General features: G+C 41.1%; 4 protein-coding genes across 23 annotated transcripts; 2 read left to right on the forward strand and 2 right to left on the reverse strand.

Annotated features, from left to right (window-relative positions):
- The first annotated feature begins 30,633 nt into the window (after window positions 1–30,633).
- On the forward strand, window positions 30,634–73,726 carry GALNT11 (polypeptide N-acetylgalactosaminyltransferase 11). Of its 6 annotated transcripts, XM_082753728.1 has the most exons (14): window positions 36,119–36,479; window positions 37,813–37,941; window positions 39,820–39,941; window positions 45,623–45,955; window positions 49,916–50,039; window positions 52,031–52,197; window positions 55,932–56,057; window positions 58,297–58,546; window positions 61,077–61,194; window positions 62,292–62,444; window positions 64,250–64,468; window positions 67,024–67,128; window positions 72,585–72,722; window positions 72,982–73,726. In XM_082753728.1, exons 4-14 carry the CDS (start codon window positions 45,661–45,663, stop codon window positions 73,111–73,113), a joined length of 1,827 nt encoding a protein of 608 aa, XP_082609854.1. In that variant the 5' UTR covers window positions 36,119–36,479; window positions 37,813–37,941; window positions 39,820–39,941; window positions 45,623–45,660; the 3' UTR covers window positions 73,114–73,726. The 6 variants fall into 6 exon arrangements, with proteins under 6 accessions (XP_082609851.1, XP_082609854.1, XP_082609852.1 ...); XM_082753726.1 differs by lacking the exon at window positions 39,820–39,941; XM_082753725.1 differs by lacking the exons at window positions 36,119–36,479; window positions 37,813–37,941; window positions 39,820–39,941 and adding an exon at window positions 30,634–30,713.
- A 2,240-nt stretch (window positions 73,727–75,966) lies between these two features.
- KMT2C (lysine methyltransferase 2C) lies at window positions 75,967–271,614 on the reverse strand. Of its 13 annotated transcripts, none has more exons than XM_082753717.1 (61): window positions 271,001–271,614; window positions 270,713–270,889; window positions 225,264–225,352; window positions 213,205–213,343; window positions 200,793–200,999; window positions 197,485–197,624; window positions 195,728–195,837; window positions 171,603–171,765; window positions 167,085–167,256; window positions 165,776–165,890; window positions 164,887–165,059; window positions 163,942–164,099; window positions 161,305–161,418; window positions 158,769–159,508; window positions 151,515–151,634; window positions 148,971–149,087; window positions 145,243–145,344; window positions 144,959–145,063; window positions 143,654–143,835; window positions 142,743–142,907; window positions 142,032–142,141; window positions 135,327–135,392; window positions 133,612–133,824; window positions 129,605–129,733; window positions 127,694–127,813; window positions 126,091–126,221; window positions 124,321–124,507; window positions 118,819–118,923; window positions 118,409–118,456; window positions 117,096–117,233; window positions 116,879–116,911; window positions 116,676–116,795; window positions 114,402–114,540; window positions 113,947–114,161; window positions 113,758–113,831; window positions 111,114–111,296; window positions 108,585–110,465; window positions 107,210–107,535; window positions 104,558–106,380; window positions 103,387–103,498; window positions 102,057–102,135; window positions 101,883–101,946; window positions 99,013–99,245; window positions 94,270–95,988; window positions 92,435–92,647; window positions 91,807–91,968; window positions 90,408–90,549; window positions 89,494–89,641; window positions 88,492–88,670; window positions 88,225–88,379; window positions 87,788–88,040; window positions 87,124–87,263; window positions 85,467–85,571; window positions 82,471–83,590; window positions 81,349–81,485; window positions 81,036–81,178; window positions 80,601–80,769; window positions 79,513–79,629; window positions 78,752–78,825; window positions 78,226–78,334; window positions 75,967–77,972 (listed from the first exon to the last, which is right to left on the reverse strand). In XM_082753717.1, exons 2-61 carry the CDS (start codon window positions 270,886–270,888, stop codon window positions 77,880–77,882), a joined length of 14,994 nt encoding a protein of 4,997 aa, XP_082609843.1. In that variant the 5' UTR covers window position 270,889; window positions 271,001–271,614; the 3' UTR covers window positions 75,967–77,879. The 13 variants fall into 13 exon arrangements, with proteins under 13 accessions (XP_082609843.1, XP_082609841.1, XP_082609842.1 ...); XM_082753715.1 differs by having other exon boundaries at window positions 81,048–81,178; window positions 90,408–90,546; window positions 91,807–91,971; XM_082753716.1 differs by having other exon boundaries at window positions 90,408–90,546; window positions 91,807–91,971.
- Window positions 271,615–310,265: 38,651 nt separating this feature from the next.
- Window positions 310,266–322,082, reverse strand: XRCC2 (X-ray repair cross complementing 2). The gene is made up of 3 exons (XM_082755276.1): window positions 322,000–322,082; window positions 317,915–317,996; window positions 310,266–312,452 (listed from the first exon to the last, which is right to left on the reverse strand). The coding sequence occupies exons 1-3, from the start codon at window positions 322,036–322,038 to the stop codon at window positions 311,737–311,739; spliced, it is 837 nt and encodes a 278-aa protein (XP_082611402.1). The 5' UTR covers window positions 322,039–322,082; the 3' UTR covers window positions 310,266–311,736.
- An 18,170-nt stretch (window positions 322,083–340,252) lies between these two features.
- Window positions 340,253–371,024, forward strand: ACTR3B (actin related protein 3B). 3 transcript variants are annotated; one of them, XM_082754120.1, is made up of 12 exons: window positions 340,253–340,363; window positions 352,320–352,375; window positions 354,196–354,320; window positions 355,304–355,414; window positions 356,777–356,872; window positions 357,031–357,138; window positions 358,525–358,668; window positions 359,261–359,434; window positions 362,168–362,260; window positions 369,011–369,136; window positions 369,397–369,480; window positions 370,072–371,024. In XM_082754120.1, the coding sequence occupies exons 3-12, from the start codon at window positions 354,249–354,251 to the stop codon at window positions 370,165–370,167; spliced, it is 1,104 nt and encodes a 367-aa protein (XP_082610246.1). In that variant the 5' UTR covers window positions 340,253–340,363; window positions 352,320–352,375; window positions 354,196–354,248; the 3' UTR covers window positions 370,168–371,024. The 3 variants fall into 3 exon arrangements, with proteins under 3 accessions (XP_082610246.1, XP_082610245.1, XP_082610247.1); XM_082754119.1 differs by lacking the exon at window positions 340,253–340,363 and adding an exon at window positions 344,634–344,829; XM_082754121.1 differs by lacking the exon at window positions 340,253–340,363 and adding an exon at window positions 344,634–344,829 and having other exon boundaries at window positions 370,076–371,024.
- The last annotated feature ends 205,692 nt before the right edge of the window (window positions 371,025–576,716 follow it).

Below are 576,716 nucleotides of genomic sequence, written 5' to 3' on the forward strand. Positions count from 1 at the left end.
TCCCTTCTCGCAGCCCGGCCGAGCTCTCCCTGAAAGCGATCAACCCCCGAGCTCCCTCCCCTGAAGGAGAATGAGGAGAAATAAAACCCAAACGCCACGAACGCCCCGGCCCACACTGCTCCCCCGCGGCCACAGGCCGGGGCTGCCACCAGCCAGCCGTGGTTTTTCCTCTCCTTCCCTCCCCAAAAAGCTTTCAAACGCCCAAATCAGCCGAGGGAAGGAGGCAGGTGGCAGCCCGTGGGCAAGCAGTGCCCACCTTGCAGTGTCAGGGAATGGGGAACTTCTCCTGGTGGCTCTTTGGTGGCCGTGCCACCTCCGCTCCCAGGTCTGAGGGGCTGAGGGTTTCCGACAGCAAATTCTGCAAGAGCGAGGGGTCTTTGCCTTAAAAGCAAACAAGAGGCTTTCATACGTGCAGAAACAGGCATGCATTCTGGATCAAGATGGGAGTTTTCCTGTTAGAAGTGACACTCTTCCCCTCAAACACCCTGATGCTGGGATGCTGTGATTCTGTTTTACAGGTGCCCCTTGTGGAAAGCCCTGCCAAGCCTGCCCTGGCACAGCCACACACCCCCGATCACAGCATTTAAACCCAGATTTTCACTGGGCTCCCAGCTGTGCATGTGTGTATTCCCACAGTCTACGCTGCAACTACCGCTAGCAAATCTTACTGGATCTATAAAATAATGATTTATAAGCACTGAGGGGAGAAGGGGAAGCATTTTGCATGGAAGTCCTCTTCTGAAATAAAACCACCAGCACCAGGAATGTGATGGCTATCTTGAAGATATACACGAGTTCATATTTATTTCCCTCCTTAGGGAAGTCTCAGAAATTGACAGATACAAAGTGAATTTGGGTATAAAATCTGGAGCCACTTGTCTAAAACCATACAGAATCAGATACAAAAATACGAAGCCTCTACTTTAAAGTTATATATAAGAGTCCCATAGATTCCTATCGCATGTCCTAGAAGGAAGAAAATCCAGAAATGACACTGCAGGGGTTAACAATATTGTCACTGGATCATAAAGGGATATTAATGGCAGATGGATGGGGGCAGCAGAATTCCCCCGAGGAGTAAACTGTGTCTGGGGCAGGCTGCGAGACCCCCAGAGAGGCAGGGGGGTCTGTAACTCACTTTCCCACAACACTTATATAAACTCAGGAGAGCTTCTGCAGACGGATATAGGAACAACTAAATCATCCCTTGAATGAACAACTGAGAAAGTTACTAATAAACATGCCTCTAGCAAAAAAACTGTTATGACCTTTTCCATTGCTACTATGCTCTTGAAAGTAAAAAAATGGGGAAAAATGGTAGAATTTCTTTAAAAGGGTTTTAGCACTGGGTATCATAAGTGAGCAGACTTCTTGGCTGTTCTTTCTTAAATCAACAGGCATCTGAGGTGGAATAAAATCTGCCACATATATAATCTATTCCTTTATTTATACAGAATTGTTTCCTACAATATTATCTCTGATTTTACACAATTAGCATTTTAAATATAAACTCATTCTTTTTCTTGCAGATTACTTGAATTAATAATGGTGGAAAATGTAAAAAAAAGGTTTAGGAAGTAGCAAAAAGGCAATATTACAAAACTCCCAAACCTAAAAAACATCATGAATCACCTTCCCCCCTCCATTATAATATTACCCTGTGACTGCATTTATAATTTTAATAATATTGCAATGTGGGGTTATTCTTATTTTTCTCCTTTTATCCTCTAAGATCACAAATACAGCTTTTGAAGCTCCTTTAAACTTTTCATTGCAGCTCTGAGGATTAGAGACACACTTTAAAAAAAAAACAAAGCCAAAATTCTGCTACAGCTGCTAGACTTCAGTAGCTTGACTCTCCATAAAACCAAGTGTTAATAACACCCTGCTATAAAATAAAGGAATTACCAATTATTTCAGAGTGAGGCATCATGGTTTCACTTTGTTTGCTTTTTTTTTTTTTTAACCTTAGTGGACAAACAGAATAATTTATTCATCATTTGAACAAGCAATATTGTGAATACTTCTAATGAGAGTTCAAGTGATTTTTCCCATGTTCAATCCTGTCAGTTTGACTGCTGACAACCATGTTTTCAGAGATGGGTAAGCATCCCAATTACTAATTTCACAGACTAATGGACACCTAAATAACTTCAAGGATATGACCCTAAGTATTTAAAGGTTTCATGCATCCTCAAGGCGGGCAGCAGAAGAGGATCACAAACACCCCAGCCATTTTGTCTCTCCCTAGTGAGTCCACGTTGGCAAGCCTCACCTGCAATTCAGCACAAACTGCCCATGGGTTTTGGTCTACCACCATCAGAAAACTTGCCCTAGTTATTCCTTAAATGCAGGTTGAATAAATTTTGCCATTATAAATTGCCACAGTACATTCCTAAGTATATAAAATAACCATAAAACTTTACTTTAAATCTTGGTTGTATCGACTGTAGTTGCTATAATTAAAATACTGTCTAACTAGCTAACTTTTGTGCTGAAATTTAATATGCAATATAGAGAGATTTTTTGAAGACTTTAAGTGAAAAAGTGTGTCTGAAAAAAGTGGTGCATGGGGAAAATTGAGTTGCTGGTGTTTTTAAACCTTTGTTCAAGCTTTCTGTTAGCAATATTACCAAGCACTCATACATTTTTATACAGAATAAAACTCTCTATTTTCTTCCATTTTTCTCTGTTCTCCAGCTTTCCGCTCAATTTCCTGAGCATGCATGAAGTCGATTGTTCAGTTTCTATTCAACACATTTATTAGATTTAATTTGACCCTGCTGCATAGGGCTCTTTAATTTAATCAACAGTACAATGTAATTAACGTGATGCAGAATGGAGTACTATAGGCATAAGTCTTTTCTGTAGAGGCCAGAGAGGAGAGGACAAACACTCCTACATCTCTCTGCCCTTACGCACTCACCTGCTACTTGCAGACACTCATCACACTGCAGGGAAGAGTTTTCAGAAATATAGTCAATGTGAGGAAATACCTGCAGATAAATTGCATTGTTTGCAGCAAAACTGTAATTAAAACAGTCTTCTGTGGGGAAATTTGCAGGGAAAACTGCAAGCCTGCCAGGAAAGCTTAGCCAGTTGGAGCAAGGTGAGACAATGAGGTCAATGAGAGAGAAATTTCTGGCCCCCAGTGGGATAATATAACTGCAACAAAGACTGCCAAATCTTTGTGCTGAAGGAGAGAAACTGCGCAGTCAGGTGCCTGTGCTGGCACTCTGGGCTGTCAGATGTCCTCTGGTACACGACTGGTTACTGAAATAAATTCTGTCCCAGCACCTGAGACCCCATAGTGCTGTTTTAAAGCTGTATGCTTGGGTTGAGCCGTGCTGCTTTCTCCCTCTTGCTCACATCATTTCTGCTGATGTGTCTGTTGGGCTGGAGCTGCTGCACTGATCCACCTGCTGATTCAGCAAAAAAGTCTTCTTACCCAGACCATAACGTGGAGGAAAGGAAGTAGGAGGGAAGCTGCTGCATAGGAACTTTCTGTGATGTTTATCTAATGTTATCTGATTTACAGTTTCTCCCCAAACAGCCAAAGACAGGGGCTGGGTTCTGTTTTTCGTTGTTGTTGTTGTTGTCCCCTTCAAAGTGTACCAGTTGCAGATCTAAAGTACTTGTGCAGCTTGAAAAATTGATCCTGGGTATCAAGAAGGTCCAAGAGTTTTCGTTTGAGATGAGCAGGCCCATGCAATGGGTACACAGAGCGTGATAGCATGGCTGGCAGTGGCACTGGTGCAAGGATTGCCAGGAGGATCCCTGTTTTGCCAGCTGCAGCGCTTGCCCCACTATCTCCCATCTTCACTGCTCCACAGCCTTAGTCCTTCCGAAGTTGCCCACAAAGTCCGTGGTACTGACACCACAAGGACAGACAGAACTGCAATAAATCATACAAGTACGTGCTGATATGCTCTGAACCACATTGCATGGTTCACATTAGTGCCTGCACTGTGCTGTAGACGATAGTGCCAGGTGAGTAAACCTGCTCAGGTTCTCATTTGCATCGCAATAGTGTAAGAGTAAAATGAAACAGTGCTCTCAATGTCATCTCTGCATAGAAAGTAAGTCTCTGGGAGATCTGTTTAGGCAGAAATATAAAAAATGCATTTTCTTTTTTGAAGCACAACAGCTTGATAAAGGACCTTGAAGCTGATTTTTCAAGGTGCACGTAACCTCTGTTGGCTCTGAGAGCCAGGAGACCCTTCCAGTGATCAGGGTACCTCCTGAAATAAATATCTTTTTTTATTTATTTTTATTCCTTTCTATACACACACATACAAATCCGTTAACAGGAATGACACTGTTCTGACCCAGAACTTTTCATAGTACTGAAGAATCACAGAAGAAATGGACAAACCTTTATAAAGCATATAATTTTCTCCTTACTGATTGTGATTTGGGATTTCTGGTTATTAGCCAGACACAATAGTTAGTGATTTTGAGTTGCATATGTGGGTCTACAAGTTAGACAAATAAAGTCAAGAAATTTTTAAAATAGCAGATTACATGCAAAAGCAGTGGAAAGATACACTCATTTCAAGTATTGTGCAATTTTTGTCAGTCCTGCAAATGAACACATAGAAAAACAAGCAGGCTTCATGAAGAGTCTGCTTTTAACTTTCTTTTCCAACAGTATCTATAATACAGTACGTCAGCTAAAAGAGCATTTACAGGAGGCAGAGGCATAGTTCTTACCAGATATGTGTGGGCACAAGAACAAAAAGTATCTTCAGCAGTAAAAACTTGAAAATACTTCCCTGTTCTTTCCAGAAAGCTGGGAAGAATTCAGAGAGCTGAAGAATCACAAACTCACTTTCTGTGAGCTTTCTCTGTGTAATAATTTTGGAATTTATTCCTTGGCATAGAGTGCATTGGGCCTCATGCAATACAGTAGGCACTAATGACCCTTTCCTCCTGGAGCAGAGTCGGTGAGACTGCTCCAAAACATGAGCCTTTTACTGTGCAGTGGTGCAGATGTAGAAATAAGTGAGGTTTCAAAAAGCAATCATAAGCATTCAGTTCCAGAATGGCTTGTAAGGTCTGAAAGAAAAAAAAAAAATATTGCAAGTTTAGCTTCAAATTTATTATACTGAAAAGTCTTGGTGGCAAAGTGTTGCTATTCCAGAACATACCTGTAACAGTGTTCCTCCACTTGACCTCCACCCAAGGCCAGTGGCTAGACTCTGTTCAGGGAAAGCAAAATTGCACTTACCAAATATATTTTCTGCATAAAACAATGCAAACATGTTTTCTCACATGGTGTTAACTAATAACAGCAGAACACCAGAAAACACAGTAAATGTGGAGACCCAATGTGAAGGCGATCATTTGTGGATGAATAAATATGGAGCTAATAAAAACAAACAAACAAACAAAAAATAATTCCAGAATGATGTGAAATCTCATCTGCACAATGGTTTCCAGAAACTTAGATCACACACTGAGACCTCGCTGGCCTACAGAGCTTGGAGGGACCTATGAATATCAGAACATGCACAGCAAATTGCAAACATCACAAAAGCATGAGATCCGAGTGGTAACTTCTTGTTTTCTTGAAAAATAATAATATGTATTTCTCCTATACTGAGAGCACGGTCTGTTCAAATTAGTTTTGCTGGCAACAATACCTATGCATTATTTAATCCCCAGCTAGCTATTCTGTCTAAAGTTGAGGTGCTGCAGAAATTGTTTTTATGTTTCTCTATGCATGATGAGCACAGGCAAGAAGAGCAGGTACAAAGTGTGCACTGATGCATATCCAAGATCTCATCTCACCACAACTAAAGGTGACATGCTGGGAAGGATGCTCAGAAACAGTACATTCATCTACACTAGCAAGCCAGCCACTGTCAAGGCATGGTCCTGAGCACTGTCCTGTGGCTGCCTATATTGTTAAATTGCTCATGCAGTCTCTGCAAAGTTCTGGCTCAGGCCACCTACAACTTTCTAAGACACTGCCAAGGCATGGTTCAAGAATTGATACTGGTCAGGGGTCTTTCCCACTAGGAAATCTGGACATGGCTGCTCTGCCTCAAAGAAGAGAATTTCACTAGAAGCCTTGCTGTACCAGTTGGCCTCATGGCATGAAAGCCATCTGTGATCTGCATCCTGGACCAGCCCCAAGAGGCTATAAATGTCATATCCTGGCTTCCCTGCATGTTTAGGCTCTATGCAATCAAGTTGCTCCTCAGTCTTTTTGAGGCTTGTCAGTAGACCACTTCCATAGGAAGAGGCAAACACGACGCCCTTCTATACTACTCCTGTTTCAGCAGCGAGATACAAAGAGGAATGCTCTTCACGTTGCACTGTGGTGTATAATGCTGGAGGTACCAAGGGTCGTAATTATTAGCAAATCATTCTGCCACCCGAATGGCAATGGATATATGCATTTAAAGACTGCAAATTGCACATTGCCATAGCAACAATGTAATTCCAAAAGAAGTATGTATTTGTAATGTAGCAAGCATAGATTTAACACGTTTCATTTTTCAACTCCATTTGAGATTCTGAAGACAGGAGAATGGCTTCAAACCTCTCAAACACTGGTAGAAAATGGCAAAAAATGACGGTAAAGAAAGATTTATGGTTACGTAATTTCATGTCAGGAAGAACTTTTGTTTTGAAATATCTCCAAATAACTGTATCATTTATTATATCATATGTTCTTAAGATGATGATCTAAAATCTCATCAGAAAGGTTTAAAGAGCAACAAATGTCTAAAGATGGTCCCAGAAGATTAAGGTGATCTCCATCCAGGATACGACCAACTCCAAACATGTTTAGTTATTGTAATTCAGCATAGCTTCATTGAGATTATTATTTTTTTCTTCACTGAAATTTGATTATGTCTTATTATGCAGAGTGGCTGGACTTTGGAATCTTAAATTAAAAATGAAGAGCTAACACTGTAGAGGTATGCATAAACCCAGTAGATAACATGGGTGTAAAAGAAAGTGATTGTCTCAAGGAGAAAGTCTAGGCCTTGAAGATAGAAGACAAAACCAACAAGAATCAAGAATTGATTGAGTCCTGTCAATGACAGAGAGTCTGTAAGCACCCAGTTTCTAGAAATGGCATAAATTTCTACATAAAAGGCACAAAGCACAGTTAACAGGGATCTTCACAGGTATGCTGGCACTGCTTTCAGAGTACGTTCTAGCAAATGCCCTCCCCCTAAAATGAAAAAAAATTACAGGAAAAAATCAGTTCCTACCTCTAACTGAGAACAGCTTAGGTCCCCATTTTCAGCCAACTTAAGTATTTTCAGCAGAAAGAAGTCAGTCTTCCTCTGAGTACTCAGTGCTGGAGGGAGAGCACAGAGAACAGTCTTGAAATTGTGGTATTTGAAGTCAAATTGACCTCCCTATTTGTGGTGTTTGTTTACTCCTTATTCAGCAACTGGTTTACAGTCAAACAAACAAGCAACCAGCAGGAAAATGGCATTTTAGTGAATGAGCACATGGTCAGAAGCTCGCGCAAAGTGCTAGGGAAGTGTGAGAGACAATAGGAAGTATTGATAGAGCAGGATCATGGAGGGAGCAAGGATCATGGAGGGATGGCATGTGAAAGATCTGCTTAGGAAAAACAGTTGTCAAGATCATCCACTTCTAAAGACCATGGAAGTCACACTTCCAAGGGTGAGAGACAGGGTCAGCTGCTGGGGAGAAAACTGGCCAAGAATCCATGAAGAAGGATCTCTCATCTGAAATATGTCAAAGGCAGCTGCCAACCAGACTGAAAGAAAGGCAGCTTCTTGGCAAAAATCTTGCCAAATTGCATGAAAAGAGTAATAAAAAGTCCTAAAAAGTCTTGCTGCCGGCCCTGAGAGGTTCCCATTTACAGACTAACAGCAGACCTGAGGGAAGGCTGGGCTTGAGCCAGAATTTGGAAATAAAAATCACCAGTATATATTTAGCAAGATAACTGGTGGAAAGTGGCTGAAAGGTCTGTAGCATCCCTTTAGCACCACTAACAGCACACTTGGGCTGGGTGACACAAAGCCCTGGCCCATGTTTCCTCCTCTTGCTGCCCCCTTCCCTATTCACAAAGCAGATAGATCTAGCAAGGCTTAATGCCATAACTGCTAAAATTCTGTTACAGAGCACAGCTCCTGACGTGAAAAAGTACTGCTGTAGGACAGAAAACATCAGGAAATGCGTGGAGGAGAGGAACAGAACCTACATACTGGAGGAGAATAAGCAGCCAGAAGAAGACTGAAACAAGAAAATAAAAAAAAATTTAAAAGTCCCATAGCAGGTGAGTTGCAACCAACTTACGTATCTGTTCCTGCAAACATCTCTGCAAGTGTCCCAGATGACAGTAAATGTATAATCTGGAACTGACAGTCTTCTTTTTAAATACAAATCTTAATTTTCATGTCCCAACCACTTTTAACTTCTCTAGCACAGAACAAAACAAGGGTGGAAAACGTGGGAGACTCTCTAAGCTGACTAAATTATGTTAAACTGTTACTCAGTACCTAGAAGATTTTAATGTGCTTTGATTATAATGTGCAGGTGCTTTGAGCCTGAGAACTCTTGATCAGATCCTGAACACATCTGTTTTTTGAGTGGCATATACTGTGAGAGTGATTAAATAATGTATAACCGATTAAGAATATAGGAGAATCATCTATATATAATGATCACCATAAAGAGGTCTAATTTTGTAGTAAAGGCAATGCCAAAGTAAAGGTACAGAATTGCTAACATACAGACATACATATATGTGCATATGTGGTGTATGTATCCCAAAATTGGTCCCAAGGTAACTAGGGAGTAGGCAGTGTGGACAGTTTTTGCTTGAGGCAGGCCTTAATTACTAAAGTTAATAATAAAGGGACTTAAATACTAAAGGGACTAGTCCTGCAATCTTATTATAACAGAAGTTTTGCTTTTATTGGGATTTGGGATCCATGTTAATCAAATATCTCACAGCCAGAATAAAATGAAAAATATTTGCTACAATGTGTTTGATTTTTTGGAATATTCATATTTGTTTTTCAGATGCCACTCTTAGGCAATTGCTACTTAGAATTTCCTTTTTGGTACTTGGCCTAACAACTACATTATTCTTCAAATCCTTAAGGTTTGCTACCATTCAACTCAGCAGCAAGACCTGATGTCTGGCAGCAAAAACTTGAACATTGCATTTTGAACCAGGCATGAAGGGACAACTTGTCTTATTCATCTCTTCAGATCTGACAGTAATCCCTCAGCAAAAGGCTTAGGCCTACCACAACACAGATGTGCCACTAAATTAGGACAATTTTAGGAAAGATATTTTTCAGTATGTTCTGCTTGTTAGCACTAAATGAAAAACTGAGGAAACCCCAATAGCCAAAAAAGTACATGTCAAAGATCAAACCACTGTTCAGCAAGAAATCACACAAAAGTTACAGCTTCAAGGGTATTGCTGAATGAAGGATGCTGGTTTCTTATCTTTACCTGGGCAGCCTGCTCTAGGGAACTTGCTTTGGCAGTGGGGTTTGACCTGATCATCTCTGCAGGTCCCTTCCAACCCCTACAATTCTGTGATTTTGTGAAAAAAAAAAATAAATAAATAAGCCTCTCATGAATTCTATTCATAGTAAAGCTTTTTCATTATTTGTCTTCTGTTAAACCAATACTAACAAAATTCATCCCTGCAAGTGTATACTATTTTCCTCTTTAATGTCTAATGCAAGAGACCAGATATTTCAAGTCACAAAAGCAAAATTAAAACAACCCCCTAAAACTGAAGAGTTGCTTTAAGCAAATTAAAAGAACACGTTGGTATCAAAGCATTTCTGTTGCCGGGCAGGAGGAAACATGTACTTTCTCCTTGAAAACTGGAGAGCACTGGAATTAAAGATTTATAGGCTCTTTCAAAAAGCGTCAGCCTCTCAAAGTGTTCTCAGCTCCCACTCAAATCAATTAAGCTGAAATCTAAAGTTGATACAAGAACAAATGTAAATAAATTGACTCGTATACGTTTAGTTGAGGAATTAGAAGTTTCTTAGCTATAAGAACAAGCAAGTCCTGAACAGATTTTCAGTGAGAAACTGGGGGAAGAAACAAAACAAAACACAAAAACCTGTGCAACATACTTATGAAAGGGATTATACAATATGACAAGGGTAATAACAAGTGATTGGAATATGTTCCCATGCAGGATGTAAAATTAATCTCAGAATTAAATACAACAAAGTGTGACTATCACCAGATTTGTTTAGGATTCACGGCTGGATACTAAAACTGAAATTTCCGTGACATTATATTGTCCACGTATTGCCTCCACCTTACCTCTTACTCAGAGAAAAAAATGTAAGCCTAAAATCTTGGTCCTCTCCAACTAGAAAGCCTATGTTGAAAACACCACATCTATCAAATTTATCTAGGGTCATAAACTAAAAGTAAAGGGTTGACTCATTTGGGTGAAATACCTTTATTTCCTTAGAATACTGTGGATAGGAGATAAACTATTAAAATTCTCCAAGTCCTCTGAAGTTCTCCCAGAATATATGTGCTTGATCAGAAGGAAAGGTGAGTTCTCCCAAAATTCATTGGGAAAGGATAAGAACTCATTTTACCATAGTCCTACAGATCAGACTGTGAGATAACTCTGAACATTATGAGACACACATCATGAACATTGTGAGACATAAGTCAAAGATGGTGCAGCACCACTGTTAGAGTAAAAAAGCACAAATGACTTCACCATCTGGCTTTATACACCAACAGCACACCAAATATCAATTACCCTAGTAAAAGCTTTATGCAGAACATTTTAGGAAAGAAATGGTCCTGTGGTATGAAATCTGGGGAAGTGGAATACTCCCAGGCACAAGGCAATTCTAGCTGGAGGAAACGGAGCAAAATCAGTGAATAAAGCAAAAGCATCAACACACACATTATGGAAGGCAAACAAGGGGGGAGACCAAATGAGTTCTCAGCGGTTCCTGGGTGTGGGAGTCTTAGACTACAAGCCCTCTGCTGCTAGTGTTAACATAGGAATGGATTGTCCACTTTGTCCCTTTTGTCCCCCCTCAAATGCTGCAAGTCACTGTGAGTTTCACCTCCAAGTCAAATGTCATGGTTAAGCTTCAGCGTTAGTGGTTTGCTGTCACAGTTGTGTAAATGGTGAGTACCTTGTGAAGCCCCCAGAAACTTCCTGAAATCAAATGCTGAACTTGTCTCTTGTGAGTAACAGAAAACCACAAACCAGCCTTTTCGTGTTCCCTTATCACATTAGATCTTACAGCTCTTTCTCTATTCTTATAATGAGCCAAAGTAAACCTATTTTTCATGCACTGCCATTTACCTGTAAAATTTGCATTTTCTCCTTTGTTAGACAGAAGAGTTTTGGAGCCCTTGGTGATAACCATTGATAATCATTGCTCAACATTTTAAAATGTGCCTATTTAAACTTGGTAGGAGTATTTTGCAGGGTGGTTTTTTTTTTTAGTGTTTCTCCAGAGTGTTTCGCGTGCTTTCTGCAAAGAAAATAAATAGATCAAATATTATGGCAGCACAAGTTGGTCAATTATTAGCTTTTGCATACCCAGATCATGGCCTTTCTTTACAAGGACACATGTTAATGTATAATAGGAGTGTGCTTCAGTTCTTTTTAAATTGATTTTTCAGATGCATATTGCAATCTTATAAGGTCAGCTGGAAAATAAGGTGACTAAAGGGAGGCCTTTGAGAAAAAGAAGCCACTAGACACACAACTGGAGCTAAACATAGGAAAATTTTTTAAATTTTGTACCAGTCCCAGGCTGACAATTGATATACACCTCATCAGCTGCACTTAAAACTGGATGAACTGTGCACAGCAGAGTTTCAAACTGTGATTCTACACTTCTCGGATCACTGTTGGCCAATTTTATAAGCCATTTTTTCAGGCTACTCATGCCTACTGCAGCTGTGCCTATCCCTGTGGAGATGTAGTTGCTATTTAGCATACAATATCATTTTCAGGATGTTGAACTAGTAACAGTGGAGAATCTCCAAAGAAGTTTAATCTGGTTTTGTATACAGCAGGTGAGGTGGCAGGGAATCCAAAATGTCCAGGCAAAATACACACTGCAATCAAAGTTTGCATGGCAGGGGCAGAACTAGGAAAATAAGAGAGAAAAATATTTTGTTCCAAGGCAGATTAAGGCAAATCAGACTTTCCAGAAAACAAAAGGTTCCTATCATATAGTCACAGATAAAAATGCCCAGAGAGGAACTGGACAGAAATTAAGGACCAGTAGCCAGAGAATAGCAAACTGGCTCGTGCATCCAGAAGAAAAAGACTGAGGGAAAAAAAATAATTTAAAAAATCAAATAGTCTGGACTCACCTGGCTCACTGGGGAGACTTTTGATAAGATAAAGAAAATCATATCAGAACAGTCCAGTTCAGGCTTCAACAAACTGCCTGAACTTTGTACTGTTGTGTCAGATATGGGGCAGTTTTAATGCAAGAAGAACTACATTACAGGTCATCATAGCATGCTGAGACCACGTTTATTTTGTACCGAGTTCAAAATCTTACAGAAGTAAAAACACCTAAACAAGGTTACACCAGAGTTGTAAAGGTAAGAGAATCGAACCCTCCCATACACAACCCTACACACATAAACAAAGAACTCTTGAGTGGCATATTCAACATATCTAGTGGCTAAAATCTCCCATCTCTGCTAAACAGAGGTGTGAGGGGCTTAGAAGGAAAAAGGTCCTCACAAGTAACTGGAGAGTTCCCCAAACCCTCTTTCTAGAAACTCCACTTCCCAGTTTTGATATCCCTTTACCTTTAAGTATCAAATCTAAATTGTTCAAAATGAGCTAATTTCAGCTGCATTTTCAAATGAGATTATAATAATAATACATTATTTATGAATTGGATATTATATATTTATAATATATTTGAAAAATTTAGCACCCTGTCTGAAGGGGCTTGTAGAGGCAAAAAGAAAATAATTCAAAACCAAAGCCAGGAATTCTAATCAAAGTGTACAACAGAAAAAATAATTAAGCACTTTATAGAGAACTCTGTACAGAAGTGACGTGATCTCCTCCATTAGCATGAGTCTGTGTATCCTATCAGAAGAAATAAAAAAGAAAAGTGTTACCAGAAGCAGGTGACAAGACAGTCTGCTTTAGGCTAGGATAGCTGTTGCACAAGACTCTGAGAACTCTCTTTATCAACAGGAACATGAAAGATGCAGCTCTAAAATTTTCTAGGTGTACCAAATCTGATATAAACTGCAGAAACTAGTCAGTCATCCTCACGCTGGATGAGATATTGGAGCAGCTACGAAAGGTCTTTATTGCCAAGCATAATCTTAGTGACACATCTTGTTATATCATTTTGTAATTTTCTCCATTATTGAAAATCTTGTGTTCTTAAGTACTGCTTTATCTTTAATCTTCTCCCATGATAAAGCAGATTCTACACATCTGCCAGTTGTGAAATGCAGCACTCCTTTCAGCATCATGAATCAATTACTTGGTGGGTGAATGGCAAATCCTGGAGCATTTACCACACGCCACCTGTGGGACTCCCACGAGTCACCAGCGGGATTTACCATCGAGCTGCAAGGTCTGAGCCATGGGCAGACAACACAAATTCCTCCGATGAAAAGAGACACACAGCAAGTTTGAGTTTGAGTGTCCTTGGCAAAGCAAGTAATGGAGGAGCTGGAGATTTACAGTCACCATTACAATGCTATTTCTTAAGCTGACAATCTAAATCACATCTCAGTTTATATTGAGGAGATTCTCTCATGTTACATGTCTCATGTGCCAGATAAGTGAAAGGCAGGTGAATCTAATTAGATCCAGAAACTTGACAGGAAATAAAGAGAAAAAGGTTTTGGAACTGTCTGGGTAAATCTAGGACAAACTTGAACACTGCAAATGTTTTCCTGTTTTATTCTCTTGGGGCTTAAAGTGTTCCTCTGTAGTTTGGGATTGTGTCCAACTGGTTTATGAGTTTGTTTTTCATTTTGTTGCATCAGAAAAAAATCTATATAGATACCTGGAAACCTTAGATAGCCAGGTTTCTCTTGGCAGTAGAGACTTTAACCTGGTCATCCAACACACATGTATGTTTTTGAAGAGTAAGGTTTCTAGCTCTTAACCGCTGTGGTGAGGAAAACCTCGAGAATTGCATCAGTACAGACAGACAGGCCAGCAAGGAACCTGGAATATGATTTCTGAGACTCATACATCAGCTCAAATGCCTCCTAATGGCAATTTGAAGGACAACATTGTTAAGTAAGCTAATCATTAACTTATTAATGTGTTTATCAATTATATTTTTGTTCATTATTGTTTACATAAGAAAACAAAGGCGGGTCAAAACTTACAGACTAAATGCCTTCCTTCATTCCCCAAACTGGGTGATATATCTGCTACTGTACCACATTCCCTATCTTCCAGTCAGGGAGAAACCAATCTGGCAAAATAACAGATGTCTGCTGGCAGTTTTCTTGCAGGCAGTTTCAGGATGTTTACTGCCAGATCCCTTGAGACCTGCCTTTCAAGGGTACCGTGTGCTCATGTCAAGGGTACTGTGTGCTCACGCTTCTGGTTGAAGTGGGAGCTGCAGCAGGTCCCCCTTGCCCCTGCCCCTCGCACAGACCTGATCCCACGTGGTTCATTCACCACCACTGCCATCAGAGGTCTGAGAAAAGAAAGAAGGCAACACTCATCCACTGTGGGAATTTTTTTTAAGAGAATTCTTCCAGGGGTTTTTCTGTGCTACCGTATCCTCATCGCTAACTCAAGACTTGCAAGGCCTCCCCATTTCACAGGGCTGTGGAATGATAAATGGTTTAATACAGACACACCGAAGTAATAACATAACGTGCTACATATCCTTGAAACATTCTCCGTGAGCCAAAGAGAATCAGACAAAAAAATGTTTTAAAAAGCCATAGGTGGAAAAATAAAGCTGTCTTTTCTTCTGTTCTGAGTCAGCTCTGGTAGGAAGGGATATACTGCAAAAACTGCACAATAATTCTTCTGCTTTCAGATGTGGAAAAGAGTTAGAACTGAGTTACAAGAATACTGCATTAAAAAAGGATAATCTGTGAAAGTACATATCCTGGGGATTATATAAATGTCACTGACCTTACAGTTCCTCTCGTTTTTGTTCAGGCTCTGTCTGGACAGCACATAAGATACCGATGATCTCGTATCTGGAAACAGATAAACATTTAATTCCAGGTGAACACTTCTGCTTATGGAGAAACCCATCGCTGTCAGTAGCGCTTGCTGTTTACACAGAAGTGTGGTAATTGTAGTCTAACTACAACATTAGAGTTTTGGGTCCTGACTTTCAGAACTGTTCAGCACATTACAGTGCTCCAAGAGCAACCTCTAGCAGCTAGAGTGAGGCAGCTGAATAATTTTCAGACCAGGTCCATAGCACCACATTGGACCTTTCTGTCTTAAACTTTGCATGACAGGGCAATGTGCAATTACTTTAAGGGAATTTATTGTTTTTGCCAACAATTTTGGCTACCAAAGGCTGCTGTGGAAAGAAAAAATATATATTCTCCAGTTTACCCTCTTGCTTCCAACCCCTGGTCCCTAGTACACACATTTTTTAAGCATCTTTCTGCTCAATGCACAAAATAAAGCAGCTGGCTGCCCAGAAGGCCTCACCCAAGACAAAACAGTAACAGTCCTTCAGTTAATCTGGCTCCCTGGCTCCACCAGACGCCAAGGAATCCAGAGCCTCCCAGGCTTCTGGGAAGGGAGCTGATGTCCTAAAATGCCGTAGGTCAAATCATTTAATGCTTTTTTTGCTCTCCTCGATCTATAGCTGCTGGGGACCTGCTAGTCCTCAGCCTGATGGGGATTGCTGATGCTCGGGTAGCAGCGCTGGCTGGCAGGATGCTGTCACCACTAGGATTGCGCTGCTCCTCTTTGCACAGCCAAATGAAATCACCTCCCAGGCTGCATTCCAGAAAAGGCTAGGAACTGAAATTGCCCCTTTGTACAAAAAGGGTGGGGGCACAAAAAAAAAAAAGGCAAACAGGAATGTGCGTTTATGTCGTTGTGGTTCTTTGCTTGCTTTCGTTTAGCTCAACACTTTTCGGTGTGCTGGAAGCAAAGAAATAGCCTTGAGCTAATGCCTGCAGATTAAAATGTAAGGCTGATCACTATCAAAAATGTGTGACCTTTGTGACCTACAGCAAAGCTCTGAGTAATCATTGCAAGTGGCAATATGCAAATGGAAGAGTTAAACATCTTTAAGCCATCAGGATGACGTTGCCAGGTAGAGCACCCAAACCTTAAGTTCCTCTACAGCTCTGACAGCTCAAAGTTTTTACTTTGCATAGTCTACACTGGCTTTTTTCTCAGGGCTGGATTTCACTGTTACTTGACATGAGATGATGATGACAGTGTACCACTAACACTCTCCACATTCCTTTGCTGTTAGCAGCAACTACTCTTGCCACTTCAATCCTGTGTCTGAGATATTCATATGGATCTCTATTACCAGAAAATGAGAAAATCTTACAACCTATGTACACTGACTTCCCACTACTCCTCATCTCCCTTTCCTGTAGGTTAGGGACATCTTATTATTGCCACTGAGGAACTGAGGAAGGCAGGCCCAGTGAGCAGTGATTGGTACAAGATGGTTGGTGGTCTAAGAAGAAACTGAGCATTCATCTACCAGAGATGCTGGTTGGAAGCCAAACCCGATGACCATGTTTGAACCAAATAGAACTAAATTCAATAAAGGCCCTCTGCAGCACTCAACACGATGTTATTTATGCCTTGAAATAGCATATCTGTTCCCCAGATCTTCCTATCCAATTATTTAAAGGCTTGGTCCAACGGAGATAACATACAGAATCCGACTGTCAAAGATCTGCTGCCAGCTGCAGTCACCTGCAGGGACTGGGAAGAAAGACACGTCTGATGATAGCATCAAGACCTTGGCTGAGACAGTCAAGCTTCATAAAGCTGTCATTGTTTCAAAAGGGATGCCTGTTCCTTCTGCATCAAGATGGAACCAGCGATGATCCATCCCCTGGATTTTACCCAAGGAGAGGCCAAAGAGAGACATGAAAAACAAAGGAAATGAGCAGACCGCTGCTGCCTGCCTCTGCCCCCAACCACAACCCACACATACTCAGTTTGTTGTTTTGGCAAGGAGAGCAGGCACCGAATAAGCGAGAAGAGCTGAAACTGGCAGAGCAGTCAGAAAAGTATTTAGAGGTTGTTTATGTATGAATGATTGCAGGGTGGGAAGGGCAGACATCTTCTATTTGGATACATCAGGTAAAGCCCTGGGGGCAGCGCTGAAAACAGAGCCCTTTGCAATCAGATGAGTAACATGATCCTGGCCTGCTTTCTCTTCTCCCTCTGTGCCGATTCCAAGTTCTAGTCAAGCTTTGCCTTGGAGTCCTATTGAACATTAAATTCGCAGGCATTTGTTAAATCCTGCTATAGCCCAGAGGATGCCTACTACTTTAATCCCCTTTGTTAACAACTCTCAATTTTTCTGTGTTGTAGCCAAGATTCGCTTGCTGACTCCCTCTTGAGAGGCCCTGGAATATTTATATGGTCTACTTACCTCCTTCTGAAGTACTGCTATTCAACCTCCTATAAAGGAGGAACAAGACCTTCACTAGGAATATAGACATGACACCGCCAGCTATGCCAATCATATTCAAATCCTGAGTAGTAAACAAGAAAACAGCCCAAACACAATGCCCATTTTCCACTAATTAACTACTAATCTGACTGAGAACTCACCGTTATTTGACATGTCAGATGTCGCACTGTTCCCTTTATTGTGAGGCCTGAAGGACTGAACCCTTTGTAGGCACAGCCACTGTGGGGCAGTCACACATAAGCATTCGCCAATGCACACGTGTGCTTTGCATTTCCCTGGATGCTGCTGAGGCTGGTTAAGTCTTGTTACCCTCTGCCTACAGACGAGGGGCAAATGCAAGGGTTACGTGGTGACATCCTCTGCTGTAAGCAGATTTCACCAACCGGGGTGACTTAGTGACTTGGGAACAATTACAATTTTTGAAGGTAAGGTTGAAATAACACAGCACCAAAACTGCTTTTCATAGTTTATGTGTCTATTCTGAGAGATGTTGTCAACAACTCATAGCTTGAGGATGTTTGAACTTAGTTGCACACGGTGCCAAATTATATGTTCTCAGGAGGATCACGCCTACATGCAAACAGGCAAGTTGCTATTTGCTTTTGCCATTTTCCCAGAGGAAACGATGGTGCCAGACAAGTGTGAGCAGACCAACCTCATACAGTATGTGAGGCTTTGTGGCTTCAAACTCTGGAAGTAGAAATGACAAGTACTCCCACTACACCTCGTGTAATTTCCCAGGGAAGCAGAACAGTGACTCTAATTGAGGAGAGCAGGAGATCCCCCTCCCAGATCAAGTCTCTGGGCTCAGGTACACAAGAACTTTCTAAACGTAAACCAAGGTTTTGTGAGAATTTCTCACTGTTCCACGTTGCCCTGGATTCCTCGAGCATTTGTACTCAGCCTAAAGGTAGATTTGGCCCAGAGCTGAAGAATGGAGATTGCAACTGATAGTAGGCTGATGATGAAGAGATAACTACTGGAGCTCATAACCATCACCTAGAGACACAAGTAAACTGAAAGTATACAGTAGCTATTTTTTTCCAAGTTGGGATTCTTGCCATCAAAATGAAGCCAAGGAGATGATTAAACCTGGCTTTGGTAAAACACAGAAAATTCTACCTACTTACTTGCTAAAACCAGGAAATCAGATGCTACTGCCACTGCTGAGGATCAATTTTAAGCCAGATCTCTGACATTAAGCACTACTGTGCCACTGTGTACTGCGGCAGTCTTTGTCTTGTCTGACATTCATTATTTGATGGACCAAGGTTTCCTGAGTTTAAATATATTCAATAATGAATATCAGCTTTATTTAATACAACTTAGTCACAGAGCGAGAAAAGAACCTATTTTAGTTTTCAGTTTATCTTTGTCATACATAATGCAAGAATTTTCTGAACCCTTTCTTTGCCCTCTAAACATAGATCCCATGAAACAAAACCTTTAGTTCAGTCAAAATTTGCATTTCTTGCTAGACTTCCAGATGAATTGGCTTACCATGTCAAATAAGCAGATGAAATAGATTCACCTAATGAGCCTGGATAAGAGAGGGAATGAAGGAAGAGGAAAAAGTAAAACTAGCCTCACAATAATTACCTAGGCTGTTTCACTCTTCTTTCTGTAGGTGCCAAGGTATGAGAAGTAGACATTGAAAGGTAACTGATAAGCCACCCAGGGGTTACTCAGTCTGAAGATAACACTACAGACTATACTATAGAGTGAGAGCTTTATGTATACAAGCCTGAATGTCAGAAGCAGCCTGGACCTGACAATACAGAGCTTTCTGAAGGCTAATTGATGCTCATTCAGAGCAGGGTGAAGACAACCCGAGACAGTACATGTAGCGTGCCTCCTCATTCAGAGCACCAGGACTTTTAAAGACCATACAGCCCTAACTATAAGAATTAGCAGGCTGAATAGCTGCCCTGTTCCTGACTTGCAGTTTTCTCCCAGGTTAATGTGACAGATGGGTGCTGCAACAGGCAGGAATCACATTCAGAATCTGGCTGGGGGAGCATAACAAATGCTCACAACATACACGCGTCGACCTCTTATGCTACCCACCTTTGGGTTACACTGGCTTTCTAACAGGACATTAAGAAATATTGTTAGTCTCTCACTTTTTTTTTTTTCCCCTTTATCTTCTTCATGGGGCTTTATGGGATAGAAAGAACTAAACTTTTCTGTTTGGACTTTGTTTTGGTCAGGTTTAGGGAGTAAATATGTATATATATTTGATATTAGTACCCACTCATATAAAGCAATTGTACTTGGAAAGAAAATTTCTGAAGATTTTAGCTAAAAAATCTTGTGTAGACAGTAAATACCTAACACACATGGAAAAGGATACTGATTTTTGTTGTTTTGGCTAGTGTGGAAAATCACAAAGCATTTAAGACATGCTGGCTAACTTCTGATTTTGGAAGGAAGGAATATATTTGATGTTGCTAACCAACCAGCTTTGCATCACCCTTTGAAAGGTAAAATGATTGCAAAGTTTGATATGGCTATACACAACTGGCTACAAGAAGAGCACATTTGTTTTAAACCCCAGTTGAAACAGATACATTAGGAGGGAATAATCTTAGGAAGATCCCTAAATCCAGTCCCTTCATGACAACTTTGCAGCACTCAATCCGTTTTTGAAATCACTAAATTGCACATCAGAACATGTGGGGCAGTGAACTTCTGCCCAAAAAGTGGTAATAAAACCAACTGGGAGATACATTTCCCAAAAGGAATTCAGGCTATTCAACACATTGCTCACCCTGTGTACTGTTGTGGGGACCCACCTAGTGAAAGCATGAAGAATTGCACCAAATCAGAAGAGAAAGAGAATATTGAGCCAAGGAGACAAATAATTGAACAATATAATTTAGAAGCTTGCAAGTGGTGAAACATGTGGCTAGACAAGAGAAACCGCAAATTCCAGCCAAACTACATCTAACCACCATCTGGTATTGCTTTGCAACTCCCAGATAACATGGCTCTATAATATGGTAGAGCAGAAACTTGCATTTAAAAGAAGGGATAATGTATTTCAGCTTAGCTCAAATTGGTACGGTGCCACTGGGCATCTTTGGGACGTATGCTCAGTATTACCCATCTAAGAACTGACACAAACAGGAGTTGGTCTCTGTAAATTCAGAATGGCTTTACTAAAAATCACTAGAAGAGATTTCTCTCCCTCTCTCTTTCTCTTTAAACTTTAATCTTGTAATATAAGACAACATTTTACACATATGTCAAATTTTCAAGGTCTTATTCCTCTGTCCACAAGGACTGGAGGTTTTCATTACAATGAAAGCTGAATTTCTGACCTTATTTCCTTTGGCAGTGAAGGCTATAAGAACAACATGAGTATTGTTTGGTTTACAACATATTTTTACATAATGAAATGCTGCGAATTTTATTACAACCAATACTGATCTGTTCAAAGGGATTTTGCCCTCATTTCCTAAGTGCCCTGTCCTCACTCAGCTAATTCACAAGAGAACCAAAACTTTCACAATTGATCAATCTCCAAACCATGTCAACATAAAAATCAGCCACCTAGCTAAACCCTGGTATTTTCTCTTAATGATACGAGATGACATGATCTTTTTTCCATCATAAGGACATACAAAATGGGCAGAGATTTTATATTCATAAAATATTGAAAATAGCTTGTGAATGAAAACATCTGCTTTTTTTTTTTTTTTTTTTTTTTTTTGTCTTTTTTTTTGCCATCTCAAGATCCTACAAATGAAAGTTGCAAATATTGAATACCCAGTTACAAATGGCTATGTTATAATGTAGGAATTCCCCCTGAACCTTAGTATCACTTACTTTAGATTCTGGTCCTGTGTATACATTTTTAGTTCCGCACAGTTTATGTGACTTTATTTCCAGAAGAGTCCTGGAAAACCAGCCCCACAGAGCCACTTGCTAGCATCAAGTACGGCCACTTAAGGTTGGTGAAGAGCCATGCCAGTTTAGAGGCAAGAACGAGATTTTAGTTTATCTCATCCTTATTACAATGTTCTTCTCTCTTCCTTGACAAGACTATTACAAGGAAATCCCCCTCATGCCATCCAGCTTGATCTTAGACCTTGAAAATATTTAAATTCCACTTCTTTCCTGTCCCTTTCTTGTGTTCAGGATACTATTAGGTACTTATTAGCATTTTCATAACAAGGAATACTTTTACCATTTGTTGCTTAAATGTCTGCAAATGCATTTGAATACAAAAAGCTCTACCTGAAAACCAGGGCTCTTGCATGAGAGTGTCCTAGGAGTCAGAACACTGCTATTTGGGGAAACAGGGACTCTATTCATGGTTCTGGACTAAGAAACATCAAGTCACGCAGGCCATACCTGCCATCTGCCCACACAGCCACTGCTGCCTCCAAAAGAAAGGGAAATAGGCACCAGAACTGGAATGGCAGTCCTTAGGAGCAGTGATATTTGACCCCAGAAATAGGAACAGAAAGCCTCGTTCCCTAAGGCCTTCCTCTTTGGCTTGGCACTTTCTAGTCCTCCTTTCCCCTTGGTGGAAATAGTGCCTCTTCTCCTGTCCCCTCCCTGCTTCTCCTTCCTTTCTCAGCAGCCCCAAGCAAGTAGAAATTGCTGTAGCAAGAAGAAGACAGGAGGTACTGCTGCTTGTGGAAACTGTAGGTGAGACATGACTGGAAAGGACAGGTCAGGGGGTCCTATAACCCTCAAGGTGGTATGGCAGAAACATCAGGGTGACGAGGGAGACACCTTTCTGCAGCTCTCCAAAGCCTCTCCAAGCCTTCCTTCCACCTACTGCATCCACAAAATACTGCTGACCTCTTCCAAACTGGGATTTCCATGAGTGATCCCCATCGCCACCCCCTTTGTGGCTTCTCTTTGCCTGTCACCCAGCATCCCCTAACTCCTGCTACTGAAAATGTTACCCAAAACTGAGATTCTTTTTATTGCAAATGGCAGCTAGACCCTAAATGGCACTGCTACCAATCCCCCTTCTCCAGCTTTGCAGCTTTCTGTAGCTTCCATTTACCATTTACGCTTTCTTTTCCTCTATCAACACCTCGGATGTTTTTATCCTGCTCTGACCGGCTACTGTGTCTGAACAGAACGAAAAGCAGAGCTTTGTAACACCAGGGGGCATCTTGCAGCCTGCGCAGAATGTTACATTATCCCCTTGTCCAGTGCAATATCTGTCCAGAATAGATTTTAGCAGTACTTATCTTCTATTTTCACCATTTTCCTTAGGCTGTATACTTCTTTCAGAGTTTGACATTTTCAGACAGCGCAATAATGGCTTCCTCCGGTCATTCATTTAATTGCCTACTAATAATCCTTCACTAAAATCATTAACACAAAGGTCATGTTATTTGCATTAGGGTTTTTTAATAGTCCCCCAAATTATCCTGAGCTTTTAAATATTTTTAAATGATAAAATAATGAGTAAATGTAAAAGTAACTGCGCAGCACTTTGATTCTGCATAGACCAATTAGGACATTCATTTTCTACTTTGTTTTCATCATTTATTGAATTCAGGTTTAAGGCATTACAAAACTTACATTTTAGAGAGACTGCTTTTTGTGGCCACCTCTAGCACATTCCTCTGGTAAGCCACAAGTCAGTAATGCAATGAAGAGTATGTTGCTGATGGCGATTTTGTTTTGTTTTGTTTTTGTACTGGCACTGTGCCTACAGAGTGTAAGAGAGGTCAGGTGTCCTTGTTTGTAGTGACACATAATTGCCCAGTAAGAAACCGTGTTTGCCCACAAGTGCTTCTCATCTAAATAGATAACATAGATACAGGATGCGGGGGAACAAATTTTATCACCATACTGCACATAATAAATGAAGTCATCAAGCAGTAAACCCAGACTAATAGAGGGAGCCTTGAGGGACAGTCATGTCTCCAATTCTTGTCTTCTCAGCTGTAAGGATTGTGATCTCAGTTTCTCACATATACATAATAAGATAGGAAACCCAACTATCATTAAATTTCACATATCGTCCTTAGAAAAACAATACAAAGATGAAGTATATTGCTAATATATCTCAGGCTTCTGAAAAAAATAAAAATAATAAAATAAAATAAAATAAATAAAATAAAATAAAATAAAATAAAATAAAATAAAATAAAATAAAATAAAATAAAATAAAATAATGATCTAATGTGTCAGTTTTCAAATGGTTGTATGGTTTTTCATGAAGATTGTAACATCTTGAAAAGTTTTTAGGAGGAGCATCACACAAAGAGCAGACTAGAATGACAGACTGTGGAGGGAGGCGTGGAAGAAGAAGGGGTACAAGACCGGTTCACCATATCCATCTGTGATTCTGTGATTACAACAGATAGTGAAGTTGCTACAAAGAAGCAGGAACTGCCTCCAGTTGGTTATGAATCAGCATAGTTCTGTAAAACCAAAGGAAAAAACAGAGCTAAAATGAAACTATGAATATTACCAGATGATAACCCTTTGCCTGTTACACATACTTCTTTTTATGCTTTTCTCAGTGCTAGGAAAGTGAAAGCTCCATCTTTGAGAATGCAGAAAATTAAATTTCAGTATGAAAAAAAAAAAAAAAAAAAAAGGCTCATCATCCTGCTGTACGACAGGTATTGGGCTCAAGGTTAAGATATTCCTTGGTGAAAGATATTAGGATCATTAGAGCAGCTATGAGAAAGACTTAAAAGATGGCAGCACAGATTTACTACAACTCAGGCCTTAGCATTCTTGTCTCAGTATGAACTCTGTCTAGCCCCTGTTTATGTGACATACATAAAGGCTTCAGGAAACCTGAATCTTTCTCATTTACTTACCTATGACAATTAAATTTTAGACATTTTCATCAAAATAGGAAGACAGAGTGATGCAACAGAGTGAGCACTGAAGGACTCCATTCTATTTTTCTCTCTCTGGCTGCTCTGCTGGATGACCTCAAATAAACAGCTTCATCTTTCTGTGCTTTAACTTCCACATCTGTAAAAAGAAGAAAGTGAGACTGATCTTCCCTACAAAGAAATTATTTTCCTCTTCTTACCTGGGTGTAAAAGCACAGGTGGAAAGAAACTCTGGGTATGGTTCATTGGGAAAATGCCAATTCAGTTATGAGATTTCTGGGTTTTACTGATTGTTTTCATCCTCATAACTTTGCAAAACAGACCAAAGTGGAACAGAAATCAGCCCAGGCTGGCCCAGACCCTAAGCTTGTGAAGTGATCTGAGCACAGTTGAGCAATGCTGGACAGAATCTTTAGCCAATTACCTCCCTTTACAGATTCCAAGGAATGTTTTATTTCAGGAAAATGACAGAAAATGTAACATCTTGCTCCCAGCTCTTAGCAGTGAGGACTTCTGAATACCAAAAACAGACAGAATTTTGTAAGCAACACTTCAAAGCTAAAACACAACTTTTCCACAGTTCTGGTAAGACTCTACAAAAAATATCCAAAAAAAGTCAAAGCATGCTGACTTATTTATTAAATAAGCCCAGCCCAACAGGACAGCATTAGTGCTAAAAATTTTGTTATCCCAACTGGAAAATGAGTTATTTTAAGTGCTAGAGACTGTGATAGTCTGCTTCCTTCCCCACGTCCCCAGCCTGACCTATGATAATCCTGCTCAAGCAATAACCACCGGTGGGAGATGTGATGGATGTGTCTGGTTGTGATGGCTGCATCCATCTCAAAGTGGATTTGGTGGAGACAGACAACACCACACTAGCCAAAGGCTAATTTGAGCAATGCACCCACCTAACCACAGTTGATGAATGTCCAACACAAGCCAAATTTGGCAGAAACGAATACCTGCAGCTGTTTTGCAAATATGGCTATTAGTCCATCATCTTATCCCATAAGTAGTGAGCAGCCCAAGAGCCCTTTGAGCTCTCCTGCAGAGCAGAGTGCAGTTTTCTTCTTGAGCAGAGCTGCCTCTCGAGGTTACACCTGCCGCAGAGATCACTCAACACTGGGAGATTCCTTTCTGCAAAAGACCCTCGGTAACTAATACCACACTAAACTTTGTAAGCTGCACTAAGATCGTATCTTCGATTAACTGTGCATGTGTAATCCTTTAAACATACACCACTGACCAAGTCTGCGACTAGGACAGGATCCAGTTGCACCTAGGCTCTTCTAAGCAAGAACTTAGAAAGCAAGAGGGTCCTCTCTGAATTTTGTGATAAACAGGAGGGGCTCCCCAGCACATCTGACTTACCACATCCTCTATCCTGGAAATAACCCAGTGTGCCTTGCCATCAACGGTGCTTTGTTAAGTTGCATAAACTTTGTTAAATTACTACTACATAAACTTTGTTAAATCACTACTTCATACCAAATACACCATATTGCTGCTCCTGGCTTCCAAGTGAAGTGTATATCACTTCCACCTGTGATACAGAGTGAGAAGAAAATTTCTTCTGCTTTCCAAGTCATCTACTTATCATTTGGCTTTTCTACTTATTTTTTACTTAATTTCTTTAGCCTGAATCTTAGCCTAAATTCTCCATAGGCAAGTTCTGATATTCTAACAAAATCAAACTGGTCTGATTCACAAAAGAGTGTGAAGTCTGGCATCAACCAAACTGATTTTGATTTACCTTTGTGAAATAAATAAATAAATATATATGTGTGTGTGTGTGTTTTCAGATACAGGATCCAATGGCACTATGAATCTAAAGTTTCACATAATCATTATTATCAGTAACATCTGAGTGCCTTAAGAAGGTTTTTCATATGTTATCTCCTGTCTTCTTCCCTTAAATCAATACCAGCCAAATCATCTCAGTGGTCTGACTAGCTAAAGAAACTTGAGGAAATAGCATAATAGAAGTCAAGCAAGTTTACCTTCTGGTACAACCTGGCAAAACCTCTAAGTTCTGATACCTAGACTGCGGTATCTCCACATAGACACCTTCATGTGAGTCTAAGTTCCTCCTACAGCCAATAAAGAACTACCCAACACAGCTAATGAAGTAGAGAGTTACACAGATGCCAAAAAATACACCAATGCATTTACTTTAAGGTGATCTGAGTAGCTTGCTGCATCAACTACGAGCAGGGTTCAGCTTGCTAACCAGCAGCTTAGTTGCAGCTGTGACAGTCTGAGAAACCAAAGATGCCCACATGAGACTGACAGATATGACATTTGTTGTTGTTGTTGTTTTTTTTTTTAAGGAGACCTGCATCTTCTTGGAACAGGAGCTGGAGGCCAGGTAGGAACCTCTGCAACGCCTAAAATGGAATTAGATGCACGCATTTATGTAACTAAATCCCACATGAGTTCTCTACTGAGTACAAAGGGATCTTAGACATCTGGCTCACATGGAGACACCTACACACTGAAACCCAAATTTAGGTGTTTTAGTTAATCTGCCAGCTGAACCCACCCCTTTACTTGGAGATTTCCTGAGCTGGCAGCTGCATTAGCATTATGCTTAACGTGCCTCAAAGGACATTTTTTCAATTTCCATTTCTAATCCGCTCAGGAGAGTTTTTATACTTTTGACCTCCATGATATACTTGCAGCAATTTACAACTGCAACTCAAGAGCAAACATTCTTTGCTTCTTTTCAATTTATTACCTGAAAATTTCACTCAAGATACCTAAATCTCGTGCCGCAGGAAACACAGTTCACTTTTTCAACAACAGAAGACTTTAAACCATTACCATACTCCTTCATAGTCCTTTTCCAGGTTAAATTGTTCTAGTTTATTTCAACTATTTTTAGAGAAGCAGTTCCACAGGTCTGATCAGCTTCATGCTTTTCTAAGGAGGCAATTCCATATCTTTAATCAACTTGTCATTTTTCTCTGTACCTTTCTTTGTGCTTTAGGGAGAATTCCTTACAATGTTCAACATGTCCAAGCACTTCAGGTTTTACAACAGTATCCCGTCTTATTCTTTGCTCCTGTCCTAACATACCTAACATCCTCTTAGCCTTTTCACCTAATACAGAGCACAGAACTGATATTTTCAATAGACTAGCCACAACAGCTCCACAGATTCTTTCCTGTGCGCTACTAATGAATGTAAGGGTATGTGGGATGAACTTGTTCTACAGGCTTTTCCTCAGTAGTAGATAATAGTTTCTCTCTTCTATCTAGACATCTATTTTTGCAAAGCTGTTCAGAATATGATCTCTTCAAGATCTCCCCTAACTTTCAAATTTGTTGAAAATGGCCCAGGAGTTTGAGAGCATTTGAGAAGAAGGAACAGATCAGACAAACCCATATACATACATACTCTGAATTTTCATTTGACCTTCTCTCTTTTGGAAAGTGGGCAAAAAAAATAATGATATTTAACAAAAATAACTGGAAGGGAAATCTGGGGAGCAACCAGATATGTGCCCTGTTTGCTTAAGTACACACACACACACACACACAAAAAAAAAAAAAAAAAAAAAAAAAAAAAAAAAAAAAGGCCAGTGCTTTCAAGGGCTTGTTTATTCATTCGAAAGTGTAATCATGTATAAACTCTACTAGGCAACGCGCAGACTCTGCCTTTAGTCATGAACAGCCCCTACACAAACTATTATACAGGAAATCACTGAAACAAATGCAATTTATCCCAGTTATTAAAAGAACAGTTGGTGTTTCCTCCAGTCTCCTCTATCACAGCTGGTCAACTTTGTTCTGAATAATTTGGATTTAGAAGAATAATATACATTAATTCTATCTGGGGATATTCCTCTTCTTGAAAAAGAAAGAGGAATATGAAAATAAAGTAGAAGAGACAATTTAAGAAATTAGACAGGGCGTACAGAATATCTTTTGTAGCTCAGTGTCTCTTCCTCATATCATTTCTGTGTCCAAGATGTGCCAACAGAAGGAACATTTAATAAATGAAATTTCAGTGCTTGAGTACTTATGGATCCCAAATTCTGACTGTAAGCCATACTGACATAGTATTACTTCAGGTTGCTATTTCTAGCCAGCATTTTTACATGAATTCTTGTCCCTTGCTGTGAACATATAGGAAGTGGAGCGATTAGTTAAACTAATGACTTATTGTAGAGCATATTAAACAATTGGGCTAGAAAGATTGTCATTATCAGGGATTGAGAAATGACGTATGTCTCAAGGTCCTTACAGTGAATGACACTAAGAAGTAGCAGTTTATTAATTGTTAATAAAATGATAATCCAGGCACCAAGGAACATCTTTTCAGCAAGAACTAAAATAGCTATTTGGGTAGATTAAATACCTGGAATTACAGGGTAGGGAAGAACTGTCCAAACTAGAAGGACTAAAAGGATAATCATTCTGCAGAAAGCAGATAGCATATGCACTGAGACTGCTTTTACTTAAAACAGCTTAACACACACCTACAATCCTCAGGCTAAATTATTACGAATGAGAGATCAAAGCTGTATATTAGCCATTATGAAATAGGAATTATGAGAAGCTGGCTGATGGGGATGCTATCTCATTTAATTGCACATATTACTTTCATCTTGATCACTGCTGCCTCTTTGCCATCTGCCAGCTAACCCCTCCATGGACTGTCACTCCTTTTTTTCTCTTACTGGAGCTTCTGATTACATGCTGCCCTTTTGGTCCCTGTACTTCAATGTTATAGCTACAGTTTTTTTGACAAGTTCTGTTATTCTGTTCTGTTTGTGTTATTATGAAGCACCTTGTTGTAATGTCTGAATACCAGGGCCAATATGCTCCAAATAATGGACTCAGGTGTGTCAACGTTGTTTAATTTGCACTTCACTAAAATAAAACCTGCCATCCTCAAAATGTCATTCAGCAGCAAGCAAAAGGTGCAGGCAGCTCAAGTTTTTGCATGTGGGTATGCTCAGAAAAGCTTCCAGTCCTGACTATGCTGTCAGGAAGTCAACACTTAGTTCATTCCTAAACCTTGCCAGGGTTTACAAACTCAAAATGCCTTCCAGTATCACTCCTCAAAGGACACCCACCAAGTCAGGTTCTGCACAAATACAGGTGAGTGGTGAAGCTGCCCCACCACTCTTTTGTCTGAAAATCAGTGGTTAGATCACTTTTCTCTGGATCTGAAAAATCTGAGAGCTCAACACTCCGTTCCACCTGGCAGGATGTCAACTCTTGTCCCAGTAGGTGTGCTTTAACTGCAACGCTCAGGTTATTTCAGCATTGTTGTGGTTGATTTCTCTCAGCTTCTTCGTCAGCTTTCTTCGTCTTCCTGCCGAACTGCTCCATTCTGCAGGTGATAATCACTGGGTCAGAAGTATAAGAGTAATAATAACTTTATAAATGAACAGCTGGGGCCCGATTTCAGACTTTTGTTTTCTAGGCAACTAACCCATCAACCTCTAGACCTATTCTTTCTCACAGTTTAATACTAATTATACACAGAAAGAAGAACAAATTTCAGAGGTGCTACTGAATATTCTCTGCTAGGGCAGCTGCTAGTGTCAGGCAGGTATTTGTAATTTCTTCAGGGCATGAAATTAGTCCCACACACGCCAGATAACTCCACGGCAAGGAAACCCACGCTATTTAACCCAGACATCCCCTGCCAGCCTGACCTCCAGCTGCCTCTTTTCTCCCCTTCAGAGCCCTACAAGCACTTCCAGACACCCTTTAAGACCATAAAGCTTAAAGCTGAGGGACTGGAGAGGGTTTTTGCCCTCAGAAAAAACTGCGAGCGAGCTTCTGGCTATCACCCTCAGGGCTGTGCAAAAAGGTACAGCAGCTGAGGGTAGCAAAACCGAACAAACCCAACCCTAACCCCGGGGTGGGGAGACTGAATCCACCCAACCTGACCCCCTGAGGTGCTTCGGAGCCGCGCACAGCTCATGGAGGAGAAAAAAGGGGCGAAAAACCCTGCCACGAGCCCTCCGCCCGCAGCGCTCGCCATCTTCTCGAGCCGCCTCAGCCCCCCCCCCCCCGTCATGGCGGCCGCGCCCCGGCCGCGTCACGTGGGGGAGGAAGAGGAGGAGGAGGAAGAAAAAAAGGGGGAGGAAGGGAAAAAAAAAAAAAAAAAAAAAGGAGGAGGAGAATAAGGAGGAGGAGGAGGCAGCGGTTACGTGGTGCTGCTGTGGGGCGAGCCGCTGCCGCCGCCACCACCGAGGGCAGGGGGCGGGCGGAGGGACCATGCCGCCGCCGCGGTGAGTGCGGGGCGAGGGGCAGCCCCAGGGCGAAGGGTAGCCCCTGGGAAGGGGGAATGAGGGACCCGATCGGTCCCCGGTTGCCTTGGGGTCGCTGAATTTTCATCTCGTTTGTCGTTCCCGTGGCTTCCAGCGCGGGCTCGGCGACATCGCGGCTCCCTTTCCGCCCCCCTCAGGCTGTTTCGCCTGGCTCCAGCCCTCGGCGCTGCCGTGGGGGATTTTCCTCTTCGGTCTACGGCTCCTGGAGGGGGCTGTGGGGTGGGATATTGGCAGCCGACAGCAGCAGCCCCCCCTCAGGTTACTCGGGGGGCTCACGGTGCCTGTGCCGCCACCTGCCCCGTGTCGCCGTGCCCCCGGTGTCGCCGTGCCCCCCCCGGGGACAGTGGCCTCAAAGGCTCGGCAGCGCAGCCCCTGCTCTTCCCAAGGGAAAATCCCCCCAAATCGGGGCCTGGTTTTGCTGCTGCTCTGTGAATAATCTGTGTTTTATCCCTTTTATCATGTTGGGAGTGCAGGTTTCTGCTTCTGACAGCGGTGAAACCTCCTCACTTCAGGGTGCTAACTACACAGGTGGGCAGCAGCTCTCTGCTGATCCACCTGATTTCTCTTAAAAATGCTTTTCAACTAAGACCCCTTCCTATCTGTCCTCGCTTACAGCAGCCTGTAAGCGACACGAAATATTTCGAATACTTTCTGAGATAGCATCTGCCTCTTATTTATTTATTTTATGGATCCCGTCTTAATGGGGAACTGTTCGCAGGCATCCCCGGTTAACTTAAGAGGACCCGAGGGCTCGGGGGGGATGGCACCCAGCTCTCCTGGCTGTGTTTCTGCCTTGCTGCCTTCTGGAGAATGTCTCTGCACGTATAAAACCACCTGGCTGGAGTTTCTAGGCCCCGTTGTATCATCCTAACGGCCCAGGTGGTTCCAGATAAGAGGCTTTTGATTAGCAAGTGATTGGCCTCCCCCAGTAAAACCGGCTCTGAAGAACCGCGTGCCTTCTGCATAAGCTCTTCCTCGTCTCAGGGTAAGATAAGCTCCTGTGGAGTTTCAGGAGCTCTTCTGCAGCAGGGAAGGGAAGAAATAGCACTGCAGCTCTAATGAGCCTTCGTCTCGCAGCCTTGGAGGAGGAAACCAGCAGGCTACGTGACACGTTTTGGGTTAAGATGTTCTCACTGCAGGTTTCAGGGCCTGGTGTGTGCCTTCTGCTGTATGATTACTTTGCTTTGGAGCAGGCGTGTCGATACCCCAGTTATACCTAGGTGTAAAACTGGAAGGAATTCCTGGTAAGCTACTATGTTGATGGGAATGAGTGAGCTTGGATCGTCCTTCTCATAGCTTTGTAAAATAACAGTACGTGTGACTCAGGCTTTTTAGAGGAAAAAAGCCCCCAAAACAGCCTACCCAGGGAAATAATGGTGAATTATTAATGTAGCAAACTGTTCTATACAAAGTATCTTCTTGATAGTAAATGCTACAGAAACAAAAGTTTCTGTTGCAGGTAAAGTGCCTGTGTGGGGAGCAGGGCAAGGTCATACAGATGAGAAGAACAGAAGTATCTGAGTAGGTGGTAAATCTGGGCAACTTGTGTCTTCAAGCAAGAGAGAAGAGCATACATACTGCAGGGGTGGAAAGAACAGAGGGAGGATCGTTCTTAATTAAGTTGCCCTGCTTTGGAGCATACTGTAAAATGGTGTGGTCTGAGCTGATTAAGGAGGTATTGGGGAGGTATTGGGGAGGCAAGGACAATCCCCAGACATGGACTGTATATCTCGAAACAAGACACTGGAACTCATGATAAGGAAGCGGCAGACGGACAGAGAAACAAACGTAAGGACTATAAATCTCAAAACTGGACATTGGAATTCATTATAAAGATACAACAAACGGAAGAATTAGCAACAACCAGCTCTTGCAATTAAGAAACCTGCCAATTCAGCAGATTCCTGACCAAAGGTGAAAAGTACACTGTGAGGAAGACTCGGGGTCTTCCTCCCAAAGACCCCTGCCCACGTCCCAAAGACCCCTGCCCACAATTCTTGGAAGGCTCTACGCAGGCGCAAGGTGCCAAAAGGCTAATTAGCATGAGAAGCGAGGGAAGGCGGGGATAGGTAATGAATATGTATAGGTGCTTGTAGAATATTGATAGATTGATTGTATAAATTCAAGACTGCTTTCCGCTTTGGGTATGCACGATAGGTGGAGAGATCCCCCGTGCATCCAGCGCTGCAATAAAGAATATACCACTTAAAGGAATTTCGGCTTCGATCTTTGAATCAGAGCAGCCGTGTGTTGGTTACAGGGACAGGAAAGTAAAGGGAGGCTTCCAGCTGAAAGGACAAGGTCAAATTTAGGGGGCTTGGGGTTTCCAGAGAACCATCCTAACCTCAATTGTTCTGTAATTCTGTGAAACTGAGGGAAAGTTGTTCCTTTCAGTGACAGTTCCTAAACTGTTCTGTCTGTCTGACTAGGCAGTACCGTAGCTATGGGTATCTCCTAAACTCAAGTAACTTACATTTTGGAGAGATGCTGCAATACAACTCTGTTTCTTGCTGTCAAAGAGCAAGAATAGGTCCGTGTATTTCAAGTGCAGAAACTCATGTGTTTTGTTTTGTTTTGTTTTTCCCCTCAAAAAAGTATTACAGGGGTGAAGTCTTTCAATCCCTGTTAGGTTGTGGGAGATGGAAACTATCTTGATCCTTATCTGAGGTTTCATTTCAAAACATATGGTGGCTTACGGAGATGAATGCATCTGCTGTTGCAGCTACTGTGTTAATGTATCAAGTACTGTTAGTACAGAGCCTTTGGCTGTTAAAGCAGTGTTTAGCAGCATGAGAAAATGGATTTGTTTGGCTCGTTTTGCATAAAAGTTAATGGTATCTACCACATCTTTCAGCTGTGCTCCAGCACGTTTCTGGTGTGAGTCAGCATTGTGTAATTAGTGTAAATCCTTTATTGTAAAAACCAGTAATACGGTGCAAGAAAAAAGGGCAGAATTAGGAAGCTGTTGATACTGCTTCAATCAAAAGCTGACTTCAAACCTACAAAGCTTCAGATATTGCTGTATGACCTTCTGAACTCCTACACCGTGCTGTGAAAATACAAACCTGTGGGTTAAACAGCTGATGGTGTTACCAAAATAGAAAGTATGGATTGAAATGCCTGTAAGAGTGATGTGCTGTATCTCTGCGTTTTCTTGTGTGGTCTAGGTTTTCTTGCAGCTCTTCACGTTTTTGAAACTGGACTATAGCCCTCAGGGGTAAATCAACTTTTCCACTCTCTTTCCAAACCCCTAATATGGGGAACCTCAGGATTTCCTACTTGTACTTTGTTTTATCATGTGAGCAAGAAATAGATGTGCAGGCTAGGGAGGAGTCTATACCCCACTAACCTGTAATGCTCGCAGGTGGGCAATTAGATGTCTTTGCTGGCAAATAACTGAGCTCAGGGCAGGTGAGCTGTTGTGGTTTTCTTTCTTGTGGAGGTAGTAGCTGTGCAAGGTTCTGCATTTTGGAGGCTGAGCGTTTGCACTGACTGACAAGTTGATACCTTATTGGCTCTGCTGGCATGCACGGTCTCTCTAATCCCTCTTGGCGTGGAGCAAACTACCTGAACAGAAATCACTTCTCTTGCCATGCAAGAGGGAAGGGGTATGTGCACAAAGAAGCGTAGGAGAGACATTTACACGAGGTAGCTGCTTATCTGCAGTAACTTCATTGTGTAATTCCTGAGATTCAAGCCGTAAGGTGCAGCACTGTTTAAGAAGTCAGATTTTAAATGGACAGGTTCAGCTAACAGACCTGCAGAGGCATGCAAAAAGCAGGGTTCCTCAGGAAATGATGGCTATATGACACGCTGATTTAAACAAGTGCTTAATGAATGCTAAGAGCATCTAGAGGTCTTGGTTTTAGTTTATATAAAGCCGTCCAAGCATTGCTTGGCTAAGTGGCATGGATTTTCTTGTGCAGACAAGGGTTAAATTAGATGCTTTAAACCTCAAAGGTGAGCTGAATTAAGAGAGATCCTCTTCCAGGAAGCACAGAACTCTATCCTGTTCTGATGCACATCTCCTTATAAATCAATCTTTATAGGTATTTTGACTATTTTGCTAATTTCTGAAGTGTAGCATCAAGAACAGATGATTTTATGGGTCCTGTTGACACCTCTTATGCATTTGTTGGGGAGTTTGCTTTTTAGAAGTGCTTTCTTTAGTCATCTGTTCCTTGGAATACCTTAATTTTGGCAGTTAGCATGTCTTATCTCTTGCTTCAGCAGATGCTGAGACTCATGGCTTGTGAAACAAGAGCAAACTAAGTCTTGGATTCCATGCTAACCCTCTGCACTATCAGTGAGTTGGAAACTGTGACTTCTACTGAAATGGGAAAACGAAAGAACAGCAGATCAACAGTGCTATTGCAACATCCTCGATTTCAACATCGAAATCGTGAGAATGTTTTTGTATTAAAAGCGTTGGCAATAGATAAGCAGAAGAGAAGTGACCAGCAGGGGATGGAGAAGGACTTTCCTTGGAAGAGGAGGGAAGCTTGTCCTTACAAACATGTAGAAGGAAATGAAAAAGAAAATTAAATATTGGCATAACTTGCACAAGTTTGCTTTCCATACAGACAGTGTGAAATCTGCATGCTGGTGATTTATCACTCTAATCCAGGAGTTAAAATCCACATTTTTTTTTCCCCAGAAACATGCCCATAGAAGGTCTGTTTGCTGATGCGTTTGGAAAACTCCCTACCCTACTGTCAAATACAATATTTAGCAATATAAGTTTTTATTAAACTTAATAGCTTAGTTCATATGCATGACTGAAAGTGTCTTCATTGACTCCATCTATAGATAGGGTTGTAGCAGTAATGGTAGGTACCTCTTTTGTTTGTATTACTGGATTTTATTAAGAAAGTGAAAAGAGTGTCTCCTCTGCAAGAGTTTACAGGTGGGCTCTTTCGGGGAGAAGCAAGAATGAGTTCTTGCTCTTCTAACCCAGAGTTTCACTTGATATTTGTGTTATTTCTGCTTATTGTGCCCACAGGACCTTTGATGTGTTTGCCTTAATGCATCGTTTGGGTTTAATAGGAGGAACTGAGGCAGTGAGTTTCCAAGGATCTCATCAAAATCCATAGCAGAGCAAATAGTTCAACCAGAACAGCCTGTGGCTCCATCTGATGCCTTAACCGTGTGAGTGTCCTGGTTCAGTCCGGGAGCTGGAGGGAGAAGATGGAGTTGGTTTGTACCATCAAGCTTCCTCTCTAGTATTAATGGCTTGAGACAGTGAGAAAATGGGAGAACTAGAGAGAAACTAGCGTGCGGAAGTGACTTTTAACTTCTGTTGTGAAAATAGATCCACAAGCAAGAAGATAGGAGGGTTTCTGAAAAAGCTCCTTACTGGAGAGGAAAAAAAAAGTCTCTTGTTGTGTTGTTCCAAATGGTGTGGACTCTGTGCTAAAGCTTGAAGCGAAAAACTCCAAGTGACCTTTGTTTCTGGACATGAGAAATGCAAATGGACATCGGGTTCAATTAAACACACTGCTTTTAGCATTTCTTGCAGTTCTGTGTGTTTTAGCAATGGCCAACCATGCCAGAGAAGTCAGGCTGTAAGACGTGGGGGATCTCACTAAGATTCTGCTGTCTCTTCGTAGTACAGAGAACCTCACTAGGAGTTAACATTTTAGAAGCTGAGAGAATGAGTTAAATGAGTTAAAAGCTGAGAGGATGAAAGTAAGCAGCTGAGAATGAGTGAGACATCTTCGATCACAGGTATGCCAGCTTTTGTGGATTTAAGCCCTAACTTGTTTTCACCTCCTTCACAGCTGTGGTGCTAGGTTTTACCTTTTTTGCTTTAAACAAATACATCTTTGTGCACTAATATCAGTTGCTCAAGCTCCACGGAGATGTTTGGTGCAGGGCTGACCAAAGCGAGCTGCACGAGCAGACTGCAGAGCCTCAGCGAGCAGCTCGCCGCCTCCTGTTGCCTGCCTGTGGCAATTTCTGGCAGCTGACTGTAAGCGAATGCAACGCGCCTGGGCTGCAAACGTAGCACTGCTGTCATATTTGTTTACGTAAGTTTCTGCATTTTGAAAACAAAAATCCTCCAGAAAAAAAGAGAAAGGAATCAGCCTTGTAGGATTTGTGGGAAACAGGCTCGGAACTCTGATAACCTAATGCTGTAGGGTAAGGTGCAACTTAACCATCCTCATTAAGTCAGCATTACAGAGTTCTTAGTTCTGTAGGAAATAAAGTAATTGCAGCAGCTTTTCAGTTTATATAAGCTCAGGTAAAGGTTTTTTTAATGAAGTTTCTAGTCTGAGTTTGCAAATGCATATTTTGTATGCAGCTGTTGATTTCAGTACTGAGCTCTGCACAAGGGGATATCTGCTTGGAGGTAACTGCAGAATCAGGATTTGCAAAAAAAATATCTATGGTCAGTAGTCACAGGCTTAAAGCTGAGCCCAGTCAACTCCAATTTTCACTGCCTCACTGCAAAGTACTTCAGTGAGGTCTGTTTTATTGCCAAATCTCCTGCCAGCTTTTCTGGCAGGAGGGCTGCCAAATTAAGTTTCTAATTTTTTCTGATTTTTTTTTAAAAACTGGATAATGTTTTCACTCTGCTTGTAGAAAGCTGGAAAAAAAAGCTCAGAGCACTTTGAAGAATTTTCTAAAAAGATGCATTTGAGCAGAAAGCATACCTAGAAAACTGCGGTCAAAATGTGGAAGTCTTCAAATTGCTAGTGATTCGGAAAATTGGGAGTAAAGGAGTTTGTGGAATTTGTATACAAACTCAATGATGGCTTTCTCTAGTTTTACTGAGGTCTAATCCACTGATGCTGTGATGAAAGATTCCTTAGAAATACGCTTGCTGATTATGCTTCTCTGGTAAGTGGCAGTAAAATGACCTCACTTCTTTTTTTAAGTAAAAAAAGAAGTACTAACAGTGCTTTTGGGGCGGTCTGTGCAGTGAAATGAGGAATAACCTTGTTGAGTTCATGTCCTGAACCCCCTCCAGATCAGCCTGTTGTCATAGGGAAGCTTGTGTTTGTTACCCTGTTTCCAGTAAGGACTTGGAAGCCGTGCTTAGCAGCAAAGTGTTAAGTTTCAGGCTCAGCGTTTTATTGTTCACTGAGAATGAAGACACCAACTGGATTTGACTGCTACTGCAGTGAATGTGTTTTCACGATGTAACCTTGCACTGCTTCTTTAGTGCCGACTCTTCTGGAAGAAGGTGAGCGTTTTTCTGTTCAGCTGTTCGTGTAGAAGGATTTCTTATCTACTTATTTTGCATGCACATCTGTATTTTTACTCTTATTTTGGTGAGCTTTGCAGACGTGATATGCAAGGAAGAGCTAGGTAGGTTTTAAACATTTGGAAAAGGTATTAAGCAGCTTACTTGTGTGTAGTTGACCTTGTAAGCTCGCTTACCTTTTGCATTTATATATAGTGCTGGAGGTTTTTTTTAAACTAACATTTAGATACGTGGATCTTTTAATCTGAGAGATGCATTGAAATAGGAATTGTCGGCATGGTTTTATTTTTAATCCTGACATTTTCTAAGCTATACGTGAGAAGGAAGAGCTGCACTGCAAAGTGCATGCACCTTTCTTGGGAGACAATACAAAAGCAAAATTCTGGCTTCCCTGAAGACAAATTCTGGCTTCCCTGAAAGCTGGCTTTGTCAATGAGAAGAAAATCTCATTGTTTCAATTGGCAGAAAACAAATATCAGCAACTAAAAGGAAGAAGGTATTTTTAGGAGTCCATGAACTGCACGACATGTATTTCTATGCCAGATGGCTGAAAGCAACATCCAGCAGAGCAGCCCTACGGTGCAGCATGTTTGTTGGAGATCCCCCTAATGCCATGTGTGCACTTTTCCTTTGGGAAACAAGTAGCTTTTGGAGGGGAGAAGGGGAAAGAGGACACTGCAGCAGCATGAAGCTGTCCACAGTATAGCCCTTATTTATTCAGTGTTGAGCAGTGGGATTTTGATTAACTTAACTGTCTAATCCAAGTGTACTTGCTGTCTGTAATCACAAACTGGACTGCTATGCGAATTTCCAATTTAGGGTTGTTTTTAACCCAAACTGGTGTTCTGTTAGGTTGATCATTAATGAGAGATCCTGACTCTTATGAAACTTCTTCATTCCAAACTTCTAGCTGTTTTTTGCATGAAAATTGTATCCATAAATGAGAACCTTTTTGAAATACTCTCCTTGGACAGGAGAAATATGTAGGGAGAGTGTTGTTTGTTATCGACAAAAAGAAAATCCAGCATGCTTTGAAGTGAAAGATGCTGAAGAAATCTTAAAATACCTTCTTCAGTAAGGAAATATTTGAAATGGAAACTTTGAAAAAAGAAAAATGTTCCCATTCACTTCAGTGTGGCAGCCTTTTAAGCAAAGCTTTCCTATGGGCGTTTAGAAATTCCGAAAAGCTTGATAAGAGAAGTTATGTTCCTGGAGGAGGCATTCATTATATCGTTTGCATACCACTATTTTTAAATCTTCATGATTTATCCATCTGTGGTTAAAGTCCAAAAACTGAACTCCCCATCAGTATATGCTACAAGGGAGTCATTTGACAGTGATAAAAGTAGGAGTGGGAACCTAAAACCATAATTTAAATAAAATATTATAAAACACTACGTTTTTCAGACATGTATACTCATAATTTCTTAGGTCTTCAGCAATTCATGCAACAAAGCTCTCTGTCTTTCTGTCTATAAAGTATAAAGAACATCATTGGTATTTTAAGATGATTTTTCTGCAACGTGTTGATTTCAGCAGGATTTATTTTAGCTGGTGTGACACGGATTTCTGTAGCTGTGCTGAAATGACTAAACTGTTGGCTCCCAAACCTTTTACATTTGCATTTCGAAGTGACTTGCAGTGGCTCATTAAAAATAGATTTGGGTATGTCATCTCATTAAAATGAAAGGGAGAAACGATCTTATACAACAGGACAGCCCGTGGTCTGCAGCGTATTTCTCCGTGTGAGGGTTGCTGTGACTGAAGGTCTGTCAGCCTTGTTTTTAGCTCTTTCCTTCTTCCAACTTGCACCTCGGTGGACAGCTTGTCTCTGCTTTCCTGCTCACATCCATGCAGGTACCAGCAGGCTGCTGTTAGCACCTCCAGAGCCATCGCAAAGCAAATGCTCCAGCTTGTGACCATCTTGGTGGCCTCTGGTGAGCTCGCTCCAGTTTATTGACGTGCTGGAAAATCCCCAGGTGGGTACCATGGTCCTACAGGGGTGGTGTGCCCACATCCCCAGCTGTGCTCTGGTTGTTGCAGCCCATACGCTGCATCTCCTGGGTTCTCCAAGCTGTGTCATCAGATGGGGAGTTTCTGTCCCAGCTTTTGGCCGTGCTGAGCCTACTTGAGGCCTGTTTCTCCAAACAGCCTTTATGTGAGCAGTTACATGCCTGGGTTGTGTCAGGAAGAGCCACATGATTCAGAAAGTCTGATGACCCGTCCCTTCTGTGAGGTCAAAAATTAATGGCTGGTTTTGACTGAAAGCAAGCAGGCAGGTAGATCAAATCTTGTGCTGAAATAGTCCAGTAAGAGGTTTTTTGTAAGCTGTTAAATTAGGTTTTTGTTAGGTTTTGCTTTTAAATTAGAAATGTCTCTAACTTGTGTCCTGAATGTGCATTCCTTCTAGCAATGTGTGCTGGAGCCCATAAAACCCTGCAGGAAAAGCAGCCTGAGGTGTCCCTTTGTCATCTCGCTCGTCTAGTAACCATCTCTCCCTGGTGACTATTAGCAATGTAAGGGATGCCTGGAACATAGAAGAACAACAAATAGTTTCACGAAACCACAGCAGCTGTGGGAAATGCCATCTGTTTGTGTGATGGGTGCATTACCGGAGTGCTGCGGCTTCCTAATCCGGCCTCTGTTCGATGTGCTGCTAATGCTGGTTGCCAGTAAGCCAACATGAAAATGGGAAAGCCTGGTCACACCGAGGCTTCTTGGGAAGAGCAGCAATGGTAGCTGTCACGTCTTGGAGGCTGAGAAATGTGTAAAGAGTTAAGGCCATTGCAAGAGCAAAATCTGCATTTGTAAATAGTGTTACCTTATCTTCTTGTTCTGCTTCTCCCCCCCACCCCCAATAAATAACAAATTAAAAATTAAATGCAGCTGTAGAAGGTCGTGTGGCAGTTTATCCTGATGCTTTGTAGTGAGATAAAAATTAGTTTAATGATATTTCACTAGAATGCTCTTTAAAAAAAAAAGGATTATGCATATCTGTTCCCTGCCTTAATAGAGGTCCAAAACACGCAGGCGGTCTTGCAGGAAGTCTGGGCAGTATGAGTTGTATCTCTGTCATCCCCGTACTTTATTTTTTTTAAAGAAAAGCTGTTCTTGGACAAACTACAAGCAGAGTTTCAGGTTTTCTCAAATAATTCTGACTGCTGCTTCAAAAAATCTTGAGGTTAATCTGATCCTCTGCTTGACCTCTGACAAACATAAGTTCTGGCACAGTCCTGAACCATCCAGTCATACGGTGTGTTTACTAAACTGCTGAGGTTAATCCAAGCAGATGTTGGTGTTTAAGCAGTGGCTGGACGGAGAGGAAAAGTAGCTGCAGGCTCTTTAAGCCAAAATACTGTGAAATGTGGCTGGCATTTTTTTCCTGACAAACACTGAAGGCTCGTACATTGGGGCAGTGTGAGAGCTGCGCAGGTTCCTAACGGCGCTCTTCCAGGCTGTCTGCGAGAACAGGGTGTAATTGTTGGGCCAGTTATTAAATGTAAATGTTAGCAGGCTTGATGTGTGGGTTGGATTTCCTGCTGGCTCTATAAGAACCCTACAAGAAGTTGGTGAGATGTGGAGAACCCTATTGCACAGTAATCCCTGAAGCTTGACTCAGGCAGGTAGGCTCCTGCATTTTTTTTATCATCTCCGCTATTGATTGACTTTTGGAGAGTTTTGCTAAGTTACTTATGCTTAATTATCCTTTTGTTTTTTAAGGAGAGGTATAAATGATTTACTGCTTGTGCAAGGAACTGGGATTTCTGCACTGGAATTTGTGGGGATTAGAGAGGAATATTTTATTTCTGGCATTCCGTTGTGCAAACTTAAATCCAAGGCTCTGTCAAAGTGGGATAACCGTCAGACAATATGTATGACAGTCAAAATGGAGCAAGATGGGAGAGACTGTAAATCAGGGTATTTGTTAGAAATGCCCCAAATACTGAGCATTACAAACGCCATCTCTTCTGAGCTGATACCAGGGGCAGCTCTTAAGAGCATGGACTTCTTTTCCTTTCCGGTCACAGCAGTTGCCTCCAAAACAGACTGTCATTTCCTGATGCAGGAGATGCTGCCACCTCGGATGATTTATGCCTGTCTGGATTATGGATTATGTCCGTCCGTTCTGACAGGGTTCCTAAGTAGCCCAGTGCAAACAGCCCTAAATCCCTTGCATTGCCGCTTTGTTGTGAATGTTGATGAAGGCTTGTGAGATACTTCAAGGTGTGATTTATTTATTAGTTGCTGTGACAGCTCCGATGTTGCTGATGGGGAGGAAATGTCTTCTGTTCAGTCTGGATGTTCATTCCCTGCATGCGTTTCTGGGAAAGAATTGCTTGAGGTAGTTCGGAAACTTTCTCTTGGCAGCTGCTGCTTTCCAGAAATTGAGAGGTAAAACACTTTAGATCCTTCAGATCTAATCTGAATTACATGTAAAATCGGTGAGGAACTGTATTATTAAATTATTCTTGATATGTTTAAACCATAGAGGGGTTGGTTCTTTAGATGGCAATTACTATTTTTGCTTGCATTTGATTAAATAGATAAAAATAGGTTTTAACTGTCCTGTCCAAATAGCAATTTTGTGGTGACCGCATTGGGTATTACTGTACTTACTACACTGGTGAAAAATATTCTTATGAGCACATGGACATTGTCTGGATAACAAAAATCTGCTTTTTCAGTTAGTTTCTATCTAACTATGTAAACCTGCTATGTAAACCTGCTTGTGTTACCGGGGGTTTAGGGCTGCTAAATTCAAAAATACACAAGCAGCATGAGACAAAGATCATATCTGGGTTGAGAAGGATACCAACGCTTTGGGAGAAGGAAAAAAAAAAAGTTTGGCTTTGAAGTTTTCAAATCCTGCTTGGAGAAACCAGCTGGGAGAGGATGGATGTTTTTAGACAGCCACCGGCGGGCTGTGACAGCGCATAGGCAGCTGGAGACAGGTGTTGGTAAAGCAGCAAAGTGTTTGCTGGAGAACTTCACAGCACAGGAAGGAAAGGAGCTGGGCAGGGTAAGTTCATTTGCTGGGTCCAAATGGCTTGCAGAAGAGAGTCCTGGATAGAGAGGACGGTGAGGTGGAAGTGGAGGCGTCCATGACTGTTTCCTCTGGGTCCTTGTGACCAGTGTAAGTGTTCAGTCCTCCCTCTGGAGAGCCACATACAGAAGGGTAGGGCTGAATGCTCTCCTGGTTCCTTGGGACAGGTCCCAAGCAGGACTGGTGCTGTTTAGGACTTGAAAACACGCTGCTGCCTCATCACTAACACAGACCTGAGAGAGACATCGTGGTTGATTTAAGACTGGAGCATACAGCACTGATTCAGACCGTGACTTCTGCTGCTGTTGAAGTGGTAGAAATGGTTGAAATCATCAGAGAACAGTCATGTAAATGCTCACGTGTTGGTAAATCAGGTAAGCTAATAAGCCCTGCTGGGCAGCATTCACTTTTTTTTCCACCCTGCCTCCAAAACGAAGCCTCTGACAAAACATGTGGATCTTAAAGCAAATAAATAATGAGTCTGCGTTCTCCTGCCAAATGCATTACCCAATGTCTTGGTTGAATAGCAAGCTACTGAAAGGGCCTGGTTTTCTGCATCGTGGAGGTTCTGGCATTTATTTTAAATGCGGCATTTCAACCTTTGTACCCTTTCACCAAGCTGCAGAACAGCGAAGGAGGGGAAAGGAAGGTGAAGCAGTCCTGCCCTAGGAAAGAACATGTGGAAATGCTATTGGGCTTAGGTTTATATTTGTTGCTGCTGTAGCAGTGATCTGGTAGGTGTCCAAGAGTGTGCTGTCAGCCCTCTCCAAGGGCTTGCTGGAGATGGAAGGGATGTACAGCAAACTTTTCGCTCTGGTGATCACTCATTTCATCCCTTCCTTTTTCATCTGAGTACGTCTGATCTCGGACACAGCAAATGTGCTTTGGTGTGGCTGGAAGTGCCTCAGCAGCACCAAAACAGATCTGTGAAACACATCCGAGAGGCTGGGGAGATGCTGTTCCGTTCTGGGCTCTGCTTATCCCTTAGCTGGGACAGCAAGGGTGAGATTTGGCTCTCCTGTGCAAGCTGCTGTGTAGGTGTGTGCCTCCATAGCTCCCAAATGAAAAGGTCGGAGATGAAAATGAAAAGCTGTGGGGTTAGAACAGCTCAGTCTGCTGTGTAAGAGTGTGCCACGATGCGGGGCTGTGCATCTGTGTTACCATAGCGAAGGGGAAAACAATTCTAGAGGCTTTGAGGAGCGGAATATTCGCCTTGGACAAGTTGGACAGCAGCTGACCTTCTCATGGCCCTGTGAGAAAAAGCTGGCAAGCCCCCAGATCATCTTCTAGGATAAGTATTAATTGTCTGCAGGCTGTCTGGCAGGAAGAATTACTATGATGGGAGGACGTAGCTGTTTATCTAATCTTGGTCCTTTGCAGCCTCCTGTGCTTTTTCTGAGCCTGGATTCGCCTTGGTTATGGTGACTGACCACAGTTTGCACAGGCAGTGAGGTACTGGGGATCGGTGATCTGCATCTCTCCAGCTGGTAAACCCCTTCTGCTAGCTAGAATGAGAGTTTTTTTTAATCATTTTAGCCCCAGGGCATTTGTTGCCTGACCAATTTCACGGCCCTGCAGTTAAGCAGCAAGATTTGTGTGTGACAGTGTTAGAGAGCCTGTTCCACAGGGCATGCGATTCATCTGTGCGCGGGGTCAGCGTGAGATTTAAACCCTGTTTAAGACCTTTTTAAGCTCCTTGGGCTTAACTGCTGCATAGATTGTTCCCTTGCAGAAGTGAGGAAGTTGGACGTGGTGACAATAACAGGTAAATTATTTTCGAGGAGTTGTTTTTCTCCTTTATTTTACTTTGTGGAAATCTTCCTTTCTGGAAGGGAAAGAATGACTCGGTGCGGTCTGTGAAAGTGGACTTTGAATTTTTGGATGCAGGTCACTTAGGACTCGGAATTGGGCTGCCAAAATAAGTGGGATCTTTATAGATTTCTCTGGGATCGTGAGCACCTTCTACTTCTGTTTAGTAGTTTTCCATATTGAGAAGGGAATAAGCTGTGCTCGTAAATGTTGTTGTGGTCTGTTCTTTGCCAGGCTGACCTGAAGACTTCTGGTTGTTTCCAATTTCTTGAGAAGTCTGAGAAATGCATTAGTGTAAAGCCCTGACCCCCACCCCCAATACTTTTTCTTAATACAAGCATTTCACTAATTAAAAGGTGATTAAATATTTTCCTGACTACTGTGCAAAAAATTCATTCTGTTTAGATAATGATGAGAGAAATCTAATACTTTGAGTTATTTTTTTCACCGTTTTGGGAAATGAGCCTTGTTTAGACATGAGAAACTCCAAAAAGTTTACCTGAATCTCTGGGGCTGTAAATACAACTTTATGACCAGTTTCATGTGCTTCATTCCAGGGATTTGCTAGCTTTAGGAACTTGTAAAATACTTTGCAAAAGTGCTGTAAGTGGAGGGATGCCTACAGCACAACTCAGGGCTGGTTTGCTTCCTTCCAGCTCTAGGCGGGCATCTCCTCCAGAGTCTGCAGGAAGCCAATGAATTATCTTGGAGCTTGTTGCTCTTTCCTTCTTCTGTGTATGAACTTCCTAGGGGAAAACCTCAGGAGTTAACAGGCAGTGCTCTGAATGTGTTTTTATTCTCTTTCAGGTAATTGAGAATGGGTCCTCAACGATGCTAAGTCTACAATGGGAAGTGTCACGCTTCGCTATTTCTGCTATGGGTGCCTTTTCACATCAGTGACCTGGACACTTCTGCTCTTTGTTTATTTCAACTTCAGTGAAGAAAATCAGTCCTTCAAGAATGTGCCCGTCAAGGGGCTGGAACCTCAGAGGCCATTTCCAAAAAAATTCTATCCCCGTTTTACCCGGGGGCCAGTTCATTTACCTGAATTGCAACAGAAAGAGAATAAGATTGGAAATCCTCTTGGAAATCATGTCCAGGACCCAGTGAAGGGGGAGGTAGACTTCTCTCCTGAAATGGGTAAGTGCTTTTCAGTGTTGGTGACAAAACTGAAAACAGTAGCAGCAATGGAATTTGAAGGTTTCAAATTTAAAGGGTTCATGGTGCAAATTGTGTAATGAAGTAGTTTTGGTGTTAAAATGTAGATAGTGCTAGTGGCTCCCTTAATTAGAAATTATTTGAAATTTATTCTACTGTGTGTGATACAAAATATACTGTTCCTAACACTTACAGCTGTGCTGTGTGTTATTGAGGACTGGATTGCAGCAGGGTGTCTGCCCTTGATGTAGTTCTTGAATATATTGAAACTTCCAGAATCTTCTTTCATATCTTGCTCCTATATTGATTGGGTTGAAATACGTGAACTTTTACTCCCCACAGAGGAGCTCTGATCGTATGCAACAATTAAAAATAGCTCGATAACAATACACAATGAAGAGGACCCATTGATGAGAAGAACATCCTTGGAGTATGAAATCAATGAGAAAAAATGTGTGGGGAACAAAATTACAATGAAAGATTGATTGAGATGACAGTGGTGAGGGCCAAGTCTTGCTTATTTTGTACCAACAAAGGTCTGCGTGTTTTGTTGGAACATATTTCGTCAATGAGACGATTTGAGTTCGTCTTCCAAGCTAAAATGCTTTGTTTATTTAACTGCTTACAGCTTAGTGTTGTTCTCTGCTGTGTTTTGAATTTGTGTTGCGTTAGCCTGCAAACTTTCTTGAAGTCTGGAGGTACATGTTGAGCACCACAGTATCAGTATCTGCTGCTTTTTTGGGAATTATGGCATAGTATCCTCCATACCAGGAGTTTAATACTTACATCTGACTGAGGTCTTTTGTCATTACTTTTGAATGCTGCATCACCAGCTTCAAAAATTCGTAGGCCTTTGCCAAACTTCAGCTCATGAGTTGCACATAGAGTTGCGTGCATATGTGGAAAAACGCCCTCCAGAACAGAAATGCCAACTTGCATTGCCTCGTGGCATTTCAAATGTTTATCAGCTCACTGCAAAACCCACGAGAGCCAAGTGACGTGAAAGCCAGTCCAGAGGTGGCTGTTTCTTTCCAGCTATTCAGTGCTGGCCAGGAAAGAAATTAGAGCTTTTTGACTGAGAAGTCCCTTGATCTTCAAACAGAGTGACTGGTTTGGCTGGTGGAAGCCAAGGGGATTTATGGTGCCAGGATAAGTTGTATGTGAATCATCGGGAGACAGCTGGCTCTCTGTGTGAATTAGATCAGGTGCTGCAGGAAAAGGCTTCCTGTCCCTGTTGGGTGTTGCAGTGATAAACACGCAAAGCAAAAAAAAAAAAAAAAAAAAGCATTGGCATATGATAGCCAAAACCACCGATCTGATGGGATGAAGTCTTCTTTATAAACTTGTGAAACCCAAATAATTCTGAAGTAAAGCCTGAAATGTTTCCGTTGCAAACCTTATTTTCCAAGGGCCTGTATCTGCTGTTTGGACTGAAATCTTTCAGGCCTTTTGCATGTGTTTTGGATGTTGTTCTTCATAAGGATGTTTTAAAAGCATTAGCATTCCTTCTAGTCTATATTCAGAAGATCAGAAGGAAGTAATCAGTGGTCGGGTATGGAAGGATTGTCGAATGAAGCATTTGGTATGTGTTTAAGCTTGTACTTTGTGTCAAGGAGATGTTTTAAGTTGACCCAGTGTCATGGTGTTCCTGTGACACTGAGCATGTAGGAATGATTGAGCTGGGTGTCTGAATTGATAAGCTGGAAACCTCACGCTGGAAATGCATGTAGTTCAAAGGAGGGCTGCTTTATCCCCCTAAACCTGATGCTGGAAGAAAGATACTGCTGTTGTGACAAGATTTAGAATCACAAAGTATCCCAGGTGGGAAGGGACCCACCAGGATCATTGAGTCCAACTCCTGGCTCCACACAGAACCACCCAAAACCAGACCCTGTGTCTGAGGGCAGTGTCCTAAACACTTGATCTCTGTCAGCCTCAGTGCTGTGGCCACTGCCCTGGGCACTGTGCCTGACCCTCCCCTGTCCCAGCTCCATGCCGTCCCCTCAGGTCCTGTCGCTGTCCCCAGAGAGCAGAGCTCAGCGCCTGCCCCTCCGCTCCCCTCGTGAGGGAGCTGCAGGCCGCCATGAGGCCTCCCCTCAGCCTGCTCTGCTCTGGGCTGAACAAACCAAGAGGCCTCAGCTGCTCCGCACACATCAGGCCCTCATTTTTGCTCCATGTGGTACAGCCTGGCCATGTTATTTTTTGTACTTGAGACTAAAAGCACCAGGGTGGGGAATGGTAAATGGTGATCTTGAAGGTGATTTTGTAGCTACAGGTAGATCTTGTTTCTGAAACACATCTACTGGTGACACAGCTGTGCTCTGAGGGCCAGCCAGGATTTGTCCTTAGTTCTGATGCTTTCTTCATTTACATTTTTTGTATGGTCTTCCTTCCGTTTTCTTTAATGCTTTCTCTGGCTTTTGCATAGATGTTGAAAACGGGAGAATGTGAGGTGTGAGGACAAGCTGAGATTGCCTTCTCTCTAAAGCAGAATAAAAACAAAGAGGTGAAATTTTATTGCTGTCAAAACCATCTTAATGGGAGGCTATAAAGAAGGTGCAGCCAGGCTCCTGCTGGTGTTGCAAGGGGTTATGATAAGAAATTAAGATAAGGTGATTTGGTTAGACAAGAGGGGGGGAAAATAAAATCAGTGCAGTGGTGGTCAGGTGCTTGAACAGGGACAGAGTTGTTGATTCTGTTTTTGGAGGTACTGGAGGCTTTCAAAGCTTAAGCGGGCAAGCTCTCAGCAACCTGACGTAGGTGGACCTGCTTTGAGCAGTTAACCCAGATGTCCCTTCCAACCTCAATTAGTCCATGGCTCTGTGAAATCTGTTCTTCAGGCTGTATGTAAGTGAGGACTACCTTGTTAATTTTTTTTTCTTTTTGCAGATTTTGGGTCTGAAGTAGATGATGAGCAGAGTGGAAGGAGATAAGTTATGTGATACCTGCTCACTTCCTGTACTGAATTTGCAGTGAAATAGTCACTCTGGCTTGATAATAAAACTGTCTGTTTGTCTTGAAAGGACATCAGATTCTATACAGCCAGCTGAACAGGGACAACAAAATGTCACTGCTACCTGAATTGTTACAGAAGTGGCTAGCTGATGCAAGGGACTGAAAGGACAGCAAAGCTCTGTGCACTCTTACCACTTCCCACACTTTTTTTCTGTAGAGGAATTAATTTGAAGCACCATGTTTTGTTTTTCTTCACCCTGGTGACCATATGGCTCAGTGAGAGAGAAGCCCATGGCACTGAGACAAGGCAGGCAGGATGGCATTCAGGATTTCACCTTGGCATCTAGCAGTGTGCTTATTTATATCTGCAACTGCTGCCTCTGCCGTGCTCAGCAACAGTGGATGCTTCTGCTAAAATAATCAACAGAGAAACAGCTAGCTCTATTGCTGTTTTATTTGCTGTCAAAGTCCCAGGTGAGAGAAATAAGAAGTTTACAGTTCTATCATAGCCATTTCTGTGTTACTGCAGGCTCAGGAAAGCTGTGTGGAATTGGAGGTTGCACTGTGAGGGTTTTTCCACCACTGTCAATGTTTTTTCTCTTCAAAATCCTACTTCTAGACCCTTTTGTCTGTATGACTGGGTGCTGATGCATTGTGTGGCTGAAGCTTCTCCTGTTGTGCTGCTTTGATGTCGTTTTTTTTGGTTGGTGTTAAGAATAAGAGGCCATTTCAGAGAAAGGAATGTGTCTGGTAAGGCAATAAATACAATGGAGATGTCAGTTTGGAGAATGATTTCATTTTATTACAGCTGTGCAGGCTACTCAGAAACACTACTTACCGAATGCACTCTGCAAAACCAGAGGGTAAAATGATTTCTGAAGAACGTGGTTGGTTTTAGAGGAAGTTAAAGCATACATTTCACTCCTTGATTGTTTCCAAGGGATGCTTTTAAGCTTGTTAACTGATCTTGGCATGTCCCTTCTGCAGGAATGATTTTTAATGAAGAAGATCAGGAAGTGAGAGACTTGGGCTACCAGAAGCATGCGTTCAATATGCTCATTAGTAACCGGCTGGGATACCACAGGGAGGTACCAGATACAAGAGATGCAAAGTATGTACAAATTTTTGGAGAAAATATGATACAATTATATGTGTTCAGGGACTTAGCATTGCATTGGATACTACCTGATTTAGTATGTAACATTTTTGGTATGGCATTTCCATCTGATTCTCTTTCAACCTCTTCTGTCACTGAAGGCAGGTTTTCAGCCATCCAAGCTGGAGTGCTTGGGGTTAGGAATTGTATTCTTTGGTTTCTTCTATTTTTTTTCCCTGCATATTGCATGTGAAGATCTAATTTTATACCAACTGGAAAGGTATGTGGTAGATACGTGGAAGGTATGGGAAGACTGTGGTACGTAAATCAACCCAGAAGATAATAAATGGGGGAGGAAGAGAGCTATTCCCTAAAGACAAAGTGTTCATGATTCTTAACTCACTTTAAGAATGCTTAAGGACAAAATGGATTGGATATATGCTTATTCAAATGTTTAGCATATTAATTTTTGTAAGCAGTTGGTTCACGGGCAGCTCTTTTGATAGAAACAAGAACCAAAAATAGTACTTGGGGGGGGAAAAAAAAAAAGTTCATGGAATCAAACTTGCTCTCCAGCCATACTACAATTACACATCTTATGTCTGTTTCATTTTGCTAGCTGTTTTCTCTTTCACTTAGTATGGTACAATATCTTTTTTTGAACCTTTATTTTTGAGATTGAGTACAGTAATTACCAGAAGAGGTGCTGTAGTTCTGTTTTTGGAACATTTATAAATTGGATGTTAAATGTACCAGCACCCACGTTAATGAGTGTTTAATGGAGAAGACTTTTGCTTTATATACTGCTCCACATTTGTTGCAAGCCCACAGAGGATAAGATAGAAGAACGACCGAGGACAAAAGCTTGATTTCTCATTTGAAATCTTTGATATCTAGACTGCACTGTTGAATACTTCTTTTTATTAAAAAGCGGATTTTTTTTCTGTAATCCATCTGATGCATATGGAAAAGAAAAAATACCACTAAACTGAAAAATAAATAAGCCTACATCTATTTTTCTAGTGGTTGCTTTGGTGTGGGTCAAGGTAATGAATCGTACTTGCTGAAATCTCTCCCAAGAGCTGAATTCATTCCAAGTCAATGAAGACTTTTCTTGTATCCTGCTGGGTTTCCATTTACAGTTTTTCATATTTTTATTGGATTCCCTCATTCATGGCATCTTGAAATGGCATTAATCTGTTTATATAGTACCCTTAAACTGTGATACTGTACCCTACTGTCCATTAAAAGTATGGATAAAATTTGGAAATAAGCAGAAAGAATGACCTTTTTCTGCTTTGAGTGAGATTCAGCAAGCAGCTTGAGATGCCTAAATTCAGTTAGCTGCACTTTAGTCACTTGTCTCTACTTCTATTATAGGTAGCAGAGATCCAGCCAGTGCAGTTAATGGAGCACACAGAGCTCTGCAGCTGACAAAATGCAATCCCCTGCCTTAGGGTGAGCTGGGCGCTGTCTAAACTGCACTGACAGTATTGACTAGATTTACACATCTTAATCTGCAGGCTGAATCTCAATTTTTGGTTGTCAAAGCAGGTATTTAGTATCATCGGAGATATTCTGGGATATCCAACCTGGTCTCTACCAGCTGGACAACTAAGATGTGGGGTTTTCTAGGCCTCATGTCATATTTGCCATTCCTGTATGTATCTGAGCCACCTGAGAGTATTAGACAGTGTTTTGACAGCTGAAACAATCCTTTAGTGTTTAATCTTGTGTTTTACGGATCTGTCAGTCTCTCTCCCACCCCAATCCATCATATCCCATGTTTTCTAACAAGTATTAATGCTAATTATAATTCTGTGTTAGGAAGAGAGTAACTTAAAATGCTGTGCCCTACTATAGATTTTTATACTCCTCCTAGACTCTTTATGTTCAAGCTAGGGGTTCGTCCTACATATTTAATGTCATTTATGAAGTTTCAGTAGTGACATATACCTACGGAAGTCCGTCTGAAGCAGTGATAAATACTATGTTTCTGTTTGCAGATGTAGAGAGAAGTCCTACCCTTCTGATCTGCCATCTGCCAGTGTTATCATCTGTTTCTACAATGAAGCACTTTCTGCCCTGCTTCGCACAGTACACAGCGTCCTCGATCGCACTCCTGCACACCTTCTTCATGAAATTATTTTGGTGGATGACAACAGTGAATTGGGTGAGAACCTTTTGGTAACGTTTTGGTCAGTGCTTGCCCTTCTCAACTTTCCTGTCTCTTTCTGTGCTTTACTGACCAATCAGGCTAAAAAAATGTATAATTTATTAAGCAAAACCAGTTTGTTCTACTGCCTAAAAAGTGCCAGGCAGTGAAGATGCAAGACCTTCCAAGAAGCCCATGATAACATCCACTTTGATACTGGTGCCATTTTTGCTTGTGAGCTTTGTATCATACAGACCTGAACATTCAAAAGCAGATTTTTGAGCTAATATTGAGGGGGTGTCTGTGTAGAAGTGATTAAGCAGCAGTTTATAGCACAGCTGTTCTTAACAGTACTTTTCTGGGCTACTTTGGTGCTCAGAGCAGATCACACTTTCCATATATTTTGTGGGCCAGTCCTTTCCGTGAATGCTTCTGAAACAAAGTCAGTGCACATAATCTCAGCCATGGTCTTGTAAATAAGTAGATGTGGCACTATGGAAACACTGAGTGGGTTTTTTGAACTCGTGCTGCGTTTCAGGGTGGTGGCTTGCTGGGATCAGAGCTCAACCTTTGCTGGACGGGCTCTGCGTGGCTCTTGCACAGCCTCTTGTGGCCACCCTCGGAGTAGCTCTTGTTGGAGCAGCCCCTGCTCCATCAGTCTGCGAGGGGACCCAGAGGGAACTGTGGAATTGCCTGACTCTTGAAAGATTGGTGCTCTGGCTTTTTTTTTCTCTTGAATAATGCACAAGGCAAAGACAGACATGTAATTCAGGTGTTCTGACACTTCAGAAGCTAAATGCCTGGTGAGGAATGCATTAGTCTAGCTGTACTTGCAAACAGGACTGTACAGGTTCCCTGCTTGCCTCTATACAAGCCCACAACTTTTTGCATTTTTTAAAAATGATTTTTAGATACTTCTTCAGTACATATGATTAGCTCCTTTAGTCTCATTGCTAGGTTTCTGCTTTAAGGTCTCGCTTGCTCTACGAGACCGGTATGTGTAATGTAGAACTAAATTCTCTTGTTCTGTACCTAGTTTATTTCTATGAGGTCAGATCAAACATTAAGATATGGGAGCGAAGAGAGATCAGGCACTGTCCTGTTGATAAGTATGGGTAATATTTAAAACTTGCTTTGTCCTTTCATGCTTTAGAAGCAATGTACACCCATGTTACACAGACCCTTGCACAATTAGTTGCTTTCAAGTTTCATAACCTTCATATTCAGTACTTAAGCTTTAAAAATGCACTCTTTTGAATGTGGTAATGAATTTGATTAATGCCTGTGTTTAGGCAGTAATACCATCACTCTTCTGGCTTGTTACCCAATTCAAAGGCTGACATAGGTTCAAAGCATTCAAGTAGCTACTCTTGCCTTTCCGGCTATAAATGAACATGCTTCAAAGCTGAAGATGGCAGGAGATACTGTTTATACAGAGAACTACTGGTCTCACTGATGAAACAACTTGTATTTGCACTGCTGCTTAATCTTAGCCACTGGAATCTTACAGCTGAAGAAAGCAAGGCTGGTTGGAAATGAATCAAGACACTGTGGCTTTGCTTTGGATGTCTCACATAAGCTTGGGCAACTTGCTTAATCTCAGTGCCTCTTAGATTTTATTTTAATTCTTTTTTCCTGCAGTACATATTTCCTGAAGCGTTATCTTAGATGAAATTCTGCATATTGCTTCAGCATTAAACATAGGAACTCTGCACAACAGCAATGACGCAGAGCAGATCTTTGTTCTTTGCACCTAATTTTGCCTCAAAAAGCTTCTTACACTCAATCATTAGTAGTCTTACCAGCTAAGCAGGCATTTCCATAGCTCAGCTGAGCCCACTGTTATATTTTTCTTTCCCTTTGCAGCAGGGCAGGACTTCTTTTTCTAGTACAGTCTCTTTCTCTCTGATGTGCATCTTACCTAATACAGGACAGCCTACAAAATACGTTCAAAGCTGTTGCCCAAAGGGTGTGTGAGACCAAATTGCTTATTGAGAACGGGCTGTGGTATGTTCTGTTCCAGGCAGGCTGGGCCCAATTCCCAGCAGAGTGCTGGGTTTGTCCAGGTCAAAACTGTTCTCTGAGGGCATGTTAGCAGTTAGATACTTCTGGTTCTTGCATTCTGCTGTTTGAGCCTATGTCATGGCAGTTTTAGCTACCAGCATAGGCATGACCTCTTTTTTTTCTCCTTCTACTGCTTCCAGAAGTTTGCATGTCATTACATACAGAACTACCATTTCTTCTTGTCTTTTGTGTCCTCTTATGCAGCCTTATCTGCCCCAAGTGCTGTGCTTGATAACTGCCCTTTACTGCTTTGTGCCAGCCCTTTGTTTTCTGCAGCTGTACGCCATCCTTCCCTTGCCATAATACGTTGGGTGAAGACTGATTTAAGTACCAGTTTATTTTGTATATTCTATATATGTCTCCAAAAACAAAACAAACAAACAAAAAAACACTTTCCTGTTATGTGACAATATTGTGTCACATTGAAGACAAGGTGAGAGAATCCCTGTGACCCAGTTAAATCCAGTGTTCATCTCTCCAGAGACTCTTCTTTGTCCTACAATATTCTCTAGCACTATATTTGCCATGTGAAACCTTCTCGTTCATGATCCATGATACCACCTTGCAGTGCAGAGGCTGAGATCTTATCATTTGGAGTTGCTTCTGGGAATCTGTTTTCCTGCTTGAAAGTTCTTGTTTCTGAAGGCTACAGCTTTGGCTTCCACATGTATTGTTTAGGTATTTTGTTTTGGTAACAGCAACATTAATGTGTGAACTGACAGTCATCAAAATAATAACTTCATTCCACTGTGTCTTCTATTAAAAATCTATTTGTGCACCTATACCAAGGTTCTCTATAAAGTCTCAACTGCCTTTTTTTTCCTTCCTCATTTTATACTCATCTTCATTTCTCCTTAAACTTATTAGCTTTTATTTTTCTAGCCTTTGTATCAGTCTTCTCTTTAATGGTAAAACCTTGCTGCCCATTTTAATGTTAGAAACCATGATCCTCAGGAAAAAAAAAAGTATTGTAGCTCTTAAAGTTGTCATTGATGTTGGTTACACTACAATAGTGTTTACTGGTTTCACTGAACTTTTCAAAACCTTCAAAAACATGTACTTGTCAGCAGTGTCTCTGATCATTTCAAATTTCAGAACAGCAGCTACCTGTGAGGAAGTTGTAGTTCTCTTTATCTGCTGTTGTATCAGCTATGAAGGTACAGATAATGAAAGGTGTCTGTGCTTTTTAAAAGAGTCAGTGTTTGTTTTAGTGTGTGGAACACAGTAATTTACATCACTTGCCTGTGTGAAAGGGCTTTTGTTACTTGCTATAAATGACAGTCATCATGAGAAGACTTTAGAAAGAGGAATTGTGTTTCTTTGTGCAGTGTCTTTAAATTTATTTTTCTATTTTTAGAAGCTGTAATACCTTTTAGCATTGAGTCTATTAGTTCTGGTTAACTTGAGTGATATTGGACTAAAGGCTTTGTAAACAGAGCAACAAGATAGTCTTAGCAATCCAGTCTGTATTCAAGAAACTAAGTATGAAGCCTGAGGCAGTGGCAGCACACAAAAGGTTAGTTGGGAAAACATGGAAACACGTGTCAGCAGGATAGGTGCTGGGGATACCCTAGCCATACAGTTTGTCTAGATTAGTTTGGTTAGATTGAGTTGAACACCTTGGGATTTAAAACTCTGCCATTTTGTTCATCCATCCTGTTGTTGCTCCTGTGTTTTCCTCCTTCTAGCTGACTTGAAGAAAGACTTGGTTGACTATGTTAAAACTCAGCTTCCAAAAACAACAAAACTGGTCAGAAATGAGAAGCGGGAAGGCTTGATTCGAGGAAGGATGGTTGGAGCCTCTCATGCCACAGGTATATCTTCTTGTTTCTGTACATGCTTTGACTGTATGTTAGTTGGGTGACTCCTCTTTCTGTAGTGCATCTCTTTCAGATGTTGAATGTTTGACGTGTGATTGCTTTATCCTGCTGCAGGGGACTTTGCATGTCATGCCAATTTCAAAGCTACACAAGTAAAACCCAGGGAAGAAAGATTTGGGATAGTGCTATCTTAGGTGAAAGCTGTTTTAGCAATTTGCTTCAGTGTCAGTGACTTTGAAATGAGTTAATTGCATCACGCTTTGGCTGTTAAACTGTTGTAACAGCTACATAAAGTAAATTTGTTGATACCTGTCTGATGATTAGAGATGTTAGCTAATATTATCTGTATATTTAAATGTTTACATCATGCTGCTGACTCTGATTTACACAGTCTGCTGTATTTCCTCATAGCTTTGCTGAATTATTCTGCACCTGAGGTTGTTCTGTTACTCTCTTAATGAGAAATAAGGAAGAACCAAGTCTTCCTTGCTTATATGTGAATGTAGAATTCTTATATTTTGTAATTAACTTGAGGAAATTTCCCCTGTGTAGGAGGGGGACATGTTTTTCTGAGTCACCCAAGTAATGACTTGGCAAATTTAGAGCCAGATTTGAGTATCTCTTAACCCATTCTGAGCTATTGATTTGTTTGTTTTTTTGCTTCCTGTGTAAGTTTCATTTTGATAAAAATGAGTTAATTATTTAGAGTGGGTCAAGGAAATACTAAAACAAACAAGAAAAAAAAATACGGTATTTTGATGAAATTTAGTAAGGCAGTGCAGAACTTTATTTATTTCTGCCCTGAAAGAATGGTTTCTCAGGAATGCTTCCCTCTACCCTCCTCTGCCCTGGGTGTTGTGTTTACAGAGTATTTTCTGTGTGTTTTTGTGTGAGAACTATTGCTGTAAAATAACAATCTGCTCCCTTATTAGGGTAAACTCTAAGCTGGCTTCTAATTCACAGTATACTCGTAATGTTTCTCACGCAAGCTTTTCTGTTACTGCAGTGAGTGTTAATTGGGATAGACATATCTGGCCCTTTCTGTACACTGTGCCTTTTACCATAATATGCTTCTGGGTTAAATTTTGTGGTGTCTGAGAAAGTATGTGCTACTTTCTCAAATAATTTGGAGTGGTGGATAAAGTTTCTTAATTGGTGTTTACTCATTAGCATTGTAATGGGATAATCCAGAGAGAAAATCATGCTTACGCTTCCCGAGCTGTTCTTGGACCCACTTGAGTTAGTGCAATTGTAAGTCACTTTATTGCTCCTCTGAACTTCTGCAGTCTGTTTTCCCCTCAGTCAAATGCTGTCTGTTGTTAATAGAGACACAAATGTAACAAGTCGTCTAAGAAGAGGTGGAAAAGAGCTTTAGAATAAAGTTATGCAGATTTTATGTTGTGCAGTTAAAGTTCAGATGACTTCTCAGACCTGCTGAGATCAGGGTCTTTCACGGATCAAATTGTTTTCTCTGACCTTGGCTGATAAACCTGTGGAAGCCAATAGGCCTGAAGTGCTGGCTGGTCTGATACTGGTGGGTTTGGCTGCCATACAGGGCATTCACTCTCCTTTTAAGCTGGTGTGAATCCACAATAACTCTAAAGCTCATGAAATGGGACTGTGTCCCTTTATATTCAGGAATTGAAATGCTGTGGCCTGTGTTATGGATGAATGCAGAGTAATCCATCAGAATGGCTCATCTGAAAATCTACGGATTTTAGCTGTGATGGTAACTGGATGAGTGCTGAAGTCTGATAAGAAGGAAGCCCAAGGCGATTACAGCCAATGGACAAAGCTTTGTTGTGGGGATAGTTCATCCAACTCAACCCAATCCAATCCTTGTCTCTCTCTGTAGTCTCACTCAAAGAGAGATGCTGTGTGTCAGGACAAACGCACCTCCTGACTCCGAGTGAGTGGTCTGATGTTTCATTTAAGTTACAACAGCTCTGCTGAATCTGGGTGGAATATTTGACTATAAAACCTTCCCAAAGAAATGCTCCCACTTGAGTGTTCCTGGCTAAATGTGAATAGCCAGGATCTACCTTCTGTAACTGAACTAATCCCTGTGGATTCTCCAGTTTGTAAACTCTTTTGGGTGCAGATGGTATCTCCTTCTGTGACACAGGGTTGTAAGGATACTGCCGATACTCTGCTGCTGATAAAATGATGCATGTGCTCCTGTGTATTTCATGTTACCACGAAATCTTTGTCACGTGTGCTTGGGTCCCTGCAGGAAAGGTGCTGGTATTCCTGGACAGCCACTGTGAGGTGAACGAGATGTGGCTGCAGCCGCTGCTGACTCCGATCAGCGAAGACCGCAGGACTGTGGTGTGCCCCGTGATTGACATAATCAGCGCCGACACGCTCACCTACAGCTCCTCCCCGGTTGTGCGTGGGGGGTTTAACTGGGGCCTGCACTTCAAGTGGGATCTCGTTCCTGCATCAGAACTGGAAGGACCCGAGGGAGCTACTGCTCCGATCAAGTAAGGCTCCCCCTGCATGGCGTGCAGCAGCCTGTAGCAGAGCTTATGCTATTCTGTATCATATCTAATTATTTCAGCTTTAAACTATGTTGATGTTTGTTTCCAGTCCTGTGTTTGGCTTAATAATCGTGATTTTGATGACCGTCTTGTCCTTAGTAATAGCCCACAGATCCCACCAGGATAGGCTCTGGACTTTCTGTAATGATATGCTGAAGAATTGCTAGACTGGGAAAACATTTTTGTGGTAATATGAAGGTGATTTTGTAGCTGATGGGAGAAAACACAACATTTGGTAGTCTTCTATGTCAACACTTTCTGTATAGCTTTCACTTGTGTTTTTTTCTCAAGCATTTGTCATAAATCTTTGTAAATCAACAAACATGGATGTGAAGACCATCTTTAAAACACTATTTGTCTCTTTGCACAATGTGGCAAGTGAAATCGTCTATTGGAAAAATTGTTTATTGGAAGCCTTTCCTTGTTTTTGCAGTCTGAATTGCTTGAGAGTCGTTCTGAAACAAAAGTCCTTCTGAGTCTTAACACTAGGACTTGAAAGCATCTTCCTTTTAACCATTGGCAACTGTCTGACCCGTGCAGAACTGGCAAGATCTGGTTTCTACTGGATGTGTAGCTGTTACAAAGTGATTTTAGTAGACACCTTTCTTTAATAGCAGAGATAGGGCCCAGATAGGAGAACAGAAGCTTTCCCAGTGTGAATCCCTTCATGAAAACAGCTACCGCTGGTAGAGCAGTGAGAAGAAGCTGATTGTGCTGTTTCTAGTTGCAGGTATCAGTTTTGGTACAGAATTCAGGTTTATAAAGGGGATTAATCTTTTTTTCAAGACAAACTTACTGCTTGCAAAGGGAAACGGAACTTGGGTGCTATCATGTCTTTCTCATTGTTTGTTCTTGGACTGTAAATGAAGAGCATTTCAGGCTGATGCAAGCAGCTCCAGCACGAGGTTCTCTGCTATGGTCTGACAGCTTTGCAGTATTTCCATGTCTACCCCTCACAAGGCTGTTTGAGAAGCCAGGAAACTCCTTAAGTTGCTTAACAGTTTGATTTGTATGTAACGTGTTGCTGTAGCAGTTATGAAGTTCAAAGGAAAGGACAGGCTGAGGAAATCTGAATGGGGATCCAACATAGAAAGTCTTAAAATCTTTATTCTGTTATTAACCTTTGTCACAGTTAATCTGGAGTATGCCTAGAGATGACTTGTTGCTGGTTTCAATATTATTGCCTGCCTTCAACCCACTTTTAGGAAAAATTCTCTGCCTTCTCCATAGGAACTTTATACTTGAAGGGAGCCTCATCATTGAAGGAGGTCACACTTTCTGAGTATGAAAGTGACTTTTCCTACTTCAAGGTCTCTGCCTGCTTTGAAAGAGAAGCTAAACTGCTATTTAACCTTTGAGAATGGCTTTCTATCAAATGGAAAGTCTTACATTTTATGATCTAGGGACGTTTGTAATGAAAAATTCTGGTGTTGGGGCTGGAAAAACTGAGAGGAACCTTTCAACCCAGGCTTTAACAGAAACTGTAGTAGAACATTGTGTGGGAACAAGCACGAAAGTCCAGATTTAGGATTAGTTTAATCATGGGGCTATATTAACAAAGATGAGAAAAAGCCTGTTCTCAGACAATTGTGTTCCCACTGTCATATGACGTATTTACCTGGTGTCTTTATTCCATTTTATACTCTTCTAGGGCATGCTCATACCATAACTGAGATGAGCAATTTAATTGAGACTGTAGAATGGGCATCATATACAGATTTCTACAAAAAAGACTGATTCTAGTAACACACAGGCAAGGTAGAAAACTGGGAAACTCTGAAGAGAACATGTATGCAAATATTAAAAAAAAAAAAAATAACTTCTCTAGGACTTAGCTGACTGTGACATTGATGATGAAACAATGCTGATCCTGGTGCTTGAATTTTGAGATAGTGCTGTTTCTTTTAGCAGACTTCTTGGCTTGTATAACTTCAAGTTTAGGCCTTCATTCACATAACTGTTATTTCTTGACCTAATGTAATATGGGGAAGTAAAATGCTCTCTGGGTTCTACTCTTTCTTGCTCAGTCAAGCCCAGTCTGCGTGACTTGCTCCTGTAAGAGGGAGAAGAACTTATTTTAAGTGTACATGTTTGTGCCTGTAGGGGAAATTAGATCTGTTTTTACCAGAAGCTAATTAATGGTGGCTCCTAATTTTCAATTTAGAAAACTTAATGGACTCCAAACTTGCCCAGGTGTTTACTTTTTTCCTCTTTCCCTGTTCCATCCTTCTTCCTCGAGGTTGTTTACTGTATGTAGGAATATGATGTACCAGTAAAGCAATAGTAAAAGACCACAAACACCACTTAGACCTGCTTTTGAAAATGTATGCTGAGATCATAGAACTGAAGTGCCTTAGAAATTATAAATAATCAAGTTGAAATTGTTTTCAGTGGGTCTAAATGTAAGCTTTTTATAACTGATCCAGCTAAAATCACAGGTTTTGTCTAAAAGAGTGAACTACTTCCATTTTAGGTCACCTACTATGGCAGGAGGCCTGTTTGCCATGGATCGTGAGTACTTTAATGAACTTGGACAGTATGATAGTGGCATGGACATCTGGGGAGGAGAAAATCTGGAAATATCTTTTCGGGTAATCTTGCTTTTATGTGTATTTAAGTACGAACCTTTGTCTTGCTTCTTCTCTTCCCTCTTTATGCTTTCTTTAGCACTGGAATAGCTACTTGTGCACCAAAACCAATGTTTTTATTTCTAGGAAGAATGACTTTAGCACACTAACTAGCTTTTACAATAATTTTCGAGTTAAATTTTAATGGGAAAATTGAAGAGAATTCAGCTTGGCTGGAAAAAAAAATGAGAAAATCATTATCAGGAGACTTCAAAGCGATGTTTCATTGGGCTGTCTGTTTTCTTTGTTGTCACTCTCCTGATGGAAAACAACTGTATGTGCTCAATGCCAATCTATAGCTCTTCACTTTTGTGAAACGGATTCATCAGCAGATTTGATGAGTTTGTCCAAAAGTGAGATGCTACCATAAGAAATATGAAATGGGGATTAAAAACTGAAGTTAACAAACAACAACAAAAAAACTCTGAAAAGAAAAGGCAAACAAAAGCAAACTATATATGCCAAAACTTTAGAGGAATCTGTTAAATAGAGAAATCAAGCTTGGAGTTCAAAAATAAAAACAGGCACTTCATAAATTGTATGTTCAGGGAGCCTGATGAGGTCTGGAAGCCCTGTCTCCCTAGGGAAGAGTTGTGAAGAAAGCAAAAAGTGACTGATCTTATCCAGTCACTTAAAAGTGAATTGATTATAAACTGTTCCCTTGATGATATCGAGTGATCTATGTTATCTGGTGTGGAAGTGTGGACGTGTGATTCATGCGTAGGCAAAGAGATTCAAATATCTTAATCTGAAAGTTAAATCCCAGCCCATACATTCCAGTGATTTCAAATAGGTCATTGAAGCATAATGTTTTGGAATAGCAAAATATTTGTTTTGGGAAAGCCGTGGTGTTTTAAGTGGAAGGTGTGATGATATGACCCAATTTTTTGTCCAACCCAAAGATCTAGTAATGTAACTTGTCTGAAAGCATGGCATTAATGTTATTGACACTTAATTCCATCGTTACACGTAAACCTACCTGAGTATCTCTTGAAGGGGAGGAGGTAGCGAGCCTTGTCAGTGTGCAGACAATGAGCTACGTTCTGCTTTTGTTTGGACAGATCTGGATGTGTGGAGGCAGACTCCTGATCATCCCCTGCTCCAGGGTGGGACACATTTTCCGCAAAAGACGTCCCTACGGCTCACCACGGGGCCAGGACACCATGGCTCACAACTCCTTGAGGCTGGCACATGTGTGGATGGATGAATACAAGGTAAGAAATGTTTCTAGGACGTGAAATAGTTATTAAGTGGTGTGTTTGTCTAAGGACTGTATCACAGTGAGGTCTGTTGGCATTTCTAACAGGGTCTTGCTTCTGTATTCTGACTTCCTAATGTTAATTTTGGTACAGACTCCTAAATTCTGTAGGCTTGTGGTTTTGGTTCTGAGTGTTCAGATTTATTCCCTGTTACTTACACTGCCTGCAGGAGATTCATTTTTATGTCTTTTTAAATGAAATAAAAGATGATGAATGAGTTTCTTGTAAGATCCTCATTATTTTGTGTCCAAATCAATATCATGTAGCAGCCGTATGCCTTCAGGTAGTTTCTGTGCTGGTGAGAGAGTGGTTTTTGGTTTTTGTTTTTCGTTTTAATTAGCAGTCTGAGTCTTGGTCTGTCTAGCCCTGCGTGTTCAGTCAGGACCGACTTCTGGATTCAAGGGCAAGAGTGTTTCTTCTTTGTTTTCAGGCCTTCATACTCATGCTTTTAAAAGTGAAGCCCAGTTCTCTGATACTTAGGGGCATTTTGCATTGTGAGACCATAGGAGCTGGCCAGAAAGGAAATCCTGTGGTCCTGACTATTTCTATACAAGCCATACTTTCTTAAATTTATATTCCTTAAAGGTCTATGTTTCAAAACCCATCCTTTATCTGGATGCCCTTTCACTTTGAGGAACCTATTAAGAGTCATTAATTTTTATCTCCATTCTCCATAACACGTCGGTAGATTTGATCTATCGCTTTCCCTTTTATTGGTGTCTGGGCACTGTTGTTTTGTGATTAATGACGGCTTTCTCTGCAGCTTGGAATTGACTCTTTGTTGTTCCCAGCTAATACTGCTTTGTCCAAAGAGGACTTAAACTGCTGATTGTAGCAGTCCCTTATCACAGAATTGTGTTCTGACCTTTTCCAGCTGTTTCTAATCTAATTCTGCAATAGTTGCCAGAGACTGTCATTATGACAGATTTATGGTTGGAAGGCAAGCTTGGAGATATTTTTGTTTAAGTGATTGTGTGATGAACAGAACAAAGATAAGACAGAGGACCTGTTTTGCAGCAAAGAGCAAATATCAGCATTTAATAAATACAATTGCATGATGGAAGGCAAAGAGCAAAATTTACACTCTGCTTTTGACAGATATGAAATAGATCTCAGTTCACACATAGAATGGAAATTAAAAAAAAAAAAATCCGTAAAAGGTAGGATACTAAAATTTGAACTTAAACCAGAAAAGAGGCAACTGGAATAGCAGGGCTACTCTTTTGAAGCAGACCACTACTGACCAGTCTGTTTCCAAACTTTCTCAGAGTTGTCCAACATTGCATTGTATTTGGTGTTTCCTCCTTCTTGGGTTTTAAAAAAGTGATGCATCAAGACCATCTGAATGCTCGAAGGTCTTGATAAGGACAGATGTGTGATGTGTCTTGAGATGATCCAGTCTGTTATCTCTAGTCCAGAGAAGGCACCAGGTAATTGGAAAGTGTCAGAACAACACTACTGTCAGTAAATTCCAGGTGTCTAGCAGAGGTGAATCCAACAAAACACCACAACTCGGTGCCCTGAAAACCGATTTTTAAATAATCTGATAAATGAATTGATGTAAAAATACCATGCCTTTTCTATGAACTCTGTAAATTCATCTGGAATTGGACTCTGAGGGCATTTTTCTTCTAGTTCTGGTAGTAATATTGATGAATGAAATTCACTGAAATAAAACTCTTGAGTTCTGCAAGTTGGAAACCAGTAATTTGAAATTACTCTCCTCCCCTTCTCCCTCAACCTCTTTCTCTTAAATACAGGAGCAGTATTTTGCTTTGAGACCTGAGCTAAGGACGAGGAACTATGGAAACATTACCGACCGTGTAGAATTGAGAAAAAGATTGAACTGCAAATCATTTAAGTGGTATTTAGATAACATCTATCCTGAGATGCAAATATCTGGGCCCAATGCCAAAGCTCCGCAGCCAGTTTTTATTAATAGAGCACAGAAACGACCAAAAATAATCCAGCGTGGAAGGGTAAGATAACCTTTCTTAAATACAGAAGTCTGTCTTTAGAGATTCTTTTTCAGAAAGACTTGCTGAAATATAAGGAGAGTCTGTTTCTGTAAAGCACAGAGTTTTAGTTTTTGTAACAAATCGACTTGAAAGTAACTGAACATGTGTCTTTAGAAAAAGGTGCTTTTTAAAAAAAGGTAAAAAGATCTGTATTAGGTCATTTTCAGAATAGATACTATTCAGTGAAGTTTCTTACCTTAAAGCTCTGAGTTATGAAGTTTTGGTGCCTTTAGAGTGTGCTTTCGTGGCTGTCGGATAAAGAGAGATTTGGCCTGAAATACTCATGCTCTGTTGGTTTATGATAAGAGTGCAATATAATTGCTTTCTGAACTCACTGCTTTTATCAGATAGTTTCCTGCAAAGATGACCATTTGCACCTGATGGTGGCCTTTTTAGTCTCAGCTCCTAGATAATAAGCAAAAATGTCTTGCTCCCTTTTTTTTTTTTTTTTTAAGTAGAAGGGGAGAAATATATTTTGATGTGTATTCATGAAGGAAATCCTGTTAAAGATTCATGCCTTAGCTCTGACACCTGCCTTCATAGAGCTGTACAAAGGCAAAGCCAGCATGTATTTGCATCTGTTCTCTCCGGTGCCAGATCTGGCTAACGAGTGCTTTTTGTGCTTCCCAAAATAATGGAGAGCTTCCAACCTGATGCAACTTTGTCAAGGCCCTCTCAGAGAGGACCTCTTGAACTAATGGATGTGGGCAGGGCTGTGCTAACCATCATCTGCCTCGGCAGCTGGCACCATTAAGTAGTGGTGTAGCACTCTCCACAAGGTAATGCAGTCTGCCTACTGACATTTGCTGGTCCTATAAGCATGTTCAGGCTGGAGGACCAGAGCCCACAGGCAACCTATTGACATCATCAGATTTTTATTTTTGCTTGGAAGCAGCTGCCTGGGAAGCCACGACTCGTGTAGTATTCTTATAATTGTTTCCCAGCCAAGTTGTAAAGTTATTTATTAGGGCAAGCATGCTAACTTCCCGGAATACAACCAATACAATGAGCTGATGTTGTTATTCTGTTATTCCCCTAGTCAGATTCTTTTTTTTTTAATTTCTCTCCATTAAATTTAATGGCTTTCTGCTTTTATTCAGACAAGTTTAAGGAAAGGCTGATCTGGGGGGAGGCTACTGAGGCACCAAGAACAGTAAGGGGAAATCTTCCACACTGATTTTTTTATGGTTGAAGTTGGAGGACAAACTCGGTGTATCCTTTAAGAAGAGGGAGACGAGACAGAAAAATGCAGTTCCTGAGCTTGATTCTCTGGGGTTCGAGGATTATGCCCAGCATTGTGTGAGAGCGTGAGCCTTGGCTCCGATGGCTGCATAAACTAGTTCCAGATGCCTACAAGGAACAGAGCGATCAGCCAATGTCACCGCCGCCTGCCAGACTCTTCAGGGTTCGGGATGAATCACTCCAAATCCCAGCTTATTCCCAACAACTAATTGGGCCAGAGATAAGTGCTGGTTTGACAGCTGGGAAGAACTGTAATGATCACAAATCGTGACAGTTCTTAACAGTGTTATCAAACGCTGATCATTATGGCCAATAAAAACGAGGGGGGAAAAAAAATCATATAGAAGTCGCATAGCTGTGTGGTTTGAAAGCCTACTGTTGAGTGAGGAATGATGAAAATGAGATCTCTCCTCGAAGTCCCTGGGGTGTGAGGAAATGTTACTTAGAAGGTTTTGTGTAATTTGTTTCAGATGTGCAGAGGGAACAGGCGAAACATGGTGCGCTTGCGGAGGCCGTTGTTGATGTGTCTTGGGACAGCTATTTCCAGAAACTGTGTTTAGAGGAGAGCATTATTTGCTGTTTGTGCTCTCTAATTTTTGCTGTCGTGTGACGGAGCAGCTCGTTCTTTTTATTACTGGAAATGTCTCTTGGTTTATAAAAAATCTGCAGAATCGATACAAATGGCAAGGCAGCGATGTCTTGGTAATAAAAAGGCAACTGGCTAATTAGTCAGCCTGGCCCCAAGCTCAGGACAGCACAGATACATCTCACTCTCCATCCAGCTGCAGATTGGGGGTAATTATTTTAATATGCAAGCCAGATCTGCCACCCTGCCATCTCCCACACTTGCAAGGGTTATCAAATGAGCTCCCCAACACTTGAACTGGAATGGGCACTTGGGAGGTCCTTAAATTTGTCCCTTCTGCCCTGATTTGTCACTACCTGGGACCTCTCTTTTGTGGAGGGTGAAGAAGGGAAAGAAACTTGATGGAGTACGGTCTGCATGTGCTGAGCCATACTGCGTGTATTGCACTTGTAGCATAAAGGGAAAACTTGAATGTAATTAGAAAGCAAAATGGAACTATTTAATGCTGGTTTCTTGTTCAAATCATCTGAAAAACAAAAGGGTGTTTTTAAAAGGGAAGAAGAGTTCTTACTACATTTTGTGTGTGCGTCTGTGAGCACACTTTGTGTTGCAAAGTATTACCATATGCTCTGTTTGGTACGGGATGTTTGTTGTTTACTCTGCCCATCAAACTCTTTTCCTTTTCTAGCTGTATCACCTTCAAACCAACAAATGCCTGGTTGCCCAGGGCCACCCGAGTCAGAAAGGAGGCCTGGTAGTGGTTCGGGAATGCGACTACAACGATCAAAACCAGGTATGACGTTCCTGATTATCTGAAGAGCTATCTTACAGATTTCTAATGCGCCTTCCTGCTGGCAAGATGCCGCGGTGTAACATCTCATCAGCCAGCAGGCTGATCCCAGAGCATTGTTCAAACCACAGCGCTGGCAGAGGAGGCTGTGGAACTTAACACTCAGCCTGCTGAGTGCTGGGTATCATAATCCTCTGTCTTTATGGGCTGAATCTCTGTGTGTGGCTGAAGACGGTCCTCAAGAGAGGTTTGTAATCTGCTGATTGACACTGCAGAGTTTGTAGAAGCTTTCAGCCAGTTCCTCGTGCTGGATTCAAGGCAGCCTTCTCCTGGCCTGCTGTTCTTTGTGTGTTGTGCGGTAGTTTAGGGTGAATGAACATTTTATTGCTATTACTATATAGAAGGAATTCTAAGGAATTTAGAAAACACTTTCACATCCCACAGATGGGATGTGAAAATCTAACAAGAATTTGTTGTATCACTGCATGAAGTCTCTCTTATTCCACTTCTGTTCTTTCAGGCAACAGAAATTCAGGCCTCCAGTAAAAAGAAATCTCCAGGGTAGAGAAATTCTCACTGAATACCTTAAAGACTCTTATCTAGCTAAGAGCTGCCTTGAGAGCATTATGGCATCCAAGTCTTAAAATCTAGATCTCTTCTAAAGAGAAAAGCAGTCAAAGACACAAGGTAAATGGAGCAGGAGATGCGATGCAGCGTAGCTTTATCAAAGGAGGGTTGTGCTAGACTAACCATGAAGTAGGCAGTAGCATTCAGCATATGGAAGCTGCAAGAGCAGAAGCAGGACGATGTGTAGTAATGCAGCAAAGTTGTGCGGTCTGTCAACTACTGGGACCTTCTGCTCCTGCCTGTGGTCTCACCAGCTGAACATGGCAGAGGAGGATGGTGTCAGGGTGAGTGTAGTCGGCTGTAGACACGTGTTTGAATCCTGTTTGACTCCTGGATGAACTGAAGGTGGAATGGGAATCAAGATTTGGGTCATGGTATGGCCTCTGACTGTGTAACTGTAACCAGCTGGCACCAGTGGTTGTACGTTCATGGTGCCAGAGGTGCTAAGCTGCCTTCGGAGCCTTGCAGCCTGTGAAGGAGAAAGCAGAAATGACTTCCCTGTTGATGATGTCCCAAGTAAGAACCAATGGGTCCTCACAGTCAGTTTCCCTTCTCTTCCATGTGCTGTTTCTAATAGTGAACTGCCACATGGTTGGAGGAGGAAACCTGTTGTTTTTCCCCTTTTATCAAAGCCTTTTTTCTGATTTTTTTTCTCCTGGAGACAGAAAACTGCAGTTAGCCTTTCGGTTTTGAGGAAGACAAATTAATGCTCAGATTGTTCTTCTCTGTTTTTTCTCATGAATTGGGTTTACTAGCAGTAAACCAAGCAATTAATTCTCACAAAAAAACAACTGGCTGTGCTATCTTTAACAAATATTTTGATCTTCACCCAAGTATGTTAACCAACACTATGGTATTCTGCCATTATACTTGTTTTGCTCTCCTAATAAATCCCAAGAGTACGTCAGCCTGCTGCCTTTCACATCTTCTTGACCATTCTTGCTCTAGGTACATAAGAAAAAGAACGCTTAACAACTCCAGCTTATAAAATACAGCAAGAAACTTACTGAGTATTGCACGCCTTTAGTTGCTATTTTTAGTAACACTAGCTGAAAAGGCCAACAGCTCTAATTTTTGCTCTAGAACCATCTGTTCTGTGCCTTCAGCCTTAATACAAAAGCCTGTGTTGGGTCTGGTGAAAGGCAGGTACCCAGCTATCCTGTCCTTAGGGTGCTCACGTACAGAAACACAGCAATAACTCTACAATAGCCTTTGATTTTTTTTTTTTTTTTTCCATGAGCATTTAATTGTATTTTGACCTCCTGTAAGCTCTTGGCATCCTGTGGCAGTGAGTACTACAGCTTGGCTCTGCTTTCTGTGGAAATAATGTGATGCCACTTGGTGATGGTTTCCTCTGAAGCCAGTTATTTTTTCCCCAAGGAATAAGTTGCTGCTGTTCATCTCTTTCCAGGCTACTTTTGTTCTGTGAATACTTGAAAAAATACACGGTACTGCTCAGTAAGAGGAAGGAGCAAGGTGAACTCTAACTGGGAGAGTGTGCAAAGAGATGGGAAACAAAACTGGGCCTTCTTGAGACTCATTGTCACAGCTCTTTTGACTGGAAGGTGGTTGTCTGTGTAATTTTGTAGTTAGAAATAGCACAAGTAGGAGAGGTGAGAGGATTCAGTAGTGCAAAAAGCCTGAGGTAACAGAAGCTGAGATTCACAAATACTGAATGTGAATTTTGCAAGCTAATTCCACTAACGTGGAATGGAAATTTGTAGTTGAGGTGTGGTCGAGTGGAGGGAGTGCCAAGCTTGCCAAAGTAAACTCCTACTTGATGTCAGCTGCATGTCTGACCTCCTCCTGAACGCCATAAAAACTCGGGTGTCAAAGGAGTCTAGAAAATACTTAAGGACTTGAAAAGATCAGACGTGATCTCTCATGATTTCATCTTGCATGAAAAGAAGCCTTAAAAAATTAACCGTGGAATGGATTCTACTCAAAACCATCATGTCTAAGGTTAATCAGATGGTGAGGAGATGTCAAGGGTGCTGGAGTACTTTGTACTAGAGCCTGCCCCAAAGGAAACGAAGTAAGTTACTGACAAACTTGGAAGAGGAGCATCGAAGAATGAAGGTTTTGGAAGCAAGCATAATGGCCAACACAGGACTAACCAGTGGGAGTGTTTGTGATCTGGCATTGGGCTGATCTGGCATGGGTTTGTCATCTGTCTGATGCCTGCTTGCCTTTTCCCAACCCAACTGCTTAAAGCCAAGTTTCTTTTCCAAAAAATCTCCTCACAGGCTGCTGAGTTATGTGTATTTTTCTACTCCTGCTTAGAAAGAGGTTATTTTCCTCTGTGCATTTGCTTCATTTGGATAACTCCAGGTTTCTATAACTTAGCAACGTACTAAGCTTTAAAAATACGACTGTCGCCAGTCAGGCTGGGAAGTGGCCAGGTCTGCGAGCGTGTGCCTCTGTGCTCTGTTCAGCAGGACTCTGAAAGAGAACAGATTTGGGCAGAAAAAATTCAGAAAAGCTCTGTTAACACTGCTGTAGAACTTCATAAATGTCAGCGTGCACACTTCAGTCTCTGGACCACGTGTCTGGAGTGTGAAGCTATGCCAGTTGGCCGGCCCTGCCTTTTCCTACACCCCATGGCACTCTGAAAGCCGAAGGGCAGGCTGGTGCCTCCATACAGCCTTGAAATATTTGTTCCTTAGGGGCAGGGAGCTTCCCTCTGCTGCCTACTGCAGCTTCCTTGGTTTGTTTATTTGCCCTAGCTTGGGGTCGTGGGTTTTAATGCAGTTGCCTGTATTGACATTGGACCTTAAGTCTCACATAGATGACTCGATTTCACCAAAGGAGATGGTAATGTGGGTTATCCTCCTAGGCTGAGGCACCATCTGAGCCCTCCCCTCACTTGACTTTCCTCTAAGAATTCAGCTGGCTATTAGATGTTTATGTTAATCACTGTGTAAATCTTATACTGAAGGAAAAAACAATACTGTGGCTCTGTGTCTCTTTATTGTGATTTATATATTTAATGGAGCAAAGCAAATGCTGGAAAGGAGCCCATCCTGCACCATTCACCATCGTATTTAACCTCAACTTAGATCACTGGTGGCATGGAGAGAGGTTTCTCCTTAACATCTGCCTCTTTGCTTGTGTTTGAAACTAGAAGCAGGCTGTCACAGTCTGCTTGCATCCCAGTTTTTCCCTTTGCCTCCAGTGAAAAGGGCGAGAGGTGTGTGCAGCAGTCAGGGTGGCCCTGGGGGCAGCAAGTCACAGCGCTGCTCTCAGCAGCAGGATCCATGTCTACAACCGGAACTGTGCATGTGATGCACTCCCAGGTAGTAGGAAGTGGATGCCCAATGAAAATACCCTGTAACTTGTCTTTTTTTTTATTAAGAATAAAAAAATACCCAATTTATAGTAGGAGACACATAGGAAGGACAAGGCAAGCCATCACCCAGACCTGAGCTCTAAATCCCAGGCTGGTTCCTTACTGGTCACAGGCCAACCTTCTGCTGCTAGGCTTGAGCCTGAAGCCAAGCAAATCACGGACAAAAAAGCAAAGGAGAGCAGATCCTTTTCCTTGTAGAAAGATTTTTCCAACCTATTTCATGGACTTCTGTGTGCTCAGTGCTGTTCCTGCCAGCCTGTAACACCGTGAGCTAAACATCGTCCTGCCCCTGTCAGCAGCAACCTACTCAATAAATTTTGGAGTGTGCAAAGGCTTCAGTTACACAATAAAACCCCACGGCCTGGCTTTGCTTTCCCTGTGTTCAAATCTGTTACCAGTCTGCAAGGTCACGGTGGTACCTCAGTCTGAACTTGAAGCCATAATGTGTCCCAAACCTGGGCATGTTTTTCTCCTTCATTTGTTTCCTACCCTAAATGCCAAATTAATCCAAATCGCACAGGATTTCAGTGCTGTTGCGAGTTCTTTGCTGTTCCTCAGCCTCTGATTAAGCTGGTGCCACTGCAGCCTTGTCTCCGTTCTCACCACCTCCACCTGCTGCTGGGGTTTGGCTCCGTCCTTGTTCTTCTTTCAGCAGGAATAATGTTCTGGCAAGCACAGAGCTCCTGAGGCTGGGACAAATGCTACTGTGACACCTGCATTTCTCCAAGGGAGCCGTTCACATTCAATAGGCAGCAGGTTAATGAAGGAGCTGCGTGCTTCTCCATCCTGCTGCCCACCTGAGGCATTGTCCTGATCCACAGCTCCACCCAGCAGCTTGTGTGTGATCCCATCAAACCACCCAGCAAGCAGGGATCAGGATTGTTTCTATTTGCTTAATTTTTGCTGCCTGGAGTTCGATGTTTTATACACAGCGTGAAACTTGTGCAGACTTCGTGGAGACACAAGGGGCAAGGAGGGCAGCTCCTGCAGTGCGACCAGATGGGCCCTGCCTCCTCCAGCCCTAAGTCATGTCCAGCAAGCCAGTGAGAGCCAGCAGAGGTTGGGCACCAACTGCAGCAACCAAAGGTGCCTGGTGGTTTACCCCAGCACCACAAATACTTCCTTGTGCCACATTAACACGTGGGAGAGGGCACGCAGATGGCTGCGGAGTGTCCCTGCTGGCTGTTAGAGGTGCGGTGGTTTTCAGCGTGACAACAGAGAAGCCTCCTGAAGGAGTTGTGTGAATTCAGGAACCTCAACATGATCTTGGAAACATGAATCTGTGAATTCTTGCTTTATCCAGCTCGGCCTTGGAGAGGTGTCTGGGCGTGGGGCGTTGCTGTGGGAGGCTGGGAAGGCGACTGAGCACTGCAGCTGCGTTTTGGTTGCTGGAAAAAAGGCAGAAAGCAGTGCAGGGTGCATCTCTGACACCTGAAAACTGTGATAAACGCTGTGATAAAAGTCTTTCTCCTTCTCCTCTCAGGTCTGGGTTTACAACGAAGACCACGAGCTGATTTTGAATAATCTCCTTTGCCTGGATGTGTCGGAAACGCGCTCGTCCGATCCGCCTCGTCTCATGAAATGCCACGGCTCTGGAGGCTCCCAGCAGTGGACATTTGGGGTAAGTGGTGTGGCTGGCGTAGTTACAGCATGGTGCTTGGCATTAATGCCTTGGCAAGCGACAGTACCACTAACAGGACAGCGGGGTTGGGTTTAATTACTACACCTGAGATTAATTACCAAGCCAGTTGTGCTGCACTAGGCCTCGCCCACAGTTGAGGCAGCGTCAGCCCCCGTAAGCATCAGTCTCAGCTTCAGTTTGACAGCAGAGTAGGACACAATTGTAGTAAAGGAATCCCATCTGTGTGCCTCTCTTCTAGAAGAACAACCGCCTCTACCAGGTCTCCGTGGGGCAGTGCATGAAGGTGGTGGACCCGCTTAGCCACAAAGGGTACGTGACCATGGCCATCTGCGACGGGTCCCTGCCTCAGCAGTGGCATTTTGAGAGCTGAGCCAGCCTGCCCGGTGCGCCGAGCCAAGACCAGGAGCCCCTTCAACCCCTCAAGGTCCCTCTGGAGGGCTCTGCGAGGAGCCCTTTGCTGCTACCCCCACCACGGCCATCGCAAGGACCCCGCAGAGACGTCCCGCTGCGAGGCGCTGCGCTGCGGGCGCTCCCTGGCCCCAAGTCGGGCGCAGCAGGAACAGCAGCAGCCCTGCTACAGACCCACCGCGGTCCCTCGGACTGTCCTGGATAACTGAACTGTTTTTAAGTAAGAGAAATTATTAGAGCGGTGTAATTTAAATCGTGAGATTTTAGCCTTGTGGATCTTTTGAATGACAGAGTCATTTTTGAGTATTTCATGCGCAGTATCTCATTAATTCACATGTGTTTTTTTTTTTAGTATGGTTTTACTGGCCAAATTATTTTACTTCATCTGGAAAATATTTTTATTCCCTTTTATCTTCTGAAAATTGTCATTTGCGGTATTTAAATTTAGTTCTTTTAATTTACAATTTTAGGACATTTCGTGTAGTTTAAATTTTTAGCTGTCATTTGTCACCTCATATTTAAAAAAAAAACAGAAGTAACTATTACAAAGTCTATTTTGATGACCCATGCCAGTAGCTGCATTTAAAATAAAGGATCATTTTTTTATTAACCAGCATGGCTGTACTCTTTGTAGCCATCGGACCAGAAGGCACCAGGTAGGAGGCTGATGCAAACCAACATTCACACAACTTCCCTCCTTTTCACTCCCTTTTCCTCCCAGATTTTCTTCCTTTCTCACCTCTGAAGGGTTTGACGGGTAATTTCTGTTTTTCTTCCTCTCCACTTCTCTGTTTCTTTCCCCAAGTTCTTTTCTTTCACTGGTTACCTTTCCTTGATGTCCTGCTTCAGCCCCAGATACTTCCTCAGTGTGTGTGGAAGCTGCTGCAGAAAAGCTCTTCTTACACACCACATTTTTTTCTTAGCGTGTGGCCTTCTCCATCATGCCGGAGCCGGGGAGGCGCACGGTTGAAATATCAGCAGCACTGGGGCGGCCTCACCCTTTAACTTGGGCAGCAGAAACGTTTTCCAGGCACACCAATGCTCTGGCATCCCGTTACTGACATTTGGGCAGCGGGAGGCAAGGAATGATGCTGTTGGAGTCATTACAGACCGAGCCTTCCTGCGGAGAGGACGGAGACACCTGGAACAAGTTGCATTGGGGCCTTCAGCGGGCAGCCAGGAGGGGAGAAAAAGTGCAAGAGAAAGACAGCGAGCAGGTAAGAGCAGCCCCGTGCTGCTGGCAGATGTTTGCCTCGTTCAGCAGGAGCAGAAGCCGAGTCCCAGCGCAGCGAGGAGCCAGGTACCCAGCCTGGAGTTATAAACCTCAACAGTCAGCTCAGGTGGATTTTCCTCCAGATAAAGCGCTGTAAAGTAAGTCAGACGCCAGCCAGATCCTTCCTACCCAGAAACGCCCCTGAAAACAACCCCAGCCCCACAGGGATGCATTTCAGGCATCTCAGCAGCTCGCTGGGGCCCTCGCAGTAGAGCCTGGAGTCTCGAGGCGGCTCCTGGTGCAGGTGGCCTCCAGCTGATCCCTGGTGGTGAGGGCAGCACCCAAGCACCGACAGCTCCAGGTGGGTTTGGCAGGACAGAGCGAGGCCTCTCGTTGCACAGCTGCCTGTTTCCACAGGGACCTGGGTGATGGCTGTGTTGCTACAGCTGCTCCCAGCTGCAGGGCAGCTTTTCCTGCAGCCTGTGATTTTTTTTTTTTCTGTCAGGTTGGCTGTGCACTAGCCCAGCTCTGTCCTTTTGCTGTGCTGCCAAAAAAACAAACAAAAACAAAAAGAACCAAAGGCTCAGTCAGGCAAAGCAGATGTTCTATTTATCTACGGTCGCGGTCTAGTGCCACAGTGAATTTTTGACCTTTTGCTGCTCTGTGGGGCAATGTGGGGGCTGCTCTCAGAACCAGCTCAGTGCATGTGGCCGTCAGGCCTGCTGTAACAGACACGTCCATACGCTGATGGACTGCAGCTGGCTTGCAGCTTAATATACATCATCTACCTCCCTTTTGCTATAAATACGACTTATTTTTATCCCCATGCATATTAGCGACATAAAATGTTTTTAGTCTTTCCCTTTGAAGGCCGGGTACCCCTCCTTCCATGTGGCTCGTGGCTGCTCTACCACGTGCAAAGCCAGGTGCTGCCTGCAGGTGACACACCCGATCCCGCTTGCTGTGCTGGGCCTGGAGCCATGGCCAGAGCTGGGGGGGGGGGCAGGAAGGGGCTGAGGCTGCCCACGAAGGGCTCCCCTTGCCCACTGCACTGCTCTAAGGCCTGAGGCACAGGGGTGGTTTCAGGAATGAGGTGGCACAGCGGCGTTTCGGAGCACAGCGTTTCTGCAGTGAAAGGCTGCTGCTGGCCAAAGCCAGCTCCCGGTCAGTCACCCTCCTCCCTTGGTCAGATTTTGGTGATGAGCGTTTCTACCAACACCCGTCCTGAGTCAGTTACGTGGTCTCTGCATGCGTTGCCTGACTGGGTGGCATTTGTTTTTTTTTCCTGTATCTGAGTCACCACCTACAGCTGCTGACAGGGATTTGGCTGGGCGGGAGGAGGAGGACACCAACTCAGGCTGCTTGCAACCAGCTCCAGCTCAAAGGACAAAGGAGGAAAAGCCGAGCACAAGGGAATGGCATCGCTTCACTGCCTCCAGGGACGTGACATCGTGGAGTAAAACTGAAGGTGCAGGGAGCGTGGCAGAGCAGGGGAACGCCACTCACCCCCTGCATTCTCCACTGCTTCGTGCTGCTGGAAGACACCGAGATCCAGAGATGACTAGAAGGCAGACACCCCGAATGAAAACAGGAGGGTAATAATTTATAGATGTAAAATATTTTTATTTGTAAATGCTGATCTTCTAAATCTGTTTCCACAAATTCCAAAACCCATAACACTCTGTATACTTCAAAAAATTCTTTTTTTTTTGTGTTGTTTTTGTTTTTTTGCCAACATTAGATACTATTATACAGAACAGAAAAAACTGTAGGACAAATACTGGTAGGATGTTGGAATATTGTACAAGAGAAGAAAAATATTCAAGAAACAATTTCATACAGCTATTTATCAAGAGAAAAATATATACAATTGATTTATTCTGTAAGATAAAAATACATCATGCCATATACATTACAAGTTCAGAACTGTATTACTGAATATACCAACAGTTTACAGTCCACTTTAATTGTGCACACAAAAAAAAACTTCATTTTTTTTTTTATATTTAGTCTGTGAAGTGTCAGTACCAGAATTTTAAGTACAAAATAAAAAGCTAACCTGGTTCAAAATGCTGATTAAATTTCTACAAGCAAACACAAAACAGTGTTTATTTTTTTTAAAGAAATGTAAACAAAAACAATCCATACAAACACATCTTTAAATTACATTTTCCAAAACCCTATTGCCAGCGTCCTGCAGCTGCAAGCACATTACATCTAATTTTTTTCCATGTTTTCCTTTTAAGAAGGCTATCATATCAGACTTAAGCTCCAACTACATGATTCTATGCTGTTTACATGATTTAATGTAGGCTGAACAGTCACCTAATCTTGACTACTTTTGCTGAAGAAAAAACGATGTTCAGCCTCTATTTTGGGTGGTTTTAGCAGTTATTCACAGTTATCACAAATTTTAAGCACAAAAAACCTGACTTAAGAAATAGGGATGCAACAATATAATACAAATAAAATTAATCTAAATTACCCAAACATCTACAAAAGTCTTATTGGTAATATACACGCCCTGTACCAGGCTTAAGGTTTACTTAAAAAAATTCTAATAGACCACAGTTGAGACTGCTTGAAACATAAAAAACCCTCTCTCTTTAAATTGAGATTTTGGTTATTCCGTAATTGTAATCACATGTCTGTTAATACATGAGATCATATTGTAACATCCCTATTGACATTTTATAATAAGCACCCGAACTGCTGCAGAGTCTGGTAGCATTTGGTCAATAACTATTTTTATACTGTATTTTTTTTTTCTCAAAATATTTACACTTTTGTACAAAGTAACAGAGTTTGTTAGTTCTGCAGGTAACAGCAGCAGCTTGGCTTTCTTCTAACTTTCTTTTTAAAAATAGCTTCATTCACTTATTCAATAATAAATACAAAAAGGTTCTCTTATTTTACAGAAATCAAAAACTACAATAAACTGACTCATGGAATCAAGTATTTAAATGTATTTTAGTGCAAGTTATTTTTCCCTTAGCTCTATCCCTAAGGAAGTCGTTTCAGTACATTCCTTGTTCAGTGGTGTCTACTTTTATTTAAAATTTTTCTTTAATTAGAGGGCCTGCCCCTTTATCAAATAAGGCTGTGGCCAGCACTTTGGACTTCTCCCTTTCGCTGGTGATTTCAGTCTTACATTCATATATGCCCACCTGCACTTCCGCAGGTCAGCCATCAGTTCTTTGCCCAAGTTCAACAGTTTCTCCTTAGTGAGCTCAAAAACAAAAGTGCTGGACCATTCTGTTAAATCAGTTTAACCTCCACGTGTCTGGAAAGTTAGCTTCAGATTTTGCCGGCTTGCTTCTGGTGCTTGTTTTTCCTTTTTTTTTTCTTTTTTTTTTTTTTTTTTCTTTTTTAAATACTTGAGTAGAAATGTGTACTTCCAGAAGTGATTTTTTTCTTCCCTTCAAAAAGGCAACAATTTTATGTCGACAAAATCAAAATGTGAATCACTTCTTCCTAGGGACAAGCAACCCTCAAAAGACAGCAAGGAATGCATTCTAGTTCATCCATTTTCGGCAGTTTACAGCTCCACAGTGACATGGAATCTTGTGCTGGTCATCTTCAAAATCAAACTTATAGTCATAGCAAAGCTGGAAAAAGATGCAGGAGAGTGGTTACCAAAAATTGATTTTACTACATCTTCCCTTGTACCTACAGCTTAAATTCATCAAACATTGCACCCGTAGGAGCTGGCAAGATTTAACATGGAAAAGGGGAGGGGAAACGTCAGTCCTCCCCATCACAGCACAAACAATTGGTGCTGGTGGCTGTAGGAATTGGGTAAATATCTAGAAATGAACATAAGTGGCAACAGCGATGTAGAAATAAAGGAGGCAGCCCTACCTCCTCCCCTTTCTGGATTCTCCTGCTGGAGCTAATGATGATTTTGTGTCCTCTCTCAAAAGTCACCACCTCAGCCACGCAGTTAGGTGCACACGAATGGTTGATATACCTACGAAAAGAGAGTTTGAAAAAGGTAACCTTTTAAGAAAATGCATCATTTGAGACAAATCGAAACCAAACCTTAGAATGACCTTAGCTTCAGGGGTGCATTGACTTTCCAGATAAAATTATATTACTCTGTACTTGTTTCTTTACCTAGAAAATGCCAAAAAAAAAATGAAATGTTAAAAAAAAATCCACTTTCTTCATAGCTGCCATGAAATACAATCAAAGATGAGTAAAGCTAATGAAAAAGATGACATTATTTCAGTGGGACGGTATAAAGACTGAACGTGCCAGCCTGCAGAGTAGAGGCCATTGGGAAAAGCACAGACTTGAATCCCTGAACAAGCAGCCCCCAGGGAAGGGGACGGGGACGGGGACAGCTCTCCAGAACGAGGCCAGGGATCTCTCCAGAGCCACCCACCTTGCAGGACCTCCCGTCAAGGTAGCATCGATGACGTGGTCATTGTCAATGCGGAACATGTACACCCCGCGATTCTGGAAAGAATTGGGGAAAAAAGGAGATTTTAATTAATTGTCGATGATTAAAACCAAGCAGCAACGTGGGTTATCTCCAAGTGTTCCACGAACATCATCAGACACCCACTGGCTCGCTGGGGACAGTGATGCACACACTTCGTCTGCCAGTGGCAAGCTGCCATTAACCTCACTGCTTTTTGAGGGATTGGATGGGTCAGCAACACAGAGCTGTCAAATTAGTATTTCCCTCCAACAGTGTACTAATAGCTTGGGTTTCTTCAAGTGCTTCGCAAATGTGTATTAACTGTTACAATACTGCGATGTTACACAAAGGGAATTGCTTTAAATGTAAAGTTCTCATTAAAAATTGAGGTCCTGACATCTCTCTAAAAGCTCTTTCTTTTTCCTCCAAGAATGAGAATATGCATTACCTGCCTGGCTGGGATGCTGTGAGGTTTATTAAAGTACTCTGAGGTCCTTTAATAAGAAACTGTAGCCTCCTGTGGCTGTACTTTTAGCCTACTGCATTTAGAGCACGGCAGCACACAGAACCGAGGGGACCTGACTCCTATTGCGTGCTGCAGCCATGGCTCACATCTCTTCATGATCCACAAATTCATCCGACAAACAGCGAGCATTTGCCTTGTGATACAAATGATGGAATGGGGAAGGGGAAAGAAACGGTGAACAAACACCAGCCCGTACCTGAGATTCGTAAAGCTTCTCTTTCCTGTTCGCCACCTCATTGCGGATAATAGTTCCGATATATTCAATGACCATAGTGTGCTTTTCAATGTCTCTAGCAGCATACAAGCCCAAGCCCTACAAAAAACAGGTGGGGATTTAGAATTTCTTCATAGATTTACGTTTACAACTGCACTCCTCACCATGCCCCAAAACCATTCCTGCAGAAAATCACATGAAAAGAAATGTAAACTACCCAGAAAGGATAAAGTAGCACAGAAAAGCAACTCGTGTTGTAACAATCCAGATGAAAAACTCAGGTTTACAGAAAAATGTTAAGATGCAATAAAACATACTTGGCTTCTGTCTAGGTGAGAAAGCAGGCTTCTCTTATACCTCTTATACCTTATGACTGACTGTGTGCAGATTACAAATTCACTGCAAAATAAAGTAGGCGCCTCACAAGAATGGAGAAACGTAAGAGGAACACAATAGCACAGTTAAGTCCAACCTAAAACAAACAACAACCATGTTCACACACAAAAAGATACAAAGTTTGTGCACAATGGTCTGTGGAGCGAAACCACAAATAATTACACAGAAATCATAAGAAACCCGCTAAGGAATGCAGTCAAGTGTTGAACTCTGTACTGGTTTCACACCACTTTACTCAGCGTGGTCTGGCTATGTCATACTTCCACTGCATATTCATGTATTTATTTTTAGTAACTTTCTGAGAAATATGGACAGAACCACCTTGAAAGAAAGTAACGCGTTTTTCTAGATGACAGTAACAAATTAATTTTTAAGGTATTTACAATAATTATTAAGAAATATTGCTTCAGAGTCTTATGAAGTGATTTGCCACATACAAATTGCCAAATTTTGGTACAGACTTGAAGGCATATTGCAATTGTTTTGTTATATTTTAAAAATATAAAACAAATATAAACATTATAAAAATAATAAAATAATTATTTATATAAATAAAGCCAATTAGATTAAAATATGAATGATGTATATTAAAATAAATGAAAAATATGTATGCAATATATGAAAATAAATCTAAATACAAATTAGTATAAGAATTTCCTCTGATGAGAACTGACCTGAATGCGAGAGCGAGCTAGATACACGTTGGACTTCCATTCGGTTTTCATTTTTCGGTACTGAGAGGACTTGGAATGGACGAACTGCTTACTGTAAGGCGCATTCAGTTCTCCTGTAACTGTGCTCTGAAATGACTTCGATGTGCTGGTGCTATTCAAGGTGTGAGGCCTGTAGGAGTTGGGCATATAACAGGAAAAAATACAAAACAAACTGAAGATTTCTCCGAAAACAGCCACAAAGCCGATTAAAAAAATTCTTTTAGACGCACACACACTTAAAGCCAGCTAGCATAGACGACACAGCGATCCCATTGATCTGGGCATGCACATACACAGCCAAAGACGACAGGGTTTGTAAGCAGCAGACGAAAGCACAAATAACCCTAAGCAGCCTATAAACCCTGGGCTGTACTATGTGAAATTAAAACAAAATACCTTAACACAAACCTCTTGACATGGGTACTCATTTTAGGCTCGGCACGGGCACAGCCCGTGGGGTTGATGGCAAGAGGAAGTTCCATTAAGGGGTTTCGGCCATAGCGGAAAGTGTAATTCTCACAGGCCTCAACCCCTGGAAGCTGCAAAAGAACAGACACAAACAAAAAAGAAAAGCCAAGTAATTAATGGGTCACGGCACGTAATGAGATGTTTCATTATCCACACTTCCTCCTGCTCCCTTTCTCATGTGTGTATGAGATAGCCAACAATTCTGGGTGATCCAGCAAGAGCTGTGATGGTGAAGACTCACCGATTCGGCAATCCTTGCCACCGCAGAGACTGTCAAACCAAAGAGGTCTTCACCCTTCAAGTAGCCAGGAAACAGCTGGAGCATTTCAGACTCTTTTCTAACAGAAGCAACAGGCTCCAAGATTTTATCCCACACACCTACACAACCATACGGGAAAGAATTACATGGATCAAAAATTTAAAAGGCCATTGTACTGGTTTTAAAACTCACGCCTGAAGATAGGAGGAACCAGAAACTCATACTGGAAAGGTGTTTTGTTGCTGCCAAGGCCAGCGTTTCATAAGCAAAGTGGAGAATGATCTGATGAGATATTATTTTGTCTTGAACGAACTCCAAAGCAGCTTAATATTCCTGCTGTACCCTTCCTTGCTTCTCAGGGACAGAGCGTTTAGTATTCATAGCACAGAAACCTTCCGTTCTCTGACAATAACATTTCTCTCCAGGGAATCAGGGGGCTTTCTGAAGTTACACCAGAGATTCTCCTAGAAAATCTGCACAAGTTTGCTAAAAAGTTACCTCTATGTGCTTTTTCCATAATCAGATTACAGTTAGCACTCAGTTGTGCGTGGAAAATTCAGCTGAGGTTTACCTGGGCAGAGCAGAGCCAGGCGTATTGGCATCCACAGCACAAAGTGGTCACAACCCAAAGCGTTGCAGGTTCCCAAGACCTGCCATACGTTTATCCTCTAACGTGCTGTTCCTCACCCAGCAGAGTCAGTGCTCACAGCCCTGAGAACAACTTGGGAACCTCACTCTCCTTTTACTGCACATAAACCTCATCAGGACTGATTTGAAGACACCTTTGTAGCAATATTATATTTAAACAAAGTCACTTTTCAGGGAAGAAAACTTGTACCAACATTCTTACTCTTGAATTTTAACCTCAGCTGGACACGGAACAAATCGCCTTTTATTTGCAGCCTATGTGGCTTCTTCAAAGGTGTCCTCAGTCTTTCCAGCATTCAATTAAAAACAGACCCTGGCAGCTCCCTCTAACATTGCAATGTCTGAATTAGAGCAGTGTCTGCAGAATTGGTTTGAAACATTTATCACAGGTGATAAGTACCATTAGTAACAAACAGCAGACCCACGAAAGCCACCACCTCAGTCGACAAAATTTACCTTTTGGCGTTGTGTCCGTGAGGACCAGATCTTCGTGGCCTTGCTCCACAACCTTGATGACAAACAGTGGAAGCCCGTCCTTCTCCTCGATCGAACAGAGATAGCGACAGCGCCTGTTTGCGTATCTCATGCTCCAGTACAGCCTGCTGGCCTCGTAGCCCACGGGGAAGAGCGCTTTCGAGGAGTGAAACGCCTGCATCTGCTGCGGCAGCAGCTGACCAACGGCGTGGAAGATCAGGCTCCCCACACGGAAGGTGTGGTCGCGTTCTCCTCGCTGCACGATGCTAGCGATCTGCCGCACCTCGTCGCGCTGCACGTAGACCCTCCTGAAGACTGCAAAGTAACTGAGTTCTTGCTCGTGAGTTCCCTTTGGTTTGTGCATGGGGCAAAGCATGGTCTTGTCTTTAAAAAACATGCATTGTGCTTTAATGGCACAGGTAAAGTGATAAATATTGGTGCACCTTAACCTGTGACAACCGCTGGTGGCACCCATTTTGTGACAGAACATGCACTTCATCTGCAAGCCTCTCCGCAGTGCCAGTTCCACGTTTATTAAGGCACCAGCTTGTGTCTCGTAGACTTCTGTAGACCAAAGAGCGCAGTTCAAATGGACCCAAAGGTCTAAATCCAGGTTCAGAAGCCTTGCTGGTCCATCAGTTAATCCATCACCTTCCTCATGACAGAAGCAACATTTTCTGTAGTCTTTAAGCACGGGATCTGGTTTAAGGGTTGTGCCCAATTTTTTGAGAAATTCATCTATTTCTTCTTCACAAGGAGGTTTGAATGATCCTTTAGGAATCACAATCTGAATGCTCCACTTCTTCCACTTCATTCCTTTCCATTTCTTACTAGGAGGCCGACAGTCATCAAGACTGCTGTGTATTGCTTTTAACCTAGGTTTTAGTTTCACCGTTACCTTAAGCTCGTCCGGTTTCGCCTCTACCTTGGCTGCTTCGAATGCAGGGGGGAACATGATCGGGGGCGAGGATGGTGGAGACGCTTTTTCCTGCAACTGAGGCAGACAATGGACATCCAAGGTGGAGATGTTGTTGCTGTACTGATGGAATGCTTTGGGTGGCCTCTCCTTCATCGGTGACTGCGGCAAAGATGGAACCGACTCCTGATAAACCAAGAGAAAACTCTTTAAGAAAAAAATTCCAAAGCATTACACGTCTCTTCGAAACTTTCAGGTCAGAACTGAACTGGAGAGGCTACTCTGAAGGCCTAAAATCGTGATGCAGCGACAGAGAAAGGTGGAAATTACCTTCACCTGGTTTGTCACAACCTGTGCTGGGATACAGAGCACTGAAGTTCTCCCAGTCAACCCAGAATGTGGTGCCCTTTACAACTTCACAGGAAGAGCAAAGGATCCTGTGTACAGCTTTTGAATGAAAAGCTAATCAAATGCTCTAGGGGTAATTGAGGGATTTACATTTTAGGTATTTTTAGAAAGTTCTGTTATGACACAAAATAACCAAAAATATGGGTCACAGAATTAATTCAAAGAACGAGAAACTTGTTATTTGCTAGAAGGGGAAGACTGGGAATTAATGCCACGTATTTTTCCTGGAAACAAGTGACAAGGAAATTCCTGTACAGCTCTGCATTAGTCATGTACCTTGGGGTCTTAGCTGTTCGGTTACAGTAAACAAGAATTAAACCTGCAGAGATTTATTAAAAAAAAGAAAGGAGAACAAGAAGAACAAGGGAAGTTTAGATTAAAAGTGCCTAATGTGGTTTCTGTGATTAATCTTGAAAGAATAAATGAAAGGATTAAGAGGCTGAATGTGACATGTAATTAACTTAATTATGTATGCAGCAATACACTTGTGCAAGCATGTGGATGTAAACATTTTTATCTTCTCATCCAGAATTCTGTTGTTTCTTCTGAAGAAATAAGTAAGATGCATCTGAAGGAAGGCTGCATATTCTACAGCAAGCATGTGGCTATGTGAGAAGTCATTAATTAGGTAACGCTCAAAGCATGTTGCCCATTCTGTCCACTGGTTTAGGAAAAAATGTGGGTTTGAACTACCCAAAAGTAGAAACCAAGCTAGTTAAAAGTACTTGAACGTTTTTATCTATGAGAAAATAAACAGCACGATTATTTAGTCCTGAGTGAAGACTATGTCATTTAAATGATTAAATGGATAAATGTAAGTGTTCTTGTAAGATTTCAGTAAGTTATTATTAAGTGCAATTTGAGAATGTACTCGAAGGCCTACTAACCTTACAGTGGCACCACCCTGAACCTTACAGATGTAACCCATTGTATTTATTCGAAGCTGGAAGCACCCAGGCATAGCAAGAAACAAGGCCCTGTGCAGACGTGCTGAGTTTCTCCAAGCTGCTGTATATCCCTAATAGCATTGGTAGGTAGAGAACTAAAGCGTCCTATTCTGGACATTCATCCTATCCCCCACCTGGGAAAAATCCATGGGCTAGGTTCAATTTCAGCTGAACAAGCTTTTAAGAAACTATTTTTCCAGTAACTACAAGCTAATTTTCCTTGTCACTGTCGGTCAGCAGCCTCTTTATTATTGTTTTGGTAATTAATACTTTAGAATGGCAACTTCACCCAAGTAAAGTAACTGAATAAAATTATTGCTTTCTGATGCATAAAGAAAATACAAATGTTTTGGTAAACTTGCCATACAGATGTTTGCATACATGTAAGACTTTGGCTGTATATAAGCCAAATCAAAATGCAGAAAGTAACTCTTAAAGAGGTGTCTGTGGTTTCTAACAATGCCCAGACAACTTTAACCCATAGACTACTTTTCTGAGATTGCATCTTCAAAGCCTGTGAGGACAGCACAAGATGGTTAGTGTTCTGACCTGTACCTCTGTTAGACAGAGGGCTCTGCAAATATCAATGTGATTTCACCCTGATGGTTCAGAATTTCTGTGTCTGATCCCTCCGCCCCATTTCAGGTTTTCAAAACATAGCTGCAGTAATCTCTGCTCGCTAGGATTCACCAGCATTTGATACTTACTTTGTTCTCGGAGTTTTTTGCCTGCACAGCTGCTGAATAGAGAACAAAGCAGTTGTTGCTACAGAATACAACGTCCTTCATTTTATCAGGCCCTTCTTGGGAATCCTGGAGATCAAACATGGAAGATTATCAGAGGTGCATTTTAATACCATTCTTCACATACGAGGTGTAATGGAACAAGTCTTCCAATCTGGCTAGAAACTGTCTACCTCTTTATTTGTAGAACATTTGGGAAGTAACAAGTGCTACAGTGATATAAAAATACTTGATTATTTGACAGATAACACCACCTACAACCCTGTTCTTCAGCGTTTCTTCACAGAAATTTACTTTTCTGCCTTTAACAGAAGTTTAATGATCAAAATAAAGCTTTCTTATACCATGCACCCATCTGCTCCACAGGCACACGTGCAAAGTAAAAATCCATTTTCTTTTATCTTTAGATGACAAAAGAACATCTCATTTTAGGGTAGTCAAAGGCAGTTCATACTGTTTTATCTACTGATCCATCTGCAAAACATTCCTGGGAATTCAGTGTTTTTCTGACTACATGAACCCATTAATTTTATATATAAATTCTGACTTTATACCTTTGCTGCATAATCATCTCAATCTTATTCAAACAATCAGCAACGGTACATTTTTACTGAATGACACTTCCCTGTGCAAACACTCTCTATTTGCCTATGACCGTAACGAGCAGCTTGGGATTCTGTTTACACGAGAAACAATATAAAATACAAGACACTGAGATTGAGAACTGCTTATTGCTCAGGAAGAGTAGAAGTACTCTCACTGTTACAGAACCTTAAGTACGAATACAGGTTGGGCGGAGAATGGATTGAGATGAGGAGAAGGACCTGGGGGTGGTGGTGGATGAAAAGCTCAACATGAGCAAGCAGTATTCATGCACAGCCCAGAAAGCCAACCGTGTCCTGAGCTGCACCAATAGCAGCGTGGGCAGCAGGGCAGGGAGGGGATTGTCCTCCTCTGCTCTGCTCTTGTGAGACCCCACCTGGAGCCTGCGCTCAGCTCTGGGGCCCAGCACCAGAAGGACAGGGAGCTGTTGGGGTGAGTCCAGAGGAGGCCATGAGGATGCTCAGAGGCTGGAGCACCTCTGCTGTGGAGCCAGGCTGAACAACCCCAACTCTCTCAGCCTGCAGAAGAGAAGGCTCCATGGTGACCTTACAGCAACTTTTCAGTACCTACAGGGGCTACCAGCAGCCTGGGCTGGTGGGAGGGGTCCCTGCCCACGCTTAGATGATGAATTAGATGATCTTTAAGGTCCCTACCAACCCAAACCACTCTGTGATTCCATGAAATGACAGTGTGAAGCAGCCTTACAAACAGGCTCTTTTTGAATTCTTAAGGTCCCTGAAGTGGTCATGGAAGGAGAGTGGCAGCACAATTTAGGAGGCCTCTATTTATGGGACCTCTTTCATGAAATTTACTGAAATATTTTATGTAACAACTTTGACATTTGTTATTTGCACTACAGATGTGCTTGAATGTCCCATCCTGAATTAGGACTGTCAGAAAAGGGAGAATACAAAGAAACTATGAAGCAGTATGAGTTGGAACATTAAGCAGCAGTCTTAGTTCCCTGCATTTGCTTACTGACCATTACATGCAAGAAACTTTACTTCCACTGCAGTACCTGTTTATGGAAAGGCAGGTCTTTGAAGGACTTCCGCACACCACTACCAAGAACCACCACTTTGCAATGAGAGCACCAGCGAGGTCTCAGTGCTGAGCTTTCTGCAATGTTTTGACTGTGATCCTTATAGCCAGCTATACCTAGAAAACAGAGAAGTCTGTTAGAAGCCATAGCTGACTAAACCAAACTTAGGACAAGACACAGCATTCTTTGGTGGCTTAGAGGAGTAGCATCCTTCTGGATAGGAGATGGAAAGCAAGCTTTAAACTAGGTCCTGATGGGGAAATTGTTTAAACCTGGCCGAAAGCACCTGTGTGAACAAGGCAAAAATGCATTATTGTATGTGAAATGAATAACTAAAACAATAGAGCAATACATACTTAAAGACTTGCATAAAGTTTTCCAGAAGAATAGCAACCTTCTAGAACAATGTATTTAAAAGCAGGCCAGCCATAAAATTACTAATGTTGGGTACTACTGGAAGAAGTATCTCACTGACAGTGAAGTGAGAAACAGAATGGAAGTCAGCTGGATCAGACCTGTTACGTTACTGTTAGCATCAGGAGCAGGTCTGCATGGCCTTATCACACAAGAAAAGTATTATTATTTAGAATGAGAATCAACTAATGATAGAGCAGATTGAGAAGAACTGATGCCCACTTACCATTGTTGCTTGCAGGAAATGGCACGTTGGGTTGCTTCAGTCCGTAAGACCCTGAGATCCTGGCAGGTCCCAAGGACCCTGCCTGAGGACCCTGAAGCAGTAAGTGCTGCCTGTACTCCAGAGATGGGTTCACCCTGTGACTGTTGGCCGCTGCCATGGAGGATGGGACGTCTGGAGCATTACTAACCTCGTAACTGTTGGGAATTCGGACGTGCAGCAGGTTGGAGAAGGCTGCCACAACGTTGCTAATATTCTAAAAACAATAACGAGAACACAGCTTTGTTTTCACCAGACAAGCAGTAAGGCAGAAATAATGCAAATCATTAGAAGATTACAACAGCTGTTTAATTTTAGTATTCTATAGCCCCCTTCACATCCACTATTTGAAGAATATGTATATGAAATACAACAGAAGTTAACAGACTTCTTTCTTTTACCTCAGCAGCTGTGGGATGTAATGTAATTGCTACAGATATAAGGCCAGATTTAGGACCATTCTGGGATGGACCAAGCTGAGAGGCAAAGAAGCCAGAACCAGGTAATGCTCCAGAACCAGGTTCTGACTTTATGTAATTCCTTTTGGCTTCTGAACCTGAAAATAAAATAAAATACCCTAGGTTAATCCTACATGCATATGAATGAAAAAAAAAAATAAAAGAGAATAGAAGAAAGACCAGTTCTAGTTCATTCTCTTGCAGTCTCACCTTTTCCAGTACTGCTAGGTAGGATGGGAATGATGGGAGATGGTACAGGCTCTGGGTTCTCCTCCTTGACGACTGACAAGTCGGGATACCTACTTATTTCCATTCCCACCACACTTTCAGGAGAGGAAGAAGGAACGAAGCTGTCAGGAGTGTCCCTGTCCTCACAGTGATCTTGAACCCTGGAACAAAGCCAAAAAAAAGCTGTTTTGGAAACGGTCAAAAAACCTTTGGTGAGCCTATGTTATAAATTGTGACAGGGAATTATCATGAACTTGCTTCTTTCTGTTAGTTATGAAATGCAATGATGTGGTAGGCCATTAATTCTGGCTAATACTCCATCCCACAAGGTGGGTTGTTGGGAAAGACAAAATCAGAGGCACCAGCAATGCCCTGGCTCCTTTACAGAATCATCTGCCCCCCATGGCTCCATCCACTGAAGTAAAAGTCAGTATTTAATCCTTAATTCAACAAATCAGTATTTAATCCTTAATTCACCAAATCAGTATTTAATCCTTAATTCACCAGTCCATCCTCTCTCTTACACCAGTATTTGGTTAGGCAGGTGAAAGGATAAGAAAAGGCAAGATCTTTGTAGGGAGACTCACGTTCTAGCAAGCACGTCTCACACAGTACCCGAAACTGAATAGAGCAGGGGAATTTTCAGGCTGTCTGCCACTTGCACCATACTGCTGTCATCACCATGTTGCTCCATGAAAAACACCAGTTTGTAAAGTTTTCTTTCAATTTTAATAGAGCAAGATAATGAATTCTTAGTAACTTAACAGAACACTGAGTGCAGCAAAGGTAAAAGTCACCTTTTTTACTGCACTGATGGCTCACATGTGGAATGCTAGGAGCTAACTGGTACAAACAATCCTACTGTGCACTGTCTGCCATGCACAATGGATTTTGTTTCTTCACACCTCCACAGTCTCATCTCCTACTGAGAGTTTGCAGAATCTGTTCCAAACACATTATTTACATGTGTCAGGGAAAACCCACCTTAACTCCTCCTGATTGTTGTGAGGTGGTGTTGGAAGCGAAGCGGGAACATCCACAGTTTTAGGGCCCTGAGCCATTGCTCTTACTAGTAAATCGTCTTGTGGTCTGAAAGGTAACTGGAACTGCTTTGGTCCCAGAGCTTTGGTAACTAAAATCAGAGAAACAGAGCACAATGAGATATCTGTACAGCCCTTCCTACTGATTTGCATTCTGAAGTACTGGCAGCTCCCAGATACAACCAAGGCATTAAGAGCAGATGGTAATGCAGCTCTCATCCATTTGTAGTTGAAAAAATTTTTGTCTGTTCATGATTAATCTCCACGCTTTAAAAAAATATAATTAAATAAAAAAGCAAGTTTTGAGCTAAAAGGCTTGGCACTTTTGAATGTGCCTTCTGCCAATATAAGAGTATTTTTATTTTACTTAAACTCAACAACTTTTTAACAACAGAAGAAAAGAGGCTGGAAAGAATTTTATTACTGAACAGTCCTAGGGAAAAGGCAGTATTAAGTTTTACTTAACAGAAAGCAATTTTAATTGACCAAATTACAAGCATTAGAAACACACATAGACTACATATAAAATCTGCTGAGGACACTTTTCAAGGAGACTGCTCACTCAGCTAATTAGTTAGTAATTTGTAGTGGCCATAAAAATTTGATTTTGAAGTTTTCTTTTTAATTTCTTTATAGAGTACTTCTAGATCTCAACTTGTTTTCAAAAGGGAAAAAAACACCTTATCATTTGACATTATACTGGTGTAAAATATAACTAGGTAATAGCAATTACAGTCTTAAAAGGGGCTAACTGTGTTGTTTTTATAGAAGAAGACCAAAAAGCACCCCAGTTATCTGTTTTGTAATTTGCTACAAACTTGACTCATTTATTATGGAAACAATACGTATTAATCTTACCATCATGACCTCCTAACATACCAGCCTTGCCAGCCAGTTCTTCAGTGGTTGCAAAGCCATTTACCAACTTCTGGCATGCCACAGGAGGTGGTGTGGGCGGAAGAGAGGCTGGGGGTGTTGGAGGATTACTCAGATTGTTCTGCTGCAGTAGAGTAAAAAACTGTAAATTAGCTGTGAAGCACAGGGTGAAAACTTGCCTTGTTCTAGCAGGAGATAACGTAACCCACTCAGTTATTTTCATACCCAGACGTAGCATTCATAAACACCAACAGTTAATTCTCGAATGTATGACCAAATATAAAGTATCCATTATTAAAAAATATGTTTTCTTCTTCTTCTATCAATGGTACTATCACAGAAATATAGTTTGCATGAGAAATATACATTACAGAAAGAAAGTAGAGCTGAAGTATTTACACAGAAGCACAGAGAGCATTTTTATGAACTGCTTGGGAGCCCCAACAAGTTCCTCTAGTTTAAGCAAAGGTCTGATCTTAAGATTGAGAGAACTATACCACAGTGACCCTCCATCACAACCAGTGAGTTACCTTTTCTCACAAAAAGGGAAGTTACCTCGCATTTAGCACAGGATGAGCTTTCACTGAAGCAGTTACCATGGAGAAGCATACTCTGCAAGTTCGAGTTCACATTCCGAACTACTTCTCAGTAGCTTACTTAACTGCCCATATTTTAAACAAAAATTAAATGAGAACTTCAACATCTATCCTTGTGGCAGTCATGCATACAAAGCAAATACATATTATCACTTTCGACCACAGCAACCAGATCTGCGAGGTCTCATTCTCAGCTCAGAACATGTCTTTTAAGGCTGGAGTAAACATCACTTTTTTCATCATTTACTGAAGTTTTATATTAGGGTAGCCAAGCATCAGATTTGATTCTCTCTGTTCACTGTCTTGCTGTATCCCAATATTGCAATTCTGATCTCAGAGACTGAGTTTTAAAAGTCTGTGGGTTATTAGCTTACCAACAAATGGTCTATTTTGTTCAGAGTTCTTAGTTAGGGCTTAGTGGACAAATGAGAAGAAGTCTATTTCCAATTTAATTCACATTAAGAAATGCTTTAGTGCTTTCAACGACTTTGCAAAGTACTGGGAATTCAGCCTTTTCTGCTCCATAAAACTGTAATTACAATTTTCACTACTTAGCATCCATTTGTAAATGGAATACTTCCTAATTTGTTTACGACAGTTTCTAGAACTGATTTCCACTATCAGAGGGTAAAACAATCTCTGTTCCAACACTGAACAGCCCATTTAGTATAACAAGAGTGTTTTCTTCTGGTTTCATAAAGGGCACAAAATACAACCAAGCTGCAGCAATAATTAGAACATTTCTCACAGAGAGCCCAGAGTGGATATCTAGATTAAAGCTGTACCTTGTAAATGAGCTGGGAGTAGTAATCCGAAGCTCCATCAAGAGTAGCGCTACCAAAACTTCCTACAAGTCGATTTCCACCATTTAGCTGGCCACTGCCGTAAGGAAGAAAATGTGCAAAGCTCACTCCAATTATTGGTTCCATCAAAGGCAGGAGAGAAAGCTGCTGTATTAAAAGTAAAGAAAACGTTAGAAATGAGTCTAACTACAAAATAAAAGCATCACAGATATCTTATCGTTAGTAGAGTAGATTTTATTCTTTTTTTTTTTTTCTTTTTTAAAGGGAATTCACCCACTCTCAAGACAATTGCCTCAAACACAGACCCCTCTGCTTTTCCAGGAAGATGGTCCCCAGGCCACCGGAGGCACAACGCCCAGTTCCCTGGCAGCTCAGCCAGAGCTGCTGCCAGAGCAGGCAGGAATTCCACTTTGAGACTAATGAATGCTGCCAAGCCAATAGATATTCCAAACTGAAATAAAACCAAACCTTTGATTTTCCTTTATTGTGAAGTTTTATTTTCTAAACCCTGGACTCAAAATTCAACTTCATTAACCACTTCATTTTCATCATGAGAAAGCCACTCTTTAAAGTGTCCCCTTGCTGAGTTACCCAGTCTCCGTATACCTACTTGCTTGAGCTGGATGAATGTATCAGCGTTAGGGTAGATCGCTTGTTTTTCTTCTTCCTCTTTTTTTCTTTTCTTGGACCGAGGAGCTGCCTTCTCCCCCGTCCTCTGAGTTCGCTTATTTCTCTGCTTCTTGGTTTCATGTCCCACATCTGTTCTCTGAAGCTGGCTGTTACTACACCCAAATGCACCTTGCATCTGGTTTCCTGGAGTTTGCTGGTAGAAAAAAAGAAAGAGAAGCAGAATTTTTGACATTTTAATATACAGTTCATTCAAATTTATCGCACAATAGTCTAAAGAACACGCACAGCAATATATCTCGCTGATAACACCCTGAATTTATGGTTTGTTTACTTTACTGTCTTGCTGGCAACTGTAACTGCTGTACTGTCCCTGTGTGCAGAATTATGGCTTACCATTAACACCACTGACGTCTGAAAACATCATTAAAACTCACGGAGCAGAAACATATTCTTCTGAATACCCACTAAAATAAAGTCACATGCGCATGCAGCCTTAGAGATTTTCATGAGGGGATAATAAAAGGGAAACTTGGTTACAGAAGAAAGGCGTGTAAGTTAATGTAATACAAATGTCTTTGGAGTTTAGAACAGAAACGGTATTGTGAAATGGTTCTGCTCTGTACCATTTGATTAAATACTTTTAGTCCTAATTTGCAAAGCCATTCTTCATATAAAAGGATAGCAGTGGAAAAAAATATCAGAATGGGACTTGGTAATGCAACAGATGGTGTCATGCCAAGAGAAAGTCTAATTTCTTTTTAGCAATTATTATTCTAAACAGCTCTGTACAATCCCTAACATAAGGGCTCTCCAACTATTCCTGTCATACATGTTTTAACTGGGGATCTTTAACACTTACCTAAGTTACTTGCTGCTCACAATTACATTTATCAGTTTGTATTCATTTTGAATGTGTTTACGTTTTATTTCAAGGATGTACTTAGAGTTTAGGGAGTCATAAAACAAAGCTGTTGAGACTGAAGATCACAATAAAATAGCCAACAAAGTATACTAAGTGTCAAGTGTACCCTACCTGTACAGAAAGCCATTTTCTAGTTTTTAAGAGCCTTATAAATTATTAAATCATACAATGCCACTAATACAAAGAATTAACAATTCCATTAAAATAGAAGTAATTGGAGAAATATTACGTAAAATGGAAATCCAGCAATTTCAGGAGATTTAACAATTTCATGCTTTTGATAAAAAATCCTAGAAAATGTTAATCTGTTAAGATGTTTACTACATCTTAAAATGTTAAAATGTTTAATCTGTTAAGATTAAAGAGAGTACAGGATCTTCACTGGCAAAAAATGAATATAGGCTTGGTTCATTCACACAACACTGCAGGTTGGCAGCTGAAGGTGTATGAAGCCCAGCCCCACACCTCTGCAAAGGTACACAGCTCATCCTGTACCTGACAAAAGGGGACTCACAAAACAAAGCCACATACAGACATACAGCATGATGTACAGGAACATACTAGGATGTAATTAAGTCATTCTGTAAAATTGTGCCTTCATCTTAGTACACATTAGGACGTGGCATGTTTTAAGACGATTATTCACAGAAAAAAAGTGTTTCTTGCATTTTAATAATTTCTGAATATACTCATCTATGAAGTCATTTGATTTTGCTTTTTGTAACATAGGGAGAAAAGATAGGAAGGCAGGTTAAAAATCCTTAAATCAGTTTATTCCACCCTTGTGCAGGGAGGTTACCTCCCTGCATATCCTCAAAAATGCTTGCAGCAAAGACACAAACTGGCCTTTGGCTGTTGGTTATCATTGCACAACAAAGCAGTAATAGGCTCACCGCTCCTTCTGCTGGATTCTGCTTCTCTGTTAACTTCTTATCCCCAGCAGTCTCGTCTTCTGTTCGACAGCTGTTCTCTGATTTCTGATTTAGAAGAGATGAGGATTTTTTGTTTTTAAGCAGGTGTTTCAGCAATTCATTCCCTGACTCCCCTTTTGCTGCTGGAACGCTAGCTGGCTGGGCTGGACTCTGAGCTGAAGAGGCAGGCTGTGACGTGACCTTATCTTCTTCCACCTTAACACTGCTTTGATTTTCTGTTTTAGGCTCAGCTTGACCTGAGCATTGATCAGTTTCTGCCTTTTCTAGTTTAACTTCTTGAATGCTGGTAGATGTCTCTGCTTTATCCTTTTCAGTCTCCATACTTACGCTTGGCTGTTTCTGTGGCAAGCTGCTGCTGGGGAGCTTACTTTCCAGCTCTGGAGAGGTCTGGCTCTCTGCTGCATTTGATGTTGATGGACCTGTTAACTCCACTGACTCTTGCTCATCCTGATGACGTGTAAGTTCGCTGGGGGTATTAACTGTGGGGGTGGAGGTAGAATCAGAAATGGTTGGAGTTGACGGTGCAGTAATGTCTGAATGGGGAGTTGAGGGGGCTTTTATCGACTCAGCGTCATCGTCCTTTTTCTTTTTTCGTGTCCTTTTCTTTTTCCCTTTCTCTTCTGGAATTATGTCAGAATACAGCTGTATGAGAGACTGGCTTGATCCAGGGAAGTTTGTTGCCTGGGGCACACTAGTGTCCGAACCACACGGGGCACCGCTGCTGAGTGCTGTAGATGAAGGTACTGTAGATGAAGGTACAGAAGGAGCAAATGGGGGCCTGACTTGGTTCTGCGTGAAGGTGGCCCCAGGAAGATTCCCGTGAGTTTGTTTTACATTATGGAAATTGGGGGCTCCACCCGGAACAGCAGATCCATCGGGTCCAAAAGCTGTAGGTCCCACTGGCCTTCGCTCACCGCTTTGCATGAAATTTGTGGCGGGAGGCGAGTTCACAGGACCTTGCTGCAGCATTTGTCCCATTTGTTGCTGCTGGTGCTGTGGAGACTGCTGAAGAGGGCGCGGCGTTTGGATGAAATCACAAGGCAGATCAGAATTAAAGAAAGGTATCTGCGATAAGGATGCTCTGTTATTTAGTTCAGACCCTATCATACCGTGCTGTTCCAGTTCCATCCTCTGCTGCAAAGCCCTCTGTCGATCTACCTCCTGCATAAGCTGGATGCGTTGCCGTTCCTGCTGCTCTCGTAAACGCTCCTTCCTCTCCCGCTCTTGAAAACTTTCACTAAAAGGGTTGTTGTCATCGAACTCCACCCTCGGTGGTGGCCCTGACTGTGCAGTTGCATTTGGACCAGGCACGGGAGCTGGTGTACCAGGAGTAATTGGCAACGGCGTCATTGGAGGCTGCATCCTTGCTGGATTCATGGCAAGATGACTCGCAGGGGCATTTGCAGCTTGCCAGCCCGATAAATTTGGCATTCTGGTTGGGTTGGGCTGCCCCGGGATCACCACTGCATGCTGCTGGTGCTGGAGCTGTTGTGCCACCATGGGGAAGTTTTGCTGATTCATTGCTGGTGACGTTCCTCCGGGAACCATCGGTGGTTGAGGCTGGACTCCTGGCATGATGGCGTGGGGTGCCATGCCACACTGCTGCTGCTGCTGCTGCTGCTGCTGCTTGATTCGATATTCCTCAATTAGTTCTGCATGCTCCTTCTGCTGCTTTCGGATCTGTAAATTTAAGAAGTCATTACTCATCTCTGACATGTACTGACTACATAAAGAATCAAATAACATGCAACTTTCCAGTAGAAAATTAAGCTTATGTGAAAATAGCACTTCTGCGTCGTCTTACTTTCTCTCCCTTTCTAAGGTTAAATACCCATTATTTAATTAGCAATACCATCCACCCCAAAATTTTAGAAAAAATAACAGCGCCTAACAGTTATAATTACATACCAAGATGGCACTGTGCTACAGAACACAAACCTAAAATCAAAGCAATCCTTGTACAAATCTTAGCATCCACGTATGGAATAACTATAGCTGGGAACAGACAGGAAGAAAGAAATGGCGAGATGGATGATACACACACATCAAATTTTTTTTTAAAGATGCAGCTAAAAAGAAAATGTTTGCAGATAAACAGTGATTCCTGAACATCACACAGCAGAGGAAAAAGACAACTGCTGCTTGAGAATTTTAAATTTAAAGATGAGAATACACTGGACATGGACACTAAAAGTTAAGTAGTTTATTTTTTTAAGGGAAATGGGAGAAGCCAAAAAAAAGATCTGACAGCATCACCAGGATGAGAGAGTATTTCAGAAATACAAATAGATACCTAACTACACTGCTCTCCAAGAAAATCAAAGGACTTGTAAACCATTGCTTTATAAAATATGGATGATGGAATCTCTTCTGTTTGTTAAGATTGCAACTTCTGCAACTTCCATTTGCTGTTGTACTGATATGAAAAGTCCATAACGTAATCAAAAATGTTTGAAAACACTCCCTGAGTGCTTTAATCTGAGGCAAAAGATACTCTAGAAAGCTGAGGACAACAGAGATATTACAGGACATGCTCCACAAGGCAGGACAGATGCACCCAAAGGGCTATTTACAGATCCATCTCAGGTCCAAGATAACTTATGAGATCTGGCTTGGCATTGGTACTGCCAGACAAACAGCGACACTGCATAAAGCCACCAACTGGATCCGTCTGCACTGCACAGCCCAGTGCCCCAGGACTTCTCAGCTGTTACACAGCCCTGTGTTGGCTCAGTACGATTAAACAAGGAGGCATCCAAACCACGCTGCCCTCCCAGAATGTGCAGTGGCAGCGAGCCCCGTGACTGTACTTGGAAGTGGATGAGACCTCACAGGACCAGCACCTGCGCAGAGCAAGCCAGTGACTCTACCAGAGCCGTGGAGAACGACACAGAGCTTATTAGCACAGGCACGGCGCCACACCAAAGCAGTCAGACTGCCCTGGCCGTGGAAGCAATATGGTTGTGGCCGCATGGCTCCGTGCCTGAGCTAATATAGTAACTGTCAGACATAAGCTCACATTGCTCCGAGACAGCTCCAGTTTCTCTGCCTGTGACCAGCACAAGCATATGAGAGCTTTTTTTCTCTGTGCATATGTAGTTTTCCCTTTTCCAAAAGTGATAGAAGCTTGATTGTAGAAAAAAGGACTTGATCTCTTTTGGAAGAATGAGAAATTGCTTCAAATAGGTCCTTGGAAATGCACTTTTGTAAAAATTTAGTTAAAGTCCATCCAGGTATATAAGAAACTGCTGTTTAGGATCTGGATGACTGGTCTAAACCAGTGCTTGAATGGGAGTAGAGGACGTTTTCCAGCCACATATGCAGCTCAAGTTTAAAAATGAGGAATAAAAGAACGTTAATTACATGGCACTAAACGAATCTGCCAGCAATATCATCATTAGCTGTTACTTTGACGTAACTCCACTGCAAGACAAGAGTGAAGTATGTATGAGAGAGATTGGTTGAAGTGAGTATTTTTGTGTTTAACCTACTTGTCATTTGTTGTGGAAGGGAAAGAAAGAAAATGAAGAAATGACAGACATAATTATCTGCATCATCCCTCTTCCACACAGCGAAAAGACAAGCCAAAGAATAGTCCATCCAATGCATACTTTCTCTTGAGGCAACACAGGAGCAAGAACCTGGGAGTCAGATAAATCTCAGGACTTCATTCCAAGCAGCCTGCTGCCAATTTTTTACCTCATATTAATAAAAGATAATTCTAAAGCATTTAAATATTTGGCAGGTCTATCTGTTCCTGACAACAAAAAGATTCCCCACCCATCCAGTAAGGAAACATCATGCCAGATAATTTCTACATGACGTCTTGAGGAACATAGGATTCTATACTGTTGGCCAAACCATAAATTTATCAAAGCAATCACGGGCTTAACTTTAATCTTGCTTACTATAATTACAGTTACAAGATGCAGCAAGTGAAATTCCAACTGAATATAAATAAAGAAAAAAACACACAGTGAAAGTGGCTACACATTGGAACGGGGGCCCAGACAGGCTGGGAAATCTTTGCTTTTGGAGACTTATCAAAACTTGAGTGACATGGCCTCGAGTAACCCAATCTACCCACAGAGCTAGTCCTCCACTGATCAGGAGACTCAACTAGATGACCTCCAGATACCCCTTTGACCTTTATTATTCTACAATACAGTAACAGACAACGCACTGATGATTAGTGTCTAAGGACCAGACAGATGATAAAACTAGGCTAGCATTAAAGACATAATGAGGAGAGATTTCCAAACAGTAACATTTAACTGGCATATAACCAAGTTACTGATTACATAAGGATGTCTGAAAAAGCTCAGAGTTGTAAAATTCATTCAATGCTGAAACAAGACCCTACATGCTCAGACCTTTGCAATTTCCATCTTTCATTTGTGCTTTTCATGGCTCTAGGAATTCACTGTAAATCATCCTGCTAAAAATATCTCTTCTTCCCAAAGTACTAAAATAGCTTTTTGTTGTAATTTTTGCTGTAGCATGTCCTCCTACAACTCCAGTGTCAATGGTGATCCAGAGTAACACCGTTACACGCACAACTTATAATAGGGAATGGCTCCTTTCAAATAAGCTCCACTATATTTAAGCATTTCAATTCATGTTTTAGCAGATTTAAAGAAGAGTCACACCAGTGTAACAACTTAGCATTAAGGTGAACAGTTTTGTTTCCCAATGATTGATTACCTGTTCTAGCTGTTTTTGGACCATACTTTGCTGCTCTGTAACATGTTTAAGCTGTTCTGCATCTTCTTCTGGGAACTCACGGCCAGCTTTCTTGGCTGTACGCTGTTTTGCTGAGAGTGCTTTTTTTGATTTTCTGTGTGCTCCGATTTGCTCCTCAAGGTACTTCTGTTGCATTTGGAGAAGCTGTTGTGTTTCTTGCAGCCATTCCTCATATTGCTTTCTTTGTGAATCATCTAAGAGACAAGGGAAATAAAGTATGACATGATCTCATCGTACTTTATAGAGATGGAGTTTAACCATCAGGTTCCCCCCCTTATCTTATGAAACTGTTGGTCAAGTTCAGCCAAATTTGACAGATGAGTTGAGATCTCAAGAGACATTAAGCTCTTGGAGTAATCTGAGTAAAGAAGATGAGATCCAAATTGCTGTCTTTATTGAGAAAGCAGTTTTAACTTAAGCCCTTAATTTCCAGGGACACCAGACCACTATCCAGTCAGTATATGTGTGTATGTGCTTGCCAGCGAGCAAAAGCAGCTTTGCAAAAACTGCAGAACCTGCAGGTGGTTCCCTGTTCTGTCACAAAAGAAGGGATATGGAAGGCCTCTTGAAGGCATTGGGTACAGGCAAATATAGATTAGGGAATAAAGACACAGACTTGCATGAAATATGGTCTAATTATTTCTGGTATTTGCACAAGTTTTGTAAACTTAAATCTATTTTTGTTATGACTTCTAGGAAAAAAAAGTTAAAATCATAAACATGAAAAATTCATGAAATGAAAGAAAGGTAGAGCCTCGTCAGGTTTCCAGTTCCATACACTGTCTCGTATTTCAAAATCAACAATCATTGTACTCAACTTCAGGATGATAAAGAAGGCAAGGTAATTTGAACACTAGTAAATTGGGATAGCTAATTAGTAAGGGAGAAGTAGAAGCTATTTAACCTGAGCTGAAACACAAAAGCGAGTGGAGAGACATTCTCCACTGGTAGAGAAAGACACTTCACTGGAGATGTAAAAAAGGAATTGGATAAAACACTACTTTCTTTCAACTGAAACCAAAACCCAGCCACTACAGATCATAGAAACTGGGGTAGGATTCCAAAGTAAAGAAATACCAATTTATATATTAAAGTGTAACATATCTCTCGTTTCTAATCACAGATGGCATAAGCTTTACTTCATTTGACAGAGATCCTGAAATATCATCAGGAGTGAAGAAAGTACCGGCAGGTTAATTTGTTTTTAGAAATGTCTGATAATTTAGACTATATGACATATTTCTGACTTATCATTTATTATAAATTATAATAGAATAAATTAAAATACAAACTACTCTACAATTCAAAGTTACTGCATGAAAATTACCGCACCAAAACCCAAGCTTTTTACAATTTGTCTTCTCTGTAAAAATATCTTTCTCTTGGCTCTCAGCACAGTGCCTTCAGTACCAATGCCTTTTCCTCCCCACAAATAACTGTACTGTCATTTAGACTCTAACTGTGACATTACTCTTTTTGCAAATGAGAAATGCTGATCTGCCAGGAGCAATCCATGGCTCTCAGATATTTTTCCGGAGGCAAAACAATCATGTCCAATAACACTTTACTGGCACTGAGCCCAGAAAGTGAGACACAGGGTTTGGTGACAGTATCATTTGTCTCACGATCACATTGCAGCAATGAACTGGATAATCAGGAATGAGGCAAGGAATTTCCATGTGAAGAATGTTTATCTTGTATAAAGAATAAGGATATCTATAGGACAGTATGATTTTAGTACAACCGCATCCTCCTTGTGCTCCAGTTTCTACCACATTCCTCTTTAACAGTCACTGTGGTAGAAACAGTCATTGAACCTAACAGCTCAACTAAATCGATTCACAGAGCTATCTACAGCCTCAAGGGGCACTAATTCTTTCAGTGATATATTCTGTGAAACTAATCATGTAACCTGAAGGGACAACCAAGTGGAAATGATGGAGAGGAACTGCAGATGGAAAGTACTGAAATATTAACAAGTTCCAGGTAAGAATAACTACTACTGAAATGAAGAACAGATTTTCTCAAATGCTCAGAACCACCCCCCAAACAGAGCTAAGCCACTGCTGAGTTCCATTTAGGATCTCATCAGAAATTAATACAGAAAATATTACTAAAACTTCGCATTATGTATTTAGCACGGCTACTGCAGTTGCTGGAAAAGATGAAGGTGTTTGCTTTGTTTCTTTTATTAATAAATATCAAGTGAAGTTTTAGCAGTAGCGCTTTTCGTATGTCATCTTTCTCTCCCTACATATGCTGTTTTAATTTCTGCTAACAAATCTCTTCCTTGTCTCAGAGACTACCATTTGCAATTGATCAGGGCAAGCAGAAGTAAGGGAGCTATATATTTCTACTTTCAGTAACTGTGTTTCCCAGCCAGTCTTGCTTAATGCTTGGAAAGCTTTTGTTGGTATTTTTTAAAATGACAATGATGCTGCACCAATCTTTTTGCTTCTTGAATAAAAATAACCCATCAGTATAGATTCTTGTTCTCACTCAGCTCAGAATACTACAACACAGCAGAAGACCTGATCTTTGAGATAGCAGCCTGTCAGATAAATACAATTACTGTTCTTAAACACATACAAATAATGCTAATTATTTGTGTGTTCCACTTCCCTCTTTCCTAATGATGTTTTTTTGAGGATAGTTTAGAAGTAAAAAGTTAATAAAATTTACTATTCACCCTTTCCTGAATTGGTGTTGTAATGATGAAGTGTCTCAATTTAAAAAGGATCAATTTATGGACATTTTATTTAGAAAAAAAAAAGTAACAGAACTGTCAAATTAAAAGTTGACATACAACAAATTCTTCGATCTGTACTTACTGACAAAACCAGGACCAAAATTGGGAGGATTGGGTCTAGAAATCTGAGGTGTCAAACTTCCATCCTAGAAATTTCAGAAAAACATATAAATGGGAAAATTAAATCATGATCCAATTTAAGAAAGTTATCATTACTAAACATTTGTGTTGTAAACTCCGTATCAAGTTGTACTACCTGTGTAATGGCCTGCTGCATGTGATTCTGGCCTTCGCTGGTCTGAGCCCCCGGCACCGGCTGACCCATAAAGGGAAACCTATTGATACATAAACACAAAGTAAAATTGGATCTTTTAGAACTGCTGGGTGTTTTGGGGAGAAGGCAACATTCTGTATTACAATGAACTTCAACAAAGCATGCATATATTTTCTAGACATTTGCTCTAACTTCCTTACCAAATGTTTTAAAAAACAGTAGATTATTATTTCTCGTTTGCTCCTACAACACTTTGCTCATGGCTTATACTACTGCATTTTTACACTTTTATGACAGGTGAACCAAACATGGCATACTGTGCTAAAAATACTGAAGGTGCACTGAAAAAAAAAATGTATTAGAATTTTAAATATTCTAATACAAAGAAAAAATGAAGAGAACAACACATTTAGATATTACAGAATCATAGAATATTTAAGGTTGGAAAATACCTCCAAGATCATCTGGTCCAACGATCACCTTACTGCCAATATTACCCACCAAACCATGTCCCTAATTAACTACTCTTTCTGAGAAGAAATGTCTCCTAATTTCCAACCTGAACCTCCCCTGGCACAACTTGAGGCCATTCTCTCTGGTCCCATCACCTGTGAGAAGAGGCCGACCCCCAGCTCCCCACAGCTTACTTCCAGGTAGCTGTAGAGAGCAATGAGGTCTCCCCTGAGCCTCCTCTTCTCCAGACTAAACAACCCCAGGTCCCTCAGCCGCTCCTCAATGGACCTGTGCTCCTTGCCCTTCACCAGCTTTGTAGCTCTTCTTTGTGCCTCAATATCCTTCTTGTAGTGAGGGGTCCAAAACCAAACACAGCACTCGAGGTGTGGCCTCACCAGAGCAGAGTAGTCCTGCTGGCTACACTATTCTTGATACAAGCCTTCTTGGCCAAGTGCTTGCTCATGTTCAGGCGAGCACTGACCAACACCCCCAGACCCTTTTCCTCTGCACAGCTTTCCAGCCACTCTGCCCCAAGCCTGTAGCACTGCATGGGTTTGTTGTGGCCAAAGTGCAGGACCCGACACTTGGCCATGGTGAACCTCATCCCACTGGCTCTGCCCATCGACCCGTCCTGTCCAGGTCCCTTTACAGGGCCTCCCTACCCTCCAGTAGATCAACACTTGCCCCAACTTGGTGTCATCTGCAAACTTACTGAGGGTGCACTCAATTCTCTCATCCAAGTCATCAATAAAGATGTTAAAGAGGATGGGCCCCAACACTGACCCCTGGGGAACACCACTTGTGACCAGTCGCCAGCTGGATTTAGCAGCCCTAGAGAAAGGTGTTGAGCATTGCTTACCTGTTCATAACCATTGGTGGCATCCCCATGTTACTCTGTGCCATGACTTTATTGATCCCCTTCAGAGCTACCATTTTTGCTTTCATTATAGGATCTGTAATTGCATCAAAGTCTATGAAAGAAAGACAGCAAAATTGAATTACAAAGCTGAACGTTACAAGTTATTAATTGGAACTGACTTGTTCAGATCTGGTTCATACATAAATCATCAGCACAACAACATAACTGCATTACTATTTCAAATTACTTGTCTTCTCCACTTTGAAATTCATGGTAAATATGTTGCTTCATATATTCCCTGAGGAAAGTTAATCCAGCCACAACTGCTCTTGTTTTCAGCCATGACACACAAAGTAAGGCAGATCAGGCTGAGAAGGGCTCTAGACTAAATTTGAGACAGCAGATTAATAAATTCTATTTGTAGTTCTAAGAATCAATAAGCTGGGCTGTTTCTGAGTTTAGCTGGCAAAACTGACCCATCACCACAAACGTACTACGAAGAACTGTTTGGTCGCTCTGTAATTACTGGTAGTACTGCAGGCAGAAAGGCACACGCCACATACAGTATCTACGAAGACCATAAGCATGGTGAACTATGCCTCTTTCCTGCCATCTCTCCTGTTTGTTGCTCCACAGAGCAGGACAACCAGGAATGACTGATGGTCCTCATGAGTGAGTACAGAACGTCTGAGGCTGGAAGAGACCTCTGGAGGTCATCTTAGCCATCTAGGGTGGCCGGGCTACATTCAACGATTCCTTTCCTTGAGCCACCGTGAACATTGCCAAAAAATGCAGAACAACCATAAACAGAAAAGAGGTATTTTGAATATCAAAAGGTCAGTTATTGCCCTTGATCATGTCATTTTGTTTACAAAGAGTGCATTTACTCCACATTACATATGAAGTGACAGAGCTCACGCTTGACAAATTAACAGTAGTATAGTGTTAATCCTGATCTTGGTAAAGTCAATCCGAGCCTTGCCAGTGTTCAGCATTTCACTTACACACTCAATTACCAGACTTCCATTATACCTCCTGCTCAGGTTGATTTTTTGTTATGCTACCCTCACATTCCAAACATCTACCTGCTTCTTTCAGTGCTACAGATTATTTATCTATTTATTTTTAAATGACTAACCAAAACACACATACAAATGGATCACCCACATACCAATATTGGGGAAAAATGGCTCCGAGCGTTGGCGAATCATGGCTTGCATCTGCCGCTGCTGCTGCTGCTCCTGCCTTTCCTGATCCAAAAGATCCTGCAGAAGAAGTGGCTGCTCCTCCAGCAGCAGTGGTCTCTCTCGGTTTTGTTGTTGAGCTAATGGTTGAGGGAGCATTATCTGCTGAGGACCAGATATGCCACTAGGACCAGGACGGTTTGTTACAGCCACAGTTTGACCAGACGTCTGTCCTGTCCCAAAGTTATGATTTGCTGACTGACCCTGAATAAACCCAGGGTTTGGTGAGCCTTGAGAAAAGTTATGGTTTATTCGTGGCACCATGGCCAAATTGGAATTTAAAGTGTTTTCCAGGATCTGTCCACCAGGTGTCATTAGTGTTTGTGGAATACCTGATGCTTGGTTCAGTTGTGTTGCTGGCAAAGATTGAGAGGGAGACCCTAGTGTCCTTGCTTCAGCATTATCTGAGCTTTCATTAGCTAGCAAACTCGAGAGGACTGGTGTGGACCCAGAAATACTGCAGGAACTTACTGCTCCTTGAACAGGCAATGGAGCAGATCCCTGAGCATCTGGACTAGGCACAGTTGTTTCTTGACTGGGAACAGCAGTAGTTTTGTCAGGGAAGTCTGGGTTAGCAGGCTGCGCAGGAGCCTTTTCTCCATCTTTCAACTCCGTTTCGGCAGCCTGTTGAGTACTTGTTGATTCAGCATTTCCATCGCTTTTTTCATTTTCATTCTTCTTTTCCTCATGAGTCTTTGGGGAAAGCACTTCTGTTTTAATTTCATTTTCTGTAGTAGATTTCTTCTGTGGTGACAAGGTCTCAGGATGGGCTTCAGTTTTATCCCCTTGCTCCTTCTGTTTTGGTTCTTCTGCCTTGCCCTGGATATCTAGTTTGTCATCAATGGGGACACTAAGATCTAGTTCTTCATTAAACATTCCTTTCTTATCCCCCACGTCAAGGTCGGGATCTGTGTATGCAATTATATCAAATTCCCCAGATCTTAGAAGGTCATCAAGGTGAGGATCATTGGTTTCCAAGTTATCTAAAGTGTCCAGTTCATCCCCTTTTCCATCCTCTGTGTCTAGATTCAAATTTTCCAGATCCTCATCATCCAAATCTTTGACTTCAACCCCATCAAGGTCTTTCACATCCAAATCTTTTACAGCAGGATCATCAGGATCAAGCTTTTCTTCTAGACCATCACTCGGCTGGGTAGGAATCTGTAAATTTGCCGATTCATCGCTTGGTGCAGGTGTAGGCAAAGATGGTCCTGGGAAAGCATCGGCCACTGGTGGATGGCTTAGAGAACGTATTACAAGTGCAGGTGGGTTTTCAGGATTGATTTGATCCTGCTGGGGCTGTGACATATGCTCCAAACCTGTAGACATCTGCAACTGGTTAGGTATACCTTGAGAATTGTGTCTCAGTGGTTCTGCCGGTCTTGGGCCCGGAAATTCCTGCCTGGGTATAAACCCTGCATGTCGCTGATGTTGCGCTGATGGATCCATAACATTTGTTGCAGAAGGAGTAAAAGGCAGCCTTGGCCTCCCATCAGGAGCTCTGTGACGTAGTTCAATAAATGCTTGACCCAATATATTGTGCTGCTGAACTTGAATTCCCTGCGGAGGAAAATGCTGCGAGATCCCAGACGTATTATTTATTTGCGGATTGTTCACTGGCCGAGACATATCGATAGACAGAGATCTTCTCAGCTGTGGTGGGACTCCAGGGCGTTGCATCGGCTGCTGAGGGCTGAGGAAACGTTCTTGACCTGATGGTGGACCATGGCCACCTCCTGGAAACCCAAATCTAAAATAAAGTATGAAAGACTAAATAATCTTTTTTCTCAGGACTGCCTAGCCTGTCATACTTGACTAAATAACTATTCACCAAACTGCTTTACATGATACATTCATTAAGATATTTAAATAAATATTGTGACTGATTATGCTTATATTCAAATGAGTTTTATAACTACAATAAAATAATTGCTTTAATTATGTTTAATAAACAACCTGTTTTCAATTCCAATAATAATGAATAGAAAGCTCTGTGACAGCAAGATCTAAGCAAACAAACTACATTTTAATTCAACTTAGTACACTGAAAAAGTAATGCACAGATTTACTGAAATAAATTCAAAATATTGAAAATATTAATTCCTGAGACTACAATATATGTCAATACTGGTATTCATTGTAAAATGGCAGAGACAGAAGTCAACATTAGATTACATATTCATTATAAAGGAAAACAAAAATATTACACTGATCCATTTCTAAAGCAGCAAAAGCTAAAGTTATACCTTTTTTTTTTTTTTTTTTAAATAAATGCCTCAAAACAATGGGCAACAGTATCTTGCAGTTTACCAAAATTTCCAGTTTCTCCTTTTTATTTCTGATAAATTCCCAATAAAATACAGTTTAGAAGAGTGTTAATCAGTGATAAGTACATTCTAATGTTACAGATACTTACAAGAAAAGGTACTGTACATACAACTTCAGGTAAGATTACCAGCTACTGTAGATAATGTATGATTTTTTCACCCTCCAAAAGACCCAAACATTGTATCTAACAATTTCTGCAGATTTAGAACTACTGCTGTAATATCTGGGTTTTAAGAGACCAAACTGCTTACCTAAGACCATGTGGTCTCATCCCCATGGCATTCATATCTCCTGGAAACTGGGGTCTATTGAATTGCCCGTCACCAGGAAATGGTCCGCGTTGATCTTTTGGGTATACTGGGAACCTTGGCCCGCCTGGAGGGACAACAGAGGACCTAATATTCCCAGGATACGGAGGAGGAGGACGGTTAAAAATTGGATTTAAGTTGTCTTGCTGCCAATGCTGAAGAGGAGTTGCATGGGGAGTAGCTGCTTGCTCCTGTAAGGCTTTTTCCTGACGAACTGCATTCTTCTTCTGCTGCTGTTGTTGTAGAATAATTTCACGTAATTTCTGGCGCTGTTTAAAAAAAATAATTCATTGCGCTTGACATTGCAATTGACATATTTTGAAGTGTTATACTTCGCTAGGTTAAGCCTTTCGGAGGAAAGAAGTTCTTCAATCACTACAGAAAAACATTACATTACCATAATCACCTCAGAAGTTAGAAGAGGGATCAGATTGTACAAGAACGCTGGTAAAACACAATTTTTATCTCCAGACCTCTTGTTAGAGCATATAGTGCAAACCCATTTCACCAGCTAACACAGAAGCAATGCTCTTTTCCTTTTTCTATTCCAGCAATGCAGACCCCTTCACGTGAAAATGTGCATCCCAAGGGAGAAAGGTGACTGGAGGGAGGTCCACTGAAGAAAATTCAGCAAGATATTTACACCAAAGTTGCAGAATTTACTCTCACTCTGCGTGAGCAATGCTACCAATTTTTCTGCTAAATCCACTTCCCATTGCTCCTTCCAAACAAAACACCAGGCAGCTTTCCACAAGTTGAAGGCAATTTTACGTATGGCTCAACAAGAGCAGTTTGTGAAACATTCACTGACCAAAGCCTGGAGTGAATGTGCCTGCAGAGGAGCAGTGACCAGTGGCAGAATTCACCTCACCACGTTAGCTGCCTGAGAAGTTGGATGTCTAGGCTAAGACTCTTGCCTATGCTCCCTTTTTCAGTCGGTGAACAAGTCACTGACAATCAATTTTACATCTCATCTATTGCAGGATACAATTAGTTGTCCTTTTGAGGTTTTTCTCCCTCACCTCGTATATGACAGAACTATTGTAGACCGGTCATCTACCTCTTCAACAGCTTCAACGATAACCTTTACTTCATTTTTGGATCTTGCCCCAAATTCCTTAAAAATTACTGATGTTTTTATATTCTATACATTCTGGCCCTATCTAGGAGAGCCAAATCAATACAGCAAGTGAACAGATGTAATTCTACATTACACAGCTGTGTTTAATGCCAAGAAACTTCAAATATTTACCAAAAACGGGGGAAATTCTCCTACTTATGAAATTTCAATACCATCAGTATTAAACATTATTCTCACCTGTCTTAATTTTTCAGTATCTGCTTGAGGAGACATATTCATGGTATTCTGTGTATCCGTTACTCCTGTAGTGGGTGCTGGGCCAGGAACTTGTGAAACTTTGGGGAACTGCTGCCCTTGAGAACTCATTGGAGAATTTGCAGATGCATTGAAGTTGCCCTCAGATCCAGGCCGTGACTGTTCGGCAGTATCGTGGGCTAGCTGACCAGTTCCAAAAGATTCTGGCTGAGGTCTTGGAGTCATGGGTGGTTGATCATAGGGGTCACGTGCTGGAGCAGCAGGACCATGGCTAAATGAATCTGTTATTGCAGGTCCTGCTGGTCTGGGAGTTTGAGAACATGGGTCTGGCGGCCTGACAAAAGTGCCCTGCAACCTGTTCTGTGATGTCTGCAGGAAAGGATCTCTGTTTGGTATTAATCCTGGTCTTGTCATTGCAGGTCTGTTAAAACTCTCTGGTATTCCTGGCCTTGGAGTTCCTGGTTGCTGAGAGTAAGGATCATTCAGAACTGGCCTTGGCGTTCCAGGAGGTTGAGCGTACGGATCAGAATGTCTCTGACTTGCTGGGGACTGAGCAAATAAATCTGCTGGCTGTGCAGGTCTTGGTGTTGGTGGCTGCTGCATATATGGATCGACTGTGGTGGGCCGAGGAGTTCCTGGAGGTTGGGCATAAGGATCGGCAACTGGCCGGGGAGTACCTGGAGGTTGGGAGTAAGGGTCCTGAGAAGCTGGCCTTGAAATGGGTCCGGATTGAGGGAAAGAATCACTTTGTTGTCGCACTATCCGGGGCGGATGGGCGAAAGACTCTTTTATTGCAGGATGGGGAGTAAGGGGGGGCTGGCTGTACGGATCGTTAGGCTGATTATGGGAGAAGTTATCCACTGGCCTCGGTGTCAAAGCGGGCCGCTCATACGGATCAACAGGAACGCGCCTCGGTGTGGTTGGCATCGAGGCGTAAGGATCTTGTGGAGACTGAGGTGGGCGCATGGGAGTTTTAAAGGGTCCAGGGCTACCATCAACAGGAGTAGGAGTAGGAGTCAACGGGGGCCGTGCATACGCATCAGCAGAAGTTACTCTCTGTCTCTGAAAGGTATCGGTTCTGGGAGCTGGCTTAGTGAAGGGATCACCGCTTCCAGCTGTCAAAGGAACCTTCCCTGACTGCTCCATAACTATGGGTGACCGCGGGACCCCCAGGGGTTTGGAGAACTGATCTGGTGGCATGACAGGCCTGGGCGTGTCTGGTGGCTTTGCATAGGGATCGTTGCTGCTTGGAGATGAAGAACATGAATCCCTGACTGGCGAAGGCCTGCTTCCTGATGGTTCCGTGACCTGGATGGGCCTGGACATGGCTGACTGTGGTGCACAGGTGTCTAACGGTGTGATGCTACCCCTTCTAACAATGTTTTGATTAATAGGCGCCGGTCTAGGTGTTCCCACCATCTTAGCGTATGGATCCATTGGAGAAGGAGGCCTTGTGCTTGCGGAACCTGGAGAAAACATCTGCTGGGAGGATGTCTGGGGAGTCTGAGACTGAGACAGGGAATCGTGTTGGATTCGGGTTGGAGTAGGGGGTGGGGCCTGTGGTTTTAGGAACACGTCATCGGAGGATGCTGAAGTAGGTGTAGCAGGTAGCTGCTGCTTTGCAAATAGATCCTTGTGGAATGTTTGCTGCGCAGGAGACATACTGCCATTGCCAGTCTGCGGTGTCAAGGGGCTCTGGATCCCACTGCTAGGCGTGTCTGAGCCAGACTGGCTCAGATGCTGTTGTGAACCAAACTGCTGCTGCTGCTGTTGCTGCTGCTGTTGCTGCTGTTCATTTTTCACTTGTTCAAGCTTCTGCGTGGCTTCTATTTTGGCTTGCTGCTTACTTTTTTGACGCATTTGCTGTTTTGAAGTTATAAGGGAAGAGGTTACACTTTTACATACATGATAAAATCTTTGATGGCTGAAAATGAATCAATAATTAAAACTTTCAAGCACACTAAGTATCAGCTATGAATAGTTGTAAATTGTAAATGCAATGGGAGCATAAAGCATAGCTATCTGTAAAGTTCAATTACCTTGACATGCACCCTTGATTACCTGGGAAGAAATTTTCCCAGTTTGCCTGAAGAGCAGCAGAGCTTTCCAACCCCGTACTTTGAAGACCAGTACTGACAGATGCAGCACTGATGGAGGCAAACAGGTTCTGAGAGACAACCGGTCTAATCTGAAGCAGTAAGCTGCTGCATACTGCAAGGATAAGGTTACTGCAATATGGGGCGTGTAAAAACGATCTATTACACCAGCTAACCATACAGCGAAAGAATAACCTACTTCCACAATAGATAGAATTTAAGGGTAAAAGTTTTAAAACAAAATTTTCTAACATTTACTAGCAGCTTTTCTTCTGATAGCATCTATTTCCTTTCTGAATGCCCGAATTTATACTCTTCTACAAAAAAAAGATTAAAATTGATTTATTATAACAGAGGATTCCAACAATGCAATAAAAAACAGGAACAAAAATAAAACAGCCTAAATGCAACACACCTGTCTGAATTTCCATTCTTGTTCATGCTCCGATTCCCTCTGTTTTAATGGATCTTTAAAGAGGTCAGAGTCAATACGTGAGCTAGGATCAATGCTATCCTGTTGCTGTTGCCTTTTCATGGAGTCATTTGACATCTGTACTTTATTGATGCGCAAAGCAGCTCTATTATCTCTGGCTTTTTGCTGGGAAAAGATTAAAACAAAAAAACATATGTAGTTAGCCTCGCTTTCTTTTGCTAAGAGTGAACACTGCATCTGTTATTCCCATAAAATTTAGAACCAAATTATTGGTATGACTTATTTTTATCAAAAACATGCTTGTAAAAACTACATTACAAACGTTACTAAGAACTTGAAACTGAAAATGCTTCACCCCTGTAGAAATCCTGTGTTTAAACTAACACAAACAGAGAGAACTAAGGAGTTAATAGCAGCAAGGGTTTTGTATATATGAGTCCCCGTTCAGGTACTGCGCTGAGCCAGGAAACCATGAATCCGACCATGTTACCTTTCAAATTGTGTATTGTTGTGGTCTAAAACCTGAAGACATGAGCACAGCAGATAATGCTTGGATCAATAAAGGTCAATACTGCGAAGAACTTCAATGACAAGAAATATACAGTCTACTCCATTAAATAGCCTCTATAGATCGCAGTCCGTGTTAAGTTAGCAGTATAAACATAGGATATGGGTTTATATATCAGGAAAAATTGGATGGAGGAACAGCGATTCCTCTTCAATGAGGCATTTTACAGCTATACTGACACTTTAAAACATCTAATGAAAGTTTCAGAGTCTGTTTTACTACCAGTCTAGGATGCGATTCTTTTTCTGAATCAAATCCTCCTCACATCTTCGTTTTAACAATTTTATTTGCAGTTTTCAAGTGGGGGCTGCTTGGCAGAAAAGGCTTAAATCCTCCCCTCTGACAAAGAAACAGTAACACAGATAGGAGCACCAGTGTCACAGCAGCAGAAATTAGTATCATTTCCTCTCTAAGTGACAGGATTGTGCATAGTAGTAAGAAAAGTAAAATGCCTACAGCAAAAATGTAATAACAATCTTCTGAATTTGATTTCTAAGGTAGCCTTTATTCATCCCCCCTGAGTGAAAGATCCTCAGGACAGGCAACACAGCAGCTCCTTGTGTGCACAATGCTGAGTACACTAGAAACGGTTGTAGTTTAAGTACGTGGACTGTAACATCTGTGAGGAAGTAACTGCTTCTTACTATGCAAATACATGTACATGCATGTGCAATTACAAGTGCTCTTCCTACCAAACACGAAGGAAATATGCATCTATGTCTTGGATATCCGTCAGGAGAATAGGACTACATTTACTAACAGCAACGAAAAAGGAAAATTCAGTAATAGAATTAATTGTAAAGTGATAAATGCCTGGATAAAAATCCACCCTTTTAGATGAATAGTTTCTTGTAAATGCTATATGGAGGGAATCACCAAGATTTAATACAGCATGGATGAGATGACAGAGGTTCAAAGGTGCTAAAGTTACAGGCCTGAATGAAAAGCAGAATAATAATATCTCAGTGATACAAAGCAGACAATAGAGAAGGACTGTTTCAAGTGGACAGGATTTTTAGAAAGACCAAGATCTTAATAGCTTGGGTGCCTACTTCCCACACTCAATCTAGAATAATAGGTGGGGAGAATGAAGGAGACTAAAAGCATAACCTTGTAAAATCCTCAGAAATCTACATAGTGAGAATGAGAACAATCATCCAATTACTGTTGTGATGAATGAAAGAAAAGGTAAGAACTAGAAGAGAATGGAGACATAAAGAGCATTGCAAAAAAGTACGTTTGCCAACGATAGCTGGGCAGGCTGAGAAGAATGAAATAAAGGTTCTGAGGTTTGGATACCACAAGGCTTTAACAAGAGGTTACAGCAGAGCATAAGGGTTGCCAGTTGAATGGCATCAGGAATCAGAGACCACATATTCCAGACAGTTACTACAAACATGTCTGTTTGCTTGACTCAGATGTGAAGAAGGTGAAGGCTTTTGGAGAGAAGAATGGAGTCCCTCATGCTCCCTACAGCATGGAGGATATTAAGAGTCTGCGCTGCAGAAAGAGAAGAGAATGTAGTAATAGGGAACAGTAAGGCAAACAACAGAAGAATAAAAGAAAATGAGGAAAGCAGAGATGTGAAACACCGATGCCTCTGGAATGGTTAGTTCAGCAGGTGAAAGACTTTGGCAACTCTAATGGGGCTTAAAAGAAAACACTAGTGAGAGGGGAAGATGAAAGAGAAGAAGGTCACATCATGATCTGTTATCATCCTTATGAAGAAACCGGTGAGATTCTGTGCAGAAAGAGACAAGAGCAAGTAAGACTTGAGGCATGAATCAAATGTAGCAAGGAGGTAGTGAGAACCGCAAATGTTCTCATCTCAGTTGATGTTTTTAGATTGCACAATACTAATATAGTTTATTTCAAGGATGAAAAGCAGAAAAAACAGGTAAAAGTATTCAGAGAGAGAAACTGAATTACAAAGACATTCTTAGCGTAAGTGATCTTTCATTAACCCTACATATTTAAGAAAATAAAAATGGAAGTATTGTAGATGAAATACTACATTTTTGCTAAAAGTATGCAAATGCAGGTGGTAGTTGTTCTTACCACATATGGAGCCCTCTCTTGCGAGCTTGCCTTCCTCCACAGTTTAGCAATTTGCTTCACTCTTGTAGCCCAGTCTGCACCAAAAAATGTGTTAATACACAAGGCATTAGTAAGTCTGTTTTAGATCATTTCAAATAAAGATGCATACATTTCTACACAATATTTGACCTTATTTGGTAAACTGCTCACCTGGGAATTCTTCCTTTAGGTTAGGGAAGTTGATATTTGTATAGAGAACAGGTGCTACTGTTGCCATTTCACCCAACGCTTCCTCTTTTTCCCACTTAAGAGTGCTTCTTTGAGCATTGGACATCGTATCACCTTCACCTTCCAAAGGTGGAGCAGATGGTGCCCACGAGCTGTTTGGATCGTTTACCATTGGATTGAATGCCGGATTCTTATCCCTGGCAAGGCAGAAAAAGGGTTTGTTTTGTAAACAGATTCATCTCAATATACAGAAACAATTAGCAAAGTAGTTATTCTGTTTGCTATTTCAGTCATCAGCAAGCTGCAAGAACACAGACCTTTTGTAGTGGCTGCCTAGAACTAAGTAGTTCTATGCTAACTGTATCACAGTAATTAATACCATCTCCACCATCCAAGTGATAAGCAATGGATATTTTTGACTTCCCGTCTTCACTTACCTAGTATCAGTATATGGTTGCTGTGTTATGGGAGAGAAGGTGCTCAATCCACCTCCGGGAGTCAAAGCTGTATGAGGGAGATGAGGGTTAGGGCCAATCAGACCATTCATAAGTGGTACTCTTGGAAACGCACTCTCTCCTAGAAAAAGAAGTTACATTACTGTTTTAAAGGGTGACTACTTAAGGTAGAGGTGGAAATTTCTGGTGAAGACATGCCTCACCTAATGAAGTACTAATTGCTTTAAAATTTTATACTACTGACCTTACCTTTTTGGAAAGGTTTTGAATTAAATTTACTTTGCTTTCCTACAAGCTTACGGGGTTCCTTGCTACTGCATCACATCCCTGCACAGATTTTGTCTAATTATTTTTTTTTAATGGTTTTCCAAAGCTTTTTCATTAGTCCATGTTGTGGTACCACACTTAATATTGAAGTATATTCCTAAAGGTTAATGGTCTGTAATATGTTATACTGAGTTCCAGTGGGAAAAAAAAAAGTTCCACGAAAAAAAAGAAAATCCACACTGCTGCCAAGCACCAATCATGAAGAAAGTTGCTTTTAGTCCTTGGGGAATTATGATTAACCACCTGAATTAAACATCTCTTCTTCTGAGACAGCAGTGTATCAAAGGAAGCCCTGTTATCTACTAACTCCCTAATGTGTAACCGATGAACTAGACAAAACCTAGTCAAATGAGCATCAGCATTGTAACTGAATGTCCAGCCTAGCACTATTGAGGAGGAAAATTTTATTTATTTGATTAAAATATTAGGCAAATCTGGCAGAGGCAGATTCATTCCAGCAGATGGTCTTTGCAGATGTTTCTACATGGAATTAACACTGACCTTTGAATCCCTGTCACTGAAGTGCAATTATCAATATGTTCTGGATATTTTCCTAATAGCACAAAAGTAACTCAGGAATAGACATATCTGTAGGATAATTCACTGTATCACTCTCTCACACTTGACATGACTGTTTTTTGATTTACACATTACATAAACTACCCAGGGAAGTTTAGTTTGGACAACAGTAACTTGATTAGAATTTAGGAAAACGTGCCTTATCATAGCTGCTGAACAGCTAGTATATGGTAACTCAAGTCCTGGCAAACAAACACAAGAGAGAGTCGAGGCTCTCATTCACACAGTAGGCTTACGTGTCTGTATGAGAAGAGACTGTTAATTTTATTTGAAATTGCTGAAACTTGATACAAGCTTCCCCATTACTGAAGTATTTATCTCACAGAAACATGTGGATCATTACACCATAACTGAACCAAATTACAAACCTAAAACTTCGTAATTGTGGCAATTCCCACAGGGAGAAAGTTAAACAATCTTACAGAGCTCTAATGCTGAAGTTATCAAATATCCAAATAACTGGGAATCTGGCACTGATATCTATATTATCTTTTGCTTTAAATCACCTCATTATTTGCTTTAAACTCTCTCCTTTCCAAGACTTTTTGAAGTATTTCCTTTTTATGGAAATTCAATCAACTAGGAAACCAATCTTTTTTTTTTCTCTTATGATTAATTCATGGGTGAAATCAATTTGCATGCTACTTTTTGTAGTACCAGCATAATAAGATTGGGCACTCTTTATATGAGCTCAAGGAAAATCCACTAATGGTGATGTGTGATGAGAAGAGTGTATTTAATTATGCTCATACATACTGCTAAAATCTTGCTCTACTACAAACAACAACAAGAAGTATCAGTTTGCCCCTTGCTTTCAATATAAAAGCAGTAAGGCACTGTATTAATTCATAACAATTTTAATAGTAAGAAAGAAAATAAATGATACATTCCAAAATTTCTTAGCCTCCTCTTTATTATTTGGATAGGAATTCTTAACGTTACACTGAATTCTTAAAAGAAATGTAAGACTCACTAAATCACTGTCACACAGACTTTTTCATTAGTCTCGAGGAGGTACTCAGAAGTAATGAAAGAGCAAAATCAGAAGAGAACACATGCTTTATCACAGACAATTTCAAGAATATGAAAGTGTCAGCTAAAATAAAAGCTCCAATATGTCACAAAAATCTGAAATAGTTGTCCCTTTCAGTTAGCAACATTTACCTGCATATTAATTACAGACTCCCTTCAAAACTTTTTTAGAAAAGTATTTCATGAGTTAACAACAGCAGGTTCCAGGAATTAACAACAGCAGAAATTAAGGCATGTCCTACTTTCATGTTGGCATTTAACAGACGTACAACTCTCCCTGATTAAGCTTCTGTTGTTAGAAGTAACAAAGGGACTTACCTTGGCTGTGCAAAGACATAAGTTGTGGTGGAGGTGGAGGCTGTGGCAAAGGTGCTGGCTGTGTGGTTGCTGGACTTAATACAGCCGTGAACAGATCTTCAACATCCTTTCCTCCTAGTTCTGCAAAAACACTGCGCGTAAGTTGGCTGGCATTGTTTACAAACTGTATCTTGTAGAAGACAACACAGATTAAGAACACGTACCTGGGATTTTGTACAATTTGCCAAGAATAGCACCTGGGCAAATTAAAAACAACACATAATGAGTAATCACCAAAAAATGCAATAAAAATAATTCTGCAACCAAATGCAAACAGTCAATGTTACCTTACGTAGGTAGCAGTTTGAGTTTAAAAACAAACAAACAAAAAAAACCACCAAGTTTTCCATAAGACCAGATCAAGAATGAAAAAAAAATTACCATCTGTGACCATTTTGTCTAGTTCTGGACTGAGGATTCCATCCAATTGTTCTTCACTCAATGGCCGTGAACTCGGGTTGACATTTGGCTGAGGCAGAGAAGAAGGATCATCAGAGATGGGGCCAATATCCAATCCAGCTGAAGGAGGAAAGAATATTAAATTAGACATAAGCAGTAAAACCTACTAATATAGAATAAAGGCCATACAACTTTTTCTTTTTTTTTTTTTTTTTTTTTGGTAGAGCTATCAACTAAATGAAGACTTTGTTAAAATTTGAAAGGAAAGGCAAAATATGACATCCATTAGAAAAAAGTAAACAAACACTCCCACTAATTATCTCCAGTTTACTGTACTGTTTGAGGAATGTTAATTGAATAGAATGCAACTAGAACAAGAGAAAAATTGTGTTGAAATAAGACTACCGAGTTCAGTTACAGCAATTTTTCAAGCATGTAGTTTTCAGTATGCAGTTCCAATATAATTATTTTTCACATTTTAAAAACAATAACACTAGCAGGCAGTATGTTGCATCCTGGTACATTAAGCTTCACCCCAAACATTCTTATGTATTACATTAATTATCTACTGAAGTGCTCTTGAAGTGTACTCAATATCAAACCAGTTATAGAAGCTTCCATCCCAAAAACAACTACTGAACATTCCAGGTTATATTAGTTTTTTGTTGATACTGAGAAAACGTAACTTTCTACTTAAATTTCACAGCATCCTTTACAAGTCAATAAATCTCTCAAAAGAGAAACATCTTTGAAAATAAAGCTAGACACTTCAGCATTTAGAATATATTTCTGTATTAAACACCAAATAAAAATATATTTAAAATAATGAAACATGCCATTCTACTTATTGTTGAAGTGTGTCGAAGTGATGAACGATCGTCCAGTGAAAACAAAAAAGATTGATGCTGTCTACTCTATTCATGCCTTAATATGTTCACATTGTTAAAATGCTTGTAATTTATTAAAGATACAACTACAATAAAAACTACACACTACTATTATAAGTAATATTAACGGCGACAGAAAGAAAATGCATGGTTTTGTAACATGGAACACAAAAACTCACAAAGGTTTTCAAAAAACTGGAAGCAAAACTTTATGCAATACTCTACTAAATGTGGAGTGCAGAGTTTAAAGGTCATGTTAGACTCAATACAGAAAGAGTGGAAAACAAAAGCATGAATTAGTGTCACAGTAAAGGACTACTAGCTTCTACACATGCAGTTGTTTCAGCTAAAACCACTAGGAAAGATGACTACTTCTAACCATGGATCATCCATTGTTTAGTTTCTTACCAAATGGGGAGGGTGAGTTCTCAACCTGGAAAGTGCATAAATCAAGACCTACAGGACCCAAACCAGATAAAATGGATGATTATAACATGAAAACAAACAAACAAAAAAAAAAGTAAAGAAAAAGCTGCATGCTGAAAAAGCTACGCAGGTATGACAGACAATAGAAGCTGTTTTTTTTTCTCTCTCTCTAGAGAAGCAAAGCAAAGAGCCAGGTAAAAAAAAATGCTGAAGAGGTTGGGTTGCTGGTTTTTTTTTGTAGAAGACAAAATCACCTCAAGCCAAGGTGTTCTTAAGATATGAAAATCCTGTCTGAAATCACCTACAGCACAACCTAGAATACAACAACTACATCTATAGTAAAGAGAAAAAAAAGAACACAGATTCCAGAGAGACCTTATGAACATACATACCTGAATGATCTCCAGACTTCACCAAATCATCAGAAAGTATTCCAAGAATATCATCATCGGTGTTTAAGACCTCAGAAAGATCAGCCAAGGGATCGTCAGTGCTACCTGTAGAAGATGCAAAGTAAAATTAACTGATTGTGGCATTTTTATGTTTAAACATGACTCTGGTGATGTATGACAGCTTGAGCTATAGGCTCAAACACAGGTTTACCAGGCTATACTCGCCCTCCTCATGAGCCGCGCACTGTAGGTTCCTCTGAAATGGGAAACAAGTCATCATCCCCTCCCCACTCAGTACCACAGCCATGTTCACATGTTTAAATTGATCAGTATTTCTGGAGCATAATAAAACCAATAAATCAGTTGTGCAGAAGAAAGACTGCTTTTTTTTTTTTTTTTTTTTTTTTAAGGAACCTTTTTTTAAGGTTTTAGGAAAAAAAAATCTAATGAGAACTCAACATCTAAGACACAAAGGCCCGTGAATGTAAGAATCAACAACTGTGTTTGGTAAAGGAGACAGCTCACAGCAAGTGAATGGGAAATATTAAAAAAAAAATACAGAAAAAAATAAAATTATCAGTATTCTTCTCTTACCACCACTATCTTTCTTAACACTCTAGAGCAACAGTTACTACAACCTGATACGGAAAGAAAACTTAACAGTAAGAAGGAGTAGTAAGTAAATGGAAACTGAAGCTGCTACTTTTATGATCAGAAGTCCTGGAGAAATGAGAACAACTGGAGGTAGAAATGTTACGTTTGTTTGCAATCTAGCAAAAACTAGTCTGATCCTAGCAAAAAATTATGGAATATTAAATAATAATTCTGGATATGATTTTCTTCTTGACATCCCATTCATTAAGGTGAAGCAACTCCAAACAACCCATCTGGTTTTATTAACTAGGTTTTAGGATGATTACAGACATGCATCATTTAAAGAAAATTATTTGACAAACAAAGAGAATTTGAGAAAAGTATTTTTCAAAAAAACTGCAAACTGTCATGACCACATGAGAAATCCCTGCAAAAACAAATGTGAAGAGATGGTAAAACACAAAGATGCATATAATTAACATATAATTATCAGAAGAAAGGTATTAATATAAATCATACAATATACAATATGGAAAACCAGTATGGGCAGGTAAAAGGGACCAGAAAGTCAAAGGGCAAACGTATTTCATAGGTATATGGGTTATCTTTCCCACTGCTCCTACCCAGCTTCCCCAGAAAAGTATTTCTAGCTTAATTGTGAGGCCTGGTGCCAAGGATTTAATGATATCACGAGGCTATTTTCCAATCTGCTAAACTTTACAGTGATTTAAAAGTTCCTTTTGTTCTTCAGAGACGACTCTTTTCCCTCCAACCATTAGTAAAAGTCAAAATGAAAATTCACTTTGCTACTTTTATTCTTCATTTTTATCCTCTGTAAGACCGAGGAAATGATGCCATCTTAATTAAATATCTTATGTTTGCCACTCAGGTCAATCGATGTGTCAGCATACAATGCTCTATTAACAGATAAGTAAGTAACACAGCTCCTCCCAGTATTAGGAGGAGTACTTATAAGTGTCTCCAAACCAAAAACCACTTTGTTTAATTATTTTAGTTGTGGGCTTGGTAAAAAGGACTATGAAATTTAAGGTTTTAAACACAAGCTAGTTGTTTGTTTGTTTTTTTGATATACATTTTCTTCCTGGCAATTTGGTCAAACACAATCGTGAAAGTCAGTAACTTGCACCAGGCACCAAGCCGTGGTGTTAAGGTCTTCACTTGGCTAACAGGCAAAGAACAGACTTGAGCTGTCTTCTAACTTTTCCGAGCTCCTGCCTGAAGGTAGGCAAGTAGCAGGGAGAAAAAAGCCCTTCTGAGGGAAGTACCAAGACCATTTCAGCATCCTTCAACACGCTATGGTGCTTTCCTCCACAGCCTTTAGTAATGTGCTTGGGAAGAGTCCCTAAGAATCCAACTTCTAGAACAAACCCAAATACATTGAGTAAGTAGCAAGAAAAGACTCAGGTGTAGAGATGTAAAACCAATGCGTTAACCACCCACAGTTACCAACTGGTTGTGAATAAATTCAGGCTTGAAGTTGCAAGGCTTCTAACTGCTAAGGCAATCAGGCTCTGTAATGTCCTTCTGATGAGACTGGTGGGTTGGAAAAAAGCCAACCGCTATCAAGATCGAGCTGGTTAAGTCTATAAAAAGACCGAGTGTCAGCAGTAGCAGGAGGCTATGCTCTATGATCCATAAGCCTTATCTCATATAAGACATCTAAAGTGAAGTGGTGTTTTTTTTTTTTTCAGTTTTAATTCAATGGATGCTAAATATTATCTTGGAAATAACTAAATCCCTTTTATTCAGCTGCTCCAGATCAGAATCAATAGCCAGTTGACATCTGTGCCAAACAAATAGCTCAATACTGCTCATTAATTTGACTCTTCAGAATAGAGATGAAAACTAAGACAAAGCAAGAAAGAAAATAACTCGCTTATAATGCCGGATCTCTAACAGAGCAGGATTCTACTGCTACCTCGTGATCCTGATTCCTCTGATACATTTAGTTTAATTTATTTATTACAGGAGTAAAAATGCCTCTCCCAGGGCTGCAGCCACCCTAACGTGTTTAATCACAGACTAATGTATCTAGATTTAAGATATCCCAGTAGCGATGGAATTAGCTGTGCAGGGACGCAGATGACTCCTCTCTTTTTGTTTAGGAATAATTTCCTTAGCATTCTCTGGAAACCCTATTTAAATAGATGACTTTTTCAGCATTCCCAGGAAAAAATATACTGAATATAACCTATTTTAAACACAAGGAAAGTTCACATTTCCAGAACTTTGCCAAGATGCTTTTTTTTTTTAATTTTGATGAGGCACACTCGGGTCAAGGCTCTCAGGAGTGACACAGAGTCCCCACATCACTCAGGATATATCAGATCACAACCCCAGATCACAGAGGATGTACAGATCATGGTCAATACCTTCATCATTACCAATGAGCAGCCAGGAGACTGGAGACCTGGTGCTGTGTTCCTGGTGAGCAAGCCCTTGCACTCTGCTCTAGCAGCTTTCTTTTAAATGATTTTAAGGTTTGACCCCATACATAGTGTGCCACTTGTGTTATAAAACCATGGGAGAGGTGAATCTTACAACCAAAAATACAAATTGCAACCTCTTTGCTAGATCGAAACCAGAAATGGCAGCCTAAAGCTCACTTTAATCACCGTTGCTAGTAACTGAGAGTGAAGAACGGACTCTAAAAACCCTCTTCTGTCTGTCTCTGCCAATCACCATCATTGCTGCCATCTTGTCTGGCAAAAGCTTTGGCTACTCTTAACCAAGCTCTAAGAATAAACAGTCACAGCATGTTGCTGCAGTGCATTGTCAATTCGTTAGCAGACTGAACACATCACTGTTAAACTCCCTACCAGTCCTGTGTGCATGTGGAAAAGCGAAACAGATCTACTAACTTCCTCCTAAGATGCTTAAGAGCTCTTTGGAAGAGGAACAAACATATCTAACCCTTATTGCTGGGTTTAATCAATTGAGTTTGCATGAGAAGAACATCTTCCTTGTGGAAAAGACCTACCCAGTTAAGCAAGGATTCTCATAGGAGTTAGCAATCCTGGTTACAACTGGCACTGTAGGAAAATAACACAGTAATGACGTGCTCCTACCACCTCCAGGTGCAGGGAACAAAGCAGGGCTGTAGCAAACTGATGGAAATAGCACAGGTGCTCTCAGACGCTGCTCTCATCACCAGCTCCTCTGCAATACTAGCCAGAAGGGAAGATCTGACTGCTGCTAGCTCGATAATTAGCAAATTTAGGAAGGTCTCCATCAATCAGATGGAATCTGGCTCTGTCAGACATGTGGATGCTATTGTGGAAGTAACTGTCTCCCACATGGTCACAGCAAAAGAGTTAAGAAAAATTGCACTGGAACTGATCAATGTTGGCAGATGACTTCAGCCGCTGGCTCTCCAACTACAACAAACAGCTCCGTCTGGACACAATTTTGGCCTGAAATCTTAACGGTAGAGAGACAATTGTTGAGAACATTCCTATGGCCAGAAAACACAGTCCTTTTAGACTCTCATATAAAATGGGAAAGACAGGAGGTTATCCACTGAAGCTGTTGCAAGTAATTCATTTATTTCCTAATAACCACCCCTTTATAATTTATTTCTGCATGAAAAGAAGAGGAAATGATGAAGTTTTACAACTTTGCTTATTCATAAAGAACTTAAAAAAAATCCTTTCCATTTTGGAAAAAGACAATATTATATTAACATCAAGTTTCAGCAGTTTAAAAACCTTCCTTATGCTACCATAATATATAAACTTTAATGATTTTAATTACGCAGTTTGAGATGCCAACAAAGACTTCAGAATCTGTGCTTCATGAAAGAAAGCTGGGGTGAGAAAATGTGTGACTGTATTTTCTTGTAGTGCTGGAATCAATGGAATATAGAACTTGAAACACTCCATTTCCAGTAGTTTCCCCTTAAGGGGAAGTTAACCTTTGTATTCTCCATTACTCACAATTTCATCTGTATAACAATCAATGTTTAATTATAATGTAGCCTTTTGCTTTTCATTTAGCAGATTTTCAGTGAGTAACGATCACAAATAAGTGATCTTTCTGCAAAAGACTCTCTGGGCATTGGAAGCTGTACTAGTGTGTGTCAACATTTTTAGATGGAGAAAGACAGTGAAGATGAGCTGAAACAACTCACAAATTAACCAATATAAACAAGATACAAAAACAGTTTTTTAGAAGTTCAGAATAGTAAGACACCTCCAGCTAACAGCATATACAAGACACAAAGGAAAAAAAAAAAAGCGGAGCAGACAGTAAGGTTTTTGTTTTTAATTGCTCCTTTGTGTGAAGCTGCCCTTCCAGCAGCATGTATAACCCTCTGGCTACTTGCAAAACTCCCAATATTATCTCCAGCAAAGCTTTGCAACGGAAAGCAAAACCAGAAGATCGCCTAGGGGCTACAAACTGTGCCCTTGAAAGGGCACTCATGTTCAGAAAGGGCATGGTGAACCACGAGGAGGAGAGGAGATTGGTAACCTAAAATAATCTAAAACATTGAAGATAGAAGCTGGATGATACTCATCCAACTAACACTCAGAACACTACTAAAAATGCCTTTTAATCAAAGGGGTTTTTTTGCATTCTCCTATAAGGGATCTGTATGAGCATTCTTAGATGAATTCATTTTCATGAATTTTACAGACATGGATGTTACAGTCAAGGAATTTCAGATTTTGTATTAAGTTCCAGTTGCCACGCCATCCACTGCTCTTGCTGCAACAAGTAAAGCCCTGGAGCTAGACGTCACTGATTATAAATGTAACTCAACCTCACAAGAGCACTTGATGTACAGAATGCTGGAAAATACATCAGTCTGCACTCCCGAAGTGTGGAAGAGCCCCATTTACAACAAAAACAAACTATGGGATTATCACTAACTTTAGCTTTGTATACCTTGAGGTCCCAGTTTTGCCTGAGCTGGAGTGGAGGTTGAGCTACGAAGTGGGTCTGATGAAGGATCCAGGAAATTGGTGGTCAGATTTGTTTTACATGAGAGTGGAAGTGATTCTTCAGGCAAATTATCGAGGCTCATCTTGTTTTGTCTACTGGTATCTAGTAGATCCTTCCCAAAGAAAGCTTCCTGCAAAGAGGGCAAAATGATTCAATATAGGAAGAACAGTCTATCTACTGAAAAGATTACACACCCAGCAACGTTAAAATGAAAACCCCAATGATTACTAGGAAAGTAAAATTACAGTCTCAGTCCCATACCTTTCCAGGTATAGTATCTTCTCCAGGCTATGAGGTGTGGATACAGCTGATACATAGCTTACCTGAGGTAGCTACATAACTCCCTTAAATTCACATCTTAAATTATATAGAAAAACTTCTGTCTTCTTATGTATGTACAGCATAGACAGTGTACCAATACAGTGCTATTGAAAAAACATATGAATCTCAAAGAAGCTATTCAGTATTTCTTCTTGCACAAAAAATGAGAGCTTAAGGGGAAAGCTACTGAACAACTTGATTAAAGCCATGAAAAAGTTGATGAAAATACTCAAGCTCACTGTGGTCCGAGTTCTAGAATGATTAAATGCTGCATTGCAGTTAGTACAAAATCGTCCTAAGGGAGAATTGCAGTAACAAACTACCTGAAGGTGTTTAAAGTACTATTCACAGCCACCACTCACCTAAACCTGACTACTTGAGTAATTTGCCAAGAGCCTATCAAGTTTTATTCATTGCCTAACAACTTTTCCTGTTTTCATGTTGTCTTTAAAACCTCGATTTAGGACATAGCATCTAGAAATAAAGCTACAGACTGATTTTTATTATCAGTTATTCCTATTAATTATTCTGTTCTACATGACTAATATGTGCATTAAGAAAAACCATTTGTTCTTATTAATACAAAGGAAATTTTACTTAAGTATTTTCTTTCCAGTTCACTTCCCCACTTAGGAAATACAAATTATTTTTAGACAGATTGTTCTGCCTCTGTCAATTTTGCTTTCAGTCCTGACACAGTTTATGCCATGAAGTTTGGTAAAGATCTACAAAATAAGGTTTTCATGAAAAAGGTGGCTGAGAAGAAGAGCACACCAAATAATGTTCTCAGTGAGAGGAAGATACAAACCAGATGGTTTATAAACCAGGTGAGGATAGGTAAGCTGGTCAATCAGCATTAACATCTTGGTTATTATCCACATTCCTGAAGACCAAGTGTTACCTCTCTTAGCTCTGGGGACATGACGTTAGTAATGGTCAGTAAAAGAGCAGGAATTATCATGGTGGGGAGATGCAGAGCATATAAAAAGATGAATCTATGGAAAAACTTCCCCCTATGAAATCCTGTTCTATAATCTTCTGTAAAGAACAAGTAGTATTCAGAGGAAGTGGAATGATCAAACTAAGACATCTTACACCGCTGAATGTGGTACACAAGATGACAAGCTGAAAATGTCATGTGTCAGTTTACAGAGAAAACAAAGGATTTGTTTTTCCTCTCTCTTAGAACAAGTAGAAGCCTATACACTGAAGAGATTTAACATAATATACAGCTTTCTCTACAAAGTTACAAACATTTCCTGCAGAAAACACATTACATTTGAATGGTAAATTGGGAATCAGAATAGAAATATTTATGGTCTAAATGAATCAACAAACACAAAGGTCAGTTTTAGAAGTGTATTTACTCAGAAAGTATACCAGCAGTTTTACCTGCAAGTAGACAGGAAAGGTTTCTTCAAGTTTATTCTTCTTTTTCCTGTAACGCTTTTTTATTTTCTCGGTACTTTCAGAAGCTGGGGTAGACTCCTCAACTGGAGTGTCCGGCAACTGTTCTGTCCAACCTGAAAGAGTAACATTCGGGCACAAATAAATAAAATGCTCTGAGTCTTGCTCAACAGGTACAGGGCTAGCATGCCTAACACATCTTACTACCTATTTGTGTGCATGAGTTTATTATTCTGAGTATCACTGTAGATACACTCTGAAGGTGGCTTTTTATCAGCTGTGAACCTGGTCACCTGGGTCCAGGAAGGCAGAAATGCCATCTGCGATGCTAGCCACATCATGATCTTGCCGTACTTCATTAGCTTTAGATAGACCTTTAACTTTTCTATCTAGCCTACCTAGGAATTTGGTCATTTGAGAGAAATTATAGCTGGCATTCAACCAGATATTTGCAAGAGAATTCTACTGAAGTGCTGTCTCTAGAATCAACACTGTTGAGCTACACATTAATCACCCTTCAATTTATAAACTAATTTTTCTCAAAGTGAAGGCACAAACCATTTTTTAAAATCTGAAAAATGACTTGTACAAATAATGAACAGGCCAGAAAAAGAAATCTATAAAGAAGCCCTTCAAGAAAAATTACACATTTATTCAGCTATCATGCACGAAGCTGCAGAGCATTTTTTCCTAACAAGCACAAAAGCACAGTGTGCTAATCAATCATTTAATACTTTATTTTGACAGACCAGTGAAAACAGTAGAGGTAAGAGCTAAACTTTTTAAGTCCTCCACTTCTCCCTTGCCAAAGCTAATTACATTAAGTTAATGGCCTTGGGAAGTTATTTAAGAAACTACATTACGTAGTAAAATTTGCCATGCTTTGTACTACAGTCATCTCTTCTACCACATTCAGAGGGCACCAAGTAAGCTGAGGCTCATCGACCCCATGACCTCTGTTCTGTTCAAGAGTGAGCTTTTGCAGAAAAAGGGAGCGGGACATGACAAGAATAGCAAACAACTCTGTAAGGCTGATGAGCACTGGCAGCTGAGGAGCAGGCTCTCAGCAAGCTAAGATGATTTACAACATACAAAGATATTCTGAGTTATTTTTTTCTTAACAAGCAATTGTGCCTGAGCAAGTAGAGAAACTCAGCTGTTTAATTGAAGAATACTTAAAAATACTGCTTTTAACAATCTGCATTGTACTGGTACGTAGAATGGGTAATTAACTTTTCTCTAACTTATAGGAGAAGATCCCTACATAGAAATTGAAAAACATTAAAACAAAGTTCTTCAATACTATCTGAAACAAGCTGGTATACCACACTGCAACAATATTTACAAAGCAGAAAAACATAGCTATAACATTAACATACTGAAGAGAAAGCAAGCACTTTTTCTGAACTGGGGACCCAGATACAATACTGGGTTGCAATGCTAACAGAAACATTTGTTGACTTCACAAAGCAGTTCTACAAACACAGGCAAGGACAAAATTATCAGTAATACAAGTTGGTAACTTGTGTTATTTTTTATTGCATTAACCATGAACAACAACAAAAACACACTAAGTTTCTGTCCTTACCTTCATCTCTGCCAGGCAACTGCTCAGAAACAGATCCAGAAGAATCTTTCCTGGAGAGAGATCTTTTAGTCTTCCCCTGCCCTGTACGACTTCTTTGACGTACCATAAATCCACCAATACCTAACAAGAAAGAAAAATTCAGTACATTGATTAAAACTGTGTTTCATAGCAAGAATGAGAGCCAAGATTGTCCTGCAGGTAAATGAGACAACTGCGTCTGCAGAGGTCTAAGAAGAAATCTGATATACTTGATGAATTTTCATTTCTTAATTTTGATGCCTCAGTGGGTATGTATGTAATTATCAAAATGGATCAGAATTTTAGGACCTCAATACATCCACAAGAAGATTAAATCACCAAACCTGGCAACTTTCAGATGCTGTTTTTTTCCTCCCTTGGCAAGCTGATGAATTGCTAAAATTAATCAATCTACTAAATGAAACCTATTAAAGAACATTAAAGGGTCATAAGAAACTACAAATTGCTCTGGAGAGCCCACCACTCCAAACGACGGTACTAAAGATGGATGTATCACAAAATAAAAAGATAATTAACCAACATCATACAGCCTGAAACTCCAGAATCCTTCACCAAAGATTGACTGCAGTGTTCCTGGTCCCTTACAGTTGGTGTATAGGTATGTAAATGCATCAGACTCAGGTTTGTTTCATTTTTCAGGGAAATTGTTGGCTGCAGAAAACTAACAGATGGCTGCGCAACTCATGATCCAAAATCACTCTGAGCAAATGAAGCTCTCTCCTCTTGAGGACCCGTCAGTGGAAATAAATGGCTTATTGAAGTGTATTACTTGTACAGAAACAGGAAATCTCTGTTAAGTGCTGTGTGTTTGTACCACGTTCTCATCGTGGAAGGCAAAAGACCCATGGGTATGACCTGCTGAGCGCTGGGCTGGGGCTCTTCCTCGGCGTTTTGGGAAATGACACGGGGAGGGAAAATGGTGGTAGAGATTTGTTTAGCTACTAATAGAGAAGCAAGAGAAATTGGACCATGCTGTAGCTCCCGCTTCCTTTCTCTGTTCTCCTCCCCTGCTATCTTCATAATCAGAGGATATGGCCCATTACAACGAGAAGGATGGGCGTGACTGGCAAAAACAGTATTTGTGACAGCAAAGACTACAATCGGCTTATTATCCACAGTAGTGGGAGGCTGCGTAAGGAAAAACAAAACCAACATGTAACACAGACACCAAGGTATACGGAGGGATGTGATGTAGGGGCTCTTCAAAAAGCCAGACTTTATCTAAGCAGGGCTTATTATCTGGGGTTCAGTATGAGCCCTAATAAATCAGAGCCACTTCCTCCTGAGTCACTCGGGTATCTAGCTTCTTCTGCCTGGAGATAGCTCAAGTGTTTCTGCATCCAGGACACCCAGTTATTCTGCAGTCAGGATAATAAAGAATCAACACCACTGATAAAGCAAAATAAAATAATTCATCCCATAACTGCATTCATTAAAATTCATCTGCAAATGTTTAGTAAATTACTGCTATCAACTAGCTCAGAAATTAAGTAAAATACTGGCAGAAAGTTCTCTGAAGTTCAGATATTGCCAGATGTATGTAAATACATGCACACACACACAAACTGTACTCCCATCAGGTATATAGCAGACGTTTTCCTATTAAGTTAAAAATCATTAAGAAGGTATAGATTTGAACTACAAACTGGTAATTGGCAATGTTTTACTGCAAGCGTATGGCTGTGCAGCAACCTTTGGAAAGGTATGTTGGTAAGAGAACTAAAAAAATATTTTAACCATAACAGGAAACAATGCTAAAATCAACAGATAGCTTAGAACAATTCGTAATTCTATTCTTTTTCTATATATTTTTAGTAATACAGAAAAAAGCCTTAAAATAAGTGACACAATAATATAACGTATTCATCCTACCAGGTCTGTATGGTTTTCGCTTTCTTTTCTTAATCCCATCAGCTCCCTCTGCCACTTTGGTATCATCATCTGCAGCCTCCCGTTCTGGGCTGGAATCCGATTTTCCATCACAGTCCATGAGATCACCCTCTGCAGACAAAAATGCAGTGGTAAGTTCAACTGGAGAAGGGAAGGAAGACATTTTTTTCAAGATGTCTACAGCTGAATGATTTCTTTGAAATGGATTGAAAATAACAGATTTTTTTCAGGCAGGTGATAGAGAGCTATGCCCTTTAGACACTTTTGAGAAACCCACCCTAACTGTACCCAATGATCCCGTATATACGTTGATTTCCTGTGAGGTTATGGCTACACAAAACCAGAGAATAAACACTATCGTTGCTATATGTGGATCCTGACATTGTTTTCCCCATAGAAAATCCTTTCAGAATCCTGTGCAGCATGTCCTAAGTCCCTGAGCAAATTCTAACAATACATAGAGGAACATGAATACCATCTACCATGTAAGATATGCTCTGTTTACCTTCCCCTAAATTCTGCTTGGGAAGAGTTTGTTTTTGTTGAGAAGACAGACTGAAAAAATGCAGCCTACACTTGGAAGGTAATATGTAATGACTCTTAGTTTGGAGGGTTCTTGACTTGAAGCTGTGTGACTGACTGAAAGCAGATTTGTTTATTCAGAGGAGTTTGATTTATATAGCAGAAAATTCAGCCCAAGGAATTAGTCAGCCTTGAAGATGAAGACCACAATTCTGAGTTTATATTCTGTGGGAACACGGGGTAGAAACCAGATGTAAAGTACAATGGCATTAAGAAGTCTTCGGTGTTGAAGAGAGACCGAGTTAATTCTGTTCCTGATAGCCCCGAAGAGTCAATACAATAATGACCTTACATCTTCATTTTACTGTAAAGCTTTTGAAACATCTAGACTAAACATACTCTTGTCCCTGGAAAGAGACCAGAATTCAGATTCTCTGCCTTGTACTTTTGTTAGGAGGAGAAACATTGTTTATGAAACATGCCCTGTAGCCTGTTTGGTTCTACTGCAGACAGAACTGAACTCTCAAACCACTTCAGCTGCAGTACAACTACAACAACTCTTGCTCTTTTCAGGGCTTGGTCACTGACCTGACTTTTCACAGAATGGTTTGGGTTGGAAGGGACCTTATAGATCATCTCATTCCAAACCCTGCCATGGGCAGGGCCCCCTCCCAGCAGCCCAGGCTGCCCCCAGCCCCATCCAGCCTGGCCTTGGGCACTGCCAGGGATGGGGCAGCCACAGCTCCTCTGGGCAGCCTGGGCCAGGCCTCACCACCCTCACAGTGAAGAATTTCTTCCATGTATCTAAGCTAACCCTACCCTCTTTTAGTTTAAAGCCATTCCGCTTTGTCCCATCGCTACACTCTGTGACAAAGTGTCCCTTCCCCAGCTTTCTTATAAGCCTTCTGAAAGGCTGCTGTAAGGTCTTTCTGGAGACATCTCCTTGCTCCAGGTAGAACAACCCCAACTCCCTCAGCCTGTCCTTGTAGAAAAGCTGCTCCAGCCTCTGATCATCTTTGTGGCTCTCCTTTGGAGTTGCTCCACCAGGTCCCTGTCCTTACGCTGGGGGCCCCAGACCTGGATGCAGCACTCCAAGTGGGGTCTCAAGAGAAAATGAAGAGGGAGATTCCCCTCCCTCAGCCTGCTGGCCACATTTGTTTTGATGCAGCCAAAGGTAGGATTGCCTTTCTGAGCTGCAAGTGCACTCTGTCAGCTCATGTCCAATTTTTCATCCACCAGTACCAAGCCCTTCTACACAGGACTGTTCTCCATCCATCCACCTCCCAGTCTGTGCTCATGTCTGGGATTGCCCTGACCCAGGTGCAGCACCTTGCACTTGGCCTCGTTGAACTTCATGAGGTTCACGTGGGCCCACTTCTCCAGCCTGCCCAGACCCACCTGGCTGGCATCCCTTCCTTCTATCACATCAACAGCACCACTCCCCTTGGTGCCATCCACATCACTCGTGTTTACCTGGCATTACTACACCATGTCGCACCGATCAAAGCAGTGCCATGGCCATATTCAGCCTGATGCCCCCACAAAAACTTCAGCCATCCAAAGAACTGGCACCAATCCACCCTACAGAGCACACGTAGTTCTGTCTGGAGCTTCCAGGAAACCCAGACCATTTACCACGTGTGTGCTGTGCAGTTAGAGGCACACATGTGAGCGTGCTCTAACTCTTGATGCATAAGACAAACATCTGTGAAACATGCAAATGTGTTTTTCTTTGGTATGTTCCAGAAATAAACTATTGAATAAATAAAAGATGATCAGAACTAAATTAGAGTCTGTAGCAGCTTTGGTTCTCCCATTCATACTCTCATATTACGTTTATGTTTCTTGCTATAAAATTGAAGAGGGATACCTATAAAAGCCACTAAGTAGATAACAAAGTTAGACTACATTATATAGAATACATGTACACAACTGTAAAAGTAAAGATGATTAACCACTGAAAAAGAGCAGGGGAAGTGGTTAATGCTCTATCTTGATGCCTTCGAACCAAAACTGAAAGCATTTTTGCTTTCAACAACCCACTCGGTGGACTGTATGAAGGCATAATATGAAATTTAAGAGTCAGCGTAACGCTGGAGTAGTCTACCAAACCCTGTGAATTCCAAAAAAAACAAAAGAAAACAAACTACTTAACTGTTTTAAAGGTTATAAACAAATACAGGGAACCTATTATAAAAAAATACACTTCTAGTCAACAGCAGAGGGTTAAGAACACGCTAATCAAACAACAGCAACAATTCTTCTATCAACAAGTTAACATGGAAACTGTGCTGATGGGTAAACTACCCAGTTATCTCAAGTACACTCTCTGTATCTAAAAAAAGCTTCTCCTGACATTTAATCTGATTAACAACAAGGCAATGTTGCATCAACAGAGCGCACTTTAGATTGTGGTGAGGTGGGGTGCCTGTGTTCCACTTGTAACAGACACCTGCATGACTAATGTAATGACTTTCACACCTGCCGTTTCACTAAGCCTCCCCTCAGGCCACGGATTAACACCTCTCCTACCAACATTTTTATCAAGATGTACAGCCAGGCCATGGCAAAGAGGGCAGGAGGGCGGTGCTGCACCACGCCAGTGCCTGAGAGTGGGGATTTTAGGTACAAAGAAGCTGGCTGCTCCTACCTATGTGCTTCTTTTCGCTGCCTTATCTTCCACCTTCAGTCTCTTGTGGCCTGGCTGCTGTGCTCACTGAGCTCACTGAGCCCTCAGATGGGACTGAGGACTGCTGGCCCCTAGGACACGCATCCTTGCCCAGACACATGGTGGAAGGAGCTCTCTCAGGAGCTTCTACAATTTACTGAAATCTCATCACTACAGTGTGAGGTGGTTGGTAGGCACATGTTAGCCCAGACCCCTTCATCACTCGCCAACCTCGGATGCTGTACTAACACTCCTCTTTCCTCTACACTAACTTCTGGATTCCCTATCCTCGACACACCACTTGGCAGGGCTCTGCACACACTGTGATTGACTTGAACTACAGCAACACCCCAGAATTCACTTCCAAACCTAAATTCTGTCTTTAAGTCTACTTCAGAAACAAGGACAGACAGAAAGTTCAGTTCATCTGTGCACATACAAGGAAGTATTTTTCCCCTCAGACTCTCAGCTCAGCCCACCTCATTTCTTTCAGAGAAAATGGAATACTCTAAGCCAAGTTTTTTAATTCCTCTTCCTCCTTGATTTCAAATACAAGCTCTACAGTAATCTAGACATCGCTTTGCTGAGCCAGCATTACCACTTTTATATGGTGTTTACACTGTTGATTCCTCAAAATACAGTTGTGCACTGAATGCACAGCATTTCCCCAAATAATCTAAGGGATAGATAAAAAGGCAATTCATATTTCCAGTGTTGTGAGCCTTAGCAAAGTGTTTCCCATGGTATGGATGACACAAGCAGAACCATGATACAAGACATGCCAAAAGTAGGTCGCTACCTCTACTGTCATCCATCTCGCCATCTCTTGAGTGTTCTGACTGGGCATCCGGGGGTGTCTGAAGCACAGCCACACTGTTCTGATTTATAATCTTCAGTTTAAGCTTTGGTTTCGTCCGTTTTCTTCTAGGTACTGTGACAGTGAGGCTCTGTAACTGAGACATGCCGGATTCTGTCAAGCAGACTCCATCCTGCGTGTATGTCTTCGGTGGGTCTATAGAAGTTAAACGATCATAACAGCAATATAAAACTCTTTAATTTTCAAGTCTTAGATCTTCAGGAATAGCACTTTTAAGAGTTAATAATTCACATGTATGGAACTGATTCATGAGCGAGGAAATCAGTATAAATAAAACAGAGATCTGATATTGTCTTACACGTTACAGTTAGAGCTTTATGATTTAGAGCCTGATGTCAAATCCAGTAACAATCCATTACGTTGCTACAAAACAACTTACATCCAAAATTTGTTAGACAGATCTATTTGATTATGGAAACTGGTGCCTTGCAGGGTATTTCTGTATCCCTAACACTCGAAAAACCCATGCAAGTCTTAGCTTGGGTCCCTGTTGCTCATTAGCCAAAGCCCTCAGCGTTGCAGTTTCATGTTATTACTCAGCTTTAGCCTCCCAGAACTCTTGGTCCATCAGGCGAGTTATTAGCCCTGGTTTATAGGCAGACAAAAACCAAGTTGTATCGAGTGAGCTGCTCAATATCAATTCATAAACCGTGGGTAGGACCCAAGCTTCCCAAGACCTGCAAGACTGCTACGTCCTCCAGCTGTTACATGCCAACTGAGTCTACGGATCAGCTCTTTCCCCCAGTTCTTAATTGACAACGCAGAAAGGCGCTGCCTGAGGACTGTCTCCATCATCTGCAGCGCCACCTGCAAGTGGAAGCTGGGGAACTTTCAGGGAATTGGCAAATAGCAAAGAGGCTGCAATGCTGCTTCTGCTCTTTGAGGCCAATTAAATAATGACTGGATAACACGGTTTCTGAAAACATATGAACATCGTAACATTTGTTCTCTTTAACCAAAAATATTTTCTGATGTAATATGTCACATCCCAAAACACAGCTGGTTCTGAATGTAGCTCTTCAGAGACGATTGTTCTCTTGTACTGAATTAGAAGAGTGTTCATTTAAAAAATTTCATCTATTTTTTCGTACTGAAGATTGGAGGGCAAAATCTTCTCTCAGAACAACTGTGCAGTATAAAGCAGAACAAAATTCTGATGTGACGGAAGCTATCCTAACATGAGGGAAGCTCTTAGAGACTATCATTACAACAAATGACCTGGGAGTAGGCTTGTCAAGACTGTCAATTCCTTGCACAAAATACACAAATTCAGAGAAGTTGTGTCCTCCTACAGTTTGAGCCTGTAAACATTTGTGTATGTGTTTGACTCAGCCACATGGTTATTTATCACTGCTAATATTAAGGCAAGCAACTAAGTCTGCAGAATCAAAGCATAATTTAAGATTATTATTATTATTATTATTATTATTATTATTATTATTGTTGTTGTTGTTGTTGTTGTGCAGGTATGGCAGGCAAAAAAGAAGAGAAAGAAAAAAAAATGAAAAGCATGCTGTGATAACAGAAGGATGGTTAATGTTGTGTGTTATAAAAACAAAAAGGAAGTTTTGCCTCATATAAAAGTATACCCTTAAAATATGCTAAATGACCAACGATTAAGCATTTACATTCTTTACCTAGTTCTTTTGATTTTGAAATAATCTGAGCTCCAACTGATGAATCACAACAGTCCAAAGAAGGCACTGAAAAATATAAGGAGAATAATTTCAACTTTTAAAAATGGTGACTCGATTTAAACTGAAACTACCAAGTAATTTTCCTTCAAACGGTTCTGTTAAACTCCCTAATTAATAGTATTGGCAACATCTACTAGCACCTTTAAAATAAAGTGCTTTTCTGCGTCACAGAGATGTGACTACAAAACAAGCCTGGTATCAGCTGAAGTTCTCCAATTCCCTAGAGCCAAGAATGGCACTGGAAATGCTCTGAACTTGATGGTAAATGATCTCCATCTACTGCTCCACTGGCATGCACTGGATCTACTGGATTTTAAGGAAATTTCTACACTAGTCATCATGTCCAGGCTTTGCTAAGCTAAGTGTAGGTAACAGGAGGACTCTGTGAACCAGGGACTGTCTCAGGAGTGGATCTCCCGCCAGCTTCCCACACAAGGTTCCAGCTGTGCCTGTGCTGTCAGAGGTCTGACAGAACAGAAATGAGACAGAAAGGAAGGCCAATAGCAAATCTAAGAACAGCTCAGACGTAACTTGTAAGGATATTGACAAATGGAACAGCAGAAACTCGGTTTGAAAATTGCCTTGTGTGCTTCAGGGAAGCACTGCAGTAGTTTGAGTGAACAAATGATGATCAAAATGTCTTCCAGTGCTAGCACGCTACTGCTGCAGGTAGAAATGTTCTTCTGCCTTAATCACAGTAATCCTATTTCACTAACCTGTGGTGTGTAGACTGATTGTTTATATTAGTAGTGACTTTGTAGAGATTATATAGACAGAAGGTACAAGAAAAATTAGCTGTTTAGTCGGTGTCTCACAAACGCTGAGAACTAAAACCAAAAAAACGGTTAGTTTGGCATGGTTAGCATTACCACACAGTCAAGGCTCATTCTTTTTTTTTTTTTTTTCCTAGAAATCTTAGCCAGGCTCAGTCTAAGACTCTGACAAACATCCGGTGTTTTTAATTTGCATCTACTACACAAGCCCAGACCACTGAGGCACAGCACGTGTGGAAGGCTCTTGTTTCTCAGCCCAACTGCACGTGCTCCAACCTCACCCACAGAGAAAGGCTAGGAAAAGACCAAGAGCTTCCACCTAACACTTAGAGTCTGTGCTAAATACAAAACAAGGGTGTAGTAGCTAAAAAGATTTGAAATCTAGAGAAAGCTTTCTAAGTATACATAAAAGATAAGGAAAGTGAAAGTCTTGTCTTCAGAAATTATAGTCCTCTGAAAGTTTTTAAGGTCTAACTGAAGTATATGACATAACCTAGAGAAAACAAACATTCTGTGAGATAGGCACGTGTAAGGAGCCGATCAGCACTTCTGAAAAACTGATACACACACACACGGATGGAAAAAACAAGGAAGAAAAAAAATGAAAATGAAATTTTGAAGGAGACACTGGGCTGGAGGGAAACAAGAAAATATGGCACGAGCTGCAGGATGGAAGATGCTCAAAGGCCCTGAACTGAAACAACAGAACAACAGCAGACTTGAAGAAATACTCCACGGGGAACGAGACCTCATCTGATTCCTTCGTTGGTTATGATTTACAAGGTATCTAAGTCAGAGCTAACAACTACTGGGCTGGAATCTAAGGTAAACAGAAAATTCAGAGAGCTGTGATGGGGATTTGATGCCCTTACTCTAAAGTCATACAACAAGGAGTCCACATCAGACTGAGCACACTTTCAGCTTTGGAGACTGAACAGACTTGAAACAGGCAAACAAATATGCTGATAGCAACAAACGCAAGGCCTTCAGAGACCAACTCACAGAAGTTGCACAACGTTTGAAGATGGTATTGAACTGATTTCCAGAAAAGGAGCTAATTAGAGTGAGGGTTAAAGATTAAATCAATAAAACGGATAACGGAGAAACAGAATTCCAAGCCAGAGAGAACTATAAAGGGGAAAAATAATCGTTAAAAAACAGAACAAAAAAGGGACAGGGCTCTCTGAGGCACTTAGCTAAGTTCAACCAAAATGATATGCTTATTTTCAGAAGGATTTAAACATGCCGAATGATGTGCAGTGTTTAGTGGCTTCAGTTAAAAAAAAGTGTTGCACGGAATACAATATGAGGAGAAAGATCACAGTTTCAAAAAGAAAGGTGGCCGCGATTCAGAAGGCTGCAATAGAAAATAACAGCTCTAGGAAGAAACGGAATTGGCTAAGGGACAGTGCAAAATGTCTGATAGAAAGACAACACCGCAGTACTATCAGCTGCCTGCTTGACTGTAAGCGTGCATAACTGCAGGGATTTTTTTTTTGCAAATACTGGCACTTACAGGAATGTAACAGCTGAAGTAATAAACATGACAATTAAAAACTCAAAAGTTAAAATTTTAGCTTCTAATTACTTTGTGTATCTGTGAAGTACACACAGTAAGTTTTAGAATGAAGATGATCTTAATTCGGTTTCACAAAGACTTGTGCAACAGAGGATCCCAGCCCTAAGATGTGGATCATCGACAGTACTCAGCATCTCCAAATTCGTAAGTGACACGAAGCCCTCACTGCTGCTGTGGGCAGGCTTATCTGAGCCACAGGAAGAATATTCACACACCAGCAGCTACCAAAAACTACCACCAGACCGGCTGTAACTAGCTGTTACGTGTGTTTGCAGCTCCTGTCTCTTCAGCTGTTCCCACTGAAGAAAAGCAGACAGAGCTGCTCCCTTTCCCTCCTGCAGAGAAAAACAAACAAACAAAAGCCAGCACCGAGGAGGAAGCTGGAATTTGTGGATGGAGAGAGTGGGGGATTAAGCAAGGAAGGGATGCAAGTTACAGTTTGGGCATACATAGACAAGCTAAGTGAGGATGCACAAAGGCAAATGGCAGAAAGGCAGAAATTATGGGGAGATGGTTGAGATTTGCTTGTCTGGAGAATCTATGGCTGTGGGTGAGATGCACATCTCTCTCCTGAATGTGCAAGAGTTACAGCACAGAGGCAAAAGTTGCTGCTACCTACAGCAGTTGCCAGTACTCAGTCATGACAACATTCAAACTAAATTAGAAAACCTTTTCTACAACAGAAAACCAATTCTGCTACATGCTGGAGGACATATGTACCTCCAAGGGTACTGGAGGTGCTGGCCCAAGTGCTCACCGAGCCACTTACAATAATTTACCAGCAGTCCTGGCTGAGCAGGGAGATCCCAGCTGAGTGCAAGTTAGAGAACATGACTCCAGCTTACAGGAAGGGCAGGATGGAAAATCCAGGGAACTGCAGGCTTGTCATCACCAGGAAAGGTTATGGAGCCCTGGTGAATGGAGTTCAGTCTTGAGCCCGATCATGATTCAACAAAGGTAAGTTTTGGGTGCTGCACTTGGGTCCTAAACAACCTGATGCCAACAGGGCTTGGGCAAGAGTGCATGGAAAGGTGCCCAGCAGAAAAGGACCTGGGGGTGTTGGTCAACAGCTGACTGAACACGAGCCAGCAGTGTACCCAGGTGACCAAAAAGGCCAACAGCATCCTGGCCTGCACCAGAAATAGCGTGGCCAGCAGGACTGGAGAAGGGATTGTCCCACTGTATGCAGCACTGGTGAGACTGCACCTGAACTGAATTCAGTTTTGGGCTTCTCACTACAAAAGGATATCGAGTTGCTTGAGCATGTGAAGCGATCAGAAAACAAGACATATAAGGAGCAGCTGAGGGAACTGGGGTTGTTTAGTCTGGAGAAAAGGAGGCTGAGGGGAGACCTCATCACTCTCTGCAACCACCTGAGTGGAAGCTGCAGTAAGGAAGGTGTTGGTCTCTTTTCTCAGGTGACGAGTGATAAGACATGAAGAAACAGTCTCAAGTTGTGCCAGGGTAGGTTTAGATTGGACATTAGGAAGAATTTCTTCTTGGAGAAGGTGGTCAAGCATTGGAATGGGCCACCAAGGGATGTGGTGGAGTCCCCATCCCTGGAAGTATTGAAGAGATGTGTGGACACAGCACTCAGGCACGTGGTCTAGTGATGGAACTCAGCAGGTCGGGCTGATGGCTGGACCTGATGATCTTGAAGGCCTTTTCTAACCTAGATGATTCCATGATCCTATCCTGTAACTTAAGACCACATTAAAGGAACCTGAAGAAACACTGATTAGAGATGGATATTTCACAGCAGTCTAGAAATGGAGGTTTATGGCACACTGCTCTGGAACAAGTTTTACCACGTGCTGGCTATGGATGTTAACGTATGTTCAAGAAGAAAAATAAATAAATAGTGTTTTATTTCTGTTTCACAAAGAAGATGATTTTAAGATTATCAGATATGCAGCTGATGTTCTTCAGATTAGACAGGGAAGAGCTCTTCAAGTTCCTGTTTTCTGAAGAGAGAAAAATGGAAACTCTTTCTCCATGCTTATATTTTAGAAGGTATTTACTTTCTACCAATAGGACACCTACTTCATTCATAATGTACTGGCAAGTTATGAGGTTGAGGGGCCCTTGCTTATTCTGCAAATAAAGTAGTTACACTTGTAATGATGTTTGCAACACATCAATATCCTCTGTGGTACTTCAGATGGAAAGAGAAGGAGCCATTCCAATAAGAAAACCACTATATAGTATACAGAGTATTAATACTATATTATACTACATACTACATATATTTATACTATTTATACTAATATTTGTTTCTCTAAGTTCAACAAATGCTTACTGCTCTCGCCTAGAAACAAAAAAATTAGAATTTCCAGAAGAGTTGTAGATAAATTAACAAGACACTGGAACATTTCATATAAAAGTACATGCAAGTATTTCCACGAACATGCACCAAATGACATTCAGACATGCAGTTGTGCAAATGTACACATGTTAAAGACTTCATATATATGCTGAGTCAAAACCAAAAAGAATAATCAGAGAAACGTGTCTCATAAAAGTGGGAAAAAAACCTGCAAAGAAGGGTGGGCAACTTCCTAACAGATGTTGCGGGACTGGCTCCTATTCTCAGAAGACAAACCTATGCAACACAACTCCACACTGGTGTGCAAAAAGGACTAACTCGGGGGCCAGTTTATGCCTGGAGGTGAAACATCTCTTACACCACTTTCTAAAGTTATTCCATCTCATATACTGGGGCCTTTATTGTCTTCTAAAAGGCAGCTCTGCCAGCTCATCAGAGATAGGAAGGGGCAGTATTTCGTACCTGGACCTTTGTGTTTTAAGTGCCCAAACCTTATTACCAAAAGAAACAAAAACCTGTGTTGTATCTACAAGTTGCCTGTTTTTCCCACTTACAACCCATTTTTTGCTTTGAATTTGCAAAAGCAGATTACAAAGATGAAGTGATTTGTAGAAATACACAAGCATAAGTCATTCCCACTTGTAACAGTGACAGAAGTGGGATACTTAGAAGTGTTCCACCACCATGTGTATATAGTTGATCAATTTATACAAGCAAGTACACAAGCTTCCAAGGCTACATGAGTAAGTTACAATTACTGTCACAGTGTTATGAGGACATGAGGCATAAAGGCACATCAGATGCTCCATTGAACTTTTCTTGGCAGACCTCTCAAACACAAGCCTCATAGTATAGCCAACTCTTGATCAGGAAAGCCAATCTTCCTGAAATCCTCCTGGTGTGTATTTTTTGAAACATTTGCTTAGTCCTTGTTCCTTCCTCCTCCACATTCTCACACTCTGATGATATCCCAATAAAGGGTTAATGTGAACATTTTAATATACTATTATTCTAAAAAAAATATATGTAGAGGTGTCAGTGCTCTGTTAAAGCAGCAGACTGAAGCAGAAACTCCTGTGAGCTGACATGCAGAGAAAACAGACCCAGGATACTATTCTTGCAGCAACACCATAAATCATCTAATAGGCCAATCTAATTGCTGACAGGCCACTCACTATAAAATTAACCACTACCATCCCACAGAACCAGATGGTGTAGCTGTGCTCAAAGAGAAAAACTGCAGTAACCTCAGCTCCTGGAGTACCAATGCTGTGGAATTGCATACTACTGACTAAAAAAGAAGTTGGTATATTCACTGACAACATGTGCAGAGAAGAACAAAATTCATTAGAAAGAATATGCATTGTAACTAACACACAAAAAAAACAACAAAGGAGACTCCCAAGCATGAACATATGGAGATTTTTTTCGAAGACCAGAGCTAGGGAAGGAACTGGTCTTAAATACTGGGAGAGCTTATGGAGTGGTGTTAACAAAACATGGGAAAGGAGGGGAAAGATGCTTGCATGGACTGTTGTTGTGTTGTTACCGCTGCTACAGAGGGCCTCAAAGTCCTGATATATAGAACATTTTTTGCTTGGAATTGATTTTAATATTCTTCTAAAATTCAGATGTTTAGAGAACTGGGCTTTCTTTATTCCGCTCGACAAAGTGAGATGTGTTTTACCCTTTCAACATCAAAAGCCCAAATTTACCCAAATTATCTTCAATAAATCTGTCTAGAATTCCCCCCCCTAGGTTGTCTTTTGCTGCAGGGATGTCCTGACAGCCAATCACTAGGGGGTGAGAAAGAGCTGAGGACACTTCCAGAAGGCCTTTAAAACAAAACCAAAAAATCTTGCTTCTACAACGAGCCAACTCTCCACCACAGACAAGAACCATAACCCATTCCCAAACCTATTTATTGCAGTGTGCAGTCCTGCCATTGGTTTCAATTGTCTTCTTACCGTTTGTTGGTGGTATGTATGGCCTACAAATGGTACAGTCAAAACCCATATCAGCTATGTTTTCCACTTCCTCCTCTGTGTTTAAGTTCTGACAGATTGCATGCATCCATCTAGAAATTAAGTGGGGGAAAAAATACAATTTAAAGGAAATATGTGGTGTTTTAGGAGACCCAAGTATCAGTATATGGTCCAAGTAAATGTGAAATACTTGTTAAGTTAAATTCTTTTAGGGAGAAACAAGGAAATCAGGTTCTCCATATAGAGCAATCCTCTATGGTGGTGTGTGTTAAAATACTGGATATACAGTATCACATTACCTATTTCCCTTCATAGGAAGGAAAACTGTAAAATAATGTCCCCGAAGCAAATATGTTAGTATTATAATTTCTCCCTGTATTTGCAGTCATCTTAACTACTCAGTTGACACAAGGTAATCTAGATGTAGCCTCACGACGACAGTCGTGTGAGGTAATTTTATTTTCTTTTTACAGAGGTGGAAAATGAGGCACAAAATAATTAAGTTGCCTAGAGTCATACAGTTATTAAGTCTGTGGTACAACTAGTTATGAACCAATATGAGACTTCTGAGACTCAATCCAGTGTTCTTTACCACAAGACCATTCCCTTCATCTTTATGCTTTTACATTATGAGAAAAAAATTAAAATAAGCCTTAACCAGGAGAAAAAATGTCAAACAATAGAAATCCTTACCGATCACATTGTCTACACTGAATTATAAGCTCTTCATCCCTGTAAGTGCGATAGCAGATGGGGCAGGTAGACAAACTTGCACAGGGAGCACACTGCGTGTAATTATTTTGCCATTCACATCTTAAACCCGGCGAAGTTGCTCCACAGTGTCTGCACCAAACACACCTGCAGAACAGACAAAACGATCTATTACTTTTAGTCCTAAACACAATCATTTTGTGGCTTTAAAACCCTCCTAACTCAGACCTGCATGAATAATTTAAGTTTTAGATCACTAAGCAATGGGGAGGAGGGAACGACACAAAAACATCTTATTTCAGGTCAAAATATTTTACTTGGTTGAAAATTTGTTATTTAGATTTTGAACATTACCAGTACTTTTGATACATTTTAAAGCAGTTCCTACATAAGAAGTCGTTTCAATCTGCAAAACAGGTGGAAGTGTGTTTTTAACAGCTTAACAGGTCAAAAGAGTTCCTGCTTTCAGTTGGCATTCACTTTGAGATAAAAAGACTTGGCCATGCGAGAGGTCTATTTTGTTTGTACTTCACCCAAGTAACACGAATGGTTTTCAAAGGGTTTTTATCTTGAGAGCAATTCGGTGAAGTGCCCATTAATTTTTCCAACTGTTTCAATGAACATAGATTAGGATTTTTTGTCTCAAAGTTTCAAAAGAAAAATACTGTCCATCTCTACTTACCTGGGTTTTGGCACTAAGAAACTATTAAGAGGAGGTGACTGTTTCCATATTAAACTGCAAACTGAATGAAACAATTCAGAAGTATTTTGTTTGCTTTGTTTAATACATCTAACTTCAATAAAACTAAAACTTTATTACAGTGAAATTGGCATTACAAGTAAGAAAAAAGAACAAAAAAAGCCAGTATTCGTGACACCCAAGCCAAACACACCATTTGCACTTCCAGCCTCCTTTTGGAACGGTCTGCAGGGGCGGATCTAAGCAGTAAGTGTGGTAGCTGATGTCGCAGTCATCACAGAGCAGCAGCCTTCCTGGATCTGTAGCTTTCCCACAGGCTTCACACACCGTACACTCCAGACACCTCCAGCCTTTACTAAGCACCACTTTAGTAATCTGCAAATGCCAAGGTGAAAATTATTTGAACATTGCTCTCTGAAGTGTGGTCGCTGTAAAAATGAAGGCCTGGCTAGTGCAGCACGAGATGCTCTTCTCTACATCACAAGTAGCCATTTATCAATTAAACTTGGTGAAAATTCACTAAATGGGAATGGATCAAACAGAAAGGAACTCTATGTTGTTGCTGATACTGTTCTGGAACATAATTTCAGGTAAACTAGCACATCAGAAAATACATACTGCACTGGTAGGATAGTTTATTCCTTATAAGAGTGGCTGGGTCCCACAAGGAAGAAAGAGAACATACTGCTGCTTTTTTCAGGTATGTAGTAAAGCCAGTATTCACATCACTGAGAATCCTGTATCTTTCCTAAATTATCTGTGATAGCCAGGGCTAAGGATTCAATCATCCAAAGCTATGTTTTATTGTTTATTAAATAACATATGGGTGGCATATAAATGCAAAACCAAAGTATAGTTGTACGAAGAATGCATATAATGTTTTGTAATGTAAATTTAAAATAAAACATTTAAAATACTCTGAAATGTTTCAAGAAATCACTTCTACACAGATACACTTATATAATAGTGTTTAGTTTATATATTGCAGTAAGCAGCTTATTATGCGTTTCCTAAATCAACTCATACGATTCGTATTTCATTTTCACAAATTCTCCTAGATTAATGAAAGTAAAATATATTAATTAACCACTCCAACTGCTGTCAATTCTGACAGCCAACAGACAAACTGAATCGACTAAACCTTATGCCTGTAGTAAATGAAGATGCATTATAATTTTTTGTTTTTAATTTTGCTTGTATTTAGCTTTTAAGCTTGTATCTCCAACTGTTATTTTAACCAACTGCTGGATAATCAGTGCTATTTATGGTTGTGAAATTACAGAAAGGTTAATTTCTCTTGAGGCGATGCATACTATAAAATGACATTTAATTAAAGTCTTTCACAAGTCGCGTACAAATAATGGTCACATTAGCTGAAGAATATCTAACAAGTTAATGACTCCCCTAATTACCACAAAACCAAAGGCAGCGTAGTGCTATTAAGGCACAATATGAAAGCAGTGTAATCAAGTCATCTCTTATATACCAAAGCACTCACCTTAATACTGACACAGTATGGATGGTAACACTGACCGCATTGAGAGCAGGCGAGCAACCTGCCCTCAGCACCTTGGCCAAAACTCCCACAAACTACGCACATATCCTGAAATTACAGAAACGTGCAGATTTTCAACACATACCAGACAGTAAATTCTGAAAACATGTAATTGTAAAATCCAGCTAGCTTGTTGTATGATGTAACTCCTAACAATGACATTTATTTACTTTTTTAAATTAAAAGCAAAGAAACAAAATGAAAACCTGAGTAACTATTAGCCTAACCTGATGGAGAGTGAACTTGTCGCTGCTAGAGAAGAGGACAACTGTATTATGCATCGAGTTCTCTTCCTCATCTTTGTTAGATGAGATATCCATAGTTGTGACCTATACCAAAAAAATGCAACACAGTTAGCAAGCATGTCATATTTTCTAAGCCACGAAAGAAGACGAAATCTATCCTTTAAACATGTTAGTTTTTTAATACTACTGGAGAATACAAGCTCAGAGGATACACCAGAAGTCTGTGCATTTGTTTCTTCACATGGTACAAACTTCCACACAAAGCTATCTTAATGAGAAATTGTTGTACTAATTCACAATACTTTTCACATGAATACAAGTATCACCACTCAGTTTTACACGTTCTCTTCCTCTCTTTTGTTCACCTTTACCTGTTACCCCATGTACTTTAAAATGGAAATTGAAGGAAAGAGGCAGTCTAAGAAAAAAATCACTAAGCAGAATTTGTCGTATTGTGACCAAGCCTGCCCTTTTTCCTGTCTTTAAACACTGAAGTTCTTACTGAAAAGTTAATTGCAGTGACATGCTTTGAGTATGAACTCAGAAAGCATTCACAGAAATGTAACTTGTCCCGTATTACCTAAAATGTGGTTTAGCTAAGGTTCCAGCTGTGTTAGAGAAATGACCAAGAGTTCAGAAGTTGCAAGAGTCAGGACGCACTCCACAAGGTCTTTCTTCATGAGGCTTATATGGATTTTCCCATAAAAACTTGCACTGAACAGAGAACTTGAATCTGTTGTTTTGTTCTCAGTCTGTAAGTCCTTACTATAGCCTATCAATCTCTTGATTAAGGGCATCATTACTCTCAGAGAAGACAGGAAGACCTAGTGATTTTGGGAGAGTCATGATGAAAAGATCAGTGAATGCTTTAACCGTGTTCGGACTTTCATGTAAATCTTGCTTTCCACAATTTGTCACCCATGAATTTCCATTAACAGGCCTAGGCATTTACTCTCTGAAGCAGCAGTGGCCATGAAAGCTTGGAAGAGAAGAGCACACATTTCTATGAAAAAAATAAAATAATGCATGCTAGAGAAGCATAACTTTGTTTTACCAGCTGCTCTTGCTTTATAAATGTGGATTATTTTAAATACAGCTTAAGTCTTATTTAGCTAGTTTTGTTTAAGTAATACTTTAAATGCTTTACAAATCCAAACATCACTAGAGACAAATGTAAATACTGTTACAACAGCTACAGGAACCCTTTGGATAGACTTGCTGAAAATCAGCATTTACTGAGAAACAGCTAAAAAGGGAGTATGAGTATACTGTTACCGTGCCTTAATTACTGTATTGCTGAGAGCTCTGCAGCTGGAACTAATTAACCAAAAAACACCCGAACCACCTCTTGAGATGTTCAGGGAGAGCTTTTCCCTTGCATGTGTTTCCACAGGTTGCACGAAGTTCTCAGAGCTGCCTCCACAACTGCAAGAGCAGAATGTGAAGGACAGGATCGCTGAAGTTTTGATGTGTGCCTAACACCAGCCGTGAGCCAACTGGGCTTAACCTGTATCTATCCTCCTGCTACCCCATTCCCAAGGTGTATGAAGAAGCTTTCAAGGTCATTTAGTTGTCCACTGGTCATGATCCCGTAAGACTGAGTTTGTGCAAAAGGGCTGAAAATATTCCTGTTTCAACCCCTTATCTGGCAAAAGGCAGGTATTTGTGTTTTATCTTCGCATTGCTACCTTCACCTACATTATTACAAGACAGCTGCAGCATAGAAATCTGAAGCAGAAAAGTTGCCATTTACTTTACATGTCATAGGAGCAAATTTCTATAGGGGACTGTGGACAGTGATGGCCATTTTGTATTTATACCACTTAACCTCACTGAATATTCTCTGTTCAGTTACAATTTTTAAGATTTTGTTCTAGAAAATGTGGCTTCTTTTGAAGTACAAAGATCAAAATAATCATGTGAATGCCTGAATGTTGTATAAGCTCAAGCAGACAGTATGTAAGAACACAAAAAAGCAGTTCTAAAGAGTCAGAGGAATTACTTAACGAAGACATAAAAATGAGCAAGTCCATTTCTCGACATGAAGAGGAAGCCTGTCAAAATCTACAGGGCTGCTTGACAATCAAACTATAACAAGAATGTTCAAAGATGGCAAAGCCACAGCAGAAAAAAAAATATTATTTTTTTTTGCAATCCACATTTCCCACAATTTTTATACCAAAATCTCTCCTCTTCCAAGGAGCAGAACAGGATTGCAGATCACAAAGATTTTAAAAGGACTCTAAGTATGAAATAGCTCAACTATCAATTGCAGTGAGCAACCACTTGCAAATCACTCAGTGCTATAGGAATGGGAGATGGCAAATATAACTAGCATTTTCTCAAAATTCTTGGGGGGGGGAAGCCAGGTACCATCAAACAGGACATCTAACATCTGATCGTAACAGAGAACTTGCAACCACGTATATAACATTTTGTTAAAGAGGCAAAGAAGCCTTAGGTATGGTAAATCATGATCTATTGGGTTTCTTTCAAGGCGTCAGCAAGCCCAGAGACAGGGAAATATGACTGACGTAATTTACTTCACTGCCAAATTGTTTTGGCAAAGTCACTCACCAGAGCTCCTTCTTTTTTTTTTTTAAAAAAAGGCAGCTAAACTTTTTTTTTTAGAGGAAACATATTAGAGTAAGTGTCCTTACACTAGAAGCCTGATAGGGATGGCTGCCAACAGGCCCTGGTGTTCGACACACACAGTCTGGAAGATTGATCAAGGAGCAAGGTGACAAAGCTTGCCAACAATATTAAGATATTCAAGGTAATAAAAAATGAAAGACAATTGTGAAGAGCTACATAAGAACTTAATAAACCTGAGTTCTGGTTTATAAAATGTCAGACCAAAGTCAACACAGATAAAGTTTAAAAAAGGAAGACAACAACTAACAAGAAGGTCAGAAGTCTGCAGTAGCTTCCATACAACAAAAAATCCTGGGATTCGCCAAGTTAGCAAAAGATGAGTGGAAGGAAGAAGAGGAGCAATGACAGAAATTTATAAAAAATGAGTGGCAGAAGTTTAATAAAAGAACAGCTCTCAGTGGTCTTTCCTCTAAGGACACTCAGGAGGGGAAACAAATTGACAGAGGTATTCCTGTATCCAACAGGCTCATGAGCTGTAGAACCAAAAGAGGTTAGTTAAGACAACCATCAAAAGTTATTAGAAGCACACAGACAAATTTATGAACGAGAACTTCAACAGAGGTTGTCCAAGACAAAGACACTTGTTCAGCAAGTCCCTGAGCCACAAACCGTTGAAGTATCTCGTTCTCTACGGCTCTTCTGTTCCTGTTCTCTTCCCTCAGCCATCAGGTTTGGTCCCCTGGGTAGCCCCACCTCCGGGCTGATCTGCTATGGCTGCTGTTAGTTGTATGCACATGTTTTGTTTTCCCCTTTTCTGTTTTTCCAATGAATGCTGCGTTTACTTGGCACGTTTTCCACTTGAGGAAGTGGAAGGAGTACGCCAAGTTTCCCAGCAGTTGTCCCTTTAAGTGGCAATAGCAGCATAAAATTGCCTCAGGTCCACTTTGCTTCAGTTCTCTAGTTCATAATCACACATAATAACAACCAGGTTTTATGGAATACCTCTACTTTTTAGTGTTATTTGGTTAACACAACATTTTAATGACGAATTACAGCTGGATTAGGTTATGTTACATTAACAGACTACAATATGAGTTAAAAATAAATGTTCTTACCCCTGGAATGACTACAGTCCCAACTCCATTTTTCAGTTTCGATCTACCTCTGCCACCTCGTCCCGAAAGACCTGCACCACGAGGCCTCCGCTTCCCTGGGAATCCTGATCCACGGCCCTATTCAATATAAGATAACGATTTAAATGCAATCTGAAATCCTTTTGTTATAAGGGATTCAAACTTGTTCAATGTATCTAGGGAAAAATACAAGTAAAAAAACCAAAACCTATGGTTTCAAGCATATAAGGGCACACTACACCACAGTCATCAAGTTACTGCATAAGTCATTGCGAATTACCTCGAACTCCTATAACTACTTACATGAATTAATACGATCACCTTTATCATCAGTGAGAATGCAGCCAAACCCAGAAATGTTTATTTTCTGTTTGGGATTAACTGGAAATATGGAAATACTATCTTTTCCACATTGCTAAGTACCCAAAGTAAATACCCTCTATTGTATGATTCACTTTTTTTTAAACAGCCATCTCAATCAGATAAGTTCTGCTTGTGGTCTGGACCCTTGATTAATTGCAATCATAGATACTTTACTTATGCTAATAATGATCAAGCAAACACTGGAGTTTGTTAGGGCTCAATCCTGTTCCCAAAGTGAAGCAGGAGCTGGCTCCATTGAACTCTCTTAATTCAGCAGATACAGAGAGAGCTTTTTATATTAATTATATCAATCATACTCAGATCAATACGCCCCATAACAGTATACTTCCCTTAGAAAACATACACTTATTTGAGACACTTTCTTTTCCCTCTTTCCTTATTTTATATGCAGAGACATACAGTTGTGGTGCTTCTGTGCTCTTGGAGCATTCACAAATATGTTCAATTACAATTTACTGCAGAAAAGCAAATATATATATATATGTATATTTAATAATAATAATAATTACCTGATATTGCTCCTGTGACTCAGTTGTTTGTTTTTTTTTTTTTTCTTATAATTTCAAAATGAACTGAATACAAACTCCCTCCTCGCTTCCAGAGAGAAAACGAACACCCTGACAATGTTCCTGAGTTCTGGCCATATGTCATGCACCTTCACAGAGCTTGTATTTCAGAGCTCTGCTCTCTATAAATGCTAATAATTATAGTATACATCCAAGAGAGCACCTCTACTGCTACCAAATAAGCGAGATTATTGATTTCAAATATGTGAATAATCTCTGCTCCTAAAATAGCCCAAATCCATCCACAGAGTATCCAGAATGTGCATGTACCTAAAAATTTGCTGGAGACTACTTTTAATGCCAAAACAAAGCATTTACTCAATGAAACGATGTTGATTGAGCAACAAAGCTCCTTGGGACAGTGTCACCAACATACATGAACAGTTTCTACTGACAGAGATGGGAGCTCTGTGGATGGAAAGCAGCATGATGGGCTCAGTGTTACCAACAGGATTTTTCTAATACAGAAATTCCTGATTTAAAGACAATATACAAGTTTATGGTCAAAAATCAAGGGGGAATTCAGGTATCCCAATGTTATTTTTTTATCATCATCCATCTATTTCAACTGATTTACTCTTACAAAATGAGGTGATGTAATGCAACACTACTTTAGAAAGTGAGAGGAAGGACACCACTGATGGCTCAAGAATTTATATGTAGTAAAGGTGAAGGGATAATGTTGTCCTTACATATATATGGAGTTAATACATATGCACAGACAGGACATACAAGCATCAATTCTTATTAAAATGGATACTCTTCGGACATGTTTCTTATGCTGTATCGTTCAGATTACATATCAGTAGTGTTATTTTCACGGAGCTAGTAGGAATAAGCACATACTTGTACCAATGTTAATGCTGAACAGTAAGCTGGAAATTAATGCTTGAAGCAGCAAAAGCTAAGCTAATGTCAAATTAAAATAAAAATAGCATGAGTGTTAAAGTGAGATGGAAATAACTTATTTGGAACCTACAGCTATTTGTTAGTGTTTCATCATTTAAATTTTGGGTCATTAAAAAACCTAAATTCCATTTAGTTTCTGCGGGTATTTTGAATGGTAACCAGCACTGTGGATGCAGGCTTTGGTCCATCCAATAGGCAGGAATGGTGTTCTTTATTCCCCCATAAGCTAAAAACGCTGTCACTTTGAATCCACTCTCTGCAAGGCTTCTCCACAGCAACCAATTCAAGCCCCACCTCAGAGCTCTGCTCCTTTCAGCGCCTGCCTTACCTTCCTGCCAGTCTTAAGGACATTTTCTTTCTCACCTAACTTACTTTGACAGCTATGTAAAGCCAACCACAAAAAATAAAGTAGTAAGCACACGCAAAAAATGGCATTACAAACTAGTCTTTGCCATGTGAAATCAGGGCAATGCCATCTTATCGTACACTCTGGAAAGCAGATTTTTTTTTCTTTACCCTGAAAGCTCCAGAGTTTTAATGATTTTTAAATGTCTTAAGCAGTACTAGAACGGAAGATTAATTCAATTGTGATATACAGAATGTCATCAGCAGTCTCTGCAGCAGAAAGATAGCAATGGATACAGGAAAATAAATTCAAATTATTTACCACTTTGATGCTCCAAATGGCACTGCCAGGAAGCTGTCTGGATTTAAAAATGTCCCGACCTTCTGAAATGTCTGGGGACCAGGAAGGTGGGCTGACTGTATTATTGGTACTCCAAGCCCCCTAGGACACGGTGGGTGAGAAAATAGATGTATAAAACTTGGCAACATAAAAAAAAAAAAAAAAAGAAAAGAAAAGAAAAAAGCAAGCAACAAAAAAATCTGAAAAGCAAAGCACATGCAGGCATAGGCATTTCTGTGTTAACGAGTAAATTAGTTCACACTGAGTGAGAGGGAGGCGGGAGATTTTTAGGCTGTCATTGAAACTTACACTGGAACAAATATAGCAAACTTCAAAGCGCTGGTTAAGTACAACAACATGAGTTTTATAAACAAAACATTAATACAAATATAAAGCAATCCATCATAACAACAACAAGTTACATCCCCAAATTGTATGGCATCAAACTGAGGAGGCAGGGCTTTAAGGGTCCCCTTTTGCACTTAAATCCCATTTTCAGAGAACAAATGTCCTTAGCCGACTTCTGAGCCTGAACAACTGACAAGCACGGCGATGACTAGTCTGAGAGGCACATGAAAGACAAGGAATATAAACAAGCCATAGAAGAAAAATAATAAAAAAGTAACCACAGTAATTAAAACATCTCCCTCCTGCATGTTTGCCACAAATAAACCATTCCTAAATCCCACTACTAAGGTTGTATCACCCTGATGTTTTCATGTTACAGTGTTATCAAACAATAACGTTGTTATAAACATGTAATAATACACATCTATACAGTGTACCTACAAACTCTTTTCAAGCTCCTGATGATATTATTATCCCTATTGATGTAGTTCCCACCATGGTGACATGTCCTGGACCTCTTCACAAGAAATATGGCCAAGAAGAAAGTGCTGAGATGTACACAAGAAGATACTACAATTCCTCATACAAATTAAAATCTAACCCTAAATAAATTGAACCCTAAATAAAGGCTGCAGGAGTGAGCCATCGATGACAATAAATACCTCCATTCCAAACTTGCAAGTGAGTGTAATGGAAGGATAATACATTTCCCTAATTTTATGTTTGTGAGAAGAAGAAATAAATAATACTAAGATGAGAAGTAAAGCAGATGAGAAGCTGTACAGGTTTACCAGCTCACGAATGCCATTCAGCAGTAGGACAGCATGCATGATATGGAAAAACCTCATGACCACTCGTAGTCCCAACTATTCACGCATGCTGACTGCTCACGTGTTCAAGCACAAACACTTTTATACCTGCAAGCCTCTTGCACGGCTCGGGGCTCCAAGTGGCACAACAGATCCCAAAGAAGTATCTGTCAGTGACCTAAAAGCTTAGTTCTGTGTAAAAGTTGCATTTTAAAAACACCAGCCCTGGCCACGTGGTACAACCCACAGCGCGGGCACGCTGGTATTCAGACTAAATCTACTTTCTAGGGTTTTGGCTGTGTCTGCATGGGAAATACGGCACCTAGGAGAAATAAAAACTTCCCAGCTTTGCCCACACAAGGGGGAAATCAGACATGCAGGCTACAAACCGCTTCATGGCTGAAGGACTACCTGCATGTTTCCAGCTACCCATCCTTATCCCCTCTCTGTCTCCTGACCACAGCTCAAATGGCCGTGCCACCAACTGCTGCCCTGCGCCTGCCTTATAACACGAGCACACTCCAACAGCTTAAACTGCAAAATTTCGCTGTCCCAGGTGTTTGTAGGCAGGCAGGCAGCATGCAGACAACTCTGCAGATCAAAGGGCTCGGTATCCTCTACCAGGGGACCAGAGGTGAGCAACTGGAGGCAGGAAGCTTTCACGCCCAAGCGTGCTCAGTGCAACGCCGTAATGCTCCTGGCACAGCTGCATCAAGTTGGAAACAGGGATGAAGAGAAAAAAAAAGCTTCCACAGAAAGAGACCTGAGACACCCATCCTACCACAGCCTTGGTGCAGCTCCTCTGCTCAATCCCTGCCTGTTCAGCTGTGCCAAACCCTCCGGGCACCCTTGGGGTGCTTGCAGAAGGCAACTTAGGGCACAGCACGGTCGGCGGCAAGCTGGTGGCACCCCACGCCTGCTGCTGCTGGCTACAGGAACCTCGAGGTGAGTACAGGAGTAGTTTAGGCTGCAGATGTCCAGATTAGGTGAGCAAATCGAATCCCACTCCTCCAGTCTGTAGCAGCTTCCACCAGACAGATATTGTAGGAGTGAAGTCTGCTTCTGTTCTGCCAGGAGTCCTGTCGCTTGTTCATCAGCTCTCCTTCTGTCAAAAATCTTCTGGGTTTAACTTTAACTATGAAATTTAACTATGAAATTTACCTTTGCTATGTTAGCCTTGCTTTTAAAATCAAGGAATTTTCGATTCTAGTAGGATAAAGTTAGAAATTTATTGAATGTAAGTTACAATTCCCTTATTCCTAAAATACATTATGTGTAGTAATTGTTCTTGTAATATGGGGACTCAAAGAAAACCTGCACAGCAAGCAGCACAAAAAAGCCTGTGCATCACCAAGTCTTTCTGTCAGCTCACAAGAGAGGGGATATGCTAGCAAAGGGTCAAAATCCGTGAACTCAGACATGCTGAAAACACTTAACTAAAACTACCTGCTCCCACTCGGGATGTACAGCATTATTTTCCCTTCTAAGAAGATACACTCCTCTAAAGATTAGGTAGAGTGAAAAGATTAAGAAGCAAATGGAATATTCAGTCTGAGCAGGAAATAATTCAGTCTTTCAAAACACAGCGAATTGTGTACGATGCACGAACCGCATTGTTCGGAAGTAAATTGGAAATTTAATCCAAGTTTTGTTGTAGATCAGGAACGTTTGAATTCTTGGTCAGATAAACTTAATTAAAACCACGCACTTCCACAATACTTGGAACAAATGAATTACATCAAAGAGATGCATTAATTGTATTTTGGCTTTTAATTAATGCCTATTGCCACTCAGCACTGAAGGAAGTTCTATTCAGGGCAATAATGAGGTACTTAGACAGAAAAGGGAACTTCTCATTCTCCATCGTGTTTCTGAGTCCTAAACACTGAACAACAACACAGCTGCGAGTAAGTCAGGACAAAAGCAAACACGATGTCATCAAGGGGCAGGAGATCATACTCAATTACCGCTGGCTCTGTTTCATCTACTCCTATAGTACCAGACTAAGGAGTACCACCTAAGAGATAGTGGAAAAGCCACAATTTGTAAGAAAGAACACAAATCGTGACGTTCTGCATTTTTCAATTGGTACAAAATCCCATAAAACACCTAGAAATATGCAGTGAGACATCTAATAGGGATCACCAATACCTTCACGATGAGCACAAATCCCTTTCTTCTATCTAATGAGCACTTTCCATGGAATGCCTTCTAAAACAATACTTACAGTAAACCAGAACCAGTAAAAGCTTAGTATTCAATATAATTTCATAGATAATTCTCAAGTCTACCTACCAGTCTCACAATGCTGCACTACTTTGTATTATGCTTCCCAATACACAGTTCAGTTGCAAAAATAACTGATGATTCCAAATTTCTCCCATTCATATACACAGAATATAGGCACTGCCACTAAAACATATGCTTGCAGAAAGAAATACTCATTTTTCTTATAAGATTTATTTCAAACTTGCTAAATATCAGATTAGTCATCAACAAATTTCTGTGGTAATCACTTTTGAGACCGCTCCTTCATGAATAAAATAATGAAAAAGATCTAAGCAAAAATCCTGCCCCCTGGCATCAATCTAAAAATTACCTGTGGGCATGAGTGGACAATTGACATAGTCCATGGAGAAGATGTTGTACAGATCCAGCTCTGGGGTCAGCCCTGGAACAACTATGCTGTGCAGGCAGCTCGTAGCAAGCATCTCTGATCTACGAACTGCATTCAGAGTATATCTAAAAGGCAATTTGGCTCCCTTATGGAATAGGATAAGAACAGACTAAAAATGGGACTAAAAACCACGGTAAGCTAATGAGTGAGATGCCAAGCTAGGTGGACAGAGTCCTCTTGCTGGGCTGGATGCAGGGATTGAGGGCTTACCTGTAGCTGAAGGCATGGGTAACAGGCTGACCTAACAAACAGCAGCAGCTGATGTGCGTGGGACTGAAGGTTCCTAGCCTAGTAGAGGGAAAAAACACGTTCTCCAAGTGGCAGAAACTGGTACCACCAGAAGTAACTTTTAGCAGTACAGCTGTACCTACCTACACGTTTTTGCACAGCTCCCCTTTTTGTTCTGGAGTGTTTGCTTTTACTTCTAACCAAAATAGGTTTGGCTGTAGGAACATTAAAGGGGAGAGGTACGGGGAGGGAACAGGTGCTGACAACAAGAGTGGAGCCCTGGAAGGGGGTCATGAGGTCTTTTAAGCAGAATTTTGTCTTGACTGTCCGTGGGATGGGATTTAGTCTATTCAAAATAGGAGCAGGATATAATAGGATGTAATGGTATCTCCGACAAAAGCCTACTACAAATGTAAGCTACTGAGATCCAATACCAGAAAACCCCTCAGATTGTACATTGCTTTGCATTCAACATTGGAACTGAACACCTAGCCAAATATATTTGATTAATAATTGTATCAATAGATTTTGAAGAAAGAGACAATCACTCATCCTAATGCACACACAACACAAAAAATTAAATGGAATTAAAACAAATCCGGATCAGAAACTGCTCATTTATATGGATCCCCATGCCTTTGGTGAAGACTGAACTGATGTGTCTTACCAAGCTGAGGAAAAATAGGGTCCAGAGATATTTTTCCCGTTCTTCTCCATATGAAGCCCCATAAATCCACTGCAATACATTTCTTCCTCTACTTAAAAAAGGAACAGGGCATTCCAAGAAGAGGCTGTATATTAAGATTTAAACCTTCTAGGAGAAGTGGATAACATTGCCATCTGTGGAAGCTGGCTCATGTTGGCATACGCACGGAGTGATCAGACACTTAATGAAGCATCTATTTTAAACCTGTGCAGTGCTGGATAAGCGACCAGTGCTGCAGTGACAGCTCCGTTGTGCAACAGGAGAAAGCAGCTCTGCATCCAACGTCAGCTTCGCCAAGGATTGGAGCCACACCTTACTTATTCAACACAAAGAATCCAACCCCTTTTTCGTGTGATTTTTCTCCCTGATTTCACTGGCCTCAAAGATGTCTTGCTAAGCTCTTATCTAGCTGCATTTCTTAACCTAGGTCCTGTCAAAAAGCAACACAACAGCATCAGACAGTGAAGAGTCTGAAAAAGATTCAAGACCAAATCCCTCCCCGTTAGTTATGCTGAATTTAGCCTGCTGGTAGAAGGTTAGGCAAACAGCTATTTTTTTCACAAATCAGGTCTTCACTTTCTTTCTGTCCTTATTCAAGACAATTTTTCACTGATTTCCACAAGGTGAACATCTATGCTAGAGCCAAATACTCGACAAGAAGAAAGCAAGCATACTGGGGCTTAAAACCAACCACGTACGTGCTTTTCTTACCAGAAAATCACTATTCACCAAAGTTCCAGCTTAACAGGTGTTCAAAGCACAGGTCAAAGACTACTAACATCAAAAGAAACCTTCACAACCCCGACAGGCGCTTTGCAGACAGATCAGTGACTGCACAAGTAACGCGTCCAGTTCTACAACAGGTACTGCAAAGCTGCCGAGTACCTTGCTCCTTTAAAGTATAATCTGCACACTGAGGAGCAGATGATATTACATCAGCACTGCTGGGATTTTGGTTGTTACTCCTCTGTTCCATCTAAACTGTAGTTCAACTCGATTTTATTTGCATTACTCTCAGCACACACTGAGATGTTCATGTCTACAGCTATATTGTACCTGTAATATACAACCTGCTACCACTTTTACAGCTTTTTCCCCCCCTTTTTTTTAGGAGATGAGTATCTATTCCGATACAGGCATTTACAGCCGGGGAGCAGCCTTCATGTTGTCCTAACCAGGCTCTCTGCCAATTAGCTGATTTTGTTAGCAGCATGATGATGCTGGTCCCTGTTGAGAGCAGGGGCAAACTGCGCAGAAAAATAAATACAACTTCTACTGGAACACAGAACAAGACAAAGAGAATTCCCCGGCAGAACACCTGATCCTGATTACATTTTAGGCTGCCTAAGAACTCCACCAACCCTTTAAAAAAAGTCATGATAAACTAAGGTAAATTGTTAACCGAGGAAATCAATTCACAGTACACAGTATTAGGAAAATGTTTTTTTTTAAGTGATTGTGTTTGTTTGCTTTAAGACAATAGCACAGCAGAAGTAATCAATCCCTTTCCTCCTGGTAGTTCAATGTCTATTTCGATAAGCTCCGCCTTGCTTGCATGTGAGAGCACAAAAACCAACAAACCAGAGATACTCTAAAACCTTCCAAATTGGATTTCTTAAGTTTGTTGCCTCTGTTACATATTTTCACCTTTTCAGAACTTTGTCTGGTAGCTTAACAACCAAAATTTGATTCTATTTTTGAACTCTTAGTTAATGTGAAAATGGAAAGAACTGTGCAAACTTCATAAAAACATTAAATTACTGACACAGAAGTCCCAAAGATTAAAAAATAAAATTGTGAAGAGAACAGAAATGAGACACTAGATCATCACACTGACATACTTTCTGATAACCCATTTCTCCCCCAGCTAGGCGACTAGGATAGAGAGCGGGATGTTGCAGGAGGCTAGAGACTTAAGCATTCTTTCCAATTAACAAATTTAATCCTAGACGAACCACAACAATTCATACCAGGCAGCTCTTGCATGGTATTTGCTCATGGAACAAAACATTAATTATTTGCAACAGCATTAAAAATGTTGATTAAGAAAAAGATCTGGAAGCACGATGGGAATGGAGTTGTTGTAGATTTTTCTATGGAGTCAGGTTAAGAAAGGTTAAAACACTCTGAAACTATTAGCCAAAATAGATGAATATGTAAAGAGGAGTTAAAAGACACAACATTATGTGTATCAGCATTTGTAGCACACGTAATAAAAATACAGTAAGTCTTATATTTTGTTCTAAGCATGATCCAATGGAAATTGTAATTCTAACTGCAGAATCTTCATGAAGTCTCCGACCTTTCTTGAATTTCTTGAGTAATTTCTTGAGTAAGTTGGCTACACACTCACTTGGGAGAATAAATGCACACTGTATTCTAAAAAATAACTGGATTTCATGTATTATACCGAAATTTTAACAAATATGTGCTTCATAAACATACAGTGAGATATTGTACATGCTTACCTGTCTTGATCTGGGTCTTCCGGGAGAAAACTTCCGTTTGGTGATGGCTGGTTTCCCCATGCCAATTTTTGGAGTGACTGATATGTAAGTCGTTGGGAGAGCACTTCCAGCAGTGGAAGGCAACGCTGGGGGCTGGCTGTGCGGTACATCCCGTGCTGAATGCAAGTCTAAGGAAACATCCGGTGAGGAAGACACGTTTGTCTTGGTTAGGTTAACTGGTGGGGGAAGTGAGGGGTAAGTCTCAGCTGGTGATTTTATGGGTTTGTCTGCAACCGGTGAACTGTTTGCAACACCTTCATTTGCAGAAGCAGTTTCTACTTCCAGAAGAGCTGGTGTTTCTGACTTTTCAGGGGTTTCTCCTTTTTCTACCTCTTTTTGCACTTTTATTATTTCCAGTTGATGCTCTACATGGATACAAACATCTCCTTTACTTTCGTTCCCTTGTATTTCTGGCGTCACAGTTACGGTCTCAGGTACTGAAGACAGAGACCGAGAGTCTACTGTGGATACTTCTGATGCCTCAACGCTACCTTGAAGCAGCTGTGTCTCTTCCACTTGTTTGTCTAACTCCTGCTGGATTACAGCTTGGCCGCCTTCCATCACTTCCATCATTTTCTCGGTCTGACTGTCACCAGTTGCTGGTGTCTTTTGGGGAGACATTTCCATTTCAGCAGAGTTAACTTCATCAGGGACTTCTGTTTCCAGTTCTGTGGTCTTTTCTTCTGGCAATACGCCTGTAACTAAGCACAACAGTATTAAAGGCTCAGTATGAAAATCAACAACTTACACAAGTGTACTGGTCAAGAAGTACACCTTATGTATTTTATAATATACATAATGTACACATTATGTATTTTATTTAACTGAATTTTATACATACTTTAAAATATACTTTAAAAATCTCTTTCCTTTAACCTATGTTTGTAGTAATCAGTGTTTTTAGCATGTATTTCCACTGTTGAATCCCTTCTTTACCCACCCTGGAAACAGCAGAGTAAATGACAAGTAGGACGTTTTCAAGAGCAAACTCAAACGTGCCCCTTCACATGTTGTCTACAAAAAGGCATTCAGGCAAAGTAAGATTTCATTAAGGTACTGGGGCAACTTCTCAGCTGGTAACAATGTAGAAAAGAATTTCCAAAGGTATGTACTAGGCAAAGCTCCCATTGCTCTTTTGCTAGAAATCAGGTTCACAAATGAATAAAAACTACAGTATGCAACAAGGAACATTGCTTTAAAATACAAAGAGCACTCACTAGAACCTAGATTGATTTTGGGGGGAATCTGAAGATGCATTTCTGTGTAGGCAGCTAGAAGTAGTGTCTTCTTTTTCATTTCTGCTTATTGAAGATATATACTAGTATACAGTTAGTTTTAAGGAACTGTCTCAACACTGCCAAGAAACAAAGAGCTAAGAAGCACAGGACTTGTATAAATAAAAAGCATTTCCCTCCTAGCGCTCTTCCAGACTTCAGGAAGTCACATGAAATAAAACCAGTTGACATGATTTATCAGTTTAGTCATGTCTTGAAAGACTTTGTTCCAAATATTTGTCCAGCCTTCCCTGTAACCTAATCAAGCACCTTTCATTCACAACTTTCTTTGTCAAGGAGTTGCAGTCTTATGTCTAATCCATGGATAACCACATCATTTGCTCTGAATTTGGCTTTGAATATCTTCTTTTGATAGACCTTGACTCTCTTACAGTCCACTTATTTACTATTCCACTTGTGCTTCTGAGATTCACACTGCTACACAAACTCCTCAGCCTCTACAGTGCAGAGCCTAGCATTTTGCTGACTTTTCTGATAAAGTTTTAAATCATGGCCCCTGTACCTACTGCAAGCTACGCTGATCCCAAACCCATTCTATTTGTATTCTTTTCTTTGGCTAGTACTGGATGTGTGTTTTTAAGATGCATTTATTCCCAGAATGTAAATGATCAGCTATTGCAGCACTCCCTGTACAGATGAGCTGTATTAAACAAATTCTCTTTTATTTGCAAATGAAAAAATGAAGAAGTAAAAACCTTAACCAAACATACACTTGCAGAGTTACAACTCGAAAACACAAGCTGGAAAGCTCTAAGGTGTGCCCCAAAACACACCACGGGAAATTCCCACGTACCATTTACTTGCAGCTAAAACCAAAATAGACTTGAAGAGAAAGTGTGAGCAACTTTATTTTAACAGCAACAAATAGTGGGGGTTTTGATTTTTTTAATGTAATCCTCTGATGTATGAAAGCATCTGTTTTTCCACCTTATGGAGAAAGCCATTCCAACCACACAATTAAAATGATTTTCTCTTACACAACTCTTCTGAAGACTATCTTTCCTTTCAATGGAATACTACTTCAACCAAAAAATAAACACTATTTCTTGAAAGTTTAGACAGTGGAACCCAAGCAATTTGTCCCCTACTGCTTTTCCAGGCATTTCTTCTCCTAAATTTACAAAGTACTAAAACCTTACTGAATGGAAAAGGGTTCTGAACGCTGTTGTGGTATTTTCTCAGACTGCAAAATTCTTTCTTACCGTCTGTGACGCATCCAACAGCTGATTCTTGACTGGAGCCATTACCAGTAATGGGTTGTTCCTGAAATGTCGCAACCTCTCCACCACTTTCCATCTCCACTTCATTTGTACAAGCTTAGGGAAAGACAAATAAATTGTCAAAATTGACAACTGTTTGTTCTATTAGTTCGGCATCACTAGTTTCTGTCAAGGTTTGACCTTTTGGCTAAACCGAATGATATTTATCTATATGATGGCAGTTAGGGCACATCAGGTCAACGAGAAAGTTGGGGAGGATATATATATAGTACCCCTTGAAGAAGTCTTTTTCTCATTAACACTGAAGCTGTTTTGTACCTTTCACATGGTGAAAAAGATCTGTAAGGCAATTAATTATATATATATGCCTAATTGTGAAAATATAATTGAGACATAGTCACAGACTCCTTTGCATTACCTGAGCAATATCAAAGGTGTTCTTTCAATTTCCACTCTGCTGAATTCAACAGAACTTGTAGCACAAAGGCTTCATTTTTTTTTAGTTAATTTTTTTAAAACAAATGCTACAACAGTTCAATGACACAGATGAGGTTCCATCTACTATCAGCACTTGAGTACCAATTTTCAACCCATTTGTTGAACTCCAACAACATTGATAATCCATTTTGCTGCTTTAGAACCAACACCTTTATCTACAATCTCCTCATACTAGAATATGAATTGTATGAAAAAGGTGCTACTGAGTCCTTGTTCAGTTGACAGTATTGTTACAGAGCACAGAAACAGGAAGCGTGTGTTTTTTTCTCATGTAAAAGATTTTTTCAGTAGAGGAAATTCATTAAAATGCACTAGACAAAGCAGGAGCAAGAAAAACAAAGCATGTAAGTAACTGCTAGCTCAAGAGGAACTGATCCTTCAGGGACATTAGCACAAAAATGGTAAACGAATATAGCTTTCTGTTAAGGAAGGCCTCTTTAAAGTTCATAAAGCCTAGAATTATTAGGTGATGCTACTTTTAGCACCTAAAATCTACTTATAGACTCTGTTATCTTTAAAGCGCTGTGTTAGCTTTGAGGAAATGATCATTTAGATTTGTACAGTAAAATCAGATTTGGAGCCAAAGTGTTCTGCTGGGCATAAAACACGGCATGACTGTAGTCATGCAATAGCTCCAGATTGCTCCTAGTAGTTGAGATGACAGCCCTATTCTTCCTTGGGGAGAAAAGTATGCTCGTCAATGTCACTGTACTAGCCAGAAACTGTAAAAGAAGAATTACTTAAAACTTTAGCCTTTCAAAGAAACCTGTAACTTACTCAAAAGGGTTTCCATTAGAAGACTGGGAGTTTAAATATGACTCAGACTTCTTCCTAAATTACCTAAATGCTGCGAGACTAACAGCTTCTACTAATCTTTCAGAACAGGAGTTATCTTCAAAGTCTGAAGTTGCTACTCTAACCTGGTGCACATGTTCACTGACAGAGCTCTTCCACTCATTTGCCTATTGTCTCTGCCCTTTCTCTGAGGTTATCTTTTTCATCGTTTCCTTACCGCTCACCAAAGGTACACGCTCACACGTACATCAAAGTGAATGTCTTGCTTATGCAAAACTTCAGTCTGAACACATAAAAGCTACGGCTCTTTTGTAGTCCAACACCTTCCAGTCAAAAATTACTGGGCTTTCGAAAACAGAAACTTATGCGACTGAGCTATCAATTTCTTTTAACAGAAGATCAGAGCACAGGTATTGCTGTTTAGACATCAGAAGTGCACGTGGCGGTGGGAGAGCAGTTAATCTGTTAGATTTTACCCTGCTTCCAAATTAAATGATAATTGCATTTCTCTTAGGACATTCAGCTTGCATGAGTAGGCACTATCCAGCAGAGCACGTGGTACAAACACAGAAAGGCTTTCAGTTATTATTTCATTTCCCAGGTCTTGTGGATGACTCACCAGACTCAGATCAAGAGATCCAAGTTCTCTCTGTATTTCCTTACCATTGCTGAGTACTTTAAAAAAAAAAAAGATATTTTTCTGCATCTTCCCTTTCTGCTTTTTGCTTGGCTTGTCTGTTTAGACAAGAAGCTCTCAGAAAGACGATGACTAATGACAAACTGTTTTGAAAAGAACACCTGATTAAAAGCTGTTTAGTGAAATGCACCTGGCTCTTGAACACAGCCCAGCTCCCACTGCTGTGTCCTACCTGGACAGAGTGTGGCAAATGGGCAGCACGTGATGGACAAGTACCAAGAGGGACAGGGGAAAACTAGATGTCTCCAGGAACATCTACCAGAAGCTGGCTTGTGCCTGGTAGACACGAGTTTCCCGAGAGACTTCTCAAATGAGTACATTTATGAACTATACTAATTTAAAAACAAACGAACAGACTATATAAATTTACAGCTACAAGTTGTGAAGGCTTAGAGCTACCATAGAGGTGCTTATTTGCCTATGTTTCTAATACAGGGTCCCGAAGCCAAGGAGACGGACAGCACATTTAGAGGACAGTGAATGCACAGACTGCTTGAGAAGCTGCTGTTTGTTAAATAAAGGAACGGATAACGTAGGAGTGGCTGGTTCACAGAAGCCTTAGTGAGACATCTGCAGATACTTGGATTTGATGTTAGTGTTTTGCAGATATAAAAATGACATTTGATTACCTGTTATACTGTCAGGTTCAGGAATGAGTTCAGAAGTATCCATTACATCACATGACTGAGTCTGATCCCCTTCTTGTCTACAGAGAGTGCAGATGTAGTCCTTCAGCTGAGACTCCAATTCGCTACCTGGAAATCTGTCACATTCTATGTGAATCCACCTGGGGAGATTAATTTAGTGTGAAATGTGATTTTAGTAATAAAAAATATAAAACATATTGCTAAGAATCAGTTGAAAAATGGCACGGTTCTCCATTCCTCTGGGGAAATTAAAAAAAAAAAAAAATCAATCAATATTTTACTAGAGGGAATTTTGAAAAAATACAAATGATATGGATATGTTTGTATGTCAGTATAAACATGAAGACCGAAACTGTTGCTAAAGCCAATCAGAAAGCACAACATGTGTAGCCATATGAAAATGCTGCACAGCAAGGTACAAAGCACTGAATATGAAATAGTCTACATTCTTTAAGATGCCCAATAGCTTATTTTTTTAAATTATTATTATTATTCTTTTTATTTCTGGCATAGGAAAAAACATGTAAAATGAAACAGAGAACACATGTAAACAGTCTTACATCAATATACATGTAAAAATTAAAATACCCTGCCTATAAAAATTAGGATGATGACCCTTCTTGTCTGTTTACTCATAAAATAGATGTAATCTAAGAAGCAACAGCAGCACATATTTCTCTTTACACCTCACTAGCCGGAAAGGGCAGATAACTGCCAATTACAACTTAGTTGCTAAAATTAAAATAAGACTACCTAATATTGTCCATTGTATTTAGGGTTGGAATATCAAGATTTTGTATGAAAAGATATAACAGCATCATGCATCATGCACCATCTATACCTTTCACAAAAATCCATGAAATGTCATACAGCTTTCTATAAGCTTTAGGCATTTTGGTACCACTTAATAAAAATTAGGATTCTTACCTTTTGCACATGTGACAATGCAACATATCTTTCTGGAAGTCTTGGAGGCACAGTTTTTCACAGAAAGGACAGGATAAGTTGTCTTGCTGTTGGTAACAACTGTCACACACCAAACAATTATGGTGCCACTGACAGCTGGTTCGTGTGCCACACTCAGCACATACTCTACAGTTCTAGAGATCACAAGAATTCATTTGTTAGTTACAATATTTCACAATGTGATAGAAATGCCATTAACTGACATTTTTCTCTTCTGAATTATACTAAAGAAAAATTCGATCTTTAACAATACTAAAAAATTTTCCAGAATCTGGTAACAGAACACGGAGACACTGTGCAACTGCAAGAAGTTTCCTTGAACTACTCCCTTACCTGAGAAGAGCATTTCTTATCTGTCTCCCTATGACTACCACAAATTGACCATGAAATTATAGATATCTTGTGTATACTGATTTCCCTTGTTAACTCAAAATTGTATTTTTATTATTACTTACTCACAAAGTTATTGACAAAACAAGAAATTCACCCTGCCCTCCCCCAATCTACAGTAACCCTGAGCTACAGAACTGCCCTTCTGGAAAGCACGAAGTGGTTGCATATAACAAGCCTTCGAGGATAGATTACATGCAGTACATTGCACAGGTTTTAGTTTACGTGTGGTTTAGTTCATGAGATCAGCTGTCACTAAGCAGAGGTTATCCACTCCACTTGGATCCTATTCTTCCTTTCTCCCCTGTGGAGCCACATGGCTACACACAAGCAGGCTTTCTCCAGAAATTGCAAGGTATGTTACATGGTTAACACCCATCTGCAATACAGCTAGACCAGCATCATCTGGGTAGCAAAATTTGGCCAAATATAATGAAAAGGAATTATTCTTTCAACTTACTTTACATTTCCAACCATTTGTTGGTACCGAGTCCATAACTGGTTGTAGACAGAAAGTATGATAGCCTTTGTCGCATGTATCGCACACCAGCATCTTGTTGTCTTCCCCAGAATGTCTAAAAACAACAAAAATAGTGGTATGAAAAAATTGTTGAAACAAGCCATAACAAAAATTCTGTTTAATGAGAAGTCTAAGTAGAAAGGCAGATAGCTGAGCACATGAGAACACATGAACACCACTTATAAATGGCTCCAAAGAGGATACCCTTAAGTTCACATTTAAGTATGAATTAAGTCGCCATGCTTACTTTGGAAAGTGCTATCAGGGCTGTGGCAGCCAGACTTCTAGAAATCAGCCCATTTTCATTTAAACAAGCGTAGGCAGATTTAATAGCATTTCTGTACTGAAATCAGTTCAAAATCAGTTCAAAAATGTGCTGTCAGCTGTGCGTGATCAGGGAACAATCTTTTTTAAAGTGAATGGATCTGAATGCCGCCAGATAGTGAGCGTTCTTGGAAAAGAACACAGCACTGAGTGCTCAGGTACATGAAACAGCAGCAAAGTGGCATTTTCCCTTCATACTGTCCAGCTGACCTGACTGAAGCTGTACAAAATTCTTATCTTTTCTGTTAAACCCTTAAAGAAAGCAAGTGAGCAAAGAACCTTACACTGCCCATCAGATTAGGTTTTACGAGAACAAGTGCACAAGCGGTCACAGTTTTCTAAGTGGCAACAATCATGCTTTGCTGTCTCAGCACTTGTTTGGCATAACAATTCAATCGTGGTCACTCATATTACTTCTTTTCATTTGCTCAGCGAAGCCTTAGGATTGTTTTCAGAATGACTTGTTATCTGCCTCTGAAAGATACTACAGAACAGCAGGGATGGCCTGTTGCAGTGGAGCTACACCGTAATTGGTACACGCACTGCTGAAACGTCAGCTGAACAAGAACCCAGGTTCCCAGACAGGAAAGGTGCTACAGTAAACTAATTTGTTCATTTAGTAAATTTGACCAAATTCCTCCTGCATAAAAGGATGATGAAATCACAAGCTTTTACAGCTTTCTTGAACCTGCCAAGTTGAAAATAACCCTGGGGGTAGAAGGTGCAGAAAATCCAGCTCAGCTTTTAGAAGACAGATGCCAACACAAGGATCTGACCAGTTACTTCAATTAATATAACATCATAACACATATCAGGGCAATGATCTACAACTTTTTGATAAAAAGAACTCTTAATAAAATATATGTTTTAAAATCACAGTAAATCTAAGAAACTCCTCCCCTTGTGTCACAGGAGTCTTACTTACTTGCAGTTCTGGCACACTTTGCAATCAGGACACTGCCAACCTGCTCGTTTTAAAGGTGTAACTTGTATGTCTAGGCACATCCCATGGTAGTGCTGGCCACAGGTAGTACAAAAAAGTTGATCTAAGAGGTCTCCAGGGCTGTCGCACACCGCACAATTTGCTTCTTCCTTTGCTACAAAGAAATCATTTTGCCAATTATTATTTCATTTGAAATTATGAACAATTTACAAGAATTTTTTCAGTAGTTTTTATCCATACAAAACTTGATCATTCTTACAGAACTGGAACTGTATTAATATACTTAGTAACCACTCCTTTCGTTTGGTCTTCTGATATACTCAACTGATCTTCTCATAACAGAAATACATTCATTTTAAACCTTAATAAAAGTCTCAGCAAAACAAACAGGTTTACAGGTTTAGGTCCAATTCTTATCTGGAACAAGTACAAATAAAGCTCCTAGCAGAATACAACAATTATTTATCTGAGGTGTTTGCAACATGGTTGCTCTAACTTGAGCTAAGGCAAGCAAGCCTATCAGTATGAACTAAAAACTGCCAGAAGAAAAGCATTTGAGTGAACCCCTCCACATTGTTATTACAATATATATTTATATATATATACATACTAACTTTGCTGTGCACCACTTTCAGTTTTTTAAAAAAAACAGGAGCGTGAGCATGCATCTTGCTCATGCCTGAACACACAAATTCTTGGGTTCACACACTAGAAAAATAGGTCTAAACCAATGTATTCGTTCAGCTGGTCCTACCACACATCAGTTTTTATAAAACCTTTAAATACAGACTTCTGGTAACTTTATCTATGTCAAGAGAAAAAAAAAAAAAAGTAATAATCTTACGGCACCCTAATGCCTCCATATCTGAATTGAAAATATGACATTAAGGAAGACAGAATGCTTTCCGTGACTTGGAAGACGGATGCTTTGTCCTTCCTATAAATGTGAGGCCTCTACAAATAAATCCCATTTACCTCTGTTAAATAGCAGTATTGCAGTTCCACTGCTCAACTCTCTGGAGATTACACTTGCATTAAGCAAGCTCAACTTCTCATGGCTGCTAAAACAGAGGTGGTTCACCAGAGCTATCTTGCATAGTGATTGAATTTGCCCTATTCTTATGCTTCAGGGATCAGGTCTTTTCCTGCAGCTGTTCCTCCAAACGACTGGGGTCACGGTGGTTTGCACTGAGGAGCAGGGAGTCTCCCTCCCGTGCTCCCAATGCTCCCTCTGCTGGCCCCAGTTACAAACCAGAAGGGAAACCTGCACCTGAAGGCAGCTACAGGGCAGGAAAAGGTCTGGGTTGAGACAGAACTGGTCTATCTTTTGCCAGTTTTTAAATTTGTACGTGTTTCACCTTGCAATTTTAATATTAGACTCATCTTCTCTGAGTCCACTTGTGTATATCTTTATATACATATATTCAACTGTAGAAATAGATATATATCGTGTATATATAATAAAAACGCGTGTATTAGGTCTTCTTATACTTCATTATGAAGTCAGGAACCTTGAAATTTCTACAATACCAGCTCCTAAGAACAAATACTTCTTTTTCCATTCATTCTTAGTTGAATCAATTTAAGATCTGAGTATTCACTCAGACTAGAGAAAGAGAAAAGCAGAATTCTGTTCTTCCCTCTACATAATACATAAATTTACCTTTTTAATGGAATAAAAAGGTAAATATTCATAATTTTAATTTACTTTCAGTACTGGTTATTATATTTTCCCCATGAATTATACTAGGAAGGCAAAAATGCAGAGTTGTACAAGACATTCAATAAACTGGAAACAACCTAGCCTGACTGGAAGGAAACTATAGACAAGTATGAGCAAAATGTGGTCAGTAAATGCGTTTTGTTCTTTGTATTTCTAACAATCTGTGGTGACCGAGGATGTGCCTCACCTGAACAGATGACACTTACCCTAGTTTGGGATTTCCAACTCCCTGAGACATGATTAACTGCATAAGGAGGTTTTAGACCTGGGCTATGTTACCTGGCTGTGGGCAGTGGCAGCACTGTCACGTCCTGCTCAGTGAAGACTCCAGGTGAGGGTGGGCAGGCCAGACTTAAGAATGGGGAAAACTCTGATCCTTCTGCAAATTTCAGCTCTAAAGCACTCATGGCTGCAGAGTGCTCTCAGCATCTGATGGCTGAGGCACAAAAAGCTAATGAGGCCAGCACAGGAGAGCATGAGGGGTCTCCCACCTACCTCCCAGCACAGCAGGGCAAGGGATAGTAAGGGGCACGGAGTCAGCTCGGCTACAACCTGCTCACTCCTCCCTCCTCCTGCAAGCAGCATCTCCTCCGTGTCTCCCTTCCACACGATGAAGCTCACATTGTTTTGGCTGCCCTCACCTGCGACACACAGCACCACTCAGCCCACTTTGGGTAAGAAGAAATAAAAGAAGAGTGGGCAGAACAAATCTGACATGAGGGGATGAAAAACAAACCAGGACTTCTGAGGACAGAATTAATTACTTCTCAAGATACAGGAGGATGTGAGCGTTTGGAACAGTTGCTAGCATCACAGGAACACTCTACAGACATCACTTTTAAAATTCAAGTCTCCCACAAGATGGATGTTAAGACTACAGGGTTCCTGTGCTGTGAACCGTTTCCAAACTTGCAAAAATACAAACTGGGTAAGAAGTATGGTCTCTGTATTACAGAATCACCATCTGGCTGAGGTAGGAAGGGACCACTGGAAACCATCTGGTCCAACCCCCTTGCTCAAGCAGGGCCACCTAGAGCCACTTGCCTAGGCCCGTGTCCAGACAGACTTTGAAAATCTCCAAGGAGGGAGACTCCACAACCTCTCTGGGCAACCTGTGCACAGTTACCTTGCTGAGGTGAAGTAAAGGAGTGCTTCCTGATGTTCAGACATTGCTTCTTGCCCTGGCACTGGGCACCACCGAAAAAAGCCTACCTCCAACCTCCTTACACATTACCTTCAGGTATTTCCATACACAGATAAGGTCTCCCCAAAGCCTTCTCTTCTCCAGGCTGAACAGTCCAAGCTCTCTCAGCCTTTCCTCATAGCAGCAATGTTCCAGTCCCTTATTCATCTCCATGGCCCTTTGCTGGACTCTCTCCAGTAGGTCCATGGCTTGTACCGAGGTGCCCAGAAGTGATCACCACAGCCCAGGTGTGGCCTTATCAGTGCTGAGCAGAAGGGAAGGATCACCTCCCTCAACTTGCTGGCAATACTTTGCTTAATAAAGCCCAAAATACCATTAGTCTTCTTTGTAGCCAGGGCACAACTGCTGGCTCGTGTTCAACTTGGTGTCCACCAGGATCCCCAGATCCTTTTTCTGCCAAGCTGGGTGGCCCCCAGCACGTCCTCGTCCCTGGGGTTGCTCCTCCACAGGTTCAGGACTTCGCACTTCTCCTCGCTGAACTTCATGAGGTTCCTGTCAGCACATTTCTTCAGCTCATCCAGGTCCTGATGCTGACCAGCCAGTACTTCCCTCGGTCCTTCTGCCTATCCTTCTTGAAGACAGGTCTGACATTTGCTTTCCTCCAGTTTTCAGGTACTTCTCCCAGTCACCATGACTAATCAAAGATCAGGGAGCACCCTCTCAGTGGTATCTGCCCCTTCCCTCAGGGCTCTGGGGTGCATCCCATGAGGGCCCAAAGACCCCTATTTGCTTATGTATTCCCTGACCCGATCCTGTTCTATCAAAGGTACATCTCTTTGGCCCAGCCTTTCCCCTCATCTTTGGGACCTGAGAACCATAAAGGCACTCCCATACCTTCCCTTCCTCTCCTCTGTTAAAGCTACCGTTTGAATAAATAACACTAAATGGAAAAAGAAAACTTCAAACACATTTGAATGAATTACATTTCCAAGTTTGAATGTAACAGCGCCAAACAAAGCCTCCCTTACAAAACGCGCAGACAAGGCAACAAGACTACACTGCAGCACACCTGTGATCAGCAGTCAAGTACCCTGCCTGCAGTGGAGAGCCTTTAATCCTATGAGAATCTGTGAAGTACAGCGTAAGCTGGTTTGCAAACAAGCTTTTAGGATGTACAACAACTGGAATGCAAATATTTTTTTTAACATCTCTGAGAAAAACATCCTATTAGTCTGTTTCAGGAAATATCAAAGTACTCTGAACCTCCACAACTATCCTTCTATTTTTAAGAGACATTCAAATGCATACTCTGAATACATTTTTGAAATAAAAAATTAATAATGGCTTTTAAATATAAAATCAACTTCTAGAAATAAAACAGACTTCATATATATGACATACACTCTCAATCCTGTGTGTAACAAGCACTTCAATGAAACCTTTTACTCGTAGACTCCACTGACATTAATCACATGCTGAAATTCAGCCTGCTCAAGCAAATTTAGGCATCTTACAGGACACTCTATGCTTCTGGAGTGGGTTATCAGCTAAGGAAAAACAACCACACCTTAAATATGGAATTGCTAAATCTCCAGCTGATACGAATCCCATCATTTGAACCGAGCGTACTTACATCTTTCAGGAGCCTGATCAATGTGGTCTGGACAAAGGAGGGACAAGTTACTGAAATCCTGAAACGTGCCTGCTCCAGCAGCACAGGGGTAATGGTACATCTGGGTACATTTCTCTTCACAGCATTTGATAGTGGCTCCAAGGTGCTTACAATATGCACATCTCTGAAAAATAAACACACAAAGCATTCAAAACCTATTTTTTTTTTGGCATTTTTTCAGCCAGCTCTGTTACCCACCTCTCTGACCACACAGGCACCAAGGCCAACGGAAGGGAGTGAATACTGAAGAAAAGAAAACAAGCGGCTGGGATTGCGCCTTTCAGTGGCTCTCTCAGAACTTTCCAACTTCAAATGTTCAGCGAAACCCACCCTAAACATGCCCTGATGACTGAGGTTCTTCTTGTCACCAAAGAGCACTTTTTCTTCTATCTGTTACCTAACTTTCGTGATGTTTTCAGTAGGGAGGCTTGGACACTGAGTAACAAAGGCAGGCCACACCGTGCTGTCAATAGGCTGTAACTAAAACCCACGCAGTTCTGCATGTTGTAATGTAAAACCGTAGGGGCTGTAATCAGAACCGCGACTGGCAATGAAATATTTTGTTCTATTGAAAACCTTAATGACATCATACGACTATTCTCTCTGGGATGATAAGGCAGTAAATAATCCAGGACTTTCTTGTCGTCTCTCGTTTCAATGCTACGCAAATATCAGTCACATCTGTAAAGAAATCATTTCCCATAAAGCAGCATCCAATAACCCTCCCGCTCGTTAGTCAGGAGGGACCAGAGTCCATCAGCCTGCTTATAAAACATCACCCACACCTTTCTGATTCGGTTAATCAGTTTTTACTTTCTTGGATTTATTACAGTCCCCCAAGCACCGTAACAAGCTTTTGCACTTTTTCACCAAGGCAACACTACTTTTTAAGGATAGAGCTCGGCACTGTGAGATTCAGAGCAAATTTAAGAAAAAAAAAAACAGGTCAGTGGCTCACGGGAAGGCATACATAATGCAAAGCACCAGCTGAGCTCAGGGACTCTCATTTTTCTTCATAAAAATATAGACCTTAATGCTAACACTGCCATGTTCGACAGCTAGCCCCAGTATCAAGTAACACCCAGATATGAACACACACCAAAGCAAGAAGTTCCTCGCTGCCTCTGCTTAAGTCTTAGAAGCCAGAGAATATTTATTACCATCATTCTTCTGCATTTCAAAGTCTAGCACGAAATTAGGCATGAAATAGTGCTGTTACGAGCCCACAGATATCAAAACCGACCCACACGAAAGCCCAAGTCACAAAGCTGGCTGTGTTAACTGCTGAGCTGGCATCCCTAAAACCAGGCGAAACTCACATCTTTAGCAGAGCATCACAAGTCACCCACAAGGCAAAGAAAATACTGGCTTATTACCTACTGAGGACACGATAAGCAGCCTTTGGCATGGAGTTTCTGAAGCAGGTGAAGAAGCTAACACTGGTAATTAAGTTTAAGGACTGCCAACAAAACCGAAGTAAGGCAAGGAACTCATATTAGGAAACTGTATTTACTGAGCTGAGGATGCTGTACAAGGTAAATCATAAAATTCAGCTGTGAGGTCACAAAAATACACCCCAAAGCCTTCAACTTCATGAACCGCAACTGCACAATAAACTGCACACAAGCCAGAGCATATTTTTGTCCTTGTGGCTCCTGCAGGCTACTGAGATGGCCCACACTAAGCCAAGACCTGACTCTTAAGAGGCAGGCCACCAACTTTTCAAAGATATTACTCAAGAAGAAAACATTAGGAAAAGGAACCTAGGAGGGGCAAATGTCCTAAAAGATGTTCCCCAAGACAATACTCAACAAAGCGTCCATTAAGTCCAATTCCTTACAAATTTATCTAATGGGAGATTAAAGTCATGGAGGAATTGCAAGCACTCAAAGACTCAAACATCCTAAAAACTGGAAATAATGAAGATGGATTAAAGAGTAATATTAAAAATATTTTAAGATGTTACATCTGTTTTTCAAAACCAACAATCAACAATGGTACATAACAACAAAAACAGAATACTTTTTTTCCAAATGCCGTATGACTGACTGATGGAATTATTAGAACGGAGCAAAATATAGGATTAATGCAAAGCCTCGAAGAATGTTGATGTTGATTTAAAGAATCATGTAAAGACGCTGGAAGAAAAATGGAAGCCCAAATTACATTTAATTGAACCCTTCAAACCCATCTGCTAAACTGCACTGGCAATGAAAAGCATTTGGCAGCTAAGTGAAACACACACTTTAAAAACAATGTGGTGTATATCATCTGAAGCAAATAAAAAGCACAGAATATCAACATTTGCTGCATTTATAAGACAGATAAAGCAGTCTGAAGAAATAAATGCCCAAAGGGATTTTTTTTTTTGGCAACAGCTGCTGATGAGAAGAGTTACTTCTCCAGCAGAAGCCAACGTTGCTCTGCAAAAAGGCCCCCGTGACCCTAGGGGAGCAGCGTGCAGCCGGTACGACCGACTGACTGCCCAGCTGAAAGTGAGCATGTGAACAGCAGAAGAATATTAATTTAAAAAAATATAAAAGTTCTGCTAAACAAAGCTCAGCAACCAATGCTGCCTTATTATGCTATTGGTAAAATATGGCATCAGGACAGTCAGAGGTGAAAGGAAGGCACAAATCCCACTTTTGATCAAATACAGTAAAAAAAAAAAAAGTGTCTTCAGCACCCCAGGAGGCCAGTACGAGAGGACACGCCAGGATGGAGTTCTGTTAGCATGAACACAAGACATGCTGTTATGTGGAAGGGGTTGGAGCTGGATCCAAGCATTCAATGGGTAGGTATACAAAAACAGCAAGCTGTTAAAGCAAGACAAACACCATTTTGTGCACGAATGTAATCATTTTACAGCCCTGGTCTACAGAAAAAAGACTTTACCAGGTGTCACAAAGCTAGAGAGGCAGTTCCTTATTTATTTGGAGAACATTTAATAACATAAATGTCAGTAAAGCAGTGTCAACAGAGCATTTTCCTCTTCAAAAAGTCCTTCATTGGTTACCAATTGTTTTCTTCAGCAAGCTCCTAGTGCATTCACCCGTGGCAAGAAGGCTCTCATCCCACCCATGCTTCTGCTGCTTCCTATTTTTGTAATTTCCATCACTTAAAACTGTCCACACCTTCTACTTGGTCCTTCACACCTTCTTCTGTAACATCTGATTTTTCAGATAGACATGAAAGGAGCTCATTTTCTAAAGCAAATGGCTATGTGCTTTTTCAAACTTTGTTTTAAAATTCCCTTTATTCACTAATCCAGCTGGATAAACACAACGTTGTCACACAAACAGAGTGAAAGAGACAGAGCTAAGTGAATTAGCTGAAAACCAGAAATCCCGACTGATCCGTCACCTACAGGAGAACAGGAATTACAGTAACAGAAACCATAGAAATGCTCTGCACAACTCACAGCAACCTGCTGGAATCCTAGCTGCACCCAAATCAAGGGAACAAAAAGGTTGGCGCTGCCTGTGGCTTGGAAACTCAGCTCAACATCCTAAATGCTACTGGCTTTCAAGGGAACACGAGGCCAAACTGGAAAACGGGGAGATACAGCTCGCTCTTCCCTCCTTTCTAACTTTCCTACGTTAAAAATAAAATTAAATTAACCAAAGATTTATTCCAAGTTTACATCAACCTTTCGGCTGCTCCACATCTGGAGGCATATTCCAAAACTCTGAAGAAAAGGCATCTGCATTTATGATAATTTAAGACTATCCAGATAGTACCATGAACAAATCAGAGGTCGTATTTTATCATGGTTTTATTTGCCCTTAGAATTACTTTATAGTATTATTGCCTCGGCAAATGGGCAAGTAACAACTCTTGGGAGGCAGACATTAAATAAAGGCTAAAATATGGACTTTGATTACAAACCCAGTTGCGACCTGATTAGTAGAGTTAAATATTAGCATTAGGTATCGCAAAAATTTTTAAGCAAAATGACAAAACATTTGCATTACAAACTTATTTAGTTTTAAAAAGGTCAGCTGACAGAACCTGCGATAACAATAAGCAATTTTTATTATAATATACAGCGTATCCAAACATGCCCCAAGCCATCTGTCCTTAATTAAACAGTTTAATGTACTACCAGTAAGAGCAAATTTCAAACTTGGCTCTCAAAACCTATCATAAAAGCCTGGAACTAATGAGAAGAAGTGGACATTAACATCCTGTCATTAATGAGACCTCAACAAAACTTTAACGTAAACAGGGATTAATAAAATAGGTTTTCTGTTAGTTCTGGTAATCTTCATTGATTACCATTATTCTATGACCCAGAAAAAAAATAAACACATTGCTTATGGATCCTAATCACCATTAGCGCCTCCAAAGTCAAACCCCACTGTTTGAAGTACCATAAAGCGTTTCCCAGCACAATGCAGTAAGTGGTACCAGAAACAGGATGAAGACTTTGAGTTTTCCATTGGACTCCTGGTTAGAAAAGGTACTCAATTACACGTTTCCCAAAGTACCAAATTACCTTCTAATTTCTGTATTTTGTAACTACGCCACAGATTTGGAAATGACTGAAATGTGTAACAAGCAGCTCCATCAGAGATCGGTTGGTTTTGATCCTCAACATAAACCAACATTGAAGAAATTAAACTTCAAGTTTTTCTCCTACAACCGTAACTTAAAATGTCCTTAACACAGACAGCACGCATCAAAACCTTACTATAGTGCCCACTTCAAGCACTCTGAAGTTTGACAAAACAAAAATGGTAACTGTACGAATAACCAGGTTTTGCTCTAAAATGTGAAAAACCATGGACAAACAGAACAGCTGCCATTTGGCCAAGCTCAACACGACTGGAAGATGTCTAATGGAGAATTCTCGACTTGATGCTCCACCTATAATTAATCTGCTCAGTATTTATACAGGAATAAGTAACACAAGTGCCAAGATACATATGATGCTATATCTACTAATGGAGACTCAAATGTAATCAGAGCAGACAGAAGTCACTTCAAGCGTAGAGATTTCAGGCTGTCTTCACCTGATTGCTGTGTTTCTCCTTCCCCCTAAGTCGATTCACTTTTTTTTCACCTTTACAGAAAATATCATTACATAAATGGTGTTGATATCAATGCATATGCAAATCGAAACAGTATTTATGTTTTGCTCTTTTTTTTTTTTTGGCAATAGTTGTATTAAGTTAACCTGTAAGAGGCAAGTTTGTTGAGGAGAGTTTTCCTTGCTTGATAACCAAAATTGATGGACAAAGCAAGGCAAACCTCATAGCACACAATTCCTTCTTTCTATATTCTGAAATATTCCCTAACCCTGACTATTCAGAAGGTTTACAGTAGGGTTTGTGTGCTCTGACATCATATTCTCCCCACCAGTTGTTGATAACTGCATGCCATTTCCTCTATGGACTCTGCCTTTGCTGCTTTTTTCACACTTTGGGGAAGAAAAGCAGTTTTTTTATTCACCTCTTTGCTTTCTACAGGATTTAGGATAATGTAAATGTTTTGAGTGAGTCTAAACTTCCTCCATCTAATAACCAACTACCCCTCAATTCTCATCTAATACCCACTGTGTGACAGTAGGGCACATGAGCCTGTTGTTTAGTTAGCATGTCAACAACGGGAAGGTCAGTGATGTTTAAGGGAATTTTAATTGTGATTATTAGGCTTCAGCATCCACAACTCCAGGACAAACAAGGCAGGAACAGAAATCATCAGTTTGGGTTTAGCGCTGCTTTTTGGCAGGCTCAGACAACAGACTATTGTACCGGTTCCATTTGATTCGTGCTTGGAAGGTCTTAAGAAGTACACGTAGACATTTCTTCTTGCTGGCAGAGCACAGTCTGAAACACGAATTGTTGGAGGCTTGAAAAAAAACATCAGGGAAAACACTGCTACATGCTTGTTGTTCGATGATCGTCTTCTCTATCCAGAACTGTCTGGCCAAGCAGAGCTCCTACGATCCTAAATCATACATAAATACTGAAGGGCCACCTTCAGAACATCGGGCACTCCCCAGGTTACATCTGTGCTACACCATCTCTGTCGCTGCAGCGAGGCTGGCACAACTATATATGCAAAAAGATTTAACAGGAACTCAGTGACACAGGGAATTTCCTCCTGATGCACTTGCATGGCTTTTCCCAGTGACGTAAGGCCTGAGATGAAGACATCTCAACTTCAGCATCTCATTTTTTCGCCTGTACAGGAGCCAACTGCTTGCACTCCCACCACACTTAATAGAGACTTGCTAGATACAAAGCTGTCCATATAAACCCTGTTCTGGTCTTGTAAATTTTTTGACTGACAATAAGTTGGGCTAACGCTGCAGATTGCACACATCTAAATTCGCTTCAATACTTTTGCAGCCCTTAGTCAAAACTTTGTAGCCACCTCTGAGAATAGAAAAGTCAGTAGGAAAACCATTCTGCTCATCTTACAAACAACTTCACTGGCAGACCCTGCAACTTGGTAGGACAGATATTTTAGCACAGGGGATGCAACTTGTGCCCTTACTGTGCAGATGCACCCAGAAGTCTGTCCGTGACGATCCCAGAGGAATCTGCTCTTGTTGACATTTACTGATCCTCTCGGGTTTCTAGCACCGACCACACCACGTGTACCTTCTGCAAAGACGGCTGCAGCACAGCCAAGACTACAGCAGGGAGGTCTGTAATAAATACTCTAAGCCTGACCACAATAAGCCAACTGGAATGGGAAGCAGACATCCTTAAGGCTCTTGATACTCCTGTCTCTTAAGCGGTTTGGGGAATGAAAGCATCCAGCACACGCAGATATGGGTCAGCGGGACAAAAGGGCCTACAAGGAGCCAAGGAGTCTGATAAGAGTAGAAGGAGAGAAACCAGGGAAGCTGAGGAGGGGCAGGGATGGCACTTCAGGCATCAATTAACTGGAACTGGGCACTAAAATTGGATAAAGAGCCAAGGACGTGGAAGTGCTATGAGATGGTGGAGAGATCTCAAAAAGAACCTGGGAACAAGGGAACAGAGATTTTAAGGAGATGGGACACAGGAGGAACAAAGGGTAGAAGTGACTAGAAAACCAACCTGGATAAAGAGTCAGAAGTGAAAGGCAACTGAAACTGCAAGAAGGAAAAGAGCAGTCCTCCGACTCCTAGCACTGCGTCACTGTCATGTTCTCAGTCAGCAGAGGTCCGCACGTAACTGTAAAGGTTTTAAACCTGCACTTTGGGAAGGTTATCTTCTTTTCCCTAATGCCATAAAACTGTACAGTCAGGCAGCTACAGAGAAACACACGTGCACAGAGACAAAGCAATACATGGGTACACACACGCACAGCTAAGTATGCCCACTAAAACACAAGAAGGACTGCAGACCAGACTGACGCCTCCCTCGTACGGCTCCTTTATGACACCAGGCAAGTAACTAAACCATGTTTTCCAGAAGGGTTTTTTAGTAAACCCTGACTTTTAAGTTTTTATTTTCCCCCTAAAAATACAGCCTTGATTTCTACCTAGACTGTGTGCTCGCAGCTCTGGAGTTCAGCAAGAGCTGCAGCATCAGCGCAGCTTTCTGAGCAAGTCGGAGCATTTTCAGAACTCAAGCTCCCAAACGTGCCATCCAATTTAAGTTAAAAGCAAAACAAGACAACTTCTCTTGAGGAAAATGGAGTGCGAGATGTGTAAAAAGGCATAAATCTGCTCTTTGGAAAAATTCACACACGAGTTCCTCACGTGTTTATTACAGTAGAAGCATCACAGGAAAACTCCCATGGAAATAAGTCATTTCAGTAGCATTTCAGTAGTCTACATAGCTACACACCGAACAATGAAAAATGTAATATCAAAGAGTTTTTTTCCTAAGACAGTAATGTCCAGCCTGTGGGCTGAACTAGGCACTGGCTGTTCTGCATGTGATCAGACAATTACAGAGCGCGTAATGAGGGGGTTGCACGGAGGATATTAATTGTGTACAGACAACCTGTCTTCCTGCGTGTCCCAACGTTGTGTGTTTGATTTCCTAGCCTTAATAACGCCGTCTCTTAACAAAGGTTTTGTAGCTGTGTTAGCTCAGATTAAAAGAAAGTTACTGTCAGCAAAAGCCACTCTGTATACCCAGCGATCCACCTAATTTACAAGGTAATGGTAGGGATGCAGTGACAAGGAACTCTGGATTATGTACGCACACAAAAAAATACAAGAATTTCCTGCCTTTAATACCTTCCTCATTAGTGAGCACCTCCTTAGTATTCCTTCCCCACTGACTGCAATCAGTACCTTATTGTTCATAATTCCTATTTCCTTGGCTGTTCCTAAATTGCGCTCTCCAAATGGCACGGAGTCATCGTAAACAAAATCCTACATCTTCAGTTCACTAATTTTTGTAAATTGAGCTCAAATAAAGCAATTAGATGGCATACTTTGAAACTACCAGCTTGAAACATTAATATAATTTCTTTTCTAATAAAAGCTTCACATGTTTCATCTGGCTGGGGCTTTTATTTTTTTTTCAATTTGACTAAATTAGCCGCTTACACATATTTCTCCCATCTTTCCTCCCAAAACATGGTGCTCCCAAACATTACACATCCTTCATTTTTTAATTCATTAGTTACTGGGGAAAAAAAAACACACACAAATAAGCTGCTTGTCTATCTTGTCATTCGCTCCTACTATATCACTGACCTCGGACAAGCATTATGAAGTGCAAATTTAAAATCCTTAAATCACTGGTCAAATGTTTAGCAGGTAATTCAACTGTTGTGCAGGGGGTCAGGGAAGCGGGGATAAAAAGGGGCTGTTTGTTTCGTTTTGCAGCATGCTGCCTCAGTAGCTTGTGAAGGAAAGGGCTGCCAAATTTTGTAATGAATTCCACAGAACATTAGGTCTGATGCTTAGCAGAAGCCATAACTGTTAAGTAAATGATATCCTTTTGATGAATACCCTTATTTGAAAACAACATTGATTCTTCTAACCCTTTAGCAGTGTCCCAAAACAGATGTGCACAACTGCAAATTCTGTTTGCTTTCAGGTTTACGAAGTGTGATGACATTTTTACAATCAAGCATGAGCCCTTTTACCCAGGAGTAAAATAAACCACAATAATTCTTCACCATCTGTTTGTTAATTTTGCATTCATTTAACTTTGCATTTTAAACTAATAATCATTTTCTTATAATATAGTTTGTTCCATTGGTAGAAATTACAGCTGTTCAATTAAAAAGGGAATGGTTTGTAGCAGCATACAGTTTTTCTCTAACTGCTTCCATTGCTCTTAATTATAGAGATATTAGTGCCATCGAGTGGAAAAAAACTACCAGGAAATAGTGTTATGCTTTATACGTCACAGATTCCCTTAGTAAATGTACATATTTACTTCTGTTCCAGTACCAATTCCCACCTGGTCTCTTTTACACTGAAATTCCTTTTCCCGCTACAAGGCTCTGTGCAGCTTTTGATGTTGCTGTGTGTGACAGGCTCCTTACGCTCCTGGAGAAGCGAGGCACAAACAATTAGATGATGTCTCCATTTCATTCCTTGCATACAGTCAAACGAAGCACGGTCCAATTTTTCCATAATCCTTTTCCTTAATCTCCGATGACAGGCCAGCGAGTTTTTGATGTTTTTATCCTTATCTGGTTTCAGCTAACCTCGGACTAGAATAACACCATAAAAGTGTTTTCTCACGTAAAATGGGGAAATCCCGCTGCCTTTATCAAAAGTAAGAGCACACTGCAACAACATGAATAATACATCTGACCTAGTGAAGGGAAAATAACGCCGATCAACAAAAGGCATGGGGTCTGGAGAGAGAAGGAGCCGGTCTGAGATCGTGTTTTTGGATTCTGCTTTGCATTTTCCCCTGCAGAGCCTAGGCTGCAAGTCAGCAGCAAAGTCAGAATTCAGCCCCTGAACGCTGAGTATCCACAAATTACCACAGTGGAAATTCTCTTGCCTTGTGGTTCCTAGGCTTAGTAATAATCACCATCTACAAATAATCTCTTCTAGAGACACAGTCTGCTCGGCTAATTAACGTGAGCATTCCAGTGACATTAGAGAGGCTGTTCAGATGGTTGGGAGAATACAGATTCAATCACTGGTTTCTAAACCCAATTTTATTTGATGGCACGGAAATCAGCTGATAACCCTAATTCTGTGGTAGAGTGAAGAGAACGATGCTGCCACAGCACTAGGAGGAGTATTTTACTAAAAACACCCAGGAGACAAACAATTTACCACACCATGGATTTATTTCAATTAAAGAAGTTTGGTGATAGCTGGGGAACACCAGACTGGTGCACAAGACCGTGCCAGTGCAGTCGTGTAAAGAAATGAACTTCCACAAGTACCAAATGTATAAAGCTCACATAAAATTAAGAGTGGAAGTATGACCATATGTTACCGTGATGCTTGGCTCCTGGTCTTACCGGTGTCTTGAATATTCTGACCTTTTGGTTTCTCAGATGAGTGAGCACTGCTGCCAGGTCCGACCTTTACTGGGGGATTTATCCATCGCAATATTTTAAGTCTGACAGAAAGCAAACATTCTGGAGGTGCCTACGGCACATTCTGATGTGATGGATGCACAGCTGTAACAGTCTTCCTAGCAATTCACCCTCTATTTCAAGTTACTCGCATTGAAAAAAAAAAAGAAACTCACCTAGTATGACATTTGGAAAACCTGAAACTTCTCCATTCAATAGATCAAATTCATTTACATTTTGGAGAACGAGTATTCTCCTCATAAATCTCAAAGAATGACAATTACAACTTAACTGTCTTGTTTCTCTCCAAGTCTCTGTTCACTTTTAAAGGTTTATGATTTGTCAACACATCTCCCTGGAAATGCCGTACAGATAACACCTAATATTGCCATAACAACCTGCCGTACTTGAAAGGAAAAAATAAAAATAAAAACACAACTGGTATGTGCTTGGATATCTGACAGCAGTTTATGTAAATCCAGACTCACTATTTACTCTGCCTAATCTGCCACTCTGCCCACTTCTTTGGGAGGCAATTTCATTCAGAAAAAGAGGGGACAAATATTTCTGATCAGAAGAAAATAATATTTTACTAGTTAAAAAGTGGAAGGGAGAAGGCTATTTGTGGAAATACCTGCAGGGTTATTAATAAAATAATTGTCTAGATTGCAGATTGAACAGAGGTATTCACGTTGTATAGGAAGTGCCCCTGTGTCACAGCAATCTATTTAGTGTGTATCAAGTTGTTTTCAGCAATGCTAGTTACTCTAGGAAACACTTTTTTTTAATTTATTTTGCAACATATACTTTTTCCCCAACATATTGAGGAGAAACATGACATCTTTAAAGGAATGGAAAGTGATGCCATCTACCTGGGTTTTCTGTAAGGCCTTTGACATGGCCCCACACAACACAACCCTTATCTCCAATTTGAGCGAGATGGATTTGAAGGACAGGCTATCTGGTGGATAAGGAATTGGCTGGATCAGGGCAATCCCAGACATGAGCACAGACTGGGAGAAGAATTTGCTGAGAGCAGCCCTGCAGAGAAGGACCTGGGGGTTCTGGTGGACACAACAAGAAGTCTGGAATGAGCCAGGGCACACTTGTAGCCCAGAAGGCCGTGTCCAAGGCTGTATCACCAGAGGAGTGTCCAGCAGGTGGAGGGAGGGGATTCTTCCCCTTGCCCTTGTGAGGCCTCACCTGAGTCCTGCACCCAGATCTGGGGCCCTCAGCACAAGAAGGATGTGGAGCGTCAAAGTGGGTCCAGAGGAGGCCACCAGGATGCTCAGAGGCTGGAGCACCTCTGCTATGAAGACAGGCTGCGGGAGTTGGGGTTGTTCATCCTACAGAAGTGAAGGCTCCAGGGAGACCTCACTGCGGCCTGCCAGTACTTCAAGGAGGCTTATGAAGTTATTACTGGAAACACAACACAGCAGAGACCATCTAGGCCAACCGTGAACCTAGCACTGACAAGTCCACCACTAAACCATGCCACTAAGTTCTACATGTTTCTTGAAAACCTCCAGGAATGGAGACTCAACCACTTCTCAAGGCCACCTATTCCAATGCTGCACAACCCTTTCAGTGAAGAAATTTCTCCAAATATCCAACCTAAACTTCCCCTGGCACAACTTGAGGCCATTTCTCATCATCTTACTACTTGGTGCCTGAGAGAAGAGCCTTATCACCGCCTCACTATAGCCTCAGGTCACTGTAAAGTACAGTAAGGTCTCCCCTGAGCCTTCTCTTCTCCAAGCTGAACAGTTGGCCTTAATCCATCGATTCGGCCTACCCAGCTCCCTCTGCAGAGCCCTCCTACCCCCGAGCAGATTGACATTTCCCCCCAACTTGGTGTCATCCACAAACTCACCAAGGGTGCCCTCGATCCCCTCCTCCAGCTCACTGATACAGATATTGAAGGGAACTGGGCCCAGTGCCGAGCCCTGGGGGCCTCCAGTAGCGAGCGGCCTCCAGCTGGGTTTAACTCCAGTCACCACAGCTCTTGGGGCCCGGCCACCCAGCCAGTTCCTCATCTCTTGTCACTACGTTTCCCTCCACATCCAATACAGGATGGACATTCCCCTTAGTCCTCGTTTCCTTGTTTATTTATAAAAACATTTTTATTGTCTTTAAAAACGTATTCAGACTGAGCTCAAGGTGGGCTGTAGCCCTTCTAATTTTGTCCCTGCACAGCCTGATGACATTTTTGTAGTCCTCCTCAGCTGCCTGCCCCTTTTTCCAATGGTCATAAACCCTCTTCTTCTTCCTGAGCTCTCCTCTGTTCAGCCGTGCTGATCTTCTTCCACACAGGCTCACCTTTTGGCATGTGTGGACAGCCTGCTCCTACGCCTTTAGGATTTCCTTCTTGAAGAGTGTCCAGCCTTCCTGGACGCCTTTGCCCTTCAAGTTGAAGTCCCCCATGAGAATGAGGGCTAGCGATTGTAAGACTTCAACCCTATCACCATCATTATTCATCTCAAGACAATCCAAATGCTCCCTAACATACAGGGCTACCTCACCTCTCCCTCCCAGCCCACCCCTTCTGAAGAGGTCGTAGCCATCCACATTCCTGAACATCGTAATTCATCCGATGTCTCTCACGTGTGACTTTTTCCATGTTATTAAAACAAAACAAACAAGCAAAAAAAAAAAAAAAAAAAAAGAAAAAATCACACTCAAGGCCACCTGCATTAATGGGACTACTTCATACTGATGCTTGTAATATTTATGCTCAATCTGAAGCTCTGGGACAGAACTAGCGCTAATGGAAGTCAGTAAGAAAATCTTTAGGGAGTTCAAAACTGTTTTTTGCTAATGCTTTGATTTTGGGAAGCTGCTGAGTACACCAATCTCAGCAGCACTTTTTAAGCCACTGCTTAAAAGCAAACTGATGCCAACAGACTAATATGAGTACTCCTGAGTTTTCAATTAAAATGTTTGTGTAATTTTTTGATGATAGGTGAAAGCCCCAAATGAAAATCTGTAATATAATATAAAGAAACATACAAATAGCAGGAAAAAAAAATATTACCAAGACCTGATTGGAATAATCAAAAACACTTTAGAACTGAAATTTCATTAAAGAGTTTGAACTTTACAATTCCCATTGCAAAAAAAGAAAGTGACCATGTCCATGAAAAATTTAAAAGATATCATTAAATAAAACATTATTTTAAAGGGAAACAGCTACAAAACCAGGATTAGAGTCAATTGTCTATCACTATACAAACAATGCTACACCTTGGCAAATGTACCTACAACTTGTCCCATGGTCATATTTCCCTTTTCCACATGCAGCACGTGAATAAGAGTAAGCTTCTGAAGGCAGGGATGGTGCCTTATTTCTCTAATGCTCAGAGCATAATGAGTACCCATTCTTGTCTAAAACTAACCAACAGTAACTACAAAAGATTTATCAGCCTTTTTTTTTTTTGAAATGTAACCATCACATAAATGCAAAATTAGACCCTTAATTGTGAACATTAAGGAAAAAAAAATCAATCCACATTAGCTTTGCAAGATTGAATATAAAACATTTAAATAAGCAGCCACGAGGGAGATGGTAGTAAGGCAGGAAAATGAGGTTTGCATTCAAATAACTACAAAAGGTAGGAGACTGGTAGTACTGCTATACTTCCTCAGCTAAGTTTCTGTGGGCATACTTGCTAAGAGATGTGTACGGTTTCCTGCTTTATATATATACATATGTTATTTCCTTGTGTCAAATCTAGAATTTGGGGGCATTACACTGTCATTCTCTTCATTTTGTAGGTCTTGCTACTGCTGCTGAGCATAGAAAGGGAAAAGGGAGAGCAGCAGCATCATTCTCCTCGTGTCCCACAGCAAAGCACCACTACAGGTTATTCCCTCCAGCAAAGTGAAGCACTATCTGAGGGAGCGTACAATCTCAATCGGAGAGGCTGATTTTCCTTTAATGGACTTTCTTTACTCTTCAGAGATCAGGTTCTCTCCATTTTTAACACCCAAGATACGTAAGCCCCCAAAATAACTTGGTATAGATATAAACTCTTGAAATCAAATGCCCAGCCAGCGCGCTGCCTCAACACGAACTGCTATGTCATCGCCTTAATGCTTAGAGTAACATTTAAGAAAGGCCCTGGAATGGGAGGAGGGGAAAAACATGCAGATTTTCTTTGGGCATATTATGGAAGAAGTGTTTTCTACTCAAGTCATGCAAAAAAGGAAGAAAAGGTCTTTGTGAAGTGCACTTCACCAGTTTGGAACACACACTCAACTATTTTACTTCAGAGCTTTCAGTAAATTATTTCAGTGAATGTTAGGGAATAAAGGAAACCTGCACTGGAAATTCCTTCAGGAACATAGGGCCTTTCATGTTTCTCAGCTAGGCTTCTTGGCTTTCATTTCTGTGCTACTGCTGCTTCTCTCTTGGTGCCCCTAGCCCATTTTTCCGCTTCCTACTCTTCACAGACTGCCCCTTGCATCTGCACCACCTATCTTCTATTCAGCATCAAAACTCTCAGAAATTTCTGTGCAGCAGTAATCTCTCTCCCCCGATCCTAGTACCCACATATTCAGAATCTAGGGTTCAAGAAAGGTGCCTTTTTCAAAGCATTCATCTTGAAAAAGCCCACAGAATGAAGGCTCTAAGGCTGACTCTGCTTCCCTGCTCCAGTGCCAAGCGAGCACCCCAGGGCAGAGCCTGCCCAGCTCTCCCGGTGCTACAGCACGACCGGCATCAGCAATTCACGGCGTGAAGAAAAGGAATACGTGAGGCTGAAAAATAAAAGACTTTGCTTTAGATGAAGCCATAGGAACTGTCTTAAAAAAAGGAGGTTTGTGCTTGCTAAAGAACTCCGGGTTCTTCCCTCCCCACTTGCTCCTATGTTGTAGACGTGCAGTTGTTATGGGAGAGACGGTTTCTGTCGATCCGCCTCTCAGAAATGACACCGTGCTTCTACTTCTTTTCAAATCTGCAGAACTGCAGGCAAGGAAGTCACAGAAATTGTATTAATGGACAAAACTGACAGTTTATGAAAAGGCCTCTCTTACGCCACATAAAGTTTACTACATAAACCTAAAATGCATGTATTACGATACGTGAGTTAGTCATTGTCTATCTGCAAAGCTAGCAGGAGTTAAGTGTTAGCACGTGTTTTGTATGCACCCAAGGAACAAGATTCCACTATAATCACTGAGTTATAACATGCACTGACAATAGTACTTGCCATGCAGATAAATTCACTCCTTTTTTCCCTGTGTATTTGGAAGCAAAAAGGTAGGGATAAAAACACAGCTGTTATTTCACAGAAAGCACATGACAAAGCGAATCAACAGAAAAATCTCCAAGCATTCCCAAAACTCAGTTTGGAAATGCACACCTTTTCCTCTGCTTCCTCTGAGAAGCCAAACGCTGCCCCTCCAAACCTTGGGTTGCGAATTAATGCTTTACGTCTTCTTGTAATTAGAATCAACTCACTGAAATGAAATTAACCGTAACTACGTTAGTTTCACATTATCACGTGCTCCTTTTTCTAATCAGCAGGTCCAAATTATTATGACAGCAGGTTATGAGGCAGGCAAGTACAATAAAGACTGAAAAGTCACGCTGAAGTGTTTGTGCTTTTCATGAAGTACTCGCTTGGCCAGCAAGTACTAAAAGCTCTAAATGTTCATTAATGTATGTTGACTGTGCAGTACTTGGGTATCGAAGCATTCAGGAGGGAGCAACAACTACATCAGAAGCACTAGGGAAATAAATCAGGTTTTGTGTCTCAGTAAATGGAAAATTCAGAACAAAACTCTATTTCAGACCCCTTCTTTCATCAAAGACTATTCTGCGTATTACCCACATCTCCTCCACATGCTGCTGTCTCTCTGTGCAATCACACTGCTTGGACAGACCACAATTTCACAGCAATCCCTTCAAACTTTTATATGCATCACTGAGGGTCCACGTTCAAGTGTGAAGTCTAATTACATCCCAAGGTATCCATACATTACGTGCCAAAATAAGGACAAAAATATTTGAGAAGCAGAGAAGCATGAAGAGTTCTTGATTCTTGTTTATTCAGTTTGAACTATCACTGGATTTTCTTAAGTACTAGCAGTGATATAGAAAAATATACTTTATTTTGTACCAGAAAACATGGTCCATGAGACAACTGAGGAAATTGAAAACTGCCTTCTGAAGCCTGAGTCCTAAACTCTGCAATTTTAGGTGTTGTGTTTTGATAGGGAACCAGATTCTTTACCTGTAAGAACTGTAAATTAGTTTTTCCTGTTCAGTGTTTCACTGCAGAAAAAAAATGGAATGAACAGGATCCCCCTGGATAATTTAAAAATAATAATGAAAACTTGGCAAAAGTGACTCTAGGGTCAAAAACAACTATCAGGCAAAAAGCGAGTTTTCTTTTTGCATGAAGTATATTAAATTGTACTTTTTTGCTTTGGCTCCTAGAGTCAGATTATAAAAGGAAAAAAAGAAAAAAGAAGCAGGAAAGGGTGAATTTTTCAATAATCGTAATGATTTCAAATGTCAGCCTCCTGTCTTCTTTTTATATGCTTGTTCTCACTTCCTTCCCATCCTGGTTCCTCTATCTTGATGTTTGCTTTTCAAAGCAGCTGCTACGGGACAGTGACATCCAATGAACAACAGCCCGTTGTGGTAGAGCTTATTTTGATATAAGGAAGAATACTTTAGTCATTGTTCATACGACAATATTAACGAGAACTAAGTTGTGTATCTTACTGAACAGCAAAGTATGTTCTCAACTGCCAGGCCTACAAAAAAAAACAGAATACACACACTGGTCTGACAGAAGAGCTTAAACCTCAGCAGATTTACCCGAACTGTGTTGGCATCATTTATGGTATGCAGGGGTATCCCAGATGAATTACACACTGTCAAACAAAACCCACTACGGTAATTCTAAGTTGTCATGGCTGCTTTGCAGACTTTGAAAAATTGGTGTAGATTAATTGGTGGAGCGTCCCTGATGGCATTTAACAGGCTGTGAGAACAGCCGGCTTCACATTCTCCAAGACACAAGTGACCTGGCTTTAGGTGACCAGAATCCAAACTGTTCTGGAACACGTTAGTTCAGAGAAGACAATTTACACTATGTCACTATGGCTTTCCTTGAAGTACAAGGCTTGTCATCATTGGCAGGAAAATGGCCACAAGTCCCTAGAAGAGTGAGTAAGTATTGAGAGGGAAATTCATGGGGAACTGAAATACCTGGTAGCCCTCAATGCTAAACTGCCACAGCATTTCTAGGAACATGCTAGGAACTGAGTGTAACCACCAAAGTGACCAGAAGCAGATTAAATTGTCCTCTTGAGGAGACGATGACACTCCTCCAGCCTTTCTCCAGCACCTTCTGTGCTAGAGTTCTGTAACAGCAACACGTTAAAAAGTTACAGATGGTGTTCTGGAAAAATACTTCTTCCTGCATCAAAACACAATAGAGGAGCAACTACAGAAAATAAACTTGGCAAGATAAAATCAGAAGCCACTCCAACAGAGCAGCAAGGCAGTCACCCCCAAATTTCAGAGCAGGGAGATGCAGAGAAGCTGCGTGCCTGAGCACTGCAACTCCAGAGGTGTGAGGAGTGCTTCTGACTACCTGAGCTGTTCATGTAGTATCACATCACAGAGCTTTTCCTTGAAAAATGGGCAAATACAGAAGACTCTGCTCAGAAGAAATAATGGTAGATGGCATTCTTTATGCATTTTCCCTTGGCTTTAAGAATTACGAGCTCTTGCAGTAACAAAACAGGAAGAAGGGAACCTTTGAAGCATCAAGGAACTCCAAATCCTCCTCTCTACCTTGAGAAAGGAAATCACCACATGCTCTGTTCAGTTTGGCTGAGATGTGTATGAAGCCAAGCAGCGTCCCTACCTCCGGAATTCTGCAACCTAAAGCAATTTTCACAATTTTTTGTAGTAATCAAAAATAAACTTTGCTGAAAAATTGCTGTGGCTAAATATCCTTCACAGTCTGTGAAGTTCGTTTTGTAAGATGTGCACACTTACCTTCACGCACAAGGAATAATAAAAGGAAATATCAATTTAGCCAAATCTTCAACTCGTGCAAAGAAGCACAAGTAAACATACATGCACGCCACTAAAAACTTAGACAAGACTCAACAAGACAAGGAAAATACTGAGGCTAAGGGGTGAGGATATCTTCCAAATGTGGAAAAACACTTAAAACATGTACAGTTTTTTTTTGTTTTGTTTTGTTTTGTTTTTTAACTGGTTTTCATCTTTCTCCTCAATTTACTTTTTCCTTGCAGTTTAGCTTCTAAGCATCATGCTAGAATTCAATCTGGAGCAAAGAACTTAAAAATGTAGATGGAAAGGACTTTAAGAAAAAAAAAAAAAGAGTGAGAATTTAATACATAAGCCTCGTTATATTGCTCCAACTTGGAAGCATCCACAAACAGGGATCTGCTATCTCTGGTGGCAGAAATCAAGGGAAAATGCTTTAAAAAAAAATTAAAGACTGTGTTACCATGTGAAAAAGGGCTTACCAGGAGCGAGGAGTGTCAAAACAGCAGATCGTTTACAGTTTGGAACAAGGCAAGATGCTATTGATTAGCCTGCCTCTATGCAAAGCAACAACTCCTCCAGTTCTCAGCGATGATAAGATGCCAAACAGCCTGCAGAAACTCAGCAGGAGCTGAAAACAGCTGCCTTGTACAGAGAGAAGATACTGCCCTGATTAACTAAAAAAAATATGGATGGGTGGGAGAAGACGCCGGCAATTTTTCAGTTATCTGGTTGCAAGAGTCTTGGTCCTGAAAAAACACTTGACTGTTACTGGGAAAATGAAAGCTGTGAAGTAGATAAATATGCAAGGAGCTATAGAGAATCTCAGAGCAAACAGAAATCCACATCTTACGAAATGGAAACAGAGTAATACAGTATTTTGGAATGACTGCTTTAGACATTTCATCAGCGTTATGTTTCCCTTATTCAGCCTTTAAGCAGATAGGATCCTCCTTTTTGGTTTCCACCAATACTGTTTTCTTTGACTTGTGTCCTTGATAAATTCTCCCAGACTTGTAAACTGCTTTCTACACTTTATCAGAAGAGAAAGCTGGCTGGGAAAATTAGTATTACATTCCTTTCTTGTGCACAGCGCGTTCAGAAGTGGTTCAAACACATTAGCTACTGAGTTCTTAAATTCACTCCTTGAATTGAGGTGCTCATATATAAAAAGAAAAGCCCACCTTATTGCATTCTGATTTACACAACTTCTAAACCATTACAGCTCATCACCTCCCCTTTATACCAAACCACGTAGCCCTTAGCTGCTAATGTCTGTCCAACCCACCAGGGTCCTTTAAAGCACTTTCCTGCAATTTTGATGCACACTGTTGTAGTTTCGAGTGCAAGATGCTCTAGACAGGAGCAGAGCTCTCAACAATTAGAGAATAATGCAGAGACGTGGGTCTCTGCAGCATAAAGAAGAGTTATGGCTAGACAATGTGAGGCAGACGAGTAGTAAACTTTCTTATTTCCTCAACAGACCAGAGAGAAACAGCCACCTAAACGATAAATGTAAAATAAACAAGGAGATTATAAAGCAGTATTTAAAAATACCTGAAAATATTTCAAACACCATTCTTGTTAAAAGCTGAGCAGATGCAAGCCCCAAAGGCCTCCATTTTTAATGGTAATGCCAGGAAGGTTCAGACTGTATCGTTCTTCCAAATACCAAAAACCAGCATAATTAAGAAAACACCGTGCTGAATACAACAAAAAGCACAACTCTGCTCATCCACATCCATTATTTTTTAAGAAAAACCTGTGATTTCTGTTCAATCATCCCCCTTTGCTTATTTTCCTAAGCCTCCATTTAATACCATCTCTGCATCTTACCACAAAGATCTGTAGAAAGACCTCACCGATTAAAGATTATCTTCGTAAAGCTGACAACATGACAACTTCTTTACTATGGTAATTTTTTATGTACCGAGTAGAGCGCTTAGAAATTATAAGCAATTTAGTTAGGCTTCGGATCAAGCAAATCACTTGAAATTTTCTCTCCTGCTTTCCATATTCTCAAGCCATTTTTTTTCAAAACTTGAAATGAAATGGGGTTTTCGAACCCCAAAAAAGCCTATTAAAGCAGCATAGGAATGAGCTGCCACACTGGGGTGTTCAGATTTACATACTGCTACAGCTCCAGAGCTAAGTTGCCATACCTTAAAGAGTCTTCCTGAATAATGCTCTGACACCATGCTTGCCAACTGGATCGCCACTTCTTTTGCTTTCTTAAAAATTGCTTCTGAGGCTGTCAGGGAACCCTCAGTTGCTCAGATGAGCAAGGTAAGCAATGAGATAAAACGAGTCAACCATACCACCCAGAAGGGCTAGAGCAGCAGCTACTACCAGAAATCTACCAGTACATTCCAGCTTTTATTTGTCAGTTAAAAAACATGATGAATAAGATTTTAAACACCTCACACATATATATATATGTATGAATACTCATTAATATTAAACAGAGGCAAAACCAAGACTTTGATAGAAAGTCAAAGAGCCCACATACGTCTAGATGCAAATGCACGTAACAAATTGGTCAGATGCCTGAGTAAATAAACTGCCAGGCCTGAAAATTGAGTGAATCAAAAGAAAGAACTGAAGAAAAAAGAAATGCTAAGCAGGCTATCTTGAGAGACGTGCACACACACCAAAATCTCCGCTGTACTGTACTTTAAACCTTCAGAAAACAAAGCCAAGAAGAAACCAAAATGAATTAACATACATACTTTGGACTAGGTCAATGAAATATGTCCACACAAGCTTTATTAATGCAATCACGAGTTCAGTGAAGCCCAATGGACATCTCAACTGGTAAACAGAGTAATGAGAAACATTGTCATATCCAGTTAGAACAGATTTGCAAACAATAGACATCCTAACTAATGAGAAACATGACTGTAACTTGTAAGTTTAAGAGACCCTCAAGGTAAGTAAAGCTCCAAAATGCTCTCCGCAACTTAAAAGACCCAAACCAAAGAACTTTACTATCAAGAAAATGGTTGTTGCATGTCAAAAATTCATCTGTATATGAGCATCAAGAAAAGAAAACATACTTTCCCAGCTGAAGAAAGATTCCAATGCTGCAAACCACATCATAAACCCATAGAATGCCAGAGGGACTTCCAAGAAGACACAAAGCCCCAACCAACAACAGCAACAAAAAAAAAAAAAGCAAAGCAAATTTGGTGGCAAGTAGAGGAGCTAACATACAGCTTGTTCTTATTTAAACCATTTTTCTGTAAGCCCTGAGCACATACTTGCATCTGCATTGCCAACAGTGCTCAGAACATTTAAATAGAAACTTTACTCTTAAAATGCAGCAACATCACACTAGAAAGAAACCCAGAATTTTAGCAAATGCAAAATGTGAGCAGCTGTAAATGCAAAACCATACATTAAGTCGACTGCTATACCTCTCATTCAGAACGTTTTTAAATGTCTCACACAAAGAAAATTTGTTCTCAGCAACTACTTTTTCCACTACCGCAGAGTATTTCCAGCACACCTTACACTTTTTTGTGCCTTTTTTAGCTGAGTGACAGGTTAGAAAGCACTGAGGCCAGTGAAAAATGATTACCAAGCAATATAGCCTGGACACAACAAGCAAACAGGGATTACTTCGGCTCCAAACCAGTTACACACAACTCCAATCAGCCCCCACATTGCTGCTCCACAGTCAGAAACAGAGAACTACAAAAGGGTTTGCTGCTTAGTTCTTGAAAAACCAGAAGCCAAAACTTTCCTGGTGTGACCGTGGGATAAAGATGTCCCATTTGGTCCAACTACTCCTCCAAAATCAATCAATGCTGAGCTCTTACTGTGCTCTCCCCGAGGATCTCCCAAGAAGGATAAAACAGAATAATCAAAACAGCTTCTCTCTTTGTTGGCCAACTGCTGTATTGCAGAGCAGAAAGTTTCTCAACAATTTCAGCAAAGACTGAATAGGAAATATGCAGAATGGCAATCGATGCAAATTTCATCTCTCATCTCTACGTGCTGCACTGTGCAATAGATGTGTCTAAAAAATTATTTGCAGGATTTGAGAAGATTAGTAGAGAAATTAAACAACGGACCGTGAAAAGGCAAGCCTGAAATGGAAACTATTTCACCAGGGAAATGAATTCTTCAAAAATCCTTAAATATTTACATTATAAACATCTATTCAAAACTGAAAATGTGCTAATGACAGGAGGTTGAAACACCATCAATACAGGGGAGAAGCAAGGTACCATAGAGAAAGAACTGGAACTGAAATAATCGAAATATGGTGAAACTCAATAGAGCAAAAAAGACAAGCTTGAACACTATCAGAAGGATTCTGTTATAAGACAGAATATTATTAAGAAATTGACTACTGATGGGAATGAGCAGATCACAAAATGGCAACAATCTACCACCATAATCATCCAGAAAAAAAGGCACTAAAACTTTCCAGCAGTGAGATTTGGAAATAGAAATGTCAAATTTTGGATGCTCATTTCATTCTTTTTTTATTTATACATGCACACACACATATGAATGTTTTAACGTCTTCGAGCTCATTTAGAACTTAATTCTGTCAGGTTCATTCATTCTGAATAGTCTCTTACTTTGAAAGCAGAAGCACAGCAATCAATTAAATTATTCAAAGTAAAGCATTTATTCAATATGAGTGTATGTAAAAGCAGATGGCATAAGGAAAGCTGTATTATACAGCTTGTATTGAAAGACTGATTTAAAGCAGCTTTTTCCTCCACACAATGGAGAACATTTACTGGCATCATACACATTGATTTGTTATTTTAATATAATGCATGAAAAACTTTAAGAATCAATTAAAAATACGCCTAAGCATGATCATTGGAAAAAAATGGCAAAATTATGCAGACTTGCTCACAGCACAACTGATTAATAAAGAATTAATTAATAAGAAACTAAAATTATTAAAATAATCTACTAGACATGACTAAGTAGGACCAAAAAGCATACCTACATGTGGTAAATCAATGGGAAATCTGTCTCATCTTCACTCCAACGTGATACCACAAAATGACACCAGAAGGCTGCCCTTTTCAAAGGTACTTACTTTTCCAAATACATGACCATTCCAAACTAAAAGTCAACATTTGTATATGTACTTCTAACAGTATTTCTAACAACAACCTAGGCTTTGTGTTGAACACCAGCTTTCCTACACCACCTCCTCTTTGCAACTAGTATAAAAGTAATAGTGGATTTTTTTTCCTGTATTTGAGTCACACAACTTCAGAATACAAACTGGCAAACCCAAAACTATTTCCTCTACCGAGCAGGGCATTTGCTAACATGAATTCAACTATTCTTTTGTCTGTATTTTGGTCAGCCATGTACCTTTTACAATCTAGCTATCCCATACAGGTCCTGAAGTCAGCCTCTATGATATATTGCAAGAGTAGATTTTATCATGAATACTTGTCCAAAAAAACCTTACGATGAATGTAAACTCAGAGATCTGTACATGGATACTGTTGGTCATCCCTTGTATTGCATTAGTTTACTGCCTGTTTTTCAACCCCATCTCACTGTCTATTTCCCTACTGGTTCAAACGTTCTAATTTAATTTTTTTTTACTCACTTCTGTGCTCCCTGAGACAACAGCTTTGTCCACGTTCACCGATAGCTGCTCTTCAGTCTGGCAGACTCCCATTGACCACTCCGCACAGCGGTGATGAGCCCAGCAATGACCTAATGCATTGTGAGGAAAGGAGAGCTTCAGTTTTACAACTCTATCGAGCATTTCTTTTAAATATCGAACTGCATTCTACTAGAATACACTTGTCAGAGAAAATGAGCAGTCTTTCTTCCTCCTGTTTTCCTTGTTGTAACATTTAATGCCCTTATTATCATATACCAAATACAATGCAGTTACTATCAGATACCAAATATACTGCAATTTTTTGATATATAAAACATCTTCCACTTCATTTTAGCATATTCTCTACATCTGTTTCTAGCTTTCAGATGCCTGATCATAAAATCCTAATAAGAGGGTATATACATGTTTGTGCATAAGACAGACAAAAAGGTCTTGGTTTTAACTCTAGACAACATTTGTCTATATATGTACTCTTAAAATGTTTCCCAATGACCACATGTAGATCTGTACGTTTATGTAGAACATGCTCAAATGACGCTTTAGAATTCTACATAAAATTTTTAAAAGGTAAAAACATAGCATGAACAGAAGAACCACAGAAGAAAACTGTCTCAATACAATAGATGCGTAATACAGATTTAAATACAAACGTGTTATTGGTAAATGAGTATCTGCTTAAAAACAGAGTTTGCAGAAATCAATGGGTATATCGTAAAAAAAAGTTTCTAATTCAGCCATGGGAAAAGACAGTGTAACCGATGAATACTTCCAAAGGAATTCTGTGACAGCTTTTTCCTAGATTTGAAACAATGCTGTGCATTAGCTGCTGAAATTAGATACTGCAGTTGGCCAACTTAAGCATTCAGCCACAAAAAACTCCCTCAACAATTCTGCAATAGCCTGGGAAGAGTCCACTACAAATAATAATGACAAAATACTTTATATTGATCAAATCCCCATCCCCACACACTGTAGTATAACTATTTAAGACAGAAGTTGTTGTTTTAAATTAGACTTTGAAATCAATTTTCACACTCATGAAAGAATAACATTTATATTACTGCACAGGTTTAAACAGAAATGTATTTCCATTTTTTGAGTCAAAATATGTGAGTGGACTACTGGCATCAAAAGCGTGTGGACATAGATGTTTTCTGAAAAAGTAATTCGTAATTGAATAAAAAGAGAAGCTACATTAAAACAAAAGAGTAAATGACAACCCAGACAGTTTTCTAACAGAAAAACACGCAAGTGTGTTTTACCTCTATTGTTCTATGAATACCTGCTCTTTTAAATCTTTCCTTCCATTATTTTAGATAATCTGTAAGATCAGCATGAAGTTAGGTGAGGCTACAGGATTGGGACTTTAAAAAGTGTATTAAGCTGTGTCTTATTTCTTTCCTCATTTCTCCTCAAAATACAACTGTGATACTGAAGATGTTAACTACCTGAACAACAGTTCAGCAGCAGGTTAAAACTATTTCCTCATATAGTCACAGAATCATTTAGGTTGGAAAAGATCTTCAAGATCCTTAAGTTCAACCACGAAAACGACCTGCCAAATCCCTTTGCTAAGATTCTGTCCAGTACTATACAGAAACATCACATAACAGTAAAAGCTAAGAAAGCACAATCAAATACTTTACAAACAGAAAATCAACAGCTGAATAGCTTCACTCATTGTCATTGCAGCTGCTGGTGTATGCGAAACATTGAAGAAGCGCAACGTATCTTACCTGTTGGCTCAAATAAGGCTTGAACATCAATGTCATCTGGTAAGCCAACTAAACTGAGTTCATCCCAGAATTTGACAACCTGATCGTCAGAAGCAGTTTGGGTGCTTACACTTGTACATGATGCTATACTCGATCGAGATCTGTATCAAGGAGCAGGAAAAAAAAAACACAAAACTCAGAAGTGACCACACACTTTGTTCAGTTAGCTAGATACTTGTAAATGATAAAAAACTCAGGGAAAACCAATTTTTCCAAACACAGTTAAAATATAATCTACATGACCAAAAATCTGACTTCCTCATGCTCTAACCCAACGCCTTTTGGGTTAATGAAGTTTTCAGTTAAAGCTACTATTCAACAGTCAAAAGAGAGCTTGATAAAATTCCCCTTTCTGCAGCTTGCTCTCCTCCTATTGTTCAGGATACACACTTTGTTTGTTTGTTTGTTTTTTAATCCTCTTCTATTTAATGTTAAAACTTGCCCAACATTAGGAATGGAGAATTAAGGAACAGCAGGCACTCTGTGTTACTCTGGGGAAGAACAGGTGTAGAAGGAAGGCAAGAGGGTGGTGAAGGTGGGGAGCATCAACCTCAGTTGCAGAGGATAAGTAAGAAAAGAAGGGAGGGGTAGGGACAGCCAGAAGAAATGCAGGGGGATTCACAAATCCAGTGATATAAAGGTTACTATCTTGTGCTGACATGGGAATATCTCATTTCTAACTGTATTAATTTGTTCCCCCAATTCTAATCTTAACAGAAAACAGGTAATAACACTCAGTCAACTAACAGAAGGAAGTGGTGATTCCTCCTCCTTTATTTCCTGCAGGCAAAAATTTATCTTGGACATCTGAGGATCTGCATTAAGCTTACTTACTCAAGAGATCTGACCTCATTCAATGCTTCAGTGGTTAGCAGGAAACAGGGTGGTGGTGTGTTTTTTTTTTCTATTGATGTTCTTTGAACTTCATTATTCTCCCCCATTAGTAACTCTAAGCTGTACATGTGCCGTTTCTTCTGAGTTTCTAGAGTTGAGACGGCATAAAAATACCTCTCTGCTGAGTGCTCTCCTGCATACAACCACTAAAAAAGGACACTACCAATGAGCTGGTGCCAAGAGCCACAGTAAACAGCGGACTTGTAACCAGTGATAACTCTGCCTTCCTAAATACTACCTGTGCTCTACTCCAAAAACAACATTCAGAAATATACGGGGAAAAAAAAAACAATAAAAAAACTTGTGGGAAAAAAAAAAAAAAAAGAGTAACAACACTCTTGCACTGCCAGAGAGAGCTTAAAAGTTTTTAATTACTAAATGATATTCTAATGACTCATGACAGTTAGCTCCAGCACCATCAGCAGTGCGATGCCCCTCACAGAGCACCGAATTAACCCGCTCTGGGCTACAAAACTCCCTCCTGAACAGGCCCCATGCTCAGCAGAGCTGGTTCCAACGTTAAACCACCACTCAAAACACCAAAATTGAAAACAAAATAAAAAATTTAACCCCGGTTGACACGGCATTTCTCCCAGGATCCAATCCAGTCAGCAAACATCCTCATTTACTCTGCAGTTTTATCCTGAAGTGACACACGCTCCGCCCCAGCCTGTTTGTGGTTTTGTGTTTTTTTTTTTTTAAGGCACTATTTGACGTGAATATCAAACACCGAGTAACCGCGTGAGGGGACGGGGTAGCTCTGTGAGGCTGAAGACAAGCTGTTTTCCCCCACCAGCACCCTCCACCACCCACTTTTATGATGTTGACAGAGCCGTACGGCAGCGTGCTGTCGGCCTCGCCAAGCACAAAACGACCTCTGCCAGCGAGCTGGGCCCGAGCACTGAACCTTAACAAGTCTCGTTGGGCACACCCAGCCGAAAATACGTCACCAAAGCGCTCCTGGCAGATCTGGCACCCCTAGGAGTGAAGCTGGGTGGCAAAGAGCCATGTGCCACACAGCCACAGCCACCCTGCCAGCGGCTGTGGGACCCTGTTTGTGGCTCCATCTTAAAGCAAGGGGGCTGCTGCTGCTCCCTTCCCTTCCTTTCTTTTCCCTTCTTTTCCTTTCCCTTCCCCTCAGCTTCCCTCAGCGGGGCCTCGGGGCTGGCGGCGGCCCCACACCCACAGCCAATTCCCGACCTTCAGCGCGGCCCCACTGGGGGCTGAGCCTAACAACCCGCTTGTCTGATCAGTCACAGCCAAAGCGTCGTCACCGTATCTTTAATAAAACCTTTCTGCGGAGTTGTGTGTGTGTGTTCCTGCAATTTTTCAGAATTAGTGAGTTTAGTAATTCAGGGCCTGGAGTGCTTCCCCTCTGAGGGGAACGTCTATAAATGCCTGGAGGTATTTCAGTGCTGTTCTCAGTGGTGCCCAGTGCCAGGACAGGAGGCCATAGGCCCAGCCTGGAGCCCAGGAGGTTCCCCTGACCCCCAGGCAGCCCAGAGGCTGTGGGGTCTCCTCCTTGGAGAGCTCCAAAAGCCGCCTGGCCATGGGCCTGGGCACCCTGCTCTGGGTGGCCCTGCTGGGGCAGGGGCTGGGCCCGAGGGACCCCGAGGTGCTGCCAGCCTCACCGGGCTGGGATTCTGTGGTACTGAAAGGTGGCACCTACCAGACAGGACACGGGATACTGCTAGTTCAGTGACTGACAACACCGTTTTAGGAAAGCCAATGAACACCACTTTCAAAGGGTACTGAACACGCTGTGTGTGTGACTCTCCTGTCACAGTGGCATGAACCGGTTTTGGAGGACACGGGGAAAACGCTTCCAAGAGATGGAAAGGTTTCTATTTACCCTATTGTACAAAATAAATAGCACTTCAAAAATCCATTATCTTCTATCCTTTTGCATACTGTCTTCAATTTAATTTCACAGAATCACACAGAATTGTAAGGGTTGGAAGGGAACTCAAGAGATCATTGGGTCCAATCCCCAGCCCCCATACTTTGAACTCACAAGATCTGTGCTTTTACAATAACTTGTAAATAATCTTTTCTATCATATTCTTGTCAGGATTCTCACTTAAATAGAGAAACTAATCTTTAAGAAGCGAAAAGGAGGCAACCATTTCTGGGTGGAACCAGGAGTTCAACTCAATGATCTTCGTGGGCCCCTTCCAACTTAGGATATTCTACAATTCCCACCTGTTTTCCTATACCGCTTAAATTCTTTCAAAATAAACCAAAAACCAAAGAAACAAACAAACCTACGTAACGAAACACATCAAATTTTCACAAATGCAACAGTACAAGTACCTCTAGACATGCTTCATGAGCTGCACAGAAATGAAAAGCATAAAACCATAAAACTGACTTACTTCTTCTGTCCTCTCTGTTTGCGCGGCACTGAGTTTTGCCTTGGAGTTTTCTCGCAAGCTCCATCGGTGCTGTCGCTGGCTTCGCTCTTGTTTAAAGGCTGGTTTTTCCATGGGATAACATACCCAGGAGTTGGACTGAATTGTTTTAAGTCTCCTTGTCCTAATGAGCTTCGTTCACCACAGTAACAAAAGGCGCAGAGTTGTTCGCTGCGGGAGGGAAGATAATTATTTCTTTTGAGGGAGGGGGGAAACAGCAGAGATATTCCATCCCAGATCGACTTCCATGCCGATTTAACCCTTCACAAAAAAGAAACAATAGCTCAGAAGTGCTGTCAGATACCAGAACCCAACATGCAGGAGGACTAACTACTTCCAGCCTACTTACACTTATGCTAAAGAACCTTTGAATTTGCAGAAGTGCATGATTCAAATAAATAAACAGGAAATGTCGAAGTGCTTAATAAAAAGATCATCTTTTTGTTCAAAAATTCTTAGCACGAGATGGGTCCACCACTATCCCCAGACACCCAGTAGCTAAAAGGCAGAAGAAAACTGGGCAAAAAAAAAAGAAAAGTATACGAGGAACAACTTGATTCACATCCTGCACCCGTTGGAAGACCTCAGCTCTGCCATCATGGAAAAGGCAAAGCTTTCTGTACACAGTGCCTGTGTGCTCCACATACACTTCCTATAAGCACACTGCCACCATGTATAACAGCACAGCGTGCATATCCTATACACCAAAAGGTTTATTCAGAGAAAAAACAGCCTGGGAAAATCACAGCAATGACTGCAGTCCCACACAGCACAGCATATGATGCACACAGATCCAACTACCCCCTTTCACACACCAAAACAATACAGTGCCTCCAAGTTTGGCTAGAGGAAATTTGTATTTACAGAGCTGTGACCGTTAAGCCATCCCTGTACCACTTGCAATTATGTTTTAGCATGCAGAACGTCGCAACAGCACTGAAATGACAGCTCTGACAGCACTCCTTGTGGCACATCATATGGAAGCTTCTGAAAAATATTTCTGTAATAAACATATCCACAAACTTAAAATGTGAACTTCTGCAACTAATGCAGTTTGCATTAGTTTAAAGGAAGGCCACTTAACACATTTTTATGCTTAAATGAGCAATTCTGTTTTCTTCATATTCCCGCCCCTAAGACCCCAGAAAGATGCCTGAGGGAATCAGGCTCTTGGCTGGAGGCCTCGTTTTGACTGGATCCCGTTTAAATAGATTTAAGTGCGTCTGCAAGGTGGCATGTTTGGGTTTTGGGCTGCGTTGGGTGGGTGGGTGGAGGGAGGTAACGTGGGAAGAAGGGGAAATCTTAAGGCTAAACTCCTGCACACATTTCCCAGTAAATACTGGAAAGAAAATATGGAGTACCTGTGCTTTTCTGCCAGGTGAGGTCTGAGCAGCGACAGAAGAAGATAAACAAAAAATAGAAGTTCCAGCTTGGAACAGAAGACCCCAAAAACCCAGCAAAGCCACCTCAGATTTGATTTAGCACACTCTGTGACAGGTCTTTTGCCTGCACCACAGAGCAACGCTAGGAAAAAGAAAGATGAAAGCAATTAAAAGCGAGGTACATCAAACACCTTTGAACTGTGCTGCTATTACAGGGCTGGCAATACCAGATAAAGCCTAACGTGGGGAGCAGCATGTCAGGAGCACTCAGCCCGAAAGGAGGCCGCTTCCTTTCACTTACAGGCAGGATTGCACTTTCCCCAGGGCAGACACACTGCTGGGGTCATGCAGGTTGGTGGGCAGGTAAAATAGGCGCGGTTCCTGGTACTCAAATTAATATCCTGCCATAGTACCGATAGGAAATGTTCACCTCCACTTTTCCGGCCGAGGTCCCACGTCCCTCACGGATCCTGCCTGAGCACAAACCCCTGAGCTGATGGTAAATGCTTGCTGCTTTCCCGAAATCTTTACGAAAAGATACTCGAAGGAAAAGTGATGTGAAGAAAATGAGGATAAACGCAGCATGAGACTGGGGGGAAAAACGCATAGTTACGGCAGAATGGGACATACATCTGCCTCACAAGCTAGCTTTCCATGTGGCACGGCACCAAATCAGTGCTGCTGCCTATGTCAGCGCGTGTAACCCACCAGACTGGCAGCGAAACCTGATCTGACCTCGCAGGCAGAGCTTGTAAGGCGGGCACGCAAAGCTATTTAGGCTAGCTGAGACTAGAGAGACTTGTGAGGAGACTTAAGAGATTTAAACAGGCAGCACAATGGCATATAAATTACACTGGTTACAAGCACAAGATTATCCACAGTGGAATAAATAATTATTCACACATCCTGTTAGGACAGACAATTGCTACTCACTGAAAGGCTTGAGGATAATTACGAGCAAAGAAACAAAGCTCCTCGAAGTGAAGTCGCAGGAAACCTGTGCTAACATTACGATGTATAAAAGGGAAATATGAAAGAGTAATGAAAATAATAAACCGACTTTTAAAGCTTTTTTTGTTTTGTTTTCAAAAGGCAGGCGGGGGTAAAGCAGCTACTTCTGGAGACTTCAGCCCCTGTACCACGACTTCCAGCAGGAGCTTTGTGCAGGAGGAGGGAAGCGAAACAGCAAGAGCTGAGAGCTTCACAGCTACTCCTTGGAGCGGTGTGGACAGCTGTGATGCTGTCAGGAACCAGCTGGTTTGTGCTGCTGCTGCTGCTGCTCCAGCAGAGCTGAGGACCACGGGTGAAGAGCTGGGGAATCCTTCGCTGAAGGCTCGCAAACAGGCAGACGCAGGAGTCAGAGAGAGGAAAAGCAGAGCACTGCCAGACCGCAGCCAAGAGGGGAGGGATTACAAAAGGGGGAAAAAAAATGAGTTGTCACACTTGCATGGGAGGGCGAAGAGAGCATGCTGATAAGCTGCAAGTGCATCTGGCCCCCGAAGGCCTGGAAACAAGCCGAGCCAGCACCCCGACGCTGGAGAAGCTTGGCAGGAAAGCCGCATTCCTCCACTCCCCAACACGTCACATCGCTGGTTTGTCAGGAGGTACGGAGTGGCCACTTCCATCACGTAAGCCTTTTAGGTTTAAGCGCTCAGTAAATATTTTAAGTTATGTCTGCACGGGCAGAAGGTAGAGTTTTTTTATTCGCATCATCTGAGGATAGCAGCAAGTACTTGCGAATCGACTTTCCATATGTCAACATGCAATTAGAGGAGCTAAATCTGCGGTGCAAGAAGAGCTCTCACGGTGAAGATAATGAAATTGAGATATTGGCAACTCTTAAGATCAAACCCTAGATCTGTTATCGTAATTAGCATATTTTCAGAACAGGCTAATTCAAAATGGGATAACAAGCAGGAGATGATGTGTCACGTATCTTTTTAGAAGCTACTAAGGGAAAAAGGGAAGACTAAGCTCACTGCATTTAAGATACACGTATGGTGCTCCAAGAGAAAATTTGAAATCATTACTTTAATTTCAACCCAATTCCTGAATTTTCCTAGAACAAATGCTACTTCATATATATAAAATTTAAAATTCCACAGCTGGTTTGTTGCCAGGAGGTGCTGACAACTCACCTCATCCCAAAGGACTTCATATATTTGTATGCAAGCACATCTTAATGTGCTTCGGAGAAAAAAAAGTTCAGAACAAAACAAGACACACAACTGGATTTAGGAGATGCAGTAAGAGGCAATGAGATCAGTGTCTGAAGCTAATGTCTGCTCCTACCAAACCTTTACAGGAGGTCCAGATGTTCCCAGAAGGTCCCAGAGATGCCCTTTCTAAACAGAAACACGTCAATCCCGGCAACCCGCTGCAGCCATTATCTCCTACAAGTCTCTTCCACGAGCAGAAGTGACTCAGCCCTCTGACAACAATCTAAGATGCTACAACCCTCCATGGTCCGCATCCCAACAGAAGAAAACAAAATGCCCTGGAGTCATTTAATCCTGGAGGAAGGGAGAAGAACAGTCACTATTTCCTCTACTTAAGCGATGACATATAGTCATTAGGACTCATCCTAAAACACCAACTTTCCTGTTCAAAGCGTTTCATTTCAACACATGCGATATTGGGCAACCAGTTGCACAATGTTAAATTAGAACCAGAGAAGGAGAAACATCTTCTGGCTCGCTTGCAAATATGCAGTGAGGGAATTAAGGTAAAATTGAGTCTCAAAGACTTGGTTAACAGAATAAAGGCTGGCCACCAGGCTTACCATCGCTCGAAGAGCACCATGTGCCAATACAGTTACACTCCCAAAAGAAAGCAGAAGCCCCTCCTGGGTCCTTCTGAGATGGCAAATGGCACCGGGGTCCTGTGTCCGCCAAGGCTCCTGGCCAACCAGCAGATGTGCAGGCTGGCTTAAGCATGCCTTGTCTACACGGGGTCCCCGTCTCAGATCTATGCTGGTGTCTGCTCAAGTCCTGCTGTGCTGCTGGCAGGAATTACTCCAGGTTGGTCCCCGTGAGCCAGTGTGACCCTCAATGGGATCGGCAGTGGCACCCTTATTGTGGGGAATATGCACAGTGGAACCCAAAAATCCTACAGAGATGAACTGAAATTGTCAACAGCACAAGAAACGCAAGACTGATGGATTCAACACCCCAGATGCCCTCCTCTTACCTCTTCTCAAACCCCTCCCAGCCTCCTAGGGCACACCAATGAGCAAAGATTTATTGTGCATCCATCTTTCCCAACAGCCTAGGCATTAAGAGCAGAGGTCATCGCTGCTGCTTAAGCAGGAAAAGGCATTGAATTATCTCTGAGGAAACACAAAGCATGGCAACGCCAGTAAGATCCACTAGCTATAACCACTGCCTTATCATTAAATTCTGTGGTGCAGGGGAACACTACTGCCATTTACTGCAATAATGACTGAATTACAGTTTTTCCTCTAAAAATAAAAAGAAGGCGAAGAGGGCGTCATTAGATTTTTGCGATGGGTTGGTTTGCTTCTAAATGAATTATGCAATAATTTCCCCAAGTGTCTACAAATGCCTTCAGGATGCCTTTTTTCACACACTTTGGCATTTTTGAAAGGTGAAACGGAGAGGCATAAAACCTTGCGTGGTGTCGGCAAAGTTGTTCCAGAATTTTAAACTGGTTTTATGCAAGTATTATTTGCAATTACAAGTAAGCTCGGCAGAATGAAATGGAATGCTTGGGAGCAAAACACAACTTCAGAGCACTGTTTGTACAGATTATGAAAGCAGACTGATGGGAACTGGCCTTGAGAATGAGTCTCTCAGCTAACCCTATCGGTTGTTTTCACATATGCTAAAAAGCTGAATTAAACACTGCAGGGGATCTACTACTTATTTACCTACGCCAAGTTGCAATAATGCACTAACTTTATCTTCATTTTATGTTGTGTTACTTAAAGAGTGAGTTGTTTTTCTCCTTAGTGAAGATACACCATTGTATCACTTACCTAAATTCAAATCAAGACCTGCATGCTACACTTGAACCAAAAAAAAGAGATTTCTGACTTCAAACAATGCCAGTGATCTGCAGCAGTGTGGGCTCTAATATGTGAGATACTCACAGAGGTGAAGTTATTAGAAAATTTAGGGAAGTATGGAACATTAACTTTTTATTTCTAAATCTCCTGTCCATATCTGACCTTGGATAATGAAGAAGCTTGAAGGAAAACTGCCGAAGCAAATTTTGGAGAAATCTCCTTACAGGACATGTGATGGCTTCACATTGATACAGCCAGAGAAACCCAACAAATCTCCCTCCTGAATTAATAACACTACGAATGAAGAAGTATGAGAAGTGCAAAATAAAGACATTACATGGAAAAAGACGCAGAAGTTCTCAGGTGCAAGCTGTATTTAAATGTCTTACACACCACACTCTCCTTCCCATAGGAAACCGAATCACAGGACAACGTGAAATTTTCAAGTTGTCTGACAGCCTGTACTGCTCCACAGATGTGGTTTTGGAAGCAGCAGTTCACTTACACAGTACAATTGCTTTAAAAAGAAGGGAGGTGGGGGCAGTCCATACAATCTCCAGAACTTCTGGTGAAGAATTTTCAAGCTCAGTTTGTGCAAGGCAATTAAACGACGTTAAACAATAACTGCTCCCCAATTTTTTCACACCAGCACAGTTGGAGTTCTACCTCCGCATCATCTACTTCATGATACTCTTCCAAATAGAAAAAAAAAAATACCCCCCAAACACCATCAGCAAAACACCACATTTACCTGGCATTTTAAGATGTAAAAAGTACAAATATGCTTTTATGTACCATCAGTGTGCATCAGTTTTAAGGTTTTTTTTTTTTGAGGAAGTTCCATCAAAATCGTTCAGCCGCATTAGGGAATGGAAAGCCATGTTGTTCTGCGTGACGCAAACTTTGTGTATTTTCTTTGAAACCATGCTTAAAGAAAAGGTGAAGTACACCAGAGTGGGCTCCTTAGTGAAAACCGTGCTGGGTCAGGCTAAAGGTCCAGCCAGCCCGGTATGGTTGGTGTTGGAAATACGATCAGCATGGGTGGCATTAAAGAACAGGGCAAACACATGATACTTGCCATGCCTCCACGTATTTTCAGGTCAGAGCCTTCCTGAAACAGGTGCTATCCCTAAATATTCAGTAATTCTCAAATTCTCTTCCATGAACTCGCCCGGTCTGCTCTTGATTTCACGTAATCTTCCCCCTCACTGCACAACATCCTCTGGCACGGATTTCCACGTCAGTCTAGACAACCGTCTGCCAGGCACAGAATCGCCTCCCTTTATTTTGCATCTGGCCCTGAAAGTTTCACCTGACAAACCCTTGTTTTTTTGCATTAAACTGAGCAGCTGATACGCAGCCACCCTCCGCAGGGCACCTACGATTTTGTAATCCTGTCATTCTCCCCCCTTACAGACTCTTTCAGAGTGAAGGGTCCTACCTTGCTAAACTGTTCCCCACAGGAAAGCTGTTCCGTGTCTGTCATCAACCCTTCTGATGCTCTGTGAATCTTTTCAAGTTTTCTAAACCTGATTTGCAAGTTACAGATACGCTTTTTGTAACCCAGATTTGTTTTTCCAAGTGTTTCTGGTCACACCAAGTAGACCGCATGCGCTCAAAGCAAACCTTTGCAGGTCAAACCCAAACGAAATTCTCAACGTGAAAATGTGAAACCTGCTCAGAAATCCTCCCAGCACTGAGCAGGCTCCAGTCGCAGTGCCTACGTGAAGGCAGGCTCCAGATGCACCATCCTCTCCCCGTGAACGCTTCCAGCAAAGGTTAGAGACGCTCACAGGGATCATCTCTGCAGTGACAGCTCACGGCTGCTGCGAATCCAGATTCTGTCATTTAAATTGCGAGTGCTTTGTGTCAGCTGTCTGTCTGCCTCCAGGAAAGCCAACACGGGCACGAAGAGAAGAAACTCTCGGCTGGAAGGCAGAGCAGAGGAGGAGGGAACAGGAAACTGCGTTTTGGGACTGAACTGGAAGTGAAGGGAGGCGTGATGAGTGAATGGGCAGGGCGAGACTGAAGGCTCACCGTGCAGGGGAAATGGAAGGTGATGGGGAACAGGACAGCTGTATTCACCCAACAGTGGAACAGAAGCGAAGATGCCCGGCTCCTACCGTCGTTCCTGACTGAAATGCAGTGGGGAAACCCTCTGACAAAGCAGGCGTCCCATCCACTGCTGTGCCCGGGTCTGTGTGAGCTGCTGCCCAACACGTCGTGCTGTCAGAGCGTCAGCGTGGTCTGACAGACTGCCAGCCACCAAACCCAGCTCGTGGGATGCTTCTGCCCGGCTGCCATCTCTCAGAGGGAGGAAAAGCTGTCCGAGCAGCGAACGGATCTGACCTGCCAGGGCTAGGCTCGCTGCCCACAAGCGGCAGGAGAGCTGCACGTAAGCAATGGGGCAGAACCAGGTGGAGAGAGGAAAGCTTTGGAGGATAGCAGGGACAGAAAAAGTGCCTCGAAGCCTTCATCTCTGAGAGGCGAGTAGTAACTGGGAGCAGGACACCAAGAACCTGGAGAACGGGCTCACACAAGGAATTTGAAAACAGGGTTTCAGTGGTTGGACCATCTCTATGTAGCAGACTAATGCAAGTAGCAAAGGACTGCGCAACTCAAAGGCATGGGTAGGAACGCCGAGTCCCACCAGCACACGAAAGCATAAAAAACATTAAGACCAGAATGTCAACTCAAAGAATCATGAAGGTTGGAAAAGACCTCCAAGATCATCTGGTCCAACCGTCCCCTTACCACCAGTATCACCCACTAAACCATGTCCGTTAGTACTGGAAGAAGATTTAAGAGCAGTTCACATAAACTTCTGTCCAGAATGCCAGCTGCAGTTACCTGCCTGCCTTAGGAAAGGAGCTAACTAGGGGACTTGCAAAGGCCCCGTTCTGCCCTACAAAGCTGAGACAGAACTGCTTTAACAACCAGCAGTCACAAAATTCATTTCCGCAGTCACTGCATGAGACAGACAGGATGGACAAACAGGAAATAATTTTCAATTTTTCTAATTGTTCAGTCTACTGTCTTAGTCTCTACCTACCGACGATATTCAAATCGGGCTGTCTTAGTGATTTCACTCTGAGGTTGGCCGGTCACTGACAGAACGACAAGCTATTATTTTGCTACTATTAAACAACCTATTTTTTTAGGGGGATGATGTAACATGAAAGGATGATGTCTGCACTTTGCAGATGCAAAACTCCATCCCTGACCTCAGAGAATGACACTGTAAATGCTTACACGGATCGATACCATAAATGCTCACCGTAAATGCTAAACCTAGATCCGAAAGCCTGAAGGTAAAGCCATGCAGTGACTTCAGGTGCCCTGTTCCGTGTGTAAGGTCCGCTCTGCACACAGAATTCTTACAGAAAAGCATTTATGTAAAACTACAAACTGTAGTTTCCTGCACACATGTGCAGGAAAGGAAGTGATTAGAGTTTCAAAATTAATCTTATTTCTGGTACCCCCTAAGCAAGGTGCTTGACTTTGCAATTTCATCAATTTTTAAACTACTTTATATCAAATACTACTTTTTTTCACCAAGTATTTTCTTTGTTCACACAATCAACAGATGTTCACCAACTTCTTTTCAACAGAAGCAGAGAACCCCACCCCTCCATCTCCAGACTCCAAATTTCATCTTAAAAGCTGCAACAAAATAAGGGGGGATAGTGTAATTGTGCAGGAATGGAAATGATCTGCTTTGCCCAATTACAAAGCGAAGCAGAAGACCAGTAAAGTGTGTAGCCAGCTTTTTTGTAGTTTTAGTGACAGCCTCACAAGAGAGCCTCTCATCTAAAAAGCCGCGTGAAAATCTCAGCAGCTCCACTGGTTGATTTTTTAAGGATGTTCTGTCTTCGTAATTTCAGCAAAAGGACTGAAAATGCGCAATTAATGCCATTTACAGCCTCAGAAAGCAGACAGAAAATGAAATGAACCAAAAGGTGTTTTTGTTCTCCTACAAAATTGTGTTCTTAGGCCGTTCTTCTTAGCTTTTAATGCTTGGGGCTGACGATGTGGGAAGCAGAGGAGGAAGGTGGAGGTGGGCTCTGCAGCTGGCTCCTGGCCACGTGCCTGCTCAGGGCTGCACTGCCCCAGCTCCCTGCCAGCAGCACGAACCCCAAGAGCAGGCTCCTTTCGAAGGGTCTGGATTCCACCCCACCATAAATCCGGGGCTGACAGAAGCTTCTCACAGGGCTTAGAAAAAGAGAAAAAAAAAAAAAAGAAGGAACGACCAAAGGAAAAGGCTCCAACCCCCCTGCCGCTCCTGATATATAAGCGCTGGCAGCGTTGCTTTGAGCACTGCCGGGCTCGATAGTTTATCTTTGCTTGACGTTGTTGCCCCTCCCCACGCGTGGTCAATAATCCACTCAGTGCTCCGCAGCGTACACCCACACCTCACCCCTTGCAGCCTGCCATACCCCGGTCCGGCTGAGGGGGTGTTTATTCTAGGGTTTTAGCACGTTGCTTTCTGAGCACTAATCCTCAATCTGTTGTTAAATTCCCACCCTCTTCGCAGTTAATGGCTCTCCCGGACACCCCGTTCTGTATTATATGCACTGTGAGGCTCCAAAACTGGCTACAACTCCATCACCCTTCTCTTCCATGTTCTTAGTTAGTCTCAGGAGAGGTCAGGAGAAAAATACCACGCCAGCCAAGCTCTGGCTCAGTCCCCATCCTAGTGCTGATGCATCCCTGCTATGCCAAGATCGCTATTTTTCATTAGCAACTTATTTAATTTTTAAAAATTCCTTTTACGCCCCATGTCCTTTGCTTCCCTAACTCCTTTCTTTATCTTTAACTGCCAAAGGTAGAAGCCCCAAATTATCTTATATTCAATTCTATTTACTGAAAAAAGTGATGCTAAAGTAGTTCTACCTACATCTGCATCTACTGCTGGTAGGAGCTTTGGTTCTCTTCTGTCCCCTACCAATTCCTGCACTGTTACAGTATTACTGCCATAGCTCTCACATACCTACATTTATTTCCATACATATATATTCATTTCCCTTGGATTAAGTTACTTACAATGTAAAATGAAACAGAAAAACTCACACAAGAAGAGATGAAGCTGGTGAATATGACTCACTGGAAATCAGCTTCAGTGCTGCTTCCCCAAGTTACAGGTCCCAAGCCTTTATGGGGTTTTATTTTATCCTAAATCTTCATACATTCCCTCCCACCCTTACACAAGAGAACCGAAAGTCACCAGTGCGTGTTATTTCACATGCTGTGCTTTCTCCTAAGCAAACAGAGTCAAGGCACTCAGCATCCAGCCCTTCCACCCCTGCGAGGCACGGTGCCTGTGTCAACATGTCACGGACAGTGAGACAGGCGATTGATCAAGAAGTCCCAGCTCAGAAGAGGCATTCTGCTGTTCCGTTTCAAGACATGGTGCCAATAAAACCTGGCGTTACATTTTTTCCATTATTATGAGGACACGAATGATTTCTGCATCCAAATCTGGAACCAACTGGGATAAGAGAAATCTCCCAATCAACTGTTCCACATCTTTTTAATACATTTCTTTCAAAAATGTTAGAGACAGGGTATGATCATTACTATTTTACTTATAAATTAATAGCACTTAGCTTTTTAATGCTTCGATCAGCCAAAGCAACGGACCCATGCTATGCTTTCAGCATTGACTAAGCGAACTCAGCACTGCCAGTTGGCAGAACAAACATACTTAGTACAAATAAGGGCTGGTTTTTGGGAAAAAAAAAAAAGAAAAAAGAAAAAAAAAGGCTTTTTTTTTGGCTGACTGTTGTCCAGTTTTAAAGAAAGAGATTATGGTTAGGGAAAGTGCTGTAATCCACCACCCACGATAAGAGCCAGAGAGTAACCTTGAGAAGAACAGAGAGCGGATGAAACAACATGAGCAACTTCTGCAAATGATCCAAAACAGGACCAAACAAAGAACCAAAACAACTGTTCAGTTCCAGCTGCACTACATATTTACTACAGTTTAGTATTAGCTTAGGAAAATTCCATGAAAATCAGGATTTTTGTGTATTTCTTCCAGGTACACACGCAAGACATATTTAACCAAAATTCTCTGTAAGGAGGGAAGCATCTATTGGAGCTAACAAGCTTGTGAGCAGGTAAAATATGAAAATGATACATGCAAGAAAGTAAGTCAAGTAAACTTTTCTGCATGGGAAACGTGCTCTGCGTCTGATTAGGAGGATGTAAAATGATTACATTATTCTCTCCACGTCTGTCGAAATATAATTACACCTGTAAGTGTCTGGTAACTGCTAACAGACTGGCAACAGCAAGCTCTGCAGCCAACGAGAACTGCTACTGGGTTAAAAGCTGTTAGCAGGGCTTCATCACAGAAGCTCTGCTAGAATTCTGTGATACCGTTTCAACAGTGATCACAGGCAGCGTGTTTTAATTTTCCCCAAATAATGTAATTACATATAATTAATACTTTCACTGATTTTGAGGCAATTTATACTGACAATAAGTTGGGAAAAAAAACAGTAATGCTATTTTCTTTATTATGAATTCTTAAATAAGGAAAAAATATAGTAGAATTTGCAAGAGATTTTTTCTTTCTTCCTAAAAACACAGGAATACAAACTGAAACTTAAGAAACAATTGTACATGGATTTGCTTATACACCGTTTTCTCTGCAGGAACACTTCAGTAATCACATTTTATCTCCTATCACTTATATCTGTTTTAATTTAAACAGCTAATATGCTGTAATCCGAGGGTTTACGAGTGTAATCTGAGGACAACACTCAAGAAACATGCTTTTCACCTTGATCTCCCTCTGCACTAATTAAGCCATCAGTCTCAAACACAAGAGCTGCCAACACAGGCTGCCATTACTAATACTTCAAAGCACCAGCAGCATGTCCTGAGTCTGTGTTCCAAGTACTCTGTGCCCCGTTACTCAACTCCTAGCCCTGCCCCAGCACCCATCTCCTCACTTACTCACCTGGTTTTCGCTTCGACACCAACAGAGGCGGTGGAGCTTGCAGACTCCTCAGACACTGAGCGCTGAAGGACTGGTGTTAGCTGCTTGGTGCTGTCCACTTCTGCTTGGGCATCTTCTTCTGCAGACTGCTCTTTGACTTCTGTTTAAAAAATAGTAATGAAGAATTATTTAATTTGACTATTAAAACCAGACCTGTAAGAAGGTGACGCGAACATCTATGTTATTTATAGACAGATAAACCCATGTAACTGTCATCAGATGCAACAAAAGTAAGAAAATATTATCTTTCACATCTAAAACATGAAACTGAACATTTGTAAAGTTATTTACATACTGTAGCACATGATCATGAATTGAAGATGTTCAATCAGCAATGAGGAATAGGATGGGGAGGGTGTTGCTCAACAACAAACAGCCTTTTCATACAAGGCTGCAGTTTTACATGCATTTCCAGCAAGCATCATGCAGAAGGGCTGCCAAAAGCAGCGCTCTCCTTCTCCCCTCATCTATTCTGCGCCTGCATTTTCATCCCACACCAAGTACCAGGGTGACCACACTAACCGGGGTTATAATACACCTTTTTTTCCTCACAGGTTAGCTTTAACTCTAATCAATTCCCTGCTCTAGTTCATTCCTGATTACACTAACTCTTTGCTGGCACAGGGCTGGGGTGCTGAAGGAAGGAAGGAAATGATTTATGCCAGCTTCATGTCCACGTTGAACTGTTGGAATATATTCTGCAGTTTGTGCAGATCCCTTTAATTTACATCAGTTGTTAGACGGAAATATATACATCTACAGCTGACAAAGCTTCTGTTTGTCTAGAAAGTTTCATTCTGAGCAGAAACACGAAACAACAAGCGGCCACTGTGTGTGCAACTTCAATTCTGCTCCCGTTCGGTCCTGTCCTTTGCACCGAGTGAGTCAGGCGTTTGTCAGGAGAGCGCTGCAGGGCGTCGCTCTGGGCGTACCGGCACACAGAGGCACCAGGGAAGGGAGCTGGTCAAGGCTGGAGAGCAATAAAACATGGTATATCTGCACTCCTCTATACCTTCATTTCGAAACCTAAGCAGGAACAATTGCAGGTCTCCAACTGATGCTCTTTGGCACATCCAGCTTAAGACGCTTTGAAAAACGATTAATGTACGTTTCGCAAGACAAGCAAATATTGCAAAAGATAAATGGTTCAAGTGGAGAACTGGATGGCTAGGAGAATCTGCGACATAGGTGGGCATGCAAAAAAGCTGCTACACACTTTAACCTTACAAGAAAGAACAATAAAAGAGGAAAAGCCTTAGGACAAAAGACTGCAACTTGAGGAGAGCCTATCTTGGTCTGCTGTACTGAAATACATCCACCGGAGCAGATCAAGAAGGGGAAATCTTTTCTGTTTGATACAGAAAGATTTAAGCAAAATTATTCTTTAACCTGAAGTGAACTCATTTAGGGAGACACTGTATAATGTGTAAAACCCTTGATGAATGCATCCAAAAGTATTTAAGAGAACCGCAAAATTGAGAAAAAAAGTATAAGAAATTCCTGTTCCTGACTGGGTGTGCCAGGTATTTGAGCTGGTGTAAGCTGGAACTGCTTCACTCATTTCAGTCAAGCTACCGAGCACCATACATCTGAAATGGTTTTGGACATCTGAAACATCCAAAAATGACTACCTGCTGCAAGGCCAAATGGCTCACTTCAAAACCAGTCCACCAACCTGTCCTCAAAAAAAAAAGGAAAAAAGGAAAAAAAAAAGATGCTGGACAAACACTTTACACTAAATAAATGCCCTGCCAAGAATATATGCCTTGCAACCCTCGACTATATAGATATATATAAAACAACACCTACAGACCAAAACATCCTTTGTTTTTGGCCCATCTGAACAAACAATCCCTACAGTCATTCCTGGACTAGGAAAAGGGCAGTGTCCAACAGAGCCCTTCAGTACAATCTGTAGTTAGTTTCCAAAGTATGTTGGATCTAAAGAATAATTTTGAGTAAGTAACCCCTAAGTTTACAAGCACAGCCTCAGTTAAGAGCACAAACTCCTTTCTATTAGAGATCAGAGGAGAGCTGTTGCATGTCTTGGAGAGTACATCACCAGTTGCGTACAACTCATGGACACCTACAAGGCAGGCAGATTCTAAATCTCAAAACAAAACCCATAACACAGCCTGGGATACACGAGGTACTCAAGAAAACCCAACACAGCCTGGGACAGCCATGCATGAAGTGCTCAAGGAAGACCACCAGTAACTGTGGCCTTGCTCTGATTCACCTTGACATCTTTAATTAACCCAGCTGAACTCCAGAAGAAAGGAACTTTCCTGTATTTTGTGCCTGCAAAAACTTTCAAGTAAGCAAGAATCATTTTTCATCTCACTACACATTAATGGACATCCACAACAGTAGAAATGCAAAGTCTGTGCCCACCAAGAGCACTGCAAGGAGACACATCCCAGTGCTCCGTCACCCTCCCCATGAAGAAGTTCTCTGGCATGTTGGTGAGGAACTTCCTGGGCTCCATTTTGTGGCCACTGCCCCTTGTCCTGTCCCCAGAAACCACTGAAAAGAGGTTGCCCATATCCCTCTGTCTCCCACATTTCAAGTATTTACAGATATTGGTAAGATCCCTCCCTCAGTCTTCTTTTCTCAAGGCTGAACAGACCCAGGCCTCTCAGCCTTTCCTCATCATCTTTATGACCCTCTGCAGGGCTCCTTCCAGGAGATCCTGGCCTTTTTTGTACCGGAGAGCCCAGAACTGGACTGGGCTCCAAGCTTTCTGGCAGAAAATTCAGGAAGAACAGAGGTAACGACCTTCCTGAGCCAAGCTCCTAGGATGTGGGAGCCCTGTACCGGGGATCTCCTTATCACCACCTCAGAGACATTCCTGAAGCGCCAGGCCTAACGCCTTCACTGCTTTCCACTGCACTTAATGAACTTCCTTCAGACTTGGCTATGGCTTCCTACTTTGAAGTTTCTGGGAATGAAGGAACCATGAATGATTAATAAATGTGAGGCTCATTTGCAGATTCCCGTACAAGGCTTTATTTTGCATCCTATTTCCATGACGGCTCCTGTCCCGCTTCAGGTCTGGCCCAACGAGGCGGTGGGGGAACTGGGAACTGAAGGACCTAATTGTGAAATTCCCCACTGTAAGTTCTTGCTTTGTTGCTTTTTTTTTTGTTTGTTTTAACGTCACCATAATCCAACAGGAAACACAGCATTTTAAAAAAAGTATTTATTTGAAGAGAGCACTTCTTCCCCACCTGACTGGTGAGGAGGGGAAGGCCTTCTTTTCTCAGGTACATTAAGAGAAATCCCCCAGGGGGCAAGGAGGGAAGTACATCTAGGTGCAAGATAACATAGCACGTTGGCCATGAAATGATGACAAGCCCATGGCATCGTGCACATTGCCTTCTTAAGAGATGTGGTAACAAACAGGTAGTAGCTACTCGGGGAGACAGGAGACAGATATACAGGAGAAGGAGCAGGGTTAGGAAAATTTACAGCACGTGTATTAAATTTCTCTTTTAATTAACACTCACAGCCTTCGCCTAAAGATGGGGCTTTGGGGTGACAAGATAAGCCTTAGGTTTTACATTATTTAAGAAGTCATTCCCCAATTTCTCATGAGGAAACAAAATCTGTCTCCTAGAGTTCTGCATTTTAAGCATTCAAAAATTTATTTCCGTAATAGTTATTTTTTATTCCTCCTTCTGGAGCAGAAGACAGCAAATACCCAAGGACAAAACCATGGTACACCACCCTCATTATGACACAGAGCGCCCACTTTCCCAATATTCGCTGCTTTCCTTCCTTACACTGCCTATCGAGAGGCTTGTGTCTATCAGAACAACCGTGCTGACACCTTCCTCTTTTCCTGCTCCATCTTCAGATGGGCAGAGGGCTCCTGAGGCCAGATGTAGGGGACACGCGGGTTCACAGGTGGGAGCCCTGAGTGTCAGAGAGCTCATCGGGGGCACCAGGTCCCTTCCAGGCTGTCGGGGAACGAGGACACTGGGGATGGCTGCAATGGAGTTACGCGATCACAGTTTTCTTTGGGGACAGGATGAAGCAAGAGTGATGAAGCAACACTGGCTAAAGGTCTGATCTGCTCCCTTTTCTGTTTTCTGCAAATCACAAGACGCTATCCTGCAAGCCACCTGGGGAAGTCCACAGCAAGATAAGGCAACATACGTGCGGACTGCTATGGCAACAGGGCAAAGAAAAGACACCAACAGATCCAAAAGCTGGGTTGTTTGTATTGGAGGGAGGGGTTGGGTGTTCATCTTTGTTTGTTTTTCAACATTAGGAACTGTTTTCCAAGTCAAAACCTGAAAATAATGTCAAAAAAAATCTCCTTTCAAATCTTGTGAGACTATTCTGTACATAGTACTCCTGAGGGGGAAGGGAGGGGAATATCAAAACAGCTGCCATAAACATAAAATAAAAACCCTACTGCTGTTTAGATGCGACGAGGTGGTTGTTTAACCAATTTACTGGTTGCTGTCAGACCTACTTGTAATTTGGCAGCCAACAAAGCACGTGCTAGGAGCTTTGCAAAACCCCCAATACGAGCAGAAAGCGTTCCAGGCTGGAAAACACCAGTACCACCGCGTACAGCCGGGGCATTCCAGGGGTCTCAGCTGCTGCTCACTGAGATGTCTTCTGCAGGAGGGAATAAAAAGTTCTTAACTAGCAGATGCAATTGTTATCTTTGCACAAAAAGGGGCACTGCTGCTGCAGATAATGCCAAACGGGACCAAGGGCTGTGCACAGCCTTGTAGGGGGCTGGGGAAATACCAGCAACATCAAAACACTCCCATTTTCGGCAGGGGAAACAAAGGAAGAAAACAGGTCAGTGCAACAACATGGAAAGAAATCCTAACAAAGGATGTAAATGATGAATTTACACACGGAGATGGTTGCCAATAGCTCCTGGCACTACCTGCTTCTACCTAAACTTCACTGAGTTTGTGGCCATACATTCTGCTACTAAAATCATAATTGGGGGTTAAAGGGACAAAAGCAGACTGAAGTTTGAGTGTGCCAGTAATGGCCAACACATGAACCAATCCTCCAGAGACAGAGGGAAACATTCTGCATCTAAAGTCAGCATTGCAAAATTCACTCCACAATATCATGTACAACCATCAGAAGTACTTTTTTCCCAAGTGATGCACATGCTGTATTTGAAGACCTCTACATATCCCTCTTCCCCCTATTTGAAAGGAGGTAAAGCACTGCGATGTCTACGACAGTCATGACACATGGAGACAAGAAGAAAGCCCACATTTATTCTTTCGTCCATTTCAGTGTGGATGTTAACTCTTCATTCAAACAGACTTTTTATAGAGGAAAAAAAAACCACCTCTGTGCAAATTTTGTACCTGTTATAAAATGAAAATAAGGCTTTTGGTGTATGACTGTCTAAGCTAATTGATGTCATTACACACATGACACATATTCTGGTTAACCAGCTACCAGGGATCTGGGACTGAGGCAAGCAAGAAGTGAAATTCAACAGAATTCATCTGATCATTTTTCCATGATTTTATTTTCGGGTCTTTTTGAAACCCACTCAGATTTTCCATGCCTGCTGCAACCAGTAGCAATGAATTTGGTAATTTAAGGACATGCTGAGTGCAAGTGCACCTACCTGTATGCTCTGACCATGACCTGATGTCCCTTAAGTTTTGAGTTACCAAACAAAATGAATCATCGTTCCCTGTTCATCTTCTCTGTATCAGTCATCATTTTGCAGGACCCTATTAAATTCTTCTCAATCCCACAATTTCAGGCTGAAGTCTTTCAGCCTTAACCGCTCCCTGCACAGAAACTATTATTTACTTCTCGTCATACTTATTGGCCTTCCCTGGACTTTCCCAACTACCGCTCATCCTTACTGGAGAAGGGGAAGCACAAGAGCATGCAGCAATCATCAATACGCAGTCATGCCACAGATTTATACAGCAACCGTTAAAACTACAAAATAAAGAAAAGAAAACCACACACTGATGGTTGTTTCCCCTTATTCCTTTGCACCAGTAATTCTTAGTATTTGATTTGCTCCTCCAAAGTACAAAAGCTGCTGCAATTCTCAGCAGAACACCAGCACTGCCTTGCTACTGCGCTGCTACTCAGGTAGCAACAGGTATTTTGAGAGCCAATTTTTGTTTATACAACATCAGGGTGGTAATTTTCCACTCCATGTTATTTTATATGTGTTACTTGTGAATTTGGATTTAGATTAGGTGTTTGGAAGAAATTCTTCACTGTGAGGGTGGTGAGGGCCTGTCCCAGGCTGCCCAGAGGAGCTGTGGCTGCCCCATCCCTGGCAGTGCCCAAGGCCAGGCTGGATGGGGCTGGGGGCAGCCTGGGCTGCTGGGAGGGGGCCCTGCCCATGGCAGGGGGTGGGATTAGATGGGCTTTGAGGTCCCTTCCAACCCAAACCACACTGTGATCCTGTGAATTTAAGATTCATTCCATTTTCCAATGGTCCTTCTTCAGTGCTCTGCATTTTCTTTGGTATTTCTTTTATTACCCTGAATAAATTTTTATCACCAGCTCCTTTTTGCTCTTTTTGTACTTGATCTAGACAAAGGCTATCAGGGCACATCCTTCTATGGCTCCAGAGTCACCGTGCAGATTTTAATTAGGACTGAAATCTAAATCTCTCTAACATTTTTTCTACCAAACTGGAGTCAGCCTCGACACGTTTTTCCAAAAAATGACACAGATCTACACCAAACAGCACCATTTCTAGTGATTCTGTGTAAGGAGTGTATGACACACAAGATACATGATGCTATGGCAAAATAACGACCAGGAACTTCAACACAAATTCCCCTATTATATTACTAATGGGCCAGCTAAGAAAGGGAAGGTCGAATATGCTGGGTCCCTGAAAACTCCTTCCAAAAAAAATAAAATATGTTTTTTATGTTTAAAAAAAGCATAGTTTGATACATAAAATGGAAAAGCACTATTGAAGAAAAAATAAATAAAGGGTTGCACTTCAGAAATAGCATCCACACTGGAAAATTAAGTGAGATGAGAATTTGTTTTAAAAAAACAGACTCCACCTACTGCAAAACAGAGGCACAGACACCTGAGGTATCAGTCAGATGGGAAAAAAAAATAATCTAAATTTTCTAAATGGCCCATTTTAAGTGTGTATGACAATAATGTTATTATCCACTAAGACAGTAATAATTTAAAGGAAAGCATAAAAATTTCCTGTTGCATCTGGTTTCCTTATTCCATATAAATTACCAGAATAAGAAGAAAAATCAGAAGATGCTTAGAACACCAAGATCCTTCTGTTCTGCCCGTTTTTCCAGTGCCTGGGCAGGTAGGAGAAAGATGCACCGTAAAGAGGCAACTACTCATTTTTAATGAGTACACATAATATTAATTGCCTACAAACATATCTAAGTGCATTTTTAAGCACATACTTGTCACAAATATTTATGGATCCATTTAATCTATAGATAGTATCTTCAGTAGTGTCAATTCTTCCCTTCGTTAGGTTTAGAAGTGCTAGGCAGTACAGTGATGAAGCCTAAGCAGCTGTCTGAAAAGCACAAGGTGGATTTCAAAATCTCTTCGTTAACAGGCTGATGAGAGCTTTTCCCATCGATTTACCCAAACCAGGACTTCCTCAGATGTAGTTTACTTTTTCTTAGTGGGAGGCTCTGCTCAGTATGGTTTGTACTGCTACAGAAGATGATGGGTAAGATACTGCAAGAAGCCGTTCAGGCTGCTTCAGAGTTCATGAGATTCTGAATTTGCCCAAAACTCTCTGGCATCTTCTACAAGGATGCCTTTCCTTCACCAAGAAAGGTCTGGTTCTGGTACTTCTGTCCTTTGTCCAGGGACAAAAGACAAAGATTTACCTTCAGGAAGTTCATGTGAAGCCCAACAAGAAAGCAACCGGGCAGGCAACGTCCCTGGCTCTGATGATGAGGTTACTGAGGATGATAATAGAAGCATTGATAAAACAATCTGGATTGCTTTATGCATTATCACTTCTGAAGTCACCAAATACCAATGGGAAGCAAGGGTTTGTTATTAAGGGTAATTTATTCTAAGGATTGCTTGATGTGGTGCAGATAGTAAACAGAATATTCAACGGATTTACTACGAGTTTCCCAAGAGACTCAGAAGTTAAAATAAACTTACTTCATTGCACTTCTCCCAAATCAGAGCCTGAATCCCAGCATTTTTATGTGACACAAAGGCAGGAAGAATTACAGACTCTACGAGGAGTTGGATATTTTACAAGTGTTCTCAAAAAGGAGAGGGAATAATAAAAGAATTCAGTTTCAGTGAATTTAAATGCAGGACCCAGAAAACGCCAAGCACAGAAATTTGCTGAAACTAATAGAAGATGGCAAAAAAACTGAACCAAGTGTTCATTAATACCAAAGGGCCTCCAAAACTACAGAAAACTTCCCAGGACATAGCTGTTATGTTACTTCTTTCTGTAGATCAGCAATTTTGTATCTGTATATATGCGTGTGCACGGAGAAGCACAATGATTTCCAGACTTAGCGTGCCTTTTTCTGTTTTTGGGGGGCCAAGAGGAGCAGAACAAGAGGACACACAGTAGAACACCGTATTCCAAAATGAAGGGTGTTTTACTGAGAGCTAGGAAGGTGGAAGGTGTTGATGGGTCAAAGGTGTTGACAGAAGAGGCAACTGGCACAAAAACCCAGAAGAAATATAAATAAATATTTATTTATTATTATTTTTCTTTTTTCTTTATGGTGTAGGTGGCAGAGCCGTGGCCCAGGCAGCCCAGAGGCTGTGGGGTCTCCTCCTTGGAGAGCTCCAAAAGCCGCCTGGCCATGGGCCTGGGCACCCCGCTCGGGGTGGCCCTGCTGGGGCAGGGGTTGGGATGGAGGGACCCCGAGGTGCTGCCAGCCTCACCAGGCTGTGATTCTGTGGGTGCTAAAATGATGTGAAGAGGGATGAGTAAGCTCAGTATCGGCCAGATAGTGAAATACAAGTGGAAAGTCACTGGTGGGAACCATGGTGAAGAAAAGTGGGAGTTAGGAACAGACAACTGATCTGAAACAGCTGGAAAGGGTTGTGAATTCATGAAATAAAATAGTCAGAAAAGGAATAAGCCAAGAAATCAGCCAGAGAGACAGGGCTAGCAGGTAAAGGGAAGAAGTCTATGCTGAAGTTGACAAGAACCTGAAAGTCTATTGGTTCAGTGCAAGCAGTTTTTGTCTTGTTTGCTTGGTTGTTGTGTGTTTATTGTTTGTTCGTTTGTTTAAGGAAAAAGTGGACTTAGCTCCAAGTAGGTCTTTTCCCAAACCTCCCTCCTCTTTCCATCTTTAGGAATTCTGTGATTGTTTACAAGAAAGTGAACATGGCAGAAACATTTGGCAGAAAATGGGCACGGCTCAGAAATCGCTCAGTTGGCTGGGCTAACAAACCATGCTGAAACCATCAGGGAACACGCCTTCCCCTGCCTTAGTTCTAATTCTGCCTCTTTGTACACACAACACAGAATTTTGTTCAGGGCAACTCATTTCCTCTGCTCTAATTGAAGTCACTGCACCCTACCATTATTGAGGAGTCGCTTCAGGAAGGATTTTAGCCAGAAAACACCTCTTTAGGCCAGGTGGGAATCATTTTAATATTTTATTAAAATAGCGCTTCAAAAAGGGGAACCAGTAATGCTAGACTCCAGAAATAATTAAAAACAAACAAACACACAAAATCCTGACTATTCTCCGCACACAAAACAAACAATGGAAAAGCAGCTAGAAATACAGAGGCAAAATATGTCAGAAGTTGCACATCAAGAGGATTTTATGTTCAAGTGATCTCATTCTGAGTTTTATGATATTACTGTATTATGCTTTGGTTGCCAACTACTACACCGAATTGCTGGCAAGCCCACCGTTCACACAAAAACAAAATACAAGGCCTTTTTAGTCAGAGTAGGAATTCCCAAACTGGACCACAAATACACTTCAGCCTGAGTAACACAAACTGGGATTTCTCCTTCCCCCACACTTCACTACTGACACAGCTCAACTTGGAAAACTTTCAGAAGCAGCACCCTTTCCAATTAATATAATTAAAACTCTATCTATCTGGTGTTCAGCTTTTCATTGTGATTGTGTCTCAATCATATTGCTCAGAGTGACAATGGGATTTCAGAACTACGTATTCCTACATGTGAGACATGTGCATGGATCTCTGTTGAGAATCTTTGTTAATAATGAAATGTAAAGCCAAAAATCCCTACTTATCACCAAAATCCTGAATCACTGGTATATCATCAGTTGTTTAGCTGGAATTACTTGTGGGTGACTTTTATTTTGTTTTAGTTTGCTTGTTCATTGGGAGGAGATGTTTAAATATATTTAAGATCTACTGAACTTACCACTTACAACCACACTTTCTGTCCACTTTCTGATTTTCATGAAGCTGTTTCTACCACAAGGGATAGGAAGAACAATGAATGGAACAGAGGACGCATTTAGAACCAGTCTTCCTCTACCCTGCTCTGTTTTTCTACAGGCAAAAACCTGCTACCACTTACTTAATTTCAACTTTAATAACTGGTAATTACCTACTTGTAGAAGCTGGAAGAGACCATCCAGGTTCACTACCACCAGTAGCTTATTACCAGGAGCAGAACAACAACTGGCAGAAGAACACGATGAAATGCTCTTGTGCTCAGCTTTCATCTAGACTCTCTCCACAAACCATTAACAACACTTAAATTCAACAGAAGTTGTGACTAAACACTCGTGCCGCTCCCAAAAGCGTACAGTCTTGGGTAAAAAGCCTTCTCAAACCTGTTCACAGCATCTACCAAGGAAGAAGCAAGAGACCAGCACGTACAGCCAAAAGCTCATCCTCCATCCACTTGAAGATTTCAGCCTCAGCTTTAACCACTCCAGCCCTATTCCTGTACAGCGTACACAAAACCTTGCTGCAAAAATGGCTCTTTTGAGGTCCTCTACTTGTTCTCCCCATAAACCCACACCAAGTGCAGGCTTTCATCTTCGCATTTAAAGACTTCACAACTCTGTCTGCTTTACTTACCAGCTATAATTGACAACTCCTGCAACTCAGCTGGCATTTCCATGCAACTGCCTCCCTGACCGCCAGCTTCTGCTGTTAGCGTGTCTGTGCTTTCTTCCACTTTGCTCATTACACATATAGGGCTACCTAATTAAATTTATAATCCCTTATGTCTCGATGAATTTTTAAGCTTTATTTCTGTCAAAATCTACAAACTTCCGCCAATTGGCCGTGGCTTCATCCCTCCTGGCAGGTTTCATCCTGCTACATATATTCAGTCCCCGGTTAAAAGCAGGCAAATGGCTACAGACGTGTGCCTGGCAAAGACATGACAGTTCTTCACCACGGCCTTTATCTTGCGAGTTAGCTCATCTGCTCGTCTCTTTAGACTCTTAACCTGCCAGCACAGACTTCACAACCCGCTACAGCACTGCTCGATCCAGTACAATCCAAGCTCTCCAATAACTGGAGCGTTTGAGTACCACCAGAACAAATATTTACAAAAGCAGGAACCGATTCTTATCTCGTTTCCTCAGCAGCAGTAGGAAGCGTTAACATTAGGTTATCCCAGTTACCCCGCTGGAATATAATCTGAATTAGTTAGCTGAGTTAGCTCAGAATTAGTTAGCTGATTACAGGTCTGTTAGTAATACTGCATTTTGGCAGCTATTCTAAAAATAACAGCTTCAGAGGTTTTATTTGTTTCATACAAACTTAAAAAACAAAACAAGAGCAAACAAACAACAACAACAACAAACAGTCACTACATAACTACAACATGGGAAGCATCCCCACTAGACTACTTAAAAGCACTAAGTTCAAAAAGCCTTCATTAATATATGTTTAAATAATGTATTTTTTTTTTTTTTTAGTATCTGCCCAAATGTATGTCTCAGACTTCAAAATTAAATAAATACTTGTCTACCAAAGGCCCGCTTAATTAAATGGATTTCCGAGAGAGAAGCAATAACCAGAGAGCACCGCTGCCACATTCTCATTACCTGTTTCCACAGTGTTTTCTGTTTCTGCTGCCTCCAAACCATCCATACTGTCTTCATCCTCCACTGCAGTTTTTCCTCTACTCCGAGGCCTGCAAACACAAGACGAGAGAATTGTTTTTAAGCTGATAGGACTCTTTAATTTTTATTTTTAAGTTCATCCAGGATCTAATTAATTCCATTTTGGAGGGATAATCGTCAGCACCAAACTGTAGAACGTTTAAGCCAAGCAGGGATTTGAGTCTTGTACAGATCAAGGTTCCTCCCCTTTCTTCCTGTTTTAGGGAACGATCTCAAACAATGCACACTTCACCCAGCAGCTGGCCCCTTAAGTTTCCTGATTATTTATTACAAGAAATATTCTCTCAAACTTCTGATCAAAAAAATACATATTATAAAATGATAATATTTAATATGAGTGTGCTGCTTGCTCCACATTTTTTCATTACATACGAGGTATCTGCAGAGATAACAGAGAACAACCCAAATCTGGCCAGTAGTCACATGTGCAATAAAATAGACACTACTTCATTCAGAGCATCCTGAGGAATAAAAACTATAGAATAACAACAAGGCTAAAGCAATTGAATTGAACCATGTATTATTTTCAGTGAAATAAATATTTTGACGCCGAAAATCAAATGTTATGAGAGATGGCTGTGTGTTCCCACAGTAAAGAAGTCGTCACGTGAGGAGAGCACGTGGAAACTAAACTACCTGGCAGCTCCATTTCCGTTTCAATCAAGGCCTGACGGGGAGCAGGCAGGTTTGCATCCCGGATTTCAGCCTTTTTTCCCCTGCCTGCCTCTCCGGCAAGAGCGGCGGTGGGCTGTCGCGAAGCCCGAGCATCCAGATTCCCAGCTGTTCGGCAGCCCATTTGAAAGGGAGCCAGGCGCTTGGCACCTCGCCTCCCGAATTTTCAGGCTACTTGGCGAGCTGCCTGGCACGCCGACAGAAAGCCTGGGAGACCCTGGGAGCTTCTGAGTCCAAGTACGCAAATTCGGAGAGCTTTGGGGCAGCTCAGTGCTTCCAAAGCCCCCCGAGCTCCAAGGCAACCGGTCAGCAGCCAGCCTGCCCTCAATCCAGGTGTCCCCCCCGGGGAAATGACCCCGGCACCGAAACCCTTTTGCTTCCTCTTTCAGGGATTCTGAAAAGTTTGCTTTTAAGTTCTGCATTGGGAGATTTGTTTTTTGAAGTGATTCAAATGTTCCAAAAACCGTGTTTCCTTTTTTTTTTTTGCACAGTCTGTTAAAACACTGCGACCTAGCAAAAGTATTAGCTCACAACTAGATCTGCTAAACTGGCTACAAAATACACTCTGGGATCAAATACGATCCCAGAAAAATATACAAGGGATATCTGGGATCAAATATGATGCCATGCACGGAGCTGGGACTGACGATCATCTTCTGGGCCTACACTTGGTGTTCTCCTGCTAAGCAAGGGGCCCTGCCTGGTATTACTGAAGAAGAAATCCTTTTAAACTGTGTTGGGAGCCCTTTTGCCTCTGTGAAGGAGGAAAAGAAGAATTAAAGTGCAGCTAAAACCAGAGCCTGAAACAAGGAGCGAGGGGAAAGAGGAAAGTGAGAAGAGGCTGAGGACAGGACTTCGCTGCTTGGCACTGTGAGATTTGTTCCAACAAAGCCAAAAAATGCAGGAGCAAGGTTAACCCTCGGGACACACGGTTACCTTTCTCCTTGCTGGGTTATCCAGAGGCAGAGACAGCCCTCCAGAATAAAGATTTAGGTTTCTTGTGTTCCTTTACAACAGCCCGAGGCGTCAGCCAGCCCTGCACGGAGAAGGCAGGGAGGCTGAGACACCTCGCTCGCCGCAGCAACGCCGCCAGGCTCTGCCAAACGCACCCAGCTGAGGACAGGGATTATTTCTAAATCCCATCCCCATTATTCCTCCACCAGCCAGCCCTCTGCATCACCGAGGTACACGTTTGGACTACAACAGGATCACTTTTAAACCAGCACAAGCCGAAACGACAGTCCTGCTTTCTTCCCAAGTACCCCCTTCCGGTCATCTCCGACATCTTTTTTGGCGAAAGCCCCCAAATCTTGAGGTCTCTTCCAACCTAGACAATTCTGTGATTCTGTGAAATAGTGGAAGATGACTGCTTGCACTTATTTAATAATTCACATCTGGGTTTAGGCTTGCCATTACAGCCACATGTAACGTACGAAACGCTGAAGTGCCTCACAAAGCTCTTTTAAACACTTTGCTTAAACAAGAGCAGCCTTCACTCCCCGATGTCCCCACCGTATTTTCACAACCTATTTAACACTGAGGAGAAGCAGAGGTTTCAATTAATTAAACGTAATTGCTTCTCTCCAGCACAAGGTAGAACCACGCCTGGACTTTTCTTGCCATCCCCTCCCCTCCCCACCAGCGTTTTCCTAAAAGCCCTCACAACATCGGGTAAGTTTGGAATAGAGAACTGGAAGAAATGCTGGGTTGTATCAACTTATTTTCTGTCAGGTGCATTCGTTTCACAATTACATGAGATTTTACAGCCTAAAAATTCAGGTTTGCTATAGAGAAAAATAATTCACGTCCCAAATGTGGGCAACGCAGGCTGTACTGGCAACTCTCCTTCAACATTTCCACGGGAAATGCCATTTGGAAAGGCTGTCTCGTGCACCTCACTGCTACAGTCAACATCTGCAGTAACAACAGATTGTTTGATGTCATTTTTATTCATTTTATAGATTTAATAAAGGCTGTGACAGCTTTGCTTAACACTAGATTTTCCTCTGACAATCCCAGTGACTTTATTTATTTATTTATTTTTCTATTTACTTACTGCACTCTCCTTTAAATGAAGTGGAAAAGCCAACGGTGGGGATATTCTGCTCTTGGGACTCGACTCTTTGAGTTACCAATAGGACTAAGACCTAAACCTGCTCTCACCAGACAGTTTTCTAGAAAGCTTTGCCTTTTGGACTGCAAATTAGCCCAAACCTGGTTAGTTAATGAGCACGCAGAGGAGTGATGCACCCATCGCTGTGCATCCTCCACCAAACCCAGCACCTCTAACACCAGACCAGTCCCCAAGCAAAGCCTCATCCCAAACACCACTGTAATAGGAACAGCAGTGGGACAAATTTGGGTAGCTCTGGGGTTTTCCAGCATATATTCCAAAGTCCCAAACTTCCTTACTAGCAGGGCACGGCACACCACACCTCTACCCATCACCGCAGGATCCAAAGCCCCCGAGCAGTGGCCATGTGAGGCATGGATGAGCCACGTCCCACCCCGGTACGGACTGGGAACAAAATGTACAGGCAGAGCCCGGCTGATGGAGACGAGGAGCACACAACAATAAATCTGGGGCAGTACAATAGGCAGTGGGCTTGGCACACAGGCTGAGCCGCTGCCAAGCTGCCCGCGACTGGCGTTCTCGCTTGCCTTTTCCTACAACAGAGTGCGATTTAGAAGGAAAAAAACAAAACCACGGCTATTGATGTTTAAATGAAGGGATCCACTGTGAGAAACGCAGCGTCTTCAAGCAGTCAGCATTTCGTGAAACGAAGTCAACAAGAGAAAAAAAAATTACTTTTTTTTTTTAAATGTATATAGGACTCCAGTTGAATTTAATTACTGTCTACAATAATTTTATTCGTATTTATAGAACATTGAGTCATTTATCAAAACCCTCCGCGACCTGCTCCAAAATTTGTCATCAGTTAGCTCTCTTGGCTAATGCCTTTCATTAATCTCCATCTTTAAATACATCATAGTAAATACGATTCTTGCGAGCAACTAATTACATTTAGCCCACAGGACAAAAAAAAAAAAAACAGCAAAAAAAAAAATCCCAGCAAAACCTGCTGCAGGGCTCAGCAGGTCATTAGCTGGCCTGTTTGCAGCAGGCAAAAACCTGAGAGGTTGCTTCCAAGCTTGGTCTTTTCAGTCATACAGCAACATCTCCAAGCATCGAAGGGGCTTCTGCTGAAGTGCATGGAAAGGGTCGTGGATGCACAATGCTAGGATAAAATAGAAAAGTGTCTTTTTTTTTTTTTTTTTTTTTTTTTTTGGTGGTTGGTGGTTGTTTTTTGTTTGTTTTGTTTTGAAATGCATGGCGTTTTTTGCAGTGTACTTCCCCCCTTCTCCCCTGGAAGCCTGCAGAGCTACTGCTGGCACCAAGCACAATACAGGTCAGAAGGACGCCGTGGCTCTTACTCATTCTTTCCTTCCAGTCACCGGTAACGAGGCCGTGGGCCAGCATCTCCTGGAACCACGTGAAATAATCGAAGAAGCCACTCTGCTTCGGGTTTTGTCGCTGCCAGGCTGCCTGTTTCTGACCGCCCAGAAGTTACAGCCAGACAAGAGTTTCTGCAAGTTCTCCCTAAGCTGCTACCAACAAAATCAGACGATAATTTCAAAGCATGGTCTGAACAAATTGATTTACTAGTCCAGCAGATTTGTCACAGCTCACCAGGTGTTCATACGAACTGTCCCAGAGCTTCGCCCTCTTTCTCCAGTGCCCTGAGTTGTCTGGGGAGGAATCAGCTCCCCTCCTACGCTTTGCGAGGTGCTGAGTGCAATGCTGAACACAGAGAAGAGGACCAATAACCTTAAAAAGCGGTGTAACATCTGGGACACGGTAACATCCTAAAGCAGCACAGATGTCTTGTTAAATGAACATCTGGCCGCAGCCTTACCCTGGAAGACAGCAGAGGCACGCTGCATAAAAAGGCTCCATCGGTGCTGCAGCCAGCAGGGCTGGCGACAAGCCGGTGTCCACACGACATTTCCTCGCCTGAAAGCTGTCCCCATCCTCTCAAGAATCCTTTCCAGGTGTGCAGAAGCACCGTTCCTGGTGTTTCTGAGCAGTAAATCATGAGCACAGCTGCAGAAATTCAGCACCGGAGCAGCTAAGGTTCAGCTGCCACCCCCGTGTGAAGGGAATCACAGCAAGCAAGAAGCAGCTCCTGGAAATATCTGAAAGGAAACTTTTTTCCCCTCTCTGAATGCTACTCATCAATGCAGTCTTTACTGCTCCTAAGAGTTGAGGAAATTGAGCATCTCACCCCGTTCTTTCGCATATTATAAAAAAGATCTTGGTATTTCCCTTCTTCCTACTTATTTCTTACACTGGAGATGTATACATGAACAGCAAAAGGGCCTTGATGGATGGAAACGAGGAGCAACAGAAACCTCCTGATTGATGCAAGGTGACAAAGCTGACCTTTCAGAAATAGGAGTGAGAGACTAGAAACAGGTTTTGTTTAACATCTGTGGAAACAGAGTTATTACAATCTCATTACAGAACTTGCTCAACCTTCAACTTAATTAATAAGAGATCTCAAAAATATACTTTATTTCCTATTAGCCTCCTGGTACAACCAAAGACAAGTATGCATCTTAATACTTCCAATTTATACAGCGTGATGATCTTTTCAAAAACTCTCCATCAAAGGGAGGCTGCATTTCAAACCAAAATATTGCAACTTCCCATCTTGCAAACCCCTTGATCAGTTACAACTGCACAGCCACCGCTCACCCGTTTTATAAAGTAGCGTGAAACACCTGAAATAAAAAGAAAGTACTTAAGAAAATACATAGCCTTTGAGATCACAGATGTCTGAGAAAAAACATAAAAAGAACGCGGACTCCAGTCCACGAGTGCTGATTCTTATCTGCACTTTTCTAGTGCTCTCCTGTGAAAGAGTCGCCAAAGATTTCCTACGCCTCTCAGAAATGCAAATAAAGAGTTTTTCAAAGATCACTTGTAGCAAATGTTGCAGTTGCATCTTGGCTTTTATTCTAGAGTACGGTCACAGTTTACAAAAGTTAACACAAGGAAAAAAATGACTGGCGAAGGCAGAGCTCAAAGAAAAAAGTATTTCCTGAGACAGGTTGGGAGTAAAATATTACACGTGTAGGAACTTGCATTGAGAGGTGGGATGAATCAGCACTTTTACCTACAGGTGAAGTTTGGTTTCCTCTGTTTTCAGCTGCAACTGCTCCTGCAGTTCATTCCCTTCCTACACGAGCCCCCAGCCCTGCCTTGGGAAGGCTGCTGCACGATGGCACCGCTCTGGCCACGGTGATGTCTTCAGCGCCTTCCCTGCTCCTCCCTGCGGGTACGGTTGCTCAGTTTGAGTCTGGAACTGTTTGAGCAGACGAAGACCAAGCTCCCCTAGCTGAAACAGACCCTTACACCAACCAGACCGTGACATCTCCTTCCCAACTTGTCACCCCATTTTGGGAGCATCCTCGGGGCAGAGAGAGAGGCACAGCTGGGAACGGCTGAACCAAGAAGATTCCTGATTGACAGAAGCTGCAGGCAAATAAAATAATGATCCTTTCACACCAGCCCACAAAGTATTTGTGGAGTCACAGCTCAGCCAGTGACAGAAATACCGAAATACTGAAGCTGGGGCTACTACACAGCTCTTTGTGGTATCAGTACGTGAGGATCCTGAGTCTGGTGTGCAAAGCACCCAGGCAGGCTGCCTGGCCCACGGCTTTGGGCTCTTCAGACTTGGAGACATTTGGAATAAATGAGTGAGAAACCACCTGAGAGGCTTCCAGGTCTAATTTTCAAATTGCCTCGAGACATCTATCAGCTCCGTAAACTGAAATTACTGTTAATCAAATACCTGTCCTGGTATCTCAGCAATATACACTATCACATGCTACAGATTGATTTGTCCAAAACCTACATCCACGTCGATAGATGCTCTCCCTGGCTGCCTTGCAGCTTTATAGTGTTTGTTCTCTGCCATAAAACGCATTATATCCAGAGTCATAATACCCATTATGCCCAGTTGAGGAATAATTATAATGCAAAGAGAACCTGATGCAATTATGACCTTCCGATCCATTACAGATTTACATTTTTGCACAAAGAGCATCCTTTACACATGTTACCAATGCACTCAGCCTTATTCACTATGAAAACGATGCAGAACAACATACCACAATTTAAATATTTGCACTCTGTTTTAAAACCTTTTCTAGAACCAAATCTGACAAACGTTCAGGAGCACCAGCAGCCACAGGTAGAGCTGTGCGAGTCTTTTCTGCCTCTGTGTCTCCACCTGCCTCCAGCCATGGTGACGGCTGCTGGCTGGAGGAACCCTAAGAACGTAGTGGGAGGCTCTGCCATGAGCTTTATCACGACCACTGGATATTTTCACGTGGGTTTGGTGTTGTTTGGAGGGGGCTTGTTTTAGTTTTATTGGCAGAGAGTGATTTCAACTAACAGACAACTGTAAAGCTGAGAGACGACTCGGACCATCAAACCCAGAAATCTACCCTCTGCAGGAGTTTGCTGGTGCCCCATCAGGAGCACTGTGCCTGTCCACACTTCTTCCTTTGTCTAAAGTCAACAAAACTGCATCAAAATATGTTACCGCTTCAAACACTGTCTCTTCTTGACTGGTAGCATAAGTGTTGCACTTGCAGCAGAAGACAAGATGGATTTCTCCATGACGACGGCTACGGGAAGTTTTAACTTCGCCAATCTTGTGACAGACCCGATGCCAAAAATTCTTAGCCGCAGCAGGGCCAAGCTCTTGTCTTTGCTGTGAACGCAGAACCCTCCAGCTACTCCCTGCCACCACTTGCCTGCTGCTCTGGCCTCAGCGGAGGTGCCAACGCGACGGTAAGGACAGCAATCCTCCTCGCCGGGGATTTCAGCAGCTCGTACGTAAAATTCAACAGCTCTGAGTCATCGTGCGGGAGAAGCAGCTGCCAAGTATCTGGAACTTTGTGCAAGTTTTGGTCTCCTGGAACAGCTTTGTGTAGTTTTAGCAGCATTAACTATGAGTTGTTCTCAAAGATTTCCTTCTGACACTGACCGAGTCTTACTACAGGAACACTGTGCAGGTATTTTTATGGTGTATACGCAGGAAGGGCAGGTGCAGACCGTGCTGGGATACTCAAAATGGATGCAAATACTGACCTCTTACCTATTATTTCCAACTCTGTAGGACAAACTAAACGCCATTCACATGGCATCATTCTGACAGATTTCCAGATCCTAATGAGATTGCCCCAGTCAACTCCAAACACCTCATGCTTTCCCCTTGAATAAAGTTCAGTGTCTTTTGTCTCAAATCTCTTTTACTAATGGTTCTTAAACTAAGAGCAAGCACAGATCTTTCTGCCTGTAGGTTCCAACAGGCAACACCATCGGAGCATCGCCCTACTGCTTCCCCCACCGCCCACCAAAGCTTCAAGCTGGAGGGACCATGAGAGGGCTGGCAGTACCCAAAGTGCCCATACCCTGCTCCTACACAAGATGCTGACTTAAAACATGTTACGCAGAGTTTTGGTAATACTATCCAAACTAACTGATAGCCTGTAATATTGTCATTACCAATTTGAAATGTATTTAGACAAAAAAGCAACAGAAATGAATGTCATAAAGCCACAGACTTCACTCATCTGTTAGCACCCTTAGTGCTCCTTACAAAAAAAGCACTTTTTTTTAAGATAATGTCAACAGGTTATGAAATATTTCTCTTTTGGTAAGACTGTTATACCTAGGAAAGCCAAAAGAAAAAAAAAAAAAAAACACATCAACACCTCCACCACCAGCGAAGCCCACAAGATCTGGTCACTAATTAAAAATCCATTAAACCGTATTCAGACAGCTTGGAAAACCTCAGAATATCAAAATTAAACCTAAAAAGAAGATGGGTAATATAATCAGATGGGTGTCAGTATAAATTTATAATTCGCATGATATGTTTTTTTTTAAAAAAAAAAAAAAACACAACTGTTGTCAAACTAGAAGTAAATCCTAAAAGCCAGATCACGGAAGCTATTTTTATCCCAGAGTAAATAAAACTCCAAAAATACTACTGTGAAATATGAACAACAATGCAAGCAGCATAATAAGCATGCTCCGAAGCACAGTCACAACTAATAAAGTCTTTAAAAAGGTTTAAAAGCTTCTGTATAAACAGACGTATCAGTCTCTAGGGGCACGGATAAAGCAGAAACGCTGCATCTGCTGAACAAAACTGCCGATCACGTTTCTCAATAAAAATCCCTGAAGAAGATTCATCTGACCTGGAAACACGAATTTGCCTTCTGATAATTACAGACTAAGCCCAACTAATTGTAACGGAGAGCTTCTCATCTTCCGTTCAAGGGTTTGTTGAATCTCATCATCTTGTTTGGGGCAGTATTTCGCTGCACACCAATGTCCTCAGAATTTCACCCTGTATTTGAGCCCACTAAGAGCCACGTTGAGCTTTCTCTGGTTTTGATCCATGCTACTCTTCTGCCAGCTAGGAAAACATAAATTCGCAATATTTAAAATAAAATTAAACGCCGTCACCAAAAAGGTTATTCCTTACATTTCTTAATGAAAAATTTTGGGGAAAAAAAGGTAATAAATGGCCGTGTTTCCCAGCACTTGCTGCTGGGTCTCCTACTTGATCTTCTCGGCGCTGCCCAGTATCAGGTGAGGCTGGGCTGTGCCACGAGTGCTCGTGGCAGAACGATCCACGGCTCGCCCAACGTCACCCGATACAGGCCAGAGCTAGAAACAAAACTGTACCTGCGTCACCCGATAGCAGCAAGCAACCAGCGAACGTTGTTACAGCCACTACTACAATGGAAGTCATCCAAGAGGCCCAGCTGATAGCTCCAGGTCAAGTTCCTTTGAGGCCATCATTAGCCAAGGACACCCAAGCTGTAGGCTTACTCCATTTACTGTGTTATGCACTGTAAGTCCTCAAGTGCTGCCACTTATCTCCAGTTTTGCAGGTATCTTCAATTTAAACAGGTAAGAAACGTGTTTTTAAGTTAATATTCTTCAATTTAAACAGGTAAGAAACGTGTTTTTAAGTTAATATATTTTCCAAGATTTAGCCTCGGTATGGAGAAAATGCAAAACCACTCAAGATTCAGAGATGCTGACCTGAAGACAGGAGTAATTTCGAAAGAAATTTTGAGGATTAACACAGATTGAACGGGTAGCCAGCAGGACAAAGCCAGTTTGTATCAGGATCCATTCCTCGGGTGTTGAGGCAGCAGCAGCAGGGACAGAGGAGAGCAGGCAGTGAAGAACGAGAGGGAATCCAGCAGCGACGGTGTCTTTGGGTAGCAGGGCAAGCTGTGCTCTTCTAAAATGTTCCCAATTTACAGCCTGATTCACTTCCTAACTTTTTTCAGGAGCCACCGGAAAAATTGTAACGAAGGTAATCAGAAATGACACTGAAGTTGGTTTATCAGAGGCTTGTCTGTATATTTATTTAATTTTTTTTTCCTGAGGATAGGCCTTCTGGAATGACAGCTTCTTAGATATTTATACTTGTATTTCAACTGCCGTTTTACATATATACCCATATGCTTCTAATTAACATTTACAGCATGAAAACTCGATTCTACCCAGCAGACCACACAGCCTCAACAATCACCATGAGCCCTCCAGAAGTACTCCAGGTACCAAAAGCTGGCACGGGGACAGACGAACGCCTGCAGCCAGCCAGGGAGGTGACCCCGCCGAGGGAAGGGCACTGGGCTCGGGTTCTCTTACAGCACCCCACAGCATCCTCACAGAACAGGGGCTGGATCACAGTGTGGCCAATGCGTGATTTTCAGAAGCAAAACTTATTGTTTGTTGCAGTATTACTACTGCAGAATTGATTTTTTTTAATTTATTTTTGCACACTGAAATCTTCTTTAAAGTACCTGAAAGCCTACATGATGAGAGGAGAATTACACTCGAGGTGCTCTGATCCTCCAAGGCTTAGAAACCACTCTAATTTTGTAAAAGGCTCCATTTTAAAAGCATCTTCAACAACGTTTCATACCGTGCCCATGAAAAAGCTGCTAAAGGGCACTATGGGAACAGAAGGCCGATTGCTCGGACCTGCTGAACACGATGCCAGAAGCATTACCCATGCCAGTCCGGGATCTGTAAATCCCACTCCATGACCGCGATTGCTTGAAGCCCATCTTCCAAAAGGGCACCCCCTTCACCAGCCCCTTTGCAGTTTGTTTCCCTGTTAAGGATCGACGCTCATTTCCTAGGTGAATTTCTCCGGTTTCAGTTTTCCAATGCTTGCTCTTCTCCTACCTTTCCCTGTTACATCAGGGAACCCTCAAGTAGTTGGTATTTTTTCCAGCAGAGATGCTGCCATTGCCATCAAGCCAGTTCTTGGCTTTAGGGCTTGGACCCCCCACCATCCCAAAACCAAAACGCACTGAGCACCTTCAACTTTCTCACCAAAAGCAATCCTCCTTTCCACAGCCTTTGGTCCATCTCATGGATTTTAACCAACATTTCGGGCTTCTCATGGCTAGCAGAGGCCCAATAAACACAGCAGCAGCCAACCTCACCCACGCTACCAGCAGAGCTTCGGCGCAGAGCTGCGAGCACCCCGCACGCGGTTCCTTCTCCAAACCTCCCCTTCCTGGCTGCGGCCCCTCCAGGCACTTCCACCTGCTGCCAGCACTTTTGTGTTTAATTGCAATCAGTCAACCCAGATCACACTGCTGCTTCCTCCCCTCGCTCAGCCGCATCATCCCATGCACAGCACTCACCCGCAGGAATTATCATCATTTGCAGACCATAGTTCAAACTACTCCGAATATCAGATCGCATTGCTAGAGCGCCATCCAAAAAACCCAAAGCCGTGCCCTAAATTCCCAAGACAACAGACTACCCTGTCACTTAACTCAGCTCCTGTATGCTTTATTCTGACTAATTCAAGTAAATATTTTAAATCAGAATACGAAAGTTAGGTTCCAACACTCTTTACAAAAAATCCACATAAAGCTTGTGTTTATAGAAAACGGTGTGAAGGATCAGAAGACGCAGCATCTACACCAAAAGAAACTTCCTAAATTCATGTAGCAAGTAAAAAGATGAAAAGGAATGGAAGGAATTAAAAAGAAAAAAAAAATGCACAAAAAAACACCTAAGAGTTCATGACTCTGAAGACTGCACTGCATATATTTTCCAAAATAAAAATACAAAGTTAGAAGCCCTCAATTCCGCACGATTCTTCACTCTCCATACTTCACCACCAAGGCACAAGCAGTGCCCACCGCAGCACCACGAGGCTTGAAACTGAGCCCTCGGATCACACCAATTTCAGTGGGACCCGCGGGATCTCACCGTCACACAGGAGCGAGTAGCAGGTACTTCAATACACCTTGTGGCAGAATTAAATACTCTATTGAAATGATGAGATCAAAGAAAAAAAAAAAAAACACAATGAATTTATTGTTTCTTACAACTTTTTCGCTGTAAAATTCAACTCCAAGGTAGTAATTGGCAGGGACAGAATTATGTAGCAATTAGGGCATGACAGCAAAAGCAAACAAGAACTGAAAATGGGTTCGACACTTCTAGTAACAAGCAGGTAATTATCACAGCAGCTTGAAAGGGGCATAATCAACCAAACTGACATCATCCCTCCCACATAATAAAATGTGAAATCCCTTTACGTGCAGCACAGCTCTTACATGCAGCTGGTAAACGCTGCTAGTTGGGTCCCTGCGCCTGCGGAGCAGCCGAGGTTACAGTTGGGACAGTTCAGCAGTGGGTAGCATCCATTTCTTTATGGAGAATGACGACAATTATCACGTTTTGATCCATTCTGGAATACCAAGACTACCAGCAGAAAATAGCACTGCATGCAAATGTCTTTGCTTCTTCTAGGAACTTTGGAAACAAAGTTAGAGCGTACCAGCGAATGCTGTGCCTTAAGGGAAAAGTTACTGGTACACCACTGCCTGCAAGATGAAATAGGCTTAATTATAAAATAAAGTGATGAGTTTTAAGTATGTTTGAGTTCTACCTCCTAGATTTCCCCACAACTCCCTTTATTTAACCTTAGGTGCAATGTTAACTCCTGTCTCAGTTTCATTACCCCAGGGACATTTCCTCTGTCCCCATCAACACCGAGTCCAGCCCCGTCACCAACAGTCACGATTCACCACAATGCATTTGAGGCCATTAAAACACAAGCTGTAATGAAGCAAATAAATAAATTTGTTCGTCTGCTGTCCACTTTTAGCACGGCTTCACCGCCAGATTCCCACCCTCACCGGCGACGTGTTTTGCAAACCTGTCAGTCCCGAGCGAGCAGCGGCTGCGCTAGAGGCAGGCACAGCCACCTCCCTCTCTCCTCTTGCTGTATTTTCTGTATTCCCGAGCTACGTTCCTTGCCACGTTCTGGCTCCGTGTGTTGACAAATGCATTTACCTCGCTGCTGTCTGTCAATATCATTAGCTTGCTGTTTCCGCCTCCTTCCAGCTCATTAGCAGAATCCCGCACTAATCCTGCGGGCTGCCCGTTAACTATTTCTGCCCGGCGCCCAGCTCGCAGCCACGCTTCCCTCCTGGTTTCTTGGATACGAGCGATCCCAAACACACCGCAGCAGCGGCTGGGTTTGCATTGATTTTGCAAGTGAGATCTCCACAAAGCGTTTGCAGAGCCCCCGTACGTACCCGTTTGTAAACCGCGCCGCACGTACCCCGAGTAAAACACACGCGTTATTAGCATTTATTCCCTTAGTTTAAAGGCTACACAGATGATGTGCAGCACTAATACAACAGAAATTCTTTACACACCCGTTACCTCGGGCAATCTTTTAGGGGGTTTGTTTGTTTGCTTGTTGGGATTTGTTTGTTTTTACTGATTAGGCAGAGGGTTCTCAAAAAACGCCAAAATCTGGGCTACCAGATCTCAACTTTTCCAAGTTTCTGGCAGAATTACAATTATTATCATTCATCTCAGAATGGAAATGTGATGAGTCTGCAGCCTCACCGTGGCACTCCTCGAGGTGTGGAAAGTTTGGGTGACCGGGCGGTAAAGCAGCTGTAGGGCTAACAGAAGCCACGCGACTGCTGACTGCGTTACTAACAGGATGACGTTAATGCTATTCCAAACTTGTCTTTTTTTTTCATCGCATCTGAATCATTTTACATCTGAAACTACTTATAGAGGTTAAAAGCCTATCAAGAATCCTATTAACTAGAAAAATATGAGAAAAAGGGCAAGTTTACTGATTTAAAACCATACCCTGTAAAGGAAAATGAAACATTCACTTCTAAGCTAAAAAAAAAAAAAAAAAAAAAAAAAACCAACAAAAACAAAGTCTAAAAGAAAGGAAAATAGGAAATAGGAAAAATAATCAAAACCCCTTTATTATTAAGCCAATTATCATTGGTGAAACTTCTTCTTAGAAGCTTTGCTTCTGTGAACATGATGATTTCACTACAAGGATCTACAAGCACAGGAAACAGCTGTGTGTGTACATAACTCTCCAAAAAGCTAGGACTGGCCCCAAACAAACCAACAGGGCACCTGCACTGAGGCAATGGCCAAATCTTCCCCTGAAGAACCAGGTAAACTGCACATCCCCTTTACTAAGAGAGGTTATGGAGTAAGAAAGGAGCTCCAAAGACGTGCTAAGAGAGAACAGAAAGGAGCAGCTGCAGTCAGAGGTGGCTGCCCAAGTGGTGCTGCCAACACAGCTCCCAAACCGTGCCCTCAGGTGCCCCGCACACATCAAGCTCACGGGCAAGTAAAGTACCAGGGAGCAGGGTGGTGGATGCTATTTCCTAACTGGAAGAGGTGAGGTGGGAAGCCCCCAGTAATGCACGTGGTTTTTCTTCTATGCGTGTGGATCCTAGAATAAAGGTGACGTGCTTTCCTGCATGCCCCTAAGGGGAACTTTCTTCATCTGAGCAGCCGGGAAGGGTGGCTCGGTGAAGGAAGCGGGCTGTTTTGAAGCAGGGCTCCTCCCTGCAAGAGCCTTGAGAGGGTGCAAGGCAAACATACCTTTTTTTGGTGTTGCTATTAACTTCTCTAAACACAGACACACCCCAGGACCTTATTTTTTTTTTATACCTAATCCTATGGGCTCGTTTGCAGACAGGTTGAGGATTTGCCTCCTCCAAAAGTGAAATCAAAAGCTGAAGTTTAGCTTACCTTGGAAAACAAAAACAAAGCAGGGCTTCAGTCACTAGACACACCCCATATCAGCATACTCCAGCATTTAATTGCAGAATACCATTACGCTGGTAACTCACAGCAGAAGAACTACAGCTTAAAATAACACTACTAATAAAAAATAATAGGTAAAAGCGCGCTACCATTAAAAGAAGTCATTGCTCAGCAATGCCACTGGACTAAATCTAAGTTTAAATAAAAGCCATCACCAAGCATCAACTTTATTACCCAGTGTTTCACTTCCAAATCCAAGAGCTGTTTAAATGCTTAGCCTCGGATGCACACAAAAATGAACACGCCAACGAAAGTGAGGCTGAGAGTTTGCCTCAAAGCTATCACACTTGCAGGTGTAGTGCTGAATAATTAACCTGTGCTTTTTTTGAGGACTACCTGAAAGCCCCTCTGTCATTTATGCTTTCTGTTACCAGCATTATTTTGAGAAACGAGATGAAAACTGTATAAAATTCTGAATTATTATAAGAACATTATTTTTTCCTGGATCAAAACCTACAAATCCTGAACGCTTCATGAGCTCTTCTGAAGAATTTCTTTTTTTTTTTTTTTTCAAGTTTCGTTGGCCAAAAACTTACTATTCAGGTTTCACAAAATTTTAAAAATGCTACATGTAATATTTCATCACTACTGTAAGGTTAAAAAGAACTGCAATCAATAGCTTTGATTTCTGAAATTACAGCCCGCATTATAAAACGCCCTGCTGGAGAACAAATCAAGGGTGGAGAGGACTGAGGAGTTTCATATATTCCTAGAAATCTCAGACAAAAGTAAGCGTCCTGTCCTATTCCACCAGCTCCAAAATTCGATCTCTTCGTGTAACATTAAAGTTACACTAACAAGGTTTCACATCATCAGGAAAAATCATAGGCAAAACACAATGGTGGACCTATCTTAAACACAAATAAATGTTTCTGCTTCTTTTTATCAAGCAGCTGCTCTCAGGGAGGATGGCAACTACGAATTCTCCTAACACAACAAATAAAGAGATTTTTCTTACGTGCAAGATACTCATTTCTTAGGAGACACAACAGAAAGCACCAAGGCCAACCAGTCCCTCTACATGACAACTGTATCAAAAGAAACTGTACTTAAAAATAAGCACGCCTCTGATGAGCAGCTACGACAGGTTTCGAACAGTTCAATAAAGCCAGGTGAGTTTTGGTGTTCTCCTACAGCCAGATTTTTAATACTTGCACGGAAGCAAAGGAGTCATTTCTGCAGATCTAGGAACAGAGTCAAGCTCTTATTACACACTTCTAAAAACAAATTCATAAACATATATAAAAGAAGTACGTCTGAAGTCACAAGTATAATCCTAAGAAACAAATAGCCAAAAAGCTACTTAGAAATTGGCATCCCATTACTTGGGAAGATCTAAGAATACCAAAATATTTTTAATATGATAATATAAAGTCAAGAATTAAGCTACATTAGGAAACCTTCCCCCTAAATCCGAGTTAGTCCAGCACTTTTTAAAGCACAGTTTCATGACAAAAATGCTTTTTTTTTGTGTAGCAGAGACATACAAAAGGGTTCTTAGGGATGCCAACCACTTTCAGAACTCTCCAGTGATGACTCATCCTGTTATGTATACAAAGCTCTCATTAAAAAAAAAAAATAGTTGGCATCATTACAGACCCTCAGTTAGCAATCTTCGACTTACTGTTATTTCTTGCACAAAGTCTTCCAAACGCACCGCAACCAAGTATTCTGGTATGCTAATTTTGGGGAGGAAAACATGCAAATGAACTGGAGCGGCCTTTCTTATACAAAGAGTTTCTACTCTACTTCACAAAGTGCTCCAAGATGGAGATGGCCTCTAATAAAATTTCCAGCTGAACAGAAATCCTTTGTTGCTCCGTGTCAGTTCCTTGCCAGTTGCGCTGATCAACCTAGTTTGTCAAAGCAAGAAAAATAAGTCATGGAAAATAAGCCTTGACGAGCCCAATGAAAAGAATCACATTTTAAAAAAAATAAATAAATAAACAAACAAAAAAGTACCACCCCTAACCCAGCCCCTAAAAAATACCCTAAAATCTTTTTCTGGCCATCTCCTTAGACACACTGATGTCTCACAGTAAGATAAAACCACCACAGAGGTACAAGTAATTGTCATGAACTGTGTTACCATACTAACTCGTGTTTGCCAATAAGAAAGCTTTTTTTTTTTTTCTTAAATATATTTTCTTTGAAATGCGTGGGTCCCTGTGGGTCCCTCCCAACCCGGACAGTCTCTGACCATCCAGCTGTAAGCAGAAGCTGGCCATACGCAGCCCCAGGTCACACCAACAGCGGAGCCTTCAGGTTAAAATAACATTCCCCTTTTGAAATCCACCTCAAGATTTGCTTCACAGAGGCAGCTCGTCTGGAGACAGCCACCCTCCCACACTACTGCTGCCAAACTGAGCCGAAGGAGCAAGGTACGAACGCTTCCCTTTATTTCCAATCGCTTTAGCCACTCACTTCCCTGGTAATTGAGCTCCTGGTGTCGATCCTTTTCTAACCATGGCCATACATGCACAAGAAGCTAGCGTCGGTGCCAGCTCTGCAATTTCTCTTTCCCACTAGGGACACTTCCAGCATCTCAGATGTTTTCAGAGCAGACGTCTCCCCCACCGCTGCCACACAGACATTTGATGTTATTTTTCTAGAAACGCCTCTTACCCACAGTAACTACAAGTGCCAAATCTATTCCAACGTGCCAAAAGAAAAGCCAGCACTAAGAACTTTTACAGCATCTTCCATCCCTTCTTCTACAACATCCTGATTTGAAAACACTCTTTCTTTGCCCAAATTGCACCAACACAAGGACTCAACTGTCTCTCTTGCTGATCTTATGTTGAATCTACCTGTGCTTGCATCAAGTTTAAGCTTTGCACAGTTGCTGTCAAAGCCACAAATTAAACTTCTGGATTCGTGCTATGAAACTTTGAGCTTGAAGCATATCAAAAAATAAGCCTGAAGAACCACCCAGCTTTTTCTCCTTCCAGGCGAGATGACAAGGCTCGTCTTCGAAAGCATAACGAAACCCTTTTGATTCTGTTCATTTAGTTGTAGGTTTTTGTTATTCTCTCGTTATTTACATAGTACCATAGGTGGTCATGGCAAATTACCAACACAATTTAGGCTGGCTCTCTACTGCAAGATCAGCTTATTAATTAAATGGAACAAAAAAAAAAAGACAACAGCCTTTGGTAGTTAAAAAGAAGAGGTAGAGGATAACAGGAGACACCCGCTGTCAACACCGGTGTTTCATATTTGTCCTCAGACGACTACGTTTCAAATGAAAGCAGAACCCATTCCCATTCAATCAGCAGTCAATGGAAGGGAAGGGATGAATAACGGACCCGTGCTGAAGGACGAGCGTCCCCAGCGCAGGCTGGAACAAGGCTGCGGTTTGGGTGGCGAACAATCAGGCTCAGAAACCAGACGGGCATTTCACAACACACGGCGCAAAGGGGACGGGTGGGCCATCCCGAAACGCGGGCTGGGCCCCACTCAGGGAACAAAAGGGGATGCTTTAATCGTATTTTAACGAGCATTTGCGTGTGACCTGGTCTGTTAGATCTGATCTGTCACCGCACTGAGGCTTTTTAGAGATCTGCAAATCCAGAGCCATCAGCAGCATCAGGCATAAAATCTGAACTCACCGATAGCCAGTTCTATCGGGAAACTTAATAAGGAGAATAATTAAGCCTGCTCACGCCATCTATGACCGGTTCATCATCCAGATACAAACACCACGACACTAAAAGAATGAAGCAAAACCTAGGCTATGTAATATGGACGTCTCACATCAGAAAACAAGACCCAACGAAACAATTCACTGCCTGAAGGACCACAACAGAGCTTGCAAACAGTCCAAACTCCCAAATACTTTTGGAGCCCAGAACACCTTCAAAAAGCAGCCCCGTTCACCACACACACAATTTGTCCTCTCAACTTTCCACCATGATTTTTTTCAGTTTAAAACTTCACTGATCTGACCCGGAGCTCTCTTGGCAGCTCTTAAGATGACCTGGTCTGCTTTTCCCACATGAGCATCCTCCTGCACCTTGGTAATTAAAATCACAGATCACATCGAAAAGGTGAAAAAAGAATCTGTGCCAGAAAGGCAGACACTGTCTCTTCTAACACGTTAAATGGCCTTGGTGCACGTCGATAGAAATTTCAGAAAAATCCCAAGTAAAAGGTGGTGGTTCTTCACACAATGTGAATTTAATCTGTGGTGTCCCATGCTCAGCATTGGTGAAAGCCTGCGTGGTCAAGGAGAGGCTGGATACATTGAAGTGAAATCCTTAATACTTCACAAATTTAGCACAAAGATACTTTCCTTGATTCCAGATCCCACAGTTCTTCCCCAGCTTTCAGTGCTTCAGGGCAATGCGACTACAGGATTTCCTCATTTTCCTTCCTAGGCACCTGCTCTGCACCGCTGCAGGAAATAGGACGAAGGGACATTCAGATCCCTGAGCTGGCCCAGCTCGCAGATCTGGCCACCGTGACACAGATGATTTCTGCATATTATCTTACAGACTCTGAACCAAGAGCTGGCACGGCAAAGGTCATCTTGTTGCCCAAATTACTTTGGCACCTGAAGACTGATCAGCAACACTAACCTTCATTTACAGCCTCCGGTGGTTTATAAAATTTTCATTTCTTTCAAAGGCTTGTTCATTATTTCCATCATCCACAGACTCTTAAGAGAGTCTCAGAGAATCAGCTCTGCCTGGGAGGTGGCAAGGGGCAAGAAAAGTAAAGAAAATGTCCGAGCACCCCATACACCTTCACGGGCAGTAGGTGGTTTCTTAGAGTCTTTGTCCGAATCATACCAAAAAAAACATTGCCAGTGCCATTTACACCCTTCATCAGATGGTCATCACCACCACCACACAACTCAAAACCAGCAGGTTTCAGGTCATAGTCATGCTTTTCTACAAGATGCTTTCATAGTCAAAAAAAAAAAAAAAAAAAAAAAAAAGCAACTAGTTTGCTTCTACTTAAGCAACACCAAGCTCTTCTTGCAGCTCAGGGGATTCTCCCAAGACACAATTCTTTGCAGAGCCTCAGAAATAACCTAAACATCATGTGTCAGGTCACTGAACAAAGTCAGGTGGCACTTTGCTGCGATCTTCAGATTTGAAGCAATACCCAGTTCTAGCATACCAGCACTCGTAACCTTACTCTTTGTAGAGTACTCATTTTTTGCTACCTGTAGTCAGTTAGAAGACAACAGCGGGGTATTTGTAGGTGTTTATTTTGCTCTCCCCAACCTTGATCGAGTAAAATCGTCAAGTGACAAACAAGCTCCTGGACAACAAAGCTCTTATTTAAATACTACACAGATACCATAATCTTCAGTGCTAACACTGGGAACCAATCTGAGAAGACAGGTAAACATTACTTGTAAAGAGGGCTGAGGGAAAGCTCCTGAGATGGTTGCCTCCTGGGGAAAAGAGTGAGAGGCAATTTATTACCTGTGGAAGACAAAGGGATGAGTTTTAGGGCAGGGGTGCTGAGAAAATATTAGGAATATCATTCTGTTTTAGGCTCGTGACTGGTTAAAGTCATGAATTTCAGGTCCCAAGCTCATCTCTTTGATGAAATTTGTCACACATCTTTGACTGCCAGAACCAAAGAGTTAAGGATGGAGCTTTATGAGAAAAGAGCTACGTGTTCACTGCCTGCATGCAAGCTCATCCTCATACACAGAGTTGCTTAATCTTGTCCATCTACTTTCCACGAGGACATATGGTGGATGTCCATGAGGAGATCTGGTAAAGAACAACGTGTGTACTGTACCACAGGATCCTATGATCCTGGTGATTCTGTCTCACAATGCATTACCGGGGTAGCCATGAAGCTCTGCTGGCAAACACTGCTGCTCAGGAGCAATCTGGTGTAGGGTGGTCTGGAGAGAGCTTGCTTGTGATGAGTTTAGCAGCCTTAAGAAGCTGTTGGAAGCATGGAGAGGAGATTCCAGGAGAGATTATTTCAAGATATGTCTTCTGCCAGTATAGTTTGCAACCATTTAAAAAAGGTTTTGTAAATCGGTTGCGGACTGCAGATGCAGAAGGTGCTTTCTGTGATGTGAAGTGATTCTGGAGCAGTCAGACGCTTTGTGAAAAAAGCACTACGTATTTCCTTCCACGTGCCCAAAAGCTCATCCATTTTACTGAGTCACAACAGTTTTACGTAAGCTGCAATCACTCCCCATGATCCTTGCTTCTCTTCTAGCCTTAATAGACATAACAGCTCTACCACTACTCTTTTTTGCCCATAACTTTACCGCTACAACACATCCTTCAAATTCCTTGTAAATAAATTTCAAGCTCTGTCTGCTCGTGCCATGGAACAGTCAAAATGATTACCCTACGAGTGGCTGAGGAGATCATAACCATCACGGGGTTTCTACTACAAGAGAGATCTTCAGAACCTTCCTCAGAAAAGGCCTCCTAGTCTTCACATTTGAGTCTATGTCACTCATCAGGGAAGCCAACCAAGCAGCACTTCTTTCTCTATTTTCTGGCCTGAAAAGAAAATTATGGCACAGAACACGGAAAAAAAGTGCAAGGATAGTAATATGTGGAATCCTACACGCCAAACTATTCATCCGTACATTGCTCTAATAAATTTTAAACACATAATATCAGTACTTATGACACTTCTCTGCATTAGATGAATCTGTATACCAACTGCAGGCCAGGTCTCAGAGGCCTGAGATATGTTCCTAGCTCAGACAAACACAACCGAACAGGCCCAGGTCTCGCTGAGCGACCCAGACATGCCCTTCATTTTTTCTTCTCTACACACAACAGGCTTGTGATTCTTGTCAGGATCTATGTTGACAAAAAATAGCCTCACATTTGCTTGAAATCTGAAGAATAAAAAACTATGCTGCTGTATCTGGTTTATTTTTTTCTAAAGTATCCTGTTCTCCACACTATTTTGTCACATGTAGTAGCAATCAGTTGGCATTATTCAAAATAATACACACCGAAGGGACTAGACTGTAAGATTCCTACTCATACTGATGAGCATTTACTCACGATTATTTTACTTCAATGGAAAAAAAAATATTCTGTTGACATGAGTTGTGTTTGAAAGAGAATTCTGCACCTTACAGAATACCCTATCGTCCTGATTAATAATGAAATGAATCCATACTGCACTTATTCACTGTCAGTTCCTTATTTAGAGGTCCAGTGGCATCAATATTGAAGTCTCCTGTGGTATGGGTGAAGTTGTCAACAGCAGAAGTTGAAGATTAGGCAGATTAGGAGTAAACTGAACAAACATCCAGGCCTGGTTCCATACAAACTGGCCATAATCAGTGATCACAAGAGCTGCCTTCCCCTCAAGGTCCTTCCTCCCGGGTGTCACCACAGGAAACAGCAGCAAGCAAGCAAGCACTGGGGATGGCAGCAGATGTCACATCTGGAAATGGCAATTCCTGGCTGCCCACCACACGTCACAGATGCTGACTTTCCGGTAACGTAGTAAACAGAAGTCAAACGATTGCAAAATATCCCCCAGAGAGGCAAGAGAATCGCCCAAAATAGTGGTTATTCACCAATCCGGCACGAGGCTTCCAAAACTTTCTATGGAAAAGTGTCATAACCACCTCGTGTAAGTGAACAACTGCCAGCAGGATAATTTAATACCTGTGTGCGTTTCTGAAAAATGGAAGATCATTTACAAATCATTTACAAAACTTCTCACAGTTGAACATTCTACATCACTCCAGATGGCTCTGACTACCTAAAAATAAATAGACCAATAAAAACATTTCACATTTTGTTGGCTAATACGTAAGCTAAACAAATACATGTATACAGTAAACAAATATACTCCCCTCCCCAGACCAGTTTTAAGAACTTGTTTATACAAGACTGTACCCTGCTTGGTCTGCATGAACCACTTTAGAAGTTTTCCAGGCTTCCTCATCATCACGCTCTTCTTCTAAGAACCAGACTTGGAATTGTAACAGTTGCTACTTGTGGAGCTGCATAACGCTGCCTTTACATTGTTCTCAAAACTGGTTCCTTTAAATAAAAATCTTTGCTTCGTTTAACCAGGGAAAAGAACAGAAGATGACAAGGGAGGAACAGAAGGGAAAAGCTGGTTAAATGCTCTTGAAAAGAAAGACTATTCACAGACGAGAAACTGCACCAAGATGGATTAAGGTGAAAGAAAAAGACTGAAGGCTATGCTCCTCACCCTCAATCCCCCGTCTGTCCTAAAGATTACGTGCCTGTAACTCTGGATCCCCCTTTTTTGATCACTGCAAACCCAGGATTCTACCAAAAGCACCCTACCCTGCTTTTGTATCCATTCCTACGTGGGATCAGCCTTCCAGGAAAATATTGTAAGGCCAAAATGAAACTCTTCAAATGGGAACAATCAGTTTCAAAGTGTACTCACTGTTCAGCCCAGACCTCCATTTGATGACAGCTCTCAACACTGACTGACAGCTTCTGCCATGACTGTGACCCACCCTTTTGGCCACAGCACAGTGACAACACCTAGCACACCATCTACTTCTTGGCCTAGATCAAGTAACTCTTGAAATGGTAACAAAATATTCCAGACACATCACCCTCCTTGACCACCGTCAGCATCTTCTTGCTTGTTCAACTTGTCCTTGCTCATTATCTTCATTCTCAGTGGTGCTCCAGAAGTGTACTGCCAAAATCCCCTGACCCACGAAGCACAAGGTGACCAAAGGAAAGCTCCAACCTTCAGCCCTTCTCCCAGCTCCAAACACAAAGTCCTCACACATGCCCATCCAACACATCCCTTCCATGCTTTTTGTGCTGCCGACTGCATCATGCCCCCAGGCTTGGAAAAAGCCTTCAAATTCTATCAAATCTGAGATCCTTATAGGAAAGTAGATTTCTGCAGATCTAGGAGCATAAATAACAACTCCACTTGAGGTTTTCTGAATTTTGGACAAAAAAAACATAGCTCCCATTCCGGCTGGCATGATCCCATCTCCAACAGATCCCTTACAGAATGATTATTCCACAACTGATGATTCCACTTCAGAGTTTGTCACATTTTTCTCTGTGCCATCTGATGTTAAACACTACCAGGGGCAATGGGATGGGTGAGATCCCATAAGCTGTTAGGAGCAGAAGGCTAACCAGGAACACGCCATCGTAACCCGCTCTCACGTGCGCCACTCGCTGAACAAAAGCCTTCCACGTTATCTGCATTTTGGGCACGAAAATTAACAATAACGATGAAAAAGGAGAAGAAAAAAAGGGAAAGAGAGATCTGGAGTACCAAGAACATGGAAGTGCTTTTCGGCTGAAGGCGTTCAGTTCCATCTAAAAGCCGGCGCTGCAGCAGAATTACACCCAAGGACTGCAAGCCCTGACCAAAATAAACAAACACACACACAAGCGCGCTCTTCTTCCAAGCCCTCACCTTCTCCCAGCACCTAATTAAGTAATATTGCTTAAGTATTTACCTTTCAACACTTGGGAACGAGGATGAGGACAGGGCTCCAAGCATCCAACGTGAAATATTTTATTTTCTGGATTACAAAAGCACCACCAGCACCAACTACATTCACCGTGCAACATTTCCGCAGCGAATTCAGTCACCAGTGAGCCTTCAGCACCGAGACAGACAGAATGATAATGTACTATGACTAACTTTTAACAGATCTTATGGAGGAGTCAAATATCCTCCATATGTGCAATATCATCTACACTTATGCCTGGCATTGCACCTCAGCTCGGAGATGAAAATAAATCCTAGCAAGGCAATATATAATTACGATCTGTTTTTTCAAAACCCAAGCTATTTTCAAGAGGAAAAACTCTAACTGTGACGTTTTCCCACCCATTTTGATGAGCATTCGTAATCTAAGATGTTAAATGTTTGGGAAAAAAACCTGTAAAGATCCCTCAAGGTAAAGACGTTTGTTTGCCGAACACATTCCACATCCGAATACAAAGACTTGAACACCCCTAAAAAGCCCTCCCCTATCATCAATACAACGCTGCTGTTTCTCTTACACCACTTCACCAAATTTCTGTGACGTTTCCTGGTTCACCTAAGCTATCCCCGTGACACAGCAAATGCCAGGAATTACACGGAGACATCCGATACCTGCGATACCACAGCCCAGGACACCGCCAGGAAAGCAGAAGATGCCAAAAGGATTTCAGAGAGGAAAGGCAGAATTATAGGAGCCTAGCTGAAGGCCTACTGTCAACTCGTTTTTAAAGCTCTCTCTGAAAACACATTACACACTAAAGTTTCCAGAAGCCTCAGTAATTACTAAAATTGGAACAGTCCAAATAAAGTGAAAAGAATTTCTCTTTCAGCTTTTAGAGTGTTTAGAGCATGCTTTCTGATGGCACTCCGCAGTCAGTTTTCCCTTCATTTTTGAAGGGTGAATATTTTATACTGAAATTGTGTATAAAGAACATGCTACTCCACACCGAGTGTTTTCTACCAACACACAAAGACCAGGAAAGCGGAGTTGCACAGCCATAAGAACTGAGAGCAGAGCTGGTAGAAGAATATTTCCAACATTTTTAAAGAGCTGACTAAATTTCAGGCTGGAAACACAGATGCTGAGTGGCCCTTTTAGCCTGAAACAAAATCAGCAATCGATATATGGCCTCTTTTCATTTCTGCCCAGCCATTTACCTTTAAGAGATCGTCATCTGCAGGCAAGTCCAATGAACAATCGCATTAAGAAAGCCTGCATGATGCAACCAATTTTTACTGGCAAGATATGTCAGTGACAATAATGCCACCCCCTGCTTTCCCCCCGAAAAACTCTCAGCGAACATTTCTGCCAAGATTGTGAGGGTGTTTCTGCTTGGGAAAGAATAGTACAGGGAAAAGGATGTAAGTCAACCAAGTACGCAGCCTGACAAAGTAACAATACCAAATTTCAGCAAGAATTCATTAAAAAAAAAAGTTTTGGCCCTCAGGACTCTTTGATGGGATATAAACAGACTATTACTTATCACTTTGCATCAAACAGATAAATGTCTCTGTAAAACAGCTTACAAAGACAACCTACAAGTGAGGAAAGCAATGAGAAAGTACAGATACTGAAGCACCAAGCATCTTATCAAAAGTAAGGGTATTTACAAGCAAGTAGTAAAGGAGGCATACACCAAATACTTTAAAATGAAACGCACAGTAGTCATTAGCTAGATTAATGAATGGTTCCCATAGATGCAGCTAATCACATTAGCACTAATAAAAGTGTATCTTGTCTGTCGCCTCTGTTTGCCTTACAAGTAGCTGGTTAAAATATCTGCACTTCGCAGTCTGGAGGCTGCAGCTTCTTCCATAGCAAGCACGTTTTATTGTGCAGGGACATCAACCCAACATCCTAACACCGTGACAATGTGCAGAAAGTACAAAAACCCTACGTGTAAGCTACAGCTCAGTAAGGCTGTTCAGTTCAATACACGGTATTTTATATAATCACTGGGAATCTTTAAATGTCTGCCTAGTTGCTTCAGTTTTGCAAGAGGAGTATTAACCCACTGCTGCTTTTCGTCTTCAGATGCAAAAAAAAAATAATCAAGTATTCATACTTATCTTCAGTTTTTTCGAAAACTGTAACTACGCCAAATAATATCCTTCCAGAAAACAGTAAAGATAAACAATAAAACTGTACCAACTCGTGAACGATTTTCAATTATGTAATGAAGCTGGCTACAGCATTAACTAGTGATTCACTAGTGAACAGCTCATGTTTAGTATCCGGAGCAGACACACCACTGAAATAGTTTTTAGGGAAAATATAAAACACTGTGCAAATTCACTGGCTAATAATTTGAAAGTATAAGCTTGGATTTTTCATTTTTTAATGAGCATGCTACAAAGTAATCTCATTAAAAAAAGCGACAGCTAGGCTTTCATTTTGTCCACATCCAAAGGAAAAAAAAGAAAAAAGAATACTTTTCTTTTTCCTTTAGTTTGCATCAAGTTTGCTGAAGCCAGCCAGTTACATAACACTTACTTTGACTTATGACCTATTTGCTGGCTGTTCCTACAAAAATCATCACAATATGATGGTCTGCACATCCATTATGTGCCAGGAACGTATTTTAAGAAGTGGTTTTTATTGTTGTTTTTTGTTGTTGTTGTTTGTAAGTTTAGATCTGCCGATAAAGGCAGCCGGGAAAGTCATCTGGCATTACCATAGCCCAGCGATGCCCTGAAATCACACAAAATTAATATGGCACGGGGCACTTCGAAATATTGAAGAAAATTTCACCCTATCGCATTTTCCATCGCTCCAAGAATTCACACCAGGAAATGAAAGCAGTCAAAAAAAAAAAAAGAAGAAAAAAAAGGGGGGGGATTAAAAAAAAAAAAAAAAAAAAAAAAAAAAGAGTTGTGCTATAGGTAACCATATAAAGTCATAAATTTAAGGGAGTGTTTGGGGGTGCCGGGTTCACCCCAAGCAGCGCAGGGCCCTCCAGCAAACCCAGCCGGGCTTTTTTGTTTGTTGTCCTCCCCCTCCCCCTAGCTTTTAATGGTCGAGGATTATCTAGTGACCGTGTAACTTGAACCTACATGTACAGATCTCTGTTCGGGAGGGGGCCGGGGGTGGCTTTGGGGTTTTATTTCCCCCCCCCGGTTTCACCCCACCAAGCAGGCGGTGAGGGAAGGGGGGGGGGGGGCTGGGGCCAAGTTGGCAGCCGGGCTCTGCGGGTCTCCCCCCGCCCCAAAACGCCGTCTCCCGGCGGCATTACAGCCCCGGGTGCCTTGTGAGCCAAGCCCCGTGCCTGCCCGTCCCTTTTCTCCCCCTTTTTTAACACAAAGAAGTTGCCGGCGCCGAGCCCTTTACTCACCCCGGGCGAATCGCGCACCATAACCCGGCCCTCGGCAAGCGCCTCACGGAGCCCCTCAGGCGAACGGCGGGGTTGGCATGGGTGCCCGAGGGGCTGCTCCGGGGGGAGAAGTTCTCGTCAGGATGGGTGCCAGAGGGGGTTGAGCACCGGGGGAAGCAGCACCGAGGGGATTCAGCACCGGGGGACCCCGGCCATGCTCCCCTTACCGCTGCCCCGGGGTGGGGAAGGGAAGGGAAGGGGGGGGGGGGGGGAGAGGCGGGCGGCGCCGCGGGGAGCGCCTCACAACTTGGCCTCCTCCGGGAGCCTCCCCGAGGAGGAGGAGGAGGGCGAAGAGGAGGAGGAGGAGGGGAAGGAGGGGGAAGGGAGGGGAGGGAAAATAAAAAAAAAAAAAAAAAAAAAACTAGAGAAAGTAGATCCGACGCAGCCGGGCGCCGCCAATGTGCGGAGCGGAGCCGCGGAGAGGAGCCGGGGCTGCCTGCGCCACAGCCCGAGCAGCGCCCCCGGCGGAGGCTCCCGGAGCTGGGGCCCCTCGCCAGGCTCCCCCCCGGGGCTGGAGCCGAAAGGGGAGCCCCCCCTTGGGTGTTATCAGCCCCCTTGGGTGTTATCAGCACCCCTGGGTGTTATTAGCCCCCCCCCCCCCCCCCGGTGCCCGCCTGCCTGCTGAGGAGGCGCCCGAGGCGCCCCCCGGCCCCGCTGTGCTGAGGGAGCCGCTCGAAACGCCGCGGTGCGAGCACAGGGAGAGGCTTTTTTTTCCCCTTCTTCTTCCTCTTTTCACGCTGTTCTGACTTGAAACGCTTCTCCAGACAGATCTGAAGCGGGCTGGCCACGAAAGTAAAGCTTGATGAACGTCCACCTAAACACGGCTCTTCCTTACCCCCCCCCCCCCCCCCAAATGGCCCCTGCCATTTTTTTTTTATTTTTTTTTTCCCTTCCACAGACCTCGGCGAGCAAAACAAGCCCAGAAATCATTATGCAACTCTCGTTCCGCTCCCACTGACGGCCACTCGCAAACCCCTCGCCTTGCCAAACCCGCTCCTACCTTTGTTCAGCTCCCCTCGGCGCTGGACTCGAGCAGCTGCTGGGCGCTGCTTTGGCTCTGGCCGTCTCGGGTAAGTTTGCTTCAAATTTGTTTAAGGAGCAGGACGGCGGCACGACAGCACTACCCTGACTTATCTAACAACAAAAATAACTCTAGGGGTACGTCTGTTTTCTCGCTGATCTGACTTTGGTTGGGGTTTTGAGCCCATTCTGTTCTGTTACACTGAGCTGCAACATCCGCAGGCAGGGGCAGCCTTCCTCTGTGGGCACCAAAGCCGTCCCGTCCTGTCTTCCCTTATTAGTCCTGTCGAGATGAATTCTCACTAAACGCACTTAGAAATAATAAAAAAAGACCATTTCAGCTCTGTGGCTGAACAAAACAAACCCAAAGCCTGCACTCACCCAGCGAGACCTGCCCCGGCACTCCTATCGCTCCATTTCCAACGAAACGCTCTGCAGGTGCCTGGCCTACAGGAAAGTTTTTATCAAACCTATTCCCCAGAGATTAAGATAAAATTTTAAAAGGAAAGCACTCGCATTAAAAAAAAATGAGGAAAAAAAAACCTGCATGTGTTTACTCTACAAGTCACTATTGTACAACAGCCTTGTGCCCTGTTTGTACGGGTACAGCCATCAAGCCACCCCTGGCAGCACATCTCCAGAAATGACACGTGTCAGCTCTCTCTGCTGCAACAAGAAGGTTCAATGTGTTAGTCTGAGCGGTAAATGTCCGTATTTTATTCTGTTTTAAGGGTCAGGTAGTTTGGTTCAACCACCAAGTGGTGAGTGGCTAACCTGCTCCCACTCCACCACGAGCCCGCTCCCTGTAGCGCTGAGAGTCCTCTCGGTTTAATCAGGACGAGCCCCTGTCGGACACAGATCGCTCTAAGTTCAAGCACTTCTCTCTCCAGTCACGTTGAGATTAACTAAAATAAACTACCCTGAAACCTCTTCACTCCCAACAGTGGGCAGAAGCTGTGCATTTCCCAAATCATATTAAATAAAACAAGTCGCCATGTCTACACAGAACAGCCAAGCGAGGTTAAGCACCAACGCCAGCCATCCCCTAATAATTTATATGAACTTCTCCTAGGACACAGGTGCAGTACCTCACTCCCGAGATGACACCACCTGCATCTTGACGTGCCCTAAGTTCACATTCAAACTGTTTGTGCTGCTGGAGCTGAAGTTTATCAACGTTTTCAAACATGGTAGTCTGTAGAAAAGCGCATGTTTTAACATTTACCTGATAGGAACGTCAGCACAAAGGAGGCAAGTCGCAATTTAATAACAGCTGGTTAAAGTAATAACAACAAATCCCTCCCAGTACTTTTCCCTACCATTCCCGCAGCCCAAGCTAGCAGGTACGAAGTTATATTAGCTGGGGCCTGGTTCTTCCTGAGAGCTTCAAACGCCAAGCTGCATTTCATCCCGCATTGAAGACGTGAGATTTGGATCTTTTACTGTAAAAAGCACATTAATTGATATAAAAATCTTGGGTCGAAACCGTAATTTTTGGTACAATGGAATTAGACGTGATCCAACGGCAGCCGTGCTGACTCATCACTACCTGGCCATACAAACCAGCCCTGCGTTGCCTTCCGTAGGATTGTACAGAGAGCTAAAGGCAGAGCTCGGGGTAGGGTTTCGCATTTGGCAGCGCTTCTAATTGAAGCTGATCCCACCCCGTGGCCCTTTATCCCAGCCTCCAAACCGTGGCGGCTCGGCTGCAGGTTGATCAGCCTGCCAAGCAGATGACAGGGCTGACCTGGCCACAGGGCAACCCAGCAAGAAGGGATGGGGCAGGACACCAAAAAAAAAAAAAAAGAAAAAGGCAAAGCAATTCCGCCTGCTTCAGCTCCCTGCCCCGATTCACACGTCTCCCCAAACGCATGTCACCACCGTGGCAAGGCACAAACTGCTTAAGCCAAGACTTCTGCCAAGAAAATGTACATGGAGAAATGGGATCAGTCAGCTCTCCAGAGACAGACTTCTTTTTTTTTAAGCAACAGAAGCTATGGATTTAATGATTAAGATAAAAACTTATGTCTATACATATGTTGGACTGTTTTCTTCCAAACTCCAACTGATTAACTCAAGGATTCAGCTCTTGAGTTAATCGAGACATATTTAGCAGAGCATGCCGGATCTGTTTATTATTTACAATTCCTAACTTTTGGAGAACGATTTTCACAGTAACCAAGAGAAATTCACACGTGGATACCGCACCACATCCAATATTTCCAATCCAAATTTCGAATGCAGTACAAGTAAGAGAGATGGGCCTCACGACAATTTGTTTGGTTACAATAACTACTAGGTCACAAATTTGATTTGGCACTTCATTAAGACACAAAGATGAACATGCAAGAAGCACAAAAATGTGTTTGTCATTTTTAAATATTTGCCTTTTTTTTTTTTTTAAACTTCTGTGGACCTGCTACTTCTAGATCTTTTATTTCATTGGGTTCCTAGTCACAATACAATAAAATCACAACAACGACTTGAGATTAAGCCATAAGCATCTAACTACAGAAAGACAACAAGCAGAAAAGGCAATTCAAATATTTTCCTCAGCCTGGCAATCCTTCTCAAACGTAAAGGCAATTTACCTTCCAGCGCTCTTTCACTCTTTCATGCTACAAATCAGCTTGAGCCAGCCTCCTTCCGCGAACGCAGTTTCTCTGTTACTTCTACTTTTCATGCCAAAGCACAGATGAGACAAGTGTAGTTTAACTTCTTTTTTTGTTGCATTTGAAGGCTTTTGGAAGCTTTTAAGTTTCTAATCTGTACTACGACAGACTCTGGAGATAGACTCCATTTCTAAAAGGAAAAGAAAAAAAGGAAGAAAAAAGAGGTGCCAAACTATATTCTTTCCTCTTCCCTGCTCCATCTTGTCATGAGCATGAGCCAGACCCATACCTGGACGTAAGACAGGTTAACAACATGATGTAAGGTCAAGAAATGTATTTCATGTGTTAACTACACAGCCCTATTAACGTACCATTATAAACCTGATTTAAAGCCATTACATCCAGGATGTCCTATCCAGCAAGCCTGCTATTAGTAAATAAAATTGGAACAGTAACGTAAGTTAGGTAATTGAAATTTCCCAATAGAAGGCATCAAATTCGGTCTGTCCTTGGGGCTTTGACAGACAAGTTTTGACAAATACTGCTGAAAAGGCTTCAGGTATCTTTCTCCCTTTGTCTTTCCATGCTTTGGTCAAAGGTTATCATCCTTGCAACTACAATGGCAGAGCACCACACAGAACCAGCACACTTAATTCAGTGATGAATGTGAAATTGAAGTACGAACAACAACCAAAAGGCCCTTTCACCTCTGTGGCTGCTACCTTCCCAAAGAGCATCGGCACAGACAGCTCAGCGTAGCTTGAGCTCATCAAGCCTCACCAGCACATGTCCACTAGCAAATGTAAACAGAGCTATCAATGGAGAAGCATAAGTTCAATCAGGTTAAAAAACATTTCTGAAAAACTATTTGAAATAATAAATACAGGCCTTCAATTTCCATGTTACCTCGCCAAATCTCAAATTTCCTTACTCTCTTCTTGAGTTTCCCAGCAGCACTATGCTACCTGCTGTTGAAGGAGCGTGGCATGTGGTGCTTCTGGGCAGAAACACTGCAGAAGAGACAGGAGCGCCGCGATCTGTGTCACTCAGCACTGCTACCAAGTGCTGGTATGGTTAAAGCCTGCCTGCTGCGTAACCAAAATGATAATGTCGTCTGCTTACCAGAAACGGAAATAAAGGCAAGAGCAAATGAATTCAGAAAGAACTGAAAACCAATATAGACGAGCAGACCACAAGCTGAAAAGAAGGCAGTAAGGGGTAGAAAAAAAGGCAATACCTAAATTATTAGAAAATGACTCATCGCTAATAGCGAGTTGTTAACTTCTAGCAGGACAAAACTGAATGTCAGAATAAAAAACCTGACAAAATCTGCCACGTAACCAAATCTGCCCTACCCTTTTCTACCAGATACTTGTTAAAATGTCCTTTAAAAAGAAAAAAAAATGTTTGCAATTAATCACTGATTTAGTATATGTGGAATCAGACAGATTAATAGATAAAGCAACTACCAGGTGACAGGGAATAAGAAATGCAGAAAATGGAACAAAGAGATATGGTAAACTGCTTTTTTTCAAGAAATAAAACAGGAAAACACCTTCTAAAAAATAAAGGTTATTTTACATAACCTTCCTGTGTAAAAGCAATGGATATGATATAAATAATGGGCAGGACCATCAAAAGGGATGGTCACAGAATCGGATCATAGGGTATCTCAGGTTGGAAAAGACCTCAAAGTCATCCAGCCCATCCTCCTGCTCAAAGCAGCTCAGAGTCACTTCCCAAAATGGTTTGCAAATATTTTTCACGTTCAATTAGTTGTTTGCATAGCCCTGTAATTACACCCAGAGCTAAAATGTGATGGTGGGACCCCATCTGAAATAACTTGTGCCCCAAACCAAGCACAGACAACAGCCATCGGGGCATTAGGGCATCCAGATGGCCCAGACCACAGCTACATCTCTTTGTCTAGGGGTTTCCTATGCGGTGGCTCTAACGAACCTCCTGCTCAGACCTTACAGGGCCCTTCTGCACTGCATTTCAGAGGTGCCCAGTTCTCTCTTCTGACTAAGCACAGAGACTTCAACAGAATGCAGGCTATTTAAGTACACTTCCTACTATTCATTAGCAAGCTCCTTTAGAGCAGTAAAATAAATATCATTATTCTTTTCAAGTTTCGAAAGAAAACAATCCAGCCAGAAACCAGACCATCACAAAACTGCCGAAAAAGAAACTGAGGTGGCATGATTATGGGACTGGAGTTCAGCCTCTGCTCTGTCCCCAAGGCCCATTACTAATAGCTGGGGTGGAAAACGCTGCCGCTCCATGCGGCGGGGTCACATCCATGCAGCTGTGTATTCCCCACGTTCAGTTACGGCTACACCCTAAGGAAAAAGCGAAAGGAAAACAAACAACAACAGCAAAACTTTGTAGATTTTAGATAAAAACCAGCTAACAAAAATCTATTACCCTATTTTTCCAAATTCCCATCCGACATGGAAAATTGCACCTTAGGAGATATGGGATAGCTGAGCGCCCGAGCTTCACCCCAACAAGTTCATACATGTCCACGACACTTATGACTTTTTTTTTTCTTTTTCTTTTTCTTTTTTTTTTTTTTTTTTTTAAGCGTGGGCATGTTAACTAAGTATAGACAAGAAACTGTCACATATCACATGAATCCTGGGTCTAAAAAAGCCTTGAAAACAGCATGGTCAAGCTGACAATTCAAAAACCGGATTCTTTCCGCCTATCCAGACCAAGTCTAGAGCAAATAAAATAAAAAAAGACACATTAATTGCCAAAAAAGTAAACTGAAAGTATCCTTAGGACAACATTTATTTACGTTACTGGTAATTTAACCCCAATAACCATGTCCGGTTAATGAGCCTGGAGATCGAGGTTCCCGGCTTGTCCATAAGGCAGGAACACGACCAACTGCACCTCCCCTGCTCTGTTCCAGCACCGTGCCCTTATCTGAGAAGGCCACGTGCAGAGTACACAAAATATTTGCGTCAGTTTACCAAGTTTTTGTATTTATTCTTTACCAACAGACACGTCTGAAGCAGGAAGGATGTCATCTCCAAGCTGTGCACCCCACAGGACAGGATGACAAATGCTCTCCCCATCCCATTACAAAAAGAGGCGACCGAGCAGCCAGCCACGAGGCAACCCTCGCTGCTACTGCTGGATCAGAGGCCTTAGGGAAATAATTTCTTGAAATAATCTTGCTTACAGGTCACTTATTTCCTAAGTCCTGTCCCCCCCACCTCTCCCACCTCATTTCTGGGCCCAGGTCTCTCCTAAAGGGTTTCTGGAAGACACAGGCAGGAAAATAGATTAGAATACCCGCTGAATCTGTTTTGCTCTTGCCTTTGTATAAATCTCCAACAGGATGCCTGACGCAAGGTTAATTACGCAAAATATGAACCAGGACAAATTGTGTGTCAGAAGACCAGAGAAGCACCGAAAGCCAGCAGTTCTCAGAGCTTTATGGCTCCGACATCCCATCTCCCCTGCTCCCTCTAGAGCAATTCTGCTGTGAGCTGTTCTCCCTAAACTTACATCCCTACGGGTTAGAGAACATTAACTGTGGCAGCGTTTGCCCAGGAGGCTGAAAGTAAAACTGATGAGAATGGTGTCAGTCTCACTGAATTCCTTCTAGAAAAATACCCTTTATAGTTATTCTAGTAAAATAAGCAGAGTTGGGAGCCTCGGCCTCGAGACCAAGCAGCACACAATGGCTCACATCCACATTAGCACATTGGCAGCCCCCAAAACACAGCAGCCACCTGCCAGTGGGACTGAAAGCAGGGACAGGGCCCGCACAAGCTCCTGGGCCAGCCCTGAGAGCTGTTTGGGACGGTGCTGGCAGGTCCAGGTCAAAATGGAACGAGTGACCATGGCCATAACCTAGCAAGAGAGATGATGGTGCTGCCGTGTCCCAAAGCGTTGCCTCTTTTTGGTTTCCAAGCACAGGCACGGCTGCTGTAAAGATGCTTCAGGTGTCAGGGCACTGCTCCTAGCTGCGAGCATTCCTCTACCCTACAGAGAACAGGCATAATTGAGAAGTAGCCAGAGGTACAAGCTGCAAGATTTAAAGAAATTTTAACATTTCTGTCATCTTCATTTTCAATTTCAAAACTCCCCTTTGCAAGCCCTTCTCCACAATGAAAGCATCCCATCCGTTTCCGAGCACAGTCCCACTCTCCTGCATTTCACTGGGCCATGGTGAGAAAAAACAAACACGCAACACAATCATCTGCCTTTATTACAAATAGGAAAAAAAAAACAAACCACCACAGGAGGAAGAGGAAAAAAGTAGGAGCAGAAACAAAACCCTAAGCAGCAGAGAATGGGAACTAGGGAATAAGGAACTGAAAAGGCAAGGAGAGAGAAATGGCCCCACTGACCAAACGAGGGGGCGATCGCTTCGTAAGCAACTCGCAGAAGCTTTCAGAGCTTTTCAGAACCGCAGGGTAAGAGGAGGCCTAAAGCGTCCAAGTGTCTGATGGAAACCAAAATAACCGAGCAAACAGCCCAACAAGTTTGTGAGAATCATTGAGGACAACTGCTTCACAAAGTCAAGGGCGCCAGAAGAGCAGTTATTTCACACTTCACTCTATTAGGGCGGGCTCCATCTTAAAAAGCTGAACGTGTACAGAGATTTGGCTGGAAGTGGTAACAAGAAGCGCTCGCCGTGCCAAGGAAAGGGGAAAATGAGAGCTGGAGAAAAAGGAGAAGAAATTTTTATCTTCAATTAAATGGAATAAGAAAAGCAAATTTCAACCAACTCTTTGAACTTGTTGCTAGAATCTCCCGAGAATGCAATTTAAAGGAGGACTGGCAGTTATTGTACTGGAATACACACGATAGCAAAGTATTCCAGCTCAGGGGAAAGATAGGGAATGTAGTATGAATACAGGGTGCATCAAAAGCAGCCAGTAATAAGGGTCTGAGACTAGAAAGAATCGTATTAGGAATGGAAACAAGGGCATTTTAATGAGTACAAAGGAACAGCATAAACCGTCAGGGATAAAAATCGGAAGAGATAAAAGCACAGCATGCATTATTACCACTGTGCAATATAAAAGGCAAACAAAGTTTCAAAAATAGTTTAGAAGTAAGAATAAAGACAAAAAAAAAGTCAGTACGTAGTGCTGAAGAAGAACAAATGGGAAACAAAACCGAATCAAATGCTGTTCTCTGCATTTCAGCCTCCCCAGAACAGATTTACCATACCTAGTACTGGAGATGGATTTTGTTCTGAAGCTCAGTAATCAGGGAAATTCCAGGCAGAAGGACTGGAAGAAATTCACACTCTGCTTCAGAAACAAATAGAAGCCATCTCTAAACCCTCAGTGATTATCTTCGATGATAGAGTCCTGCTGAAAGTGCCCTAAGACAGGTGGACAACAATGAGCTAGAGCATCAAAAGCTATTCATTTGCAAATTATTTTCAATTAAGATCGAAGAAGATTTCAAGGAAGCTGAGGATCTGCATGAAGAAACAGAGATGGAAGAGCTCCGTATGGCACATGGCTGAGGCAGGGGTTATGAACGTTTGATCTTACGAAGAGTCATTCTGATAAATGGAAAACATGCTTCATTTCAGCCAACTGAAATTCATAAAGATGAGCAAATTTTGGAAGGATGTATTAAGCAAGTCAACGTTATGATGTTGCCATCAGTGAAGGCAAATCTTACCCTAAAATACATTGGGAGGTTTAATTAAGCCTGTTCAGTGCTGAACAAAGGAGACAAGCTCCCAGTAAATACAAGTTTATTATAAAATTGTTCTCCACATCAGCTGTGGGAAGTCAGGACTGTGACCAGTACAAGACAAAGTCGGATTCCCCCACAGTAAAGAATATTTATATTTTGGAAAATGAGTTACTGAAACTAATTGCCTAGGGATGCATTGGAGTTGCATCCAACAAATGCTTCAAAACCCAAGAGGGAGGGAGCATCGTTTGTCAGAAATGGTACCAACACACCACGCAGAAGCACGAGCAACATCAGCCTGAAGTCTTTTTTGGCCATATTTGCATTTGGCTGGGGCAATATAGCAGAACGAAATATTCATTTTAAAAGATTTCATTGTGCTTCTCAACTCCACGCTGCAGAAAAAAAATTCTGAAGGATTGATGGGATCACTTACTACAGAAATCTCCCACACTTGAATACAACATAGTTCCCATCTTTCTTAAGACACACTGTGGAGCCACCCTATCATCTTTTTAAGAGAAAACCTTGACTGGGAGCACTGCCCGCTGCCACGGCTGTCAGATGGAGGCAGGAGGGTTGGTGTCGTCACCCCAACAGCCCAAGTCCCACCAACCTTGGGCTGCTCCAGCAGTCATTTGGGGTTAGCTCCTACTTCCAGATGGTACTCAAGCAGTCGTGTAAGACGCCGTAAGTGTTTAGCAGAGCAGAGACTGCACATTTGGAGCACATCTTCACTACCAACCTCCCTTCTTACTGTGCCACCTTGTCTGACTGCACTTCCTTCACCTGCGCATGCTCTGAGGACAAAATCAAAAATTGGTAAATTTTCCTGAAGCTGATTTTTTTCCGATAACCTACTTACAACTATTTTTGGCAAGAATTTATTGTCAGTAGTGACGTAGCAGAAGAGAAAAAAAAAAAAAGCCTTCAGTTTAAGGGAGAATATCCTGGTTTGACAGGATTTCTAGCAGTTTCTTCACGAGTAACAATTAAAATGTTGATAAATATAGCACTGCAAATTAGTAATTATATATTTATACGGGAATGGCTGGCAATAGGGTTTGCTACACGCGTGATTTAATGAAAATAAGTCCAAAAAGATGAAAGGGAAGAATATTCTGGAAGGAGCCGTATCTAGTGTTATTTTATTATAATGCCCATCTATTGAAATATTTTAGGAAGGAGCTTCCAGAATACCAGAAATTACTTACTAACCTATAACGTTTCACTTATGCTATTATTTTTGGAATACTCATAGTGTTATTTTAGGAGATTTTTAGGAATTTAAGAATATTTCAGAGGATCAAAGCAAGAAACAAAGTTCCTTATCTAATCAATGCCAACAGATAGACTTGTTTGGGGCCAGAAAGAGTTAGATCAGCACAACTCACCTGTCTGAATGCTCTGAAGAACCCTCTCGACAGCGCTTTTTTAAACAACTCACCGGCATGCATAACATGACTACAGGCTGTAAAAGCCTCTCCCAATCTCCTCTAGGATCTCCTGTATTGAACAATTCACCAGAGCCAGCCAAAAGAAAACCACCCAAGCCCTCCCGTCTCGGAGGACCGAGGCTCCGGCTCCGCAGCCACGTGAAGCTGGCAGCGCTACCGGGGGACGTCAGCTCTGCCTCTCCGCACCCTGGCTGCTTGCTCTGGCCTCCTCCCTTCTGCTATCGCAAACACGTTTCTCTGCCAGGTTAGTTTTAACCCAGATCAATTTCCCAATGCACTTCACCACATGGCTGCACAAATGCCTGGGTCAGCACAAGGGAGAGAACAAACAGCTGGTAGCAGAGGGAGGGCAGGAGAGCTGCTGCTTTTCGCTGCCAGAACCAGCTCAAGATTTATGGTGCTTGGGGAAAATAACCACCTGATGCACTCCCTGCCTCTGTTTCTCCAAGTAATGGATATTCTAGGTTTTAAGGTTTTTATCCCTACTTTACCTGATCTGAAAGCACTAATGCTACTAGGAGAAATTACTGAATGTAGCTCTTGAAACAAGTGCCCAAACTTATTTTGAATGCCCCATCTGAGAGACTGAGGGATGGCATGAGTGGGAATGGCCAGCCTCCCAGCACAGAACAGTAAAAAAAAACAAAAAAAAAAACCTGAATTCAATGCGAGTTATTTCACTAGCAAGCAGGATTTGCTACAATAAAACCTTGCGCATCTGTAGTTATCCAAACTCCATGAATCATGCAAACTGTGTGAATTGGTAATCAAACGTATTAGGCGCAGAAAAAAAGAAAAGCTTTCAATATTTTTGGAATTACTAGGAGCTTAATTGTTTAGCATTTCACCACGTTTTAGTGTACCTAGGACAACATTTCTTAAAAAGGTAAACCCACAGCACTGGTGCACACCAACACAGGGGTGTGACCCTTTGTGGTAGATAAGGAACTTGTATTTTCCCCCGTCATAGACAACCCTGCTAAACCTCTGACACTGTTGTGGGACAAACGAGCCTACGAGTGGAAAAAACGACTCCAGCTACTCTGGGCAAGCCAACTGCCTTGGAAAACCATCCCTCAGCTCAAATGGCAGCAAAGAACAGAAACGTCCATTTCAATTACTTCAGAAAGAACAATGACATGAAGTTAGCAGGGGTTGAACACGCTACTAAGAAGAAAAAAAATAACATCCACATCCTCCAGATGAAGTGAGTTGTTTCTGAAGCTAGCTCTCGCTGAATAGAGGATGAAATGCTGTGGGTAAATGGAGCAGAGAATGGGAACCAAGAGACTGGGTTCTTATTCCTACCTCTGCAAAGACAGCACTTATGACCAATATGCAAAATATCCTGAGATTTCAGTGTCATGAGACTTGAGCTGTCATAATCCCGTCTGATAGCTCTTGGAGGTCCTTCCTTGAAAAGTGCTACCGAAGTTCAGTGGGTTACCAAACACAAACATGAACAACCTAACCACTGGAATTGAAAATTACAACCTCATCAAAAATTTCAAAGCAATCTGCATTTGCAAGCGTGGTCTGCATCAAACTGTGAAACCAATAGGCTAGGGTTATAGAAAATGGTCCATTTCCAACATTAAGCTTAAACTCACCCTTAAGACACATCTGAAGCCACCAGTTCACAAAAATCAGCATTTTAACAACTTTGACATTGCAAAACAATTCTGTAAATGCCAGCATGTCCAACAACTCTCGCTGTCATCCCTCCCAGAAGTCCCCCCAGGATCTGCAGACCAGAAGGTCCATACTGACATCACCTACCAGAAGCTCCCGAGGAAAACAGGATTATGAGCTGTTTAAGCCAGGCTCCAGTGCAAGAGCAACACCTGACAGCACAGGAATTCCTCGGGTGATGGAGGCACAGGGTGGGATGTGGAAGAAAACAGCCCAGTGATCCCATGGGATCCTCCTGCGTGTCACCAGTCCCTTTCCATGCCGGACTAGAGAGCAGCCAGTGTCACATCCTGATAGTGGAGCCTGTCCCAACGCCCCAGCTCTTCCCACCGTGTGAACACACACACGCACACACCCCTTCTGGCTTCTGGCCCAAGCCTTTTGATAGGTGGCTTGTGGAGGCAGAAGCAGAGGCCAACGTTTGCTCTAACACCTTAACCCTTGCCCAAACAACAGGACGCAGCCCAGCCATTGAAAGGCTCCAGTCTTTCCATGCTAGGCAGTAACTATTTACCCTAACCATGCATACGTATCTAGGAACATGTTAATTGTATAAGACAATATTTAGCATTTAGAAACATTAAATTTTGAAGTGAGAACGGGGCAGGAAAGATACAAACAAGCATCACAGGGAAGGTGCACAATGAACACAGCTGAGCTATAAGGAGAAGACATCTGACAAGTCAAGGCTCTTCTGAAATGAGCGTAGATACCTTTAAATATTGGCCTACCCTAATACGAATCCAGCAAAAGGAACGATAAAAAATCTTAAATAATCATTTCCTGGCAAAAACACCACGCTTACGTTTCCTCAAAACTATCTGCATGTGTGAAATCCATGGCCTTTGAAAACCTCCTGCAGCTTACGCCGGCCAAAGTAAGTAATGAATAACGACGACGAAAATTAAGTCATAGATGCTTAAAAATAAACGCACAAAGTTTTCAGTAGACAAATTTCCAGCTTTCTGAAATCATTACCCTGTGCTGTTGTAAACAACACACATTTGCAACATTTTTAACATGAATCAGAAGCCTGACGAATGCTGAAAATACTACTTCAAATGAACACGGGTACTGACTTGAAACGTAACTTATCGTGATCACAGCCACCGAGACTTCTGCTACTAAATTCTTGTTAAGACAAATGTTCGTGCTGTTCATAACCCGTCTGGATTAACAAAGCTCTAATACTGAAAATCAATTACAAAGATGTTTGCTGCACCTGCACAACACTATTCTGATACATTGCCATGAATAACCAACTATTCGCGCAATGACAACAGTCAAAACTGATCCAATCCTCTTCCCCTACAACTTCTTTTTGAGCATATTTCTGCCACTCATGTCCAAAGCCTGGAAGCTGAGGAATAATCCAAGTACAGGAGTTAAATTTCCAAGATTTCAGGTCATGAGATAAGATGGTCCCTAACTGTTTCTATTTTCTCCTATGCAATACCAGCAACATCCAGGCTCCCTTTTCTTTCTCCTACATCATGTTGTATCTTCAGTGATGCAACTTCCTTTTTTTTTTTTTTGCTTTGAGAAATACACTCTTGACAACCCTTAAATTCATTTGAAAGCTGGTATTTCAAAAATATTGTCCTCATTCATTGCTTTGATTACTGTTCTTTGTGTTCTTCCGTCCTCCTTACGAACCATGTCAAGAACAACCTACTTGCTCCCAATTTCACGGCTCTGCATGCCCTATTCTAGCTTTATCTCTCAAATTTGTACCTCTGCTCTATACAAATACCCCGTTGTCAAAATGTAAGGAAGAAAATATGAGTGTTTGTCTAGCACTCGAGGCAGGAAACAAGTTATCTGTGAAAATCCTCAGGGCGACAAGGCTACCCTCCTTTAAATATATCCTCCAAGTCTGATGCCTATGAATCATTCACTGATGCTGAGATAGCCAGGGTACTTGAACTTCTGCACGTTCTTGTGCTCGTAGCATTCTCACAGCTCCCATGTGCTTTCCCAATACATTTCTAACATTTATACGTTGTCTTATCTTTACATTTAAATTAAGAAATTGTTTGCGCAGAAGCAAGCTTTGCTTATGCATCTGTAGTGTATGCAGTATAATGGTGCCCTGGCCTCTGGGCACAATTACAATATAAATAATAAAAACGAACTGTTCACCCAAGATTAACTCTCCTGACAATGTTATTCATAAAGCTGTACCCTTCAAATGGTGAGAAAAAGCCATCCTGATGCCGTGCTCTACCACCAGGAACTCTCCAGACACTAACACCACAACAAAACCAATTCCTGGCCCATCATCACCTACAGGAAACCTCAACTGCTCCATAAAAAAATCCAGTGTTGCTGGGGACGTGGGTATTTACATGGATAACCAAGTAAAATGCACAATGATGAAGACTCTCAGAGAACCATCCCTAGTGGAAGAACCCTACCATCTCTTAACATACGAGCCTAATTCTGTGAGGAGCTAAGAATCCCTGGCATCCCACAGAAGCAGATTCAAGGCAGTTTTCCATCTGTCTACTTAAACTCATCAAATTTGCGTACAAACATGGCCTTCGAGAAGGAAAAACACCAACCTGCAGCATCCTCAAATATTGTATTGTTCTTTAACAGAGGCTTCCATGAGGAATTCTTCTTTTTTTTTTTTTTTTTTAGCTATGCTGTCTTAATGCAGGGCTCTTAGTTTTATCATTACTTAGACTGCACTTAGTCTGAACATTCTGTGGAACATTTCCTATAATGGGATAAAGCAGTTGAACAATTTGACTGGCTAATAGTGATTTAGACATGTGATTACAGTACAGAAAATGATCTGACATATGCTCTTTTATCTGGTTTACATGAGGCACATAAACCCCACTGGAAAGCGCAGAAGTGAAAAGGAAGACATGCCCAAGCAGTCATATGAAAACAAGAGAAATTATTTATACTCATTTTATTTCTGCATTTGCTTAGCTAGTTGTAATCGGTATTTTGTAAAGAGTACAACATGATATAAAACCATTTTTCCTCAGAACTGATGCAATAAGACCCATATCTACTTTGTGAAAAAGTTTGAAAATCAGTATTTTAATAACAGCCTAGCTTCAAAAGCATTTATGACTTACAACACCTTTACCAATATTACAGATTTTCCATAAAGATACAGAAGGACACCAGCCATGCTTAGCACCACACCAGGAAGGAATAACCATAACGTAAAGAGAAAAAGAGTACTGATTAATTTTAACTTTTGTCTCAGCTAATTTCATTTCTTACACAGACGCTTGCACTCATGTCAGCAAAAGTACATATTTTTACAGGAAAATCTACTTTCCTCCTAAAACCAGTTGACAATATTCCCACGGCACCAAAAACCTATCTGAAAAAAAAGGAATTACCTCTTCAGAGCCCACTTTTCGTCAAGAGCATGCACTCAGCCTCAAGTTGGCACACAAGATATGTCAGTTTTCTCTGATAGTGCTAGTTTGCCTTTCGGACAGACCGGTCATTTCCAAGGGATTTGCATTTTTCTTCCTAGAACAACTTCTAATACAAAAGCACTCAAGGTTTTCTGCTCAAGGCTTGGCTTCAACGCGTAGAAATAAAGTATGTAAAACTAAGCATAAAGCTGATGAACCTAGTAACTTTACTGCATATATGTATGCTTGGAAACTACTTTCAGGTATGGTTATGAGAAAATTTGTACCAAACACGGAAAACGATGAGGAGAAAGCCGCAAGCACTGCACCAACACCAGAACCAGGGGGTGAATGCTTGGATCTTTCAAGCGCAACTTTCATCGACAGGGAAAAAAGCCACACAACCCAACCTACGGCCAGTTGTGTCCTGGAGTATTTACGCCACACGGAGCTGGAAAAAAACAAATTATTGCAGAGGAAAATACCCTCTCCGGTGCGTGCTTCCTGCACAGCAGGCTCCCTCCCTGGTGCTTTGGCAATTCGGGGTGAAATTCAGCGAGGCCTGAGGCGGGCGTTGGGCACGGGGCGAGCTGCTCACCTGGCTGTATGCACCCGGCCGGAGCAGCCCTTGAACACAAAGGGAAGGCAGCTCGAAATCCCCTGGGCTGTCCCCCACAGCCTGAATTTCTCTGCGGCTCCCAGCCACGCTCCTTCAGCCCCACGTCCCCGGCCGGCTTTGTCCTGCTCCTGCTGCCCTCGGCTCCTCAGGGAGCCTGCCGCCTGGCCTTCCCCCAGCACCGAGCACGTAGCAGCGGCCCAGCAGCCTCCCCCGCTTCCCTAAACCCCGCTTCCCCAAGCCCCGGCTCCCCAAAACCCCATCTCCGAGCTCTTTTTTCCACCCCCCCCCAAGTTTGCTCGGGGCTGAGGGGAGCGGGGGGCCCCCCTGAGGAGCGGAGGCGCTCGGCGGCGGCGGCCGTTGTGGGGCGGCCGCTGTGGGGCTAACGAGCGCCATGGCACCCCGAAAGTCCCCTCGATTAAGGGCAGTCTGTCACAGCAAAGGGGCTGGCAGCCCCCCCTAAAATCCCGTTGTGTCCCCTCCAAGCTCTGCCGTGCTTCGCCGCTGTCTCCCCCCCTCCTCTATGCGAGGGCAGCCGCTTGACAGCTCCCCGAGCGGCGCCCTCAGCCTCCGGGCGCCTCAAAGTCCTGCCCCAACTTTGTGTGTGTGTGTGTGTGTGTGTGTGCCGGGGGGGTGCCATCGCCAGCCACTTAGGGCAAAAAAAAAAAAAACATCTTTTTTTTTTTTTTTTTTTGCCTCAAAAGGGAGAAAAAATGGGAAGGCTGCCGTGGAAAGCTGGGGATATTAGATCCGATATCCAGGCGACGCCGAAGGAAGGAGAGTCCTAGAGGAGAAGGGAGCCCGAAAAGGAGGAAGGGGGAAGGTGCAAAGGCAGGGGGGGAAGGAGGAAGAAGGGGGAAGAGCTGGCGAGAAACTCCGAAGAAAGAGGGAAAGAAAACAGGGACGGCGAAAGAAAAGTGAAAAGGGAAAACGGGCGGAGGAAGACAAAGGTGAAAAAGGAGGAGGAGGAGGAGGGGAAAGTGCAAAGGGGAGAGGAGGAGAAGAAAGAAGGGCCCCTCTCAAAATGGCATTGGGCAGGAGGGAGGGGGCGACGAGCGGCGAGGCTCTGCTGACAGCTCTGCCTGCGCCTGGCCGCCTGCCCCCTGCCCCTGGGTGCCTCGCACACACACACACACGCTGAACTTACTTCTTTCTGGCTCTCTGGAAAGGGGAAGCGCCATCTTTGCGAGGCCGGCCCCTAGGTCTTTTGTCTGTGGCTGCTGCTGCTGCTGCTGCTGGGGGGGGAGCTCCAGGCTCGGGGGGTTGCTGCTGCTGAGGCGGCTCCACCACCGCCACCACCAGACTCTTGTCCTCCGTTGACATCCTAGTCAGCAGGACGAGAGAGACACATGGATGATGATGATGGGGATGAAGATGAGGATGGTGATGGGGATCCCGATGCTCCTCCTGCTCCCGCGGCTCCTCTCCTCCTCACCTCCGCCTCCTCCACCTCCGCCTCGCATCGCTGGCCTCAGCCGCCGCCGACCAGCACAGGTAGCAGGGGGAGCAGCATGGGGGAGAGCAGCAGCAGCAGCAGGAGGAGGAGGAGGAGGAGGAGGAGGAGGAGGGGAAGGGAGGGCGAGAAGGGAGGGAGGGAGCGGGGAGAGGCGGGCGGGGGGGGGGGGTGCGAAGAGAAAGAGCGCGGAGGAAGGAAGGGTCTCGCACACAATAACACCCCCTCCCCGGCTCGGCGGGCTCCGTCGGGGCCCGGGGCGGGGGGGGGGGGATGGATAAAAAGGCGGAGAAGCGAAGGAGAGGCGGTGGCGGCTGATCCCTGCCGCTGGGCTCCCCCCTTCTCAGAGGCCCCGGGAGCTGGCGGCTGTGGTGGTGGTGGCGGCTGTGGTGGTGGTGGTGGTGGCGGCTCCTGCGCTGCCCGGCTGCGGCGGCCGCCGCTTCATTGTAGGGCGGCCCCGCGCCCTCCCCCCGCGCACAGCCCCCGGGGGCGGAGGAGGAGCAGGAGCAGGAGCAGGCGGCGGTGGTGGTGGTGGTGGTGGAAGTTTTGACAGCTCCAGCTGGTGTGTGTGTGTGTGTGTGTGTGTGTATATGTGTGTGTGTGTGTATATGTGTGTGTGTGTGTATGTGTGTGCCGAGTCCGGCCGGGCTCCTCGTCCCCTTCCCAGCCGGGCCGGGAGCAGGAAGTTTAACTTTTTGGGGGAACAGCAGGGGAGGAGGAAGGGTGAAAAAGGGGGAGGAGAGCGCTCTCCCCTCCCTCCCTCCCTCCCTCCCTCTCTGCTTGCCTTCCCTCCCTCCCTCCCTCCCTTCCTTCCCCGCGGGGAGGAGAAGGGATCCCGGCGCTGCCCCGTCACCCCCCCCTTCACCCCCCTCCCTCCCTTCCCTTCCCTTCCCTTCCCTTCCACCCCAACCTCCGCCTCCCTTTTCCCTTCCCTTCCCCCCCGACACATCGACGCGGCAGCCGCCCTGCCGCGGCCCCACACTGCGCCTGCCCGGCCCGGCCCGCCCGGCCCCGGGCGCCGCCACCCCGCCGCCGCCGCTGACCTCACGGGCGGGCTGCGGGGAAAGCGCGGAGCGGGGCACGGCTCGGGACGGGGGCTCCCCGTCGCCTACCCAGCCCTTTTATTTATTTATTTTTCTGGTGTGTGTGTGTGGTGTTTTTTGTTTTTTTTGAAGTTATTTTACAACACAGCGCGGTGCACGGTGCCACCCCCCCCCCCCCAATCGGGGAACCCCACAGTACCAGCCCCACACGCACAGCCGGGAAGGGAAGGGAAGGGAAGGGAAGGGAAGGGAAGGGAAGGGAAGGGAAGGGAAGGGAAGGGAAGGGAAGGGAAGGGAAGGGAAGGGAAGGGAAGGGAAGGAGGGGGGGGGGAGCAGAGTTCAGCGCTGCGTGCGGGGGAGACAAAGTCTGCGGAGCGTGGCCGCCTTCCAGCAACTCCTGCTGGAACAGCTGCGGCCGCTCGGGGCCCTCCCCCGGGCAGGGGCCTCGCTGGCTGCCTGCCCGCCCGGCTGCGCCGCGGCGAGGCGAAGGCGGGGTTCGGGCAGCCCCTTCCAGAGCGTTTCATGCGGCCCCGGGGCCCGGAGGGACTCGCTCCGAGCCCAGCCGGGGGCGAGCGGGGCAGCGCCGCGCCCAGGGGCTCGGTCCCCGGGGCCCGGTAGCGCCGCGGGCTCGGCTGAGGGGCGCCGCCCTGAGGGAGCCCCTGAGGCGGCCCCCGCCGCCCGCCCTCAGCCGGGCAGCGCCGCGGGGCCCCTCAGCCGGGGCCGGCCTCCTTCCCTCCCTCCCTCTCCCCTTCCCTCTCTTCTTTTCCCCTTCCCTCCCTCCTTCTCCTTTTCCCTCCCTCCTTCCCTCCCTCAGCCCAGTGCCCGCTGCTCCTCCCGGCTGTGAGGTGAGCCCCTGAGGGGCTCCCTCCTTGCCTCACAAGTTCTCCGAGCTCCCACACAGCCGTGGGCAGCGATAGCGGCTTGGTGTCAATAAATACACGAGAAAAGCTCCGAGAGCCCCGCTCGGGACGTTTCTGGCCTTTGTCACCCAGGGGTTTGGGCGCTGCGTTGAGGTCAGGGTGGTAAAAAGCTGGCCGGAGCTAGCGCACCGAAGGGTGAGCACAATTTGGGGATGTAAAAATAAGCACAGAGCACTCCGGACCCTAACGCTGTGCCTCCTCACCAACATTTTCACTTGTCAGCTTCAGAAGTACCAAATTAAAGATGACGTGCTGTGGCAACCGCAGCTTTTGCTGGCCTGTTTTCTTGGGAACTCTTTCATAACAAAAAGCCTCCCTTGGTTCGTTCCCCAGGTAATTAAATAAGATCTTCATGATACTTTCCTATCTATCCGTGGAGATAAAGGCGATACATTTATCTCCATCTCTATACAAACACACACGTACGTATGCATAATTATACAAAGCCACTCAGTTCCTCAGCCATGCAAAGACAACTGCTGGATTATTGGCGCGACTTCCTTGGCCAGACTGCTGAAAATGTACCAGTTCCTGCCAAATTAAAAAATACGTTCTAAGCCAAACATTTGTATTACAGTGTCCCTACGTGACCACAAAGGTGTATTGCTCATAGGACTTCAGATAGGGGAGCTTAGATGTTTACATGTTGTCTAGTACATCGAATTTTGTTAAATCAGGCAAGCGAACGTAAATTAACTGAAAACATTTCATCCTGCACAGGCCCGGACTTGGGTGGAAGGGAAGGGCAGGGAGAGGGAAGCGAAAGGCCACAGCCTCCACGCAGCCGGATCAGCGGCGTGGCATTCGCTGGAGTTGCCAGGTTGCCATCTGGCCTGTTAAAAAAATGGCCATCTCCTGAAATAATGACTGTGCGAGCGCGGATCCACTGCGCATGCGCTGCGGCTTGGGTGAGTCTAGGATGTGTCAGAGCTACTATGCATGTGCAAATTGATTTGAGCTTAGACACGTGAGCATGCTGTGGGCTCAGCTCAACTGCTAGGTGTATGAGGAATAACTGTCACAGCCCACAGCAGAGAGACGTTCAGTGAAACCAACAGATTTCGCTTGCACACGCGTGGTTCATCCAGTCCTGCCATTTAAATATTGTTTAGTTTCTTTAGGCCCACTGTGAGTAGTTGATGTTTGGGGATTTTTTTATTTTTTTAAAGCAGATATGTGGCTAGCAGTGTTTTAACTTTTTTCTCCATTGTTTCCGATATCAACTATGTTTATACATCCTTATCACAATACAAAATCCTGGAGCTAGCTTTGGTTTAGCATGGTCTGGGACAAGAGCGTGTTAAGGGACTGATGCCCATTAGTCACAGGGACGAGCATTATCTCCTTACATGTCAGAACAAAGCCGGGCAGGTCTGCTCTGTAAACTGCTGCTGCCATTGCTGTGGCAATCAAAGGTGTGAAGGACTGAAAGAGACTTGTGAGCAGGAGCCCAAGGCAGAGATGGACTTGCAGGAAAGTGTAGATTTGCTAGCATTATTTATATCCCTCAGTGATGGCAGGGGGACAAGCTAGGAGAAGCGGTGTCACCAAATATAAATCCTGTGTAGGAGTGCTTTGTTGATTAAGGACATTTGAACAGCTTTGTCAGGAAGATTTTTAAGTTTATAACTGGCCCATGCTACCCAGCTATTATAAATTATCTTGGCATGGAAAAAGCACATTTTTACAACAAAGACATAATATTAAATGAACAGGCCCTCTGCTTTACTGAATGTTAAGAGATCTTCCAGTTCAGTGTAAACTAACCCAGGTGAACTGAGACACCTATTTTTATTTATTTATTTATTTATTTATGTTTTGTTTTTTAACTTCCAAGGGCAACTTTGAAACTTTCAGCTAGAATTTTACATTGTCTTCTGTCTTGAAATAAACATTTCTCTCTTCTTGGTATGGTTTTTGAATATAAGTGAGACCCTTGCAGCAGTGATTAAAGAGCGCATGCTTACAGTTTTGACTGCAAAACATCTTGAGCTGTCCCAGTGTGCTTAATGACAAACAGCGATATTTTCATGCACAACAGTAGAACAAGTTGAAGACGGGACACAGTCTTAAATCAGCTCATTAAGGAGAAGGATCTCGTTATGGAAATCATTAAAGGAAAACGACAACTGGTATGTAAATATACTTGGTATGTAAATACCAATTGTGCTATTATACAACTAAAACAGTCTATGTAACAGAAATCTTGAGAAATAAGATTATTCTGGAGTCTATCTGGAATGGGATCCAGGTATTTTCTCTTTAGACATTAGTTCAGAACTCTCACAGTTTAATGATAGTTTCCTTTATTATTTATCACCAAAATAAATAAATAAATAGTTTTTGTTCTGTTTGTGCCTGTGTTTCAATTGCAGAAAAGATCACCAGATTATCACAAAGGCTTCATCTAAGATGCATCAGCAACATGCTAACATTTTAAGTGTTTGAAGAATTAAACCACTTCGTCTTCAACCTGTGCTAAACTAATGATTCTACACCATAGTCTTATTGCTTATTGCTGCTTTGAAGGCTGGACAGAGTCCATTGCCCGTGCATGTCCTTGTGCAAGAGTGTCAAACTGCAGGAAAAAGGTGCAGGGGACAGCTGAGGGTAGTGACCACATCAGGTGCCCATGACACTTTTCCACATGTGCATCAGTATTCACCAAAGGAGTTCAGAAATAGCTGGATAACTGTTTTTTTCAGGATTAATAATAATAATAATAAAGAATTATAGACCAGGTCTACATCAAGTAGCAAAGTCAGAATCACATCATACAAATACGTCTCCCAGTTTGTTTGTACTAAACTTGGCTGGACTAAAAAAAAAGTTAGCATATGTTAATTGTTGTATGCTAACGAATGCGCTGTAGAAGTCTAGTTTTAAACTTGAAATATTTGTTTCTCCTTTTCATCAGTTTTGCTTACTTGTCATCTTGTAGATCTGTCTTACTTTAGGCAACAGCACAGCCTGGATATTAGGTACGACATACCCTTGAGCAGTGGTGACTTTCCCAGCAGTTTGGTGAGGTATTTGCTGCTGCAGATGATGGGGGATAAGCCTTGCTTCTTGTCCTGATCGGTATTCCCAGCCAGATGGAGAACTGCAGACATCAGGTGCAACAGACAGGTACTGTGGAGGTCCAGTCCCCCTAAAACCAATGTGACTGCTCTTTGAAAGCAGCGTGGTTCACTCTCTGTGCAAAAAAATAAACCATTTTATTTTTATTTTTTTCTCACCTGCTTCCCACCATGAAAGATCATGACTTGGATTCCACAATTCCCCACACAAGCTCATCTAGAGTAAGCGTATGAACATGGGTCATGTTAAATATTATGCTCATGTTAAAGTCTAGGCTCCCCATCCCCTGCCTGCTTTAACTTGATCAGTTTAGTATGTGTTAAAGGCAGCCTTGCCTACGCTGTGATATATGTGCTAACATCACACCTTTACACCTTAGTCTCGCCAAAGCCCGAGGCCTTTTCATCATATTAAGCTACTTTGACTGGGCTAATGTGACTGAAAAACACACCTATTTTATCCATTAAGACGGGGCCAAAAATGTTAAATGCTCAAGATGCGAGCCCCCAGGGCTTGTCTATATATCGAGTTATTACACGTGGAGACTTTTATCTTCATAAGAAAATGTTCTTTTTGTGCACGCCAAAGTGTGAGTTTAAAACTAGTGGTTATACTATAACCCTCGTGCAGACTCATTCATTCTGGCATCTTCTGGCTTTTTTTCAGATTAACTTCTTCCAAGTAATTTAAATTAAATAAAAAAAAAAAGGTACTCAGAGTAACTTTGTCCACACGAGGAATTTACTCTTACTACACTTAGCGGTAGTACTATTAATAAGACCTTCCTGTGTGGAGAAGTTTTGTCAGGTAGGAATGTTAATTTTGCACATTTGTACCAAGTATTTTCAGAAATGCTTAAATTCTCCCTAAACTATCAGTTCATATAATTTGTTCTTCTAAGGAACGATGGACTGTGCAGTGTTATGTGGTATTTTGTGCGTGCGGTTTGTAAAGCATCCCCAAGTTACTTACAGACATCAGTCTGCTCCCTTTTTTGTTACGTGTCTAATTTGTGGCAATCCATTACAACTTTATGAATCTGTAATGTTATGACTGTTCATATTCTGAATTTTAGTTTTGACATATCTGTGGTGGTGGGCAGCCGAGAAATAAAGTTTCATTAAATACTACTAGATGCGTGTGGTTATTATTTTTTTAATCCAGAAAGGTAGAATGCCAACGGCTTGAGTAAAATCTAATTAGTATCTGAAAGCGGGACATCTCCTGGGTCAAACACTGGCTGTGTTGCTGATATATGCAAGCCAGGAAAAAAAACACAGCCAGTAGCAAGCAAACAGGGCAGTAGCTGGGCACCGTGTGTGCACCTGTGGGAAAAGCTTATAGAGTGATTGGTGTGAGGGGAGGACTTCATCATGCAGAAGGTTCAATACATTTCTGAGCAGCGTGTGCTGTTTGCAGGAGTGGTGCTTTACAGTCAGATTGCTTAACAGAAATAATGAGAACCTGGCCATGAAACAGGGGAAAGGATTCGTTTATGTGCCTTCAATCAAATGTTTTTGTGACCGGGACTGTTTTATTCTGTTCCATACTGTTCCTAGTGCCTGGCAGTCCTGGTTCCTGATACGAGATCTTGGGTGCTACGATAATAGGAATTTAGATGTTATTGGCAGAGGTAACCTTGTCACACACTGCCAGTTTTGCCAGGAAATAATCTTTGTCCCAGACCTTTTAAAGGGGCTGTAGGGTAAGAGAGACGGGTGCCTAGGGTTGAAGTCAGGTGAACTCGAGGAGCCGAATCCTGTTGGCAGCTGCTTCCTTCAAGCCAGCTACGTGTGTGAGTAAGAACAGCAGAATTTGGCCTTTGTTTTTTGAAGTTAATTGCAGGCAATTTATGGGGATGTCACCTACATGAGGTCAAGCCAGAATTCTGGCCTTTACTTCCTTACTAACTAATGTCTTAAACCAATTACCTGCGTACCCATATGGAAACAATAGCAGAACCTCCACTGTCACGACTACCCTGAGATCCTAAATTACGTATACAATAAAGGCTGTGCATGCATTTTGTGGCTGCAAACAATGTTATATTTCAGCCTCAAGCAGAAATTTTCTCCAAGCCTTAGCCCCTCGACAAAAAAAACACACTTTTTAATGAAAGTCCCAATACCACCTTAATTACAGTGCAGCAAACATTACCACCGTAATCCCATTTCCTCCTTAGGCAAGGAGAGCATCCCTAGGGGCCTGGCTGCCTTTCTTTACTAGTGACCAGTTTGGCAGAAACTGCCTTTTCCCCAGCGTTTTATTGTTGTTGTTGTTGTTGTTGTTGTTATTTAACCTCTACTGCACTGCCCTGGGGGAGATGCACGGGGAGGTGCTGGTGCTCCTCTCCCTGAGCTCCTTGCAGCCCTCCTGGAGCTCTGAGCAAGGGGCACCGGGGGAAATCCACCCCACAGCCTGGTGCTCAGCATCCCACAGCCCCTCCGCCCATCTCCCACGAAGCCAAAACTTCAGGTTCAGCCCCTTGGTACAACACGGGTTTCACCCTGGCTCTTTGCAGCAGTCCCCAGGCTGGCTGCTTTGTGTTTGCCAGTGTCCAGAAACAATCACCTCCTTCTCCTGGCCTGCCAGACACCAGAAAAATCCTCGCTTTGGGTCCAGCAATGCAGGGGGGAACCACTCTGCCAGTGGCAGCGTTAATCCAAGTGGGTGAGGACAGCTGTTTGAAAAAAAAAGGGCTGCTCCAGCATGCCCAGCAGCAACGCGTTCGCTGAAAGCAGCCTTGCAGTGTCTCCAGGCTTCCACAGCACTGGAGTGGGTAAGCAAAATGTGATTCATTTCTCACGAACGTATTGATTCGGTGAGGAGATTTTTGCATGCGGGCTACAATATCAATAGGATAAATTTGCAAGGATGTTTGAAGCTGGGGTCTTTTCCTAGCAGAAATACAGTGAGATATAAATGTATATAGAGAAACACAAGGGGATACTTGTGGTGCTGACTTTTTTTTTTTTCTCCTGCCTTCTTAAATCAAAGTAATAAATCTGTATGATCAAAAGAGCTGGAATAATCAATCTCTCCTTACATAATTGATCTGAGAATCCTAATTAAAGCTACAGAGAAATTAAACACAAGGTTTCTTGTTCTCTCTGCCACATTGTCAAGTACAGTACAGTTTTCTATTATGGAACTCCTCCAATTCTGATGTACAGGGTAAAATCATGAAGCTGAGATACTTCCCCTACAAACACACCAAAGCCCTGTATCTGCCGGGAGGACATTTCTGTTCTTCTGTTCCCTTCTATTTAGGTTCTTGTATGGTGTTAATCACCATGGTATCTTACAGCTTTATAAAAATATAGTGCGCCATATGTGGTAAATCATTAATATCATTAGGAATGAAGTTGCTGGATAAAAATATGCTTCAGAAGCCTAAAGCAGAAGCCGTGCAACAATGGCCATACCCAGACGAGCAGCCTGAGTGAAAGAAGTACATGTATGAATACAGGAGGTGGGGTCAAAATCTTTCCTTAGGTGGTGGTATTGCATCTAGTCACTGTATCTGAGCCTGAATGGCACATCCACTCCTTTCTTCCCTACAATACGCTGAAGGAACGTGCAACCCCACCCTATTCCCTACGCTGCATGGTGGAAGAGTGCCTGCTTGCCAGTGCTCAAGGTTGTCATCGGTCAAAAGCAAAGAATTTGCCAATAAATGCAAGGTAAGCATACACGTTTATTGCCAAATAAATGCACACGTAGTTAAAATCCAAACACAAAGCAAAATGAAGGACTGTAACTCCTTCGGAAAGAATGCACTAGAGTGGTCATAAGTTTTCCCCCGACTGGTAATCTCACTTACATATTTTTGCATATTTTTCATTTTCTTCCTAAGTTTCACCCAGATCTGTTTTCTATTTATGTTGTAAGTGTCAACACATAAATAATTTTCTCTGTTGTATCCCTCACTACTAAATTCTTTCTCTTGATGGAACAGCAAAAGTAATTATATTTATAAATGGAATGTCTGTTTTGCCTAAGCACCACATATAATTCCCTTCTGTAAGAGGGATTTTTATAATTCCTCCAAAAATGCCTTGGCAAAGACCAACCCACCAGTTGGTAGCATGGATCCAGCCTTTAGGGACAGACCTCAGGATTCCGATTCCTTTGGCCAACAGGCAGGAGGGCACCATAAAAAAATAAAATAAAAATGCCCTAGTTTCTTTGAGAGAATGGTGCTGATGTTGAATATGTGAAGTTATTAAGCACCCTGGAAAAGGAATTCACTGAGAGTTGCTCGCCACCTGTGGATTTCACTATTCAACACAGGATTATTTTGGCAACTGAGGCATTCTTCATTGTGGATGGCTGTGGGAAGATATTAATCCTGCTCTTCGAGTAAGATACAGTCATTGATATAACAGATCTGTTCTACTTCTACTGTATGATATTGTGAGGGGACATCAAACAAGTCCTGAGTGAAAGGATGGGGAATCTCGAGTCCTTCTTATCCCCTCTCTACATTCTTTTTTCAGCTCCCTTCCACAGAGAAGTTCAGGTGTCCCTGGATTTACAGTAGAGTGAAGGGAGATCTGTCGTGAGCTTCCCCTGCATTAAGGGAAGCTCAGTTCTTCATCTCTGGGTGCTCCTTGAGAAAACCTGAACCAAAACCATTGTATGGGGATGGTGGATACTAGCCACGAACAGTTCACAGCTTGCTCACAGATGAAACAGAGACAGGCCTCCTGGAAGGGATCTGCATTGCAGGAGGAGAAAAGCATGATTTTCTTATTTGGTTCTCCAAATCTAGTAAATATGCATGTGCATTATTTTCTTGACTCTCACCTCAATATATGCTTTCATTAAAGTTTTTTTTTTCCAGGCCGTCTACAAAGCATGACATATTCTATTCCTACCAATGTGGCAAACTTGAAGAAGGTTGTACCAGAGCACTGAAAACCCGTGCCCTGTGTGGTTTGGGACCTGCAAATTTAGAGCTCTCTGTGGAGAAGACACGTCTGATGGGAGGCGGGAGGTCCTTGGCATGCAGCATGATGAAAAGAGTGCCTAACCCTCTAGGGTCTCACGGACCCTGCACCACGGTTAGTATTTCCATGGGTACCAGTTCCCCAGCTGCCAGAGCTTCCAGCCCCCAGCTTTCGCTGAAATTAGAGAAGGATCAGCAGGAGCAAGCACGCTCTGCTCCTGAAGCTCAGCAGCTCCCAGTCTTTAACATAAAGCAATTTAAACTCACGTGGAAGTTTCACAGCCACGTCAGTAGCTCAGGAGCTGGCACACATTTACTCCTGCCCTCTCTGCTACACAGGGGCCCTCCATCGGGAAGGTACATCTTCATGCCACATCTTCAGCCGCTGCAACCAGTCCCCAGGGGCGCTGAGCACGAATCCCAGGGGTGTCTGCGCTGCCCTGGCCTAGTTTATGCAGGTGCTTTGAACAAGTCAGCTCATGTGCCTCCAGCAGTGTTGTTCCAGGAGTGCTCCTGGGTGCTCCCCAGTGCTCCACGGCCCCGTTGCTGTCCTCTCAGTGAGTCTGACTTGGCTGCTCTAAAGCCCGATGTGGGCTGCAGAGAAACCCAGGTCCATTTCCCACTTGGTTGTACATTTAATCAGAGGCCCCTCAGTAGTTTTGGACTTCAGTGTGTGCTCTTGCGAAGTGTTCATGTTTATTTAAGATGCGTCTTTACGAGCGGCTTTCCTTCCTCTCTGTAATTCGCATACACGGTACGAATTTGGTCTGTCTCCTCAGCTTTTGCATCCAGCAAAACTGAGTTGACTGCGCTAGTGTTGCTGGTTTACCAGCATAATTCAGCTTGTCTGAAAAGGAGGAAGATTGATGTTGGCTGAAGTAAAACCATGCGATGCCTATGGAGTTTTCTTGCCCTAGATTTTGGGATTGCTATTTATTTTAAAAGTAGGCAGAGCTCTGACTTTAGATTTTCAGGAATGCCTGCATTATGTCAGTGTTGCTAATTCTTTGAGTCAAGTCATTGTGGTTAGCCAATCTTGTTTTCTGTCTCTGTGGTGAGATTTTAAATCCAGAAGGCTAACCTCAATGCTCCCCCAAGAAAGCAGGCAGAGATGACAATGCATTTCCTTCTTTGACCTCTGTCGTAGGGCTGCACGGAAAGATGGAAATCGATCAAGTTAGACTGAACGCCAGGTCACCCGCATGAGGATGAAGGGGTCAAGCCCTGATCCTGTAGCAATAAATCGAACAAAAATATATTTTAACGAATTATTTATCTTTAAAGATTGGTTTTTAGTAATTTTGGGCAATGAATGACCTGCGAAATTCCATCATGCTTGTGAGTCTCACAGGACCTTGTAGCACTTCAGAGCAAACTTGAGGCTATCTGGATTTCTGAAATATGCATTTCTGTGCTGCAAGGCTGTGCATACACACCAATCTTGAATTTCCTGTAGTGTATTTTGGGGGGTAATTATAATTAACCTTTGCCTTCCTCTCCCGTCCTAGTGCTGCTAGTAGCTCGGAGTGCAATTGCAGCTTCAGGTGACCCGGTAATTGTGGCTGAAGAGTCAGAGGCAGGGGTGAAAGGTGGGCACAACACTCCTCAAAGAGGGTCTGACAGCTGGGGCAGCGTGGGGTGAGCCTGCCGTACTGCCACGAGGGACACCACACAGACCCTCAGCACCTCCTGCTCTCCATACACACACAGGGGCTTTCCTCTCCTTCCAATTAGCAACATAATCAGCCGTGAATGTTAACTAAAGAACCCAGTCCCACCCAGATGGGACTGGAGCCTGTTTAATGAGTGGAAGGTATACAATATCAGCATTACGTCATTTTAAGACTTTGGCTTGTCCCCGTGATATTCACTCGTGCTCTGCTGGCCTCGTACCCCTGGAGCTGTGCAAAGACACTGAAGCGAACTGGCCATTTGGAGCAGGCTGAGCTCCTGCTTTAAGCCATGGGATTATCATGAAAGAGCAGGAGGATTCATCGTGCTGGAGCCACCTCCTGAATGGGGCAGCCCTGGCGATGTTCAGCTCAGGGACAGATCAGGCTGGTGAGAGCAAGTGGGTCACCATTGAGAAGCCTGCCCAGCTGGCATAGGGCTGGGTGGACCGGTGGGCACACAGTTCCCTCTAACTGGAGAATTTCAACTTCTCAAAATGAAAATCAAATCAAAATAAAAGCGTGATTTGGAAACTCACTCTAATAGAGAGGGGACAGCCGAACGCTTTGTCACCAATGCCACTTTGGCAGTACATGAGACTGACCTGAGTTCTTGATCTGGCCAGCCTGTTGATTCATAATCATAATAATCATAATGATTCTTTAATTACTTGACTTAATTAGAGCTAATTTATTCTAGTGAAAGGTTTACCTATATGTAGATTTTTAATTTTCCATGTTGTTCCTCACTGAGATCATTTTGGGGCACAAAAGATACAGCAAGCGGTGCCTTGCAAGCCCCCATTTCTCAAAGCTTGTTGACCTTTACTGGCAAATTTTCAATAAAATATCCTTCAACCAGGCAGTAAATACTGTAGCCACGAGAAACATCCCATAATCTTCAGTCACACAACAGGGGACTGGAATCCCTCTCTGCACCGCTTCGGGCATGCGCTTATGTCCTGTCCTTCCATCACACCCCTTTGCTGTGATGTTGGCACCAGGTGTACCATCGGTGTACGCCCACCTTTTCATCTTACCTTGGCAGAAAGATGCAGTGAGTTAGCAAACGGCACCAGGTATTAATGCAGGAGTGCCCTTTTAACGTCACGCACAGGTATAGAAAGAAAGAACTGCCACTGCAAACTTCTGATAAAAGATAAAAGTAGGCGGCCTATAAAAACATTAAGATAAAAAGTAAACCCCTGTGCCCCAAGTTTCCCCTGCTATCCCACCTCCTACTCTAAATTGATGTTGTCAGCACTCATGATTTTATCACAGGTCTTGTGACGTTTGATGTTTCACCTGCACTCCAGCTACTAGAGTGGTGTAATGAGGTTAGAAACTCAGCTTTCCTCTTTCTTTAAATTAAAGTCAGTTTCTAGTCCTAATGGTTGGAGTATAAAGCTTGCAAATGTGACCCAGGTGCACCCTAACGGCTCAAAAACCAGAAAGCAAAGTAAAAGATCTCCACGTTTATCATTTTACAGACAGACTTATGATTTTGAGGGTCAAGCTGTAGTGTTTGAACATTTGGAGATGGCAATAGAGCTTGAAAAAAAAAAAAAAAAAAGAGTGTCTGAACAAAGTGCCACAATATGTTGCATTTTCCAGGGAAGCATAGTAATCATTATACCAAGAGGGAAAATTCTCTTTTCAGATGTACGTGTTCTCCTGTTTAGTTTGGTATGCAGCCCAGACTGACTGGGCTGGAGGGGACTGCACTGATGCATAAGCATGGTGCTTGATATTGGAGGGCTTGCGTCTACCAACACAGAGGAAAAGCCTTGCCTCGCTCCTCAGACACCTGGCACGCCTGTGCTCAGCACCTGCAAAAACAGGAATGTTCTGAGCTCCAGCCTCAGAAGGCGAGCTGCCTTTCCTTAAGGTCCAGCAAGAAAGGAGGAACAACCCACCCCTGCCAACCCAGCAACAAAGGAGCAACCCAGCCACGCAAATGCAAACATGCAAACACAACAACATCTGAAATGGTTGGATTGACTCAAGACACCCCAAATGCACCAAGTGTAGGTTTTGATGTGTAGACCGAAAAATACTCAGCTGTCAGTTTTTGGAAAACCAAACTCCCAGCAGCAGCAACCTGATTTGAAGAAGGCACAATATTTAAATGGAGGTCCAAATCATTGAAGGCTTACCAGTGAAAAATGGGAATTATACCTAGAACTGAAAATGTATGCAAAGCACTGAGTGGAGCCGGAGTGTTGTATGGGCACACTGGCAAAAAGTTCTCTGCAGACCACAGACGGGTGGTCCCAAAGGTCCCTTGCAGCTTGCTCTAAATTGTTGTGTAATTCATTTTGGAAGTGTCAAAACTACAGATAAATTGCAGACTTTGTGGCAAAGTCTAATTGCAAATAAAAGTCGAGTTCTCCGAGACCAAACTTCTACATGAATAAAGAGAGTGCATACAGATGTTGTGTTTCACCAATACAACCATATAGGACAAACCAACATTTAATAACATTTTAAAAGGAGTAGTATATAATACTGAACTAAAGAAGCTGAATTGAACCTATAGTGACTCTGTTATTAATTTTGACCTTGAATACAGCGGTACTTTCCATGTTGTAATTTACAGGAGACTGCCACATTGCTTCTGAACTTCTTCCCCCTTGGAAAGCTGAAGAAACCCTTATTGGATCTCAATCACTTTGCTGAGTGTCTCAAAAAGCATGTATATATTTTTTTTTCTTTCATTTTTCACCATGACCCCCCTTACTTAAGGCTATGGAGTTGTAGTTTTTATCTCTACATTAAAGAGCTGTGGAAAATCTGCATCTTGCAAGAGGTATAGACTTTAGCCTCAGGACCTTTTAAATAACTTGGAAAAGTAGATTGAAAATTTATCTCCAGGAAATGCAAACCACTGGAAGGGTCTACATCTTTCTTATGTTACTTTCTGTGAAGAGGAAACTGAACTTTCTCTTCATGCTCCTTCTCTTTCCTTGTAATCTTTTCCAGGTTCCTTCTAGCTCTATAATCTCTAATTACTTTCAAATATACCCAAATCATCACCCCAAATTGAAATGAGCTGTCTCTTATTCTCAGCTGTGCAGGCCTCTGCCCCAGTGATACCAGTCAGATGTATTTCTTAAATCTGAAAGGAGTAAGGTTGAAAATATCTCCCAGCCTGTGTTGTTCTTGCTTCCATGTCAGTCTACGGCAGGACTTTTATTGCAGGACAATTTAATGCTAGTTGGTGTTGCTTTTTAAATAATGGAAAGTATACAGACTCCTTGCAGTACAGCTCTGGGTAGATAAAGCTGCATTCAAGCCACTGATTTTCCTTTGAAACTCTACCACATATGAAATAAAATGCTACAATTGTCATCCCCTGAGTCTGTCTCCTTTTCTGCCTTGCTAAGCACTAATTTTTGTGGTCCTGACACTGTGTTCTGCCCTTTTCTGCTCTGTCCTCCTCCCCACTCCCCACTGTCACTCCCAGTGGCTGGGGAGTCTTCCCAGTACAGCAATCCAGTTCATCTCCCAATAAAGGGCCACCAGCCAACACATTCTGGGCCTAAATTCATCTCATAAATATTGGTGCAGGCTTAAACAAATGCAGTCCCTCAGCTAATGTACTAGATTTCAATGGAATTACATGGGGAATTAATTTTCCTCTGTCTGTAGTCTGAAAAACAATGAAATAGGCAAATGTTTAGCATCTATGGGATGGATTTCCAAACTGGTTGAAAGACTGGTTTTCACATGTCACCCATTAATGTAGGCTGGAGCAAGATGCTCCTGCTGGGCACGTCCTTTCTACACAACCATATAACCTATTAGGCCTTATTGTTAAGGGCATAAGCACCTCAGGTTGGCAACTCAGCCAAGTCAGCCAGCAGAGCTGGACAGTTATTTGGTACATGTCACAGCATCTATTTCAGGCCGCGTGTAATTTCTGCTACACGTGATGACACCTATTTTTGTGTGTTTATCTCGTTGGGTAATAACAACACTTAGCGTTTGTGTAGCACCTTACCGAGAAGCATGCAAACAGCATTTGCAGGAACTAATCTGGCCGTGGCCAGCAGGGGATAGACAGTTGGTCTGACGTGCATTGGTGTGTGTGATATTTTGTTAACTCCTGTGTGCCTTGGGACTTGTTCCACTACCTAAATGAAAAACCAAGTATCAGGATATCCTAATGGAATTAGATGGAAAGACACAAAAATAAAGAACCCACAATGAACTTCTCAGCTAAAATCTTTTTTTTTTCTTTCTTTTCTGTTTTTTCTTTTTGATTCTACTCAATCATCTCCCATCCTTTCTGTCTGCATATTATACTATTCTCTTTTCTTACCAGCTTTTTCCCCATTGCCCTGTGCTTCTTCCTTCCCAGATCGATGAAACATTCCCCTTGTTCCCATTCATTGCTCTCCAAAGGATCCCTCCATATCCTTCATAATTCCTCTCCCTCATTCCCTCCACTCATCCTGACGTCTTGGGCAGCAGCGATTGAAGCGATGGTATGCTGAAAGAGCAAACTATTCTCTACACAGGATGTAGAGAAACACTACAGATCATTCTTTTACTCTCTTTCTTAATGGAGAAATAGAAAATATGTAGAGTCAGTTGATAACAGCAAATGCATAGCTGAAAGTCCTGCTGTGAGAGGTTTCATAAATATAAGGTACCTTCAGGTATTTGACCTGAGCAAAGTCTTTCTTGATTCTTAATATTCTCATGTCTAGTTGATGCCTGCAGGAACACATGGACAGTCCAGATCTGTACAAATGGGCTTTTCCTGTGGAAGATACAGGATTTTTATTTTCTTTTTATCTCTTCCAGAGTGGGCAGCACACAAATTCCAATAATTTGCATGATGAATTGTTATTGTGATACAACTGAATCTGTCCTAGAGCCTTTTGCCGATTCTTCATGGTGAGGTCTGTTGTCACAGTGAAAAGTGCTTGAACTGAAGCATTCCAATTTCAAATGATTTTCTAGCTGCTCTCTGAAAATAGAAGAAAAATAAGAATACAATAGTCAGGACTCCTTATAAAATCTTACTGGAGGAGTCCAAGGATACTCACCATCGGTCTCGGTGGAGCTTTCACACATCCTTGAAAGGAATTCATTAAGCTGGAAAAGCTGGCTAGAAACCAGTCTTCCTATAATGTCTTCCATAATTTGCTTCAAGGGACACATTTATAGTCACTCAGCCTTTTTTATAGATCTTGTGCAAGATGAAGGGCTGGGTCACAATTGCAAGACTTAAATGAATAGATGTTTGTTGCATGCCCCAACCCAAACAATTTTTCAAGCATCTCTGTACAGTGCAGTCTTTTCTGTATGGACTTTCCCAAGGATATGCAATAGGATGATAGCTGCAGCCTCCGGATTCACAATATCATGGCCATTTTTTTCCAGGTGCTCCTTCTGTGATGATCCATTCAGGTGCAGAAAGAAAACATCCAGCAACTGCAATTTCCACTCCTGATTTTTTTCTTCAAAGATCTGAAAATTCCAGCTGCTTCTTTTTGATCATATTAATGTCTCTACAGATACGCATTGAAACAGATTACAATAGAAAGACTCCTCCGATTAACAAATCTATAAGGTACGGCCAGTTCTCAGGATGACATGGCTTTTCAAAATAGTCCTAAGGTCTTCTTCAGGAAGTCCATTTAATTTATGAGAATGGTCTCTCATTCCCCTTCCAGCAAATGTTGCTAATGGATGATAACATTTAGAGGCACTGAAAAAAAAGGGGGAGATGGTTTCGGGGTTTGAAGCTCACATTTTAAAATAGGGAAGTAGGTTTGGCTGCTGACCTTTGATTACCAAATAAAAATTCAATCAGAAACTTTTTATCTGAAGGTAGCCCAAAATAAGAAGAGCTCCCTTCGTAATTCCTCTTATCTTTCTGTGGAAACTAGGCACATTGGCACTGGTCTTTTTTTTTTTTTTTTCCTTTTTTTTTTTTCCTGGACGTTTTCCACCTGGTCACAAACATTGGAAGTTCTGTCTTAGCAGGGTAAGCCAAGTAGCTGTTGCACAAAGAAACACTGAATGCATCTGTGTATTGCAACAGAGACAGCCTTGAATCACCATATTGATATACAAAGGATCAGATAGTAAACTTTTTATTAGCAGCCAGGGATTTCTTTTGAAAATGATTCTTTCTCTTTGACATCCCTACATATGTGCTGAAGGATGCTGGTACAGTTTCCTCCTATCAAGACAGGATATAATGTGTGACTGTGTTCTAGAAAAGTGTTACTTTTTTTTGCAGATTTATATTTTTTTAATGTCAGACCACCATAAAGCTTTCAGGCAATAGCTGCTGGCCAAAATTACATTAGGAAAGTGCATGTTATGCTCCATTTCCCTCCAGGAAGGGGAGGTAAACACAGACAATCTGGACTGGGAGGGCCAGAACGGAGGTAAGGAGGCGGCCAGCTCCCCAGCGTCTTGGCTTTTACCGTCCTCCACCTAAGGTCTCTGCTGGGCTGATCCGTGGCAGTTTCAGAGAAAGATAACAGGGCCTTTCCCCAAACGATCATCTGATCAGAGTCCTTTGCTTGCGTGCCTGAATTCGTATTTAATAAAAAATTATCTGATGTTATTCAGCAGAGATAGCCGGTCCTCGGCTTTCCAGGACAGGCCTGTTAGGCGCTGTGCAGACAGACACGAGCTTCATCTGCCCATGCCTTCTCGGCAGGCGTATTAGCTTGGGCGCCGAGCCAGCCTAACGCAGCTCTGTGGCTCCTGGGCAGGGGCTGGCACGGGTCCGGCTGGCTCGGAGTCGGCACAGGGTGAGCTCACATCTGCCTGCACCTGCCTGTGCCGCCGGAGTTGAAAACCAGGGCGGAAAAAGAAAGAAGAGGAAACCTAAAGGAGCACCTCCGAGTGCACCTGGCGCTTGGGGTCAGGGGGTGCTGGGGTGCAGCCACAGCATGGTAGGGACCGTGGGGACGGATCCTGCCCCTATGAGGGATCGTAGGGGTCGTCCTTACACCCATGTCTTCCCAAAATGGCAATACAAAAGTAGCAATACAAAATAGCGAAGAAAAGATATTCTATTCTGCTGAATACCAGCGGCTCAGGGGACTGGGCAACATGGTGTGATCCCGAAGGAGAAATGGAGACAGCATCCCCAAAGGGGGAAGCAATATTTATGTTGAATTAACACTGCTGACAGACATTCCTGGTATACAGGGCTGGTGGATGCTGTTCCGTCAATTTGCAGGGAAAAACGATGCACTGTAAAGCTCTATGGCATTCTGAAATACTTGTAAAAGCTGTGCAGCCGAACCTGGGCCTATTATTATCTGGTTAGTCACGGCGCTGCTAATTGCAACAGTCACCTCATACCAGGGAAGTTGGGTTAAGGAACTGAGCTCAGGAAAAAGACCACCTAATTTAGGCCTCCATTAGTCACTGCAACAGCTAAAATTAGGTGACTGACTCCAGCAGGACAAGCCAGGTCACCCAGGTTAGACACTCAGGCAGAGAGTGAGTCAAAAAGCTGTGCTGCTTTCCCCGGTGAGGGAAGTGTTGGTGGGATTTAACCAGTGCTAAATGCCTCATTTGTGTGCGCTCCCCTCCCTGAAGGGCCAGCCTTTGCCCCAGGGCTGCCTTTCTCTTTGGTGACAAACCAGCTGGGTTCACTCTTTTTTAGGCTCTTCCGAGCCTGTCCCTGCAGCGATCCCTCGACTGACTTGTGGGCCTTGGCCTAAAGCTGGGTGCTGGAGGTGGGGTGTAAGGAGGCCGGATCCAGGCTCCTTCCAGTGGTGCCCAGTGCCAGGACAGGAGGCCATAGACCCAGCCTGGAGCCCAGAAGGTTCCCCTGATCCCCAGGCAGCCCAGAGGCTGTGGGGTCTCCTCTTGGAGAGCTCCAAAAGCCGCCTGGCCATGGGCCTGGGCACCCTGCTCTGGGTGGCCCTGCTGGGGCAGGGGCTGGGCCCGAGGGACCCCGAGGTGCTGCCAGCCTCACTGGTCTGATAATCTGACAATTCAGTGACCAAGCAGGCTTTCAAGCTGACCAGAAGGTCCCTTGGGGTTGGCACCCCTGAACAGAGGTGCCTTAGAGCTGCCTAAATCCAGAGGTGCCTGAGCATGGCTAACTCTGAGTACCTCCCTAAAACAGCACTTGGTTTCTCCTTGGCTTCTCCTGCCCACAGCCAGCCTGCATTGTTAGTTCAGTGGCAGAAGGAAGCAGGGTCAGGTGTTTCTTTTGTGCTCAGTGAAATGGGATCTGCTGCCCAAGAAGCTGGCAGGGACACCTGAGGTCACCCAGTTCAGCCCTTGCTGCTGCAGACAAACATGATGTCATTGCTTTCACTGTACGAGCAAGCTCCCAGTCTAAAAGTAGTCGATTTTGCTTGTTTTTCTTTTCCTCTCCGCTTGTTTTGCTCTCCTGGCCTCCTGCACTGCAGTTATGCCCAACCTCTTTTTTTATTTTTTCAACCTGTGTTTATTCCAGGCCAGTTTTGCCTATTATACTCTTACGTCTGGCCTTTGTCTCCACAGTTTTGTGTTTCTGGTGGGTGGAAAAGGAAGATGGAGTCCGCAAGAGAAGAGTTCAATACCACTGTATTTGTGCATATGAACCACTCAGCCCTTGGTGCTTGATTAGACAATTTTGAGATGCAGGCAAATGATAATTACGTTGGTCACAATACATTTAGCTGAACGTCTGAAGTAGCCATTAGAAAGAAAACCCTTCTAGAACATGAAGAACTTTTATTTTATTAAACAATTTATAATTTGGTCGGACGGTGCTTGAAGATACTTAGAGCTGAATTATAAAGTGGCTTATTTCACTTAGTGTCACTTCACATTTTACGGGCTGGAAGATCTGCACAGGCTTTCGTGAGGCAGAGAGGAGTCCCCAGGACCCTCCCAGCTGCACCTGGGAAGCCTGAGCAAAGCTACCAGCAGTGTCCCCGTCACAGCCCTCACCAGCAACCCAGCAACTTTTTGCTCCTCATCTCTGTCACGGCAGACGTGAGCCAAGATTTGAAGCCAGTTTTGTAATGGAGGCGGAACAGAACAGCACAGGCTCGGGAGCAAGATGATGAAGGTAGTTAAAATGTTCACTGTGTGCAGGTGACTGTGGTTAGAAGGAAGTGTGAACATTTGCTGGCTTGCCTAGCACAACAGAGCACTTTGAATGGCCTTCCCTTATGATACACGCAAGGCAATTTTATTTTGAATTTCTGTCCAAGTAAAAATTTAAACTTGTTTTTTTTTTTTGATCAGTTTAACACGTTCGTCCCTGGGACATTCTGCTCAATGCCTGTAAGAATGCATCTTCTTCATTTTTTCCTCAAAACTCAGCTCTCCCCCATCAGCTATACAATATTAAAAAAATGGATAGGCGTAATCAGCATTACATCTATCGATTCACAATAATACCAAACCAATTGGAATTTGGATATATGCATAATCAGCATTGCCTGTATTGATTCACAATAGCACAAAACCGATCTGAATTTGTGCATATGCATCATCAGCACTGCATGCATCGATTCACAATAACACAAAACTGCAAATATGTGTGCACTTCTGAACCGTGCATAGCCATCTGGATGCCTCGACTCATGGTTTGCATGCGGCAGCCACCTCCGCGGGCCGATCCTATAAGTGGCTCCATACGTATGGCCACACCGTGGGCGCACTGACAGCCTCTGCAGAGTCTCGTCCCCTTCCCAAGGTTTGGCTGTGGGTGCTGCAGGACGTGAGCAAGATGCCCCTGGGGCAGGGGGCACAGGACACGCTCCTTACATCGAGCGTTAGAAGTTCTCAAGCAGGCACCTGAATGTTGGGGTAATGTATCTTTCTGTAAATTATTACTTCACTTCATCACTTGCAACCTCTTTTCATCACCTCTTTTCCTGCAGACTGATGACTGTTTGGGGATGGAAGGCTTTTTTTTCCCCCTCTGGCTGGACCAAGGCCATTCAACAGAGTGAGCAGCAGGAGGTTTTGAAAGAGAGATACTGTTAGCACTGTTTCCACACACCCGAAGACTGATCTTTATGCAGCTGAGACTACAAGGGATATCCCTTAAAATAAAGGCCAGCTTATTACCCATCTTCTTCAACTCCCGTGGATCTAAATATCCCGAAGCTGCGAGAAGCCGCTGCACAAAGCTTCTTTATAGCTCTCAGTGTGCCTCCTTTGCTGGCTCCAGCTGCCCCTACGCTCTGTTTTTCCTCAGCCTTCTCTTCAATATTTTTTTTCCAGTTGACTTAGTTATTACAGTACGCGGAGTGGAGCGGGGAAAATACACCGAAGGTGGGAGCTGGCAGAGCAGGGGAGCGGCGAGGGAAGCGCTTTTGCCATCCCATGACATCACCTGCGTGGCAATTGGTGGCACGGTGGTGGCGGGGAGGCACTGGCCGGCGTCCTCGGGCTCGCTTCCGTGCCACGGAACAGAGACAGGGCCTGTCTCCTGCCAGCCTCTTTCCCTGCCAGCCTCCTGGCAGAGCTCGGGACATTTATAAAAACAGTACAGTACTTTATTTAGCCTCGAGTGAGAAAAAGTCACTTCACAGCTCCAGTTTAGGCACAAGGCACTAACAAGCAGATTTAAAAGAAAAAAAAAAAATCCCTTGCATAAACGCAGCTCCAATGAAAATTGATTTGTATTCCAGATGACCCCTCAAATCGGGAGATTGAGCTGCGCCTTTTATCTCCGGAGAAATGGGTTCAGCTCCTGATTAGCCCATAGAGGAAATTCCACTTAATGGTCTGATTTTGGTGGGCTGAAAAGCCGTTCCCTGCCTAGAACCACCACCCATTGTGGCGTGATTGGCACTCAGTGTTCACAACAGAACAAGAACTTCACCTCGGCTCTACTCCTATGACTTCACCCTGCCATCAGCTCTCAGTACCTCACCCGCCACTTCCCGAGAGCCTGAGAAAGGCGGCAGGGCTTGCAGGGCGAGCTGTGTGCGGGCAGAGGGGCGCAGGCAGGAGGCTAATAGGGGCTGAGGAGGTGCCAGGGGGGAACGGGGAAGGGCAGAGGAGGGCCTGAGAAAACAAGCAGCAAGCTGATGGAGGGATGCTTCCATGGAGGAAAAGGGAAAGGGGTGGGGAAAGGGGAAAAACGGGGAATGAAGGTGGACTGGGAGAGGATGCGTGGATATGGGAAGGGTGGGATGCAGGTATACGCAGAGCTGAAGGCAATAGATCAAAATGAATATAACTCCACCCAAAATGAATACAACTCCACCTAAACTGCAGAAGGAAACGTCAGCTGGAGGAGGGAGTCTCTCAGGGTCAGCTCCCTGAATCCTCTCACTGCGTCTGGAGGCCCTGGGTGGCACAGAGAGGCCCTGAGTCCTCAGCTTGTGCTAAATGCTTTGTGATTAGAGTCTTTGGTTTGTTTTCCCAAGTCTTCATTCCTCAGAGCATGAAACACTGTTCTGCAGGGGAGCAGAGGATCCGCAAGACTGATCAGCAGCCAGCTCTCTTCTCCATCGTGCCTTTGCAAGAGCCATAGAGTAAGAAAAGAAATACTCATCTCCAGTCTAATCAGTACAGTACCTCCTAATTGATGGGTTGTGTTTCTCCTAGCAGCATGAGAAGCTTGCGTGGTGTCCTGCAAGGCATTCTTGAGGGACATTAAATGGAGGAAAGTATTAGAAATGTGCACTGTGGCACTAGTAAGCCTCCTGACCCAGTTCTGCGCAGTGTTGTGAGCAGATACAAAACATTATCACTCTAGGGTGGCTGCAGAAGTGGATGAAAACCTGCAGGTGATGGGAGTGAAGGTATTGCTCTCACACTAGGGGGGCATTTCAGCCAGCCTTCACTGTTGCCTTCAGCCCTTTCGTACTTATCTCGGGTGTCAAAGCAGTGAATGTGTATATAAAATATCTCTGTTTGGGTGGTCATACTTGGGACAATAAAATTTGAATTTAGAACGGCACTGATAATTGGAAAAAATCTTGTAAAATCAGCATGATGATGAAGTGCAAACTACTGCATTTGGGGAGGAGAAATGCCAAAAGGGGACCCCCTGGCTGGGCAGCAGCATAGCGAGGTGGGGCTGGGGCTCCAAGTGGCCTGAAATCTGACTGTGAAGACAGCACTGGACATCCTTTTCTGGCTGCAGCTCCTCCAGCAGCAAAAACCGCTATCCACAGCCCCATTGCTCATCATCTCCTCCCACCTTAGGCTTTGGCTTCTTCATAGCTGCTTATACCTCAGCCTTAGCCCATTCTGGGAAATGGAGGATGAGAAAAGACCTGCTGTTTGGATCACCACCTCTAACCTGGGTCACGCACCTGGGTTGTGTCCGGGGGCATTAGTGCTGGCTGACCTGCGAGGGGGGGAGCTGCAGCTGGGGGGGTGGTGATAAGCAGCTGGAGTGGGCGAGAAGAAATAAACTTTTCACCCAGCTCAGCTGCAGCCAGAACAGGATGTGTGGCTGCAACCTAAGACATAGGAGATAATTATTCTACTCCACTTGGCACCGGTAAGGCCTCAGCTGGAATACAGTGTCCAGTTCTGGGCACTGCACCGTAAGAAAAATGTAGACAAACTGGAGGGAGGCCAGGAGAGAGACACTGGAAATATCGGAGGCATAGAAAGAACAACCTAGGAGGCAATGTTGAAAGGATTGTTTGTTTAGTCTGGGAACAGCAGAGTCTAAGGAAAAGACATGATAAACATCTTGCAATATGTTAAAGATTATTGTAAGGAGGATAGTGATAAATCTTTTCCCATGGCCACTGCAGGACAGGGAAAGAAGGAAGCAGTTTCATTTGCAGCTAAGAAAATTTAGAGGATACTTTAGGAAAAACTTTCTGGGTAGCAGGGCAATGAAGTAGAGAGAGTTAGGGAAAGCAGGGGTCTTGTTAAAATTTGTAAGTGTGTTTTAGTTTAATAACAAATATTGCAGAAGTAATAATGCTTCTTGTTTGAATGACTGTTTTGGGCTAAAGCCTGGGACTGAGTTTCTACATGTCCACAGTAGTCATGTGGGTGCACTTGCAAGAAATAGCTCTAGTGCTGCAAGCTTTGGGGCAGAAACTCTTTTTCATGATCGATATGTATGAAACACAGCATCTTGTGACTGGTCTCTTATTGCAGGATCTCCGCATATTGCTGCTGTACAAATAAGTCATCATGTAAAACACGAATTTGTAAAACATTCTGTAAATACAGGAATAACTGTCTTCTGGTTTCTTTTTTTGGCTGCACTCTATTTTTTTCCTTGCAGGTTCATATCACATATCCATAATCCCTTCTCCATAGATTTGCTGTATGTGCACAGCTAGAGGTATATCCACTGATAGCTGTTAATCCTTTGAGTGTTTTTACATTTACAGCATATGTCCAGCGACAGTGCTGCCTTATGGTTTTAAGGATACTCGCTGATTCTCTGGCGACACCACTACAAACAGCAACTTGCACCATCGTGTTTCAATCCCAGGAAGTTCTCAGGCTGTGAATTGGGTTTTCTTCAACAGCAGAGAAGCAGACAACCTCGTAATATTTTCAGAAGTTTGGCCTAACGTGCATGCAAACTCAGAAAAGAAATGGAAGGATGATCCAGAAGGCTGGATGTGGAGGTGGGAAGCCAGCAAAGGTCATTTGTCTGTGACCTTGCAGAGATCAAAATCTGTAGCTGTAGCTGGTCAAGTGTTTGTCTTGAAACTTATGACAGAATATGGATTTATTTTTTATTTTTTTTTCTCATAAAGTAAAATCTACTAGTAAATGTATTTGTTACAGAATGCGCTTTCAATTCTTAATCTCCTTGGATTTTTAAGTTTAAGGATGATTGTTTTGGATTTTTTTGCTGCTTGATTTTGGTTTAGTTGCAATATATTAGAGATGCTTTACTTTAAATTCCCAATATATGTGCTCAACTTTCCTTCTACCTTGAGATAATTTATCTGTAAGTGAACACTAACCACGAAACCTGAAGTCCTGGCTACTGTAAGATATTTCTAATATTTTAAGATGATTAATATCATCCAAAATCACCTCTAAAGAGTATATTCATTGGCATACTAGAGCAGTACAAATCAGCAAGACAAAACAGCCAGTTAAGCTGAGTTTACAGCTGCTTTGCTTTCCACAAAAGCACAAAGCACCCACAGGGTATTAATTACCATATTAATTTATTTATTTTTTTTGACAGTTCTTTGTAGAAGATAAGTGTCTATAGCATCTACATTGGAGAACCAGGATGTGGTCAGTCTTGTCTATTAAAGTGAGCTGGGACAGGAAACCATGTCTTGTAAATCTCCTCTGCATGTTTGCTTGGTGACAGGAGAACTTCTGGAGATGTTTCAAGCCCGTAGGTCCATGGGGAGCCTCCAAGCCTCTCATTCCTAGCTGCTCTGCAGGGGATTAGGGTAACTGCATGCTCCCAGGCCTCCCTGTCTGAGCTGTGGAATCATGAAAGGTTTATGGGGACAGAAACAGAACACGGGAAAGGGGTGGAGGGAGGAGAGGGGGAACTCATCTGCCCTGGTTTAGATATTGAACAGTTGGACTTCAAAGGCTGAGTTAAGTCACCTCAGGCTCCATGCACAGTCAGTGCAGAGGAAAAGGAACTCCAGGGAGATACTCGTCTCCTTTCAGGACAAGAAATGCCTGTTTCTCTGCTGCCTGTGTGAGACATCAGGGTATCTATCTCCTAGATCCATGGAGCTGAGGTGACCCCGCATGGCCTACTGGCTGTGGCACTTCTCAGAGGAGGGAGCCTGAGCTCCGGCCTCTTCTCCAGGGACTGCTGACAGACTTTGTGCAAGCTGCAGCTCCTACAGCCGCATTCCTCCATGTAGTAATAAAAGCACAGCCTCCCTCCTTCCTCCTGCCTCCTGCCCGGCACAGCGTGTTGTCTCAGCGGGTGAGGCACTGCTGAGGAAAAAGGGAACTGTGGGCCTGGGCGTCCTCCTGTCAGAGAAGGAGCTCAGCCCACACGCCACTTCATGGAGACTGCTCTGACCATCAGGCAAAAAAAGTGGGACCACCTCTCCTACAGGCCCTGCTTTGTCTGCAAGGCTCCTTCTGTGAGGAGATGGGCTACCACAGAGCTCTTGCCATCACCCAAAGGCCCTGACAGACTGGTCACTTTAGGGCATTCAGGCTGAAGAGTAATTTCAGAGGCCCAAAGTTGGACTTGGAAGTGAACTCGGCGCAAAACTTTTCAGGCTTGTCAGGCCTGAGGCGCTACCTAGGCAGGAGCATGAGACATCAAAGTTAAAAAGATGCCTTTTCGCTCATCTACACCTGACATCTAGGCAAAGCAAATCTGACATCTCTCTCACAAGGGTATCATACAGAGCTGTTGCTGGCCTTCCTCTGGGTTTTTTGACATTCTCTCGATGAACCGTGGTGGATCATAAGGATGAGGCTCCAGCTGAAGGGCTCGAGGTGATGGCCACTCCAGGGTTTATCCAAAGCCTTGCAGCCAGAAGGCAGTGCCGAGGGCTGGAGGGAGGGAGAGCAGGAGAGGGACGGCACCACACGTTACAGCCAGAGAAAAGGAGTTTGCATCAAGGATTACGCAACTTTTGACATGTCCTATATATCAAGACCCAGCACCTGGGAGCTAGCACTGTGCCGTGCTGTTAGCAGTGCCTACTTTAGACGGTTATTGCTAAATGACATTACTGTCTTGTCAGAGGTTCTCCAGATCCATGTCTACGCTGTCCTTGTGGGGCAGATCCTCAAATGACATCTGCTGTGTGGCACCAAGCCAGAGCTGCATGTGCTGGGGCAGGGGCAGGGAAGTCACTCGTGTCCTTCTGCTTCAGCCCCCTTGCAGAAGGATGGAGGCTCACGGAAGAAGCCCTTCACCCCGCCACAGGCCTGCACCCACCAGGCTGCATGAGGACCTGATTTGCGCTTAATTAAACCTCAGGTATAGGAATCCTCATGGTCTGGGAAGCAAAATCCTTTGGCACTGTAACCAGACCAAACCCATCTTTGCTAGCTTTACAGCCCCTGATAGCTTTTCCACATTTCACCTGGGACTGGGCTCTCAAATGCTTTTTACAAACTTGACCAACTCCCTCCAGCGCCTGGAAGGGTCCTGATATTTTGCTTATTCTACATGAACTCCTCCACCTTTATTTATTTATATTTATTTTATTTTTTTTTCTCTCAGCGGGGAAACGGGAAAATGGAAGTGCATCACGTGTAATGTCTGGGAAGAGCACAGAGGCAGCCAGGCGGCCGTTGCAGGGGTTTGGCACCTCGCGCAGGAATGAGCACATGCAGGTAGAATGTTATTTCGCCGCTCCTGCTGAGCACACTGCAGTTAGCTCTCTGCTGAATCCTAAAGTCGAGCAAAAAGCAGCTGGTTAAGGTGGAATCTGAAAATCAGTCATAGGATAAACAGGTTGCAACGCTAAGCGCTCTCCGAGGGAAAAGCAGCATGCAGCATATGTTCTTGCTTTGGAAGATATTTAAAAAAATAAAAAAAACTTTAATAGACCCTTTACTAGCTTATGCTAGTGGAGCTGTTAATTAATTAAATAACTGTATGCGAATGGCATCCATTGGGAAAGAGCCTCACAGCTTCCAGATGCCAGTTATTGGCCCCATTACGGGCCTAAAACTATTACAGTAAATCATTACATGCTCCAAGATGAACTGGCACACGATTGCTGGGAGGAAGGATGGAGATATTCTCACTTGTGCCATTTTGTGCCAGTTTTTATCTAGTGAGATTAATCAGTACTTTTAGAAGTGCAAGTCAGAGCTATAAAATATTAAAGGATATTCCATCAATGGACTGGAGACACGCTTAAGCAGAGCTTTTAAAACTTTTGGATGTTGACAGATAGATAGAAGTTGGAAGAGATAATGAGCAACATCTGATTTTAATTTTTATTTTTTTTTTTAAGGTCGGATTTATAGCTAAAAGGGCTGCACTGAGTCTCTTCTGTGTGCAGGAGGAATACTCAGAGGAGGACATTAAAGTTTATCACTGGAGTTCAGGTGCCAGGTAAGCAAACAGTTTCTCAGGCCAAAAGCAATCATTTAAGGCAGTTATTCCAAACACAAAATCAACCAGAAAGTATTAAATAACCTTGTAGCCTGGATTCCCCTTGGGAGGGAAACACTTCCTGACATTGGATGGCAGCCTAAAATCTATGCTCTGGCCTAGAAGGGGCCTTTTTTGTTTTTCCTTTCTTAATTAATAAGCTATGAATTTTCACTCCAAATGACCACCATGGACCTTGCTGTCTTTTTAGGCTGTGAGGAATGAAACCACAGATCCACCTACATTACCCCTGGCCCAGACAGACTGCCCTTTAGAAATCTGCTTGCCTGCTTGGTCTGTCTCAAATCCAAAGGCTGAGTGCCGGAGGGGCACTCCAGGGGCTGTTTATACCATTTCCCCAATTATTAGAGGCATTAATTCAGGGGCAGACACTTCCTCTGAGAAATTATTCTGCAGCCAAAAGCCCTCCCACGGCTGGATGCGGCAGGCTAAGCGCTGGGGCTGGAGATGCCGCAGCAGATCACCAGACCTTCCACCGCCGTCCTCCCACTCACAGCCCATGCACGAGCTCTCGCCCACATTCAGAAGTTTCCAGCGGGGCCGAGGGGGATATGGGGAGCCTCAGTGGGGCTTTTGCTGATACCGATCACCAGCGGTCGCCCTCCCACGCAGCCGTGCTGGTGCCGAGAGGTGCGATCGCTGATAGGCCTCTGCCACCTACTGCAACAACCTGTTCACCCAGAAGGACGGACGCATCTCCCACGGCTCAATGGGAGAGCGTCCCAGGCTGCTCCGGCACCAAGAGCCTCCACAAACGCCCCCAGGATGTGTATGGGGTGGTGGTGGTGGAGGGAATGTGAGAGAAATGCAGCTCTGCCGTGTCCAGGTGAGGCCTGTTGCTTGGAGGGCAGCGCTTTGCTGCGCCACGGCGTACAGGACGCAGCACAGAGCGAATATCCAATAACAGTTCGACACGGGTAGAAAAATCAGGCATTTATTGGTTGGGTGGGTTTACGAGAGAAATGGTGTCTGCGGAAAACCAGCCTCATCTAGCTGCTTCTCCTAAAGCGAAGGTGAGGACACTGAAACCGCGCTCACACAGACGCTACCAGGAAGTGTGACTGACTGTGTGAGAAACGCGTGAGTAAGAGTTCGCTGACTAACCCCTACTTAAAGGAAAGGAATTGATTTATTACAACAGCATGACAAATTGAAGCACCAGTCTTGCAAGTTGGTCCGTGCGAGCAGATCTGTGCACCCACGTGGCTCTGATAGGGCCCAATAGGGCTTGGAACTGGGTGTTGCAGTTGCCCAACCAGCCAAATTGCTGGCTTGATAGCACAAGGTTGGAACAGCGCTGGTTAGACTTTTCTGAAGGCGCCTGACATTTCTGTGGGAGCCAAGGGACTTGGAGCACCTAAGCTGAAGCAGGACAGACAGCTGCAGCACTCCCCAGCGTGCGTGCTGGTAAGAAAGCACTGCCTCGTCTGGCCTTAAACGAAAACAAATGGCTTTCAGGACCTTGGAGCTGAAGAGGGGAATGTCACCATGTGTCCAACAAAAACAAAAAGACGCGCTGAGCCAAGAGCAGCCCAGTGCTTGTCTGCCATTCCCTGGCTGTAACCTCAGGAGACTCCTCTTGGCTTGTGTGAGACTGGGAGGGAATGCAATCAGCGAGCAAAAAATGCTGTTTCTACTTGATAGCTTAATATTACATAGGCAGCAGTTATGCTTTTCTACTGAGCATGCTTTGCTGCTCTATGGGGTCTTAGGCTGGCCCATCCTTTGCAGTAGAGAAAATGAAACCAAGAGGAAAAACACAGCTACTTTTTCTGTGATGTAGATTTTTTAATATATGTATATATATTATTTCATTTTGTATCCTAGTTCTCTCTTCTCTTCTCTTCTCTTCTCTTCTCTTCTCTTCTCTTCTCTTCTCTTCTCTTCTCTTCTCTTCTCTTCTCTTCTCTTCTCTTCTCTTCTCTTCTCTTCTCTTCTCTTCTCTTCTCTTCTCTTCTCTTCTCTTCTCTTCTCTTCTCTTCTCTTCTCTTCTCTTCTCTTCTCTTCTCTTCTCTTCTCTTCTCTTCTCTTCTCTTTTCTCTGTGGAATATTTATGCAAAACAAGTGTGATGCTAAACAGTCAACATGATGACTGATGCATTTGAAAGGGCTATGAGCAACCCAGGTATGAATAGTACAGGGGACTGGCAAGAAGTGACAGAGCTCTTCACGCTTAGATCATGGATTTGATCCAGAAGAAGGTAGAAGTGAGTACAAGTCATTACAGTCTGGTACCTGTGAGCCTGTGAGTACCGCTGCAGGCCCTGGATCGCAGTGCAAGACACCAGCGATGGCCAGCACTGATGCTTCCCTTCTCCAGCCAGCAGCAGCTGGCTCTGTCTGTGTGTGCTCTTTTCCAGCCACCACACTACTTTTTAATTCCCCATGTTCTGAGGATTTGGGGACAGAAGCAGGAAAAAGGAAGCCAGTCATACACCTCGCTCACACAGTAAATGGTGGATTTCAGCTTTCCAGTTGGAGGTATAACGGGCTAGTGTTAGGATGCTGGTGCAGTTAGGTATGTGCACGCAGACACAGCTGGAGAAAAGCTTTGGGCATGGATGCAAAGTGCAGGCCAACTTTGTAAAGATGTACCCACACCCTTAACTTTAAATATATAAAATTTCCCATTGACCTCCCTGGAACTATTCATGCATTAAACATATGCATGAGCCTTTCTAGAAATAGATAATATAAATGAGACTACAAAAATAGTTAACCAGAAATACTTTCTGTACAAGGAAATAGGAAAATTTACAAGGGGTGTGTGAATATGAGCTCCTAGTGATCCCTCTTGACAGAAGGGACTAAATAAAATCTAGGCCGCATTGTTAAAGGACAAGGCATTGTTGCTCATGTATGAGAGGGTGTTTCCAGCTACCCATCGTGGAGACTGGAGTGTAGTTTGCATTCATTATGTTAATTAAACAATTTGCTGGAATTTAGCATGTGGCGGATTGGCAGGAGGCAACTTTAACTTGGGCTCTGCAGGCTGAGATACTTTCATTACACGGACGACCCTGAGTCATGCCAACAGAGCAGCACCCGTGGTAATGTGTTGCTGTTGATGGCTTTTGTGTAAAGTCACACTTAAACAATGCAATTAGGGCCTCAACAACAACAACAACAACGACAACAACAACAACAAAGGTAGAAACAATCAAGATCTACATTATTTAAGCATCCGGTTGTACGCAAGATATCCAGAGTCTAGTGATAGGTACAGAGTTATTGTGCAAGGGGTACCATTTAGAGGCTGAAGGCCACTTACTTATGCAAAGCTGCACTATACTGAAGCCTTTTAGACCTGCATTTGCTAAATCATTTTAAAACAGACCTTTAAGCTTTGCTGTTTCATGGCAGAACCTTCAGCAAGCTGCATTCTCAACTATCTTCTACTTTTGCTTTCATACATTAAAAGTGGATACTTGATTTGAACAAGGCCATTATCCGTAGGTCTACAAAAAGCCATCTCCTTATTCAGGAGCACTTAAGGCTTTTAGACAATTGCATGTACTGGGAGGGGAGGAACTGCTGGTTCCTTATATCAGACTACATCCCAATCTCTCTCCTGCATTTAAAACCTAACGTTACCCTACCCAGGATTATCAGGGTCTTCTTCTGAGCATCAAAACCAAGGAAATAGTGAGACTTGTAGGCAAATAAGCCAAGTCTGCAATGAGGCAAGGCTCCATTCTCCATGCCAGTCTGTACTTGTATTTATTCTGCTTTACAGTGGACTTCTTTTGGCACAGGGAGATTCACTGCACCGAGCTTTGGCACACTGCTTCAGACATGGAAGAAGTCTGGGATGGGAGACCACAGCGTAAGAATATTTACTTTGCACTCAGTTTTTGTTAAACTTGCTGGAGCTAAAGGGTTTCTCCGTTCATTCCTTTTGAATGTCCTGTTTTATGTGATGATGATTTTGTGAGATGAAATATCTTCTGTCCTATCTGTGTGTTGCTGTCATTCACACCAAGAATCCCAGAGTCATGAAAACGTATGTTTTAGTCTGGGGATGAATTAGCATTTTAGTTTTAGTACATCCTACTCCATAATTATACAGAATGGTTTTTGGAAAGAGAGTCTGAAAACGTACCTAGTTCCCAGGAATAATGATTTTGGCCTCAAATAAATGGCAGGATAACAGTGATGCTGCTATCCTCCAGAGCAGGGATTAGCCAGTCTCCAGTTGTAAATATTGGGAATAAAGCACACGTCGAACCTCAGTGCTGCTATTTTGTGATTTCTTATCCCAACAGAGAGGTAACATTTGTGTTGCCTTTATTTTCCTAGAAGCTAGACCTTGCTCCTGGAGAAAACAGATTGTAGGATCAAAAGAGCTCTACAGAGGCAGCCTTGGTGCTCTGTCTGCGCGTTTCCATCTGCAGGCTCTAATTCAGCTGTGCTGGGTATGTAAAAGTGCAAATGCAGAAGGAATAGTTCAAAGTTGTACTCTTGGCTTTCATATGCTGCAGCATTTTGTTCTCTTTATATCCACTGTGTTTATTTAAATATCTTTCAATCTACCTGTAGCTCTGCCTGCACCGCCTTCTGGTGCTCCCTTCTACTCCTGCCATTGTCCGCGGTATCTTTGATCAATCCAGGAGCGGAACAACACCGCTGTGTAACGCTCAGTCCAAGCTGGAGCATGGATTCAGTCCAGGAGATAGGTCCAGAGGCTGTGCCCCTTTCTTTCCCCTTGCCTTTGCAATCCCCGCTGGGCAGGATACCACCCAAACTGGGATTTACCAGAAAAGGAAGCATTGGGAAATTTTGTTTCCTGGAAGAGATGCTAGTAGTGGCCATAAAACCCTAACAGAGAAGAAAAGAAAAGGCTGTTTTGAAATCTTGACACTGTTAGGCTGCTCTGATTTCTTAGCAGTCAGCCCTTTGCTGATACTGGTAGGGTTGGGTAAAATGGCACTGGGACCGACAGACACGACCTCTGCCCTTCAATCAGAGCAGCAAAACCGCTTGAGTTTCTTCACAAATGAAACGTGACTCCAACACAAATCCCAAGCAGGTCATCCCCCCAAACCAGAGCCACGTGTAGAGCTAAGGAACTTCAGTAACAGGAGGGAAAGGGGTTTACTTGGCGCTTCTTGTACCGCAGTGGGTCACAGGGGTGCTTACTGACATCAGCGTGTGTTGATCCATAAGCCGCAAAGATCTGAGAAGTGCCAGAAATTCCCGTTTCCACCACCGAGAAGGGCTGATTTGCTGTTGTGTTGAATATAGTGAAAATGAGGTGTATTAGGATTTACCTTCTGAGGTGTATTAGGATTTACCTTCTGAGCCTGGGGGTGTCCCACGTATTCCCTTGCCACTGTGGGAGACAAAACCTTTGCTGAGCATTTAGCAGTCAATGGTTCCTTCAGGGGGTCGATGAAGATTAGAATAATAATCATACTTTGAGTGCTTCCACGGATTTTGAAGAGAGTGAGCCCCTTTCTCTAACTGCATGGCCTATTTCAGTATCTGGGTCTACCGGCTTCCATAGCCTCATTACCTACATGATGGGTCTGTATCGTTTGCTTAGCTTATTCACAAATTTTGTTAACAACTTGATTTCTTCTGGTGGATGAAAATAGAAGTGTATTTGAGTGGCAACCTGCTGTTCCCACCAGGACAAGCTCAGCAGGTTCAGAAGAGCAGCTGAGCAGCCCCGGTGGTATGTCCTCTCCTGCCAGATCTTCCTCTTCATGGTGGCCACTGGCTGCTCCTGCAGCCTCCTGGACATTTTAGAGCGTGCCCTTCCTAACAAAGCCATTCCTTGTCATCGTGGGCATTTCCTACAGGCTCTTGAGTGAAACTGAGCCCTTTGCCTGCCAGTTTCTGATAATCACATGGCTTTCCTTTCTCCCAGGCTTTAGGAAAACCTAGAGGAGCTCCCACAACAGCCTCCCTTCTTCCCTGTTCCTTCCCATCCTGCTCCCCTACTCAGCCTGGCCAGTAGTTAACTTCTGGCATGGCTGTGTGAGGTGGTAAGCCCGTTGGGTGAGAAAGGGACAAGCTCTTACTCATTATTCAGCCTTGCAACAGACAATTTTGGTAAAATCCCCTTCACAGTTTCATACCCCAGAGCCTCTTCCCAGTTGTCCTTCCATGTGTTTTGAACATGGAGGAGAAGAGAACTCCCTCAGGGTGATGCTGCCTAACAAGTAGGGACCCTCCCAAGGTCCAGCGTCCTCATACACGCACTGCCACAGCTAATACATTAATTGGAGGACAATATCCTACCTTTGAACCAAAATAGTAAGGGTATGCTAATTTTTGAGCAAGGCCAGGGGAGCACAGCAGGCTGCACATTGCTGAACTAACCCCTCACGATGCTGCGGAGCTGGGCTGGCACAACTGCCCCCGTGCAAAGCCGTGAGAAGGGTTTCCAGGCCTTATCTTGTTGGGGACATACTAACTAAAAATCCTATTTGATATTCTCTGGGAAAATGGTCAATTTTTTTGTGCCTTTAATGCCATTTTCTGCCACATCGTGGGACTCATCTTATTTGTGCCTTGTAATTGTGGTGTGCCACGTGGTGCCTTGTTACTTTCATAATCACTTTTTAACAGATCTGAAGAGCACTCTGCTGAAATGCTGCAAGTCAAAAGCAGCTTCAGAGCCGTCAAATCTGCCTGAGATTTTCCTGAGCAGAAACCTGCCTTGGTGAGATCTCCACCAACGTGTACTGATTTTCTCACTGCATGGTCCAAGCGCAGCACGGCCTTGTAACGTGGGGCGATGCTTCAAGTCACGCGCTTCTGCGGAGAAGGATTCTTCATTGGATGTGACGCCTGCTCACTCACCTCCTTTGCAGCACTCCTGTTAGTATTAGGGAGGAGGAGAGCGGGAGTTCATGGAGATGTTGGGCTGGAGACAGCTCTGCCGGTGACAGGGTCTAAGCAGAGCTTTGGAGATGCCCTTCAGAGACTGGACTGCCTGCTGCAGCACGGTGAAGCGTGAGGACACACAGATATCCCAAATTAAAAATCCTAAAAATCCCATTCATCTCTTCATAATCTGGATAAGCTGGTAAGGGTGATGTAGAGTCCATCCCTTGACCTTCTCCAAACCACCTCTGAGGCCTTGACGTTTACCTGCCGCTGCCTGGAATCCCATGGCATTGCTTGGCCTCTTTTTTGTACTAACAGCCTAAAAATCTTGTCTTTCTTATATTCAGGAACCAAAACTTCTTCTCTTTCATCTCTCCCCAGAGGGAGAGGAGGTCCTTAGTACAGGCCTGGTTAGATGCATGAAAAGAAGCCTGGCAAATGGTTTAAATTAGAAAGTCTAGTGGCTGTGCCAAGTCCTGCAGTACAAGAGCGCCAAGATCGGGAACACGGCCGTTCACCGGCGTTTGCAAGGCGCTGACAATTCGTCACTGCTCTCCACGAGCACCGGGGCCCACATGGGTACATGGAGCAGTCGTCTGGGGCAGGATGGAAAGCAGGGGGGGAGAGCAGAAGGAGGCCTGCCCGACTTTTCCTAAGGAACGTCACAGCTGTGTTTCTTCAAAAGCCTCTGCTCCGATGAGAAGTTATTCCTGATCACAAAATGAAACAAAAAACATACCAAAATGATAAAATATATATATATATATTTTACATTTAATTCTTCCTGGGTCCAAACCAGCAGTTTTTTATTATTATTATTTTTATTGTATTTAACCTTCATTATAAATAAGCCATGCAGCACCTACATAGCCGAATCCATCACCAGTTTTGTCTCTTAGTTGGAAGAACCTGCAGGTCAACTCTGGCCAACTTTGTACTTCAGAGCATTTCCATGCTAGACATGTTAGTTAACAGTTTAAGAATCTTTTTGTCTTACTACACATTATTCATAGCCCAGTACTTTTCTGCCTTCTTTCAGGCACAGAAATAGCCAGACTTTTAATTTCAGAGGCTGCTGTAGGGCATCAGGGTTTTCTATCCAGAAGATCATGCAGATGCATTGCACTGATGCTCCTTTCCCAGTCCAAAAGATTTTTCCACTGCCAAAGGCTTCCAAGCTCTTCCAGTATTTCCTCCTTGTTATAAAATCCACAAGTCTTCGGATATTCTGTAGTTGCTGGAAACATCACAACTGTCTGCAGCTCTTACTCCATCAAGTATTTGTTGCAGCCTCCTACGTAAGCACAAGCTCGGCGATGTGGCATGGCTTTCCCTCCAGGTGGGGACTGAGTTTGGCACAACGACGTTGCCCGTTGCCCCAGTATGATATTTGTGTAGGAAAATATATTTGAATAAAGAGGGTCAAGAGTCTATTATTACAGCAGGCACTGGAAATAACCAAAATGTCACGTTCCTCTCCAGGACGTGGCCCAAGCCTGACGTCCAGCGGCCATCAAAACAGGATTGCTTTCTGCCTTTGTCCATTAGTCTCCAGTAAAAACACAACTGTGGGCATGTTTCCACATGCGAACCTTTACCTTGTGCCATTTCCAGACTCGACGGAACATTAAGGGGCTGGCATCAGTTATGTAAGAAAAAGGAAACTCCAATTTTATGTGCAAGTAGAAACTTAAACCAAGCAAACTGGTATTTGTGTTTTATTTGCTCTATTAAAAAGCCTAGGAATACAAAACACTTTTTGCTGAATATAGAAATGACATTTTCTTTTCAGGTGTCTGCAAAAATACAGGTTTATCCGAAAAATAAATAGAAAACCTGCAAAATGCCTTAATTTGTTTTTGCTAAAAAGCTCTCTCATTATAAAAGGATGGGGAAAAAAGGGTGGACTAAAAAAAGGGTGAACTTCCTCTTCATTTCAGGCTTGCTGCTTTAATTTAGTGTTGCATATGAAGCAACAAACAGGAATTCTAAGGAATGTAAAAAGTTCTTATGGCTACAAAAGCCATGATAATACAACATTCAGCTGAAGTACAATGACACTGACATGAAAGGATTTTCATTTCTAAGAAATACTTGGATAAATTAGAGTTTGGGTACATGTGCGTTCTTCTCTCATCTTAACAACACACGGCGGCACTTATCTTTTGCAGGGATGCCAGCGACATGGACCAGCTCACCCCAAATGCTCTCCCTCCCTGCAGGGAGACGGAGCTGCGGCAGCACAGGTCACTGCGGGCTCCGCAGGTGGCTGGAGACTGGGCGGTAACAGGTCCGGGTGAAAAAGGAGACTTTGGAGGAAAAAAAAAAAATGGTAAAAAAAAAAAAAAAAAAAAAAAAAACAACGTTTTTAATACCCACAGTTAATTAAAGTACAAAAATTGCTGCTACCCAGGTTCTTTATCACTGCATCTGTTTCAGATTTATATCCTAAAGGTTCGTTTTTCCACATAGCATAATTCTGGCAGAGCATAAGGTCAGTGCGCTCCCAAATTGCGTACTGCCTATCCCTCCTGCAAGCTTACAGGGATATGCTGATGCTCTGCGCCTCTGAAAGTGAGGCTCGCTGTGTACCCAAAGCAAATGTGCAGAGCATGAATATTACAATCAACAGAAAACTGCAAAATCTGCCTGCTTTCAAAGTAAAATAAACAGTGAATTTTCAAAATTTCCCGAGGTAAACTCTTTCTGATCAACTAGAACTTTGGCTTCATTTCAGTTTATGCATTTATTTTATATTACAATGCAAAATATGAACTAGACTGTGAATAATAGAAAAGCTTTCTTTTCCAGATGGGAATACCAGAACATTTCCATTGTTGTTGTTGTTGTTTTCTTTCTCAAACATATTTTAGCAAGTACACTTTTATGAAGCAGTTTATCTTCAGCAGAGTTGCACTCTGATAGAAAAGGGGTTTGTTGGTTTTTAAAGTAGAAATCATGTAGCCATGTAATTTTCACTTTTAAAAGGTCTGTAGTTATATTTTTATCTTCCTTTTTTTTTTTCCTTTTTTTTTTTTTTTTTCTTTTTACAAAAGTGCAGGTATGTCTGTATAATAATTCCCAGTGGAAGTGTTCACTCATATTAAAAAGAACTAGCTCTGCTTCAGACTAGATTGAATGTTTAAGTGTTCTGCTTTTTATGTATTTGTGTACTTATGTTCTGAAATAAGTAACAGTCATGATGGAAGAGAAAGCACAAATGAAATGACAAAGTCAATAAAACCATCACCTCTTTGGAGATGTTGATAAGGGAACGTCCACTCATTATGTCTCACAGAAAAAGAACCGAAGGCATGAAGTGATCAAATGGTTGGAGATGAGGAAAAAAAAAAGGAAGTCTTCCCACAGAAAGAATAATTAACCTGAATTAATTTTGAAGAGATGTGGTGGAGTCCAAGGGGATAAGTAAGTTGAAAATGGATTGGGTGAGTACACGGAGGATAGGTTTGATCGTTGGCCATCAGACACTGGTCTGAATGCAACCTCCGGTCAGGAGCTCCCCAAAAATGCAGCAGTAGAAGCCGGGAGCACTTGTCAGTGAGAACTGACTTTTCTGATGCTCCTCCCAAGGCCTCTGGAAACAGCTCCTGCTCCAGGTGGGCTGGAGGGATGCACAGCTGTCCAGAGCCTTCCCAAAAATCCAGCAGATTTTTCAAGCAAGCAAAAAAAAAAAAAAAAGAAAAAATCCAACAAAAATCATGCGGATGCCCAGTTCCATGAACAAGAGGATGGACACACACTCCTAGCTCCATACACAGAAGCCTGGGCACCCGAGCCCATTTGTATACTGCAGGGAATTCAGGCATACATCCAGCTTGGAAAGGCTGGGTTCAGAAGTCAGGAAATTAAAAGGTAAGGCATCTTCCTCAACAAGATACTGTGCTAGGTACTCCTTCTTAAATATGCATTTTTATTAATAATCTGTTCAATCTAAACTATAAAACGTGTTGTGCAACATGACTGAACGAATATTGCTGTGAGAAATATTTTCCCCTTGTTTGAGTAATTTAAATTTGTAAGCTAATGTAAGTTTTTGTATTAAATAATGTACTGTGTGCAATTTTCTTTCTTGTAAAGCACTTTGAAGCTTTCAAAGGGCACTCTAGGTTAATAAATAATATGGTATCCTTTGCCAGAACTGTAGGGCATTTCCCATAAATTCTGAATCTTCTCTGCCAGAATTGCAACACGTTGCATGCCAAATCCTGCACACAAATGTTCTACATGTGGCAAATGCATATTGGTGAAGACCAGAGGCATGGCATTCCTGGATTTCTTAGGGGGAGCGGGGGAAGGGAAAGAAGTGGGAGGGAATAATGAAGGAGGGCAGGGAAGAAATTTGTGTGTGCGCCTACATCTTAAAAAAAACCACCACACACAAACCACCACCACCCACACCAACCCATAGCCCATCCTTCATTATTTTCAAAGACTAAACAGCTTGCTGCATGCAGAGCAAACTCCCAAGTACCCAGAGCTGAGTTTTTCCTTCATTTATGGCAACAGGCTTCCATTTTTGTGATAGCTTTAGATTCTTCAAACCCAGATCCCTCTAAAGGTCAAAACACCTGCAATCCTGGCGTCTCACATGAAAAATAAGCAGAGAGACTGTGAGGCTGGAGAACCGTGGTCGGGACTACTGCTATTTAACAGGCTGCGAAAGCAAATCCTCCTCGTCAGGCAGAGTTATGAATGCATTTCATATGCCCTAGGCTACTGGGAATGAACCAAGACCAGTATGTATGAAAAGTGAACACTTGGCCTTTTTGCAGTCTACCCCATGGAAAAGTCGGCTTCTACGTCTCTACCCTGGGAAAAGAGGAGTGAAAAGCAGTAAGACCCAGAAATGAAGTCAGCGCATTTGACTGCGTATCACAAAGGTTACATTAATGAAGGATACTAGGAGGTTTAAATGACTTTGGTTATAATTTTCTTGATTTAATCGCTTCCTGCATTAAGCACAAACAAATAATTGCCAACATTCCTCACTGGTTGGGACTGAACGCAAACAGTAATTCAAAAATGTTAAGGTTTCCTGCCCTTTGCTAAATTTTAAGAAAATGATAACAAAAATTCGTAATCACCCAGCAACAAACAGCTCATTTAAAAGGTACTAAAAGCTACTTAGAGCTTTCCAGACCTTAAGCACCAAGATTTGCTAGGCATTTAAAAAACGAACTGAAATTAAAACTGAACACCGCATTCTGCAACACTAAATGAACGTTTTACAACATTGTTTTTTTTGAGGTGGCAAGAAACGACTGTAAAACCTTTGCTGTTGCCAGAATTAAATTGCTTGGAGAAAAATATCCTGTGGGTTACCATTTGTTGCCATGATTTACAGAGATAAGGCCTGTAGTCTGTATCAAATTCATGCTGAAGCTTTAAAGGAAAAAAGCTTTCTGCAGAGCTTGTAGATTTCTGCATAATTGTCTGCGTTGTTGCAAACAGGGCTAAGTGATGCTCTCTCACAAGCTTTTCAAGAAAGTTTGCACATTTCTTCAGATTCATCTCCTGCAAGTTAAGACTCTCCCCTCCGTTGCTTCTGTCTATCCAATAAAAAGCTGATATGCTATCTACAATCAAAAGGCAGAGAGAGGGGTGAGTGCAGAACATGTTTTCTAGAGAGTAAAGAGTGAGAAGTAACTGGGTGCTGCTATTGCAGTTCACAAGAAAAAGCCTTCCCAGGCACTGCTTTATCATTTCTTCCGTGCTTTGCACCAGTCTGTGCTCAAGAATGGTCACCAGACGAAGCATATCGAAATGGTAGTCTGTGTCAATGAACATGACTTCTACTTCCAGTCCTCCTCCTGACTTTGGAATGATGCAGCGGGCTACCAGGTGGTAGAGCATTTCAGTTTTTCCTGTTCCTTCTGGACCGTGGAATTCAATGACATCTCCTGTTCAAAAACAAAGAAGCAAGCTGTCACGTGAGGCCGTTTATAGCTCAGAGTCAAATTTCAGTTTTTACGGAACCAATATTCACTATTTCAGTCATTGGAAAATGCGTTTCTGGAAGCTTTGAGAGCCATAAAAATTGTTTAAATCCTGGTTGGCATCTACCAAGAGAAATTCTGATTTTCGAGGAAGGCCTCTGAAGTGAGGGAAATCAACAGGCAGCAACGGTTGAAAAAAAGCCTACCAATAGCATCTAGGACAATGATACCACTAAGGGGTTGGCAACTGGATTTCATTAATCAATACAGGTAGATAAAGATTGAAAAGGAAACTGCGACACAAAAGTGGCTAAGAAGCCACCTATTTAAATTACGTACATAAAACTAAGAAAAAAAAAGTAAAGGACAAGAAAAAAAAGTTGATGTTAGAGGTCTAAATCACATTGGCATATCTATTTTTACAGCACAGGTTGTCCTTCAACGTTATGTCTGCTCTGTGCTTGTTTGGTAGCTGCACACATCACAACATACCCACAGGAATCTGAGCCCACATTTTCTTTTATGTGACCACAATAAGAAGCTGCTGCTTTTGTCAGAAAGGGGCTTGCAGGTTGCTTGAACTCCAGGCAATGAGTGCTGTCTGAAGCAGAGGTCTCTGTTCATACATAACCTAACTGCCTGATCTGTGTGTGTCAGTAACATAAATATCACATGAATTTAACAAGTTAATTAAAAAAGCATTACCCATAACTAGGAAATCAGTTCAAATGGGAATGCAAGGGGCTCTAAAGCCTTTTCCAAAAGCCTCTTATGTCTTAAAATCAGAGCAAGACTCTAAAAAAAAATGGTTAATTTATGAGGTGTCCTTTCCAAAATTCTAATTTAGAACTGGATTATTTATCATATTCTGGATTTTAGGCAGCAGGGTAAATTCAAGCAGTAAGGAGAACACACAACTATAGCCATAGGAAGGTCATGGCTTTTTATGGCCTTGGCAAGTGCCAGTAGGCTAACAGCTTTCCATAGTAGGATGCAAGAGTAGAGAACTAATTGCAACCTTACCTGAACGTGTTTGTGCCTGCCTGAGTTAGCAGGGTAAACTCAGCTCACAGAGGATGCCCTCGTTTGCACATGCAAATGTCAACACGCAGCTTGGGACAAGGGGCAGTGTGTGGCGGGGAAGAAGTAGGCTCCTCACCTATTGCAAGTGTTGTAAGGAATTTACCCCTGATGTGACAATTCGCCCACTTCAGTGGCACTCAGCCTGCCTGCCTCTCTGTATTCAAGTTCCCTGCTCCTCCAAAACTGCAACGCCAGTTTCCTGAAATCCTGATACTTTGAAACTTATGTAAGAAGCTTGATTGCCTCCCAAACCTTCATTTATCTGTTCTGAATGGCTCTCCCCACTTTTGAGATGAAAGGTGACTACACGTCCTATGACACAGATCTTCACTTTCTCTTCCCGTTGAGAAGTCGCAATATCCAGCTCCACCACTTGCAGCCAGCTGATGCTCTGTGTTGTTACATCCATTGCGCTGGTGACATAGCAAACCTGTGACAACAGGACACCAGCTTGGGAGAAATCCCTCCAAATACGCTGGGTAGGCCCTCCTACTTCAAGTCCACTGAAATATTTTAGAACAAAGGCATTTGTTCTGAGGCATTTCTCATTAAAGAACAAACTGTATGTTCTGCCTGCCCCAGGTTTTGGTACAAGGCTTCTGCCACCCTGAGTGGCATTGCTGAATCCAGATCAATGACTGGACTGGGCCACTATCCAACATGGATTGCTAGACCTACCTTCACTGCAAAATACCTTGTTTAAAGAAAACACAGTAACTCTGTGCCTTTTCAGAAGCAGCAGCGGGTAGATCTGACTTACTAGTTGGTATTATGATGATTCTGTGAAGTGCTTGACTCTATCCATTTGAAGATGTTTTATCAGGAGCTCTGTCTAACCTCCTATAGCACATCACGTAAGAGACCTGCGATGCACAGAACAACATTGGAGGGACCTTTATTGGCAGAACTAACTCATTTATTTAAGTAAAAAATATAAGCTCAATGAAAAATCATTCTTAAGAGTTTTTGTGGTGGCTTATAAATGTTAACAGCACGACAGCTAAGCACCTGTCAAAGTCTGTTGCATACTGCCCCAAAAGATGCACACCCGGGTTGCAGTTTGACCAAAACATGGACATTGTGCTGACACTCCAAAAAGACTAAGTTTGGACTGTAAGAAAACCTCAAGGGAGCAGGGGATTTCTGTGCCTTCACGATTATTGAAGAGACTGCCCACAAAAAGAACTGGGGCAAAACAGGAGCCATTTATAGCAACAACTGTAAACGCAGGGTTTCATTAAATTAGCAACCAGGCTGTAACGGTAAGATAACGAGGGGAAATTCATCCTTCTGGATTAGAGCGGACAAACAGTGACACAGCAGAGGAGGAAGTGTGGCCAGCAGTGTTTTCAAAAAGCCACTGACACTATCTCTCATGTTAGGTCATGGAAGAAACTAAGTGATCAGTACCAGCATCATCCATTAATGTCAAAACAGTTTGAGAGGAGGATTAGTAAAGAGATACTGTCAAGGGATGGAAACAGTCTGGGAGGCCGAGTAGGGATAGACACTTAAACATGGAAGAAAGTTAATGGGATTTTTTTTTATTAGAATTGGTGTTGCCCAGCATTACCAGTTCATCTACCAGCAGATTAATGTCCCATTAGCTTGGCAAAAGGCGGAGAAGACAAACTAATTGGGTTAATAACTTAAGGCTGTGAAGGTTTTAACGTATCAAGATAGATTATCAGAGTGATTTCATAGGAAATTCAGCACTGCCAAATTCAAAAAGTATGTTTTAAGGAGTAACCCAACACATCGCTTGGCTCGTAGCAGCTTGAACTAGAGACAAACTGGAGCTGGCCCACTACAGGCAGACTACAGAGCACAATGGTCCACTGCTATGCAACGTTGCATAAACTTCAATATTCATATAACACTAATATATTTTTAACTAAAACATTGTGCTCAGTTCTGGTCATCTTTTCCATGTTATTGTTTCAACTACATTAGTCTTAAAAATTTCCTGTAATCGTTAGATTAGTGAATGTTGGTAAAACTGTTTTCTTACACTGGAGTTAGAAGCAGACAATTAGAATACTCAGCACTAGCTTTACAGGTTTCATACCATCAAATACCTTGAAGTTACTGGGCTACTGATTTATAATATTGTACAGAAACGGTCATTGATATTTGTACCATCTGTAAGTGGGGTAGAAAGGCTTAATATTTATTGAAAATTCATTTTGGATGTCACACTGCTGCTGAACATCAGAGTTTTACATATGGATACCCACAACTTTGCATCAGGGCCACAGGAGAAATACGTCTGGCAATAGCGGAAGCTTACTTAATGCTCATGTCACTTTTCCTCCATTCCAGAAGAGCTCAAATGGTATGTAATTAATACACTTATGTCTTCTTAAATACACAGTTCCATCACGATCAGAATCACAGCACTACCTATATTAACTGTTCCCATTCTGTAGTATTCTGACATTCATGTTATGAACACTTAATGATGATGTAACCTTTATATGGTTTATTGGAACTTTATATATACGTAGCTTTGTTACAAATACCATCGGGAAAAAGAAAAAATGTAGGTCACCACGTAGCTTTAATCATACCATTTCTTTGTGGGCAATGTGTTCCAGTAGTCCCTAATGACCTACTAAATGCCAAGTTCATGACAAATGGAGAGGTAGATCTTCAACAGGGATTTAGGACTGAATAACGAGAACACACATCAAAATAACACATGGACTCACATAAATATATATACTGTGATATTAAAAGACAAAGCAAAAATGAAATAAAAGGTGAAGGCCATTTATATATATATAAAGATCTCTGCTAACTTTATGCAACTCCATTAGTGTCAGCCAAGAAGCATGACCAATACAGATAATAATTGATGCCATTTGTTAAAAGCAGAAGAAAAACAGAAGTACTTCCCAAGCTCAATGTATGTGTTGGCACGGGGAGAAACCAGTGATGAAACTAGAAAGTTTCCAGCCATCTCAGAGCTGAGGTTCTGGAAGAATTGTTAGACGTGAACAACCTACACAGCTTTAAAATCAAAGTTGATAATTTTGGGAATGGAGTTATTTAACCCTGTTGACTGCAACACCAAGGGCAATTACTGAATCCCAGGAAGGCTGCTTGGAGGCTGTTCAACCAGAGCAGGCCCAGTTCAGTCTCAAACATTTGTTACTTGTATGTAAAGTACTTAAAAATAGGCTGAAATATCAGCATTTCCTATAGCTGCATTTCTTTCAAAATAAAAATATTTCTTCTTAAACAAAACAACAACAACACAGACACGTTACAACTCCAGGAGCCTTTTGAAGCCTACACCAGTTTCACTACTGGTTCTTAATTCTTCTTGTGGCAATTCAGAACTGAGAGTGTTTAAATAATCTTCCATACTCCACTCCATTCGCAGTGACTTACCAGTATTTCTCTGCCCTTTATCTTTGTTATATCACATTTGAAACTTCTAGGGGCAGGCATCATATATTGCTAAACCCTTAATGTACTCCCAAGTGCTGCAAAATAGTACGTGAATGGTCTCCCAGAGACTGCATTTGTAGACTACGCATCATCTCTCATCCAATTATCTTGATCCTTTTTATTGCTTTTTCTGCCATTTCTTCTGAACCTTCTATAATTTGTGGGAATTCAAATTGCAGACAAGTATGCTGATAACCACTGCAGCCACATACTTTTCATATGAAGCCCATTCATTCATTCATACATGTATATATACATATATATAAATTCAATAACTGTGGTATCTCACAGCATGAGCCTTTCAGTTTGCCATCCATATGCCTTTTTTTATTACGTATTTCTAGTTTTGCATAATCGGAGTAGTCTTTTCCATTGTAGAATCCATGAAATTTCACATAATCTGCAAAAACAGGCAGAATTCCTGGATAATCAAGAAATTACTAATTCCGTTTATTTCTATTTAGCTCAGTATTTCTTTCATTACAACATGCAATCTTGATTTTAAAACTTCTTGCTACAAGACTCTACCTTAAACTTGTACAGGTGTCAAAAAGACCACTGATTAAAATTAGACCACTGATTAAAATTAAAAAAAAAAAAAAAAAGGTAAGTGACAATGTAGAACAAATATCTGCAAAACTCTATGGTAACCAACGTGCTTGGTATTTACTCACCTACACCTGTGCTTTAAAACCCATAAAACATTTTAAAGCAGAATAATGCTCAGGAGGATGACTTTGCATTATTTCACTTTATCTGGTTTGCCTAAAATCACATTAAGAGTTACAATTCTGAATCCAAGGTAAAAAGATCTATTTGAATGCTTCTCTCTGAGAAAACTTTCACAATGACATTTTTGCATAAATAGGATAAAGATACATTTTTACCATGAACGGGAGATCCTTCTTCAGCAAACAGACAAGGTTCAAGATTTTTCAGAGAACTTCTGCCCTCAAGGCGTGCGAGTAGCTTTTAAAAAAGGATAGAAGAGACATGCTGTCAGCTCAAAATAATGGGTCTTGGGAATCACATTTAAAGGACTCCAAGAACCAGGAGTTTTCAACGACAGTCCTGTCAAAAGATTGGTTTGATTTGAAAACATTTTTATAAACGCATAGGCACAGTCTTTGGGTACAGGAGCAGAAGTTTCCATCCTTACAAATAATTAACACACAGATTCAGTGGTGATAAGGAGTGGATATACACTAGGAGGAATATAAAAAAAAACAAAACAAACAACAACAGAAAAAGCTGCGCAGGTAAACTAGCAAGAGGGATTGCCTCTGGTACAGAGCAGTGCTGCCATTTGATACAACAAAGGGATAGCAGAGCATCCATAATAACCCACACCTCCACAAGGCCACGAGGTTGAGAGGCAGAGCATTACCCATCATGAGTCTCCTGAGTCAGCCTCTCTGCATATTTATCAGTAAAAGCATGTACATTGCATTGGAAAAGTATGCAGGACTCTCATGGACCACCTCACTCGTACTATTTGCAGTTTTGGCACACAATTAGCACTTCACCCTGTGCAAGAGCTGTTATTCCACATGTACATTAACACACGCAGGAAAGGACACTACCAGGACGCTCACAGCATCCATCCTGGTGCTGAAAATTTTATTCTCCAAGACAACCAGCTGCCATTTAAAGAATTAAGCAAAACGAAAAAATCCCGTTTGCTTTTACTGCATCTTCCTTAAAGGCAGTCATGAAAGGAGCAGTGGGCACAAACCTCTAAACACACGCTGCCTTATCTTACTTTCCTCCCTGCCATATCGATGAGGAGCATTTACTCTGAATTGTCTCAAAAGTTGTTTAAACAGTTGTGCATGTGTTTGCCTTTAATGGCAGAATAAAGCCCCATTAAATGGCCCTGAATTTACTTGAAGTGGTCATGATGGGAATTTAAGTGTGACATTTTCATTGACATTTTAACATTCCCTTCCATTAACAAAATGTCAATGTGTTTGCCTTTGTTTGCCTGTTCACACATTTTCAGGAGAGTTTTCTGACATGTTCACTGAAGGGCCATAAAACACTCAAACTGACCTCGCTCGGGATCTGCAGACCCTCCTGCTACGTTTCACACGTTTGTGCAGCACACAAAGCAAACCTGGAGAACTCTGGAGTGTTTTGGGAACCAGCAGGTTCCCGTGACCTGACCGAAGTAAAAATCCGGATGGATTTACATCCACGAGAACACACCAATGCCTCTCAGGGCACATAAAGTAAGCGCTTGCCACTACCAACCGCACTGCTGCAGACCCTACGCACGCAGCCCTGGGCTGTGGGGAGGAGAAACTTCCCCTCCTGGAGAAAGGCCGGGAATTTCGCCCCCCTCATCTGGTGCTGGAAGTCGAGAGAAACAGGAAAACCACCACAGGCTGCTGCTTTCTGATGCCCTTCAATTCCCAGCAAAAGGAAGCACCACTGGGCTGGGACACGAGGCCCCACAGGATGGTCAAAACATGGTGCTGCTGCCTCCTGCTCCCGAATTCATTCCTACATTAACAAATACATTCCCCACTGTTTTTTTTTTTTTTTTTTCCCCTTTCTTTTCTGGAAACTAAGAGCACTTTCCTCTTAGACTATTACCTCTTTAAGATTACCGCTCCAGCTTTGGAAACACACAATAGATCGATCTCTATCGTTTAAATATGAATCTGTGCTTGTTTAAATGATGAGTTTTTACGTTCATTTTAAATAACTACAGGTGCTTACTCTGAGCAGTGCTCATGTAGGTAATTTATGGTAATTTGCTGATGATAGTGCACCTGTGTTTTTATCAAACTTGTATTTACTTCCGAGTTCTGAAGCAGAATCTCCAAAGGCACTTGCCTCATTAGTGTCACGCTGTGAGCAATGGGGTTTCTGGCAGAAACAGCGAACAATTTTCCTTCAGATCTCACAAAGGTTTGTCCACACCACAACAGAAGTGATGGCAGCGAAGCTGCACCGAGATGAGGCACCAGACAGGAATCCCTCACCTCTGCAGACAGTGAAGGCAGTGACAATATGGGTCCTCCCAAACCAGCAGAAGCTGCCTTGGCTCGGCTCCAGGGAGGGCATTTCTATGTTGCCTTCTTACACTGTCTACTATGGGGGAGGAGGGAAAAAATCTATGGCAATTAAAGAGTAATCTCGATGGTTGGAGTCGGGCGTCTCATGCTGTGTTGTGGACATGGTACTTCTGGATAAAACAGTGCAATGGAAAAAGCCAGGAAAAAATAAGCCTACAATTTCAAATAGTGTATTAGAGACATCTGATTCTATAATTCAACTGTAGATGCTCGTTTCTTCCTTTACAATGTTTTCATCTTCTTTTGTAGAAAACATAATCTTTCAGCAACATGCTAGTGGTAGGTCTTCAGTCATATGCGTCCTTGAGAAATGCAATTATACAAAAAAGAAGCTGCGCACAGGTACGTGTGGTAGGAAACAAGCTATCCAGCATGAGCTGGGCAACAGCTGGGTTAAATTTCATTAATGACAACAAGGCTGACAAGACTGAAGTATTTCAGCAATGTCTTTTATGGCTTATCAATTCAATCTTTTTAATAAAGAAATATGCATATGGGCTGTCCCATTGACTAATATATTGTAATGCTTATACTATATTGGATTCAATGAAGTTATGCATAAATATAAGCATACACGTAGGTCTTGTCAGAGATATTACTTAATTAAAATGTTAAAGAAATTCAAATTAAATACTCTAGCTCTGCTAGAGGCCATGAGCTAACCTACAGGCTATTTATAAACACAAACACATCTCAAGCATGAGACAAAATTTAATTTTCAACCACCACAACCACTCTAACTGAGCTTCTGTAAACTTTGGGCATGAAGATGTATGCTAGCAATTTATCATTTTATTGTGAGATACCAAAGGTGTCTTGCAAGAAGTTCTAATTTGTTGCATTAATTAAATTGAAGAATAAAATTATCAGACTGCGGTCTCAGCCTAACCCTCACTAAAGTCAGATATTCTGCATGAGGCTATTTGAGGAAGTTTGCTTTAAATGAAGTTCTGTTTCAAGGGCTTTAAGCATTTTTCTTGACCACTTTCCTTACTCTTTCTCAATGCCTTGGCTGTCAATTCTCCCCAGTTCAGGTCTGCTCATCTGTTCCACCACTGGTCGTTCTGCCACATGAACCCCCAGCTGGTGCTGCTCATGTGGACAAATACATATAACCACTTAGACACAAATGGAAGACATGTCCTTAATTTGTGTATATTTTTGTTGCTATTTTGTATATTTTTGTGTATAGTTGCTGATACTGGGCAGCTGTGTTTTGTGTGCCAAAAGAACTTAAGAACTTGTGCCTTAAAAAAAGGAGAGTGCTTCAACAAGAAATAAATACTGTCATACGTGTTTCTATGCTTTTGTACTTAGTGTATCACGATACCATAACACACATTACCTAATTAACTTGCTGATTGGAAGTGTAAGTAACAAGTAACATTTAAGGGAAGGGAAAACCAACAAACCCCCGAACCCAACTCCTTTTTCCCTGAAGAACACGAAAGCAACTCCACTTTGCACGCTGTATTTAAACCAAATCTTCCTCATTTCTTTCCACAGCTCTTCCTCCTCGCTACATCCACCGCCACCGTGACAGGAGCTTCTCCCGGTGGATCCAACCCTCGGCACCCCCCGTGTCACCCCCTCTCCGCCTCCCTCGCCCTGAGGCGCTTCACAGGGCGGCGGGGCGCGGCTCTGCGGCTTCCCCTTCCCTCCCACACCGCCAAGCACGGGGGCAGGGCGGCCAGCGGGGCGTACCCTGCCCTTCCCCGCACCCCTCTGGGGACAGACAACTCGTTTACACAGCGCCCGGGCACAACGAGGGGCCGGACGGCGAGCGAAGCCCGGGCGCGTCCACACCGCCCGCCCGCCCTGAGGGAAATGGCGGCGGGCGGCGGCCTGAGGCGGGGGGCACTAAGGGGGGGGAGGGAGGGGGGGCTCACCTGAGTGCCCGACTCCGCCCTCCGCAGCGCGTCACCCATGGCGCGGCTGGGGGAGGGGGCGCCGCTCCCCGCTCCGGCCCCAGCGGCGGCGGCGGCCACTGCGCAGGCGCGTTGGCACCGCCCGCCCGGCCCCTCCCGGCGCACGCGTGGCTCAGCGCCCAGGGTGGGCTGTGAGGCGCTGCTCGGGGGCTCGCGGGTTCGAGTCCCGCCTCGGCGCTTCGTGGGCGCCGTAGGGCATTCCGTAGGGACCGATCACTGCAGGGTGATTGGTCCCTATAATATAATAAATACATTATTTATTTATTTTTAAATATCTTTTCATATATTTTTATATTTTCATATATTCTTGGTGTGCGTTTTGCTTTTATTTTTTTGCTCCTGGTCATTACTGGTGGCCCTGAACCACCACCTTGCCCCTATGGGGAGCAACATGAGGCACGGCGCAGGTCCTGTGGGGTGCGAGGCTGTGTTGTGCCCTGTGGGTGCTGAGGACATCACCCCCGTCAGCCTCGTGGCCAGGGAAGTCCTACTTCCTTGGTTCTGCAGGCAAAACGTGAGCAATGTTTCCCCTGCGCGGAAATGGCCATCTTGGGGCTGAAGTGACTCAAAGGAAACCCAGCCGCGTGGCCACCATTAAACCCCGACGCCTGTGAAATAACTCCCGCAGAAGCCAGCTCGCAATTAATGGCTCAGATGAAAAGAGCTCTGGAATATTTTGCATACATGCGTACACCTGAGCGTGCGATGCTCCTGGGCAGGATCCGGCCGCCCGGCGTGTCTCGGCAGTGGGATCTGCTGAGGACCGCGGCCTGTCCGCCACCACCGTGCAAGGCAGCCCCGAGAGGGATGACGAGCTGGGGAAAACGTGGAGAACCTGTTTGTGTTTTCCATAGGCTAAATGCTAAACCAGCGGGATAAGAATAGCAATCCCACTCCCCGTATCTGCATATCAAAGAGCAGCGGTGATGTCATCCCTTTGGGTTTAGCGAGGTTATCAGCGATACTGCACGTTCTTACAGCTAGGAGGAGAAACTGGTGGTGGTGGAGATCTTTGTTTCTTCAAAGAAATAAGTTTGTCTATATAAAAGGAGGCTCAGCTAGCTTGGGCCTGAGTACACCACAAATCTGAAAAAAACTACCCTCAAGTAAAAGGCATAAGCCTTGTTTACTCTTTCAACCTTTTTTCAGCCCCAAATATTCTCCCTCTAATTCAAAACACCTTGATGTTGCCACCCAAATCAAGGCTTTAGATAATTCCACAAGGAGGGTCAGATTTGACCTAATTCCAAACAGTACTTCTAATGTGAAGTCCTAATATCTCATTAAATCACTGAAAAGAGATGGTCTCTTTTGGACAGCTGTCATAGGTTTTCTTATTCTCTGTGCATGGACACATATGCAAAATTATCAAAGCCAAGGAAGGTGATTAGTGAGCTTGGATGGCTACAAAGGGACACGTGGCACAAAACAAAACTGCAGTACTCAGTTTAATTTTACTGAAGGAAGCCTCTGCCTCACGTTTTGGCAAAAGCCACCATAAGGGACAGACAACCTTAAGAGTTGTGTTGCTGTTGTTACTGTACCTTAGAGGTCTGAACCATATTCCCTGGAAGAGTTCAAAAGGCCTGTTAATTAGAAGCGATTGCCCTTGAAGCTGACTGATGATTGAACCTAACCCAACAGTAGAGTGGACTCATTGTGAATTATGACAAAGGCACTACTCATTGCATCAACCACATTTTTTTTTTTTTAATTATAGCTTCTTTGTTGTTGTTCTCCTCTAATTAAAGCAGTTGCACTAATTTAAAAAAGTGATCACTGTTTGAATTTGGAAACATAAAATATATAGTACACATAAATGCCAGTTGCCTGAAACCCCCTCCTACCTCGTCACTTATCACTGTCTGTATCCCAGTAGGGTCCTATGGGAACTCTTCTCCTGCATGGGTGAACACAGTTTTGGTATTACAATCTAATGCAAGATCAAGTGTCACAGTTGAATGGAGATCAAGTGACAAAGATTCCAGAGAGGGTAAAAGCATCGAATTCACTAGAACAGTAAAAAATGGATATTTTAATGGCTTGATATATTTAGTACATAACACTTAGAAATGTGTAAATCAAACACAGCGGTCATCTTGATAGACAGATTGCTGTAACCACCTCTCATATGTTACCTTTGCATTCATTTGCTTAATACAGTGTGGCTGGCATTATGAAGTTAGAAAATTGATGCTTACTTTGACAGCACTCTGCCTTAATAAAGAATCACATTTGTGCTTTTTACATTTATTTGTCAGTTCAAGTACTTCTTTTCTCAGAAGATAAAAAACCTAGGTTTTGGCAATGATACACAGCCTTTCACCCCAAGCCTTACATAGATCTTTGTATACCTAAACTTCTGCTCCATGCACTTCAGCAGTCAACACCACTGGCATCTTGCCAAATTCAATATTATTATATTTTATTCAAAACTGTATGTGTATTTCTCATTCCTTTTCTTTTTTTTTTTTTTTCTTTTTTTTTTTTTTTTCCTATGTGTAGAGTAAATCACTGCATTTACCTTGCTCCTTTAGAGGAAAACATAGGTAACATAGATAAGCAAGAAATCTCTTTACCATCAGCTTCAGCAGAGCCAGGATTTTTCCCTCTCTCCTTTTTTTTTTTTTTTTTTTTTTTTTTTGGTTCTGTGTATATTTTTTCATATTTCTCTGCAGCATAGTGATAGTGAGCACCAGGAGTACAGGATCCTACCTGCTGCTTACTTCGTTTCTCTCCTAAATAGCAGAGTCCTCCTTAATGCAGAATCCTCCTTAATGCAGTATAGTTTTAAGTGGATTGTAGTATCCAGGGATTCGATGCCCCAGCACTCCTGTTTCTACAGGCAGAAAATTAGTCTTCCTTTGTTTGGCATGTGGGGAGCCTGAGGGTGCCCCTTGAGCCATAGGCACTGTTTATGTAGTGATTCAGTAGCAAGAGCAATGACTTCTCTAATAGCAGAAAGATCAGACTCCAGGGGTATGCATCTCTCTCTGTATAAAGTGTATATCGTGGAGAAAATTCCTCTTTCCCAGTCTAGATTTTGAACGTCTTCCACGGTGAGAGATTGTGTTTTCCTTTGCACGTGTCTAAGACATTCACTGTAGGGAGAGAAAATGATGGTGCTAGAGAGAGATATTTAAAGAAGAGTTGCAGCCCTAAGTAATTTTTTATTTTTGTTGGGGGGGTGGAGGGGTGGTTATTTGCTCGTTTATATGTTCATCATTACTAATTTCAGCCAACAGAAGGAAACTGGGTTGGGCTCTGGGGAAGGAAGGACTTGCACAGGTGCCCTGGGGCTGTAGAGACCTGAGTCTACTGTTTATACAAATATTAACATTTTTTTTTTTTTTTTAGGACACAAAGTCCTAACCTTAAATTGCCAGTTGGTCTACAACACAGAGCCAGCCTAAAGAATTAACACCCTGTCCTGGAACAGGGCCTGAGGTAAGAGCTAAACAAAAGAGAAAAGCATGAAGAAAACCAATGTGGTGACAGGAAATTTAGATTGTGTGAGGATGTTTGCAAAAAAGGTTAAAATACTTCAAGCTACTTTTATATTTAATTAGGTAATAGCTAAATTAGAAACTGGAATTGAAATGTTTCCTCCTGTAAGCGATTTTTTTTTCAACCACAGAGATTTTGTTCCAACATGAGCTTCTTCATTTTCAGTGTATTGTCACTTAATGTTCTCTTGCAAGATTTGTGTGGGTGACATTCCAGCACAAACCAGCTCCAAACAGATCTTCTAGGTTGAAAACAGTTTGTCTCTGTTCATACAGTTGAATTAAACTCTTTCAGTAAAGTCAGCTGTTGTTTTTCTAATTAACCTCCAGACTCTTAAATACCTTTGCTCCAAACGTGACAAATTGGCTATCTGAAAATTCATTAAGCAGAAAAATCACTCCAAAAGACAAAATAGGTCTCATTTGCGCCGTCTGTCTTATCTACTCCTTTGTCTAGCAATGCTCAAAACCCCAAAGGTTTATGAACTAAAGGCGTTCTCAAAGTTGTAAGTCTCAGCCAGGATTAATAATAACACTTTTGAAAGTTGTGACTTAAGGTTTACGAACTAAAGACGTTCTCAAAGTTGTAACTCTCAGCCAGGATTAATAATAATAATAGCAATTTTGAAAGCTGTGACTTAAGGTACACGTTGAGTCTGCAGGTGGCAAAGCAAATGATGAACTGCCTTTCAGATTATGTTCAACCTGTCTGTTGTGCGACTCCTCCAGTTTCACGCGGCTGATTTCTGCCCCACTGTTCCAAGTTTCTCTCAATAACTGAAGTGATCTGTCACTGGGCTTTATTAGATTTTCTTAGAGCAGATGGCTGATTCTTTTTACCTGGAGAGCTGCCACTTTCTTTAGATGCATCTCCGTTTTATGGTAGTATAATTTATCTGTTTACTTGACAAATAAACAGGTTAAATTACACGGGTGTTATAATTTCTGTGACCTCAGAGAAGGTGATAGATTTGCTGTACAACCTGGAAAAAAAAAAAGAAAAGAAAAAAAGAAAAAAAATTTAGTCCATTGGTGGATCGACTGCTTGCCATGAAAAACCAGCCCAAGTCATTACTAAATTCTGGCATCCATGTTAAAGTTTCAGAGCTGCTTGCTGGATATTTCGCTTTACATTTCAGCTTGCAGAGCTACATGGTGAATACACTTGGTCTGTGTAGCCATTCACATACACTTATGAGTAGACTTCTTATTTCTGGAGATTGCCTTTTATCGGCTTGTATTCCCGAGTTTGAATTCCTCTTTGTTTATTTGCACCAGGTTGTTCTCTTCCTGCTGCTGCTTCCGTCCTGTTTGAATAATTCTGTGCTGGTTCATTGTGAAACTGCCAGATACGCCTTACGCAGCAGTTAACACATAGATAGGGACTGGTTTTGTACCACTGACCTGCTGAGGGATATTTTCTTGATATTTTATTTATTATTATTATTATTATTATTATTATTATTATTTACAAAAACTGTCTTTAATTGGAGCCCATTCTGGGTCCCACTTTAAGGTTAGCAATAAATAAATATAAAACGTACAGAGAAGAGCATGCAATTTATAGAGAGAACTTCATATTCAGAGGTGACTACAGACAAAGTTTCATTCTGAGTACTCTAGCTCTGACCTACAGCCCACAGAGAGGAGAGGTCTTGTGTTTTCCCTTGTGAAGCCCCATTGCTGCTCAAACCCCATAGACAGGAATAATGCAAGTTTTGCCCCAGTCAGAAGTGCTTTTGAAAAGGTTCTCAGGCTTCTACAAAGCTGTTCAATGAAGTATGGATGATCTTTCTTAATTCTACTCTTGCAAGTTCCCCTTTATGTGACTGTTGATGCCCTTACAAACCCCAGGTTTTACAAATGTGACAGAGAAGCCATACAACCACTATGATCTTGTTGGAAAATAATGCAAATCCTAGGCTTATTGATAGGAATTAATTAGCACGTTAATTAATTAGCTATGTTGCACTGGATATGCTGCTAAAAGATACATCTAGGTAGTTGACATGGAGCCTAGGCTGACTGGTATTCCTTAACAAAAGTCAACCAGACCTTGCCCCTGTGGTGCAGGGAACTAATGGTGCAGTTCAAATGTGCATTGCCAACCATAAAACCATGAGATAAAGCCCAGGAAGAATAACTGAATAATCCAGGCCATTCTTTTTTTTTTTTTTTTTTTTTTTTTTTTGAGAACTGGCTAGGGAATCCCCGTTTTACCCTTTTTACACAAATTTAGCATTAAAGTTTCTGTTTTCTGTAATCCCGACGGACCTCCTGTCAGCGTGAAATATACATCTATTTCTTTTCTTTTTGATCTTAACACTTGTAAGTAATAAATAATTGATTGCCAACGGAATTCTGGGAATATATTCAGCCTTAAATTGAGCACTAAACTATTTGCAAATGTGCTTAGGCACCAGCCCAAAAGATACATCAAAAGAATGTCAATTGGATATTGGGAAATGAAGTGCCATCGCATGTTAGAATTAGGAAGCATAAAATATAAGCAGAGAGATAACAGCTGTCAGATCTGTTACTAGGAGTAATAGGAAAAGGTATGTTTTTATAGAAGGCTATAAACCTTTGTTTAAGCTAGACCACACTTTCACCTCATTAATGACACTACAGACCATATTCAGGGAATGCCTCGTTTGCTGGCTGTAGTCTTGAAAGTGGGGCTTGCTATGGAACTTACCCAGGAGACATCTACAACTTCATCTGAATCATCCGTGAAATAAATCTATTAGAAAGAACTGGAGTGTATCTACTGCCGTGACTAGCCTTCTTTGGATGGATGACAGATTTACTATGGCAGTCTTACTGCACCATGGCCACAAGCCCTGGCATGAGCTTGGTCAATAAAGCTATAGTCTGTGCTCCTGTGGCCAGAATATTTTTAGGGTCTGAGCTAATCTGAGTGTGCCTACGCTGCTGTGTTTGCAATGCAGACAAACCCCAATATCTGAATGTCTGTGGAATGAATTTAGATGTTGTATGATGTTGGCTTTGCCACTACAACTGGAGCTGAATGTGCTTTTTATGGAGCACATCCTCTTGGAATCCATTTCCAAACACACAAATGACAAGAAGGCAGTAACAAGGAAAGACATGGAAAAGTGATGACAAGGAAGAGTGAACAGATTTATTTACCGATGGAAGTCATGCTTGACCAACCCGATTGCTTTTTCATGGTGAAATAGCTAGCTATGAAGATGAGGGGGAAGTGATGAATGCAATACAGCTCATCCGCAGTAAGGTTTTTGACACATAGCATTCTTAACTGGAAGCTGAGGAAGTACAGGTTGGATGAGCAGAATGTTACATTGGTTGAAAATTGCCTGGACCTCAAGATTTGGTGAACAGTCATCAATAGCTGATGTTCAGCTGGTGACTGGTAAGTACTTGTGCACCCCCGGGTTGATACTGGGGCTGAAACTAGTCAGTATTTTCATCGTGATCGGTGAGAATGCACCCTCCAAAAACTTGTGTGTGATGCTAAATTAGTGGAAATGACACACACACTGTACTGCGTCTGTCCAGAAGTGCCAAAAAAGCTTGTGGATTGGACCTTATAAAATTTAGCAAGGTGTAGAAGCTTCTTATCTGGAGCAGAATAGCTATGCAGCACTACAGACTGGGACTTTACTAATAGTACTGGAAACAGAGGCAAATTTGAGGGCAAAAGCCAGAGTTTTCATCTTGCAAACTGGATGTTAGCAACATTTCCTAAGTAGGAAGAGAGTACAGCACTGGAATACATTATTTCAAGTTGTGGAATCTTGATCCTTGGAGAGTTTCAAGCATCAGCCACATAAAGCTATTACTGACTTGATCTAGAGTTTGTGAGAGCCTATATCTGAGTGGGAGGTTGGTTCAGATGGCCTTCAGGAGCTTCTTACAGTAAGTGTTTCTCTGATTCTGTAATCTTTGTTTCCACACAGCAGCTAGAAGAGTCACAAGTCCTCTCTACAAGTACCTCGAGGTTGTAGTGGGGTGGGGGTTGATCTCTTTTCCCAAGCAACAAGTGAAAGGACAAGAGGAAATGGCCTCAACTTGCACCAGGGGTGGTTTAGGTTGGATATTGTAGGAGACATTTCTTCACTGAAAGGGTTGTGAGGAATTGGAACAGGCTGCCCAGGGAAGTGGTTGAGTCACCATCCTTGGAGGTAAAAGATGTGCAGACGTGGTGCTTAGGGACATGGTTTAGGGGTAGACTTGGCAGTGGTAGGTTGATGGTTGAACTTGATGATCTTAGAGGTCTTTTCCAACCTTAACGATTCTATGGAGTGAGTTTTCTTGTGACCTCCTCGGATCTGTTAGGTTTGTCTTGTTTAGAAGCTTCTTGGATCTGTCCCAGTTGGACATCCGTGACCAGAGGTGTATATCGAAGATGACCTTGCACTATTTTTGTCAGAAGCTGTTCTGCCCTCTGGAGCTACGGGAAGCTGCATCAACTATGACGTGGGTTTCATTAGCCTCAGAGATTCTCTTGTGTAAGGCAACTTGCAGTAACTCTTGTGAGGTAATGCACGTGTGGAGTGTTGCAAGGAGACCCTGCTCTGTCCATGTTCATCTGGCATGCTCGTGGTTCAGTCATGGTGATAGAAGATGGTCATAGAAGTGATATGGCATAGAGTCAGTCAAGCTCACTGTTCAGTAGTTTTTCTATCAGGGATTACAGGCTGGTGGAAAACAAAAAGTTCTTATGGACTTCCTTGTGATGTAATAATGAAAAGGGGCTGGAGGGGATTCTCATCTTCCTCACTTCAGGGGGATTTTTTTTTGGAATTTTTGGAGACATCATCAGTTAGGGATTTCAATGGGAAAATTGTCTCATGGAACAATTTTATTTCTTTATAACTTTTGAAGTTAATTATGCTAAGAAACTTGAATGAGAAAGGCCATAGCTGCAATGAAATATTTAAAAAATGTTCATGCTGGCTCATGGGTGGATTCGAGTACAAGACTTTGCTCTTTTGGTTTTGAAATTTTGAAACTCCCCTAGGATGGAAACCTCTTCCTAGTGTATGTAAAAGTGAATAGCCATCTAAGGTTCTATTACGTTTGGGTAGAACAAAAAATATACTTGTCGCTTGAGAACATTTTACTGTGTTTTGATATCCTATATTCACTACATTGTTACACGAGTGAAAAAAGTCACTTTGGGGTAAGGAGCATTTCTTTAATTTTTAGATGCATTCACTGTGCTCATACCTATTTTAATACTTGATTTTCTGCAAATGTTCTAACAGTAAGCTGCTAATAGGAATGTTCACTGAGGCAGCAAATACTTTAGTGAACATTCAAGTATATCGTGAATGAAAATGAATTCTAAATATATACATAAAGTACAAGATTTTTCATCAGCTGTATGATCTGTGCGCTCACATAAGCAGTCACAGCCTGAATTTTTTGGTGGTGCTTACGTATAACAAACTTGCTGAGACACAGAAGGAAACAACAGAAAAGTTTGCAAAAAAGTTAGAGCAGATCTGGTAATGGTAATTTCTGGATTAAAAAAAAAAAAAAAAAAGTATATGACAAATTTATTTCTCCGCAAATGGGGTTTTCTGAAATGCTACCTCAGATTGTGTAGATCACAAAAGCATAGTCACCTCTTCCACTACTATAGTTTTTAATTAGCATTGCAGCAGTAAGTAAGGTTGTATTTAAACATTAACTCTGAAAAGGAAGCACCTCACTAAAACAAGTTTGAGTAATTTAAGATTTCCAATGTGGAGACTTAGGCTGCATTTGCTTCAAAATGGCATAAATTCAAGCTGCTGCTGCAGGACATGTTTCCCCTCTGGACTCTAGGTTCTTGCTGCCTCCTTTGTGCTGTGCTGGTGGTTGAGAGCGAACCAGCTCAGCCCTGTGAGCCAGATGGGAGCTGATGGAGGTGAGGGGAATCAGCCTGCCTTTGTTTTCAGCTGCTCAGCTCCCTGATGTGGTGATGGGAACACGAAGCCAGAGGTGAGGGAGGGCAGGACTGTCTCATGCTGGCAGCCTGTATTTAGTTTGGCCAGAAGGGACTACAGAGCCAGTTGCAGGGAGATCTTGAGGCACTGTTTAATCTCAAAAGGTTGATTTCTCCTCTGTGAAATTTACTGTCTCAAAAACAAAGCTTAAAACTCTGAAGCACAAAATGAAGTGTGCAGAAGAAAACACCCTGTTGCTAGGTCATCCAGAGGTGATCCAAAGTGTTGTTTGTGCCTGGCCCAAAGCAAGGCAGTTTCTACCCTTTAATTTGTGAAGGAATTGCAGTAGGCTAAAATATTTTTTTTGTATAAATCCTCTGACGCCATCAGAGTTTCAACAAGGGTGATTTTGCCCACGGTAGTATCTGCAGCAAGAGATGTGTTACAATGCCTCCCAAAGACCTGCACGCAAGCACCAGTGTGGATTTATTAAACAGATGGTCAATAACAAAGGAGATGGTGTAAGACAACATGGTGAGCTGGGAAGGTATAGCAGACTTGTGGGAGCTGTCACCACAGATTTCTGGGAGCCTCTCCATGTCTGTATGGCATTTCACAAGTTACCAAGCATAATAAAAATAATTACGAGGATCCTCTGCATCAAGAGCAAGGTGTCTGATGCATTATGGCCATTACCAAAGGTCACTGGATTTCTGAGAGACCATTGCAGTTGCCAGCAAATCTTTCTGTTGCTGCAGGCATCAAGCTAAGATTAACAATCCAACTTCTAACTGAGCATAACTGAAATTGGTGAAAAAAGATCTGAATTTAAGGATAACATCATTAGGTTTTGAATTATTTAGACCATCACAGTCATGGGGACCCAGAATTGCTCTTTTCACCCTGTTATCTGGAGTCATCAGCTGACTGTCATATTTTCCTATCCTTCCAACGTGAATCTAATAGTTCCTTTAAAAGGAACTAAAAATATCCAAACTCTTTCCCTCCATTCCCCTTCACCTCTTGCTCTTGGCAACCAAAGCCCTGACAAGCAGAAATCTTCACTAGTGAAGCCTCCACCCTCAAAATTAAATTGAAAGATAGCATAGAGGTAAAAAAAAATAGTATGATCTGGGTAATTTTACCCATTATTATAAATAAAAGTGTTTATAAGCAAGTGTTCTCCAACTTCTTGAGAAATGAAATGCCTCTGAGGATTTAAACAACGCTGGGTAGATGATGAGTCTCAGGAACAGTGAAAGGGAACACAAGTAGGTCAGCTTGCTTTCCTTGCAAGCAGCTCTGCAAATGTTTTAATGCAGACATAAATTAGTGGCTTGGAGAATGAAAAGGAAGCAGTCCTGATAAGTTTGATCGATTGTGGAAGCATCTTCTGGAGGCAGAGTTCCACCTTTATCTGCATCTTCAATGTTTTCCTCTTTCTCTTGGGACCCTGTCTTGGAAAAAAATATCACATTTCACAATCCAAGGTAATTAGCCAACAAAAGTGATTTAAATCATTAATTATGAGCATCTCTGCTTGCACATGACTATGTGTTGACCTTTTTATGGCTGGATGGACTCCTGTGTCGCTGCTTTCTTACATCTTTTTATCACTTTTTATGGCCCATCTCTCTTGTCCTCATGGCACGTTGTCTTTCTGTGCCTTGCCTGTGGGGCATGTCAAGCCAGGTAGTGGCTGTGTGCTCCATGGATGTGCAGCTATTTTATTACATGCAGTTATTTTCGTTCATGCTGGTGTCCTTTCCACTGGCATGCTGGCTCCTCAGTGGCAGCAAATCCTCAGGATCTGGCCCAGAAAATGGTGGCTGGTGGATTATAAAATTGCTGTCTTCACAGCGGCAGCCGTGTGTTGACCACAGCAAGAGAGATAAATTTTGATTTTCTTTTTCTCTGGGTTATCCACTCTTTTTCAGTTAAACAACAGGTGCATCAGGCTCAGTCGATGCCGAGGTGACTGCTGACATTCTCCAGCTGTGCATTTATCATCTGCTTCTTTTTTTTTTTTTTTTTCCTTCCTTTTTTGTAGGATGAAAGTAACGACAACGGGGGATTCTAAATATATCCGAGTAGCTCGCAGGTTCTCTGATTGCGCTGTAGGCTGTGTGAAATCTGCAGGCAACAGGACGCCTGCCTTCAGTGTTGCTTTAGGTGAGATGCTGTTTAGTGCCCTAAGACAAAGTCAGAGACATACAAAGGCCCAAAGGCTGACACGCTGGAGGAGATGCTGGCAGGGTTTGCCTGAAACCCTCCTTCTGTTATCAGGCCGTGCTGCTGCTGGAAAGCAGTGCGTGCGGCTCAGTGGTAGATCCCCACTGCAATGAATTAGACACCCACCAGCAGACAAAGCTTTATCCAGTGAAGCAGTGCTGGGATAGGGCAGAGGAAGGACCACCCTCACAGGGGAACCCTCAAAATACCTGATCGTAGTGAGGTATTAATTTTTTTAGGGCCTCAGGCCTGCTGAAACCATCCCTTCTACTCTCTCACCTCTTTCTCTGGCCAGCCGCTCCATCCTGCTCCCTTTGTCCTCCTTCTGCTGCCCTGGCACATGCATTTGGACATGTGGTGAAGTGCAAGGGGAGAGCTGATCTGGCTGAAAACAATTCTGGCTCACAAAGAAGGGACGGGGGGCTAGCCAGCTCGGCTCCCTGGCCTGGTCTGTCTGCTGGGGGCACAGTGAGGAATGATGCAGGGACTCCTAAACTAGACGGAGCCACTGAAAATAATGCTCCTCGGGCCACGGTGGCATTTCCTTCTTGTGATTACTTCTTCCTGCCACCTGCACGGACACAGGGTTGCCCCACTGCAGGTTGCTTGGAGACAAAATCACCTCACAGCCTTTAGCGCTGGGCTCCTTAATTTTGGGGGCTGGGATGTGAGTTGAAGGGGGAATTAGAACAAAGCACCCTGTCAAGACCTTTTAGATGCTTGTCTCTTTGGCATGTAGTTCAATTTAGAATAACAGGTTTAAACTAGAGAAGCCTGCGTGGTTTGAACCTTGTTACCTCCAAAAAGAGGAACTGTTCAAAAGCACCGCTAAGAGAAACCAAGAGAGGATTAGAGAAACATCTACGTAAAGGGAAATGTCTCCTTGGTTCAGGAGTACCTTAACTGTGCTCAAAAAACTTCTATTGCATGTTAAATATTATCATTACATTTATGTGTATATCAATATTGAAATATGTTTCTTTTATTTTTCAGTGTTACGTACCTCTAGGCCTGAAAAAATAAGTGGAGGCTACAAAAAGCACTTTCAGTGAGGAACTTCTAAAGTTGCTCTGAGGATCTGAGGTCGCATGAGTACTTTGTAAAACATGACTAAGGGTCACAATGGAGCATACCCTGCTGCTACAGGGTGAAATAATGCTTCCTGACCAAATCCTGGCCATCAGGTGGTGACCCCAAGTGCTGGGAGTCTCCAGGTAGTCAGTGAGGACAGCTGAGAGGGCATTTCAGAGGGCCTTTCCTTCTGTCTGTAACGAGCCCATGGGATGAGGAGGTCTGAGGAAGAAGTGCTTGTGCTATCCAAGGGGAAGTGATGGATGAAGATGTATCTGACACCAGTGCTGGATTGGGACTGCCCAGTGGGTGTCTCTGTCCCTTACACGTCAGGAGTACTGAGCTCAAGGAAGGTAGGTAATGAAAGGTAGGCTTGTAAATGGAAAAATGCAAATAGTCCCCGAGTGAGAATCAGCTTCCTGCCTTCCAGAGGTCTTACTATTGATGAGTAAGGAGTCAGATTCACACTTATTTTCTCACTGGCCCATTGAATGCTGCTTTCTTAGCAGCTCAGTGCCCCAGCTGTAGTAAACGTATGGGATGGGGGCTGAGCGCCTGTCTTCTGATGACTGGAAGGTCTTGCTGAGATGTGGGAGGAGGGGGCAAAGAGAAATCTGGGTCTTTCATATCTTAGGAGGGTGATATAAACACCCTCCTCAGTTATGATACAGAAGATTATCATCTTTTCCAGTGAGTGCCTGTGTAAGACTCACTCAGATATACAAAGATGGGTTTTGCAGGAAGTACGAAAGTTTCACAGCAAGTTGGAGACAGTGCTAGGGGCTCTGCACGCTGCTTCTTTTCCAGCTCTAGGTAAGTTTGTATTCCAAACTGATGACAACAGCTGATTTTGTTTTTATTTAACATTTATTTTAGTTCCTCTGATAGCTATTTGATACTGTGGTGAGTGATTCGAATCGCTATCTGAGAGCATCTCCAAATTGGCTAAAGTTGGGATTTGCTGATGATGTAGGTGTGGAGGATCTGGCCTTCTGGCTATTAAATTAGGCAGATTTTTTTTTCTTTCTTTCTTTCTTTTTTTTTTTTTTTTCCTCCAAATTGATTTGTGTTAGAGAAGTACAATACAATATGGAGCAAGTCCTTTGCGTTATGATTTTTTTTCATTCCAGCAGGAATGGCTGGGGGCAGGGAAAGGAGGGGTGTGATGCACAGAGATCAACCCCCACTTTGTCTTTAGAAAGTAAGGATTTACAAAGTGATGAGGCAGTGGCTGTGTTTCTGTTGTGTACTGGGCAGATTGTGACTGCTGAATAATCTTTAAACTATTGCCCCACCCTCTGTAACGCTGAGCTCCCGAGTTACATTAATCTCATGTTTCATCTGTAAAGCCGTGAAGCAGATACATTTTTCAAAGCCTAAGAAACATTTTTCTTTCCTATTTTTTTTTTCTCGTGCCAATTCCATATCTTTCCTGAGAGAGCTATAATGCCTGGCTGAGTGGAAAAGTAATAGTGGGTCTGCAACAAGTAGATAAGATGGAAGGCTTGCTCTATTGTACAGGGTACAGCTGCTTGATTGCATCTGCTTATTTTGTCTGCGTGTGATATCCACTTTCTAGTTGTCAGAGTTTGAGATTATTAGTACTGCATCTTCACCTCACTGCTTGCATCTACTGATAGCCTTTCTTATTTTCAACCCCATCATGTGATAGTCTCAGCTACTGTAATGATAGCTAAATTTATGAAGGAAGAAAAAAAAAACACAAAAACAAAACATATCTGAAGCAAGTCGCAGCACCCACACAAGTTCCAGAGAAGTGTTTCTTCCTTAGCTACTCCACGGAGTTGCTACAAGCCTTGACGTTTGTCAGAGTGGGGTTTTAGGCAGGGGGAGGTTTGGTATGCAAAGACTCACCCAGCAGTGGAGTGGCCACGCGTGTCTACCTCTGCTGGGGGTCTGCTCATAGCAGGGGCGAATACGTTTCATTTGGCTTTGATCTGCTTTGCTTGGGCAACAAGCAGAGTGAAGAGATCACAGGAAGTGCCACCCACTCGGTTAATCACCCACAGCCCGATCCATGCTGCCGTGTTGACGCTGCTGCCTAGAGCTGAGATACACAGGACAGGAACAGTTTGCAAATGTTTACAGGTGCTGCAATTTTTTTTTTTTTTTTCCTTTTTCTTTTTCTTTCCAGGTGCAGCACAGACCTGTTGTTCTGTGGTGTATGTGAAGGCATTGTGTGAAACCAGGGGTCCATGGATCTGAAAGCCTTTGTTTTCACAAATGCTGAAGTTAATCTATAGGAGACGTGAACCAGGGCATTTGGGCTTTATAAAGAATTAGTACCAAAACATTTCATAATTCATTAGCAAAATTCTGACATTTATGGAAACATCCTAATTTGTCTGTTAGTTGATATGTATAGCAACCCATGAAAAAAAGTGGAGCTGAATGCATGGAAGCATTAGTGGAGATATGGGAGGTTAGAGGAGAGTGTTTGAGAAAATTAGATTTTCCATATAGCAGAAGATGAAAACACTACTTTAGGAAGATGGGTTTTCTTTGATATCTCATATAGACACATATTAAGTTTTGGTGATGACTGGGCTTGTATAACTTAGAAAAATAAGGTGAGCATTAATCTTTATGGTGTTTGAGGTACAAAAGCAAAAAAGGGTAAATCAATGGGCAGTTGTCAACAGGAGAACTACCATAGTTGTGAGTACTCTACAGTAAGTGGCAGCTGTTGGATGTTGGACTTATGAACTACAAGTCAAAACAACACACCTTAGTCTGCATTTTTTACTGCTAAATGGAAGAGTACTTGCTCTGAGTTAAGTCCAACTAGAGATTTTAGGGTTTTTTCATCAGCTTTCATCAGCAACTACTCCCCAAAATTTATTTGCTTAAGGTAGAAGTAAGGTCCAGCTCCAGTTTTTGTGAATCTTTTTGTGGAAAGGCCTTTGTTGGAGGAAATGACCCATTCCTCTGCTGGCAGAAAAAAATATGTTCTAATGTTTTCATACTACTGAAGAGAATTAGCCCCTGGCCTCTGTGGAAGGCTGGGCTCCCACCTCAAAATACTGTTTGGCCAGTACCAGCCTCAGAGCCCTTCTGGTGCGTGACTTGTTGCAACCTGAAGTATTCACACAATTTTCCCCCAAAGCCTTTTTTTTAAAAAACAAACAAACAAACAACAAAAACAAAACAAAACAAAAAAAAAACATCAGTTCTGCTGCTTGGATCGGTTAAACACAGACTTGGAAAGATATCTGATAAAAACAGCAGGGGGTTAGGAGACAAGGAAAGGTGTGCTGCTTTTAAAGGTGCTTCCTGGGTAGGTCCAGTCACGTGCACCTTGGATCTTCATGATTTTGGACAGCTATATATAGCTCTAATAAATATTTTTGTAAAGCCCGATCAGATCAAAATGATGTTTGTGTTGTGCATGAGGGTTGTTGTGGTGGCTCGGTGAACCAAAGACTTTGTCTCCACAGAGAGGCTTCTTGATACCTCTGGTTTGGCTGAGTAACAAATGCATTTAGTAACTGGAAAAATATGTTGCTGCTTTGTTGATGTGTTGACTCACTTGATGTATTAAAAAACAAAACAAACAACAAACCGATTTGCCTGTCCAAACTAGTCTAACTGACATGTCTGCGGAGGTAGGCTGGGCTGGTGAGATTGGCTCTCATCAGACCATTGTGATCTCTTGTTTGCTTCATGGTCTTTATGAAGAAATCGGTTCTGTATTACCAACAGCTCTTCTGGGCCTCAGATGAGGTCTCATATGGCATTGCTGTGACAAGCAGATCTATGCTTTGTGAGCAGAATGTTGTGGGAAACTCACCAAGCCACAGAACATGAGCATATTTGAGATTTGATAAAAACTCCATGAAAAAAAAAAAAAAAAACAACATTTGATTGATATGGTAATGACTCAGTAAGAAGAGAAAACATTCTATTCAGTGCACAGGAGACGAGATTGGCAGTTCCCAAGCTAGTGTAATCGTGGGTTAGTTGAACCTGCCGGCAATTTGAAGGGTGGGAACTCTCAGGAAGTTTTGCACATATTTGTGTAGTCGTTTTTGAATGATGCACTTCTCCTAGTGGGGGTGGGTTTATATCGCGCGGAGCTGGGTTATTGTTTGCATCCTGGTGTACTCCTGGGGGAGTTTGAATCCATCTTTTTAGCGTGTGTGTCCGTCTAGGTGGAATTGCCATTTTGGGAACCGGCTGTAATGCATCTGTTGTCAAGCAGATAAAGATTATCTGCGTCTATCAGAGAGATAATACAAGCTTTTTTCCTAAGAACACCAAATTGAAAACTCAAAGATGGAATTTGGAGGTGAACACTACAATTAATATAGGAACTAGAAAGATACAGCTAACTTCACGCTATTCCCATGTTCATTATGGGCAGTCTTCTTTTTTCCCCTAAAATTTGCAATTTGTAAGTGTATCACTGGCATTGTTTAGGAAGATAGGGATGAGTAGAGTAATTCAGATGTTCCCTGGGTACTGGCTAGACCTTCTCCTGTTTTCCAAGTTTCTTCAGAAGTGCTGAGGTAAAATCCCCTGACGTAAGACCACAGCTTCTGGTGTATTATTTCTAAAATTAGAGGTGTGATATATGGCAAGCTCCATGATGCAGCATCATAAAGTAAGTCGTATATATGGAACAAAATGTTGTATTAGTTTTTAAAAGCATGTAATGCAGTTTTGTCATACATACTGTGTTTATACATATACACATACATATTCAGAGTTTTACCAGAGTTAATAACCAGATTTCAAGGTAGACATGAAAAGATATGAAAGTGAACACAAGAATTTACCAGAATTCTCCTTGCTTTGCTTGAGTTTGATGAACTACTGCTTTCATTAATTATGAATGTTGTAGCATAACGTTTCTCTTAGAGTAGGAAAGCTAACTAAATAAAAGGGTGTTATTAAAATAGTTGTCAGAGTTACTGTGGTTGATATTCCCAGCTAAAACTGGGTCCCAGGTCATGCTGGACTGGTTTCAAGTTTCAAACTGTTACTTGCAAAGAGCAGAAGGGTAATTTCTCAGCTGGGGTAAACTGAAGTTGTTAGAACTCGATTTTAAAGGCAAAGAATTGGAGTGGTTTAAAATAAGCTTTGCGTAGCCTCTACCTCAAAGAGACTTTCTAAGGCATTCAGCTACCATGGTGATGAATGTGGTATAAATAGAAAATAGATTAGATAGAATCCAAAATGTTTCTGAGTAGATCTAAATTAACAGTAGCCATTTGGGAAAGAGAGGTAGGAAATCACTGTGCACAGTTTATGAAAATACACCAGTAGTAAATCTAGAGTGGTTTATACAAAGAGGAAGGTAGGAAGCGGTTGGTAAAGCCATGGCTGGGAATGTAATCTCAGTGGGAATACTGGGTTGTTATTCTGTTCAACCCTAGCATGAAAAAAGCAGAAACAGAAGATGGACTAGAAACCTGGGAAGCACAGAAAAATTCTACCTGGGGTACAAAAACCTCTTCTGAGCAGGCTCGTGCTTAAATGGCAATGTTCCCCCATATGCCTATGGGGCAATTAAAGGATCCCACAGCCACTGGGAAGGACACGCAGACATAAGTCACCTGTTCTACAAAGGAGGTACAACTGTAATTTGTGCTGTGTTGCTTCTTCTCCCTGTCCCCTTTTCTTTTTTTTTTTTTTTTTCTTTCTTTCTTTTTTTTCCCCCCTCCTTTTTCTTTGGCTGCAGCTGAGGGAAAAGCTCAGACTCTCCAGCAATTTACTTCCCAGTGATTGAGTAATACTTCTGTGATTTCTAGTGTGTGAACACCATTACTTGGTGACCTTTCCTAGTGATTGTATGATGACAACTGCATAACAGCTGCCCTTAAACTGCCCTCATGTCTGAGATGATCAGAGGATTAAAGACCTGTCTTTCATGCTGTTACTTTTAGAGCTTCTGAAGTGAGTCTTTTTTCATGCTGTTATCATTTTTGCTAGTTAGAAAAAAAACAAACAAGTGCATATTGTAATTATGTATTTGTGAATAATATGTAAGCACAGTTTTTGGCTGATCAGATGGGCAAAAAGAGAGGGTGTGGTGTATCTAACTCAAAAACAATTCACAGGCTATGATCTGGTAACAGTTCTCTGCTACTTGCCCAAAATCAAGGTCTAGAAGAACAATGCTGACCAGCCATTCATTTAGAGATTGAAGTTTTAGATTTTGAAGTGCCTTTAAAAAAATACATAGCTGAAATTATTTTGGGTGAGGGGTGAAGGGGAAATTTAGGCTGGACGTCAGGAGGGGGTTCTTCACAGAGAGGGTGGTTGCACACTGGAACAGGCTCCCCAGGGAAGTGGTCACTGCACCGAGCCTGTCTGAATTTAAGAAGAGATTGGACTGTGAACTTAGGCACATGGTCTGAACTTTTGGGTAGACCTGTGCGGTGTCAAGAGTTGGACTTGATGATCCTTAAGGGTCCCTTCCAACTCAGGATATTCTATGATTCTATGATTCTATGATGGCTGGATAGAAGAGAACCTTTTGGGGATGTGCCGATAGTGCTCTCTCACCCTCACATTACTTGATTCAAGATACTACAGACATTGCTGTGGGGTGCAGGAGAAAGTTCCTGGGGAGACCCTGTGAAGGTTTCCACGAAAAAAAGCAGTGATGGGGCCAACACAACTATCCCTTCAACTAGGATTCATCACAAACATATAGGCTGAAGGAAAGCTGTTCAGGCAATGTGAACTTAAGTGCCAGCAGTGTCATCCTTTAGATCTCAGGTCTTATCAGTACCACCACGTTAGCCTGGTGCTTTTACAAATCAGATCAGCAGTGAAGAAGAGCTGACTTAAGCTGATCTCAAGCAGGGGGAGAGGTTATGTAAGCAAAGAAAATCTTATTTGTAGCCTCGTTTATTTGAGGGTAGGCAAACACAATTAGTTAACTTGTTAATTAATTTGGCAGTGTCCCTGGACTCTGAGCTTTTGCATGCATTTTGTTTAGGAACCCTGTCTCCTCCTGGCAGATTGCATATGTAACTGAAGCTGGGTTTCCATTACCCCTTCTCCAAAATAGCAATGTGATATATCTGGATATGACACTATCGGCTTTTAAGATGCATGATTTAGAACACAATGTGCAGTTCATCTTAATAACACAAAGCTAGTGCAAGTGCATCAAAACCACCCTCCTCTTCCACACTGACTTTTCACAGCTGAGCTCAGGCTCACTGTTTCAGTTATCTGAAAAGTTTCTTGAGGGCTGCCCTGTTGCTGTTGAATTAATCTCACAGGAGTTAAGGGTTATCAAAACTTCAACACCTTCTACTTCTTTAGAGTACCTTCTTTATTGTAAACATAGAGGAGCATCAACACTTTAAAATAAAAATCCTAAAACAAAAAACAACCATCTGCTGCCTACGCAGTTCTCCCTTTGAGAATGAAATGAAAGAATAGCAGATATTAGCCACATCACTTAACATGTTCCTCAAAGGCATTTGGATGCTGTGGTGAAAAGGGGTGTAGTCAAACTGATCTAAAGGATCTTCAATCGTGTAACTCGTGGTAGGCTCTGCAGATAATAAAACTGAGACCGCTTAAGTTTCTTGGATGTCTTACTTCCCTTTCAGTATAGCTTAAACTTGGCACAAACTGTTGTGGCCTATACTGTGCAAAAGGTGGAAGGACGTAACGATCCCTGTTGGCTAAAAACATGAAACTACAAATAATAATGGTTGTGTTTTGAGGAAAAGCCATGACATACATCAAATGATGAAGAAGACTTTATCAATCACTAAGTTATATAGATCAGGTGTCTCCTCTTTCCTCCTCTACCTGAGGAAGTACTTACCATTATTTTCATTTAAATAGTCATTAGCTATTTGAGTTCTAATGTATCACCCGGACAGATGAATGTTCTCACATTAGTCATTGCTGCTGGGTAAGATCACTAACTGATGTATGTTATCATAGTTTTATGGCACAGTTTTTGTTCTGGGTTCTCCATGGACTTATCTCTATGTTACTTAGGCTATGGACAGATGTCCTCTTCTGGATCCAGCTGGAACAGCTCAAGATGTTACTGTGCTTTACCCCTCCCCTCACTTCTGCTAACAAAGCAGTTTGTTTGAGTGCTCCCTCACCCACTTCAGGCACAAGCAACTGAGTTAGCTCATAGCACCTATTCAGACTGTTTGAACTATCTCAGCTGGTTTTGCTTGAAGTGGGTTAGGGAGCACACCAGCAAACAGCTGGGAGAGCTAGGGGGTAGTAATCAATGCCCCAGGGACCATGATAAACAGCTTGAGAAGAGAACAGCGGGGCACACATGCTTCAAACCTCTGCAGCTGTTTGCAAATTGAATTTCTACACGCAGGCTGCACGTGAGCCATGGCAATACCTCTCTTTCCAGATGAGGCTTTTTCCTCAGCCATCACAGCGAGAACCTTCTTTAAAGAATAATAAACATTAAAAATTAAAAAAGTGAAGTTAAAAATGGTAAGAAACTTTAGAGATGTGCCCAGATAGCATATGAGCGCATATTCTCTGAGCATAGCATATTGTGCAACAGCATGTGAGAGGGTAACTTTTGGCCAAGGAAGACAAAGTATATTCCTTATTTTATCTGTTGGATCTCAAAGCAGTGCCTTTTATGTGCCGTTCAGATTTGACTGTCCTGAAGAGGAGGCAGATGATTTTCATCCAGCTTGAATCCCCAGTCCCAGAGCCTACTTATTAGAGCCTGCCTGTTAGCTATTTCAACACACTGATAAGGGAGCCCTTCCAACAAACAAATTGGGCTGGCTTCCACTCCACTCTGTTATCTTCCAAAATTTCCACTGGGACTGGAGGACTGGAGTGAGCAAATATGTTCAAGCGAGTGCGCTCGGTTTGGGTAAATGGCTGAACAACCCCCTAGGGCGTCTGCACAGTCTACAGCTATTGCACCAAAGATGGCCTTTCTGAGGACCAGGGGATGCATTTCATTCATGGTTTTACGGACAACCTGTGTCTGTATGAACTTCTGTGCAGCGATGTGGGGCTGGAACAGGGCGGTAGGAAGCAACACCCTCATAATTAACAAACTTGTGGTGAACGCTTGGGTCAAGGCATCTGCAGGGCCTATTTCTGGCGTGCACACACAGTATGACCATGGCTGAGTCACGTATGAGAAGACATTATCATATATGTAAATAGGGTGTCAACAGCTTTGCAGGTGATGTTTGTTGCAGCCTATTTTTTTTTCAAGCATCGTCGAGACCTGTGCCTGAATTTACTGCCTTCTGGGCCTGCTCATGGCCAACGGAGAGGATTTGTGGGCTGTGCCACAGCCACCTGCACCCAAAGAAACCCAGCTTTGTGTTTTTACAACTGACTGCTTAAATGGTGGTGTTTTTCCGGGGGCAAACCCCACCATCACTGAAACGTTAACCACCAGGCAAGTCTTGCTTGGAAGGGCAGCAGCATCTGCGATGCTTGCTGAGGGGTGGCGAACCCTTTCTTTCCCTTCCTTCCTTCCCCAGCTTTGTGACCATGTTTGAAAGAAGCTTTTTCATCTGATCAACTCAGTCAGCGTGCACTTGCTGAGGCGAAGGGGCACCCCTCAGAAAGCTGGGAGATAAGCACAGCACCCCTCAAAAATCACCATGCCAAGCCCTGACAGAAAATTACAGAGCATTACAGCCCTGCTGACATGCATAGCCCACGACAAGCCCCTGACACCTCTCTGGAGCCCGTCACAACGCCACGAAACTCCGGGACGGACCCCACGGGGGCATGAGGCTGCCCCTCCGTCAGCCCCTCCGCCCTCCCCTAAAATGGCCGCCCGCGAGCGGCGGAGGCGGGCGGGGGCCGCGCCGTGTGGTGGCGGCGGGCGGCGCATGCGGCCCGGGGGCGGCGCTGCCGGGCGGCTGCATGGTGCCGGCCGCCGCTCCGCCGCCCATGCAGTGAGGCCGAGCCGGGCCGGCCCGGGGGGAGCCGGCGGCGGCCCGGCTACTGGTGGTGGTGGTGGTGGTGGTAGTGGTGTAGGAACCGCGTTGCCGGCTCCCCAGCATGGCGAGCTACCTGCCCCCCTGCGTGATAGACGGAGGCACCGGGTGAGTGCGGGGAGCTGGGGGGGGATCGGTGCTGCCGGTCCCCGTGTGGGATCGTTGAGGGGGGCTTTGTGCCGGGGGGAGGCTCGGTGGGGCGTCCTTTTTCCTCTCCGGGTTTGGCTTTTCTTTGTCACCAGCCGGGCTCGTGCTGTGTGTCCCGGTCCCCTCTATCCGCTGCGGGCCCCTCTGCTGCTGGGCAGGCCGCTGCTTCCCCCCGCCGGGTGCCTTCTTCATCCTCATCTTCCTCCTTCTCATCGTCCTCCTCTCCTTCCTCCTCCTCCTGCCCTTCCTCCCCTCTGGCAGCCGCAGCAGGGCAGGCCGTGTCACCCCGGGGATGCTCCATCTCCCTGTGCCCGTTTCCCCTCATGGGTCCAGTTTCCACTCACGTTCACTGACTTTAAACCATCATAGGGCTAAAATGCTAAAAACGCAGGTGGCGTTTTGAGTGGCTGCATGCTGAGAGAAGCCCTGTGCTTCTCTTGCTTGTGAGTTGCACACCAGAGGTGACCGTGGGCCAGGTGAGGCGTTCTTGCTGTGCTGTGGCATCTCTCTTGCACGCAGCGGCTGGACCACGGTGGCCTTGCTGGGTTGTATCTGATCGTGCTGCAAGGAGTGCACATCTTCTTGAGCTTTTTGGGGTATTGCCTTCAGCCAGCAGAGAGAGGAAAGCCACCTCTATCACATTAGTGGTGTCCTTTGGTGTTAGGTTATCCCTTCTTAGCCCTCGTCAAGTCAACGTGAGATGTACTCTGCATTTAGCCAAGCCATGAGTTTTGTAATCCCCAATGCTCCAAGGACTCGAATCTAAATTGCAGAAGCTGTGCTGAGGAGGCATTTCTCTTCTCAGAGGAACAGGTCTTACCTACCTGTCTGTGGCTAGCGAAGAGCAGTAATCATCGAGGTGGTTGTGCCTTGGGAGTGGGAGGTGTCGAAGGGAGTGGTAATGAAGGAGATACTGGATATGTAATGTGCTCTTGCTAATCTCTTTCCTTTGGCCCAACAGTTATGGAGAGCTTTCGGGAGGAGAGGAGACACCGGTCCATGAGTAACTGTTCAGCCAATAACTTCACCTGTCAGGCTGTGCCTCAGGGTCACTGATTGCCTTAATTTATTGTGATAATAGACCTTCCTTCTGCAGGGAACTTGCTGCACTATTTTCATTTATGTTATGCTTGGAATTTACTTTTAAGACTTCCAAAACTGAGCCATCATATTAAGAGGAAACAAAAAAAGAGGGAACCAGAGGAAGCACATTACATTGACGTGGTGTTACCTTATCTTCTTCCAGAAAAGGGTTTTGTATTTTGAAGTATGTCTTCATTAAACTGTGACAAAATTTTAAGAAGTCTCTTGTCTCTGTTCATACCTTTATATTACAAGAAATCAGTTCAGTCTTCTCAGTGGAGAATACTGGAGTGCGTAGCTGAAAAGAAAACTTTGGGAGTAGAATAGAGAATGGGTTTCATCTTGCATCTGATTCTGCGTGTGCATTAGCTACTTCTTGGTAGTTCCCCAGGTTCAATCTATTTATTTGCTGAAGATGTTTTAAGTATCTGTTCTGCACAGAACTGTTGGTGTTATAGGAGTATTGATTCACAGTTTTGAAGAGATTTCCTGGAAAGCGAGGGGAACTCTAGGTGAATCCTTTACAGAAGCTACAATATAAACTACAGAATCCAGAAAATGCACAAAATATGCCTGTGTCTTGCAGGAGACCTCTTTTGCTCTAAGTTTGTGAAGTGATTCCATTCTTGCACTAGCAGTAGATACTGCTGACCAACAGTTATACAAAATAAATAAGGACAGAAAATAGCTTACTGCGTGCTTGCAGAAAAATAATAATTGAAGTGGAGTTTCTGAAATCTATTTAGTGCTTGCATGGCAAAAATTGTTGGATGTGTATGTGCTTGTATATCAGTTTGTTTCAGAAAGGGTTCAAATATCCCCCAAGTGGACTTCTAACGTCCGTGCCTCCAAATGGTCTTAATTCATGAGACAACGTGGTGTCACTTCTGATGGGACTTCTGCTTGGCTTTGCTGCACAGCGCCAAAGTGTTGAAGACCTTTTAGCAACGAGGTTACTAAATCTGAAATAAATAATCTTCCAGCACAAGAAGAAATATTCTGAACAAAAGCAGCCAGAAGTAGCTTGAGTCACTGATAACAGTCTCTGGAATTTTCCTCTGTGTGGGTTGAAAACCTTCTTATTGTTAGAATGAATCTACTTTGGGCTACGAGCTTCAAACAATTCATTCAAATTATTCATGAAAAGGCTTTCAGATGAAACATTTGGAAGAGCATAGCGGAAATGAAAAAGTATATGCAGACGAGCTGTGGAACATTACATATATAAAATACACTTTTCTACTTCTGTGTCTGATACTGAATGAGGTGCTTTGTCTGGAGACTAATCCCTGTTCTTTTCATGTAAGTGGATTTAAGAAGTTTGTGAAAAGACTCTTTCTGATGTTGTTTTGTGCACAAGAAGCCTGGGTGAGTTTACTGTTTTTAGCAGCCACAGGCCTCAGTCCTGCACAGCACTGGAGTTCCTCAAAAAAGCAGCAATGGGTGCATAGGAAATAGAGGGTTTTGGCGAGAAACTTATTGTCATAGCAACAGGTTAACATTATTAGAGAGATGACTTTTTCTTTATGAATGAAAGGCGAACCATTTATGACAAATGTTTGCAGAGCGCAGTAACAATTTGTTGGATATGATTGCTCTTTTCCAGTAGTATTTGCAAATGACTTGTCCAATTTTGATGCCCTACATCTTCATTTTATTTGCGGGAGGTTTTTCTGGCGGTCAGGTTATGTGTTGCTATCAGTCTTTTTGTGGCGAAGGGCATGCTATTTTTAGTTGGTTAAGGACTCCCAGGCCTGTCTGATGTTGCTGTTTTAAGCAGCTTTAAACTTCATGACTAGTTTTAACAACTGGCATTTAGTGGTGGGCCATCAGCGTGCTGGTAGGTGGGTGTGCAAACCAGAGGTGGCTCAAAATACTTCTCGTCATTGTGTGTATTTGCAGACACTGAGGATTACTTCTATTTTGGGTTTATTTTACTCAAGTCACTTCATTTTTATTTTAGTAAGGAAAACTTACTTTGGCAGTGCATTACCGATCAGCTTAGAGGTAACTGCTTGATTTCTGGGTTGAGTGAGCTGAAGTTGTCTAAAAATTAGTGATATAAGTGTTGTGTGTGTGTGTGTATTTATATATATATATTTAATTTTATTTTGTGTGAGTGTTGTTGCTGACCTGTTAGAGATAACATCTTCCAGTGTTGCAGCTACTTGTTTCACCCCCCCTTATTATATACTATACTTCTGGTGTGAAATGGGTTGCTCTATGCAAGTATCACCTCTGCCCTTTCCACGTGAGACTTGCAACCAGCCATTTTTCTAATTGCTGTTCTGGGTCTAAGGAGCATGGGTTAATTAGCTGTTGTTTCTAATCACGGGTTTCAGTCCTGTAAAGGTCTGAACCAGAGGCCCCAGTCCTGCTCGGCTCTCTCAAAGCTTATTACTGTAGTGGCTGGTGGTGCTTCTTAGCAAATCGTGCAGACGTAATGGATTGGGGTTTGATATTTCCTACTTTGCATTCCTTCTTTCTTTGTTCTTCCTTTGTCGTGTCCTTTTTCATTTCAAAAGCGCTTTTCCACATTTTGATGAGGACCTCGCATTGCAAGTTTCTCAGGCACGTTTGTAACAATGATAATACAAACTGCTTATGGCAGGATGTCGTGACAGGTGTCCTGGCAGTAAAAACTGCTAAGTTTTAGCATCATCTGATGTTTTCCCAATACGGAAGTTACTTTTTTGTTTCTTTACAGGACTTCCTTTATCTCTTTTGATATTCTTTATCATTTTCTCTCTCTCTTCAGAGCTTGTTTATGGGTATAACACACTGCTTATTGGTCCCAACCTTTAAAACAACAGAAATGAAGGAAATTTGAAAATGTTTATAGCCTTGCTCTTCTGCATAGCTGTCCAGAGAAACACTGTCTCCTGTTTTGAGGTGGATAAGGCAACTGCCTGAGTTTGTAGTCTCGTATGCCTAAATCATGTTCTTATGCTTTCACAGGAAATTTCCCAAATATATCCCTCTTTAAAGTGGCTGAGGGGTCCATATCTCTTTTTACAGGTTTGGTCCATTTGTACATCTTTGCAATCATCTTCCTGTACGTTACATTTTTCTTTGGATTTCTCTTAGTGTTTCAACAGGACCTCAGAAGAGACAGGGTTTAGACTTACCATTCCTCATGCCAAAGCTAGTCAAACTGATTTGTGTACCATCTGACCACCTGGAAAAATAGTACTTATTAAAACCCATTTCTTTTTCAATTTTTAGAAACTGTTTCAATGATAAATAACTTTCAGGTGACTGTTTTTAAACTGAGTATTTCCTTCACATCTCCTTTCATGATGTAGCTTTCATCTATTGGATCACATTTCTGCTAATCGTTAATGAAGTCTCCAATATGCTGCGTTTTGTAGAGTTTCCAGTAGGTTCCTATCTCACTAGCGATAAATCTGCTACTTTTAATGAAATTAAATTGACATACGGGTTCCCTAAAGCTGTCTGTATAATTTACAGATCATGAGTTGTTGCATTACCATTAGTCTGCTAGGCTGTTGCCCAGGAGAAAGCAAACCATGCTTCAGATGCTTAAATATTCATTGGAGAAGGGACTGGAGAGCAGGTAACCTCCCCAACTGTTTAAGTCCAGAGCCTTTCAGGTCGATGAATATTCAAGTGTTTCGTATAAAAGGGAACAAGGTCCGTAGGAGGTCCTGAAAGTGGGTCACCCAACGCTTTAATGGACTCCTGGGTTCTGCTCTGGGAGGTGGGACGTGCTCAGGTCCTGCTGGGCAGGAGAAAAGTCTGGGGCCACGTCTGTGATGCTCTGAGCGAGTGGGCTGGGTAAGAACGGGGAGCATCGTTTGCATCGTTTTTCTTCCTCAGTGGCTTTGAGAGTACTTTGAGTTTCCCTTTCATGTGGTTTTGTCAAAACACCTGAAATATGCCACAGACGCTGGAAAGTCCGTGTCTTGTTTGGTCCTAAATAGGTTATCTTTTCGGTTTTGAACACGATTTTTTTTCCACTGAAACTGAAAATACAGTTATTTATATAGCTCTGATATTATTCCTTCATGGATTAATGGCATGCAAAAGAAACCTTTCCAGATGATCTCTTCTGCGAGGTACCTTCTTCCAAGGGAACTCTTTCTACTGATACTGGAAAATATTAGGGAGATTTTTCTGGAGCAGAGGAAATTCAGCTAGTGACAAAATACTGAGATATGGCCTGTTGGTAACTGCTGAAGTAATTCTTCTGGTGGGATCTGATCCCTGTTTTGGTTATAAGGTATTGTTTTTAGAGGCTGCTGCCCCAGATTGGCTCTTTGAGGGTGTCTTTTTAATACTGTGATTGACTCGGTGAGTTTGGCAAGTGTTTAGAAAGGGGAAAGATGGCAACCTGAAGTCACCTTTGGGCCACTGTTTAGCTTAAGAAATAAATGTTGGTTGTATTGCAGGAACTTTTTAATTTTAGTTTGTGCACACACACACACACAAATTGTATTAAAATGCTTATATATACATATTTATAAGCTTATACATATGTGTATATATTGACTTGTTTTGTGTCAGTGGGGCTTGGAGGGCTGAGGTATGACTGATATTTTCATGATTTCACGAGGCTTCTGCGTGATTGCCATTTCTAAGGCTTAGACATAGGCCTTCTGAATCCAAAAATGGTTTTCTTGGATGGCAGTATGGGCATGCAAGCCAAACCCCTTTCAGAGAGACAAATGAAGAGTAAGTATCCTGTAATGCATCTTAAATCCCAGTGTAACGCCTGCTTTGTTGTTGGGTACATTTCAACAATATTCCCAAGGTGGGCTTCCTTCTAAAATGTGCAGAAACTAAGCAGTAATTATCATAAGAAGAATTCTTGCTAGTAATGACCTTTTTTACAAATCAGTCTAATTTAATGCCCTGATTATATCTTTTGAGAGCCATGGAAAGTATGCATAAACATTCTGGATTATACAGGCATATGCTTTCAGTCTAATGATGATTAAAAATACAACAAACCCTTGCCCCCAAAACACAGCCCTTGTCTTTTTAGCCTTGGGGGAAATGGCTTTTTTTTAAAGATTACTTGAAGTCTATTGAAGCTACAGCTTTGAAGAGATGTTGAAAATATAATATTTAAATTCCAAGGTCATTGCTAATTCAGTTTTGATTTAATTTCTTTATCTAAGCCAACTGACTCTTAATGAGTGTTTTTATGCCGAATACTCCATGAAGAGAACTTACTTTATAATCTGCTTAATGAAAAAACAACCCTCAGTTTTAGCGATGTAGTTAGCAAATATTGAGAGCAGGCTGCAGATGAAGATCCTAAATTCACTTTAGGACCTAGGCTGTGATTTTGTGGTTGGTCTTGTTTAAGAATTTTGTGGCTTTAGGTTTTTAGGGCAAAACTGGCTGTGAGTAATGCTCATTCCCTCGCATCTTGCTGCTGTTGTACTTTGTAGCTGTCTAATGACAATATTGGAGGAAAAGTTCAGTCTCTGGAATAATTTTTGTTTTTCTAAAACTGCTTCTGAATGTATTTGTTTATTTTAGGGATTAGAGCTATTTTCCATAGTCTGGGATGCTAATTATTTCTAGTTGCTGGAAGCCTGAACCAGCTTGTAGCCAGTAACGTCATGCAGAGATCTTAAGTTTTGTGTCAAAATTCCTTTTTTTTTTTTTTAATTCCTTCCCAAGTTACTTGCTTCTTTTTTTTTTTTTTTTTTTTTTTCTCGATACTTTAGTTGATAAATATATATACTATATGTATATTGAGACAGACAGGCAATGCTTCATACCATCTGCTGTGTTTTATGAATCCTGCTTGCTTTTGGGTAGTATATATAGATTGCCATACCGTACCTGTGGCAGAGTGAGTGGTTTGTGCAAGGCATGAAGAGAAGTTGTATTGGGTTGGAAACTGAAGTTCTGAACTGTGCTTTGTACTTAAGCCACACTTTTCCCTCTGCCCTGTGTTTGACGATATTAAATATGCCGTGTCTCACGACTACTTCACTTACATTAGCTTTCTGAAGCTAATCTTCCTTTCTGAAGCTCCATCTTCCTTTAATCACAGTGTGGCCTGCCCAAATTTTGTCATAGCTGGTGAATGGGATGGAGAAAATAAGAGCTGAGCGTTCAGAATTCACAGTTCTGAAAATCCACTTCCAAAATCTCTGGAAAAGCTGAAAATGTCTAAAAAATAGCACCTAGAGTATTTACCACTTCTGAATCTTCTTCTCAGCAGGTTTACACTTGAAAGCATAACCTAGAAAATATAGACGTGTTATGTGCATGTTTGGCCTTCACTCTGAGAAGTGTTGTGAATTTTTGTTTGAAAGCTTTATTTATTTATTTAAAAGAGCATGCATCTAATGCATCTAATGACCTTTTGATCATTCTTTTCCCAGGTACACCAAACTTGGCTATGCAGGGAATACAGAACCTCAGTTCATTATTCCATCATGTGAGTAGTGTTTTATTTTTGTCCCTCCAACACTCAGTGCACACTGCTTATTACTAAGCACTTTGGTGAGTAAATGGCTTGCTTTCCAATTCCCAGCGTGGCCTTCGTAGTCTCTTGTCCATCTGGGAAGTGATATTCACTGTGTTAGCATCGTTGGCTGGAGTGTAGCTAAACAGAACTTGTTTGCAGTTAGCTACGACTGTTGCTCATTAAATCAGCTCTTAGTTGCTATGACAAACATGAAGAGACCTCCAGTCCTATTTCCTTTTAATCTCCATTCTTTTTCTGCCAGGACTCTTGAGTAGGCAGAATGCAACTCACCTCCTGTCTACCTGACACCATGGTTACTGCCTGGATAATCTGGGGAAGGCTTCCCATCAAATTAAGTACTGAAGTGCAGGTGGCGTCTGCCTTATTTACGTTTGTCTGGGGCTTCAGACAGTTCAATAGTCAAAAAAAGACTAGATAATGGTCATTTTTAGTGGGTAAATATAAACCAAATGTTGTTACCCATTTGTTTTATTGAGCAGAATTACTATTGTAATTTGTTTTCTATGTTAAAATTGTTTAAATGAAAATGTTACGCGTTTTCAGTGTTCTTGATTTTAATTGTAGTCTTAAAAGTTCCTCTCAAATGTTATATATTTGTATAGATTGTAGCACTGACTACGTATTCAGTTCCCTAATGGCACTTACTGTCTCATAGTTAATCTCCAGTTACACTAAACACTGTCTTTTACTTTTTGTGGACTTCATCAGTTAACGCCTTACTAAAGCATCTAGCCTGCCTTTTGAATATTCACAGTAGAAGGTATAAAGATTTTTTTTTAAAAAAAAAAAAAAAAAAAAAGGATAACCGAGGGGTCAAAGAGTCTTCTATCTAGACTACTGGTTATAGTCTAACTATATTAAGTATTGTTTTAAAAAATCTAACGTATGAATTTCTAATGTATTTTTTTTGTAAAAATGTAGATGTCTTATGTTAAAGGTGTGGTATACCAAGTGTTTCCCATGAATTTGTTTTAAATACTGTTACGTAAAACTGAGATAATGCGTGGAGGCTTGAATGAGTTTCTGCAAGAATTGTTTGCTTGTCAATAATTTTTGGTCCTGGTACTGTTTGATGTGTTTGAGGATGATGCCTGTCTACTGTGCATTTTCTACTCTGTGTGATTAAATAAGTAGTGTTTTACTTCATTCCATTTTTATTTATAGCTTGCCCCAGATTTTTTTTTTGCTGTCTCATCTTCGTGCCTATAGCAGCCATCTAATAATTTTAGTGATAGTTGCAGGCTGATAATGGGACACATGAGAGTCTCCAAAGATTTCTTTGTAGCACCGCAAATTGATTTCTCCCCTCCCTGCTTCCTTGTTCTCACTGATGGGGATAATGACTCCACTACTTATTTCTGAAGTACATAGTTTTTCTTCTCCTCTGCTCTTTTTCTTAATTCTCTGAGTTGAAACTCAGAAAATCACATCGCTTGCAGACTTAAAGGGTATCTCTTGGTGGAGTGCTGCACCTGTGCAAGTTTAGTGACTGCTGTAGGCTGTAACAAACTGAATTTTTAGAGATTTTTTCTGAGTTATCATTTACTTTAATGAGAGAGAGGTGACCAAAATCCTACCTGAGAGAGCGATGAGAATGAATTCTGCTATATTGGTTGGTCAATAGATATAATTTCAGCTTTCTGGCAACTATACTTTCTATATTCCAACTTTTACTCCTGGGAAAGAATCCTTAGTTAAAAAAAAATGCATATCAATTTTATTTTTAGCTCTTTTAATTTTGCCTCAATTTGTTTGGATTTTATTTTAAGGTATTGCAATCCGAGAATCAGCCAAAGTAGGTGACCAGGCTCAGAGGAGGGTAATGAAAGGTGTTGATGATCTGGACTTTTTCATAGGAGATGAAGCCATAGATAAACCTACCTATGCTACAAAGGTAAGGATTTTTTTTTTTTTAAAAAAAGCTTCTCAAATTTGCACATTTTTATTACTACGTATTGTTCTAGACCTTTTAGATAGCTATTTAAAAAAACACATTGACTTTCTTGTGAAACATTTTGTGGCATTTTAACAACTGCATGCTTTTGGTTTGTTGGCCTTACCTCTTTTAAATGTGTGTTTACTAGTGCTGCCCTGTGTGATTGGTGCTTGATGACTTTTGTAAATACCCACCGCACAGTGCAGTTGTTCAGTTTTCAAAATGATTTGCTATTAAAATAGTCATAAACGCTGAATATTTAAATTCTTGCTAAGAGTGTATCCTTTTAATGTGGTGTATGAATTGGGGAACGTGTTGGATACTTCTGCTTCAGGGAATGTCACAACTGCTTTGTGGAAGGCTGTCTTCAGTGTGGCTTCTGTGTGAATCATATTTTCCATATCCTACTAGAGGACTCATTGTACTTACAAGATGTTAACAGCTTATGAATTATGTGGAAAAAATCATATTTTATACATCCTACTCTATTACTTAAATGTCATCTGTGTTCTTACCATTAAACAATATGTAAACATATCAGATTGTATGTTGAAAAATATATTGCCTATATGGTCTTTATTTCTTTTTATAGATTGGCAGACATATTGAATATGAGTATGATTTTCAACTTTCTAAGTGATAAAATTGATACAAAAAGAAATTGAAATATAGTGCTGCTACAAAACAATAGTGGATTAAACACAGTCTGGCTTGCAGTTTTGCAACATAAAATTGCAATTGGAATTACCTGAGGGTACCAGATAATTTAGAGTTAACTACTTCAAGTTAAAGTGAAAATAGAGGATTTGATAATGTGATCATGAGATGAGATGTTTTAATTCTTGCAGAAGATGTAAGGATTTGCAGGCTTCCAGCATTGCTATTTTTGGTTTTGTTTATTCTCATATGGTCTAGAAGGTTGACATGTTTTCTTGCTTCAGTGGCCTATACGACATGGAATTGTTGAAGACTGGGACCTCATGGAGAGATTCATGGAGCAGGTCATTTTTAAATACCTACGAGCTGAACCTGAAGATCACTATTTTTTAATGGTGAGTTATTGAGACTGGGGAAATAAAACATTATTGGAAGGAAAACAACATTTTTCCAAGAATATTTTTCTAAGAGGAAAACTTAAATAATATTTCAAGCTTAAGCTTCCACTATTCCAATTCCAAGCTCTGTTAGAGGGTTTTTCTCTGCATGCCTTACATTTCTTCATCACCTGGAACAAAATATCCGTGAAAGTGCATCAGAACCAAATTCTGTTCAGTTTGTGATTTAGGCTACTGAAGGTTGGATTTTGTTTTTGAAAGGCTTTAATTGCTTTATTTAAACTGAATTCTATGTGAAATTATTGGCTGACTTTACAATGTAGTAGAGGATATTCTTGCTTAGTAGAGCACCATATGTTAGTGGTAAAGCACAAATGTATGAAAATTTCTCTTAAAGATCAAATTAGGATACTAGATTTTAAGAAGTAGTTTGCAATAGGCTTTTTAGAAATTATTCTTTATATTCATTTGCCCTTATGCCTGGTTTGTCTCCAGATTTTTCATTTAAAGGAGCCCTTTGTTGGTTCTAGTTCTGACATGACTCTGAATCATGGAATCATCTTTGTTGGAAAAGGCTTTCAATATCACCAAGTCCAACCTTCAGCTTGGCCTACCGAGTTTCATCACTAAACCATGTCCTTTGGTGCCATGTCCACACATCTCCTAAATACCTCCAGGGGTGGGGACTTCACTGCTTCCCTAGGTATCTTACACTGGAATTTTTGAACAAAAATCCCACCTCCTGCTAACTCTATGGTCTCTCACTGCCTGGCTAAAACTGAGCGTAGGCCACATGTAGCCATCCCACATCCCCAGCATGTCTTATTTTGTAGCACCCAAGTGAGTGTGGCAGTGTCTCAGCCCACAGCTGCTCAGTGCACTGAACATGGGAGGTCTGGGACATGAGGAATCTTCAAAGATTGTCTGCTCCTAGCACATATGATTAAACCTTTCCCCTTTGTTTAAGCATTGAGTGCTGTGTTTTTTCCTATGAGTAGTCCTTCTGAAATCAGCTGTGCTACTCTAACACATTACTTTCGTTGTGAACATTTGGACGTTGAAATCATGCCACTCTGTCTAGCCGTAGTGAGACAGTATGGTACAAAACAGCATTTCTTGTAACATGATTATTACTTTCCTTTGAAAACTTAAATTAAGTCATCTGTTGTGGAAATAACCTCCTTGATACTCTCCCCAGATTGTATGAAATTTTTAGTTTTGGAGCTTGTTTGAGACTTTTGAGTTCATTAAGAATTTAAAAAGTTTATTAGCATACTGAGCTAGTCATTACATTAACTGTTAGGACACTACTGAGGATCTTTTTCAAACTTTTTCTTTTTTCTTTTTTTTTTCCTCCAGACAGAACCTCCATTGAATACACCTGAAAACAGAGAGTATCTTGCAGAAATCATGTTTGAATCATTTAACATACCAGGACTTTACATTGCTGTTCAGGTGAACGAAGTGAATATATCCTTCTAAAGTACAGTATAGCTGTAGTATGTATAGTCTTGCATATATAGCACATGTCTATAATGCTTGAAACAATACTTTCTGAGATTATAAATGAGCACATTCTGCCTGCTTCTAAGTGTGTTCTGTTTCTCATATAGGCAGTGTTGGCCTTAGCTGCCTCTTGGACATCACGACAAGTTGGAGAACGTACTTTGACTGGAATTGTCATTGACAGTGGTGACGGAGTGACCCATGTGATTCCTGTGGTATGTAGCAGGGTGCATTGTGAAAATATCTGTGGTTTGGACAAATTTACAGTTTGGCAGTTCTTATTTTAATCTATAGAAAATAAAGTAAACTTTGTTTTAAAAATTTTAGAAGTGCTTGGTTGTTTGGGATTTTCTTTCCTTCCTTATGGAGGTTTTGCAAAATTTTTCTTATATTATGTGGCTTTATTTATTATTTATGGGATTATTTTAGCTGTCCAGGCTACATGAAGACCACAGTAAGGAATCATTAGGCCATATTTTGGAGACTATTTCTGTGTAACTCCTTGTCTTGCATTATTGTGATGCCTCAGTTCTGTTCAGTATTAACACATATCAGTGGGTCAAATCTCCTGCATGCCTAGCATGCTTCTTGTGAGACATCCAAACTTTTTTTTTTGGTGACCTGCACTTTGTGTTGTATAGCTGGTGTCTGCTTTTCATTTTTTTTTTTTTCTCTTTTGGAAGTTAGTGAACTCTGCTTGTATGGAAGCAACTGCAAGCTTGCACAAATGCATGTTCATATATATGTGGTTGATTTCAGATGGCTTAATTCTGTTAGGATGTTAAAAATACCCAGTTATCTGTGCATTACTAACATCTGTTTTACTGATGACAGTGTTGTCTCTGAAGCATATAGTATGCTTGAATGATCAGTTATTTTAGAAATTAAAATTTGAGTCCTGTTAATTTCTTGCATTTTGGTATTAATTTGGTTATATCAGTATTGTCTTCAACTGGGAAATATTAGGAAAAAAAAAAAAACAAACACAATAAAACATATTAAACATATGAAGTTCTGAAGAAATGTATGTGAAAGGCAAGATAAGAAATAGTGTCGGCTCAGCAATACCAGTCAATACGTCCTGGGAAAAAAATCAACACATGGATTTCTTGTTTTCATTGTACTTATAGTTAGATATTTATTCATTTGATTTTTTTTTTTTTCCTGATCATTTTAATAAATTTATACTTTTTCCTATTTGTTCTTCACTCTGACACAGAACATGAGCAGTCTATTCATATTACTTTATCTTTTCAGAGTATGCCTGAAAAAAAATATCTGATCAGACTTTGGGTTGTAATGTGTAATGTGTACAAGCTGTTTTTTGTCTACCACTTGTGTGTTTCATTGTCTATTATCTAATCAGTATCTGTTTATATGTTGTAATCAAGGATATTTAAAAAAAAATACACCTTGCAGGTTGCTTGTACATTCTTATGGTCATTTTACAGTTTCAAGATTTTACTTTTTGATTAAAAATCAAAATGACGTAGTATAGAAATGAGTGATAGTTTTGCTGTTAATTGTTGGTATTCCACACTGTATGAGTATGCCTAAACATATTTTTTTGTTGTTGTTTTTCTCCCTCTCCTCCCACATAGGCAGAAGGCTATGTAATTGGAAGTTGCATCAAACATATTCCTATAGCAGGTAGAGATATCACTTACTTTATTCAGCAGCTCCTAAGGGAGAGGGAAGTAGGAATTCCTCCTGAACAATCTCTGGAGACAGCAAAAGCCATAAAGGTACACCCTTCTTTATCTCTTAATAAACATATAAATAAAATTCCTTGAACTAATTTTTTGGCTTTAACAAGTTGCCAGTGGCTCACTTAAAAATGCAAATACAGGCACTGTGTTGTAATTATGCAAGCTTCTGCTGGTTTGTCCAATCAAGTGCAGGGGAAGGAGAAGAAGGAAATCTTCATGCTAGACTCTTTGGTAGAGTTGAGTATGTTCTGCAGATTAAATTAGCATTTTAAGTTCAAAATTTGTTTAAAATTTGCTTTTTAATTTAATAAATATGCCAGTAGGCTGATTGTATGGGTCTGATCTTGCCATGAAAGCTAGCCATTGAATTTCCCTGTTGTCGCGCACCTAGTGCTTGTGGCATTTTCATTTTGAGACAGACTAATCTGATGAGTTGGTGTGGAATTTTATTCAATATATGTTGTCTTGGGTGGTTGAGGCTTCAGTATTCATTTGGGTACAAACATCTGTTGAACAGCCCCATCTGTAAGAGTGGTTACATATTTTTGTTCTTCTGTTTGTGATACATTGGAATTCAATAATGGAATAATTATTTTGTCAAATTTTAATGCATGGTACTTCTCAACAGGAGAAATACTGTTACATTTGTCCTGACATAGTAAAAGAATTTTCTAAATACGATGGAGATCCACGAAAATGGATTAAGCAGTATACTGGCATCAATGCAATCAACAAAAACAAGTTTGTTATAGATGTTGGTTATGAGAGGTTCCTTGGACCTGAAATTTTTTTTCATCCTGAGGTAAGTGTATCATTCTGAGGTAAGAACAGGTACTAGTAGTATTACATTACAGGGACTTTATTGTGTAAATAAAGTGGAGGGGGGGAGGGAATTACAGTGATTTTTGATGCGAGTGCGCCATCACGTGGAAGTGAGGAATCAGTAAGTTTCCTAACTCAAACCTTGTACAGTCTCAGGTAGCATAAGCACAGAAAAACATGAGCACAGTGGGTAATTATTTTCTCGTGTCGTCCCATGTTATGTTTAAAGCCTCATATTTTCTTTCCTTAAAGGCAATCTAAAATTGAGAAGAAAGTTCTTGAACTTGCAGATTTTATATGGTGTTTTCCTTCTTTCTTTAAGCACAGGTTTAAACTAGTATGCTTTTATGCTGTGTATTTGGTTATGCTGCCAGACCTTTTGGGCACTGCTCTGCATGGTAGCATTCCACTAATACTATTTTAAGTCTTGGACATTGACTTTTTTATACTTTCTATTGACATTGAGTCAATTTATAAAGCATATATGCTAAATTTCTCCATTGTCCACTGAAGTCCACTGAAATCTCTTGGTGTGGAAATAAGCAGTTTTGGGAAACATTTACAATACCTAGTCTGGTTTTTGGTAGTTCAGTCAGAGTGAACTTCAGGATGTTGTGATATCCTGGGAGAAGATAGAATCGAGTTTTAATATGTTACAGCACGGCAGAGTATGTTTTCTCTATTCAGCTTATTGCAGGCAACTGTAGTCTGTAAAACTATTAAAAAAATAATCAAGTCCATATTAACAATGAAGTTTCTTGTTGTCTACCCTCTTCCTATTGGAAAGGCATTTGAAAAATCTCATTCTCTCACCTTTTGTCTGAATTCCAGCCTTAATCTGTTTTGCGGTCAATTTATAGGCATCTAATCTTATGTCATCATTAAACCTCTAGGCTAAATAGTTTCTCCTCCCTGCTGTTTACCCATGTAATTCTTATAGAATCCTATCTCACACGTTTTAATAGTTTCTCTTTCCATAGTCCCACAAAGACTGTTAGGAGTAGGGTAAAGGACTAATTTCCATTTTCTTCATTTCTTGATAGTTTCTTGGCTCTGTATTGAAAAAAAAAAAAAAAAACAACAAAAACAAAACAAAACAACAACAACAACAAAAAAAAAACAAAACTGAACTGACTTTCTAGACAAGAAAAACACAGTAGATGATGTGTACTGTATCCAAAAAGAATTTCTCACTAGACTTCATTAATTCCTCACTTTAGAGGGTAGCTAGGTAAAGCTGCCTTTTGTAAAGCCATCTTGTCATCTTATCCTATTTTCAGTTTATCTCTGTCTTAAAAGATTTCAGAAAAAGTTTAGTAATTCTCCTGAAGTTAGTCTTTGGGGTTTGTAGTAATTCAGATAATTTCTCTGCTTTTAAAATAAGTACTTAGGTATTTTACTTGTCATTCCCTCGCCATATAGTATTCGCTATGAGATGTAATTTCACATATTGGTTCTCTGGTCCTCTTTCTCGGAGCATGTTATGCTCTGCTTTAGATATCATAACTCTTAATTTCTACACGTCCCTTCTGCCCTGCTCTTTTATCAATATACTTACTGGAGAGGTCGGGAGAGGATTTCTGGCTGTAGTTCATTCAGTTGAGAACTCTCCATGAGAAGCAACACCATTTCTTTCATTATTCTCTTTTAATGTGTATCTTAATGTTTGAACTTCTTGCATGATTAATTCTTACAGTGGAAATTAGCTTGACTTCTTGGGGATTTTTCACATCATTCTTATGGCTCTTGATCTCCAAGCCAATTTCATTTGCTAATTTCTCTTTCAGTTCAGTGTATACTTTGTTTTGGCTTTTTGTTATTCATCCCGTTAGATACTTCATCTTGCTTAGGATATAAATCGCGAATAGTGTCTGCACCTTTGGGAGAATCTTAAAATGATATAATAATATATTCTAAAATAATACGTTATGTATTTCTCAGTAATTTACTTAATTACTCAAATTTATGTCTGAAAGGGCAAACCCTAGGCTACAAGTTTTTTTTTAAAGCATGTGTTAAATTTTAAATGGAAAGTGGCCAGTAGTCCGAGATTATTCACTAGCATTAGTAACTCTGACTTTCTAGTATTTATAAATGCAGAAATTTTATTAGCACTGTACAGGTATTTGTATTGATGGGGCTTCCACCCAGAACCTAGAGTATTTATGTCTGTTTGAGTATTGGAGACACTTCTATGCTTGGGTAGGAAAACAAACAAACAACAAAACAAAAATGCCTCAGATTTTTTTTTTTTTTTTTTTTTTTTGTGTGGGAATTTAACATGTGTGTCTTAGTAGGGTTGAAATCTTTTACGTGGAACATTCTGAGTTGTGCAGTGATGTATTAGATTTCTATTAAAAGGAAAGACATGACTTCACTGCACAGTACCAGCCTATTTAATATTGTAGGAGAGCTCAGACTCACATCACATGCAGTAGTAGGCTTCTAGTGCATAGATTTCGAACAGTGAATTTATGACCAAGGAAGAGAATCTGAATTTCTCTACAAGGGAAATAAGAATTCCTTTTTCGGTGTAGAAGTGGGTTTGATATAATGTAGAATACTTGGTGAACAGGAGTAATATTGGCTTTTATTTTCCCTATCTCCCTTAAAAGTGCTATTGCAAAATCTCTCTACAGTCTCACTTCTGCCTTTTTTGTTTCTTCGTTCTTCTTGGAAGGAAAAATACAATGTCTGTTCTGTTTGATTCTAGTTTGCTAATCCTGATTTTATGGAATCCATTTCGGATGTAGTCGATGAAGTTATACAGAACTGTCCCATTGATGTCCGGCGTCCATTATATAAGGTATGATCTTTCTGTTATAAGATAAACTCAATTACTTTGATAACTAAAGATCAACATCATCATCATGAAGCATTTATATACGGTATGCATAGCTACAATTTCCACTAGTATGACAAATGTGCACTTTGAGTAGAAATAAAGATAAACAGCATGCCACTTCTGAATAAGGAGTAAGCTCTGTGGCAAGCTCTCTTGCTGTATTGGCAGCAGACTATGTGCTTCCTAGTTGCTTTTTGCTCGTGCAGCAGCAGTGCTTTTTTGGAAATAACAGCCTAAAGTGAGAGTGTGGAGAGGTTTGCTTGCTCAAGTAGAAGGCAATAGTTTTTGTCTCCTGTTAGAATGAGCGTTACCCCATCTAGAATAAGACACATTGATTCAGAGCAAATCTGGAGCAGGTTAAAAGACGAAATTCAGCTACTTACCAAACTCAAATGGAAAGTGGCTTTTTTAGTACTTCAGGCTTAGGCATGCTGCAGAAAGTTTTAGGAAATGCTTAATGCCTGTCTGTCTTTTGGGTCTGTGCTTTTTTCCTGCAAGACCAAAGTTTCCATAGAGAAACTTCTTTCGTTGCTAGGGTAGAGATTAGTAGTGGCTTCTAGAAAGTGGTATTCAACAGTTGAGGTAGGTTACTCTTTCTGTACTGTAATCATCAGGCAAATAATTACTGACAAGCCAAGAGAAACTTGGGATTTTTTTTTTTTTGCCCCTTTCTGTTTTTCATTATACTTAAGTAATTGAAACAATGTTACACAACTGTCTATTGAATGTAGATCAATGTCGTAGTTGCTTAAAAGAGATTGTAAGTATTAGTAAGGTCATTGCAAAGGGAAGAGCATCTCTATTCTTTTAAAACTGTGTAGGTGCAGAAATTCACTCACTTAATTTGTGTGGTTTGTCAATTCCAGTTGCCCACAGTGCTGCTTGGTGGCCAGCCAAGGCCCTGTGCTGTGGTGCTGGGCTTCCACTGAATATATTTGGATGCTTCATCAGTGTTCATGCAGAAATTATCTGCAAGTACCTTCTCACAAATTACATGTGGCATGTAGCCTTTGGAGAATTATTTGCAACCCATCTTTTGATGTCCTGTGGTGTTTCTATCAGGTTCTATTGCCAGGATCCCTGTTTCCTGATCTTATCAACATCTCTCTTACAAGGCCAGCTATCTCACCTTATGTCGAAGTTTGGAGCAGCAGGACCTTTGCAAGGCTGTTGTTTGGCCAGTGCCTGTAGCTGTTCAATAAATAGCACATGGAAGCATTCTTTCACATGTGCAAATGAAGCACATTCATTCTTTTAAATTGTATAATGGTTAATAGCAATGCACTTTTTAATTCCTGTGATTACACCATCTTCATGTGTTGGCTTGGAAAGATTGTTTTATATTCAAAGAATTATAGAATGGTTTGGGTTGGAGGGGACCTTAAAGATCATCAAATCCTACCCCACAGGCAGGGTCACCTTCTACCCGCTCAAAGTCCCATCCAACCTGGCCCTAGGCACTGCCAGGGATGGGGCATCCACAACTTCTTTGGGCTACCTGTGCCGCTCTCTCACCACCCACATTGTAAAGAAAACTGCCACTTTTATTTCGTACTCTATTTCATCTTCCTTTTTCCCCATCCAGAGTCTCTCCCCAGATACTTCCAAGAGTTTTGATAGTAACGTGATGAGAACAGTTATTGATAGGTCTGTGCCTTCTGCAAGTGTAATGCAAGTGGATGCAAGTGTGAGGTCATTGGTCATCCCCATGATTAATTTCTTTCAACTCCTCTCCATTTTTTACTGTGGTTTTGGCACAAACATATGGATGAAAGACTTCAAGATAAAAATGATGTCTGACAGAGCATTCACCTGGTTTCAGAAATATCTCTGAAAGGTTCTAGCCAAGTAAGTTTAAATATTCAGGATTCAAGTCAGGGTGGATTGAGTTCTGATATCCTTGGCCTCAGACTTCCTAAGCTTGCTTTTCAAATAGGAAGCAAGGTGTGAGGAGGGGGTTGTAGCATGTTGGAGAATGTGGGCTTTAATTATGGATAGATCATCCAGGTTTTCGGTGGAAATGGAGGTGGGACAGAACTTGAAGGATGCTAATTCTTTTCCCTAGAGATGACTTTCAGTTGGGTGTGCAGCTAGTGGGAAATTGTGAATTTGAGCTTGCTGCTGCAGTTGAGATGTGGCATAGGCTTGTTAACTTTCTTTCAGAAGGTTAAACTGTTGAATACCCAACTTGTAATGACCCATTGTCAAAACCTGGCGAGATCCAGAGTTAGGGAGGCTAATCGGGGGTAAATATCTCTCTCGTTTCACCTCTAGCTTAAGTTACTTTGCTCTACTTTGTGTGAGAGCAGCTTCCCATCTGCTGCTTGGTGTGTAGATGGCGCTGTCAGACTGCTCTGTGGTGTGTGAGCTGAAATCCTGGCTGGGATGGTTCCCAGCTTGTTTGCTGTATCAGCCCTGTCCTTACCTTTCCCCTCTGAAATTGTAGGTGTCTTCGAGTAGAAGACTAGGTAGGGTTCAAAAATCAGGTTTGCTGTTAATCTCTAATGCAAAGGGGGGAGTAATTGTGGGGGAGTTCAGGCTGGAGGCAGCACCAGGCCTTTAGATCTGCGTTGTGTTGGTGCTGATGGTAAGTCATGGGTGAAGGAAGGGTGTGCCTACTGCTGAAAATGGAAGCCCCAAGTGATTAACACTGTCAGTGTAGCACAGTACCGCTGAGAAGAAACCCTTTATATGCTTATCCCCTCTGTTATTAGCTCTATAACATTTCTTGTGCTAGCTGGCCTGACAGGAGCTGAATCGCAGTTGCTTTTGTCTGAGTGCAGATGGGTTTCTGCAGAACGGCAGGGACCGTACTCAAACTGTTAAATGGACATTGAAAATCGTGATTTTTAAAGAAACATATATATATATATATATATATATATATATATATTTTTTTTTTTTTTTAAAGAAATATATATATTTTTACTTCATCATTAAAATAAAACTCATTCCAGAAATAGTGTTTCTTACAATGCATTTACTTCATTGTGGAGATAATGTTTCTTGCTCAAGATGTAGAGTACTTCTTCTCACACCTGACGTACAGTCTTGGCAAATATTGCCCAGTTTTAACAAAATTAACAAAAGTGTGTAACTTAATTGATTCACTTGCTTGTGGAACACTTGCCTTCAGATTGTGAATCCTCCTATTTTTACCCATAATTTTTATTAACAATCATGTGTTTCTCTAATGATGTGTCTCCGGTGGTGTGGTTGTGTCATATAAAACAACTTTCGGCTATTACTTGGAAGGAGGGGAGCTCTGAACATGTTGCTGAAGTTCGTATTTATCAGGAAAACAGATGCTTATCAGCTGGGTGCTGCAAAGTCTGAAGTGTCCAGCTGAGAGTGTTCTTACACTGCGTTGCATCTTTACACTGCACCAGGCAGAAACCACTTCTGTACCCTGTGTTTGATGGCGTGGAGCTCTGTGAAAACTTTGAGAAGTTTCACCCCCAAGTTTCCTCCCATAAAAGGGCTGCTTTTATTACTTGTTGTTACCTCATTCAAGTGCATGGAAGGTCTTCCACTCTCTCTTCTAAGGAAATATATTCTTTTCTTCTAAGAGTGTGTATTCTTTCAAATCAATGTAACTTACAGCAAGTTAGCTATAAAAGTCAGCTGGAGCTTTTTTCCATCAGATGGTAAGATCGTCAGTGTCAGCTGTGAAACCTGTGCTTTGCACAGTACTGTTAAACCAGCTGAAGTGTGTTTAAGCACAGTAAGATCAGAAGAAATCTCATTTAAATGAATCAGTTGTAAATAGATACTTGAATCCTAACTCTTGATGTCTTTTTCTGGGAGGCTAGAGAATACCCAAGCAGTCTGGAAATCCAAACAACATGTTTAGCATCCTTCATTGTTATTGTGTTTTTCATTCCAGTAGATATGGGCATCTTTGTATTATGCTCAGTTATTCTAGAGAAGGTATTTGCTGGTGTTTTTTCTTTTTTTCTCCGTACAGTCTTTTGCTTCCTTCACTGTGTCCTTTGTGAATGGTGGTGTTTGCTCAGGGGGTGGGGAACGTGTGTGGATTCTGCTTCCATCGTGAGGACTACCTGTCTTCTACCCTCCTTTCAGAAGATTGACCTGCTTGGTGAAGCCCGTATGTGAGCAGTCTTCTGCTAAAGCAGTAGGAGAGATTTGGCCGAGTGCTGACCAGAAGTGCAGGGAACAGGGGAACTGTAGCTGTGTATAATCATGTTATGATGGCAGTTAGCGTCACCTCGTATCACACATGCTGCTTGGCCTGGCTTTTCCAGATACGTGGTAATGAGGTGACTCACCTTTTCAACCAGTACACCCTCTTCTCTTTCTCCTTGACATGCAGAAATACTTAAATAGCTGTAATCTGAGGGAGCTGTGACCTTTTAGCTTCTTGCCCTGGAATGGTAAAAGATCCTTCTAGTGTTACCACTATCTCTGTAGCTGCATAAGTTGGTCTCAGATGTATTCACACAATTATTCTCAGGTACATTCTGAAATCCATTTTTAGTGGTAGCATTGTCTACTTTATGCAGTATACTCAAAGTTTAATTTGCTTTGAACAGAATTATTGCTTTCACTCTCTTTGCCAACTTCATTATCTCCAGGTAATATTTTCTGATGGCATCTTTTTAATTGCTATTTCATCACTCAAGTTAGTTATGTTTTTTTTTTTTTTTTTCCTCTCTCATTAGAAATTTTCTCATATAGAGTGCATGACCACTTTGATGCAGGGGAGGAGATGTTCTTGAATATGGGGGGCAAAAGGGGATTTACCTCCTGCTTAATTTTCTGACCAACTGTGGTTTCTGGCTTCAGTTTTTATATCTATGGCTCCTTTGTCCTCCTCTTATGAGAAATCTTTCAGTACTGTTATGGGGAAGCGTGCTTTTCTTTTAAGTATCTCTGTTCCTGCTTTGTTATATAGTCTTTTATATTGTAGATAATCTGAAACCATGAAGAAATGAGTTTTCCTTACTGTAATGGATTTTATGATGTGCACAGATTTTATTTTTTTCATAAATAAGCAAACAGCTTTCTTCTCACTTAACAAGGATAATCTTGTGATTTGTAATCTGTTGCTTAAAATCCAAGCAGTTACTTCTGCAGCCTGCAAGTGAATGCTTATTATGCATGTTTTCAACTCTTCAGATCTCTATGCAGGTTTCCTGGCCATATTTTTTCATTATGTGCACAGTTTTGGTCTAAAGTGTCAAAAACTATTACCAAGAGGTAACCCTTTGCCCGGCGTGTAATGAACTCTTGATGTAAGTCTAGTTCCTTGTCAACGCGTGTCTCAGGCATAGAAGTGATTTTAGTAAGCACTTATTGGCATTTGGTTTGTGGTAGCAGCAGTATGCAAGGGCACACGTTTTTTTTTTTTTTTTTTTTTTTTAACACGTAGAGTTCATTTTTTGATCATGAACTGCATTCTCATTGCCACCAGTGTTATGTTCTAGCGTTCCTGTTTTGAGTCCCCTCACTGTTGAAGTGACTTCTGCATTAGTGTACAGCCTTGCAGCATTATCAGCAGAAGTAAGGATGTGACATTCTAGAACCTGTCTTCAGAATCCAAGCACAAATCCAGCTATGAGGCTGTCAGCTCTGCTCTGAAAATACCTGTCGTGGTTTAACCCGGCTGGCAGCTAAACACCACGCAGCCGTTCGCTCACCCTCCCCCCTCCCTCTCTGGGACGGGGGAGAGAAATGGAAAGTGAAGCCCGTGAGTTGAGATAAAGACAGTTTAATAAGACAGGAAAATAATAATAACAAAATAATAATAACAATAATAACAATAATGTTACAATGGTGATAATAGGAAAGTAATAATAATATGTACAAACAAGTGATGCACAATGCAATTGCTCACCACCCGCTGACCGATGCCCAGCTTAACCCCGAGCAGTCCGGCCCCCTCCCCCCGGCTAGCCACCCCTATATATTGTTTAGCATGACGTCAGATGGTATGGAATACCCCTTTTGCTAGTTTGGGTCACCTGTCCTGGGTCTGTCCCCTCCCAGCTCTTACTGCACCCCCAGCCTGCCTGTTGGCAGGACAGAGCAAAAGTCTGAGGTGTCCTTGGCTTGGTATAAGCACTGCTCTGCAACAATTAAAACATTGGGGTGTTATCAGCACTCTTCTCATCCTAAGCCAAAACACAGCATTCCACCAGCTACTAGGAAGAAAATTAATTCTGTTCTAACTGAAACCAGGACAATACCAGAAAAAGGGAAGGCACAGTATTTTTCTCAGCATTGCAGTCCTCTTTGGAGGCCCGATACATTTTTGAAGAATCCTTCGACTTGCTGAATACCATGTTTAGGAATTTAACTCTTAAAAAAAAAAAAAAAAAAAAAAAAAAAAGTACTAGATAACTTTACATATTGTGGAAAGACACTAATGGTAATATAGTCAGACTAGAGCCTTATTTGACATAAGGGCTAAAACTGCTTACTGTGAACATCTCTGAAACTTCTTTGTGCTGCTCTGCATGTATAGAGTACTAGCTAACTATTTTAATGGACTCTTTCTTTAGTGATAGCACATTCTACACAAAACTCTTCTTTAAAGAAAAAAGAAGAGAACGTAGGGGGCCGTGGACCTACTATGGATAAAAAAGAGCAATGCTTAAGGTGTTCTTTGTTGCATGTCAGCTTCCTAATACCTTTTGGGAAACTTGCTTGAAGATGGATTTAAAGAGCGTGTCTTTATTTTCTGCACAGAATGTGGTCCTCTCAGGAGGATCCACGATGTTCAGGGACTTTGGACGACGACTGCAAAGGGATTTGAAAAGAGTAGTGGATGCAAGATTGCGACTTAGTGAGGAACTCAGTGGTGGTCGGATAAAAGTAAGTAGGAATTTCAAATGCTTTGATTATGAGGGTAATAAAAGAAATGAAATTCAGAATTTTCACCTCACCAAGTGAAAACAGTGCTATAAGATGAATTGTGTGTATGTATGTATTATTAAGTCTGTTGATAGCCTTACACTGAGTAATAAGTATGAGATAGCGATGTTAGGGGATGGGTGAAGATCTCTGGTTATTTTCAGTTTATAAGAGTCTTGCCAGGAAATGCAAACTGATTAAATGTGAACTGTTTCTCTTAGCCCAAACCAGTTGAAGTTCAAGTGATAACACATCACATGCAGCGTTACGCAGTTTGGTTTGGTGGTTCCATGCTGGCTTCAACAGTAAGTCTTCAAGAAAAACTGCTAATTTTTTTATTGCATGTTTTCTCCTGGCTGTATTTGATTTGAGTACTAACTTTCAAACCTTTTAATGGTGACAGCATGAACTATGTCACAATCTGGAATCCTCATGCAACTTTCATCACAGCAAAATTTGTACAGGTCAAGTGGGAGCTTTACTTGAGTAAGGGTATCATGATATGACATAATTCTGAAATAATTTTTATATGATAGCTGTAATATAGTCCATTCGTTCTTGAAGATATCACTTGGGATTAGCCAGGACTTCAGCAGTATAGGATCCAAAGCAATGTTCCTAAAACTGAGAGAAAATCAAATGGAAGAAAATGGAAACAATTCATGTCTCCAAAGTGGGATTTCTTACTGCTGTATTTAAAAGCAGTCTTTTGGTTCAGACAAACTTTTCTTGATTGCCTTCACATTTGAAAATTTCTAATTTTATTCTGTTGTGAAGATGTAATATCAGATCATAAAGCTGCAATCTGCAAACATTTTAAATCATTATTTATTTGTCTGTTTTTCTATTTTATGCATTCTTATGTTTTTGAGAGGATTTGTTTTATATTTTCATAGCCAGAGTTCTTCCAAGTATGTCACACCAAGAAAGACTATGAAGAATATGGCCCTAGTATTTGTCGTCATAATCCTGTTTTTGGAGTCATGTCATAATGCTTGTACAATGGAAACAAGATCTCTGATTTCTCGCTCGTGAAGAAACTTGTGTAGAGCAGAGGAAGGCAGCAGGTACTGTAAATACTGAAACAAGATGTGGTTATCTCTCGGAAGCATTTGGATCACCACCGTGCACTACAGCACAGCTCACAGCCCCAAGTCATTTCAGTGAAAGCCATTTCTCTGCAAACTACTTCAAAGCCTATCCTTCTTTCTTCCTAAACGTGAGGTAATTGAAAGTAGGTAACTCTCTGTTTAGGAGGTTGTGCAAATACTACTGAAGTGGAATCTAGAAGAATAAGGCAGTGTTTTACTGCTTGTGGAAAGATTTAAACCTTTCCACTTGCCCCGATTCTGCAATCAAATCTTTAGCAACGGAGCACTAAAAACCACATTGCCTTCAGGGGAGTTGGAATGGTTGCAGGTACCTACCCAAACAGATTAGATTGCAGGATTGGGACTGTACTTTGTAAATGTAGTTTTTTCATATCATTTTGTATTTTATTATATTGGTAGGGTGAACTGATGACTAGTTCTAAGCACGAACTGCTGTCAATGTCATGGAGTGATGTTATGCATTTCTGGGTGTGAGGCATGTACTGGAGTTGTGCTGGTATGTTTTATTTCTGGGGAGAAAAAAAAAGCCATGTATGCTAAAAACTGATTTGTTCTTGTTTGAATGACACAAACTAAGTGATTCACAGTATTGTATGAAGTTTATTATAAGCCACTGTTATTTTGTTTTGAATTTTCTGAAACTGTTTTATAGAAGATGATGTTTTGTTTTGATGTTGGTGAGTGGTGGATGACACGCGGGCCTTGCACCAGTGAAATAAAAGCTGTTAACATCTTTATGAATGTCTGTGGTAGTCTTGATTTACATACTCCTCTGTCTTATCTCCCAAGGTTAGTTTTTCATTTATATGTCATTGATATCTAAAACTCCAGTTGAAACGAGATCTCTGGTCAAGACTCCTGCTCAGGGCAATGCTTGCTTCAAAGTTAGGTGTGGTTGCTCTGGACCAGTGAAGTTTCAAGGATCTTTGAATGGGGATTTGAAGGTGGAATTTTTGTTCACAACTCCAGTGTAAGATGTGGGCACCCTTTTTCCATGTTTGTGTGCTTGTATGCATGTCAAAAAGCAAGCAAGCCTCACTTTGAAAACAAATGAGGAAATGAAGATGAAAAGAAAAACAAAACAACAAAAGGCCCACCCCATTGATAGCAAGAATACTAATACAGAATATTTGAGTGTGCCAAAGCTGGGCTCCCCTGCTCCTCTTCAGCTTTTTGGAAGGCTGCCTTGCCTATCACATGACAGAGAGCACGTGAGGTTAAAGCCATCATTGGGCAGAAAAAAAGTCCAGATGAGATGTCAGAGGACAAACGTAAATGTGACTCGTTAGCCTCTTTATGTCTAATTTAAGCTTGTTGGTAACTCAGCATGCTTTTTTACAGATTCCTTGCAAACAGTTAATGAGTAAGCACACTTCTCTGTGCACAGCAAGTTGAATGTGCTTGGTTAACCTGCTGCTCTGGGCACTCAGCTGAGAAGGAATGTGTGCATTGGGTTTGAATGTTCTTGGGCAGGGGAAGGAACTGAGCCCAAGGCATACATCCAGAAGGAATAGGTATCTATTCTTCCTCCAGTCACACGCACCAGCAGTTTTTAGTGTATTTCTACAAACCCGATTTCTTAAAGTGTGTTCTCTTAATACATAACCTTTCAGGGCAAATTTCTGGAGCCCTGTGAGGATAGTGGATCAGCTACTCATTCCTCTAAGACAAGTCTTTCTGTATATTTTCAGGAACAGAAAATGTTGTGTTTAGATGGAAAAGTGCCTGTTTTTATCTACTTTGAAGTGGTGAGGTGGTGTTGGTATGCTGTCTTCAACAATATAATTTGGGATTAAACTCTGCCGAAGCACGTAGGACTCCGTAGAGTAAAACAAGTTGGAATTCAGAAGTAGCTAGACCAAGTATTAAGTTTGACAGGCTTTTTGATTTCACCTACCACTGCAGCCTGAATGCTGAGACCCAGTTTGAATCTGGAACGAGGGATTTTTTGCCTGGGAACTGCTATGTGGTTAAGCTGGGGTTTCAAAAGCACCTGAATTGCTCTGATAGCTTGCTGCTGAAGAGCTTCTGGTCCTGCTTTGTCCCTGCAGCAGGCTCTGGTGATCACAACACTTCTGTGAGATGATTTGATACGCTAGCCTTGCAGAAACCTCGTTTGTCTCTGTGTGTCGTTCTGTCAGCCTAATGAGTTGAATAAACTCTTTGAAAGTCCAATAAGCACTGGAGCTGATGCAGTGGAAAGGTAATATCCAATTTGAATGGGAAGCTCAGGAGGGGGCATTTTGCCCCACCCTGTTTTCATGCATGCAAAGGTCTGCTGGATTGGTTCACTGTGTGTGGTGAAGCTGTAAATTTACCTAATAGGGGACTGACCCTGGGCCTAAACTGGTCTTGAGCTTTGCTGTCTGTTGGTCAATGAGTCTGGTGAAGTCAGTTCCTCTGTTTTGCTCCTTTTTACTTTGCTTGTAAAATCGCTTGAAAATCTGTAGAAAAGCACTATAAAGACCTAGGGCAACATCATCGCTTCAGTAGCTGTGTGGAGACTGGATGCAGGTAGGCTAAGCTGCAGCAGGCAGTTGTCTGAACTGCCAAATTATAACTGGGGCTTCTGACTTTGAGTTTATGATACCACATGCCTGTTGAGAATGGGGTTTATCTGTCCCCATCAACCAATTAGCAGATGATGTATTTTAGCCTTGATTAACTTTGACTTGATTTGAGTCAATGCTCCAGAAGTGGAAGGTATTGTTTCCTGCTACTGATCCCCTGAGCCTTTTTCCTTTTGCAGTAGTATTTAAAAGCACTTAAGGCTTTTATGAACCTGAAGACTGTTGTGCATATGTTCAGCGTGGTACTTTCAATTAAATACAATTAGTGAAGTCTTGACGTGAACCGGAGTGCTGATCTTTCCTTAAATAATTCATTCTTTATGATATAACTAGGTTCTCTCTCATCTGGAAAAATTACTGTTGTGCCAAACAAGCGTTGTAGATGGAACATGTGAAAAGCTTATTTAAAACCACCAGGGATACTCAGAAGAGATATGCAACCTCCTGCTTAATTGAAGAGTGCATTGCATAATATTAAGAAGTGCCGCATAGTGGCTGACAGATAGTTACAGTGAATGAAAGCTCAGGTAAAACTATGGTAAAGAAATAGCCAGTTTCCTCATTTTCATATGCTGGACTTTAGTAAGAACATTTCTTCAAAAGGTAAAGAAAAATACCAGGAAGGAAAGTAGCAAATGAGTGTCCATATGACTTTTAACTTCTTCGGCTTCTTCTCTCTATCACAGAAAGTTGAACATACATGGTAGAAGATGATGAGGAATTGCACATATTCACAGCTTGCTTCTGTGGCTTCTTTTATTCTGGTTTCAGATGTGATGATCATCCTGTTGATATTCAGAGCCTGGCCCAAAATCAGGGAAAAGGCTCCCTTTTGGGATTACTGATCCTGCAACGTTGCAATCCTGCAAATGGCACTTGCCATTTCTTACTGCCATCTGTCACTGTCAGTCTTTGCATCATTTTGGGGAAGTTGCTTCATTTCTGCATGCTTTTTGTCTTTTCTGGTCTTTTCCTAGGGGGCTGCCTCTTAGTGCTGTAGTGCTTGCCTGCTCTGAATTAACTATGAAAAGGTGGGGGCAGATGTCTGAAATGGTCACTCTGGCTTCAAAGGGAGTAGCATAATTGTATCTTGAGGGCAAGTTGTCTTTTCCTCAGATGTGCAACTAAAGCAGGTCAGTTGACTCATCCTTTTTGGTAGTGCTTTATCCTTTCTGTTGACTAGAAAAGGCTATGGTGTCTAGCACAAATATTACATCTAATTGCAAAAGGCTCAAAGTTAGAGGAAAATCCCAGCCTAACCTTGATTTTGGTCTCTGTGAATGGTCCAGGTGGTGAGGGAGCAGGCTCACGGAGGATGACTAACACTATACCCATGAAGATCAGTGATGATTGAAGGATGAGTGCTGTGTTGCTTCAGCTCCCAAATGACACGAGCATGTTTTACTTTAACGTTCTTGCAATGAACAGCCTTTGAAGTCCTGCTTAATGTTCACAGCTTGCCTAACTGTGCCAACCTGTTATTTGTTTGGTACGCTCCATACCTTGTTTTGTGAATTTTTTAAAAGTAACTCCTGTAAGCTGCAGCTTATTCATGTGCAAGGTAAGTGTGTTAGCATAGCAGGTTTGATATGCCTCAGGAAACAGCACATGTCTAACAGCTGCCATGCTGTGCTCCCACAGCATCCAACACAGAGCCCCTGTGTGGCAGCGGCTTTCCCGTGTGCACCAGCACTTTTCACATTGGTCACAAAGGAAATTCTGACCACTCCGCCTCTATATGCAGTGTGAGTGGCATTTATGTCTTGCAGCACTCCCCTGCCAGGCCGATGAAAGGCTCTGGAGCTAGCCTAAGAAAGTCTGCTGCCTTGGAAGCAGAGGTCAAGGCAAATTAGGGCATTTTGGGTTATTTTTCAACTCTCCCTCTAGTGGAATTGGGAAGGGGAGGGAGCACTTTATAACTTCCTAGGGATTTAAATGGTATTTGCATTTTTTTACAAATTATTACAACAAAAAGATAGGTGTCACACTGGGGAGAGACATAGGATTCATAAGTACCTGTAAATGAGTAAGCAAACTCCCTGTCACCTTTCCTGCTTCTCTACTGCTATTTCCTTCTGAGTTCTGTTGAGTTCATCTGATGAGCATAACTAGGTTATATTATTAGTCACTGTTTTTTAGCTACGTCTAGTTTGAAGTTTGCTGCTGCTCTCCTTGTGGTCCCAGGAGCCTGCCTGTTCCTCCCAGTTACATCAGCTATTCTAAAATCAAAGATCTCACATTTCCCAACAAACACTGCATCGTGCTAACCCGAAGGGATTTTTTCTTTATTTCGTCATCCTCTGCAATTGGGGCAAGAAGTGACAGGGCTACCTGTAATGGGAGATATTTAACCCTCTGACTGCATGGGAGACAAAACGAGTGGATGTAGACTGGAAAAGACTGAAAGCCTTGGGTATTTTTGAGGGTGATGGCCACCACACACAAGGTTTGTGATGCCTTTGCGGTCATGGGCATCTCCCTTATGCTCCCTAAGTGGTGACTATTAAGTCTATTGTATATCAGTAAGTAAAGGGGCAGTGTAGTTTGACTAGATCTGCACTCATCTTGGACAACTTTTCAGTAGTTTGCTGTGAGATTGTTTTTCCAGCTCCTTGCAGGGTAATGACAAGAGCTGCAGCTACTTTTACAAGGGGAAGCTCGTTCACTGTCTTTGACAGGTGGTAGATGCTGTATATGAAGAGATAACACATTTTGTCTGTGTCCTAAACCCTGTCCCTTCTCTGGAGCAGCTGATTAAGTGCTTCAGGGACACTTCAGACCCAGCAACCAGATGTTTCTGGGGTTTTTCATTATCTTCCTTCAGAGTTCACTAACTTAGCAGGGTTGAGTCTTATATGTGGCAGGTGATGCCTACCTCTAAAGAACTAACCTTGGGGCAGAACAGCTGCTGAGGAAATTTCTTGTTAGGTTTAAGTGGTTTCTTGTGCTCCTGAAGTCTCTTACACCAGGAGAGGATGTGAGAGCCCATCAGAGGCTGGAGTGGGCAAAGGGACCAAGTTCTAGTTTCTGTACTTGAACTGTTTATGCATTTGTATTGGCAATCGCTGGTTAGAAATACAAGTAACTCTTGGATCAGTGAAGAGATTTTTGAACAATGATTTACCTGCCTGAGACTAACCACTAGGCTCCAAATTATGTTTCCTTTTAAGCATTTTCTTTCTGGTCCCATGCATTGCGTGTGTTCTTAAACATTTCACTTAGCAAACTCTCTGCTTCCTCGGCTTTTATTTTCCGTGATAAAACCAAAATATGACAGTGTCAGTGTGATGAATGTAAATAAGAGATGACCAAAAGAATAGTTCTCATTAGCAACTGGATATATGGTCTATTGTAGTTTAATTGCATTTTGGACTGGGTCAGCATTTACGTCAGGGTAAGTCCTCGTAACTTCTTTCTGAAGAATTGCTGGAAGCCTGTTTCTGCCCCTTGCTTGATGGTTGGTTGACATAGGTGGCAATTTATGACACATTTCTTCCAGTAGTTTTATGCATCCAGTAGGGTACTTTAGAAAACCAACTATTAGTGCAACACACACAACATGAGAGTAGAAATCCTGATGTGTCTGGGCTGTGTATTCTGTTGCTTATTAATTGTTCATCTTTGTTTAATAGCCTGCATGACAGTCTATGCTACTGCCTTTACTGTGGCTTGCTTGCAGGATGTTTTAGTACGTTTGTTCATCTAGTCATACGGCATGTCTACAACACATTAAATGATATTGGCAATTAAAGGATTACAGCCAGGATATAATTATGGCCCGGTGAAATAAAGTTTTCAAATTACTCTACCACAGTCTATAATTATACCGTGTGTGCCCCGGTGCCAAGGATTAATAGGGGGATTACAGACTGTTTTCCCATAACATGCACTTCATGGATACACAGTTTACAATTTGCTGGCTTTAAGGAGTTAGTGACCTCTTGTGGGAAATATTATGAGAGGATACAGTCAAAGTGTAATGTTTCTGTGTTACATTATGCTTTTTCCCTCCTTCACCTGGAGTTTATCATGCAGTGATCAGTCAGAGTAGCCCATGTCCTGACTGTCCAGGGAGTGAGAACAGACTAGCTTCAATGAAGAGCACAAGAGACATCTCAGCAAGATAACCTGGGTTCTCCATCTCTGTGGGATGGAGATGGGAGCCTGGATGACGATTTGTTCCATATTATGCTCCTAGTAGGGTTTAAACATTTTATTTCTGTATATCTGGAAATGATTTACTCTGTGAACCTCTGCAATCAACACTTTTCTAAAGAACTGCAATTATTTGGTTGTGATGAAGATAAACCAATGTTAATGCTATTTAAAATGGGTGAGAATGTAACTAAGGATCATCTCTGACATAGCAAAACAGCATTGAGTTGGTTCAATGGCAGACTTAGGCTTCTTTCTACCAAATTTCAGGTAAACTGAACGCTATTTAATTTTCTGTGAACTTGGAACTCTCTGTAAGGGTAGTATCCAGCCTTGTACTAACTTTGAAATGCAGCATCTTGCTTCCCATGTCAGTTCTGAGTGGTTATAGCAATGCTTATAAATTAAACATGCTCACAACCCTTCTCTGGCATCCACTTGCATGGGAACAGCCTGCTCCTACTAAACTCTCATGTCTTTCCCAATAAAGTGACCACATGCAGACTGCTTTTGGGATGGTCTCAGGACTGTGCTAATTCCCGAGTTGTGCTCTGGCATTAGCTGGCTCAGTGGCAATTGGCCATGGCCCAAATGGTGCTATGGATCATGCTTACAACCTAACAATACAGCTGATGGTACCCCAGTGCCTGGGAACGTCCCTTGGCACCATTTAATTTACCAGCATAAATCGAACCCATGTATCTGCAGTGGCAGAATGATATCAAATAATGGACTATTTTATTTTCTTAAGGCTCTAAGTCTTTGTCATGCTGTTTTTTATATGAATCTGTTTTGTGTTTAAGCAGAATGCTTCTACTATAGTTTCTTCTACTATAGAAGAAATGTAAACTGTGTGCTGTCAGGTAATGATGACAAATAAAGTTTTCATTATTTTTTTGAAAAAACTCATTTTTTTAAGCCAGTGTTACAGTTCTTGATGTCAGAATAATATTTAAACGTGCAAGTTGTACATTCATAGAAGGACGTATCAGTTTTTACCCTCAATTTTCCATGCTGTGGGGTCGTGGGTTCTGCAGGTTTTGCAGCTTTTCACTGTTAATGCTTTTCTTTTCACTTCACTATTTTGTACGAGTTACCATCCTGTAACCTCTGTAAGGCTCCAAGATTACAGAGATGTATCTAACATCTAATTTGTCTCTAAGAATCTTTCCTCCTGATGGGAACATGCAAGAAGGGAAAAAAGAACCCAGCTTGACTTCTACATTTCTCTGGATAGCTTTACGGAATTATAAATCGAACAATTTGTTCTGGAGTATTGCCACAAATCAGGCCTGGCAGCTGCAACTAGCCTGCTATGCACATTGCATGAACATCAAGGCTTGCAAGTCTTTCTCCTCAAGCAGAAGTTGCTTTGAATTTGTGGTATTTTTTTTTTCTCCTGTCATGTCTGTGTGATGTATTCCCTGTTTTTTTCACCTTGTTTCCCTGTTTTTTTCACCTTGGTTTTCTTCTGTCTTGGACCTAAAAAGCTTGTGTGGACATTTCAATGAAATGATTGAATTAACACAAATATTGGCTGTGACAAAACAGCACGTTTTGGTGGAGGTGGGAAGAGTTTTTTGGGCAACTCAGTTAGAAATATTCACTTTACTTAGTATTTTTTTCTGAAGAAGGAATACAATTCCCAGTATTTGGCAAGATGCAGTCTTCTGAACCAACACATTCCCAAATGCATCAAAATTGAAACTGTAAAGCTGCTGGATGCAGTTGCCATCCTGGTTTGCACAGCAGCAGAATAACACTGCAAAATAAATTGTTAATACCCATGAAAGAAAAGTTTAGTGATGGCATCATTTCCTTCAAAACCAAAGAAGAAAGCAAATCTTACACAGGTTGATAATTTAAATCTTCTGCCCAGTGAGTTACAGACACTTGGTCATGAGCACTCCAAAGCCTTAATAACCAAAGGTAACCCTGAAATTAATTCCTCTTTCCTGCTTGGAGACTCAATGTAATTGGAGTATTATCATCAGTTGCACCGTGTTGATATGAATATCCCCCCAAAATACTGAGCAAATTGCAGTAAAGCCAACTCAGTTCTTTCCCAAAGGAAGGTCTTGCTTCTTCCAGTCATGCTTTGTACTACAGACACTTTTATGGCAGGACTGCCAAAATCTTATAAAAATTGTAGTAGAGTAGGATCAGCCACCCTTAAACATATTGGGCTTCCAGCTGTGAGCAATCTGTCCCAGAAGCCCAATGAGTTTTGTGTGAGGTTGCTAATTTTCTTAAAATCCTCTTTAATGGTGTCTATTATTAAAGCTCTTTCTTCCTCCTGGGTGTATACAAAGAAACAAGCAACTCATGAATAAGTCCGTGCTGGGGTGCTGGCCATAGCACTTAGTGATTCATGAGCCATTGTCTCTTCAGAAGCAAAAAGACAACTACGCTCGAGAGCATACTTCAATTGTTCAAATAGGTGCATTAAACTTTTACACTTGAATAATAAATCGAGTGGAAGTAGGCCTGCCTCTTTGCAGTGACTTTCTATCTGCTGCAGCCAGCACCAGGGGGATCGTTCAGGTGGCTTCAGCCCCCCGGGATCCTTCAGGTTGCTTCTGGATGAGTCCAGTGGGCTGGAGCTCATGGGCTGCCTTTTCCAGGACTGCATCTTAAAAAAGATAAAGGCCTGGTTGGAGTAGGAAAAAACAGCATTGAAAAAAACTCATTTACTGTATTTTATGATCAGGCAGAAGCATAGTAAGGCACAGCAGTAATGAACTGGGGATGAATGTAACAGGCAAGAGCTCACATACAGTTTGGGTGTCATAGAATCATTAAGGTTGGAAAAGACCTCCAGGATCATCTGGTCCAACCACCCCTCTACCACCAATGTCACCACTAAACCACATCCCTAAGCACCACATCCAACCTCTCTTTGAACATCCCCAGGGACAGTGACACCACCACCTCCCTGGGCAACCCGTCCCAATCTGACTGCTCTTTCTGAGAAGAAATGTCTCCTCATTTCCAACCTGAACCTCTCCTGGTGCAATTTGAGGCCATTCCCTCTGGTCCTATCACCAGTTACCTGTGAGAAGAGGCCAACCCCCTCCTCATCACAACCTCCCTTCAGGAAGCTGTAGAGAGTGGTAAGGTCTCCCCTGAGCCTCCTCTTCTCCAGCCTAAACAGCCCTAGTTCCCTCAGCTGTTCCTCATAAGAAATAAACCCCACCCTTCCTTAATTTGTTTTAAACTTGTTTCATTTAAAGTAATCTATTTCCCTCATTTACCCCACTATGGGCTCTGCTGAGATTCCCAACACCATACCCAAGCAGCATCAGCTATGAGGAGGATTTTGGGATCAGCACAACTGAGAGCTGAACTGGGATCAATTAGTTCAAACAAACATCGACAACAATGACCACAAAGCTAACTGCAACTGTACCTTGTGGTACCAGAACTTGAGGAGAGTTCTTCGTGGGCTGCTTAGCATTTCTCAGCCAGAGTAAGTTAGTCCAGAAACCTCCTAACCTTTTTTAGACGAAGCCCTTTCATTAAAAGAGTTATATTTATCTATTCTTTCCTCTTCCCCCACTGAAAATAAAACATTTAATTCCCCAAACTGGAATTGTTATTTTCTAAATTATATTAGTGCAAGTATTATAAATGAAGTACTGTTATGCTGTACTTCACTACAGATTGGATTTAATGGGGATTTACCTTTCTTTTGGGATCCAGGCAAGTGCTTCCAAGATTTCTCACCAGCCTTTTTGATATCATGACAAACCCTGTCCTCCCTGAGAGCTTACCAGAGGCAAGAACCAACAAACAGAACCCAAACTACCATGTCTTTGGGGTTAGCTCGTGCTATGTTAACAAGAATGTTTTATTTTTTCAAATTCTCCTGCGAAGAAGTTTTTATTTCAATGAGAAATCTTAAAAGAACTTAGTCAAAGTGCTGTTTTTAGCTTTTGTGGGAAAAACTGCAATAAACCTGATATTTTGACCAATTCTACTGATTGTGTGCTTGGTATGCTACCAGACCTTCACAGGACTAATGAACAGATACTAATTTCCTTCAATCCAGATGATCTCTCATTTAATCATGGGAAGGGTGCGAGCTAACTAGGAAGGCAAACATATGGCAACCTGGCATGCTTGGTCTATGTTAGCATCTAGCATCTCTTGCTCTAGATTTCTCTTTTCTTTTGGTCTCGTTATATATACCATCACTTTTTCAGCTGTCAGTGGGTAGCTCTTGTGAAGGGCAGCAGAGTAAATTTAGGGAGGAACGTGAAGAAAGGTGTGCTCACGTTTGGTATTCTTTCTGTTTTAGTGCTAGTGGATAGTCAACTAAATCACTGTTGTGTGCTAAGAAAATGGAATCATAACCCTGAGACTAGGTGCTATTTTTGAGGACATAATTCATCCACTTTACCTTTAGGGTTCTCAGAGTTAGTTATCTAAATCTGAGCTCATCGCTTTTGGGCCCCTTTATAATCCAAGGAGAGAGGCATGTGCCTGTGAGGGCAACTCATACAGGTCTAAAACAGGGCAGATGAACGACTCCGTGGTGCTGCCTGCTTTATTTTTATTTTTTTTTTTTTTTTTTTGTGAAGTTGGATCAAGATACAGAGCTGAACTTAGGTGAAAAGAGCTCTTTTCCCAGAAACTCTAATCTGTGCCAGAAGCTTGGGCTCAAATTTCTGGTAGTGCATCTGGTCTCTGACAAGAAGACATTTGCTAACCCTTCTTCAGAAACATCGGATCTTTTCCCAAGTCTGAGAGCATCAGAAAGGAGGTTAGGACTAAAACCTCTGAAAAGCTGGAAAAACCTGTTTACTCCTGAAGTAGAAAAAGACCCTGCATTTCTTACTGATATTTCTGGTGATGTTTTCATGTTGTCCTGAACCTGAGTTGATTCAGACATCCGTTTACCAATTACCAGCGTGGAGTAGCACTAAATTGAGTGTAACAGTCACGATCAGATGAACTGCGTGTTTCTTCTTTTCACGTATCCTTTCTGCATTATTCAGTTGTGCTTCGTGAGGCTGTATCTTAACTGCTTGCTGTAATTTGTATGGGTCTGCATGCTCCAGGTTTTCAAAGACCCTGGGCTGATGCGCAGTGTCAGAGCTGGGGAGGTTCATTTCACATTGCTGCTATTTATGACAGTACAGCTTAGGTTCAAAGATCTTCTTCTGACAACTTTGAAATCATCTGACTGCTTCTTTGTGTTTCGTGATTCTACCTTCAAAGTTATCTTCTTAAGTTATCTGCTTATCTTCACTGAGCTATCAACATCTCCTCCTTCTGGAAGCCATACTGCATTGCCTTGCTGTATTGTGTTTAATCAAGTGATAGGGGCATAAGCTGAGACATTATAATTTTGTGGTTCAATAGCACAGAGCTCGTTATAGGAGTCTGTCGTATTACCCTAAAGGCAGCTGTAGTGCATCAGTGACTGTAATTCCTGTTCCTGGGTCTGCATCTGTTGCCACTGAAGACAAAGACCAAACCTTTTGGATTCATTTTGTATAATTTGGGATTGGTTTAACCTCTTCCAAATGAAGAACCAGAGCTTCTAAGAAAGAGCAGACAGAAGAGGAGGAGGAGAGCAATGTGTTAAACACATGTACATGGAAAAACAGGTGGGGACAAAAAGCCCAAGCAAGACCCTGGGGGAACGAGGGCAGCCAGCCCTTCTGTGGGGCCTGTTTTATAGGGCTTGTGTTTGGTGAATGAATTCTATGTGGAAGGTGCTATAGGATTGAAGGGGCACTGCTACTGTGAGTCTGATATTTTGTGTTTATTTTGATCATAATGGGAATTATTAGACCTGAGACAGCCATGCCATGACTTCATTGCGTGTGTCCTTTCCAACATCTGGCCTGCTCTTTTTGACATCTCTGACTTCCTATGGCAATGACAAAGAATGTGGCCTGTATTTACAGGGATGAAAATGACAATGCCTGGCTCAGTGCTCTTTTTGATGTTCTTCCCTGACATGGTGCTGAAGGTCTTGGTGAAAAAGTGTGCGAATTCTTATGATGTAGTCCCTCTGCAGTGCTTTAGCTGTTGGTGTAGTGTGAGTAGAAGGAGTAGAAGTATAGGACTTGGAAGTCCCAAGTCTTCCCATCACATAAATTTAGAACAAATAACTGGTTAATGACAGATTCATTGGCCAACAGTTCAAAAATCACTTCTAGCTAGTATGAAGCACTACCTATCGTCACCTTAGCAGTTTCTTTTCAGGACATTTGGGCACTTACAGCTCAGTCGTGTTCTTTCATTGTTGCTATAAAACCGCACACTGTCTTTTCCTGCTCTCAGCTGCCATATGATGTTGGTTATTATACAGTTGTTGTCTATCCAGCTATTTGTCTTGCACTGAAAATTACTGCCAGGTGTCCTGTTGTTTCACCCATGTTTGCTTCTTGTAAGGTCATTGCCTGCCCGATCCACCTATGTTCTGTAGCAAACAGCAGCAATCGTCCTTGACATGAGAGTGCTGTAAGTCAACTCTCTGATTTTTGAGGCATATCCCAAGTTCCTCATCACAACGATGTGGTTCAAATTGGGAATATAATTTAACCCTCTAAGAATGACTCTGAAAAAGCAAAGGGCTTATGCTGTTACCTATTTGTACCATTATAGTGGCTGTTCACACCATGGTTAAGAAGGTGTAATTGTAACAGAGATATTCATATAACATATTCCACGTCACAAGAGGAACAACCTGTGCTTCCATGTGGACTTCCTTTTTGCATGTCAAGATTTGTGCAAGGTGGCTCAATATTTTTTTGGCCATTTCACAGCTGGAGGAGCAAAGGCAGAGGACAGGTAAATGACTAGCTGTAGAGTATACAAAGGATCAATGGCTGTGGTGAAAGCAGAGTTGAAGTTTCAGAGGTTCCTCTCTGAGCTCAGAGTGGTGAATTTCCCCTGCTTCCACCCCAGGTTGTTAGTATTCTCCTGCTGTGGGCTGCCATCATATGAGCACATTACTCTGAGGATAGGCTTCTAATTAAATTGTTCACAGATGGGTGATTTGCTGGACTACACACATGGTGTCTTAATAAAACTGCCTGTCCCGAGGGTGGAGGGTGTAAAAGGAGAGATTTCAGCTGCCTGGATCAGCTGTGGTGGGCACGTCATGGGACTTTTAGGGTCATCACAGGGAAATTTTCCCTGCGATTCAGCCTGCATACTCAACCTCAGACTGGCAGAAGCAACACAAACAGCTCCAGTGTCGGTTCTTGCAATCTCTGTTGATGCTGTTCAGAACAACTCCTTTTTTTTTCTTTTCATCTGGACTGTCTGTCATATGAATATTCTATGCACTATAAAGGCATGCTAATTCTATGGGATGTTGACAGTTGTAGTAGAACAATGTTTCATGGGTGAATGTTCTTGAATAATGTTCGTTTATTTTGTTATTTGTTAGTAGCTTTAGAGTAAAAGGTTGTGAGAAATCAGAATATATGCAAGGGCCAGTCATGTCTCTCCTCCTTGGCTGGGAAGGATCCTGACAATAGATACGTGTACCAATTGGGTGAAATTCTATATTATGCATCTCCTTTCAGAGATTGCTAGGTTTATCTTAGTATTATGATTTGTCCTGTTGACTACTACAGTTCTTCTGATAACCTTAAGCAAGGACCTGAGCTGCTGTGCAGGTGCATGATGTGGGAGAAGATACAGTGATTTATCCCATGGGATCCCTAGGGAAAATATTTTTATTGCTCTGTAGTTTTCACTAGGGTAATTGCTAAAAGTTCCAATGCTCTTAAAAAAAAAAAAAAAACTGATTTAATTTTGCCTGTTTGTTGTTGTTCTGCTTAACATGAATAATAAATTGAAAACCTTTGGCTTTCTCCAGTTTGATGAAAAAGTTTGTATGGAAGCTTTCCCAATTGCTATCCACCACCAGTGTTTTAAACACCGTCCATTAACTTGTCTGCTCCTGCTTGCTGGTCAGTTTTAAACCCTTCTTGCAATGTTAAGATCCTGCTGTTACACTGGTTAATTAAAAGAAATCCAAGCTTCTGGCCAGTTCATTGTATGATGTTTTAACTGATGCAAACCTTTTACTCTTCAGCTAACATTTGTACAAGCAGAAGGAAATTGGAGCAGCACTGTTAGCCTACAAGAAGCAGATTTTTAGCTGCTGGGTAGCAAATGCTATTCTTACGTTGATTTTTGTGTAAATAAAGTACTTCTGGTATACTGCCAACCTGCCAACTTTTTTTTTTTTTTTTTTAAAGTAATTTCTATTTAATGCACCATACAGCTGAATTCTGCTACAGTTCTCCCTGAGCAGGATTATGAATTCCTGTATGCTGGAAGAATATCTTTTGAAAACCTACCTTGGATATATTTTAAGGGCCTTACAGGATAGTGAAATAGTTGGTTGTTAATTAGTAAGGATGCTTTTTAAAGGATTTTGAAGATTATGAAAACAACAACAAACTAAAAGCTAGCATTCGCCCCAGTGCTCTTTCCTGAAATTTAACTGGGACACCCGATGGAAGCGTGGAAGCAGCTCAAGAGCCTTAATTTACCTTCTCCATTTCAGATGTGAGTGGGAATCAGCAGAGGAGAGCTTTTAGGCAATGATGATGGTTGGGAACCTGATGGACAGATTTTGACATTTTGATGTGCCCTTTCTACGGTCCAAATGTGTTTCTGATCAGTCTTTGCAGGATCCCAAGCTCTGGGGAACTATTCCACCTTGCAGTGAACAGTCCTTTCTGCCCCACTGGAGATCAAATACAGAATATGACATTTGCAGGGAGTTAAGCTGGGCCTGGGAAGGCAGCACGTTCCTCATCCTCTATTTCTGCCAACTGCAGGAGGGTGCAGATGAGGACAGGTGGTGGGGTTGGAGGATTTGATCTCCACGGGGATCTCACAGCTTATTTGGGAGAGAGGAGTCTCATTTCTTCCCTGTAATGCCAGTGTAGGATCCTGTACCTGGCAGGTGTAAATAACAGCATCTGGTCAGGATAATCAGAAAGAGCTAGAACACAATTCAGGGTGTGATGCATAACTATAATTTGTACTCCATTTAGGTCCCATATGCAGTAACATTATGTGTTTGCATCCAAACAGTACAAAACTGCACATTTTCCCAACCACAAAGATGGCTGCACAGCTATTAGTTCCTATGACTAACATTTATGTCTTCGGTTAAAAAAAAAAAAAAACAAAAAAAACCCCTTCATTAAAATAGAAATAGGTGGCTGGGTGGTGCCTTGTACTTTTTGCAGAACACCTCAGCTAGAAAAATTCAGAATTCTGAAGCCAAAAAGGGTGAGCAGCACCAAGCAATCAGAAAAAAATAGCCCACTACACTTACCCACAATGTTTAACGACTGTTTTGTTGCTGTGTGCATACATTCATCCCATGCTACTTGTCAACCCACAAGACCACAGCCATCCAACATCTCATTACCACCCAGGTGCCAAGGCAGGGGGTCTTCTGTCCCAGGAAAGGTGTGGTGCTCTCCATTACAATCTGAACTGTGCTGACTTCCCTTTTATGAATCCTTCTATCTTTTACTAAAACAATTAACTTTGGGAAAGCTGCTGAGTGCCAGTAGGAATTTTCCATTCATTTTGCTGGTCTGCTCAAGGGAAGAGTGACATGAAGGGGAAAACACCATTTAAAATGTGTTTGTATATCCCATTTTCTAATTTATTGCTTTTTAGTAGTTTGATTTTTTTATAGTTCAATATTTGGGGAGGACACGTGATACTAAGAGGTAATTTAAAACTGAAGCTTCTTATGATGGATTAATGAAGCTTCAGTATTTTATCTAACTGATGACATTTGTGAAATGCATCCTTGTGAAAGGAAAGCATTTGTGCACAACAACCCAGCAGGGTTAAGATTAAACATCATCCTCGCCAGTCCTTGGGCTGTCCCTTCTGCCCAGCTCACACTGCTGTGCTTGGCAGCCTCTGGTTTGGATTTCATTCAGTCAGAGGAGACTGCATTTGGTAACCAAAGCCAACACAAATTGCCAAATGAATCTAAGAGTAAAGCATAGGTATTGATGACATGTTTTACAACAGCCATTTTGTCACCTACCCTTTTTCTCCCCTAACCAGAAGTACCCTGTGATGGTCAGTACGGGTTTAATTTCATCACAGAAATTCTCCATGTAGCAGTGTTTGGGCATCAGTGCAATGCCAGTGGGCCTCCTGCTCCTGGTAGATGGGTCTTAGCATCCCCATGGCTGTGTGAATTAAAATAAACTAGCAGCCAGAACTTGTTTGTTAGTTATGGAAAGGCAATTAATTTACTAATTGGAAAAGGGATGCATAAATATGACTGGCATGAGTAGGAAATACCTGAGGAAGCTGACAATTCATCTCTACAATGTTGTTCCTCAGAATTTCTAATTAGAGATAGCAATTGGATCCTTTTAATTTTCTTCCACATGCACTCCAAGCAGCATGAAACTAATTAACTTTCTTATTGCATCTATACATTACTTTATGTACAGAACATAGTGATAGAAGACATTTCTATTTGAGTTCTTGCCTTTTGGCCTTTAATAGAAAATCAAATATTTGCTGTTTGTTAGACTATTAGGGAGTACGTAGGAACACTAATTTTTATCTTTTTTTTTTTTTTTTTTTTATTTCTCTACCAGAAAGGAAATCCTAGACTTTTATAGTTCTAGAAATGTTTTTGTACAGCACTTGTGATTTCTTAGCAATTATATAAACCCTGTTAAGAGCACAGATTAATTAAGTTTAGATGAAGGAAACTTCTTTGCAGTTAATCTTTGAAACCCAACTGCTGTTCTGTACATAAAGCTCTCCTTGGCTAGGAGTAGGTATTTAACTAGGATTTTGTTTTGGGGGAAGGAAACGTAAGCTTAAGTCTGAGCACTGTGCACATGCATACAAAGAGTATGCTTTAAGTAAAATTAACCATTTTGATATACTTTGGGATGATTAATATGTTTAACTTTTCTCTGCCTGGCTGTCTTCTGTTTAGATAGGACTTATTTTTCAGGGAAATTTTCAGTAGGTGGAACGAACCCTCATTGGGATGCAGAATGATGTTAATTAGTGTGACTGCAGTGAGCACAGGCATTTCCCTCATTAAGTTCCCAGGAATTTATTTTGTTGGAGTTTCCCCTTTCTGCTGGCCAGTAAGTAGTCGTGTATCACAGTTATCTCTGTCTCAGCATGCTGGTTACTGGGGGAATGCTGAATCTCCGCTGTTGCTTTCTAACAGTTTAACTCATCCCCTGGCTAGTGCTGCTAGATGGATTTGAAGAGGTCCTTTGTCACCTCCCTAAAGCTGCTGAATTTCAGGGATAATTGAACAATTTCTGCTTGGCTATGTCCTCCTGGTGAACTTGGAGAGAAAACATAGGCTGCATTACATGGATTGACATAGCAGTATTGAGAGCCATGATTTTTTTTTCCCCCTAAGATACCAAGAGAGTTACAAGAGGTAGCAAAACCTCCTAGAAACTGGAATGGAATCAACATCGAGGAAATAACCTGGAAGTGACATCTCAGGAAGCTGAACTTGATGGCTTACTTGTTTGTATTTATTCCTGTCCTCTAACCTGTGGGGTGATGAGAATGAAACTTTTATACTGTACACACACGATACTGCAATACTTTCTGCAAAGCACAACTTGTGCACGCACAGCATCACTCTGTGGTGCAGGTTTTGTGCTCCTGAACACTGCTTGATTAGCCAGAGGGAGCTCTTTGTCTAACATACATGCTTTTTCAGCCCAGCTTTTTCTTATCGTTAAACAGTAATTTTAATATCACCAGCCTGTCACAACTATTCTTTTCCAAACATATTTTAAAATGACATTTAAAAATTTGGAATAGGTTTTCTGTAAGAAACTGAATTTTGCTGAGTTTGCTTGTCTGATCTCTTGGAAAAGTTCAGTCACGCTGGTAGGAGATCTTTGTGTTTCCCTTGTGACGAGTTCCTTGGGAAAACTGCTGTTTGCTGGTTTCATGTATGGGCATGCTTTTCAGACCCAAAGCGCAGCTTTCTTAGGTGAGGATTCCAGGTCTGTCACCAGTCTTGCTTACAGGGAAGGTATCCAGATAGGAAGGTGCTATCAGAAATCAGGGCATGGTAAAGCTGTACTCTGTTTACAGGACCCCCACTTCTCTTGTAAACCTTGGATTATGCTTGAATGGAAGAAATATTAATGAGTCAGCTTTAGGTGCTGAAAGAAACCCTGAAAACAAGAAGTTCAAAGGCGAATAACTCACTACCTGTTAGAAAAAAAAAATAAATCTCCTTTTTGGTATCTGATGTTGTTAGAGCTGTATATAAGGGGAGTTTTCTGGGGAGAAGCATGCTTGCTCATGGGATGCTTTGCTCCCTAACTGCCTGATCCAAAGCTTTTTGCTGTCCATGGGGTTATACCCAATGGCTTCAGCAGTCTGATCCCAAGTATTTCCTGCTGAAGAGTTACAGCTTCACACAGGAAGGTTTGCAGTGCTTGCAGGTTTTCAGATCTTTGCATAGGTGTCAAGAGTACAACCTGTGACTTTTTTCCTTTCTGGTCAGGCTTTTTGCTGTTTTGTGTCTGAATATCAGTACCTCCATGATATTTGACATGATATTGTGATATATGGTATGATATCAACACGTCAGAGACAAAACAGCCAGCCTAACTGCCCCAAACCTCAAAATCCACTTTGGTCAGCTAGAGAGAAAGAGTGAGATGTCTCAGGTGTGCGTGATAGATTTGTATCTACAGCTCTTACAGCAAGCTGGTAACTGGAACCACAAATATGAAGATGCAGCTGTGTGACTCCACCATTGCCAAGAGTCTTCTTTCTAGGTGAACAATTTGTTCTGGGCAGGACAAAATATTATTTCCATGTTTGTAGTTCAAAATAAATATATTCAGGGTGAAAAGTATGTTTAGTTTAAATGCTCAAAAAAGCTATTCAGTTTAAAAATAACAAAGTAAAATACTTTGGAGCCCTTGAAAACTACATATTTTTTCCTCCACAAGATGATTCAAAATAAACTTGTGAAAATTGTTAGTCTCCCAAACTGACCTTTCTTCTGCCCACCTCCAGACCCCTGCTCCCACATAGTGTTGCATGGGGCGGTTTCAGACTGGCAAAGCTCTAGCTTGAAGGGGGAGATGCTGCACCTCAGCTGTGCAAATCAAAATCACAGCCTGAAATATTTCTTCTAAACAACCTGGAAAAGCAAGGTGTGCTTTGCCCTTTCCTGTCCCTCAGGTGACTTTCGCAGGGCCTGCTTTCTAGCTGCTCCTTAGGAACATCAATCAGTTTGGTCTGTAAGAGAGCACAGATGAAAACAACATGTTCTTCCTTATTTGCAGTCAAAGATGCTCCAACTGGCAGCTGCTGCTGAAATCGCTTCTAATCTTGTCTTGCAGAAATGCTCTGCCAGGTAACATGCACTGGCCTTCCTTTCTCCCCGTTATGGGCACAGCTGCCAGGAGCTGGGGCCGGATCCAGTGGGCAAGCTGGCAGCAGCCCTAGGAAGCTCTGCTGTAGGAGCAGCCCTGACAACGTTCATTGCAGCTGCACCTGTGGACCGTACGTATAGGCACGGATTTACAGGGGACAGGTTAAGAAGGATACAGCCCAATGGGATCAGCACCAGATGCTGATGTACACTCACCCATCACCTGATAAGGACGGAGTTATGGAGCTGCACAGCCCACCTGCTCGTATCATGGTGCACCTGTGGAAAGGTCAGGGGAGTTCCCAGCACCGCTGTAATTATTTTCTGGCCTTGGAAAGTGACTGCTCCACAGCCCAAGATTTAATCTCTCTAAAATTCTCAGGCTTGGGACCTCTGCCATTTAAAAATCCCTGGCTGAAAAGTTCCTGATGGGTAAATCTTTTCAGGCCGGTCTGTGAGTCTGCTAATTCCTTTGTTCATTGTGTAAATAACTAATTTTGGGGGAAACTTTTTGAACGCTGTTGTTCAGAGATACAAACCATGTGTCTGGGGTGGAAGTCTTGGAGGTGCCCCAGAGGCTGACTCTGCTGGTTTAGTGTAAAACAATTAGAATTACATGGGGGTTTATTTGCTATCTGGCTTAGATACCAAAACTTATGTGGCTGCAATGTAAGCATCTAAAAGTGAAGCAGATATTTGAGCTCACATAGGTGATGAAGATGTAGGCAAAATAATCAGTGGAGTTTCTCTGTTTTACAGCAAATTAAATAGTTCTTTGGACTGCTGATGGACTCTGTTGATGAATTTTCCATCAACTAGACTGGGCACTTGGACACCTGGCTTCCACATACAGATCTATAGGTAGTCACTTATGTATAGGTTCCTTTAATGGGGACCTGAATCCTACCATAAATGAATAGAAAAGAGAACCTGGGGACTGATAGAAACAGGCTTTCTCAGCCTAAATAAGAAAAGATTGAAGAGAAGTCATGCTAGTCTTCAAATTCACAGAAGAGTGCTACCAAGAATAACATTTTTTCAGCTCTCTGGGGAATCCGATGAGAAAAGATGGATTTTAGTTGCAACAAGGAGGATTTAAGATTGATATCATGAAAAACTTGATAATGAAACACTGAATAGATTTACTGGGAAGGATGTAGAGCTGACAACATTGGAGGTATCTGTCAGCAAGTTATAGACAAATATTTGTTGGAGATGGGAGAGAAGATTGGCTGAAATTCCTTCCAGTTCAGCAACTGAAATGCGAGGTCACTTCACTGTTGTAGTATAACTGAAAGGCAATATATAAAACGCTATACAAATCATGCATTTAGAGAGACAGTTTCTCACCCTGGGACTGGGGATGTCATCAGGTTGGGATAAGTCCCCATTTGTTGCTTGCTGACCATGCTTACGTTTTCCTAAAGATCCTGCTGTAACATCAAACAAGTTACAGCTTTCTGGAACAGTGCAAAAGCAGTTCAGTTTCTAAAGACTTAAGTTATTTATAAATCTAAGTGTAAGCCATCTATAAAGACAAGTGGCATGAACATTTCTGGTAGCACTTTTGCTGTTGAAAGGAACCCCATTCACCATTTTGAAGATGCAGGGCATCTTGTTGTGCAGGAGATGCTTATGAAGTTGCAGGAGTCCTACTGAAACCTGTGTGATCTAGTGACTCTATGACACGTCATGTCTTTTGTGTGAGAGAAATTTGGCTGAGAATTTGCAAAATTCACATAAGAAATGCTCAGATACTGGATTTTCCTGGCCAAAAAAAAAAATAAAAAAATAAAAAAAATACAGAGAAATGAAATCTTCAAAGGCATTTGACAAAAAGTCGTTTAAGCCTTGTGAACTGCTGAAACAGCATGTTTGGGTAGGGCTATCTACTGTAGCTATTATAAATATCAAGCAATATATTACTGTGGCTGTGTTATCTCTGACAAGATTAAGTGCATTCCTGTCATAGAGAATTTTCCAATAAAGATTTCATTGCCTGTTCCCCACATATAAAATGATAAGTGACCCTGATATTTCTCAGCTCCACTTTATCAATAAAAATTGTTCTGGTTGGCTTATTTCTGTTTGTCTCCTAATGAAGTGACATTTTGTGATGTGTCAGTCAATTCTGGACTTCAGAAAGACGTATAAACTCAAATCCACATCCTTAGAGTAGTAGATATATACCACACACTGAAATATGCTGTGCTGTGCTTTTAATCTGTTTTACTCATAAAAGGATAAATCACCCATTAAAAATAATTACTGAGGTAAGGGAATAGATTACTTGATGAACCAGATTGCTCACAGTGAATCATACCACCACTTGCTGAAACAGGCATCTGATGATATGGAATTGGAGACATCAAAACTGATTTAGGAAGAGACACTGGCAATGTTAAATCAAAGTTACTGCTTAGGGAGCAGAATATATGCTCTACTGGATAGATGTTCTCAGGACTGCTTGGGGTCCCATGAATATTAAAATATTCTATGGCACATGTGAAAAATGCAACAGAAAGTTCCAGACAATGCATGTTGACCTGAACTGGTGACAGTGGCTGCTGCATTGAAGCCTGCTATCGTGGTCTTTTCATTGCTCACTCAACCTTGTGCACCAGTTTCCAGGGAAACTCAGCAATATTGTGACGAACCCTCCATGGTAAATTGGACCCAGCACAACCAAAGCAGTTGTGCTTTCTGTTGGCATGGCAGAGCTTACCCAAAATAAAAGTTACCCACTGGCCTCTCTGTAGGTTAGAGAAGCTCATGATCACTGACACTAGTTTCCAGGGCTTCGTGTGAGCTGTGAATCTTGTTTTAAGAATGCTGTTAGCAATAGGAATGGCTTGGGAGATGCTAGAAGGAGTCTGTGGCCACAGAAGAAGAAGCTTGCAATATCCGACCATTCCTGGCTTGGAGTACAGGGCACTGCTGATGGTAACTGAGGGACTAACCAGAGTTACACCTCCGCCAGGAGCAGACCAAGGCATGTGTTATTCCCCAAGCATGAGAGAAAAAAGATGGAAAATTGTGTAGGGATGGCTGAGGCTGTTGAGATCCTCTGGTTTAGAGTGTGGAATTTTCTATACAGACTAAGGCATGGAGCAAAGTGAAGAGCCAAGAAGTGGAGCAGAGAGCTGTGACTGGAGAACTGACACCATGACATGAAGGAACGAATGATTCTGTCCAAACAAAGACCCATTGGTTCTTCTTAGACCAGGGGTTATTCTGGTAGCCTTAGACTACCCAAAAAACAAGACCAGAGACCAAGAAATTCTACACAACTCTGCTGCAGCTCATGCCACTAGAGCTGCAGCTGCTTTCCTAGGTGACATAGTTTTCACTGCCTGTTATGATGTCAAGTGTGCTAAATTTATGATGCAATGTGTTTATTTTAATGTGCAGTGTCTGCATCTCAGCAGTCACATATATTTCAATCTTTAATGTAGCCATCTCATTGTATTATAACACTTTGCATATTTACTCACAGGCTCTCTGAATGGAGAGTTGAACAGTATCTCAAAGAATTTTTACTAATTAAATAGATTGTGTGTTTTGCTGGCAGTGTGTTGTGAACATTAACTTCTGAAAGCTTTTTTCATTTGTCTTTGTCTCATTCCTTGGCATTATGATTACTGCAATTTTAAATGTGATAAGACTTTACAGCAAGTTAGACTGTACGTCAGAAATTCCTGCCTGCAGCAATCTGCTACACTAGATAGAAGTTTAATGGGATTCATAATGTTCACTCACACTCTCTCTTCATCAGCATTTCCTTCCTCCTCTTGACTGAAGGTTTTATTTGTGTCTCTCCATATTCCATTTGGACGGTGGGGAGGGGGGCAGCAGTTGTTTTTGATTTCCTGCTTTAACCTTGACTCTGAAATGCTCTTTTTTGTTGGGAAGCTGAGGCCTTTATGTGGTGTTTCATAAAGGCTTGGATGCTGGAGGAGCTTGCAGCTACGAATTTGATATGTGCTCTCACAAGTGCTATGGACAAACCTCAGCCTGTAGGACGTGTGTGAGTTCTGCAGGCTTAGTGACCCTGGATGCCCACCCTCAGCTTCATCTCCAGCAACAATCAGTCTCCTCCAATTTTATGAAGGACGTCCTTCTTTCTCCTTCTTCTGGTGGCCTTTTCACCTGATGACATGCCTGCTCACATACATATGCATTTTGTAGCCCCTCTAAGCACTCTGACACTTTTTTATGCTTGTTAGGCTCTTCTGTTTCTTTAAGGTAGGCAGCTGCTCTGGTAAGTTATACTTTTTGAACTGATTTTTTTTTTTTCCTTGGGCAAAATAAGATCAATCAAATCATATTGGTAATAAAATTGATAAAGAACCAATAAAAGCCCAGTGACACACCATCTGGCACGCTGAAGATGAATGACAAGAAAACCAAACCACTGCTCAAATCTTAACCTTCCTTATCACATTAGAAGCTCATTCACACTTCATAATAGCCCAACATTTCATTTCGGCTACTGAGATTAATGCCAAAGAATACATAATCACACAATAATTCTCTGTATCTTTCTATCCAGATGCATGAAGTGGAGTCATCAAAACAAACAGATCAGCCATTTATTCCCCCTCACAGACCATATTCACTAGCACTGCATCAGCAGCAACCGAAACAGAACCTCTGCAGTTAGAGAGGATCCTGCTGTTAAACAAAAGGCAGCTGGAAAGAGCAGATTTTCCAAAGCATCACAATTATTTAGGAGCTGAACTCTTGTTAAAGCCCACAAAATTTCAGCCTGTAACTTGCGTGGCCTCAAGCTCTTGACCCATTGATGTGCTTCTGAAATTTTCACCTGACCCTGCCAAGAAGGATATTAGTACAGAATATACAATTGAGACTTGGATGCAGAGCTGATATGATGGCACCCTGCTGCAGCCAATGGAGTTATATCTTGCCAAGGGTTGATTTTGGCTTTCAACCTTCAGGAGTAAATTGCAAAAGTCAAATAGGGGTTCTAGATGCTTATTGCAAGTCATAGCACTCAACAATCACATCTATATCATGAGTGACCTTTTGGAAATTGCATACAAATATATCCCTAATATGAATCATGACCCTGATGCACCCCGCAAATGTGTGATATTCTAAAAAAATATTGATAAGTGGTCAGTGTAATCATACCAGACAGGGCTGGAGACTTGACTGCATATTTCACGTACAGATTGGTAAAGGTTGCTCCATTACAAGTGTCCCGGTGCTGACTGTTCCTCTAGTAATGTAGGATATCATGTAACACCCATCTGCTGATGTATCGTGAGCTGTTCACAATTCTGGTGACAGGTTTTGGTCATCTATCACTGCAAGTCCTAATCAGGGTGCCACTGTGCTCGTGATGTGTTGGTGTAATACATCTGCACAGGGACACGGGTGAGGATTACATACTGACACAGCTGGCAAATACATATGCCCTGTGTGCTTATAGATGTGTGTATGTACACACACACATAGTGTACACACTGTTGCTCTTTTTGGCTTTAGATTAAAATTGTATTGATGTTTACAGTGTAGCTCAGGTCTCCTGGAAGAGAGGGATATTTATCTCTTGAGATGCTGGATTACCAAAGCAATCCTTGGTGCATCTGCCCTAGGGAATGATATGAATTTGGACCTATAACTCTAAGGAGATTGTTATAATGAGTGTTGTGTGAGTCTTCAGACATAATTTAGACAAATTGCCTTATTTAATATTTAAATAAAACAAATTTGATCTTAATGCAAACAGAAGTAACCATGTTTGGGTGTAGCAAGGATTTATATGGACACTTTAGGTCCATATAATGGCCACTAAACTATTTATTAAACCTCATGTTAATACCCAGTGTCTTATAAAGCTGTATTACCAGGAGATCTCAGTGAGTAGATTTATCTGGGGAGATGTGGTCAAGCATAGGGTGCTGCTTGGTGCAATACATTTGTTAATGACCTAAAAGAAAAGATCGGCTCATTATTAGCAAGGTTTGCATTTCGGAGCAATAGTTGGCAGTGGTGCATAATGGTAAGGGAAGGACAGTTCTACATCGTTTTGTAAGCTGGAATGATTTAAATAGCAAGTACTCTTAATGTAACCAAATGCCAGCATATGCTTCTGGGAAGTGGCGCTGTGCACTTACAGGATGTGGGGCTGCCTCCTGGAAGGCATTACCTCGGGGAGAGGATGGGAGGTCATGGCCAATAAACAACACACCACGGCTGTGCAGTATAACCTTGTGCTAAGAGAAGTAACGGGAGCCTCAGATGTATAACCATGGGGAAATTACATAAAAGGGGGAAAGTTATATTACAGCTGTTTGCTGCAATAATATGTCTGTTTGTCAGAAGTGATTGTGTGGTCTGTATAAAGGCACAATGCACTTAATTACTACTAGAATAATTGCAGATATTTTTCAAAATTATTTGAGTTCAGGAAAAAAACAGTTTACTTATAAGAGGAAAATTACTCAAAAATAACGATGCATCTCACTCACTGTCTGTAAGCATCCAAGTGGGGAGGAAAATATTGATGGCAGAGGACTGGTGAAAGGAAAAGGTAAAGCCCTAGTAAGATCTAGTTCCTGGAACTTCAAGCTGGACATATTCAGGGTAATGACACGAAATAACTTTATGGAATAACAGCCCTGACAATGATGCAGCTAATGATCTTGTGGACTCTCCATCACTGCTGGATTTCTCTAGGTAAATTATGCTCAATTCAAGCTGAAGTTATGCAGGAATTACCAGGTGAAATGTTATGCCCTGTGTTACGGTGCTGTCATACTCACTGATCATAATGTTCCCTTCTGGCATTACAAATCTATCAACCTAAGAAATGCATGACCAGAGGGCAGATGTGGTACAGTTACTGCATTCTTAAGTGGAGAGAGCTATCTGGGTCATCTCTCGGGGAGAGAGACTGTGTTAGGCTGGGGACACGGACATAGGTGAGAGCTGACCTTTGGCTTGTTCACAGTGACAGGAATTGCAAATACTTTTTTTTTTTTTTTTTTTTTTTTTTCCAGAACTACATCTTTTCCTGCCAGTCCTAGGAAACCTTGTTTCTGCAAAGGTCTGCTGTATTCAGCACTGTGCCACCCCCAGCTGTCGACGCATCCCAGAATACCACCGGCTTTCTTGCCTACAAGGGCCTATTGCTGGATCATGTTCAGCTTCATGTCCAGCAGGGCCCTTCAGACCTTTCAGCTGCTCAGCCCCCAGCAGGTACTGGTGTCTGGGTTGTTCCTCCCCATATGCAGGGCTTGGTGTTTTCTTTCCTTGAACTGCTCAAGGTTCCTGGTGGCCCACCTTGCCAGTCTGCCGAGGTCTCTCTGGAGGGCAGCACAGCACTCCTCCCAGCTTTGTAGGGTTTACAAGCTTGCCTACTGATTCACTAGCTCAAGCTGGTGGACATTCTGCTATTAAAAGTATCTTTCTACATTTTCAGCAATGCAAGGAACTGCATGCCCATGCAGCCTGGCTTCTTCAGGGCTGTGAGCTGAATGCTAGCTACAACTGGGAGACCTCTACAGAGCAGGGTCTGTGTGACAGCATCCCCCTTCACTTATTCTGGCAAGTAGCAATCAGTGAGCCAGGAAAACATGTCTCCAGGAGAAGACTGATAGCTCCTGTGAATCATGAGCTGTCAAAAATGGTCTAACTCCCTGCACCCCTCCCTAGTGCAAGGCTAGACTAGAAGACAATCTCTTGGGCTATCCCAACTGTGGTCATAGCTACTACCCCTTGCAGCTGCTTTCAACTATTAGCAGGACACACTACTAGATTCTTTTCAGACTCACTAAATCCCAGCAGTACTCTGAGACTGAATGGAGAGCTGTGTTCTCAGCTCCCTGGAAAATGAGGGCTGTTATATTGTCACATCAACAATTGGGCAGGCGTTTTTGCAGGCAAGTAATACCAGATCAGGTGGGAAGATTGAAAGGTGTAGCCAATAAAAAGAACAAAGCAACTGGGATGGAAAATTGTTGTGGTGCAGACTAATTGCAAAGCAGTTATAGATGTAAAGCACAAGTCAAACAAACAGGTAGGGAAAAGATAGCTTGATAGACAAGGAAAGAAATGCAAAGTGCAGGTACAAATGTAATTTCCACAGGAAGCTTTATGAGGAATTATTGCCTTGAGGTAAAGAATCTGAGTCTGTAAGAAATAGCCAATAAAGCAGAAAGAAGGTATTTTATTATTTGAAGAGGTTAAGGTGTAGAAGCAACATCTGTGACTGTCCTCTAATATCAGTAGAGAGTTCTGAGTGCCATTATTCCCCCTGGATAACCTTGAGACACCTCTGGGGCTTCTCCAGTTTACAAAACGAGACTGGAGGTAGCCTGCCCTGTTGACGAAATGATTGCAGGTCCTTCTACATAATTCAAGAACATAGGACAGTGAAAAATTTAGAGATAGAAAATGTGAACCTGAAGGCTGAATGAATTTGATGAATGCTTAACTTGTGAAATGTATTGCCCTGGGCTGTCATGGTGCCCGCCACGTTGAGACAATGATTGAAAAAATAGTAATAAGGAAAAAGGCTACATTATATTGACAGGTTGACATTACAGCTGAGCTTGCCTGGCCTATTGAGCTGCTGTAGGCAGCACGTACCAGTTCTTTTTTTCAGATACCAAGCTCATGAAACAACTGTCATCTGCTCAATACAGGTAGCAGCAGCTCCTGCAGTGTTCACAGGTAACATTCCTGTCACTGTGATTACTTGGCAATTCCCCCTGTAAGACTGTCAGATGAAGTTGGCATAACTTTTCCAGACATTAATAATTAGGGGGAAACCGCCCTTGATTCAAGGAGGGTGGATTGGTGATTTCTGTTTTCCTTAGCTTGTATCTCAACCATGCCCAGCTCAGGCATGGGGTTGTGAAAATGGGCTTGTTTTGGGGTGTCCTTGGGGCAGCCAGGGCCAGTTGTCTTCATCAGTTGGCATATTCCTGGTGTGGTAGTTTTTCTAATTGCTGCAAAGTGTTCCAGCACATAGTAACAGAAGCTGTGTGTGCAGGATTTTTGTTTCCAGGGAAAGAGGAGTTTGATGTCTTTCCCTCCTGGTGACTGGTTCAGAAGATGGAAACCCTTTACGTATAGTGATGCCTGATCTAAAGCTCATTGAACTAAAGGCTGTTGTCTGATGAAAACCATTTTATGAAAGCTGCTTAACAACTTCCTAAAGAATACTGATGTCTTGCAGACCATGCTGTCCTGTACTAGATGAAGGTCCCTGGAGAACTTCCCAACAACTCCATGTGGAAACACCTGCCTTATGTACAGAAAAGCTCTCTGAAAACAAACAAACAAACAAACAAACATATCTACATCTTCTTTGCTAACTTGTCCATTTAATACAAGGAAAACTGTGCTGATTATCAATCTGAAAGAGGCTGAAATAGTTTATGTTATTAGCTAGACTGAATGAACAGTTCATAAGGATATGAGAATGTCCATACAGGGTCAGATCAAATGTCTATGCCTGTGTTTGACATAGTCAGTGAGGGTTGCACAGGAAAAATACAGCACAAAAGAGCAAGCAGACAATATGACCTCTACTGCCAGCTATCTGTGGCTTCCTCATAAGCACACACTTTTTTATTTTGTAGTTTATTCTCTTACTTTCACAAACATAGATCCCAGTGCTGAACTCAGTAGTCACATACTAGATTTAGATAAGAAAGTCTGATGTTTCCTCTGGGCTGGGTCAGTGAAAAGTCATCTCTAGGCCAACCTGCCACACTGATAAAATGCCCTTTCTGCAGGAATAGCCCAGATTTGGGGACCTCCAGTGGCTAGATTTAAGGACAATTAAAGATTAGATAGGATTGACTGGCTCTCTGGGAATTTTGAGGTACAGTTTTCGTATTCTGCAAGAGTAAAAGTAGTCTTGTTTAAACTTTCAGGGATTATATTTCACTAAGAAATAAACTTTGCTTGTAAATTCTCTTGAATAGCTCTAAAAGACACCCTTCAGTGTTTCAGTAGAAAACGGAAGCCTTGATGATTTAACAAAGCTGATGTACTGAAGCAAATGAAATTTTGGCCAGTGAATTCTCGAGGCTCAGCTAATCAGTGGTTTAAAGCCAAGAGTGTTTATTCTTTTCATTACTGTAAATACAATAAAACTTGCTATAAATTGTGCTGGTTGTGTATGGTCAGATTATTTGTGGGATTGATTGCTACATGGACTAGAATTACATTACCTTAGGTTATTGGATTACATATCATGTCTTGCTGCATTTTAATATAATTTTGTTTAAATGCAAATGCTAAAATAAATGATAGTTTTTGCTTTAGGGCTGTGGATTAGTTATTCAAGATGATCTTACTATTAACTGTGCAGGGAAGATAAATCGGTTAAAGGAAAAACTTGACATCTTATCAATTTTTTCTATATAGAGGCTTTAGTGGAAAAAAATGCTTGTACAGCAGTTTCCTTTTAGTTCCTTAATCATGTGTTAAATAAGTCTGTACTCAGAGTTTAATATGGAATTTTAAAGTGCTTAAACCTGGTGAAACCTGAGAAATCACTGCACGCAGGGCAGTGGCAGTATGGCAGTGGCAGGAGAAGAGGTGTTACAATAGGAACAGACCAAACAAGGCATGCTGGAGTTCCTCCTTCCCAAAGACAAATTTATCAAAGCACTTATGGTGCTTGATGGCACCAAATTCTGGGTGTCAGGGATTCACAAGAGAGGCTGGTAACTGCTGTGTCCCTCCAGGTTAGATGAACAGATAGATGCTGCTTAGAGCTGGGCCAGATGGGGGAAGAAGATTGCAGTCACAGAAAATGCTTTAATCACGTTATTTTTCCTTGGAAGGCCAAATAATATTTTTCTTCCTCTTCTCTGGCTATGCCATGACTTTGTGAAGAAGTTGATTGCCCTTGTCCCAGGGAACAGTGACATTTCACAACTCAGTATTGAACACTTGAGACAGCAAACTGGGGGGGTTGGAGAAAGGGATAGAGAAAAATGAAATGATAATACAATTTAGAGAAGAAAAACATGGAACTAAACATGGCTTCACAGGAAAGACCGAGCACGTAATGAGTAGTAGGAAGGGGGTGAGAGTGAGTTCATGGGTGTTGTTGCAGGGAGCCCAGGGACAAGAAGGCATTGCCTCTGCCCTCCCCAAGCCAGCATGCCTTGAATTTTCTGGTCTCCCTGGGCTGATCTTAGCTGGGAGACACTGATGGACTGGATAGAATTGAAGCACAGAGAATAATAAGGGCTGTATGGCAGGATTTATGAAGAAAAGTTAAGCATCAAATGTGCACCGTTTGTCTCTGTGACAGACTGACATTACAGCAGTGTAAATACAGATGAAAAGGAAGAGGTGTCATTTAACATAATAGAAGGATGCTGTGAGCAAGGGCTTTCCCTGGTCCTTACTTCAAGCAAGTCCATGCATTAATTGAAATTAAACTCAGCCTCTTCTTCATGCCTGGATGCTGATGAGACACCCTCCCTTGGCCTGCGCCCGATCCCTATCTGCAGGGAAGTTGCTCTCAGTCACCTCCCAGGGGGATGGAGAGAGAGTCCCTCTGCCTCCTGGGAGCCAGAAAACTCCCTTCCCATTTCTGCAGAGTCTCATTGTAAATCTCCATAGTCACTGCTCTCCTACAGCCCATAGCTCAGGTGATACCTGAGTGCTAGCTATTGAGGCTGTTGTCTCCAGTGCTCCAAGCAAATTTTGCTCCGTTGGACAGTGGCAGAGGATGACCTAGCTACACTTAGCCCTGAGCAACCACCTAGCCAGCAAAATTGGTCGTAAAGTTACCAAACCTTAGGGAAAACTTTGATCATCATCAAGTAGAAAGAAAAACCCATGCATCAGAATATGTAACATTCCTGTAAGCAGGAATTATACCTCCCCTCTAAGATTGCAGCCTTGTTTCCAAACCCCACCATTACCTCGCTCAGGCATTGCAGCTGCCTGAAAGCTCCTATGGCTCAGAGCAAGGCAGCGGATGCTCAGCTATCAGGAAAGCATCCAGAAGTAGTAATTTCCCATTATTCCTTAGATTGCATTTTAATTATTGACAGGCAAACAGCCAGCACTGGATGGTGATGACTGCAGGGAGCTGGAGTGCCCAAAGGCATTCTGCAGTAGGGGGTTAAATTTTGTTAATGACCTGAGTTTGTGCCAAACTCACTGCCACTTATCACGAATGACACTAACTAGACTTGGAAGCTCTTTCAGTTAAGTACTTACACTTTATTTACACAAGGAATTACATATACTGCTGCTCAGAAAATACAAAAATGCACAGAGAAAAAATAAGGATGGGTGAGTACCTTTGGATGGTCGACCAATTTCTTTCCTCACATTGCAGAGTTATTTTTCTGCAGCTGGGGAAGAAATTAGCTCATATTGTCACAGCTATCTCAGAAAACTCTGTTTTCCTCTGCTACTTGTATTTCTTCCAGGAAAGAATTTTACTAGGGCATTTGGATTTTTTATTGTTTTGTTTGTTTTTAAACTGTAATGTCATGATTTTTGGGATCTTCTAATAAGTGTTAATGTGTCTGTTTTGTTTTTCTTAGTGCACCAGTCCAAGGAGTCACACAGACAGTTTACATTCATAGCCTCCCTTAACTAAGTCTCTTGTAAGATATCACCTTCCTTTTGGGTTACAAAATCCGTCTCCCCCACCCCTTATTTTCCACCCTTTACAGCTTGGCACATCCATGTTTCACTTTTGCCCTTAGCACTCATATATTAAATTCAGAAATCCACCTGCCAATTTTCATTGTTCCATTCATTCCCTGCTTCTGGAAAATCTTTTTTTCTTTTACTACTGGGGAACTTCTAGCAAACCCCCATGGTATTCACCCTCCCCAAAACTCTTGGTAGGCTCTTGTGCCTCCCATATCAAAGAGAATGGTGCTGCTGCCACCAGAGGTAACGATGCCACAAATTTCTTGGCCATGAAGAGATTTTCCACAGGACTGCCATTTTTTCCTAATTCTTATATCCAAAATAAATGAGTGCAGCAGTGACAACATGTCATGGCAGTGACAATATGTTCAGGAGGTGACCTAACTGCATGCTGTGTCTCAGATGCTCAGTAGATATTGCAACAGTAGATGATGCTAGTAGGATGGTCATTTCAGCTTGTCCTTGTGGTCAAGGCTGCGGGGCTTATTGGCAGAGGAGGAAGGGACTGAATTGCCAGGCAGTCACATTCAGCATCAGCCTTGCATCTGGGCAGCTTCCCCTGCTCCTTGAGCAGTGGACACCTTTGCAATTCCTTGCAAGGTGAATGCCAGGAGATTGAAGAAGATCTAACTTGCATGTTTACTGCTTACACCCACACAGCTTGATTACAAAGCCCAAGATCTTAAGCAGAATTTAGGACTGAGAAGTATGAGATAAAAAGTTGTGTGGCTCCTCGCTTTAAATCAAGAGAGCAATCATCTATAAAGGCAGTCTATTTTCCCTGTTTTATCTTCTGAGAAGAAATGAATGGCTGATAAATTTATAGAAGTTAACACAAACAGGTAATTTCAAAGGAAATTTACACCACCCTCAAGAAATCCCTTCTGCTCATATTTGGCTTTCCACCAAATGTTTTGCAGAAGGCCCACTATTAACTCTGTTTTGATTCACCTTCCAGTTGTGCGCAGAAATGTATGTCTAATCCCTATCTTCAAGTTAGCTTCAACTTTATTCAGAAGGGTGCACGACTGGAGAGAGGAGCTACATTTGATCATTACAAGAATTTTCAATCCACGTGTGTCCTAAATGCTACAAAAGAATAAGCAAAATCTAACTTGTCAAATGGATTTTATCACAATGTGAATCAGGATGAATGTCAGAACCATGCTGGCCATTTGTTTGTTAATATGTCTCTCCTCAGTATTTACTGTGTTGTATGAACCGTTGGACCATTGCAGTATGGCTGGTCTGGTATGAAGGAAGAAATGGGGCTTCCTCTCCTATATCAGCCCCAGTATAGGCACAGATCCACCTTGTCCATAGGTTTCTTTGGCCTCTGGGTCTCTGAGTGGCTGCACCACCTGCACACTGGATGGATCTTTTTGTACTTATACCGTCCTCAGCTTCAGTGGTATCTACCGTGATGTCAGATGCAGACATGCAAAACAGACCAGATGATCTGTGCCCATTACTATGCAAAGATGTACATGTAGACATCCAGTGTCTTGGTAGCCCCACTGTCCCCCACAAGTATGGGGTCTGCATTTCTCATTTGGTCAGTCATATCTGAAATGGTGGCCTCTTTCTCCCTGGGGGAGTCATTCATAAACCTCCTGAGAGGGACCTATAGGCCATACGAGCTCAGTCTATACCTCTTGCTTGAGACAGAGAACAGGCAAGAGGTGAAAAGTCTGTCACTTTGCTGAGTAAGTCTAACAAGCTGTATATATGTGGCTATATAGTCTTAATAACCCCAGCTGTTAATACTCTAACTCTTGGGTTGTTTTTATTTTTTCATTTTTATTTTTTTGCTTCTACCATATAAATAAAGGGCAAAGTTCAATGCGCAGCATTAGTGATCTTGTTTTATATTAGTTTGGTCAAAGCAGGAGAGGACACTGATTGAAGGATAGGCTTTGTGCTTTGTGTTCAGCTCACTACCTTGCCTAGTTCCTTATCCTGGTAATAGACTCCTAGTAAAGTAAAATAAAGCTTAATAAAACTTACACTTGAAAAAGTAATTTGCCTGGACTATTGATTTAATTAACTTGAGTCCATTTGTTTAAGCACTATTTGTTTTCTAAATGCATAGCACAGAACCTACAGAGGAGTGTTTTCACTGCACTGGAGTACCCTGCTGCAGCAAGGTGAGTTACGGAGAAAAAGTAAAGTTTCTCCTTACAGGCACCCTGATGAAAATCTAAGCATTAGAGGGCTAAAATAACCCATCCATGACCTCTACCTCCATGTGGTTTAACACAAGCACTGATGCCTATGCACTGGGATCCCCTTGAGTACTTGGTTTACTGGAACATGTGTTTTTAGTACAGAGTTGGCAGCTTTATATAAATGGAGATTTTGTTTGAAATTAGCTGGCTTTCCTTATGATTTCAATAAAAAGGATCTTTAAAAGACCATGAAAGTCTTCATGCTTTGCAAAGCTTATGCTTATTCTAACAACTCCATCTCTTTTTTGGTTAAATTTGCTCAGTTCTATTGTTTTTTAATGCCAATACCATTTTGTTAGCTGTGAGTCACTTTATCCATCAGATCTGCTTGAATATGTCTTCTGAAAGGCTTCATCTACAAAAGGTCTTCGAGTGAGAGGTAGAAGGATCCTTCCATTTTGCTGTTTGTAAAGCAGGGTTCTTCCTTCTATTTGATTTCGTGGTGGTGAACAGTCTTCTAGTGGAGAAAGAAGAAAGTAGAAGGAGGTAATTTTAGGAATCTTAGCTCTTTGGTACAAGAGTATATAGTCAGGTTACCTAGGCTCTGTGATTGCTAATAAGGGATGAGAAAGTCAGATTTCTGTGTCCATTTTTAAGGCTGAGATATGGAGAATGAGAAACTTTACTACTTAAAGCAGTGACATTTTTTATTCCAGTCACTCACTATGAGCTGGGAGTCACTAGTGTTTAGTAGGAGTGTCTAAGAACTATACAACCGATTAAAAATAGTATTTCTGTAAGATTTTCCCAGGCTAGTACAGAATAAAAATTGTGGTGTAAGGTTACACATGTCTATTGAATTCTCTTTTGTGGGTATGAGAACAATGAACTGCAATCACCCTAAATCACTGAACTTTATTTCTACAGAGAGTGGAAAGTAAAAAATGCCCCTTCCTCCAAGGCATGACAACTCTGTCATCTGGGAATCCTGTCAGGGCTCTAGGGATTGGCTACATCACTGAATTTATGTCTGGAAGTCTCTTCAGTCCAAATTTCTGTTCATGAAAGGTGCCTAAGTAAATTTGAGGGATGACACTCTGACTCTGAGGAATATGGTACAAGAGCCTGAATAGGATGGAATAAATGAAAATATTTGTATTCTGTTTCTTGTTTAATGTACCACATTCTTCATGAAATTCAGAAGGCAGGTTGGATTTTTTCTTCTAACCTGACATTTCATTTCCTTCCTCAGCTGCAAGGTTGCCCTTTTTTACCATCAGCTAATTGTTCATTACAGTTGAAAAGGGGAGAGCAATTGGAAATCTCCATGGAAAGCAAGAAGTCACCTGGTTCCTGTGGGTGGGTTCATATAGCCAAGTGGACATGTTTATTGGCCAGCTAGTAACCTTTACTCCTTTGACAGTCAAAGGAGATTTACTCTATAAAGTCAATGAAGTGCATCCAAATAAGCACTCTCATTAGGTTTTGAAATAAGGACCTCATCACATAAGCCATTGATATTTCAATTAACTTGGAGAATCTCAGCATCCTTGAGGTGCCTGATGTTTACAGACTTCTGGCCTTCATGATCAGTGATGCTAACGCACCATTAGATATGAGCAGGTTCATGCTCATATCTATCATGAAATAGAAATGTATTTACTGCCAGAGAAATGATTTTACAGTAAACAGTTATTTGACACAAGAACTGTTAGTATTATTTCATTTCTCATTTTAGATTCCCTTGGATTTTTTAAGTGGTTTTGATTAGTTTATTTAAGTCCCATTATTCAATATCTCTGTGCCTAAAGAGAATGCACACCAGTGAGACACTGTGATCTATTACATCCATTTCCTAATAAGAAATATATGTCAGAAATGTTTAAGATTGCAAAGACAGACACAAAGAACTTAGGAAATTACAAATCTGCTGTTGTTCATTCAGCCATATCTCTCCCTCTTTGTGTATCATTTAATGAGGCATACATGGAAAAAAGCTTGTGAAGGTGCAGTTTGACTGCATCATGACATATTTCTGTGACAGACTGCTTGCTCTATGGAATTTCACAGAGCTTTCTTCTAAAATGTCTGATATCATAAAGTTCACTGTGTAACCACTAGCAGGACACCTGCTGGACATCAAGACAAGATCTGAACACTGGGAAATCATCACATCCTCATGGGTATCACCCTGTCACCCTCTGGGTCTTTGAAATCTATTTTGCTGGGTGCAGATATTGAGTTTTCCATTAGCAGCATAGATTTGAATCTCACTTCCTAAAACTTCACCTAAACTCAGAGATTTATATGCTTGGCAATCACCTTATGGATTGTTGTGACAGGGAAGACATAAGAAGCCATAGATTACTCCAAGACGTATTTGTAGTAGCTATATGCTTCTCCAGACTTCAGAAAGGAGAGCCCATGCACATAAACATTTCAACATGTTCAACCTATTCAAGTCAACCTATTCAATATAAGGGCTGTGAAAAATATAGTATAATATTGAAATTTTCCTGAGCCATTCTATGTTCTGTGAGCCACTCTGCTCCTCACCAATTCAACTGTAAAAGCACCATTCACAATGTTATTGGCCATTTTGAGTAGCATCTTTCTTGAAGCTGTACCAGAGGGGCTACAAAAAGGCAGCTGAGGGACTGCTGGTGCCATATTTATTATGTGAAAATCTTTCTCAGTGCTGTTGAGAATGATAATAAACAAAAGGAATAGCTTTTAAATAATTAATTGTTATATTAGTTAAATAACATTGAAGTAAGAAAGTGCTAGGGCTTGTAAGGCTTTGTTTTTGTTATTTATTGATTTCAAAAAAGAGCTTATTGTCTAGCCAAGCAGATTTTTTACTGCCTTAGTGAAAATAATCATAAAATCCATAATATGTCCCCTTCCTACCCACTATCTCCTTGTTGAGCTGTCTAAGATAGACTTGGCCAGCTGCTGCAGCATACTGATACTTTTAAATCCAGGCCATCCTTCTTGTAAGTGGTTGCAATCAGTGAGGTCAAGAAAACTTTGCAGAATCAGCTTTTTTAGACTCAATATATGTGAAAAAAAATTAAAAGTCCAAACTTCTGAGCTAAGGAATTCATTCAGCAAATCCTTCCCTTAATCACAATCAAACCAGATTTCTATTAAAACTTATTCAGCACTTGACTGCATGCTATAGGAGCCACACAAAACAATTAGGTATTAGCTGCCTTTTTTCCCTTCTTTTTCCTCTGACCCTTAAATCTGTACAACATCCATTAAGTGCAACTAACCACAATCCTTGTATGTAATCTTAAAATGTAATTAAAACAAAGAAGTGTGAAATGAAAAGCAATCAGACGGAAAATATGGACTCCAATCAGAGCACTTCTTTCTTTTCTTTTGGGAATATCAATTCAGCTGGTTGTATAACTCAGACCAGTACAGTCTAATCAAAGTGATACTGGAAACCTAAATGAGCTTTGGGGAAGAAAAAAAGAGATGCAATCTATAGATTATCCACAGTGTATTGGACACAAAGCAGCCAGAGTTGTGAAAGTCTTCTCTGGTGTGGAGCCAAGCTTGTAGACTACAGGAGACAAGCCTGTGCTGGGAGTCCCACAGAAAGGCTCCATCACCCTCCAGGGGAAGCAGCGAGTGCCAGTCTGCCAATTCTAGTTATCTCCCTGTAATTGTTGAGTCACAAATGGTAACAGAGGTCATGCACCACCAACAAAAGGAGCAGCAATAACGTCTGGGTTGGTTTGGCATCTTTCTCAGGTCAGATCTTAGCCATATTATGCTTTGGGTTCCTACCTCATCCGATCATCACCGAGGAGGCTTTGCAACCATTAAACACGTAGTTTAATGCTTAATCCTTTCTGAGCCAGGGTTCCTAGCCTGCAAAACAGAAAAAGAAAGAACAAAGAAAATATAATTACTGTTTCTGGGAAGTTTTTGGCAGAAATTGTATGCTTTATATGAATACATCTCCTAGTCAAGTGGGAACTTCATCTCTTGACTATTTTCATGTTACCAGGATGATAAATGAGCAGTTCATGGCCATGCTGTTTTTATCCTATGGATCAGCTCATTTGACTCAAATGTTAAATAATAATAATATGAACATCAGTTACCGATACAGGTAATAAAGCTCTCAATCAGCATATCTAAGAGTGCTTTATGGATGTGGTCAGGTACAGCAATAACTAGTCTGCAGGCAAGGCAAACATGTAATACTCAATGTTCTCTGTCTCAGAATAACACAGATAGGGGTCCATTTGTCCTCATCTCTGTCCTTATTGTGCACTGGCTGGGATATAAACTGTTCAAGTGGAAAATTATTTTTTTTTTATCAGTATTATCTACAGTCCCACAGTGGAAAAGTGGCTCATAATATTACATAGATGGTTTTGAAACAAACCTAATCTGTGTCCTCTCAAGAACCTTAAAATGAAAGGAAGGATCTCCATCACCTTTGGCAGATTTCACTCTGTTGGTAAATTCATTTCTGCATTTGGCCTATAACCACCATCACTCTTTGGCAGAATTAGGATTAATTCCCTTTACTGCACCTCCTGGATGCACAGTGCAGGGAAGCGTGTGAATATCCATATAAAAATGTCTTTCTCAAGGACTATTTTTCTTCATTTGAATCAGGATTGTGAAAAATCTCATCACCATTTTGTCCTGCTAGGCTGCTCATCAGATCAACGTGAGCTCAAGAAGTCTGGGGACTAATCCTGCATTTGCCAGTTACCAGAAGTAGGAGGAAAAGTGTGGAGAGCTGTGCAGCAGCAATGAAAAGGACAGCCTCATCTCCTTGACAAGGCTGGCACACTTTAGGAGGACCGTGAGAGAGAGGAGCTGCTCCTTCACAGCCAGCAGAAGAGCTCACTTGCATGGGGAAATCCCCTTGATGTAGGGTCACAGTGTGCAGAGACTAGGGAACACACAACAGGGCTGTAGAAGAGGTGAGGACCAGGAAAACCTGAAGGGATTCAGGGAGCAGACCCTCATCCAGGCCTTCAAAGGGAAGGAAGGAAAGGGCTATTTCCTACGGACCCTGAGGAATACAGTCTGTTGAGCCCCAGAAGTGGCTGAAAGGTTGTCAGACTGAGATCTAGATGGAAGCAGTGGATCCACTGTGTGAGAATGAGGCAGATCTATTTACAAACCCTTTTACTTTCTGGTCCATCACACCCATAAGGTCCAAGTTTGATCCAACTAAAAGTTACCTTGTTCCAGTATGTTCTCTGCCAATGAACAGCACTTGGGGTTCAAAGATCTAGGGTGTTTTTGGTGGGAAAGATGGAGGCAGAGCCCCCATCAAGTCTAATGCCCTCTGAGAGCACCAGAGAACCCAGCCAGGCTTGCTTGGGTTGCCAGCAGAAACTCAACCTTCAATCTTCCCAGTACCAACCCAAGAGCCTCTCCAGCAGCCAGGAGATGAGTCCTGCATCATGTTTTTTTAGAAGATATACCTGGGAAGGGTTGGGAAATGTTTGGGGGCAGCCAAATTTCAGACTGGAAAGCCAGACTTGCCCAGTAGGATTGAGTAGAGAAGAGGAAAAGCCTGAAAATAACCAGCAGTGCTTTCCAGCTGATATTTTCCGTGGTTTAGCAGGAAGGATGACTGGTGGTTTTAGCATGGATCATGGGTTCAGTGCAAAGGGAGGAGGAAACAGCTGAAATAGTGTTGAATGGAGACTGTCTCCATTAAAATAACTTTATCATGACAGTGTGTTGGCCACTGACTAGAGGAGAGCTGCTGGGCTTGGTCATGATCTCTGACTATGTGCCTGTCTAGTTGTTTGGCAATGTGACAGAAACACAAATTATTTTATATTCCTTATTCTTCCCATTTTAGTACCTCTCTCCTTTCCTCTCTGCACTTTTCCTGCTCTCTCCTCCTTTCCTTCAACTTTAATTCTATCAGCCTTTTCCCCCATGCACTGTCAGTGTTTTTCCCTATTTTCTCCTTTCATGGAATCTCTCTCTTATCTCCTTTTGAGACCAAATTACTTTTGTTTAGTACCACCGGTGTTCTTTCACCAGTTCTATTCCTCCTCTTTACAACCCAAACTCTGTTTTCCCAAGAGGCTTGGCTCGTCCCAGCTCTTTGAATTCAATTAATTGATCTTCATCAGCCAGATTGCCGTTGGCAAAGAAACCCAGCACACTCACTGTCTTTGTGCTTTAACGTCTGTTTTATCCTCATTCAATTTGTGCCCTTTGCAGCTTACTGAGCCCTAATTACCTCTGCTACCACCTCACCATATTCAATTACAGCCTTCATCTTGCTGACCTGATGTCTCTGCCCTCATCAAATCTCACCTCTCTGACTTTGCCCATTATTTTTGTACAAAGTCAGTATGCCCCATGGGGACCTCAGCTCTTCCCATCTCTTCTTTCACCTCATTTTCTTGACTACTCCCATGCAAGAAGGACGTGCCTGCTTTGTGATTCCCTGCCTTCACCTCTCCCAGCTATTTTGGGGTGGGACAGGATGGTGTAAAGGGTTAATAGATGCAATGAGACCGCTACCAGAGCACAGATGGACCAGTGGCATGCAGTGGCTTCAACCAGCCTGCCTTGGCCCAGCTTGTGGAAACCTGGTCTTACAGCACCATCTTATAGTAAGGGTAAAAACAACTCCCACAGCCATCACCCAGCTGTGATAAGCCCCCCAGATACCCATGAAAAGCTATTAAATATAATTTTGGTGACAATTTTCTGATGAAAGCTTTCCCACTGGTGCCTGGGTACCTCCTCTCTCCCGCTCCTTTTGCTCCTTTACCTATTATCTCTTCTCCTGCTATCCCACTACTGTTGGGTCATGATCTCTAGGCAATTCTCTTTCAAATAGCCTAAATTTTCCACATCCTTCACTCCCTGGCCTATTTTTTGTTCTGCTCCTGCCCTTTTTCTTCTTACAAGCCAATCTATAGCATGGAAGGGAGCTGTATGGAAGTCCCTCTTCATCCTGATTTTTTTTTTTTCCTAGAAAGTCCAATGACTTGTATAGACCTAACATGCTTTTGCACCTTTAAAATTGTTACCTTCATTTTAATATGCCCTGGTTTCCAGGATGGTGATTTCTGAGTGAGTTATTGGCTGTTACTGGGAAGTTGGGGTAGTTTACTTCTCAAAAGAGTGTTATCACTCCACAGAAATGCCCCTGAAGGTTCACTTCTCATTGAGTTGGTCCTTCAAAGTACCTAGGTTTGACCATTCCCCCCTCTCCCTCCTTTTTGCCTCCTGCTCTGAAACCCCTTCCTATGGTTGGTTCAAGCTCCAGACTGCACCTGCAGCTCTGTCCTCGTCTTTCAGCAGGTTTCTGGTCAGTGCTTAGATCTCTGTGGGTCATCAGTGAACTTGCCACAGCCATTGAAACTATGGTATCTGTTAATTCCACTTGCCTCATAATCTGGGAAAAGAAAATCTGCAATTGGAGACTGCTGCTGTAGTGCCCCATCTTGGGGGTGCTATGAGAGGAGAAGATCCAGATGTGAGGACCTGCTGTAGGAGCCAAAACCTATTAAAAAATGTCCCTTTGTGTAATTTCTTTCTGTTATTGTAATCCATCTCAGAGGTGAGGATGTCTGGGCAATTACTGTTTCTACAATGTATAAATTCCAAACTCACTAATCAGGTTTCTCATTTCTCTTGAAGGTCTGATTCCCATTTCAGCTCATTTCTTTGTTAAACACTGGGCTTTGTAACTGACCCCAGCAACTCCATTCTTTTTTGGCTGAAGACCAGAGCTGGTTTCTCACCACTGAGAAGTGGCCATGTGGATGCCTGTGCACCACAGGTGTTGTGTTGTAGATTGTACGTGACCCTCCATGGCAGGTCTTTTGCACATGGAGCCAGAGGCCAGTGTCCTACAGGTGAACCCCTTGTGAGGAAAAGTCACGAATAGACTTTGAGCTTCTCTCTCCTGCAGTGAGATCCACTGTTCCTGGGATGAGGGTGGTTTGTGAAGTCACAGAATTGCAGCCTGGTGAGGCTCTGGGTCCCTCTGGCCCAACCCCAGCAGGGCCACCCAGAGCAGGGTGCCCAGGCCCATGTCCAGGTGGCTTTTGGAGCTCTCCAAGGAGGAAAATTTTACAACTTCTCTGGGCAGATGCAAATTCCCCAGAAATGGGGGATTCATCTCAGAAATGTCCATGAAGATTTCCCTGAATTATTTTATTACAAAAAGAAAGAAATGCATGAGAATAAAACAAACAAAGCATAAGTTTGGAAAACAGATCTCTGTTTTGATTACCTGGTTGCTTTTGTGCATTCCTTGAAAATAGTCTTTCTGTGTAGGATATATATATATATTTTTTTTTTTAAACCAAAGGAGTACTTTGTGCTTTCACTGCTTATTGAGGTGTTTTGTGGTATACACAGGTAGAAAAATATGATACCAGAGCTTCAGGTGTGCTCTGATTCCCATTTATCCCAAAGCTTTGCATGAAATCTAATTATTGTGAGGTCACTGAAAGAGTGTTTTCCTAGGGCTCCTGGAGCAGGCAGTCTGACCCCAATCTCTTCCCAGGGTGCAGTGAAATGAGATCTTCTGCCCTACTGCAATATTTATTCCAAGACAAACAAGGCAAATGATGGGGCTTCGTAATGTAAAGCATTACCGTAGCATTTATTATCATATCCAACTTATTCCTCAGCTTTCCTTAAATTTAATTTACTTACCTCTAAAATCAATGTATTTATGCTTCAAATGTGTACTATAGCTATACCCACCTGGAGAAAAATAGATAGTGTGCTTACCTCTTCTCATAAATGTGTATAAAAACACATTACGAGCGTCAGAATTTCAGCAGATACTAACCAACCTTGTTTCTTTAATATATTTGTAATATTGGCCAACTTCCACTGCTTAGTTTTATATGGCCATTTCCCCAAGTATGCAATGCATGGGTGTTGAAGCTACAGTTACCTAAAAAATAGAGAAGAACTGGGTCAGACTGGAGTGTCTGCACCTATTGCAGAATGAAAACAGGACTTAAAAATGAAGTTTGTCCAAATCAACATATGAATTGTTGTCTGTTAAGTGTGTAGGCTTGGTGGTTTGGTGTTTGGGAGGAAGGATTTGGAATTTTGCTGCCTGTTTATTTATGCACTTGTAGGTGAAGCAGGATGACACAATGACAACAGTGCCGGGTGACTGACCTAAGGGTTTGTGTGATTCTGGGCATATCCTTAACCCAGACACAGCATCTGCTGTGCTAAGTAAAGACACTGCTCCTCTCCTCTGCACTGTGTGCTGAGGACTGTAGAGAAGTACAGCTTTTATTTTTTAACACAAAGACTTTGTTGAGAAAGGCAGGTTGTACCTGTACTGATACATTGCCTGTGAAGGTAAACACCACAGCTCTTCTGTTTTGAAGACGAATTGTAAGCACCCTGCCAATTTTTGGGTTCCCTGTAGGAACAGGTAGCGGTGAATCTCTCTGACTTCCATGAATACTAAAGTTTTGTGAAACCTGCTCTTCTTCCAGACCAGTGAATGGAGGCGCTGCCTTGCTGTCATGAAAGACAATTTTGCATGTAATGCACTTTCACCCCCTGCACTCCTCCTGGCAATTTTCTTTCAAAGCAATCTCAGAGAAGTAATTTGGGAAGCCATGCTTTAATTTTCCAACTCCTCCACTGACAGACCTCCTTCAGAGTCCAGGCCATTCCCTTAATGGTGATTCACCTTCTGCCACCCTGAGCATTAGGTTTACTACCCATAAATTTAAAGGAGGCTCAAAATGACATCTGTTCTCTTCTGCTGGGAGAGCTACAGACTGAAACAGAGTGGAAAAACCCAGCATATCTCCTCTTATTTAGGAGTTCTGACATCCTTTGGAAAAGATGGAGGGGAGCTTCTTACTTTCTGGGATATCTTCTGCATTTTGGGTATCTATCATCACTTCAACCACTGTTGCACTTTGTGCCCTGTTTTCTCTTAGGGTGGGTTTATCCTGCTGGGCAGCTGAACTCCACCACAGCTGCTCTCTCACTCCCCTTCCTCAAAGGAAAAAAGGGGAGAAAACATGATGAAAAGGGCTCAAGGGTCAAGATACAGATGGGAAGATTTATTTATTTATTGTCATGGGCAAAACAGACTCAGCATAGGGAGATTACTAGGCTTCTCCCTCCTCCCCGAGTGGCACAGGGAAATGGGGACTGGGGGCTGTGGTCAGTCCCTGAGGCTTTGTCCCCGCTGCTCCCTCATGGTCTCTCTCTGTCCCTGCTCCACGTGGGGTCCCTGCCATGGATGCCGAGTTAGAATAAAACAATTAATTCCATTTTTGATATCTGTATAAACTGTCTGTGATTGCCTTTGTCTTGGGATCTGTGGGAGATGCAAGTACCTGAGAACAAAGACCCCATCACTCAGGATTTCTCGTGGCTGAAAGACAGCTTCATCCAAGAAGGCAAGGCCTGGGATATTCTCATGTACCTCTCTGAGTTTCAGCTTTTAGCTGATAGGACTATGGGTGTCTTTACTCCAGCTGGGAACAGCTGAATCTCCAGTGCCTACTCTGAACTTATGTCCTGGCTCCTATTTGCAGGGGCCGTCATACAAAGGGGGCTCTAATTCAGTTTAGGGCCTGTCTGTGTTTTTCCAGTATTACTGCCAATAATGATTGAACAAACATAAAGGCTAATCAGCAATAAATGAGGATTGCTAAAGAATAATTCACTAATTTCCCAGGTTAATATCTTGCTGAGACATTCCTTGTCCTCAGGGAAAATAAGTCTTAAGTTACTGATGCTAGAACCGGATACAGGGCACAGTCTCTAGACCCTCATCTTCCTGAGGGTTTTGTTCCAGGACCATTGGTAATTTCTCCAAGGCTGCTGATGTTGAAAATTAATAATTCCCCACTTGAATTAATTAATGTATTTCAATTGTCTTAGTATTAGAAATGTAATGAAGAAAAAGTGGATGTGGGGAAAGTGAGCCCAATTAAAATGTAATTGTTTCATGCAATTCACTGTCTTACATTAGTGAATCTCTGAAAAGGGATATTTGTAGTTAAAAACAAAAGTAGGGTCGAAGTTGACCAAAGCCACACTGGGAATCCACCTACATTAACATATCTGTGGTGATCTTTAAAAGTTGCTGTTTTAAACAACAAGAAATTCAAGATATCTTCATATGAAAAAAGCATCTGTTAAATACCCCTCCTTTCTGACTTGCTACGAGTTTGTTAATCATTAACACGTGGATAGAAAAAGCCACTCAAAAGAGAAAAATATTTCATGTTAGGTAGATTTTTACCATCATTTCAAGTATTGGAACGATATAGTGCATCAAGGGAGGGACCCTCCCTCAGCACAGTAATGTTTTATAAGCCTTATAAAACACCTACCTGCTAACTAAATTCCATCTGTCCAAAAGTCTTCAGGAAGCACTGTGTTGCCCTAGATTTTGGCAAACCGTTATATGAGGTTTAGCCCCATATTAGCATTTTAATTGCTGGCTGATTGCTTTTATGTTGCAAAACTCCGTTCACAACAGTATGTAAGTTGCAATTAGTTTTTACTGTGTGATTCATTAGTTCCTATAAAGCATGTCGTGCTGCAACATTTGGAAGGTAATACACTGGAAACATTACTGCTTGCATTAAAAAGTGTGGAATGGCATTGAAAACGTACTAGTCCTGACAAACACAAAGATCAAACATTTTGGCAGGACATATTCTCTCAGATGAGGTTTGGCTGACAGCTGCAGATAAGGTTGTTTCATAGCTGCAGATAAGGTTGTTTCATATTGACAGGTTTTCCACATAAACAGAACCTCAAACCTGCACTCTGTTCCGTATGGGTTCACATCTGTGTGGGGTTTGGGGTTTTGTGGGGTTGGTGGACACAGGTGTGGGAGTTTCCTTTAAGAGGGTTTGACTGTAGAGCTCAGCCTGGTTTGTGATGTTCCTCCAGAGAATATCCGATATCTTCTTCATGCCTGGAGAATCATGTTTCTTTTGGAGATGCTGTCTTGTTTTCATTGTTCGTGATGGTGAGGTATGTGTGTAAGTAACATTAATCAATCCTGCCTTGAGGAAGAGGGATAAACTATTTACATCTTTAAAACTTCCCTATGCCTGTTGTCCTGTATTCCTTAGGCAAAGCAGCAGCAGCTTTGGCTGGATTAAAAACCAGACAAGACTTATTGGCTCCATTCTGATAAGAACTGAGGTCCTTTTTGCTTTGTTCCACCTCTTTTGGAAATTGTTGGCAGAAATTTCAACAAATAGTGCATGAAGACATGATCAAGGAGTTTTCCACTGCTAAACCCCTGGTATGACAGACTTTTGAGTGTCCCTGTCAGTCACATGGATATTTCGATCTTCCCTGACTGGGTGAAATGACCCTGGAAAGGTTGCTCTGCATGTGGGTGCTGGCAATCCCAATTGTCAATCCAAGCTGTGGTCCGGTGGCTGCTGTGCCATGCCATGCAGTGTACATCATCACTTGATGTTCGTACCTCACTGGAGGGGTAAAGCTCAAAATTTAGCCTATGCTTTTGATAGAACATTTGAGTTTTTCAAGACTGATGAATAAAGAGAGTATGTAAAGGAGAACAGTTGAAAAATTTCCCTACTGGACACTTTCGTGGGGGATTTTCTGTGTTTTCTTTCTTCTGTTTTCACAAAAACCCTGCAGATTCGAAGTCAGGCTTTTGTTCATGTTTGTTGCCAGAAAGTTTACACTGGAAGCAGTTGCCCAGTGAAGGGAAATATTGCTTATTCCTTCAGAAATATATTTATGCCAACACAGACTGATACATTTGTAATCTCACAACAAATGAGGTAAAATACAAACTTTCAGGACTTCAACACAGATTGTATCAGGTCACTCAATTTTCTGACATATACTTTACAGCTTTAGGGGTCAAAAGCACCTGCAGCTGGTCAGTCTGCCCCATTGATTTGGAGTAAGTGTCTGCTGCCTCCTAACCCTTATTTTAATCTCTCTGGTTAAGCATCTTGCTGCTCACACCAAACTGTAATACAAAGTGTGCTTTAATCCTGAATTTTAGAGACATACTCTTGTCAGGCAGTGGCAATTCTGCTTTTGGAATAGAAGTGTCTTCATTTCTTTTAGCTTAAGCTGTGCAGTGAAGACAGAATGACTCCTGAAAGCATGGACACAGCAGTCAGATATGCTGATGCAGCAGGTTGAGAGAAAAGTGAGACAACTCCAAAAGTTCTGAGTTAGACGAGGGAGTCAGAAACTCAGAATTTATGAATGCTTTTGTGTTTCTGCTGCCTGGAAAATGAAAACAATATGAGCTGTATTGACAGCAGCAGAGGTAACAATGAAGTGGGAAGGATAGAAATTTTTCACCTGATGCCTTTTCTTGTTTTCATAGTTTATGGTGCATGGAGTTCCTCCAGCCAGAACCTTCTCTGAGGTGCTGTTTGGTGGTTGCTGTCTGTCTGCTACACCAGCTGTGCTCATGAAGCATTTCTGTTTGAACCCTTGTGGGATGAGAACAGGTGGGGTTTCCTGAACATGGGTTTGTCTTGCTTGTTTTAGAGGACCAAGCCCAGCTTGAGTGGTGTAAACTAGTTCCACTCATTGCAGTGAAATGCCAGTGACTTTCCAAAAACAATGATGCCGTGAAGCAATTAGATAAGGAAAACAAAACCAAAAAAACATTCTTGCTTTGGAGTCAATCGAGTGGTATGCTCCAAGATGCCCAGGTAGTACCTGGCGATGGCAGCTCAGCTCATGGTAAGACAAAATGAAAGTTGTCAGTGACTCTTAACCCAGCAAACCAGCTAATCTCAGTGCCATGACAGATCAATTTGTGACTAATTTATCTGCCCATATATTTCTCTGGCACACTTTGTCTCCATTTTGAGAAAAGCAAGACATTTGTGTTTGCAGCATGTAGGAGGTGATGTGTCAGTGGCACTACTCAGGGTGTTAGTTAAACACAAAATAACTTTGTGTTTTACTAAATGTAATTCATCAGAAGCTGTACAGATTAACTGGGTAGAGCTACATTGAACACAATGGCATCTGCAGATAAAAAATGACAAACGATATTACTCCTGCTCTGTGATTCATTGGGAAGATCTCAGAAGCAAAGCATTTTTTTTTGAACACATTATTCAGTGAAGGCCGAACAGCAACTATAAAACAACAAAACCACCACCAATGGTTTTAAATATTGTTGTACATAAAATCTAATTTATATGGTATTAAAGGTTTTTTTTTGGACTACAAGTCATCTCTGGAAAATACTATTGTCTAAATGGTTCATCAGACACATCTCAAACACTTTTATGATTATTAGTAAATGGAATTAGAGCACCTTGTAGTAGTTTTATTACATTTTGCACAACCGTAATGGATTACAGGGAGGCTTGCATCCTATAGCTCAGGCAGCATAGCAGCTTTTAACTCAACATGTGCTTTTCATAGGTTTTGTGTTTTTTATTTTTTTATATTTTGTTTATTTATTTATTTATTTATTTATTTTTTATTTTGGATAGGGGAGGGTTAGAAGGGACAGGATGGGGATGATTCACTGCTCTTAAGTGATTCATGCCTGATCTCAGTTGAAAGTGGGAGCAGTGGAACTTGGCTACCTAGGTTCACTAGCAAATCCCATTACGTGTGTAAATGCCTGGGCTTTGCCACCTGTTTTTGTTTCTTGTTTTATCTGGCAATTGGAAGGGGATCTGCTGTATCCAACCAAACCATCAACAAGTTTTAAGATGGGGAGGCATTTGCTTTGGATAATATTGGGTGTCTGCTGTGTAGGGTTTACGTGTGATCTTGCTCTGTAAGCTTCCATGATTCATGGTGGTGTTCAAGGAGTGATTTCAGCCCTGCTCCCTGCTGGGATGGCAGCGTGGTGCCAATTCCGTGTCTTTAGGGACCTCTCTACCTCTCTATCTGCATCTAGGGCTAGTCAATGTAGACCACGCTGGAGAGAAATAAGTATGTTTAGGCCATGAGTTAGTTTAGATGTCTGCTTTGGGGCATATTAGACTACAGTGTGAGTGTCTTTATTAGGTGTATGTAGACAGACAGGCAGCTTGGATAGATGTATCTGCTTTTGGTCAGATGAAACCAATGTGTTTAATCTAAAGTGTTTTTGTGGACTCTCCCAACAACAACAAATGAAATAGAGGGTGATTTTTCCTACCTTTCTTGGACAGATTCAGATGGGATGAAGTGCTATCTGGTTCTCCACTGACTGCAGAGAAATCCTTGATGACTTGTTTAAGGCAGGATAGCTAACCTACAGCCAGCTCAAGTCAAATGAGATGAATCTCAGCTGTACAGGGATAAAGAAAGATCTGTGCTGCCTAAAATTTGAAAGTTTTCTTCAACTCTATATTGTATAATAGCAGATATTTCATACTGAACTTGGCTTTTTTGTCCTTAAATCATCATAGTTACAACATCATGACTCAGTCATTTAAAAAACTAAACCCAGCTTCTGATTTATTTTACTTTTTTTTTTTTTTTTTTTTTTTTTTTTTTTTTTTTTTTACTTTTGAAAATATAAGCAGTTACCCAAGTAGGATAGTATCTTGTCCTAGTGGGGGCTGGCCCAACAGCATTGATAGGACAGGTTTTACAGCCCCCATGCTTTTTCCAATTCACAAGAGGAATTATGTGCATGCTTGCTGTGTGTTGAAGTTAAGCACACGCATAAGTGCTTTGCTGAACAGGGATTGATTAAAATACATGCTTTGGGGCCTTAGTTAATTATTTGTCATGGAATGCATAATTGCCTCTATACTGGAGATGACTAATAACTTTCTCCTGATAAGTCTGAACATACACAGTGGTCCTGACCTGTAATTTATCATGATAACACCAGCTTCCTCAAAGCCCGTGGAAAAAGTGGGAAGACATTTGGATCTCTGGTTCCTTGTGAGTTTGTGACCACAGTCTGTGATCCAATAAAAAGCAGCTTCAGTGTATTTTTCCCTTGAAATAGCTTCTTACTTGAGTGGATCCAAGGAGTCCCTGCACAGCTGGCAGATGCTGAGCTTCCCCAGGTAATAAAATAAAATCTCAGCCACTGGCCAGGCTCATGCTGACAAATTCACTGCATAACTTGCACAGATTATAATGCCCTAAATAAATTTTAAATAGTTGTCTGGTACACGATGTGCAGGACACTCGCTATTGCTTGGATATAGTAAAAGACATTAAACTGTGTCTGAGCCCTCTGCTCTGTGTCTTCACACACTGCTGTGCTAACATTTGTAGAGCCTCACTAAACAGGCATATTTAGTAAACGTGTTTCTTTGGGACTGGTTTTCTTGTCTTTTCCCTCTCTTGTAGTACAGAGTAGAAAAAGACAAGCTGCTGTGCTGTTGGAGTACAAACGTGCACTGGTGTCTACATTGAATACAAGCCAAAAGAGGCAGGAGAGAGACCTTTGGGGAACGTGGGGGCTGCATGGGTCAGCTCTCCAAATACAAGACCTGGATGAAATTGCTGATTTGTCATTCCTATCCATGGATGGGGCTTACAACTTCTGTCCCCTGCTGCTGTCTGTCTTCTCTCAGTTACTCTGTAGGGCAACTCTAATGTCTTTTTTTTTTTTTTTCTTTCTTTCTTTTTTTTTTTTTTTCTTTTTCTCTCTGCATGCAGGTGTGCTCCTTGCTGAAGAAAGCCCAAACAAAGATTTGTAAGACATGCTGGGAAGAAATGTACTTTTCTCTGCAACTGGAAAGGCATTGATAGGTGTGTTTGAGTTTTCCTATGTGGTTCTGAAACTCAGCTTGTGCTGTATGGTGTAGTGTAGGTAAGGAAGCCTGTGCAACATACACACTCTTGTGGCAAGTCCTGCAGGACAGTGGTTTTCAGTCAGGGAGGCCATGGTGGGTGCAAGGTCCTTTCTACTAAGTCTGCAAGAAGCAGACAAGTGAAGCAAGCAGTTTAAATTTACCATACAGGAAACTCTTGTGTAAGCTGCCATATAGCCAAAGTCCTTGAATGTTCAAAAGTAGATCCCAAAAATAGAAAGAAGGATGAATAGCTGTCCAGAGACATTTCCGTACATGGACTCAGTTGTCCAGCAGCAACCTGGAGTTAGAAAAGCAGCAGGAGGCCTTTGGAGGGGACAGGTGGCATGGTACAGCTTTGGTTGTGGCTTCGTGTGTTAAAGGAAGAAGCTTTCTGTGTGAGACAAAGCATTTGCCAAATTATCTCATGTTTCCAGGCATCTGAGATATTGAATTCATCTTTTTCTTTTGTTTTTCTTTATTGCGGCTTCTGTTTAGACAAAATTAATTACTTTCTGTTAGTTTCTCTAGCACTGTTCTGGTAGGGGGTTTGTACATTGGTAGGATCAGATTGCATAAAAGGAGGCTAAATAGCTTTTCTTTTGTTTATGAACCTACCGGTGACTTAAATATTTTAATATCATTAAGTAGCTGCTGCTCTTCATGAAAGTAGTAAATATTGTGCAAAACTGAAATAAATGTTATATCAGGAATCTCTAGGGATCAGTAAGAAAAAATGGTCTTTAAACAGCAGCAGAACAGTAATTTTATGTTTTTACTTAATTCTATTTCCCAAGAAATTATCCAGCTTTATGGTGTAAAAAGTGATCCCGCCGAAAGGGGAGATATATTGTACCAAATGTGATACAAACTTATTAAATCAGGACTTACTGTTTCCTGAACAAGGTAGAACAGATGTTAGAACAGTATAAAAGAAAACAAAGCATCTTTGACAGTTCCCTGAAGTTAAGCAAATGGGAAACAATTGCTAAATGGAAGATTGAAAAGGGCAATCCATTTACTAACAGGGTTTCTACAAGGTGCGAGAGAGAGAGAGATGGGAAAGGTGAAAGCTACAAGCCAAAGAGTTGTAGTTGCCTTAATGAGAGGCATTTGTTAAGTAAGACAAACAGTGAAACAGGTGCAGATGCTGGCTGTCATCTCATCTAGCCCTATCTTGCCAGAGCTGGTGCCCTCATCTCTGACTTTAGGCAGCACACAGCCATTTCAGGCAGGGTTTCTTTGCATGAAACTTTGGAGTCACCTTGTGATCCCTTCATAGCTGGTAGAAGTTCAGTTCTTAGTAGTGTTATAAATGGCTCAGGATTCAAATTAGGATTAAATAAAAAAAATAGGATTTATTGGAAGAATATAAAGGAATAGAGGTAAGCAAACAGCGCTGGGTGCACCGGGAGTCTCCGCTCCACCAGGACGCACACCAGTTACATCAAGCAGCTGATTTTTATGCTCCTAGACTAATACATATTCATTACTACTTCTAAAAAAAATAGATTATTAAAATTAGCTTCCGGGGTGCAGTCCCTCCTACTGGAGCATGCGCAGTCTCCTCTGGGGTCTCTTCTGGGGGTCTCTAGGGGTCTTTCATGCTGAAGGCTCGTAGTCTTCCTCTCCACCTTTGTACTTACTGGGCACCATACCAAGTTTACAGAACATCCTCTTCAAGTCTTGTCTCCCAGCTGTCCTTCAGCTTCTTTCTCCTTCCTCTTTATCTCTTGGCCCCCCCCTAACCAGATACCAAAGATCCACATAGTATCCCATAACAGTCACTAGTTGTTATCAGTTGTTCTGAAACTCCCAGACACACGAGTAATTAAAACATTCTTCCCCAGCCATTCACAGACACATCTATAGCAGTGTTAGAAATAGAAGTCCGGAATAACAAAAGCAAACAGGTTCATAAATTTAAGAAGTGATAAATTGACTAGAATGAGGGGGAGACTGGGACACACTGCATCTGTGGTTCAAGAATTAAATTGCCAGTGCAGGGCCCAGAGGCAGACAGGATTCAAACAGAATTGTTCTTTATGGACACGAATTGTTAAAACATTCCTCACAGTAGTAAAGACTGCATCACCATCACGAAGTAGGTATCTTCATCAAGCTAGAGCAATTGTGCTCCCAGGGTGCTTCCATGAGAAGGAAAGATATTTTGGGCTGATGGCTCAGGTGCAGCAATTCCATCTGGGCCAGCAACTGTGGCATGGCAGAAAGCTTTTGGGCCATGGAGTTCACCATGTGCCACCTCCCACACACTTTGAACTTTTTTGAACTTGTGTCCAAGCACAAATATGCTGCTCAAGAGAACAGAGATTGCATGAAGGGGTGTGTGCAGGGCACAGGAACATCCCCCTGCCCTCCATACCCCTGGAAGGCCACCCAGACCCTTTGTTCAAAGAAGCATTGCATCCTTTGGAGGGGTGCACAAAATGAATGCCAAGCATCTAAATTTAATAAGGGCGTATTGCTTGCAAAGTAAGAGGAATATTCATTTAATGATGGTTAAGGAGCTAATAGAGAATCCAAAAGCTGCTGGGAATAGGCAGTGATGAGAATTAGAGAGTTGTGAATTATTCACTTTTTGCCATCAGATAACAGGAGAGGCGTAGTGAAACTGATCCTCTCCATTGCTTGTTCCCTGCTGTGTGCGACTTACAACCACATTAGGTTACAGAATCTGCCATAAAAATTAAATTACGCTACTAAGAACATTTCAAAGGCAAAGACAAAACATTGAAGGATGCTCCCACCTCTGGGGATGCTGGTGCCTTGCGAAGGGTGAGAATTCACTGAGCAATTCAGAGATGGACCGCGGGGGGTTCTGCTGCAGGTTGGTGATAAATCTCATTGTTCCTTCTGTTCCTGGTTCTCCTTTGCAGGGGCGTCCTTTCTGAATCTCTTCTGCAAAGACAGAAAGTGTAAGCGAGGGCAACTCCATCAGAGATGTCCATGTGAGATGCTCCCAGCTCCTTGCTAAGCCTCTGGCTGTGTCTCCATTCATATCCCATTGAAATTGCCCCTGCATCCCTCCTTCAGTACCTGGATGCTGCTCCCTGCTTGCGAGCCAGATGGGATGCTTTTGTCCGGCTTTGCCCTGAGGGGGGATGTAAGTGCTGTCAAACTTGGATATAGAGAGCACCGGGGCTCCTCTCCTCCAGCATCCCAGTTACCTGCCATGTTTAACAGAGGGAGAGTTTAATCGATGAATAACACAAGGCCCTTTGATTTTCAGCTGAATACCTTGAATGGCTGCTGCCCAGCCTGTCTCTGAATTGCTTAGACCGATGGTGCAAGCCAAAGCCAGCTTAGTGAGACCCCATTTTGAGCTCGTGTGACTTTGACTCTCCATTGCCTTCTGTGCAGTATCTTCTCCTTCATGCTGCTGTTACCAAAAAATGGAATTGGGGATTGCAATTGCAGCAGATCCCAGGCTGATAACGCCCTGTTGACAAATGGTGCTAGGTAATACAAAGCTTGTTTATGTTCTGCTTTGCACGGCTCCACTATCAGCCACCAGTAGGTTCTGGTTTCGGTGTTATCAGGCTGCTACAGAGACCTTAGCATGAGGTACAATGTAAATTAAACACAGAGATATACCCAATAATTCACTGCCTTTCCCACTTCTAATTTGGTGATGGGAGAATATCACTCCCTAATACAACATTTGGTTCCTGGCCAAATACTAAATTTAGATGTTCATTGTCCCTTGTTTACCATCCGTATACAGAGATAAATATTGCTTGTGTTGAGTCACTGTTATTACCTTAGAAATAGTTAAGCTGCCCTAAAAACTCACTCCTTAATTGAAACGGGCAAAAGGTGTGTCAGCTACAGGGGGCAGGGCATCCAGCAGAGGTGGTGCTGTGTCCTTTCCCTGTGCATGGCTTGATTAATTTTTGCTGTTTACTGCTCAGAGGGAACCATTGCACATCACTTTGAGGTAACTGCAGGGCATGGCTTCTTTTCTAAGATGGGAGGCTGTGACCCTGCATTTGTTATCACGTTCTTTGCTAGCGCAGTTTGTTTTTCCTGACAGGCACAAATCCCGGTGTAGTTTATCTCACAAGGATATTGATAACAGGGGAGCAGTATCTCCAGAATAGGAACTTTTTGTGAGAAGATTAACAAAAGAGCTTCTCCTCACTGCTGTTTAATTCCCTTGCTGACTCGAATAAGCAAGTAGCAGGGGTGGGCCACATCTTGTGCACGTGAGCTTGTCATCTGCAAAGCTAGGAAGAAGTGGGGGGGCAATGAGAGCCTTTGGCTAGGAGTGTAACATAACCAGTGTGCACAGGTTTTATAGAAAAGGCAGGGGAGCTTTGTATGGCATACCAGCTGTCCTGTAGCTATGGCTGTGCCATAATTCATCTGAAGGGAAGACAGTCACCTTCTCATGGGCTTTGGTGAATTCTCTCCAGTTTCCCATGTGTGTGTGTGTGTGCTTTTTTTTTTCTCTTTGTCTTTTGCACAGTTTATGATCTTTGTCCTGTGCTTTTGCAGAGCATCCCACATGGATGTTTCCTGGCCCTGGGTGCTCCTGCGTGTGGATGAGCCACACGTGGTTCTTCCTGGTGCCAGTCGGTGTGTTGAAGACATACTCTGGTGCAAATGCACAGCTCGGGCTGTGGCTGTACCCCTGATGTTTCTCTTCACAGCTGTTCTTGGGCAGAAACAATGCCATGAAGATGATACAGTATGAAGGTGTGGGTTCAGTTTTGCACTGGTTTGTATTATTAAGGGCTGCTCAGAAACTGGAAATTGAATTTTGTTTGCAAGACATGTCTGTCTCTCTTGCTTTTTTAGCTGTCAGACAATGTGAATGAGTCAAATTTGACAATTGGCTGTCTCTCCATCAGGAAAGACAGCTCAGAGGAGCTGATGTTGACCCCCTCTACAGCTACATACCACAATGGATTTTACTTCAGACCAGTTTAGTCTGGTGATCTGGAGTGTGCAGCCACAACTTCCCCTTCGCTTGGATCCCTACACCCCATTTGGGACTGCATTTTGGAGTGCATTTGGTGCACATGTGGAGAAGAGCTTCTGCTGTGGTTTCCTCCAGAGGCAATTTATTTTGTCTGCACCAACACTACATTGCAAAACAAACCAGTGCATAGGAAGTCAGGACCATTTGGGGATTTTCTTCCAAACCTCTTTGCTGCTTTGAAACAACAACTGCCCTAATGCAGACACAACCAGTATGAACTAAACATGACTGGGCGCTTTTTCCCTTGTGACTTGTCCATATTAACTTGAACAAATCTGACTGCTTTCACCCTCTCCTTGTCATGGCTGCAAACAGGAAAAAATCAGTTCAGAAATGCTTCTGGGAGGTGGCATCTGGGAATGGGACTGAGGGTGAGTTGTAAACCCTTTCTCTAAAGGAGTGGGCTGTGGGCTGTGGCTGAGGCACAGTGAAGCTGTGTGGGATTCTTTGGCTGCAAACCATGATGGGATAGACAGGCTGGCTTCAGGTCTGCCCAAATACTGCGACAGAAGCAACAGTACTAAAAAGCACACTAATTGCACTATAAGCTGTATTTTTGGTCAGATTTTGCCCTTTGTCCCTTCTTCCCCCCTCTCCTTTTAATTCAAGTTGGTTTGAGCTTTTCATTTAAAGTTAGAAATTATGCTAAGAGAACACTTTGAGCATAGTTTTCCAGTGTGAGACTGTTATTAAACATCGTTGATCAACCCTGTTGATTGTTGAATTTGTCAGGTTTCATTTTGGCATGGTAATACAGACTTTAAAAAGGAAACTTCTTATGAAAAGACTCAGTGGTTGGTTATATAAAAAAAAAGACACACAGATGTGGGTAGCAATAAAATCACACCATGATGTCTTTTAATTCCATATTAATATATAATTGAGTAATAAAGTAGTAGTCTAATGTTTTGCATGCTGCAGCTTTACATACCCATAATTTAGTCTGTAAAGTTACCTGGCTTCCTTAATCTTATCATGGTATAAAATTGGAATTTCATTATTTGAGTGAAATTCTATTTCTGCTACGCTTTGTCTGAGTCTGCCAGGCAGTAGTGAAAACCTTCAGGACAATTTCCTAGGAGCTAAAACTGCCATTTATTTTTCAGCATTAAAACCCATATAAGATGAAATGACATCTTCCAGTAATGTGGGTGATAATATACAAAAGCTGAGCTTTATAAAAATTAAAGAACAAAAGGGGAATGGCTTAGTTTTAAGTGAATCAAATTAAGGCTATAAAACCGCTATCCAGAGATGATATTGAGATGTTGATGTCACAGATTTTCTGATTTTTAAGAATCTGTAATCTTAAAAAAAAAAAAAAAGCAAAACAGAAAACAAAATGCAAAAAAACAAACAACAAAAAAACATACAAAGACTTGGAAGCTCTAAGAGAATTAGAGCTTCTTAGAGAATTAGAGACCAGCCATTCCAAATGCAACTCAACTTTCATGATAGCAATCTTTTGGTGAAGGTTCTCTGCCCGTGGCTTTACTTCCCTCTGGCTCACCCTTATTTCTAAACATTTCTTATAGAGAAATCTGTCTGGATTTAGTGGTACACAAAATAAATTATATAATTGTGCTTATTCCTCTAAGTCATGACCATTGCCACGGGACAGAAACAATACATGTGTGATTTGTTTGACAGTGGTGTTGGCACAGCAAATGCTGCTGCTTCAGGTGCTCTGCACATAAATTGCTTTTGGCTTTGGCAAGAAAATGAAATTAAATCCACAAAATAGAGTACATCAAATAATTAAGGGGCTCTTTCATTATCTGTAAGCCGGGCTTTTTACAGGTTCTTTAGCTGTATGCAGTGCTTTCAAAATTGTGAAGATTTTCAACTGTATGTTAAGAAAAAAAATCATACAAATATTACATGGATAGTTAACTTGTGAATCTGGCAAACCATACATATTGCATTTAAAAGCAGGAGTAGGTTCAATTTTTAAAGGAGTGAACGTTATCTGAAAAGCCCTGCTGAAAAATGGGGCTTATTTTTGAAAATGCACTTTCAGCAAAGCATCATGTCCAAGGCAAAGCCTTTGGGAAGGGCCTTGGGCTCTTAGTATGCTACAGGAGGATGGAGCCTGGCCTGATTTGTGCTCTGAAATGCAGCATGCAACCTTCTGGGACAAACTGGCTTTTTGACATAGCCATAGGAAAAAAAGGTCAGAGCTGGGACAGAAACATGCAAAATTGCAGAAAGCGGCCTTGTTTTGGACAGTCTTCCAGAAAGTAGCATTTTGCTCGATACTTCACTTGTTTTTAATCTCATATGTATGTTTCTCCTGTCCTTAAATGTGCTATCACTCATTGGAAGCCTTGAGTTTATTGATTAAAATGATATATGTTAGCGCTTTTCATATATTTTCTGTATTTTCAGTACATTCAGTACATCCAGACCTGTTTCACTGTCAATTTTAATAGAAGTTCAGCAAGCTGTCGAGTCTGTCCAAATCCATTTACAGAGAAAAATATTATTTCTGTCGCTGTGTAAGAGATAGGAAAGGGTGTAATAAATTCCACATTTTAAAATAGTTGAGGAGAAGCAGCATAGAAGATTCTGGGAGTCTGCACACATTCATTGGACTGAATCACTGGATACAAAATATGATGAACAAAAAAAGTTCAGATCCAGACTTTTGTGAAGACTTGACCCATCAGTACTTGGAAGTCTTTTTTTTTTTTTTCTTTTTTTTTCTTCCCTTAGGGGAAAATTATTTCTAGGTAAGATGATCTTACTTGTTGTGAAGGTTAGCTATATAAGAGCCAACGTATATCACTGAATGCAATTCTTTTCCATATTTTCTTTTCTGCTGAGACACTTTTATATAAGCTACACTTCTGACTAAAGACTTTCTTTTTGTTATAACTTGTTTTTCAGTGAATCCTTTATGATAAAATTCAGCGCATCCCAGATCAGACTATTCTACTTCTAAGACAGCACCTTGAAATTTTTAACATCATTTTAGCACTTAATTAGTATTGAGTCACCAAAAATGTCATTCCGCTATCTTCATCCTTGCCAATATGAAGAAAAGGTAACCCTTGCATTGTCTCCAAAGAAAGTGATAATCGTTGAAAAATATTTAAGATCCTTTCAATATGCATGTAATTATCTGGATAGTTGTGCCTCAATATTTTGCTGTGAATTTCCTATAATTTTGAAACTCCTTTGGCAGATGAAAAGTGACTAAAAACTCCCAGATCAAAGGACGACTTTCTGATCATGCTCTATTCTGTGTTACACAGTATGAGAGTGAAGTACCTGGCTGGAAGCAAATATTTGTTCTTGTTTTTCTTTGAATAGTAGACATTAAAATTAAAATTAGCGCTCCAAGTAAGGTTGTGTTTTCAAAGTCCCAGCTTTTTGCTTGATTGTAGGTATTTATTATTTATTTATTTATTTATTTATTTAAATCTGCAAGCATTCTAAATTAAGTTTCACTGCTGCCTGTCAGATAATCAGACAGTGGATTATTTCCCTTTGAAGCACAAAGTAACAAGCAGTTTTTGGAGATATTTTGGTATCATACTTTCAAGTATTAGAGAAAAAAATAATAAGCTATTTTCAACTATTTCATGTACTGTTTATGCATTTGGAAGAGGATGTATATGTATGTAATGTATAAGGTGTACAAAGGAAAAGCTGATATATTTTGGCCATGCACGAAGCTACTGAGATGCATCATGTTATCCTGAAGTTTTATTTTCCATGACTGACCCTTAACTTTGCAGTTACTTTCAGGGTATGAGTGACCGTAGGTAATGCTACTGCGCACTTCTGCTGCTTGTGTAACCTTGTCTCTTTCTTTCTCCTCTCTAGTTCTTGGCAAAGCTCTTCAGAAGTTTTGTTCTAAATAGCTATAGAAAACTATTATAATCTGCTCCATTTGCATGTTGCCTTCTGATAGCCCACTATGAGCAACATAGAAACTCTGCCTGCATAAACTACAATGAGCCTTATGGCCATTATTACTTTCTTCAGTGATCCATGGAAAATCGTGACTCATTTAAGAAAATGCAAAGTTTTTCCTTCTTTCAGGGCTTATATCTTGCCTTGCTGATGGGATGTTAACATCACTGTCACTTCTGGTCATGAGCTTTTTAGGGCTGTAATGCAGCTAACTGTAAATACATAAATAATCCACGGATTTGAGTTTAGCTCAAGTTCACTTAGCCTGCTTGCTCTCCCTCTGTGCTGGCTCATAGCTTCCCAGACACTGTGCCTGAGTATGATCAGTGCTTACTACAGGTGGTCAGTCCATGGCTGAAATAATCTTTGGAAGGCAAAAGTGTATGAGCAGATAGCAGTCTTTACGTGGTGATCTTTATGCACTGACCTTTCTGGTCAGGCTGAGGAGATTCTAAGAAAAAAGTTCACATTTTTTTCAGCCCCCTTCTCCCCCCCCTTTTTTTTTTGCATGTTGGTAGTGGTGGTAGAAATTGTCAGTTTAGTTTTTAGTGAAGCTTATGAGCTATTGTTCTTAAAGGAGTTTCATGAATGCACAGTTTTCTCTAAGATCAAGTGTATGATACGTGATATAAAGCAATACAATTTTTCTGGGAAATACTTCAGCCTTCCCTGAAGTCCACCTTTTTATATGTGATAAATTTTCAAGTTAAATGTCTTTTCCAAGATAGTCACGTAAAAAAAGCTGTTTACTTTGTTTTCACATCTGATTTTTAAAATTATTTGCCAGGTATCAGTAAACATATTGTGCTGATTACAATTTAATTAATAAATTTAGATTACATATATGTGTTATCTCAAGAGGCAGACACTGAAGAAAGAACCAGCAATCTGCCTACAGGGCATATTTGCTAATTTCAAAATCAGAGAATCATAGAGTCATAGAATGGTTTGGGTTGGAAGAGACCTTAAAGGTTATTGAATTCCACCCCCTTGCCATGGGCAGGGACCCCTGCCTCCAGCCCAGGATGCGCCCAGCCCCATCCAGCCTGGCCTTGGGCACTGCTAGGGATGGAGCAGCCACAGCTCCAGGCTGAACAACCCCAACTCCCTCAGACTGTCTTCATAGGAGAGGTGTTCCAGCCCTCCGATCATCCTCGTGGCCCTCCTCTGTCTGTGTATTTCTTGTGGTAGGGACCTGCATAAGAAAGACCAACTACCAATTTCCAGATCAGCATCAGCACTGGATAATAACTAATGAGATACTCTTCTGGGATTCCCAGGACATTTCTGTCTGCAAAATCAAAGCTTTGTTAAAGAGGAAATACCACAGATTCAAAATCCTAAGAACTGCTGAAGTGGTTTGCAGATGAAAACAATTCTGGATGTAATCAAAGGACTTGGGCATTAGGATTCTAATAAGATGGAAACTTCAAGGAAATCACTGAGATGGGCTGCAAATTCATCAACCACATATAAGCTGGAGTGTATCTTCTCTCAGAAATAAAATACATGAAAAGACAAAGCACCAATGAAGTGTTGGGTAAATGTGATACTTTAGGTGATGATGGACAAGTGGAAAACAATTCAGCCAAGATTATAAGTGAAAGTATGTAAATACAGTAGAAGATCACTGTCCCAGTAGTTGTTATCATTGTCCATAAAATCAAGAATATAAAAGAGGGTAGAATACTGTTAAAATTAATAATATATAAGCTGAAACAGAAAATGTCGCATTCATCAGACATAAAATTAGACAAAAGTAGTTTATAACCCAAAACAGAGGTACTAATAAGTTATTTTGGTGATGCCTTATGTAATTAGTTGCAGGTGGAAAAAATCTACTAAAAGCATATGTTACTACTATTTGTTCTGGTCTTAAAGATGGTACCATCGTTCTCTTAGATTAATAAACAAATTGCACTGTTCTAGGTGACTTGTTCTTCAGAAATTAGGATTTGCTTCATAACTAGATCAGTGTTGTGTATTTTCTACTTTGAATTAGAGCAAGGTAGGTAGAGTGGAGCACTCGGCAAGTGTAGGTGTCTACTTTTGACTGAGTTGAATATCTCTCTAGATTGACTTTTTTTGACTTGATCACTATTGACTATAATGGGAACACACTCATACAGACCCATTAGTTTATGTGTCTGCTTCTTTAGCTTAATTGCACATGCAGAGATAGTAAGGGCTTGGTTCAGCTGCCCACTCTCAGGACACCTACCATTGTTTAAGATGTCCTCAGGTATATTGCTGAACTATCAGTACATTATATGATATACATAGAGGGGGCATTTAATTTTCATTCATTAACCTGTTAGCTTAGATCTATTAACCTAACTTCAGTCCCTGGAAGAGTTATGATGATTATCCTGGGTGCTATGGAAAGTCACTTGAAGAACAAAGCTATTATCAGTCATACTCAGCATGGGTTCATCAAAGGAAAGTCCTGCCTTAGCCATTTGATCTCCTTCTATGATAAGGTCAACTGCTTGTTGGATGAAGGGTAGGTGGAGAATGTAATCTTTCTGGATTTCAGTAAGGCCTTTGATACTGTGTCTCACGGCATCCTTTTGGAGAAATTGTGATTAGGAGCAGCAGGAAGTTCAACAAAGAAAAATGTTGGGTGCTGCACCTGGAATGGAGTAATGCTAGATGAGTGGCTGGAGAGCAGTTCAGCAGAAAGGGATCTGGGGGTGCTGGTGACAGCAGGCTTGACATGAGCCAGCAGTGTGCCTTCGCAGCCAACAGGACAAACTGCATTTTGGGGTACATTAAACACAGCATAGCCAGCTGGTCAGAAGGGGTGATACTCCTGCTCTGCATAGTGTTGGTGTGGCCTCACTTTGAATATCATGTCTCCACAATACAAAAAGGATGTTAAGATTCTTGAAAGATTCCAGAGTTGGCTTGTGAAAGGGCTGGAAGGCATGTTCAGTGGAGAGGGGCTGAGGACACTTGGGTTGTCCAGTCTGGAGAAGAGAAAGCTGAGAGGCAACCTCATTGCTCTCTGCAATTTCCTGAGCAGTGAAAACGGAGAGGAGGTGCCAGTGTTTTCTCCCTGCTAATTGATGACAGGACACACAGGAAGGGCACACAGCTGCACCAGAGGAGGTTCAGACTGGACATTAGCTGCACCAGAGGAGGTTCAGACTGGATATTAGGAAAAAATTATTTACCATGAAGGGGGTCCAACACTGGAAGAAGCTTCCTAACAAGGTTGTTGATGCCCTATGCTTGTCAGTGCTCATGAGATGTTTGGACAATGGCCTCACTGATATGCTTTAACTTTTGGTTAGCCCTGAAGAGGGCAGACAATTGGAATAGATGATCTTTTAAGGTTTCTTCCAACTGAACTATTCTACATTTCTAACCTGCAACCCAGAAAATAGCTGTTAATGCTGTAAAGAGTAAGAAAAGGAAAATCAACATCACAGCACCGTATCTGCAAAACAACAATATTAGAGAAATGTTTTTGTGTTTCTACATTACAGGCATAGAAACAGATTGCAGAAACAATCAATCAAACAAACAAGAAAAACAACAAAACCCAAAACCTGCATGGTCACATATATCCCCAAACAACCCCTTTCCCTGGTCATGGGTCTGTGTTACTAATAGAGCGAGTCTGGTTGAAACTATAGCTGGTATTAACAACATTTGCCAAATGGGGTACTTCCAATCGTTAGAGCTTTGTGAAGATGCAGCAAGTAATAGAATTAATGTAGTATACAGCAGTTACAAGGAGATATCAATTTAAAAAGTTGTGGAATGAAATGGAAGATTCAACATAAGCATTTATTTCAAGAACGCAGCAGCAGGTTACAAAATCCAGTGTATAGTTCCATTGGCAAGTCGAGTCCTACTGCATTCTAATTAGAAAAATAGGTGAAAAAATGCTACAAAGATGTTGTTTGTAAGCTTTTAATAGTACTCATGAGCTGCTCTGATTCCAGTTAACTTATAGCACTGAAAGGAAGAAGACCTTTACTTGTCTAAGGAGCCATGCTCCAGTGGTTTTCTGCATGCACTGTTTGCATCAAGTAATGGGTACAAAACAGTCTTAATCAGAACTGAAGAATCAGGCAATCTTGGGCTCTCTGCATTGTGCTCAGTAATGGTGTGCTCTGCTGGGTGTAGGGAGAGTTGTAAGAGACTTGGACATGGTTTATTTGAATTAATGATTTAGCATTGTCCTTTGAAACTGCTGCATGGAAAACACTAATTTTCCTGCTTGACTTTTCATGGGACATTGATATAGATTTTTCTGATAAAAGAAAGCAGGAGAGCCTAAAACTCTTGCAAAGCCGGTATCAGTGAATACCATTGTCAGCTCCTCTGTGCCAAAAAGAACAAGCGTGACACTAATCACACTGTTCTTGCTTGTGTGATGTGCAGACTATTAATGAGCAATCAGGAGATGCTCCTGACAGCAGGAACGTGATGTTAGGCATAACAGCTATGCCACTGATGCCAATGGACTTTATTTAGGTAGGTCAAGTAGCCAGACTTGGAAACTATGAAATGCAGCTGATTCCATTTTTGACAAATTGGTGAATGCAGGTGCATTAGCAAGGTATTAAAGCATGCAGTGATATGCAAGTGTTACCAATCAAAAGGCTGATGTTGAAGAGCAAAAGGGAGTATTAGATCATTTCAATAAAGATAAGGAGGAGGAAGAGAATTACCATAGTGTTTGAAGTATATATCAAGTGTCTTACAAGTGCCTTGCCATGTGTCTGATATTCTTTTATCAGAAGAAAATATTGAGTTATTTATGTTACTTTTAGAGAGGAATATGTAATATATTTCTAGTTCCTTGCATGTATTAAAAATCTCTTTTTGACTAGTAAGTAGCAAGATTTAATTGCAAACTAAACTTCTTTCAAGAGATTATCACTCTTCAGAATCCTGTACTGCTACTGAGCTATCTTTCAGGGAAGGACATCATATTTAAACCAAGTCTGTGGCCCTAGACATCCCCATAGAGCATTCTTAGTGATTGCCTTAACTATTAAAGTGTTAGCAACAACTGTCTATGCTGAAGTTTGTTCATTGACTGCTGAATATTTTTTCTTCATATTTATTTATTTATTTATTTATTTATTTTACTGAATGCAAGAGTATTTGCTGGGAGTAAATCTCGAGAAGTCATAAACAGGAAGATTAAAGATGAAAGGTTGGACCTGGTGATTAGAGGCATGGTTTAGTGGGTCACATTGGTAGTAGGGTGATGGTTGGACCAGATGATCTTGAAGGTCTTTTCCAACCTTAATGATTCTATGATAAGCTCTTATTTTTTAATTTATATTGACAATTAAGTGGAATGACAGAACAGAACCAAAAAGAACATTCCCCTCTTTTCTTCCCATTGCCTTTTTTTTGGAACATAGGGTGTGTAACCCCCTTTCTACACCCCAACCTCTGACATAACTGTACTAATTCTTAGCTTGGGCAGAAAACACTGAGCTATTGTGATGCATGTGGGATACATGGGTAGCTCTCCCTTGGGAGCTGATGAGAAACAACATTGCTGTAAGTAAGTGAATAACATCTTAATGAGTTTATTGGACATATGTTGATTGTTTAGTGGCCTCAGGTCTAATCTGACTTCTGTTTTCAAAGGGTCACTGGGACCATTAACGAAAGAGGGATTGTAAATGTGTTTGAAATACCATGAAGGCCTTTATCTGATTTTATTTATTTATTTATTTCTAGCATTGCTGGAGTTAAGGGCAACCTCCCAGACTTTGAAAACTCTATTTCTGTCTCACTAAAGTTAGTGGGTGTTTCGTTTTCTATTTCCACAGAAGGAAGGTTGAATTCTATATCATGTCACTTTGGTTCTGTGTTGCTTTATTTTCACAGTACTGGCAGATGAGCTGAGTGGGTGGTTTGAACACACCAATTAAAACATTTTTCTTGGTTTTAGGTCAAAAAATGACAGTGCCTTAGGTGCCTAATGAGAAATCTTTTTATGAAATCAAGGACTCAGGGCAGAGTTTAACAGGCCATCTTCATTGAGGAAAATACACTGCAACTTGTAAAGTGTGTTCCTTGCATAAATCACATTGAATTCAATATGTTTAAAACACATAATTGAAGTCTCTGTAGAGTGGCAGCTCTTTGTGGCATTTTTCACCCTGCCCAATGTATTTGGTAGCTACTAAAGGATTATTTTTTAGCATGTGAGGTTAGCAAGTACAGCAAACTTTCATCTCCCTGCACTTGTTCTGACAGCAGATTTTTTCCCCAATACACTTTAGGTGTGTGTAGGGAGTGTCTCTTTAATTTGGCAGGAGTAAATATCTGCAGCTCTAATTTAATCTTTTTTTTTTTTTTAACCTTACATGATATTGTAAACAATTTACATGGCACTGATAATAACAATGAAAGACCAGCCATATGCCATAGAATACTATGATGTAATAGATACGGAATTAAATGCAAACAGCACTTTCTTTTATTTTGATTCAAGACTAAATCAAATGTGAAATTCAGATCAATGCGATAATTTTTATATTAAATATCACATTATCCTCTTATGGAGCAATAAACACTGACATAGGTCTTTCTTGATGGTAACACTCTTTGGAATACAGTCTGATTGCGGAATACATTAACTTCTAGTTTACAATAGCATTTAATATTTTTTTTTTTTTTACACAATATTTTAAGATGTCTGGCTCCACCCTTATGGTAAAGAAAATGAGAGATGTAGATAACTACATAAGTTTTGTTATCACTCATACTTCACTTAGGTTTTTGTGCAAAATAATACTGAAATCAGTATGCAGCTAGACTTTCTAAATGAACAGCAGAACAAGAGGTAATTTAACTGAGTCACAAAAATGAAAAATAGCACAACTGGAGTATAAAACATGATCCATTTACACAGGAAAACAATGCCCCAACATCTGCATACCTCCACCACTCAGTTCTCTTTATGCACAGAGGAACAGGAGGTATTTCTTTCAAAGTGGAAATAATAAATGTGCAAGACTCAAGTATATGTTTGGTGTCTTGTCTACGCTTGGGTTGACTATGGCCTTAGGAGAAACTGAAGAACAGAGGGAACTCCTTTAACACTGTCCAGTTTGCTGGGAGATCCCATGGGAAACGCAACAGCCAGTGACACAGAGCTGTCAATGAAAGAAAATTTCTAAGAGATGACTTTGAGATGACTGTATTCATCTGAAAAACATGGAATAACAAAAGAAGTTGCACTTCTTTCTCAAGGCGAGACAAATGTAGTACAGGTGGGGTAACAGCTGTGAGCTGAGGGACAGGGTGAGCAGAACAAATCTTGAGGAAGGCTTCTGATAAGATAAAGAAAATTCAACACACCAATGTTATCTTTTAACTTGTCTCTCTTCCAACCTTACTGAGTCTGATTCTTCAGTGGTGCTAATTATCACATATTCCTTTTTCCTTGGAGGAGTGTTTTTTGGAGGAGTATGTCGTATATTTTGCTTCCAAGTTCCAGATGATGGTAATATGTCTTGGGGAGAGCATGGTACATATCATTAGCTTAATAGACATGAAGTGCTATGGGAGAAGGATTGGCTGTATAACTGTGGAGATAAAGTCTTACCATGGACTCAGTGGAACCAGACACTCTCTACTCATGAGAAACCTCTCTTGTGAGTTATTATTGAGGTCTTTTAATGCGTAGACTTGTAGGACACATTTAATTGGTCGTGTATATTCTATTGAGGCAAACCGTGTGTTGAATTGTGACTGAGAAAGCCGTACTTGCTTGTGTCTAATCCTACCAAAAACCTTCTGAATGATACAGTTCTCTGCTGCCTGCAAAGTCAAGCTGACTTCAAAGTCAGAGAGGATGTGAAGAAGCATCTGAGCAGGACCTGGGTTCACAAAGAAAATAAATGTGACTGGGTTGTGCCATAATCTCCTATCCCTGAGGTTCCTCCTACGGTTCTTCTAGGGATGACTGCTGCACAAAAATGTCTTCGAGTTGCAAATGATGCACAATGAAGGCAAGATTAATGTCAGAGGACAGAAGACTGATCATGCCATGTGCAGTCTTAGAAGTCCATTTATCATCATCAGAATTTCCCCTACCTTAGAAGGAACTGAAGCTGAGGTTACAGAGCACCCACGTTTTGACACCTTGTAAGACATGGGGCAGCAGACGCATTGTCTTAAAATTGTTTCCCTCTACACAGCTGTATTGAGTATAGTGGAAGAGCATGTTTTAGAAAGCATTCATGACTGCTGCGTTTTCAATAGTCAAATGCAGTAAATAATAAACAACAATGGTGTCTGAAATCTGTTGCACCTACTCCTGTTAAGTGGTGTGTGCCAGTGTTTCACTTTCTGTAAAACGTTACCTTTTAGACTTGTAATCACATTTTTTCCTTCCTAACTGCCCAGTTTGGTTTGCTGTTGAACACTCCTCCAAAGGAGGGCTACAAAGATGATGGTGTCTGGAGGGGAAGAGGTATGAGGAGCGGCTGAGGCCCCTTGGTTTGTTCAGCCCCGAGCAGAGCAGGCTGAGGGGAGGCCTCATGGCGGCCTGCAGCTCCCTCACGAGGGGAGTGGAGGGGCAAGCGCTGAGCTCTGCTCTCTGGGGACAGTGACAGGACCCGAGGGAACGGCATGGAGCTGGGACAGGGGAGGGTCAGGCTGGGGGTTAGGGAAAGGGTCTGCACCCAGAGGTGGTCGGGCACTGGGACAGGATCCCCAGGGCAGTGGGCACGGCACCGAGCTGCAGTAGTTCAAGGAGCGTTTAGGACACCACTCTCAGACATAGGGTCTGGTTTTGGGGTGGTCCTTTGGACACTCAGGAGTTGGACTTGGTGGTCCTTGTGGGTCCCTTCCAGCTCAGGATATTCTATGATTCTATGAAGAGGAAAGCAAGGAATTTTCACATGGGATTGGATTCTCAGCTTACTTTAGATTTGATTAGGGGTTTTTGGATGCAACAACAACAGAAACAAAGTTTGGGCAATTCAAACCTGATTCAGAGGACTGTACTATTCTGGGGGTAATCCTAGGGATAATCCAGTTGTCATTTTGTGATTGAGAAGGAGGAAATTGGTATCAGTTCAATCCAGTTAAGCCCCTTAGGTATGAAGAACATTGTATCATGACAGCTTGTTTAGTCAACTAAAAAAAGCATATGGAAAATCTTGTCATAGGCATGCACAAGACTGCTCCCTTGTGTGTGTGTATCTTCTGCTATTGCCTGTTTCATCAAATTAAGCAAACGACCAGTGTCACATTTCCTGCCCAAACTTTATCGAGTCAGTTAATGTTCTCAGACCTTTGCTTCTATTGCATATTAAGTATGACTAGCCTGATCTTAAGATCTTGTCACATTTTGATTAACGATTGTATTAAACTCTGATCTTGTGATGCTGCAAGAAGGAGCAATAGCATGAATGAGTGGGTTTCCTTCAAAGTCTTCTGGTTTAGCCCCAGCAGGTATCTAAACCAGCACCACACAGCTGCTCACTCACTCTCCCCATGTGGGATGGAGGAGAGAATCAGGAAGGTGAAATTGTGAGAACTCATGGGCTGAGATAAGGCCTAGGTAAAGCAAAAACCACATGCATAAACAAACTAAAACAAGGAATTGATTTGGTACTTCACATCATCAGGCAGGTATTCTGCCACTTCCAGGAAAGCAGGGCTCATCACCTGTAAAGGTTTCTTGGGAACACAAACACCATAAATCCAAACATTATCCCCCTTCCATCATCTTTACCCTAGCTGTAATTGCATGACTTTACATGGTATGGGACATTCCTTTGGTCAGTCTGGGTCAGCTGTCCTGGATGTGTCTTCTTCCAGCTCCTGTTGTACCCCCATCATCCTCGCTGGCAGGGCAGCATGAGAAGCTGAAAAGTCCTTGGCTCTGTGTGAGCACTGCTCTGCAAAAACTAATAAATCAGTCTGTTATCACCACTATTTAGATAAAAAAAACAAAAAACAAAACCAACCAACCAACCAAACAAACAAAAACGCAACATCACACAGGCCTCTCTATGAAAAAAAAACACAACTCAGTTTCAGCCAAAATCATGACACAAGGTGTGCAGAGCATAATTTAAGAAATCTTATATCTGACTCTGAAGCCTTAAAGGTTTAAAGGAATATGTGAACATCTTTTGTTTATGGTCAGCCGGAAAAATCCTAATTCTAGTTACACATGTGTGAATCCAAAATAACTGCTCTTAAAACAATAAATCAATTGATTTGCTTTGCTGAAGTTATCCCAAGTTTACCAGTGTGATGTAAAGAACAGCATCTCACCTAATGAAGCTGTCTAAGGGACAAAAGTTAACTCCCTGGGACTTATTTTGAGTAAATGAACAAAGAGTTTGACTGAAAAGCTAACTAAGCACCAGGATGTGTACTTGTAGAGAATGAGTTATTGCTATTCAGGAAGGAGGGGAAATAATAATACTAATTATTAAGAAAATAGATATGTTCCTGCTGAAGCTTTCTATTCCATGGCAGCTATTATTTCCACTGGAATTAACATTTTTACTGACTTTGATCATTCCCTTAGCTGGCAGTTTATGCTGCAGCTCTGTATATTTGCTTTCAGTGTGACTTTGGTGTATCATGCTGTGGTCCTCTTTCCTCACTGACTACTTGTGAATGTGTCAACAGTGACTTTAATTTACTCTGCTAAATCAATGGCTACCTTAATCCCCTTTGTACTCAAGCTGAGGCTGATGTTTTCTGCAATGAAGAACTCAGTAGACGGTTGAAGGCTTGGAGGAGATGAAAAATGAGATGTGAAAAAGCAGAACAAGATACACATAAATAGGGCGGTGAAAATGGCCTTAGGCAAAAAAATTGCACCTGATTTACTACATCTTTCCTAGAGAACTGGAGATTATTGCATGTTTGCAAGACCAAGTAGAATTTTCTGGTAGTTATGCACCAGTTCTTATAGGTAATGTGATACTGCTTAGGTCACTGTCTTTGCCAGTCTGTTTTGCCTCCTTTTCTCAATTTGATGTGTTTTAGTAGTTCTTTGTCATTTGCCTGCTATTCAGAGTGACTGCATTGTTATGAGCCTGCCAACATTTCCTCCTCCCTCACAAGTTTCTCTTTTTATCTTTATCTTGCTTCTGGCATCCTTCTTCCTTTCATGCAGCACTCTACACTTTTTGAATCGTTATCTTCTGTGCTAATTGTGATCCTTATCCTTCTTTAAATCTCATTTATTTTCTAGGGCTCTAATAAAAATCCCCTAGGCTCTAACAAAACCTTTTGAAACTGTTTGGTGCTTCTTGCATTGACATCAGCAGCTACTAAGAGTCTAAAGCTGCTTTTCCTTAATATCATAATTCATTAAATTGTAAGACCTTGCTGGTGAATAGTCTTCTTGTATTTTAGCCTGCAAGTTTTAAATATTAGCAATGCTGGCTAATGAGTGAGTAAGAGTTAACAGGCTAATGCTGGGACTAGGGGTGATGAGATGAGTTGCAGAAGTGAGATCCAGGCAGATTTAAAAACTACAGCAATTTGCTGTGACCGAGGGAACTGAAATCTTGGTTTCCTGTGGCTTTATATTGTGTGGTTGTATTATCTTCCCTCAAATTAAGTACAGACTCTGACTGAAACTTTTCCTGATTTTGTAAGAGCGTTTGTAACAGTTTGCACTCAGGGGGATTCTCTCATGTCTAACTTCCTAATTAAACTCATGCTGAATTAATTTATTTTTTCTTTCCCCTGCATTAGAACATCTTTTCACAAAACTTTTAGGGATTAAGTGCATTTAAGACTTCAGTTTCTCTCTTCAAACTTTCACCAAAACTAGCTAAGCAATTCAGATGTTAGGACACTCAAAGGTAGTAATTGCCTGTCTACTTTTTGTCTCAAACCAACCTTAGAAAAATGGCTTCCACAGGACCTATTACCCAAATCTTTTGAAAATTGATGGCAATTTTCCAACCTGGAATGGATGAAGGATTGTCTACAACATTCCCTACTTATCTTTTAGTGTAAAGTGTCAGTAACACTCAATAGATGCTCTCTGAATTACAAATATAGTCAGCATCCATCATCCGTATACATGCACTTAAAACCATCTCACTGTGTCAGAAGATATAGAGAATGAGGTTTATTCTTGTTCTACATATCATCTTTATGACAGTTCCATTCTAAGCAAACAACGAGAAACAGAACTTTGTAGCAACATTAAAATACCTACCTTTTAAATAGAAACTTATCTTTGAAGTGCATTTCTGTAGAATTAAGAAGCGTGGACATTTTAGTGTATAAATTATATGGATAGTAAGAACATAACTTGCCTTTTGAAAATTATTGAAGAGAGAAGTCCAGACTTTTAGGGACCCAGAGGGTGTTTCTGTGTTTGCCTTCTGAAGGAGATTCTGCTTACATGGGTATTTACCCACCTGGCTATTATAGTTACTGAACAGAATTGAGGTGCATGCTCAGCTCAATCTGGGCACTTGTTCAGATGGTGAAGCCATGAAAGGGGTATGGCACAGTTTGGGTACTGGTAGAGAGTGGGAGGAAGTGGGTAGCTATTGTGTGTATGAAGGAAAAGAAATACTGCTGTTTATCTATCTAAGAATGTTGTCCATCAAAACAGAAAGGACTGGTTCCTCTGTCCCCCAGGTTTTAAATTTCTGATGAACCTAGGTGATGGCACAGAGGTAAACTTGTCATCGTGCTGCCTTGCTATGAGTTGGACTTGAACATTTTGATGTAGGAATCAGCTTCATGCATTGAAATCCCAGATGATGGCTAATGGCTCTCTGTCTTTGTAGAAATGCCAAGTGAAAAAACAAAGACATAGTTCTTGATGTGAGGAGTCACTTGGAAACTCATTTCTGTAGCAATTTGTCAACACAACATTATTTTCCTTTGCAGAAACAAAGGGGAAGGGAATGCTTGTAAAAGTATATTGGGATTTAGTCAAACCTGTATTGAATTAAGTCTTCCTGAATAAGTGTTATTAGTTAAATTGAAACATGTAATTTAGAAAGTTGTTTAATTCCAAGGGATGGCCAGTGCCTTGTAGTCATTTGTAAGCATTGCGTAATGATTAATAATTCTCTCCTAAAAATTTGCTTTTATTTCTTGCTTGAATTTGTTTCACTTCAGATATTGGACCCTGTTATGCCTCTGTCTGCTAAAGATCCTTTTAAGTCAAAAAAATCTCATTCTTTGAGTAGTTATTTCTAATCTAATTAATCATTTAAGCAAAATTGTACTTTTAAAAATCTATTGGTGCAAAGCTGATTTTCCAGATCTGGAATTATTTCTCTATCTCCCTTGTGAACTCTTTCCTGACCTATGCACTCTAAGAATGATGATAACAAAAATGTAATGGGCTGATCTGTCATCATGATGTCCCCACAGTCATATGAACAGGCAATCCTATATTCTATTTATAGATTTAACAATTCCACAGTCATCCCAGATGGGATGAGTTACAGTGGGGAGATGTACGTTTATTCTTTCTGGCATAATAGTTTAATACTTTACTTCTTAATCTTCACTAGTACTTTCAGGCAAACTATAGATTATTTATTTATTTATTTATTTATTTACCTTTTCCTCTTCAACTTGCCTATTTATCTGGATATTTCAGAGAATATACTTCTTGAACTAAGAAGCATGTGCTTAGGGATACAATATTCCTTTAAAAGTCTTGCTTTCCAGTCTTCATTGCATCCAAGCCAAATCCTCAGGCAGCAGAGCTAATGAAACAATGCAATCACAGGTTATTCAGAGAAATCTGAATCTGTAACTGCTCCATATTCCATATGAGTTCATTATATTCCTCATTCTGGTATTAACACAGGCAGCAGACTTAAATTTTTTTTTTTTCCTTTTTCTTTTTTTTCCAGCCACTCAGTATATAATTAAACCATGGAACTTACTGCAACAGCAAAGTGCGAAAGCCAAGTAGGATGGGACTATTTCACAGAAATGTTTCATTTTGGGCTATTAAACAATGACCCAGCTGCAACGCTCAATTCAGAAAATTGCTAGTTATCTTTTTTCTAGAGTATATGTCATGTCTTCTGGTGAATGAGATTTCTGTAGAGCTGTCAAAGCTTCTCAGTAAGCAGCAATATCTTGAAGATAAGTTTCTGCAACAGCAAGTAATTCCTGCTACTCTCAGCTTGTATTATCACTGCTAATGAGAGCCAGGTTTCCCTGCTGAAAGGTGTTGTGAGCCTCAGATCTACAGGAGTGCAAGGGATTAAAACGAAATCCAGTGAGAATGTTTTTTTTTTTTTTTTTTTTTTTAATGACATCAAGACTTTGTATCTCACAATTGCATGAGTATCATCAAGTCTTGGTGATCTCTGCTCTGTAACATACAGTGTGTCTGTGCTTCATCCTATGATAGGGATACAATATCAATGATAAAACATGCTTCTCCAGTAACAAGTAACCTGGGGCTTACGTTTTCCCTTCTTTAGAAGCACTCCAGTACAGTGCACTCCAAGAAAGGATTTTGTTAACAGGTTCAGGGAGCTATCAAGTTTCTTCCTCTCTCTGGGCAATAAGCAGATGTACTTTCTCATTACAGAGCTTTGCTGTTGCTACATTAATCTGAAACCAGGAAGAAAAGACCAACAAATACTTAGGGTGATATGGGATTTGCTGATGTTTCATGAAAGCAGCTAGATTGCTGCAATACAGCTGGGAAATAGGAATATTAAAGTCTACTCTAAACTCTATTTTACTGCAATGATTCATAAAATATTGGTTCTTTGCTTTAAGAGACTGTGGCTGTATAGTGACTTTACATTTCTGGAGAAAGGAGCTCTAAATTGGGTACTAACTTATCAAATTGAAAGGAAATGAGAGAGTTTATTTATTATTATTATTATTAGCCCAAATGTGATATTCTGGCCTCAGATTTTAGAGCAAAAATTGGAAATAAATCTTATAAATCTTAAGAAAAGAAAAAATAGACTGTAAATATAATAACTTGGTAGAGCACTTTAGAAACCCTCAGCACAAACATTTCTTGTGATAGCTTTGTAGATGGAATGGTCATATTTCATGAGCTGATGCATACAACAGTAGCTGTGCTATGTGAGAAACATCAGTTTTTTGAGAAAGCTTATATCCCATCAGTACAAAGACCTACCACCTAGAAATAAGGTTGAACTTTGTTATCTTATTCACTATAAAACTGCAAGTATATTGTTGAGGAGAAACAAAGAACGCAGGCAGCAAAGAGACAGAATATAATCTCATTCATTTTGACTTCTTTGTTGCGCTCATTGGACTCCAAGCTAAAGTGCCGTCCAGAAAGGCTGTTTGCAGTGAAACCACGTCAAGGAAGCAGATCTTTAATTCATGGAAGTCATGATGCTCTGCAGTGCAGCTCCACAGAACTCAGCAGAATTACTTCAGATAACCCCAGTGGAGGGTCTGCTCCGTCTGTTCAGTGTCAGAACAACTTAACGCTGGGCTGATATAATTCTTCCTAAGTTCAGTTTAATGTACAGTTAAGGATGACCTCATCCTGTTCAGCTCTAGATGTCTCTAATCTAGTCATCTGCAGCTGAACCCAGCCAGCCTGTGCTCCTTTTAGTCAATAGGTCAGGTGAATTGGACCCTAAAAGTGTCTGTTCCTGGGAACTGGATGAAATGTGAAGTAGGGATCTAACCTTTGTGAAAGAAGGCAGAATAAACATATGTTAAGTCTTTTGTAGACAGATATGAGCTTGTTTTTCTCTTGATCTGCATCGGAAAGCAATGTACTCATTTCTGTGCTGTTCAGAGTTCCAGAGCCTTCCTGCCTTTATTCAGGATATACTCCAGGTTTGAACTGGATATTCTCCAGGGTTATATACCAGGTACCCAAAGTTACTTGGCTTTGAGTTTGGAGCAAGAAGAGAGCAAGCATATCTCTGCCAGCACAGTGCCTGAGGCTGCATCCTAGGTATCACCACCTTTGCAAGTACCCAACATGATTTGCATGTGCTAATGCAGCAAGATGGGTGAGCAGCAGGGTCCTGAGCTGTGCAAATCCACAGCTACACAGTATGGGAAGAACTGCTGCAGAGGTGCCTTCTGGCTATTTTTCCCCTGTGGACCTTTGTGTTTCATGAGCACATCTCAGTCATTTGAAGCAGGTGTACCAACAGGGGGAGAAAGATGCTCAGTGCTGAGTCCATAGACCGCAGGACTAACCTGCTGATCAAGAGACAGCACTCAGCAGATATCATGCAAGTATACTTTTACCCGGCACTGTTTTCTTCCTCTTGTTTTGTTACCATAAAATTTAATCTACCTGTGACTTCTTTTACCATTGAGTCTGCACCAGCTAGACAGGGAAAACTGAGTGGGGTCAGAATAGCAATTTTGGGCCTCTTGTGATTATTGCAGTGAAAGCTAAAGAAGCCTGAAATTTGTTGTAGAAATGATGGGAATATGAAGGAGGCCTGCCAGCCAGCTTCTCACACTTCCTTGTCATTTGTGCTGTTTTATTTGGCTGCACCTCATAATCCAGCTCAAAGCAGCTGCCGGGGGAACAAGCTCAAATATAGCTTAAAGCTCTCAAGCAAGGGAATGAATACCAAGATATTACAGGAGACTTTACAGGGAATGGTCAGGGCAGCAAACACTCTGCTAGACAGTGATTGCTGCTCAATTGTCCCTTAATACCTTCTCTGCTTTTCCCAGCACAGGTCTGAAAAGGTGTTGTTGTGAATAGACTTCTACACAACTTAACAGCAAGTTAAGATTTATTAGTACTTTTACAGTAAATCATGAGATCAGATTGTGTCATTCTTAACAGCACTTAATCATCACTTAATCATCAGCCAATTTAACACAGTGATTCAACAGAATTTGCTGTAATAGAAATGGTGGCTTAGTTAAATATTTGAGAAAGGCAAGGTTCACATGAGACTTGATGAAGGGTACTGGGAGGTGGTTTCTAGGCCCGGTTACACGCTTACTATTTTTTTTGTCCCATTCTAGTGAATTATACTTCTCCCTCATTGGAGTTTGTCTACAGATAGGCTTTGATCCTTGAGGAATCAGCCCTGAGAGATTTTCCACCTCAGGGTACCCTGAAAGGAGTCCTACCTCAGGGAGAGATCAAGGGTCAACCCCTGCAATCCATGCTCAAGGCATTCTCACTTAGGATCACTATTTATAGGATCTCAAGATGATTAACTTCAGGCAGTATTTTTCCATTCTGGCTCAAATTCAGAAGAGGTAATTCTGGAATTCCCACCAACTACACAGTTCCAGTACTCCCCAGGCTGTACAGTTCTTGTACCTTTCAGATCATGCTAAGATCCAGGTTGCAGCAATTCCAGGTACAATCAGGGAGGGCCTGATCTTCCCAACTCACAGGGATGAGAGGAGAAGCAGCAGTTGTCTCATGAGGACATGCCAGTCCCTGCCAGGACTGTGAGCTGATACAGCGTTTCTGCTGCTGTGGGAACAAGGCAAGGACATGTTTGCAGGGACAGGTGTCAGCAAATTGTAGCTTGTCCTGCATGTGCACTGAGCCATGTCCAGTCCTGGAGTCAGAATTGCAGTGCAGTGGTGCAGCTAACAAAGCCTGTCCTGTCTCCTTGTCTTGGCTTAGAAAATATATATATATATATATATATATATATTTTTTTTTTTTTTCTGGAGTAAGTTACTCAAAGGAAAAAAAATCTTTTAAAAAATCCTTAAATCTGTTTCCAGAGATATAAATTATATTAGTGCACAAATTAGTCTGCCTCAGGAACTGGCCAATCATCTAAATCAATCCAACACACAGCAGTAAAAAAATACAGTGAAAATAAAATATGAACAGTTTCTTTCTGAGCAAAGGCTCAAAAATACTGATAACATTTAACCTTCTCTTCTCTTCTGTAAATATCTGTCCCCTGAGAACCTGGGCAATGTTTTAAATCCAACTGTTCAGTCCAGCATAGCTCCAGAGACATCCAGCTGTTCTAAAATGGTGACTGTGAAACAGGATGGCAATATATCTTATTATAAAAATTCCCTGTGTTACCATTTGGGAGACAATTTAGTATGCAAGAAGTGTCTTGGAGCTGGATAGAGGCTTTCCCATTTTTCATCCTCCTCTGTGATATTATCTATGTGGGAGGCAGCCACTGGAAGGCTTGTGAGAACTTGAGAATTTGACTGAAAGCCATAAAGTTGCACAAATATGTTCAAAAGCTTTGTAAAGTTTCCATTGGAATCTAGGCTGTGAGTTTATGATGAAACCAGCAAACTTTGCCTGCTTATTATCTTTTGATGTAAATGTTTTGAAATATCTAATATAAAATATGAAAATATGTCTGGAAAAGGTGTAAATACATTCCAGGAATTGACCCCCATGCAAGAAATTAATTACAGAAAAGAATTCTTTGCAACAGCTATCAACACATCTGTTTGCATCTAAGGCTGCTGTTTGTTGCCATTCAGAGGTTCTTTCAAACTGTTTTACATTACTGTGTTAATTAAGATGATGTTTTCATTAGTTTCAGTTCACATATTATTTTAATCTAGATTTTTGAAGAAAACGATTTTAGCAGATAATGGAACGTGGGCAGCATGGTGAAGGCTACAGGGAGCTCATTACCCTTTTCTCAATTCATTGTAGTTTCATCAGTCATTAATTCCACTTTAAGCTTCCCCGTTGCTGGAATGTACATTGTGAATGACTTTATTTTTCATATTCAACAATGTGCCACTTTCCATTCCTAATATAAAGGTAGAATGCAATTATTAGCAGAATTAGAACACTTCAAAAAGTTTAAAGAAGTGGGAAATGGCTCCCTGAGGAGAGAGCGTTTAAGAATGTTTGAAACAGCAACACAAATAACCCTGTAAGTGTGAAGAAAAAGGCAGAGGAGAAAAGGGGTGGTGTGGAACTTGCTCTCCCTTATATCATGAAGTCACAGAATGAGTTAGGTTGGAAGGAGCCTGTGGTCCAGGTCGTTGCTTAAAAGGAGGGTTAACTTCAATGTTAGGTCAAGTTGCTCAGGGCCTTATCTGACTAAGTATCTCCAAGAATGGAGATTCCACAGCCTCCCAAAACACTGATCCCAGGCTTTGATAACCCTTGTGGTGATAAGTTTTTCATCATATCTATTAGAAAATTTTCTTGTGACAACGAGCATCAGTCACCCCTTGTTCTATTGCTGTGCACCTCTGAGAAAAATTTGGTTCTCTTATCTCTATGCCTCCTCCCCACCCCTTAAGTAGTTAAAGGCAGCAATAAGATCCCCCCTTAGATCCTCTCTCTTTTGCAGGCTGAACCAACCCAGCTTTTTGAGCCTCTCATGGTACTTTTTGTCCATCCCCTGGAGCATTGTAGTGGCCATCTGCTGTACTAACTCCAGCATATCTGTGCCGTGCCTGTATATGGGAGGACCAAGTGGGACACAGTACTCCATATGCTGTCTTACAAGTGCCAAACAGAGAGGAAAATAATCACTTCCTTTGGCTTGCTGTCTGTGTTTTTGCCCAGTATTTATTTGCTGCAAGGAATCACTGCTCACTTGTAATCAACTGGTTGTCCACCAGGTCCTTACCTGTAGAGCTGCCTTCCAGCTCGTTGGACTCCAGCCTGTGTCCACTGTGCAGATTATTCCTTTCCGTGTACAGGGCTTTTCATTTGCTGAATTTCAGGAAATTTCTGCTAGCTCATTTCTCCAGTCTCTTAAATCCCCCCAAACAGCAGCCCTGCCCTCCAGTGTATTGACTTTTCCCCCAGTTTGGTATCATCTGCAAAACTGCTGATGGGAGTCCTTGCTATCGACTGGGTTGTTAATACAACATTTAAAAACTACTGGCTCCATTACCAAATGCTGAATCATACTGTGAGTAACTGGCTTCCAGTTGTACTTGTAAACTCTTACCACTACTCCATGTGCCTAGCAAGCAACATCCACTTAGGATGTTTAGACAACCCATCTGGTCCATATCTCTTCAATTTGGCTATAAGGATACTACAGAACAGATTGCCAAACTCTGTGCTAAATCAAGGTGCTTGACAACTACTGCTCTTTTCTTGTCCTCTCATCATAAAAGGCAGTCAGGTATGTCAAATATGATTTCTTTTTTTTTCCCGTTCTGGCTGTTCCCAATCACCCTCTTGTCCTACATGTGTCTGAATGCATCTGAGCTGTCTTCAAGGAGGATTTGCTCCATAACCTCTCCAGGACTGGGGTGAGGATGGCCTGTCATTTCCCAAGCTTCTCTTTCTTGCCATTCTTGAAGATACATGTAACCTTTACCCTTTTCAAGTCATCAGGAGCCTCCATGGCCTTTCAAAGATGATAGAGAACAGACTCACAATGACATTGGCCAGCACCTTCGGATGCATCTTGCCCAGTCCCATATGTTTGGATATAGTAGACTTCAAATAGATCTGCTTCTGCCATGAGTAGTACTTCATTTCCCCAGACTCTGCTCTAAGCACAGGGACAGGGGAGGACTGACAGAAGACCTTGCCAGTGAAGACCAAGGCAATGCAAGCATTGAATACCTCAGGCATTTATAATCAATGTTCACACTCACATTTGTTTACACATATGTGCTCATGACCATATATATCCACCCTCCTTATAACATTCCACCTCCTTATATCACTGCAAATGAACTATATATGTACTAAGGCTCTCACTAGGGCCCTGGAGGCAAACTCCCCTAAATGAATTGAGCTGGTAACTTGTTTATGGCTGGGGTATGCTTTATTAATAGTTTTGCTATTTACTGACAGCTTGGTCAAATCCAGAAGTGAAGAGTCCCCCTAGAAAAGAGAAGTGAATGCTGGTGCAAATGTGTGCAGAGAAAGGTATGAAAGAGAACTACCAGCTATTAGAAAACCTGACGTATAATCCTGGCACAGTCCTATAATTCACAGAGCATATTAGGCACTGAAATTCTTATTCCTCATTTTCTTGACAAATGATGCACCAAGAGCAGAAAATGGCTAATATGAATCTTCTCTCAAGACTACGATTGCAACGGTAATAAGAAATGATGTAAACTTAACTCACTCTTCTTATGGAGAACTAAAGAGGACGACTTAGACTACAGGAGCAGTGCAGAAGTTTGCTCTGAAATAGCTCTTTAATCACAGGTATTCATATATGTATATATATTTTTGCACTCTGTTTAACTAGCATGGTTCTTGTGCAGTACTCAAAGTGGCAGAAAACAAATGCATCTTGGATGTTCCTTTTGACCATGGAAGAAAATTTTATATAAATGAAGGAAAGTGTGTATGGAAATAAGGCTGTGAATCACTTGTTCACAAACAATGTGTTCTGGCCAAGCCCAGGGCTGTTCTGCTTTACTTGAGCATGGACTCGCAGAAAACACAACATGGAGATGCAGAAATCATATGAAAAGGAGGATTCTGTTCTTGGAGAACTCTCTTTACTCCTTATTTTCTCTGCCTTTTGATCCCATTCTATATTTTCTAGGTAAAATGTTACTGAACGACTAGGCTGCAGTGAATCCAATAACTGACAACCCTTCAGTTTTCTTTCATGTAGCTCTAATGTGTCTCAGCCTTTTAGGAGGTCTTTCTAAGTTCTGCAGTCCTCTGGGCTGACAGGCTGCTGAGCTGTCAAGGCAGGGATTGTCTCAGGTGTTATTTTTGACCCAGGTTCCTGTAGTTTCACTTGCTTCTGCCAAATTCTGAGAACTCTCAAAAGCCTGATTCCCTTATAGGTTGTGTTTTCATCTCTGATTAATGACTGTGATTGAAAATGATTTTCTGGAAGATGATAGCTTGGTTTGGCACTGTCCATTTTGCTACATTCTTGCCTTTTTCTTTAAAACTGTGGAAACACTTTTCTTCGTTCTTTAGAAATGCTTTGTTTGCAGTATCTCTGTTCTTTGATACGTTAGCATTTCTTTAGTGCCTCTATTCATCTGTGGCTAAATGAAAACTATTTTTGCTTTATGTGGATTTTCTGATTCTGGTATTCATTTTGGTATTTTCCTTCCCATCACTGTAGGAGTTGGTTCGTTCATCTCTGAAAAACATCCCAGAAAACGGTGTTAGTATTTTGATATATGGAATATGCACACAAACTGATTCTCTTCCATTTGAAATGTTTCTTCCTGAGTTATTTGTTTCTGGTTCATCTTGCAGACTTGCAGACTCAATGCAAAGCTTTTTATCATGTTTGCATACAGTTTTACTACTTGTTTCAGATCATTAGCTACTCTTGAAAGTGGTTGTGCCATTACTAATGGCACCCAAGCTGAACCTTGTGATGAAATGCTTCCACATTTGTAAAAGCTTCCTGGTGATATCTGTTTTTTTTTTTTTTTTTTTTTTTTTTTTTTTTTTTTTGGGGTGGAGAAGGTAGCTAATGCTTATTGATTAGTTTCTGTTTTGAGACCATAACTGCAGAAAAAACTTGGAAATGTTATTCATAGACCGCTGCTTAGGTCAATATAGCAAAGGTACCATCTATTTCACTTTGTGTACACATCTTCAACTACCTCTCAAACATGTGGGTGTATAGGATGCTGAAAAACAACCTGTTCTGTGATTCTGCTGCAGTACAGCTCCCAGACCTCCATGTTGCTTCCGTGAAGAGAGTTTGATATCTTTCAATAGGTCAAAAGTTGACATTTACTGTGATGGCAGAAGATTCCCTCTTCCTGTTCTGTAGCTTTAACACCCTCTCACTATTCTGGCACAAGTTCTGTGAGCTTTGCAGAGAACTTACATTTGCCCCTCTGACATTTTAAGCATTTTGTCTTTGAGTCTTGGCACATGCAATATCACTTGAAAAAAGGATTCATATGAAAAGATTTTTTTTCCCTGAGAATAATATTGTTCTGGCTTAAAACTAATGTTTGGTGTTCTATGGTTTAAGACTTCGCTTCAGTCATTCCTAATGCTTGCTGTAGCTCCATGCCATCAGCATGCTTTTTCACATTTCTCAGATGCATAAGGTCTGGCTTGTAGTCCAGTAAAATTCCTTGGGAGATAAACTTATTCCTATGGAATATATGAATCCTACTTTACAGTGATGAGGTGGGCATGGATATAAAAGCTTCACCTCTATCCTAGACTTAGCATCTTGCTTTCACAGTTTTCCATCTCTCATGGCACAGCAGCTAGAAAAGTGTCATTTTTAATTCTTTGTTGCATGGCCTTCGCATGAAGGAAAGAGAATGCTCAGCTCCTTTCTCCATTAATGTTGGCACTCCTGTGTCATTGGCCAGATGCATGCCAGAACTAAAAACTGCAGAGAAGTTATTCTGATATTGAAATGTTCTACCTCCTTTCATCCTTCATCTTTGCTTCATTAGTAGCCAAGGGGAAGTCAAATCTGTTGGTTTGCCTCTTTCAATGATGCCCTCCGCTGTCTTTTTCAGGCTATTTCTTAAGGCTGCTCTGAACTTCTGTGTAGCAGGTGGCACAGGCTCCATGTTTTCTACTGTGACCTTACTGATGAACTGTGCTTGGTTATATTTGTATTCTGGGCTCCATACAGAATATATTGTTGGTGAAACTTAGAAATTCCTAATTTGCTTAATTTGGTTGCTTTTTTATGTGCCTTCAAACCCTTTTCCCCTGTGTATTTTAGTACTGCATATGCTATTCCTGTCCCTTCAGTGAAGCCCCTTTGAACCCATTCTTCTAGAGGGTACTTGCACCGTAGTCTTCCATTTTCTTTAACTACATATACTTGTCCCTCCGCATCCAGCTGGAATGTTTTGTGCATGGTATTGGAATATTATTTAATTAATAAGATCTCTTAAGAACAATGTTTAAAAATTCATTTCTGTATTCAAAACACACATCTCACTGACTTTTCTGTAGACTGGAGCATAACAGTTGCACAACAGCATAGCTTTTTTGTCCCATTGTCTGCACAGTTGCCTGGATAGGGATATTTCCTGTATTTCTGCTGTGTTGCTGGCACTGCGTCCTACTTACCATCCTTTTTAGATTACATCAAATACATCTTTGTTGCATTTGCTTCCCAGTTTTGCTTGCAGATACTTATAGATATATTTTCCTGGTCTTTCTCTAGGGTTCTACATAACTGCTTCTTTTGCTGCTAAATATATGTATATCTGTATCTATGTTGACTTCAATAGTGTCAAATCCATCCCAGTAGATGTCATAGACTCGCTTTTTAATAGTTATAACCTGTCTAGTTTTTAATAAGAAAGTCTTTTATGATCCCATCTTCAAGAGAAAGGATCCTTAAAATTGTCTCTTCATTTTGTCTCCTTCTTATTGCAGTTTTTTAATAAGTAAAGCACAGTGCTCTAGACTTGCATTTCCATCTTTGCTGATTCTCAATATAAATTTTCATGGAAAAATTCATGTGATGAAGAAGTAAATGAGACTTTCTTCAAACAACATGAGGCTTGTGAGGAAAACTTTTGCTAGGACATAATGAAAACAGTAAGTGAAATCCTGCCTCTGTTGTCATTAACGTCAGTGGAGACCTCATGTGTTTGCCTTCAGTATTTGAGTACAACAGGGAAATGTTGTTCACAACTGCAGATGAATTGTGAAGAAAATGAAGTCCAGGTCCTGAAAGATATTTAAGATCTAAGCATCCCCCAAAATCTTTAAAATGATTGCATTCTGTCATAAAGGGTGCAGCTGTGGAGCAGGGAATCACCATGTAATCACAGAGAGCTTGGAGAGAACTCTGAAGTTGGATGGGGTTACACAGGGCCTTATCCAGGCCTCTGAAAATCTCCAGAGCTGGAGGTTCTATGAGCACTACTCTCCCTGTGACTATCTTTTTCCATCTGCCTACCTCATGTCCTTTCAGGCGCTAGTTGCTGGGTCCTTCCATCTCTCTTCAGCACCCAAACACGTTCACTGAACTGTTGAAGTCAGATGATCTGCTGTGGTCAGCTGTGTGCAGTCACATGTGGGTCAAAGTGGTCACGAGGCTGCTAAGGAGAGGCAAGGATGAGAGAAACAAGGGCATAGCTGGTGTTATTGTCAGCCCACTGTCTGGGGTCAATGTTCAGGGAATGTAAATTTGCATGCTGGAAGCAAACACATGGCTCCATACTGGGAAGCCTTTGTTTCCCTAACCTGAGAGTGATCTTCTATAAGTTTATGAGTAAAAATGGAGACTGGGGAAGATCTCTGACTTGGAATTAATCAGTCCTAGAAGTAGCATAAACAATGATGACCTAGATGGACATAAAATACAAAATAAAATACAAGCTGGGTTGCTCTTCACAGTCATAGGAACAGATAGCTATCACTGTAATGCATGAAGGGTGAAAAATAAGCAAAAGTAGACGAAAGTCTTACTGCAGGTTGTTAGTTACCACATACCTGTTGCAAAGAAAATATGTGTCAAATATATTGTGCTTAGCAAGTTTTGTGAATGTGCTTCTGATTAAAGAAATACATCTGGTAAAGATGATTAAAATAAAGTAAGTAATATGAAAATTTGATTAGATACTGACCAATAGGAAGAAGTAGGTTATTAAACAATGTATTGACAAAGGGCAGTTTAGGTGAGAATGATCATGAAATGATACATCCATGATTCATAGGACTTGAAGGAAGATAAGTAGCAAAACAGTAACAATGGATGTCAGGTAGAAAGACTTCAGTAAATTGGTAGGTATTGCCTGGGAGGCAAGCCTGATGGAATAGGGAATTTTAGAAAGCTGGCAGTTCCTTAAAGGAGAATGTTAATAAAGCTCTCTGGTTGTGGAGGAGAGATAAGAAGTCAGTGAGAGATCAACTTGGCTAAATTACAAGCTTTTTATTGACTTCAAACACAAAAAGAAAGTATAGAGAAAGTAGAAACTAGGTCAGACTACTAAGGAGAATAAAGGCATTGCAAGAGCTCTCAGTGACCGAATCAAAAAGGTCAACACGTAAAGTAAGAAGAAATAGCAAGGTACATTAGTTATGAGCAGTATAATCATTGATACTTAATAGAAGATTTGGAGAAGCCTAAAACAATGAATGTGTTATTCTGTATGTCTTCACTTGCAATCAGGTGTATAGCACTATTAATGCCAGTGCCCAAAGCAGGGAGATGTCAGCCTAGAGCAGAAAAGGAACACAGTAGAGGGAGTTTTGAAATGTTCTTTGATATGCAAAGATTTAGCAATTATATCAGTGCTATTTTATTTTATTTTATTTGTAGTTGGAAATAAGATATCCAGTAGGTGTACAAAGGGGATGAATGCAAATGAACAAGGAAATATAGACTGATCAGTACTCTAAGAACAATGTAGCGTACAAGGATTTTATGTTGAAATAAAGGATATTGACAGTAAGATTCTTGAAGGGTCTGCCCAGTGTTTTTGTTAGTGACCTGTGTTACGGCGAGGAAATAGAGCTGAGAACATCTATCAGTACACTGCAATGCAGATGATAATTTAATCTTGACAGAATGGAAGAATGATCTAAAAATATGAGAGCATTATTTAATACGGAATGGCTATATATTTATGTAGGAATTATCAAGTATGTGAATATAATAAGAGAAAAAAACTATCTGGATACTCAGAGAGGGGTGAAAAGGTAACAGGATTACAAACTGGAAACAAGTGAACAACGAAAGCTTTTACAAACCGTTTAGTATGATAGGGGGAGTGTGAACAGGAACACAGCCTACAAAATACAAAAATTAATCATTCCACTTAGCAATAGGATGGCCTTAAATGAAGAATAGTACCCAGATTTGGATATTACACTTTAAGAAAGAGATGACCTATGCTGTAGCTGAGAACAGCTAAAAATATGACCTACAAAGAGAGATTGAAAGAGTTGGTCTTGCTCAAGCTAAAGAAAGAACACTGAACAAAACATAGAGTCTTATTTAATTTTCTCTTTATTATTTTCCTTATTTTTTTCCCTATTTTCCCTATTTAAAGGAAAAAAGAAAGTATTTTCTCTAAATGAATTTTGAAAATGGAAAAAAAGTAAGGATCTGACCTGAAGCAAAGAAGATTCAAGGTGAGCTATGGAGATGCCATCAGTCTCCATCAGCTGCTTCCAGAATTGGTTTGACAAATATCCACGTGGAATGCCAGTGGAGAATCCTGCTTTAGGCAAGGAGATGGAAGGACCATTTAATGCCTTCTTGGATTTCTTTCAGCCTAATTTTCTATGGTGTGAGTAAATAAAATTTTTATTTTCATGACTATTTGGAGGCAGTCACTCTTTGTCCTACTACTGCTATACTGGCTAGTGAACAGGACAAAATAAGGATGAATAGGAATTTTGCTCACAGTAATCATTTGTTGTTGCCTCATCTTTAATTTCAGATACCCAGTCAAAGAAAAGAGAGATAATATCACATGGCATAGCTGACGCTGACTGCTTTTGTTGTGCAGACAGCTAGTGAAATTCACAAATGAGCAAGCCTTTGACTGAAAAGAGTTTTTTAACTCTGGAGAATATGTATGGCTAAATACTGCATTCTCAACAGTGGTCACTTCACATTTGACAAAAGAGTAGAAAAATAAACGTATTTTTTGTGAACGTTTGTTCATAATACAGACAAATCTGCTCACAGTATGAAATGAAATCAGCTTTACCAACTTTTGAGAATTGTTTTCAATGTTCTTTATGCGTCAGTATTGAACACATTTGAGAGAGCATATTAAGCAAGATAAAATTGCAGAAGATGGAAGCTGGCCAAGGAGTTAGGACTAACTTGTGTATCATCTTTCATCCACTAATTGTAGAGGGGCATAAATGGCTGTTAGATTCTTAAAGTTTATTTTAAAACAGAGTCTGTTGTGTTCAATGGCAATAAAACTGTCCACAAGGCAGTATGTTTCAGCTTTTTGTACTCTCATTTCTCTAAAATATCTGTAGATAGAATTTCCCAGAAAAAAAAATAAATATTGAGCTGTAGGTTACCTAATACAGATGAACACAAAGCCTTCAAATGCTGTTTGGCAAATGAAAAACCTCTGGGGAAACAAGGACAAGAGAGAGAATTTTGTTTCTAATAAATCATAAACATTGAAAACTTCTAATGTCTGGGATGATATTCTCAAGACAAAAGCATCAAGTTTCAGCACTTGGTATTGTTACACTTGGAAGCCATTTGCTCCTAGACACAGAAAGTAGCTGTATTCTGTTGAGGATGCAAGTTTGAGTACAATCAGAATGTGTAATCAAATGTTTTTGTATTTTAATATTTGTTATTACTTGTGGGAAGTTATGCATAATGCAACATTTGAGAATATTTTTAACATTCCTGCTAAAGAAAATCCATTAAAAAAAAATATCTCAGGTTTTAATGAATGCAGGAATGGGTTATTCCTTACAGTCATTATTTTGAAGATTATCCCAGGTTATTAGATTTGATTAAAGGATTTTACGCTTGGCTTGCCTGAGAGCTGAGGATTAAGCAATAAGGAGCTTTCTCCTGTAACTTATCTTTGAGCTTATCATTTCAGTACTGCAGGGCTCTGATTACCTACCTGTTTTTGTAAAACATACAGATTTTGTTAATTTACAGCTTTTTAGATCAGTTGAAGCTATTAAGCCTGCTAGATAACCTGGCTGACAAGGCCTGTTACTTGCTAGATTTGTTCCTGTTGGCCTGACCAGTAAAATTCCTTGGTCAGTACAGAACACTCAACCTGTGTGGCCTCTACAAGGATTTCAGTGACAGTAAGGATTGAATTCTCCTCCCTATTAACCAGTACACAAAGTTTTGGGATTGGAAGCTTTTTTGTTTATTTTATAGGAAGGACTTGACATTCTCTAACTCCATCTAGAGTAATGGAGAGATACCAACATGGCTTGGGGTACCCCTAGCTGGGTTCTCCATCTACCGTATTGTAGAACTATTTCTGATCTGCCTTTGCACAAGACCAGGCTGCATTGGATGCTTTCTTCTAAAGACCCTTTGGAGGAGAACGGGTGGAATCTAGATGCTTGCTTAATCATTGCTGTGTCTTTCAGGCAAAACAACAGATGCTTTTCCACTATACGTAGACTGGGGATAGGGGTCACGAGTGCATCTCTTTATGTCCCCTTTCTGAGGCAGTACACAGGTGGCCAGAAGTACATGAACAGAGTCAGAATATCACCGTGAATTAACTTTCTGAGAAGGAAAAAACACTCTGCACATGGTCCTGCTCCCCATGTATTGTCAGCTGTAACTGTAAGAGGTCTTCTTCAGGCCAGTGGGTATGTCTAGCTGTTGTGATACTGTTGATCTCCTGCACAGTGGTCTATATACCAGGGCTGTCCAGGTGGAAATGCTATCACTCAGTTCCCTCCTGACTAAAACTGCAGCAGTTTCAGCAATGTTCTGCTGAAGACATCTTTGTCTTCCCAGTTATTCTGTCAAATATTATGTCAAATTCAAGGATGTGTGTTTATGTTCTGTGTTGATTTTCAAAGTTGCTGGAAGCTTCTCAGGTAAATATGGGTTTTGTCCATGGCAAATGACTTCCCCTGTTCCTTGAGAGCTGCTGCAAGATTAGAGCTTGTGGTTCCTGGACAATTCTTGTGATGGCCCTTCATCTCATTTCCAGTGGTGGGGTGATTGAAGGGACCTTGGAGTTTAAAATAAAACCAAACGTCTGTTTCTTCAACATAACTGCCCACAGACAGCTTTCTGACAGGATTATCCCAGAAGCTTGCCTAAGTTGCTTTTTGATATCTCAAGATCCTGCATACTTACACATTCCTTGGGATGTTCTTTTAAGTCCATGGATGGGTGGTGTCTTTAGTGTGAAACTTAAGTGTACAGAAACAGATAAACAGAGTTGCTTAGCTTTCATGATTGTTAATGCATTTAATTGTTTCTGTCCCATTGGACTTGATGTTCCCACTTTGGTCTCTCTCTCTCTCTCTCTCTCTCTCTTTTTTTTTTTTTTTTTTAAAGCTTTGACCTCTTTTCTATATCAAAGAGGTAGAAAACTGACACCATTCTTTTACTTTTTATTCCCTTAGGTCAGTTCATAACATATTCAGCCTAATAATTGTGCGTTGCATTCTGCTTGGCTTTTCTTTCTTCAAACAACCCTTTGCAGATGTTGCAGCGCAGTCTTGTTGCTAGTGTTCTGGTGCTAGTTCTCTTTTGTTAGGACTTAAACTCACTTTCAGCAGAAAACAGTGGCCCTATTGACAGTGCAGGGAATGCTCTGGACCGCACAGCCGGAGTTCACTTAAAATATGTGAGGTGATATGGGTGGTGAAGGGAGGAGTAGAAGGAGTAATTAATAGTAATATCAGTGGAGAGACCTACAAGTGACTTAAGACTTTTCTGATGCTGTTCATCATTCGTTATGTATGCTATGTATGTTATGTTATGAAAGCAATATGCCATTGCTTTCCTTACTTTCCCTTTCTTTCCAGACTCTTGTACTTGTTTACATACTAGCCTTAGCAGTGGTATTTTGGATGTGTTAGATAGCAAAAGGGTGCCACCCCACAAAGGGTGGTCATTTTCAACATGACCAACACATGCTACTCAAATGCTATTTGTTCAGTTGTACTTTTATAAGCTTGGAGGGACAGACCTCAGTAACCTGAGGCAACAGTGAAGAAATTAAAGTGGCTGATAACTCAGAAACTCTTCCTAGCTGAAACACATCTCATATATATATTTTTTTCCTGGTATTGTTTTAATAAACCAATTAAATTTATTAAAACATGAGTTGTATTCAAAAATTAAATGTCTTTCACCTGAAATAACTTTAGACAGAACCATTTTATTAGTATTCTTAGACCTCCAATGAAGACTAATGATGGTAAATCATTAATATATATTCTACCATTTTAAAAATTAAATCTGTGCCATGATGTGTTTTACTGTTTTATAACTATTCTATGAAGCCCCTTGGGATGTTCTCATAAAAGGTGCCCCATAAATTTTATATAGCCTAGTACTGCATTATATTTTATTGCAATATTCCAGATTTCAAAAAGCCTCTGAGGCATCTTTTTTTTTTTTTTTCAAATTTGTGTAATTTGTGTTCACAATTTCTAGTGAAAACACCTACCATTTGCAATTGTCATCCCTGTTCCTAGTGACATATTGCCTTCTGTCATTTTGAATGGAAAAAGCTTCAGCAAAAAAGATACAAAGGGAGATAGTGCTGGAAGAATAAGGTGGATCTCTTTTTGTACATATTTTTTCTGTCTCTGATTACATATCAGTTGGTTTCTCTTTGCTTGTTTTGCCCTCCCACTGAGCTGTTTATGTACAGGGGAGAACAGAAGCAGCCACTTGGGTGTGATCAGAATGCCCCAGCCCCAGACAATTGCCCTGGAGATAAGCAGGACAACCCAGGGGTGAAATCCAAGCTTGGGGGACATCGTCCCAAATTGCCACCTGGTATGAACAAGCAAAGAGATCCTAATTTTTGTCAAACCTCTAAGGTTTTGAAAAAACAGGAAGAATTCTATTTCTCTCCTAAAGAAAAGAGGAAGAACTGTGTCCTGGTTGCTAACTTGAAATTTACTATGTGGGCTTAATTCCCATATCTGTTAAAGACTCTCTATATTGATACTATATTGGAAGAAGGCAGGTTTTCGGTTGTTTTAGAGTGTTTTGGTATATTCTCAGTTACTTTGGACTAAAGATGCAGATAGGGCCTCTCTGTGCTTTTAATATGGGGATGCTCCAGTGGTCTGGGGTGCTTAATGATAAAAAAATAGAGATGTGATGGAGTCCCTGAAACAGATGTCTTCTCGCTCCAAGTGTGCAGTGCCTAAGGCAGCAATGCCTGGAGGGAAGGGAGTCCTCCAGGAAAGCAATTCTTCCAGTGCCTGTGATTCCTGGATTCCAGAAACAGCAGCTGCTCCTGCTGCAGACTCCGACAAGGAGGCATTGCAGAAACCTGGCAGGTCAAAATAGACTTTCGCAGACATTGGGGAATACTGAGGAATACTTGCTACACTGTGAACACTCTTCTGCATGATATCAGTTGTTTCTTAATGTGGAAACAAGTTTGTCAGTACCACTCTACTTAAGAATTTAAATTAATCTTTGCTTGAATTACTTTGGGGCAGGCAGGCAGGAAATTCTTTCTAGGTCTTTCAATTTCTTCAAGAGCTAGCGTTGCTTTTCCTTAAAGCCTTATGTGCTGTGTGATTCTCAGTTATCGATTGAAATGTCCCCACTAGTTTCCAAGATTTAAGATCATGGGGAAAAAAAACTTTAAAAATTAGAACTGTTAAGGCAAAAGATACTTTCAAAAGGGTTTTATGAGTTTTCAATCTCCTGATGTTCCTGAGCGCTTGTGAGTTGCTTCAGTTATTTTTGACAGAACTAGAGATGTGCCAGCTAACCCTGCTCATTGACAGATCTGAGACAGTACCAGACCTATCACAATTGCTGCCTCTGAGCAAATTGCTTGAGAAATAGTAATTCCAGGTTTTGCTTTTTAAATGATGCATGTATCTACCTCTTTCCCCATCTGCGAAAGCTATGATCTAATTCAAAAAGTGAACTGTGAAAGTAAAAATGGTTTTGAGACACACTTGCTTCTTGTATTTTTGCCTCCCAAGTTTTTCCCTCAAGATTTGGTTTTGCAGTTGTATTGGGTGTGTTGCCAATCCTAATGCCTCTGTAAGCCCATTTACAGTCACACTATTTGCTCTGCTCAGTTCTGTTCTTCATTGTTTTCCATCCCTGTCAGCAATTTTAATCAGAGTGATGAAACCAGATTAAAACTATTTAAATATGCTAATATGGTGACAGGCAATTGAATGGCTTCTTATAAATGATTCAAAATCAAACATAGCTTCCTGTGCCTTGCACAGCTGCACCTTATTAGCTTTGATATTTCTGCTTGTCAAATACATTATATTGCCACTTACTTTCTTTGCCGTCTGACTTACCTTTTCCATTGCCCTAGGTTTATTTTGTAGTCTTCTCAAATTGCTTTCCTGTGTTTCTGTCATCACAAAGGTGGCTTTGTAAAGCAGCACCACAAATTGCACCTAATTGGATTTCTTATGCATCATAACCTACCAGAAAAGCGGGTGATTGTCCACGAACAGTTAAACAATAACTGGAAGACTTAAAAGGCTAAATCAGGAACCCTTTGGCATCCATTTTGAAACTAGAAAGACTGGAGATTTAAATTCAAACTTTAGAAATCACTGATGGGCAAGATGTAAGAATGCAATGTTAACAGAGAGTTGCCAAATCTCCTGGTGAGGGGTTTCAGCACTCCAAGATAGTTACAGTGTTGATTTTATTGCCAGGCTTAATTTGGTCAGCTGGAAGTATGACTTCATTTCATGCTCCTGACTAACCTAATTATGGGAGCAAAACGTTGTGCATTAGCAGTCTCCAGTGTAACCCTAAATGAAAAAGACAGCCTCAATCCCAACAGAAAAACTGGCCTGTTTTATAATTCTCACAGAGTCAGAGGGAGTGGGAACAGATAAACAGTGTGTCTTCTTTGTGCTTGCAGCAGAAGTGCTTGTCCTACATGGAATTATGTGGGGAATGCAGAGTTTGCTAAAGGATGGGACCTCCAGACAGATTTCCTCAAGAAGAGGAAACTTTTCTTTAATGTATACAAACCAGCTAGTAAAGGAATTGTTTTGAAATTCATAACATAAACATTGAAAATATTGAATATTTGTTTTTGGTCAAAATTGCTGTGTTTAAAGAAAACTAATTTGCCAAACCTAGAGGCAAAGTTTTTTTCAGACATTACCTTCTCAGAAAAAGTAGGAAATTCTAATTTTATGTATAATTGTCTTTTTGCAAAGTCTTCGTGACCCTTGGCATACTGTCACATTCTATTGCAAACCCATATATTATGCTGGGAGGTGCAAATGGTTATTTGCAAGAGACTTTAAATAATTTCATGTACATTATAGTCAGTGGAAGTTAGATATCAGCTGTAGTGTTATATACATGTTTTGCTAAGACATTCAAAGCAAATGCTGAGCAATTTTAAAGACCCTGGAAGATGAACTCTAGAAAGGAAAACATCTTCTGAAAACAAAAAGTATGGATTTCACAGTGCTCTAAAAGCTGGGCAAGAAGTACTCAACATAACATACAGAAAGGGAGATTCATGTTAGAAATGTATTCAGGTTAGGAAAAAGTCTTGGAAGAGCTTTAGAACTGTGTGAGAGGTGTGCAATTTTTGTCACTGAAGGTCTTTAACAAGTGCTTAGGTGAGCATTGCTTGGGATGGTTAAAGTATATCAGATTCTCATCTGGGATATAGTCTATAGGTCTGTCAGCGTCCCTTGTTTCCTGATTACTGTGTTAAATGGGGTAATTATGGAATTTATGAAAATTAAAAAAACTACAATGATTTATCATTTCAAATAAGTCGCTAATTAAAAAAAAATGTATCTGGAAGGCCAGAAACTCTTCTTCTGAAGGTATTCTGGACTCTAGGCTTTGGATAAATGAAAGGTAAGAAGAAATGTGGAGAATATTGGACAGAATAAGGTGCATTTCATTATTTTCTAAGCAGATTACCATTTGTATGCTTCACATCAAAACATATATATATATAACTGCAGTGGTTTGCACCTCCTAAAAAATACTAAGTACCTCTTCACTCAAGCAAAAAAGTCTCTTACTGTCATGTACACCAAATGTAGTCTCCTTGAAGGTGAGCTCAGAGAAAGTGACTAGCTTTTGGCAGGTAGGCGAGCATGTGTTGAGGAAATCTCTGGATTCTTTGTCTGGTTTTATCACCATTGTATGCAACAAAAAGAGTTTTTAAAGAGGTAACCAAAATCCATCTCTTACAGACATTCACTGTCCCACATCATGAATTGTGGATGTTAAGCAGGCATGAGAATACTTTTGATGGCATTGCCATCATAAAATTAAGAACTTGCTTAGTGTAGGACTGGATATCAAAACTGGACAAATAATTTTAGCCATTTTCTAGCCTGGTATGTATATATATAGCAAATGAATATACAGAGCAAATTCAAGATTTTCCTCTGCAATTAAAAAGCTAACAGAAACAAATCAATGTGTATAGAAACAAGAGAGAAATGTAATTAATGTCTCTTAGTGAGCTCTTCTCCAAATAAGAAACCTCTAAGAAAAACTACACCTGCAAGTGACTGGGTAATGTGAAGTGTCACTGACATCCTTAGCTAATGGAGATCTCAGTACATAAAATGATGATCTCCTAGCCATACAGATTACTGAAAATGATAAATAGTTCAAGGCACATGAACATAAGCTGAGCTGAACTTGCTGCTCATCTTTTTCAAGCCTTCTACAAAAGGGGGATTTAAAGGGGGATGGTAAGAAGCTTCTGGCCTGGGTCCTATCACCTTCCCCTACCCAGGTCAAGGCTCTTCTTTATAATACATTTTCTAGTGTTTGTCCATATGTTATCCATGACTAAAAGAGACAAATCTGAAGATAATTGCATGCAGTTTTAAATGTAGCTTTGAATCAATACAAAATTAGTGTTGGGTCCTGAAGTGCTTTTATATGTTTGATGAATTATTATTGTCTTGCTTAGTTGGACCAGACAGGAGGTGTTTGTTCTTTTGGTTACATTGATTTATTCTGCTGTATTCTGTGATTTGAGCAGGAGAAAAGCTGTATTTCAAAATCTGGTGGAAATCTTATTGTAAACAGACTTATCATGCCTTCTGTCAGCTTCGGTTTTTGATTTTTTTTTCTACTTTTCACCTATTTATATTCCAATTTGTAACAGTGACACAAAATTGTGATGTTTTTTCTTTTCTGTTTTATCCCTCTTGTATGTCCCAAACCTCCAACTCAAGGGCCCGGCAATGAAATGTAGCACTGGTTTAAATTCAAGTCCCTTATAGATGCCATCTAGTTATGGGTCTGTAAAAGATCTGCTTTTCTGAGATTCAATTTCATAGACTGTATTTTTGGATGAAAGTTCCATCTCAATGAATGAACAGTATTTGACACAACAGAATCTCAGACTTGACTTCAGTCTTTAGGACTTCTTTTAGTGAAAGTAAACAATCAAAAATGGTAAGAAAAATGTAGTTGCTGAGCCATTACTCAGCAATCAAGTGGTTTCCCTGGCACCTTTACCTTTACAGTCTTCAGCTAATCCTTTGGAAGTGTTTTCACTACTTATACTCAATTAAATTTATTTTTCATTTTCACTTCTATTTATCTGTTTTTATAATAATAAAAGCCTAGTTCACCATTCAACATTCCTAGTCTTAGTATGATCCATTTTTGAACATTTTAATCTGATTATACTGGCAGTGCAACTCAGGGGATTAGCACAGTGAATTGTGAGCAGCTGGATGTTGTCTGACTTTTTTTGAGGGTTGGAGATATTTTTTTTTTCATGGGGGATTTCTGCTTTTGCTAAGAAAACAAATGAAATGACAATGCTGAAGAGGAATGTAGGAGAAAGGAAGACTAAACATAAGGTTAAAATGGGTCAATAACAACTAGGCAGAATGGTTGTGTGGGAGCTTATCAGTATTAACTCCCTCCTTGAAAGCAGGAAAGAGCCTGGATGCTCTAACTGTTCATGTGGAGGTGACTCCCCAGTACTCTGGTAATTCACTTTTACTGGTGTAAAAATCAAACCACAGAACTCTGAGAAAATTTAGAAAGGAAGATAAAGGTAATACTGTCAAAAAAATACAACAGAGGAGACAAGCCCATTTTTTGATGTCAGAAAGACAATCTGAAGCTGAGGTCTCATTGACTTTCAGGGAGAGTAAGATCTGAAGAGTGGTGGTTGTTGGCCAAGGTGCTTCTAGTGATGTCTATTTGGCAAAGTGCAGATGACTTACATAGACCAGGACAGGACAGTGCTACCATGATTTATCCCATTCTCTAGAGCTTCATAGTGGCAAAATTACACCTGCAACACAACCACACCGCTAAACTTTTGTCAGTACAGCATTGGTCACAAATCAGTTTGCCCAGCAGTTGGTGGAAATAAGTATTATAGCAACAGCTGGTTACAAATATCACTGATACAGGCCTTGGCCCTCAAAAAAAAAAAAAACAACAACAACAAAAAACAACTGCTACTTTTGCAATTCTGCCTGTACAAGCAATACAACCCTTGCTTTGGTTACACCAGTGCAGATGATATTCAAAATTAGTTAATTATAGAGCTATATCATTATAAAACTACTCTACTAGATTGTATTGTGAACTAATTTACAAAGTTGGAGCAAAAATGAGTTTGAGGCTGTTCTTCCTCTGGATATAGTCAGGTCAGTTCCCAGCAAAACTTTTTAAGTCTCACCAAAACCTTTCTTTGCTCTTCAGCCTTAATAGTGACATGCTATGGAGACATCAAGCTATAGATGTCTACAAAAACAATATTTCAAAACTGAAGAACAATACAGGTTATTCGTTACCCGGATAATACTAACAAGGTAAGAATAATCAGTTGTTACACATGGAAATTAAAATGAAGGCCATTTCCTTGTAAAGAGTCCTGTAACTTGTTCCTGCACGGCCTTAGCCTGGTCATCCCAAATTGCCCCTTTTCTGTGCGACAGTACATTTTCTTCAAGGCAGTACATTTTCTTCTTCTTTATGGCACTGAGGCTTCAAATTCACTTATGATTTTTTACAATTATTCCCCCCAAGTCTGCCCTAAAACCCTTGCCCTGTAACACAGAGATTCGGAAAACATACAGATTAACTGAAGGGTGACTGTGACAACCCATCTCAAAGACAGCTGATGTGTTCCTAGCCTGCTTCAGATGTGAGGCAGAGTGTTTTAACTTCACTTCTCCCTCCACAAATCAGATTAATTTGAATTAATTTGAATTGTGTTTGTTGCAGGCTGTGTGTTGCCTATGCAGGGATGGAAGGGTAATAACATTTACATGTGTTCAAATCCTCCTGTCAAAACAACAACCAAGGGCAGTTCACATATGGAAAAGGTAGAGATCTTGGTAACCTCCATGTGAAGAAGACAAAGGAGAGAGAAAGGAAAATGGGATTAAATTCACAGGCATATCTGTAGAGGCAAGGAACTTCTCTGAATACAAAGGCAGAGGATCAGCTTGAATGGGGTCAGTGGAGTTATGCTGCAGGTATTAGAAATCAGTGAGTGAGAATGAAAGTTGGTTGGAGTGTAGGAGCATGAGAGAAGCAGCAGAAAGAGATCACTTTATAGGCAGATTTGCATAGGACCTTTAAAGAGAAAAGTGGTAGATCTGGACTTGATCCAGTAGAAAAAAATACCTGAATTGAACAGGAGAGACAGTAAAAAGGGGATTTATGGACCTCAATGGGCAATGTTCAATACCGGGGCTTGTTGTACGTTACTCAAGCCCATCCTCTTTCCCCTGCTAGTCACATTCTGAAATATGGACCTACTAGGAATGTAATGGAGAGAGGCCAGAGAACAGAGGAGGTGCAGGGCAGCTGGGGTAATGCTGATGTAACTGAAAGCAATGAAAAAGGCAGTAAGAGAACTGTTAAGATCCCTAAGCTAACTAATTACCATCTCTTTTGTAAAATCAAATGTTACGAAAGACCAGTCTCCATTTGATGGGCAAGAGGAAGGAATCCTGCAAACTGGTTATCTTTCCAAAAGAGGACTGAAAATTCATGCAAAGGCAGAATTATTCACAGCTGCTCTGCCACAAGCCATTGAACTTACGCTGAAATATGAAAGTGACATTTTTGGCCAGATTGGATTAGTGAACCAACCACAGCTATTAGTGAAACTTAAGGCACTGTGAGATACAGTTATCCTATGGAAAATAATGTGCTGCAATATAAAAGGTAGGTGCATTTGGCACTTTTGATAGCTAAAGGCTAATGGCTTTGTATCTGCTTTTCTAAAAGCAGATGGGGGCTTATGAATAGGAACAAAAATCTGTACATGTTTTTATTAACAGTGAAGTTACTAAGGGATCATAAAGAAAACAGTTTTTCCTTGGGGGGAAGTTCTTCCTGTCCTTCCTTGTTGGATTCTTCCCCTGTTGCTGTGCCGTTATAACTAGGATGGAAAACACATGAAGTGAACTGACAATTTGCATTCCAGCTCTGCCATGTTTCATTTTGTAGTGACAATGTCCTGTCTGGGACATGACAGAGGGCACAAGTACGTTAACTCAAATTTTCAGAGTTGTTTTGTTCAAATGGATTTTTTTTTCTTTTTCTAAAGTAATGTTATAATGTTACGTTGTTTCCATAAAGAGGGAACAATGCCTTTTCATCCATATATTAGAGATTAGTGCCTAGCTCTGCCTCCAAATTTGCCACATTGGGTGGCTTGTTGGGGTAGGGCAGGAAAAGGTGCCTTGGGCAGGCAGAGGGGCTGGATCTGTGTGGAAAGCTATGTGGGGAGTCACAGTAATCACATGTATGGATATGTGCTTCCCAGGTCTGGCTTTGGGACTCTCCAGAAGTTCCTGGAGTTTCTGTACTCATTAGGTTTGAAGACCTGACGTACTGATTCCTTAAATTATTAATGTAGTGAGCATTTATCCTGCATTTATGCTTCACAGATATTCCACTGTTCTCCATAGGCACACTTTTCACAACATGGACAATGTAAGGAGCTCGATTAGTTTTCCTCATGTTCCTGCTTTGTTTTGGTATCAGATTCTTGGCTTTACTGTGTGGTTGGGAGCACTGTAGTGGGAGTTTTGATGAATTGCAAAGACTCTTTCTACTCGATCAAAAAAAGTAATAGAAACATTAACCTCACGTTCTGCCTAAAAATATAAGTCAATGTAAATGTTGAATTTTAATGGATAGTTTCTATTATGTTTGGGGAGAAGGTCTCAGCAAACCTCACAACACATGTAAACTCCACTGCATTTGTCCATCCATCTTGCAATAGTGTAATATGATTGCTTTGCAAAAACAGGCTATCTAACCAGCAGGAAGGAAGCAAGGAAGTATCCAATCTTGTAAGTGAAGAGAAATCTCCATAGCTCAGCTTAAATGAGTCGGAGATGACAGGTGTCTTCTGGACTCTGAGTATGAGGAAATATTAGCAGTCACCTGTGCTTAGTGGTTTTGCAGCATCTCAGTCTGTATCAGTGTATCACAATGAATCCTGAGATCAATACTGAATTGTTTTGCATAGTTGCAGAGCTGAATGATTAATTTAGCAAACAAATATAACAGAATGACAATTCCCTTCTGAAGACCTTTAGAGGAAGAGAATGATTTCCTTTTCAGTAGAGTTGGAGGCCCGCATATTTTATTATGTCTGGTTCCCAAATTGTGCCCATTTGATCTGTTTAACAGAAGGTGATGCGTGGATAATTCATGGTGCTGAAGGGCTGAGGGCCTGTGTTACTTTTGCCTTCTGATATTTCCACTGGATGTGGGAGGTGGGACTGGGGTTACAGTCTCAGGATACTGCCTGCTGCATCCTCCTCTGGAGCAAATGATCTTGCTCTGAAATTCCTGTACTGCCCTTCATGCTTTGGACTGATTTTCTTTCATTTTTGGTAGCTTTCAGCATTTACTTCAACCTTTGTTCAGCTCTCTCTTGAGGTGCAAAGCCCACCATTTTGCTGCTTTTATGATTATTTAATAATCCCCACTCAAATTATGCACCTTATTTATAGTACAAAATTACACTACTGCATTCTGCCTTCTATGTTTCCTTCTACTTTCAGAAATCCTTTCTGTCTGTGGGACACAAGGCCAACATGGGTACTCTCTGAATTAAACCAAAACCACACCAGAATGTCTGAACTGATTAATTTAAGCCATGCCCACTGAAATCCTCACAACCAGCCTTGTGTCCACTGTTGAGCTCGCGTACACAACACATCTTTGAATGCTTGGCTCACCTTTATTCTTAAGATAAAGGTGACTTTCCTGTAGCTTTCCACTTTGACTTTCCTGTAGCTTTCAGTATGTGGCCAAGTTGGGTTTTCCCTCAGAAGCCTATTTAGAGCCCTTTTTACTTCTCAGGCTTTGATATGGGGCTTTGCTTTCCTGTAACTTCACCTTTATGCTCTCCATCCTGGACTGTCAGGTCTACTCTCACTCCCCCTCCACTGCCACCTTCCCTGGGCTACTTCTCAGCAGCTCTGCTCTCAGTCTTGGATACCCTGGACTCTGTTATGGACTTTGAAGTACAGCCTAATGCTATCACACAATAGCTGTTTGACACTGATGTACATAATGAAATGATGATGGAGAAACTGCATTTGTCGTTGCTTTCAACCTCTGCTCAGCATGACTGCAACCTTTAGAAAATTTTCTTCTCAGTGTAGAAATTGTAAGCACTTATGTGGCACCTGGTTTCTGAGAGCAGAAGTGAAAGTGGTCATGTTTCAGCCACTTGTTATGGCAAATTCTGCACTCTGCATAGAAATGGGGACACAGCAATGTGCATGTATATGCATTACCTCTCGGGTAGGGGTGGAGGATGTCAGCTTGCACTTTGGCAGAAACAGCTTCAAATCCCAGCCTTGCTTGGCTGTTAACAGCACTTTCCTGTCCTTGTCATCCTGAATTCTGCACAACGAGGGCAGAATTTATCTCTTCAGGCATCCAGCTTCACAAATGCAACTGTGTTTTCCACCTGCAGCCTCTGATGTGAGTTGCAGGAAACTGCAGAACCTTTGCCATTTTTTTTTTTTTCTGATCAGTCCTGTACAGAGGAGACATTATAAACAGTTCATTTCCCAGACATGTAGAGAGGTGGAAGTAGTACTTTCTAATTAGAGATGGAATTGCCACTTAGGTAGCCAGACAGACATTAAGCCACCTTCTGTGCTGAAGGAAATGGCTCCGTTTCAGAAAACAGGCATAAATCAGCTGGAGATATAAACTTGGAGATGTGGTTTGGTGGGCTGTTAGTACAAAGAACAACTCTTAGAGCTTTTTAAATAGGCTGTATTTACTTAAGAAATAACATGAAATACTGAAGGGATATGCTTTAGACAAACACTAATTATTCATTTTAATGCATGACTATCTTCAATAACAGCAAGTAATTCTGTGGCTGGGTGATATAAGAGATAAGAGCTGATGTTGTAATTGGTCTCTTCTGATGTTACAATCCACAAATACAGCAGGGATGGTGAGGAGGATCTGATATGAAATTTACTTTGGGAGACAGCTGAACCTGTTAAAGTCCAAATTTAAGGAAAATGATCAAGAGTTTAGTTCAAAACGGGGAAAAAAAAATGCATTTAGAATGTAGGGCTTTTTCATCCTTCCCCCTCTCCAGTTAGCTGACATAACATTACTGAAAGATTTAGAGCACAAAGAGGAACTTACTGTAGGTTACATCTCTAGCACTTTGCTAATAAAAGGTTATTTCTTTCAGAAATGCCACTATTTTAATCCACTGCCTCAATGCTCTGCTCTGTGGAGAGGTCCCAGTGAAATGAGAATATGTCAGTGGAAGGAGGTAGGAACAGGAACATTTATGTAATTGGTCCCAGAAATCAGAAGATTCAAGTAGACTTCTAATCAGAAGGATTATATCACTCATGACCTTAATTCCCTCCTTATTATCCACAGTTGGGAAGTACCTCCTGCTTGTGTCTTCCCAATAAAATCAAAGGTGCAATGGGGAGGATAACGGTGTCTAAGATGTTGAAACAGCTCATGGACTCCTATAGGTAGGCTGAGAGGGAAAGGTGTTGTTCTGTGTTTTTTCTCTGCTCACTGGCAGAAAATACTTTCTTGGAAATTGTCTAGAGCCATTAGCATTTCAATTGTATTAGTATGCTTCCTTCATGCATGTAATCACAGCCGTTGCCACTCTTAGTGAGAGGAAATAATTATCAAAGGGAAAAGGAGACCTCAAGGTCAGGTTTCTATCTGAGTGCTTTGTATTTCAGACACCAGCAGTGACACAAGCCCTGGGACCTCCTCTGTGAGCCTCACCTGCCTAAAAATAGGTGCCTTGTTGGTGGAAAGCAGCACGTCCATACATGTCCTCCATTTAAGTAAAGGAAATTTAGATTTTGCCTTGATCTTTTCACTTCCAGATGGGTTCTTTGAGGGGGAACAATCCCTTCCTTTACTGACTTAAAGGAATTTTCTCTGCTCTCAAAAAAAGTGACTTTCACAATGTTTGATGCCAATGGGACTTGTCTATGCGTGACAAAAGTCAATCAGATCTGAACTTGCTATTTTATATAATAGACTGATATTTTAAAAGAAATTTACAGCTTAGTAAAATATTTAGGAAAACAGTAAGACATGGAGCTTCTTTTTTCCCTCTTTGGGGGGCTTTGCGCATTTTCTTAAATCTGTAGATAATGGTAGCAAAATTTATTATTCAGAAACTCAGCTTTCATGTTTCAACGTGTATAAAAATGACATACAGGGGAAAATTCAGTGCCTTAAAAGTGTTGTATGGACACGAAACTGTTGCAGTTGCTTAAACAACTACAGCTCATTAGCTGTGTTGCACAAAAGGGCGTGATGGCCTTTTTTTTTTTCTGACGCAGTTCAAACCTCCTCCTTTTCCTACAGTACTTCAAGCTGTGCCTTCCAGGGATTTTTGTTTGTCAACTGCTGTGCCAATTGGCCTAAAGTAGATATTTTTCTCTTTATAGATCAATCAGAGGGGAGGAAGCTTTCAGGAGAAGCAAATACCAGACAGAAGTTTTAGTAGGTTTGCATGGGCTTTTCCACTCTGTCTTTCTCCCTTCCTTTTGTCTGAGGAGCAGTGATCATTGCCTTTAAGATCTAGTGTTGTTTATACTTACCCATGTGGAATAGCGGGGCTCAAAACTTCACTGATTTTACTGCTGAGCTCTGAGAGATGCGCTAAGAGCACTGGGACTTGACATAACATTTCTTTTCCTGTCATCTCTGATGATGCAGATGCACAAACGAGGTTCTAGCTGTTTACTTGCATGTTAATTTTAAGCTTAATTAGTAACACAAGGGGTGCAGGGAATTAGTGTTTGACAAATGGTAAAAGACACATTTGGTAGGAAAATGAAGCAGCATTTATTTTTAAGCTCCTAAGAGGCTGATCCGAACTATGAAGAGAAAAAGAAAACAAAGTTGAACTACAGGAAAAGTATTTGAGAGTGTGTCCTTTCAAGTACTCCCTCTTCTAATTTAAAAGGCTAATGACTGCAAATATAAAGAATGCAGAAAATTTGTCCTGTATTTCATTTGCTAAAGGAACAAGAGCCAGTCTGAACCTGGATGTGCTTCCCCAGGGAAGACATATGACTAAATTACAGAGGAGGAAACATTATCTGCAACCTCTGAGCTGGTTACATCTCCCTCCTGAAAGCAGTGAAAGTACTTATCTGGTGAAGTTGTTCAACTGACAGACAGATTTACATTTTAAAAGGTTTTAAGACATTTATACTCTTCCTAGAAGCTTTCTCACTTCTATTTGCAGGATCTTACCTCATCCACCAGCTGTATGGAGTCACTTTGGAGCAACTGATGTATTTTCTCTTAGGGATTACACATCTGGGTGCTTTCCTGCTTGTGATTGTGTCTTTGTCCCAAGGATTTCTCATCTTCTTTTGGTGCTGTCCAGGCATACAGAACTATGGCAAGTTAAATAGATTTTTTAAATTAAAGTTAATGCTTAAGAAGTTCACTTGTACTTAAAAAATCTGTAGCTCCACCAGAGTGAATCTACCTGTCCTACTTTGTGTTTTGCTTTCTCTTGCATTGACCTAATTGTTCCTTCTTGTTAGTGAAGTGCAGCCCAAAGACAAAATTTGGCAAGTAAGAAAAGTGCATTTCTGTTGAGGAATGTACTTCGTCTCTCCGTGGCCAGTGGAGGAAGTAAGCCATCAGCTAAAGGTAGGGACTGGCTGAGGATCTGACCTTCCCATTCACAAGGCTCACCCTGCTGGCCTGTATGTAGAGGGGTGCAGGAATGAGCCAGGAACCTTGGGCTTGGATTTTAGTCAGGAGGTAGCTGAGAAGGGCATCCCATATCATTTTATCCATCAGCCCCTCCATTACCACTGTTAACAGCATTAATGGGTTTCTTCCAACCCTGTGTTGGTTAAATGGTGAAGAACAGAGATCACTTTCATACCCCTATCTAGCAGTTGCTGGTGTGCAGGAAGAATGGATTTAAGTACCCCTGACAATCTGTTTCACCCCTAATCTTCCCCCTCTTTAATTTAAGAGCAGCCTTTCTGAAGAATCTCACCTGCTCTTATTTCTAAACTTGGACAGCAAAATGGCAAAATGGCACTCTCCAAGGGCATGGAGAGGCAAAACCTGGTGTGAGGGGTAAGACTTGTGTGCAAGCACTAAGCAACTGCATCACAGGACAATATTTAACATTGGCTCATGTCATATTGCTGCTCCTCTTGTGCACAGAGGCAATATTTCACCCCTTCCTGCTGTATGTGACACCTGCTCACCTGGAAACATGGAGCAGCAAGATCAAAGCATGTGAAGCAGCTGCCTTGCACTTGTAAAGTACTTCAAAGTTTTGTGCCTCTGTTCCTGGGAAGACAGCAAGCTGTCAGTTGTACAACCTCAGCAAAACACGATGGCTTTGCTCTGCAGCCTGCTTTTGATTTCTGAGAGACTCTGGAGGGCAAGCACTTGATTTAGATTTGGAGGAAAAGACTGCAAAAGTTCAGTGGGAGCAGGTGAAGGGTGAGAATTACTGTGCAGCTCAAGTGCAAAAGCTAAGAGGTCACGGTTCCTGAAGAATTTAAGCTTTGAATGATTATCTCTTCAGCACGGTGCTTTGCACATGAAGCTTCTGTGGGGTTGTCTTGGCAGCTGGATATCCCTGTTGTTTTTGTTTTGTTTAAAATATCATCCAGCAACTCTGGTAAGCAAGAGCATGTGGAGAGGGCACACTCAGTGACCCGTGCTGAAAGTCATGAAAAACAGCTCAACACCTCTCATCACCTGAAAGGGCTCCTTCAACCATTGTCTTCCAATGCAATTTGCTTCTTAGTGCCTTTGTGCTGTTGTGGGAGCACCATGCAGAAGTGCTCCAAGAGGCCCGATGTGCTTTGTGTTGCCTGGATTATTCCTGTGTGTTCCCCTCACCTGAGCTGGCTCTGCAGTAAACCAGCACCTTCTGGTTCTGCTACTCCCTGAGACCTCTTGTAGTGGCATTAGGGACTTCCACATTTCAGACACCCCACACACTACATCTCTGTCATGAAAATGACAACGGCCAATTATTTTTAGCATTTTGTAGAAGCACCAATGTTCTCTATGTTTCTTGTTGCATGTACAAAGAGCTGAACAATAGTGTTCATCTGCCAGGTATCTATTTTTGTATCAATTGGCAGTCCAGTTTTGAAGTCCATATGGGTTGTACATCCTGCTGATTTTTTTTTTCTTCTTTCCTTTAGAAAAATATCACTGTTACTAAGTATCTGGTAGCATTGGGCTCTCTTTTCTTCCCTGCCATGCTGGTAAGCACTTTGAGAAATTTCGACGTCCCTGGTAGTGAAATGAATTTACTCTGGAGGTTCTGAGAGGAGTCATTGGCTCTGCATAAATCTACCTACATTGCCCTGAATGGACTGGGTTATACAATTTTCATTTTGCTGCTTTACCTTTCCCGAGAACCCGTTTGTTTTTCCCTGAAGCAAAGGGGCGGGTCCACACCACTGCAATGGAAATTGGATTGGTTCTAAAGTGCCATTAGTCTTTCCCTGTTTATTGGGAAGGACTTTCAAAATCATTGACTAAACTAGAAACAGATTTAATACACGTTATGTACTTACAAGCAATCTACCTTTTGGGTTTCTACTGTGCTGGCTTTCTTTATTTCTCTTTTTTAAAACCTGTTACATCTTTTCTTAGAGCTTCAAGCTGTTAGTGCATTCTGTAGCTACTTACAGATAAATATAGTATAAGGCATGTAGGGGGAAAAAGTAGTCTTCACCCACCCTTGCCTGAGTTGCTTAAAAGGAAAAAGCCTATTCCATGTTTTAAATTTACCAGCTTCCATAAAATTAAAAGGCATAGAGAGATTTCTCCTTCAGACTGAGCTGAAACCAAATATTTTCTGTCTTCCACCAGGGACTGAGTGCAAGGATGCTCAGAGCTTCCTCAGCAAGGTTTCCTGAAATCACAGGGGAGGCTCTTCTTACCATGAATTCAAAAGCCAGATCCTGACTCTCAAACCAGCACTCACTTGTGCTTTTCTCCCTTTATCAACTCAGTGTTCCCTAGATCAAAGAGGCAGTTTTCTACATCTAAGAAGCATGTAAAAATGCATACTCCATGCATGTTCTGGTTATATTCATGATGTAAAAAGTTTCTGGACTACTGCTGCAATATTTTTATTGTAATCTTTTTTTCCTCATTTCCATTTCTTAGCATTTAGTCTAGACCTTGTAACTGACCTGGTTAATGCAATGAAATGTCAAGATGAAAATTATAACTTTATTTATTTTATTTTATTTTTTTCTGAAAAGAGAATGGCAGTCTTATTTTTTTAATTGCTACTTTTTAATGTTGGGTTATAACTTCTTGTTTGCTGGCAAATCTATGAGTCATAATCATCTTTTGAATCCATGGTTGTCATAACTGACTTGAACCAGATAACTTCTTACCAGACTTCTGCAGCTGGATAACAATTCTTCTGAGGTTTACATAACTACTGAAACACACTTTTACTGCTTTTGCCAGTCACTCACACTTATGTAAATCTTAACAAGGCATAATGCTACAGATCTGTGCTGACTTTTACTCTGTTCTAAAGATAACCCCTTACCTGTGATACAGCTTGCTGTTCTTTGTGCTCCCACTGGTAAATATACCACATTTTCAGTTCTTGTGTTATTTATTTTGTTATTGCACTCTCTATATACATCTTTTTTATTGTATAATTATCCTACCTATGTGGTTGCTATTATTATTACAAAGTTGCTCTGCTCAAATCTCTGCATTTTTCTGAAAGTTCATATTATTCCCCTCAGATAGAAACACATCCCCCATTTGAAAAATGACTTTCCCATACACACTATTTTTTTTCCTTGAGAGAAGGAATTCATATCCTTTCTTAAGCTATACATTACAATTTTTGCTCTGTCCCATCCATTTTAATTCAGAGAATGACAAAGGATGGTTTAATTTGACCCAAAAGTTTTTCAAAGCCAGAGGACATTTCTGTACAATTTGTTGCTGAAACCCATTCCACATGCTACTATCTGGGACAACACAGGAACAAGGTTATCCCCCCCTTATATTATAAGTAGACACAGCTATTAGTTTCCCTGTTGATGAATGCAGTGGTATTTCAATGTTGTGCATTCATGTCTTTTCTTCAGCATGTTTCTAAGGTGTTTACAGAATAGGACGTCTACCTACTTTTAGGAAAAGGAAAGCAATATTTTCTTCTTTCTTTTGCAGACTGTTTCCTCCCTTGATGAAAACCTAGCTGTCTGGACTACTTCTTTACATGCAGGAACTTGTCTCTCTACTCTGACTCTTATTTGAAGGGAGATTTTGCTCTTATTTGAAGGGAGATTTTCTGGTTCTGTGTTATCTAACCCCCAAAATTCTGCTGCCTCTAGTTAGGCAGGCTGGCTGCATTCCCATCTCCTCCAAACACAAATACCTGATGTTAGAGTGCTTCTAATCAAAATGATAGATAAATATCTCAGTTCTGTGGGATGTGAACAAAAAATAATAATACGTGGAAGGGAGGATTAATGAATTAATTTCAATTGTTGAAATAAATTCTAGAATAATGATGATTCTTGTCTTGCATTCAGTGTGATATTCACCTAATAGAGAAAACGTTATCCTCACGTACTACCCTATCATTCCCACATATGCTTCCCTTCCTACTTCCCACTGAGGTACTGCATGTGTTATTCTTCTGCAGCTCCAGAGAGGAAATGCACGTGGACCAGAAACAAGAACAGCTGAGGATTCAGACTACATGAGGGTCTGCCTGTTAGAAGGTTGTGAGGCTCCCTGTGATGAGTGGGCTGAGTTTCTCTGACTCTCTGGAGAGTCAGAGTGTGTAGGTGTGTGGGAGAGAGGGTTGTCAATAGATCAGGGTAGCAAAGCCTTCTGTTGATGTATGCTCTTTTGGGAGGGAATGACTAAAATAGCAGAAGAATGGAGCTGAAATTTTAATTTTGGCAGAGTAGCAAATGGTTGGAAAGAACCATCTGTTAATGCCAAACACTCCATAGAACAATGTTAGAGCAGGCTGGTCTTTCTAATTATACCTTCCCATGAACCACTTCAACAGACCCACTGTCTTCTGATAGTACCTCTGGACCTACAGATTTTGTAGCTAATGGTCCTTCACATGAGCTCAGCAAGGCTCTGTTATCTGTTGGTGTCTTGCCTTGCCTGTGGCAAGGTTAATTTGCATTCACTCTTGCACTTTTTGTGTTGCTGTCTTTTCTTATTCCTGGTACTTTTCCAGTGTCTCTTATTTAGGTGTACTGAGGAGACCTAAACAAAGCCTTTTCTTCCTAAATCTTCTGCTGTCACTGGTAGTACTCCAGAGGTAGCCATAAATCAGGCCTAATGACTTTCCTCTCTCTGCTGTAATACACCTGGCTCCATTAACTTCCATACATGAGGCCCCATCTTTCAAAAAGCATCACTATTCTGACATGTTTGGGGCCTTATGTGAAGAGTCTGGTGGTGAGGGAGGAGGAGAGACACATCCTGCCCAACCTTCCTCTCTTTACTCTGAAAATACTTGTGTTTGCTGATGTTGGTCACAAGCACAGGGCACCTCCAAATAAGAAGCTCAGCATGTGCTGTCAAAGAGCAATTTTAAATAAGAGATAATTGCCAGCTATCAGCAGCAGCTGTAAACAGATAAATCAAAGAGGCACAGATCCGTTTCTGTGACATTAGCATCAAAGGCAGCAACCATGCAGCGAGTGCCACAGCACAAAGGGGTCAAACTGTCTCTTCCATGGATTCTGCTCCTACCTTTCTTAGATCATAACCAAATTTAAGCTTGACTTTGCCTTCCTATCTCCAAGTGCAGAGAAGGGCTCTTTCCCTCTCCTCCCCATTTTATGACCAGAACCTGTCATAAAAATCTCGGGAGATCAGTGTAGATCTCCTTGCCAGCACTGCAGACAGCATCTCCAAGTCTCTCCAAACCCATTGACGACAGACTCATTTCATTACACGGAACTACCAGAAACACATCTCCAGCAGTACTCTTTGCACTTATGTCAGTGAAATGGTGGTGGTTTCAAAATGTGAATTATTTCCTAACTAAAAAAATTAATAATAAAATGAGTGGGTAAAAAATGATAGCTTAAAAACGAGTCTCATAAAAGTAAATTGAGTTCTGCAAAGTCAAATGAGATACGATGGTCTTTTTTTTTATTTGGCTCCCCAAAATCTTGTTAATTTAAAGTCCTGGTCACTCAAATGTTCTGTATAATGAGATCACTAAAAATAATTAGGTATATGTTGCTGATGTAAAGGAAATTCCAGCAGAGATTGTATATAAACTGATAAAGAATCGCTGCTGGTACAGTTCTTGGAAATTGAAGTCAGGAAGAGGATAATTACTGTAGAAATCAGTGGTTAGTTACATAAAGCTGTCCTGGTCTGTTAAAGGCAACCCTGGTTCTGCAAAAATGAGGCAGTATTTTCCTAACAAGGATATAACTTGGCATTTCTGATGCCATGGAGCCAAAAACCAAAACAAAACAAATCAAAACAAAACAAAAACAAAAAAGCAAAAGCAAAAGCAAACACAAAAACAAAACAAAACAAAACAAAAACAGAAGTCAGACTGGATTTTCCCTGCTCAAATTTTTCAAAACATAAGCCCTAGTGGATTATTTTCCATTAGTGGATTATTTTTATGAGGTACCAGGAAGGCTGCAGGCTTGAGGGCATTCTGCCAGGATGCACAATGAGCTGAAGAGTTATCTTTGAATTTTTGATGTCATTTTCAAAGTAAGGCACAGTGGTTCTGCCTCTGCTGAGGTGCTGGAAAATAACATCTCTGTAAAGGATGTATTTTATTTTGATGATTTTCTGCTAGAGGGAAGGAAGGCTGGACAGCACTTGCACAAACTCCAGTGCCCTACAAAGGGGAGGCTGGGGAGGTTGACTTCTTCACATGGCTAACACAAACCTTACAAGTAGCCTTTGGCTTCCCTTACAGCAATCTCCAGAAGTCATTTAGGAAACTTTGTCTCCCAACTTTCTGCAAATCAGTCTCTGAGCAGCCCCAAAAAACAGGACACAGCAAAAGCCTGAAGACTCTATGGGCACGGAGATTTCCCCATTGCAAAACTGCCTCTGTACAAACGAATTCCTCCTCTTTGCACCTCTGCTCTTGGCTGCTGCTAACCACTGGTGTTGGTGAGGCCCAGTTAATTTTCAGCCCGCAGAGCCTGGCAAAGTGCTTTGAATCCCACTGTCTATCTAAAAACTATTTTATTTTTCTGTCAGCTTCCATACAGACTGTTATTTTCTTGTTGTTTTAGAAGCAAGAGTGCTTTTATACCTTTGGAGGCTTAGGTTCACCTCTTGGCAAATAACTGAGTCTGGGTGTCATTGAACTCAGCTTTTTAAAATGATTTGGTTTGATTCAGTGCTCTTCCATGAATACAAAATTATTCTTTTGTTTGCTTCACCTTTCCCCTAAATGTTCATACACCTTCAAAAGCAAACTTCAGGTAAAAGGCCATTGTGAGAATGCCAAAACATTCAGTGTGGGTGTTAAAAAGATATTGCAAGCAATTACACTAGTGCTAATAAAGGTAATTAGAAATGTTTAGCTTAAAAGGAGCAAGATGGTTTTAAAACCCTAAAAGCTACTGAGTTCTGCAAGCAGAGGGATCATCCTCAACAGGAGAAGATTTCATTTTTAATTCATGTGAGCTTCCAGCCTGGAAAATAAATATGGGGAATGGCTGGTTTAGGAAAGTTTTACCTTAGAATAACTGGCATAACAATTCAAGTCATGGAAGAGGATTGACTTGAATCCTGGTCTCCAGATAAGCTCTGTGTGAGTCCCACCACTTAAGAGTCATTGGAAAAATTTCTATTAAAAGACTGCTTACATTGAGCTCATGCTTATGAGGAAGAAAGAATAAAGAACCAAAAATCCTGATTTCAGTAACAATAAAACTCCTGTTTGCTTAAATGGGAGAAATTGCTTCTGGCGCTTATGGTTGTGAGTAGGGTGCTGCGGTTTGCAGTTACTATAATAAGTGATTTCTTGTGTAAAATTAATCCAAGCTATCAAAGCTACCCTCCTAAAATCCAGGCAAAGGGTTGCTGGATGTTGGAGGTCAAGGCTTTAGTTCAGCTACTAAACCATAAGACACTGCTCTGTGTGTCTGAACAGACAGGAATAGAATAGCAAAAATAACTGTGCTGCGAGCACTTTAAGTCCTGGTAAATGTGAGATAATGAGGCTTAAACTTCCACTGAGATGAAAATAATATATATTGCACTGCACTTGCTGTGGGCATTGGAGCCTGTGGATGGTTGCCATGGCTCAGCCAGCACATGGTAGCCTTTTCTCAGTAACCGGAGTGTACATCTGAACCTAACAGAACAAAACAAAACAAAACAAAACAAACAAAAAACCTCCGGGGCTTGTAAGGGTTTGTGATTATCTGGAATATCAAAGCTGCTCACCATCTCACCATCTAGTTTTTTTCTCTCATACCATGGCAAGCAGACCACTTACCCTATAGGTATGTAACAGATATCAAAAAACTTTAATGCTTTTTCCTACTATATCAGCTGGTCTAATAACAAAGTCCTCTTTCTCTATGCTTCCCTTGTACCCTTAAAACCCTTCAACACTATCCCTGCCATATACTTAGCACACACAAAATATGAGGGGAAATAGATGAGAACGAGAGAATTAACTTGTATTCCTGCATGATAGAGTACAGTTACATTGCTAGGGCTGTCAACTAGTGTTACTGTATTTATTTAAGTGGTAAGAATATTCAAGTTTTAATTGGATAAAATATTGCCTTTCTGATATCTCTTTCTTGGCCCTGATTTGATTCCTTGAAGTCTTGCCGCTTCTCTCTTGTCTTTATCAAACTCCTGGTGGAAACCACTTAGTAGGTGGTAGAACCAGCCCAGAACTGTCTGCACTTCAGGTAGGTGACACTCATGTCTGTAAATCTTTACTGCCTCCTTTGTACCCTGCTGTGACTGGTTTTTGTTGCTCTGCTCTCTCTTTAAATCCCGACTACTAATACAGAGGGAGCTCAACGCAATCTTGACTCCTTTTGTGTTACTGAGCCAGTGACTCCTTCTGTATTATTGAACCAGTTAACCTCTGATATATTCATGTTAAACTATAACATTCAAGAAGTAAGGGCTAAGCTTTAAATAATTGAGCACAGGGTAGCAGAGTAATTACATATTATGAACTGAGGGTGAATAAAAACTAATAATCTGTAGAGAACAGCAAACCCATAGAGGAAACACCTCTAGAGAATAACTCCTTTTTAATTTAGGAGTTGCTAGACAGACAAGGTGTAATACATATACCTGAAAACCAGGCTGTCAACACTGTGCAGGTCAGAGGGAAAATATATATAATGCTCATATGTCCAATATGGAATATGTAACAGAGTCCAGATCATTCAGATAAATAGTTTTTAATTAGCTAGGGAATCATGTTGTAATTCAAATATATGAACACTCCCAAGAATCTTCATGATTTATACATGGCTGTTCCTAGCTGCCATGGAAGCAAACCATGCCATGCCAGCAAACAAAGCTCAGTTTCCTGTTGATAACAAAACAAAATCCAATGGTAATTAAATCCTAATCAATTTATTAGTCTTGATGCTCCAAAAGGTTTTCGTCAGGCAGCACTGCAGGGAAAGAGTACAGAAGAGTACAGACCCTAAATGGTCCTTTTTTTTTTTTTTTTTTTTTTTTTTTTTTTTTTTTTTTTTTTTCTGATGCTATTAAAATACTTACTCAGATCTTATAGAATCCCTGCAGTTGGAGACCCCAATAATTTAGGGAAGGGACATAAGTTCCCCTCATAGTCACCAAAGAGCTCCTGGTGACATAACTATGTTTAAAATAAAGCTTTTATTTCATGAAAGCCTACAGTATTTGGATCTGAGGATTTTCATGCAAAGATTGAGAAATTTGGTAAATAAGTATTTCTTGGTATTCCTTCCTGACATTTGCTTGCAAGAGCTCAGTCAGTTTGCATGTGCTGTTGAAATTGCCTACAATTATCTAACAGTTCACAGCAATTGCTCAAACTGTGAAAGAGAACAATATTTCAGTGTGATTAAGTCAAGACAAAGTCTAACTGGGCTAATGCATTTTGAACTCAGTAGAAATGATCAAGTGGTTAGAATTAAGGGCTCAAATCATCTCTAAAATTAGTAGACAACAGCTGGATTTCACCATAAGTTTATTCACCCACATTTTAAGGGCATATAACCAAATAAGCAGATTGTATAACTCCCAAAAGATGGCAATGAGTATCTGTCAGCACTTTATTTAAAAACAAAACAAAACAAAACATTGGAAAAAGGGATATTTAGTGCTTCGGCATGGAACAGTTCATCTTCCTGAGCCCCCAGTGATCCTAGAGGATAGGAACTCCTCCAGACGGTTGAATTATTGATGTCTATACCTAGACCAGTCATCTTACACACCTACCTTACTGTCTAAACTGAGACACACTGAATCTCTTGGTGATTTGAACTGCTACGTAAACTTATTACCACAGCCAGCTGAGTCTAGGGAAGATAAGCTTGCACTGTTTGCAGTGGAGGATTCAGACATTTTCTGTTTTTCTCCAAACATGTTTCTATTCAGGGTCCCACATAAAAACCTGGAAACTTTTCATCTTTAAGGAAAACACAGATTTGAATGCCAATATAGCAGCTCTTCACATTCAAATAGGCCATTTGGACAACTGTTTCTATTCAATGCTTATTCATGAGTACCTTGTGACCTCAATAAAAATCCTGAGGTCCCTGGGTAGCACACAAGGCAAAATCTCTTTACTTAAATTAATTCAGTTCGGGGCTTCCTCTGGAGTCCCAAGTAAAATCATAATGGTGTCAATGTCCCTGGGAAGAATGAAGAGACAACTTTACAGGTAAACTCAGCATCTCAGCTCAGCTTTGGCATTTATTCATTATGTGGTAATTCCCAGTGAGTCTCTTTGTACATTCTTCTGGAAATATACACAAAAGGAGAATCTCAAAAAGAGGGAACATGGATGCTGTTTATAGATGAAAAGTAGGTTATCAGGAAATTAAATTGTTTTAGTAAAATTTTGGCTGAAAGTCTTAGGGTCCCTTGAGATGAGATAAAAAAATGCCCTGAGTTACTTCTATTAGTGATTTATGATGACTTCAGTGGTCTGTAGAATTATTCTCTCTGTGCCAAGAACGTTTTCATACCAATCCAAATGAAAGCATGTTCCTTGCCTTGAAGAACAGAAATAAATGCTATATAAAAATAAACAACATTGGGAGTAGAAAAAAATTCCCTCTTTAATCCACTCTTATATCTATGCTGCAAACCTTGCTGCAACAGCCTTCTTATCGATCAGTCTGTGTCCTTCTTTCACAGTTTAAACAGAAAAATAAAAAAGAGATTCAGCTTTTATACCCTCTTCAAATACAAAGCTCATCTGTTTATTTGTGAATCTTTTCTTTGTCCTCTCCTGATTGTATCCATGTGTAGTAGCAACCACTAATGTGTCTAATAATGTGGCAAAACTTGCAAAGGATGAACGCAAAGAGTAGAAATACTGAAGTGTGAGTGTAATTGTGCTAACTATTATTTTGTTCTTTCTTTCTCATGTGGGAATAAGATTTGCTTTTTGCAATGTGCTGCAGAAGTGGCATCTCCCAGGGGTGAAGAGATTGCTTCTTGCAACCCTAGCCAAAAGAAAAATTAGAGGTGAACAAGATGTTTTTTCCTCCTTCTCCTCCTCCTCCTCCTTCTCCTCCTCCTCCTTCTTTCCCTTTCTCCCCTTTTTTCTTTTTTTCTTTTTCTTTTTTATTTTCCTAATCTCTCTAAGGTTGATTTTGTGTAATAAGAAGCAGTATGTGTGTAAATAAGAAAACTTGCATATGTAATAATGCTTTATTTAAGCAGTAAGACATGTCAGACACTGAATTTTAGGGTGATAACAATGTACCCCAGGTGGCAATCTATCTATTTATTTATTTATTTATTCTCAATTTCTACATGTGCACCAACAGAGTGCCTTTTTTTTTTGTCTGTAGACTCCTTACCATATACTGAAAAATTCTACCAAATGAAGACAAGAAAGAATACTGGCATACGAAGAGATCCTTTTTAGTGTACTAAAACAGCTACCTGCAAACAAAACAAAACAAAAAAAAAACAACAAAACACATTTCCCTTTCCCATGGTTTCTCCACAGCATCTCAAACTTTCATTGTAAAGACCCCCTGGATCCCTAAAGTCCTGTAAACACCATGCCCCATGGGATTTTTTTGTTTAAACCAGGGTTTAGCAGTTCTGTTGACCCTATCTGTGGAAAGTGAGAGTGCCTTGGCTTTGAAGCGTGCTGTGAGCATTCACAGTTTATGATTAAGAGAAAATACACTGATCCAGGGATCTAGATGTGTTACCAAATGCTGAAACAAAATACTTTGAACCACATAGAATCAGAAAACTTGTACCCAGGAACTTTAAAAGACTTGACCAAAAAGGCCTGGTCTAATATTTCACAAACTGCAAAAATCCTGCCTTTCTGAACAAGCATTAAAATTTGCAATTTATTAATAGTATTAGCTTTTCAAAGGAGTTCTTTTGAATCTTTTTCTTATTCTTCAATGTGTAAGGAAAAGGAGAAATAAACTGAGAGATAAGTTTTTTCATGTTTGTTTCTGGTGGGAGAATTCATAATCTTCTACTAAAAAAAAACAAACAAACAGGGATTATATCTGATAGACTTTAAGGAGTAGAATTTGCCAGTTTCATCGCATATTTCAGTTTCTTCAAAAACACTTAAATACAGTTCACTTTTGCTTATTCTCTTTTTAGGCAAAATCAAACACTCATATATAGGACTCACTATCCTTTCACACATGTATTTTGCAAAGAGATTAAATATCATGATATCATGATTTTTGACAGTGCTTTTGTGCCACCTGTCAGTAAATCCCATTCAACTTTTATTTTTTTTTTTATTTTTTTATTTTTTGTCAGATGAAGGAACTTTGTAAACATTCATAAAATATTAAAGTAACCCAAATATACCACTGTGCATGATAGGAAAATTATAGACAAACATTTAAGCTGTCATTTCTTGCAACTGTCAAGATGGTTTTTACACTCAGAAGAAATTATATCTTCTATAATGATCTTTGTGTAGTCTGTAAACTGCCTTGATTTGTCACATCAGGGTCCATGGAAATGAATAGTCTCGGGTCCCACGATGCCAAAGCCATTTAAATGACTCTTACTTGCTTCTACAGTGTCTTAATCTTGTCTTTTTATTACTAGGAGTAAATGGATTAAAGCCACTTCTGAATTAAACTCTGAGCTCATGCCTTGATCTTCTCTCTGAACCTCATCAGGTCAGGTTAGTCAGGTCTCTGGATGAGGAGGCAGTATTATGTTCTTTGACAAGATGCTGGGGCAACCAGAATCCTTTCTATTTGGAAGTGCATATCTATTTTCTCTGACTGGTGTTGAAAAGAAAAAATCTTTCCTGAACAAGGTTGACCTGCAGTGTTGCACTTGGAAGAAGCAGAGGGACTCCTGCTCTGGGGTGTCCTGGTGTGTTCATTCTTTCTTACAGTGCAGAGAGGATGAAAGGTTCTTGCTTCTGCATTGGCATGCAGCTGACTGTGGTGTAAGCTAGATTTGCTGTAAACAGACTCTGGAGATACTTGTTGTGGGGAATGGAGGAGCTTCTTCAGGCTCAGCCCTTTCACTATGTGCCCCCTGGGACACTGTGGTCACAATGCTGATCGGTGCTAGTGGCACCAAGGGAACTGTAAAGCAGAGAACGAAGAATCAAACTCTTCTATTTCAATTAAGGTAATCGCTAGTGGAACAGGGGCTGTAACTGCTAAATACTGTTATTACCCTAAATGATCTGCAGCGACTTTGGAGACTCATTTTCACTTATTACAGAAGATACAGATATGAAACTCTTTCTCCAAAACAGACACAAATCTTGGGCCATAGCAATGCTACGCACACTGCTCCGGTTCCATGCTGTGGAACATCCAACTAATTGACTTCCTAATGCAAAGAAAAAAGGGAATAAGATGGTGATAAGTAAAGCTTAGAACTAGTACAGAGTGAGGTTTTTAAGGGTTTCTTTCATAGATACAGTAACCAGATGTGCATCCTATTGAGAACTGAAGTACAAGCTGATAAGATTCTGCTGTACCTTAGAAGTTGACTGTGAATTGCAAACTGTAAGCAGTGTGGCAGATGTTCAGCTGCTGAAGCATGGCAAGGCTTGAGCAAGTCAAGCAGGAGCTTCATGTATCTACCCTAAAATACACTGAGCTACCCTAAAAGAAAGCCTATCTGGACATCTTTTGTATAAGTTGTAGCCAAAATGCCTTGACTTCTGAAAAAAGTTTTGTTAAAACTCATCAAATAGTAACAGAAAGCCAGTATCTGGAGACAGTCCAGGGCTCCTAATCCACTAAATAACATTTAGGAACTCAGCATGACAAAATTTACATTCTTACTCAAGGCACTTAGTGTCCCTTTTCAGACCTGTTCAATGTAATTTACCTTGTTGGCAATGCAAAGCTCAGACAGCAAAGACGAGATATCTAGATACGGCTTCCTCTCAGGCATTATTAATAATCTAGATTATGAAATTCCAGTCATTTACCTCTCTGCAACTTTGTTACAACTAAGACCAAGGATAGTAAGGATTAATTTAACTTGCAGAACATGTGTGTTAATGGAATTGATTTTTTTATAATCCAGAACCTGTTTTTTTTTTTTTTTTTAAACGTGTCTGACTTTTCAGACCCAGTGGTTAAAAAAGCATATCATTTCAGCATGATTTTTTAAGTGTGTTTTTGGCTATATGTAGCACATATTGGTGTCACCATGCTTTCTCATATGAAAGGAGACAAATGAGTGCAATGTCCCCATAACATTTATAGTTATGTTAATACCAGCTAAATATATCCACATTTGTAAATGTAAGCGATTGTCATGGAAATTTAAAAAAGGAACAAAAATATATTCCCTAATTCCAATTGTAATACTACTGAAAAGTATTTGGTAAGGAGGGGCCCCTTGACTGAGAAGAAATCTTTAGATTCTTGTGTTCCTTGCAGCCACATGTAGAAATGTCAATCCTTTGGTAGTAACTCTAAGCAGACTCCTTATTACTGATCTCATCTCTTTCTAGCTAAAATATCCCAAGAGAACTCAAAGAATTGAATGAATTGTCACCCAAACCAGATGGACTGATGATCAGTTTAAATTTCATATGGGTTTGCCTCCCCAGCAGTCATTCAGTAGTGCATAGCAGCTTGACTTGTCTTCAGGAAGATGGAAAGCAACCTGTCAGGAGGACAAAAACGCCATCCATTCAAACTGTGATCTGTGCTGATAATGCCGATTGAGACTTGACATGATTGAACTGTATGATGTTTGAACAAATGCCCAATACCTACCAATAGCTCAGAATAGAAGGCAAATTGAAGGGCACTTCTCAAGTTTGGAGTTTGGTGTGGAAAGAGCCTGAAATTGCTCTTATTATTCACAAAGCTTATCTGAACTTTCCAGACCTCCAAACCTGCCCTATAAAGTAGAAGAAAGTAGTTTTGTAGTATCTCTGGTACTACCTGATTATAGCTGGGTTACATATGACAGGTTAATTTCAATCCCTTTTCTTTATATGATTTAGATGTGTCCTAGCATATTAAAGGCAAGAAGAGTCAAAACTTGCTTCGGCCTCAGTCAGCTGGGCTTCCAGTCCAGCAACGTGCATCCACTGAGCTGTGAGCACTGTTTATGTGCATGCTCTATGCCTATGATAAACACAATGTACTGTGGGTTATTTACATCTTGTTCTGCTGCAGGAGGAACTGAGTTAAACTGCTGGGCAGTTGGATCAGTGGCTAAGCTGATGAATGGCAACAATAGTCGTGTAGTCACTCTAACTGAAGGCAGGGGAGCTACCATTTTCTTTTGAACTGCATGGGCATTTTTGAAGCAGCCCCACTTACCTTCCGGAAGGCTTACCTCCTGGAGATCTCCTGGAACACGTGAACTGAACTGCTTTCCAGTGAAACTATTCCAGATGTCCTCCAGGAATACATATAATGTGCTCCAGTGGCTAATAGATGGGAACAGACCACAGGAACAAACAGAGCTGTTCTGTAATACAACCAGTAATGCATTCAGTGAGGATGTCACTTCCATAGTGCTGTTTCTCTTTGCATATCTGCTCCTGTCAGGCCACATTACCAGCTATCGTAACCACAGATATTGTTTCTTCTGTTTTCTAAGCTGAAATGCTTCAGATCCTAGGAATCTTCTTTATGAGTCAAAATTGTCTGTGAGCTCCCTCTTGCAAAGGAAATGAAACCTGAATATTCTTTTTCTGTGGTTTTTAGCGGGGGTCTTGGTTGCAAGCAAAGCCAGGGAATTACAGGTACTGTGCAAACCCAGAAGACAAGACAGGCCCTGTCCTCACCACTTAGGTGGACAGCCCAAGAGTTTTGCCAGCCCCAGCAGTTTAAAGGTTGTGAATCAGGTTCTTATAAATTTAGATTTCAGCTGTAATTTGTTTATTTTTCTAATGGTGAGTTCTGGTTTCTTTTAATTTAGCTCTTGGTAACTAAACTTTTTCACATGTATTTTTCCTTCTTTCCTTCCTTCCTTCCTTCCTTCCTTCCTTCCTTCCTTCCTTCCTTCCTTCCTTCCTTCCTTCCTTCCTTCCTTCCTTCCTTCCTTCCCTCCTTCCTCCCTCCCTCCCTCCCTCCCTCCCTCCCTCCCTCCCTCCTTTCCTCCCTTCTTTCCTGTAATCAGAAGGAAGGAAAACTATGCACAACATATAAATGAAACTCTATAAATGAAAGAGAAATGACAGAAAAATCAGAATTTTTGATATTCAAGTGTACTGGGTTTCTGACTGGGTTGGAGTTGACTTTGTTCCCCACAGAAGCCCATCTAGAGCTGTGCTTTGCACTTGTAGCTGACCAGACCCCTGATATTGCACCAATGTTTTGGTCACTGCTGAGTGCAGCATCAAGGCTATCTTTCCAATTCTCCCTTGCCAAAAAGCTAGTTGGCTGGTGGTAGGCAACAGGTAGAGAGGGACACAAGTAGGACAGCAGAACTAAACTGACCAAAGGGATATTCCATACCACTTACACTCAGCCATAAAAGCTGCAGGGGGGTGGAGGGGAATGGAGGACGCTAATTATGAAAGCATTTGTCTACCCAAGCAACTACTACATGTATTGAGGCTCTGCTTCCCGACATGTAGTTGAACATCACTTGCTGATGGAAAGTAGAGAATAATGTTTCTCCTTTTGCTTTCATGTATTTTTCCCCCCATTTCTTTCATTAAAGTTCTCATTATCTCAACCCACAATCTTCTCTTTTTCACTGTATTTTCTCCACCTGTCCTTCTGAGGAGGGGGAGTGAGAGAACAGTGCATTGGGGATTAGCTACCCACAAGTTGTTAAAACGTCACATCAAATAACACAAGAGAAAAACACTGCTGTTATTCCATTAATGCTGGAATAAGGTTGTCATGCCCTTAATCTATGTGTATAATTTCCTCTAAAAATTCCTTGTTATGTTAAAACCTTGGAGAAAAGATTTCTCAAAACCATGAAAAATCTCAAAGTTCTTCAGTGACTTGATCACTCTTCAAAGCCTGACTTTCCAAATACTGTGAAGTCTTTGTGTAAGAGCAAACTTCAGTGATAAGAAGTCTTTAAAAATGAGAACTACTAAGACAAAGTGTTTGAAGACAGACTTTCTGATGGTCTTTGAAGTCACAGGAGACAGAAATTACTAATTGCTAGGGAATTTCCCTCTAATAAGATGGTTCAGCTGAAGTCTTGATATTACTAAAGCTATTGTGAAATGTGTAAATGTGCATCCTGGTTCTCCTGGAGCACAACAAGAGATTATTACATTATTACTACTTTGCAAGAATTCTTATAACTCTCTTATTGGCTCATATACTGGATTTTCATCTACACTGATTATTATCATTTGCTTCCATGTTTGTTGAAGTTTGCTTTTGAGAGCTGGAACAAAGTGGTTGGGTTTATGTATTTCTTTAAATCATGTTATGCTGCTACCTAGAAAAAAACAAACAAACAAACAAAAAACCTGTCAACAGCATAACAAAGACAGCCAAAACCACTGGCAAATAGTTTGATATATTTACCTTTCCTCTGAATAGTTCACTGATGTTACTGTTCCACTTTTGTGGACATGCAAGCATCTGGGGCATGGTTATTATTTACCTCTTTGTTCCTATGAAGAAAAAAGTTGATATTTGTATTGAATAATGCTCTTCAAAGGTGCCTCCCGATTGTGTTTCTATGCCTTTAATGAAAAAAAAAATGCCAGCAAAGTTAATTGTTTACAGTACAGCAAAACTCAGTCTGAAACAAATGAGGTGGAGTCCTTGATGTGAATGTTGCTCTCTGTTTTCACTTGAAAGATGGGCCTGTCTTATATGGCAGGACTCCAGCCAAAACTGTCTGTCAGAAGAAAATATTTTCCAAACATATAGCCAAATGCTGTACATACAGTTCTGTGGGAAACATAAAGGTTTTAAATAAAGGTGATAAAGGTTTTTAAAGAGTAATAAAACTCATTCTCAGCTCTTGTGTAAAGTCTCCATTTCCAGTTTGCTCCTAAATCTAAGCTAACCTTCCATTTCCTTGGGAGTGAGATAACAGCCATTATCCTCATTTTACAGATGGAGAAGTTATCAAAAAAAAAAAAAGCTTAAAATTATTATTATTATTATTATTATTATTATTATTATTATTATTATTAGTGAAAACCTTATGCAAAAACACAGGTGTACCCAGGACCCCATGTTCATCCTGTTCAGATCACTGTAATTTCAAAAGTGCTTTAACTGATCTTAAAGCCTAAGACATCTTTTGTAATGGGAAGCCATGTAAGAAACACACTCAGAATTTCATTACCAAACATTTGTGTGTAAAAATGTTTGTACACATATATGTGTTCTCATCTGAGCTATGTTCACTCAGGCCTACCTTTGCTGAGAAAATGATCTTTGTAGATGACATGGCTGTTCCTTAAAATATTACTGTCTAAATACTATGGTGACCATTTGTGTCTGAATACTTGAACTGTGTTAAAACTAAAAACTTAAGTGTTTTCAATCCAAATTTTCATTGTTTTGGTGCTTTCAAAGTTTTTGTGAATACTATACAAATGAAAGCTTTCAGTATTTAATCAGAACATAAAAAAACTGCCAAAAGCTGCCTGATCCTCATGGTGGGTATGTGTTGGTTTTTTTTTTTTTTTAATTATTATTTTTTGTTTTTGTTTTTTTTCCTTTTTTTTTTTTTTTTTTTTTTCTGACACTGTGACATCACCACTCTCCTCTACAAGACAGATTTTTCTGTTCTCCTCAGCCTTTCTTTTTCAAAATACACTGGAACCAGGAACTTTATATAGACCACCTTCCTTCCCATTATGGGATGGACTTCATATGAAACCTAAAACCATATGAAACTTCATATGAAACCTAAAAGGCATCTCATCTTACATTGAGTCGGTCAGGATATCTTCAGAAAAATGGGTAGCATTTTGGAAAACTACTGTTTGTCAAAAACAGGAGCATTTGCTAGAAAACTGTCTATCTCTTGGAAGGATTTTCATGCCTACTGAATAAAAAGAGAAACCTACTTACTGTAGAATAACCAGCAGGTATTCTACACACAAATGATCAAAATCTGTTGAAGAAGAAAATTTACATTTTTCAGTGAAACCAGTGATGGTTAAAAATGAGATCCACACAGCTGAAATCTCACTGTAACATTCAAGGTTGGTAGCCTGAAGGATTTTGACATGGTGAACTCCAGATTGGTTGGCACACAGTGTATGTTTATGTCTCTATTTTTAGTGTATTCTTGCATTTGTATTCTCCCAGTCTGAAAGCCCAATCATTTACATCTTACAGCATAAAGATGGATGGGTCTGGTATTTTTTCTAGAACTAATGCTGACTGTAGAGGTTGTTCAGTACCCTGAGCTGGTGGAAGGGGATGGGGAGCAGGATGTGGCCCTCACTATCAACGAAGAAATGGTTGGCGACTTGCTACGGCACTTGGATGTGCACAAGTCGATGGGGCCGGATGGGATCCACCCAAGGGTACTGAGGGAACTGGCAGAGGAGCTGGCCAAGCCACTATCCATCATTTATCAGCAGTCCTGGCTATCGGGGGAGGTCCCAGTTGACTGGCGGCTAGCAAATGTGACGCCCATCTACAAGAAGGGCCGGAGGGCAGACCCGGGAAACTACAGGCCTGTCAGTTTGACCTCAGTGCCAGGGAAGCTCATGGAGCAGATCCTCCTGAGAGTCATCACGCAGCACTTGCAGGGGAAGCAGGCGATCAGGCCCAGTCAGCATGGGTTTATGAAAGGCAGATCCTGCTTGACGAACCTGATCTCCTTCTATGACAAAGTGACGCGCTGGGTGGACGAAGGAAAGGCTGTGGATGTGGTCTACCTTGACTTCAGCAAGGCTTTTGACACCGGCTCCCACAGCATTCTCCTCAAGAAACTGGCTGCTCTTGGCTTGGACTGGCGCACGCTTCGTTGGGTTAGAAACTGGCTGGATAGCCGGGCCCAAAGAGTTGTGGTGAATGGAGCCAAGTCCAGTTGGAGGCCAGTCACTAGTGGCGTCCCCCAGGGCTCGGTGCTGGGGCCGGTCCTCTTTAATATCTTCATCGATGATCTGGACGAGGGCATCGAGTGCACCCTCAGTAAGTTCGCAGATGACACCAAGTTAAGTGCGTGTGTCGATCTGCTCGAGGGTAGGAAAGCTCTGCAGGAGGATCTGGATAGGCTGGACCGATGGGCTGAGGTCAACTGCATGAAGTTCAACAAGGCCAAGTGCCGGGTCCTGCACCTGGGGCGCAATAACCCCAAGCAGAGCTACAGACTGGGAGAGGAATGGTTGGAGAGCTGCCAGGCAGAGAAGGACCTGGGAGTGATGGTGGATAGTCGGCTGAATATGAGCCAGCAGTGTGCTCAGGTGGCCAAGAAGGCCAACGGCATCCTGGCTTGTATCAGGAACAGCGTGACCAGCAGGGCTAGGGAGGTGATCGTCCCCCTGTACTCAGCTCTGGTGAGGCTGCACCTCGAGTACTGTGTTCAGTTTTGGGCCCCTCGCTACAAGAAGGACATCGAGGTGCTTGAGCGGGTGCAGAGAAGGGTGACGAAGCTGGTGAGGGGCCTGGAGAACAAGTCCTACGAGGAGCGGCTGAGGGAGCTGGGCTTGTTCAGCCTGGAGAAGAGGAGGCTCAGGGGCGACCTTATCGCTCTTTTTAGGTACCTCAAGGGAGGCTGTAGCGAGGTGGGGGTTGATCTGTTCTCCCACGTGCCTGGTGACAGGACGAGGGGGAATGGGCTTAAGTTGAGCCAGGGGAGTTTTAGGTTAGATGTTAGGAAGAACTTCTTCACTGAAAGGGTTGTGAGGCATTGGAACAGGCTGCCCAGGGAAGTGGTGGAGTCACCATCCCTGGAAGTCTTCAGAAGACGTTTAGATGTAGAGCTTAGGGAAATGGTTTAGTGGGGACTGTTAGCGTTAGGTCAGAGGTTGGACTCAATGATCTTGAGGTCTCTTCCAACCTAGAAATTCTGTGATTCTGTGATTCTGTGATTCTCACACATGTAAAATGTCTAATTTTTTAATGACTATAACTAAGTGATTTGTTAGGTGAGCCAGTATTTCCTATATCTTATTAGAAATTTATTAGAAATTTAAAGTGATAAAATTAGCCTCTTCCATATGGAGAAAAATGCTTTTTTTTTCGGTATTCAAGGGAATGCAAATGAACCAAAGTGTCAGCAGCTCCTCAGATGCAATTACAGCCTCCAAGAACTTGTAACACTTGTATCTTTTAATATGAAAACTAATTCAGCATCTGATAGCAATATGACAGAGACCATACCTGAGAACGAGCATTCAGGAGTGAACATATGACCTGTGATACATATGGCATATACTGATTTTTTTTTTCTGTTATAGAAAATTGAGCAGAATTCACACTCTACTTGCATGCATACACATTTAATGATGTTCAAGTTGCAAAATCAATATCTTGAAAAGTTAGGAATTGACAGTATGAAAGAATCATACCCAGTCTTTTTTATCCACTTTGAATATATACTGTCAGGGTGTTGACTTTAGTAACTTGTAAATATAGTTGACATTTTGATTTCCACAGGATTTCTCTTTCTATGTTTCAAGCCCAGTAGCTTTCCTGCTGCTTTTTGTGCCTATAGTTGTCACCTGGGTGCAGAAAGAGAAATGAGAATAACACTGCTGCAATCTTGGGTTAAACCCTTCTCAGTATAAGCAGTATATTCCGAAATTCCTTTTGTACTACAATAAGTCTTTTAATTTAGTGAATGAGTCAAGGAAAAGTACTGAAAGGAATGTCTCCAATAGAAACATAATATTCTTCAAAATTTGAAGTATCTGTTTCAAAACTGTGAATGTAAGAGAGCATCTCAGAACTACTCTGAGGAGGATTTAAGTATAGCACACTTCTTCATGGTAGACAGTGCAAGCATTCCCAGTTTAGGATACAAATTTGGGACTGCACAGAACCACAGTCCCCAGACATTATGAGCTCTCCAGCACAAGGACGGTTATGTCCTGAACAGCAGACATTTCCCAGATCAGGTGCAAATGACCCAGGCATACAAAGAATCAGGACCAAGTGCATGTTCCTATCATCTTGCCTCATTTCCAGGGAAATTTGTTGAAAACCAAATCATATACGTACGGTTTAACAAATGGTTAGATACTGGCAAATTATTAGGCCATTTTTATTTTATTTTTGTTAAACCAAATATATTCTGGTATAAATATTCTTGAGAAGGAGTTAGCTTTTTTAAGGGGAAACTGTAAAGCAAAGGAAAAATTAGAAGCATTTTTGGCTTAGGTTTCAAAATGACCTTTTGTATGTAGAAAATGCAATTCAGAGAGTTTTAGTTGTTGCATATGCTTTACACTTTAGCTAATACCAAAATTTATAAAAGTCAAAATCAATCTTTTGAAGAAAAAAAAAGTCTGCTTTGTTAATTAATTAATTAATTATTTAGTTAATTATTTAATTTTTTAGTTTGGCACATGTTTAAGCAAAGCAGTGTTTTTAGCAGGAATGTTTGGCAGAGTTCATCTCAATGAATGATATGTCACTCAGAACGGGATTCATCCTACCTTCCTGTTGCTTTTTAGAAATAAGATATTTCATCTGCTCTCATTACCTAAGGTGGGATTGAGTTCAAGACCAAGATCCATGTTTACGTGTCTACCTTTGAGACAGGTACTTGAGCCTGTGCTGTAGTCAGTACAGCCTAGAGAAACATTCATCCCTAACTCAGACATGCACACATGGTTATACACCTTCATGTGTTGTAATCTCAACCTTTAAAGTCTCTTAATCATCTGGGCTGCAGAGAGGTGAAATGGATTTTGCACTTACTGATTATAAAAGGAAGCTGTAGGAAATGTGTGCCTTACATCGATACCCTCAGCTGGAACTTGAATTTCCTTTCAGGAGTATTTAGCAAAGAAGCAGGTGTGAGTCATGAGGATAGCAGTAAGTGCACAATGCCAAGTGCAGTCTTGTATGACTGGTTTCTAAGGCATAGAAATGTTTCTAATTCAAATGTGACTGCCAGTCAGCAGAATGTATGGTGAATGCTTTTAATGATGTAAAATACTGCCTGCTCCTGGTTTCTTCCTAACATACTGCATGAACTCTGTAATAACGGGTGCAGGTGCATTTTTATATGGTGAAATAATAGCATATTTATCCTTTCACTAAAAGCAGGTATGTTTTCTGTGCAGTTCATTAGTCACGAAGAGAGTGAGAAATAAGAATGTGATGTGCAGCCCCATCTGATGACATTTTTCTGGGAGGGCACTGGGCGTGCTGGTGGCTGTCTGAGCAGGTATCCTGGTGGCAGCTGTGCAATAGTAACTTCAGGATGAATTAGTTAACCCTGGCACAGCCTCACATGAAGAGAAACGTGAAGGGACCCATAAGCTGCAAACCTGCTTCTGCCAGCCTGTCATATGATACATGTAACACTTCTAGTGCAGTCTAAAATATGCTAGTACGCTGCAGAAGTTCAAGATTGAATGGGCTTTGAGTTATGGAGCTTGGTTTCCTCTTGGGTAACTAGTCACTAAAGTCACCTACCTTTGCACAGGATTTAACAGGGAAAGAGGGTTTTATGGAGAACAAGTCCATGTGAAGAGTAGGGTCTGGCAGTTAGATCAGGGAATGAAGTGGGAGAAGGTCAGGATGGCACTGTACAAGTAGATGGAAAATCAATGGACCAAGATGGTAGCAATATCAACACGAAGAATATGGCAAGGTACTCTTTCATAAAATAAGGAGAAATAAGAATGCACAAGATATTTACCTAGTCTAATGTATAAAAATAGTGGACTGAGAAAGCTGTCTATTCACACAACCCAAAATACTTGGAGGAGCCAGTCATCTTCATTTGCCCCAGAAAAAAAAAAAAAGCCAACCAACCAACCAACCAACCAACCAACCAACCAACCAACCAAATAGTATTAAAAAGTCCTGAATCCAGTTTGGATTCAGATTAAAACTCTTGTTAAAATAGTCCTCTTGTTTCCGATTCTGTGCCCTACTGTAATGTAAAAACATTCTTCCCAATAAGTTCAGCAAGACCTGATGTGTCTGAGACACATTACATGCAGGGTATTTCATTTGTCATGTAAAGAATCTGATAGGCCAGCAATAGCTGGATGCTAATGATGCAAATTTGTATTTGCAAATAGTCTGTGCAGCAAAAGAGGTGAATTTTTGCTGTTAGTCATGCCTGTGTGAACCCAAGAAAAGGTTCATTTCATTTCCAACTCAAATCATGGGAGGAAGTGTCTGTTTTTGTTCTCACTTTCATTTGTCTTTGTCCTGTCTGCTCTCTTCCATTCTGCAAACCCACACTCATCTTTTAGGGCATCTCAAAGCATTTCATGGATATTGGTTAATTAAAACCTCACAAGCAGCCTTTAGAAATAGTTCTGAAGCCTTTGTCTAACACATGGAGGTTTGAGTGGTTTGCCCTATTTGCTTTGGATCTGAAGGATGATGACTGTCCACTGGACAAAAAGGGCATTTTCTTATTAAAGCTGACACCAGGGGTGATGTTTTTGCTCTGGTGGAGGATGAAGTTTATCTGCTGTACTCTTAGAAGAGTGAGATCTATCTTACTCTTAGAAACCTCTGGTGACTACCCTCCCTTCTGTTCCAGTTCTTCAATATCCAAAGTTAGTGAGTTTTCCCAGTGTCTAAACATCATTAATGCTGCTTAAACCTCTTAGTTCTCCTAGGCATGAAGAATGGTTTATTTCTCTGTTTAGTTTGTATCTTTTATATTGCTGATGTTTGTTGTCTCAGTGTCCTCTTCCCAAACTGAATTGACCCCATGCCTTCCTATAGGTTGTATTTTTTAAGAGCTTCTGTTTTTGTTGTTCTTCTCTCTTTGATCCATTCATTCCTTGAACTGTGATGCTCAAAGCAAAGCATAGTGCTTTTTTTTTGGGATATGGTTGGTTCTGAGTGCAAAGAAGGAATTCTGTTTGTGTCTAATGTTATTTTTTGTGCTTCTTTTCAGTCTGTTTTTTTTTTTTTTTTTTTTTTTTTTTTCCAATAGTTTAACATTTATTTATGTTTACTTTGTGATCCTTTAGAAACTCTAAATCTTTTATTTTTATTTTTATTTTTATTTTTATTTTTATTTTTATTTTTATTTTTATTTTTATTTTTATTTATATTTTATTTTTATTTTTATTTTATTTTTATTTTTATTTTTATTTTTATTTTTGTAGAATAGAGGCATAACCAGCTGCATTCCAGCTATCATGCAATTGAGACGTTGTGGCCTTTCAACATATAAAGCTAATAATATATAAAGCTAATAAATCCTGTATTGACAGGACATGAGATAATGGTTTAAACTGAAAGATTGTTAATTTGGATGGGATATAAGGAAGAAATTTTTCACACACACAAAAAAAAAATGGTGGTGAGACACTGGAACGGCCCAGAGAAGCTGTGGATGCCCCATTATCAGAATTGTTCAGCGTAGGGTTGGATCAGGTTATGAGTAACCTGATGTAGTGGAAGGTGCCCATGCTTGTGGCAGGGTGCTTGGACAAGAGGATCTCTGAAGGTCCCTTCCAACCCAAACCATTCGATGATTCTACGATTATTCTGTAGAATTTGCACTTGTGTTCTGCATCATCTTCCTTATAGCCTGCTTTGCCAAGGGGACAGTTTTATCAGTTCACCACACTGAGAGGGACAACATATAAACCTTATTTTAGAGATGTGTTAACTGTAGGTGCTGTTGTACTGGCTGGTTTAGTGCCCAGGAACAATTCACCTACATTTTGCAAGAAATTAAAAATAAATAAATAAATATCATTTTAGATTTAACTAAAGTGTCCTTTATCCCATTCATATACATTATATGTACAAACAGTTAAGCACTGACATGAAATTATTTTGTAACAGAGCAAAGTTCATATCTAGAAGGGTAACAGAAATTTTAGTTCATTGTAACACTTTTTTTCCTAGTGGAATTTTATTGAAATCTGTAGAAACACTCAGAATGGGATGACATGATATTTTCTGTGGCAGAAGTGGTAAGCTATATTATTTCCTACCTACTCTAGATCAGAGATGAGTTGCAGCTGTCTTCTTTTCACATGCCAAGTTATTCAGGAGATTTAGGAACCTCCTGCTGTCTCTTTTTGTATGAGTTGGAGGATGGTAACTATGGGTAATTTATAAGTAATGGAAATTAACAAGTGATTAATATAGGAAAATAATTTCAGTCCTGCTTATGTTCTTCTGTAATGAACAGCATTTGTTCTTCCATGATCACTATTATCACACTGTGAGCTTTAATAGAATAAGAGAACTGAGGGTGTAGATCTATTTGCAATCCAAAAAATAAAATTGAGTCGCAAAGAAATCAATTCAGCTGTGAAAGTGTCCTAAAACTTTTAATAAAAAAGGTAGTCCTGTTCCCTCAATGTTTATGCCACATGTTGATGATGTAGAAGCCTTCTTGTCACAACTCTCGCTCTTTGCAGTTTTCAGTATGACAAGAACCCTACAAGTGAACTTGATCTTCTGTAATCTGCACTTTTTATTTATTTATTTATATATTTATTCTGTCTAAATTCTCATTTGGTTGTGTCCTCTTTGTTGAATGTAGTTTTCTGCTATCAAATACTGCAGCTCCCTTGAGCTAGCAGTTTCAGCAAACACAACTTTATTCTCTGAGCTCCTAGGGTGCTCCATGTTGTCTGCTGACTAGAGGTAGTTTCAGGTATCATTACTACAGTGCTCTCTCAGGTGCCAATTAAAAATGATCCTAAAACATGTTGTGGTATATAGCCTGAGAAATCTGACAGCTGTGTTATAAAAAGTAGGAAGATTAGCCTTCTCCTGTAATCATTGAGAAATCCCGAGTAACACAGCATTTTTAAAGAATGATGTGAATGAATATAAATAACATGCATTTTTACACATTTTAAAATATACAAAATATTTAGGAGCTGGAATTACATCTCTAAAATCCCTGTGAACTCTGTTTCACTTCTTCCCATCTCAGTAACATAAATCTTACCTAGGGGAACTATTTGCAAACCCAAGCAGGGAATTTCAAGCCTATGTGAGCACCTCCTTCCCATCTTGCTGTGGATCAATCAATACCACAGCAGCACGATAATGTTCTGCATCAAAAATTCTGCAGAAGCCTTATCAAGACCTACCAGGGAATGAAGTCATAAAGTGTTATTTTGAGTGCAAAGGCTGGCCACACATTTTGAGAGTGAGGCTGTTAATCTCAGCACTGTCACAAAGTGTGGTACCTGGGGAAGAAATAAAAAGTAATATCATCTTGTTTTTGTTTTTGTATATATGGCTGGGGAACGCAGTATTTCCTTTTCTTAATCCTGCTTCTGCCTTCCTCAACAGATTTCCCACCGACATGGTGTAATAGGTCAAGTTAATAGAACAAGAGTGCCATTTGGTTTGACTGGAAGAAGACACACACTTTTTTTTCTTTTCTTTCTGTGTACTTTTGCTTGTCTGTCCATATAGACTTGTGGGGTTCATATTTTACAGATTACTCTAAAAGATGTATTCTTCTGCCTTCTCTTAAGTCAGAAAGAGAGAAACATGGTTTTGGAATATTTAAATTAGTTATGAATATTTTGAATCTGAATCCCTAGCATCTGGTTGCAGCTACTTATACCCTGAAAACTAGATATAAAGTGCATTTTACAGGTGTGAGTAGCTGTAAAAACATGCAAGGCAACGTGCTATCTAGCGCTGAGGTTTTAAACGAGTAAGGAAGATTGTGTTTTAACCTACAAGGCATGGCTTATTCTTGCTTATACCAGGCAAGATATCATCATAATCACTTCCAATAGCATTCTTATTAGTCTCTTACGGTGTCTATATTAGCCAGGGGCAAACAGCTGACTTAGCATGATTCATGTAGAAATCAAAAGCATACTGTGTCTCTTATCACAACATCAGTGTGATAGGTCATTAAATGTTAATCAAGCAGTCTCCCAAGGTTCTGGGCCATAATTTACTGCTCTACCCAACATGATGGATTAAAGCAGTAATTCTGCCTGATAAGATAGACTCCATGGTATTTTTCCTCATTTTAATTCAAATGATAGAATTTAGTCCTTTCGGTAAGACAGTTTTCATATTGTATGTTTGTAGGTTGCTTTAGGAGGGGAGGATATGACAATAAGGCACAGGAAGAAAGAGAAAGAGTTTTTTTGATAGGGCAATAAAATACTGACAGCACAGCAAGTTGGGCAAAATAGCAATCTTAGAGCTCATCTCCTTTTGAAAAAAAGCTGCAATTCAGTGCAGTTCAGCCTCAGGAATGCTCTGAATGTTTGTCTTTTTTTTTTTTTTTTCTTTTTTTTTCTTTTTTTCCTGAGTGAAAGGTCCAATACACCATTTTTTTCCTTCCCTCCTAAGATTTTATTTTTTACTTTTCTATTTTGAGACAATCTCACTCACTTGGAAAGCAAAAGTTCGACAATCAGAAACTTCAGTCCAGTGACTGTCAATCACCATAGCACTCCTGGAGGCATTGATAGCTGTATTGTGTCTGTAACTGGTGAAACCATCTGGACAGATGGAGACACATGTGAAAGTTTGCATTAATAATCTTCTTGGCTTATTTTGAACTTGGATTTATAGTTATAACAAGAGCTGCCAGACCTGACTGTTAAGTACACTGTCCTTTCTCAAGAAACAAAAATGGAAACACAAAGCTAAACCTTGAGGCTGTTAAGTTCATGAGTCTTCTACAGAAGTTAGGGTAAAAACCACAGAGTGTAGATTAGTCATGGGAATGGTGAATTATTAAGAATCCAAGCCTCCTGAAACCTGTGCAAGTTGTGCAAGATGTGTCATCCTATATCAACTCATGCTAAAAAATTACTGCGTTAAAGTAAAATGTGTAATGCAGATTATAATTAAAAATCTAAACACACAGACCAAGGCTAAAAGGGTTGAACAATAAAAGGCATGTTTTCTTGCTTCATCACTTTTTCACAAAGATGTTAATAGCAGTCTCTGATGAGAGCATGCCTTTACTATCTATCCACAAAGCAGCACTGAGGGGACTGCTTGCATCAGTAAAGGAAATAGCACTTCTTGGCAAACTAATTTTCCTGTTTGTCAACAGAAATGATGTGCAGCACTGACAAGTTCAGGAGGTATCAGTTCAGTTTTCAGTAAGTGATATGACCTCGTATTTGACCATATGACATTTGTTGTTAATAGTGGTTAGGTGTGTGCTGTGTTCTATAGCTTGCAACTTTTCTCTACCCAGTATTTCTGATCATTCTCCCCCACTGTTTAATTTTCTAGAGTTCTTCCTAGAGCACATTACACCAGAAATACAAGGTCATACTCAAGCTTTTGACGACATTTTAACTTCTACACAACTAAGAATAGAAAGCACATGGTTAGCGTAGTAAATGTGTATAATCCAGGTGAGAATCTAGTCTGCAACTAAAAGCGCATGGTGTTTGTGTAGAGAAAAGAAGTCTCCAGTGATGAAAACATTGGGCACTGTTAAATTCCATGGGTTCTTCTGGCTGTGGGAGAACATATTTTTTCCAAACAATAGTGCAGTTCAGTGTACTTTGGGTGCAGCCTAGACTGCTTCAGATAGTGTTGGATGCTGATCTTAATGCCATGTGTTACACTGAGAGGCAGGGCTCTCATATGGAGGTGTGTAATGTTGGAGTTAGGACGCTGACGAAGTCGGAATTTAGTTTTATTGTGAAGGAATCTGAAATAGGTATGGCTCTCCTCCACAGCAGGACAGCAGCCCTTCTCCAGTGCTGTGGTGGCTCTGGGCAGCTTTGTGTGCTGGCCCCCAAGTGATCGACTATTCTCATGGTCCCCCTGGCTTTCACCTGTGCTAAGGAAGAAGATTTTATGATGAACCTCTGTGTTGTTCCAACAAACTGTGCACTCCTTTCTCATTTTTTTTCCTTCTTTTTCAGTGCCGCACTGATTCTGCAATATATTTGATTTTCTGCCCTTCTGTAGGAATGACTGGTCTCTTAATGGACAGTTATAAAACTTGATCTATAGGCCATTCTTCTTCCCAAATAGTTATTATATTTTAATGTGGAAAGAAATATTGTCATAGAAAACAATATTTTATTTATATTTTCCCTTCAAAATGAGGAGCAAGGAAAATAAATAAATAAAAAAGAGAGAAGAAGGAGTAAAAAGAAAATGGGACTTTTTCTGCTTATTCTGCTCCCTGTGACCTGACAATAATTTATGTGTAATATAAAGTAAAGAAAAGTTGCCATAAAGTTGCATATTGTCTCCCTCTTGAGGGAATAATAATTGTAAAGCTGCAGAACCCAGATCTAGTTTACTGTTATAAATGGATTGTATATATGAATAGCTTTTGGAGGTAAGTGGTGGAACTGTTGCTGATGAAGGTGTTTATTTTATATTGCTTTTGCGTGCAGGGCAATCATTCTCCACTTGTTTGTGATTTTTATTAAATATGATACCCACTCATACTTTATGAGAAATGTTTATGCAAAGTAATCTATTTGATTCAGCATCTCAATATTTACCTAATGAATATATATTGCATCTGATTAATCTTCTTATATTTTACTGTTCCCAGCATTTTAAAACAAAATATAACCAGAGTGGGCAGCTTCATGCTATGCAATAAACTGCAAATGAATAGAAGCTTTTATCAAAGGTGTTTGAACTTATAGCTCATGGCTGGCTTGCAATGTTTTGCTTTCAGACAAAATGACTTTTTTTTTCCAAATATATCTGTTTTTATTCTTCTGAACTAAACTGAACTGGAATGCCTGACTTGTGATTTATATGATTTAAGAATTTGAACTGTGTAATTGGTTGTAATCTGCAATTTGATTCCATCCTTTGATTGTGTTTGTATCTTCTTGTTTCTGATACGATTAAAGCCACACATTGGATCTTTACTGACAAGTAGGACAGCTTTAGTTCTTTAGTTCTTGACTGATGGTCATGATACTTGTTCATGGTATTGCCACACAGGATACCAGCTTTGAAAAATCAAGTCTGTGGCAAAGCCACAGCAATGGGGAAGCAGAGATGAGGATTAAGATATGGATAATAATTTCCAATTTCCAAATCAACTTCCAAGTTGCATGTTTTGAAGAACACATATATACTGTTTTTCTACATAGGTTGCTTTATTTTGTTACTGTTTCTGTCCATGATTCAGTAGGTAGCTTTTCTGTGGGAAAGTTGATTTTTTTATTTTACTTTTTTTTTTTTTTTTTTAGGATAGCATTATATAATGTTAAAAAATGTTATTACTACAGTTTTTATAATAATAGCTAAAATAAGAAAACAAGGAAAATAATCAATTTTCCCATAGGATGGCAATTAAAAAAACAAAAAAGTATTTCATTTTATTTGTTTTCCATACCTCCTCTAGTTTTCATATAGATTTACAGCAGTTTGGTTTAGTGGCTTTGCAAAACTGGTTAAGGATGGTGCTATTAAATTGTAAGAGCTATATTAAATGTAAGAGCCATCAACCTGGGCTGAACAGAATGCATTTAGTTGGTCTCTATTAGTGATTCACAGAGATCAGGATGAACAGGTTATGTGGGGAGCTCTGTTTATGTGGTATACCCTACCAGCTCCTGGCAAAGAACAGTTCAAAGAATTTCTCAGCCAGTGATAACATGCATTGACATATTCTCTATCAGTAAGTTTAATTTCTCTTGTGAGCCATATTTTGCTTTTTTCTCTACAGTTTCCTGTGGTAATGAGTTCTACACTTTAATTATGAAGTGTATGAAAAAATAATTTCATTTGTTTTTGTTAAACCTTCCTTCTGATCATTTTATTTCAGACGGCCTATTTCTTGGGCAGTAAGACGTTGTGAATATTAATTTGCAATTTTTCTTGTCTGTACAGTGCCTAGCTATAGAGATCTCTCCTATCCTTTTCTTCTCTCTCTATAATTCCCACAACCTATAATTTTGAACGTGTGGCTATGTTCTTTTTTTTCAACTAAATGCATTATTTTGTATTCATCAGTATTTAAATTTGACTGCAATCTTATCACACTGTCACTCAGTATTGTGAAATCCTTTTGTGAGTCTTTGAAATCAACACAGAATTGACTATTCTGAATAATTCTGTGTTATTTATTCCCTTTTCCAGACCATTTATGAATATGCTGAACAGAACAAACTCTGGGAGAGATCCTTGAGGGACTTCCCTGGCAACTTTCTTTCACTCTAAGTTATCTGTTATTCTTTTTGTTTCTTGTGTTCTAAGTATGTATTAAGCTGTAAGGAGATCATTTCTCTTCTTATCTGTCTACCTAGATTCTCTTAAAGCTTTTGGGAAGGGATGCTGTCCAAAGCTCTTAAAAAATTTAAGTATGCGATATCAGCTCAATCACATCTTTCCTCATGCTTTCTGACTCCTTACAAAGCTCTAACAAAAAATGCCTAAAACGCATTGACCCTTCCTCAGTGTAGCCATGGATACATGGGCTCGTTCAGCTTTCCTGTGATGGCTGTCCCTTCCTGAGAACTGCTGTCTTGCCCTGGTCACGTCAGGTCTTCTGTGGGCCTTCTGCTTCTGCTGTTTGTAATGAAGGCCTTATAGATATTTAGCAAATTGCTCCTTGGTTTTGTTTTGTGGGCTGTCTTCTAGTAGTGTTAAACTTGTCAGAATTTGTTCTCTTTCTCTACATTTTGGTACAGCTTCCACTTTTGAAGCTAATTGCCTCCTTTTATTATTAATCACATGGTTGTGAGATATGACAAGTAATTTTGAATGGTTTTTGAATGGGTCATACCTATTTACTTCAGAAGTATTTAACACATGTTTTTAAATAACTTCTGCCTCTCCTGCAAGTATTCTGCCTCTTTCCTGCCTCTTTAGTTGTCCCTCTTCTTTTGACTTACAGCTAATTTCTTTCTATATTCAACTTATGTCTTCTAGATATCTCCACAGAGTAGCCTGGAGGCAAACCTGGCCTTGGGCACCCTTTATTTTTACCCTGGAAGATTTGTTCAGTCTCAAACATATCTGAAGCTTTGCTTAATTCACTTATTTGATATTAAAACATGACAGCAGCACTTCTGAAAAAGAATGTTAACATGTATCCTCTATTGGCAATGCCAGTATCAGTTGGCCAGCAGATAAATAATTTATTCACTAAAGGTGATTGCAATGTGCAATTGCTGACTCAAGGCTTAGTTAAGCTCTGACTATATTGTTTGTTCTTTGTAAATGGAATTTTCCCTGCAGATGGTGGAAACATATATGTGTGTGTGTATGAATAAACCTATATATCTTAAATGGACATCACTTTTTATAGAAACATGTAAATAATGATGAATGCAACAGACTATTAACATTTGACAAAGATGATTCATGGTACCTCAGTGCCCTCCAAGCCATGGTTTGTCATGCAGGTGTGCTCCATTTGGTTCGTCTGTCCACACCTGGGGTCACACAATGCATTGTTTCCTATCCATATTCACATGCTCCTTTTCCAGCTGAGCTTTTTTTTTTTTTTTACAAAGGGAGACCATTTCTCTACTGATTACACAAGAGGGAATCATGTCTGAGACTAATGGAGTTTGGAGCAGATCACTAAGCCTGGAAATCCCACTGATAGAGAAGGCTGAGGTACCTTTCCCTTTGTCATCATCCGAAGAGAACAACTACAGATATAATAAATAGTACACTGTGCTCGGTGCAACAGCAAGACAAGGAAGGGGAGAACAACAGACCTGGCTGTTAATTGAACTTGACAAGTGTTTACACAAGGCATCAGACTGCCTGTGGCCTAGAAGCACTGATTTATATAGCTATTGATTAGCAGTGACCCAGTCAAGAAGAGCAGTGGCAAACTGCTGCTTCAGCATTGCCCAGGAGAGCAAAGTTCAGTGCAAACAGCCCACGCATGTATATTTATAGAAGTAACCATACACCCATTACCATCTCAGACTTCTATTAACATATCCATATCTTACAACATCTGTACATTCACCAGACCAAACCCCTACTCTGTTATCTTTCATATTGATTGGGTTTTTACACAAGTATTGAGACAGATGTACCAGATGTACTTGTTTTTTAGTTGATACATATTTATAAAGGCAGACAACTAAGTATGCACCTGTGGCTGCAGTTTATCTTTTGCTGCCTTGCTTTCCTAGGAATTAAGCACAGCTCTCTTCAAGATTACTTCCCTTTTTATTGGTATCTCATCCTCCACACTGTAGCTGCTTCTCCCTCTAAAATAGTCCAATCCTTCGAATTATAAATACATCTTAACACTCCCTAATGTGATGCATGATATGTATGCACTTCACACTGCAAAGTCCTTCCCTAGTATGAAATATTCACTTGGTCTGCTTGGCTTGCAGTAGATGGAATATTAAAATTTTGTACCAAATGACTTTTTTTTTTTTTCTTTTTTTTTTTTTTTTTTTCAGGTAAATATTTATTCATCAACTTAATATTGGAGGATTTTTTTTTTTAGATGTATGCATAAATTCAATGTTTTAAAATCCTTATCTATACTAATTCTTCTGAACATGAGAGGAAAATACAATAGAAAATAAGAGGTTATTTTTTTGCCCTCTCTTTGGTAGCACAGAGAAATGTTCTGTTTAAATCCAACTTTCATTTTTTACTTGAATTTGCCCATTGAGAGTGAGTAGATGACAGACTAGGAATTTACAATTTGTCAGAATTAAAAAGATTTCAGGGTTTTCCTATCATCAAATTAAAACCTGAAATTTCGCAAACATGCAATCTTGAAAAATCCATATCCCAGTCTCAAAAATATTCAAACACAAAATCATTCAAATTTTATTAGTCAAGTTGTTCAGTTTTTAGTTTTGTCCTTTAAATATATATACATGCATATTAATTTGAATATCAGTTTATTAAAATTTCCAAGCTTGAGCATGTTTTTAAAGTAGATTTAATAACTTTAAAGTCAGATACTTTTGAATATTTGGAAATGGTGGTATAAACATACTCTGATCAAAAAAGTCAGAGAAACTGAATCCTTCAAATATCTTTGGTTCTGATGAACTTCCATCTCCTGAGAAGACAAGCTTTGAAACAAGAGATTCCCAGCCAGTTCTACTGACATGTTCTGGGTTTCAGAGTCCTGGGTTGCAGACCTGGTTTCAAAGTCCTGTTTCCTGCATGCCCCTGAGCTTCTAAGTCTGGGAGAGATCCTAATAGCTTAGGCTTTTGAGATTGGTGACTGGAAGTGGTATCCTTCCAAGGTGCTCTGAAATCACAACATTTTCTTCCAGAAGTAGCATTGGGGATGCCAAAGTCAGACAGAGCCAGCAGTTAACACAGCACAGGGATACATAGTGCAGTGTGGGCAAAATTTTCTTCCTGGGCAGATTTTGGAGTCACCATCAACATCTGAAAGCAACTCAGAATCTGTCTCTACAGCTTAGTTGCATTGCTATGAATTGTTGTTAGAGGCTTTGTTGGTTAGTTATAGCACTAGGAAACTTTTGGGCTGGGTGTTCTGAAGTCCGAAATGAGGAACATCCATTAGGAAAGAGTTGAGAGTGCAAAGTGAGGATGACGGATGGGTACAAGGGAGTTAGACAGCAAAGTGAGGACACAATGCCTTGAAAGCCATCAAGCAAAGCAAGATGAAGTTTAGGTCTTTGTTAAATAATCAAATTTGCAGCTTTTATTATCAAAACTCTCATTTCTGCAGCAATTGTTCTGTTGTTCTGGCTATTAATATGAAGTTTGTCTTGGATATAATAGAAAGTAAATAAAGTATTTGAAAAACAGACCTGGTCTAATGGGCTTGAGAAGCAATGTTATTTGTATTTGTAAAGACTGATATTAATCATTTCCTAGCAGTACTCCCATGTGACTGGTCAGAGCCCTGGAAGAAAACCTATTGCTCTCTCCAACCCCTCCATCACGGTCTGTCATCACAGCTCTCACAGCTCCAGACAATAGCATCCTATTAACAGGGTTGGTCCCCTACCATCATCTGGGTAGAGACTGACCTGAGGGCAGTTGCAGGGTCCACATCACTAACTGTCTTCTCCTGGAGAACTAAACAAGCTATCTGGGAGACCAACAGGAGCCAGAATTACTTATCTGTCTCATGCATCAGCATGAGGACTATTTCTAACTGTCTTTGACTCTTCTGTTAGTTCTACAAGAATCTTTGTATGAAGCTATGGGTTCTGCAGCTCTATAAATTGTCCTGGCAAGAAATCAATAAAGCCTAATAAATTAGGTTTCCACAACGGATTTCAGTAGAGGCCCCAAATCAGCCAGGTATTTAGATGGGCTTACCTTTAAGCAGCTGATCAGTCTTACTTCTAGTCAGCTCTGTGCTGTCTTAGCTCCAGGCATGCAAGCAGTTCAGGTAAAGACATCTTGATGGAATAAGTTTATTTACATGATAAATCACAATAACTGAAATCCGTGCTATGTGCTTTCCTGAGCACAGACCTAACCAGAAAAAAGGCAATTGCTGTGTTTTTATTTTATTTTATTTTATTTTATTTTATTTTATTTTATTTTATTTTATTTTATTTTATTTTATTTTATTTTATTTTATTTTATTTTATTTTATTTTATTTTATTTTATTTTATTTTATTATTTTATCCTCTGCTTTATGATGTCACCTATTAACTTTAGGTGTGACTAAAATTCACAGAATTGCATAAACAGAAAAATAACTAGAATAATTTTATAATGTGCATTAACACTGGTAATTTCTGAGACAGCAATCTGGATCTCCAAGCATCTGTTATGAATGCAGAACAAGAAGGCCTGGATTGCACACTTCCACCCCTCTGCTAGTCCTGCAGCTTTTTAGGCCAAGGACGTGGATAGCAAAACTGTGGGTCCTGGAGGTTGTCTTACACTTTATCCTTCCAACTTCTAGTAACCTCCGGGAATTACTAATTATATTCCTTACTGGGGCTCTCTGAGAACCTCAGTTTCTTTAGCTGAGAAAGGGTGTTGGAGGGAAGCAGGATTTAAAGAGAAAGAGGGATGAAGCTGGAATACATAAACTATCCCAGTTTGTAAAGTACATGCAGCTGTGACTATTGTTTTGCATTTGCCATTCTTGCTTTGCAGATAAATAGCAGCACAAATGGATTTACATGTAAATTTATCCCATGATGATACTGTCTAACTGAAAAGAACATGGCTTTCCAGGGCTTGCCTGCTTCAGTTCAAGGGGTAGCAAATTCCTCTGTGAAGTTGGCTCATGTATTCAGTGTTTGCAGGGTTGAGATGAGAGGAAAGAAAATCAGGTGATTTTTTTTTTTTTTCTTATTTCTACCAAGTTTGTGCAATCATGAAGTAGTCCTTAGAGTGGGTTAAAGCATACATCAGTGTGGTGGTGCAAAGAAGCATATTTCTTTTAGGGAGAAAATTTCCTTCAAGATCATTTCCTTCATTTGCAGTTCGGAAGCCACACAGTGCTCACTGCTGGGTAAGTGCTGAGGCTTGGCCCCTGCAGTGCAGAGGGCAGCTGCATGGCTAAAGGGAGATGAAGCAACCCAAAGTTTGTTAAAACAGACCAGAGCCAGCTCTCTTGAGCTGAGTGACGGCAGAGTTCTGCCTGCAGGAACATTTAGTTGAGTCCCCCTGAATATCAGCTGTTTGTAATGGAAATGCTGATATCTTATCTGCAGTGACAATAATGGAGGAACCAGGAAATATGTCCAGGGAGACCCGTTATTGGTTGTATAGTAAAAACAGAGGTACATTCACAACTGTAATCTTCTCAGGACAGGAATTTGCTCATGTTATCTGTGGGTCCAAATTTAATGTGTTTTTAATTGCCTATTCAACACACCTAGCAATTAAGGCAAAATGATATCTCTTCTTTTGAAAAATGCATGAGCTGTACAATTAGAAGTAATTGTCCTCGTTAATTGAAAGTGCAGCTTTATTTTCTGTTGATTGTATTTTGTTTTATTAAAGGATTCCAAACTCTTTTGAAATCCCATTAAAGGGCAAATGCTATCGGGCGCTTTCACTGCAGTCACAAAGGACAAATGAAAGGGTTGGCTCAGCACTTGTGGTGCTGTTTAAACTCTGTGAGCATTCAGCTTAAAGTTAGTCATGTTTAAATATGCTAAGCTGTGCTGGAGTGTAACTTTCACACTAGACATCTCTTTCTCACAGCAATCATTGTTAGATCCTTGCCTTTTGGGACAATGGCCATTGCACATGTACAATGCCAAGGAAAATGGTGCCAAGGTTGTGTGCTGCTGTTTGTTGAAGGAAGATTAAATATAACTGCACCGCATGAAGGAGAAGACACCTGGGGAGAACTAAGAGCTTTGGGAGGCCCAGAACAAATATTGGACACAGGTCAGCAAATCTGTAGCTGAATCAGGCAAACAGCCAAAATACTACACATGGATTGCGGGTGGTGCTTCACATCAAGGTTGGAGGAGATTGGTGTGACTGAGCTGTTTCTGAAATGTTTCTCTCAATGTAGGAAGGAGAGCCAGATTTCTTACTCTCATGTCATATACTGGGAATGGTTAAATTGAAGGAAGACAGGAAAAAAAGTGAGCCCAGATGACAATATTGAAAAAAATACACACTTAGGATGGAAACATCAGGGTAGTCCTTGTATATTCTGAACATTTCACTGGATATACAAAGGCATCTATAACAGAAGCTGCATCATGATTTTGATACCAAAATTACACTTGCAGCAGAAGAACTGGAACACTGTTGGCATCCAGGCTACTTTGCTTATCAGTGGATGCCAGAATTAAACCTCAGTGCATGAAATCAAGCCTCAGCACCATGTAAAGTTTCTGCACAAGACCCTCAGAGTCCCTCTTCATCCTTCAGTGGAGAGCTGAGGTGTGCAAAGGTGCACTGACTTACACACAAAGTCATCTTTCATCTTTTCTTGTCCATGGCCCTGCAAATGGAATCAAATGGACATGGCCAGGCTTTTCTTCCCACAACCCTTTGCCTTATTCTTCGTTTCACCTTTAAATTACTAGATGCTGTGTTTCACAGAACAGCTCTGAAGAAAGACACGAGGCAACTGCTTCATTTAACACTGCTTGACAAAGCGATCTCGCATGACCTCCCAGCAGCAACCTGCTCACTCATTTTAAGTACAATGTAATTGCTGAATGTCTGACTCACCTCACTGTCTTTCAAGTGCACTTCTGTGCCTACATTTTTAGGCATGACTTTAAAATATGGTGCTAAACACTATCCACTTATTTTTCTATATTGTGGTGCTGTTCTCACAAGGATGTCCGTCAATCAAATGGATGTTTAACCTTTTCTTCTGAGAGAAGAAAATAATGCGTGATAATATTCATTGGTCTATGAGAAATGAGAACCTGAAAGCTTCACGCTTCTGTATACTTTTTTGAGTGTAATTAGATTTAATAGGACAATGTTTGCATTGCTTCTCCCCAGATGTGGCAAACAGCTCAGCCTTTTATTTGTGAATATTTCAGGAGTAGCAGTCCTGTTCAGCTTTTGAGTGGTTCAATACCATTCTGACAAAGGTCTGTGTATTCCTAGCAAAATGCTGGAGGATCCAGCAAATGGCAAAGATGCAGCTATGGTTATACTCCACATTAAAGCACAAGAGTATTGTTTGTGCTGTGTTCATGTCCAGATGCTCTGACAAAAGTCTTGGTCCTGCTGAGGCTGACATTATCCAAACCATCCCTGCCTGGAGCTCTGTAATCCCTGAAGTCCAGCTGAGGAAGAGGAAAGAAGGTGTTGCAATGGGATGTGATACAGGTTTGCTGGTAGAGTTAGAAAGTGTATCTTCATCCCCAGACCAGCACATTTACCTTGAAGGTTTTGCAACTCTTTTCACTTTCAAATGCCTGAAGATTTTTTCATGCCATTTTGATATTTATAATTTGGTGACTAGGCAACATAGAGAAAGAATGTCAGCAGCATCCCCAGAAGGCATTTCATCCTGTTTTCAGAAGCCTTAGCAAGGGGCAGGTATCATCCTCAAGGGGTGTGACTCTTTCCATTAATTTTGTTGGAAGACTGCAACTAGCCAGTCTAAATAGTATTCGCTGAAATGAATTTCCACCATTCTCTCTATAAACGGTGTCAGAAAATACCTCTCGTAGAAAATCCTACTTGTTCTATAAATGGAAATATATATATATATATATATATTTTTTTTTTTCCTGACATCTACCTTAAGATGGGCTGAATAACTCTGTCAAAGTACCTTTCTCCCCACCAAGTATTCAAGGAGCCCAAGAGTGGACTTTCAGTCAAGAGTAGTAAGAGCATCCTCAGTCCAGCTGGATGAGCCATATTTGACAACCTATTCTTTAGTAACAGTCTGTACTTGTAGTTCATATTTCAGGTATCAGTGAATATATTTAAAACCGTACTTACATTTATGCAGAACAAATGCTACAATTTAAAAACACATGAATAATATTCCCTTAAATTGCTTCCAGGGCTTTCCAACTCATGCTACCACTTTGCACTAAAATTAAGTGTCTTTAAAACCCATAGCTCTGATTCCTGTTGTGGAAACTGTGGGCTGAATTTGGACCCTAGGGACAGATTCTTTGTTGATGTAAGTGGGTGCCTGATCTTCTTTCTTCAAGTGACAGCTCTTATGTCTTAATCTGGAGACTGAAATATTTTTCAGTGTGAACATGTTGTCTAATGTACAGGGCATTCAGGAAAAGATTTCTCATTGTTACTGGTCTGCTGTGGCTGGTTGTCTGTAACAGTTTTCCATCTCAGATCTCCACCAGGTAAAGCGTGTCTGTCTAAGGCTTTACGCCACATGGCCATGAGTGCCTTGTGAAAGTCTAGAAAAGTAGACCTAACTTCAGTGGTCTCCCACTGGGAGACCAGTGGGAATGTTAGGTTCCTTACAGCTGGATGCTTTTAAAGAATAGGGCTTGCCTTGTTCCATAAGTCCTTTTTGATCTTGTTTTCTCCAGCCCTGTCTCCTTGTATAAATATGACTTGGTCCCTAAAGCCAGAAGCCAGCTTTGCAAGAAAGTGATTACACAAGGTGTTGTTTACATTAAAAATAGTTGAAGACACGAATTTGGAGCAAAGCAATTTTACTACCTGTTAAGTCTTGAATGGTATCTCAGATGAATTTATAGTAGCTCATTCCTATGTTCTATAATTCATATGGATTTTTAATTCTCCTTCAAGAAGCATACTGCCTACAGTGATGTGCATTTTTTACTTTATTTGTTTCTCGTGCCATTCCCTAGCTTGTAAGTGGGGAGAGGGCATTTTTGAGGCACAGACTAGCGATTACTATGTCTATATGTAATTTAGCCATGAGCAATACTATATATCTGACTCAGTGGAGGCACTGCAATGTAGATGGGCCAGCCATCTGAAGCTGCCGAGAGTAGTGGCGTCAACATAATGCAAGGTATGATTTGTGGCCTCTTAAAGTAAGTTTCTAAACTAAATCAGATTCATCATTTTTCTCTCCATCTACTAAGAAAGCAGCTAAGAGAGTATAGTTCATCTTTACAGTGTCCATGCTATAGATGTCTGAAGCTGGCTAAGAAAACACCCTTCATTCCCTTTATCCCACTGGTAGGTCCCAAGCGATTGGTGTTTACAGAGTTATGCACAGACATCATCTTGGCTCTTGTTAGGGCTCTGTCTCTCAAGACTGTAAGTCTGGTAATAGCAACTGACAGTTCCAGAAACTACAGTGCAGCTGCTGATGGGAAAGATTTTTCATTCTCCAACTTGCAAATCAGAAGAGTTTTCATTCCATCAGAACTGCTATATCCCATTCTCAGGGTGACAAAAGCAGTTTCTTGGGTCCAAGTTCACATTTGCTAGGAGATCACAATGTGCTATAGAAATTGATTTTCTTTGTCACTACAAGAACACCTAGAGACAGCTCTGAGTCCTGAAGCATGGTGTGAACTTGTCTCACTCTGAGGACAGATGGCAAGTGTATCTGGGATTTTTCATTTTCAGACTGGTATCAGTCCAGTCTTTCTTTAGCTTGACTGGGACACAGGTGCTAATCTTGATAAACTATCAAAATCCTTTTTTTGTGCTTATTCATTGTTCAAAGGAGTTGCAGAGCAATTTGCTTATTATGTATAACATAACACCTTAGCATGTATTTTATTAGTGAGGGGGTGGCATGGAGAGAACAGGAACTATATGTCCTTCCTGGGGAAAAGTGTAAAGAGACAGTTATCAATGACCAGCTGGGATCTTAGAACAAAGACCTGAACCATCACAGATCCATTCCTTCACTCCACAGTACAAATGGCTGCTGAGGTCTATGAGCACCATTGCCTCTTCATACACTGATGGAAGCTAGGACCAAGAGTGGTGGAAAGTAGTCTCTTAGGAGAAAGAATTATAATCCTTATCTGAGTTTGGCTTACTGTGCTGAGGGATAGGTATGACTACCTTGAATGTGGGAAAAACTGCAGAAAACCTGGAAATAAATTTCAAAATTAAGATCAAATAACAGCACCTTCCAATTCCTATGTTTTCCTCTCACATAGTAGTTTTTCTGAGTGTTTTATGTCCTTTCACATTTCCTTGACAGATAATGCTGCAGTATCTCACTGCTGTTCTGTGATCTCTTCCCATACTGGAATGGGTTCATTCTGATCTTTTTAATGATTTCTGAACATTTGACTCTAACGATCACAGCACTGTCTAAGGTGACGAAGTGTATCTGAGCTGAATGACTGATGATGCAGCTGATCACAACCAGAATCACATATTTTCATTTTCACCAACCTGGCTTCACACAAAGACATTTTATTGGTAGGAAGTAAGTGTTTAATCTGGAATTTGATGGTCTTGTTTCATTGGTTTGAGACTACTCACTATGTGCAATAATGAAACAACAAGATATAAAACAACCTATCTCCTGGCAGTCATTTCACTTCTCTGTTAATTGACAGTGTTGTAAGTCTTCCTTAGCACCATATTGGAGTGAATGTGCAGCTATTCTCCGCACTTATGATACAAAATTAGTGTTTTACCCATACTGTGGGTATGTTCTTCACAGAAAATAGAGGGGGGTAGTCCTAAATTTAGGACAGCATCACAGAGCTGGAAAAACAAGCAGTTGCAAAACATTACTAGTGACCTACCTTTTTATTAATAGGTCACAAATTTTGTGGAGCTTTCTTACCAGACGGTATTTTTCTCATGGCTTCTAGGGTGATTGGGATGGACTTCACTGCAGAGAGGTGAAAAAAGGAGATAAATCTGTTTTATAGCTTGGGATGGAAACATCCTTATTCTTGTGTCTTTCCCAGAAGGTTCATGGTGGATAAAAGTGTAGGTCCATTTCTTTTTAAACTGTTTTTCTTTGGCAAAGTTTCTCCTGGTCCTAATTCTTGCTAATTCCCGTTTTCTTTTAATCTCTGAACTTCTCCCACTCTGTCCCTCCCTTTCTCTGTTTCTTTCCCCTATTCTGTACATCTGTTATTGTGCCTCTCTTCACTTTCTACTCCATAACATCATTACAAGTCTTCCTTCTACCCTTTTTTCCCTGTCAGCAGCCCTCAGGCTTCTCATCTCCTGATCTGTTATCCTGTATTTTGTCTTATATTATTTTGTTGTCTTAAGAATGGTGCTTAACTCTGCCGGGTACTTGTCATTCCTGCACTGGCAAAACACTGGGCAGCTTAAATGGTGTGGACAAGTTTTACAAAAATAATAATCTTTAATGTGTATATTTGCATGAAAAGTTGGTGTAAGTCCTACATAGGTTTCTAAGTATGTTATTGCAGCAATGACTACAATAATTTTGTTGGCAGTACTGTTCTTTTTGTGTTTTATGTGAGACAAGAAGCAAGTACCAGAGGCTTGTTACAGATATTACTATTTACCTTACTCTACCCTTACCACCACTATCCAATTCAGAACACACTAATTTTCATCACAAATTCCTGGGATCAGAACTGTGCAGTATTTTCCAAGGCATATGAAGCTTTGATAAAATATCATATGGCAGGCTGTCAACAATAACAACAACAACAACAAAAAGGTAAAGATTTTTTTTTTTTAAATATATATTTACCATGTAGTAAGCTCAAGCTCTAAAGATTTTACAGTAGCCTTTTCTTTTACCTGTGCACATTGACCAGCTATGGGCAGACCCCATATTGCCCAGAGTACTGGGAAATCTCATGGGGTCCTTTACAGCAGTCTGGCCAATTGATGTGTTAATGGTGGCACACCATCTCTAGAGATTTTCAAATATGCCTCAGGAATCAGTCTTTGTGAAAAGAATATTCTTATGTGTTCAGCTTCTGCTAACATCAGGTCCAAATGAAGTTCCTAAGGTACTCTTGAAAGAAAAAGGCAATGGATTATATGAATGTGTGGTTTATTGCCACTTGAGTACCTAAACAAATCACTGAGATGTTTATGGTAACATGTCGTTTCAGCATCCCAGCACAAACAGCATTGCTTACATACATGTACATGCAGGAGTGAAGCACTTGAGTATGCCCACACTGGCTTGCATACATACACCCCCCCCATACATGTGGGGAGATAAAGGGACAGGATTTTTTCACCATTACTCTCAGGGAAATTTTAGATCAAATTCATAGAGAAGTTAAACTTTGTCTGCCACATTAAGTCGATGTATACTAAAGGTACAATAAAGATGCAAAGACATCAATGAACACAACCCCCGGTGCAGTCAGAACTGACAGGCTGAGATCTCTGAAATATGTGATTTCTTTCCTTTCTCTTTAAAGCTTTTTTTCAAAAGTAGCAGCAAGCATAATTTACTGTCCTAGCGAGATATAAATTGCTTTCTGAGAAAAGAAAACTGGGCTTTTGCTTACATATTTCATGCAGCTGTGATTATAGAAAAAAAGGTTTTAGAAAACTGGCCATATCTGATTGCATGCTTGTTATAAATACATTCATTTCCATATCTCTGTTTTGTTACAACTGCAGAGACTATTTCTTTTTTTATTATTCTTTTTTAAAATTTCAATTAATGTTTATTTTTTAATCAAAACAAATACGTCATAAGGCAGTTGGTTATTCCTTATACACAATGTTCCTTACCCAACATTTAGGTATCTTTTTAATGATTTATTTTCTTTCCCAGCAGCAAATTCCTCTCCAAATCTTTCAGATCAAGATCAATTGCCCTTATGGGGAGATTAAGGAATCATCAATGCTGGATTTCTTTCACAGAAGATAAGGTGGACAAACTTGTGTCAGAAATGGCTAAGGTACCTCTGATTCTGTGCCTAAGGGTCTCTCCCAGTCTTGTTTTCTATGATTCCATGATAAAGCATCACTTAACCAAAGAAATTCCACTGCTGTGGGAGCAAAAGTAAACGGGGAATGATGTATGAGAGACATACTCTGCTCTGTCAGACTGTACATAAACTATGAAATTCCAAGAGTTAAGAAAGCTGACAGTGGTAAACCTTGACAACCTTGTTAAAGACAGTCTGTGTTCAGAAAAAGGTCTGGGTAAAGGCAACATATCAGTCATGCTCCATATTGTCTTCTGTGTAAAATGAGTCCAGCCTCATTGTGTTTTTCTTGTAATACATTGCAAAATCCGAATACAAATATCAGACCCATAAAGACCCCAAAGCCTATTAAGAATAGGCAAGTATTCAAGATTTATCCTTGATCCCTGATGGAGCAAGCTGGAGTGATAACATCTTCACACATGCCAGTGAAACACCTGACAAGTGCAATCTTCCCTGCCGGCATATTACATCAAATACTCAAAATATCAAGGTTGTATGTTGTTATTAAAAAAAAAAAAAAAAAAAAAAAAAAAAAAAAAAAAAAAGTGTAGTTCTTATTCACAAAAAGGGGTTGGAGCAGTCCCCAGCCTCCTGAGGAACTACTCCTCAGAAGCAGGACTGAGGGTCAACATTGTAGCAGGGTCTCACAAGGGGATGTATGGGTGCCTGCAGTATACAGCAAGGCAGAGGGTGCTGCTGAAAGCTGAAGTTCAAATATGTTTTTGGATATGAGAGTTGAATGTTAACAAGGGTAAAATCAGGTCTTTTCTACATTCTTCACAGAGACAAGACTGAAAGATACGTGCACAGCAAAACATGCAGAGCTTCAGCATATGAGAAACATGGGCTTCCAGGTCACAGTGACAAAGATGTGAAGTTTACCTTACAGCTTGGACTTGCTGGATAAATCACTTCTCTCCTCTGGTCCATAAAACTATACAACAGTTGTTGCAGATGTAACACTATAAAAGAGCTAGGACATTTACCTTTCTGGGACAAGCAGCATGTTCACTTCTGCAATTCTCTACATCTGCAACAGCTTCTTATGAGAGTTAAACACCTATCTAAACCCATTTCTTATAAGAAATGGGTACAATAGTTCCATCCACCTATATTCTTTATAAGCATTGATACTTTTTGCTGGGATGCAGTGCAATTTACACTTTGCTGCTAAAACTGAAGTTGAAATAAAAAGCTTATCTTCTACTTAATTAATAACATTTTCACAACATTGCCTTCAGGTGGGTAATTGAGACCTGAAAACCCACATGTCTTTGATTGTTTTACTAATGGATTGGGTATTTAGTGACAGTGACAGGTTCAAGAAACTTTTCTTTTGAGGTAGCCAATAAGATAAGTCAATGATATACTTTTTATTATCCCTAAACAGTAGTAAATCTTGGGGCCTTGCAAATCAATTCCTGATAAAAGAAATATCTATGCTATGGAATCCAGCTACACTCCTAATCTGAGATCTTAACGAAGTTTATATACCGCTTTCATTATGTAGAGAAATGTTCAGAAAAAAATAACCAACAACAAATCACCAAAACAACAAACAAATCAAACTATCACTCCTAACAATCACAAAGACATTCACTATTTCCTCTGCAAGGACAAATTAAGTCATAAAATATACTGCCTGTTTGCTAGAGCTTCTGAGGCAAGACATCACCGTAATAACAATATGGCCTTTCTTTAACAGACTTGCATCCAGATAAGTTATCAAAATGGGTGTAGCAGAGTCTTTTAGTGCCTCTCACAGTAAGAACAGAAGAAGCCCATGCTAGGTAAGTAAGGAAGTGATGAACTGACACTTTATGAAAATTAGAGCAGATTGAACTTGGGAGTTGGGTGATGCTCTTAGCTATTTCTGGGTCTATTCATCTGAGAAATAACTATCTTCAAGCTCTTTAATGGGAAAAGATGAATCCTTTTTTTTTTTAGGAATGCTCTGCAGTCTCAAGAGTTTTGTTTGGGCTTTCCTACATAATGAATGGCAGGAAGGAAGGCTGAGCTGAGAAAGACATGAAGAAAACCATGTTCTGCTTAATTATAGTGCTTAAAGAATCTGCCCTATTTTTAAGCTGAAATTTTGATTCATCACAAATATAAAGAAAATATAATCACAGGGTGTATGCTTCTGGCATTGTGTTTTGTACAGTACATAGCCACACCATTGAGAAATGTAAGGAGGGTCCATTTGTGTTCCATTTACTGGTTTTTCCTCCTTGGAAAGATTTTTTGATGATAAATGTGTTTAAAAATCCATTACAACTGGTACATTGGGTTGTTTTGAATTGGAATGGGGGAAAAACAGCATAAACAATTTTATATTTCAAATGCAATTCATGCTGAAACATTCTGCTGCAGCATAATTTAAACTGCAGACAGATTGGAACAAATAATGCAGAACTGCTTTGTTTTAAAATATTGGTATAGATAAAAAATGTATTATTCAAGACAGCTCTTTGGGCTAGTTCTGAAATAGAAAATAATGTATGCAGATGGTCTTATATACATACGTAAGTGAGAAATTTGAAGAAGCAGTAGCACATGAGACCCAGCTGTGATCTCATCAGATGCTCTACAGGGATACTCTCTAACTTGTAAAGTTTATTTTTCCTTTTTTCAATTCCAGTTCCAAAGGCCCTGGTAAATATTTTCCATCCTTTATTCTCTGCTCTACGCACCTTATTTAACCTTCCTTTGCATTTCCCTTCTTAGCCATCCTTGATAAGAGTTTGATCATATCTGAGCCTGCTTATGCTATTATTTCTCCTGTTTGGTTTTATTGATTTTGAGCTCTTCATCCTCACTCTGTCTACAGTAGCCACAAGAAAGACATCTTTGCTTTTCCATACTCGGACAATCTCTATGCCTCATTAGAGGTTTGTTTTTTTTTTGGGCACTTGGGAAGTTACCTGAACTGGAAGATGCTCTGGAGCTTCTGAAAAATACTCTCAATATTGCCTGGTCAGGAAGGAACCAGGGTATAGGCCTCCCCTGTAACACAGTAGACATTGCTTCTCACATGAAAGCTCTTCCTGAAACTTCCCTGTGAAGCCCTATTTTTGAGAAGTTGAAGCAATGTTGAACAACTTGTGTTTGTTCTCAGCAAATGGTCCAGTGCACTAAACAGTTGGAATGGGTGGATGTTTGCAAGAGAAGCAATGCTCTTCACTGCCAGGGTCACTCTGATTGCTGTAACATATCTCCTGAGTGGAAACTCAACTGCAAAGACACATATTTCTCTCCTAGCAGCAGCTGGACTTGGGGCACCCTGTTATTTTTAAAGGAGGAATCAACAGAGTTTTATTTTGCAGCACAAACACTTCAAGTTGAAAGCGACAAAATGCAGTTTATACTTAGTGCCCACTTATACTAAATTGTTCTCCTGTAGCTCATGGAAAATATGTTAGCTGTTGACTGGGACTGCATTATGTTAGACGCTGTATGGTCAGAAAACAAAGAGACAGTGTGTTTGTGAGTCTGCAGTGTCATCCTACCACTTGAAAGCAATATGCTGCCTGTGAGGCTTTCCAGCATCACTCACTGACTGTGGAAATGGCAGCATCAGGGTTCAGGGCTGACAGAGGGACTGAAGCATCGCTGTAAGTGTGATGGTGGCTGCAGTCTGCTGTTGCCTCCATATTGCTGGCCTCAGATCTGTGACAGCTGAGCCCACTTTGCAAGCCTTAAATTGAGCTACTGCTGTGTCCAAACCCCTTACCTAACACCCTTCACCAAACACATTTCCCTTTCCATTGCCAGCTCTGGGGCCCCCAACATAAGAAGGATAGAAGGATGGGGACCTGTTAGAGTGGGTCCAGAGGAGGGCCAGAGCAATGATCAGAGGGTTGGAGGCCCTCTACTATGAAGGCAGGCTGAGGGAGTTGGGGTTGTTCAGCCTGGAGAAAAGAAGGCTCTGAGGAGACCTTACAGTGGCATGCTAAGCCCTAAAGTGGGCTACAGGAGAGCTGAGGAGGGACATTTTTTTCAGGGGTGTAGTGATAGGACAAGGAGGAATGGTTTTAAACTAAAAGAGGGTAGGTTTAGATTAGACATTAGGAAGAAATTCTTCACTCAGAGGGAGGTAAGGCTTGGCCCAGGCTGCCCAGAGGAGCTGTGGCTGCCCCATCCCTGGCAGTGCCCAAGGCCAGGCTGGATGGGGCTGGGGGCAGCCTGGGCTGGTGGGGGGGTCCCTGCCCATGGCAGGGTGTGGCACTGGATGGTCCTTAAGGCCCCTGCCAACCCAAACCATTCTGTGATTTTCTGATATGACACCAAGAAAAGGAATTACTTTTGCCATCACAAGTATCGGGACTAGTGCAGGCAGCAGTTGATGAGCAAAAGTATCTCAAGCCCTACAGCCTGCCTCTGCCCCTGGCCAGCATACTGATCCAGTTGAGTCAGTAAGCAGGAGGACTGCCTTTGGACTAAATTCTTTGCCTTTAAAAATCAATTTTGAGGCCAAAAAATAAGGTTAGTGTGTTAACCAGAGAAGGGGTAGAGTGTACTCTAAGAATGATTCATGCCTATTGCCATGTACTGACATAGGAGGATGCTTAACTTACTCTTGGGTGGTATGAATGAAGAGTTAAGATTTTCAAATCTGTCTAATAGATAATTGTTGTGAAAAACTGCAAAGCTTGTAGGCAAGGAGTCAGTGCTGCTGTATTTGCAAACGACTGAGAAACTTGGGATTGCCTTTCTTCTGGTCTGTGCCTAAGAGCTGATGTGGTCTAAAACAGTGTAGATAAAAGTCTGTGGGCAGATGCCACAGATGACAGAAAGCATATTTAATTTCTGCCCTTGAGAGAACTGGTGATGGGAGGAACATTTCAAAGCAAAGACTGAAATAAGTGCTACGTTGTTTCACCTTCTTGATGGGCTTTGCTCTACTTTTTTCTTCTAGTCTTTCAACCAAAGAAACTGTACACTAGGTGACATTTCATATAAAAAAGGATCTCAGTAAATAACCAGGTAATGCTAAAGGATGTCTTTAATACTAGAAATGTGCATTAGTAGCTTTAATAGGCATGGAACTAGCTGTAAAAGTGACTGCCCTTTGTGCAAACCTCAAATTAGCGTATTCTGAAGAATCCTTTTGATGTGTGGATATAATCTGTCTTTGAGTAGTAATCATGCACCTCACACAATGGTATTAGCATGTAGACCATGCAGTTTGGCTCCGTGAATGCATTCTGCTGCAGCAGATGGAATAGCAGCTTGTTTTTGAAATTGAGTTAAAATATAAAAAAAGTAAAGGCTTTGATGGGGAATAGTATTTACTATAATTATGGAAGATCTCATGACAGCAGGATCACATACCTGGACCCTCTTAAGTTAAAACTTTTATCACCATGAGATAAAAATGCCAATTCATTCTTTGCAATATCAGGGCTTACATTTTCAAAATCAACCAGTTATTTCTGGTGCCCCAGTTTCTAGTTTCCTAGTTTTTTTTTTTTTTATTTTATTTTTTTTTTCCACTATACAGAAACCTATTTTTGCAAAGAGACTCTTCAGAAATCAAATCTCTTCAATGAGATTTAAATTGGACACACACAATCCCTTTTTATTTGTGAATAATTCAGGCCCAGATGATTCTGATGTAAATACCCACCATTTATCTCTATCAGAGCCAGTTAATATTCGAGAAACAGTTTAAAATGCTATCAATCCATTAATGTTTTATGTCTATGTGAAAAGAAAAAATAAACTATTCATCATGCCCACATTGGACTGGACAGAGAGTGATGGGATTAAATCCAATGGTTTGCCTTAGATATGAAGAGTGACTTTCTAGCAGTAAGACAGCACTAGAGTAGATCAGTGAGGAGGTTGAAAAATCTCTATTATTTGAGTTTTTTGTGGAAAGCTTAGATACCTGCCAGGAATGATCGTTTACATCTGGTCCAGCTTTGCAGATGAGCAACTAGGTGAGCTCACGAGCTTCATTTTCTATCATTCTGTGGATGTGTATATCATTTTATCTGAGGTATATATTGTGAACATCATATATATGATTTAATGCATATGAATGTTTCTATTCTCACGTATATATGTGCATATACAGGACTCACAGACCAACATACATGTATATTGGCAGTTTAGAGACATGGTCTGCTGGAAGAGGAGTTTTCTATTTCGATTTTTAATTTTTTACACTGTGGCATGAAAAGCTAATCAGGCTAACAATAGTGAAGGCCACTGTATTTGCCAGGTTGGCAAGAGCAATGCAAATGCAGAGGTTTTGCTAAACAACTCATTCTTCCTTTTTTAGCTCCAAGAAGAGTCTGCAATAGAACCACAAGGTGGCAGATGAGCTGCAAAGATTACAAAAGATTACAGATTAATAGCAGTAAAATAAAATAAAATAAATAGATTGCAAATGACAAGTTAGTGGAAAAACATAAAGGATAGAATCATTGTAGTACTTTTGGATGTTTTCATTAAAAAACAGGTGTACTTCCTATCACATAAGTAAATCAAATACCCTCCACTTCTTACTGCAACAGGTTTGAGCTCTAATTGTACCTAGTGGTAGCTAAATCAACCACTGCCAGTTTTTGGGTAGGATCCTTGTTTTGGGCATTATTCCAACAAATTTCCTATGGCTGACATTTTATCAGCCACAGGTTAAGCTTCATCCTGCACCTTAAACACATTTAAGGGAGAAAAAAAAAAAAAAAAAAAAAAGCTTCCAGGACATTTCTTGCTGCTTCAAATTACTGCTTCAGTTTTCAGGTGCTATAAGAGACCCAGCCTTTGGAGGTCTCTGTCAGAACCTTCCTGGCTGGTGTCCTCTGTCCCTGGGCTGTCCTGGGTGCGGGACTGGGAGGCTCCTGCACGCTGTGTGGCTTGTGCTGTCATGAGGATGCTCAGTTGCTGAGTGTTCAAACGAGGCTCTTATGGACTTTGACAAAATTCAACATCCTGGAGCTGCTGAGGGGGCAAACGGCCAACACTGCTCCAGGTTTTTGCCTGAGACCCAGCCTAGGCCAGCCCAAATCAGTTCAGCCTCAGCCAGAGAAGGCAGGCTGATAGACCTGAGAGCCTGTGGAGCAGGCAGCACCTCAGATGTCCTGCCCCCCCAAGACCAATAGGTTGGCCATCTCCCCTCTTTGCAGGTCCTTATTTACTTGGATGACTCAAAGAAGACAGTTCTTCAGATTTTTTTCTGGAGGCTGAGCCGATCCTATTCTTGTAAGATCCATTTAACGCATGGAGTAGCTTTCAGAGAGTGACAGCTCCTCACAAGCAGTAATAAGCCTAATCTGAACAAAGACAAGCTGCTTGCTAATGGAAACATTAACAATGATTCCATTGCTTTTGTAGTTGAAAACAATTTTATTGAATAATTAAATGATAATTTATTCTTTTTTGTTTTGAAAGCATTCCTCTCGCTCTTTGGCTTGTTTTGTTATGTTGTTTTTGATTTTCCTGTGTTTGATCTTATGTTTGCTATAAGAAGAATATACAATGAAGTACTTTTAAAATGTAATAGATAAACGAATTTGTTGCCTGTGGTCTTGTGAAAGGCTTTGCAATTATATGAGTAAATCTTTTGTCATAAATAATTCAGTCAGTATTAATTAAAAATTCTTGGTTAGTAATCAGTGGGTTCCATATCTTCTGTTTATTAGTTTTCCTTTTATTATAATAGTTTCTCATAAGTTATTGTCATTAAAGGAATTTTCTAAATATATTACAGAGAGATCCCATGACAGTCAGAGAAAGTGACTGAAAAAACATTTCTTGCAACATTTTTAAAAAAGATTTATCCTGTTTCTGTTATTTTCTTACCTCATTGTCCAATGAACAAGAACAGCTAAATTTTCAGAGCACAAAAGATACATGTTTGCAGTGTTTCTTGATTTTTGATTATTTATAGTGATTAATCACAATCAATTATAAATGTTTAATGGTTAAATTCATGAGAAATCAGAAAAATCAAGAATGCTTTTACTCTGAATGTGTTTCAAAAGGCAGGTATGAATTAGTAGTTTATATGTGTCAACAAATCCAAACTGTTATAGTCAGAGAAGGAAGAAAAAATGTTCATTATGATACACACATTCCTAGATTATTTAAATTGAACAATGAGAATGGTAAATTCCTAGTCCTGTTATGTGAGCATCCATAGCTTTGACTGACTTTAGGAGAGTTGAGGTTATTAAGGTGAAGCACCAGTTCTTGATGCATTAACAGAACAGTCTAATGGCTCCTTGCTGTAGCTGGCACAGCAGAGACTGGAAGTGCTGTTTTTCTCTAAGTACTGCAGTACTTACACTAATAAGATAAAATAATTTGTTTTATGTAGTATTTGGTCACTCTTCTCCGTTGTATTTTCTGATTTATCTTGGTTAGCTACCTGTGTCCCTAAACAGCAGTTCCAACAAAGCCTCGTCTCTGCAAAGAAAGTAGTTTTTATAGTTATTACAAACCTTATAAAAAACAACTGCTCCTTTTGGTATTATTCTACAATAATGAAGCTACTAGGATAAGTCATTTAAATAATTGTTTTCTTAGGGGAAAAGGACATATTTTATTAGCTTTATTGACCACGTCATTTTCAGTATTTGAAGCAGGAGAAAAATGGCAGTTAGGAAGTTATGAGGAGTGCACATTTTTTTAAGCCCTCTCAGAAGTCCTCAAACCATGTTTCAAATTTTGTCTGATATCCTGAATAAAGTCGATGTATTTTTGGAAAAGCTTGTATTGTGAGACTGTATACATAGGAGTTACTTGCATAGATGTCTACATCTGAGTTAATCATCCTCACTTTCCTTTACAAACACTGGAGGAAAAGCATAGGACCTGCAGGGTGTTATATTTCTCATTCAAAAATAATTTAAGTGAATCACATCCTTGAAGTGTCTTATTCTTCCTGCTGACCATTAACAGATGCTAAGGTGGTTAGTTGGGCAGCTGGCATCTTTTCTGTGGATGTTTAAAGTGAGATGAAATCCCACTCACATAGTTACTCTAAGACAAGATGGGAAGACTGTTTATAATAGGGCATCATGAGAACTTAAATGATGTAAAGCCAGATTCATTTTATGAGTCAGTGATGCTATTGTCAAGGTCTGTGGAACAGCTAAATCAACATCATGATTACAGTATCAAGTATCAGTATTATTTTTGCATCTCTCTAGTTACAATACTGTGATTAGCTATAATATGCAATAGTTACAACAATAATACTATGATTATGAGTTATTATGCAAAGAAGTATTTCACAGGTCAGAAAAAAGAAAGAAAGGAAAGAAAGAAAAGCTATCCCTAGAAGACTGAACTGAAATAATTACTGACTTAAAAGTCTATGTGCTTTCTGCATGGATCAAGTTTAAACACAGTATTTATAATTTAAAATGGGTATTTATGAGTTTTTCTGCAGAGTCCTATCTGGGGGATCTCAGATATTTCATATACTTGTTATAAAGTGCCAATGAGAACCCCACTTGAGAACTGAAGTGGAGACTCACTAGCTTAATTGTAGCTCTGGCTGAACATTATCTCAATTTTATAACCTACTGCATGTTAGTTCCACACTACAGTAAGTGGATATAGTGCTTTGAAGGGAAGATTTTCTCCCAGTATGTGCCTGCAGTGCACATGAAGACCTGCCTTGCCAATGAACAGTGGAATGGAGAGGAGACATTACCAGAATATGAGGACAACAGTCAGAGCAGAACATGATTCGTGGTAATTTTGGTAGTAGACATCTTGAAGATTAGATTACTGCTAAACCTAGGTAAGAGCTGCATTCCTATGACTACTGACATAAAAATGAAAGCATAAAAGAAGGAATCTGTGAAAGGAATGGCATATCATAGTCTTGGAAACTGCTACAAGTGAAACTTCAAAGAAAGCATGGTGAAGGAGTTGGATTGCAAATATATTCCCATTGATTCTAACAACCCGTACATTTCAGAATCCATTGTTAGAAAAGTTTTTTTTTTTTTTTTTGTTCTTAAATTCCCATTTATCAACCTGCAAGAGAATACTCATGATGTATCGTAGAAGATATAAGATGCCAAAGTTGATTAGCTGGAGTTAGGAGGCTCTATAGCGGCTTTATCAGAGTTCTGGAATTAATTTTATGTCCTTCAGTATTATTTTTTCATCTTCTTCCAGTCAGAAAATACAACAGAGTGGTCTTTCACAGATGTAGGGTAGGTATACTTTTCCTTTGCTTTCTTCTCTGTGGAAAGTTCCTTTTTGAAGTCAATAAAGTCCCATCTAGGCAGGAGCTGGAAAATCTCAGCACAATGATTCATAAAGCATTGTACAACACTAATAAAAAGTCATCAACAGCTGTATGAATCAATAGCATACTGATTTTATTTCCAAATTATTCTTACATTACAGGCCAAAGATACCTATCTGTGGAAAACAAGACCATTTGATGGAGATGTTCTTGCATGAGGGTTTGTTATCAGTTTATTTATTTCTTTTTTCTTTATTTATTTTTCTGTATTATCACTTAATCCATTTAATCCAATCATCTGGTCAAAATCTCCCCAGAAAGGTTTTGTTTGATTATATATTACCTCCAAAAGAAATATAGGCAAGCAATTGCAATATTCTTCACTCCAGTGTAGCTGGCCACTCTTTGAAATGCAATAATACCACTTGCAACAGATTTCTACAGCAAGACTCTTCCCTGGGAGCATTTCTGGATGAAGATGCCAGGAGACAGATTTAGATGGTTTGACTGCGCTGGTGCGGCCTCACCTCGAGTACTGTGTGCAGTTCTGGGCACCACAGTATAAAAAGGACATGAAACTGTTGGAAAGTGTCCAGAGGAGGGCTACGAAGATGGTGAAAGGCCTGGAGGGGAAGACGTACGAGGAACGGCTGAGGTCACTGGGCCTGTTCAGCCTGGAGAAGAGGAGGCTGAGGGGAGACCTCATCACAGTCTACAACTTCCTCGTAAGGGGGTGTCGAGAGGCAGGAGACCTTTTCTCCATTAACACTAGTGACAGGACCCGCGGGAACGGGGTTAAGCTGAGGCAGGGGAAATTTAGGCTGGACGTCAGGAGGGGGTTCTTCACAGAGAGGGTGGTTGCACACTGGAACAGGCTCCCCAGGGAAGTGGTCACTGCACCGAGCCTGTCTGAATTTAAGAAGAGATTGGACTGTGCACTTAGGCACATGGTCTGAACTTTTGGGTAGACCTGTGCGGTGTCAAGAGTTGGACTTGATGATCCTTAAGGGTCCCTTCCAACTCAGGATATTCTATGATTCTATGATTCTATGACTGCAACTGTTCTAAGGAAGTAAACATGCCTGGGACAATCACAAAGTTCAAGTGGCACCAAACAAGCCATTTCCGTATTGCCATGTTCTCTTTCTGTCCAAAGTAATGTACTAGGAAACTGCTCTTGAAACTAATAAGGTTCTGGAAGACATTGGTCAAATTTCCTGTTGGAAGGACTCTGACAGCATTGCAAATATTTGGAGCCATTGTCTGGAATTGTTTAGTTTAGTACTATGGGTACAGTTTTTGCAATAACCAGAGTTATACGTGCATATTGATATCACAAATATCAGTACTCAGAAAGCTACTTCTTCCAGGATATCCAGCAAAACTTAGAGTTTTGTGCCAATTAAATATACTGCCAGTAAAAAGCTATGTTTTTGCATCTCTGAGGCTGAGAATTGGAGGAAGAATACATGATTCAGGGACTCAGAAACTAATCTGTTCCCTTACATATTATTCCTTTTAGATAAATGCATCTAATAACCAAAGAGTTCACTTCTTTCCTCAGCTGCCTTCATACCCTGAAATGGCTTCCTCTCTTCAGACATCGTGGCTATTAGTAGGAATTGAATCCATGACCTTCAGTATCAAAAGAGTAAAACTTTATTATCTAAGCCAAAAAAGTACACCTTTTATCTGTAAGAAACCAGTGGACTATTGCAGATGCTGGGGCTAGCTGTTAGATGAAGACATGATTATACACCAAGCCAGTGTGTTATTACACTTTCACTTCCTCTGCTGAAAGGTCTATTATCCTCTCCATGAGCATGATCTAATGTCTGTTGAAGTCAGCATGAGCTTTTCATTGAGTTTAATCGGCTCTGAATCATGATCTAAATGTGTGAGCCTCTTTGTACCAGCTAGAATTAAACAGAGTGTGAGAAATATGAGGAAGCAATCTTTAAATATATATGTAACTATACATCTACCTCTATATACTGATTACTACATCTCTCTTTATATTCATCTATCCTTCATATAAACACTGGTTTGGACATATCTGAGACAGTTATATAAAGGGGATAATATGATGTGTGAAGGAATTTAGTCTAAATTTAATCAAGGGGTTGTAAAGAGCAATTTAGTTACAACTGATAAAAAGATGAAGATTTGTGGGTGAAAGGAATGAGAAGATGGAAGTTCTCAAGAGTAACCTTCCCAAAGAAGGGAAACTGAGAGTCTGTTTTATGGTGGTTGTTTTTCCTCTTGTTGCTATGAATAGCTTGGCTAACCCAGTTATGATTAAGACATTTTCCTACAACAGTTTCTTATAATCAGCATATATTTGAAGTTTATCTTTGACTTTTTCTTTGTCACTGTAATGAATATATGATTTCTTTTCTCCTTCTGACAATGTTCCTCAGATAGTTTGGCCACAGATTTCATCACAGTTCTAGAAAGAGAACTGTGGAGAGGGGTCTCATCTCAGCTGACTTTAACCACTTAAAGTAAACCTTCTCAACTGACTTTAGCCACTTAAAGCAAACCACCCAGTCTCACCTTTCTGTCAATGGAGGGCACCTCCAGGAAAAAATGTATAGCGTACACCTGAGACACAGGATGAGATGAACACATTTTGGAGGATGCCTACCAGCTTGCAGAAGACTAATGGGACACTTTTACCTGTGGGAGGTTACACATTGGCTCTGTGCTTCTGTATATGCAAGCTTCCGAATCTTTACTGTTCTAGTCTTTGAAAAACCTAATTCAAAACAAATTGAACAGCTCCTTCCTGCAAGCCTACTTGTGCAGCTCCATCAGTGGGCTGTTTTGTAATTACCGCTTTACTAGTCATGGAGTTTCATCAGGAATGTCTTAAAACTGTACGTTCAATTTGACAGCTGTCATTAAAAGTTGGGCCTCCAAAATTAGGGCGGTTCTAATTGAAAAGTCTTTTGGCAATGAATCAGCAATGAACAGCACTCTGAGACCACATAAATAATATGGAAAAAAATCCCATCTTTCTAATTCTGGACCATATCAAACAGCCCCCAAAGTCTGAATGTTTAATTATTTGAAACTGTTTCCAGAGGACAATTTATAAGGACAAGATGACTTTAGGACAATTTTATATGGCAAGAAAAGGGCTCTCAGTCAACCTCAAGTAGTTGACCTGAATCTGTTAAGTCATTACTACTGTGTATAAAAGTGACCACACTGGAGAGACCAAGGTTTTGTCTGGCACCACATCCTGTGTCTGATGGTAGATATGCATGGGTATGCAGGAAACAAAGGGTCCATCATAAAGTGCATTTAGAGCTGTTCTGCCATTTATGTTCCTTAGCTTCTGTTAGTCAACCGTTTAGGAAATTTCAGAACTGGAGGTTTTGTAAATAATGTATGAAACAGCCAGTTTCAGTCCTCCCCTCAGGTATTCTAGTTATATTATAGAATCACAGAGTGGTTTGGGTTGGAAGGGACCTTAAAGATCACCCAGTTCCAACCCCTCCCACCAGCCCAGGCACTCAAAAGCCCCATCCAGCCTGGCTTTGAACATTTCCAGGGATGGGGCATCCACAGCTTCTCTGGGCAACCTGCTCCAATGCCTCACCACTCTCAGAGTAAAGAATTTCTTCCTAAGTATTTCTTCAACGGCGTAGAGGATTTTCTAATGTATTTCTTTCTTGACAACTTCAGCCTATTTGCATACATTCTCATGCCTACTTATTGATGAACAACTAAGTTACAGTCTAAGAGGAACCGTACGTGCCATAGTTCTGCCTACACCATGGATTTCCCCACTTTCAGACAGTAATATGACTGCACAATTACGACTTTTTAATGTGACAGCCAAAACATGTATCTGATGTGTATATGAAAGACAATAGAATATAGCAATGGAGAGAGCATTACATGGCATACAGCTGTGGGATGAAGACTGCTGGGATCAAATTTTCCTTTACATCAAACTCATAGAAATACTGACACAATTGAAATTTTGCATAGTTTGTCACTGCCAATAGAGAAATCATCTAGCCGGTGTTATGCTGTCTGTAAATAAATGAAAACTATCATAAATCAGCCACTTACTTTTTACAGATAAAAATGTATCTTAGTAATAACACTGTGCTGACAAATTTGAGCTCTCTGAAGGGCTAACAGAGACCTGTATCCAAAACCTTCTGCAGAGAGTAGAAATTACTTTCAAGGATTTGGGGGCAGGTTTTCTAACTTTCCCTATCTTCTCCTACATCTTCCAGTCAGCTGGCATTAACATCAATTACTATACTTGCTACAAGAAATGGAAATGTTTTCCATACTATATTATTGGTCTATAAATCATATTGTGAACCTGGAAACACAAATCTAATGGTGTGATATGTAGCTAGAACAGTGGTGAAAAATGGGAAAGACTGCAGTCTGCACGTCCTCTACCTTCCCTTACCACAGTCAGCCATGGCACAAACCCAAACACCATGTCTCCGAGAGCTCCCATGTTTCAAGGACCCATGCCAGATGACACAAGTCTCAGTCTGTATTTCCATCTGGCAACTTCCCTCTTTCTGACCCTTTGTCCACCCCCTGGCTTGGTGTGGGCTGCTCTTCATCATTTGCTGCAAAGTAGCAGAGGTGCAGAAGGGAAATAAAAGTGAGAGGAGGCTGGAAGCCTCAATGTTTGGAGGTCCAGGCCATGTTTGCTTCAGCACAAGCTGTGTGCCATTTTGAGATCCTCGTCTATAGTATGTATCTTCTCTGTAGCATCTCCTGTACACCCCATACACAACTAGAATACCTTGGACTGTGACACAGGGAACACCAAAAATGTGAATGAGCACTGCTCTTTTATGAATAACATTAAATCTCTGCTATGGGGAACCAAACTATTAATTGAAAATTTTCCAGTAACAATATGGCATCCCTAGAGAGCTGTTTTAGACAGGAAATGAGGATAAAAGGAAAGGAAATATAAATTAGGCAATAGTGATTTTTTTGACAGAGTTTTGGTGCACTTAGCAAGGGTGGTCAGGCTGGCTGATCCAATTTGCATTTGACCTAATAACCTCTGTCTGCCTTAGTACCAGTGGAGACAAGTAGGCTTTGCTAAGACATGACTCATCTCCTGAAAGCAGACATCTAGTCAGATGAAGTCCCCAGAAGTACCTTTTTTTTTTTTTTTTTCATTGATCATATAGGTCAGACAGAAATTCTCAAATTACAGATACATAAAGTTAGGAGGGATGAAGCCTCCTATAAAGACATTGCACTCGGAGCAGAAAAAACACTTTCTACCTCTCCATCCAAGTGTAAAGGAAACCAATCAATTACACGATTAAATCTTTTGAGCAGAGAATATCTTCCTGATATGCAATTTCAGGTAAAAGTCTTGGAATTGCCATAAAGACTCTCTGTAATGTTACTAAGGAAATAATAATCATTTATGTATCTTACTGTCTTTGGGCTGGTATCTTATTTCTACTTAGATTTGGATGTTTGGCATTTTATAGTCTGGAAACTCCGTGTCTGCACTGAGATACATAACAGAATCTATGAAATAGAACTGACATTAAAAGAATGTTTCATTTTATTCATCATTTTGGCCAGGTTACAGATAAAGTAGGCTAATTTTGGTATCTTAACTATTCTGGGTTAAATTAGTTTTTAGGGGTTTAGAGGATTATGTTTCCACATAAACTTTTATTGGCTACAACATGTTTATTACTCAAATCAAGTAGGGTCTGGTTTTCCAGACTTTATTTTGGTCTTGTAAAGTTATTTAATTTTATTAGATTGTTTAATCTTGTCTAAGTGCAGCTGTTAATCAGTCCCTTTCCACAGGCTCCTTTCTTCCTCTGTCTTTTCTAGAAAATTAGTTCTGTCATTACTACCAAACTCTGCTAGTCTTAGCAAAAATCATCTTGCTCACTGATATCGCAGGAAAACTTTTTATGATTTCCAGAATCCCAGATGCTCTCTGTAGGGCTTGCTTTTAGCAGGTAACTGAGTGAAAGTCATAAGACTGGGCTGGAGTAACCTTGTTATAGTTACCTGTGTGCATTGTTTTAGATTCACTGGTTATTAGCCCCACACATTTTTTTTAAGAGATTACTTAACATATTACTTTCATATCTTGCTGCTTTAATTACATCTATAAAACGTACAGCTCTCATGATTTTTTGTAGATTACACTTAAATACAGTTGAGTGCTGTAAACAGGGGCAGTTGTGTGATAACTGCTATTTTGTGTTTCTGTTCATAAACAGGATTTTTATGTTTAATATAGTCTCACATGTTCTGAATCTCAAAGATTTTCTAGATGCTTTTTGTGTCTTTATTTATGCAAAAATAAAAATAACCTTCTGCAGAAAAGTAGATATATATCCATTATAAATAGAAAATTAGTTTGTTGTTTTCCAGGTTGCTAGAAAGTATTTGCTACCCAGTATAGAAATATATCACCAATTTAAGCAGAAAATCAAGGAACATGAATCAAGAAGGAGGCTGAAAAAAAACACACCTGGTGTTGGACTGATCTGTTCTTTCAGCTTCTGTACATGGACATTACAAAAATCCTAATCTATTTTTACACCGTGAACATTTGTTACTTAACAAAGCTAAATATTAGCCATTTTATATCTCTATAGTACTCTATGTGCATGTATGGTTTTAAGAAACCAGCAATGTTCAAAATATACAAAAGGATTGAAAGATAAAGTTGAGAGTCTGCTGCCCTGAATAGGATTAGATTCAAGGGAGATAAAACGATTCAAAGATTCAAAGGAGACCATAATAATAAGGAAACTCTAAAAACTCTAAAAATGTTCATTTCCTATTCATGGTAGACCTCTAAGGATGCCCAAAGGGTGTTTGAGGTGGAGTAATGAACTTCAAAAAGATCAAAACTACAAATGTCACATTAGTGACCACACTTTAACCACTTTTATCCTGTTAAGATAAGCAGGACAACTGAGGCAATGGAGGAGCAATAACCTCAGGAAATCTACTCTCTGTCTGGGTCCATCCCATATTTATTCTCTCTCTGGTGGGCAGCACTACCCCAGTGCTGCAATGCTCTCCTGCATAGTGCTGGGTACAAAGACACACTCTGCACAACTCAATGCAGGTGAAGTGCTGGTTTCCCAAAACAACACTTATCCTCTTTATTTTGTCCATTAAGAGCTATGCACACTTAGGTTCACTGTGTGTCCGGGGCAGAGATTTTTCCCTTATTTGTGACTTTCCCTTATTTGTGACTTTGTGATAGCTCCAAAAGCTGATCATCAGACCATAAACTCTTGCATGCCCTGCCTTATATGCTTTCTGCACTTAAAATGCTCTTCGGAGCTAAGAATTGGTTCTGAAGAAGTGTCCAGCTCAGTGTTATTGCTTCTTCTGTAGCTATATTTTCCTTGTCCTCACCAGTTCATTCCTCTCTGGGAGCTGCACAGGCCAAGCAGATCTTTGAGCTGGGAATCTGGGTTGTGCAAAATGCAGTTTAACAAACTGTGAAATACCCGGCAGTACAGAAACAATATTAACAGTAGATGATGATTAGAGCTATTGGAGCCCAATTGTTAATTGGATTGTTACAAATGAAACACATGGACCATTAAAAGGACATCAAACATGGTGGCATGCAGTAGGGACAGCAGGCTTTGGCAAAGACAAATTGTTCATTAAGGCCATATGATGGCGATAAGTAGCAGTTGTTAACACCAAATTTCACTCTAATGAGATGCTCTTGGGTGCCTGGTTAATTTCCCTTTTCATCTTGTGCTGCTTTTTTTTTTTTTTTTTTTTTTTTTTTTTTTTCTTTTTTTTCTTATGTTTTCTTTGGATGTTTTGCTGTCAGCTGGGTGCACTTTTGCCCTGACAGTCTCTTGACAGGTTTCCTGCTTGCCTGGTTGTTTGTGCAGCTACTTCTTCGCCAAGTCACTGACACACACCAGGAGACACATCAGTCCTTTTTAGCTTGGTGGGAACACTCCAGTACACACGAGAGCCCCCAACTATTCTTTATTATCCTGCTTGCTTTTACTTTCTGTTCCATTGCACTGTTCCCAGGCTTCCTCCACAGCCATCCCTCTTACTGACACAGCCACAGCTCCCTACCTAGAAATACCCATGGTTCTGCTCCAAGACTGCCTTTTTTTTTTCAATCAGCCAGTGCAGATCAGAAGCAATTCCACCAAAGTGACAGTGTAATATCAGCACAAGCAAAGTCAGGAACAAGGCCTCAGTAAAGAGATCCTCCACACAACAAGGTAGTTTGTTAGTGCTCTAAGATATAGTCGGTTCTGATAAAACATTCCAGTCTACATGAAAGGGGGTTTTGACTAATTTCAAGATCGATCTTTGTATTTCTAACCTATAATTACTGGAGGGATCTGCACTGTGCAGCACTGAGCCCTAGGCAACAAGATGTAGCACCTGAGCTGAGCCCTGGGTGCATGCCATGGTGTGCCCCAGGGTCCTGCCTCTCTGTTTCCCACACCAGTGTTCTAGCTCCAGTGCTGGGTCTCCTCTGCAGCTCTTCATGGAGGCTTTTTTTCCCCTCACAGGAGCAGGTCTGGTGTGTGTTGCTCAGGTCTCGTCCCAGGATGCTCAGTTTTGGATATAGCTCTGATTCTCATCCTTACTTGGTGTTCTGTAAACCCCCAGAAGCTGGAAGTGGGGGCCATGGGCTGACAGCACCAGCAAGTGAATGCACCACCTTTTCATTAGGCTGACTTGTACAGCCTTTCCATATCATGCAGCTCAGTGCAACACTACATTTAACACATTTCATTATTCAGAGATGCCCGGTACACAGTTTTAGTGCTGCTCAGAGGGTACATGGATGGGTCCAAATCCCCCAAACCCCAAGCTCAAAGTATCCAAGCTACAGTTTCTCATTGTGCATATTTGACCAGCCCTTTATATATGATGCAGCAATGGGAAAATTAACCCAATGGCTCTCATCAAGCATCTGTTGTGCCTATTTTTATTACTTAATTACTTTATCCATACTCCTAGCACGCACACTAGCTCCAGTCTTTAGCAACACCATGTATTCAATTCATGCTGTATATCTTTAAATTGTGTATTTGAACATTTTTGCAGTCTGCTCATCTTTCTCCATGCAAATACCATGTGTCTTGTGTAGACCTTCATTAATCCTCTGATGGACGGCAGGCAGCCTGATCATTAGTGTTGTATTTAATTGCTTATCAGTCACACTCTCAAGCTTTCCATCCTTTGAGCTGCACTTCTACTATTATTAAAAATGTCAACTTTTGCAGAACTTTCTAGCTTTTATTTATCATTTGCTTGGGTAGAGGAAGCCTTGAAAGATCTCTATGTGCTGGTTGAGAGAAGAGTGAAGAGGGGAGGGATTCTGGCTTTATCTCAAGTGAGATAGAGGTTTGCATGACTCACAGCAACATCATTTTAGCTTGAGCAACCCTTCTTTAGTGGTTTATGCTGTGTTTGTATATCCAGTGGTACCAGAACCCTGCCTGTATGCAATCCTGTGTAGACTCAATGCAGGTAGCACTGTGAACACACCAAGCCCTTAGAAACACTTATGTGCTTGTACCATTCATGGGAAGCAAAATAAACAGATACTGCTCTGGGGGAAGAGGCAGTGAGTTTGGCATGCAGCTTTGCTTGGCAGATTAGACTGAATAAATTCATACAGATACTCGGTCACTCAGCTGCTGCAGCTGTGTAGCTTTGAGGAATTTGAGCCCTTGGTGTCCTTCAGAAGCAAGTCTGCACCAGACACTAGGTGTGATAACAGCATCCATCTCCACACAAACCTCGATTCTGCATCTGATACTGTGAGCAGAAGCCTTTTCCCATGAAGAAACCCTCTGACATTAAGATTTCCCAGGCTGGGCAGGGCCAGTTGTAGCCAGGGAGAAATATTTCTGATATGTTGGTAGGGATACCAGAAGTAGCTCTGTAGGGATTGAAATGATTTTGATAAAAACTGAATGATGCTTGTCTCAGATTAATGCATCATATGTATTCTAAGTGCTGTCTCTCAATGTGTCTGGCTGGAATTTTGAGTAACGGAAATGAGATATTTTCCTCCTTCTTCAGTTGTTGAAGAAATGTTTTTGTTTTCCCAGGAACAATCAATATTTGCAATGTTTTAATCTGTGTAAACTCTGAACTCTGATGTTTATAATTACTTGCAATTATTTCTTATGGCTGGTCTTTACAACCCTAAGAAGCTATTGATGTCATTGTGCTTGCTCCTTATTAGGCAAATGATGTCCTGTAAATGTTTTTTGAGCAAAATTAATTGCTCCATCTTGTATTGACCTGTTTGGTTCATGTAATTGATTTATCTTTTATTGCTGATTGGCTGATGATGTTCACAATACAAACTGATAGATAAATCCCTTTGTTGTGCAAAGTATTGCAAAAGAAATTGCTCATCAGAACCTTTTTCTTTGCAATAGAGGTTTTACTGATAGAGAAAGGAGACCTGTCACAATGAATAAAACACCAAGGTAATTTTTGGCTGCAAAAATCCTTTTTGTAATGGGGAGAGATAACTCCTGAGAATTGAAACTGCTTTATCTGGTCATGGGAAGACTGTTCCCAATGGAAAATAACCTTGTCCCTAAATTTCTGTTGTAAATTTAACAGAATCATCAAGTTCACTAAACGAGTCAGGGAGACTGAATGATGAAATATGAATGAAGACTGATAGAGATGTGAAGCTTTTCACTTCTCTGTGACATTAGCTTATTTAATGCCAGTTCTTGAAGGTATCCAAATTCATATTGGGTATCAGATATTATTATGGAAAGACACAATTGGAAGGTGAGGCCTGTGACTGCTGTATTGTCCTTGGTCAGCCTTTCCCAAGCCATCTGGGAGAAATAAATGAGGACTGTGTACATCACCCAGGACATGTTCTTTAACCTAAATATGGCTTTACCAGCGCGATGCCATCAGTTTGCTACCTACTGTACCACTCTACTCCTTTGTAGAGCATCATAAATATAAGAGGGTTTTGTAGTCCAATCTGATGGCAGTTGGCTTCAGTTGTGCTTGTCTTGCAGCAATGTGAAGGAGGGAGTGGATGCCAGGTCTACATAGGCATACCTTGGTGGTTTTCTACCACAAATTCATAGGAAATATGTATATGAGCTGTGGTTTATACCCATGTATTACCTTCTTAAAGATTCATGAAAAAGCAGAGTGTGTTTACCTATGCTGTACATCCATCTAGGTATGTGAAATTTCTAAATAGATCCTTATCCCCGCTGGAAAGTGTTGAGGGGTCTATGAACCAGGAGGAGCAGGGCTGGACTACATTAACAATTGAAGAGCCCCTTGCTCTTTCCTTTTCCTGTCTAACCTTCTTCAGGATCATCTTTTAAACACAGAAAAGTTCAAATATGTAAAGATATGTACAAAGTTTCCCAGAAAGTATAAACCTTCAAAAAGCAATGCCTGGAACATCATTGCATAACATAGATTCAGTTGTGAAATGTGGCACGTGCTTGGAGTCACTGCCTGCACAAGTCCTGTGCAGGTAGCTAGAATTCAGGTGCTAATGTATTCAGTAACATTATACATGATTTTAAGAGGGCTTTTGTAAATAAAGCGGGGTGTTATGCTCCCTATAAAAGTATTGTTTGATAGTCAAGACCCCAAACCAAACTGCTTGTGCTGAAGTCAATGGTAATTTTTGCTTTCTCTTTTGCATGAGCTGGAGTGGGACAAGAGAAAGATGTTTCCCTTGGAGTTACTGAAGGCAGGAAATGCAAAGATAATCAAAATTGAATCGTTTGATTATTTTCTGCTGTTCTATTCTAGCTTTCTAACCTGCTGCTTCTTTCAGTCAGAAAATGTAGAACAATATTAATTTGTCTGAAGCAAACCACATGTTCTCATTAAGCAATCTCCCATACCTGGATTGTCTTGCCTTGAGAGCTTTTTTGCATATCCCATCTCTAATTGTCAGCCACGCTGACCTTCAAGCACTTTGTGCAGAATGCTGAAAAATGACCAAAAGCAATGTTTTAATAACTTCTCTAGCATGTTAAAACATGGGAAAAGTGCTACTTTATTGTGTGGAGCAGCTGGTACTCATTCCAGTAGGATTTACTGAAAAAACTTTTTTGCTTCTGGCTTTAGGATGAGTCATAATTGATCCCAAGAGGATAGCTCAACTAATCTCTGAACAAAACATAATTATGATAAGTATTTTGGAAAATTTAATTATTCTGCCCCTGGGAACTTACAGCCTTTAGAAGAGATCAGCTTCTTACCAGATTTATTTGGACTAGTGATTTGTAAAGGGACAAATAATGTTTAACTCCCATCATAAAACAACCTTAATTTCAGTCTCATTAAACAAAATTAATCAGGGGACATATCTTTTACTCCAAATAACATCGGTGTGTAGGCCAAGACCCAGGGCCTCTGAGATATGCAATTGTCCAGATAGGAATTAGATAACTAACATCATTGATTTTGATGTAATTATTTACTGAACTACCTTTGTGGATCTGGGACTGAATCTTAGTGAGGACCTCTGCTTTTAAGAGGCCCGTGCAAGCACCAGCTGGCATAGTTCATATGGTGCAAATGCTGATTTTACACAGCAGAGAGCGAGATACTGAGAGAGTGGTTCTGACACAATTGGTGGTGGCTGGTAAAAGCTGGAGATGTGTAGTTTGGGGAGCAGAGACTGAAAGCAGAACTACGTCATTGCAGTAATACAAAGAAGTGCAATGGATTCTAGCAAGGGGAGAAAAGACCATATGTTAACTTAGTATTAGAAGAGATTGGCCATAGTTCACTTATTGCTCAAGCATACTCACAAACATCCTCATAATGGCATCCATATTTTATGGGCTCAGATACCTTCTAGAGCATGTAATAAAAAATATATTGAGGCCAAAATCAGAACTAGAGGTGTTACATGTGAATATAATAACAAATCTTGTTCAGTGTTGGGTAAAGTTTGGATTTTGTTTCTGGAAATACTGCTGGAGGGATGATCCTAGAAAAAAGAATTAATTCTTTTGGTGAATGGTGACTGGAGCATTACATTCCTAGTTTGTTTTAAGAGGGAGCTGTCACTGGTAAATCTGTTTTTTTTTTGGGGTTGTTCAGCCTGGAGATGAGAAAGCTCTGGGGAGACCTCACAGTGGCCTGCCAGGGCCTAAAGGTGGCTGCAGGAGAGCTGGGGAGGGATTCTGTGTCAGGGGGTGTGGTGATAGGACAAGGGGAAATGGCTTTAAACTGAAAGAGGATAGGGTTAGATTAGATATTAGGAGGAAATTATTTTCTGTGAGGGTGATGAGGCCCTGGCACAGTTTGCCCAGAGAAGCTGTGAATGACCTGTACCTAGCAGTATCCAAAGCCAGGCTGGATGGGGCTTTGGGCAGCCTGGGCTGGTGAGAGGGGTCTCTGCCCATGGTAGGGGGTTTGGATTAGGTGGACTTTAATGTCCCTTCCAACCCAAACCATTCTGTGATTCTATGATTCCATGATTTTCAGGGAAAAAAAATATTTATATGAAGTGCAAGAAAAACCTCTCAAATTTAAAAAAAAAAAAGACATTTTTTACTGACTAGAAATGATCATTCAGTCTTTCTGTCTTTGCTAAAATAGTCAAAATAATTGAAAAAATCTATCTTAGTGTCTCGCAAAAATAATGTCTTCTTTAGTTAAACAGCGTAGATATATTTTTGTTTGTTGGCAAAATTATATTATAACTCTAGACTATTTTTCTCAATTCCCTGAAATAGCCATAATAAAGGACCCTGAAGCTAAACAAGCGCTCATGCATACCAAATTCATTTGCACTATGTACCTGTCACAGTAATGCTTAAGAATGGAATCAGGTTGGTTGGCATGAGCTCTTTCAGTCTGCTGTGAAGTGTGGATCTAAACATTGTACCAGCAATTTGCATCATTCAAAAAGTCAGGTGCTTATAGCAAGTAATAACACTGACACCAGAAAAAAAAAAAAAAAAAAGAAAGCTGTGAAGTCAGACTCTGATCCATCTATAGCACTGGTGTCATACAGAGTGGTGCACAGGAACCATCAGCTGTCACCTGCCTGTGTTTTCATCACCAAAGTGCTACAAGGAGGGATATCAGATCCACCTTAGAGCTGCAGATGTTGAAAGGGACAATTTGGAGCCAGATGTGGGGATTGAGCTGCTCACTCTCATGGTCACAAATTGCACTGGTGCTGCTAGAGAAAAACTTTTTGATCATTGGGAGGGTGCAAATGGAAAACCTTTCAGAAGAACAGGCAACATTTCTGAATCCAGGAAAAAATGAAGACAAGCTTTCTGGAATTGGTAATCTGGACTCAGGTTAGGGGAAAACAGCAGCAACTGCAAACTATGCAGGTACAAGTGTGCCCTGCAGTGCCTATAAGCTGCAGTGTCAGCCTTGCCACTACCTACTTGTTGTGGAATGGCCGTCCTAAGGGGGATTTGCAATGTGAATGCCACCTCTCTTCAAGGATCTCCCATAATAACTGCTTGCTGTGTTGTGGTCAGTGTGACGTTGTTAGCATTCTAGCGGGCTGGAGAAAGTGGATCTCCAAACAGAAAAGTAAAGGTCACTGTTTCACAAACCTCTCCATGTATTTATTTATTTATTTATCTTGCTAGTAAAAATATTTGTTTCTGCAATTAACTCCTGTGCAAATCCATTAGCCTTCAGCTGGACTGTAGGATTTCTGTAGCTGGGTTTTAGTGAATAAATTACAAACAATGTAGTTGTATACTTGACCATGTAGCATACTTTTATTTCTCTATGACTTCTGCTTCTACTCCGCAGGATGATCTTTATTGGTGATCCACCTTTTTCCTTTACCTTTTTTTCCCTCTTCATTGTTTCTTCAGTTTTCAAACAGCTTACTTTCTTCCTCCATCTTTTCTCATGCTTTTTATTGACATTAACGTGTGGCTGTTGTTTAAATGAATAATTGAGTGGATTCAAGGTTAAATATTGATTAATTGTTAAGGAGTCTGGATTCAAAGTGAGTGGCTATTCAAAGGGCTGGCATGTGTGAGTAGGGAAATACCTGGATGGAAAAGATCTTATTTATTGCCTGATTTTGTCATATATTATTACACAGCTTAAAAAAAATAATGTCATAGTCTTTTCAGCTCCAGATCTGATTTTGCTGTAAAAAGAGAATATTATTTTTTGTGTTATGCTGCCACAAAGAAAGAATTGTCACACTCATATCTACTTGTCAAGATGCGAGGAAAACACAGCCAGCACATTTAGGTGCTCTTGTCACACCATCATGTTACCTGATCATGCCTGAAGGTTGTCTGGTGTTTGAAATCCAGATCCATTTCACCAGATATCCATTCCTCAACAGTAAGGTTCCTGTTCCCCCAATCGCTCTATGTGGTCCTAATGGCAACTCCTTGGTCAAAACAAGTCACAGTGATTTAGAAAAAGGATGGAATAAATTTGCTTAGCAAAAGCAGTTAATGAAGGACAGAAATATTCCATAGGATATTGCAGCCCAGTGGATCACTCATTTTAGGAAGCGGACCATGCTATCAATTATAGATCTTCTCTACTATCTTCTATGTTACCATTTCTTGCAACAGAAGATGATAGCTGCATGGCAAGGGCAAAAGTATCACTGAAATCAGTACAGTTAGTTTAGATTTACTCTGGCAAAAATGCATTTGAAATTTGGCTTCCTCTTTTTATGCCTTGGGTGTGTCGTTTCTTGTTTTTGTTAGGTCTCTGCCTATGTGGAGATTGGCCAAGAACTGGATTTAATAAATGGATAAAACCAATTATATATGTATGTGGAACTTGCTTACCCATTCAAAAAAGTCCATTTTTATTTCATAACAGAACCAAGGAAGTGATTTTTATTCTGGATAAAACTACAGAAATGACATTAGAAGTGCATTCTTCCAAAGATTTTTTTCCAAGGCCGAAGTACCTCACATCATGATGAGAGAAGGATGGTCTTCTGTGCAGTCCCTGTGCTCCAGAGGAGGACAGGGTAAATGTCTTCTGAATTAAAAAGGATCAAGCTATGTCCTCCTGCTACATTCATATCAGGGTGATCACCCTGTCCATCAGTGTCAGCAACTGGTCATGTTGCCCATCGTTAAGATACATTAGCACTCACCATGCAAAATATTGTCAGTAAGAGTTTCTGTTTCCATTATAATTTGTTTCAATATCAGTCTGCATAATAACATGTGGCAAAGAGACTTATCAAGAATTAAGGAGCCCTTTTGGTGTGAAATAACTGGTGAATCTCTGATGGTACTGACTGTTTTGGTGTGTCTGGTATGCAAGCCTGGATATACTGTTTCTGATGACATTGATTTATCAAATCAAGAGATGTGGGATATAAATATTTCTGCAACTGCATATTGAAAGTCAAAATCATGAAGAGTTTCTGGCTGTGCCTCTTTTAGCTAGATTTCTTTTTTTTTTTTCTTCTTCTGAAAGCAGTGATCTGAGGCAGGCAGGATTTTTAGGGGAAAAAGTAACATTGCAGAGACCAGTGCTCTAGAGATTTTTGCTTCTCAGCATTGAGTAATACATTTCCACAAGCCAGTGCTTTGGCTTGCAAGAGGGGGAACAAATAGGACTGTAAGGATTCATTTTTCTCCCAGACAGCAGTATTTGCTGCTTTGTGGGCAGGTTTGTAACCCTGCACAACAGCCGTCTTTATTACTTACTTGGCTACTCCGTGGCTGGTATTGCTGCTTTCCTTGCTGTAACGTGGGTTTTTGTGCTGTGAAAGATCTGTGCTGCAGGGGTGAGAAGCAGCTAGTGCTGGCCCTGCTGTGGAGGAGACTCAGCTCAGAGGAGGGCCACAAAGAGATGTTCGGTCTTTCCAGCAGCCAGACAAAAGATCTTTGTGTTTGCATTTTCAGACCGTGACCCCAGGTCTCTTGATTTAATAAATCAATATGACCAGAAACAATCTGGCCAGGCCTGGATATCAAACATGCCCAAACAGTAAACTACTTCAGAGCTGTACTGCACAGCAGGGGTGAGCAGAGAGGTCATTTATCCACATCTATAAGTTCACACAGAGATGTCCTGCAGCACTGCTGAGGCTCTCAGCACAAATCAACTCTCCACCACCCAGCTGAGTACTAAAAAGCTACTGTGAACCTTTCCTGGCTTTATAAGAAGTGGAATTTGACTAGTGGTAAGTGCTGTCTAAAACTGCAGTTTCCCTGCAATCTGATGAACCTTTTTGACAATTTAGATCCTTTCTGTGATGTGTTATCTGCAGAAGTGCTTATGTCTTTATATCCAGTACTAGTTTGATGAAACAGCAGCTTTGCCCTCATGAATTATAAGACACCAAAATGCAGGGTTGGTTGGATATTTGATCAGTCAGTGCAAGATGCCACAAGAATATAAGAACACGAGTGGCCGTATCAATTCAGATGAAGTGTCCATTAATCACAGCAGTGCATCCCATAGCTGCTCACCGAACATCTATGTTTAGTTTCTGCAAAGCCTTAAAGGGGAGGGAGCAGCCCAGAAAACCCCATGTCACAGCTGTATCAGGACCACTGGCTTTAAGGGATTCAGTGAATTGTGTTGTGTTTTCCAGCCTTTTGCTGCCATGCAGACCACAGCCATCCATGATGATGCAGCAGCTAAAACAGGAGCAGTGTTTGGGCAGGCTACCTGCTTAGATACGAGGAGAACCAAATCTGAAACAAGCCATGTTGAATCTAATATTGCTGCTTATTTTCCTTATCATAGCTTCTACTAACTGGCCTAGTGCAGCTACTAAGCTTTCAGGCTGTTAGTGATCCAGAGCCCTCTGTGATCCTTTTATTTTTCACTCCCTATATCCTTCAGTTCCTGGGGAAGTTTTATGTGAAAGGCTAAATGTTGCCAATAGTAATTCAGCTATTTCATTGCTAGGAAGGAAATGGATCCTCTGGTTAATCTTCGCTGTCTATTTGTACGTTGTCTATTCTGTGATTACTTCAGTGTCAGACAGAAATACAGGCTGCCACATGGTATATGAGAATCTTCCCAGTTTCTTCTAAAGCAAGCACCAAGACTTATTAGCTGCCTGGTAATGGCCTTGTCTTCCCTGACTGCTCCTTGTTTACTGGTGCTATCAGCTGGCCCTACAGACTTCCCAGGCAAGCTTTTTATTCCCAGCGTGTTGGGAGAATAAATTACTATTTGTTTTAATCTTTTAGATGATTGCTTATCACTGTTCATCTGACTGTTTTTTTCTTTTCTCTTCTTTTTTTTTTTTTTTTTTTTTTTTTTTGTGTTATTAAAAGGTTTATGACAGTTCACTATTACTGTTATTATTATTATTTGAATTGGGTTCAGGTTCAGTCTTTTAAGCAATGCCTGCTTAATTCGAATAATCTCTATTTCTTTGCTGTGTCATCACATTGATTTCTTTTCATCCTTTCTCAAGACTATTTTAATTAGTGGTAGTCATGGGTTCTATAGTTCCAGTTTGGCATCCTTCAGTAGTCCCCACAGTGTGTAAATGGATTTAATTCCTTTAGCTGTCTGTTTTAACTTTTTAACAAGCTCCCTCATTTTTACTGAAGACATTTATTGGAGTTTGGACCTAGTTGTGGATTTTTGTTGCTTCTGTAAGAATATTGAATCTAAGTGCATTTTAGTCACTGTTAAAGTGTAGGGCTTCCACTGTGCAAGTTTGAATCAGATCCAGTGCATTGCTCAGTGTCAAGGCACAGGTTGCTTTTCATCTCACCATCTGCTCCGGTGAACTATTGCTGAAAACAGAAATCCCTGATACACGAAGAATATAATTCCTGTTTCACTGAAGTCATTGAAATCACAATTTTAGAAGATTTGCCTGGGGAAGATACAGGGATATGGAGTTCAAACCCATTTGTAGCCAGTCTTCATCAGTGAAGTGAAGAATAACTTGAGGAATGGGAACTACTGTTGAATTTTGGAATGCAATTGCCCTTTCCATATATCTCAATTCATGAGCAACAGGTACTCGGTCATTGCTGGGAGCGATAATACTGCTATCTTATAGACATCTATTGGGCTGTTTGCCAGCATCATACATCTTGTACCTGCAGGGTGTGTGCAGGATGGGAGAGGTGGAGATCTTAACAGCAACTCAGAAAGAAAACATCCTCTGATTGCAAATCAACCACAACCTTTGGCGATGTGCTTGTACCATATGGCACCATACAGCTCTGAAATGCAAACCTGACAGAGCAGGCTTTGCACAGACAACCTAATGTGTTGTGTCTTGCTGTTATTTCACACTTCTTAGGTACAGCTCTGGGTAATATTCAGCATATGCCAGCATAACCCCCACATTTTTTTTTTTTATTTTTTTTTTCTTTCTTGGGGTCAGTAGTATTAGGAAGAAGCTTTAGACTAACAAACTAAATGACATGAAATTGACCTTATTCTCAATGGAAAAAGATGATATTCTAATTTCATTTACAAATGTCATATTCCCTATTCTGTCTGCAACAAATTTTCAAGTGTTTTTAGAAGAAAGGGGATTAAGGGACAGGATTGGAGTAGTTTTCCCAGAAGGCAAAACTGTGTTTTGAGATCATGAAAGCAGGAAGTGAATCTTCCCAGATGGTGATTCTTACCCTGCACTGTTAAATACTGCTATGAAATTGGCTCCAGATGCAGATAAGGTGAATGTAGACTGATGCCTGTTGAACCTCTGCCAATTTTGTTCTTGAACTGTGAAAATCCATAGATAAAATGAACAATTTTTAAGTATTAGTCTGTGTTGTCCTGGCAAAACCTGCGGTAAGAGGAAGATGTCATGGTGTTAAGGGATGGTAAACAAGGGAAAAGACTTTATCTTCTGAAAAAAATATCACTTTTTGTTTGAAAAAAATAATATAAAATGAAAATCTAAGCCCCACAAACAGTAACAAGACAAAACAAAACAAAAATCACAAGTATTTACCTTTGCTTCTTGTTATGACTGGGCAGAGAGAAGTTCATGTACTCATGTTGGCTTTGTATACAGTTTGGTAATGGTGTCACACTATTGGCAAGTACTCAACTGAACAGAAACCTGTGAAGATACTTAATGACACATTATAATTTTGGAGTGTACTTGTCTAGTGTCTTGTGCATTCTTAATTATTTATCCTGTTGACCGGCACTGACAGCTCCTGTTGCAGGCTTGGCCACTTACAGGAGCATAAAAAAAAAAGTCAAGATCTGTGAATCACAAGAATACTAGCATGTTAGCATATTAGAATTCCCCCTCTATTTGCCTGAGCTGTCAGATAACAAATATTTAATCAGCTGAGGATCAATAAAGCACACGCCCCACCTGCCAAGGTCTTAATTTGGGAACAGAGCTTTAAGAAGCAAGACCATTGCAATGCAGCCTTTGTTAAGTATATGTAGGACAGGGACAAGATGGCTATTGTTGGCAGTCTTATTTAGAGCCTCTTGTAATTTCATTAAAATTTGATTATTTCACCCAGACAATTTAATTCCTATTATTATTATTATTATTTGTTGTCATAAAGTGTTAAGAGAAGATGACACTGTTCTGTCAAGTCTTACAAGTACTCGTATTAACTCTGGATGCTATGTACACTATTGAGAGCTTTTCCCTTTCACAGTGAATTGCAAAGCTGAAATGAGAAAAACAAGTTTGTGCCCTTTATTGCATTTTTATAATGCATAAAGGCAGTTTCAGAACCTGTTCTACCGCTGGCCTTTCAACAGAAATGCTCTGAATACCTGGTTTTGCTCATGAGCTCTGTGGAGAGTAGGTTCAACAGGACAGAAATATCATAATGGGCAGAAGCTGAAACTGCTGTTTATACATTATTTAACCCCTGAACTGCTGTGTGACTCCAAGACATTACTTTACTACTCTTTCCAAGGCTTGATTTCACCTAAGTCGAGGTGTCATTTGAAGTCAAGGGAGAGAAATAGGTGTGTTTAGGGAGTGGCTCATCTGACCTATCTTAAATGTGATCTTTAGCTTGAGAAGAAACATGCCAAGAATCACACGGACATGCTTCACCATGTCATAAAGAAGATCTCCAGAATAAGTCAAATGAATTACTTCAACACATAGAAGAAAAATCACTGACAGAGCAACACGGTGCCTCCTTAGCCTTATTTGCACATAAATATGTTAACTATGCAACAGAGTCACCAAGGCCATAGAGGCCTTCATCTGTTTCCTGAGATCACATACTGAGACGCTTTATCTGATTCCCAGGATACAGTTCTACTTTATTTATGAGTCTAGTTATTTTTAGGCAGAAAAACATCGGTGTTTCTTCTGAAGAAATCCTTCAGCTTTTCATCCAAGGGTAAGGAGATGCTTGGAGGCTAAGAATAAATGAATATGACAGTACCTTCCACCTATATTTAGGTGTAAGAAAAGTAATTCCATTTGTCGTGTGAATGGAACTGGCTGAGAGCACAGGACATGGTGCACTTGAATCCTCACCTGAACACAGATAGCAGAGACACTCTAGAAATAAACTGCAGGTTTCACATATCACTTGTGTTTCAGGCTATTTTGATTTCCAAAAATAATCCTTTGGCAAAAAAGATAAAAGCAAACTTGCTTATTCTTGGTAGATAACAGGTAAAAGCCTATTTTGATAAAAGGATGTGAAAAGATACAGTGACAAGCATGTAAAAGATTCATCTAACATTTGATCAAATACTTCTAATATGTTAGAATATCTATTCCTGCTGAATGTCAGTGCTGATATGCCCTTTGGGCACACAACAAGGATAAGACTCGAATGTAAATGTGTGCTGGGAAAACTATACTCTGAACAGGGGAAATCTGTGCATTACAATCATTTCTCGTGCATATCAGCAGCTGTTGGTGGCAATCTGTTGTAGATAACATTAATATATCTCCTTATCACACTGTTAACCATACCTATATTTCCACCAGTATTTTATAATCCCACAGTTTTGACACAGAAACAGGGAATTGTATAGAGGGTTGTATGTCATCTTTGTCAGATATCAATTGGCTGTCCAATGTTGTGGCTGGTTAGTCTCCCAGTGGGGATCTGGAAGAGAACTGATTCCACCCACAGATATATCACAACTCTGAATATGAAAGAAGCCTTGAAACTTGTTTAAATTAGACAGGTAGAGTGGGATCAATCTGAATACCTGAGCTCCTTCACCTAGAGACAGGAATCATTTTATCTTAGTTTATCTTTGTTTTCGGTCAATTAATAGTAAGGGGCAATTTAGAGGATGATATATGTGATTACTTAGACATCTGCTTTGGGTTATAAATCATAACACAGATTCCCTTGACTGGGCATGAAGACAAAGGTTGAGTGATGTCTAACCGAATGTGGGCGAGACCTTTCTGAATCTTTTCTGCTCTAACTCTGCTTTTCTTCCTGCTCTGAAAGCATTTCTTCTTGCCATTTCAAGGGCACTACTGAATGCAGTACAGAGCTGTGTCAGGCTGGCAACCAAGCAGCAAACCCAGCAGTACCAAGGCATTAACTTCTTCTAATAAAAAATTGGCAGGCAAGTCTGAGGAGTGGGACTGTGTGAAAGATAACTATCACACTGTATTTTGGAGGCAGCATTGGAGCATAGCTTTCATGGAAATATAAAATAAATGTACTTCAGATTTTAGCTTTAGGTTGAAAAGTCAACATATGTTGCTGCCTAGAACCAGCGGCTTCAGTTTGCTATGTTCACCTCTGGAAAATTGTTGCTCATCCAACTGTGAATATCTGACAGAGAGCCAGACACCCCTGAAGGCACCTCAGAAACAGGCAGTTTCAGTAAATACTGGTATATTATCAGCATACACACACCAAGCAAATGTGTGCCGGTGAGACCCGTTCCCAAATAATGGCAAATGGTAAGTAAAACAATAATACTGTAGGCTAAACGATGGCATTTTTTAAGGTTATTGTGGTATAGTTAAATGGACAGAAGGTGAAAGAGAAAGATCTCTGGATGCAAGGAAGTCAAGGAAGATAGCTGGGATTATTGAGGTAACTCCTGAGAGAGGGAGGACTCCAAAGGTCTCACAGGCCTCTGAACTTTCTTGTGACTCTCTTGCCCTTTTACACACATGCACTTTCCTAGGACTCTTTTTTTGTGACACAGACAACCTGCCAAAAAGAGTGGTGCCATTTCCCCAGCCCCGGCTGGCAGTTTCCATCCTTTCCTTTCCTTTGTATTTGTTGCTCATACTCACCAGATCCTGCTAAAGACTTTCTCATTCAATTTGCTTTCACTGTCATTTGAGCATTTGAACACTGTCATTTGACTGAAGAGTATCTTTGGTCATTGGCTTGGCAAGTTGGAGAAGAGGGCTTTAAACTAGAGTTGTCAGGGGAAGCAAACCTCTATCCTTTCTGCTCCTCTGTTTGACACCTCTGTCAGTGATAGGTGCCCAGAGCCTGGAGAAGCATAACAGGTCAGCAGGAGAGCACCTGAAGAGTGGCACAAAGGAAGTTCAGTCATTGTGGCCATTAAGCCACCTTCATCAGGGGCCAACTCAAATGTCTCTATTGCTAACACAATCATCTCCCTGTACTCTGCTCTGGTGAGGCCACACCTTGAGTGCTGTGTTCAGCTTTGGGCCCTTCACTATGAGAAGGACATTGAGGCCCTGGAGTGTGTCCAGAGAAGGACCATGAAGCTGATGAAGGACCTGGAACCTAAGTCCTGTGAGGAGTGACTGAGGGTACTGGGGTTGTTCAGTCTGGAGAGGAGGAGGCTCAGGGGAGACTTTATTGTGCTCTACAGCTACCTGAAAGGAAGCTGTGGGGAGCTGGAGGTCAGCCTCTTCTCACAGGTAACTAGTGATAGGACCAGAGGGAATGGCCTCAAGTTGTGCCAGGGGAGTATCAGGTTGGAAATGAGGAGATATTTCTTCTCAGAAAGCGCAGTCAGGCATTGGGACAGGTTGCCCAGGGAGGTGGTAGAGTCACTGTGATTGGGAGTATTCAAGGAGAGGTTGAACGTGGTGCTTGGGGACATGGCTTAGTGGGTGAAATTGGTGGTAGGGGGAAGGTTGGACCGGATGATCTTGGAGGCCTTTTCCAACCTTAGTGATTCTAGGATTCTGTGATTCTATGATTTATGTGTCAGAGGACAGCAAGAGGAAAAGAGTTAATGGTGACTACAGGGCTGGCATATGACATCGGCAAAGCCCTTGGAAACTTCTTGGATCCCTTTATCAAACTTTGCCTATTTCAAAGAAATCTTATCCAGGATTACAGGTTGAATCATATGGGAGCAGACCCTGAACACAGTCAAACAAACCTATAGGAAGCAAGTAGGAAAATAAGTTGCAGAAGATCACACAAAGATGGCTAGAGGCTGTTCAGTGGTTTTAGAACCTGTTGGTGGACTCAGGGTACAACTCTATGTGTCACAGACTTCCTGAGTATTTAAGTTATTTTGGATCATATTAATAAGAAACATACAAGTGCATCAGTAATCCAACTTACAGTAAGAAAGGTGACCAAAGCCTCTTCGCATCAAAGGTTTTGAAATTTTGCTTTTAATACTTCCATGGCTCAGTAAGAACACTGGAGAATTGGGATGGTTATGCTTCCTTACCACACAAAGGTCTTGGTAGATGGCTATATCAGAATTAATATGGGGAACTCTGGAGTTACCAGTTTCCAGTATGACAGCTTGTTTGCAGGATGGTACTTTGCAAGCAAAAAGGACAAGACTATTTCTTAAAATAGACTTATGTTTTATAACATTCTGCATGACATCTCCCCACAGCCAGTGCTGCTGTTTTGTATCATCTAGAATCACTTGAACAGAACTGTTTCTGCTTCTCAACAGAGGGGAGAATTTGCATTTCTTTTTTGTACTGCAGTCAGAGCGAGGATCCCACTGTGACGGTTTAGAGAGTCTCGTTGGGGGAAATGGATTGGGAGCTCAGTTATCACCATTTTCCAGTTGCAAATCTGATTGCAACTTATGTGTGAGAAACAGCTTTGGGGGAGTCCACATCACTGTTTCTCCTCCTTTTCTGCATCAAAATCTTTCATGGTGAAATGATATGCAAGCTTCTATAATGGGATTTATTTTAAGCCCATTGCAGCAGAAAAAGTAACCAATGCTGCCCCATGATATCTATACATGTGAGGTGCTTCCCATGCATCATCCTGACCCATCTTTTTTCTGTCAATGAAGCCAAAGTGGTTGTTACTAAAACCATGTAAAGCATGTGCAGTAATTCATTCACTCCAAAAATAGAACCTGTCTTGCTGCTGGGAGGGTATCTGAGAACAGACTGCAGTTTCCTACAGGATTTTGCTCTTCAATCTTATCTCAATATTTCTAGAGTATGAAGAGTTTGATTTTGGGAACTGAGTTCTGACTCAAAATAATTTGAGAACAATTCTGTTTCTGCAGCTGAAGCTCCCCAGGTTCTGTTCCGGATGCGTCTGGTGGCAGTTGAAGAGCTATAGGGGTGATGTGCTGCCCAGGGACCCCTTCAGGATATAACTTTCCTCCCTGTGCCCAGATGACAATGTCTGCTTCCATGTCCCAGCATGGTGGAGCTGATGAACTGAGCTTCCCATCCCTTGCTAATGCTTTTGACCATGTTAGACACCTGTTGTTTCCTTCCCCAGTCTCTTTTCACAGCAGAGGTCCAGAGAACCACAGCTGATCCCCTGATTTTGTCACTTGCTGCCATACTTAAGCAAACCAAATCCTAGTAAAGAAACAGCCAAGATCATTTACATGTGAAGTGCATATCAAAGCGCATGCTGGAGAGCTCCTTATAAGAGTATGAGCAGGAAGGAGAACAAGGTAAGAAGAGGAGACCTTCATATGGCCTCTCCAGGTATGCCGCAGCCCTTTGTGCCCACAAAGAGTTGTGTTCAGTGAGTAAAACCAGATCTGAAATTCATGTGAATCCAATAGGCTAAGCTATAAAATTACTAATATGATATGGAGGTGTTACTCAGATGTAATAGGCCATTTAGAAAAAAATGGGTATAGATTTTCTGTCTTTTACCTGATCCATTTCCTTTCTTACAAAGGAACAGCTAAGAAGGAAAGTGCACTCTTGTTTCATAACTGTTCCTCTGATGCTTATGGTGATTCTTTAATGGAGATGCTTTGAATCATTTGCTTTAAATTGCTGTTACATATTATTTTCATATCCGCTTTCCGTTACAGTTAAGCAAAGCACCCATTTAGTAATTCTTGCCCAAGGCCACAAGCAAACAATAGGAAGATATTTAGTGTTACTAAGAAGCCGCAGGAATGTAGTGTATATGTTCATAAACTATACATACATTTCCGTGGACAAAATGGGCTTGCACACATGGCTGGGATTTGTGCTCAGAGTTATAATGGTTAGTTGTGAGGGAATCTTTACATTTGTGCTCCAAGAGGAGGCAATTTCAGTAATTTATTAGAAAATGCTTCATTGCAAAAGGTGTGAGCACTCTTTTTAATGCAAAGAATTCAGTGTATGTTGCATATGCTTCTTCAGCACCTTCTTTGCAGGGTGGTTAGGCTCACAGCAGTCAAAATTAAAAGCAAATCCCCAGATGAAGCAGTAAAACCCCTGGATTCAGCCCTGAAGGCCCTTAATACCAGTGTCAGAGCAGATGAGTGATGGGGCTGCTTCCAGAGATGATTGCAATTTCCTATTATTATGATCTGTCAAAAATGGTGGGTTTACCCAAAGAGGAAAAAATAAAAAATATCAAAATGAATCTATCAGCTTCAGCAACATTTTTCTCAAAGCAAATAAAATGCTTTAAACCACCCTGCCTCTCCCTATCACACATGATCACCCCCTGCAAACCTAAGGAAAGACTTTAAAAGCGGCAAAACATTCTGCTTTTGACATTTTCTGAATGCATCATTTTTCACCGTGAAGTCATCTCATACTTCATTTTTTTTTTTTTAAACTTTTGTGAGTTATAGTAAAAAAAGAAAACGGAAAAAAAAAAAACACAAAGAAAAGCAAATGACAACAGCAACAACACAACACATAATTCACGGAAACCTTTCCATGAAATAGTTCCTATTTTGTTTTACAGACTATGAGTTCATTGAGCTGATATTTTCACCTCTGGATGCTGAGGTATCATATTGAGCATATCAGCACTTGTCTGCACTTTACAACCAAGGGGTATCAGAAATGGGCATATGAATAGTGGGAAGTTACATTGTGGTATATCATCTAGAATATTATAAAAAGGGGCTGATTTACAGACTTTCAGCCACTCTGATGGCACAACCTAGCACCTGAGTGCTGTGGGAATGAGAAAGCTGTATCCCGTGACAAAGTGGCTGCTGTATCTGCATGTACCTCTTCACTTACATTAAATTAGGTTGCCTAATGCAGACCTTTTTCCGAGTTTAGAAAATAATTGGCTGGATGAAACCAAATGCAATCTGAGCAAAACCAAGAGAATTAATGATTTGTCAGCTCTGTGTTTAGTAACAGCAGAAATTAAGAGACTGTCAAAAAGATGTGCTTCAAAAGGTAAATAAAAAGGTTTTATAATAAAAGTGTAAATCAAACCCTTTATGTTTTTCTAATTCACATTGTCATGCTTAATATTTATTATGTATCCTGTGGTTTTCTCACTACCTTGCTGTTAATTCAGTGAGACAAACTTAGTAGGTGACTGACTCAGTAGTAATGTAATTAAAACTCCATAAATCATTTTCACCCAGTGTTTAGCAGTGCTTGGCTTTAGGTCCTTCTTGAAAACTCGTTTCTAGAGCATTAGGACACGGTGTAGTGGAGATAAAGGATTAATGTTTCTTTGTTCTTCTTGTTTTTTTTTTTTTTTTTTTTTTTTTAAGACTATTTCAAAACAACAACAACAACAACAACCTGCAATAAATGCAACCAAAAAATAAAAAATAAAAGGAAAAAAAGGAAGTGATAGTCACAATATGGTGCTAACAACAACAACCACCACCACCACCGACAAAAACACAAAAAACAACCAACAAAAAAAACACACAAAAAACAACCAACCAACTACCACCATCACCAAAAAAAACACAGAAGAAATGATTCTCAGCATAATTACTGATGTAACTCCATCATCTGGTGCCACCCTGTTTTTACTACATAATGAGGCAACTACGCTAGAGTCAAGTGATACAAACTTCTTTCCTTAGTCATGCACAGAGGGGATCACAAAGTATTTGCTCCCTAACCACTACTACAGGGTATAAGGGGTCAATCTGATTACTGGTTATTGCAGCCTGATGCCACAGTGATCCCTGAATTATACAGCCTGGACTTCAGAGACCTCAGCCAAGTCCATCCCAGCCAGAATTTCCCCAGGATGTGGAAGACGTGCCTTTCTCAGGAGCAGGCTACATCTTGCTCCATACATCAAATCAAACACAAGTTTCTCCCATGTCAAGAAAGGCTGTTTCCCTGAAAGACCCTAGTAACAGTGGCAGCTCGGGACTCTTCTGGGACATCCTTGTGCTTGGGGCCAATGGGCAGTGTGCTGGGATGAGTGGTACTCAGCTGCTTGCTCTGAAGGGATTTGCCTTCTTTTCTGCCTTTAAACTAGGCACAGTCTCTCTGGAAGATTCTTGCAGATAATACAGTAATGTTGTTCATCAGACAGCACAAGCATGTGCTTTCAAGCTCATTTTTCTAGCTCCAAAAGTTAAAGGATTGTAAAAGCACAGGGATGGATAATTTACATCCAAGAATTTTAAGGGAACCAGCTAAGGTACTCTCAAATTCCTTTAAAACTGATGGTTAGCAAGGCCAAGAAATTGCAGAAAAGTGAATACACCAATGTTTTTAAGGGATAAATAGAATGACTTGGGTAATTACAACTCTTTCAACGTGACATTGATCACAGAGAAGATAATGGAACATTCAATCTGGGATTTGACTGATAAAGAATTAAAACACAGTAATGCAATTAATGCTAATCTGCCTAGGACTATGGGCAATAGATCTTATCAAATTAAAGTGGCTAACTTTACTTGATGGCTTTACAAGCTGTGTTGACAAGGGAAATACTATCAGTTTGATGGACTTAGACTTCCCTAAAACATCTGACTTAGTTCCACATAGAAAAATAGAAAATCAACGTGTATGCATTAAATTGATTAAAAGCTGTTAATGGGCAGGACTCGGAACATTCCTGTAAATTGAGGATCTTTACCGGGCAGGTGAACTGATAGTTAAGACTCCTATTTAACACTTCTGTCAATGTTTTGAAAGAAAGCATAAAAAACTTCCTGATAAAGATTAGTGATGACAGTAATATTGGGGGAGTGATAAATAATAGTAGAGGGGTGATGGACTCAGAGTGGTCTGAAATGATTGCTAAACTGAGCTTGGCCAAGAAGCATTGCCTATTACAACAGCAAATATAAAGTCATAAATTGAACAAAGAAAGCGTTGATGTTGGATGGAGGCCGCTGCTGGAGAAGCTGATTCCCTGGAAAGGCTGCTCAGACTAAAACAGAGTCAGCATGGTATTCTGTTTGGGTGTCTCACCACATGAACCGAGAGGCTCCTTAGACTATCAAATAGGGGAATACCAAATTGGTATAGTGAGGTTTTAACATCCCATATTGTTTTAGAGTATATCTATACATGACTAAAGCCTCCATTTTGCAAGATAAGTAGCGCCATGCTGAGTTCTTTCTTCCATTAACTATATGCTTAAAGCATTTGCTGAGCTGGGGACCTTCACCACAAGATATTCAGATATTCTTAAGATATTCTTCCATTATCTTTTTTTTTTTTTTTTTTTTCTTTCTTTTTTTTTCCTCCTGTTGGTTTCAGAAACTCATTTGGACGCAGTGGTTTTCTGTGGTTTAATTTACTTTCTCTATGTTATTATTGTCTCCAAACTGTGTATATTTACAAAAGGAATTAAATGAGTACTATTTATTTTACAGCCTGTAATGGTCCTTTTGGAGAGAAGCCATTATGTAGATACTTACAGCATACATCTTTTCCTATTAGAGAGCTCTTATGACATAAACACAACAAAACAAATATCAGGCTCAGTCCTGCAAACAGTTTCTCGCTTTATTGCAAGAAACATGCTTTATTTCCAAGAACAGCTCAGTTAAGACACCGAAGTATTCATTCAGCTTAATAGAGGCTGGAATATCTCCTGATTTCATCCCATTACAACAGATGCTTCGTTATTGATGTCTGGGTAAAAGTGTCATTCAAAAATTAATGTGCTTGTGTGTGATCAAATGAATGTGCAAAAATCTCAGCTAGTCTCAGTAGGAAAGTTCCTGTGTCTCCCAGTTTCAATTAGGATGGGATATCTGCCAGGATACAGTCCTACAGTACCCCACTAACTACTGGCCTCCAGGTGAAACCCATCAACCATGACACTTTAAGGCCAATCATCCAACCAGATTTTTATCTAACTGGTTTCCTACCAATTCAGACCATAACATGCTAACCTGGATACAAGACTATTGTGGGAGGTGGCTTTGAAAGCCTTGCTAAAGTTGATTTAAATGACATGTACTTCTCTGCTATTGTCCATAAATCCATTTGTTTTATTATAGAAGGTAATCAGATGAATCAGGCATAAACCATCTCTGGTCCATCTGACTATTTCCTTCTATCCATGAGCAGAGAAATGTCTCCATAGTTTTCCCAGGGATTGGAGTGTCTTCAGGAACTCTTCATTTGTTGTGATTTATCTGCACGTCTTTGAGGTTCATTTCAAGGAGTAGGTACTGAAAGCATTTTTCTGTGACTGGCTTAGTTTGAAATTCACTCTGATAACACTAATAGTTGTTGGGCAAGGAACAGAAGAAAGAATCAGATTCCTTCAGTCCCTGGACACCAGCTCAGTTCAGCTCAGAGAACCAGGCTGAGCTCAGCCACATGTGACAAAACCAAGTACTTGGCACTGGGGCATAAGGAGTAGAGGCAGAGCAATGCAGGTAGTGCCTTGTATAGTTTAGTTTGATGGAATTTTCCCTTTCTAACTCCTAGTTTCATTTGATGATAAGTTTGTTATCATCATCTTTCACCTTTCAAAGTTCTCCAAGCCAGATATCACCTCAGGCTGATGCTTATTTATTTATTTTTGTTATTATTTTAATTATTTACAACTAATTATATCCAGAGAACAAATATAGGGATAAAAATATCATGTTAGCTGTAGTAAAGGCTTTCTTTCAGTCATGTTGTTGAGAAGGTATATCTTCTGTGTTTTGAGATGATGACTTAAGTCTACAGCTAGAAGGTCTGTATTGTAGAGCTGTGTTTTTGCCCTTCATCTGAAAAATGTTCCAACACAAATCTAATGTAGTAATCTTCAAAAAAGCTACAGTTTGTACATATTTTTTATCAGATACAGAGACGTGGGACCAGGAGAATCAGAGAGAGCATGGTGGAACAAGGACCACGAGCTGTGAGGTACAAGGGGACAGGAGACCAAAGATAAGTTTGGAATAAGAGGGTTATTGTGGTGGTGCAGCAGAGGTGGTATTTTGTGGAGAACAACTACATCTAATACTGTTTTGCTATAAGCTGATGACCACTGAGGTGGGTGAGAGCAGTATCTCGACTGACAAGGTCCATATGGATTGAGAGTTTCAGGGGAGACTTTATCTGATTTCTAAATACCTTGTCCTTGCCAAGCAGAAAGGAAAAAAAGAACAAGGTAGCCAAGAAACTGTTGATTACAGAGAGCACAGCTAGGTAGAACTGCTGTGTAAATTTGAAAGAGAGGAAAGTGTGCCATGGCTGAAGACCGCAGAAAAATGTTGGTGTCTGAAACATCAAGTGAGTAAAAGGGAAGAGCCTTGCTGTCACAGTGGCTAGAGGACCAGAAGTGCTTCCTGAGAGGAAGGCAATAACATTTTATTTGATCTTCTCTATTACAAACCTTGCAGATATTTGCTGATCAGCTGACAGAGCTGTAAAGTTTCCATGCATTATGCACTGGATCCTATATAACCCTGAATCTTTCTTTTAACAGTGCCATTAATTCAAGACTTGTTTGTCTCATGCCCTTCCAGAATGGGGAGATTGGGCAGATGCAACCCTTGCAAAACCAGAAAATTTGTAGGCAAGCTGCAGACTTGGAAACTGAAGAGGGACAAGAGCATCTAAAGGACACAATATTAAAAGGTTTGTCTTCCTCCACTTGTGTCACCATCACATAAAAGCTTATGTAATAGAGAATTTCCTATATTCATTGATGTTGCTGAGCTTCATTTTTCTGCAAACAAAACTGACACCTCCAGTTTATAACAAAGTCTGTCTTCATGGCCAACTGACAGGCAAAAACTGGGAAGTGAAGAAAATGAGAAATTTCACAGATTAACAGGATAACCAGTGGCTTTGCTGTCTCCTGCAGCCTTCATATCAAGACTGGATGCCTTTCCGGAAGGCAGGCTTTAGCCAGATGCTAATCATTGGACTAAACAACCAGATGGAATGGGATGGCTTCTGTTTTGGTAGAAGATCAGGTGGTCTCTGATGACCTTAAAATCTATGACTATCTAACAAACAGGCATAAAGAGCAATGTGCTGTTATTAGCACAAATCTAATATGGAGTATTTGTGGAGATCAGGAGCTCTTCTTGCTCTATCAGACCTAAATCTCATTGCTGTTTTGGCAAAGAACAGCTTAGCTCTACCCCTTCATGCTTGTGTGGTGGTCTTGGTATCTTCTGTGAGTTCTGAAGTAGGACTGTGCTCTTACTGGTGTTATCAGTGTGCTGATAACTGTAGCAGGGCAAAGTTAGCACCCTATTATGAGCTTTGCATTTACTTGTTTCAGTTATTTACCTTGAATATTTCAGATATAGGTATATCTCGAATATTTCAGATATAGGTATATCAAGGTATAAGCTGGTACTGTTTCTTCAGCACTAATCACTTTTTGGGGCTGTAAATCATACTATTAAGTCATACTTGTTACAAAGCAAAGCATTTTAAAATGATTAAATTTAACTACCAACACAGTACTTTTGTGGCTGCAGTAGTAAGAATTTTGTTCATACTCTTAAAATTCATGGAAATTCTGAGTTATCATCTTCAGTGGGATTTGGATAAAACCCCATGACTTTCTGCTTCCATTATTACAGTCAATAATGATGTTTCATTGACAATAATGAGGCCAGAAGGAAGCCACGAGGAAAGTGTTTAAATGGTCTGTCTTTAATTAATTCCCCCCTATAGAGTACCAGGCCGTAGAGTTGCCTTAGAAAAATGGCTTCACAATGCAATTAAATGGGTGCAACTACTTTCCTCATACAATACTCATCAGTATAAAGAAAACAAACACTCTGAAGTAAACTTATTTTGCTCCATGGGTTAATCAATGGATTAATCAATAAAAGAGTGTATTCCATCTCTCATGAACACTTTATTCTAGTAGCTGGTGATCATCTACCTAGGAAAGGATTGCAGGACTCCCAAATGCATCTCCTTCATACATTACACTCTGCTTACAGCAGTGGAGGAAGAGATCTCCAGGACACAGGGATTAGGCTATAGACTTAACAGGCAAACAGAAGAAATGGCCAAAATCTAAGGAGAAGATTTGACATGAACTTTGTTAAATTATCACCATCTTTTACATATTTGAAGTCCAAGCTCAGGGTATGGCTACTTTATAGCGCTTTGTAAGTTAACAGATACCTGGCATTTATAAATGCCTGATAGAAATTCAATAGTTACTGCTTATGTTCAAGGTCACAGGCCTGGGAAATGGGAACCAACCCACAGCCAGAAGCATGCTCTCAGGTGAGGTAGCTTGGAAAGATTTCAGGGAGAGAGTGGACCGCCTTTCACAGCTTCATAGCAAGATCATAGCTTCTGGAGAAACACCTGATCTCTGAGCATTTGCAAGGAATGATTTTCTTGGTTTGTTTTTGTTTTCTATAATACATGCATTGCAGACTACCACAGCCTCTTCAGATTTTTTAGGGAAAAAAGTCATTAAGGGGTAATCATTCCACATTTGTAGGATAGTTCACTGGCAGTATTTGCTCTAATTGATCCATTCAGGAGAGTTATGTTGGTAGTGTGAATATAATCGACCAGCAGCAGATTATTATTTCTGTCACAGAGCTCCTCTGCAGATGTGATAGAAAGTAACTTTGGTAGGGGCTTACGGGCTTTGGAGAATCTCATCAACCCTGAGCTGTGCACATACTTGTATGCCACTGAGATAAACATGAAATACAACATTCATAACCACCAGACCCTTGGGCTCAGAACACCTAATGAGCGTGGAATGTGTTTCTTATATTTATGTAGATGTTAGGGAATGTTACATATTGACTGAAAATAAAGTACTATTTTTGCAATGCTTTTTTTTGTAAAAAAAATGTATTTATATTTATACTTAATATGTTGGAATAACATCTGTTCATATTAACTTAGGAAAATTATTGACTCAAACACAAATTATGTGAACAATCATAGATTTCTGACTGACAGCTTGTTAGCAACATTTGCATTTTATGCCTGTATCATGACAGGTCTGGCAAATGACAGCTTACTAGTCCATTAATATTCAGAAAAGTATTGATAACGTTCTTGTTGCAAAAAAATAATTTGTTTTTGTCATCTATCTTTTAGAAGCCAAAACCAAAATTAAGTGAAATTTGTCTCAGATTACCATGAAAATGCTGTACCTGTAAAGAACAAACAGTAGCTGAAATATATCGAGGAGTTTAATTAAAGAATATCTCTTGGTTTGGGATTTAATACTTTAATCAAGTTCTTTCTGAAATCATGGCATGTATGTTATTCTGTATTTATGGTGGTGGCAGGGAAACACCTTCGCTGTTCCACTGCTAATAGGTTTTATAGAAGCTGTGATTTGGCAACAGTTCCCAAAATCCTGATTGTACTTTCTCCCTACCCACGATCAGTACCTTGCCAAGACATATTTTTTTTTTTTTTTGTATTTAAATTAAAAATGAAAATACAGCATGTGCAAACTCTGAAATAAGCCAGTATATGAATCATTTAAACTGCAATGTATACCACTCCAAAAAATAGTTTAGAGTGCATTTCTGAAAAGAAAATTGTGCAAAAGAATGGCACCTTCTTATCCACAGATTTGTGGCTTCCTATGTGTATTTCAAGAAGATTGCTTTGTTTTAGTGACAAATGCACTTTATTACTGTTGTAGCTAAGACAACTTCACAGCAAAGAGGCAATGAGCTGTGCATAGGGTTCTTTGTGTATATTGCTGTTGGAGACTCTTTCCTGTCTCTAAGTTGTGCATGTGCAAAGCCATTGAAAACAACGGTATTGAAAAAAAAAAGTTAAGGCTGCAAAACTTTTGCCTTTGCTGCAAAATTACTTTAAGCCCTCAAGCTCTGCCCACACAAAATAATTTATAGTCTGGAATGAGATGGTGCTTTTATGTATGTAGAGTACACTGGTCTTGTAGGTCACATAAACTAGAGTCTAAGTGTGCATCTATGACATATTTGATGAGGAAAGGCAAAGGAAAGGGAGGAAGGGGAAAAGGAAAGGGAAACAGAAGGAATGCAATCCTCAAGATGTTAAAAGTGCATATGGCTGGAAGCAAGAGATTGGCAACTCTTGTATTTGTGTATGAGATAAAAATGATACTCCACAGCAAGGCCACCTTACTCACCCCTTCTCAGTCCTCATGGGACTCCAAGGGACAGACTGAACCTGTCCTGGGCTGGGTGTATAACAGGATTTTTGCAATGAGGATGTTTTGCTATGAGAAATGAGCTCTCCAGCCAGACCGATATTTAAATTTATCTGGTCTCCAGAGTATTGTAGCAGCTCATGGGAGGCCTGTGTTATCTCTGTGGAGTGTGAGACTCCCACAGGAGGGTTTACTGAGGTGAAAAACCCTCATTTAACTCTGCAGAATGGTTTGTGGCTGCATCTGCTGTACGCTTATTTCTGCTTTTCTTTTGTCTCCTTCAGGAGAGTTTCTCTGAGACTGGAGTAGCCCCATATGACAATGACTCAGTTCCTGAGTCCATTTCATTTGGAAACCACTGAGAAGCAATAAACACAGAATCCCACATTGGCATTAATGCAAAACCACTTTTTAGAGCAGAAGCTGACATTACCAGGCGCCAACTGATGCCTTTTATGAGCCACTGACAAGTGCTATTTGTGGAGACAATTCAGCATTTAACTGTGTGTAAGAAGTGAGAAACAGGTAAATTATTTTTATCATATTATTTAGCATAAAAACATCACTTTGGCTTCTCAAATGTTGACTTATTCCTCTTGCTGCTGCTTTACTTGAACAGATGAAGCCAAATTTATCTAGGGTATGATTTTGACTTGAATTGAGATGAAAGCCACCTTTCATCAGGTACCTCATGCTTTGTCGTTCCCCTGCCATTCCTTCTGTCCTATTTGAGCATATTATTTACTTATTTGTCATTTTAATTTTGTGTCAACTATTGCCAAGGCTGGTTGTTACTGTCTTCCCTGACCTCCAGATATGTTACCAGAAATAATTTGGGATAGCCAGACTTCTTCAATAAAGAAGTCAAAGCTTTAGAAATATTTGTTCGAGTTTTAACTCATCCTTGGAGCCATTTTTGCAAGTGGACAAAGAGTTGTGATTTTTAGAAAAATTCCTAGTTTTCCAGTACCTTCTTTATTTCCATGAGAGTTAAATTCTCTGGCTAAAAAAGCAAAAGTATTCTGGAAATATTTTCTACAGACAGATGTTTCTCTCCTTGTAACCCTGCTGCTGGCAGGAAAACATGCTCTGGGTGGCAGAGGAAAGCTCCTAGGGAAGTACATATGGCTGGGTTTCGAGCTTTTGATTTTGCAGGGGACCTGTGCATTATGGCTCTCACATATAAGGTCTCCAGAAAACAGATTTACTAGCAGGGCTTCTAAAGCAGGCTGTAGGACTTGGTACAAAACCAAAAGCTCCGCTTTATTTGGGATCATTACTTTTTTGGCTGAACAACACTAAAAACTTTATTAGCATTTGTCTTCAGATTTCCCAGCATTGCACAAGTCCAATGGCAGCAGTAGGAAGAACAAGTCTCACAGAATTAATACCATCTAAACTAGGACTTTGTAAGGAACTTGGTGGTTTCAGGATACTTACTTCAGAGCCCAGGCTAGGACATGTTTCAGAGAGCAAAAATCTAATGTGATTCTCTGAGGAGTCTTATTATGATGTTTCAAGTTGTGCTGTTGGTAAAGGAGACCTCCAGAACCACTAGTGATTTAAGAAAGTACATGAGTGGCTGAGAGCAATGGTTGTCACTAGAGGTCCCACTGATCCTATCTCTGTTTGATTGGCCCTCATCTCTCATGGGATGTGGTAAGAAATGTGTGTGTGAGAGATACTAACAACACAAGCAAACATGGACTTATTGTCCTTGACAATTAATGAGATGTGCTAATAGCAGAGATCTGCCCTTCAACGGGTTTACAAATCAGGGAACAAACCAAGGTCTCTGGGCTGTGATTTGGATTGTATAGTCCTGTCGGCAGAAGCTGAACTATTCCTGATAATATCCAAATACCTGCAGTTCAGCTTTCAGAGAGGACCCATGGGGTGATTCAGAACAAGAATCAGAGAAAGAATCTGTCCAAGCATCAGGTACTTTAAAAAAGAAAAAAAAAATTAAAAAAATAAAGAAAAAAAGAAACATCTTTGGGCTATTAAATGTTGAAAGCAAATCTTAATAATAAAAACTTTTTTGATTTTGATGTACAGTATTCAAACTTTATGAGCCCCACCATATTATGTTAAGAATCTGTTTTGTTCTTGACTGGTTTTCAGTTCATTTGGAACAGGCTCTAAAAATGGGAGGGCATGTGTGTATATACAGAGAGCTACAAGAAGTCTGAGCTAGAGGTAGAGAGAAAAATCCATGTGGTTTTATTTTCAGCCTATGGTCTGTGATTCCCCAGAGGAAGGTTGAGGGCAGGGGGCTAAGAGGGTCTGTTCTTTCTTTATAAAGATCCTCAAGGAGTAATTAGAAAAAAAAGATAGGCTAATCTCACTATCCAGGGGTTCCTGCCTCTGTGGGAAATTTCTGAAGGTCTGCAAGTTGGAAAAAATAGACAAGCTGAAAACCATTAATCTGCAGCAACACTGGAACATCACAGTATTTCCAGACTTTGCTATGAATTCTCTTGCTTCCAGGGGGTGTTGAGTGAATAATGTCCAACAAATAATTTATGTGATCTGCTTTTTTAATTTTTTTTTCTTCTTTTATTTTGTCTGTATATTGATCACAGTTTTCAACTCTGCCTCTGGGTGTGTTTGTAAAATGTGGGCCCTCATGCTTACCTATCACAGAGGGGTCTTATTAGCACAGCTGGGCAAACCCCACAGTCTTATGATGCAGCCCAGTGCTTCAGGCTCTTTGAAAGTTCAGTGAACTTCAAAGTTGAAGAGGCCAGGTGGGATTTGTCTCATAGTGCTGTGCAAACAGCCTCACTCTAGGACAGAAAAGGCTTTTGAGAACACTACGCAGGGCTCTGTGACTGTAGTTCCAGCTTGAACAGATTCAAGGGAGAGTAAGCCTGGTTGTTAGACTTTGTTCATTCACTCTGTTGAGTCCTTTTGAAGGATGAAAGGTGTTACCAAAGTATATGATGAATTATTAATTTTTAATAAATGCACCTAATTTTAAGTATACCCTGCACATAAGAAGGCTACCTCACCTATACAAAATGAAAACAACAACAAAACACGAAAATTTCAACAGAGCTACATCTAAGTAATGTATATAATTATGAAGCCACACAGAAAACATCCCAAGCTTCAATTTTGTCTCCTATAAATAGGACTCCTGGGCTAACAGTATTCTGCTGACCCATAGAATAATAGTTGTCATGGCCCCACAATCACTTGCATGCTCATTGACAGCTTGAGCATATGCTTATTTTATGCTTATTTTAATAAGCCGAGTTCTTCTTGATAGGTAACTTCTGTCAGGACTACACTCTGGATACTGCAGTGGGTTAAGAGTAGGGTCCCTTGTTCTGGCAGAGCTTATTGCTGGACAGGGACTTTTTAATTTGCATGAAGTTAACAGTGAAGAAGAAGCAGTCTCATGGGTAATGCTAGTTACCTTCTAAGGCTTCCTTACTGAAAAACAATATGATCTTTTTCTGCCTATAACTGATTTCATGCAAGTTATTTCTATAGTACAAGCCCTCAAGAAACCACACCAGAAATTTCAAAGAAACATCTTTGCTGACTAAGCTAGGAACATCATGGAAACAATCTCTCTGATGGTACTCTTTATTCTAATTATAGGCAAATCAAGAGCAACAAATATAAGGAAAAAAAGCATGAAAGTCCACTGCATTTTTGTTTCTCCCTTTTTTTTTTTTTTAAATAAAATTAATTGCTTAATTAATTTATTATTATTATTATTATTATTATTGATAAAGATTTATGTGGCTTCTTGGTTCTAATCTGAACTGTTGACCATTGCCAGCCAACAGAGGTCTGCATTTGAGCTTGAATGTCTCAATAACTCCTTTTGACAATTACTCAACTTTGCACTTAAATAGTTTGAAGCAATTGCCCCTTGATTCCTAACTGGTGAAAGTGGTCTGGTCAATATGTCTATCTCTTTGAAGAAAATGTTGAAGTACTATTTTCATTGGGGGAAAAAAAGAAGGCCTGCATAAAATAACATGATTTATCCAGGAGGTATGACGAGGATGTTATTTTTAATGATAGCTCAGCTAAAATAAAATGTGCAATGACTCTAGGAGGTTATCATCTAGGAGAATCGGAATCTCATGAAGACAGAAAAAGGGCAGCATGAAAAATTGATCATAGGGATACATATCTAGCTTACACAGAAGACATTTTTCAAAGAGGAACACCTTTCACACTTTCTGAGGGAGTTCTACCACTTGAAAATATATTTATCAGAGACAGGAAACAAGAATGCTATGAAACTTTCAGCCTGAATCTGAAAGGTGGCAAAACACGTTCCTGTGTTTGTTGCACACTTCGAAATTTGGATACATTCACTGAAAGCTCTAGGTAAATTTGTACTGATCTTTGAGTGATTTTGGACAGGTTTGTGAGTGCCACTGAAACCTAGGTGACAGCCTAATTACTAGGTGAAAGCAATGTCCATTAAAATCTGTAGAAGCCAAAAGCACTTAAGAACCTCTTAAGAAAAATGACTCGCTCAGAAAGGCCACACATAAATGATACTTACATATAATTTACATATTTAAAAGCCTACTTTTAGTTTGATACAATAAGAAAAAGTAAAATAAAACATGCAGCATACCTCAATCTGTTCCTTAATTTCTTCCCAAGATGAACAAGTGCGTCTATGTGTCTGGTGTTTGGTTCTTTCCTATTAACTCAAGTTGATCATAGAAGCCCTTGATGAAGGGCTTAGGTTCATGCTCTTTTTATTATTATTATTTATTTATTGTTTATTTATTATTATTTAAAACCCTGTTAGATTTTCCCCTCTGAGCACATTACGTGTTGTGCCAGTCTGGATCATGCTATTGCACACATTTCCGAGAACTGCTGCTAGATCTGCTCTTATGTCTCCTGGCCATGCTTCCAGGCACACAACATAGCTACGAACAGCTTGAACTTCCATGAGCTTCTCACACTTGTCCGTTGTATTTCTGTCTTTTTACTATGCGTTTGGTTTGGACTCATATAGCAATGTTTGTTGGTTCTGATGATTTTTTGTGCCAGACTGAAGGTGCTGGAACTTGGGTGTGTTTAAACTTTTTTTTTTTTTTTAATATAATATGGTATAATATAATCACAGAATCACAGAATTTCTAGGTTGGAAGAGACCTCAAGATCATCGAGTCCAACCTCTGAAATATAATATAATATAATATAACATTATATAATGTAATATAATATAATATAATATAATATAATATAATATAATATAATACAATACAATACAATATAATATAATATAACATATATAACACCATCTCAGTAAAGACTGAGATCTATTATCTATCTGATTATCTATTCATATTTCCATGAATAGATAAACACTTTTTTTTGGGCCAAGCTCATGTTCTGACAGTCAGTGGAATTAATGGTTTTGTTTTGCATACCACAAGATTGTTGATAAATTTGCTGGACTTTAGGCAGAACCCATGAGGATTAGGCATTCTTGGAAGGCAGATATTTTTGTACAGCTTTTTGAAATCTATCCTTTCAATCTGAACATAGAATGTGTGTTGAAGGTTTAACAGTACAAATTGTCACTGCTCAGTGGAGTTATCATGTGGAAATTCATAAATTCTATATTGTTTGCTCAGCAGAACTAGGTATTTTATAGTAACCAGTCTCTTAAAATCCCTTTCAGAGGTAGATAATGTTATTCTTGTAGTTCTCATGTGACTTTCCAACTCAGAAATCTATGCTCAGCCCATGCTGCTTGTGGTCTACTGTTAGATTTTGTGTTACAAGTCATAGTTCATTTACTATCATACAGAGGTAAAAACATTACCCTGAATGTATACATTTTATGGAATAAATAAAGCAGGCCAAGTGTTGTGCAGTTCATAACACTTGTACTGGATAGCTAAAAAAACTGTGAAGCTAATGATATCCCATTCAGCCTAGAGCAGTCTGCATCCTGCTGTGAATAGAAATGGCCTGCGGTAGTGCTCATGCCTTGTGCTCATTGCCACCTCAGGAAGTGAATGCATTGTGACTCTTCTTTGCTGACAATGAAGAACATGCTTTTGACATAAATTGCAGGGAAATAAAGATTTTCCTGTTTATAGCACTCCAAAGTCAATGAATACTTACTCAAGGACAAATTCACTCCAAGGACTGTGGTGGATTGAATTCAGCACAGGGACATAGAAAACAGGAGCAAAGATACACTACTCCTTTTCCTTTTCTATAATGTGAGGTCTGTAGACTAATTTAGATCACCTTACCAGCTACAACAGAGTTCTTCAGAGTCCTTGAAATCCCAGAATGGGTCATGGGGAAGTTGGTGACTTCTCTCTTTCGGATCCCATCCCATTATTGTAGCTGTTTCCATCAAAGGGAAAAAAAGTCCTTATGCACATTGGGCAGCTGAGGTCCACTGCTTCCTTAGCGAGCAGTAACACCCCAGAAGCCATGTGAGCCCTGACTGGAGCCAGTGGAGTCAAAGAAGTTTTCTTTGGCAGATAACCAAGGCACAGGGACAAGGTGACAGGAAAACAGTCTCCAAAAGTATGTAACAGGCAGAACTCTGCTGACAGCCAACCTGTGAGCTGTTGGACCATCTTCAAAACTAACATGGCCATGCAGAACATTCCCATTCCAACAAATCAATAAGGTCAAGTGGCAAAGTGGCATTGATCTCTGATCAATCAGTTTTCTTCTCACAGTTTAATTATATCTCAAAATAAGGTCAATTTTTGTACTAGACTTATATTCTTCATGGTGCAGAGCTTCAGATTGATGGGAAGTTATTGTATTCCATAGAGTTTCAAGGGATTATGTTTTTATTCTGCCATCACTTAAAAATTTAGTCTTGTAGTTTTCATTAGTGTATTTGATATAATATTCAAGTTCATGTGCTTTAAATTTAGGTGTGTAGTGACTTCCTCATATGCATGACTTGCAGCAAGACATGCCTTAGGATTTGAAAGTGTATTAAAAGGTAGAGAAAAGCACAGAGAGAAAGAGACGGATGTGTCACCTTAGCAGACTTGAACAGAGATCTGAGACAATACTGGTTCAGTTTTGAAAGTAAGTTTCCTCCTTTGGGATTGTAGGACAACAATACCATTAAACAAGAGCTATCTCTCCAGGCTTCTACCAGATGTAAATCTCTATAATACCAAACTAGAGAAAGGAAGGACAAGTCTTAGTCTGCAATAACAAGCATTAGAGAAGAAAAATGTTTTGCTCTTTAAAATGTTTACTTTCTACCTGTCAACTGAACAGCGATGTATAAGGTTAGTTAAGCAGCATTTTTATTTTAAAAATAAGGAGGGAGTGTTCATGTCCTCGGGGTAAAAAACTAGATGCTTTCTCCTTTCTTTTTGTCTTTTGCAGAAAACTGCACTTAGTTGTAGGTTTTGCAAAATGTTGTGGAGACCGTTGCCTGTGAGTATAACAGAGGTGTAATCACAAGCAGAGAGAAAGAACTTTCAGCCAAAGATCAGAGGTGGAACAACACAAAATTACTATAAATCTTCCACGAATAAATTTAGACTGTATTTCTCCAATAAACAAGGCTGTCTTTCAGTGACCTTAATAAGGTCAAAGCAGCTTGTCAAATCTCGAAGTAGAGCTCATGATAAATTACATGATGTGGTAATGCAATAGCAGAGCATGGGACCCAGTAGCTGGGGAGGTCCCTGGGAAGCTCCATGAGGCAGGAGCTCTGCAGTGGTGCCTGCAGTTGGCAGCCACTGCCAACGTCCTTCTGGGAAGGACCTTCTGCCTGGTAGAGGACAGCCTGCAAAGTGATATAACTACTGGATACAGATGGCCAAACACTCTTTCCTGGGCACAAGTGCAGCTGAAAGCTCTTACTGCTGCCACTGCCACCATGAAAGGTGGCTGGCTCATCTATCAGCGTCATTCATGTTCTTTTTCTGCATACAGTATGGGGTCAGTTCAGTTGCACACAGACATGGGGCCATTTGAGATGTCTCCACCTGCTGCAGGCAAGTCTCCTGTGGATCCTGCATCTTTCCTGAAAAACACACTTGGATGTCCCGGGTACCCATGGGCATTTTGCATGGCAAGTGCACCTATGTTTAGGAAACTAAATATATTTCCACGGGGTAAATCATCTACGTTCATCTACATCTACATAAATCATTGTCTGCATCCACCTGTATGAGCTAGTCAATATGCCCATTAAACAAACCATAACTAAATCAATAGAGATTTAGTCAGTATAAGTCAATGGTATCTATGGGGCAATTCATATCCTTCTGAAACAGACATCTAAAACAGGTCGTATGACTCCCACCCTAGATGTGCTGATTTCTCTCCTGTGACTATAAAGGGAGATCGAACTAAGACTGCTATAATCCTTCATTCTTCAGATGTCAAATACAAAAGTGAGATCAATCCCTATCTTATTGTAATGGTTAGGTGTGAACCTTGATGAAACTCCCTAAATTCAAGAGATTCTGGTTGGAAGAAAATGGAAGGTGTAGTTTTAGTAACTTATTAATCAAAGATTTGTCCAAGGGATGGGGTCAGCTGCCATCCCCAGTGATGGTAACCAGCTCAATGACACATTGCTTGGTTTAGATCAGGCCAACTGCTTGAGTCTGACCGACAAAACACCAAAGGGAGCAGCCCACTTAAACAACTATAGGTCAGATGACATTCCCCTGCTCAGAAATCAGTGTAAACAGATTGATTTACTAAACTGTATAGACATGTTATCCTGTCTGTTACCAACATTTGTGGTATTTGCAATGTTCAAACACTATGTCTTTTTTTTTTTTTTTTTTTTTTCTCTTTAGTCTATCAATGTTTGAGGTCTGTAGATAGTGCTATTGCATGTTTTGCCCAAAATATCTGAAGACAAAATTAACTGATATCAGCAATTACGAGATTACAGGATTCATAATCGACCTCTTTTAGAGTGACTATATAAGATAAATGGATGTGAAGTCACTAAACTGGTCTCTGATTATCCCTTAAAATCATGAACACTCTTGCAGGTAACATTTGGGATGTTATGTAGGAATATAAATACAAAATTTATTGATGGCTTATTGATTTTATACAGTGATTCAAAGCATTTATCTTAGCTCTACTTATCTATCTCCAAGGATGGCAGCAGCATCAGATTCCCACTAATGGAAAATGCATTTCAGATTTCTCCGAAGAGTGATACAAATTGTTTGGTAATAGTATTTTGCATAACCACCTGTTTAAATAATTACCAGCATCTTCCTCCTCCTGATGTTCTCTAATAAACCTAATGATTTCTAAAAACATTTTACAATCTTCTCTAACAGGCTCAGACATGTCAAGGTTTTCTGGTCTAACAGTCCACAAGGTGAAGAAATCGTGCTTAGCATGCATAAGACATGCTCCAGTGTCAAAGCCAAGTGTTCAGCCAAACATTGCTAACATGTAGTGTTTTCTGCCCATATCCAGCTGATGCTGCCTTGCATCACAGAACATTTAGGTTTCTTCTTGGATCAAGAAGAGAGAAAATAATTTTGTCTTTGGGATTAAGCTGGTGATTAATCTTTTGAGTTTTCATTTTGATTATTTATTTTATTTCATTTTTTTTTTTACATGTAGTAACTATGGTTACTTGATGCTGTTGTTTGAATTTATGATATTTACATAGCCTTCTCCTGTAGTGGAAGTGGGAAATCGACTCCTCAATTGAGCTGAAAGTGTACTTAAATAAACAGCAGTATAAAATGCAAAACATGTTGTGGCTTTACTTCAAAATTTGTTTTGCCATTCCTGTCAAAGTGAAAGAAAATTTGGAGAATATGTTTTAGTGGAAAACTTATTTTGCTTTCATTATGGTTACATTTAAACCTGCTGGAAGCTTGTAAGTTGTCTGCAATGATGCATTGAATGCTCATGGTAGACAGAGATGGTGACATGCAAAATGTTTGTAGATGTGTACAGTTCTTTTGCTGGATCACAGGCCTGTGGAGCACGTGGGTTCCTTCAATGCATAG

Source organism: Aythya marila (genome assembly GCF_965140915.1).
Source record: "Aythya marila genome assembly, chromosome: 2".
NCBI lineage: Eukaryota > Metazoa > Chordata > Aves > Anseriformes > Anatidae > Aythya > Aythya marila.

Bases quoted from the DNA above. Each gene is read 5' to 3' on its own strand.
- GALNT11 (XM_082753725.1), top strand. From the start codon at position 45,661: ATGGGAAGTGTCACGCTTCGCTATTTCTGCTATGGGTGCCTTTTCACA. The intron at 45,956-49,915 runs GTAAGTGCTTTT...TCCCTTCTGCAG, and splicing joins AGACTTCTCTCCTGAAATGG to GAATGATTTTTAATGAAGAA. The intron at 50,040-52,030 runs GTATGTACAAAT...TTCTGTTTGCAG, and splicing joins CCAGATACAAGAGATGCAAA to ATGTAGAGAGAAGTCCTACC.
- KMT2C (XM_082753711.1), bottom strand. From the start codon at position 270,888: ATGTCAACGGAGGACAAGAGTCTGGTGGTGGCGGTGGTGGAGCCGCCT. The intron at 171,766-195,727 runs GTGAGTAAAAAA...TTTATTTTTCAG, and splicing joins TTGTCTCAGGGAGCACAGAA to AGATGTGCATATTGTAAGCA. The intron at 87,264-87,787 runs GTAAGTGGGCAT...TCTGTTTTCTAG, and splicing joins ATTTCCTGCAAGCAACAATG to GTATAGCTGGCTATAAGGAT.
- XRCC2 (XM_082755276.1), bottom strand. From the start codon at position 322,038: ATGGGTGACGCGCTGCGGAGGGCGGAGTCGGGCACTCAG. The intron at 317,997-321,999 runs GTGAGCCCCCCC...CTTTTTTAAAAG, and splicing joins GGGCGGAGTCGGGCACTCAG to CTACTCGCACGCCTTGAGGG. The intron at 312,453-317,914 runs GTAAAAATGTAT...GTTTTTGAACAG, and splicing joins AGAAGGATCTCCCGTTCATG to GAGATGTCATTGAATTCCAC.
- ACTR3B (XM_082754121.1), top strand. From the start codon at position 344,786: ATGGCGAGCTACCTGCCCCCCTGCGTGATAGACGGAGGCACCGG. The intron at 344,830-352,319 runs GTGAGTGCGGGG...TTCTTTTCCCAG, and splicing joins GTGATAGACGGAGGCACCGG to GTACACCAAACTTGGCTATG. The intron at 356,873-357,030 runs GTGAACGAAGTG...TTTCTCATATAG, and splicing joins GACTTTACATTGCTGTTCAG to GCAGTGTTGGCCTTAGCTGC.